Source organism: Prionailurus bengalensis, chromosome A1, assembly GCF_016509475.1.
Source record: "Prionailurus bengalensis isolate Pbe53 chromosome A1, Fcat_Pben_1.1_paternal_pri, whole genome shotgun sequence".
NCBI lineage: Eukaryota > Metazoa > Chordata > Mammalia > Carnivora > Felidae > Prionailurus > Prionailurus bengalensis.
Genome location: NC_057343.1, coordinates 119,081,863 through 119,596,303, shown reverse-complemented (window position 1 = coordinate 119,596,303; position 514,441 = coordinate 119,081,863). Strand labels below are relative to the sequence as shown.

The 514,441-nt window shown below is 43.0% G+C and overlaps 1 protein-coding gene and 1 non-coding gene across 6 annotated transcripts; one reads left to right on the top strand and one right to left on the bottom strand.

Moving 5' to 3' along the window:
* Positions 1–37,770: 37,770 nt before the first annotated feature.
* Positions 37,771–464,785, bottom strand: ARHGAP26 (Rho GTPase activating protein 26). 5 transcript variants are annotated; one of them, XM_043589845.1, is made up of 24 exons: positions 464,531–464,785; positions 359,796–359,891; positions 358,175–358,236; positions 353,737–353,808; positions 348,136–348,237; positions 340,002–340,112; positions 331,977–332,081; positions 330,142–330,271; positions 326,153–326,253; positions 319,604–319,698; positions 299,942–300,020; positions 237,166–237,202; positions 213,927–213,992; positions 209,515–209,589; positions 195,558–195,645; positions 193,860–193,918; positions 192,241–192,346; positions 140,499–140,658; positions 125,555–125,693; positions 111,670–111,823; positions 57,981–58,091; positions 57,816–57,845; positions 52,032–52,123; positions 37,771–43,669 (listed from the first exon to the last, which is right to left on the bottom strand). In XM_043589845.1, the coding sequence occupies exons 1-24, from the start codon at positions 464,682–464,684 to the stop codon at positions 43,581–43,583; spliced, it is 2,313 nt and encodes a 770-aa protein (XP_043445780.1). In that variant the 5' UTR covers positions 464,685–464,785; the 3' UTR covers positions 37,771–43,580. The 5 variants fall into 5 exon arrangements, with proteins under 5 accessions (XP_043445780.1, XP_043445770.1, XP_043445788.1 ...); XM_043589835.1 differs by having other exon boundaries at positions 57,816–58,091; XM_043589853.1 differs by lacking the exon at positions 57,816–57,845.
* LOC122496641 lies at positions 99,368–99,472 on the top strand. Its single transcript, XR_006300884.1, has one exon. It is a non-coding gene; the product is annotated as a U6 spliceosomal RNA (small nuclear RNA).
* Positions 464,786–514,441: the final 49,656 nt, after the last annotated feature.

Here is a 514,441-nt window from a genome sequence, read left to right as displayed (position 1 = left end):
TTTCTGTTCTTTCTCTCCAACACAAACTTTTAACCAAATATATAGAAACACACGGAAACATCACATCATCCACAGGCCCCTGGGTGGCTCAGTCAGCTAAGCGTCCGTCTCTTGATTTCAGATCAGGTCATGATCATAGGATCATGGGATCAAGCCCCACATTGGACTGAATGTTGAGCATGGAGCCTGCTTGGGATTCTCTCTCTCCCTCTCCCCCTACTCTTCCCCACCCCCCTCTCTCTCTCAAAATAAATAAATAAACATTAAAAAAAAATCAGATCACCGAGACCACTTGAAATTTCTACTTGCTATCTCCTCTAAGCCTCTGTACTATCTGCCTCACAGAATTCCCTCTGCCTGAACTGCCCTCCCTCCTCAGATTCTTCTATAAAATATCATCTTAGGAAGACTTCGCAGCCTGTTCCCTCAGCACACACCTCCTTTACAGCATTCAGCACATGTTGTTACAATCTGTTCACTTGTTCACACTCCCTAAATTGAGATATCCTCAAGGACAGGTACCATGTCTTGATTTGGCTCTGATTCTCCAGGGTCTTAGCTCCACTCTAAGTGGATGCATGCTTTGGTGGGTCAGAGACTTGTAAATGCAGTCGTTGTCGAGAACTTCTTATTCAATAAAATGCTTTTTTTTCTTATCACTAAAGCAGTAGGAAAAACAACTGTTAAGAACATCATAAGTATCATTTGTTTTTGTTAAAACATCGTGCTATATTTAAAACAGAGTATTGTGAAAGGAAAAAAAATCAGTAAGTGAAATCATAAAGCCTATATGAGCTACTCGTTAGCTGTATTACCTTGGGTAATTGTTAATCTTTTGGCATATACTTTCCAGATATACAAAATTAACAATATCTGTTTTCACGGGGGTAATGTAAACACCATAATGTGATAACATCTTATGAAAGAGTTTTTGTGAACTGTTAAAGGGCTATATAAATTTTTGTAGTAATAAAGAAAAATTACTATTTTTACGAAGTCAGCAAGATGACAGAAGAGAAAGCTCTGGACCCTCCTCCATACCTCCACAAACACTAATAATTCATGGAAAAATTCCCTTGTAAGAAATCCATAGACTCATTTTTTTTAACATAAGCAAAAATGACAAATCTTCAGCTAGGCTAAGAAAAAAGAGAAAACTCAAAATCGGAAATAAAAGACGTGACAAATCATGTCACAGATATTAAAAATATCTGAGATTACTTTGAACAATTATAAACCATCAAACTGGACAACCTAAAAAAATGGATACATTCCTGGAAGCTTACCAAAACCAAATCATAAAGATATAGAAAATCTGCGGGGCGCCTGGGTGGCTCAGTTGGTTAAGCATCCGACTTCGGCTCAGGTCACGATCTCACTGTCCATGAGTTCGAACCCCGCGTCGGGCTCTGTGCTGACTGCTCAGAGCCCAGAGCCTGTTTCAGATTCTGTGTCTCCCTCTCTCTCTGACCCTCCCCCATTCATGCTCTGTCTCTGTCTCAAAAATAAATAAACGTTAAAAAAAAATTTTTTTTAAAAGAAAATCTGAACAGAACTATAATTAGTTTGGAGACTAAATCAGCAAACAAAAACCTCCTGACAAAGAAAAGCCCAGGACCAGATGGCTTCAAATGTAAAGTCTATCAATCATTTAAGAAGAATTTAAGAAGAATTAAAAGCATTAAGAACAATTGAAGTCCATCCTTCTCAAACTTTAAAAAATAAATAAATAAAGGATAGGAAATAATTCCAAACTCATTTTATAAGGCCATCAGGACACGATATCAAAGCCAAAGACACCACAAGGAAAGGGAAACAGAACAATACAAAAGCTAAAGGCCAATATCCTTGATGCATACAAATGCAAAAATCCTCAACAAAATACTAGCAAATCAAATCCAAAACGTCACTAAGGGGCACTGGGGTGTTTCAGTCAGTTAAGCGTCCAACTTCAGCTCAGGTCATGATCTCGAGGTCTGTGAGTTTGAGACCCACGTTGGGCTCTATGCTGACAGCTCAGAGCCTGGAGCCTGCTTTTGATTCTATATCTCCCACTCTCTCTGCCCCTACCCACTCACTCTGTTTCTCTCTCAAAAATAAATAAATATTTAAAAAGTTAATAGGTCACTAAAAGGATCATACATTATGACCAAGTAGATTTATCCCTGGAATGTAAGGATGGTTCAACCACATGAAACCCAATGCAATATACCACATTAACAGAATAAAAAAAAAAAATCACAGTCTTATCCACAATTGCATTTGACAAAAATTCAACACTCTTTCATGATAAAACACTCAACAAGCTAGGAATAGAAGGAAGTTACTCTAACATAATAAAGTCCATATATAAAAATCCCACAGCTAACATCATACTCAATGATGAAAAAACTGAAAGTTTTTCCTTTAAAATCAGGAACAAGTCAAGGACACTCACTTTAGTCACTTCTGGTCCTACTATTGGACTATAGTATTACAAGTTCTAGCCAGAGCAAGTAGGCAAGAAAAATAAATAAAAGCCGTCCAAATTGAAAAGGAAGTGAAACTACCATTATTTGCAGATGATATGATCTTGTATATAGAAAACCCTGAAGATTCCACCACCAAAAAAAAACCTGTCAGACTAAGCAAATTCAGTAAGGTTGCAGGACACAAAATCAATATACAAAAATCAACTGCATTTCTACTCCCTAACAACATACAATCTGAAAAGGAAATTAGGTTAATAATCCCGTTTAAAATTGTAGCAAAAATAATAAAATACTTAGGAATCAGCTTAACTATGGAGGTGAAAAATTTGTACACTGGAAACTACAAAGAAATTGGAAAAAAAAAAAAAGAAAAGCAGACTGCTGGATTAGAAGACTAAATACTGTTAAAATGCCTATACCAACCCAAAATGCTCTACGGACCAAAGAAATCCCTATCAAAATGCCAATGGCAATTTTTCTTTATAGAAATAGAGAAAAAACAGGAGCACCTGTGTGGCTCACTCAGTTAAGCATCTGACTTCACCTCAGGTCATTATCTTAACAGTTTGTGAGTTTGAACCCCATGTTGGGCTCTCTGCTTTCAACACAGAGCCCACTTCAGATCCTCTGCCTCCCTCTCTCTCTCTGCCCCTCCCTGCTCTCATGCCCTGTCTCTCTCTCAAAAATAAACTTAAAAAAAAAAGGAGAGGGAGAAATACGGGTACCTGGGTGGTTCAGTCAGTTGAGTGTCTGACTTCAGCTCAGGTCATGATCTTGCAGTTCATGAGTTCGAGCCCCACATGGGATTCTGTGCTGACAGCTCAGGGCCTGGAACCTGCTTCAGATTCTATGCCTCCCTCTCTCTCTCTCTGCCCATCCCTGGCTGGTGCTCTGTCTCTGTCTCTCAAAAATGAATAAATGTTAAAAAAAAATTTTTTTAATATTTTCACTGAGGATATTGAGCCAAGGAAGGGAGGGAGGGAGGGAGGAAGAGAAAACAATTCTAAAATTCACAGGGAAACATAAATGACCCCAAACAGCCCAAACAATCTAAACAAAGAACAAAGCTGAGGCATCATACTTCCTGATTTTAAAATATACAGGCATACCTTAAAGATATTGTTGATTCAAAAAAAATATATATGGATTCAATTCCAGACCGCTGCAATAAAGCAAGTCAAATTAGTTTTTTGGTTTCCCAGTGTATATAAAGTTATGTTTGTACTGTAGTCTACTAAATGTGCAATGGCATTATAGCTAAAAATATAGTGTACACACTGTAAAAATACATTATTGCCAAAAAATGCCAACCATTATCAGAGCTATCAGCGAGTCATATCTTTTTGCTGGTGGGGGTCTTATCTCTACAACAATGGTTGCTGACTAACCATCGTGGCAGCTGCTGAAGACTGGAGTGGCTGTGGCAACACCTTAAAATAAAACAATAGGTCTGCTACATCAATGGACTCTTCTTTGCACAAATGATTTCTCTGTAGCATGCAATATCATTTGATAGCATTCTACCCACTTCCAAAATTGCAGGCAATCCTCTCAAACCCTGCCACTGCTTTACCAACTAAGTTCACAGAATATTCCAAATCCTTTGGTGCCATTTCAACATTTCACAGCTTCTTCACCAGGAGTAGATTCCACCTCAAAGCCACTTTCTCTGCTCATCCATAAGAAGCAAGTTCTTATCTGTTAAAGTTCTATCATGAGAGAGCAGCTCATCAGTCACATCATTCTAGTTCTCCTGCTATTTCGACCAAATCTGCAGTTACTTCCTCCAATGAAGTCTGGAACCTCTCCAAGTCATCTATGAGGGTTGGAATCAACTTATTCCAAACTCCTGTGAATGTTGATATTTTGATCTCTTCCCGTGAATCATGAAAGTTCTCAATGGCTTATAGAATATTGAATCCTTTCCAGAAGGTTTTCCATTTACTTTGCCTAGATCCACCCAAAATATCACTATTGATGGCAGCTATATAGGCTTATGGAATGTCTTTCTTCAATAACAGGACTTCAAAGTCAAAATGACTCCTTAGTTCATGGGCTATAGAATGGGTATTGTGTTAATGTTGAAAACAACATTAATCTCATTGTATATCTTCATCAGAGCTCTTGGGTGACCAGGTGCATTGTCAATGAGCGGTAATATTTTGAAAGCAATCTTTTTTTCTGAGCAGGTTTCAACAGTGGGCTTAAAATATTCAGTAAACCACATTGTAACCAGATATGATGTCATTGGTATACAGACCACAGGCAGAGTAGCTTTCCTATCATTCTTAACATTACTGGGATTTTCAGAATGGTGAAGGAACATTGGCTTCAACCTAAAGTCACCAGCTGCATTAGCTCCTACCAAGAAAGTCAGCTTGATGCTTTGAAGGCACACCTGTCCTCTCTAGTTATAAAAGTCATAGACAGCATCTTCTTTCACTAGAAGGCTGTTTCATCTACACTGAAAATCTGCTGTTTGGTGTAGCCACCTTCATTAATTTCCTCAGCTGGGTCTTCCAGAAACTTGCTACAGGTTCTCCATCAGCACCTGCTGCTTCAACCTTGCACTTTGCTGTTACGGAGCTGGTTTCATTCCTTAAACCTGATGAACCAACGTCTGCTAGCTTCAGACTTTTCTTCTGCAGCCTCCTTACATCTCTCAGCCTTTATAGAATTGAGGAGAGTTAGGGCCTTGCTCTGGATTAGGCTTTGGCTTAAGGGAATGTTGTGACTGATTTGATCTCTCCAGACCACTTTATTTTTCTCCATATCAACAGTAAAGCTGTTTCAATTCCTTATCATTCTTGTGTTCACTGCAGGAGCAGTTTCATTTCCTTCGAGAACTTTTCCTTTGCATTCCTTGGCTGTTTGGCACAACAGGCCTGGCTTTCAGGCTATCTCAGCTTTTCACATGTCTTTCTAAGCTTAATCATTTCTAGCTTTTGATCTAAAGTGAGAGATGTGTAACTTTTCCTTTCACTTGAATACTTAGAGGCCGCCAGAGTATTATTCATTGGCCTAATTTCAATATTGTTGTGTGTCAAGAAGAGGGAGGCCGGAGAAGAGGGAGAGAGATGGGTAATGGTTGGAAGGAGAACCATTAGGACATGCAAGCCATTAATCAATTAAGTTTGCCAATCTTATACAAGCATCTTGTATGGTTGATGGTGCCCTAAAACAATTACAATAATAATATTAAAGATCACAGATCATAAGAAAAATAATGAAAAAGTTTGGAGTGCCTGTGTGGCTCAGTCGGTTGAGTGTCCAACTTTGGCTCAGGTCATGATCTCACCGTTTCTGGGTTCAAGCCCCACGTCGGGCTCTGTGCTGACAGCTCAGAGCCTGGAGTCTGCTTCAGATTCTGCGTCTCTCTCTCTCTCTCTCTCTCTCTCTCTCTCTCTCGCTCGTTCATGCTCTGCCTCTCTGTGTCTCAAAAATAAACATTAAAAAAATTTTAATTATAAAAAAAGAAATATAATGAGAAGTTTGAAATACTGTAAGAATTACAAAATGTGACAGAAAAACATGAACTGAGCAAAATGCCTTTAGAAAAACGGCATTAATAGACTTGCTCAACAGTTTCACCAAACCTTCAATTTGTAAAACACAAACAAACAAAACACCCTAACTAACTTCAAAGCACAACAAAATGAGGTATTCTTGAAATACAAAGATACAGTCATTAATATAATATAGCTATGGCATAAAGACAGACATACAGAATAAGGAGCCCAGAAATAAAACCATGCATACGTGCATGGTCAACTGATCTTAAACAAGAGTGCCAAGAAAATACATAGGTAAAGGATGGTTTTTCTTCAACAAATGTACTGGGAAAGTTGGATATCTACATGCAAAAGAATGCAATTGTATTTTTATCTCATACCTTATACAGAAATCAACTCAAAATGGATTAGATGTTTCAACAAACCCCAAACTGTAAAACTCCTAGAAGAAAACTTAGGGGAAATCTTCATGATAATTGTCTTGGCAACTCTTTGATGGATATGACACCAAAAGCACACACAATAAAAGCAAAAAATATTCAAGCGTGACTATGTCTAACTAAAAAGCTTCTGCACAGCAAAAGAAACAATCAACAGAGTGAAAAGGCAACCTATGGAATGGGAGAAAATATTTGTAAGCCATTTATCTCAGAAGGGGTTACTTTCTGAAATACATAAAAAACCCCTATAACTAAATAGTTTTTTTAAAAAAAGGCTAACAACTTGAATTTCTCCAAAGAAGACAGATAAATGGCCAACAAGAATATGAAAAGATGCTTAGCTTCAGTAATGAGGGAAATGACAATAAAACCCATAATTAGATATTTTATTATACCTGTCAGGGTGGCTATTGTCAAAAAGTCAAAAGACCGCAGATGTTGGGGAGGATGTTGAGAAGTTGGAATCCTTGAATGCTGTTGGAAGGAATGCAAAATGGGACAGTTGCTGTAAAAAACATTATGGAGGTTCCTCAAAAAATTAAAAATAGAAATACCCTATGAACCAGCAACCCCACTACTGGATATATTTTCAAAAGAATTGAAATAAGAATCTTGAAGAGGTATCTTCACTCCTATGTTCAGAGCAGCACAACTCACAATAGCCTGTGTGGAAACAACCAGTGTGTCCATGAGGACATGAATGGGTAAAGGAAATGTGGTACATACATAAAACAGAATATTATTCAGTCTTTAAAAAGGAGGAAATTCTGCAATATGTAATAATATAGGTGAACCTGGAGAATATTAGACTAAAGGAAATAAGCCAATCATTGAAGCACCAGTATTGCATGATTCCACTTACATATCTCAAATAGTTATAGAGTCAGAGAGAGGAATGGTGGCTGCTACGGGTTGGGGGAAGGGGGAAATGGGACTTGCTAATCAACAGCCATACATTTTTAACTATGCAAGAGGAGTATTTTCTAGACATCTGCTGAACAGCATTGTGCCTAGTTAACAAGGCTACATGTACGCTTAAAATTTTGTCAAGAACGTAGAAAAATATTTCTGTTTTTTTGGCTCACAAAGTAGAGCAGAGACCTCCACCACAGCATGAGTTTAGGAAAGCCTTTGAAAATCTGTGGTTAGCAGGTTTTTGAGTAATATTATTCAGGAGTCTGGGGCATTAAACACAATCTGGGGCAGGGGAATATAATCAGGGAATTAAAGATAATTTTTAAATTCTACATAAATAATGAGCTTTTACAGCTATAGCTGGAACTTTCAATAAAATCCACTGAGAGCTGGCAAAAGCTCAAGCCATAATTAAGAATTCTCAAAGATTAACCTATAAATAAATACAACAGTAAAATTATTCTAATTGCAGCCTTCAGGAGGTCAAAGATAAAACAAAGATTTAGATTGAAACACTCAATTTGTGTTGAATGGGCCTCTAATCCTGAAAGAGCAAAAATATGGGGGCTGTCCTTTTCCACCAGCCAAATACAGTATATCAGCATCCAGTAGGATTGTTAAAATAAAAAAGACAATAAAGAGCGTTGGCAAGGATGTGGAGTAACTGGTATGGCCATACATTGCTGGTGGGGATGTGAAATGGTGCAGTCACTGTGTAAAACAGTTGAGTTTTACACAGTGTTAAAACAAGTTAAACACAGAATTACCATATGTCCCTGCAATACCACTCCTGGGCATATATCCAAGAGAAGAGAAAAAATACGGTTACACAAAAACTTGTCCATGAATGTTCATAGCTGCAGTATTCACAATAGCCAAAAGGTAGACAAAACCCAAATGTCCATCAACTGATGATTGGATAATAAAATGTGGTACATCCATACAATGGAATATTATTCACCTACAAAAAGGAAGGAGGTACTATGACATGCTACAACATGAATGAATCTTGAAAATATTATGCTAAGTGAAGGAAGCCAGTCACAACAGATGACATATTACATGACTGTATTTATAATAGATGTCTGAAATAGATAAATCCATAGAGACAGAAAGTAGATTAGTGGTTGCCAGGGGCTGAGGGAAGGGGGGAATGGGGAAGTGAGTGTTAATGGGTACAAAGTCTCTTTTTTTCAGGTGATGAATATGTTCTGGAATTAGACAGTGGTAATGGCTGCACAATTTTGTGACTATACTACAAACCACTGAATTACACACTTTGAAAGGTTGAATTATATCTCAATTTTTAAAAATACAGAATGTCTGAACAGAGCAATCCATGTGATTAACCAAGGCACAATCTTTGTGACCTGAGGGCCATGAACAGTTTAGCTGTACCCTAGTTAAATACGTTAGACCGCAAATTACACACCTTCTTGTGGCCACGAGTCAAAGATACACTGACTGAGACATCACAAACTGAATGAGAAAGGTGATATGACATCGCCTATCAAAAACAAAGTGGCCACAGGGTGCCTGGGTAGCTCAGTCAGTTAAGTGTCTGACTCTTGACTTCAGCTCAGGTCATGATCTCGGGGTCATGGGATTGAGCCTCACATCAGTCTCTGTGCTGACCATGGAGCCTGCTTTGGATTCTGTGTCTCCCTCTCTCTGCCCCTCTCCCTTGGTCATGCTCTCTCTCTCTCTCTCTCAAGAAAAACAACAACAACAAAACAAAGCTGCCAGGGATTCAGTTGAAATATTGGATCTATTGAAATCTCCTTTAGGATCGATGTGTCCCAAGAATTCATCAAAAAATATATATTTAAGTAAAGAGCTGAGAAAACATTTTTCTCAAGTACTCTTTGCTGGAGACAGATCTCCCTTTGGGCCTTCAGCACCACAAGAAGAAAATCTCAACATTGTTTTTACCTTGAATTAAATGTTTCCAGAATATAGATTTCCTGACACAGTGAGGTATTGTGTAAGAGATCTTGTTCTGTGTCTGCAACATGGGAAAAAGCACTGCAATAAATATGATCCCAAAAGGGCTCTTGATTTCCTCTGTCAGTTATGGGTAGTTGGGAAGAAATCTGTTTCAAGAATAGTAATTAATATTACCAAGAACGCTCGATTGTCTGGAAAAGAACTGCTGACTTCAGGGGAGAGGTAAAACTCTAATTACAATGAGAGCCAACAAAGGGCCAAGTAGCCAGAACCCTAAAATTCACTCAGAATGTTTTCAGCTTTCCATCTTTATTTTTTTTAAAATGTGTATTTATTTTTGAGAGAAAGAGAGACAGAGCGTGGGCGGGGGAGGGGCAGACAGAGAGGAAGACACAGAATCCGAAGCAGGCTCCAGGCTCGGAGCCATCAGCACAGATGCGGGGCTCGAACCTGTGAACCATGAGATCGTGACCTGAGCCGAAAGTCAGATGCTTAACTGGCTGAGCCATCCAGGAGCCCCTCCAGCATTCCATCTTTAAAGAAAAAAGATTGTTTCTTTACTACTTACACCCCAAATTCAAAATCTAGGATGACAGCAGGGGCTCTTTATGGATGACACTTGTAGCATGCACTTCTGAGTGAAGGCCTACGTGTGGGTTGGTCACCCATCCCCAGGGCTTAGCACCATGATAGCATTTTACCAGTAATATGTCTTAATGTTGAAAAAACCACCATCTGAAATACTGGCCCTCCACCAGCATAAACCAGGAATTCAAGACAGTGTTGCCTATCTATCTTGCCTGACTACCTTCAAGAGTTGCATAGAGAGAGAACTTTTACACACATTTCACAAGCTCCATTCTCAAGCATTACCCGCTGACAGTCACTCTTCCAAGAGCAAATTAAATAACTACAAAGCAACATGATAGACACCCTAACATCTTGGGCAAAGGATGAGCTGGGATAAATGAAATGCTTTATTAGCTGCCGCCTGCAGGAAGGGGCTGCTTATACTCTTCAACCGAGGATAAAGGGCTGAGATGAAATCAGGTGTCCTCAGGTTCAATGGACAAGCTGGCAAATATGTTTACAACCTTAACTGTCACGAGAACAAAAAACACAGTAGTAACACAAGGCAGGACTGCAGAGGACAAATGCTGTTTAGTCACAGATCGTGCGTCTAGCGGAGTGGGATTCCTGTGGCTTGTGGCACCCACTTTCTGATAACGAAGGTGCTGTGTAAGGAGCACTACCACACCTTGTTATAATCGCACAGTGTTCACAGAGAGGGCCTCCCCACCCCCCCTCCACCACTTACAGGCTGTGCGAGCTCCTGCAACTCATCTAGGCTTCCCTCTTTGTGACTAACAGATGGACTCACACTGTTGGCTCTTAGGATTGTTGCAAGGGTGCAAATAGTTTATGCATATAAAACACCCAGCCCAGAGAGCAGCCAGTCAAAAATGTAAACCCCCTCCTTGGAAGTACACACATGGAACACTGCCGAAGGGTGCCCTTCATCCCCAGCAATTTTTCAGCACATGCATCCTGCTGGGTGAGTCCAAAGGAAGGGAAGATGCATGAGAGAGTGTCCCTGTATTCGGGGAGCCTACAGTCCAGCAGGGGGATGGGTGCTGGGAGCTCCCAGAAGGGCTGAAAGTGGGCAGACCCAGCTGTGGCTCAACATGCGCTTTGCCAGGGTGGGGCAGGTGCCCGACGCACTGGGGCAGGAACTCAAAAACTGGGGTGCAAGGGTCCACCCCTCCACCAGAAAGTGGGGAGGAAGAGCACACTAATCACGACTGAGCAGAAGCCCACTCTACAGGTGGAAGAAAGGAGAGTCAATCACAGTGTCTATCACTAAGAGCTAGGTAAATAAATGGTCGGTGAAGGGATGGCTGGAGTAATGAATGCATGGCTGAATCCACAATATAATGGAACATGTGCACTTTTTTAGAGGGCTTTTTCTTCTTTGGGGTGTGAGGCTGCCTTTGATTTAGGTTCCACATAATCAAATAGAGAGAGTCATCTCAATGTACCTAAAATGCCTTTATGGGAAACCTATCGGCAATTAGGCATTGACCACCAATAATATGACTAAGCCAGTAATATGAGTCAGACACTATATGGAGTGTAACTTGGGTTAAGAGCATAGGATGTGGACTGAGACTGACCCGTGTTCAAATTCTGTCTCTACTAGTTACTGGGTAGGTAACCTGGGATAAGTTGCTTAACCTCTCCAGGCCTCAGTTTTCTCATCTGCCTAATGGAGGAATGGCAGCTCCCATCTCACGGTGTGTTTTTGAGGGCTCAATAATAAAACATACCTGAGATGATGAGCAAACAGAATGTTTAATGGATGTTAGCCCTTATAATCCTTCATAATAAATCCATCCTGAATCACCTTTAGCTTCATGTGAACTGTACATGAACCTAGAAGAGGAAGGGCACCTGCTCTCTGGTTAATGTACAGCTCAACAAATGGAAAGACAACTGTTAAAATAGTCCTCTTACTAGCCAATAGGACATAGGTGGGCAGGCTGCTCCCGTCTAAGGTAGAGGCTGCCCACTTTGGAACCAGGTCCCTTCTGTGACAGTACCTCCCTGGAAGCCCCCAATGAAGCAAGTTATTACTGGGTTCTGGGTTCAAAATCTACCTATTTACCCAAAAGAAATGAAAAGATATGCCCTCGTAAAGGCGGCACATACATATTCATAGTAGCTTTTATTCATCATAGTCGAAAATTGGAAACGAAATAACACTGAATGGAGAAGCAAACTGTAATACACTCAGAAAATGAAATACTACTTAGTGATAAAAAGAATCAACTCTGATACATGCAACAACATGGACAAATCCCAAAAACATGTTGAGTGAAAGAATCCAGGCACAAAAACACACACTATATAATTCCATTTATTTGAAATCTTATAAAAGGGAAACTGATTTATACTAACAAAAAGCAGATGAGTGGTTTCCTGGGGCCAGGAATTCGGGGTGGTGGAAAGTGGGGTGAGGCAAGAGGGAATTTTCAGGGGTGATGGAAATGCTCTCTATCTTGACTGGGGTGGTGGTGGTGGTACTGGTTACAAGAATATATATATTTTTTTCAAAACTCATCAAGCTGGGTCCCTAAAATGGGTACATTCTATTGCATGTAAATTATACCTCAATAGAGTTGATTTTTAAAAAAACCAATGAGAAAAATCTAACCTATAGATGACCCTGGTGTGTATATATACTTATATAAATTTATATATATATATATATATATATATATATTTCCTACTTAACTGAAGTATAATTGACCAGTAAAAAGTGTATAAATTTAAGATGTACATGTTTTATTATGCATATATTTTGTGAAATGATTACTACAATCAAACTAATTATCATATCCATCACCTCACAGTGGGTTTTTTTGTTTTTTGTTTTGGTTTTTTTTTGTGAGAATAAAACTTATTCTCTTGGTAAACTTCAAGTAATTTTAGTAAATTTCAAACTATAATACAATGTTGCCAATAATCACCTTACTGTTTAGATCTTCAGAATTTATTCATCCTGCATCTCTGAAACCTTATACCCTTTGACCAACATTTCCTCATTTCCTCTACTTTCTGCCTCTAACAGACTTTTTTAGTTTCCACATTCAAATGAGATCATGCAGTATTTGTCTTTCTGTGTCTGGCTTATCTCACTTAGCATAATGTACTCCAAGTTTATCCATGTTGTCACAAATGACAAAATTTCCTTCTTTTTAAAAGACTGAATAACATTCCATTGTATATGTATATTACGTTTTCTTTATGCATTCATCCATTGTTAACACTTAGCTCATTTCCATATCTTAACTGTTGTGAATAATCCTGCAATAAACATAGGACTGCAAATTATGTCTTGATAGTAATTTCATTTCCTTTGAATATACACCCAGAAGTGGGATTGCTGGATCATATGGTAGTTCTATTTTTAAGGTTTTGAGGAACCTCCATACTGTTTTCCATAGTAACTGTACAAATGTGCATTCCACAAACAGTGCGTGAGGGAGGGTTCCCTTTTCTCCACATTCCTACCAATGCCAACTATCTTCTGACTTTCTATAATAGTGGTTCTAATGGGTGTAAGGTGATATCTCATTGTGGTTTTGACTTGCATTTCCCTGATAACGATGTTCCCTTAACAACGTTAAGCATCTTCTTATATACTTGTTAGCCATTTGTGTGTCTTCTTTTGAGAAATGTTTATTCAGGTCCTTGCTCATTTTCAAATCAGGCTATTAGTTTTTTTTTTGCTATTGAGTTCTGGGACTTCCTTATCTATTTTAGAAATCAACCCCTTATCAGATACAAAGTTTGCAAAGATTTTCTCCCATTCTGTAGATTATCCTTCTGTTGATTATTTCCTTTGCTGTACAGAAGCTTTGTAGTTTGATGCAGTCCCATTTGTCTATTTTTGCTTTTGTTGCTGGTACTTTTGGGTCCATATCCAAAAAAAAAAAAAAAATCATTGCCAAGACTAATGTCAAGGAGCTTTCTCCCTATGTTATCTTCGGTTTCAGGGCTTAACATTGAACTCTTTAATCCATTTTGAGTTGGTTTTTGTCTTTTTGTATAAGGTATAAGATAAGGGTCCAATTTCCTTCTTTTGCATGTGGATCTCCAGTTTCCCCAACAACACTTATTACAGACACAATTGTTTCCTTATTGTGTGTTTCTGGCACTTTTCTGGAAGATCAAGTGACTATAAATGCATGGATTTATTTCTGGGCTCTCTGAACAGATTTTTTAAACAGTAGGTCTAGGCATATATATACTGAAATACTACAAAATCACAAAGTTTTATTTAGCATTTATTATACTCTGGGGATTATTCTGAGTGCTTTGCATTTGATTCTTACAACAATCTCTGAAATAAGTACCTTTATTATTGCCATTTTATGGATTAGAATAATGAGGCATTGAAAAACGAACACTCCCAAGATCACAAAACTGTTAGGTGGCAGTGCTGAGACAGTCTGTCTCTAGATCCCATGATTTTAACACTGTGTTGTATTGTTTCCATGTGACACACACAAGTACGTGCAAAACGTGTATATGGAAACATTAACCCACGGTGCTAATAGCATTTCTTTATTAAGTGGCAGAATGTCTGGAGGTTTTAATTTCTTACAATTTCCTAATTTTCCCACAATGATTGGGCATTACTTCTGCAGTTTAAAAGTGGAAATATAATTGTACACCTGAAACTAATATAATATTGTGTATCAACTATACTCAAAATTTTTTTAAGTAAATAAAAAAATAAAAACAGTAATTAAATAATTCATATGGTATCTTATCCATTTAAGTAATAGTTTTACTAGTGTAAAAGATACCTAGGTTTTTTAGGAACAGATCCCTTTTTTATTTGTTTTTTTTTTTTTAATTTTTTTTTAACGTTTATTTCTTTTTGAGACAGAGAGAGACAGAGCATGAACGGGGGAGGGTCAGAGAGAGGGAGACACAGAATCCGAAACAGGCTCCAGGCTCTGAGCTGTCAGCACAGAGCCCGACGCGGGGCTCGAACTCACGGACCGCGAGATCATGACCTGAGCCAAAGTCGGCCGCCCAACCAACTGAGCCACCCGGTTTTTTTAAGTAGGCTTCACACCCAGCATGCAGCCCAATGTGGGGCTTGAACTCACAACCCTGAGATAAAGACCTAAGCTGAGATCAACAGTCAGACACCTAACTGACTGAGCCACCCAGATGCCCCAAGCAGACCCTTTTTTTCAAAGTCATGTAAAGTCTTAAATATAATATACACACATATATATATACATAAATATATATATACACATAAATATATATATATACACATAAATATATATATATATAAAATACAAAATTAAAACTACTTGCATAGTATTTTATTAGCATACAATCAGTTCAAGTTTACATTTGTTTTACATGGGACGCCTGGGTGGCTCAGTTGGTTAAGCATGGGACTCTTGGTTTTGGCTCAGGTCATGACCTCAAGGTTGGTGAGATTAAACCCCACATGGGGCTCTACACTGACAGCAGGAACCTGCTTGGGATTCTTTCCCTCTCCCTCTCTCTCTCTGCCCCTCCCCCACTGGTGCCCCCCCCCCCCTTTCTCAAAAATGGATGAACATATTTTAAAAATCTTCATTTGTAAGTTTGGGATGATACCTTCTATTCCATATCAACTTCAGGTTCCAATTCAACAAAAATAATCAACACACACAAAGAAATGTGTGAAGTGCTAATAGTTTCTCTTCAACAGCTTGCTGACCAATCTCAAGCTACTCTTCTATTACACTGGCCCAGAAACTTAAGAGAGAACAAAATCATGTGAAGCTGGATCTTAATTAAAAAAATAAAGACTGAATCCTAAAAATACCCCTAATTTAGTGAATTGGAATGAATATCCACCCTATGGTTTCCATTTCTTGTAACTAATACAAGAAAAAAGCAGAGACAGAGCATTTCAAATGTACACTGACACTACAATAATAACATTACTGCCACTGTGAAAAACTGACTAGTTTTAATCACTTCACTGAATATCATTCCAAGATATAATGTTCAGACAGCATGCACTGAGCAGTGGGATTAACCCTGTCTCAAACTTAACCAATCTTTAATTAAGGTACATATGAGCCATGGTAGTATACTTGCTTGTATATATACAAGTATATACTTGCTTGTATAATTTTACATTTGCAAAGATGCGCACCCCTCAGTTTTTTAAAAGACCAAGGAAAAAATTTCTAGTACATGTATAATAATAATAATAGAAGTTTTAATCCAAGGAGCACATGCAAATCAGTTAGTCTGATGCCTAAATTACCACAGAGGTGTTTTATTTTGTCTCAAAATTCAATATGGAATACTTGAAAAGATGCACATCGTTCTTCAAAAATAATTTGTACATGACACAGTTGACCCTTAAACAACGTGGGGGCTATAGGTGCCAGTGGTTCCTCCTACCCTGCAGTTAAAACTTAACATATAACTTTTGACTTCCCCAAAACTTTACTACTAATAGCCTAGCATTGACCGGAAGCCTTAACGACAGATAACACAAAGAGTTGATTAACACATATATCGTATGCTATCTATGTTATGTACCGTATTCTTGCAGTGAAGTTATCTAGAGAAAAGAAAATGTTATTAGGAAAATCAAAGGAAGCGAAAATACATTTACATACTGAACTGCATTTATGAAAAAAAAATCCACGTAAAAGTGGACCCATGCAGTTCAAACCCATTTTGTTCAAAGGTCAACTGTACTCAAAAATAATATGGAAGGACTTGCTCTTTCAGATGTGTAGACTTATTATAAAAGCTATACTTGGGGTACCTGGCTGGCTCAGTTGATTAAGTGTCTGACTTTTGATTTTGGCTGAGATCATGATCTCCTGGTTGTGACATCGAGCCTGATATCGAGCTCATGCTGGATGTGGAGCCTGCTTAAGATTCTCTCCCTCCCTCTGCCCCTTCCTAGCTTGTATGTGGCTTATGCTCTCATGCTCTGTCTCTCAAAACCAAAAAATATATTGATAGTGTGGTACTGGCAGAAGGATGGATGAACAGGCAAATGAGATTCCAGAAACAGATGACGACAGTAAGAAAATGTATTTGATTAACGCTAAAGGTGACAACTGCAGAGGAGGAAACAAGGATGGACCTTTGAATTAATTAAACAACCTATTGGATCGATTGTGTGTCCTTGTGATGGTCAGTTTTACGTGTCATCGTGGGGAGGCTGTAGTCTCATTATTATTCAATCAAATAGTAATCTAGGTGTTGCCGTGAAGGCATTTTGTAGACGCGATTAAGATCTACAACCAGTTAGCTTTAAGGAAACTATCCTAGATGGCTGGGGAAGGTGGGGGTGTGTGCACCTGACTGAATTGTTTGAAAAGCCTGCAGACCAGAAGAGAAGCTTCTCTGAACAAATTCCACCCGTGGACCGACAGTTCCTGCCTGAGATTTCCAGCCTGCTTTCCTGGTGGCCTGCTCTGTACATGGATTTTTCTCATAAATGCAGTTCAGTATGTAAATGTATTTTCTCTTCCTTTGATTTTCCTAATAACATTTTTTTTCTATAAATAACTTCACTGCAAGAATACAGTACATAACATAGATAGCATACGACATATGTGTTAATGAACTCTTTGCGTTATCTGTCATTAAGACTTCCGGTCAATGGTAGGCTATTAGTAGTTAACTTTTGGGGACATCAAAAGATACATGTTAAGCCTGCTCTGTAGATTCCAGATCTGCCTATCCAGCAGGAAAACCCTGGGTCTAGCAAATATTAATTTGCAGCAAGAAGGGAATGGTTAAGTAAACTACAGTACCTCCCTGATTTGGGATTCTGCAGCCATCAAAAGGATATTTACAAAATGCTTAAAAAACAGCAATGCTTTTGCCATCACTTGAAATAACAAGCGAACATACGTTTTTTAAAACGGTGTATGATTTACATAAAGTTTGAAAACAGGAAAAACTAATCTATGCTGTTACTCTTGGGGAACAGTAGTGATTAGAAGGAGCAAGGTGGTGGGGTGGTTTCTGGGATGTTGGTAATGTTCTACTTCTCAGTTCTGGGTGCTGGTAACATGGGTGTGTTCAGTTTGTAAAAAACTCTTTGAGTTGACTTGTGTGTGTGTATATGTTACGTAAAGGATATATTATACTTAAAAAATTTTTTTAAGTTTATTTATTTATAAGGTGTGATTGTATCTCCTGGTGTTTTCACTTATGCAGGCCAACAAAGTCTTCTTTTAACCTTTTCTGAACTGAGCTGCTAGCGCTACCAGTCAAGAGTGTCACTCAGGTGCATACCAAGAAGAGGAGAGTACCACAAACCACCCTGCAGAGAGGAGCTTTTTATCAGGACTTTGTGTGTAAGTGCCAGATCATAACAAAAAAGCACACCAGTTTTTAGTTGGTTTTATTATCGTTTAAATTTCCTATAGACAGTGCACGTCAATGTCCATGTCAGGGCCCCGAGGCACACTGCTCCCACTGTCCCCTCCCCCTCTCCCCACTCTCCACCCCTTGGTTTAGTCTGCAAACACAGGAGATGAAGAGCATCCATAGATTTTGGACTGCATATGATCCCAGAGAGACTCAATCCAGTCAATCCATGTATCCATAAGGAAATGAGACTTGGAGAAGAGAATAAATTTGGCCAAGAGCTGCTTTGCAATGGTCCAGAGAGGCAAGAAGAATAAGAAGCAGAGTGCCTGGGTGAGCTGTGAAATGGATGACCAACATGAAAGAAAAACCCTCAGTGGGCCTGTGCATTTCTGTTGCCACATCCTCCGCTATCTGCTGGCTGTGGATATAGGTGGGGAATTTTTTTTCCGTCTACTGCTTTCATGTTTTAAGGATTCAGCCACATCAATCAGCTGAAAGGACTCATCTATTTTTATCCAGACAGATAGTGGCACTTAGACCAGGTCCTTGTCTCAAACACAACCGAACAGCTGGGTTGGAGAAGGAGAAACCTCGTAGAATGGCTGGTGCCTCTTCACACTGACACGTACCAGCTTCAGATCGGGTGTTTCCAGAAGGGCTTTTTTTGGTTGAAAATCTACATGGACTGTTCCTAAGACAATGCACAGATGTCTCTGAATTAGGGGACCACCAGCAGCTATCGTTTCACATAAGCTGAGGAGGGTAAGACTTAGACCCTAGACTCACCCCTCCTGGATCACAAAATTAGATGACTGTTTTTGAAACAATAAAATCCCCACTGCATTTCCCATCCCCCCAAAACATCTTTCCCCTTAGTCACTCTTACTCTTGGTTAGTTGCAAACCAAACAGAAAGGCTACTCTTTCTATTTCTTCCAATGCCCTTGCTTGTGTCTTGCTGGGCAATGAACTACTGAAATGAGTTACCTTGCATGATAAGGAGTGGGTAGGAATGGAGCAAAGTACTGTTATTAAGATCTCTTTTCTGTTGAGCCATTTGGACCTAGCAAGGTCCAGCATCTGAAAGATATGGGTTCACATCCCTGCTCTTAATGGAGTTATAGGCTTTGTAAGCTTGGTCAAGTAACTCTGTGCCTTACTTTTCTCATCTGTAAAATGGAGCTCATAGCCTCATGTGGAGTCCAAGTGAAATGGAGGCTGGTTCTCTTGTCAGTGTCCATGGACTGCAGTTATCAGAAAGCCAGATTACTCTTGGCAAAGTTCCTGTCCTACATCTTCACAATTACCCCAACCAGCAACCAAGGCCTAAGGGGTACTCGCTGGATCACTGACCTGGTCAGCAGTAATGCTTGGGCTCAACTTCAGACATCCCAAGTCTCGGACCTGTACTAACGTCTTTTCATGGCTCTGAGCTACATTTAAATTTACCGGAAAGACATAAATTATTATGCCTGGCACAGAACAGGGCCCGTAGAAGATCAGGCTGAAGAACACAGAGAACAACTCCCCCAGCACTGCCCTTGCCCCGGCTGGGGAGGAGGCCAGCAGGCCTCCCCTCTGCAGGTGGGAAGCACTGGTTAGGCCTGAGTGCTTAGCAGCTTTCTGCAGGCTGGTATCCCCAACTCCACACAAGCCTGCTTTTTTTTTTTTTTTAAACAATAGAAGCAAAGTATTCTGACTCCCTTCCCAGATGGGAAGCAGGAGAGCTGCCCTCTGCAGCAAACCATCCTTTACACAACCTGGAAGACTCTGTATTCCTGGGCCAGCACAGGCTTCTGCAGTTGGAGACTGACTTCTGGGGCAATTTTCTCCTTCGTGTTTTAAGTCTGGAGTGGCCTGAGAAGAAATGCTTCTGTCGTGCTTTGCTGGTTCTGACAGAATGATGGAGACAAGGACCCTCAGCAGCTCTGTTCTTCATACGTGGAGCCCCTCTGGGCCAAAGCTCCTTGGAGCGGTCTCCAATGCCCACACCCTCCTGGCACCATGAAGGTCTCCTTCTCAGCCCTCAAAGCTTTCATTTCTGTTCGTTTAACTTCTGTATTTGTGCACACTTTACGAATGCAAATCATTTGTTCATGGCTGCCTTGTCTCCAGGGCTATGCTCTCTTAAGATAGCAGGGGTAGGGTCTGCTTAATGACAGCAGTAATGCCGGGTAGGTGTGGATGGGTTGTGTGCATGAAAGTCTGGGTGGGTGGGTGGATATATAACCCACTTTCTGCTGCTTCTGCTTAGAGAAACTTGGGTCAGTCACTTCACTTCTTTGCGTGTCAGTTTCCCCAGGGTTAAAGACCAGGCTTCTGTGTTCCCTTACAGTGCTAACGCCCTGTGACTCCATGAGGAATGGGCCACAGCAAGTTAACCTCCACAAGACAGGCTTTCACATGTAAGCAAAAGGGGAAGGCTTCCAAGTATCCAGCTGGCAGTTATGTTACAAGATTGTGCCATGCTGTTATCTATGTGACTGACTTCAGATGCCCTCACACCCCCAGGAGGGTTACAGCCCTCCACCCAGAATGGGGAGGGTTCCTGGCCAAAACCCAACAGGAGGTTGAGCATTTCACAACAGCTGAACAGATATTCCCTAGGAAGGGTATGAGGGAGGAACAATAATGTCCATTGCATCCACACTAGGCCTGGTCTTCAGGGGACGTGAAGGGTCTCTGCCCACCACCCTCCAGTGCCCCCTCATTGTCCCGGCCTGTGTTCCTCTGGATCCTGAGCTCAAGGCTCAGGCAGGTCAGGAGTCCCTGGACCCAGCCTCAGTCTTTGTGCTCAGAGGGAGGAGACAGTCTTACAGCAGAGGCAGAGAAGTGACTTTGGGTGGCACAGACTAAGGGCGTCATTTCAAATTGTGTTTCACAAGTACCGATTTTAGAAAGATCCTCCTCCTTCCTTCTGTGGGCTCTTTTAAGTCCTTTATTTTAACCTGAAAGGGATCCATGGTGGCAATTAGCTAAACTGATAAGCCTAAATCCTCTGCCCTTTCTTCCAGCAATTAAGAGTTTACATAGATAATGAAATCAAAATGCACTTACCCTATGAACAACCAAGTCCATGTTTAAGGATCTCCATTGCAACTACACTTGCAGTTGAGGTGTGAAATAACATGTTCAAGGACATCCAGTGAAAATTTGTTATAACAGCAAAAGATTGAAAGGAGCTTAAATGTCCATCACCAGGAGACAAGTTAAATAAATAACCCATATGATGCCGTTCTAAGTAGCCATTAAGAAGACTGAGACAGGCATGTCTGTATTTACTGATATAGAAAAATTCCCAAGAATATTCAAGTTAAGAAATCAATATCCAGGGGCGCCTGGGTGGCTCAGTCGGTTAAGCATCCAACTTCAGCTCAGGTCATGATCTCGCGGTTTGTGAGTTCTAGCCCCACGTTGGGCTCTGTGCTGACAGCTCAGAACCTGGAGCCTGCTTTGGATTCTGTATCTCGCTCTCTCTCTGCCCCTCCCCTGCTCACGCTCTGTCTCTCTCTGTCTCAAAAATAAATAAAACATTAAAAAAATTTTAAGAAAGATCCCGATGAATGTTTAGACTGTGCTTAAAAATTTGCTGAAAAATGATAATACACTTGAATGCCTGTGTGACATGAGTGGTGAAGTGTGTCATCCCCAAATTCATATGAAGTCCTAAATCCCCAGTACCTTACTTGGAATTAAGGTCTTTATGGAGCTAATCAAGATAATATAAGGTCATTAGGTTGAGCCCTAATTAAATATGATGTGTCCTTATATAACAAGGGGAAATGTGGACACAGACATGCACAGAGGGAGAACGCCTCATGGACAAGAAGGCAGACGTTGGAGTGATGCCTCTAAAAGTGACAGAATGCCAAAGATTGCCAGCAAGCCACCAGAAGCCAGGAGAGAGGCATGGAACATACTGTCCCTCAGAGCCTTCAAAAGAAACCACCCTGCTGACCCTTTGATCCCAGACTCCTAGACTTTGACAGCCCTATTAACTAATGGTGTGTGTGTGTGTGTGTGTGTGTGTGTGTATACTTTCTTCTTCCCACTTCCCCCACACTCCCAAAATATATACTTATATATACAGGGGCGCCTGGGTGGCTCAGTCAGTTGAGCATCCGACTTCAGCTCAGGTCATGATCTCACATTCTGTGTGTTCAAGCCCTGCATGAGGCTCTCTGCTGTCAGCACAGAGACAGCTTCAGATCCTCTGTCCCCCTCTCCCTCTGCCTCTCCCCTGTTCACATGCATGCACTTTCTCCTTCTTTCAAAAATTAACATTTAAAAAATAACTATATATACAGGTAAATAAAAGTATCCTTCTAGAGACTCTGCTCTTCATCCAGAAAACATTCGCATCTTCCTGATCTAATTTAAGGTATCAGTATGCTTCGTTGTCTGGTGCCAAGTCTGATGGATTGTGAGGGGCTGTCCGTCACTGGGAGTGCTGTCTTGGATGATGATGATGCCACTGGGCTCAGCGCAGAAGAGTTCATCAGTCAATGAGAATGTCCACAAGGAGCAGGGAGGAAATCTAGGGGCAGGAATTAAAAGCGTCTGCCATCTCTGACCCATGGTTGGGATTTCAGGTTGGTTTGGGGGTGCAGGGGTTAGTTTGCAAGTAATATTCACCTTCAAGTAATAGGGAGCCCCATTATGATGGAGCTTTGCTACAATCTAGGGTCAGACAGGTGGCTCCCACCATCATGTGAGATGATGACTCAGCTCATGCCTGAATCTGGGCCAACTGTGTGCAAAGAAATCCTTTTTCCTTTCTGAAGTAAATGGGCAGATGGATAGTCACTGTGTGAGTCACGAAGCCTGAGGCCCCAAATGGCTGTGCAGATGGAGAAAAATGAGATCCCGTGCAGGAGGCTCCCATCTCCTCAAACGGTGGGGTCTGACCCCTGCATGTGCCGCACCTGCCAGAAAACACAGCTACCAGGAGGCAGTTTAAGCCCCCATGGCAGAGGAGGCACAGAGAGTTGGTGTGACCGTGGGCACTGCCAGGATCTTGGTCACCTTCCAAAGTAGAAATGATCAGAAACTTGGAACAATACGCAACGTGGAAGAAATTAGAACGAAGGCTGGTAAGTAAGTGCCAGGGTCAGCCTAACCCTGCTTCTAAATGTCATAAGAAAACATGACCACGTGTGGAAATCCACACCTGAGATGTCAGCATTTTATACTGTTTACTGTACTGTTCTATTGAGTGGATCTTCTCTCTGAAGGATAATAGGTAAAGCCTTTTAAACAAGATCAGGTCTTTGATCCCATTGGGAAGTATATTTCCCCAGTCAGTGAACCCAAAATACAATGTGTGTGTGTGTGTGTGTGTGTGTGTGTGTGTGTGTGTGTGTGAGAGAGAGAGAGAGAGAGAGAGAGAGAGAGAGAGAGAGAGAGAGACTCCCTTCAGAGATGTGCTGAGAAGGCAGGGGACCAGGAAAACAGGTGAAGAAACAATACAAGTTCAACTGAAAGACATTTGAGATAAAGGTGACTTTGGAACCTTGAACTCCCCCTTTCATAGAATCAACATTCAAGTACTTAGGCAAAATTATAAAGCTCTAGCAAAGGGCAATGCTTCCCAGGCACACTGGTACTCTGTGGTACTACAGGTACATCATATCCATCCCTTCCCACCACGGCCAAGTTCAGTGCTGGCAGCACAGATCACCAGGACAGAATCCTGGATCTTGAAAAGCATACCATGTAAATACAGAAACAACTACAAAAGAGACTCGTAAGTTATAATAATGAAGGCATTGAAGGCATAGAAGACATGCTCTGGGAGTCTGGAAGAGGGAGCAGACAGGGAGATGTCTGAGCTGAATGTGAAGGGTAGGTAGGAATCTTACAGTGTGAAAAGGAGGAGAAAGGACAGTGCCTGCCAGGACAAGACCTTGCTCAAAGGCCCTCCAGGGAAGGAGTTAGGACCAGGCAGGGCACCGGGGAGCACTTTGAGATGCTCAAGGGCACAGTGTTCAGGACAAGATGAATCTGGAGGGGTGGGCACGGATTGTGTGGTAACAGGTGCAGGTGCCACTCCTGAGGCATTGGGAGGCCGACCCAAGCTCTCACCATGTGGGAGAGTAATCCTGTTTCCTGCCTCAGAGGTAACCTTGCCCTTAAAGAGTGAAGCAGAGTTGAGTGGATGGGGGAGGTGGTGAAGGGAGACTAACCAGGGTGCTGCTGACATAGCGCCCCTGCGAGCTCACAAAGCCTGAGCGTCAGCAGGGAGGGCATGAGGAGGAAGATCAGAGGGATCGACGCGGCATGTGGAATGGATAGGACCTCCTATTTGGTAGGGTTTGGAGGAGATTGATGGTGAGGTATCTGACTTGGCTCATGCCATCCCCCCCCCCAAAGAGAGGGGAGACAGTAGGGGTGAGGTACTGTTTAGGAAAGGCTGAGTCTGAGATGCCTGTGGGTCATCTGACTAGAGAGGTCCAAAGGGCAGTCAGAAACACGGGTGTGGAGCTTGGGACAGATAGCTGCTGGAATATCTTTCTGATGACACAGTCCTGTGGGGAAGTGCCGTTCTGACACCCTGGGTGTGGTCTCATGGTCCGCACAGCGGGGCGGCTCTCTTCCCCTCACTCCATGTGGGGGTCAGGATTTGCACAGGCCGGTGCCCCTGGCAGAAGGTGAAGGGAAAACACGTTTCACACCTCCGGGGCCTTCCCACAGCACTTCCCTCTGCAACCATGTTTTCCAGGTGAGCTGCTCACGCGGGATGAATTCCTGCACCATCACACAAGTCTTAAGGGCCCCGGGTTGAGCTAGCAAATTGGAAGTGTGAGGTGGGAGAGGAAGGGGAGGAGGCAGCTCCCTGCCCCCAGGGCCTACTGGCATCATGAAAATCACCACTGAAAACTACTGGTGACTGGTATCATCAGAAGATAGGCCGGCCAGGAGAGCTAACGGAGGAGGAGAGAGGCTCCAGCAAACCTTATCAGAACTGTTCCGATTCTAGATCATTTCTTGTTTTTTAATGTTTATTTTTGTTTTTGAGATGGAGAGAGACAGAGCATGAACGGGGGAGGGTCAGAGAGTGAGAGGGAGACACAGAATCTGAAGCAGGCTCCAGGCTCTGAGCTGTCAGCACAGAGCCCCACGCGGGGCTCGAACTCACGAACTGTGAGATCATGACCTGAGCCGAAGTCAGACGCTCAACTGACTGAGCCACCCAGGGACCCCTAGATAATTTCTTTAAAAAAATTATTCATTTCTTTTGAGAGACAGAGAACCGGGGAGGGACACAAAGAGAGAGAGGGAGACAGAGAATCCCAAGTAGGCTCTGTGGTGTCAGCAGAGCCCAAATGGGAGCTCAGTCTCATGAACCGTGAGATCATGACCTGAGCTGAAATCAAGAGTTGGATGCTTAAACGACTAAGCCACCCAGGCGCCCCTAGACAATTTCATAATAACTTCATTATTTTACACCTGAAGATGCTTTCATTTGCTTAGACATAAAACCTCTGTCATTTGCACTCTCTTATTTACTGAATGTCATCCCTATGAGTCTGGTTCTGTATTACAGTTATTATCCCCATTTTATGGATGAGGAAAATTGGGGGCAGAGTGGTTAACTGACTTGCCCCCAAATTGCCTATCTGGTGAGTGGTTTATCTGGAATTTGGAACCCATCTGTCTGACTCCAGAGGCTGCCCTCTTAACCATAAAGCCACAGGCTCCCCAGCACATGTGTAAGATTGATGTATTTTATGGCCCTTTGTACTGCTAAAAGCACTCTCTTACATTTATGTCTCCAAATTGACAGAAACGAGGCCAAGACTAAACCTTTAACCTGAAATGGCTTTCTACAGAGTTCTCTGGGGCTGGAAGGTAGACCCAACATCTGGGACACTGCAGTCCCTTCTGGGGTTATGAGCCTAAGACATGGTCTCAGAGAACACCCCACTGGCCTCTACCTCATGCAGGATGCACTTCGTGAAGCCTACATTTCCTCTAAGACCGCACATGGACCCCGATCCTTAGACCACCACTGCGAAGAGGAACTGAAACGAAGTGAATCACAGAAGGCGGGTGGGCAGTTACATTTTGTACTGTAAGACCAGAAAGTGCTTTCTAGCAAATCCTCATGTTGCTTTTGTATACATTTTCTTTCTGGCTTCTAAACTCATCAAAACAGATTCAGGGTTCCATTAATATTGTTAACTGATATAACAACTGTAAGAGCTACTCATTTATTACAGGCTGGGCACCTTTTTAAAAAACATAATTCAGACTTACAGAAAGGTTGCTAAAATAGTCAATCTCTGGACACCAATCACCCTGTTACCTCAAATGTTAGCAATTTACTGTATTTGCTTTCTAAACCTGATCTATCAATGATCTATCCATCGTTTTTTTCTGTATCATTTAAGATGCCATAGATCTGATGCCCTTTATTACTAAATATTTATGTGTATTTCCTAAAAGCCTGCCTAAAAATTCTGTTTCTCACAACCATACTGCAATTATGTAAATCATATTAACATTGATGCGATATAGTTACTTAATCGATAGCCCTTACTCAGATTTTGCCAATTGTTCCAAGATTGTCCTTTCCAGCTAAAGAAAATCCACAGCTAGGTGTTGCATTCACTTGACATGTCTCTGGACATCTGGAGTAGTTCCTGAATCTTTCTTCCTATTTCATGACATTGATATTGTTGAAATGAACAGCCTAGCTTATTCTGTAGAACACCCCTCAGTTTGGTTTGTCTTTCTCATGGCAAGATCCAGATTACACACTTTTTTCGGAGTTCCACAGAAGACATGATGAGTTCTTCTTAATGCCTCATAGAAAGGACAGGCTATCAAATAGTCCCAGTAAAAGGGAGTGTCTGCCGGGTTTCTCCAATGTAAAGTCACTATTTTGTCCTAAGATACCATGAGATTATACAAAAGCTCTATGATGAATCATCCATTGATGATTCTCGGCTGACTCAAATATTATTGTTATGGTTGCCAAATGGTTACATTCTAATTCTGCCATTCCTTCTACAATTCTTACTTGGCTTTCAACTACAAAAAAGAACTTTCTTATATGCCTTATTTGTTTATATCAGCATGGACTCATGAATTCTTCCTTCATTCAGTTTTTAGAATTCTTTACTATCAGTATGTATTTCAATACTCAAACTGTCCCAGATGTTTGTCAGGTACTCACTGAATTCTTAAAACAACTCTATGCAGTGGGGATTATCATGACCACTATTTTGCAGACAAAGCAGTTGAAGCTCTGAGAAATGAATTCCAGCATTTAATCGGTGGGGTCTCCAAACTTTCTGTGTCACATGCCTGGTATACGTGTACATATACATGTATATATATTTCCCTCCTACTCATCCTGATGTTTTTTCCATGTAGGAGTTAGGAGTTATGTCCTCCCTTCCTATTTGAAGATGAGAAAACAGGGTCAGAGAGGTTAGGTGCCCTGTCACAGAAGCTGTCATGAGCATTCGAAGGCCTGTTTGTAATCCCATCTTGGTTTTCATTGACCACATTGCCTCTTTATGCTGTTTTTCCTTCTGCAAGAGGGATACTTAAGCATCTACTCTTTTTGCCATTTGTTCAAATCTGTTTAGGACAGAAGTAGTCAAAGGAGACACTGGCATTCTCTTTTTTTTTTTTTTTTTTTGCTAACATCCTATATTTGTAACAATTTTTGTTGTGGCCGAAAGCCACCCTGATTCTAACCAGCACCAAAGCAGGGAAGTCCTAGAGGTTTACATCTTATCAGAATCCCTTTGTTCTTGGTTTATGGCAATTGAGTGACTGAAAATTGAATCTCTTAAACTGAATGCATTCATTCCAGCATTTAAAGGAAAACTGTGGTGAGATCTTTCATTATACAGTCACCCTCTAGTTGATCGTCTGCATAATATAGGTTTTTTCCATCACTGTGCTTGGGTTGACTATGGTACAGGTGGCCATTAGAAACACAGAGTCTGGCCCTAGACTCACCAAATCAGAATCCTTTGGATTTGACAAACTTCCCAGATGTCCCTGAGGCTCTCTGAAGTAGGAATGGATGAGCCAAGGCCTCTGGCCAAGCTTTGTTCCTGCGGCTCATGACAATATTGGCTTCAAAGCAACAATGTCAGCCTCAGGGCCACTTGACCCTTGCCTTGCCTCTTGCCCTCAGCAGTCACCACAGGAAGTGGGATTCACCAGTTGCACTGCCCTCAGGAATGAGCCTGGGGTGGGCTCCTGTCTCCTCCCTCTGGCAAGAAGCTGGCAGCAGAAGGAATGAACCAGATATTCTGATGTACACAATCTGTACATAGTTCTTGGCAGCCATGAGCCAACTTCTGAGAAGCATCTTTGAGGGGGGTAGGGAACCAAACCCTTTTCCAGGCTCTGGCTAAAACCAGTGAAAATAAACAAAAAACAGCTGTTGACTCACAAAGCACTGCCTGCACTTAGGAACCGTTACTGTATCCCCAAACCAAAATCACTGCGAAGTTACTGACTTAACTCCACATGGGGTATTGGTCGCTTCTCCCTAGCTCTATGCTTGTCACCCCTCCTCAGGCTGAAAGACGGTCTAGGCTGCAGGCGAAGCCACATACAGATGTCACCTATCACCTATGTCACCTCTTAGGAGACCAAGCAGTGGTGTGCTAGTCAAGGTTTCACTACCAGCTCTTCAGGGGACGGGCTGATTGGGAGCTTTGGAGATTTCCATGGTGTGAATGCTCCCATCACGGCCCATTTCCAGCTACCAGCAGTTGAACAGCCAGCTCACAGGATTCCTGTATGTCTAACGATTGCTCCTGTGAGGTGGGAAGAGCCGGCTGCAGCAAGCAACAATCGTGAGCATAAGATTTCATGAGCTTTAGTCGGTGCTTGTGCAGAGAGGGGTGGGCACCACAAGGATGACAGAGAGAAAGGACAAGTTGGTGCTGGATGGTCAGCCCAAACCTCTGAGGAAATCCCTGTCCCCCCTGCTGCTCAAGATTTGTCCACTGTAGCCTTAGTGTCTGAGAAAGTCAACATGGCAGAGGGCTTGAGATTCTTCACAGATCTTCCAGGGGCCTCAGGTTTGCCCCGAGGAGAAAGTCAACGGAGGGAACACTGGTGGAGGGAACAAGTGGGCACAGGAGGTAGAAAGTCGCAGTTTCTTTTGGGCTCTCCCGAAACACAAGTGCTTTATGTGTGCGTTTTACAAGCGATAGGAAATGCGAACAATAACAAGACATTAAGTTTGCCTGTGGAATTAGCAGCTCATGCCAGACTCTCAACCATCCTTTCTAACCCTTGCTGGAATGGGAAATGGGTACACACACCACCCTCTTTCCTGCTGTGAAGAAATCTGAGTGGGTTCCCTGGTCCAAGAGCTGCAGACTGAGTAAAAGCCCAGTGGCTGTAAACTCTGTATCACCATGTGACATGGGGCCTACTCATTTAACTGCCAGAACCTCTGGTCATGCCCAGTGCCAGCTGGGACCCATCATAGTTCGAAGTGGGGGTGGGGTGGGGGGGTGGTTTACTGGTAGCCAGGAACAGAAAAGAGGCAAACTGATCCAAATACCACAATGTGTTCATTGCAAGGATGTAGGGATCATGTGGGATTCTATAATGGCATAAGGTACATCCAGGTGCTGCAGGAATATAAAAACCTGTTCAGGATTGAGGCAGCTTTTCTCCCTGCACCGATCCTCTCCCTCTGAAGACAGGTCTCCTGTTGTCTTTAAATCTGTACCCAGGACAACACAGCCACGGGTCACAGCTTGACATCAGGATGTCTCCTCTCCTGTACACATCTCTAAGGGCAACTAGCCTTGGAGGTCAAATTCACAGGGGCGAAATTCCAATTGGCCTACATCATGTGTTTAAGCCAAGTTGAGTCATAGGACACTGCATTATGACAACTTTGGCTTAGGTGTCTGCCCACGTGGAGTTCTTATGGCCATGACTGAAGAAGCAAGAGGGGAGAAATATATGATATGTAAAGATGTCCTTCACAGGGGTGATGGACAGAAGCCCAGGGCCAGAAGACGCTGTCCCAGGACTAGTGAGCCTAATGCAGTAATGGCTATGGAACAATTAACAAATGTCTAGATGATTTCTGAGGACAGGAAATTTTATCAAGTACATTAAAAAATGTCATTTCAGGGGCGCCTGGGTGGCGCAGTTGGTTGAGCGTCCGACTTCAGCCAGGTCACGATCTCGCGGTCCGTGAGTTCGAGCCCCGCGTCAGGCTCTGGGCTGATGGCTCAGAGCCTGGAGCCTGTTTCCGATTCTGTGTCTCCCTCTCTCTCTGCCCCTCCCCCGTTCATGCTCTGTCTCTCTCTGTCCCAAAAGTAAATAAACGTTGAAAAAAAAAATTAAAAAAAAAAGTCATTTCATTGAAGGGAAACAACCTTAGAAGGTATGCATTCTCAGATCCATTTTAAAGATGAAGAAACTAATACTCAGAGAAGATAAGGATTACCTTAAGGTCCCAAAGGTGGGAAACAGCAGAACCAGATTTAATGTCAGATCTTCTGACTCCAAGTCCAGGGCACTTTCTTCCTGAGAAAGGATCAGATAATCAAGTGGGAGACAGGAATGCAAAGAAATCACTCTGAAGCTTTATCTAGAACTCAGAACTTCAGTTGTGAGTGAAAGAATTCAACTCAAACTCTTTTGAGCACAGTGAGAATTTATTGGCTTATGTAACAGAAAACCTCAAGTGCATCTAGCCCTACGACATGGGACGTTGCTTTTCTTGGTCATTCTTGATGCACACTTGGGCTGCCCAGTTCCGAGTCAGACTCCCCCTCTAAGGAGACGAGATGGCCACAGTCTTCATGGCTTCAGATGGAGAAAGAAGAATCTCATCACAACAGTCTACAAAATCCAGAAATTGGTTGTCCTTGGACTTAATTAGGTCCTGGCTTACTCCTGAATCAACCAGTTGTTTAGGCTGGGTGCATTTGATGATGATCTAGTCTGGCCAGGGTCACAGTTCCTCCACTGGATGTAGGCTTGATGCCAAACCATCCAAACCCATGGAACATGAGGGCAGGGGAGGAGTGGCTTCCCAGAGAAAAAATAAGGTGCTGTTATCCTAATAAGGAGAATAAGGAGTGATAGCCAACAGGCAAACTCAACAGCTATTCATCTTGGGGTGGGAAAAGCAAAGGGCACCTGAACCTGAGTTAACCTCAGAAGCACAAGCAGAGAGCCCCCTAGCACCTGGATGTGGACATAACAGTAGATGATCAAGAGCTGGGGCCTCTGGGGCAACAGATGCATAAAGGAACATTGGAGAAAAGATCCTGGGGCCATACTGGGAAACACCGCGAATGCCAGGGTGCTTTTTTGTATTAGGCCAAGAGAGCTTCTGAAGTTTTTTGATCAGGGGTGTGCCATGGTCAAAATTTGGAGGAGAAAAAAACCTTGAACATTTTTAAATGTTATACATAAATGAATACATCATCTTTTGTGGACCAAGAGTGCTCTCTTTGCCTATGAAGTTTGTCCTGTAAGATCTGGAATCACTTTATCTGCAAGTCCCCGAGACAAGAAACCTGTGTGCACATCCTGGAGAAAGAGCAGCAGCAAGGTGTCTGAGTCTGATTAGATACACCCACACTCCCTTTCAGGGCCTCCAACTATGTAGCCCCACCCCAAATGGAGGTGAAGGTCTGAGGTCTGAACTCGGTGACTCTGGAGTTTCTTAGACTCACATTCATGGGATGGTTGAACAGGTCTGGGTGCGGCCCCCCAGGCGTGTGAACATCTTTCTGAACTGAGGAGTACTTTATACCATCCAATTCTGCTTCATGATTAAGCACGATTTACTGCCATTTTTTAATTATTACAACTGACTGGGGGGTCGTTCATGAGAATCCTGGGGTAAAATGTCTAAACACTAATGCACCATTGGGATGGGCCAAGTAACGACTTGAATCAGCTAGGGTTGGAAGAGTGTTGTCAGAGGTCTCTCCTTGTTCTCATGAGATCCAGTCACGGCTTCTTCTGGTCCAGAACAGAGAGCAGACATCAGAATTTAAAAAATAAGCTGTGCTTGGGGCGCCTGGGTGGTTCAGTTGGTTAAGTGTCCGACTCTTGATTTTGGCTCAGGTCATGATCTCATGATCATAAAATCTAGCCCTGTTTTGCGGTCTGTGCTGGGCATGGAGCCTGCTTAGGATTCTCTCTCTCTCTCTGCCCCTCCCCAACTCACGTGACCGCTCTCTCTGGGGGAAAAAAAAAAAGCTGTTCTTGCTGAGTTCTGGCATCAAGACTTCTCTTGGTGAACTCATTCAAGAACTGGACAAATTAGAACAGTGTTTGCCAATTTTATATTGCAATTAATATTTCAGATCTTCTGCTTGTTCTCCAAAGCAACTTTCCTAGGAGGTACACTATTAAAATCTCAACGTATACTTAACATATAAGTATGAGAACTCTCACGTAAAGACGAGTGGCAGACAGAGTTCATGTTAAAATGTCATCCGAGGGCCAGGGAATGGTACTTATCATGCTTCCCTGATACTATAAATATCTGTGTGACCCAGCTGTGACCTGTATACCTTGCCCCAGGACAAAGTCCTGGCGGTGTGGACTTAACCAGGCCCCGTGCCCGTTCCTGAACCAACCAATCACTTTGGCTGGGTGGATTTGATGATTTCATGGACCAGAACAGGGCCACCAGTTCACCACTGGATTAAGGGTTGATGCCAGGCCACCCAAACTCATGGAACCCAACTCCATGGTCCCCAGAGGAAAGAAGGGGTATTGGATGCCAAAGGGGCAAAAACAGAAAACACTCCCTGGGGTGAGAGAAGTTAAGGACATCTGACGGCAGGAGCTGCTGACACCTTCTTGACTGGGGATAGCGTGGGAGTTAAGAATGTAAGCTATGGGGTCAGCCTGCTGCGGTTGTCTCTGCTCTGTTACTCATTAGCTCAGTGACTCTGAGCAAGTTACCCAGTCTAATGCTTGACTGCTTCATCTGCAGAAGAGGGTAGCACCTCTTCTCACCTATTTCACAGAGTTGATGCGAGGATTAATAAGACGATGCCTATAAAGCAAGGAGTACAATGGAAGTGCTCCGTAAATGACACTTAGTCACTATCACCTCGACATACAACAGCACCATGCCCCTCACTATGCCCCCCTCTATGAGTAGACCTTAGTGGAAGTCAGGTGCTGCCTGTATCCCATGAGAACTCACCTGTTGTCTGCTTCAAGTTCTCTTGTTGTCTCGTCTCTTTTTCAAATCGCATTAAGCTCAAGAGGGGGTTAAAATGTCAAGAAGATTCTCTATTTTTGAGGATTAGCAGATCAGGCTAGAAACGCTGACTCTCCCACAAGAAGACACATGCTCATGGGATTTCCCTGGCAATCCTGTAAGAGCCCAAAGGTCTATCATCGGCAGCTGGATCAGGGTGGGGAGAGGGACTGCTTTCAAATTGTTAAATTTTAAAAAATGTGCACACTACGTATTTCCAGCCAACAAAACATGGCTGGGTCTTCTGCAGGGACTGCCTCCTTGCAGTGTCCTCAAGGAGGATGGGATCAGCCAAAGACTGCAGCTGGAGTCCGTGGGGCTACCCAGGGGTGTCTGCACAGAGCTCTAGAAATGGGGAAACTATTCACTCAAGATGAGTGAAAAAGGGTTCCTAAGAGAAAAGAAAGTTTTTAATGAAAACATATCCTGCTCTTATTCTGGCCAATGCAGAACCAAAGCTGAGTCTTTGAAGGAGAATGTGTTGCCAGAGCCCTTTCTGAAGGGCTCGTTGCTGAAGAGGCCAAAATGAGGCTGTTGATGTTGGTTGTTACAAGGCAAGATGCTTAGGTAGGGGATGGGAGAACCAAGGCAAAAAAACAAAAACAAACAAAAAAAAAACAAAAAAAAAAGGAAAAGCTTCCATGCAATTAAAAAAATGCTGACACACTTATGTAAAATCATGTGTGTATACCTATAAAGAAATTTTAAAAAATCGAGAGCATATGGACTCTAAATGCACACATATGCTGAAAGCTCCACCACTCCCTGGCTTGTGTGACCTCCCTCATCCTCAGTTTCCTCATCTATGAGATGGGGGTAATTATGGTACTTCAATCACAGATTTTGAGGATTCAGGGAGGTAATGCACGTAGAATAGCGTCCGGTACCTAGTAAGACAATAACACATATTAGCTGATGCTGTTGGTCATCAGGAGAAAACAGAGGCTAACGCAAGGGGTGGGTGAGGGTGGACAGTGAAGCCTAGTTTTCCAGTAGGCTCCCATCTCCTCGGGCTTCAATCACATTGAACTCACCTCTGGCTCTCTCTCTCTCTCCCCTTCATGCTTTGGTCCTTGCTGTCCTTGAGCATGGGACACTTCTCCAATGGACTAGATGCCAAACTCCTCTCCACCTTTTCAGATCCCTCTCCAACGTGACTTCCTCTGTGAAGCTTTCTCTGGTACCTCTCTCCCAAACAGAAAGGACCACTCTGCCTTGGAGCCCGGGACTACCTTTCACACATGGTGTGGCAATACCACATGGCAAATGTGACTTCTCTTACACTTGCCTGTCACTGAGACCAACTGTGAGTCCCCTGAGGACAGAGGTTAGGTCTTACATATCCTGGACTTAGTAGCTCCTGGTACCTAAGAGATGGTCAAGAAGTGTTTGCTGAATGCAAGCACAGAAATGGAGGGTGACTTCTCTGAAAAAATGAGGCCAGTGGTTCTCTACTCTAAGGAAAAACGGAAAGGAAATGGACATAAGCTGCATCATGGGAAACTTCAGTTAGACACAGAGAATTCCCTTAGTGAGAGTGTTAAATGTCAGACCAAATTCCCAGGGGACAGTGTGGAATTTCCTGGAAGTGTCTTCAGATAAGAATACTTTTTGGGTGGGGGTGATTCTGATGTGGCTTTGCTTGAAGGCAGGCCTTGAGCCTGGTATGAAGTTCATAAAACCACCCAGCAGCAACTCAGATGACAGTGAAGGGTCGCTGGCTCTCGGTCAGCTGGTTATCCAGATGGCTTCTTGTACCGAGCACCAGTGAGCGGGCTGGGAAAGAATGTGGCTGTGTGCGCCTGAATGGAGGGTGGGAAGTCCCCCTCCACCAAGCCTAAATCCCAGGACAGGAGCAAACGGAGTAGCTTGCCAAAGGTCACCAAGTCATCTTGTGTCCAAGTAACCAAGTCTAATGACACCCAACTTCTTTCTTTCAATAAGAACTGTCAAGCACTATAGGGAGGAGGAACTAGAGTGGAAAGCAGTGCTTTTAGGCTGCCACTTGGTCACCAGCCCAGCTGCCAGGCCCCGGGCTGGGTCCTGGGTAGACATGGGTGAGCAAGACCTGGTCTCTGTCCCTGCTGAGCTGTTTACTAAGAGGAGGATGACACCAAACATCTTACGATGAAAAGTGAGTTGCTTATAGGCAGAAAGTACTACGAAGGAGCAAAATGGTGTGAGAGGAGAAAAGGTAGGAACCGACAGGCTACCCTTTATTGTCATGACTGCATTGCATCTAATAAAGGTGAGGCAAGCTTCTTCACTGAGAAAGGTTCAGAGAAGGCAGAAAAAGTTCATTTAAAAAACATCTTTCTGCTAACTTAGGAAAACAGTTTCAAAGAGGAGACAGAGGCACGGCGTCAGAAAAACAAACTTTTAGTATTAGGGTCGGCACAAGACTTGGAAGGTAAAATATGATTTTGTACCTAAAGCCCCAAATGAATTCAAGTCTTGACTAATTTGCCGATTGGCCTTGTGAAGGCTTATTACCTACCTGGGTTTTAGCAAACAGAGGCTGGGGCCAGCCTCACGGGTCAATTACGGGAGATGGGATGCATAGTGTGACAGGTTTGCTAAGCACGGTGGGATAGAGAGGGACACGGTTTTGATCATTTCTAATTAGAGACTTCCTGCTTTGCTTGCTGCTGCCTGGGGGTACAGGGTGGGGATGAGGGTGGGGCACTGTGAAGGATGTAGCCCCTCCCAGCACACGGATATTTGAGCCCTCCCAATGCAGGAGCCTCACTCACTTACTAAGCACTTACTCCACTGGCTAGAGAGAGGCTCCCTCGGCTGCCACACAGGCCCAACTGGTGATCCTGCATACCCCAGCATCATTAGTTGCAGCTTAGCTTGGTGTTATTAAAAGCAGGGCAAGCCAGTGACACTGACACATTTGGGTAGGAGAGATGTGTGAAGATTGAAAGAATTGAGAAAAGAAGGAATTAAAGCCCGGATTTAATTCCTGACAAAGCAGACATGTTTGGGGTCTAAGCAAATCTTTCATTTACTTCATTTCAAGTGTCCATCAAGCCCTTTTGTGACCAAGGTGCTCTTACAACCAACCATGCAGCCAGAGCTAACAAGTGAAAAACACCAAACCAGCCACAAGGTGTGATGCAGTTTGTGCTCTGAGAATCAAAGTGAAAATAAAAACCTTTTGTGGGAAAGACGCAAAGGGTGAAGTGATTGCAAAGTCTGTTGCAGAGACCAAGGACACAGGTAACACAGATACATACATCTCATGTTCCCGATGATGGCCATCAGACACATGTGTGCCACTCAGAAGGTCTCACCTGGGTGTCGTGTGACCTCATGCATGTAGGAGGCTTCAGATGCTTGGAGAATTTTCCAGGGCAGGTGTAAGCTCAGAGATGGCAGTGCTGCAAAGCTGTGCTGTCCTCAGGGGGTAAGTCAGTGCCTTCTTAACTAACAAATGAGCACAGTGTAAGGCGTCTCATGTGTGACCCACACATTCAAGAGGGCACCCCCTCAAAACCAGGCACTAGGAGAGCTTCCCCCTGCCCTCTCCTTGTGAGCCCTCTGCTCTCCCCACAGAAGCTGGGAGCCAGTTGTAAAGCTGGGTCCCAGGCTGCAGCTCTGAATGTGTCTGGCAGGGACATGATGAATGAGAAGGCTCAGTAATAGGAGCTGGCCTGGGACATGTTACAAGTTCTAAACAAATGCTCTACAAGCCTGTGGGACACACCCAGCTGTGTGGTAGGACTGTCTGTGGGGTGGCTCTTGGATTAGCCCACATTGTGTTAATGAACTTCTACAAAAGAGCTGATTACAAAATCAAATTCAGGAAGAATAAAAACAATTATGTCTTCCACAGGAAGCACAGTCGAACACATTAAGTGGAGGGGTACCTGGGTGGCTCAGTTGTTAAGCGTCAGGCTCTTGGTTTCGGCTCAGGTTGGTGAGTTCGAACCCCGCGTCGGGCTCCGCACAGGCAGTGCAGAGCCGGCATGGGACTCCCTTTCTCTTCCTCTCTCTGCCCTTCCCTTGCTTGGGCTCTCTCTCTCAAAATAAATAAAAATTAAAAAATGTTAAGTGGAAGATGACTTGTTGGGGCTTAATTTGTTCAACATGCTTAACAGTTCCTCCTCAAGTTCACTAGCATTAGACTTTTCCTAAAGGAAATAGAGCTCCCCAAAGCAGGTCAAAAATCAGCACTGTAGTTATTACCAGTAAACCGCAGGAGCTCAGACCTGGGACCTGTGAGCAGGTCTTCACACTCTTACTTGAAGAAACACGAAAATATGTATCACGCCAAAACTTTATGAGAAACTCCAGAAACAAACGTGCCACCAAATGGAAAAGTCATTTAATTCAAAAATCATACTTCCACTCGTTTCATAAGGATTGTCACATAAACCAAGCAAGTGAAAGAAAGCCAAGTTTCAGAGGCCACTCGACAGGAACCGTATTGTCTTTATAGATAGCCTTAGTGACGCAAAAGCACATTTTTCAAAAAGCCTCAACATGGCAAGACTATTATTACTAATGACAGGGAACAAGTTCTAGTCTAGTCACAAATTACTTTTTAATGACAGAATTGGATTTTACACAGCAGTCAATATTCAATACTGAACTGAAGTTTAAAACAGTGCATTATTTACGGTTTAGAAAAATTTAAAGTGCCACTTTTAAGTACTTTATTGATATTGTATCACACAGCACTTTGCAGTATACTCAAAGGCAGCCTAAATTATGAGTTAAACATGCAAACAGTTTCTTCTCCAAAATATGGACAAAATGTCTTTGAGAGTGCTTGTGAGCGCTAGCCTAGTATTAGCGACTACAGGTTTAGGAGTTTGATCTGTTTTTCAACACGACTTTTAATAAGTGAATAAGGGATATAGCTGTAGATAGTAACCATTTGATAAATACGAAGTTTTAAAATGGCACTTAATTTACATCTTTTGTCATTTTTATAGTCAACAGCCTGCCGTTTCTCTAACTCCCAACTTCTAACTCTTAAAGGCTCCAAAGGCTCAGCAAATGCCAGCTTATGGAAGAGTCTGGATCTTTGCCTATGTAGATGTGTGCTTTACATACACAAACACATACTAATACGCAGATGCTTTAGAATCAACAGAGGAACTTCTTTTCACAGGTATAAGGTTGACCCTGGCTTCCAGATACCCAAGGTAGCTGTCTGTAGGTGTCTGTCAGGACAATTTTGTAGAAAGGGATGTACAATGTCTTGACCTCTCCGGGACCGCTCCAGGTAAATTTGACATTTTGATTATCAATACTCTGGTTCTGACTACACTCAAGAGAATTTTCATATACTACTAACTGCTCTTCTTATATGGGACTGGGACTGTGCCAAGCCTTTGCTCCCTACAGTATTCTACCTTCTTGAAAGACGTTTCCGTCTTGTAGTGTCCTGGAAAACTTTTACGAAACTATTAGCTGCAAACTTCCTCTGTGATGTATTTTTCCCTATTAAGAACTATATTTATTTCTTGTAAAAACAATCCTAAGATCTTCAACGTGGTTCACCTTTTACTTTCTGTCTGCTCCCGGCACTACTTCACATCCAGTACCTTTTCACCCAAGAATACAAGTGCTTCCATCGGGAGACCACATGTGAGCAAGGGCTGGTGGCTCTGAAGGACATCTGGATTCTCTACATGGTCTCTCCCTGTGCTGTGAGAAGTTCTTCAGTTACACAAGGACCGTAGGCGGCGAAAGGAAAAAAGCTAATTATTACTTGTCGGAGTCTTGTCTCAGGCATGCTGTAGGATTGTGCAAGGTTCATTGCTCTGCTGGTGTCATTTTGATGCTACAATTACAGAGAAGTGGTTCAGCACCCAGCAGATCAGCGTGGCTGCCAAACGCATTTGAACACAGGATACATTTTTTAAACACCAGCAAAGGGTGTGTCAGAGGACACCCAGTTGACTTAAAAGACATGTGGGGCAGGGTTGTCTAGGTAACTGATTACCATCAAGTTTGCCAGAAAATGACAGATAACTCGGAACAGAATACCCAGGACATTCCTTTTTAAGTCAGGGAGCTATTTGGTTTCTTCAGTGGTGGCTACCTACTTGGGTAATACGGTTGCTCATCAAACATTCTGCACTGCAACATGCTGTGGGTACCATGGTGGCCACTGCTGTACCTGGGACTCCTGTGTCTGTAAAACTGTTGGTCCCAACTTGGTTTTGGCAACAGAAGCCAGAGAATGAAAGGTGCCAGTAAATAGTCACGAATAAGGGATCAAATTACCTTTAGCCAATTATTTCTGTCTCCCTACCCTTCAACCATGGGTGCTTTGGCAGTCTCTGTAGTCAAGATGGAACTTCTGGAGTGATTGGAGTTGCTGTTGTCAGGAGACCTAGGTCATAGAAGGATTTCCCTCTGAGCTACAGGAATGCACGTGCAACCCTGGAGTCCTGGAAATGCCTGAAATGATCTTGTCACTAGCATGGCTCTGTCCTGCTAACGCCAATCTGCCAATACTTGATGGCTTATTTTCTTTCTCTTTGCCTCTCCATCCAAAAGAGCACTCAGCAAAAGGAGATGAACTAGAATTACATTGAATTTGTTTGGTCTGGCAGAGGTAAACACATAATGGCTGTAGAAATACTCAAACATTAAGTGAAAAACTGGCTCCAATTATAGGATATTAAGGAAGGCTGTGCTATGCAGGGTCCATCTCTATACACTGATTTTTGAAAACAGAAGAGAATATCATCAGTCTTGAGCAAGTCAAGAATTTACTCACTTAGGGGCAGGGACTTGAAACTACTTCTTTCACAGCATGGCCTTCTGCAGCCATGGAATTCCTTGAGTACCCAAAGGAGGAGGGACAGACTGCTCATATGCCCAAGAAAAGATTCAGGCTCTGGATGGCTCATCCCAGGGCCTTACAAAAGAAACACAAGGTTCCTCGGAGAGCTCGGGGATCTTGGTCCATAGTCCTCCACTCCGGTACCTAGTTCATTCTTCTCATCTGCCCTCAAGTTCCCTATTCAGCAGAATTAGGGGCCGGGGGGCAGAGATGATAGAGAAGGTAAAATCTATTTTTGGTCTTCCAATTCCTTCCCTATTTGTTGGCTCATATTCTGAAAGGTTTCTCCAGTTCTGTAGCAAATGGGGAGGAGGTGAGCCTGGCTGGGGAAAGGAAGGAGAGCAGCCATCTGTCACATGCCCAGCATGGCTACAGGGAAGCTGGGAAGGGGTCTACCGAAAAATGCAGGTTGGCAACAGCTCCATTTCCCTCCAGCTTCAGATCAGGGCCAATTGAGGAGGGAGGGACAAGCTTCCGAGCAGTCAAGCTGGGGCCAAGTGTCGACAGCGATGCTTTAGCAAGGAGCTCCTCAAATCAGGGCCTGGGCCTTCTGCTCCCCTAGGTTAGCTCTAGTTAAGGTTCCAGTGTGGCAGGTGACAATTCGAAACGACAAATGTGTTAACAACAATATTTTGAGCTCTTTCTATTTAGGATGCACAGTGGCACAGAGTAGGCTTGTCCCCTCAGGCCCCGCTGAACAGACCCTTGAGCTGTCCAAGGTCTGCAGGGAGTATGTGGAGCCGGTTTGTGTATTCTCTTTCTTCTTGGGTTTGCAGTGAGAGCTTTCCCGAGTCCTCTCTTGGTCTTATCCAGTCTCAGTGCTTATTCCCTGATTTAGTGGTAGCGTTTTGCTTGCTGCTGTATGAGGTCCTGCACCACAGCTGTGTAAATCCTTGAGCTGATGAACGGAATCACCATATCTAAAATTTCAAACCATCTCTAAAGCTGTCAAGGCAACCTCTATCCCTCTGTAGAGTTTTTCTCTTATTTTGGGGTTACAGGAAATGTGAGATGAACAGGAAGGGAAGTATTTAGGGGAAGGGAAAGCAGCAGTGTACTGGGGACCAAAGATCGTAAGAAGCCAGTTTTTCCTAGAACTTAAGACACACACAACATTTACAAAATAGCTCGGCCTCATGTATACAGCCTTAAAGATGTTCCGAGGAGTTAGATATAAGGAACATGCAACTATCCCAACACCTTCTGTCCTGACACCTTGGGGTACCAAGAAATACACCTGAGAAGAAACATGGAAAACAAAATCTAACTCCTAGCCCCACCTATGTGAATCCTGAGCTGCTTCATACTACCCAGCAAGAGTTCTTTGAAACATTCATTGCCTGAAAATGCTCTTTCTCTCTCCAAATTCAAAGCCCAAGAAAAGCTCAAAAACACATTTGCATAAAGAAGACTGAACACCATCAGTGAGTCATGCCCACCAACCAGAGCCAGCAGAGAGTGTATAGAAATGTTTTCTCCTTTCTCAAGGCCAGAGAGGGGATGACTTGCCCCCCCGGTCGCTCCCTCATACACACACCTCTTCAACAACCAGAGCTTAAACGTGTGGAGCGACAGCGACTAGCTTCAAGAGTATCAAATATAAAACTTTGCCATATAATATTTCAAATCACTCTATTTACAAGTTTATCTTAAAAAAAAAAAAGTAAAAGATACAGTAATTCAACACAATTCAAGTTTTTCTCTTCTTTAAGCTTCCCTAAACAGGAATTCCAGAAGCGGGGAGCACTCTGGAACAATGCTGCCATTCCGAGGGGCTCCTGGGGAGCCTGATGGTCCATCAATTTGGAGTCTGTCTGCTCACAGTCACTCTTGCAAGGACATTCGAATGCAGAAGACACTGAGAACTCTGTTCTTTGAAGGCCAAGTGAATGTGAAATGTCCAGGCCCAACTTTCCCACCCTAGGTAATCTTCCAGAAAGACCTGGCCCCTTCTGGACCAGGAAACTCTCTTTCTCAGAAGGTACCCATTCCATCTTTCCATGCCTCCTGAATCACAATGGCTTATACTATTAGTCTTGTGCCTCAAAAGCCTGAGAAACAATTCCCTTTTTCTGAGTGGCAGTGAACACATATGTCCTTTAAAACTACAGGCCACAGGGTTAGCCCTGAAATCACCCCTGAAAGCCACCAGGGCACCAGTGCTCAGCAGCGCAGGGTACTGCCACGGGGCTGGTCAGTGAGGGACTACAGGCATGCGAGGGCAGAGGAAGGGATGGGAACGGGAGACCATGATGGAACAAGTCAAAGGGAGGATGTCACCTGTGGAGAAGCAGTATACTGCCCCCTATAAAGCATGGAAGAACAGAAATATTAAACCTGTATGTAATTTAATCTCAAGAGGTTACTAGAGTTTGCTCCAAATATATCCTGATGCTGCTGAAATTCATCAGAAAGGGAAGAGTTCCCAGCTGCCATTCTGTCTGCCCCGAGCAGACCACTCTAATTCCTTGCCCTTCTGCTTCAGGTTGTTGGAAAACCATTCAAAAAATGACCATAAAGCAGGGAGAAAAAAAAATATCATGCAAAAAGTGTGTTATTTTTTTGGTTTGGTTTCAGAGTAGGTTGGGTTGCCGTGGTTACGAGGTGAGGCAGCCCTCAGTGGCAGAGAAGTTCCTAGCTTGGGAGGGGGAACGTGGGGTGTGTGTGTGTTCCCCTTGCAAGAGGGGGCTGAGCTGAATTCTGCCGATGCTTGGCCGAGGCTGCCTGGAGATGGTGAGAGATTGCATTTTATGTAAACAGTGCCATAACCCCTCTCCCTCCTGCATGCAAATAGACAGACCCAGCTGCCTGTAGCACTGTGGGCCTCAAGTATTTGGAGGTGGGGTAAAGAGAGTGTCTACTGTAAACAGAAGCAATGGGCCCAGCCTGGGTCTCAGAGCCAATGCCCAGCCCTGCCAGACTTAAGCTACACTGCATGCTCTTGAGGACTACTTACATCTTTCTTACTTCTCAGAAGGTTGGGGGTTTGGATGACTGCTGAAACAAATGAATCCTCCCTATTTAGGGCGCTAAAGGAGAGGAATGGCTTTGCCAGCCGTTCTCTCGGTTATCAGAATCAAATGGTCTCCACTGCTGATTTCCTTCTGTTCCTTGCAGTATCACCGCATGCCAGCTGCCATGGTCATGGGGATGGGTGCTCTAGAGTTCACAGAAACATTTGCGTTGACAGGTAGTAACCGAGTCAGTCACCCTGAATTTCTCAGTGGCAAAGAGAAACGGCCTCCAACACTGCAATCAGCGGTTGTCATGGATACCATGGAAAGCTCAGCAGGTCTGCTGGGGCCCACGGTTAAAAGAACTCCACGTAGTTCTCAGGGATGAGGCCAGTCTTTCCGTTCAGAGTCCCTTCCAACCAGCCAGGCTCCTGAGATGGATGAACTGTACAGGAAGAGGGGAGAGAGACAGCGAGAAAACGTTACAGATAGGGGAGGTGGTGGACGTGTGAGAGAACAAATGAGCGCAGTCGCCTGTTATGTTACATGTTTCCAGGACTTGTTTAGACCAGGGGTTCTTAACTTCTTGTGGGACATAAGCGTTCCAATAAAGGTCATTCTGAAAGTTCTCTATAACAAAAAAAAAGGGAAACAGACACAGCCATTCAAAATTTTGCATACAATTTTTGGAGTTTCGTAGACTTTCTGAAGTTGCTGGCTTCAACTATTAAGAGGTGACAGATTTTTCCTTTTGAGGTTAGAAGTCGGTTATGGTGTTCCATCCATAAATTTATCTAACCATCCATCCATCTATCCATCCATCCATGTACCCATCTATCTACCCAGTAATGCCTATGACCCAAGTGGACTGTCCATGGAGGAATGCTAAGAACTAATTTTTAAAGGTATCTAGTATGCATTTCACTAACCTAATTATGCATTTTACTTTCCCTTAAATCCTTACCCTCTGATTCTAATCTTCCTACAAATCTCCCCACCTTTCTTTGGGCAATCTATAACCTTTGAATAGCCCCCTCTCTGTTCCACCCATACCCTTTCTTATTTTTCTTTCCTGTTCTCTAGAATTTTCCTCCCTCCTACATATAAGACTCAAGGCTGTCTTCTTCCTCTTTCTCTTGTAACTTTCAAAATTTGTGTCCCTTTGATTTTTCGATATCCAAGAAATCTACCCCATTTCTGTGCTATCACAATCCATCTTCATGGAGACTCCTGCGATACTGTAAAGATTACATAAAATCCAATTGAGGCTGCAAAGTCCAAGAGCAGGCAGAAAGAGAGAAGGAATCATGGGACCTGGAGATGACAGGGGCACGGTGTTCATGCTTGTGAACCGGCAAAATACAAATCACTCTTAATGGGAAAGGCATTGCATTTGCTCTTAATGTATTAGGAAAACTCCAATTTTCTGAGATTGTTCGTAAAGAATGAATTTTCCCCTATTCCCTTCCTAAGCTAATTAAGTGACTTCCTGAGCTTGTTTTAGAAAAGCATTTCCGTCCCCAATGCTACTACATAACTTTAGTTTCAGTTTGTAGGAAAAGAAGCAAGAACAGAAACCAAAGGAAGCAATGGGCAAGCAGCGAAAGAACACACATTGAGGCTTCAGGGAGGTCAGTGTCAAGGTAATCTTGAATGCTTCTTCAGGAAAAGACAAGGTCAAACATCTATCAGTTGGCCTCCAAAATGCTTACATAATTTCGTATCAGTAGGCTTCAGGAATAAACCAAAAATACTAAGGGTATTTTGGATTCATGACATCCACACAGAGGAGTCTGGAAGAGAAGAGCATGGGAGAATACAACACAACTTAAAAGCAACCTGGTCTCTCCAACGATGAAGCTCTCTCAACTTATCCTGAAGATACTAGCACCCAAACACCACTGCCTTCTGCCCAGCCATCCAGCTGACAAGGTTAATTAAGATCACTTGAATTCTTTGTACCTATAAAGTGATTATAATAAAACTCCAGTGCCAGGAGCCAATATGGAGAAAGCACTCAGCAGAGAGCCAGAATTTGTCAATAGGAGATCCTGCATCATTTGACCAGTCATTTGGATGAGTCAACAAGGCTCTCTCCTGGTAAAACCTTGGTGAGTGCCTGATCTCAATACCCACTGAAGCTTTGGAAAACCTCAAATGTTCAAAAGCAAAACAAACAAACTCACTCCCCAAAATAAAAGACCTAGAAAAAACAACCAACCAACCAACCAACCAAATACAACAAAACCAAAATAAGACCCTTCCCAGTTTACAGCAAAGCTCCTAGTTGAATGGTTATTCCACTGGATACATTGAGTCTCTCTCTTTCAGACATTCTCCCTTCCTGGCCAGCTGTTCAAATGCAGCTCAGGTGCTGAGGTGCTAACAACTAAAAACATTAAAAATGGGATTTGCCGAGTAAGGGATGAATGAGAGAGGACAAAGGAGGCCCCTCCAAGCCAAAGAACAAGAGTTAGGACAGGGGACAGTGAAGCCTTCTGGTCAGACTGCTGACTCACTGGGGGCTTTGAGCTGGGCTTATTAAGGCCTGGCATCAAACCATGTGCATCCAAATCACCTGCACGGTTATTAAAACTGGGCTGCATGGCATACCTGTTAAAAGAGAATCCCTAGGAGTGAGGCCCAGGGATACGTATTTTATTTTATGTTTAAAGTAGGCTTCATGCCCAGTGCAGGGCTCCAACTCACGACCCTGAGATCAAGACCTGAGCTGAGATCAAGAGTCGAACACTTAACTGACTGAGGCACTCAGGTGCCCCCAGGGATCTGTTATTTTTACCTTAATCACAGAAAGGTAAGGGTTATGACTTTTCTGTGCCCAAATGCCTCTGGAATGAGGGTGGTCATAAGAAAGTGCAAATTCTCACCTATGGATGGAGGAGGGGAAGCAACATCAGATGCCCTTTGCCCTGCTGCTGTCTTCTGTCTCCCCTCCTCCCACTTCTCGACTCTGCTGAAGCCCTACCTCCTTCAGAAACACCAGCACGGAATCCAGTCTACCTGTTCCCTCTTTTCTCCAAACTCCTGGAATGCTCATAGCACATTCCACACGTTATTCACGGGTCCTGTTAACACTGTTCAAATGTGTTATGCATTGCTTCCTTTACTAGTTTTTTAGGATGTTTTAGTCTGTACTGTATCACTCAATATTCTTCAATGACTCCCCTCTGACTGTCAATTATGATAGAAACTAACACCTAGAAATAGTGACTGGGAAGCAGCCATGGGCTGCTGAGGTTTGGATATGCATCAATTTCTTTGATCGTAAAGATCCTAGCTTGTATCTTGGTATCCATATTTCACAAATGAGAAAATTAAGGGTCAGAAAGGTAAATTAATTTGTGCAGGATCCCAATGGTATGACTAGAATTTGAACGCAGTTTGTTTGACTCCAGAGACCAAGCCCGTTATGCTTCTAATTCAACCAGAGAATGTGGTCTTTGGGGATAAGAATGATACATATACACATACACATACATATGTACATCCCAAGCGGTGGGTCTTTTGCTAAGTGCTTTGCCTGCCTCATCTCCTTTCACCTTCAGAATGACTGTGAACTCAGTTCTGCTATTATCCTCATTTTACTGATAAGAAACTGAGGCTCAGAGACGTTGAGCATTTTGCCCCTAAATGCACAGCTGGCAGATGATGGAGATTGATGTGAATCCGGGATATCTGACCCCAGACTCTGTGGTCTAACCACTACTGCTTTTGCCTAGCCCAAAGCTTTGGATATTAACAGTGTTCGTATGCACTTATTGAGCTGAACTGAGCCCATGCCCAACTTTCTGAACTACACCAGTGTCCAATGTGCCACATAAACACACGAAGCACTGCAGTGAGCTGGCTCGGCAGCTCTCCAGCCCAGGAAGCAAATAATACAAGCAGCTCCTGACGTGGATGTGCTTCCTGCCAAGCATTTTCAGCTTCATCCATCTATGCTCCATACACCCCTGTATACACAACTCAAGCTCTCTCCTTTTCCTTTTCTCACTGTGGAAAAGGAACAAGCATGTGACTAAGGTCTCTAGTGGCTGGCTGTCCCTAAGGGAAGAAGCACCGGCTGGAAGAGGCACAGATCCCTGTGTAGGTGAATATATTTACTCATGTAACAAGTGTTTATTAAGCACCTACCCTGTGCCAGACACTAAGCTAGGACCTTGCACACGGTACAAAGCAAGCAGAAAAGATTCTGCTCTCGGAAAGGGGCAATGTGTCAGTAAATAAGCACATAATTTTAGGTAGTGATGAAGGAGGAGAAAGAGACTGGGATAGGGATGTGGGTATGGGAAGGAGCTCAAAAAGCTAAAACCTAAATGATCTAAAGGAGCTAGCCAGGCAGTGGGTAATGCAAGTACAAAGGCCCTAAGGTCGGGAAAAGCCTGCTATGATTTCAGAACAGTGGTCTGTAAATTTTTCTCAAAGAACCAGTCTGTAAATGTGTATCTCTACTCAATTCTGCAATTGTAGCACCATGGCTAACATGTAGACAAAAAGGCATGGGTAGCTATGTTCCAACAAAACTTTATTTACAAAAACAGGCAGTGGGCTGGATTTGAGTAGCAGGTCATAGTTTGCTAACCCTAGCAGAGAACATAGGGAAAGTGTGCGAGGCTGCAGGGTATCAAGTGAGGAAGGGAAGGGCCAGGGGGCAGGAACAAGACCGTGCAGACGCCGATCAGCAATTCTCGGAGGACCAGGAGGCCACTGGGATAGGTGAAGGAGAATAACATGATGCGATTTTCAAACATCGCTTCGGCTGCTGCGTAGGGAAGGGTTATGGGGGCAAGAGTGGACATGACAAGTCTGTGTTGGCAGCAGGTGGAAACAGCTGGGTGAGAGATGGAGGTGGCTTGGGCTTGTGTTTGGATTTGGCAGTAGGCACGGCCGGGGGGTCCAAAAGACTCCACTGAGGACCCTCCCCCACAACCCCACTGGTAGAGCAACCCATGATCCCCTGGGAGGATGCTCTCTGTCTCTGAAGGAAACCTGGGGCAGCCCAGAGTGGGTCTTGCACTCATGCCGGATCCCATACTTTGGCAATGAATGAATCCAGCCCATCTCAAATCTTGATCAAATTGTCCCAAGAACCCAATTTTAGTGAATGCCGTGTGCATTTTCCAGGTATCGCTAATCACACTGCCATAAAATGACTAATGTTCTTGGGAACACGAGTTATTTCTCTTTCTCTTTCGTTACTAACTGAGGTGCTCTTGGTGAAAAATGCTATTTCCTAGTAGGCTGGCAAGAGCTGACAGTGGAGTTATTTCCGAGTAATGCACATCCATTCCCCACTGCACAAAGTCCCAAAGCCGAATGAACAGCACAGCTCACATTTGTAGCACAGGCCCCTGGAACCCAAAGGCTTGGAGATTAATCATTATGAAACAACAGACTTTCCCCTCAGGGTGCCCCTCCTTCTTCTTCCTCCTCATCCCTTCTTCTTGATGCTGAGAAAGACAACACACACACAACTCCCTAAGCCTGTCATTAGGAAACTTCCTTCCAATTGGTCTGATGATTGAATCTGACAGCTACAGAACATCCAACTTAAATGGCTCTTACCTGAAGTCTCCACCAAGAAACTAGCAGGAGACAGAACAAGGGAAGTGATCCTTGCCTAACATGCTAACCGTTTTTTCTCCCCTAATGCCCATGTAAAGGGAGGGGGATAATGGGGTATATGCAGTGTTTTCTAAAAATCGGGCATGATAAATATCACCAGCCAAACCAATCTAAACAGAGGATTCACATGTTGTCAGATGGAGGCAGGTGGCAAGGTGACATGGTACAATCCCTTTGTAAGAACACTCTGGCAGCTCCTGAAGCTATTAAACTGTGTGATCTAGGGGGCCCCTCCCCCACCTAGGTCTATCAACAAGAGAACAGCAAACACAGGTCCTCACAAAGATCAGTACACAAATGTTTACAGCCGCATTACTCCTAACAGCCAAAGAGTAGAAACAATCGAAATGCTATCAACTGACAAATGGATAAATAAAACGTGTTATACCACAGGAGGGAAGATTACTCAGCAGTGAAATGGAAGGAAGTCCTGACGCATGCTACATACAACAGGGATGAGCCTTGAAAATACTATGCTGAGTGAAAGCAGCCACTGACAAAAAGCCCACATGCTGTATAATTCGGTTTACATGAAATATCCAGAGCAGGCAAATAAATAATGACAGAAAGGAGATGAGGGGTTCCCTGGGCTGAAAGGGGCAGGTCACGGCGTATGTGGAGCATGACTGCTGAAGGGCACAGGGTTTCTTTTCGGGGCAATGAAGATACTCTGGAATTAGATGGTAGTGATGGCTGCACAACGCTGAATCTACTAAAAAACCATGGAATTGCACATTTTAAAGGGGTAAATTACATGGTATGTGGATATCTCAATACAGTTGTTTGAAAAAAAAAATACAAGCAGGCTGCACTCAAGAAAAAGAGTCACAAACAAGATGCACACACATACACATACCTTTTGAGAGTTAAAACCAACTCTGTCCCTGAGATCAGGGGTCCTCTCTGCAGTCACAGTGAATGGCTGATAGGAACAAGGCAGTCCCTTGCCCACAAGAGCAGTGAACTGGAGTTTAGAGGACAGACTTTAAATTCTGGATTCACCCGTAAATGTGGCAATCTCTCAAATCTTGCTCCTCTACAGGCAGAAGCCCCACCCCTGCTGACAGAGTAGGACACAGAAGCCTGTGCACGCGGCCTGCTCTGGTTTGTCTGTTGTGAGATCTGTGTCATGTGATGGCTGAGCTGTGACTCTACCTAGGGGCCTATTCGGACCGGGCACGCTTGTCAATGACATGGCTTTGGACAGCCTTCAGGGGACCAGCTTCACCTCAGGTCAGCCTGATTACTCCAGCTGCTGACAGGCAGAGCGCTGGGATGGCTGTTGGTATACTTTGGTATGCAAGGCACCCCGATGAAAGTTAATGGAGCAAAGGTTTAATTAAGGACAGTGCTTTTTGGGTTTGGGGAACCATAAAGGAGGACGTGGGCCCAGGAGGTCACATACAGTTAAGAGCTTGCCCCTGTCCCTACTGGCTCAGAAGGTCCAAGTGTGACCTCTGTGGCCTGTTCCCCAGTCGGTCCCCCATACCTGATTATTATCTCTGCCACGGTGAATGCAGGGGCTGGGCACACAGAGGGGGCAGTCCCTTCGTGTGTGAATGCCATCAAGGGTGTCCCCAGGAGTCCATCTCTGCTCTGGCTTAGAATGTGAGGCTGGTAAAGACAGCCACGACTCAGAGAGTCAAGGTGTAGTGCCTACTGCCCAGCCAAGAGCCAGGCCTGGGTCATATCAGGGAAAAAGGTAAACACATCATTGTGAACTGTCAGAACAGCAGGCCCTTTACCTAGGACAGGCGAAATGATGACAATCATCCTACTAACAGTGTTGAATGCTTAATATGTGCTGAGTAACTAAATATATGATGTGTGCACCACTCCACTCTTCCCTGCAACCGTCTGTTACCCTGGTATGACAGAAGTGAGGCACAGAGAGGCTGTCACTGCTTCAGGTCACAGAGGCACAAACCAGGACTTGTGCTTTGGTGGCCTGAATCTAGAGCTCAGGCTCGCCAGTGCTACGTGGGGGCCTTGGCTGCCCTGTATTTCTAGGTCTCAGGCAGGTGGCAGGAGGTGTGATCTAGGCCAACGTGAGGCACTCAGCCCTGAAGGGGAGTGCTTGGGGAAGCTGCACTCACTCAGCCTTGCTCAGAAAATTTCCCCACCACCCCACCTGAAGTCAAGAAGGCACCCCTAGAAAATGTCCACTTCCTGAAATCAGGCAGCTGCTCTGGGCTCCTCCTTTGGGCAAAACAAACACACCCTTTCACCCAAGCATCCACAAAGATGAACCCTAAAGGAGAAGTTCATCTGGCAAAAATCTCAGCAATAACAGAGACTCTGGCTTTTTCCCAGAAACATGATTTTCTCTTAGGTAAATGGTTATGACAAGTCATGGCATCAATACTCACTTAAAAAAAGAAAAATACTGCCTTTTTCTTGGTTTAGGGAAGAAAACAAACAAAAAGACCCAGGAAAAGGTACATCGAGTAAGTACTAGTTCCCAGTTCTACGGTGCAGGTGCCACGAATCCAGTTTCACACCAGGACACCTGAGCAGGACAGCTGGCAGTCTGCAGAGAGATGTGACTTAGAGAGTCTACTCTACACTTCCCAACAGTTCGGGGGAGGGCACGCAGGGCTGCAGCAGGGCTCATTGACACAGAGGTCCCCGGGTACCCTGCCATCTCAGAGACGAGCCTCACCTCCTCTGGAGGGTAAATGCCAATGAACCCAATGAGAAATTCTGTACGTCAGTCTCTGCCCTGAGCTGACTACTTACAAGACTCCTGTTCTCTGCTCTGTTATCTTCTACCCTCTGTACAGCCCCCAGACTCTCAAAGTCACTGCCAAGTTGCTGGGCTGAGTCCTGTGCAGGTACAATCCACTTTTAACGTCCAAAACACTTCCATGAGGTTGCCTCCGTCAAAGTGAAGGCTTCAGTACACTGTCCTCTCTTGACAATGCCTCCGCAAGTCCTGCTGCTTCTTGCGTATTTTGGGAAGAGACCCCAGGGAGCGTGCGCGCGCGCGCACACACACACACACACACACACACACACACACACCCTTCTTTTAAGTCTTACCCATTCAATGAGACTGTCATTTTTTTTTTAGGTAGGAACTTTGAAAACTGCAGTTATTTATTAGCTTCCCCGCTCCCCCCGCCGCCGCCCAGATCTGTGCAAAGGGATGAGAAACTCACCATTGTCGAAGACTGTGCCTGCTGTGAACGAGAGTTCTGAGTCATGTTCAGCTTTGCAGGCATATAAGGCTTTTGCCTTCCGGAACGGTGTGCTGTGTGAAAACAGGAGTTTATTTAGCAGTATTTTTAAACCATCTGAAAGCCCCAGATATTTAATCTCTCTTCTTCCCCTTCCCTGCAAGCCACCTAGTTATCTCTTGTGGCAACAGCCTGACAAGACAGCCAGATGGCAAAACATGAGGCGGAAGAGTTGCAAAGGTCACGAGAGAAAAATGAGAATTATTCAGAGAAAAGCTGTAAGCCCCGAGAAACCACACGCCTTGTGGGGTCACCTCTGTGCCACGTTAAAACTCTGCCTAGGTGTCAGGACACCTGAATGGTGGGAGTGCAGGCTGGGACCCATTTTTGGAGCAGGAGTAGTTTGGGAAAAGGGTGGTGGGGAAAGGGCTTCCTACTTGCTCTGGAGAACACTCCCAAAAGACCTTGTTGAAAATTGGCAATGCTCAGTGAGTCAAAAGGCAGAAATTCTAACTAAGCCATTTTTCAGCTCTAGGCTATGGGCTGACATTCGCTCTCCCAGATGTTACTTATTTCTCTCATTGGGCTGGTGGAGCAGGATTCCAGAGGTGGAACTCCCCGACCCCCGGGGTAGGGCAGGGAACAGACAAGGTGTGTGTGTGAGCAGTTACGTGAACGTGTGTGGGGAGTGTGGAGAGGAAGAAGGGGGAGGGAACATGACATATATACGTGCATCAAAGTCACCGGGAAGCTCTTAACAAATGCAGATATCTGGATTCTATACCAACCTGCAGATACAAATATAGTCATCAGTATTTTTGAAAAGCTCTTCAAGTGACTCTAGTGTGCAAGAGAGCTGAGAACCACGGTTCCAGAACAGGGGTTGGCAAACTCTTGCTGTAAATGGCCTAGCAGTAAATATTCTGGTCTTTGTGGGCTGTATGGTCTCTGTTGCAATTACTCAGCTTTGCCTTGTGTCATAAAAACAGCCATGGACATTGTGTAAATGAATTCGTATGGCTGCGTTCCATCAAAATTTTACTTAGAAAAAATAGGTGGTAGGTTGGATTTGACTGAAGGGCCATGGATTCCTAATTCGTGTTCTGAAGAGTAAATTTTAAGAAGTGATAAATCCTATTACCACCTATCAATCTTTGCTTTGATATCCAGTAGTTCCAAATGATCAATGGACTTTTCAAGGGTCATAATAGAAATGACACTTAACAGTCAAAGTTAGCTCTTTATTTGCTAAAAGTAATCTCTTCTATCTCTAAGACCTCTGAAGAAGCACATTTAGGGGCTCCGGGGCAGAATAACAAAAGAACAAGTAGGTCCTCTGGGTTAAGCAACTATTCCAGGGATATAGTATTTACTTTAGCTACATTTGACTAACAGAAAGCCTCCAGGAGTCAGTGGAGCCAAACACCCTGGGGCACACTGATTTCTAGTGGCCAAATGAGGTTTAGCTGAGGAAGGGCTGGTCTCAGGTAAGCCCAGACAACATCAGAAGAGGCAGAGGTCTTGGGTCATCACGGAATTGGTACTTCTGAGTCACCAAATCCATCCTCCCTTTGGAAAAGAGGAGCCATGGATGGATGGACACCTACACTAGGACCAGGCATCTAGAACTTCTAGTCTTGGCTCCATGAAAACTGAAGGAGATAGCTTAAAAGGTCTGCTGTGCACAAGGATCAGAATAAATGAGTATCCAGAATTTGTTGCTGGGCACAGTTTACTGTTCTTCTTCCTGGCCTTCTAGTAGCCCAGAGATGGCAGCCAGGTGGGAGAAAATTGGGAAATGGGGAGAAAATGAAGTGGGTCTATGTGGAATGAAGGAAAGAAGAGCCATCATAATTCATTAGTTTCAACTGGAAAACAGCTCTTCTGGGATAATTGTCATTAAAGTCAGAATGGAGTCTGGGACAAGGGGCATATTCTGTGATCTAAGTGAACCAAGTATGCATATTGTCAGCAAGGGCCAAACATCCACTGTGCAACTTTCCATGGAGGGGAAAAATGTTTGTTTTGGTCTTTGTTTTTGAGGCAGTGGGAGTTGAGAGGAGGAGTTGCCTGGTTGTAGAAAGTGATAAAACAGCCCAAACCCCATATTGGCAGGCAAGGAGAGCCAGGGAAGTGGAAGGAGAATCTGGTTGACATTAGCCAGAGTCACTATCCCTTAAGGACAGGGCAACAGGAGGTGGGTGAAGAAAATCAAAGGCGAGGGAAAGATCATCTGAGGCAAGGCTCTTCCAGGGGATTCTCATAGAGGTTACTTATTAACTTCATTAAATAAAGGGAATGGGACAAAATGGGCAAACCAGGGAAGCCAACTGGGGTAATCTGGCAGAAGGGAGCAGAGGGAATGGCCTCGTGCTGAAGATTATTATTCAAAAGGAATAAATTTTCCACTAATGTTAAGCTTTGGGAACTGAATAAAGTGACAATGCAATAACCCATTAAAAATAAAAACAAAGATCAAGAAAGGGCCTTGCTTTTTTCTGAGATTAACAGTTGACTGACCATTTAGGAGAGGGTCTTTTCTCCTGAGATGTCCTCCCACTGCTGTCCCTGGGACTAGGGCCACCAAATAAAGGATAAGACACCCAGTTAAAAAACAACTTCAGATCAGTGGGAAATGCTCTTTTTAGTCTAAGTATGTCCCAAATAGTACATGGGACATACTTATCATAAGAAACAGCATTTGCTGTTTACCTATAATTCAAACATAATTGGATATTCTGTATTTTCATTTTATTTGCAAAACATTTGCCAAATCTGGCATCTCTATCAGGGGGAAACTCTTATCTTTTTAAAAGCTGGTCAGCCCAACCAGGCCAGTGTCCTATGCCATATTCACTGTCAAAAGCCCCAGCAGTTTGCTTTAGGTAGAGTTCCTACCAAAACAGATCCAGTTGGCAGGAGGTTGTGTTTGTAGGCTTTGGCTCTAACTAAAAAAATAAAAACTCCCCACCAAGCACCTTTGGCTCTTGAGCTCCCCGTTCCCTGCGGTGCATCTCAACATTGGACACAGAGAGCCTGAGGTGTGTTCAGCTGCTCCTGTAACAGCGCCCTTCAGACCTCAGCTGGCCTTCAAGGGCATGAACAAGTTTGGAACCTTCTGCTAGTTCATTTTTAATTTTCGCCTCTGAGCATGGCACAAGGCCAGGAAAGCACTCAGAGGAGCTTCCCTCAAATGCCCTTGCAAACCTTGCAAAATGACAAGCCACTCTCCATCAGATGACACTACAGGGAGGTGGGACCAGCTAGACTGGCAGGATGCAATAGCTTGATCATTTAGGCACAACTGCCAGAGGCTACTGTGTAAGTGGAAGTTATGGTTTAGGCACTAGAGATTTTGTAGGGGTGACAGGAAAGGGAAGTGGGAAGGGAATATGCCTCCAGTACCCTTCCTCTGCTGTGCTGTCAAAGGCCTTTTCCTTCCTGAGCTTCAAATTATATGCCTGGTGGAGGGGAGAGGGAGCCACTTCCAGAGGAGACATTAAAGAGAAGTTCATGGGACCACTTATTACATCTAATTAAGTAGTTATTTACCAAGGGAAGGAAATCTGAAGCTTCACACTATGGAGGTGGGTGTGGGGGAAAGGCCCCCAATGGACCCGAATGATAGGTGTACACCCTCATTTCTTGGCTGCATACGGCAATGGCAACTAGGGGATTTCAACCCTCTTGGCTAGTTCTGATGGGCTAGCTCCCAGTAGGGTCTCTATCAGTGCTCACCTCGGCACACATACTTAGCTCAGTGCCAGTCAATTCCAAGCCCTAGTGGGCCTTTCCTCTTTCAAAATGGCAGCTTCCTCAAGTGTTGTGGATTAAGATTGTCCAGATGGTGCTACTTTAATGGTGGCCAGAGTGGGCAGTGCTGAATAACCATGACCCCAAACACATCACGGTAGCAGATCCTATTGCCAATCTTGAAATACTTTGGGAGATGGAGAGGAGTAGCTAAAGAAAAATACCTGGAAAATATGTTGGGTGATGGCAAGGAGTACAGAGGAACAGATATTGGACAGGCAACAGGCTGTTTCCCGAAACTCAGAGACACAAAAAGTGGACACTCCTAAAGCAGAGAATATGCCCACATTTTTAGCCAAATGATTCTATCATCCTGAGTCCCCCAGCCCATTCTGTTTAAAGGACCAATGTTTTCAAGGTTTTACTCCCCTTTGATCAAAACGAAGGAAGCATATTCTCCTAGTGACTGGGCCTATCCTGTAAGTAGGGAGGCATATTGGAAGGTGACTGTCCCAGGTCTCTGTAGTTTGCTCTGGTTCAGGTCTTCATGGAGCAATCAGGCATCTAACCAGAAAGGTTAGATCCATGCCATATCTCGTGTCCTAGAAAGTTAACGTCTCCCCAAGTGCCCAGAATATGTCTAAGAAATAATGAGAAAATAACTTAAGTTTCAGGAAAATATGATCTGAATTTTAACCTTATTCCCAGGGTGAGGGTAACAGAGTATATGGAAAAGCTATCCTTCCCACCTTCCAGTGCAAAGCTAGATAGAAAACCAAGAACAGCAGGCCAGGCTCCGGGGCTGGGAGTCGCATGGAACCTTAGGTTTGGGGGCACCCGTATGTTTGGAGGAAAGAGTGCTGGGTTGAGGACAAGAAGTCCTCTGGATGGGTGCTCATCCAGTCATGTGACTACGTAGTCACCTCCCTGTGCCTTAGTTTTCTTTCTCTGTAAGAGGTTTCAGGCCATTTCTCCTCGCATCCTCAGATGGGGGTAGCATGAAATAATAGATTGGCAAGTACATGGAGGAAAATAAACATATACATCTGTATATATAAATAGCATGGGTTTTCTTTTTTTTTTTTAAAAGTGAGGCTAAGTGTTGTCAATTGTTTAAGCCTCTCTGCTGGACCCACCCCTCCAGGAAAAAAACAGATATGAGAAAAAAGATGGACAAGAAAATACTGCCAAGGCTCCAAATGCTTATGACGCTATGTAAGTAGGCTCTACATTTTGGTTGTCTGCAACCAGAGACTAAGTTTGAGAGAGATATAGGCTTAGGATCTACATATCAGAGAGATCCCACAGGATCCTTATTCACTGATTCTTTTCCTGGATTTAAATAGCTTCTTTTCTCTAGAGAAGTATAAAGAATGAAGTCTGGATATTCTCAAACCAGGGAAGAGGAACTAGATCAACCCTCAGAAAGAGGTATTGCCTCTTCCCATGAACACTAAGGGTCCATGAGGCATGGAGATCCGAGCAGGCTGGGAGCATGCAGAGGGCAAGAGGCAGCCCTCGACGATTTAAAGAGCAATCACTTCCCATCTCCATCCTTTACTCTGTGTTACCTGCGTCTCTCTCCCACTTCTCTGGTCTCAGCAGCTAGGTGTCACTGCTCATGGCCAATGGTCCAACCCCACAAATAAAAGTTGCCTTATGCTACCCGATAAACATAAGGGAAGAAAAGGCCAGTAAGTGTCTCAGCACTGTTCCCTCTGATATTATCTTATACCAAAGCACAGAGAGCCCATGATTCTGAGAACCATCCAAACAGGAGGCCGTTGAGGAGGCACTCTTTCCCCAAACTCCAGGCATCACGGATTAATTCAGAAACTGGAGGAAGGGTTCAGAAAGGCGTGGAAAATGCCATGCTGGTTCATGCACATGGTCCCTCCCAGCTTCAGTCTCTTAGGCTGGAATCAGAGGAGGGTAGAGGCTAGTCCCCCCCACCACTGTCCCTGACCGGCTTTGGATAAACAGGAATGGATTGGTCATCATCCGTGATTTTACCTGGAGTCTTCACGAACCGCTTCTTCTGGCCTGTCAAAAAGCAAGTGCAGGTTTGGATGGCGGGGAACAAAGTTGACGAGGAGGCTGAACACTGCATGAAGAGAGGACCAAGCCAATGAGAGAACAACGGCAGCAACAGAAAACCAAACAAACCCTGCAACAGACCTGATGGGGGATGAGTCGCTGGACGTGGATGAGGTGGGCATAGGGCTGGATGGCGCCGAGAACATGGGCCAAGATGGCGAGAGGGGTGAAGTTGGGCTTGGATTCGGGGGGCTGCAAGACAGAACAACCAGAAAACTTGTCAGCACACAGGGAAACCACAATGGGAGCACGAGGTTCATGGGAGGCCAAATGATGGGGAGCTGGAGCAGAAGAGGGGCACCGAAGCCCAGGCTGTGTCATCAGCGCCAAGTCACAGGTCTCCAGACCTCTGCATCTTCCAAGCAGCGGCTCTTCTGCCGTTCCTTGGAGCATTACTGTGTCTCTCTGACCTGCAGAAATTCTTTCTAGGTCACAGGAGCATCTTCAGTGGTGTCCACTGTGCCCTTGCCCCCTGGTGGAAGACGCCCTGGGCCCACGTACATGAGCTCCCACTCAGACCCTAGCACCAGCCTGTCTGGGGCGGGACAAGCTTCTCAGAGGCCTTCAGCCTCCACTGCTATGTGAGTGGTTTTAAAGTTGTGTCTCAGCAAAAATGACCATTTTTCTGGGCCACACGGGCCATTCAGCCAGGAAACAATTTCCTGTTTACATTTTTTAACTAAATGGGCTGTGTGCCACCAGAGACTTGGAAATGCACTGCATCAGAAAAACGATAGCACATGGAAGACGGGTCTGGACACACACCTCTCAGGAGAGGACATGTGATTTTAGGCGGCTCTGCAGTCCCCCTGGGGTTTGCTTTCCAGGCGTGCTCTCTCTTTTCATGGATTTTGGGAATTTTGATGCTCTAAGAAAAAGCCCCAGAAGGAAGGCAATGAAAACCTTAGGAACTGAGACCTTCAATCTGTCATTTTGTTCTTTGATGGGCAGCTGATCAAAAGCTTGGAGAGGAAATATTAAAATTACTAAAATACAGCTTGTGGATTTTAACTGGTCATGCTAGCTAGCCCTTTGACTTATTTCCACAAATTACACAAACAAACAAACACACACACAGCTTTAGCAACTCTGTAAAATAGCATTAAGTCACAGAGAGCGCAAAGACCAATGACTGAGAAAACAATGTGGAGATCACCCAGCCACAACACCACCTGCAGTAATGAGCCTCAGCCAACTGCTGGAATGTTCAGTCCAAGCACTTCAGAGAGGTGAAAATGACAGCAATCCAATTCCACTGGAACAGACTTTCTAAACATAGTGGGATTTAGCAAGAATGCATAAATGTCCTACTTAATGGGCCATTCTCAATTTAGGCATGTGGCCCAATAATGGTCCTAAGTACCTAGGGTTGCAACATACATTCTCATGGAAATACACAGTAAAAATTCATCACATGAGCTCACCAGAAATCCACAGACTCCTTGAATGAAACATTTATTTGATGCCATGATATGCATTATATTTCTAGAATATAAATTCCCCAAGGGCAGGGATTTTTGTCCATTTTATTTACTGTTCTACCTCCAATGCCTAAAATAGTGCCTGTGAGTATTCAAGAAATAATTACTGAGTGAGTACATTAATAAATCTCATTTAACTTACTCAACAAGCCAAGAGGCACAATACAATTCCTATTTTACAGATGTGGAAACTTGGGCCAATTTGAGGCTTGCCTGTAAGTGACAGGGCTGAGGTTCAGACCCCAATCCCCTGGCTTTAAGCCCTGGGTTCTGGCCACCACAGTGTACAGCCTCTGGGGTAGCAGGACTTATTATGTTCCTTTATGCTATGCCAAGCTTCTTTATAGACCCAGCCATAGCACTAGAAGCCTTCTTAACCACTGATTTATGAGTTTCCTTTAGATGCCTGCCACATTTGCAAAGGAAAATGGAAATGGAGCAACAGATTCAATAAGACTCAACACATTGTAAATTCCCCAATTCTGCCTCCAGTCTTCTCTTTGGTAGATTCACATAGCAGATGGAATTCATATAATGCAAGAGATTAAATTTGAAGAGTATGGCTTGTTTCTCTTTTTCTCAATTAATCCGGCAAAAACAAGTTACTGAGCACACAGCACAATCAAATACAACAAATGGAATACAACTTAGCACCTGCCAAGGTCCTTAACTTCAAGAGTTCACGATGTATTTGACAAGATGGGATAGGCTTAAAAACAACTCTACTATAACACAGTAAGATTTGTCAGCTGAGGGATAAGTTACTATCTTGTCAGTTTAATACCTGTTCCCACTTCACTCTGTCTCGAGTCCTGGGAAAAAGTGTGGCCTCCTTTTGACTGTCTAGTCCTCACTTTCTTCTATAGTTACAGCTGGTAAGTAAGCAAGGCCTTGCCTTCTCAGGCCTCTTCCCACAACACTCCTCCCTCGGTAATGACCTAGTAGGCAAGGCCTGGCCATGACTTCTAAACTGCAACCAAACCCAGGAACCCGAGCTCTGACCAGGAACAATTTCCAGGTTCAAGAGAGCAAGCAGCCCAGGCCCAGAGGCCTGCACTCATCTGTTCTCTGGTTAGTGGTCAGCACAGGACAATTAAAAAGTTCTTAAGACTTTTTTGTTTGTTTTCTTTTTTTGTTTTCAGTGGCTTTTATATGGAGGAAACACCTCCAGCTTCCTATCTCATTTGTACAAGAATTATGCCTTTGGCTAAAGGCATCGTTAGGGACATACTCTATGAACACAATGTGGGTTCTGAATGTTTTTTCACATCCTTGCATATCCAAGTGGTTCTTGGCCAGTAGTACATGGCTGAAATTATCTGGGGGTGTGGCTGGAATGCAGGGTGTTTGAAACCATTACAAGAACTTACTCTTCAATCCCCCTGTCAATTACTATAGTACAGACTACCATTTTTACAGCTAACAGAATTTCATTTGTTTGCTTCTGTTTTACTCATAGCAACATTTATTTATTTGCTATAAAATGACCACAATTTAAAATTTATGACTACTGTATTTTAGCATAACAATAGAATGCACACTCCATAGTACTCTGATTTTTTAAACTACTGATGGAATTACGCTGTTTGCTTATTTGTGTTTCAGAATCATGTCAATAAAACTCATGATCTCAACAATGCTATAGAACATTTATTTATGTATATGTATAGAATGATGGATGCCGGGGCGCCTGAGTGGCTCAGTCAGCTAAGCATCCAACTTTGACTCAGGTCATGATCTTGCGGTTTGTGAGTTCGAGCCCTGCATCAGTCTCTGGGCTGACCCCTCAGAGCCTGGAACCTGTTTCGGATTCTGTGTCTCCCTCTCTCTCCGCCCTTCCCCCACTCACTCTGTCTCTCTCTCTGTCTCTCTCTCTCAAAAATAAACATTAAAAAAATTTATATAATGATGGATGCCTATAGCAAAAGAATACCAATAATATATAAGTATTCCTCCAAGAAGCAGATAGCACATGATATTTTAGTGTGAGACATCTCAGAGAACATATACATGGGAAATACGATGCCCAGAGATAATGATAATGGCCAAGATTTTCTGCATAATTGTACATACTCCTTTTACTGCACAAGTGTCTGGCTACATTTACTGAAAAATGACAACAGCAGGCAAAAAATCTCACCCCTAAAAAACCTAAACAAAACACACAAACAACAAATGGTCAGTTTTGCTATTGGCTCTGAAGCTTCTATCAAATTCTCACTTTTCCCACTGAGGCCAAAAATAACAAATTACTGACATTAGGATAGGAGAAAATAATTTTACAACTACAATCTTAGCAGGTGAGTCCCTAAGTCCTCTCTATTACCCTCACAGTCAAGCTGGGAGTATCTGCACATTTTTCACTCCTGGGGTTCCCTCCATTAAGGCCCAACTGTAGCAATGACAAGAGCTGAAACTTTAGCTTGGAAGGAACATTTGCTGGTCTAGTTTGGATTCAACTGGAAAGCTTGCATCGGCTTTAGTTAGCTGGTCCACGGTGTCCTCAAAAGGAGTGACAGAGTTCCAGTAAGTCCTGTTGACACTCACTGGACAGTGAAGAAAGAATAGATTAGGAAGATAAGGCTCAAAGGCCTGGCAGCATGTTGGGTTGTGGCAGGTAGTTCAAGTCCACTGTGTGGCATTATCATCAGCTTGACACCCTCCAGTGGTGACTCACTTGAATGATGGAACGTCTGGTGTACCAGCCAGGGCATGCTTGCCTAGTGACTATGGACAGGGCTGCTCCCAATGTCATTATGGATGTGGCAGACCCAGTCGGGTCTCTACTCTATGGCTATTAAAACCTGAACCAGTACAAGAAGAGCAGTAAGGTGACCATTCAGAAGAAAATGATCTTTTTAAAATTCTGATACTCAAAATCACAGATGGCCTTGTAGAAAATTGGCCAACACCAAAGAGCAAGAAAAAGCAATAAAATCGTAATTTGTACCACTAACAGTCACTGTTACTATCTTGGCATATCTCCTTATTTTGGGGTGGGGTGGGGTGGGGGAATACTACTACACACATAGTAGCCTGTTGTTTTTTCACTTAATAAAACATTTTCGAATGTCATTAAATAGCCTTTGCTATCATATTCTTAAAATGGCTACAGACTATTCTCTTGTATGGTATACCCTGATTTATGCAACCTTTCCTTATTGTGTATATTCAGATCATTATCCCCCTGTAGCTATTATAAATAGTAGTGCAACTTACATCCTTGTTGAGGATCATTGACTGTATTTGTTTCCGTAGCATAAATTCTTGGAAGTTAAATTAGTGGGTCAAAGGCTAGAAGTCTTTTTTTAAGGGAGCTGATACAAACTAGCAAATAGCTTTGGAGAAGAGTTCTGCTGAATTGCATTCCCACCAATAGTGCATGGGGGGGGGGATGCCCCTTCCCTCTCACTATTGCCCCACCAACATGGAGCATCATCATTAAAAAAAATTAGATAGCCTTTTTCCCCCCCATTTGGAAAAGGTTACCTTGGGCTCTCTTCTTTCCTAGTATTTCCAGGGACCTTAAAAATGAATACAATTCCCTCCTCTTGTTCCATCTGGAAGCAATGTTTAACTTTCCAAAGGGCATTCTGCCAAGAAGGCAGTGTAGGGAAGGACACAGGCAGATAGAGAAGTGAAACCTGAGGAGTTAGAGCCCTGGTCACATGGTGTGGCTCACCGTAGAAACACTGGGAGTGGTGGACGGTCAGCCTGTCCCAGAACTCTCTAAGATAGGACTAGACGTACACAAGAGTATCCAGACAGTCTTCTGCCAGGTGTACTATGAAGAAGTCAAAACAATGGCATTTGCTCCTCTCTGCCAGGCACTGGATTGTGATCTACAGCCCTGGTTCCCAGTCAAGGATCTCGGGCCTGGGTGAGGTCCGTGAGATCACTGGCCCAGGGCTGACTTTCATATGCCATCACCCCTCCCTTCCCAGTTAGGTCTAGAATAGGAAGGTTCTATTAAATCCAAGGGGGACTCCTTGTCTTCCCCTCTCCCCCTCTTCCTCCTATAATGAAAAGAGAAAATTCCATGGAAACCTGTAAAATCCTATTTAATCTAATCCCAAACCATTGAGTTCTTCTTCCTTGGAAAATATTCCCTTATGTATTGATTTAAGGCACCATAAAAAAAAAGAAAAAAGAAAAAAGAAAAAAGAAAAAAGAAACAAGAAAAAGAAGGGAAATCAAATGTTAGTCAAGAAGAGAGGGCCAAAAGGAATACTGAGAAACTGGATAGTGAATTACAGCAAGTGACACAAAAATGATTTTCATTTGTAAAAAATTGACTACATATTCTTTTGCGTCTGCTGAAGCTTTTACAACACAGAAATCCTACATATGTCCCAACCTCCCGAATTTTTTCAGTATGTGCTTCACAACCTAACAAGAGGAAAATGCCACATGCCCCGGAGTCACACCATTCTGTATTCTTTTGACTTTTACCAGCATGCCTAGTGTTTACAGATTCTTGCCCTCAGCTAGTACATTTTAATGTACATCTTTGTTCCGGCAATGACAGAGTCCTGATTCTTATTTTAAATGAGACAAAATGGTGCAATTCCCTTAAGGCCTTAGAAATTATATGCAATTACTTTTAAAATAGTTCTTAAATAATTTGCTTTTAAAATAGTTCAATTTATCTACAGTGTAGTGGTTCTGTTTATTGACTTTCAAAAACATTTCTGAAGTATACATTTCAAGCAGATTTTAAACTCAGATGGAGTGTGGTGGAATGACAAATAATTCCATGATTTAAACAAAATTCATAATCTTAGGATAGGGCATCTGTCATCCTGAAGGTTCTCCAAGTCAGTAATTTGAAATGTTTCATGTAGAATAATACAGAAATATGAGGCAGATGGGAAAACTCTGGATTGGAAGTAAAGATGTCTGGACAAAGGTCCCCCAGTTCAATTGCTCAAAGGACAGAAAAAAAATCTCAAGGGACAGGATGAGCAAGGACAGTTAAAAGCACCAAATGTCGGGGCGCCTGGGTGGCGCAGTCGGTTAAGCGTCCGACTTCAGCCAGGTCACGATCTCACAGTCTGTGAGTTCGAGCCCCGCGTCGGGCTCTGGGCTGATGGCTCAGAGCCTGGAGCCTGTTTCCGATTCTGTGTCTCCCTCTCTCTCTGCCCCTTGCCCGTTCATGCTCTGTCTCTCTCTGTCCCAAAAATAAATAAACGTTGAAAAAAAAATTAAAAAAAAAAAAAAAAAAAAAAAGCACCAAATGTCTTCACGGTGCTCTATGGTACACAATACTGGATGAGCATAGCATTCTTTTCTGTTAAACCTGAGTGCAGCCCTATAGGCTTTTTCGATACCACATTTCAGGTGCATAAAAATTGGTTCTTATAATTTACTCTCTTTCAACTAGAAAAAAGGTCACAACTTATGAAGTTATTTGTAAAGGTAGGTTGAAGCATTTGGGGGCACTACCAAGAACGTGCAGTATATGGTAACATGTGCTGTTTCAAAAGATTTAAATAGTTGTCAAGAAATATCCAAACCTCCTGACTATCTTAAATTGAGTGCATACAATTGTCATTCTCTATATAATGAAGACATTCCCAAAGCAAACGTATTCTTTTAAAAAGGGAAGGAAACCAACAGTACTGCCAGGTTCAATCTTCTACTGTCCTGAGGCATAACTTACGGCCACCATTCTAATGCTAGGGAGGTTCAAACACTCTTCTTAAAAGAAATCTGCAAGCAAGAAACTTTACCTCAGGGGATTGAGAATGGGAAACTAGGTACACAGGCATGGATTTGACATTCACTTTTTAATTTTATTTACAGCGTTTTAATTTTTTTTATCATGAGTCTGTATTATTTTGTATTAGTGGAAAGCACTCGTCATTAAATGATGTTGGTTTAAATGGGTATCTATATGGAAAAAGTAACACTTAACTTCTCCTTCATATCATACCTAACAAATAAATGATTTCTAGGCAGATTATAGATCTGAATGCTCAAGGCAAACAATAAAGGAATAACTGGGAACGTGAGGTTGGAACGTTATCCAACAGGGAATAAAAAGCACTAATCTTAAGGAAAACATATATATCTGACTACATTAAAATTAATAAATTTTACTTATCAAAAGACAACATTAAAAGAGAGTAAAAAGACAGCCTACAATATATAAACAGAGCACTCATAACCAGACTATACAAAGAACTCCTAATGATCAGAAGGAAAAAGACAACCAAGTAGGAGATGGGCAAGCAACTTGAACAGGGACTTAAGAAGAGAAAATGCAAAAGAACAAGTAAGTGCTTAACCTTGCTGTAGTACAGGAAATGTAGATTAAAACCATAATGAAGTAATTCTGCGCAAATACCAGAATGACTAAACAGCTAACATCAAAATGCTGAAAATGCCAAGTGTTTGCAAGATGTGCAATGTCAGAACTCTACTACTTTGCTGGAGGAGGGATGTCAATTGCTACACCAATTTTGGACAGTTTGACTTCATCTGGCAAAGGTGAAGATATCATTCTCTATGATTCAGCAGTTCCATTCCCAGACATACACTCTCAAGCATGGTGCATACATGTGTCTCAGAAGAGATACATACAAATGTATACAGCAAATTATTTATAAAAGCAAAAACAGGAAACCCAGAAGTTCAGTAAAAGAAGAATGGAGAAATAATTTTAGTATGTTAATACAATGGTAAACTCTACTATAGTGAAAATAAATAATGACTAATTTTAATAAAGTAGGGACTCTTAAAACCACTGAACAAAGGAAGCCAGCTTAATAAAACAAAATATTATATTTTATGGATGCATACAGTTGATCATTACTTGTAGATTCTGTGTTTGTGAATTCACTTACTTGCTAAAATGTATTTGTAACCTCAGAATCAATATTCATGGTTTTTTCATGGTCGCTTGTGGACACATGCAAAGCAACCAAAGAGTTGGGTCACTCTGAAGCATCTAATTTGCACAACGCCATCTGAGGTGGAAGAAAGGGATGGTCTGGCCTTCTTGTTTCAGTCCTCCAGAGTTTGTAAGGGCAAGAAGATGTGCCTTATGGAGAAAACATGTATTTAATAAGCTTTGTTTAGGCATGATTTACAGTGCTGTTAGTCATGAATTCAATGGTAATCAATCAACAATAATAGTAATAAGGTGTACTAATTAGTTTACAAAAATATGGTAACTACAGACTCAGAGGAACCTAACCCTGTACTTCCCCAACTAGCAGTATCCCCAGTGGTTCAGTATTTGCTAACTCAGTGTTTGTATTGACTTTAGTTGAACACAGCTACTGGACATAGCAAGACTCTGCATTTAAGAGATAAAAATATAAATAAAAACATGGAGATGATTACTGTAAACATCCAATTAGTGGTTCCTTTTGCTGTGGGGAGAGGGAAAGAGAAAGCAAGAGATGCAGACAACTCTGGGGTCTTGGCAGGATTGTACTTTTTTTTTTAAATTTTTTTAACGTTTATTCATTTTTGAGAGACAGAGCACAAGTGGGAGAGGGGCAGAAAGAGAAGGAGACACAGAATCTGAAGCAGGCTCCAGATTGAGCTGTCAGCACAGAGCCCACGTGGGGTTCAATCTCATGACACAAGATCATGATCTGAGCCAAAGTTGGATGCTTACCCGACTGAGCCACCCAGGCACCCATAGAATTGTACTTCTTAACCTTGGTGGTGGTTATGTGTGTGTTTGCTAAATGATAATTTGTTAAGCTGTACAATCACATTTCATGCACTTTTTTACAATAAAAAACGCGTGCAAACCAATCTTAAAACATACTCACAGACAGTAAGTATATCAACATTCTCTGGGTGATGAGGATAAAGGTAATTTTTATTTTGGGGGCTTTCAAAATACCTCCCACGTTTCCTATAATTAATAGGTAACATTTATAACCAAAAACCAAAGGTCACTAGTAAAAATAATCTCCCTAATCATACAAATGGCTACATTTAATCTCTGGAGGAGGGAGGTTTCATAGAGGTAAAATGACAGTTCCATCCTTCTTGCACCAATCTGTGGTTTGGGTTGCATAATGCAGTTGGCAGCTCCCAACTATTGGGCTGTTTCTCTTCTTTTTCAGTCAAATACACTCAGTGCATATTTACTAAGCACCCTCCATAGGCAACAACTAATTTTTCCATCCTGCTCTCCTCATTGAGAAATGACGTTGACTCCTCCAGGGACATTTTTATTTTGGTAAAGTTATTACAGTAAATCAGTGGTGTCTTCCTTTCACCCGGGCATGGGGAAGTGGAATAGGACACTGTCCAGTGTCACATTCTGAGTAAGCTGGAAAACATGTTAACAACACTGGCTGAAAGTCACTGGCCATGTCGCATGCTTTTCTATATGGTCTACTTTTAAGGAATATTTCCTGTTTGGACTAGGGGGAGGAAGAGAAGAGAAAAGGATTTACTAAGAATCTAAATGTCCACCGCTGAAAACAAGGGAGGGTCCAAAATTAGCAGTGGTGGCCCAGGATACTTCAGCTTAAAAGTAACCCTGGGGAAAGGAGATTCCTTGAATAAGAAAGCCAACTTATCTTACCCTGTTCCTAACTCTCAGCAGTAGAAAAAACACTGCGGCTAAGGATATTCAGGACGATTAAGTTAAACTCCTGCAAGCCTCCAAACCTTGGTCCAGATACACAAGAGGAATACGAGGCAGAGAGAGAAGCAGACACCAACTTCGGTGGAAAGGGCAACCGTCTGACTCTCCTTTTCTCCTCCCAAGCAAATAGCTGACTTCCCTCTAATTCTAGTGTTGATTCAATACTCTAAACACTTGCAAAGCTTTTTCTGATTTGATTTCAATCCACTCAAACATCTTCTCTACTCCATTTGTATCTTCCATGCACAGCCTTGCACCTTCAGTGCGACCATGCATGAAACCTGCATTCTTGCCTGGACCATGTTCCGTTTCTACAAAGCCTGGCTCACGCTGAACAGTGAAGGAATACAATCTCACTAAGGCTGCACAGTGGTTTCTGCCCCTTGTTCATCTGGTGCTGAGGAGCTTATTGACTTGACTGGAAAAAACTTTAAATGATTTTCCAGCAAAGTCACCCTTTCCAGTGGAAAAAAAGGGTTTTAACATCTGTGAATAAAAACAAACTGAAGGAAAATGATTTTTATATTCTGCTCTAGTTCTTACATTCCAAAACGAAACACCCACTGAGATGTCAATGAAAAGAGACACAGCAAAACACCATTAATTCTGATCTCACAAAGTTAAAATGTACATGTATATATATGTGTGTATGTGTGTGTGTATTTATTAAAATATATGAGGCAGATCCAAATTACTTTGGAAAATCTTTGGCAAATTTACAATGTAAACACGATATTCAACATAGGTATTTAACTTAAAAGGACCATTCTTGGTGATCATTTCAAAATGCAAATCTGATCCTGTTATTTATCTGCTCAAAACACTTCAATATTTTCCCTTTCCTCTGAGGATGGAGACCAAAGCCATCTCACCTAGACTATGATAAGAATCTCTAGCCTGGTTTCTTTACCTTTTACCATTCCGGTTGGTCCCACGGCAGGTTGTAAGTACACAAACGTCCTGAGCACACGGGTCAATAAATATGTGTTGAATTTGGAATGAAGAGCAATTTCCTCCTCAAAAACTTCCAACTACCTACTGCAATAGAGTAAATTATTCACTCTGGTAGAGTGAAAGATGTAGTTACAGTCTACTCCTGGCCACTAGTTTTCCCACTCCCCTTCGTCTGTGCCACCCCAAGTGATCCAGGTGGAGCCAGTGTCCCACTGATTTCATCACAGGGGCAGGCATGTGACTGGGGCTGGCTGGAAACAGTGCCGCCCTTCATATGGCCACAGCGGCTGGGTCAAGGGTGGCCGTATAACTGATCACAGTTTTTCCTTGGGGTCTGACATACAAATGCTGTTTTTTTTCTGGAAGCAAAAGCTGAATGTATTGGCTTAGTGTGACCAGAGATCTTTTTCCCCATTACATGGCAAACATCTGTTGGCAAATGAAGTTTAAGAAAAAAAGGAAGAAGAGCCAAGCAAAATAATAATTTGGGTTCCTGGGTCCAATTGTGCTCGAGGTTAGATCCACCCTGAGATTTCCTAAAATTGTAAGTTTTTAACTTCCACTTTTTCATTAAGCTAGTTGGGTTTCTGTCATTTGAAGGTCTTTCACAATAAAGCCCTGATGCTCTTCCTAATCTACCTTACTTGCCCTCATGCTCCCAGAGCTTTCCAGATGAGTAAAATTTTTCTTAAAGGGTCACATAGTAAATATTGTAGACTCTGGACCAAGAGGCAAAATTGAGGGAATTAGGTAGTTACTTATGTAACCATGTAAAATATAACAGCTTAAAAACGTAAAAACCATTCTTGGGGCGCCTGGGTGGCTCAGTCGGTTGAGCGTCCGACTTTGGCTTAGATCATGATCTCGCAGTCTGTGAGTTCGAGCCTCACGTTGAGCTCTGTGCTGACAGCTCGGAGCCTGGAGCCTGCTTCAGATTCTGTGTCTACCTCTCTCTCTCTACCCCTCCCCTGCTCATGCTCTGTCTCTCTCTGTCAAAAATAAATAAACATAAAAAAAATTTTTAAAAATGTAAAAACCATTCTTATCTCATGAGCCAAAAAAGAAAAACAAAACAAAAACAAAATCAACAGGCAGCTGAATGGATGAGGCCCACCCTGGGTCTTAGTTTTCCAACTGGTGTTGTAGCCAAACTGGTTTATGTGTGCCATAAACTTGTGCTTTCAGCTTTCTATCACCATGATCTTTGCTGATGCTGTTTTTCCCTCCTGGAATGTCTCTTCCCTTGCCCCTAATCAATGCCCACCCACCATTCAAAGCCCATTTTCCATGTGAATTCCTACATGAGGCTTCTCTGGCATCATACTAAGTTCTGTATTTCTCCTCTGAATCCTCAAGAAGTAATATTTCCCTTCTGGTCTTGACCCTACCTTGCACGGTAGTTATGGCACACTATGAATGTTCCCTAAGTTTCTTTGGAATTGACAATATATAAAGGCTGCGTTAAATAAATAAATAAATACTCCATAGAATCGAAGTACTTAGTGAAAAGAAAGGAAACATGGATCTACCAGAAGTCAAACATAAGACCCTGGTAGTCAGGGAAGCCAGGTATTTCTAAGTCAGAATTATCCGATATCATGTAAGTGGTTCTCAATCTCGTGTTGTCAGCACAGCTCTGCACATAGCCCCTTGTTTGCTTGCCTAGGATGGCTGCGCCTGACAAGTACGACAGAAGGGGCGTTTCACACATTCTGTTTCTGGTGGGGAGGGACACAGGCACACTGATCTATGTTGATGGACTCCTGCATTTCTGTATCAAACCTGATAAAACCTCAGGGGTGCCTGGGAGGCTTAGTTGGTTAAGTGTCTGACTCTTAGTTTCAGCTCAGGTCATAGTCTCATGGTTTGTGGGTTTGAGCCCCACATATGGTTCAGTGCTGATAGCACAGAGCCTGCTTGTGATTCTCTCCCCCATCCCCTCTGCCCCTTCCTTGCTTTCTCTGTCTCTCTGAAAATAAATAAATACTCTTTAAGAAAAAAAGAAAGAGATGATAAAAACTCAACACTGCTAAAATGAAGAAAAAAGTTCAACCAGGCACCATTTAAAACTTTCAGGTATTTTCAGTGCCGCAAGTCTCAAAGTTTGGAAATTTTTGTTCTTGGCTATATTTGCATTTCCTCTTGTAAAACTAGCATATATTTTCGCAAGACGTATTTATTTAGTTATTCTGAAGAGTGAAATTAACAAAAAACTTGTATGTCCATTCCAGGCAAGGTTTTGATGGTTACTTAATATTTTTGCCTCTTACTTTTGACATCACTTGTCAAAACTATCATCACCACCAACATGTCAACATTTACTCATTGTGTTTAGTATTCTTAGGAAAAGAGGATATAAAAAAAATAACTTTATTGAAGTATACTTTACATACAATAATGTTCACCCATTTTAAGCATACAACATTGATAGAGTTGAGTAGTTATCACCCATAATCTAGTTTTAAAATGTTTCCGTCAGCCCTGAAAGGTCCCTCCCGCCACTTGCACTGAAGCCGTGCTCACATTACCAGCCATAGGCAACCACTGATCTATTTTCTATCTCTAGAGATTTGCCTTTTCTGGACATGTCACAAAAGTGGCATCACACAATGTGTTACCTTTTGTGTCTGATTTATTTCTCTTTCTTCACCGGTTTATAGTGGATCAACAGCTTTCAAACGGAAGGTGAAAATGAAGGTGGGGAAAAAATGATGAGGTCTAATTGGCACTGAATACTTACTACGTATTAGTCATTCTGCCAATCTTTTCAGATGTATCATCTTAATTTTTCCAAACAACTGCAGGGATAGCTATTATTATTCCCATTTTTCAGGTGAGAAAACAGAAGATCATAAAGTTTAAGTATTTTTGCTGCTTAAAGCCAACTGGTTAGTATATGAGAAGCTGGGATTTAAAACTGGACCTCTTAGGCTACACCATATGCCCTCTTTACAAAAACAAAACAAAAAATCTTAAAATCAAAACACGTGAGATTTTTTCCTTTAAAAATATGAGTTTCCAGGGGCACCCGGGTGGCTCAGTCAGTTAAAAGTCCAACTTCAGCTCAGGCCATGATCTCATGGTTCGTGACTTTGAGCCCCACATTGGGCTCTGTGCTGACAGTTTAGAGCCTGGAGCCTGCTTCGGATTCTGTGTCTCCCTCTCTCTCTGCCCCTTCCCTGCTCGTGCTCTCTCTTTCTCTCTCAAAAATAAACATTCACGGGGCGCCTGGTCGGTTAAGCGTCCGACTTCAGCTCAGGTCACGATCTCGAGGTCCGTGAGTTCGAGCCCCGCGTCGGGCTCTGGGCTGATGGCTCAGAGCCTGGAGCCTGCTTCCGGTTCTGTGTCTCCCTCTCTCTCTGCCCCTCCCCTGTTCATGCTCTGTCTCTCTCTGTCTCAAAAATAAATAAACGTTAAAAAAAAATTTTAAAAAAATAAATAAACATTCAAAAAAACTTTTAAAAAATATATGAGTTTCCAAATGATAGGAGAACTGAATGTATAGTTTATTGTGCCAGGTAAAAATGCTTTGAGGGCACCTAGAAGGAAAGGCTCGCTATGGTGAAGGTTCTCAGTGCATCCAGCCTCCATGGGGCACAGAACCTCCCTGCTGCGTGCCAGACACACTGCACCTGCTGCTCACGTAAACTGGAAGTGCCCTGCTTCTTGCAGCCTTGCTCATAATATGTGCTCCTGTCCTCAATCTACGAAGCCTTTTTGCTCTATTTAGAAAGCATGTGTTGGAAGACATGAAAAATAATATATATTTAAGGCTGTTTATGAGCAAGTTTCCTCAAAAAGCCTCAGAAGCTGGTCCACTTGTGCCATCTGTTAGAAGAGAAACCAGAAACCACCTGTCTGCCTGCTTGAGCTCTGCTCTTATCAAGGAAGTTGTAATTACCTCTTTGGTGAAGGATTTGAATCATTACAGTAAATCCCTTATTCAGCACATATTGTATTAGGAAGGCATTCTGACCCTAAAAACTAGGGCTTTGCTTTTCTCATCCTGCAAAGATGCAATACAACCTCATCTATATGGAGCCTAGCAGAGTGAGCTGTGCCTTGGCTTTGCTTATTACTCAGAAGTAAATATTTACTGAGCAAATATCTACTGTGCACGTACTACATGGCTGATGCTGTTGCAAGCCCTGGGAAGGCAGTGGGAAGCACATGGAGCGAGTCTGCTACTCTCAAGCAGCTTACAGTGAAATACTGTGCACTGCAAGGCAGGGTGGGACAGCACAAGATGTGTGGGGAAAAGGTACCAAAGCTTCTAGATGCATTTTTTTTCTTATCCGTTCCTTGCAAGATTTGCATTTTATATATATTTTCTGATGTACGTAATATAACAATTAGGAAGTTTGTCAATATGTAGTTTATCGAGAAGTAAATAAAAATAATGAATACATATTGGAGGTATGAACGCCCCAAATATTTTTTCTGATTGTGTGTTGATGGTTTTAGTGAGCAAAATAGTTTCTAGGAAACAGTGTTCCTGTGTGTGTAAGAGACAGTAAATAAGCAAACAAGCAAATAAGACATTTCAGCTGGTATGAAGAGCTATGAAGCTAATAAAAGTGAACGCAGTATACAGGCGAGCTCCCAGGGAAATGGTGGTGTGTGTGGGGGTGCGGATTGGGATTCTGTGTGGACAGGCCACTTCTCTCAACATCTGAGGGGAGGCCTCCGCCAACAGAGAGTTGAGGGCTCGTTCTCTTCAACACTAGTACTTCTTTTTATTTTAACCGTCTGGGATTCGAACAAAACCCAAGCCCCATTTCTTCCTAAATGCCCTCACAATCTCTCTGCCTGACAGGAAGGCTTTTTCCCAGAATTCTATGTGAACTTAATGGAAAGGGTCCTATTTTAAAAGACAGAACTATCGAGAGAAGATCGGTAATCAATGTTGGCTGGGGCTGTAGCAGTTCCCAGTAGTGGCTGGTAACAGCAAAACATACTTTTCCTGCAAGAAATTGTTTCCTGGTAGAGCGAAAAAGTCATTCTGTTTGGGGAAACAAATGTTCCCCTTTTCAACGAAGTCTCTATGTGCCCTAAAAAAAGTATGCTGCTTGTTCCTTTTTGGAAGAAAGGAATTATATAAGCTCCAAACAAAACAACAGCCTAGAGACTTCCTTTCCTTTGGGAGAGATGCCATGTCTTGATGGTGCTACAGGACCAAGCACGAGATGAGACACTCCGGGTTATCACATCTTCTTCGTTCAGGTCCTTCCGACGTTCACTATCTGAGGTAGAAGACTTCTGAAGATGTAACCACTTTTTGTGCATATAGTTATATGAATCCACTTACAAAGTTATTTGTGGTATTAGTATTACAAGCCCATCCAGTTCCCTTTGGAAATCACCAATCTATGTTTTCAAACATACCCGCCTGAAACATGAAGGCAAGCCTTCCACAATGCCCACACCAAATCTGCATCAGTTCTTGCGGAAATGACACACTGAGTACACTTAAACTTTCTGTCATTCTCCCAGAAAACTATGGAAAGGAGACTCTCCTCAAGAATACCGAAGGAAGACACTTCAAATCATAATTTTGCGTGTAATAAAACGAAAAGAAATAACAAGTATTTTCCAAAGTGAAAAGCCCTCACGCCATCAAGTAAATGCCTGAACTGTGAAATAAAAATCTCTGTATTTTTTTGAAGTTTATTTATTTTGAGAGACAGTGAGAGAGTGCATGTGTGTGTGCGAGCAGGGGAGGGGCAGAGAGAGAGGAGATGGTGAAGCCCAGGTAGGCTCTGTGCTGTCAGTGCAAAGCCCCATGTGGGGCTTGATCCTACAAGCTGTGAGATCATGAGCGGAGCCAAAATCAAGAGTCAGATGCTTAACCAACTGAGCCACCCAGGTGCCCCTAAAAATCTGTTTTTAAGATGCTGTCCCCATTTCCCCCAACCCCAGCCCTGTGGTTCTGATAAGCAAACAGAGATGGGAACCACGGATTCCTGGTTTCTACATTGCTCTGTGTCAGCTGTGCAAATTACTGGGAAATGTGGACACCCAAGGGGCTTAGTACCAAAACTTTACCTTTGTGATTATTTTATTCATCCAGAAGATTTGACTTATTCTCATGGATTTCATTACATTTGGCCCCACAAACGTGTAAACTAATCTACCGAATTAACAAACTCCCAGTTTCATCTGTGATTTGCTCCCAAGAACTGAAGGGGTTCTGAGAAGAGAGCGATCGCTAATCTCGAGTAGTTTGGAAAAGTTTCCACGGGGTTGTGGTGTTCCCATTTTCCATTCTGGGGTTTAAAACTAAGAGGGTCCAGTCATCTTGCATGTGGGAAAGGAGAATCATCATCAAGGACAAAAAGAGCCCCCACACTCTATGCCGAGACAAGGTGGAGCCATAGGACAAATCCTAGCATCTAAACTAACAGCTCCCACCGGTACAGAGAGTACTTCCGCATGCTAGGCTCTGGGCTGAGCACTTTTTGTCACTGCCCCCTCCTGACAACCCTGTGAGGGCTGCCTGATGTTGCAAAGAGGTAGCTGAAAAGTAGAGAGACTGAACAATTTTCTGAGTCTGAAAGCGGTAATGCTGAGGCTGAACCGAGGCAGCCTGACTCGAGAACTTGGGCTCTTCTGAATGCCTGTGCCCGCTGCACCCCTCCAGCCCTTCCCACTGTGGAGGCTTCTAACAGTGCTCCCCGAAACATTTACTTCACAAGCCTGGGGGACAGAAGGGGTCACTGGGAAATGTCTGACACAAACCAAGTGGGCCAACTTACAGGGGGTTTGCGTGTGGTGCCCTAGAGCCTGTTGGAAGAGGTGAAATCTCAGTTCCAAGAAATCATAAATACACATTCAATAGAAAATAAAGAAAAATGGTTTGCTAGTTTCTCAGTAATTTCACGGGTTGTCTGTTTTCAGAGAATACCTGTCTTATTTGCTGAACAGACTTCTAAATGAAAGCAATATTATGAACAGTGAATTAACAGGTACACGAGTTTAGGGTCAGAAACCCCCTCCAATACTGGCTCTGCCACTTCTTGGCTGTGACCTTGGGCAACTTCTGTGTCCCTCCTTTTCCTTCCCTGTTTAAAAGGGGGATATTATGGAGACTGTACATAGCGAATACTTAGCATATTAAAGCGTGGTAGGCATGAAGTCTTCACTAAATGGTAGCTGTTTTATGATCAGGGCATGCCTGACTTGTCTTGAGAAAATGGTTCATCTATTTCAAAATGAAAAGTAGACTTAAGGACTCAGTACTTATACAATCCATAAACTGATCCCAAGAGAAGTGAAAATGAAGAGAAAACTAGCATCAACTAAAAGGAAAGAGCGAAAGTAATATGCCTCAGGTTCGAGGGGGTTTGTCCTAGGTTAATTCCCCATCTTAGCATAGCCCTGTTACTTGTGTCTGCACAGCAAAGCCCCCAGTAGAAAACATACAGAGGCACATTCACAGGTGCCCGGTTGTGTTACCAGTGACAGATAGATCTGCAGGGGTCAAATAACCTGTGCCCAAAGCCCAGAATTTCATGTTCAAATGGAGGTGTCAATACTGAGCTCTGGCTCACTTATGGACCTTAATTAAACCCCAGCCTCTTTCTTTCAGGGAAGACTAACAGGAGACATCTGTTTTCTACTAGCTCTCTCAAAGAAATGCTGGTGGTGTCCCTGAAAGCCTTAATGTTGCAGAAAATGGGGGCATATGGGAAAAGAGGCACTACGCACCAGCCCACACTCATTTTGGAGGTGTCAGGGGAGGGAATCTCAATCCCCAGGCACTTCTCTGGACAGCTTCCTGGGAAGCCCACGCGCAAAGGCCGGGTGGAGGACAGAGGTACAGGATCATACTTCCTCTTTGGGCTGAGTCTTTCTCTAAGAATGACAGTGCACGGGTTTTATACAAATGCCACCAGGATGGCGCTGCTTATTCTTAGAATACTCTGCAATGTCGACAGCAAAGAGTTGCCATCACTAAGCTGGTCAAGGTAGGCTGGGCTGGATCCTTGGACGTTAGCACTTAATGAATGGATGAATTTCTTGGGGTGGTGGGTGGGCCACTGCAGCAGCTGCCTCCCCCCCTCCTTTTTTAACTTTATTCACTTTTGAGAGACAGAGAAAGAGAGAGAGAACAAGCAGAGGAGGGGCAGAGAGAGAGAGTAGGACAGAGGATCTGAAGCAGGCTCTGTGCTGACAGCAGAGAGCCCAATGCTGGGCTCGAACTCACAAATTCCAAGATCAGGACCTCAGCCAAAGTCGGACGTTTAAAGTGGACTTAAGGACTCGGTACTTATACCATCCATAAACCAAGTGAGCCACCCAGGCGCCCCCCCTCTTCTTCTCCTTTTAAATCATGAGCCTCTCAATATCTAATTTCCCTTCTCCGTGTGCACACCTCTGTCAATAGGTTAAAAGCTGGTTCTGTAAACAGGGTGGCTCCTTTTGGAAGACAAACCTAAAGAAGACTCTTTGAGAAAGTTCCTGCAGGAAATACTGGGTTGAGTGGGAACAGCAAGGCCTATGGAGGCAGGCGGAACGAGTGTGGGAATGTTTACCACCCCACCTCCCTCTCCTCATTTGAAAACCAGGGAGAAGGTTACCCTCAAGGGCCTTTTGTGAGGACTGCATGAGTGAACCTAGATAAAGAGCAGGACACCACACCTGCCCCTAGAAAGGGTTCTCCACATAATAGCAAGTATTGATACTTCATGAACTTGATGACCTCCTGTATTTAGGGTAAGGAAGAAATAACCTTAGGGACTGCGCTACCATATCTGCCTTGCCAAAGCAAAACTGACCAGGAAGGACTCCAAGGCTCTGCCTAATGCAAATTTTCAAAGCCAGCTTACTTCCTCTCCTCCTCCTCAGCCCATTTTTGGTTTAAAAGGGTAAAGGGGGAGGGCGTCTTTGTAATGCATAAATACTTATTTTTAAACTACAGAAAGACGGGCACCTGGGTGGCTCAGTCGGTTGAGCGTCCGACTTCAGCTCAGGTCATGATCTCGCAGTCTGTGAGTTTGAACCTCGCGTCGGGCTCTGTGCTGACAGCTTGGCGCCTGGGGCCTGCTTCGGATTCTGTGTCTCCCTCTCTCTCTGCCCCTCCCCTGCTCATGCTCTGTCTCTCTCTGTCTCAAAAATAAATAAAAACATTTTAAAAAATAAAACAATATTTAAACTACAGAAAGAAAATCCATTGTTTCTGTTTCTGGCTATGAAAGCAATCATGCTCAATGTGGACAACAAAGAAACGAGAGGCAAAAACCAAAATGAAACAAAAGCCATCAAGTCTCACCCTATGGCACTGCTGTCACAATGTTTTAGAATCTTGCTACATGTCCATACGCATCCATATGCATTTTGGTTTATGTATTAAAATGGCACTGTAATTAGAAGACTTTTTTATTCTCCTTTTTTCAACAAAGGAGTTTATTATGAAAATATTCCTACGTTGATAAAATGTACTGGCAATATAATTTTTAATAGTTGCATTGTAGTCCATGGCTGTGTGGCAATTACCAAATCATCACTATTCCTGGACATTTAAGTTTTTGTTGTTGTTGTTGTTTTTGTTTTTGTTATTATAAATAATAGTGGCATAAAAGCCCATCCACTTTTACATGTATCTCTGATTATGTTCTTATGGTTAATACTAGAAGGTAATTGCTGAGTCAAAGGGTAAGCCCTTCATAAGGCTTCTGACCCATACTTCCACAGCGCTCCTAAAAAAGGTCATGCTCATATACAATCCCACCCACAGTGGGACAATTTGGCTTCACTCGTATTCCTTCTTCTTTCCCATCACTCCCCTTCTTTGGTCTCTTAGGTATATGGGTTTTGTTTCTTCTGTCAAATGAGCCAATCAAATAATAAGTACTAAGACAAAAATGGGGCCAAACCAATCTAGGTTCAAGTCATTCCTTCAAAATAAGTGAAAATTCTCAGAGAAGACTGCTTTGAATCACTGCAGGGAACAAGGGAGCCGGTGGGACAAGGGAGGGTATGTTTGTTCTCACTTAGCCTCTTCTCCTGAAATGAGAATGAATGGCTTCCTACAAGCCATCATCGGCAAGCCAAGTGTGAACACTGAATTGCAGCAAGGGGATGAAGGAGCTTATATATAGGAGTGACACACATGCTGAGCCCAAACATGCACCCAGACACCTCCATAACATCTCCAGGTGCAATGCTGGAGACACTCTGGCAGGTAACATGTCCTTCCTTAATCCTCAGGGAATCAAGGGGGAATGCTCCTTAGTCATTTTTTTTTTCAGGAAGATAAAAGATAAGTGATAATAAATTTGGGCTCCAATATTTGTAACGAGTATTTCAGCTAGTTAAAAAGAGGCATTCTCCACTCCTTAATGGACAGGAAGGGACAGCTGGCATTCTGGAGCTGGCAATTCCTCCTGGAAGATCAATGTTGTCTCTGTATAGGATAGACTGGCCTGGTCTAAGGTTTACTTGTTCAAACAGACAGTGTAATGTTCAGACCATCAGCGCACGGACACATACGTGTTTTATGTTAACCCCTTTCCCTCTGAGAAACTTCCAGAATCTTAACACCTTACCCTCTTATTTGAGAGTCAGAGTGACAGAACAAACAATGTGTAGGAGCCTCAGATTATCCAAAATTCTGCTGAAACTAGGAAAATGGAGTCCTTCCCCAAGTCTCTTCTACCCTCCCCATCAGAAGCTCTGCCTGCTTACAAGCACAGCGGAGAGAGAGATTTGCTGGGGCATCTGTGAAGAGCAGGACGACTGCTGTGGAGTCCCTTGATTTACACTGGTATTTGCAGACCTTGGCCGGACACCGAGGACTTGGTGAAGGAGGCTGTTCCGCTGGCAAGCCTTTGCCCATAACCAGAGGTGGTGAGTGGCCTGGGGGAATTTCCACTCATGGCTGCAGCTGCCGCTTTCTGGGTAACTCATGGTACGTGTGGGCAGGGAAGAGCTCAAAAAATGAGTTGCCTGGAGCCAACTCATTCTGCAACTTGCTCCGCAGCAGATGACAGCCTGCCGGTGAGTTTTGCAACTACTCAGGATGGGGACAAACTCTCAGTGGGTTAGAGACAAAACCCAGGGCCTAGTGTCCTTCCAGAATACTAGCTGAGATGGGTATAGTGGTACTAACTGAACATTTACCCAAGGCTTATCACAAGGCAGGTCATGGGGTGCTTTGCTCTCATCTCCTCAATCCCCACAACAGGCCCAGCAGATGAGGAAAAAGAACATTTATATGAATTTGGTGTTTTGGAAAATCACAGAAAACCTCCCAGGATGTTTTACTGTGGGCCTACAGTAACTTCCCTCCTGCCTCTCACCTTAGCAAGTACTTGGCCAGCACGGTGTTTACACATGTTTTGCAAGGTTATATCGCCACCACTAAGAGCCCAAATTCCCCGATGGGCCTTATCTGGGAAAAGAAACTGGCTCATTTGCCACTTGTGAACAGCATGAGGCATAAGGAGAATAACTCTAAAACCAAAGTAGCAACCCTGCTAGGTTCAGATGGAGTCACCAAAACTGGAGAACCACAAAGCCTGTCAGGGCTCTGAGCAATTAGCAGCATCACCTTTCCAAGGAACCCATGTTCTAAAGGATCAGGTAGACTATGATCAAGCAAGGACCTTACTCTAAAAAAATACTTTTCATAATTTATAGAAACTGTTTACACAGGATCTGAATTTGAGAATGGAGTGGCTAAAGACACAGTGATTATTTACTTAAGAACCAGCCTGGTTGGGCCACCACACACAGAGAGCAAAAGATATGCCTGTATTCCTAGCAAACTTCAGGACATTCTGGCCTGACACATTTGGTGATGAGTATAGAAAACTCAACTGCTATGTGAATTATTACCTAGGCCAATTACTTAAGGGACATGAGAAATTATCTTGTTCATCATCTGTGTTAATGTCAAGTTTTGGATAAAGGAATTCCTCGCACATTGAATACCAAGTTTTATTTTTTAAAAACTAAAAATGGGTGGATTTAACAGATAGTTATGAAGCATCTACTCTGTGCTAGACCTTCTCTTAGGTGCTGGGAATTCTGAGATAGTAAGAGTATGGTCTTTACTCCCATGGGGCTTATAGTGTCTTGAGAAGAGAGAGACAATCAGCACGGGAGTGGGTTCATCAGGCTAGAACATTTCAGAGGGAAAGTGCTATAAAGAAAATAAGAGGGCGATGTGTCAGACAGTGATGGGTGGGGATCAGAAGGGTCAGGGCACGCTAGGGCATGTAAGCGTCAAAGAAGAACTTCCTAAGGCAGTAGGAACAGGTGTTGCTAAGGCCCAGTGGCAAGAATGAACTTGGTTTACACAAAGAACTGAATAAGCAATAGGAGGGTGGCAAGTAAGGGAGACAACCAGGAAAAGGGAGGTTGGAAAGGTTGGGTAAGGTGTGCATGGGCCAGGTCATGTAGGCATGATTCCATTCTACCTATGTGCAAATGGAAGACACTGGAGAATTTTAAGTAACTTCTGGAACCCGCAGTGTTGCTCAACATCTCATAGAATTAAAAATCTAAAAATGAAAACAAGACACACCCCCTAAAAAACTCAAAGAGAGTGTCATTCCCAAGTGGGGTCACCAAAAAGTGGGGTGCTTTTTGTAAAAGTGTCCAGAAAGCATTTTCAATGTATGCTATGTGTTTATTCATTCATGTAAAAACCGATTCTTACTACTATGTTCCTGGGATTGTGCTGGACACTGAAGGGTTAAAACTGAGACGACATCACTGGGACTCAGAGAATGAGACTAATAGCCAGCTGATGACATCACACTCTGTTGGGGGCTAAGAGCTTCCCCAAATATGCAGGCGTTAACCCACCCAATTTAGGAGGGAGGGCAAGGTCAAGGAGAGAAAATCAGGGAGGGCTCTCTGAAAGAAGCAGTGTTTAATAACACAGCATTCCCTGGAGAAGAGAAGACACAGTGCAAGGATGGGGAAGTGAAATCAGTTCAGCAGGGCCCAACCAGAGAGATTCAACAGAGGCTGCAATGTCAAGCAGGGCTGGACCACTCATCAGGGCCTATCAGTGTGTAAAAGGTTTCTGGAGCTTACGGTATCCATGCGTGAGGGGGCAAGTGCTGAGTTCAAGTTTGCACATTAGAACAATCCAAAGGGTTGGTCAAGGGACAGGAAGACCAGATGGGCAAGGCTTGGGCTACGGTGGAGGCAGCAGGGATGGAGACCGGTGGGCTGATGGGAGAGAGGCAGAACTGACAGGTCTTGATGACTAATGAGAAGTCAACGGTAAGTAAAAAGCCAAGTAAAGAAAGCGGGCCAAGTTTCCAGGCACTGACTATGGACATAGCACTGAAAAGCAGCACCTGACGCAGTCATGGTGATGGGGTCAGAGAAGGCTCCCTGGAGGAGCTCACAGTGGACCTTCAAAGGCACAGAAGATGTTAGGGAGTGCATGCAGGGAGAAGAAACACCAGGCAGAGAGAACCACAATCTCCATTTTTCTACATGTCTCCCCAAGTTGTTAACCCCTTATAATGAAGATGATGCTGTTTTCTTCCTGGTGCTGATTCAACAGAAAGAGCACTGAACTTGGAATCAGAAGGTCCAGGCTTACAGAACAGCCTCCAAACTAAAGACTTACATATTCTCCAAGAGGCTACCTAAGCTCTCCCAGCCTCAGTTTCTCTCATTCATAAAATAAAAGCCTTGGTTGTCCTCTTTATTCGTTCAGCTCATATTTATCGAATACCCCAAACAGCACTATCAACAAGAGCTAGGGAAAACAAGAGTGAACCAGAACTGGGCATGGGTCTGAAGTACGTTTCAGCTTAGTGCAGGCATCAGGTATATAAATGGACAACTGTTAATATGGTACACCAAGGGATATGATAGGGGTTCATGCAAAAATCAAATGAAGTATCTGAAATGGCTCTGAAAATTGCAAAATGCTATAAACATATCTTGTATTATTATTATTATTATTATTATTATTATTATTATCATTATTATTATTCTTGACCATAGCAGTAGCCACAAAATCTGGAATTTTTTCAAACTTGTAGTCTGCTGATGGCATCCTGTTGCCAAAGCAGCTATGGACCAAGGCATAGGCATCTGCTGTATCTAGGTCTATATCCATACATGTGCACACACATATGCTGTTGCTGTCAGGTTCTCTGTGGTCTGGTAATCCATCCTGACAGAGCAGTCTTAGCATTCAATGATGTCTGCATGGAGACACACAAGATGGTTCCTGGTCCAAAGATGATCAGTTTAGTAAAAAAGACACCTAGATGCTAATGATGAGGTGTTATGATTATTGCTATACTGAATATAAGCGGAGTGATCAGATGATATACCACCCAGATAGGACAGTGGGGAGAGGGGTGCTACTAAATTTATACCTGGGCAATGCATGTAACAGGCAAAGTGAGAAATATGGTCCCTAGAAGGAACACAGAGGTCAACTTTTTGCTCAAAGTGATGTCAGTTGAATGCCAGAATCAAAGCATATTGAGACTGTGGCCTGATTCAGTGTACTGTACATTTATGCTTTCCATGAAATTACTTGTCTCCTTTTCATTATTTCTTGCAATATATAATTTCCTTTGCATAGTGGACCCTAAAGGCATTTGTGGATTCTGAAATTATGAGCTGAAAATTGTATAAAGATGATAATGAGATACCTGAGCCTTTTTTTATAGCAAAGATTTACATTACAGTAATGAAATTTAAGTGTCCATGCTGTATCTACAGTTTTGCTTAAAGGCTTGCCACTTAGGTTTACATTAAACCTCTATCTAAAGGAATTTTCTCCTCAGGCTCCAAAATGAACTGTCTTTCCAAGTGCTTTTTAACATTAACCTTCAAAAGCATTCTCCAAGCTACCCTAGGGCTAAGCCAAATTAATTTCTCATTTTTAGACTCGCTCTTTATATACAGTGGTAAAAGACCTTCTACTTCAATGTGAATGAGTGTGGAGGGGATCCTTCTTGTGAATTGGAGGAAAGACAAAAAAAAAAAGAAAGAAAAAAGAAAAAAAAAGAATCTCGGAGATATCCGTGTTACGGTATTTGAAGTCACTACCTTGCCTGAAGGGTTTCCCTGACAGGCCTATAGGTAATTTCCCACGTGAAACTTAATTTCAAAGTAAAGTCCCATGGGATTAATTTCCACCACCTAAAACGGGAGCTTCTGTTCATAAATACGAAACTAGACTCAGTGATTTCTTATTCTATGTCTACTGAGCAACAGATTCCTTATTACACAGGCAACGTGACTTCATCTTCCTTAAGGGACAATGCTTGGCCAATCTTTGGCTTACAGGAAAAGATATACCTCTCACAAAGATGATTCCATCTCATTTCACATGCTGTATTTCAGATGAGGAACTTAAAAAATAAAAGCAGAAAAGGCAAAGTTGGTTAAAAACAAAATTCCTTGTGCCAATTCTCTCTCAAGCCTAAAAAAAGAATAAAATAAACTCAAGCCTGTTTTTTGTAAAAATACAAAAAGCTCCCTCTTCTCCACACCAAGTATATTCAGCAGCCTAAATCTTCTGGATCAGGTGTTTATCAAGAATCTTCTGGGGCACCTGGGTGGCTCAGTCGTTAAGCATCCAACTTCGGCTCAGGTCACAATCTCGCAGTCTGTGAGTTCAAGCCCCGCGTCGGGCTCTGTGCTGACAGCTCAGAGCCTGGAGCCTGCTTCGGATTCTGTGTCTCCCCCTCTCTCTGTCCCTCCCCTGTTCATGCTCTGTCTCTCTCTGTCTCAAAAATAAATAAAAACATTAAGAAAAAATGAAAAAAAAAAAGAATCTTCTACATTTTCGTATACATTATCCTTCATAAAAGGTAAGGTATAATTTTTTTTTCCAGTGAACACAGAAATTTGGTACGATAATGTTTTTTTCTAGAATATCTGAAAAAATCTACTTGCAAAAAGAAAAATATCATGTTAAGGTGAGGTAAGGCGGACATTTTTTCTTCATGACAAGATGACATCAAACACGTTTTCCTTCAGTCACCAGAGTACCACAGTCCTGAGCCTTCAGGTTACCCTTACGCATTTTGCTTATGCTTCCCATGAGTTGCCGTCCATGATATTTATCAATCCTTTTGCTCATTTACTGTTTGTAAATTCTGCCAGCTGCAAGTACAAGCCTAGATGCTTGATTTTTTTTACCGGTTAAAATAACACTACCACTTAGTTACCTGCGAAGCACCAAAAAGTGAAGAATTAGCTCTTATGTCACCTCAACAGCCTTAAACAAGACACAGAACTTTTGGGCTCCTTTTACAGAGGAAAGGAAAAACTTTTAAAGAGTTGGATCAACAGATGTATTCTGAGCACATAAGTTGTCTGCATTCCTTCCTGTAGCTAGCTCCCGATCAAATCTGAAACGCAGTTAAGTCACAGGTTTACACTTAAGCTTCCTTACCTCTGATAACGGACTTGGACACATATCAAAGAACCTACCCGTGTGAACTTATCAGTCTCCGACAGGTATGAGGTTTAGGAGTTCAATATAGGACTTTATTGCTCACTTATTTAGAGACTCAGATGTAACATATCAGCAAGTATTTGGATGAGGGCTGTGATTACTTATGATCCCAGGTAATCCTGTATTGCTACAGGGTTGCCTGGTTATCAACCACAGATTTAAAATACTCTTAGGATGGATAATTCACAACCATGAGATAAAGGTGTATATTTGTATCTATAAATAAAATATATGAATACCTTTCAGCTTATTTTGGCAATAGGGAGGATTTTCTCTTTAATTTTTATATTATTCTATTCCGTTGAATGGACATTATATCAATTGCTAAAACTTCCAAAGAGTATTAAAGGCTATCAGTGTAAAAGGTGGAAAGGGGAAAATAAGTCACTCATTCCACTGACTCTCTCTGCAGAAGTAGCCATTGTTATGGATTTCTTATATTTCCTTTCAGAGATATTGTAGGAACAAACAAGTTTAGGTGTATGTGTTCGCGAAAGAGGGCGAGAGGGAGGGAGCAGCACCAAAACTTCATCACCTTGAGAGAGACGGAGAGAGAGAGAGAGAGAGAGAGAGAGAGAGAGAGAGAGAGACAGACAGACAGACAGACACTGATCCCCCATCTTTAAAAAGAAATAGTAGCAAGTTACTCACACTGTTCTCAACACTGCGTATCTTCCTTAACAATATATCCTGGAGAATGCTCCAATAGTACATGAACACTTGGTCTCTCAATTCTTTGTAGTAACTACATAACTTAAGAGGTGTGCAACACCTTATTCAACCAGATCCTTACCAAGCAACATACAGGTGGTTTCCTGCCTTTCTTGAATGGGACAGAATATCAAAGCTGGAATAAGTCGCTGGGGAGGGGAGGCACTGTATAAATATTAACATTTTGTCCTGCCTACTGCCTTCCTTCTTCCAAAAAGTACTGATGTCTAAATGATATGGAGAGACTATTTGGAAGATGGACGTTAGCCTTCCTGCTGCTACACAGAAGAAGGCAACACCTCTCTCTCTAAAGCTGATAAAGTGTGGGTGCTGCCTGTGAGCAGCAGCTAAATCTGGTGAAGAGCCACCGAACTTTGCAAGAATCTAATTGATTGTGTTGTGGGGCCAGCCTGGGCATCCAGGCAGCCTCCCCCAAACCAGAATTCCCTAAGGTTAAGGAAGTCTCAGTGGAATCTAGGTCAGGGTCACCACTTCCTTCCACATAGCTTGATGCAGAACTCCATTTCTGTTGGGGCTCTAATTTAGGACTTCCATGGGCTTTGGCAAAAAAACAAAACAAAACAAAACAAAACAAACAATAAAACACAACCTCCCCAAAAGTGAGCAGATCAAAAGTCTCTAGAGCTGGACTGGCTGGGCTTTGGGAAAAGTTCCTGAACCTTCCTATGACTCAGATTCCTCTCTGTAAAATGAGGAAAGTAATACCTGCCTAGGAGACTGTGAGGATTAAGTAAAATAATGCCTATATAACTTGCTAAGCAAAGTGTCTGAACTTACTAAGTGCTCAAGAGTAAGTTGATCTTTAATAAAATAATTCAAAGCCATTTTTGTGAGGAACAAAATGCTTGGCAGCACCTAAAAATACGTCGGTTGTAAGTTTTGGCCTCAGGATGACTGATCCTCCAGTCTCCTGACTCCTATCTCTCTATGCCTCCACACTTCCTGCAGGCCCCACAGAACATCACTTCCTGGGTGCACACGCTCTTTGTCTCCTTGTGCTTGCGCAGTTCCATTTGCCTACGAGTCCCTCTTCATGTGGGTAACTTTCACTCCCTTTCCAAGCTGTAGCCCAGGGGGCAACTCTAAGTGTTCTCCCTCTGAATCCCACTGTCCCCAGAGGCCACTTCCCTTGCAGCACCCTCATGCTACCTGGAAAGGGCTGGAGAGCACAGTCTTCATCAGAGCCGCACACTAAGTTCCCAGCACTGTGTTAACACAACTGTAGGCGCCTGGTAACTGCTGCTGAATCCAAATGAACTCCAACGGAGACAATGACTCCAGTCCGTCTCTTTAATTTCCTTGACAGAATATAATCTATGCCTCTGGTATCTTCTTTCAACCAACAACGTGGGTATCTGCACTTCAGGTGTTTATATCCTTAAAAGCCGCAATTTAGAATCACCTGTCATGCAGTTCCTGTCAAAGCATGGCTGACGCCATTGAGGAGAGACTTCCTATACGAGGCAACCTACCTCCCACGCATCCTCCTCCTCATCAGGCAGGACCACCGGAATACTTTAACTAGGTTGTTCTCCACCTTGTACCACACGGAAAAGGTCTTTACTTTAAAAAAAATTTTTTTTGTTATTTTTGAGAGAGAGACACAGAGAGAGAGAGAGAAAGTGGGGGAGGGGCAGAGAGAGAGAGAGGGAGACATAGAATCCGAAGCAGGCTCCAAGCTCTGAGTCTTTAGCACAGAGCCCAATGCGGGGCTTGAACTCACAGACTGCGAGATCATGACCTGAGCTGAAGTCAGACACTCAATCAACTGAGCCACCCAGGTGTCCTGGGAAAAGGACTTTTCCATACTTTAGCTTAGCATTATACTCTACATTTAATCAGAAACAATAGGAGAAATGGCTATATATAGAAAGCCTGAATTATTTTTTGCATACAACTGCCAAAGAAGATGTAATCTATTGTGCTATTCAAGATCGTTAATACACAGACATACATAACACATTAATATTTAAAACTTGCAGTGCTTTCCTTGAACCGACCACTAAACTGCACATACCATCATAACTTTCCCTTCTTTGTTATGACTGCCAGGTAGCTCAGGGCGGGTTAATGCTTAATTTCTCTCCTTTCCTCTTAGCCTTGGTTAAGCTGATGCTATGTTTTCTTCTCTATTTTTTTTCTACCGTGTATTTTGGAAAAAAATAATTGATCTCACATTTTTGTTTGCTTATCAACAATGTTCGGAGAACAGTTGTCACCAGACACCTGGGACATGTAATATATCTGCCTGTACTGTCACCCAAATGTGGTCTAAACACACACACACACACACACACTCATAACCGCGTTTCTCAGCACACAAAGACTTGAAATAAAAAACAAATACCTGCACTTAGGAAAGGTTTGCAAGTCTTAAAAATGTTGCCCCAGTTTTAGCTGGCAACAGGACACAAGCGTGTACGTGATGCGTGCCCGCACAGACTGTGAGACGGATACAGGGCCCAGGCTGTAGAGTCATCCTTTAATAAGTGTAATGAAATCAAGTCTGCCCTGAGGGGGACAATTATACCCAGATTCCAAGCAATAAAAGAAAGGAAAGGGCAAAAGCGAAGAGCAAGTTCAATTCCCCAATTGCAAATCTAACAGCAAATCGGAAGTGCAATCGACAGATACTGGGACACTGTCTATGCCCGATAGAAGGGCTGGAGTTGCAAACGCCCTGCTGCCACCTCTGCAATTCGGAGGAAAGTACAGTGACAACCAGATGGTCAGCTTTTGAATTGCTTTTTTGTTTTGTAATGTTTATTTACTTTTGAGAGAGAGAGAGACACAGAGCATGAGCAGGGGAGGGGCAGAGAGAGAGAGGGAGACACAGGATCTGAAGCAGGCTGCAGGCTCTGAGCTGTCAGCACACAGCCCGGCGTGGGGCTCCAACTCAAGAACGATGAGATCATGACCTGAAGCCGAAGTCGGTCGTTTAACCAGCTGAGCTGCCCAGGCGCCCCTGGTTCCGTTTTTAATGGCAGAAATGAGCAAATATGAGGAAATCTCACAAGTATAAAGAAACACTGCTTCCCTGAGATTAGAGGGCTAAGAAACGCTGAGGGAGAGGAGCATGTCTGTCAGCATAGATCAAGTCTCAAGAGCTGGCTCTATAAAGTCTGCAACTTTGAAAGAAAGGAGGAGTGCCACAAAGCTGTTCCCTTCCCTTCCTGCTCCTTGTGATGGGCAAAACCAGCAAGTGCCTCCCGGCAAAGGAAGGGCTTTATCGGTATCATCTCTGAGTATATGCCCGATCTCAGGACCTCATGGAGGGCTTACGTGTGGGCTACAAACCGTGGCTAGGAGTAAGAGGCTCATCCTCAAGACAATGGCAGACTTGGCTGGGCTTACACTGGCCCCAGTTCAAATTCAGGTCCTGCTGCCTCCCACCACTCTGACCTTGAGGAAGTCATGTTGTTCCGCTGAAACCCATCTGTAAAGTGGGGATGCTGATAATGGCTGATTACCTCACTGGGTTGTAGGCAAGATTAGACAATGTCCACAAAACGCCATGACTAGCACCTGGCAAGAGGACATGGTCCCTAGACATCCATCTCACTCTTTTTCCTTCCTTTGGGACCCCCATCCTCATCCTCTATGTTCTCTGTTCTTTGCTATAGCCTATCCCAACCAACGCCTGCTCTCCTCTCCCTCTTCAACTCTCTCCCCCTTCCCTTTTCCTCTTCAACTTTGGTGTGCCCTGTCTCTTTATTCAGATACTCCTTCTCTGTTCCTATTCTCCCACTTTCTTCTTAGCTCCCCAAACTCACCCATTATCTGAACTCGAGGACGCTAGGGCACGGAGGATTAGAACTAGAGAACGTGCAGGGACTGCTTCAGTTTCTTTCCTTACACACCCAACAGGAGGAGCCGGCCATCACCCACCCACCACCAGCGCAGCAACTGAGCACGGTGGGTGGATGCAGAGGAATACGGGGTTCAAACCCCACCTCTACTCTCAGGCAAGTTAGGTAACCTCTCTGCTCCTGTTTCATCATATTAAATAAGTAAATATAAGGCAAGTGCCTGGCACTTCAGCACTTAATGAATATTAGCTATCATCACCACCACCATCATCCTCAATTATCTTACAGTGACCTGATGTCCTATGATTATATTTTCAACCTGTGAAAGCAAAATTTTGCTGTCAAGAATATGAACCAGGCACGGGAGCATTAAACCAAGCTGTAATTTTCCAGCAGCTCAATGTCATTCTGGCAGAAGAATCAGTTCTTATCCACATTTATAGGTTTTGGACAACGTCACCACAAGTTGGAGGCTTGCACATAGCACATGAGTTGGCTGTTGGCCACCCTGCCGTTTCTGGCAGACCCCCAGAAGATGCCACCACCCAGAGGCCTGTGCCTGAGGAGCAAGAATCCAGGGCTGCTGAGCCAGAAGATACACTGTTCTTGCATGTTCCTGGCTGTCACAGGACAAGGGGCCAGTCCTGTAAGATTCCCTTTTCTCTGCTTAATCCCTTTCTAAGATGCACTCTTTACAACACTGTCATTAAAACTAATGGAGGCCAAACCCCACCACACTGGACTTTGTGTCCTCTAATGATCTGTCATGGGCCCTGATGATGAATCTTTTCTGAGAAATTTATGTTTTTAAATGCATCAACTGTGTCCAGAGATAAGTAGTTAGATAAGTTTTTCTTCGTTTTTAAAAACTATACAATGTTATCCTCCAAGGAGCCAGTCAGTCAGCTGGGAAAAAAAATAAATTTTGCAACAACCATTTGGACTCAAACAAGGGACATTTTCAGAGAACATACCCATAGAAACAATAATAAAAATCAATAGAGATTTCCCTCCAGGGGTGTAAAGCTACCATATCCTTCACTAAGTCCATGTAAGAAAAGCCCACTGTAGTGGACATCTGTGGTCTGAGGCTGTCTCTCCTCTGGGAACTCCCACCCCCACCCCTGCTTCTAAATGATCACAGTCCAAGAACTCTGCATGTCAATCTTCCCTCCCTAGCCAAGGGGGAACAAACGATTCAGGCCTTGCCCAGTAGAGTATCACATACTCCTGGCCAAAGAAACTGGTTAAGGGATGGGGAGGAGATTGAATTTGGAGCAGGAGGGGGTAAGCCCAGATTACTATTCAAACTTTTGTAGAAGAGAGATTCTTTTTTTTTCTCCTGTACTTAGAGTTTATGGGACTGTGTCCACCTGGTGGCAACCATCTTGCAATCAGAAAGAAAGAGCTTATAGAAGAGAAGGAACAGAGAGTAAACTGAGCTGAGAAATGCCAAGAGTTGGGACCTCATGGCAACATCTGAGCCCCTGGATACAGCCATGCCTGAAACTACAAGTTCCCATGCTTCTCAAGAAAATATATGAACCAAAACCTCCATGTTAGCTTAAGTTAGCTTGGTTGAATTTTCTATTACTTGTAACCAAGAATCCTAACTGGTAACTTGCTCAAGCTAACACATAGGATCTTGAATATAACGACTGCCTGTACATTTAAAAAAGTCATATTAGGGAAGTTTACACTAGTGCACAGCTTCCAGAAACACGTGAGAAGGACAGGAATAGCTATAGCTCTTGTTAGTGTCTAGAAAGGTCCTGGATTTAGAGAAATGCAGATACTCCAAAAAAAAAAAAAAAAAAAAAAGGCGAGGACAGTGAATTCAACAGTGCATGATGCTTTGTGACAATGTGTTAGCTATAGCTGAATTGCTGGGATGCAGTTCCTCTAATTCACCTAAAATTTGAGAAAGAGAATGGATGTTATCAATCCAAAAGAAAATAAACACTAGGCTCACTGTAGCAGGTTTAGCACAGTAACTAAAGGCTAAACATAGCAACTCTGTCTAAGGAGTAAAAATAAGCAGGAATTTTCTGTAAAGCTATGTGATCGCTATTTATACTCTCTCCTTATTAAGCCCACTATGAATCTGGCCTGTCACAACTGTCTCTGAGCTGTTCTGCCCTCCCTGAGCCCAGAGTTAGTCTCTTAGAGGTACAGCCTGACTCCAAGGTAAACAGCTCCTGCTGAAAGCTGAAGGTGTCAGAATTTGTCTGATGTGTTTAGTGTTGCATTGTAACAGACAAGAAGAATACAGCTTATTTTCAGACCTGTTTTTCAGGCTTTTTACAACGTAAAGCTCAAAGCAAAGAGGATGAAGCAGAATGTTGTAGGTCCTTGTGTGACACTTAGAAATGAAAACAGGCCCTTGTGGAAGAAAATCCATGCTAAGAAAATAGAGAAGAGTTCCAGATGGTGAGGTCTATTTACTGTGAAGCAAAACTGTGATGAAAGTGGGGAACGTCTCAGGCAGATCAATTACACAAGATAAATCGATTGAAGATGTTCTACTGGGATCTAGCTAGCATGGAATCCTGGAATGGGAAGACAACATTAATAGGCTTTCCCTGCTTTGGTGCCCAAAGAAGTAAAAATCATACTGACATAAGAAACAAAACAATTGTAATATTATAGATGAAAAGCATATGTTCAAACAAAGTCAATTATGGGCTGCTCCTTGCACATGCCCTTTATGTTCCGGCCTCTGGGTCTTTCCATACTGTTCCCCATGCCCAGCATACTCCTGGTAACTTTGGTCTAAACCAAACCCACCTTTCAAGACCCAGTTCAAGTGCCAAGTTGATCACAAAGCGTCCCTCGACCATCCTAGCTTAAAGTCATCTTTGCGGTTAGGGAATTTCAGCAGCGCTTTATCCTGTAGCATCTAAATTCCTCCATGTTGTTCTATAGTTTGTATGTTATATATTAATAACTTAGGAATATATTTTCTATTTCTTTTACCTTTCATTATTAAGGGCACTATGTCAATGTACGTCATCTTTAACACGATGTGCTTACATCCTGAGGATGCTCAGTAATTCACTGAGTGACTGAGGAATACTTTAGTTGCAGGAGTCTGGAACACCTTGAACCAGAGAAAGGTAAAAGGGGTCCAGGAAGCCACCTCTCTAGTATTGCTCTATCTGTGCATAATTGTGATCAGGGCAACAGGTCTTTCTCCTTGTGGGAAACAGGGCTGTTCATCAATCTGAAGGGCAAGAAAGAGTAGTAACCCTTCTTCCAGAAGAAGAAAAACCCCCTAAGAAAATACTATGGTCAACCTAGTTCTAATCCTCTGTGCCCCGCATTTCCCCACACTATTACCAGAACTAAGACACAAAATCTACATCAGTGAACAAGGTTTTCCACCCAATCACTCTACCAAAAATTTAATAATTTTGGACCCATGATTTTATTATAACCATTGAAATCTAAGATACAGCACATTTTTTCCCCTACCTTTCAAAACCAGACTATACCAAATGGAGTTTACTTTATTGAGACATGAGGATTACAAACATCAATTACTGTTTGTATTGTCATATACATGTCAACTCAAGGGGCTGTTGGGTATGAAACGTGGCTTGCTTTTTATCCAGGCCTCTGTATTACTATAGCCTCTGTCTTTTTTCCCCTAAGTTCTCTGTACCTTGCCTCATTAGCGATTAACTTTTGTTAAACGAACAGGTGAAGAGTTACATTCTAAAATACTGGATGATGGGAAATCCAGGAGCCACGTGTGTTATAACTGGGTCCAGAATAAGGTATACCTTGAAGGTGGCAGCCTTAGAAGCTGCTTCCTGCTCAGTTCCTGCTGAAAGGTTGTGTAACCCAGGCACTCTGGCCATAGATGATTAAACCAAAGAAGCACCTGCCTCAGGGTCTCTGGCCCATAGGTGCCCACCAGCCAATGACAGCATCCAGAGCAAAGCTGAACTCAGTCAAACTCTCTCTTTCTCAGGAAACAGTACTGGGAAGCAGAGAATTAGGTAGAAGCACAAGATGAAATACAGGGGAGAGCCGCACTGGGGCTATAAGGGGTCATGGTACTCCAACGCCATGGACGCAGAGCCATGGGGGGGCAAAGATGCACCTTGACCCACCAGACGGCTGAAGGCTGGTGATGGGGTGCAAAGATAGCCGCTCAGCTTCATTTTGGTCCTGGCTTTCCTCCAAGTGGCTCTACAGATCTCTGGCCTGTGCTTCTGCTCCATACTTCCATGATCCTCCGAAGTGACCGGAGGAAGGCATGAGCTCTCCTGGCTCCTCAGTGTACTTAAGTGCGCGCCGCTGGGCGCGTCTCTGGGATTGGTCCACGTGAGTCAGGTTGTGTCACTTTGGAACTGGATATGATGGAGTCCTGGAGGCAGCCTGCCTTCCCACCCTGCGCCCATCCGAAAGCACCTCAGTACTCCCTCCAAAGACATTTCATGTCCTCAGGTATTGTTAAAATAACAACTCTCATGGCAATTATGGCAAATAACTTTTAATGGGCATTTACTATCTAGAAGCCATGGAAGTACGTAAACTACTCCATTTAATCCTCACAACAACCCTACAAGGTAGATACTATTATTATTCCTGTTAAATAGATGAGGCAACAAGCAACTTCTTCATGGCGACACAGCTAGTAAGCAATGAAGCTGGGATACAAACTCAAGTAAGTCTGCCCCAGGGCCTATGTAACACTGTGATACACTGAATAACACAAAGTTCGTTTTACTAAAGACTCATGAAACCCATGGGGGAGGGGAAGGAAAAAAAAGAAAAAAAAGAGGTTAGAGTGGGAGAGAGAGCCAAAGCGTAAGAGAAAACTGAGAACAAACTGAGGGTTGATGGGGGGTGGGAGGGAGGGTAGGGTAGGTGATGGGCATAGAAGAGGGCATCTTTTGGGATGAGCACTGGGTGTTGTATGGAAACTAACTTGACAATAAATTTCATATAATAAAAACATAAAAAATAAAAAAATAAAAAAATTAAAAAAAGACTCACGAGAGGACTTGGAAGAAGATTCCTATCTCTGAGCACATCTGAGAAACTCCGTAAGATTTACTTCTATTTTATTTATTTTTTATTTATTTGAGAGCAACTGAGGCAGCAAGAGTGGAGGAGCAGAGAGAGGGAGAATCCCAAGCAGCTGTGCAGAGCCCGTTGTGGGGCTGGAACTCATGAAGCCGCAAGATCATGACCTGAGCTGAAACCCAAGAGTCAGATGCTTAACGACGGAGCCACGTGGGTGCCTCAGATTTTCTTTTACATAGTTCTGTTCCCCCACAGTTTTTCCCCAACTGACAACTCCATCATTTCTCCTCCCTCTTTTCTACCCAGCCTCCAAAAATCTCAACCTGCGTACCCTACTCAACAAAACCAAAGCAGGGAGTTCTGATTGTACCCTCAGCTTTGCAGAGGCACATGTTCCAGTCTCACAGCTACCACATGGAGCAAAGGCAGTCCCACAGTGATGCACATGTAAGCAGTCTTTAAAGGGTCATATCCTCTCCAGAAAAAAAAATGCGGGGGACATCATTATAGATAGCAAAACTCAGGTCAGGCTGTCTGAGCAAAGTGTCTTCTTTTTCTTCTTTTTACTACAAATTCTTTTATTTCTTGATGAATCTGGAGTAAAAGCAAAGCTTAAGGCTGTGGCAGTGCACGAAGAGGATTCTGCCTGAAATCGCATTGCTTTCCTGGGGTCTGGGGGCCCAACGTACTGATTATATATTCATATTCTCGATGAGCACCTTAGGTTTCCACTGAACATTTTGTACACAGAGAACTCATTCTTCCCAAGGTGTGCCTAATTTGGTGGGATATATGGTGACCTTCTTGTATGAGGCACACCACAAGTGAAGAATAAGGTGCCAAACTGGCTGAGTTTCAACAATGGCTAACAGAGCTCTCTATGGCCCAGTGCAGACCAAGTGGTATCCAAGATCTCAACTCAACTTAGGTTTTGCTAAGTCTCCCTTTGAACTGCCACTGGAACTGGTTAGTGAGGTGTACCTTGAAAAGAATAAACGCCAGAAGGTGGTCTTTCTAAAAGCAGAAGAAAAGCCTGGAAAAATCAGCCACGTGTGCAAAGAAAAATACAACGAGGAAAGTTTCTTCCTTTGTAATGATGAACCAGAGTGCTTGCTTGTGGGCATCTGACCTAATTGACTCATGGTGAAATTAAAGGCAGAACTTAATAACTGGTCTGTGAAGAAGAGAGAATTTAGAATTTCCTTATGGACAAAGAACCAGAAAAAAAGAACCTGCACTCCTTCACAGTTACTTGGCTGGTGCATGACAATTACGTAGCAAAACTTCTTCACTTATTTTTCATTGACTCAGAATTTAAAGAACTACTAATTCCCAAGAACTCTCCTTTTCCATGTAAGTAGAGAAAACAATCCTTCAAGTTATGAATTAAATTTCAATTGAACAAGATACTGCTTTATACAAGAAATTGTTATATTTTTGTCATAAGTATTAGTAAGCTAGATATCTGGGAGGAAAAAAAGTCCAAGAGTCCTAATGAGAAATTCTGGTTGGGGGTAGGGAGGCTTCAAAACACAACACAACCAAATGACAGAATTCCAACTTTTTGTTCCTTTAAATATTTTTTCTCTCTCTCCAGCATTCTTATAGTCCAAATTTTAAATGTTATGGCATCTTTAGGGGGGCCTGGGTGGCTCGTCGGTTGAGTGTCAAGACTGGCTCAGGTCATGATCTCACAGTCCGTGGGTTCGAGCCCTGCGTCAGGCTCTGTGCTGACAGCTCGGAGCCTGGAGCCTGCTTGCGATTCTGTCTCTCCCTCCCTCTCTGCCCTTCCTCCACTCACACTCTGTCTCTCGCTCTCAAAAAATAAATAAAACATGAAAAAAATTTTAAAAAATGCTTATGGCATCTTTTTAAACTAAAAAATTTTTTTAAATGTTTATTTTTGTGAGAGAGAAAGAGAGAGAGAGAGAGAGAGAGAGAGAGAGAGAGAGAGAGAGAGAGATTGAGAGAACGAACAGAGGAAGGGCAGAAAGAGAAGGAGACAGAATCCAAAGCAGGCTCCAAGCTCTGACTGGTCAGCACAGAACCTGTCGCGGGGCTCAAACTCAAGAACCTCAAGATCATGACCTTAGCTGAAGTTAGATGCTTAACCAACTAAGCCACCCAGGCGCCCCAAATGGCATCTTAAATGTAGATCCATAGAGACTACTGTGAAAAACAAACAAGCCAACAAACAAACATTTGGGACGCTGCACCGTATTTTCTTTTCTCAACACAGTGACAATCGGCATTTTCAGCCATAGGCAGTCTCTTGGCTAACAGAATAAAAAAGTTGGTTCGTAAAACTACCACTCCTCCCCCCCCTCCCCACTTTCAGTAAACTGGACTGAAGCAGACAAGGAAATTACAAACTTCAAAGTAGATCTAGAAAATGAAGTAGAGAGATTATTGGAAACCCTGCCCACACAACATAAACTGCAAAGGCAATTCATCCCACCATAAATATTTTTAAGTGAATGACCAAGCCACTCACTTACTACTTAAAATCTGTCTCATTTTGGCAGCAAAACTTGCCCTATGTATGTAGAGCTGATTTCTACCATCTGGGCTGTAAGAGATCTGAGGGCAGAGTATTTGCTCGTCTCTTTCCTAGTGCCCAGAACAGTGTCTTAAACAGTAGGTGTTTAGTATATGTTTGCTAACTGACTGGGAAGGGTCTGATTCTGGCTGATATTTGTGAGGGCTGTAGGGTGCAAGAAGGCTACAGCAGCCCATGTTCAACTGGTGGTGCCGTATACCAAAGGGACACATAAGATAAAGGTAGGTCTGCATTCCAGTGAGAGTTAAGAAAATTTAGAGGGTCGAGCAAGAGCATTTGGTGGGTGTTCTTCCACTAGTAATTATTCACTTGCAGTCTTCCCTTGGGACAGAACTGGGTCTAACTACTGTCTGGGATGATTATGTTGGCCATGTCAATCACTAACATGTGGATCTTGTCTCTACTGGATTAGTGTGTCGAGGATTCCCATGACTCCACTTCTTGATTCTTGATCTCCTGCCAGTGTATTTTCACTGTGACAATTGTACATTGTAAGTACTGCCATGGGATGACTAAGGACATATTTCCTCTAATTCCACTTTCACACAAAGGATCAAGAGGAGAATGGGAAAGAGGATGTGTGAGGGTGTGGGGGCTATTTCTCCACCAGAGGAAGCCAAGAGTTCCATGGCACTCCTATCATGAAGTCTGTGCTGTAAGGCATGGCGGATGGAAGTTAAGGGAGGATACAGGCTTCCTCAGAGACAGAATTGAGGTCAACACATTTGCTTTAGATAAGAAATCTCTCTTGTGCTTCAGCTTTGGGTTTTCCAACTTTCAAGCAGTATTCTTCAAGTCCAAGGACTGAAGTTAGTGGGTTTTCATCATCCTTGTCAAGGATGACTGACATGGCATGGCGTCAGCCTTGCCAATGTCATTGTCCATCACATCCCTAAGTGTCACGACTCTTAGATTCTAATCTGCAAGCTGTACCTGCTTATGTCTTCTAAGGTTGGGAGTACAGTAGTGAACAAAATAAACTGAGTAGAGCTTGCCAACTTGCTCAAAACCCAAGATGATTTCTCTATGTCACTGCTTTCAGTCACTAGAACAACAACAAAATCTCTTTTGAGTGCAAGTAATCACAAACAATATCACTGCTCCTACTCCTACAAAAGAAGCTGAAAAGGATTATAAAAATAATTGTTCCTTTTTTCATTAGCCTGAAGCAGGTGATCCTACTGGCTAGAAGGCAGGGGGCAGTGATGAATATAGGTGATTTAAGCAGTGTGTCTGAGGTTACCAGGGCAACTGCTAATTATTATGGAATAACTCTAGTGTACCTCCATAAAGGTCAAGAGTTAAGGTTTTTCCATTATATATTCTGCTTTAAAATGGGGCTTTTAAAGGAAATTGGGGGAGAGAGCAGATGGAGAATGACAGATGAAAATCAGGTTAGAGAACTATATATAGCACAAGAAAATTGAACTACTTAAATTTCACAATGTTGGTTTAGGAGACGGTGGAGGACTTCACGGGTAAACATAAAAAATGACTTTCTGATTTCCTTAAGTTAGGCTTCTCAAATAAGTAAGACATCTGAAATCAGGCCAGATGCAGGGATCTAACTGCATCTACTTTACGTAGCTCCTTGAGACAAATTTCCTTTCCTGCCTGAAGAGTTACCATTTTCTAACCTGACGTAGAGCCCTGGACAAGAGTCATTTGGCCATTGAAATAATAATTCAAGAAAACTTGACTTCACTGAAACTCACCAAAAGCTATACCTTCTTGTTATAGGTCTTATTCTTCAAACAGGGTCTAACGTCCTTGGTTACTGAGGATGTAACAAATTTTAAAACTTTCACAAAACTCCTCTGTTCACTTTGGCAGCACATATACTAAAAATTCGAATAATAAGGATAAGATTAGCATGACCTCTGGGCAAAAATGACACACAGATTGTAAAACATTTCTTATTTTAAAAATCAAACCATCATGCTGTATGCCTTAAACTTACATGGTGACGTGTGCCAATAATTTTTCAATAAAACTTGGAAATTAAAGCACATTTAAAAAAATCCTTCGCACAAAGATGTACCTCATAAATTTAAGAAAAAAATGAAATGGTGATTTTAAAACTGAGAAAATTTACTTCTGAGTTTTCAAAATGGAACAATCAAGGCATACACACATTAAAAAAATTCTAACGCTACAAACGGGTAGTGGTGAAAGGAAACATCAGTGTCCCCTGCACCAAAGGCCAATGTCCCACGTGCCTCTATGAGAGACAGCCGCATAGATTCACTCCCCTATATCTTTCCAGAAACATTACAAACATGTACACATATCTGCAGGTGTATATATCACTGGAGTCTTACTCATAAGTAGGATTATACCACACACACAAATGGTTTTCAAATCTAGCTGAATATCAAAACCACCATGGAAGTTTAAGAAAAATACCAAAACTCAGATACCACCCCAGGCCAATTAACTCTGAGGCTCCGGGAAAGGAGTGTTGGCATTTTTTTACTTTAGGTTCCCCAGGTATACTAATGTGCATCCTGGGCTGAGAAACACAGCACCCTACTTTTCCCTTAATGGACCTTAGAAGGTTGTTCATACCAGCACAAATACAACTCCTTCATTCCCCTGCTGTACTGGTTAGCAGTATACTCCAGGATTTATTTTGGCAGTCTTTTACTGATGGTTATCCCTTCAGGTCCCACACTGTGGCTTCTATAAGTGATGTTACAATATACATATGCACTGGAGAACATCCACTGTCCTTCCTGCCCTCTTTTCCCTAAGAGCTAACTAACATGGATTACATCCTGCACCCTCTGGCTTCCTGTTGGGGCCACCAAGGTGGGGGGAGCTCGGGCAAGAGATCACCAGCAGAAAGGGGACAGCCAAGGTATTTATTCCCTTGTCTCCCTGAGAGGATGTCTGTACATGGGTGAGCCCCTTGACCAAAATTCCTTTCAAGGGACTGACTCTATAGACCTCTCTTTGCTTCGGGTCTGGCCACCATTTTCTATGCAAGTCCTTCCAGCCTACGGTTGATAACTGGTTGGGTGTGACTAGCCCTGGTTTACTGTACTATCTCTTATGAATTTCCTGCCTCCAATCCTTTATAAATAAACCATCCCTGAATTATGCTATTTTCATGGTGCTGATGTTTCTTCTTAGGATTCTAATACATTATCCTTGGGCAGACATCTTCGCATTTATTTCTTTGTGGGCAATATCATCTTGGCTTCCTCTGAAGACACAGCTTCTTCACTTAAGGCAAAAAGAGGTAAGGGGGGGGGGGGTCTGTACAGCAACTATTTTATCCCTTTACTGCACATTTTTGACAGTGACCCAGCCACAGCCCCATCACCTGTCCAATTTGTAAGGACTATTGAAGGGAACACTGAAGCAATGTCTTGGGAAGAGCTCCACTGCTTCTTTGGGAAAGAAGCTAATAGGCACTAAAAGAACCGCATAGAACCAATGCAGTGAATGACTAAGAGGCAGAATTTCAGAATGCTTTTAGAGACTCTTTTTCTTTTTGTCATAATGACAGTCAAATTTACACAGAGTCACAGGCTGGAAAGGAATTCCTGAGGCTAAATTATCCCCCAGTGAAATCTCAGGATTGCAATTAGGTTCTCCTCTAATTAGTATCGTTCCAATTGGCTCCACCCAACAGAGAAACAATGGGAGTAGATAGATGGCTTGACAAGACTCTGGAGAGTAAACACCTGAGCCTGCTGACTTTGTGCAAACAGCTTGAAGCCAGTCTTGAACGAGGAGTGCTTTGACTGCTTTCAGGGGATTTTGTTATTTGTAGTTAACTTAGTTTTAGATGTTTTATTTTAAAATTACCTCATTATTTTTAATATGGGTTCTTTGTGTCACACCAGGATCAAACAAAAAAATAAACACTGAGTGTCTACTGTTACCACCGGAAAAAATCGATAGTAAGGATTTGTTCATAGTAGGGCAACAGTCTAAGAGCAAACCAGTTGTTGCTTAGCATAAAAGAAAACCAATTTTTGTTAGCCATTTAATTATACAGGCATTAATTCATCTGACCCTCACAACAACCTTGAAGGTAGGTCTTGTTATTACTACAATTATTTTTATTACTGTTATTATTCCTATTTCGCAGAAGAGGTTTAGCTCAGAGAGGGAAAGTAATTGCACAAGTTGACAGGAAACAGCAGGGCCAAAGCTTCACTACCAGGCCACGTGGGTTTTTCCTTACACCAGATCCCAAAGCTTTTTGGACATGATATAGCCCATGTCAGCCTTCAGACAGCTATTTGTAACCATAAATGCTCTACAGAAGGACTGTTGCCCTAATAGTGACATCCATTAGGAAAAATACATTTCCCCCTTCAAAATTAGAGTGTTCATATAGAAAAGCATTTCTTAAACTATAGAATACAGTTTTAAGAGGCTAAAGAGAAGTGCCGTAAAGAGCATGTGCTAAGGTCAAATACATTTAGGAAACATGGTATAACACATGCCCTTTGGGAGATTCACAATGGACATCTTAGTGGCGTAAAAGTCCTCGAGACAAGAATCTGTTCAACTGTATCCAACTCAGCTCCTACTCTTCCCCACCTGTCCCCCTCCTCCTTGCACCAATTTGGGGAATGCTGATTTAAAAGTCTCAAATCCCCTATACATGTTAATGGTCATCTACCATGTTCCAAGCTGTTTTCCTCTCGATGCAAAGGTCTTCATCTTCTCATGTTACACATACAGTAGGTGCTCAATAAAAATATCTGTTGGTTTAATTGGTGCACCAATCCTTTCATGATTTGTGACCAAAAAGCATGCATTTGCAAAGCCGCAGGCTGGCTTCCCTCAGGCTTTGGAAAGTGCAGCCCTGGTGAGCTAACTGGGCTCCTCTGAGAAGCAAACTCATCAGTCATCAGCCTCACAAGTTGTGACTAATCTCAAAGGCCAGAGGCAGGGTGTTCTGAAGCCCCTCTACTGTCATCACTGCAGGGACAACCAGAGTGCTAGGGATGATGCAGGCGTGGTCCTGCAGGCTTTACAAGGAAGTAAATTCTGTGTTTATTCTTGTGGAAGTCCATCCACCCCATGAGCTCTATGCCTGTGGTTCTCACACTTCAGGATGTATCTGAATCACCTGCAGGGCTTGTTGGAACACAGAGCCCCGGGTTCCTCTTCCAGAGTGGCTGATCCAGCGAGTCTGCAGTAAAGCCTGAAAGTGGGTATATCTAACGGGCTCTCAGGTCGTACCAGGGACCCTGAACACCTCACTGGGCTAAGCCCCTACCCTGGAAGACCTACGTAGCTGAGAGCAAAGGAAGTCTACACTGGATCCTGCATGGTTTTCTAGATACTTAATGCAGAGAAGGGGTGAAAAATAAGATCATGAGGCTGTTTCCAACTAGAGATGTGTTCCTAGCTAAGTAAGCATCTGCTTTCCAGACTGACCAAAAAGGTTTAAAAAGGAGCACTTTAATATGATTTTAATTTACTCCATTTAGGATCTGAATCTACCAATAAGATTTCCCCAAGTACACATGTAGGGAGAGAAACAATTCCAAATCTAATTCTAAGGGACAAAAATGGCAACTTGAAGTTCCTTCAAAGTCCCCTCATAGGCTTGAAAGTGCTAAAAGCCATGCACAAAATAATAAGCCTATTTCCTTCCCTAAAGATTGAATCAAAAATTCGAGATTTACAAATGCCTAACACCAACTTACCTATAAGATACAGTGCCATAAGCCATGTCAGAGCAGCTAAATTCAGATTAAATTCACTTATTTCTATGTTTAATTAAGCCCCAAGGCTTTAGTTATCATCTACTGTCACGATAAATTTGGGTAATTGAGATTGTTTAGCAATATTAATTCGTTGACAGAAAGAATACAGAACCTTTATGATGTTAGCTCATCAAGGAGGAAAGAAAACAACAATGTGTGTGAAGGAAAACATTTTTCCATTTGCGATTTCCACTATGCTGGAAAACAGGGATGTGGCTAAGGACTTGAACGATGTCCCGTCCCCGCCTCCTCCCATACCCCCTCTGCTGACAGGCTGTAGAGATCCAAGTGGCACTGACAGCCTTGTTGCTTGGGAAAGAAATCCTGCTGGGTCATGAAGTGTGAGGGCTGCCTTGAGCAATTTTTATGTTAAAAAAAAAAAACAACAACTGCTAATAACCAAACACATTTATCCAATAAAAATCAGATGGGTCATCAGGCAGGAATCTCCACCCTCAACCAAGTGAGGCCAGCTGGGTTCCAAACTGGTGAAGGAGATCTTGGCTATGGAATGGGAAAAGCTGACAGGAAGACACTCAGAAAACAAGAATACGGGTCACATCAGTGACAATCTCTAAAAATGCCAAGGGAATGTGACCTGGTTACTGGGAGGAGTGGTGGCCATGGTGGCCCCAGGAGACTGAGGTGAAAGTGGGATGGTTGTGAGGTGGTCTAAGAAACAACCATGAACGAGCCTGGCTGGAACCACCCCAGAGGTTGTGAGGAGGAACAAGAAGAGGCAACAGATCCCTTGTGGAAAATGATGTTGCTTTCAAATTATTTCCCAAGGTGGAGGATGCCACCACTTTTTCAGGCAAAACAGTCTGAAGAGACCTTTTGTGCCTGGAGGTGGGTGAGAATCAGAATCCTCACTCTAAGAGGAAAGATCCTCCTCCACAGAAAGTGATTCAGCCACACAGGAAAACTTCCTCTTCGAATCTCTGCATTCCAAAGAATGACAAATCAAGATCATTGTAGTAAAATCATAGCTGCCTGTTTGGGTGTAACTCTTTGGACATAAAATCACACTTAGGCGATCAAATTACTTAAAAATATACCGTTTATTATCACCATTTAATGCATACTATTCATTCTGTGATTCATTTGGTCTCAATAAATAACAGCTATGCACACAGCTCAACCCCGTGGGAGGTGGATGTTTCCAAATTGTTCAGCAACAGGCATGCCTACCCCCAAGCTGGTCAGGGTTTCAAGAGGGGCAATGCCTGCCCCTAGAGAAGTTCCTCCTTTTCACTGATAACTCAATGACCGGACTGACAGCTCCAGTGTCACAGTGTCTGATTCCAGGTGGGAAGTTGGTGCGGGAAGGCAAGGGGAACAGCCTGGGACATCTGTCCATGCACGAGAAAGACACACGGAGGTTGAGGGGATAGAGAGACAGGAAGGAAATAGGGAGGAGGGCAGAAGTCCCTCCAAAACAAACTAACTGCTATTCACAGTGGAAAGCACTAAAGTAACTTGCCTCCTTTCCCTCCAAATCAGTACTTCCTCTACTCTGCCTTAGTTTTCTCCACAGAACTTTCCAACATCTGATACACAGGCACTGATGTACCTCCTGTCTCCACTATGAGACAAGACCACGGAGGACAGAAACTCCCTTGTGTGTATCACTCCATCTTCAGCACTCAGAATAACGCCTGGCCCACAGGAGGTGTTCAAGCACCATGTGCTGAGTGAACGTTGACTGAACTAAGTAAAACAGAAGTAAACTTTTGCAGATACCTCTCAAATTTTCCCCAGATTTCATCTGAGAGCAGCTGAATCAAAGTCAGGAGGAGCCAGCACTGCTTCAGAGAAACAAGGCAGCCTGGAAGCAGGCCCTGTTTATCTTCTGAATTCCAGAGGCTGTTCTCTCGCCTCTTCCTGGCCACAAAGAGGTAGAGGGCGGTTGACTGTGGCACAATTTGAAGGCATTTGGCATGCACACACCTTTTAGGTCACCAGAAATAACTTGGAAATGGGTGTGTGTGTTTGTGTGTGTGTGTGTGTGTGTGTATGTGTGTGTGTCAAGCGGCAGGGACATGAAAAAATCATTTTATTTATGGGGCTACTGGGCAGGGAGTTATTTTCTAGGGGTGGGGACCACTCAGGCAGGGAGAACTCCAAGGGTGGGTTCCTCCATGGCTAGAATCATCCTTTATCCTCCTAGCGTGCTTTCCATCTTAACAAGCCCTTCCGTCCCTTCCCCAGCAGTCTGAAGAAAGCATTCACCTAGGAGTTTTTAACTTGAGGGAATTACTCAAGATTTTTATGTCCCTAGTGGGACGTCCCCTGACTTCTTTCTCAGTATTTGTTTACTTCCTCCTTAAAAATCACTATCTTCCAGAAAGGCAGCGGCATAAGGCCAACTCCATTGGTCACTGGGAGAGTACAGAGTGACTTTTATTTTGTCAGTCCTTTGTAAGCACCATCTGAACAACCTCCGTTCTCAGAGACAGGTCAGCCCCGCTTGGTCCGGCCCAAGGAGCGGGGGGATGGGCATGCCTGGGCCTGAGGACTGGCACCAGCCAGTCTATGCTGGTGTCAGCAGTAAAACCCTGGGTTTCCTGCTTTCCATGCCTGTGTTTAAGCTATCTTTCTGATTGCCTCAGTCATTAGCAATGGGTTTTGCTTTGTCTCTTAACTTCTTAGAATCTCATTTATGAATCGTTTCTTTCAAAGAAGATTCTGAAAACTGACAGGCTAGTCTCCATGCTGCCACTCTCTACAATGAGAACCTTTACTGCCTTTCTACCTTACCCAGGCAATGCAGCCCTCTCTCAAGGAAGTTTGAAGGCTCTGAGGTCACAAACGCACGGGTCTTGTGTCATTTATCTATTGCTGAATAAACTGGTTCAAACTCAGTGGCTTAAAAAACCACGATGTATTATTTCTCATGAATCTGTGGGTTGAATGGGCAGCTTCTCTATTTGTCCTTCTTGGACTCATGTGGCTGCATTCAGCTGATTGGTGGCCTAGACTTGGGCTTGACTGGGATGGCTGGGCTTCTCTCTCCAATGATCTTTCATGCTCAAGGAGGCTAGACTTGACTTTTTACATGGCAGCTGGATTCCAAGATGAGATGGGAAGCTACAAGGTCCTGTGGCCTGGGCTCGGATGTTACACAGTATCATCTGTACCACATTCTCTTGGCCAAATCAAGGCAGAGGATGAAGGCCAGCCCAGATCCAAGGAGTCCATCTCTGAATGGGGGTTGCAAAGCTTCTTTGACCATATTTAATCTATCACAGGGATACAGGCAGAAAATAAGACCGAGTAAAGCAGGCCAGTTGTGAGGAGATAGCCCCTGTGGTGAGCATCATCTGTTACCAAGTAACACATGGATTTAGCATGGCCAAATCTAACTTTTCAAAAGAAGTTGGAAATCCAGATTTAAAAAAAAATGTATTAATAGACTTAATTTTTTAGAGCAGTTTTCAGGCTCCAGAAAAACTGCTCAAAATAACTAAGGTTTCCATGAAATGTCTCCCCACTGCCTAAATTCCCCTGTAATTAACATCTCTCATTTGTGAGGTACATTTGTTGCAAGTGACAAACCCATCTGATACATTATTAGTAACTAAAGTCCATGGTTGACGTGAGGATTCACTCACTCCGTGACCCACTGGTTTTATGGGTTTTGACAGATGCGTACTGTCTGATACCTACTGTTACGGTACCATGCAGAATGGTGTCACTGCCCTAAAAATGGCCGGTGTTCCAACTACCCCTCCCTCCTGCCCACTCATCTCTTAACTGACTCTATGGTTTTGTCTTTTTCACAAGGTCAGATATTTGGTATCATACCATTTTGTAGTATTTTCAGAGTGGCTTCTTTCATGACTTCACAGCTCACTTCTTTTTATCACCAAATTACATCCCATTGTCTGGATGTACCACAGTTGGTTTATACACTCACCTACTGAAGAACACCCTAGTTGCTTCCAAGTTTTGGCAATTATGAATGAAGCTGCTATAAATACTCATGGGCAGGTTTTTGTGTGAACTTCAGTTTTCAACTCATTTGAGTCAACACTGAGGAGTGTGATTGCTGGACCGTGTTGTATGAGAAATCTATGTTTAGCTTTCTAAGAAACTGCCAAATTGTCTTTCAAAGGGGGTATCTCATTTTGCATTCCCACTGGCAACGCATGAGAGTTCCTCTTGCTCCACCTCCTAATAGCATTTGGTGGTGTCACTGTTTTAGATTTTAGGCATTCTAACAGGTGTACAGAGAGATCTCATTGTGTTAATTTGCGATTCCCTAATGACCTAAGATGTTGAGCATCTTTTTATATGCTTATTTACCTCTAAATGTTTTCCTTAGTGAGGTGCCCATCCAGATCTTTTGCCCAGTTTTTAATTGGGCTGTTTGTTGAATTATTACCGAACTTTAAGATTTCTTTGTATATATTGTGCACACCGATCCTTTATCAGGGATGTGTGTTGCAAATATTTTCTCCTATTTTGGGTTTGGCTTTTCTTTTTCTTAATAGTATCTTTCATACAGCATAGGTGTTTAACCTAAATGAAGTCCAACTTACCAATTTTTCCTTTCATGGATTATGTCCCTAGTCATTGCCAAACCCAAAGTCACCTAGATGTTCTCTTAGGTCATCTTCTAGAGATTTCATAGTTTTGCATTTTACGTTTCAGTCTATGATCCATTTTGAGTTAATTTTTTGAAAGGTATCAAGTCTGTATCTCTATCTATCTACTTACCTACCTACCTACCTACCTACCCACCTATCTACCTATTTTGCATGTGGATATCTAGTTGTTCCAGCACGACAAGTTGGTTTGATCTCAAGGTCATGAGTTCAAGCCCCATGTTGGGTATAGAGATTGCTTAAGTATAAACAAACAAACAAATAAATAAATAAACGTTGGCTTAGTAGGTGTTGTTTTTGTTTTGTTTTTTGGTGGTAGTGGTAGGGGAGAAAGGAAGCTCCCTTTCTCCCAGCATGCACGTCTGTAGGCTGTTTTTCTCCACTGTGGATCATCTTTGCCTCCCTCATTCCCCTTTATCTGCAATGACCTTAATCCATCCATTTTGATCTATAAAATCTTAGCTAACGCCAACCTCACATTTCATCTAGCCACCCTTTCCGATATTCTCACTGGCGCGTGTACTCAACATAATCAGTTTAAAGTTGGTGAGCTCTGGGGGCTCCTGGGTAGCTCAGTAGGCTAAGCGTTCGACTTTGGCTCAGGTAACGACCTCACAGTTCATGGGTTCAAGCCCTACATCAGGCTCTCTGCTGACAACTCAGAGCCTGGAGCCTGCTTTGGATTCTGTGTCTCTCTTTCTCTGCCCCTCCCCTACTCCTACTCTGCTCTATCTCTCAAAAATAAGTACATGTTAAAAAAAAAAAGTTGGTAAACTCTAAAAGCACTTATGCACTATAAATCCCACTTAGCACTGCCATATACCATTGTTCTCCCTCCTCAGACACACTTTATAAACTCTTGGGAAGGCCAGAAATCCTCTTTTTCTCTTTTACCCCTGGTAGCTTAGCATAGGTCTGGCCACACAGTAGACCAGCAATAGTTGCTGACAATTTTAGACTGGACTTTGGTCCTGACTTAGGTGTCTTCTGATCTTCAGGAGAGATGGGTACATTTTAGGAGGTCTGCCAAAGATGCAAACACTGCAGCCTTGCCCTGGCATGGCTCGAATGGTGCATCTCTAATTTTGATGCCTGATTTAGCATTATGCCCACACAAACAAGAGGGCCCTGATCTCCTTGGAGAATTAGGAAAGTTTTACCAATGAGACAGCAAAATGTGGTCCCTAAAGTACCAAAGGATGCTGAGTCACAAAGCATGTTCCTTTCATTATGACTATTACACGGTCATAATGACCGTTCCAGTCATTATGAAAACAATGAAAAGCAAATATATGAAATAAAAAGGAGAACAGATAGCTTCTGGTGACTGGCTCCCCACCTTATGCCTAATTAATATTCAAACTAATGGTAATCCCCCACCCCCTGACTTTGTTTTCTGTTTTCATCTGCATCATTAAGTGTTCCCATTCAAGGATCTCTGTGTACTTTAAAGTGAACAATGATGGAGGGAATGGACCCTTTCATTCCCCAGGGTCTCCATTGGTTGTGACTGAGCCCAATCACCATGGCATACCGTGCTGACAGGCTTCTCAGAATTAGTTTTCTGAGGCAAAGTATTGTGGCTTCTGTTGCCAGGATCGCCTAGTTTCTGTCCATAGTCCACCCAAGCAAATCACAGGCAGGAAAAATGAAGGCGGCACAGACTTGGAAATGGCATCTCACTGCCTTGGGTTTCAGAAATGGTCAGTGAACCTGCTGTAGAGCTTACAGGGCCTTTCGTGTGGCCCCTGTTCAGGGCCGTGGCAAACTCTGGTGTCAGTGCCACTATCAATACTGCTTCTACTTCAGGAACAGCCTTGAGCTCAAGACTTATTGATATCAGGAAGGTGTTCACTAGAAGCCTAGAAGGAGAGCAGTCTTGTTGGAAACCTCCACACTCCTACATCCAACTTTCCTTGAAAGTCAAACAAAGTCCAATTGTTCCTGGTATCACCCTTCCTTCTCTGGGAAAGCCCCCAAATTGTGCAGCAGGCAGGGAACGGTCACTATGGATGGTGTGAAGCAGGCAGAGTGACCCCCAGTGTTTTATGTGAAACAAATCACATCTAGACAACTGAAAAATAAAAATCCAAAGTTCCTTGCTCCAGGACCTGTTCAAAAAAACACTGTCCCATTTATCACTTCGCTGCCAAAGCAGTCCCTTCGGACATACCATACTCAGTGGTGACTCGGGGGCTCCCAGCTACTTAAAACAAAGATTAAAGACCACTAATTGGTTCTGCCGGCTACCATCAGGGGACGGTAAGCAACCTGGGCTAGAAATTCAACCTCGCTCATGCTGAGCAACCAATCACATCAGTTACTGACAGGTACAGACGTTTGGACAAAATGGGGAGAGGGGAAGAGAGAGGAAGAAGAAACCAGAATGTCCTTCAAGTCTACGAAAGCAGATAGAGGAGTGCTTGACAGAGCCAGACGGCAACACACAGAGCCTCCACAGGCAAGCACGGCCGTGGAGAAGCAGAAGAGACTCACCACCCATAAGCTGAACAAGTTAAATTATTTTGAGCTCTTGAGGCACTGGTATACTTCTTGGTGAATAGCCGTATTTCCCACCAGGTAACAGGGAAGTAATTCCATTTCCTGAACATCGAGGTAGGATTTAAAGCTGCCGACCACTGAAAACAGACCATTATTTTCCCAGTGTATGATTTCATCTGATGCTACTGTTTCATCTGCAGTGTAAGCACCCCTTAAGTCCACTTTAGAGTCCTTTCCCCAGCCCCACCCCCAAGCCTTAATATCCCTTAGTCTCCTCCAAGGCAAAAATTGTTGGACCCATTTTGCAGCTCTACAAACCGTGAATATCTTAGAGACACAGAATGGCAGGGTGTGAGGATGCAACCAAGGCACGGAGAGGGGTAGGAGAAGGTTCTCGTATCCTGGTGACTAAGTGCAATGACTGCTCTGAAGGCAATCTGTGGCTGAACCTCAAACTATTTTTACTAGAGAAAGGCAAGGTCAGCTCCGTTTTTCCCGAGTCTTATACAACTGTAGCCTGACGGTCCAGCTGTGCTGGTCATGGCCTCACATACTTTCTGCAAAGGTTCCGATTGACAGGATTTATGCGTTGGTCTGAAGAAGCATGCTAGGCAATGTGGGAGGAAACCGCAATACAGTGGATCCACTTTCCGAGGAGGACTCGACAAGCAGCCCCAAAACTGCCTGTTCTGGGCTATGGGTGTTTACCACCCAAAGGTGAAGTAACAAAGATTCTTCTCTTTTCTAGCCTCTGATATGTGATCACAGTCATGCTAAGGTTTGAGGATCTGGAAACTCAAAGGGCTACTGGAGAGCTCTTCTTTCTAGAAGGAGACACAGAGGTAGCACTGGACATACTCCACATCATCAGGGAGAAGGGAAACCAAGACAACATAAATGAGAGAAGCAGACTTGGCTACTGATCTTCTGAGTTACTACAGTGCCTGGATGTTTTGTAAAACTAAAAGAAATCGCTTTTCATGCCCAGCAGCCAGCACAGTCAGTAGCCATCACCAAAGCCACCTCAGCAGGATGGTAAATCAAAGATCACCAAGGCCAAGAAGCGGTATGTTAAGAATAATGATTCCCCTCTGAGATGATGATGCTTAAAAAAATCCACAACAAACTAGCCAAGCTCCACACTTAGGAAGAAGGTTAAAATCATGTTCACGGGACAATGCTCAGAGTCAGATGGGGCCAGAGGGCCAATTCCAGGTGGAATAGCTCAGCAAGGGCCTACGGTGTGGCAGGCAGCCGGACATCATACTTACAGCGAGTTGGGCCGGGTGGGTTTGAGCACATCGAGATCCGGGTCACTGGAGTTCATGTTGGGCTGTAAGCTGCTGCTGGAATTAAGGATGCTGTTTGCATTTGATGAGACGACAGATTCTAAACTGGAGTTGATGATGCTGTTTCTTTGTTCCTCTGTGGGAAAAAAAAGGCCAGGAGCCCCACATCACTATTATTTCATAGGGATATTTTGTTCCTACATATATACAAAAACTTAGCAATCATGAGAATGGATTGAGATCTCAACAAAACTAAGAAAAAGACATAGGAAAGGGTAGGAATTATGGGCAGAAAAGGAAGAGGAAAGGAAACAGGAAAACATATGAGTTTCAACTTTGGAGCAACCCCCCCCCCCCCCGCACCCTCCCCCCCAAACCTGACAACACGGACCACCCATTTTCCTCGTGGTCCTACCACTGCACTATGAATTGTGTGTCTTCATTTGACTGGCAGATGGGCAGAATAGAGCAGCCTTCACAGCCCCTTGCATTCAAACAGATCCCCTTGGTTTCTGTGCCATTCACCTTTTATTCTAAAACTCTTGCCCCCAGTCTGGTCTTAATTGCCAGGGCCACGTCCTACCTCCAATTCTATAGCACCTCACTATAAAATATCTTCACCTTGGCCATCAACTTTCTTATGACTCTGCAATGTAAATTCCTGACCACACCAAAGACAGACCTTTCTGGGTTGCCTCCAGCTCCATGTATTTGATGTCTAGCTTCAAGTTAGGTCTTTGATTAACAGATCTATAAGGGCTACAAGAGTAGTCTGCATATAAAACACCAAGTACACAGTCCACGCAGTTATATTTGGGCTTAGAGAGTATTACTAAGCTGGGAAGGAAGAAACCAGAGTTCTCTTGAAGCCTCCACTCCTGACTGGCTGAGTGGCCTCAGGCAATTTTCACTCTGTTTCTTGGTTAACCCATCTATCAAATGGGGAGAAGGACGGCTGCTTTGCACAGCTTGAGGAGTTCATGGGGATCATGTGCAAGAATGCATTTTGTAAGCTTCAGAACACTATTAAAAGAAAATAACGTTCTTTTTCTTCCCATCCTTAAAAGCTTGGAATCATGTGATGAAGATAAAATTGGGGGGACGATTTAGCTAAATGGTACAGACACCACTGCTGTAGCAAAAATATTAGAGACTTGGAAGGTCATTCTTGTCCCACAGTCAATACAGATACACCATAATGAAATCAGCTGCCATTGCAGACAATCAACTCACTTATCAGGAAATAGTGTATCTGGGTTAATGCACACTGGACCTTTGAAACAAGCCAGAGGTATCCCATGTCCCTAAGAAGACAGACTGGACTCACTGACATGGTAGTTTAGAGGGTGACATTTAAACTCAGGTCTCTTTAGGCAATAAAGAGAGTGATGTGATAAAAAAATTTTTTTTCCATTTGCACTAGTCATGTGCATACAAATGTATTATGCTTATGAGATGATGTTAGAGTAATTTTCACATGTAATACACAAACACACACACACACACACACACACACACACACACACACACACACACACCTGAAGCCCCTAATACCTTGGCAAATTGTCAATGCCATGTTTAAAACCCTATAGAAGAGGGACGCCTAGGTGGCTCAGTCAGTTAAGTGACCGACTCTTGATTTCGGTTCAGGTCATGATCTCATGGTTTGTTGAGATCAAGTCTTGCATTGGGCTCTGTGCTAACAGGGCAGAGCCTGCTTGGGATTATCTCTCTCTCTGGCCCTCCACTGCTCACACTCTCTTTCTCTCTCTCAAAATAAATAAACTTTAAAAAACCCTCACAAAACCCTACAGAAGAATCAAAAACCACAAAACCCTGTAAAAGTAAAAACCTTTAAGAGTCAAAAAATCCTGTGAGGCTTTTGGGACATTTCTGAACTCTAAGTACATCTCAAAAACAAGGAGATTATTAACCTGATTCCTGAGATTTAGAACTATTCCTATTTCAAGAGCTTCAATTCCAACAGAAACAACAACAAATAAAGAGAAACTGAAAGAGTTACAAGGAGCCAAGATGCAGGAAAACTACCAAGCCTTTAAATGGGAACTTGCTATCAGGAAGAAAAACAACTCTAAAATTACATATAGAGGATCACTGAGAAAATGGATATGCCACTTGCCAGTATGAATCAGCTAAGTGAAACTTTCCTTTGACCAAAATACTCTCATACAGATTTCGGAAAGACTATGAGAAGCCCAAGACCACCATATAGAAAAGGGGACTAGAGATGATACCTTTCTGGGGTTCAATGGAGTCAATTTCTGCTTCAGAGGGAAGGAGAGATGAATAGTTTTATTAACTCTAGCTTGAGGACAAGTTTGCATGATGTAATTCTCTGAATTTGCAGGAAATAGAAGACTATTACCATAGTTGATCTCTCTCCTGTGATTATATTTAGTTGCCCATAAGAGGGCTATGATTCTATAAATTAAAAAGAATGCCTTTATAAAAACACATTTGTTTTTCTAAAATATTTTTGGGACTTTTTTTCTCCTGCTTACTATCCATTAGGAAAAGAAAGTATCTGAGATAGAATCTTCTTCAATTTTCATCTATTCAATGAATGTTGATTAAGTACTTACCGAGTATTGGCAATGACTGGCATTGACAGTGAACCCCTACACTAACTGCCAGGTATTTAAGTCAGGTGCATATTAGAGTATTTATTAACTTGCACTTATTCATGTGTTTGTATGTCTACCTTACTTGATAGACTGTAAGCACCTTAAGATTAAACAAACGTTGGACAGATAAAACTCTGAAATTATAACTGAAAAAAAAATTAGATAAAGATCTTTGCAACACCCAGGATACACGCGATGAATCACGGGAACCTACCCCCAAAACCAAGAGCACACTGTATACAATGTATGTTAGCCAACTTGACAAGAAGTTATATTAAAAAAAAAAAAGATGCTTTGCTTTATCAAACATTTTATCAGAATCCTAACACTCATTTAAGAATCTCATTCTACAAATGGGACTTAGGTAAAATTTTTGGCTTTTTCAACAAGTGAAGCAAGAAGACTGCTACATGTGGAAACTGACATGTGTCTGAAATGAACCCACATGGGAATGAGGACAGGGATGGACAGTGAGAGCCCGACCCTGCCTGGACTTGAAAGCCAAGAGAATTAAATGAGTGGCTACCCCCGAATTGAAATTGAGGATTTCCAGTATTTCATTCAGTGGAGGTCATTAGAATTCTTTTTTAGAAAATAAATCCTTTTGGAGATTCTATTTCAACTTACATTAGGTATCTCGAACCTTACAAATATGGCATAACCTATAACAAAATGACAACAAAGGCAAAACATCAAGGAAATGAGTCCTTTGTCCAACAAGAAGATACAAAAATTTTAATCATAAAACTTCATAGTTATGCAGTCAAGATAGCTAAATATACATATCAAAAGTCGGACTGTTTGTTACTGGTAAGCCTCGATGGGGCCCATGGTAAGGAAATCTGGAAACCTGGCACTCTTTGACCGCAAGACCACTACCGTTTTATTGGACACGAGACCTCAAATAGTGAGAATGAGAGCTTCTAGGTATAGGCAGACTTCTGAGCTGAAACACTGACAGGTGTTTCACTGAGGGTGAGCAGGACAGTCAAAGTTAGTCCAGCAAAGAGGTGGAGAGTAAAATCAACAGTCAATCAAATGTTTTAATGGTTATGGCAAATTATACCAAGACATATTCTAAAACATTTGCTATGAATTAAAAAATAAAGAGAACATGGTTCAGTAATGTCACTCCCAACAGGGGGATCTTTGTCAGGTGGGCAAATGAGTACCTGCCCTAATAGAAAAACATAATGAGAAGAGGCAGCCGAAAACACAATTTTTAAAAGTGAAATTAACCAAATTGTTCAAATATCAGAGCTGGACCTGTCTGAGACACTGATGATTCAGGCCAGTTCCGGCATCGTCATCAGAAGGTCTAAGAAGGATTGATGACAATTACATTGCTGAAGAAAAGGAAATTACAGGCTAGTGGATTGAAAAAGAAAAACAACAACAGTTATGAGTCAAATCAACAGGATCAGAGAGAACCACTTAAATGACCAAAAGAAAAAGAATGCCCACAACTCAGGAGTATTCCTAAACTGCTTGAAGTCCATGGGGATGCTTGCTTTCTTTAAACATGTTTGTCAACAAGAATGTCTCTTCATTTTAGTCACAGAAAACAAGGGCTTGGAGCAAAGAAATGATAAAATAAATCCCCAAACAACTGTAAACACGTGTGGGTGAGCACTGGATGTTTTTATGAACATATGTTCTACGAAGGGTGATAAACCAGATGTGGTCTTGGGGCTTAGAAATTCAAACCACTCAGGGCAGGGGCATGCATGCCCACAAAGAACCCCTCCAGGGTCTGTTACAGTGATCTGTGAGGTGAGCATCAGTCACACATTCCCGGCACCTGGCCCATGCATAATGTACGCTAAAGCTCCATGAGTGGTTACAGGGCAAATAATAAATGTAAGGTGACCAAAAGCCATCAAAGCGTATTCTGCTAGCACAGAAAGAGGCAGTTCTGTGTGACTGAATTTTCAGGTGCTTCAGACAGGCACCACTAATGTCCTTGAAACCAAAGTAATGGTTATAGTGGGCAGAGTCTGTGTTTTTTGTACAAATCAGGAGCGGAAAAATAGGACTATGCAACCAAATCACTGCAACTAAAAAAAGAAAGCCACAGAATAATTTTGGTGATATTGTACTTGTTCTGGGGGTTGCCATGGAAATCTGGGAGCTAAGCAACCTCACTTTCCATATTTACCAAGTGACTCCTGCTCACTCTAATGACACTCCCTCCCCATCCCCACCCCCCACACAAAAGGCAGGGTCTGTGTTTATCACGGAACCCAGAGACAAGGCCAGGAATGCACACGCAGCACCAAACCGAATTCACATGTCTTGGCAAGCGTCGACACTCCAGCCCACTGAATACACAGAGTGGGAGGATAAATAGGAAACACAGACTTGCAACGTCACTCCGGGGGAGGTTTCCCACCAGGCGTGGATGTCTGTCAGAATATGGGCTAACATCATCTTTCCGTGATGTCTGAGACCTAGATGTCAAAAGAGGGGAGAGAAAGTTCTTTAAGAGCATCTCATGATGCCCAGAGACCAAAGGAGGGAACACGCTGTGTACACGATCAAACAAGGAGGAAAGGGAGTTACCAGACTGACGGGAGTTCTGCAAAGACGCAGACTTGAGACAAAAAATACTAAGACAAAAGCAATATACCCAGAGGCTTTCCCTTGCTGTGGCAGGGAGAGAGGTGTACTTTCTCCTGCTTATTAAAGTTTTGCAATGAAGTCTGCAATGTATCATCTTGACAAGATAGGATGATAACAGTATGGCAGCTTAATGAATTTTGCAATAAAAAATGATGAGTGCACAGTAATTTCTGACTTTTTCATCTCTGGGAAACACCCAAGTACATGAGAAGCTTAGAATCAGACTTTCTGAAGCAATATTTTTTCCCTTGTAGTTTTTCTTCCTGGTAACAGTGGTGTGCCAAGCCACACTAAAATCTGAGGTGGTATGATTTCATGTTGACCCAGTGTCAGTCCCTATGATAAAAATAATCTGAAAAAGCAGTCTGAGCAATGTGTTTGGGCACATAACATTTTGGGCAATGTTTCAAAAAACAGCCCTAAAAAGCAGTTTGGGCAGTGAGGGACTAAATAGCGTATTGATAAGTACAAAATGTGGTCGATCTGTTGTTCTGACCATAGGACATAGTACATGCTATTACAACTTTTGGCAGGTTGTCCTCAGCAAAAACTACCAATTTTGGTCCTATGTAGAGGGACTGACTTATTTCCTAGTCATGGCGCTCATAATAACCCTTTTCTCTGCAAAAGGAAAAAATGCCAATAAAACTGGATTTCACGAGAGAATGGGGGAATCACTGCAGCTGGCCCAGGATTGAAATGATTCACAGGAAAGAGGCTTGCAGGCACATGGGGAAGCCCACCCCCGAAACAACACCATTTCCAAAACCACAATGTAGGAACGAACGTCTACATACGGCTGAACCGGGGGTTGAAGGATCAGAGTTAAACAGATAATCTACTATGTACAACAAAGCCTTTTTTCCCCTCCCCAGCTGAGCACTTGCTTTGGAGTAGGGACATTCTTCATTTAATCTCTGGTTCCCTGATAAGTGAGGGAATCCACTACAGAATGCTTATATTATTAATGTTTAGCAAACAGAAAATGATAATATTTATTTTTATACCATGACTCATTGAAAAATGGGCTTGGGATAGTAAAAAAATGTGTGAATAGGTAGTTTGTTTTTAATGATGTAAAAATTAGTCAATACATAATAAAGATGCATTCCTCTCCAACTTCTAAAGTACAGAAAAGCATGCAAATATTCCATACTTATTTTGGTATGTCAATGTCCAAATTTTCTATACATAGAAACATATACATATATACTTCTAACAAAATAGTATAGCATCGTAACTACGGATGAGTTACTTGCTTTGTTCACTTAGTGATAAAGCCAGAGACAGAAGCCTGTAACATGCTGTTTTTCATTTAATGATCTACTTTGAGCTTTTTGCTTGCCATTAGCTTTCCGGGGCATCATTGTTTTAAATGGCCACATCAACTATGTGGTTTTCAGTCACACGTGGTCATCATGCATAATGAAGCCAAGAGCCACGTTACACCTTACCGTCTGTGTGACAGTAGGAATCCATGTGGATAAACACATCACCTGCCAATACAAACACGTGTGGCCAGAGCACCCAGGATCTGCAGAGGCAACCTGAGAAAATGCACAAGCCGCAGCTTGGAGTGCTGGGAGAAAGACATTATGCGATAAGCCTTTGAATACTATGAATTCCCAGTTATTTTTCAACCAGGAAGACACAAATGAGAAGTATATGAGCTGAATTCTTAACCTCTCACTGGGTCTGTCTGGGAAAGGGTCCAAAATGAATTATATTAGCTAAGAGAATTAATGAGAGCTATAATTCCAGCAGCATGTTAGGGTGATCCGTATAAAACAAAGCCCAAGAATCTATTCCCACTCCCCAGACCCACCAATGCTACACGACTCATCCTAGCTGCTGATATATGTGAATTCAAGCACCAGAATAGCTCTCTCTGGGGCCAGGGTGACTCTGCATTACTCTCACATATGGGCCTCTCCTTTGGAATCTGCAAGATCCACAGAGGGAGTATTTCCTCAGTCAAATGTAACGTAAAACTATAGTCTGATGATAATCATCACAATTGTAACTAACATTTATTAGGTGCTTACTATGTTCTAGGCCCAGTGTCAAGTACTTTACATGCACCTGCACTGGTTCACTTAATCATGGTAACTGCCCTCCAAGGAAGCTGTTATTAGTGATCGATTTTGCAGATGAGCAAATGGAGGTTCAGAAAGGGAAACTAATGCACTCGAGGTCTCAGAGCTGCTAGGTCACAGGGATGGCCTGAAACAATGCAGTGTGACTGGAGAACCCCTGCTTTCAACCACCACACCAGGCTGTCACAAACCTCAACAGAGAGTCAAAGAGATGCGCTGGGAGGGACAGAAATGAGCAGCCTTGACTGTTCCTCCTTTTCCCAGGTGTGTGCCTCTCTCACTTCAGCTGGCATCAGCATCACCAGAGTGCTTTAAAAAATACCAATGCCTGGGCTCTAGTCACGATCTCCTGATTCAGAACGTACCTGGGAGGAGACCAGGCATCCGTATTTTTAACAAGCTCCTTACACAAGTCCAATGTACACCAAGTCTAAGAACCACTGTTCCAAGAAACAGGTTTCAACGCCTTGGTGTAAGCACTAAAAATCTGAGACAAAAATCAGTGATAAATGTCACCTCGTAATCTCTTGGAAGAACTTTAAAAGGCACTAGATCTGGTTGCTGGTTCCCTCTAATCCTTCTGGCGGCACCTTCTAAACTTGTCCAGCAAAAGTACAGCTTCTATGTCAGTACCTTTCACCTGGAGATAGCACTCTGATCTCTGCTGGAGGATGTTATCTGTGGGGCACCTTAAAGATTAAACAGTCATCTCCTTTGATACCATTCATTTGCCAGCACAGTTGTGAAAACCTTGATGCGTGTGTTCTGTGATCGCAAATCATAGTGACTACCTTGGCCCAGCAAATGAAAGGTCCTGCTGAACACATCCTGCTCTCTGCATAGTTGGTACGAGATCTAGAGGGGCTGCTGCCTGCTGGTATGCATATTGAGGAATCCATTTAAGATGGTCCAAGTGCCCCCATGGCACTGCTAGATGCTAGGACAGATGGCTTTTACTGCTTCTGTAATTCAGTCTAGAAAGACTTTCACTTCCGTGGCTGAAGAACTGACAGAGGCACCCTTTTGGAGACAACCTGGCATGGGGAAGGGACATCACCTGGGTACAAATTCCTCCTCAGTGCTTTACCAACTGTGTGACTACTTAACCTCTGGAGCGTCAGTTTACTTGTCTGTGAAGTGTGGATAGGGGGGACCTGCCTCACTGGGTGACGGTCAGTTGTGAGAAGGAAGTAAGATACTGATGCACTTAGCAGGCTGTCTGGCATGTTGGGTGAGGCATAATAATTTTAACTTTGATTGTTGTTGTTACTGAATGAGGTTCAGATCCAACTTGGTCTCAAGGTTCTTCATCAAATGCATTGTTTATCCTTCCACACCAGCCTTCCACTCCCACCCCACCCCCAGCTCTGTACAGGCAGATCTTTCCCTTAAGGGAAATGTAGACTCCAGGTTCATAAGCAGAACTGGAAATACTTCCCCTTAGAATTAAGGGGTTTGCAGGCTAGGTCACAAAAGCACACAGAACCACATCTCTTTAAGAAAAACCCCCCAGTTGAAACCAGAAGGCAGAATCATCACTGGCTAATAGTGTAGCTCTGAGGTCTCAACAACTGGATTCAAACCTATTTTGTTGCTGTCTGATCCTGAGTACGTTATTTAATATAAGTTTTATCTTCCTCCATTGTCCCAAACGCGGACAGTACCTGTGTAATGTTGGAGATTAAGTGAGGTGTTACTATGCACAGTGCTTCACATGAGAAACCACTTGATAAATTAAAGAGCCATATATGTATGTATATATATATTAAACATACATTAACGAAAAATCTGATTTCTGTGGGAGAATGTTTTGTAAGTTCAATTTGGGAACATATCTTTCCACAATCCTCAGTCAGAGAGACAAGAGCTACCCTCTGCTACTTATAGAAAGACTATTCCCTGTTCCCTGTGCAGAGCATCACAGCCACCCTTCTGTCCTTTGTGCGAGACTATGACTCATTTCCTTTAGCATCTTACTCAGAATTCTACCTTTCAGGAAGCATTCCTTGACCACCTACATACAACTTGGATTTCTGGTCCCTCTTCACTAACAATATTCAGTGGCTTGTATTTGTTGCTATGTTTCTAAATCCTGTTTTTCCCCATCAATTCCTTTTCTTCTTTTCTGCGAAGTTTTTTTTTTTTAATTTTTGTTTATTTTTTGGGAGAGGGAGAGAAAACGGGGAAGGGGCAGGGAGAGAGAGAGAGAGAGAGAGAGGCAGGGAATTTGAAGCAGGCTTGGCACCGTCAGTGCAGAGCCCGATTAGGGGATTGAACCCATGAACCCTGAGATCATGACCTGAGCTGAAGTCGGATGCTCAACTTACCACCCAGGTGCCCTTCCACAAAGTTTTAGTCTCAGAGACTGTTCCCATTTCATTCCTAGTCCCACTTTCACCACACATTGATTGTCTACGAGGAGTCATGTGCTGCCTTGGAACTGACCAAAGTCGCTACCCAAAAGAGAGCAGGAGAAAGCACCCAATTCCTCATTCTGGGAAGAGAACACGGTTAGCGTAAAGTGATCTCTACCTTTAGGGAAAGGGGAAATGCTGTTGGGAGAAGATTCCACTAATACCCATAAGATTAAAGCTGAAGAATCTTATGGAGGTGCGTGGGACACAACTGGTCTATTTCCACAGAAGAAGAAACTCCTTCTGGAAAACAAGACCCATATCCAGGAGCATCAGCTAATATGCCACATGCTTCCAGGAGCCTGAAGTACAAAGAGAGAGGATTGAGCCTATGAACTCCCAAGATGACTCTCAGGACCTTCCTCTCCAGGAAAAGGGAGACAACCTGCAACCTGAGGCCAAGAGCATTGGCAGAGATTTGCATCTAAGACAAACGTCTTCTGCACAGAGTGGGGGCAATGCAGAGAGGGGAGAGAAAAATGTGCGCTGACAATCAACAACTGGAACCTCTCAAAGGAAGCATCCAAGTGAGCTACGCTAGGAGTTTTAGGCCCATTAATCATCTCAACAGGGACTGAAGAGAGGGCTAACCAATGGAATACAGAGAAAATTCTCAAGTGCAAGGACATCAGTGAGGAGAAAAGTGTAACTGAGCTCAGGAGGAAGTAAGAGGAAATGGGGTTCTGAAAAACATCATCTGCCAAAAATCAAGGTACAGAAGGGTTATGTGAAGATGTGCTTGTGTGTCCACACAAGAGCAATCCCAGTAACAAGGTTTTGCTCTGTGGCCAGAACCTGAAGAAAGGTAAGGTCACACCAAAGCTGGACAGGTGTCACAGGAACTGAAAGTGCACAGCATGGAAGTAACAGGTGAAGAGTGCACACCCCCAGTGACAGAACAGCCAAATGACAGTATCAGAACCCAATTCTAGTCAAAACAAACTTGAGTTCACATATTTACATTAAGAGAAAGGAAAGGAGTCACTCAAAAATTCAAAGTACTATCTGTGGACTCCAAACCGTAGTACAAATTTCACAGGTGAGAAGTAAGAAATCTTTATCTTTATTTTAATGGTTACATGTTTAATGTATATTAGAAAGTAAAACAGTGAGACCATCAAATTCACATTTTTAGAGATTTTACTAAGTAGGATGAAGCCATGTAAAGAAGGCAGAGGCTTTAAGATCAATTTAAAGAAATGTATTCAAACAAAAGCATATAAATTATGTGGTTGAGGGCCAAAGAGTAAATGAAGGTCTATGCAAATGACTCGAGTTTGGGAAGTGACTAAGTAGCCAAAGTTCCTTAAACTGAAAAACATCACCATATGGAAATACACAAATTTTTCCCTCACCAATTACCTGCAGTATTTATTTGTACTTTAATTCTACAGAGTAAATTCAGCAAAGTGCTTTGATAAAGTAGCCTTCTATCTTTATCCACAGATAGACAAAGGGAAGGGTAAGTTGTGTGCAAGCAAGACAGTGCCCTGTCACCTGCTCATCTAACAGTGAGGGGTGCTCACAAAACCTTCCAGCTCCTGACCAGTCTTCCCTTCCAGCATCAACTCACTCAACCCCTCCTATGGCACTTTCCAAGCCAGCTTGGATGCCATTTCTAGTTTCTCAAGAAAAAAGCGATTTCCAAAACAAACCATAAGAAGTCTATGAATATATGCACACCCGCATTCTTTTCAATGGAAATGTTTCTTCTCCAAGACAGGGAAGGAAGCTAAGTGCCCCTGAAATATTTGAGTGTATGGAAGTTCCAGTCCTGTTTCCAGGGCGCATTTCCTAACATTTGGAGGAAAGATAAGCTGCTTCACTGTCTTCCCGTCTTCCATGCTTCCATCCACGGTGCAGACAGGGACATGACAGCTTGGTCTGCGGCTTAGATGCACCTGTTTTCACACATCCTTAACTTTCATCCTCTGGCTCGTGTGATAAAAATTAATCTTGAGTCAGGATCTAATTGATTTTCTCCTCATCTCCATCTTCTTCCTTACATGCTCCCAGAGTACGCTTGTAGACCTGCTTCCAAGCTGCTTCTGCTTCCATCCTAACCTATACTGCTCATTGCTCAGTACAAAACGAGGTGACTGTCACTCTCCTGGACACCTGAGGAACACACCCCTCCACAGCCTAATGCCCTGTTCATGGCAGATATGGGTGAGACCAGTCCTGTTCCAAGTGCTCCCTAATACACTCAGAGAGGCCCAGGCCATGTGCAGACTGAAGTGAGAAGGACCCAAGCCAGGTATTTAAGAGCAACACGGGCTATTGTTTGAAGAGAACTCAACCCCATTGGGGTCAAAACCCCAAAAGTATACAAATCCTTTCACCTAGAAATTCTTCCAGGATTTATCTTAACGAAATGATCATGTATATGAACAGATTTAGCTACAAAGATTAACAGGGGCTTTACTCATGAAAGCTAAACATCTGAAACAACCCAAAGGGTGCTAAATTCACCAAGGTCCAGCCATTTTATGGGATAGTATGACATCTTTAAATGCAGTAACGCTCTGGGGGCAGCAAAGATTTGTTTTCAGAATGATAACTTCTGAAATACAGGAGATAAATGCTTTTTCATAAGGAAGAAGAAGATGCCAATCCAGATATGGATTTTCTCTCCTTTTCGAAGCCAAGTGGCTTCTTCTGATCTGTGCCTTTACTGTACTTCATAAAGGCAACAACAGCAACAATAACAACACCACCTCCGCCCCTCCACCCACCCCCACCCCCCGCCCCAGTAAATGTGCTTATTGTGCACCAGGTGCCGTGTGAAGTGCTTTAATCTGCACAACAACTCTGTGAGGGAGAAACTAGTATCCCTGTCTTCCAGAAGAGAAGCCCAAGGCCCCGATATGCAAGTTAACTTGCCCACATCGCGCACAGCCAGAGAGCGGCAGACTCAGAGCTAGCAGCCAAGCAGTCCGGTGCCAGTGCATGCTCTCAACTGTCACATGTTCCACAGCCTCTGTGAATGGGTATCTCTCTCTGAAGGTGCTTACTGCGGTGACCTACATGATCCATTCACTTGTCTATTCCCCTCACTCAACTGTGAGCACTTTAAAAACAAGGTCCTATTTGTATACTCCCAGTCCCTTGCAGGCCTCGTCTAAGCGTCAGTTGCATGAAAGAATTAGCCTTGGTATTTGCACGTGATTAAACAATAACTAGTAATAATAGTGGCAGCTCTCAGCCCTTGCCAAGTCTAGGACTTGTGCCAGATGCTTAAATGCAAAATTGCATTTAATCCTTAACAAATCCCTTTAAGATAGGCACTGTTATCCCTACTACACAGATGAGCAAATGGAGGCTGCAAGAAGGTAAAAGGCTTGCCCGTGCATTGCTGCTGGCACAAAAACCCAGGTCTGATGGGACTCCAGGCAGAGCTGGAGCCCTCACCACCACCCAGCTCTCTTATTACAGAACCTCAAATAAGCCTGGATATTTTAGGGCCCAGTGGCCTGATAACTGCAAAGAACTCAGTTCTGACATGAAAAGAGGATTCAGTCAAACCGAGGTGATAACACTCTACTGCTTGGAACAAAGAGGGCATTATTCTCTAATTAATTCATTAATTAAGTTCACACATATATTAAGTGTCTGTTCCATGCCAGGCCCTGTGAGGTGGAGCAGAAGGATGAGCAAAGTAAGGGCCAGCCCTCAGAGTCACAGTCCAGTAGGGCATGTGACTTGCACTAATAAGCATTTAATTACAAACTGAGAAAAGGAAACTGGTTCTGTGGAAGCCGCTAACAAAAAAGGGGCCAAGGCAGTAATGCCGGAGCTGAGCTCTTACTGTGTAGCAGGAAGAAACAATGCTCAGCTGTTCGCCCAAAGGAGATCTGGAAAGAGAATCCTGAACAGCAAGTGGCCCTTGTCTTTCATTCTCCTAACACTACTTCCTGTCCTACCAGGCTTACTCAGCAATGAAACTTGCGAGGGCACCGCCATACACCATCCTCAAGGACACGCAGGGCAGGCACCCACAGAGAGAGGCCGGAGGTGTGCACCCTGAGCAGGTGGAAGGTGGCACGGGCCGTCTCGTGAGCACCTTGCTGGCCCTGAGCAGGAGACTCACGTTTCTCTGCTGACTGCATGGTGTGGAAGAGCGTCAGGGGCCTTTCGCTGCAGGAAGGGGGCTTGGAGTCACTGCTCTTCTTCCGGGACAGGTGCAGCTGGGCATTGGTGAGAGGCATATCAGGCACGGTGTTGAATATCTGCAAGTAAAGTTTCACAAAAGGGTCACACGCTGCTGTGAGTGGGGGAGCAAGCACAGGCCCCGACCAGCACAACCGAAAGCTTGGTGGTATGAAAGAATCAGCAAGAAAAAGACCCGAAAAGACCACCAGCATTTGCTCAGGATTTCACTTGAAACGTCTCTCAGAAATGATATTAAATGTTTTCTTTCAGAAGCATATCCTGGATATTGGGGACTATTTCCTTCCATTTCTAGCCCCTTCTGCTGTCACTTCCCCTGATGTTCTGTCGGTTGTTCTTTCCAGGAGAAATGGGAATGTATTGTGCTAAATACAAGCCATGGTCTATTACCAAGGCTTTGAGCTTTCTGACTACCTTTTGTCCAGAACCAATTAATCAAAACCCCTTTACTTTTCCTCACTGGTTCTATTGACCAGTTCTTAACGACTGCTTCACAACTTTCTTAGAATGTGAAACATGCATTTAAATAACATTCCAAGAAGAAGTCCAGAGCAGGGCACCAGTTCTGGGTCCTCTGTCATCCTTAGATGGAGCCTGCTTTCTAGTTCAGGAGCTGTGCAACATCTTTGATGCTGAGTGTTTTCTTATTTAAAAGGCGGGGGGCGGGGGGGGTGCGGGGCGGGGAAGGTTGATGACAAATGTAACCAGTACTAACATTTGGAAAATGTAGAAAAGCATCAAGAAAAAAAAGAGAACAACTTTTCCAATTCCACTACTTAAAGGTAACTACTACAAACATGTGAGTTTTCTTATGAACTTTTTTCTTTTAAGCTTTCACTAAAAAAAAAAAAAAAAGAAAAGTCCCAGGGAAAATAAGAAGAAAACAATAGACTAAAATCATGACAATTTTTTCTCTTTTTACAGATATAAGTTTGATAGAACTATGATAACAGCTACACTTATACAGTGCTTGCCATGATTACCGCAGCCGCCATGTAATGTCAGTTCCCTGGGGAATAGTCACTGCATGTGTTTTACATGTGGCTCATTCAATTCTCAATGATCTGGAGCAACAGGGACTGTCCTCACCATTTATAATGAAGAACCAAGGCAGACAGGTTAAACTGCCACAACTATAGATACAATCACAGATAACACAGAAAGCTGTCTCCCTGGGTTTTTCTAGATTTCTTTTCAAACACATAAAAATAGTCACACTAATTCATTCAATCAAGAAAGATCTTCCGAGCATTTACTTCATACCGAGGACTCTGGGTCTAGCACTGCACGAGGTAAATGTGTTCCCCGTGGCTGGAGAGTTTGCATCCGGTAGCTGTGATTTACTGGGCATCTGCCATATGCCAGGTGCCAGGTTAAGTGTTTTGTGTGAGTTATCTCACTTAATGTCAAAAGAACATCTTCCCTAATTGGGATTATATAATCTACATACTTTAGTATCCCATACATCTAACAGTATATTTCAACGTTTCTCCCTTGTTTAAAAAATAGGTTGGTAAGCCTTAGTCAGTTAAGCATCCGACTTAAGCTCAGGTCATGATTTCATGGTTCGTAGGTTCGAGCCCCGGGTCGGGCTCTGTGCTGACAGCTCGGAGCCTGGAGCCTGCTTTGGATTCTGTGTCTCCCCGCCTCTCTCTGCCCCTCCCCTGCTTGTGCTATCTCTGCCTCTCAAAAATAAATAAACATTAAAAAAAAAAGGTAAACGTGATTCTTAATGGTTATATGACAACCACACTGTATTAAGACATCAATATTTATTGATCCACTCATTATCATCTGTCACTCTGGAGCTAGCCTCCTTCTGGATTTCTTCTTTCTCAACAATCATGAGTAACAAGAGAAAGGTAGGGGTACCCCACTTCCTTCAACTATGGATGGCATTAGACACACCACAGACTAATGGCCCTCTCTTCTTTGTGCATACATTTTAAAGTAGAACTCTGAAGCAGATATATAGAAAGCAAAGTCATAAGAATGATGAGAATTTTAGCCAAGACAGCTGCGCTCCATGGGCTGGCAAGTCCTTGGGCTCCAATGATGCCAGCCAGCTGGTTAAGTCAGTCTCGCTCCCAAACACAGCTGTCTGAAAACAGCATTATCATATTTTCCCTAGGGGACTGAATTTTCAACAAAATAAACTGAATCACAACATAACTGAGTTCAAGTGGGGCGAGGGGGTAAGAAGAGAAGGGGACTTAAAGCAAAAACAACAGAAACGTCCTAGCTTCCAGAGGAATTGGCACCCCTAAAAATAAGTACCAGCGCTATGCATATATATGTACAAGTCTCCTGAGTATCTGCGAGGGAAGCAAAAAGAAACCATGGTTCTTAATGAGCTCAAGGACCACAGCCTCTAAGAGGCTTTCTCCCCTTTACTGTGTTCCCGAAACAACACTGAGCCATGGGCCTACTCCCGGGTGAGCACCTCATGGCACACGAATATCACTGACATGTAAACCTTGCTCCTATATGTGATCATCCGTGCCTGCACGCCAGGTGCTGTGCTAGGTACTCACGTGAGCTCTCTCTAAGCCGCAGGTCAATTCAGCATGTAAAGTAGGGTAAGCGTGCCACGGGAGAGATTTCCTGACCTGCTGCACAGCAAAGCAGGAGAGGGGTGGGAACCGGAATCTATGGCTGTGGCTTCTCCCATCTGCACTCTCCACCTCTTCAGCCGTCTCATTCTTTCAGCTCAGCTTCTTCAGCCAATCTTCACTATAGAAGCCATGCCCCAGACCCACAAGCACGGATTTCAACAGGTAATGGTGCCTCTTAGCACCCCTCTGCCTCTGGCCTCAAGTACAGCCCTCTCGGCCATCCCGATAGCTGAAAACATCTGAAAATGAATTCAGACTTAGTGAGAGGCCTCCGCCCCCTTACGTCTGGCCTCCAAGCTTTGGAGCTCTTCGCGCAACTATAATGGGCACAGAGATAATGTATACGCATATTAATTTCAACTGTCACCAAAAATGTGGTGGTTGTACTCCTGCCTAAAAACTGTAGGAAATGCTGGGGAAACAAAGATGACTTGAGTTGTGAGGAAAGGCCGTGGATTTCGGCAGATGTGTGAAAAATTGCTTCCAAAGCAATGCTGATACACACCAAGCAGGAAGAGATGTGGGAACATAGGAGAGTATTTGATTCTTGCACACAGGTAGCTTTCTTTGAAAGAAAAGTTGTTTGGGAAACCAGCACCATCTCGGGTGAGAACTACAGTCCCCAAGGCCAGCTCTCTGGGCCTCGATGTGAGCCAGGCCCAGGCCGCCGAAGAGCTCTGATGGGGCTGTTCTCATGCGCCAAAATGCAAAGTGCCGGACACAAGACTATCGCCACTGTGATTACATGTGTTTCTGAAGTGCAAGGGCACCTCTGTAAATGAGACCTCACGACCACCAGCGCAGAGGATACAAACTTACATTAAGGAGACTGGGAAATCATTCCCCAAAATACTGTTGTTCATTTAACTCTGAAACTTGAACAAATGCGAGCTGTTTCAAGCCTGCTTATGGTCTGGCCGCCTTCTAGCCAGGCCAAGAGTTTGTCTCTGTGCCAAAAGCTCAATTTGGAATTCTGATGCGAATCTGAATTTTTCACAGTTTTGTTGGTTATTCCGATCCTATTTTGCTTGGAAGAGATAATTTCAAGAAAATCCAACGAGGTTTCCTTTGTTCTGTTCAGAACAATCAGTGTACAAATGACTGCTGAATGATGGAAGGGTGAGTTCCCATCACCTATGAACAATGGATTTATGGAACTCTACCATGTGGCCGGAACAATCTATTCATGTCACAGAGACTTTCCAAATGAATACACAAGGGGGGCGGGGATTTATTTTGTGCCCCAAGTGGCCTGTTAATTCTATCCAAACTTACAAACTAATTCTGACTTGGTTAGGAACGCCTTAGAAATAAAAGTTTTTCAGAAAGCTGGGGTGCTTGGGTGGCTCTGTTGGTTGAGTGTCTGACTTGGGCTGAGATCATGATCTCAGGGTTTGTCAGTTCAAGCCCTGCACTGGGCTCCCTGCTGTCAGTGCAGAGCCCGCTCCGATCCTCTGTCCCCCTTGCCCTCTGCCCCTCCCCCATTCTTGCACTTTCTCTCTCAAAAATAATCATTAAAAAAAAAAAACTTATTGGGAAGGCTATAAGCCTTCTGGAAGCTACTGAGGAATAAAACTGTAAAATAAAAATACAACTCTGGATACTCTTCCAAGTATTCTCCATTTCAAGCTTCCTATAAGTGGAATTAGCAGTCCCATAAATACCAAACTCCTGTTTCTCCTTAAGCTGTGGTCAGGAGAGTGGTCAGGGCACTTTGGGCTCTGCAGTCACACAGAACCGGGTGGAGTCCAGGTTCTGCTGCTTACTCAGTGGGCAACACCTACAGCTGCACTGACCTCACCAACACTGATAATCAGCATCACTGTCACAAGGCCACAAAAAGCACAGGAAAGGAATGTACACTTGTCATATGGGTGGAAAGCAAAGAGGCTTGGGAGCTAGACAGACTTGGGTTCAACTCAGGCAAGAGCCTCAATCCCTCTGAGCCTGTTTCTCTTGTGTAAACAAGGAGTATCCTATGCCTGCCTCACAGAGCTATTAAAAAGCTAAGGCACATGAAGCACTGAGCACACGGAACCTAGCAAAGAATGGGCTAGAGATGGTAGTGGTATAAATAACAATAAAATAACCAATAGGTATTGAGTGGCCATCATGCTCAGTTATTTGCATAAATTATCTCATTATTTTTACTCAGAATAACTCTGTAAGAAAGGTACTATTATTCTTGGCATAGTGAATGCAAGGAAACTAAGACTCCGTGAAGATAAACTGATTTGTCCAAGGTCACCTATGTGCACGTAGCTGGACTGGAAACTTAGCACGACTGTCTGGATCTTAACCACCTGTAGTCTTTATACCTATTATTAATTTGAGAGACAGAGGACAAAACAAAAAGGATACAAGTTTTACAGTTCAATGGATCTGACTTTAGTTGCTTACTAGTAGTTCTGGGACTCTGAACAAGTTGTGTAACTCTCTGACCTTCAGATGCCTCATCTGTAAAAACTCCCGGGACTGTGGCGAAGACTGAAACACCTAACACGGTTTGACACTCAGCATTCAAGAGATATTACTGCATTTAATAAAAAAGTGGAAGAAGGGAAATAAGTGGAGACTCAACAATGAATTATTTGCAGTCAGGACACAAGGATTTAATTTATAAGTGCAAATTTAATTACTGCTCTTTGCAAAACATCGATCTTAACTGCTTACAGCAATGTTAAAATTTCCTGTTCTTTTCCTTTGCATCATCTACAAAACTCAAATTTCACTGCCTGCCCCCCCTGCCTGCCAGAGGCCCATCTTGACACTGTAGACCACTGACACTTGCTAAATTTGTTTTTAGCCATGGCACATACACATTTTTACACCTCTTCCGGTCCCGTTCATACATGCTCCTGTAATTTACAAGGATTAGGAGCTTCCCTAAAACGTGTGGGGTACACTCTTTATTATGTGCTGTGATTTTTATGGGAGGAAAATTAGGTCATGATGAAGAGTTCCTGGTCTGTAACTGCAAAGTAGCTCTCAGACAATAAATCAATGACAGAGGCCTGGGGATTACAAAGCAAAACAGAAGAGACTGAATGTTTTCCTGAGACACAAATTCATCAGTTCCAAGTATTAAAGGATCAACAAATCTGGGCTTGTTTAACGTGAGGACTGTCTGCTTTGGGAGTGGAAGGCTGGAACTACCAAGCAGGGCTCGCAGACTGCCCACTCCCTCTCATGGACAGACAGTGCAGCAAGGCCACTTAGGGCCCGAGAAGCCATAAACCCAGCGCCTTTCCATGGGAAAGCCAGGCAAGTCGTAATAGGGCTCATTTATAGTAACAGTTAAACCAAATTCATAGGCTACAGCTACAGAGAGGGTTTTTAAGGACAATTGGAAGTCCAATGTCCTATCGCTATCAGCATTTTGGCAGAGAGATCAACAATTTAGAAAGTAGTTTGGGAGTTTTATTAACAGTCCTTCAAGAAGAAACCAATTCCATTTAGTAATGGAGGGCATATGTAGATGGCACGGGTAATCCATGGGATGTTAGGGTTTTCACTATCTCAAAAAAGATTCTATTTCTTGTTCTTTTTGTCAACAGAGAGGAAGAGACGAAAACATAACAAAACTCTACCCTTATCTGAGCAACATTAAAGGAGCTACACATTCACACAATGATTGGTTTATCTGGGGCTTATTGGGAGGGAATATACATGCTTAGATCCACAACCTTATCACATGATTAAAGATTAACGTGCACGCACTTGACACTTAAGAAAAGTAAAAAGGCCCGTGAAGGAAGCATTCCAGACCAGCATACAAGTAAATCTAGCTTACTTTTAAACCTAACATGGATAGGACCATCATCATCATTAATGTTGCGTATCAACAACAACTTGAAATATCAAGAAAATGAAATAAAACTACCAAATGCTTGTCAGTTGCCAAAAACAGCTCAAGCCAATTGTATTCTATTAACTGATGTACATTTTGTGTGCAAACCCCAACACCAGTGCAATGGATTTCAATTCCACTGACATTTTGGTAAAAGCAGATCAAGGTAGTTTGGTGGGCCCAAATCAACTCAAATCAAGACAAATGCGTTGAAAGACACTACCATTCCAATGGGAATGCAAGATTGCTTAGGCCATGGTGTTTACCCTAGTGTTTAGTGGGGCCATCCATGGTTACCAGCTCTTCTCCTTGTCATGTAGATTCAAAGTTAACATACTTTAAAAGGGGGCATCTTTGGGCATTTCTAAGAATTAACAATGTAAAGATCAACCCTCCTACCTCTTCCAAAGCAAACTGATGAACCGGGGAAAAGAATCATGATGATTTCTTTTATAAAAGATCGACAGGCATTAAAAGGGGCAATACTGATAAAAGCATGTGGTGCACGGGCACATATGCGCACATGCACATTCTTCTTCATGTGCAAAAACCCTTTTGAGTGTCACAGCCATAAGAAATATTGTGGACCATCACAGAACGAGTGGGTCCAATCCTACTATTATAGGTTGGAATTTAATAGGAAGATGTAACACACACACACACACACACACACACACACACGTTATTAACCAGAGATTTCATGTTTAACTAAAACTATATAAGAAGAAAGCAGTTTGTTTCCTTGATAGGATTGCTCTTCCCAAACACCTAAAATTTTAAAGTTATTGGCAATGTAGTCTTCCAAAAAAAAAAAAAATTTAAAGTAGCAAAAACCCTAGGCTTTGGGGCATTTTACAATGACAGCACTCACCATTTTGCTTTACTATCTTAACTAGCAGCATATAAATATTGGTACCTGCCACTAACCCTACATATTGGCCTGCTTGATGTTTTAAGGCTGAGAGTTATCAGCTGTGAGCTGGGCAAAGATTGCATCCATACAGAAATAGTCATTTTACATAACAGATTGTTACCTTAAACCAAGTTTGCAGCAAGACTTAAAATCTTTCCCCTTTGAAATGTGACTACAGGTTTGTTTGTTTAAAAAAGGCAATCTCTTAAGTTTATTCTTCTTTAGATCTCACGAAGAACCAAATAAAATTAGGATCTTGGTGTACCTTGTGTTAAGTAAGGACTGTAAGTCAAAGGTTACACTCTGAAACTGTTTTTATATATAAAGCCACAAGTTTACAACAGTATGGTCAGCTCTATGATTTCACGATTTAACAAGTGATTTTGATATCAATAATCAAAGTACAATTTGGTTCAGCTCCCAGGGAGGTCCTTCCAAAGTGCTGAGGTAATCATTTCACCCCTTTACCTGGAAACCTGACAGTTCTCATTTTTCAGGAGTAAACACAAACCCTTTCCTATAGCTTTCAAGACTCCAGACAATGGGTAAAACCAACAGTTTTTGGCAGCATCCCCCACCACTTGCTAACATATTACCCACCATTCTTTCTCAACCGTGTAAAGTTTAATACACATGAGTTAATTAATCCTGATTGACTGACGTTCCCCTGGAAGGCTGTTCCTCTTGTCTCAACTCTTTCTCTGCCTAGAAAACGTCTTTATCTGTCTGAGCCTGATACCAACAAAATTAAATGATTTCTCCTCGGTGCTGCCATACATTTTACTCATCTTATTGGATGCCACTTAGCACACGGTATCATGCTTAGTTGTACCCTGATAAAATTGGAGCACCTTGGGAAAAAACGTCCGATCTTACTCATTTGCAGCCAACAGTAGGTGCTCAAACAACGCAGTGTCCAGAGACAAACTAGAACAGATTTGAATAGCTTGGGTTGTGAAAGCATTTCAGTCCTAGCTCCTCTCCTAAAGGCTGTTTCTTAAACTTCTTGCACATCAGGTTTATAATTTGTAAATTAGAGGAAAAATATTGATCTTACAAAAATGAAATGGTATCATGGACATAAAGCTGCTTGGCACATTATCTTGTAGACAAGAAGCTATAAGTAAAAGTTAACTATTGCTGGGGTGCCTGGGTGGCTCCGTCGGTTAAGCATTCAACTTCAGCTCAGGTCATGATCTCAGTTTGTAGGTTCGAGCCCCACGATGGGCCCTGTGCTGACAGCTCAGACCCTGGAGCCTACCTCGGATTCTTTGTCTCCCTCTCTCTCTGCCCTCCCCTGCTCACACTATCTCAAAAATAAATGAGCATTAAAAACTTTTTTAAAAAGGGTAACTATTGCGGCCAATATTACCTCTAGACTATGCACGTTACAAAAATCCATTACCTACATATCTGTATGTATTACCAAACATGGAAAAAGGACGATCCCCCATGAGTCCCCAAACATAATTGCTATCTTCTGGCTTTTTCCTCTCTGCCTCCACTTACTGTGGGATATTTATTTCCTACAACGGTTCCAAACAGTGCTCTCCTCGCTGGATCTGCAGGGGGAGGTGAAGGACAGAGTTTCTGGCCATATGCTTTAGCCATATGCTTAAGCCAGTTCAAACATAGGAGCCTTTTTCCTTCTCTTCAAAAAAGATGTTTCGTCAGGTAAAAGTGAATTTTCTGGCTAGCAAGCATTCCCCCTCCTCTCTCTTTTAAATGTCAATTTTGATGACAAAGAGGTTTTTCCAGTTTTAGACATTGATGAGTTAGTTCCCCACACTGAGGCTTTCAAAGGGTATTTGAGGACTAACTTGTCAGTATCACCAAATGTCCCCCGGTTCTGTAAAAATTGGCAATGCTGAGGAGAAGGAGAAGAGTGCTTCCTATAAGAAATACTGAGGAGCTGTCTGTGTTTAGGGCAAGACTCTCACAGGAAAGCAATGCCTTCTCCAACACAAACTACACGCAAACCTGCCAGGCATGCAAGGTGAGGTCTTATGAGAGAACCCCTGCACAGATGGCCCACAACTGCTCCTTCACCTCTATGAGCACAGTGCTTCTCCCAGCGGAGGTGGGTTCTATTTCCCACCCTTTCAATCTGGCTGGCCTGGTGACCTGCTTTAACCAACAGAATGTGGCTGAAGCAACACTCTGTCTATTCCAGGCCTATGCCTTAGGAGGCCTTGTGGTTTCTCTGTTTGCCCCCCTGATAGTTTGCCCTAGACTACCAAGTGATGAGGGATCACATGGAGACAGAGAGACAGAGGTCCCCAGGAAGAGGATCAAGGTATCCAAGCGACAACTAGTACCAAGGTTTCAGATGTGTGGACTAAGGCCCTCTTGGATCATCCAGCTGCAGTCAAAGCATTCCAGCAGATACCATATGGGACACACAGGAGCCCTCCTCAAATTTTCTGACCCACAGAATTGAGGGCAAAAAAAAAAAAAATCCTTGCTATTTTAAGAAACTAGGTTTGGAGATGATTTTTAGGCAGGAATAGATAATTGAAATAGGCATCTTAAGATTCTCCCCCCCCCACCCAAAGAAGGAAAAAAAAAGAGGTTAGAGTGGGAGAGAGCCAAAGCATAAGAGACTCTTAAAAACTGAGAACAAACTGAGGGTTGATGGGGGGTGGGAGGGAGGGGGTGGGTGATAGGTATTGAGGAGGGCACCTTTTGGGATGAGCACTGGGTATTGTATGGAAGCAAATTTGACAATAAATTTCATATATTGAAAAAAAAAAAAAAAGAAAAACAAAAGACTCTCCCCCCCCAACCGTGTGTGTGTGTGTGTGTGTGTGTGTGTGTGTGTGTGTGTGTGTGTGTCCAATGGCTAGATGCCTAGGTTTCTACACCCTCTCTTGGTACCATCTTCTATTATTGGGTGCCTCCTAATTTTATTCCAAAGGACCAAGTAAATACGTTCTACAAAATGTTTGTACCAATATGAGGGAGTATTATGCCAGTAATTGTGGGGGCCATATATTTAAGACCTGTATTCAGATTTGTTTCAAGCAAGAGGGCATATACTATTGCATGCTTCTTACTGGAGGACAGGATGGAAAGATGCTGTTGGAAAGCATTTCTTCATGTGGGGTTTCAGAATTTTGTCCTACTCATGATGCTAGTTAAAAAAAGTAGTCACTCATTGACATTTGTGTATGTGCGCATGTTTCTAGAAAATTACAGTCAAGCCTAAGGGAATGCTCATTAAATGTTAACTAAGATCTTAATAGCTTAAATTTTAAAGAACAAGTCTCTGACAATATTCATCTGAGGACACAAAAGTGCTCTGGATTTGATGACTGAAGTTCATCAAATGGGAGGAAATTAATCCAAAGCATCATCTCCAAAAAGCCAGAGGCCAAAGGATGGCCATGGATGCTTAGGATTCCTATTAGGTGGATCTAACAAGTGCTTACTTTATACCCAACCAGCCCTAAAGGTATATTTAAAAAGTAATCCAGCTGACTTACTCTAAGTTGTTTTTACCAAAAAGGCAAACCTAATGAATGAATATGAAGGACTTTCTCCCCAGAATTATGCACATATCCAGGTCTTGCAAACTTTGGCCCATCATGGACCCCGAGGGGTCCTCTATTGAGGTGGTACGTTAGCTCCCTCACCACTGGAGACAGGCACTCTGGTGGAGCCTTCATCCCAGAAATTTTTTCATTCATAGTCCTTCATCACTGGCTCCCACAGGAACATAAAACCTCACTGTGATTCATCCCACTCTCTGGCATAGACTAATGAAAGAGAGCACATAATGAAGCACTGTAATACTCTCTTAATGCTGTATGTACCTTAACAAATACCAGCAGAGAGAAACATAATTTATAATCCAACAAACCAGATGTGTATTTTCAACCACTTCTTGCCCATATACTTACAGGCCTGACCATGCACTTCAAATTTCATTTCTATTTCTGTATTTTGTGTCCTAGGCAGGATGGCTCCTTGTTTACACAAGTTTCAATATTGTTTTAGCACTTTCTGGTCCTTTTCCATATCTTGTGACTTTTGAATATGCTTGCTGGCTTTGAAGGCCCAAAGATACCAAAAAGAGTTACAGTTCAAAAATCATTAGACACTGCCCTTTGGGGAGATGGAATATAATCAAACTGCTCATTCCTCACATATCTGTCTCAACATTTAATCGTTTATTCACAAAAAGATTAAGTTGTAAAAAATATTATTTTTGGGAGAGGGGAACATGTGACATTCAGAAGTAGACTTGAGCTCTATTTTCAGAGAACTCTGTTAAGACTGTTAAAAACAATAGTTTTCCATTAATGAGCCCTACTTCATGCCAGATTCTTGGCTAAGTCCTTTATGTATCATCTTGTTTAAGCCTCACAGCAATCCAACTGAAGAAACATGGCAAACTGGCTAGCGGCTCATCAAACTTGCTTCCCCTTGCTCTGGGTACACAGTTCAGTCACTTTCCCAGCCTCCTTTGCAATTAGATGTCACCATGTGACTGACTTCTGGCCAATGGAAGGTGGAAGAAAATAAGGAAAGCATCTTGGAGGCTTAGTTCATGCACTCTTAACCCAGGATTCCACGCTTTCTCATTTTCCTCGCCAACTGGTTGATTACAGAGATCTGCAGAGCAGAAAGCAGAGCTACTAGAAGGAAGGAACATGCATTACTTAACTGCTACACAGGATGCCACTCTCAGAATACCTACAGTGAACCATTACGTGAGCAAGAGATAAACTTCTATTTCCTGATTCACTGATATTCGGGGGTTATTTGTTGCAGCGGATAAAGTGTACTGAAAGTACTTTCATGAGCATAGAGAGGTTAAGTAATCTACTCAGTAAGTAGAAAGAGATGGCAGGTTTGAATCCAAGTGTCTTATCTCTAGAAACCATTTTTTTAAATGTTTATTTATTTTTGAGAGAGAGACAGAGTGCAAGCATGGGCGGAGCAGAGAGAGAGGGAGACAGAATCCCAAGCAAGCTCCAGGCTCAAAGCAGTCAGCACAGAGCCAGATGCGGGATGCGAGACCATGACCTGAGCCAAAGTCAAACGACCAACCAACTGAGCCACCCAGGCGCCCCTCTAGAAACCATTTTTAACTGTTATTCAATTATATTCCCTTTTCGCAAGTTCATTTTTATCATATATCACACAAACTTCACCTATACCTAATTAGACTATATATGAGAGAAGTGGCTGGATGATGGTCCAAAGTTGGCAACAAAGAAAACGTAATTTTTCAAATAAATAATATGATTTCCTATCTCTATTAACCATGTAAGAGAGAGGCCATGCTACTCACACAACTTTGCAGGATATTTGTTACTTTTTGAAAGTTTATCCTCAGAGATTCTTGGGTAGTGAATTTTAACTCTCTACAACAAATTACCTCAAAGACCTGGTGACTTAAAACATTTAGCACCTCTCTCAGTTTCTATGGGTCAGGAATTCAGGAGAGGCTTAGCTCAGTGGTCTTCTATGAGGCTGCACACAAGATGTCGGTGGGGGCTGCATCATCTGAAAGTGTGACATCCAAAGCAGCTCATTCACTTCGTGGCCAAATTGGTCTGCTTGTTGGCAGGAAGTCTCACTTTCTCCCCACAGGGTTGTGTGACTGCCCTCACAACATGGTGGCTTATTTTCCCCAAAGCGAGCAAGTCCACAAGCCAAGGGCAATGTTGCAAGGCCTTATTTGATCAGTGTCCAAAGTCATACTCCATTATTTTTGCAATAGCCAATTGATCACATTGGGATCAATACTGGGTTCCCCTATGCAGTGAAGGGACTACACAAGGCAGTGAATACCAGGAGGCAAGGGTCACTTGGAGCCATTAGGGAGGCCAGGTACCACAAGAGCCCATTCATTCATCCAACACAAATATACTGAGTGCCTATGAGGACCTGGGGACAAAGCAGTGGACAAAACCAAGTCCTTGCATGCATGAAGCATACATTATAGTGGAGGTCAGAAAGGCAAAATTTTAATGAGGAGGTAAACTATGTAGCATGCTAGGAAGAGGTAAGTGCTACAGAGAGAGAAAGCAGGAGTCACGGGAAGGGGAATGCTGGAGTTGGGACTGTAGGCAATTCTAAACAGAGAGATCTAGGCAGGCCTCACTTAGAGGGCCTAAAAGAGGTAAGAAAGTATACCATGAAGTTACAGGGAGGAAGACTCGTCCAAGTACTGGGACAGCAACTGCAAAGGCCTTGAGGTGGGCATGTTTGCAACGAAAGGCAAGGCTGTCAAGATGGCCATAGGAATGAACTGAAAGAGAAGGCTGTAGATGAGATGAGGTAAGTAAAAGAGGCAAGAGCAGAGTCTGTGTGGGACCTTCTAGGCTCTTGTAAGGGCTCTGACTTTCACCAAGTGAAGTGGGAAGCCACTGGACAGTGCTTAGCAGACAACTGGTATGATCTGACTTAGCACTTAAAAAAAATCTCACTCTGGTGACTAATATCAAAATAGAGGGGCCAAGGGTGGGAGAAGAGAACAAATCAGGATGCTCTTGTAAATATTGAGACAAGAGATGATGACGGCTTATGTTAGAGTGTTATCAGGTGCAGACAAGTGGTGAGAAGTGGTCTGACTGTACATTTATTTTGCAGGTTATCTAGCACAATTAGATCACCATTCTAGGCAGAGTCTTCATTTAAGAGGGGCAGCATTTTTAAAATTATTTTTTATTGTATCTCATTACTGTGGCTCTCAAATGGTATTCTAGGAGACCCTATGAATTCTGAGAAGCTTCTTAAGAATTTGCTAGTGGGAACTAAGATGGGGCAGATGTAATGAAGCTTCATGGCCCCACTCCAGTTCTGTAAGGATAGCTCTGTGTTGACATAGTTTATTATGTACGATGAGAGACATCTTTTTAAGAAAGACCAGAAACCCCAATGCCCGAAAAGAAAACAGACTCCCCCTCCACCACACACACACACACACACACACACACACACACACACACACACACACTATGAAAAAATACACCATTTAGAAAACTGGAACGGAAACACAGTAGGAAAAACATCTGCACTACAAGATAAAAATAGTTTACTCTCCCTAGTATTAAAACCAACCAAGCAACAAACAAACCTGAAATTCATGAGAAGACAACCAAGTAAAAAATGGGTAAAGGGCATTTTGTAAATGAGGGTCAAAAGGGTACCTCTTCATTGGATTGTTGTGACCATACATTGACAACCCACATCAATTGCTTAGCATAGCTCCTGGTACAGAAGAAAGGCTCAACCAGTGCTGCCCATCACAACCGCTACCATAACAACCACTGTTGTTGCCCTACTCTCCATCTGGCCAAAGCTGCCATGACAAGATGACCGTCACTAACACCACCACCATTATTAGCAGCTTCATCAGCATCATGGTGTAAAAGTCATTAGCAATGGGAACTTGCAACTACTTTGAATGCCATTTCCAACTCAGGTCCCCCCAAAGTAAATTCTTCACTCACAGTAACCAATGGTATATTACCTTTTCGTGATTTTCTATGAGGATCTCAATGACAATGTTCTGAAACTTGATATCCATGATGGCTGCTACTGTTTCTTCCTGAGGACGCAGTAGGGTGGGTCCAAACACCACGCCGAGGTTTGCCACTGTCATCAGATTCTGCTTGTGGTTGTTAGCGACACTGGGAGGAAGGAAAAGAAAAGGCACAAATGAGAGAAAGACTGTACAAATAGATAGTGACTTCCCAGTGCCTTCCCCTATCTTCAGACTCCTCATCTGGCCGGAGCCAGACCCTGGGACATCTTCAGATATCAAGTCCAAAGAGAGACTTCTCTACTTGTATTTTTGTCCCCCAGAGTTTTAGAAATCTTCAGTATTCAGGCTACTTTGCTCTTTCAGGATATGACATTCCTTTACACATTTCTGTTTTGCCTACACCAACCAACCAACCAACCAACCAACCAACCAACCAAAGCAGCTTCCCTCCAAAATGTGAAACTTTGCACATCTGAATCCCTGCTCTGCAAATCCAGGCAACTGCTAAACTTTCTTAATTATGACTTTTATACTTCGCTACTGCTTAAACTCCTGTGGTGATCATTAGCATTTTCTCTAGTGCAAATATAAAAACTCTTGATGGCTTTCATACATTTGCAAACAAGGCACAAGAGAAACCTAATTTTATTTTATTTATTTTCAACATTTATTTTTGAGAGGGAGAGAGAGACAGAGTACTAGTTGGGGAGGTGGCAGAGAGAAGAGAGACAGAGACAAAGACACAAGAGAGACAGAAGGCTTTGTAGGCTCCAGGCTCTGAGCTGTCAGCACAGAGCCCAATGTGGGGCTTGAACTCATAAACTGCGAGATCATGACCTGAGCAGAAGTCAGATGCTCAACCGACTGAGCCACCCAAGTGCCCCCAAACAGACTTAATTTTAAACAATGGATAGATCTTACGAAGTCCAGCACTTTAGGCTCAAAGTATTAAACTCCATCACATAAAACATGTGGCTTTCATTAAGCAAAACATGTGGCACAAACAGAAATAAAAATGCACCACTGTGTATATCCATGTATATGGCTGTGTTTATATTGTCACTTATACTCAAAGTCTAAGAACACACAGGGTCAGCAGTAGCTGGGTCTGAGTAATCTGCTAAATATACATACTTAGTTTTGGATAAGTACTACTCAAAACGTGTATCTGATCTTCATACCCCAGGCACCATGACCTAACCATAAAACTTAATTGTTCATTTGCTGGCCTTGCGTATAAAAATATGCAAATGATCTACAGGCAACAAATAAGTTAAAAGTTAGGCTCAATTTAGTACTGTTAAGAAAATATTAGGGGCTTCCCTAAATCACCTGTTAGAAAAAGGAAACTATTCATTACTAGCAACTATAGAGAAATTGGTCACAGATAGTAGTTTGCACAGACATACCTCCCTACCATTTAGTGCTATTTATACAGAGAATTTTTCACACAATTCTATAAATGCCTGCTCTGTTTCTCTTGAATACTTCTATTTGGTAGGAGGAGAAGAGGCTCTACTGCCTTCAGGGCTGGTTGTGAAACTGAGCCTTCACTGAAATTACTACGTCAACCAATTTTATCAGCAGATGTGTACTTTTCTATAATTTTCCAAGGCTAAAAGTCTAATTTCATAAAAACTTTCTCTGCTGAAAGGGGCAGGAAGGGTCGTTAGGTCAGTGAAACTTGTAACCGTGGAACAGTCCAGATACGAAGAGAATTTGCTTGCTGACTGCTAAGCAAGGGCAGTGGCCACTGGTATCTTGGCCTGTTTCTGGTCCACATAAAAATATTCTGCGTTTTTTAAGTTGTAGTGTTGTGTCTCCATTTTACTTACACACTTCCCAGGTACGCATCATGTTTCTGAAAGCATTAATGCTCAGGGTCAAGTTCTTACCTGGCAAGGGCAAAGATTCCAGTTCTGTGCCTCAATCAATAAGTATGCATATCTACAAGCTGCTTGTAACATCACTTCTTTCAACATGGGCTCTTGGGTGCAGGGAGTGAATTCCATGCCCTTATTCTTCCCCCTCCCAAATGAACAAAGCCATTAGACTTACCCCTCCTGCCACATAAGTCCCTTGTGCAAATGAGTCAACAAGCTATTTATGTATCAAAGTACTTTTAAATTGTAGACCAATATAAAAACATATGGTTTGGATGATGATTTTTTTTTTAACCACCGTGCTTCTCAGCACTACCTCTGACTAAAGCAACAGCCTGCTAGCCAGGATCCCTGACTAGCATTTCCACAGTCAGGTTTATCCTGACTGCTACCACCAGTTACTGTCTATAACTCAGCCCTGATCAAGTCATTCCTCTGCTGACAACTACAGTGGCCCCACACCTCACTGGGAAAGAACCCAGTGAACCAGTGTGCATAAAGTGTTTAGTTAGCACTTTTGCACTTGTTCTGATAATAATGATTATAAGCCCTCGATGGGCTCCAATGTCTTTAATGTAAAGGCCAGACTCTAGTGAAGTAACACACCCTTCCCCAACTCACCTCTAAGCCCTTCTCTGCCGCCTGCTTGCTCTGGGTCAGCGGACAAGTGACTCAATGTCTAAGCTTTGGGCTCATCTTTGAAGATTGGGGAGGGGGAGGTAAACAATACAACTACTTCATGAGGTAGCTGTAGAAATTAAATATGGTAACATGTGGGAAACATAGTGATTATTATTATAGTAATTCACTATCCATCCTCTTCCCACTTTCATACCTATCTGCCTTTGTCACTCCTCTGCCTAGAATGTTCTCTTGCACTTCACAAATGTGTCCCCTTCCTTTCTGCAGTCTCTGTCCGGTCTTCCCCCAATCCTCCTCCTCCTCTCAACCAAGGCAGAAGTATTATCTTTTATTACAAGTTATTAATGTCTCTACTGCTGCCTTAGGATCAAGACTGTGCACTTACTTTACTTGGTAATGCTAGCACTGAGCACAGTGCCCAGGAGAAGCCCAACGAACGTTCATGAGATGTTAAATGGGATGTTTCTGGGTACACATAAAACAACTGTTCCCAATCCAGCTACTTACTCAGAAAACCTCCAACTATTACTGATGACTTTTTAGGGGGACTATATCTCAACTATCCCAACCTCACTTTCCAAAGTCTGGAGCTGTGTTCCATTTCTTAGGTTTAATTAACGAATAACAATTACTCTAATTTGCAGGCCCCAATGCCCAAAGGCATTAGGAAGAAAGGTACAGTAACTCTAGATAAGCAACTCTGAATATAAATAGGCTTAAGGCTACCCAACATAATTCATTTCCTTTTTAGTGATCCATTTTATTTTAAAACTTGAACAACACATTGATCTATGGCTTATAAAACTTTTTTTGGGGGGGAAGCTGCAACCTTCATGACTAACTACCATTATCTTTTGGCATACTGAAGTAATAAATTTATCTGTCACTTGATTATTACTGTTCACAAGTTGGTATGGCTATGTTCATTACACTAGAATGAATAATTAATGGCTTGAGATCTCTATGTATCCTGGGGAGAAAGGCCTAGACCTCAGCCTCTGCTGGCACCAGCCATCCATTATAGCTTGACAAATTTACAGATGTGTGGGAGGCAGGCTGGCAGACCACTGGGAAGCCTGGCCCAGCAGAGGCCATGGGACTCATTCATTAGTGAGGTCTATAAAACACTGAGAGCTGCTTTCTGGGTTGGTAATTGGGCTGCTTGACCTCTTCCTCACATAGTCCAGAACGTCGTGTTGGGTCTTGACTTAAAACCCATATATAAAAGTTTCTTGTGCATTGCACATTCCACTGCAGGAGTTTGTGCCTTTCAGATCCTTAGGTCTACGTGGACATTTCTGTGGTGCCTTCCCCAGGAACTGGCAGTTCTATAGGCATCCTTTAAATGTCGCAGAAAAACAGTTCCACATGTGATTTTAACCTGAGCAAGACCCAGGTCCTTTTGTGACCATGGAGTTTGCTGTTATTAGCTGAAAAGCAGTAAGTCTCTTGAAGAACATGCCTTTAGGGCAGTTGTTGAGGGGCTGGAACCCCATGTTCCCAGCACTTCCCTCATGAATTGCAATTAAGGAAAAAGAGCATGCTTCAAGGAAAATGGCCTTGGCAGAGGGGCCTCCTGCCACCTTTGTCTAAGGGGAAATGGGTGGGGACTCTGGATTGGTCTGATGCTCTTTGAGATGCAGAAGGAGGTAAATCATTTCCAGATGAGGATGGTGGTGGGGGAGTGTTATGAGAAGAGGAGACAGAAGTCAATCCCTTTGGGGCTTGTAATGCAGTGCCCCCCATGCTGTCATAGGGATCACATCTGTTTCCTGTGGTTTAAATGAGAGCCATGACTCTGGGAGTGCTAAGCAGTGCTTTAAGTCACAGACTGGTCCTGATGTATTCCAAGAAAGCATAAGCCTAGGGCTGCATTTGCAAATAGCTTCCATCTTGGGGCCTGGAATGCTGTGTCAAGGAGTGTCAAGCCTAAGCCCTGGCTCCACCGGACACGGTGTGGTGACAGGTTAGCACTATGTGCCATGGACTGGATGGGTGGTGTAAAAGCACAGCAACACCTACCCACCGTGCTTTGGTTCAGCTTCCAGTGTTAAATAATGATGATAATTTACACTTGTAGCATGTTTTAGAGTTTCTAAGGAGTTCTGCAACTATTCTTTATGTTTATTCAACCTTCCTCGTATCTGAAGAACACAGTAGCTCTCAAACTTTCAGACAATGTCCCATGATAGGGAAAACATTTTCTTACTTAACCTTTCATTAGTACATGCATACATATACACATAAATAGCAAGACACACACACACAAACCAGAAACAAAAAGTTGGGGAATAGTAAGGCTGATGAATGTTGATATTCTCTCTTCTATCCTTTTTTTTCCCTTAACTTACTATTAAAAAAAAATGAAAGCAATTTCTCATCCCCCTAATGGACCATGACTTACAATTTGAGAAGTGCTACTCTAGGGGTAGAGAAGACAAATATTATCTCAAGTTTACAAACATGGAAAAAAGGTAAAGGAGACACTAAAGCACAGTGCTTGGAATCAGATAGATACTCCCAGCTGGATGACAGCAGGAAGGTCACATGGCATCTCTAAGCCTATGTTTTCACCTGTAAAACAGAAGAAGTAATACCTACCTCATTAAGTTTTAAAGCTAAGTAAGATTAGGTGAATAAATCTCTTGGCCTGCATATAGCTTAATAAATGACGGCTGCTATTGTTTACGGTGGTGGTCAAGGTAGTGGTGATGATAGAAGTAGCAGCACCTGCCAATTTAAAGCCACATTGGGGATACCTGGGTGGCTCAGTCAGTTAAGCATACATCTGACTCCAGCTCAGGTCATGTTCTCACAGTTCGTGGGTTTGAGCCCTGTGTCAGGCTCTGTGCTGACAGCTCAGAGCCTGGAGCCTGCTTTGGATTCTGTCTCCCTCTCTCTCTGCCCCTCCCCTGCTTGCACTCGGCCTCAAAAAATAAACAAACATTAAAAAAAAATTTTTTTTTAAGCCATATCGGGGGTGCCTGGGTGGCTCAGTCGGTTGGGCGTCCGACTTCGGCTCAGGTCATGATCTCGTGGTTCGTGGGTTTGAGCCCCATTTTGGGCTCTGTGCTGACAGCTCAGAGCCTGGAGCCTGCTTCAGATTCTGTGTCTCCCTCTCTTTCTGCCCCTCCCCCACTTGCACTCTGTGTCTCTCTCTCGCAAACATAAACATTAAATAAATAAATAAATAAATAAATAAATAAATAAATAAATAAATTCACATTGTTTGGTGGTGTCACTTGGTATTCTGTGCAGGAACCTCTAGCGGCCTGCTTCTGTTTGGGGCAAAGAGCCCTGACTCCTGCATCTGTATTTTCAGGACTTCTATTACCCTACCTATTTGTATTTCTTATTCTTTTTTTTTCCCTTTCTAATAATTATGAAATACTTCAAATCTATAGAAAAGCTCAAAACATAAAATGACTTGTATTCCATCACTTCCCTCCAAGTACCTCTGGCACAACACACTGGGAGCCTCACAGCCAAGAGCAAGCCCATCAAACTCACTCGGTCTTCAGGAGCACACTCTGCCCCTGGCCTGCCTAGCAAATCCTCGCCATCCAAAGCTCACCTCCCTGCAAAGCCTGGCTGCAGACATTCCCCTGCCCAGAGGTCTTAACTGCTAAATGGTTATGTTCATGGTAAATTCATGGGACATTTCTACTCCGACTGTTCCCCCTCTAATGAGCAACTCCAGACTGGGGACCGGATCAGGATTTGAAGGGCACATCCTGTAGCATCCTCCGGGGCAGATAGCAGAATGTAGGCCCCAGGTTACCAATTCCGAAAGTGGCTGAGCGGGCAGGCACCTAAGCTATAGTCAGTAGCACTTTTCTCTCTACCACCATCCAGGGGGAGAGAAGCTCAAAGATCTGGGGCTAAGGAGGATGAGGTAGATGTGAAGTTCTTGGAACTGTACTTTTTTTGTGGTCAACAAGGCCAAGTTTAACGCTCATGGTTGTTCACGTGGCTCCTTTCAACAATTTCAAATTTACCCTTAGTATATAATGGGGAGTGGTGGGGGAATCCCCACCCTCCAGTGGCTACATGTTTTCTAGTAAGTCAGTCTGTATGTGCGTGTTGCCTGAATACCACCAGGACTTGGTAACACTGGACCCATCTGGATCGTGCGGGGGAGGCTTGTGCCAAGGAAACCCATTAGAGCCATAAATATAACTTTGCTGGGCTGTCCCAATGGCTGGCACCAGAATGAGAGTTTAAAATAAATAGTTCTGTGTACTGACTTGGGTCATGCTCACCAGCCATATTCAACATCTTTCTGGGAATGGTGGTCCAGTGAGAAGTCACATTTAAAGCTTTGAATAATTGAGTGTTTACGGTGGGTAATGATACACAGTGTGATCTTCAACAAGACCCTTTAAGGCATGTAGGTGAGGCTACCCCTAACATTTTACAGAGGATGAAACTGAGGCACTGACAGGTTTAGTAATTTGCCTGAGGTCACAAGGCCAACCAAAGGCAGAGCCAGGAGAGGAAACCCACACTCTTTACCCTATTTTAGTATATGTGCTGTCGAAGCGAACAGCCATACTCTCTACCCTAGCACTTTGATGTTCCCACACCACTCAGGGTCAGTTCAGCCTAGGCTACAAGAGGCACAACTATTCCTCGGAAAACCCAACCAAAAATGAATACACAGAGCAGTTACATGCTTGAACCTGTGCCGAATGAAGTGGTGGACAGAACAGAAAAATAAATAGTGCTCCTTCATTCACCACCCAAATCACTAAATTAGAAAAAAGGGAGAAACCGAGAAATCAGAACAAGGTTCATGCCTTTTCAGAGTGATACGAAATTAACCACTGTTTCTTCTCCCTTCCTGCAGTAAAACTGGCTGCATGTTTGACACTATCATGGAAATGAGGGAAGAACCCCTCAAATCTGAGAGCATTCCATTTGTAGTTGGCTGGCACATCTAAGAGCTGCTTCCTAATGATTAAAGAGTAAACGCTTTAGGACTGAGAAAATTGAAAGAAACTGAAAAGGATAAAATCAAAGGAAGAAACTGAAAGAAAAACCAGAGGGGCTGAAAGGATTGTTTCTCACCGCCCCCCGCCCCCCCCCCCCCCCGCCAAAAAATGACAATTATGGCCATACATCCATCAGTCCAGGCTACACTGCTTTCCTCCAGGGATCTCAAAGCTCTGTGAATAACTGCCAATGTCTTCTCCACTTCTGGTGACATATATAAACCGTGCTTCAGATGGGTGAATGTCACTGCTAAGGTGTTAAGTACCACCCAATTGTATGCATGTCAACTCTAACACTCACTTGGTGCCAAAAATTCCTCAGACTAAAGGAAAAGAGTGTGCAACCAGCTCTATTTCCACTCTGATCCCTTCCAATGCAACATCACTAACTGTTTAAAAACTGCCAAGGGCTTTGGCTAATTTTAATTTTAGGATGAAAACCCTTGGCATGGGCTACAAGATCCTACAGGGTCCAGCTCACCTCTTCCAGGCCCTTCATTATGCTGATCCCCTTACCAGGGAAGCTCTGCAGCTCCTCTTGATCTGTCCTTTTCCTACTTACTACTTGCACTTTCTCAGAAAGGTCTTTCTGGACACTCTGTCCCAGGCCAGGTATCTTGTTACAATGCTATTTCCTCATTTCTCTTTCCTGGCACTTACTGAATTATGTCACCATTCATGGAATTGCCATCGTCTCCCCCACTTATTCCAAGAGAACAGAGATGATACTAATCTCCCTCAATGCCACATCCCCAGGGCCTAGGATAGAGCTTGTTCCTATCAGGTATTAAGGGGGGGAAAAAAGGGCACGTGCATGCTTTGGGAGGCTAGCTTCATCTAAGGGTATCAATGCTCAGCTGCACTAAATGTCTGGCTTAAACCTCCATGTAACCTTCCGGTGCCTCAGAGTCTTTGCCAAGCTGGGGACAGCTGTTGGGGAAGTAGCCAGCACACCTCACCCTGACACTGAAGGCACGTAACAAACCACGTGGCTCTCCCTGGCCACATCGCTAATCTGCAAGGTGCAATGTCCACAACATATTCACAGGGTATCATTATCATTATTACATGCATTACCTAATGTGCATTATGCAATATACCATAAGCTCACAATATTATACCAATCTCCTTCTAATGTTCTCATTAAATATGTCTTATTAAAGACATATCATCAATGTCTTTTTCTCATCCCTTTCTGAAAACCCCTTGTACTTTCTGCTTATCTTAGATTATATTAAAACTGTCAACAGTAAGAGCAACTCAGCATTTAACCTCAGTCAGGAATTAAGTACTCCATCAATGATCTCATTTGATGTTTACAATAATTCTACAAGGTAACTTCTACTACTGTCCTGCATGAAGTAGTTAATGCTCAGAAAACTCAAATTTTGTCCAGGGTCCTGTATCAAATAAGCAGTAGAGATGGAATTTGAAGGCAGGCAATCTACAGTATGATTCCAGAGCTACTGCTCTTAAATGCCCTGGTACAACGCAGTGTGTGTGTGTGTGTGTGTGTGTGTGTGTGTGTGTGTGTGTTTGTATGTGCAGACATGTGTGAGATAGATTATACACAGTATATAGGCTGCCATTTTGTTCCACATGCCATTCTTCTAAAAAGCTTAACCTAAAGAGATCATGGGTAAAAGAAGAACCTGATTATTTTTAAAAGGATGTTTTGAAAGCAAACAAGAATATTACCTTCAAGTCTGCCCATCAACAGCATTAAACCCTAATTTTTTCCAATGGTAGCAAACTAATCTGGGTCATGGGAATTACTGGCCTCCTCCAGAATAGGCTGGCTTTCATTAAGAATAAGATCTGTACTTTTTTGCTAAGCTGCCTCATTTTCTGAAATTAGTCACAGTCGTTTAAACACTAACAACAGGCCAACCTGAGTTCCATTTGCCCTACACTCTTTCAGCTACTTGGTATCTGAATAGTCTTATGCACAAAGAAGGCACATGCCCTCAATCTAGGGGTTGACTGATGAGTTTTCCCTTCTCTGCTCATGGCTGGTTCAGGTCCTAGCCTGTAGCTATATTCTATGACCCAGTCCACGGGCCTGGATGGAGAAAAAAAGCACTCACATACCAAAAAAAAAAAAAAAAAAAAAACTACGAAGAAGCTGGCCCATAGAACATTTCTTCCTGGAAAATTACTTAACTATTTCAAATTGTAGAACAATTTGAAACATTCTTCAGTCCAATGGAATTATCATTTTCGAAGCATTTTACAGTTTCTAAAGTCCTTTCACATTCATTATCACTGATTTATTTATTTTGAAGCTTATGTTCTCCCATCTAGAGAGAGATGCCACAGCATAAATGGAGGAGGTTTAAAAGTTGCCTATAGGCATGACATGCCAACCTGACAGTACCAAGTGCTGTAAATACCTAAGTTCCTGTTGGTGGCAACACTTCCTTCAGTGGCTCAGCCTATCATCTTTAGGCCAGCACTGTCCAAAAAGGCAGGTCATGGGCTTGCAAGTTGCCTTAGGACTTCCTATCCAAGGAAGGAGGTACAAGGTGACCCAGAACAGAGGCCAATAGTGCATCGTGTATTTTTCAACAATCAAGTATTTTCGAGGGCTTATTATGTGCCAAGGACTGCTTTAAGAGCTGGGGATAGAGCAGTGAACAAAATAGACACTCCCCAAAACTCCCTGCTCTATGAAGCTTATATTATTTTGGGGGTAGGACAGACAATAAGCAAATAAAATACACAGCAGAAAGGCAGGAATGAGGGCCTATTAGCAATTTTAGACAGGGTGGTCAGGGAAGGTGTCAGTGACAAAGAGGAATGTACAAATAACCTGAAGGAGGGAAGAAAGCAAGCTGTGCAAATCTCGCAAATCTCTGGGGAAAAAGCTACAGGGAGCAGACACTAGACACAGATGCCTCAGGCAGGAACACATGTGGCATGTTGGCAATGCCTAAGGAAAGCCAATGTGCCTGTCACTGAATGAGAACAGGGGAAAGCACTAGGGACAGCCAGACAGGTAATGGACCCGGGGGCAGCCAATCCTGAAGGACTTTGCAGGCCACTTTAAGAGCTTTGTTCTCTACTCAGTGACATGAAAAGCAATGAGAGAATTCTGATCAGAGGGAGAGCGTAATATTTGTCACTTCTCTCTGTAGACTCAGAAAGGTCTCAGCTACTAAGACTTACATGCTCAAAGGCCCTGGGATGTAAGAGACAGAAGAACTTCGCAAACCGGCATAAAACCTCTTCAGAGAATCCAAGACATGTAAAAACTAGAATACAGTACTTCTATTGATTTGAGTAACTAAAACCTATCAGGCAGTGTGCATTTGCACCTACGTCTGTGTTAACGTGGAAGGTCTATGAAGCTGGTCCACATTTTTCCCTTAGTCACTGTGCTGACTTCCACTAGGAACTTGGCAGAACAGAATGTTGAGGCCAACATGATTTAAAGGCCTAGAGTCATAGCCTCAAGGTGCTAGTTACCTGCTACCCGGCTAACAGTCACCCACAAACAGCACCGATATTGAACATGTTGTGTAAATATTCATAAAGCCCACTGAACTTAACCATCTTTACAATCTTTAAGTAAAATAAATAGTAGTCTTCTGAAGCCAGATCCCTCTTAGTAGTCCCATTCTACAGGTCAAAGAACAGGGACAAAAGAAGCTACAGCAAAGGCTAAGGGTTGGCCCTTCACCATGTGGCTCAGCTCCAACAGTAACAGTAGCTGTGACACTAAGCAGTCAGAGCTTCTCACGTCCCATGAAATGCAAGCCTCATTTTCAGGGAAAGGACCATAATCCTTCCTGGAGGGCAAGTCAAGATTCCAAATCCACAGATGGGGCTATGGGAGAGTTGCGGAGTAAGAGATTGACAGATTGTTAGAAAGGAAAAAAACAAACAAACAAACAAAACACAAAAAACACTCAGGCACAGTCATACATATGCCCTGGGTAATCTGTCTCCTTTCATGGAGATATTTTAAATCAAGGAAATAACCCATCTGGTTTATTTTTGAAAAGGAGGGTACTTTTACCCCAAAAAGAAAACAGACAGAAAATTGCATTCCTTGGAGGTCCTGGGTGGCTCAGTCGGTTAAGCATCTGACTTTGGCTCAGGTCATAATCTTGTGGTTCACGACTTCAAGCCCTTCATGGGGGTCTGTGCTAACAGCTCAGAGCCTGGAGCCTGCTTTCGATTCTGTGTCTTCTCTCTCTGCCACTCCCCCACTGGTTCTCTCTCTCTGTCTCTCTCTCTGTCTCTCTCTCTCTCTCAATAATAAATATTTTTTAAAAATTTTTAAAAAGAAAAAAAAAGAAAATTGCTTTCTTTACCAGGAGTCTGAAACAAATTCAGAGGCTGAGGTTGAAAAAGGTAGCTTTATTTCAAGGGCCAAGGTACCAAAATGACTAAAATTTAAAGCTGACATGCTATCACATGTGGATATGTGAATTACATGTGGATATTCAACTAAGAAAAAAATTATTTCAAGGTGTCCTGAAGAGTTCATGGCTTTTTATGTACAGGAACTGACAAGCCATGGGAAAGTTCTGGAAATCAATTAGTACTCACAGTGAAAGAAGAAGTCCCAGATCTCTAACACCAAATGAAGAGTCATTTGAAGAGAACATCGACATTCTCTGTGTTCAAATGTCTGATGCTAAAGAACAGAATTGTTTAAAAGACAACATCCTTTTTATAGACCCTAAAAGCTAGAAAACAAAATCTGAGAGGATTACTCCTTCTTACGCCTCCCCACTCCTGAAGCTTGGTGCCAACCTATCCTAGCTCCTTGTTACACTAAACTGTTATGTACAAAATTTACGTATGAGCTCAAGCCTAAGTGGAAATGTAGCTCATCTTACTTATTTATACGTATAAAATAATTGTGTTTATACATAGTGGTACATGTTAGAATAAGACTGAACACACAGACCCTTCTGTTATATTTTCTGCCTTCATCACAAAAATAGATTCATCAGGGAATTATGCCAATAGAGTTCTTACTTCAGTGTACGTCTGGCAAAATCTGATTTGTCCTCCTCATAGGCAGCACAAAACTAGAGACTCCTTGAATTCTGCTACTTTGGAAGCAAAATATAAAACAAAGTGCAGGGTCAAACAGGAACTTGCGATCCACTATGAGAAACCCAACCTGTTCATTAGGTAGAGAACAGGAGGGGGTATCTGGTCACACAGACACCGAATGATTTAAACCATGGAGGTGAGATCTTGGCTCCTGATCTGCCCCTCATTTAGGCTCTCACAGAGTGTCATTCACAAAGCCCAAATCCAATACTTTTCAATGGATAAGTCAAAGTGTTTAATGACCAAGTTCTGGAATGCTTTCATTTGAGCAGGCAGCACAGCCTGACACCTTAGCTGTTGTCCCCTTGCCTTCTTGGGCTCCTCTGGACAGGTGGGTTAAGAATGCCAGGCTGATGGCAGTTGAGACAGGGAAGAGAACAGCAGTGTGGGCTAAAGAATCACTTTAAGGACACCATGGTGCACATTTCCCAGTGGAAAAGCCATCAATAGTTCACTTTAGCAAACCAGTCTGGATCGCGTATAAATCCACAGAGATTAAAATACTTAATGAACATCAGATCCTCAAGTAACTCCAAAGTCCTCACTGTAGCCTATATGACTTGACCCCGCCTACCTCTCCAAACTGCCATCCTGCATTTCTGCGTTCACCCACAGCTCCCGACTACCCTGGCCTTTTGCATGTTCCCAAATGTACCATGTTTGGTCCTCCCCAACACAGACTGAACACCTACAAGATGCCATGCCGTCTTCTAGGCATTGGGATACAGCAGTGAACCCAACAGCCAAGATTCATCCTTCAATATACTGGCATGACAGTCCCATTACGAAGATAGAAAATACACAAAACACAGTAAGAATGTCAGGCTGAGAAAGTGTAAGATGAAATTAAATAGGAGCGTATGATAAAAACTGGTGAGAAGGACTAACTTAGGTAGGCTGGGCAAGGCTTCTAAGGGGAGACATGTGAGCTGAGCTCTGTCATTGCAGAGAGTAGAGTCTAGAAGTCCACAAATTAGAACACTACAAATCATATACACAAATGCATGGGCAATTAAGAAGTCCAATCTTCAACCACAGACATTAGTGTTGCCTGCCTCAGATCACTTCAAGAGTTGCATTCAAGAGGAGTTTGAACAGGCATGCTGAAGTCTGTGTCAAGAGTTGTTTAGCACAATGGAAAGCACCAGAATCCTTGCCACCTCTGGGTTTTCCCACCCAATACTGAGAATGCCCTGTGGCTTTTGGCTGCTCCTCCCACTCATCCATCTCTGTTGCCCCAACCCAGTTAGGAAGAGACTCCTCCAGTGAATGTCACTAACAGATCTACTGCTCAGTCTTGCAAACAGAAGGCCACCTTCCTAAAATTTACATAGCAGGAGATAACTATACCACAATCCCGTTGACATGTGCCAGCATTTGGTTGGGTTATGTAAAAAGCTAGGTAATCATTAAACAGGGCAGGAAACAAACAAAAGAGTAATCCTTTAAAAATATCATTTGTGTTTGGAAAACTTGAGGGGGAGAAGAGAGCAAGGTTCAGGAAGGCCTGCTACTCTATGAAAGGCCAGGGTTCAGAGTTCACTATAAAAATGTCAGAAAAATCACTTAATACTTTCACTCACCTGAACGAGTCTTCCACATGAGTTGGTATTACAAGATAAAAAACTGGGACTTAAAGAAAAAAGTACTAAGTGGCTCCAAGAAAGTCTGTCTCATAAAGCCCTGGCACAGGTGAAAGTTCTGCAGACTCCTGACCCATGGAGGACAGGATGCCTGTAGCTGTACCTGGAGCACCAGATGGGACTGCATGTGGCCATGAATCAGGGGCATGAACCACACTGGTCAGTCCAACACAGACAGCATTTGTGGACATGCTAATCTATGTGACTCCCACAAGAACCACGGCAGTGCAAGGCTGTGATATGTGGCCACACACACTCACACAACCCCCCAGCTGGATGGTACACTCCTTTACACATGTACACACCCATGCATGTCTCCCTTGCCCCTGGGACACACATAGGGGTAAACTTATGAAACAAAATGTCTATCTTCCTTAAGATAGAATCAGTAAATGTCATTGGATGTCACTTTGCCCCTTAGAGCAATGGCCATTTTTAAATAGCGGTCCTTTCTTTTTTCTCTTAATGCTATAATTAGGGACAAAAGCCTAAGCTTTTTATTTTCTGGTATTACAATTCCAAGTGTTCATTGTAGGATAACTGAAAAAGATAGAAAAGCACAAAGAAAACAAAAATCACCCATAATCCAACTAGTCAGAAATAATTAAATTTCATTTAACATTTTAAGGTATAGATATCTTGTCCTTTGCTTTCCTCAGGCACACACACACTTAGAAATACACACACACACACACACACACACACACACACACACACGTATTTTAAACAACCTAGATCATACTGCATGCACATAGCCTTATGACCTGTTTTTACTGCCTTACTATAAACTTTTCAACTATCATTCATTACCTTGTCCAACATATTTATGGTTATATAGTATTCTATTGTATGGATAATACATTCAAGAAGGCCTCTATTATTGGACATTCAGATTGTTTTTGATGTGTTGTTTCCAGTAACACCACAATAAACCTGTATGCACATAAATGTTTTTGTATATCTTTCTTTCTCTGAAATAAATTCACAGAAATTGAATTTCTGGATGAAAGGGTATAAAAGATTTTAATACATATTTCCAAACTGTCACCTAGGAGACCTTTATCAATTTACATTCTCACCTAGAATGTTTCAGCATGCCTGTTTCTCTAGGCCCTAAGGCATTATTATTTTGAAATTTTTAATAAGTAGTGAATAGTATTATGCCTATCTAGTTTTCAATTCTATTTTTTGATTAATGATATTGACCGTTTTCTAAATGTTTATTGATCCAATGACTTTATTAAGGGCCCAGACATAACAATCAGTCTCCAGCCAAGTAGACCAAAAGTTAACAGGTAAGTAGTAAGACATACCCAGCAAAGATGGCCTTACTTCTATAATTTTACAGATAAATATAGCTCTACGTCTATTAAGATGTTCCTGTATTTATAATTCAGGTATCTTTCATGAAATCTAATGAGGATGAAAAACTACTACCGAGATATCAAACCCCTCTCTATGAATCTGGGCAAGGTTCAATTTCACTGGCTCAGTATTTGGTACAGGATTGTACTGGGGTCTACTACAGAACCACAAATAAAGACGGCTGGCAGGGAAATGATGCCATCCCCTCACCTTGTTTGTAAGCTCCGTGAAGGTAAACCCCCCATCTGTCTTGTTTATACATATCAATGTATGCCCAGAACCTGGCAGGACAGGTGCTTAATAAATTTTGTTAGAACTATTTTCAGGCTGGTGGCCAAAGGACTTGAAGGGACCTGAGCTTCAGAGTATGAGTCCCACTAATTTCAAAATAAACCACTCATCCCAGCGAGTGCCGTGGCACTTGGGAGGCACTTGTGGCTGCCACCGAGGCCAAGCAAGAATCCTTGTACTTCCTCAATCTACTTCACATGGATGCTCTAAGGACAAGGCAAGGAAGAGGGTGAAAAAGGCTCTGAAGACTATCCAGTGCTGCTCACAGCAGGGAGGATGGTGATGATGATGATGACAGTGAGGAGGTGGAGGAGGAAAAATTTAAATAGAAGGCTCAGAGAGCCAGGAATGATGAGGAGACGCAGAGAATGGTATCAGTAAAGCAGGCTGCGGTAAGAAATTAAGCTTTCAGCTGTGGTGTTCCTGGGTGTGTGATGCAAGAGGCACAGTGTAACCGGGCCACCAAGTCCTAAAAAACAACTTTAAATTAAAGACCACGGTTGTTGAGCTCTTATTTATGATTCAAGAGGTCTTTACAGATTTTTCTGTCCAGAGTGTTCCATAGCTTCTCTGGGATGTGCGTTTGTATGGACTTAGTTTTGCTTCTCCTTTTGCAAGGCGCTCTGACTACTGAATCTGTTTCAGAGACAGCAGGAAGTTAGAGATTAGCAGAATTAAGCATCATTGGGCAAGATTTATCAGGCTCAGCATTCTGAGCTGGGAGAGAACAGAATCCCTATGATAAGGACTCGCTCTATGCAAGAGTCAAAAAAAAAATACACAACTTTTTGAGCATCTGGGGGCCAATAATGAGGTCCTTGGTGAAGGTGAACCTCTGAAAAGCAGAGTTTCTAGGTGTGGCGTTCCTAGGAAGACCTGACAGGAGAGACTCACGCTCTGAAAATCCCCAATCGAGCAGACTGGCATTTGCAAGGAAGGAACCCCAGGCCTGAGGTGCATCAAGATGAGAGAATGGGGTGGATGAAGAAGGCTTACCCTTGCCTGCACCAAGGGCAGAGCAGGCTCTGCACCCAGGAGCCTACTAGACCTTAGTTCTCAGTTACGGACACAGCAGGGGCTTAGAGGCCAGTGCCTGACTTATGGCCCTGCTCACTGCTCTCTATGCCACTCAAAAGCAAAACAGAACACCAACCTACCCATCTATACATAACACACAGTCTTAATTATGAAAAATGGCAGTAATTACTAGGGAAAGGAAAGCCTGCTGGAGGCTACTGCCGCCCCCACATGCTGCTCCACACTCTACAGACTCCTGTTCTACCAGGGCTGCTGCAGCCTTCCCCCCAACCAGCACCTGTTGCCATGGTAGCTGTGTTCCCCCACCCAGGAAGGGTACGCTCCAAGCCATTATGAAAATAAAAAGCTTTTATGTTTCACGACCACCTCCCCTCCAGCTTCTCTCTCTGTCTTGTCCAGTTAAATGCTGGGTAGCACATGCAGCAGAAATTGAAATGTGGGCATTTCAATTACAGCAATGACAAAAAAAAAAAATTAATCGTCTAGACAGAGAGGGATAGGAAACAACTGTTCAAAGCAACACTGCGTGTGTCTGAGTTAGGAAAAGGAAAAAAAAAAAGAATGAAAAGTAATTAAAGAAAGACCTTCTCTGAAGAACATTAGATCTGACAAGCACCGAAGCACTGTGTGGTCGGATGCTGAGGAAAGAGAAGGGGGAAAAATCAGTAACAGGGATGGTTAATAAGAAAGAGTTCCCCCTGAGGGGCTGAGAAAACAATCCCCTTCTGTTAACAGAAACCAAAGGAAAGAGTAAGAACTATCTGGAGGCTCAACTCAAGACACATTGAAGCACTACTCCTCCGGAAAGAAATCAAGGGTGGTATAGACCTCACAGTCCTGCATCATGAGACTCACTGATACCTAGCACTGAACATGAAATGAAAAATAACGAGAAGAAATGAGGAATGTTATAGCAGGATTGGCGTTTTCTGTATTGTCCTTATCTCTAAAAATGCATCTCCCGCCAGCACTCATTCTCATTCTCTCATCTCAATCTGTTGTGATTGTCTGCAAGTGAGGTATCCTGGCGTGTGACCCCCTCCCAGGGATGCTTTACAGCTTCAGATCTCTATTTTTTTTTTTCTGAAATTTATTGACAAATTGGTTTCCATACAACACCCAGTGCTCATCCCAAAAGGTGCCCTCTTCAATACCCATCACCCACCCTCTCCTCCCTCCCACCCCCCATCAACCCTCAGTTTGTTCTCAGTTTTTAACAGTCTCTTATGCTTTGGCTCTCTCCCATTCTAACTTCTTTTTTTTTTTTTTTCCTTCCCCTCCCCCATGGGTTCCTGTTAAGTTTCTCAGGATCCACATAAGAGTGAGACCATATGGTATCTGTCTTTCTCTGTATGGCTTATTTCACTTAGCATCACACTCTCCAGTTCCATCCACGTTGCTACAAAAGGCCATATTTCATTTTTTCTCATTGCCATGTAATATTCCATTGTGTATATAAACCACAATTTCTTTATCCATTCATCAGTGGATGGACATTTAGGCTCTTTCCATAATTTGGCTATTGTTGAGAGTGCTGCTATGAACATTGGGGTACACGTGGCCCTATGCATCAGTGCTCCTGTATCCCTTGGATAAATTCCTAGCAGTGCTATTGCTGGGTCTTCAGATCTCTATTTAAGTCCAGAAAATGGAGGTACCTGTATCAATTCATATGCAGAAAGGAGAAGGAGAGGAATAGCTTAGGAAGGTCAAGTCAACACCAAAAATGTAGAGATTTCATTTCCTGCCTTCAAAGCCAGTGGAAGTGCTAAGGCAATTTGCCAAGCAGGGACTATTCTGGTTCTACGCACAAACCAGAAAGATTGGCTAACCCCTAAAACTCCCACCAATAGAGAGGATGAAGCCTACAATCAGAAGAGATAATAAGTAGAACAAATGATGCTCAGCTATAAAATACTACACCTGAAAGGTATCAGTCTAAAACCACTTTCCCAACAGTGAAGTTCAAGGAGAAAAACGTCTGCATTATTCACCTCACTAGTGTTATACCAGGACTCTGGTTCCAAGGGCAAGGCTAGGTGACAGGAAGTTCATTCTCTAATTTCTCATGTGATGTGGGCCAAGGTGTTGGGCTCTTAGTTATAATACAAGAGATCTTTATGGATGTGATCTCTGTAGACTCAGTTTTCTTTCTCCTCTTTGAAGTTGGTCATGATTACTGAATCTGATGTTTTAGATTTTTCAATTTAAGAAAATTCTCAGCCATCATCTCTTCAAATGTTATGCCTTACCATTCTATTTAGTCTCATCCTCTGTACCTCCTACAGACTTATTTTAAATCTTCTCATTCTGTCTTCCTTGTCTCTTCAAATATTCTTTTTTAAGTAGGCTCCACACCCACCGTGGAGCCCAACACAGGGCTTGAACTCATGACCCTGAGATGCAGACCTGAGATGAGGTCAAGAGTCGGATGCTTAACTGACTAAGGCACCCAGCCGCGCCTCTTCAAATATTTTCTATTTCATTATTTCTCTGGAATGCATTCTGGAATTTTTTAAAGGTCTATCTTCCTGTTTAGTAAGTCTCTCATCAGTTTTGTTTAGTCTGATATTTATTTAATCAAATGATTTTTAATTTTATTTATTTATTTTTAAAAAAAAAATTTTTTTTTTCAACGTTTATTTATTTTTGGGACAGAGAGAGACAGAGCATGAACGGGGGAGGGGCAGAGAGAGAGGGAGACACAGAATCGGAAACAGGCTCCAGGCTCTGAGCCATCAGCCCAGAGCCCGACGCGGGGCTCGAACTCACGGACCGAGAGATCGAGACCTGGCTGAAGTCGGACGCTTAACCGACTGCGCCACCCAGGCGCCCCAGATGATTTTTAATTTTAATTATTTTTTACCTCTCTAAGTTCCATTTGCCTCTTCCAATGCTGCCTGTTTTTTTTGCTTTTAACTCCTTCTATGTATTTTTAATTATTTTAAATACAGTTATTTTTATGTTTTCCATGGGATTTAAAATTTTTCTCTTAGTGTTTATTTATTTTTGGGAGAAAGAGAGAGGCAGAGTATGAACATGGGAAGGGCAGAGAGAGAGGTAGACAGAGACTCTGAAGCAGGCTACAGGCTCTGACCTGTCAGCACAGAGCCCGACATAGGGCTTGAATCCACAACCTGTGACATCATGACCTGAGCCAAAGTCAGACATTCAACTGACTGAGCCGCCCAGGTGCCCCTCTATGGGATTTTTAAATTACCGTTTTATTATTTGAAGTCCATGGGTTTTAATATTTCTGTACATTGTTTCCATGGTCTCTGGTTGATACTGGATTGTTTTCCTATGTATTTTTTTATTCTGAACTCATCTGCAGAGGAGCTATTTCTGGAAATCCTAGGTGCCACAGGTTGACTACATGTTCTTCAGCCAGGGTTCAAGCAGTATCAGTGAGTGGTAATGGTAGAATAAATTTAAATGTTTTTATAAATTTCCTTACAGATCCCGGGTCCCAGGCTGAGAAAGAAAAATAAATTCCTTGTTATATTGTGTCCTGGAATGCCATTGGTCTTTACATGCAGTCCAGGTTTTCAATGAGAGTGAAGCCTGTATAGGATCTCTGATTAAGGCAGGGGTTTCAAAGCTAACTCTAACCCCTTCTACCCTCAAGTGTTCCCCAGGTCTCATCAACATTCCCACATGATTTTAAAACCCACGTTAATGGATAATGATGACTTTGAATTCCTCTACTCCTAGCCCATCTAAAATAGCCACAATGCCAGTAGGCCCTATTAATTAATTCTCTAGGGAAACACAACTTTTGCTTGATTGACTATTTACTATCAATGAGGACTCAGACTCTGTCAGAGTAGATTTCACTTTGAGCTAAAACTGATAAGTTTGCAAATCTTTTTTTTTTTTTTTTTTGGCAGAGATGTGAATAATTTCTGTTCAGCAGAAAAGACAATCTCAAAAGGGGGTTTTATTACCCTGTAGAACATTAACCAGTTTTGAATATAACTTAGTGATTATATTTTCACAGTTCTTTCTTTCATTGTCTATATAAATAAGTTTCTCCTTTTCTCTATTTTTTAGAATTTATTTATTTGTTTTGAGAGAGAGAGAGAGAGAGCATGAGCGAGCAGGGGAGGGGCAGAGAGAAGGAGACAAAGAATCCCAAACAAGCTCCATGTTGTCAGCACACAGCCCAAAGCAGGGCTCGACATGGGGCTCAATCTCAGGAACCATGAAATCATGACCTGAACCAAAATCAAGAGTCGGACACTTAACCTACTGAGTCATCCAGGTATCCCTCTCCTGTTCTCTTTTGAATCAGATTTATATTTTCTACTGGTAACCTCCTAAGTCTTTGACATTCTATACTTTTACAAAGTCTTATCAAAAATGTTTTTAAAATATATGTTAACATTAAGTCTATTTGTTGAGAGTAGCAGGTTTAAGGCAATGTGTTACCTTCTTTATGCTATACTATTAAATCCAATTCCCAAGAGAGAGGGGTTATTATTACAATTTGACAAATGAGGAAATTGAGGTTCAGAGAAATTGAGTAATTTGTCTGAGGTCATCTAGCTACGAAAGAACAGAGTCATGATTCAAATAGAATCCTCATGTTCTTTTCATAATATAATGAACTGAACAATCTTTTCCTATAACATCTACCCATTGGTATTAATACCCTAAGGAGTTTTCCCCTCCCATTTCTACACAAAATGGTCCAGCTAATGAAGATTAAACACATCCTAGCTTGTGATGGTAGGTAATTCAATGAATTGTCTCACAATAGTCACCTAAACACCCTAGTGATGATTCCTATGAACTGGTTTTAAGTCAAACTTGAACTCACCACAAAGAGCAAAATAATTATGAAAAATACAGCAAACTTAAAAATAAAAAGCACCTTATGATATTAATAAAATCAGATTGGAAACTGTATGCTTGGAAGAAATAAACATTCAAAAAGAAACACAATAGATATGCTATCCAGTGAGAAGATCAAGCAAGCCTATGCAGTTTGAATCCTAACATCATAACTTATGGTCAAATATACAAGCACATTTCTAGGACAAAAGAGTTTAGAGTCAACTTATAGTGAGAATTTTAAGCTTTGAGTTCTAAATTACTCAGGTTAAAAAAAAAAGACTGAGAAAAGGCTATGAAAGAATAGCTCTGCTGAACAGAGAAGTTAGGAACCCAAATCTGAACTCTAATTTTTTAAAAATTGGAATTCTACAAAAAACTATTTTCAACAATCTCCAGATTTTTATAATCAATTAAAAAATATGTCCCAAAGTGTCAGCAAATAAAATATGTTGGAGATATCTGAATAAAAAAAATTCTAGATGTTAACAGGCAACCTAGGGGCAATATTCAAGATAGTTCTGCAATAAGAGAATTCATCGAACTCTCAGTCGGGCTCATTTGCTTTAGTATAGTCACAGGAAATTTCTTCTGCTAGCCTTGTAGTCAGGTATACTTCTTAAGAAGGAGCTGGAATGAGCGTATTTATTAGAAGGCTACTTTGTGATTCTTATTTTAGCTAGGACCAGTAGTTCTCAGAGTGTGGCCCATGGACTCCTGGGAGGTTCCCAAGACATTTTCTGGGGTTCCACAGGACGTGGAAATAAGGTTCAGGGAAAGTGCTGCAGCCTTAGAATTAATCTAGGCAGTTGCCTCAAACTATACCAACAATGCATTCTTTACCGCTCCAAACTAACAGGTTAAAAACAAAACAAACAAAAAAGCAACTACCAGGTTTTGCTCAACGAATACCCTTGATAAAACAGTGAAAATTATTTTTATTAAATTTTGACCTTTTACCACACATTTTGTTAATACTGTAATTAAGGAGGAAATGTGCATAAAGTACTTTGCTGCATACCAAAGCTGACTTGAAGGGAAAGCAGTTGTGCAATCCTCTGAGTTGCAACTAAACCAACCTCTTTTTATTACAAAGCACCATTTTAACTTGAAAAAACAATTGAGAAACTATGGTTATTCAGACTTCAGTGCCTGGTAGACATTTTCTCAGAAATGAACCAAGCAAGGTGGTCGCTTCTAGGAAAACAACAATATTTGTTACAATAATAAAATTCATTCTTTCAAGAAAACAAAAAAAAAAAGGACAATTTTTGACAACTTGGATTGGCCACCATGACCTTGGCAGCTTCCCAATACTTAATAACTATTTTTAATGAGATCAGTGATAATGTTAACACACGTGATTTTAAAAGTTTTTTATGATGCAATGTGTCCACATTGGAAGATTCGTATGATTCCCTGAACCAAAACTTTCCAAATGACCAATGTGCATTAAAAAATCATGCACGGGGGGCACCTGGGTGGCTCACTCGGTTGAGCATCCGACTTCAGCTCAGTTCATGATCTCACGGTTCGTGGGTTCGAGCCCTATGTCAGACTCTGTGAGCCTGGAGCCTGCTTCAGATTCTGTCTCTCCCTCTCTCTCTGCCCCTCCCCTGCTCACGCTCTGTCTCTCTCTCAAAAATAAGTAAACATTAAAAATTAAAAAAAATCAAGCATGGTACATAAAAGAGCCAAAGTACAGTGTAGGCCAATAGGTTTCAATGCTATTTTGCATGAAAAGTTCACTAATAGGATTTCATTCTCCACATTGCAATATTTTTTTTAAGAAATGATCACCTGTTGACTGTTGGTATATTAACAAAAAAGAATACTCAAAATTGTCTCAAAAGGTTACTAGAAATACTTCTTCCTTCTCCAAATGCATATATCTGTGTGGCCTGATTTTTTTCATATCCTTCAGTAACAAAATATATGACAATAGATTGAAAGAAGAAGACACTATTACCTAATTACCTTCTATTAACTCAAACATTAAAGAGATTTACAAAAATGTAAAATGTCATTTAATAAATCTGTAAAGAAATCTTTCATTTTTTTTTAATTTTAATTTCTCATTCTGTCAACATAGATATAATTCACATAAAGGCTGTTGGAGCACTTATGCCAAGACCACAAAGTTTTAGAAATGCTGAACTTACCAAGATGGTCCTTTGGATGAGGTTTCCCGTGGGGGTGATGAAAATGTTTAAAAATAGACTACAGAGCTGATGATTACATAACATGGTCAGTGTACTAAATGCCACTGAACTGTATGCTTTAAAATGTTTAATTTATGTTACATGAATTTTATCTTAATAAAAAAGAATGTTAAAAAGAAAAAAAAAAAAGGAATACAGTCCTTGGGAATGACAAGTCAAGAGTTCAAGTGATTTGGCATTTTCTCCTTTCACATAATGAAGACCAAGCACCATGCACTCACCCACCATGTAATCACTTCAGCCTGAAATTACTAGAGGGGGGCGTCTGGGTGGCTCAGTCGGTTAAGCGTCCGACTTCAGCTCAGGTCATGATCTCACGGTCTGTGGGTTTGAGCCCCGCATTGGGCTCTGTGCTGACAGCTCGGAGCCTGGAGCCTGGAGCCTGGAGCCTGCTTTGGATTCTGCGTCTCCTTCTCTCTGCCCTTCCCCTGCTCATGCTCTCTCTCTCAAAACTAAATAAACATTAAAAAAAAATTTTTAAGTAAATAAATAAAATAAAATTACCTTAGGTTATTTCTGCTGGACATGAAATTTAAATATTCCAGGAGGCTCTTTCCTTGAAAAAAGTGAACCTGTGGGTTTTATAATCTCCCTGTCTCCTCAAACCGATCAACTTAACCAATACAATAGTCAATTACTTCTCTGCCTATCCTAAACACACAGTGTGCCCTATAGGTCACAGTGTGTGATAAGTTGGGAAAACAAAAGAATGAGCAGAAATTGTAAGCGGTCACTGTTCTCACAGGGTTCACAGTTTGTGTAACGATGAACAGTACTAAGATAATGGCACAAATTTAAGCAACTATACAGTTGTGAAGAGTGCTTTAGAAAAGTGTATAATGTCAAATGCATGAAAAATAAGAGGCTCAGATTAAATTGAAGGCCACATAAGGAGTCCCAAGCTTCACCTGGGAGCTCGTCAGAACTGTCAAAGCCAAGGCCCCTTTGGGAGCCTTCTTGAGAAGAATCTGCATTTTAACAAACTTGCAGGTGATTTCCTGTTTCAAAAGCACTCGCTGTTTTAAAAAAAACAAATAGTGGGGGCACCGGGGTGGCTCAGTCCGTTAAGCTTCCGACTCTTCATTTCAGCTCAGGTTGTGATCTCACGGTGCCTGAGTTCGAGCCCCGTTGGGCCCTGCGCTGATGGTGCAGGGCCCACTTAGGATTCTCTCTCTCCCTCTCTCCGTCCCTCCACCACTCATGCACGCACTCTCTCAAAATAAACAAATAAGCATTAAAAAAGAAAAAACATGCAGGGGTTAACTAGATGAAGGAGGAGTATTCTGTCAGAGGTAACCGACCAAGACCCTATGGCCAGAGAGAGGAGGGCGAGTTTGAAGAACTCAAAGAAAGCTACGGTGGCTGGAGGGGAGAGTGCGCAGACAGCACAGTGAAGGAGATGTTGGGGGCTGGCATACAATAAATGCAGTCATGAATAAACAGAGGGTTTAGAAGGGACTGTAGTCTCCTGAACTCTATCAAACACGCCTCTCTGGCACTAAACTGCTTTCAAAACAAATACAACAGTTGGATACTCATCCTTTTATAGTTGCTGAAGGGCAAATTCCTTTAATTCCTATGTAACAACCAAGTTCTTACAGCACAAGTGGTAACAGCTCTGGTTCCCCACAGTGAAACAACAGGGCAGCCTTGCAACACCTTAATGTGAGTGTGTCTAAGAAATCCTGTTAACATCTTGATGCTCTGGAGGGCGGGGGCTCATTACCAGGAAGGTCTGAATTCTAAAGAGGGAGTGGCCGCACTCTAGATCCTGCACAAATCTTTGAGTCCCCAGAGAGCAAATGTGGGTCACGATGCCACTGACCTTGGTGGCATTTATCTAGTGCTTGGGAAACTTCATGGAACGTAACCCAGCAAGCCTATAAAACCAGCAGACTTCAGGAGCAGACTGCAGGAGTTGCATTGAAAGAGATGACACAAATAAGTGAGAGACAGAGAGACAGAGAAAAAGAAACAGGGGTGGCAGGGGAGGGGAGGGGCTCATGAGAGAGTGCGCACACACACATAAGCATGAGCCCAAGTGAGAGCGGTATCCCAAACTCTACTGTAGCTCCAGGCACGCATGGATGTCAGACCATGTGAAGAACCAGTGATGCCCAGCAAACCCCTCTGTATTAACTAAAACAAGTTCTTTGGTATCAAGACCCTCCCACCCCCCACCCCCCCAACGAGAGGGAAGAATGAAGATGTGCACTTAGGCTAAAGAGAATTTACACTGGCAGCATCTCAGCAGCAGCCTAACATGCTACGAAGGGCGGGAAGTATCTCAACACAAGGAAGCCTGGCTCAATCTCCAGGTAATAAACCCTAGAATAATGGCCAAGGTGAAAGGACCCTGGGGTTAGGGTTTAGGGCTCTGTGGTTATATCTTCCATTCTCATCACTCCAGGGATCTAGGTGCACTGGCAAAAGTGGCCTGCGTGATGAACAAAAAATACAGATGGAGGCCCAAATTCATTTCCCCCCCAGTAGGCATTCTACATAAAACGGAGACAACGGGGCTTGTGTCACTTCAGCAGGGCCAGAGCGGACGGGCAGCTTTCTAGTGCTCTGAATGGCCATACCCAGCTTTACAATTCTTTTCCCCAGCTACTCTGGAGAGAAAAATATTCTTCCGAACTGCCTCATCTTTTATGGTCAGTAGAAGCCACATCAGCATCTACCATATGAAACTCTGTATGACCAGCTCTGCATGTCAAAGACTGGGATGAAAACAAGAGTTTTGTCCTGTTTCTCTGTGAAAAGCAATGACGGGCAATCTATCAGCCTTGACAAGTGGAGAGTCTCCTTAGCGTGATGGAGACAAGTACAGCTAAAATTATTTAAATCTTACAAGAAAGCATTAATCATAACTTTAAAAAGTCAGAATCTCAACAACCAAAATGGTCTCCAAGGAGTTTGAATTTCAAGGTGTTCTTTTGCTTCCTTCCTTGTACCCACAGCTACTTACTTTAGGGCTGAGACTCCTCAGCTAACTTCTGACACTCCAACTCCACTAAAATGGATCAACGCTGGGTTAAGCTGAACAAATGCTCTGGAGCACTCTGCCTCTGCCACCACCAGCCTCAAAGTCTGGGGTGAGGACAGCCTGAACAGGATCTGGTTTGCAGTACTGCCTGTCTGGTTAGGAAACTCAGACTGATTACTTCACTTAGAAATTATTCATTATATGCTATTAGACTAATGCCCCTGCAATACTTCTCCTAAGCTAATCTCCACCTTGGCCCCTTCCTCTGTGTACTCCAACTACACTCTTACCTTCACATATGCTGTAATCTGGGAGCCTCTTCCCTTGTGTCCTTTTTCTTTACTCAACTGACTCCTACCGATCATTTAGCTCTTAGCTCACCCCCCAACCCTCGATAAGGGACAGTCCCTGTACTCTGCTGCAGTTTGTAGCTACATGTGTAGAGGGGACTATCTGCTGAATGCCTCCTCTGTTCGCTCCCACCAGAGGAAGCTCTGGGAAGCGCCTCCAGCGGGGCAGGCCGAGTGGGACCAATGACGAGGCAGACATTAGGCCTGTCATCAAGGAGCTTGTCCTATAACAAAGAGGAAGAACAATCAGTGAATCAAGGGTGTCAGAGGCTGTGACCACATTATGCACAGTGCACAGGGTCGGAGTGAGGAACAGCAATTTCTGCCCGTGCAGCAGTTCAGAGAGAGACACAGGCTTAAGAAAGAGTTACTCCCAGACCATCAGGCTTTTGGCATGGTGTGAAAAGGCAAGGCTGCAGAGGAGGCGGTGTCCAGATCAAGCATGCCTTAGTATGCCATGCCACGGAGGGCACACGTCAGCTTCAAGTAGGGCAGTGAAAAGGGCAGGGCTCCCTTTAGTTCCAAACACACCTCCCTCCAGTTCTGTGGAAATTCAGGCCATAATCCTTCCCTTGCTCTCCTGCCAAATTTCCCATAAGCAATCCAGCCAAATTTCCCATAAGCAATCCAGGCATTCTGCTCAAGGAAGCAAAAAAGGAGGAAAGAGCTGCTCCTTGCATTCCAAATTCATGTCTAGAGCCATCACAAATCAATCAGCACAGGGAGTGTGAATCCAGAGTCTACGGCTGGGCACAAGCAGCCCAATCAGCCTCATTCTCATTTTTTCTTTTTCTGTTTTAGTGGAATATGATGAAAACAACCTATCTTTTAAAGAATGCATCTAGATGGACTGGGCTGGTGGCATGATATCAAGGTCAACAACATGGATAGCTGCATCCTGCCTAGACACCATCATTAAAGTGGAGGAAAGAGGCAAAGGGTCTCATCTAGGAGAACATTGCTCTAAAATTAGGCTGTAACTTCATCATATAGAATGACTTAAGTTTCCTCTGCAAATGAAATATCCAAGGGCTTCCTATAAGAGAGGGAAGTCCCAAGGAATAAGATAAAGATATACTGGATCTGAGTTAAGATGCAAAAGAAAAGAAAGGGCCAATTCTTCTCAATTCAAAGGATATATAGTGAGCACCTACAACATGACCAACAGACTAGATGCTAGGGACAGTCAAACAAATAAGTCTTGATCTCCTACCCCTCAAAGAACACAAGAGTGGAAAGGAGAGGAGAGAGGGAGACAAAGATACATTTTGCTGTAGCAAAACTGATTACTGGACCAGTTACTGGAATGGACACTTGAGATGAAAATGAAGTTGAATTTTCGATGTATTTCTAAATGGTAAATGAGCTTCCTTATTAGGAAGGCGGCTAGTGCTTATGTTTTATATCACTAGTAAGGTAAACTAGACCACATCTGGGAAACAATGCCATTTGTGACTAAGGTGGCATGGAGGGAAGAAAAAGGAAAAACAAACAAACAAAAAAACCCTCTAGATCTAGTTTCCCCAATGTGAATTAAGGATTGCCTTCCACTGAGGGATATACTCTGCAGAGATTCTTAGCAACTATAACTTACTGATATGGTCCAGGAAAATGTAAAGTCAACAGTGATGACCCTTTACCTTAAGGAATACAAACACATATTTAGCTATGAATAACCAGATAAAGGTAAGCAGCATGGTAGTAGAAGAATCATTCAATAGCAACCATGGGAAAAACTAAATTAATTTCCACTTTTACGATTTGAAAAGAATATTCTTTTCATGAAATCAAAACGGTAATATGTAAAATACAAGGAGAAGTTTCCTTACAATGAACTTGGTTCCCATTATCTTGGTTTCAGATCTATAATGAATGCTTATGTGGGGGCAGAATGTAGCACAAAAAACAATTAGGCTCAGGACTCCTATAGAAACATGCCAACAAATCTTGACTTTGAAACATGGTAGCAGTATGATACTGGTCAAGACAATGTGTGACCCTTTGTGTTTTTGTAGCGTTTTTTTTTTTTTAAGATTTTATTTTTAAGTAACCACTACACCCAATGTGGGGCTCGAACCCACAACCAGGAGATCAAGAGTCGCAATGCTCCACCACTGATTGAGCTAGCCAGGCACCCCAGATAATGTCACTCTCTGAATCCTAATGTTCTCCTCTGTAAATTAATAAATCCCAACATCTACTTTTTGGGATTTCTGCAATGAGACTAGATATTATATATTGAAACCATCTGACACATACTTCAACAGATGCCAAGTGATTTTATTATTCTATTATTTATATTCATAAATTCTTCAATATAAATTCTTATTGCTCCTGACTTTTGAGTGGGGACAAGTAGTGAGGGGAACATTTCTCCCTGGCTGGGAACAATCAACACAGCTCCATATTCTTGTGACAGTCCAGAATTCATTCACCCTAAAGGAATTTCTCTGAACACCTCCAGGATGACATAATTACTGCCTTAGGGATTAGGGCAAATCTCAAGGCTGAAGCAACTGGGTATTGCCACCAAGCTGAGAGCCAGCAACCAATACCAAACAGCAGTTATAAATAGCAAATGAAGACCCAAGAATGCAAAGCAGAAAAGTCAGTATAGCACCAAGTATTAAACATTCACAGCAATACACCCTGAACAAGTGTTAATGCAGTGTAAGCTGCCATTTTTGAGCCTTTCCTCCATGCCAGAAACAGTGACATGCACTTTGCACGCATCAACTCACTTAATCTTCACAACAGGACTCTGAGGTAAGGTCCTATTGTTCTCCCCATTTTATAGATGAAGACAGAGTCCCATATGTCAGATAATTACCTAAGGCCCCCCAGGTGCAAGTGGAATTTGGCCTCCAATCTGTCTGACCCCAGGGCTCCCACTCTTAAATGATGTGCAATTTTCAAAAACATCAATGGAAAACCAATTACATAGTCGTTACCTTAAATAAACCAAGTAATTTATTCCCCAAACAGCAGGCTTAGATTTTCAGAGTTCAATTTTGGTTGAATGTATAAGGTGTGAGCCCTAACTAGGGCACGACCAGAGCCCTCTGTTTGGATTACAGGTTGCTCCTTCCAGTCTTCACTGCTAGATCCTTCTCTTCTCACCTCTAAATGCTGCAGTGCTCAGGACTCTGCCCTGGGACTACTCTACCCACAGACCTAGTCTCAGTGATCTGATCAGTTCCATGTTAATACATAGTAAAGAAAAAATCATCTATATGCTCAAAGCTCTCAAGAGAACTCTTGACATGTTCATGCTGACACCAACCCACCCCACCCCCACCAATACAATAGAACTAGACTTCCCTGTCTTTTCTATAGAAGGCCTAAACCTCAGGAGTCACCCCTCATTCCTCTCAGATGCCACATCCAGCCCATGACTTATCCCCACTGGCCCAATCTTCAAAGTATATCACAGATTTGACCCCTTCCCCACTCCCACCACTACCATCCTCATTCAGGCCTCTAACGTCTTTAGTCTGGACTACTGCAATAGCCTTCAACCGGTCTCCTAGACTCCACTTTGATTCAGCTCATTCTCCAGGGATCAACAGAGCTGTCTGGGAGAAAAAAACAAAAACATATCATATCACCCACCCTTTCAGCAATGTGATAGCTTCCCACTATAACCGGAGTGTAATTCAAACTTCTTCCCACGGCCCCCCAAACCCCACCTGGTCTAGCCCCTGCTTAGTTCTCCAAATCCAGCCTGTATACTGACCTCACTGTTCCTGGAATAAGCCAGGTGTGTTTCCATGCTCAGCAGGGTCCCTTCTCAGGGCGCCTGTACCTACTACTCCCTCTGTCCGGAAGTCTTCCCCTAACTCTTCCCATGGCTTTACTCTTCCACTTCACGCAGGTAGTGACTCAAGTGGCATCTCCTGTGACCACCTCATCTAACAGCTCCTCATGCACTCCCATCATTGTAACTGCAAACCCTTCTCTGAGAGCACTTAAAACTCCCTGAAACTATTTTCACTGTAAGTTTAGTCTGCATTTTCATACCACATTTTTAAACAATCTGCTGCTGTATTCATAGGACATTGACTAGTTGCTCAATGAATATTTGCAAATATCTGTCTCTCTCCTCAATTAAAATTTGAGTTCCAGGTGAGCAGGAACTTTATCTGTCTTGGTTGCTGCTGTATCACTATGCCTAGAATAGCACTGGTGTGTAACAGGCACCCCAATATTTGACTAAGGGAAGGATCCTATCAGTCTTACACAAATCAGGCCAACTTCTGTCTTACAGGTAACAAGGACAGATACTCCCTTACTGGAACTGCCATCTGAACTCCACTGGAGTAGTTCCAAGTGCCCCATTATCCAAAGCTAGGTCACACTCCTAGGGCTTCACAGCTCTTCCCATCCAAATGTCCTGAGGCTAGGTGACTGCTGACCTTGTCGTTCAAAAGGAGAGAAGAGAACGTGGGGCAACATGAGCCCAGGTTTTGGGTGCTGAGAGACTTCAGTATCTTACCTCCTACCTCTAGGCCCAGGCCATGAGAAGCTGACATTAAACAAGCTCATTTTCCCTAGACATGATGCACCACCGGGTCAGTTTCACAAACACTACACTAAGGCCACAGGGACATGAGTCCAAAGGCAAAGCAGGTCCTCTGTGCATCTTCTATTCCAAGGAGTCACCAAGATGATGTAAATACTTGCTCAGAGGCCTGAATGAGGCACTTATGTTTAAAAAAAAAAAAAAACACACACAACCATTTAATCCAGTCTGACAGTGGTAAGGGTTTGTATGAGGCCCATAATACCAGGCTGGCTATACTCTGTCTGGAAGTCCCTGCAGGTGTTTTTGGTTAAATGTGATAATCAAATTAGCTGCACACCACAGTTAACTCTGAAACAGCAAACAGAGCTTCCTGGGTGATCTTCTCATCTTCCTTTCTCCCATGCTAAGTACAAAGACAGAAGAGCCTTAGCCTGGTAGCAAAGGCTCAAGTGAAGGCCTTATAGGCAAGCAGTAATAAACAGAGAAGGGGAAAGGGGGTTTCTGCTTAACAGGAAAGATGCTTACTTCACAGTAGGGCAGGATAAAAAAAACAGTTTTTTCATAGGCTTACCCAACCTAACTTGTTTTGTTTTAACTATATAGATCCCTTGTGTTCTCCCCACCCACCTGCCTTTTACTCATCCCTAGCTGACTTTGCACTCATATGTGCCCAATTTTCTTAGTAGTCCCAACAGAAGCTATATTAAAGGAGGGGAAGGTCTTCTGCAGCACTGGTTTTGAGGAACCAAGGAAAAATTAAACCTGTGATAAGATCATATGATAATCCCAGGACCTTTTCCATGGCCAATATTATTCTTGCTCAGTTTAGCCGTATGTTACCTTTGGGGTCCAAATTTGCCGAGTATGGTAAGGAGATAATGTGCCTGAATGGAGGATTGGTTCCTTGAACCAACTGGTTCCTTTCACCAGCCACCCGCAAAGTACTTATGTAGCCCAGTGGGGGCAGAGGTCTGGAAGTTACTTCCCTAATTCCTCAGCAGATCAGATCCACCTGTTTCTATTTTGCCACAGTGGCGCACACAGCCAGCTTTCAATTAGTGTGTGTGTGTTGGGGGGGTGGCAATTTTAAATTATCCATGCTAAACTGCAACAAACACATTCCTGAAAAGGTCTCTCTACACTGAAGTTCTGTATCTGAAACCCCCTTTTCCCACTGCCTGCTATGAAATTCCAGATGCAGCAGAGATAGCCAACTAAAGACAGACTGAACCCATCTCTATTCTCTAGTGACTGCCAGTCACTGCCCATACCTGAGGAAAACATGAGGAAGGACTCAGGTCTGCATGGTACCAAAAAGCCCAAAAGGGGAATTTGAACCCACCCAGGGCCCGGATGAGGGTCAGGCAACAGAGACCTGGGAGGTGACCATCTGTAACAAGCCTGAGAGCAAGCACCTCTTTAGCACTTCTTTAAATTCTCCTTCTTTAAATATAAAGAGGCACTTACTCTCAGGATCTTAAAAGTCATTGCCGCCTTCAATTTTGCACCCCAGGTGTCCCTCTTGTCTCATCCCAGTTAGAGCCCTGCTTGACACATCATATTGGGGTCCCGGCTTACTTGACCTACAACTTAAACTTTTTTTTTACTGAGTGACGATAATGTTATTGGCTGGGTATGCAGGAACCTAGTCTTGGTTAACACTTTTTTTTTTCTCTTCATTAGCTTTCTTGCTTCCTTCCTTCCACTTCCTGTCCATTCACAGGAGGCAGGAAACAGAGTCATGCGTTGGTATACTTCAGTGGTGGTAAAACCTATGAAAGGGCAAGCTGAAACTAGTTGGCCTTTAGAGACTGGCAGCAAAGGTGAGAGGCAATCAGGTCCTTATTATGAATACGATTTGCAAACACTGTTGGGGAAAGAGAGATGTGTTCAGCCTGCACTCCAAAAGAGGAGACCAGGCATCAACAGCTACAGCCCCCTCCCCACTACTGAGAAGCCACAGAGCAGTGAGTATTCCTGGCCTTAGATCCCTCAGGGGAGTCCAGATGGCTATGCAGATCCCAAGTCCGGAAGACAGACTTTACATTTTGCTTCTAGACATTCCTCACACCAGTTAGCAACTTCAGATTCATCCTCAAAAGAGACCTGCAAGAAAAAGTTAGCGGAGCCTTTGCAGTCCATAAAAGGTGCTCCACAGCCTGTTTAAGCCAGGAGCCCCTGGAGCCAAGTCAGGTACACCGAGGCCTTTGAGAGTTGGGCCTGCAGCTGCTGGGTCTCCAGGATGTGGGGCTATTTCATGGAGGATGAGGCACAGGTCAGGAGCCCTTAGGTTTTAGAATAAAGAGGACTTGCTGAGGCCCCCTTGGTGAGGAGAGAAACAAGTCGAGTTGCTGGGACGTGTCTATGTCAGATCTTCCTGGGTGGTGTAACACCAGCCATCCCAGCACTCCACGAAGAGATTCACTCCTTTGGTTCTTTTTTCCTCCTTGGCATTCTAGGCCTGCATGCTACCACCTCCACTCCAACCTCCGTTAAGCCTAAATTCTGCATTTTAAATTTTTTACAGTTCAGGTTAGATGGTAATTTAGCGACTCCCACAAACATAATGCAGAGAACTTATGGCACTGCCTGAAACCCCAGAGGTGCCACGGGAAGGATTCTGTATCTTTATCAGTCTATGGCTCCAGATGAAAAGTATGTCAGGCATATACGCAGACTCAGTCATTATGGAGAATAATTTGGCCGTGTCTATAAAAAGGAAAAAAGCTGTGTGCATCCCCCCAGTTCCACTGCCAGGTTCACACTATGCCAAGATTCACACGTTCACAAAAGTGTGTCTGCAAGGATGTTCAACACAGCATTGTTTATAATGGCAAAAAATTAGCAACAACTAAATGTTTTCCAATAGGAGAAAGGGGATAAATAATATGTGGCGTTATTTACACAGCATTTAGAGGAATGAACTAGCATTTATCTCAAACAGATAAAACTGAGTGACAAACACAAGCTGAAAAATGAGAGTACACTCTGATGCCATTTATGGAAATTATAACACACACATACACACACAAATACTAGATGACTATATTTGGGCACACAGAGAAAAAATCAGTTTTAAACTATCAGAACATAGTTCAAAAGGATACATGCTAAAATTCATGTTAACTTTCCACTGGAGGGCAAAGGGAAGGAGCTGGGGAGGGAGGGAGCCGAAAGAGGATTTCAGTGTTAATGTGAGAGCGAGAACAAACAGGCCAAATGCTGACTGTGATACAAGTATATATTCCTATGTGTGCATAACTATATACACATGAAAAATTACAGCAAAACATGCAAATATATATCAAATACACGTTATATTCTAAATGATTTTTTACACATTTTGCTCTAATTCCTCCTCTACCTCCTCCCCCAACCCCTCCAGGAAAAGAAGAAAGAAAGAGGGAGAGGGGCCATGTTTTGGGAAATCAGCAAGATTCCTTCATATCGTCTTGGGGAACCTTAAAAAGCTCTGTATACATCATGGGTTGATAGCAGATGATAGGAAAGAGAAAACAGTTTAAAAAAGAAATGTAATAGTAACTTTTAAAAGGGCATCTTTTAACAATATGATCCGTAACAGTAGTTCCCAGACTTCGGTGTAGATGCAAACCACTTGGGCAGTTATTAAAAAATAAAACTCCCTTGGGGTGCCTGGGTGCCTCGGTCAGTTGGGCATCTGACTTTGGCTCAGGTCATGATCTCAAGGTTCCTGAGTCTGAGCCCCGCATCAGGCTCTGTGCTAACAGCTGAGAGCCTGGAGCCTGTTTCAGATTCTACGTCTCCCTCTCTCTCTGCCCCTCCCCTGCTCACACTCTGTCTCTCTCAAAAATAAACAAACATTACAAAAAAATAAAAAAATAAATAAAACTCCCTGCCCACCCCCCCACCAAGCCCCCAACATGATGATTCAGGAAAGCCTGAATGGGGTCAGTGATCTTTTTATACAAAAAACAAACATCCTTAGTACAGAAGAGTTAACTTTTTAAAAATGAACTAAGGAATATGTGAAAAAAAAAAAAAAACAAACCTAAAGCAAGTGAAAATTGCACTTTTAATGTAAAAGTCTATTCCCCCTCCCAAGTGCATAGCTAACAGTGATTGTTACAAGAAAATTTTAATTTCGATGATGATAAAGTCATTCTATACGATGTTTATTTACATAGCTCTATAAAATGTTGATCCCATAACAGAGCAATAATTTTTACGCACAATCGAGACGTTAAAGGCTCTCTTGTTAAGATTATGACAACTCTTATTCTAGTTAACAATGAACTTTAATGCAACAATTCTAGTGTTATAATTAAAACTCACCTATGTAGAACAATGCAGCTTTAAGCTATCAAAGCTTGGTTATCCACGACCTAAGGAAGACCTCATTCCTCTCTTCCTGCCTTCCCCAGCATAGTCAGGGCACCCGCTGGGAGCACCCACAGCCCCAACCTCACACCTGGGCAGCAGCACACAGATGCTGTGGTTCACCTGTGGACATGTCCACATTCCTCTCTAGGCTGTTCCTCTTAATAGAAAAGGCATCGTGTTCACCTTTGATACCTGTGTCTAGCACAGGGTCTGGCACACTGCAGGCACTTGATAAGCATCTCTTGAATGAATTAGCACGTCTCAACAGGTCTTAGCTCAAAGACATCCAAGGAAGAGGAGTCTCTAGCACAGAGTTGGCAAACTGGTTCTCTAAAGAACCAGACGGTAAATATTTCAGGCTTTGAGAGCCACATGGTTTCTCCTGCAACTTCTCAACCAACCAGTGTAATTTGGAGACTGCCATAGATAATATGTAAATGATTAAGTGTGGCTCTGTTCCAATAAAACTTTATCAACACTGACATTTAAATTTCTTATAATTTTCATGTGTCATGAGCTATTCTTCTCACTTTCTTCCAACTATTTTAAAATGTAAATAACCATCATGAACTTACATAAGGGCCATACAAAAATCAGCAGCAGGGTTTTCTAAGCCCTGCGCTGGCACATCTGGGCAGAGAGATAGGTAGGTAAAGCTCTGGGTTCCACAGGCTGGAATAGATCGACTACAAGAGGAAAAGAGAGGAGTCCATGGTGGCTGAGTGGACCCTCACAATACGTGAAAACAGGACCAAAAGACACAATACAGAAACAAAAAACAATGCAGTTTTTGGTGTTATTCTTCTTTTAAACTAGTTATACCATAACAGTGAAATTCACGTTCAATTAACTGATAGGTAAGGAACTGAGAAAAGCAAAAATTGGTATATTTAAAAGTCATTAGTAATACTAGTTGGGGACAAAAACCCCAAAACCTTTTCAGGTTAAAGTTTTACCATCTCCAGCATTGCTGAAATGCATTCTTTCTGCTGCCCACTCTCAGGTAGAAATGCAAATGAGCAGCGAAGCAGACAAAAGATTGGGAACAAAAGCAGACAAAAGGGATTCTATCTCAGAATACCCCAGGACTGACTGTCATGTCTTGTCCTAGCGAGTCCTGTGCATAAAATCTTAGATATCTTTGATTTTAAAGGGGCTCAGAGTCAAAAAGCTGCTCCATTCATTAAAAGTAATGGTAATTTTTAAAAATAGCACACATAATCATTTTATAAAATTTCAAAGATAAAGAAGCCAACGTTAGAAAACCCACGTATCTAGAGATAACAGTTATTTGTGGATAGCTCCTTCTAGACTCTTTTCCTTATTATTAAAAAAAAAATTGTAAATGTCTATTCATTTTTGAAAGACAGAGAGAGACAGAGTGTGAATGAGGGAGGGGCAGAGAGAGAGAGAGGGAGACACAGAATTCAAAGCTGGCTCCAGGCTCTAAGCAGTCAGTACACAGCCTGAGGCCGGGCTCGAACTCATAAATCGCGAGATCATGAACTGAGTGGAAGTCGGGTGCTTAACCGACTCAGCCACCCAGGCACCCCTAGACTGTTTGCCTTAACTGCACTGTGTATGTGTATGTCTGTGTATATGCGTGTGTTTTTGTTTGTTTGTTTGTTTGTTTTTACTACAAGAAGAATTCCCCTATTTTGTGGACAAAGAAATCCAAGATTTGGTAAACTTCCTCAAGATTGTGCATAAAATGAGTTTGTAACAACACAGGAGTAGGACATCTTTTGGGGCCAATGCTCCCTCCTACCACCTCCTAACAGAAGTAACAGTTTGCATCTTGAATAGGTGCCATGTGCATAACAGGAGCTCAAGAAATTAATACATGCTGAAATAGATGCTAACAATGCTGTCCCATGTCTTTTTCTCAGTCCAGCTCTGTCCTAGCTAGCTTCAGCAGAGATGCTCTTTTTTTAAGTTTATTTATTTATTTTGGGAAAGAGAGAGCATGAGTGGGGGAGAAGCAGAGAAAGAGGGAGAGAGAATCCCAAGCAGGCTCTGCACCATCAGCACAGAGCCCAATGTGAGGCTCCAACCCACACACCATGAGACTGTGACCTGAGCCAAATCAAGAGTCGGATGCTTAACTGACTGAGCCATGCAGGTGCCTCAGAGATGCTCCTGATTATCAACCACACAAATAGCATTGGTTTCAACACGCTGCCAAATCCCAAAGAGCATATGGATACAGGGACAGCCTCCTTTAATAATAACTGGCATGTAACTTGGACTTTTTGTTACTGAAATGTGCTTCAGTTTGGAATGTTTCCTTTTGGCTTTATTTTAAAATGAACCATTATTCTGGTCCTTTACAGATCAGTTCATCAGGGATTCACTTTTGGATTCCCCCCATGTCCAAAGGAGGAACATTAGAAGAACCAGTAAGTATCAAGGCATTTGCCTCAGGTTTCCCTTCTTTTTCAAATGAGTTAAGATCAGACTTAACCATGACTAAAACAATTTCTGATGGGCTTGTTCATGTCCAGAGTCACGGCACATTAATGACATGACAAGGAAAGGATAATCTACGGTCTTGCCAACATTCTCCGCCTCATTAAACATCTGGCTAGAGCCAGGTAGAATGATCTTGTGAAACATTCTAACTATTTTGGGAGGAAAACTTTCATCTGGGTGCCATGCTAAGCAGGTTAAGTGGCAGTCTAGTGAGAAAGGAAGTATAGTTCTTAAAGAAGCAAAATGTCAAGGTTATCTCTCAACAGAACAAGAAAACCTGATTAGCCAGCTAGACGGAGAGACATGTTTGAAATGGAAAACTTCCACCTGCCTGGTGACTTAAGGACATGGGTTTAAATGGCCCAGGGCTGGGTGGTGCTGACCCGAGCCAGCACCGGCACCTCCACTCCAGGTCAAACTCCATTGGGGATGACCCTGGGTGCAGGGCACTTCTGAAGGCATGCTCTGAAAGGAGGCCCCAGGCTTTTATAAGTACTAGCTCATGTAGAAGGAGAAACTAGCATTCTGGGGAACTGAGCTGAGGTATTAGGGAAATCAAAGAATGCTATGTTTGCTGTTTTTTATCATTCTGATGGCCCCATCTTCTAAATAATGATGCATAACAGGGTTACCCAGGCACTTAGGAGATCTACCAGAGAATTAACATTTGAGCCAAGGCCTATACAAGAGGGAATCTGTAAGGCAAAAAATAGTGTCTCAGCAAACACAACAAATACCTGGTACTTTTACCCATCCAGCATCCTTTGAATAATGGCATCCAGTTTTCCTTGGATTACCCCTTTCTCATTATGTGTGGTTCCACCAAGAATGTCAGTTGAGAACCCCACTACTGCCTCACTAGAGAAGCGGGGGCATTACTCAAGAGAGGGTATTAGAACTCTCTTTAACTAGGAATGTAAAGCTGCATGGAATCCCAAGAGAGATTCCAGGTGGTCAGAGCTAGGACATTCCAAATGCAGTGCTCCAAAGGAGCTATCCGTGAGTTCCTTGGATATTTTCCACCTCTTATTTTACTTAGTAGTTAATAAGTATTTATGAATGCCTCCTACTATGTACAAAGCACTGTTCTAGATGCTGAGGATATAGCAGTACAGAAGCAGACCAAAGTCTCTGACTTCAGGGGCTTACATTTCAGTGAGAAGAAAACAACAATAAACAAGTATATAGAGTATATGAAATAATGATAAGTACTAAGGAAAAAAATGAAACAATGCTAGCAGAGAGGGAGCACAAGGGCTGGCAGTTACCATCTTAGAGCAAGGCCTCATTGAGGAGGAGAACGAGGAAGGTGAGATCAGGCCTAAAGATTCAAGGGCTGAGCCCTGGGGCATAGCAAACAGGACTAAAAAGGAGCAGCCACAAGGGAAGAGGAAAAACAGGAGAGTGTGGTACCCTGGAAGCCAAGTGAGGAGAGCATTTCAAGGAAGAGGGAGTGAGAAACTGTGAAAAGCTTCAGAATGATCAGGGAAGGGAAGTCTGAAACGGATTTAGCAACACCAACATGACACTTTTCAGTGGAGGAGTGGGTGTAAAAAAGCCCATGTGGAGTAGGTTCAAGAGAGGATTTGGGAGCAGTAACACAGACAACTATTTGAGAGATTCTGCTGAGAAGAGCAGAAAGAAATGGGGCGGTATCTAGAAGGGGAGGCAAGAGTGGGAAAGGTGGTGGTTGTTGTTTTTCATTTGTAAAGGATCACAAAAATTACAACACGTGCTGATAGGAAAGACTCAACAGAGACTGAAAAGTTGATAATGTAGGAGAGAGAGGGGAAAACTGTTGGAGCCAAGTCCTTATGGACGCAGTCAGGAAGCAGTGCGGGGGGTGTGTGGGGGGGTGCCCTGGGTGGCTCAGTGGGGTGAACATCTGACTCTTGATTTCGGCTCAGGTCACGATCTCATGGTTAGTGAGTTCGATCCTGGAGTCAGGCTCTACACCCACAGCTGGGCGCCTGCTTGCGATTCTCTCTCCCTCTCTCTCTGCCCCTCCTCCACACCTATGCATACCAGAGCTCGCTCTCTGGCTCTCTCTCTCAAAATAAATAAATAAACTAAAAAAAAAAAAAAAAAAAAGGAATCCACTCTAGTGCCCCAGGGCAGGGGTTGCCTTTAGGTAAAAGCACAAGACTATTCCTCTAGCATACCTGGATGAAAGGTAGAAACAGGCACAGGTGTGGTAGCTTCTGGAAGTTCTCCTGATTTCTCAGTAAAATAGGTAGCAAGATCTGAGACAATCTTCTAGAAGAGTGAAGGGCATAGGAACATGGAGTTGGAGAGTAGGATACCAGGCACCTCAGGGCCCATGAGGTTGCTTTCCCATGTCTGATGGTTCAACTCTACTTTCAGTTATGTGACTGACCCAGAATACTTGCATAAAACACTTCTTTTTTTATTAGCCACAGTTGACTTCTGCCGTTTACAACCAATGACCCAATATAGCAGCTCTTTCTTGAGGCCTAAGGTCATCACATTTTCTCACTTACACTCGGACTTTTATAAATTAGTGATCCTATTGCATCAAATCCTGTTATACTCCTAAATGCGTAGAACACAAGCTTGCAATATAGCAACAGGCCGAACAATTTGGGTTCCTCTACCATCAACTGCACGAACCAAGAAATAATGATTTACATTTATCCCACCAAATTGAAAGCAATAAAGGAGCATACTAAACTACTTCAAGAAAAACTTGTCTATACCTGTGAGAAAGCAGAAAAGATGGACACCAAAATTCAAACCACCTGACGATTTCTTCAAACCTTCTTTTTAAGCTGCAACAGTGTCTACCAAGACAGAATGAGGATAAATACACGTACAACTTTCCTCAGAGTATAGATTAATACCTCAATACAGACTTCAGTAACTCAGAGGGAAATCTGTGTCTCAAGTGTACTACGGGGTAACCTGCAGGCACAGAGAACCGTTTTCACAGAGGATGGTAATGTTTAATCTGGGAATGGCATCTGAGAGGGCAGTGAAACTGAGTAAGAACGAAGGGAAGTCAGACTCTCCCACAAAGAGAAACATTTTGAAGATCACAAAGAGGAGTGGAAATTTCCAGACTGTGCAGACTAAGATGAGTCTTCGTGATATAACGTGTCATTCCCCTCCAGGAAATTAACAGTTATTAAACTGCAGCACAGACAGCTATTTCTGAGATGAAATCAGCCTTGCAACACTAAGAAGCAGCAGGGTGAAGGTGAGTAGTTGCTCACCTCCCATAGAAATCAACCCCACAGAGCTTCTTTCTAACAGGTGCACTGTTCTACAGGGCATTTGACTCATGAAGAGCACTCAATACTCACAGGGAAGTGTGAAGCCTGGTGTAAGGTATGACCTGAAAGCAGGAATTAACGGGCTCTTTCTCCCAGATGACCTTATGAGGAAGGGTGAGAGCCGTGGTCAGCCCTTTGGGCCAGATGTGCACAAACCACCACCAAAACAAACCAAGGCAAAGATGAACACACACACACACACACACACACACACACACACACACACACACACAATTCTCCCAAGTGGACAAGAACTGCGTGTGCTGTGTTTTTAGCACCAAGCCCTAAGGGATCTGCTGGCCAATAATGGAACTATGAAGAAAGGACCATCCATTTCCTGGGTAAGAATGACTTGTTTTGGTTTAATTGCTTCAACAATTCCCCATCTTCCCTCACTTTAAAAGGCACAGATCCATGATCCTCCTCCCCCCACCCCCCAATTCCTCAAACAGATTGTACAAGTTTACAGTTATGGTGGGTGTGCTATATGCCAGACACTCTTCTAAGAGCTTCATGTGGATTAATTCATTTAATCTTCATGACAACCCTAAGAAGGCAGGTGCTATTACTGTCTCTAGGCTTCCCAGAAAGAAGAGTAAAATAGCTGAAGGCTTTTATAGTTTACCTCTATATACTTTACTAGGTGGTTCTCAGGAGGAATGAACCAGAGAAGCCAGCCGCTGGCTGGTCCAAGCCCCAGGACTTGCTCTGTCTCTTGGAACCATCTCACGAGTGGCTAAGGATTACTGTTTGGAATGCCCAGCTCCCTCCTCCCATTAGTCAAAGGTTTACCCTCGGGCCCCCCTGCTTCCAGGTTGTGCAGGTAGAGATGCCATTATGTGTCATGCCTCCTCGGGGTGGGAGGTAAGAGGCCGGAGGCACATGGAATGGGCATGAGGTGACAAGCCACCAAGCTCTAACTGCATGAAGCAGGGTGCAGCCTACACAACTGGTTACTGCACTGCTGGCTGAGGTACACACAGGAGAAGCCAAAAGGATCTGATGTGCTAATTTAAAAGTTCCTGACACTATTATTCAATCTCCATTTTCAGAGGAAACTCGGGCATAGTGAAACAATTCACCTAAAGTTACAGAAGGGACAAGAGCAAGACCGGGTTGTCTGGGCCCAGAAATGGCCTCTTAGTCACTGTGCTCTCACTGATGAACGCCGACTGCCTCGTGGCAGCTGCCAGGTTTGAGCCACAACAGTTGTTTAGAACTGGTTAGGAAACCCGTCAGTGTAAGAAAATAAGTATTACAGATAACACTTACCATTTGATGCAAAGAGGACACAACAAGAGAGGGCATCAGCGCCCCAAACAATGTGAGTCAGGCAATCACTGCTGCTCAGCCACAAAGAGAATTTAACGAAACCAATCCTGGGGCTAATGCAGAAGTCTGGCTCACCAGAGCAGAAATAAATGAAAGGGGGACTAAAAACACAACACAAAAGATCAAGGGAACTAAGAGCTGATTTCTTGAAAAGATAAACCAAAGAGACAAACCTTTAGCTAGATGCATCGAGAAAAAAGGAAAGATGACTCAAATTCAGAAATGCAAGAGACAAAAAAAAAAAAAAAAAAAAAAAAAAGGAAAGGAAAAGGAAAAGACAGACAGCTGGCTCTGCTAAAAGTTGGCAAAGAAGAAACGAAGTCATGTTCTTGTTAGTTAACACTCTCACTTTTGTGATACCCCATAATAAATGGGAGCAGCCCCTAAGAAAGGGAAAAAAGCATCCTTCTCTTTGCTCCTCCTGGAATTTGAGAGGGAGCTCCATGGCTGACTCTGGGTTCAGAAGAGGAAGAGGTACATCAAAGAACAGGAAAGTCATTGAAAAAATTAACCCAACAGAAGTGGAACAACTCAGTACGAACAGGAGACCCAAATCAAAGGCGCTCCAAGACACCGTGCAGTAACAGCTTGAAGCCAAGCATTTCCCCTTGCAGAATGGGCGTTTCTTATGACGTGAAGGATTTAGTTCCTTGAATTCAGAAATGTCGCTGTTTTTTTGTTTGTTTGTTTTGTTTTTTTTCAGAGCAAAAATTTCAACTAAACTTGTGTCTTGCCTTGTCCTAACCCTAAAGCCTGGAAGGTCACAGAACAGAGACACCTTTGAGTTGAAAGTAAGTGAAGGTCTGGCAGCGAGGCTGAGTGAGGATAAAGTTCTGATTTTTTTCCTACGCTTCCATTAATTTAAAGTGCTAAGTTGCCTGTTTGCTTTCAAGTATGTGGTTGTCCTCTTTGCAGTGTCACTTTAAATGAACTTTCCTTACACTCTGCCAAAAATAGCTAGAGAAGGTCCTTTGAGAATCCCATACTTAGTCTTAAAAAAAATACACTTCCCCCCCTCCCCCAGCCCATACACATAAACAGGCCCAGAAGCACTTCTTTCCACTTCTTCCAGGGACCTCCAATTTATCAGAAATAATAAATATTTCAGGAGAAACACAGAGCTGGTCAGGGAAATAATTCTCCCAGCCCATTTCTGCTTGTTCATTTATTTATGTGATTGTCCAGTATCGAGCCTCTCTTTCAGGATTAGCAGATAGGCAGGCCACGGACTGAAAATCCAAATGCCTACCCCATGGCCAGGCAGGTAGGGGGCACAAGGGACAACAGAGACAGCTAGGCCTTGGTGCACTGAAGAAGGCATGTCCAAGGCATTAGGGCATGGACTCTACCCACTTGTAGTCAACTGTGAGCAAAGAGATCTAAATTCTTTCAAGTAAAATCACCCCAGTTAAAAACGTTGGAAACCTGTCCAAATTTTATAAACAGCAACATGTGGAACCACAATACCAGACAGAACACATGTATGGGCTGCTCCGGCTGGAGGCCCTTGTTTGCCACCTCTAGGCAAGAAACAAAAGATAAAGGAAGACAGACTGCCTGTCCCTTGGGAGCTCACAACCTAATAGGAGTGAGAAGGCAGACACTTGGTAAACTTCCACAAGGTGCAATGTAATACACACTAGAAGGGAGAAATGAGCAAAGGCTATGGGAGTTGAGGAAAGTGAGAGGGCACTTGAGGCAGAACAGATTCTTGTAGTCAATGGCATTTGAGTTAGGGTTAAAGAATGAGGTAGACTTTGGCAGGCAGAGGCTAGGGAGGGACCATTCCACACAGAGGAAAATGAACTGAAAGAGGCAAAAAGAGGGAGCCGGGAAGAGAATGTTTGAGAAATGGTCAAGAGACCCTCCATGCCTCTACCCAACAAATACGCATGAATGTCTACGTGCACTATGCAGCAGGGATGCAGTGGTGACGAGGGACACAAGATGACGCCGCTGAGTGTGAAAGGGTCCGATGTGGACACGGCCTTGGAGGCCATACCCAGAGCGGTATCTTCAGAGCAATGGGAAAGCTTCCTCTGAAGATTTTTAAGCAAGGGAATCCCAAGTTGAGATCTGTAGAGTTCTAAGTTCCCCGGCTGCAGAGTGTGCATTCTGGGGGATTGGAAGTGAGCCCGAGCAAGGTGCGAGGAGGCCTTTGCAAGCAGTCTCGGAAAGAGATGATGCCAGCTTGGACAGGGGGGTGGACAGATTTAAGAGACAGAAAGGGGTTAAAATCACCAGAACTAGCAGTGCAGGGTAGCATTCAGTGAGACAGAAGCCAAAAGGAACTGCAGAATGTGGTCAACATGGCTCCATGGGGGTATCAGGGTACACCACCAGTGAGTGGCTCAGCAGCCAAGCAATTCTGTACTGGCAACAGCGGGTGGCCAGGGGTTACTAGCGAGAAGAAAGGCTTAGGAGCCAGGGTGTATGGCGGAGGGAAGAGCGCCAGAGAAGCTCACAGGAGCTTTCCATCTTAGAAAGTCATCATCTCAAAAGTACTATTTTCTTTTAAATGTGCTTTGTAAAATTCCACAACTATTTTGTTTGGACTAGTCTTGATGGGGAAATAACTAGCTCTTCTCACATGTTTAACAGCTCTTCACTAAACTAAATCTTATCTTTGAGACTCGGGATGGAAGAAGAGCAGTATTAGAGTATCTATGAGATATATGTTAATGCCAAGTATCCATGCACACTTCCTTTTACTCTAACCCTTTCTTAAACAACTTCAGAAAATGCTAGTTAACCATTATGGTCCATCCTCCTTGGTGCCAAGGCCTAACAATGACTTTCTTTATAACCACAGGCATTTGCACACGAACCCAATTCACTCTGCTTCTAGATCATGAAGGAAATATGAAGACATCCTTCTTGATTTGCAGGAATGCCTGGAAGTACTCATACTCCCATCACAGGAAGGTGAAAACAGCCAAGCCACTAAATGCTCAACCCTTGATAACTTGTGACAATGGAGTCTACATATTTTGCTAAGGTCTCACTTGTATGCCAAGCATTTTCCCCACAATATTCTTTCATGATTTCTGCCATCTACAGAATTTTGTCCTTTTTTTCAAGGCTACAACAAGTAACATATCATTCAAATAAACATGAGACAATTGGGTAATGACCAGAATAATAGAAATCAGCAGCTGACAATGAGACTAAAGTTCATTTTGCCCTCCTCATTTCTCTCTCACCTTCCACCCCCTGAATCTTGTAATTTTAGTGTATGTGTGCCCACACTGCAGATGTAGTAGTCTCCCCTCCCAAATTGGCCTATGTCTAAATCGAGTTAACACACCATGTGAGGATCATTCAATAGCTTTAATGCTCTTTGTTAAGTGTTTTTTGTTTTTTGATCTTTTAAATTTGTTTTAGAGACAGAGAGCAAGCAGAGAAGAGGGGCAGAAGGTGGGGGGGGGAGGGAGAGAGAGGGAGAGGGAGGGAGAGAGAGGGAGGGAGAGAGGGAGAGAGAGGGAGGGAGGGAGAGAGGAAGAGAGAGAGAAGGAGAGAGAGAGAAGGAGAGAGAGAGAGAGAAGGAGAGAGAGAGAGAAGGAGAGAGGGAGAGAGAAGGAGAGAAGGAGAGAGGGAGAGAGGGAGAGAGGGAGAGAGGGAGAGAGGGAGAGAGGGAGAGAGGGAGAGAGAGAGAGAGAGAGAGAGAGAGAGAGAGAGAGAGAATATATCCTGAGCAGGCTCCACACCCAGCACGGAGCCCAACTCAGGGCCTGATCCTACAACCCTGGCACCATAACCCAAGAGTCGGACACTCAGCCAAATGAGCCACCCAGACACTGCAAATGTTCTTTTATCAAGACTTTTTACAGTAAGCAATGTGGACTGCTGATTCAGAGCTCTGCTTTTATACTAATATCCAGGCCTCTCACATATGGCCCAGGTAAGTCCTGTTTGGTATAAAAAATCACGGTGGCCCCCTTCCCCTTGCTGGAGATTGCTTCAAACCAATGAGATGTGATGGGAAGTCTGCTGGAGAACTTCTGAGGAAAATATCATCATAGCTCTTAAAAAGAGAAGCAAAGAATAAGTAATGCTCTTTCTGCCTCTGAACAACCACATATGTGCAAGGATGCAACACAACATCTTATGACTCTGACGTAGCCAACACAAGGAGGCTGGCTAAGAGCAAGACCATAGAAATAACCTGAGTACTTCATGAACCAAGAAATTAACTGACCTGTAGGACTGATTTTGTGTAATGAGAGACAGATTCCTTTACTGTTTAAGCCATTTTGAATTGGATTTTGTTTCTTACATCCCAGAGCATCCTAAATGCTACCTCTTGGAGGTACACTACCTCTTTGGAGGAGCAAGAAAATGCCTCTACCCTTTTGACAACATCCTAGCAACAAAGGAATGGTGGCTTCAAAAAAGGAGAGACTGAGATTGATTTCTCAGTAAGTGCTTTGGGAAAACCAGCTGTGAAAAGGTATTTTTAATAGCCACTCCTGATGCATGGAGAGTCCTTTGAAATCCTCCCAATGCAGCATAAACACTGTAATAAAATGACGATGAGCCACTATGAATGGTATGTGTGGGGATATATAAGATACTTGGAGTCATCATAATATATAAACATGAGGAAAACACCATGAAATTTGTCTTTATTATTCATCTTCTCCTATTTCCTTGTACAATTCTAATATGGGGATGTTCTTCTCTTTTCCACCCCTTCTACCTGATGAAGACACAGAATCACATGATTAGAAGGGAACTCAGAAAACTGAGGCTCAAGAGGTTGACTGATTAATTTCCACAAGGCCCCACAACCAGCTTAGTTTTCTATTATTAAAAATGCTTTATGCATGATTTTATTTTTATTTATTTATTTATTTTTTTTCAGTTAGGGCTTTTGTATTTTTTTTTCAATATATGAAATTTATTGTCAAATCGGTTTCCATACAACACCCAGTGCTCATCCCAAAAGGTGCCCTCCTCAATACCCATCACCCACCCTCTCCACTTTATGCATGATTTTAAAACAAAGTCATTTGCTGAAACTCAATTTAATGCAGTGTCGAACTGTAAGGATATGGGAAATCAAAACTGGATTTTTTTAGTAATTTCATTATAAAAATCTCCTTTTTAAACTCACTTCTTGGAGGTTCTTTGTCCTATTTCCTTTTTAAAAAAATTTTTTTAAATGTTTATTTTATTTCTGAGGGGCGGGGGAGAGAGAGAGCATGAGCGGGGAAGGGGCAGAGAGAGAAGGAGACAAAGAATTTGAAGCTGGCTCCAAGCTGTCAGCAGAGAGCCTGATGTGGGGCTTGAACCCACAAATGGTGAGATCATGACCTGAGCCAAAGTCGGATGCTTGAGCCAAAGTCTAATACTTGGTTAAATCCCAATCCATTCCACTCAGTGCCATTTCTCTCTCCTAGAAAACCCCTGCATGTGGCCCATTCTCTAGGCCAGTGGTTCTCAAAAGACTCTTTGCATCATAATTACCTGGGAAATGAACCAGATGTGCAGATTCCCAAACAGAGTTCAATTTAGTAGAGCAGGGGTGTGGTCCCCCAATGTCAAGTGTAAACACAGCCAAAGTGAGTCTAACTGTGCTTTGAGGGCATGTGACTAGGCACATGACTCCAGATTGTATACTAGATTCCAGGATCCAATAAGAAAACACCTAATTATCATAGATTTAAGCTTTAACAACAAAAATGTGTGCATAGTTGCCTGTAATTTTTACGTTCCCCCTGAGGTCTGAAACAAACCCAAGAGCTCTATGATTTGGATGTTCCCTGGTAATCATTTGCTTGAAGGCTTTTTGAGTTTGTAACTATATCCTCCTCTAAGACTTTTATCCCCTCTGAACACATTTCTACATGGGATTAAATATAAAATGTCTTAACTCTCCCTCCACAGTGAAAATAAATCAATTTTGGAAAGTATTTCAAAAAAGCACTCTAAGAAATACACAATACAAAATGTCTTCCCTTTGAATCAGACTCTTGAGAGGCACAGGGCAAACACGGTAGGTAAGGAGAGAAGTGAACACGAGTTTTCCAGCAGATCCAGCCCTGAAACCAAAACTTACGAAGGAAGCTGAGTGTTAAGTAAGTGGACCAGAGGAACAACAGATGAGGCATATCCGAGGGTAAATCTGAAACTGAGAAAACTGGACTAAACAGACAAACTCCTTATTCCAAGTTAACTTGCCTCTCCTGGTCAATTTTAAAATGGGACAGCGCTGTAAATGAGCATACAGCATTTAAGTGGAATCTCAGAACTCCTCTGGGTGCCAAAGCATTTTTTCAGAACTAAATAAATACTCCTTACTGGATTCAGCAATGCTCATTTATACCCATCTCCTCCAAGACACTTTAAATCCCCATCTTCTGAGACCAAGAACACAGCCTGCTGAGAACCTGAGTCTGTGCGTTGTAACATCAGCTCTGAGTCACTCTGCAGTCTCTATGTAGATTTCTTTTAACGATTAAATGAACAACAACAACAAAAAACCACATAACCCCATAGAACCAAAGAAAATCACAGTGAGGTATCAAAAACAAGGCATAATGCTCCATAAATGCTATACTATAACTCCAACAACAAAGTTGGTTTAAATTCGTTAGAAGGCAAAAAGTCAAGGTCAAGCTGTCACTTCCATCTTATAGTTCTATCCCTTGTTAGTTCAGGGACAAAGATGAACTGAATTTAATGGGGTTGAGAGTGCTGAGTTGGACAAGAGGGAGAAAGCAAACTACCCTGTAGGAGATAAACAGGCTCAGTCCTCAGGGCAGTTTTACAATGGGCAAATTCAGTACTGGCTCTGCTGGATCACCATTTACTCTCCATCATACTCAGTCCAATTAAGCTCTCATCACAACTCCACAGCTTGAAAAGCCCACCGCTGTCAGAGGGTTGCTTAAGCCTTCTCCTCCAGCTGCTCCCAGGAGGCTCAAAACCTAGTGGCCATACAACAGCCACGAGGATCCCCACACATACTTGGCTGGAGTAAGTATCCGGAACTGCCCGTTTCAGTAAAGGCCCTTCAAGTGTGCAAAGTTTTGCAATTAAGATCTAAAACAGCTTTTCCATTTAACAAATGCCTGACTGGGTCGTGTGGAAGAGGCACCAAACCGTCAGCTCCGAGCATGTGGAGTTACTTTTGAAAGCCCAATTCCCATTATTTTAAACACACTTCATCAGAATTCTTTGACATTTTTTGGGCATTCTCCTTGTAAGCTTGCATGTTCTCTGCTATGCTTAATTGTTTCTGAACACGCAGTTCTAATACGGCGCTGCAAGAAATACATGTGACCAATAATGGAGCAAACCTGGACTCTGCCTAATTGCTTCTGACCAACATGCTAAACACTCTCGTTTCTTCATAATTAAGATCTGCAGAAATATTCATGGTAACACGTACACTCTCTCCCCAAATGGTAGGATCAAGTGCTTGGTAGAAATATGAAAACAAACCGGTATAATCTTCCTCAGTTCACTATCAACTTATCCCAAAGACCTGACTTAATGGCATGAGGAAAGTGTGGGAAAGGGCCAAATGTATAACACATCAATCAGTTCAGTAGAATGTAGGGCTTAATGGTTTAAGTTAGCTGTTACACTCTGTCTTTTTTAATACGCCAGTCTCCAAAGACATTCATCAAAGTCAGTGGAAGGTTAGAACATACATACGTGTAGTCACTGACACAGCAAGGGAAGTCAGGAAGGCCATTCCTAAAAGGGTCCAGCAATAGCAAGTACACAAATTCAAAACCATTCCAAGAGCAAATATTCTTAGCAGGAAAATCAGGCCTCTCGCGGAATGCTTTGATGATCTTGGAGGGGAAGTGGGCACTTGCCAAATTCGTTTATTCCCTAGGCTTTAATACATGTTACTTTTCAAATCAGTGACATTGTAGTTAAAGGGGAGCCTACTATCCATTCATCTGACAGATGAAGAAACTAAGTAATTGAGAGGTTCTGTGGCTTGTCCAGTACTCATAAAGTGGCTTGTTAAGAACAATCAACTCTAGAACCCAGGCCTCTTTACTCCAAATCCCAGGTCTATAAACCCACGACATATTCCTATTTGTCTCTGATTATCACAAGGACAGAGAACTCCTGGAAACTCTGCTTGTGACCCAGTTATCTCAGATGACATATTCCTGTTTGCCCTTGATCATCACAAGAGCAAAAGCCCCCTGACAACTCTGCCTAGTGGCCCGATATCATGGGCACTTCCCCAGCCTCCTCTGCAAAGATCAGCTGGCATTTGGTGCTGTTATCCACTGCAGTGAACATTTCACACATTTCTTTCCTAAGCCTCCGACATACCTGATGCAATAGAGGGAGAGGGAAACATAAGCAGCATTGAGACCAGCTTTAGCGCTAAGACATGAACTTCCTAGGGGTGATAAAAGGGCAGCATTCGGTGTCAAACCTACTTTGCCAAGTGGTTCATGAGCAGCTGTAACATCTGCCTATTTTTCTCTGGGAGCCGATGAACAAGGCTATGGATTTCAGAGACTCGAGACTCCTGGTTCTCCAGTTCTGCAAAGGCAAGAAGGAGGTAGTATTTGATCAGTGTCACAGGCAAATCAGACTGCAAGACAAAATCAAAGGAAATCAAAGGTTGGGCCCTAAGAGACCAAGGACTTCTCAAAGGTTTAAGATCCTGTTCTCCGCACTCATGACTAGATCTAGAAGTGTTTTTAATGATGCTTCTTGTAGCAGTTTATTAAAAAAAATGACCGTCAGAGAATTCAAGCCAAAATGATGACAGGACGAAATGGAGCCAGTCAACTGCACACTCAGAGCAGGCAGAAACTTGGTAGCAGCTGGCTTCCTAGAACGACGGCTTCATTTCAAGGAAGGGAGGAACTTCATGTGCTTGTCAAATGATAAACAAATTGTACATGAACAACATTACAAGGGTCTCAAGTATCAAAACAACACCTCAAGACAGCATCCAACAAATCAAAGGTAACATCCGGTTGTTCTCAATTCATGCATGACAACCAACCAGCCTGGTAGAAGAAATGGCTGGTAAAATATGTAAATCTTCCTGCCGGCCTGTAATCTCAATCCTGGCCTGCCATGGTTCGGCTGACTTTGGGCAAGTGGCTTCATTTCTCTGGGAGACAGACTGATAGTGCTCACCACACCTATTTATAGGACTGATGTGAGGTTTAATTAGAGAATGGCTGCTACAGGTTTGGAATTTCTCTGAGAAAGAAATCACATAAACATGATCTTCACTCCCAGCTTTCTCTCAAGTCTTTCTCCTCCCTTTTTTAAGGAGACAACTTGAGAAGATAAGGCCATCAGAACATTAGGTATTAATCAATTAGGCCAGTAGTGGCTACCAGGGTAAATGGACTCTGAAGGCTTAAAGGAAGCAGAGAGAGGCACAGAGACTCTCGACATAATAACACGGTGGAGACTCACGCCAGATTTAAATCTGATAAGAGAATCTTACTGCTCCTTACAGGAGCCCTGCCCCACGTCGACAGATTCCAGTATATTTAGGGTAGCTTGCACCTAATCCCTATGTATTTTAATACCAGTGATATGACGCAAGGGGCCTGGACGATATAGCTGAAGAATGATCATAAGCTGTAAATGGAAGCCATGATGGAAAGAGGACTGGGAAGTTATATAAATGGTGTCATATTCAAGGAAACACTTCCAATGCTCAATTTAGGTAATGTGCGAACTCTGATTCATTCTGCAAAATGCTACTCAAGGGCTGGGAAACAACCCAAGGAGTGAGAACTCCAATAATCAAAATTAGAAAGCCAAACTTGCTTTTCTCTCTTCCCCCCAACCCCAAAACACACTTCTGAAGTTCCTCTCAACTGTAAATTCAACATGGTAGCAAGGCCCTTGACAATCCTAGTTTAGTTTCATCTCTATTTTGTGTCTACCTCATGAGCACGTATGTTGGTAGTTTACACGCAAAACATAAAGGGTAGAAAGTATTTATTTTGGGATACTGACTGTTCTTTGAAATAGAAAAATCTATCCCTTTCCCTCTTACAACTGTGACAAAAAGAAAACCTACTTGCTGCTTTGATGAAACTTCTTTGAAACTGGTACATCATGAGTGGTCCCGGAAGCATTCTGGGATAAAAGGATATACACAAGTCAGCTTCATAAAAACAATCACACTACAAATCGTGGCTTAGATGCTGCCCAACTGTATAGAGACAAAGATCAAAGGACACAACAGCAACTCAGCTTAGTCCAACTGAGTTTCCCTTTTGAAAGGGTCCTGAGATTTCACATGACATTTTCACTCTTTCTTTTCAAAGGGAATGGATGCAACTATGTTTCCTAGTTACAACCAGGAAAGTGCTAATGTGAAAGTCTAGCACAAACCAAGAGATTTCCCTTTCAGTCGGTGACTCACCCATTGACAACAGCCTTTTAAGAGGTGTCTGAGAAAAAGGCAACTAACTAAACATTTGCAATTACCTGTGCTTAAACTCTTGTCTTCCCCAGCAGCTTGTTATTACAATCAGTTCCTCTGGAAACACTATGAGAGACTTCTGTGTTTTTGTGACCAATTCACGACCGAGTGTTTCTCCAGAATGCCAAAGGGCTAGATCCCCTAACGTTAGGCAAGGTATAATCAAATTTTATCTGTTTTTTTTTTTAAATGTTTTATACTTACTGTTTATTAGCTAATTACTATCAACATCCACAAGGTAAGTGCTAAATACAAACCTCTGTAATATAGTTTTGTATAAACTACAATGGTAGTATCTGTGGTATGAATGGTTAAAGAATATGTTTACTGAGTATGCTTAACTGTAAACTTCAGCTTTTTTTCTGACAGTCCAAATAAGCTTCTCAACACACTATAAATTATTCTTGGGTCAGATTTTATTTTATTCTCACTGGATCCCCTCATTTGACTCTTGATCATCACTAGCATTACATCTTACTCATGACTTCAAGATCCTTCCATCAATTCCCCAATAGCCAATAAAACCTGCATCACTCATTCCTTTCCCAGTGCTCTCCTTGGTTTTTGAGCCAAATGAATCTTCGCAAAACGTGAACAAATGCTTTTGTAATTCATGAGTGTAGTTCTCTTCTTTGTTGAACACTGGACCCTCCCCTAGCCCTCAAGTCCAGAGTAAGTTTTGGTCACTTCATGAAATCAATATGAAGGCAGCTTGACTCACCCATTCCCTTAATAACCAAGGGAGGGGCAGGGACGTAGAACAAACAGGACATATATTGTTAAAAGAAAAGGCGTCTCTTCAATAAAGGAATGTTTTCCAACGTAAGAGAAGGAGTCAAAAGGGACACCCGTTAAGTTCTCATATTCAATGGCCAATGTCAGCAACACAGTCAATCTGTACAAGGCACAAAACCACCAAAATACACAGGACATGTAGTCACACTGTCAACAGAATGAGATATGCGGTTCCTTCTTTTCTTAATAGAGTATTTGCGGATTTCAGGAAAGAGCCTATTTCAGGTTCTGTTAAAGGCTGATTCTCATAGTGGCTTCTCATAAAAAGCAAAGCTTCTTGAATCACTCAATGGCACCATCGCACAATGGCACCCCATCAAGTACAGAGGACTTACAACTGGTGTGACCAGCTGAGCTAATTGCACCCACACATGAGCTGTTTCCACATCTCAGACACCCACCCAGCAGCTCTCTGGAGGCTGAAAATAAAACTGCTTTCTTCCTGATTGCATGATAACAAGCTGGCACCCTGCCCTGCAAATGAAAAGCCCCTACCTTAGGTAGGTCTTCAAAGCACTAGTGATCGTCTTTATCTCCCATTCGGCACAGATATCAGTTTCCCCCTCAGAAGCAGTTTTGGGGTCTGAAAAGAAGAAAAGACCATGTGTAAAGAGGAGCAGAAAATACAGCTAAACACAAGAATACTAAAAACATTCAGCTTCCCTATTAACCAAAGAAATCCAAATTAAAACCAAAACAGCACCTATTTTTTTGTCGGCTAAGAACATGGTTAAAAATGCAAATGTCTATGGAAAGTAAAAATGCAGTGAAATGATCCTCTCATAAATTGCTGGAGGCAGAAGAGATAAAATGCAATCGTTTTGAAAAGCAATTTGGCAATATGTATCGAGTCATAAAAATGTTTATACCCTTTGAAGCTGTAATCCCACTTCTCACAATCTGGCCTCAGGAAATAAGATAAAGCAAGATTTAAGTTACATACCCCAGAAATGTTCAATACACATTAATGCTTTTCAACAGCAGAAAAAAATTTAAAAGGAGATAACCTAAATGTTCAATGATGGAAGAATGATTAATTTTGGCATGTCTCCCCGATGGAATATTATGTTGCATTTACATGATAATGCTAACCATGTAACACTATGGACAATGCCTAGCTTATCATGCAATATCAAGCAAAACACAAAAAAACAAAAACAAAAAAACACACCAAGATTTAAAAGTTTGTAAGAAACTTATATGAATAAAGGCTAAAGGGAAATACTCTAAAATTAAAATAGTGATTGGGTTAGAACTATAATCGTTTTTATATTTTCTATACTATGACTTTATTCCATTACTTTTTTAAATTTTCTTTTTTATTTTTATTTTTATTTATTTATTTTTTTTAATTTTTTTTTCAACGTTTTTATTTATTTTTGGGACAGAGAGAGACAGAGCATGAACGGGGGAGGGGCAGAGAGAGAGGGAGACACAGAATCGGAAACAGGCTCCAGTCTCTGAGCCATCAGCCCAGAGCCCGACGCGGGGCTCGAACTCACGGACCGCGAGATCGTGACCTGGCTGAAGTCGGACGCTTAACCGACTGCGCCACCCAGGCGCCCCTTCTTTTTTATTTTTAAAAATGTATATCCAAATTAGTTAGCATATAAGAAACTTATATGAATAAAGGCTAAAAGGAAATACTCTAAAATTAAAATAGTGATTGGATTAGAACTATAATCGTTTTTATATTTTCTATACTATGACTTTATTCCATTACTTTTTTTAATTTTATTATTTTTAAAAATTTATATCCAAATTAGTTAGCATATAGTGCAACAATGATTTCAGGAGTAGATTCCTTAGTGCCCCTTACCCATTTAGCCCACCCCCCCCACAACCCCTCCAGTAACCCTCAGTTTTTTCTCCACATTTATGAGTCTCATGTTTTGTCCCCCTTCCTATTTTTATATTGTTTTTGTTTCTCTTCCCTTATGTTCATCTGTTTTGTCTCTTAAAGTCCTCATGAGTGAAGTCATATGACTTTTGTATTTCTCTGACTAATTTCACTTAGCACAATACCCTCCAATTCCATCCACGTAGTTGTAAATGGCAAGATTTCGTTCTTTTTGATTGCCGAGTAATACTCCATTGTGTGTGTACACACACACCCTTTATCCATTCATCCATCGGTGGACATTTGGGCTCTTTCCATACTTTGGCTATTGTGGATAGTGCTGCTATAAACATGGGGGTGCATGTGTCCCTTCAAAACAGCACACCTGTATCCCTTGGATAAATACCTACTAGTGCAATAGCTGGGTAATAGGGTAGTTCTACTTTAATTTTTTGAGGAACCTCCATACTGTTTTCCAGAGTGGCTGCACCAGTTTTCATTCCCACCAGCAGTGCAAAAGAGATCCTCTTTCTCCGCATCCTCACCAACATCTATGGTTGCCTGAGTTGTTAATGTGAGCCATTCTGACAGGTGTGAGGTGGTATCTCATTGTGGTTTTGATTTGTATTTCCCTGATGATGAGTGATGTTGAGCATTTTTTCATGTGTCGGGTGGCCATCTGCATGTCTTCTTTGGAGAAGTGTCTATTCGTGTCTTTTGCCCATTTCTTCACTGGATTCTTTGTGTTTTGGGTGTTGAGTTTCATAAGTTCTTTATAGATTCTAATCATTTATCTGATATGTTATTTGCAAATATCTTCTTCCATTTTGTTGGTTGCCTTTTAGTTTTGCTGCTTGTTTCCCTCGCTGTGCAGAAACTTTTTATTTTGATGATGTCCCAAAAGTTCATTTTTGTTTTTGTTTCCCTTGCCTCCAGAGACGTGTTAAGTAAGAAGTTGCTATGGCCAAGATCAAAGAGGTTTTTGCCTGTTTTCTCCTTGAGGATTTTGATGGCTTCCTGTCTTACATTTAGGTCTTTCATCCATTTTGAGTTTATTTTTGTGTCTGGTGTAAGAAAGTGGTATTCCATTACTTTTATAAGTACTTTTTTAACCACCATAAGCCAAGAAGTGCAATGGGGACCACCATAATTACAATGGATCCTTATCATTTCTTGTCTCCTCTTGTGTAGACTAGTAAATCAAGGTGTGTATTTTATTTTTTTTTAATTTTTTTTTAACGTTTATTTTTTGAGACAGAGAGAGACAGAGCATGAACGGGGGAGGGGCAGAGAGAGAGGGAGACACAGAACTGGAAGCAGGCTCCAGGCTCTGAGCCATCAGCCCAGAGCCCGACGCGGGGCTCGAACTCACGGACTGTGAGATGGTGACCTGAGCTGAAGTCGGACGCTTAACTGACTGAGCCACCCAGGAGCCCCTCAAGGTGTGTATTTTAAAGGAGCATGTATTATTAAGGGAGGGACCACTCCTATGGTTAGTCTTCCTGGGAAGCCCATAGGAAAATAAAAATAAGAGGCAGAGGCTGGGGAGTATGAATGATTTCACAAACCAATAGGGCCCCACCTTACTACTGTAGACGTGGTCGGAAGTGATGTCTTTCAGGAAACTGAAGACAGAATCCAGCTTCCTCATACGCAAGACTAGTTAGTGATTTGCCTCCTAACGCTCGCTCCTGTTTCCTTTTGCACAGTGCCTCATGTTCCATCACGCTGTTATTCTTCTCTGGTTCCTACTGCACGTGCCTGGGGGAAGGCTCCAGCTTCCAGGGAGCTTCAGGATAAGATTTAGACAGACCAATCAAATCCCAGCATCTCTCTGGCCTCATGGCTGGTTCAGGGATTAGCCCAATACCTAAGCCAGCTGCATCAGAATGAACTTCAGGACCTTTCTGGAAGACAAGGGGAAGCCTGTCTGCTATTCCCTGTTGGTCTTCTACCTGCAAGGTTATCCAACTGTGCTAGGTGTCACCATCTAGATCCTCAGAGTCAAGTCTGACAGACGAAGCCAGAGACGAGAGAAGCAGAGACAGGTGGTCTGGATGATATGGGTGGAGTCTGTATATATCGCCATACTTTTTTAGTCATATGAGCCAATAAATTCCCTTTTTCCTTAAGCCAGGGAAGGTCAGGTTTTTGTTTTTTTGTTTGTTTGTTTTTTTGAATAATCCAAAGAGACCTAAATGATACAGCAGGTGAGCAGAGACAGCCAGTGGACTCTTTTTAGACAGTCTCAAAGGAAAAAGAGATTTCTCCTACAGAGTCAACAGCCATTCAGCTGGAAGGAGGAATGAGTCACAGGGGGGCACAATGGATTTTCCATTTACTGGGAAAGAACCCACTTTCATTCTAGTAGGAAGAGGCCAAATAATCATGAGTAGATTAAGGATTTAGGCTCTAATCCCCAGGAAAGGGCACAAATCCAGCCAGTACTGACTGCTCTCAGTATGTTCCCCTGATACATATTAGATGAGATAGAAAAGACCCCAGCTTATCAACACTTTGGCCCTTAAAGGCAGCACACGCCTTTGCAGGTGACCCTGGGCATTAACGAAGTCTGTCTTGCCACACGGAACAAACACCGAACAACCTAGAGAGCGCAATTTTATTTCTAGTGTCAGAGAACGGTCAACTCCAGAGTTCTATCACAGCAAATTTCTGAAAAGTGAACCCCAATGTCCAAAACGTCTGCCGCTTTAATTCTTTTCTTGCTTTGTCATCTCTTACTCCCTTAATGGTTTCTTCCTGTGGAAGAGTATGTACCAAAAAACTCTGCTTAGCCTGACCTTTTTCCCATCCCCATCCCTGAGCCACATGGAGGGCTGCCATAGCGCACAGCTCCTGGATGCGAGACAACTGTTACTGTACATTATTCGCAGGAACAAACCAACTTCTACCCAAGGAGAGAGCACGACACTAAACGAGCAGCAGCTGGCAGGTCTGGGAGTTATGAACTGTTCCATGGGACCACATTTAGCAAACTAATGATTAGCTTCCACTTATTCGGGCTCTGTAACCATAGGAATATTGTGTAACATTACAGAGAGGAGAGTCAAATTACAGCCCGGCTAAAGGGCTTTTTATAGCACCGAAGAGGGAAGGCTCATAACTTGAGGACGTCCATTTTAATTTAATATCCAAACTAAATTGAAGACAGCCTCCCAAACCACCTCGTTTTCAGAAAGTGCTGCCAATTTCCACACCTCCCTTACCGATGCTCCCCCTTCACCTAGCAGAGCTTCCTGGTGGCATCCGAATATGAGCCAAGGACGTAATTACACTTTTCTTCTGAACTCAGTACATGTCTCTCCACCATGCGACCTCACCACTGCAATGCATGGTAAACGGACCTAAGCTAGAGGAGGAGACCAAGGTACAGAAAGGCAGCCTCTGGGGAAAGTGAAACATGAGTATTTCTTCCTGAACCTACTACCACGTGAATTGAGAAAAATAGGAGACAGACTGGAAGCAGTGGTTACAAGCAGAAATCGTCTCAGAAATGTCATCCTGATCAGCTCCAATATCTCTAACAGTGTATGCACACACAAGCGCACGTATAAATACCTACAGCTTTTTAAAAACAAACATAAGTACACTGTACATGTCACTTTGTACACTATGTTCATTTAACAGAATCTTAAGAAATTGTTGCTTATTGGCACATAAATTTATCTACCTCACAGTCTGTCCCTGCACCACAGCTGATATCCTCTGTGAGGCAAATGAGGCTGTTCCCTGGGTTTTGCTATGAGAAACAGCGATATCAACTACTGTTTCCTTGTACCTGTCTTACATTTAGGAAAAAAAATCCTACAAGTGAAATTTCCAGTTCAAGAAGTACACATATTTTTAAATGTGAAAGATCTTCCTCAACTACCCTCAGAGGCTGTCCCATGAGATTTCAGAGTGACTCCTTCCCCAAATCATTGACAACAACATCCAAAACTTTGATGTTAGCCAAACTGAGAGGTGGGGACAAAAAGGTCATGTTTTTAATTTGCCTTTTTTAATGAGGAAGAAGGTTAAGAACCTTCTATGTGTGTTTTTGAAATTTACGGAGTATACGCACCCTTTTTGAGCACCCACTTCCATTTGTGACAAACGTATGCAGTCATGTAACAACCACAATCAAGATAAAAGTCATTTCCATCACCCACAAAATACCCGCGTGCCCTTGTAAATCAACCCCCTCCCTCCACCTCCAGCCCTGGCAACCACTTTCACCAAGCCTAATACTTTTGAAATCTATCTGAGCTGTTATATGTACCAGTGGTTCAATCCTTTCATCATTGAGTAGCATTCAGTTTACAGATACGCCACAATTTGTTCATCCATTCATTGGGTGATGGACATTAGGTATGTTTCCAAGTTTTTACTGTTAGGAACAAAGCTGGTATAAATATTTACACACAGGTCTTTCTATGGACTGTAATTTCATCTTCTGGGTCAATACCTAGTAGTGAAACTGGGCAAAAAATGGTAGGAGTAGGTCATATAGTAAGTACGTTTCACTTCAACGGAAATCGCTAAATTGTTCTCCAAAACAGGTGGGTCATTTTGCTTTCCTACAGCAACCTCTTCATAAGCATGTGATATGGTCAGGTGTCTAATTTTGAAATTTTAGCTATTCTAGTAGGCATGAAAGGATAATTTATGTTTTAGATTTCCTTTTCTTTAAGAACTAATCATGGTGCTCATCTTTTTTTTTGCACTTTTTGGTCATTTGTAAATTTTCTCTGGTAAAGTGTTCAAATCTTTTACCCATTTTTAAAACTGAGTTGGTTGTGTTCTTATTACTCAATTACTTGAGTTATTTTTAATATGTTCTGGATACAAGTCATTTACCAGATACACATCTTGCAAAACTTTTCTCATCTGTAGCTTGCCATTTCTTTTTCTTAATATCTTTTAAAGAGCTTAAGTTTTTTATTTGGCTCTAGTTTATACGTTTTTTCTTTTATGTTTCCAGTTTTTGTATTCTATTTATGAAATCTTTTCTAAACCAAGGTCACCAAAATTTTCTGTTTTCTTCTACAAGTTTTGTAGTTTTAGCTCTTCGAGTTAGGAATATGATCCATTTTGAGTTAATTTTTATATATAGTCTAAGACAAAGATTTCATTTATTTTTCTCCCATATGGATTTTCTCCCACCAGTACCATTTGCTCAAATGACTATCCTTTCCCCACTGAATTATCTTGATGCCTTTATCAAACATCAACTGAGCGGGGTGCCTGGGTGGCTCAGCTGGTTTAAGCATCTGACTTCAGCTCAGGTCATGATCTCACACAGTCCTCGAGTTCAAGCCCTCCATCAGGCTCTGTGTTGACAGCTCAGAACCTGGAGCATGCTTTAGATTCTGTGTGCCCCCCTCTCTCTGCCCTCCCCCCCAAATAAAAAACATTAAAAAAATTAAGCTTCCTTTAATTAAAAACAATAACAAAAAAGATCAATTGACCCTATATGTGTGGGTCCTATTTCTAGATGCTCTTGTCTGTTCCATTGATTTTTCTGTCATTCCTTAGGAAATACCACGTGATCTTACTCTGCTTGTACAAATGTTAGTTGTATTTTCTTCACTGTCTTTAAAATCTTCTCGAGCCTCTCACATTCTTCATCTCCACAACATCTTTAAGGAAATTTATAAACATATACTATCCACTATGTAAATTAGACTTCATTTATCCTATAGGTAATTCTTTCAAGACTAGATTTAATATGTACCAACGTGATAAGTAAATTTGTATTTTCTGATTATATAAGTCATACATCTTAATAACTTTCATATTTTTTGTATGTTTTTATATCTAGCGCCTAAGAATCCAGAGTATCCAGGGGTGCCCAGGTGGCTCAGTTGATTAAGCGCCCGACTTCGGCTCAGGTCATGATCTCACGGTTCTTGACTTCAGGCCCTGAGTCTGGCTCTCTTGCTGACAGCTCAGAGCCTGGAGCCTGCTTCAGATTCTGTGTCTCCCTGTCTCTCTGCCCCTGCCCAGCTCACACTCTGTCTTGCTTCTCTCAAAAATAAATACACATTAAAAAAAAAAATTAAAAAAAAAAAAAAAAAGAATCCAGAGTATCCACACCCACTGCTATACTAAGATTCAAAAGCTCTTACTGTGATAGATCCCTGTCTTTTGAGAACCTGCCTGCAGCATTCCAATAAGCACAAGTGATGGTGGGATGGGCAGAGAGGAAGGTGGGCTTGCATCTGGGCTCTCTGTTACCCAAGAACTCAGGATTGTGGTTAATAGCAATCAATCCTTCATCCTAACAGTCTACAATGTCCCAGTCCTGCATCATCTGTCTTGTTCTCCTTTACTGATGGGTAAAACTGGAATGCATTGCATGGCTCTGCTGCTTCCGTGAGTCTACAGTCTTCAAAGTCTGGGGCTGTTTCCAATCATTAGTAGGCAAGCCTTCAGATCTCAGAAGTTGTCATGAAGAATGACATAAAGAATCCTATTTAGGATTTCTTCTGAAAGAAGTCTTTTCTTGTTTTATTTATGCTACTCTGTACAAGGACGTGGAAAATGAAGGGCACAGAAAAAAGAATGTCTGTCTAGACATTCAAGATCTCAGAGGAGTAAGAAAGGACAGCTCATGGTGGGGATCAGAAATCTGTGGGTGACGCATGCTATTGTAATTTGGTGCTTTAAACCTTTGCAGTTTAACACCTTCCAGGTGTTCTCTGTAGCACTAACCTTGCTTTAGACATTAGTTAAAAAGGAAAAAATTACAGAATGAAGAAAAAAAAAACCCCACATCAACACAGAATTTCAATTCCTTCACCACCATGGTGAAATACTAATCAAGATGCACAAAAAAAGGGAAATGAAGTTTCAACAGCACAATGAGGTTCACAGTCAACATTCTGCCTGTCACCAGAGGAATATCCACTAGGCAGAACTCAGTGAAGTCCTGAGGAAAATCGACTTGCAGGAACGACATGATAGGCAATGGCCCTCCACACAGATATGGGGTACAACTTTGAGAATTTTTGCTGACATATAAAGAATCAGGAGAAAAACAGACTTCAGAAAGATTAAAAATAATTAAGATAAGCTTTTTCTTTAAAGATTGATAATTGCAGGATAATGAACAAAAAAAAACAATTTATTTTCCTTTGGAAAAATATGTGTAAAAACTCCTTCATCAGACCCCAAAATGTATAAAGGACTGACTATATGGTGATACGTAAAAGTAGTAGAGGGGGGAAGAATTTTCTCATTATACGATTATTGGTCAATCAGGTAAGTATTTGAGAAAATGGAGAGTTTCCATTTTACATAAATATATTCTTGATGGGTTTAAAGAAAACAAAAAAGTTTTGTAATCCTAGAATGGAGATCTTTTAAGGCAAAATTCATCTAGAAAAAGGACTAATTTCATAAAAGACTGGACTTTATTAAAAATTTAAAATATTCCTAAAAAGAAAACCACAAGTGCCATGAATAAAGTTCAAGATAAATGACAATCTGGGAAAAAAATACTGGTGACATAGCCTCCATATCTAGAAAGTTCTTACCATCACAAGATGGATGCACCAATAGAAAAGCAGGCTAAGAACACCAAACAGGCAATTCAATAGAAAAGAAATATAAATCTGCAGGAAACACAGGGGAAGGCCCAACTTCACCCAGAATTACAGAAATGCCAAGTTAAATAAAAAAGAGATACATTAAAATTGTATTTATAATTTACATTCAAAAAAAGTAATACGAGTATGGCAAGGACGTGAGGTACGTGGAGGTGCGGTCTGCCGTCTGCTGAGAGCAAATTCGGGAATATCAGTTAAGGGCCTTGAAAACATGTACCTACCCTGACCCAGCAGTTCAACATCTTTAAATCCTAGGGAAATCATTCAACATGCATATGTAAGTTAAAAATAAAAACAGCCAACATTTATTTACTAACATGCAGAGGCTCTCACCTCAGCAACCCATATGCATCTTTCGTGTAATCCTCACGTTATTGCAGAGGCAGGAGTTATCATTATAGATGATGAGAAACAACAGTCGACAGGTTTAAATAATTTATGTAAAGTCAAATGAATAAGTAGTCCAACTGCAACTTGTCTAACTCTGAGATACATGCTCTTAACCTCTGCATCCTCAATGGGGATGTTGACCTGAGTTTCTAGAATGATGAAAAATTGCAGTCAGCCTTTGTATCCAAGAATAGGAGGCTGATTAAAAAGTTGCATCTAGGGGCACCTGGGTGGCTCAGTCGGTTGAGTGTCCGACTTTGGTTCAGGTCACGATCTCACAGTTCATGAGTTCGAGCCCCGCATTGGGCTCTGTGCTGAGAGTTCAGAACCTGGAGCCTGCTTTGGATTCTGTGTCTCCCTCTCTCTCTGTTCCTCCCCTGCTCACATGATGTCTCTTCTCTCTCTCTCTCTCTCTCAAAAATAAAGATTTAAAAAAAAAAAGGTGCATCTAGAGGTACCTGGGTGGTTCAGTTGGTTAAGCGTCCAACTCTTGGTTTTGGCTCAGGTCATGATCTCACAGTTCGTAGGTTCCAGCCCTGCTTTGGGCTCTGTGATGACATTGTGGGACCTGCTTGGGATTTTCTTTCTCTTTCTCTCTATCCCTCCCCTGTCGTCACTCACTCTCTCCATCTCTCTCAAAATAAATCAACACACTTAAAAAAAAAGTTGGATCTACACAATACATGCTACCCCCACCCCCTCAGAAATCATACTCTAGAAGAACTTGAATAACATCGGAAAAGAGACTGTAGTGTTACATGGAAAAAGCCTATTAAAAAGCAATATACATGCACAGTGTGATTCCAACTTTATCAACATTTTGTATTATAGAATATACTTTAAAGGTATGATAAAATGGTCAATGAAGTTCTGATCTGCAAGATTTTTATTTTCTTCGTTCTACTTTTTGTATCTCTCCAAATTTGCTATAATCACCACTCAATTTTTAATGAGAAAAAATTTTTTAAAATTAATACAGAAACATACAGGAAGAGAAACTAGACATGTGATCAACAAGCACAGAGCTGATTTGTATTTAAAAATGTTGAGCTAAAATTTGGAAAAATTTGTCTTAACGTTCAGGGGAGAGGGGAAAACAACAGTTCACACATGGAAGAGACTATTTCTAGGACCTGTGAGTATCCCTTAGACCTTTTCACTCTTCACAGGCTAAGGACCCCTACTGCTGGAAGAACGTGATCAAGAGTAGCTCCGGTGGGACACTAGCACCGGGCTATACCACACGTACTACAAGAAATTCCAACAAGCTCTCTTAAGGAATCCTCATCAAGAGAAATAAAAAGTTCTCAAAGCACTGGCTCTTAAGATCCCTCTTCCAACCTCAAGCCCCTCAGTGTACCAGGAGTACATAAACTCAAAGTGATCCAAACAATTCTGTTTTTCCTTATTTCTAATCCATGCTTTCAATAATAAAAACTCACTGCTGCACTTGTGAGAGACCTTAAAAATACTCCATATCTTACACATTGCCTGGCATCCAATCAATACCGAGGAAAGCAGTAGTAAAATGAGTGGTTTGCACTCTGCCCTGCCATCTCACGGAGAGGTTTTGCAGTGTAGGAGCCTTATTTATTTCACACTCTTGGTTAATCCAGCTTAGTACCCGTACCAAGAATGGATGACGAGGATAGCATGTTCACAAAACGGAAGGCAGACAGGGCTCTGCCTTTAGGTCTGGAGTCTCCCTGGTCTAAAAGGTGGTTCCTCACTTCCAAGATCCAAACTGGTCACCTTCACTGGTACTGAGAACCACTGACACCATTCTCCGCTTGTGATGAGATCGTGTATTAGGGTCATGTCTCAGCTCTGGTTGAGCCTCAGTTTGAATTCTACTCTATGTCTAATGTGCTCCTGGCAGGGGCAGCTGGCCTTGTGACTTTCAGCTGCTGGTTATTATTTTTTCATGACATTTCTCAGATGCTCATGATTATTTTGTCTGTCCCTAGGAAAAGTGAGGAAGAGAACAGGACAAATATCTTGTTTGAGAGTCACTAAGAGAAGTGAGAAAAACAAGATCCTTTCATACCTCTCTTTGCTTAGCACAAGCGAGCTAAAGTGGTTCTTTTTTCTAACAAACCCATCTAAAATGTCATATTTCTTCTCACTAGTGTCACCTTACATAATAATCTGTCATCTATGAAATCTCTCTGCCCCATATCCAGTTAGTTACAAAGTCCTGCTGATTCTCTCTTCATTTGAGCCTTTTTTTCCTAACTTGAGAGCAGCTACTTGGTTCACCCCTGATAGACTTTGTGAGGCTTAATTATTTCCACTGTTTTCTTCCTCCATGCTTTTCCATGGTCAAATATATGCTCCCCATTGCAGCCAGCAGTCCCCTCTTAAAACTACAATCTGATCTTGTTAAACCTGTAATGGACACACTTTTATTGTTATCTACCCAGCAGCCATTATTTCAGGAAAGCACTCCTGCATCAATCTATTAACTATCCTGCTTGGTCCATGGGCTTCTACTGTCTAAACCCCTCCCTACTCCACCTCTGGGCCACACTCCCCCAACATCACCAGAGAGAGGCACAGGATCCAGGCCATCTGGATCCATCTGCTGTAAGTCATGTGACTGCCCTGAAATTGAGAAATGAATCATGCCCCATGCTGACCAACCAAAGTCCTCAATGAACTGTCAAGAAAGATACTCTCTCTCAGTGATATAAGATTCAAAAACTGCTGAGACTGGACTACGTGGGACATTCCCACAGACAACATAGCTGATACCAAGACAAGCAGAGATCAGAGATAACGAGAAGCCAGAATAAAGGAATGGAAAAGGCCAACAAAGGTAAAGATGTCACTGGAGCTACCAGATTCTGCTATGCTTCTGCGATCTTGGACTTAGCAACTGTCAAATGATCAATCAGTAATTAAATTTACGGGCAGTCAACCCAGAGAAACAAATTTATATTCACATTTAAGACCTGTGCACAACTGTTTACAGTAGCTTTATTCCTAACTTCTCCACACTGGAAACAACTCAGATGTCCCTCAATAGGTGCATGGTTAAACAAACTGGGTACATTTCTACAGTGGAATACTACTCAGCAATAAAAAAACAACCAAGTATTGATCCAATAACTTGAAATTATCTCAAGGGTATTATGCTGAATAATAATAAAAAAAAAGCCAATCCCCAAAGATTACATATGAATCCACTGAGATAATCGTGAAATAACAAAATTAAAGAAATGAAAAATAGATTCTCAGGTGCTAGGGGCTAGGGAAAGCAGTGAGGTGCGACAGGTGAGGCAGATGGGTGTGGCCATAAAAGGACATCACAAGGGATCCTTGAGGTAAGGACACTGTTCCACATCTTGACTATATAATATCCTGGTTGTGATCTCCTACTAGAGGGTAACAAGACGTTACTACTAGGGGACAGTGGTTAAAGGTACACATCTCTCTACTGCATACAAATGTAAAATTATCTCAAAATAAAAAGTTTAGTTTATTAAAAAACTATCCCCACTGCAAATATGAACCAAGAATCAGATTCTCAGTGGCAGGGCACCTCACCAATAATCATAATTTCAAATAGAAGATCTCACTGTACCTAGCAACACAACAGCGTTCTGCCAACAAGAGGCAAGGAGCTCTCTAGAAAAAGAGATAGAGAAGAGTCATTCTAGTCAACATGAGAGAGGAGATTTCCTTACATATGAAAACTGTTTTCAGAAACTGGAAAAAACAAAATAAAACAAAACAAAACAAAACAAAAAAACAAGACAGACAAATACTGGCAAGAGAAGGGTCCCTGCCCAGACACTGAGCAGGGACCCTAAGTGATAGTCTGTCTCTGCAAGTGCATGGCTGGGCTTCCATGGGGATGAGTAATAGCCACTGATCTGTGAAATCTGATCCGTTTGCCATTTAAATCCATGTGACTCACTGAAGCTGGCTGCATTCACATCTAAAAATAAAGGAAATCTGCAGCCTAAGCAAATTGGCTCATGGGCTCATGGGGTTTTGATTCAAACACTACACATTTGAAGATAGTGGTTTTGTATTTTATACCAGCCAGCTGTAAGGGAGTTTTCGCTGTTCAAATGACAAGAGTCTACGTTGAAATCTAGATGCAAAGATGATCCAGGAATTATCTCCTTATATACATGTTATGTGGCAGTCACGTGACACCTTCTTGGCAACAGGCAACATGAGATCTGAGGTCCTCTGCAGGCTAGAAGGATGCCCTTCCTTGGGCATTGGGTGTGCCCCACTAAATGCCTGCCTCCAAAAAGGACAGGGGGAGTCATGAGCTATTAAAGACACAGTAGGGTGTGGTGGTCACATGAGTGACTGAGCACCACTTGGACTGGCAGTGGCTGAGTCTATAAACAGAGGGTGTGGTGCCTTGGACCTGCCATTTTTTTGTTCTGTCCAGTCCCACTAAGTACCTCTTCCAGTAATGCCGACATCCCTAACAACTGGTGAGTGGGGCAGCTGATTTCTGGGCATTCCCTCCCGGACACCCAATTCCTTCCCAAGAGGCTGTTCATACCTACACAACTAGTGACTTTTCAAAGGTGCCCCCTCGACCTCACTGGGACCTGCCTCGCACAGCCACTGTTGCACTCACCCATCAGGACACTCAGTAGCTTCTGGACTCTGGAATTGACCCCCACGATTCGGTAGAGCCCTTGCTCATTGATCCCTGAGGAAATAAACAGTGATGATTTAATTAGAGGCACGTCAGAACACAAGTCAAGCCAACCCAGCCAGATGCACTTTTTTTCATTTTCTCAGTCCTTCTAAAAGCCGCTCTAATTAAAGTCCCCTGTCCCTCAGCTCTGTTCTTAGCGAAGGAGTGGGATTTGGTGCAGCTGTCTAGGATTTCATGGGTGTGCCGCACACTTCAGCCCTTGTGTTAGTTCAGTTCAGTCAACAGAGGGCAAAGAGACCTTCCTCTTCTCTTGCCAAACACAGCATCTGAAGAGTTTTGAAAGATGCAAAATATATACTTTTAAAGGTTACACTTAGCTGGTTTTTCAATTTAAAAAGCCAAAACTGACATGACAGAAATTTTACACTGTAGAAAAGAATAAAAGCTTTACAATCTATTCTCAAATACAGAATAAAAATACAGAAGTGTGGGTGCATCTTTAACTTTGGACAATGTTCACCAGGACTGAGAAATTAGAAAATCAGATCATTTGCCATGTAAACATCATTTGTGAACAAAAAGGTGAATCACCTTCATTCAACCCAAGTAAATGTGCAACTCAACTAGTAGGGGATTACCTCCAAACACCTAAAGAACCAAAAACTAGCCCATCTGAGTGCTTTGTTCATTTATGTGCAAGGATTAGATCACTACTGTACCATTTACAAAAGGGGACCATTTAAACCAAGTGACTGGAAATTATTTTTCTGTTACCCCTAGGCCCATCATACCTGACACCTTCAACCTAACTGGTCTCCTGCTTCCCATCTTATTCTCCTGCGGTCCATTTTCCAACCAGTAGCCAAAATGGACTTCTTAAAGTATGCACCAGTTCAAACCCTCTCTTTCCTTAAGATCTTCCAATGGCCTCCCACTGCATTTAGACCACAAGCAAAACTTACTGCGGCCCACAAGGCCCTGCAGGATTAAGCTGAGGCCCACCTTTGCATCATCAACCATCTTTACTCTGCTGCAGCCACACTGGCCTTCCTCTTTCTCCAACGCATCAAGCCTGTGCCCCCATATCACAGCCTCTGCTCAGCGGCTTCCTGTGAAACATGCTTCTCCCAGATCTCATCATTCAGGTATCCGCTGAACTGCAACCTGTTCAACCTAAGGCATCCCATGACCAACATTAAGCCCAGTCCCCTCCCATTCTTTCTTTGTAGCAAGTAATAATATCTGAAATCATCATTTTTATTTACTTTCTTGTTTGTCTTTCTCCCAACCACCACAATATAAACTCTATGTACAGTGATTCTGTCTTCTTCACCATTATCTCCCCAGTACCTAGATCTCTATATGATACATGACAGAATGAATAAAACACTGTGTCATACTCCCTCAGGGCCACTACTTTGGGAGGAAAGCAAAATTTCTTGGAAGAAATCTGGGAAAAGGTTGACTCTCCAATGTCTCTAACAAGGTCTATGTAGAATTAATGAAAAAAAAGAAGTGGTCTAGAATGACAGGATTTCATAGCTAAAAGGGGCCTACAAAAGCATGTACATCAGCCTGCACGGCTCAGGGACTAGCCTGGTCTAAAACTAAGGGATGGGCCTCAAGCTACTTAATGGCAGAACCATTATTCAGTAACGTGGCGGCTTAAAGGGCTTGTTCTTTCTCAAGGGTCTCTACTTCTTCTGTCCTTGACCTTTCCTAGAACTGGATACAGCACTGTCTCCTGCTGGACAATGATTAACAAACCCCACAAAGTGTGGGAGGTCTGTTCAACTCTGGTCACCACAAATAATGTGTGTACATACATGCATTCCAGTAGCAAAATAACCACTTCCTTCAAATATTTATCTTAAAATGGCATTTAACTCACATTGTCCTCTTTTCCTTTTTGTGTCAAATGAAAAATTTCTTACAAGTTAAAACACATCATTTTCATTTTAGAGGAGAAGAGGACAAAGAGGCAGAGGTGAGGACACCAAACCACTGGTGACCTTGTTCTTCCTCTGTAACTTCTTGTGCGTATTTTCTGGTTTTACATCATAAAAAGTTGACCCCCTGAGATACGGGCTTGCATTTATAATACAGGCTCTGCAAAGGGGTTTAAATGATTATGTTTCCCTATTGCTGGTTTGGCTGCTGAAAACTGAGACAAACACGTAGCCTACCTCGGGCAAGTGTATGAATTTCACAGTGGAGGGGAGGGGATTTTTGTTTTGACCTTAGTTTTGGCTCCATTTTATGCCTCTACCTTTATCAACCCTGTACCTCTTATTCCTCCTCATTCTTTTCTTCTAAAATGAAAATTAATATACCTACCGAAAAATTACCTTAGTAATAGATACTTTAAAATTTAGAAACTGCAGTTAAGGCACGTAGATAAATCAAGGGATGATAGTAAGAACAGCAGAGAGACCACTGACAAGTCAAGGATGCCTGTGCATATACGCAACTCCCCAGCCCCTGCCATCCCCAGAGTGGATTCATGCTGTACAGGCTGTTTTATAGCTTTCGTTTTTCATTTAATATATAACAATGAAAACCTTGCATGTCAATAAATATATTTCTACTGCAGTTACAGTGATTCACAGCTTTTTACCGCATGGATGTACTACTGTTGATTTAACCAATTTTTGAAACATTTGGCCAGCTTCTGATTTTTCCCGTTACCACCACAGTGTAAACGTCTTTATGGCTCAACCTGCCCATGTCCTTATTTCCTCCAGATCAATTCCCAGAAATCTCACCTACTGTTACTTTATTTTCTCTGACTGTATTTTACTTATCTTCACAAGCTGCCTTAACTCTTCATTAGAAGAGCAGAAATACGCATTTCATAGCAGAAATACGCATTTATAAAATCTCAGCATACATTAAAAGAACTACTTTGGAAAGAACACTTTCTGACTGGGTAGGAGGAGAGGTTCCTACAGTTAAGGTTTTTTTTTTTTTTTCCCCTCTCCTTCTACTCAGTGCCTCATAGACTTTATAAAGATACTTATATTTCTTAACTAGTCAGAGTTATAGATCCTGCTTGAAAAGATAAAACTTCTTTTAATCAAATAAAAAAGACTGGTGGGTTCTGAGGCTGTGGAATAGTAAGATTCACATCTTTGACAATGGTTCAAATCAAATTCACAGGAAAGATAGTCATCAGCTTTTCTCAGGGGTACAATAGACCAGAGCAGTCAAAGCTCCAAACTGCTGGAACTGAGAAATCGCCCTTGTGGCAACATCTGAGGCGGTGGTGGTGACCATTGGGATGAATCAGTTTCCCTAATGGCAAAGTTCTGTTCTGCTCCTACAGACCCAGGTTAGGTCCATGTGCTACAGACAGGGCCTGACTACAGCACTGCTGCGGGAAACCAGGGGCCTGACTCCTTGCGCCTACCTGCAGAGTCACCAGGGACTAGCTTCCCAAAGCACGGTTATTAACCAGTTGTCCAAAGACCCTGGGGGTACACTAGAGAACTCCAGGTGTCAATGAACTTAGATAGGAAAACCATTACACCTTTACTTTCATGAGCCTATAATTGAAATTAAACATTTCCTTCCATAATAAGACACAAATCACAGTGTTAGCAATACCTGAGTCTTGGCCAGAAATCAAGTATTTTCATAACACATTAAGACTGCTATAGCCATCTTGAAATATCACTACAAGTGACCTTCGATCACCATGGGTTTGAAATGCAAAGGTCTACTTACATGTGGACTTTTTTCGATAAATTCAGTATAGTACTACACATATATTTTACAATTTCCTTAACACTTTCTTTTCTCTAGGTTACTCTACTATAGTATTACAGTGTATAATACATATAACATAAAAAATACATGTTAACTGATTGTTTAACTGGTAAGGCTTTCCAGTCAACAGAAGGCTGTTAATAGGTGTTTGGGGGAAGTCAAAAGTTATATGCAGATTTTTGACTGTCTGGCAGGGGGTGGGAGGTCAGCACCCCTAACTCCAGCATTATTCAAGGATCAACTGTATTTCTGAATTATGCCAATTATGACACCCACCACCATTACTTGTTATTTAAAGTGGTAAGAAAGAAGTATACGTATTATTAAATCACAAAAATGTTTTTCAATATTTTAACTGAGTTCCAGTAACTAGATTCCTTATTATCTCATGTCTTTGACACATGTGCATTGAAAACACTCTTGTATCAGCCAAAGAGGCTGATGACAGCAAATGGGTCGAAGGCCTCTGCTTCAGAGCAACACGACTCGTGGAAACACACCAACAATGGCACTTGGAGAGTTACTGAGTCACTTAAAATCAGGAAACAGGTAGCAGGTCTGACGCCTCACCAGATGCCTGACCTTCACCAAGAACAATGCCATGTGATGAACAACTTTACCTCTGGTTTCCACAGCGTGGATACATTTCCTGATGATGCTGAAGCCAATGCTGTCCAACTGTGCAGCTGGAAGAGGAAGAAAGGGGCGGTCAGGTTGTTGGTCATGCATAAACCATCCTCGGACAAGGCCTGACAGACCCAGGATCAATCAGTCCCATGGTTTGGCCACATACAAGAATGATTAAAAAAAATTTGCTGGCATCCACTGAGAATTTACTGTATACCAGGTACAGTTCTTTTATTTATTTTAGTTTATTTATTTTGAGAGAGAACAAGCAGGGGAAGGACAGAGAGAGGGAGAGAGGGAGAGAAGGAGAGAGGGAGAGAGGGAGAGAGGGAGAGAGGGCGGGGGAGGGAGGGAGGGAAGGAGGGAGGGAGAGAGAGAAAGAGAGAGAGAGAGAGAGAGAGAGAGAGAGAGAGAGAGAGAGAAAATATCCCACATTGCCAGTGCAGAGCCCAGCCCCAGGTGGGACTCCAACTCACAAAGTACAAGATCATGACCTGAGCCAAAATCAAGAGCCAGACGTTTAACTGACTAACCACCTAGGCATCCCATGCCAGGTACAGCTCTAAGTGCTTTGTTTATATGAGCTCACTTAATTGTCACAGTCACTCTGCAAGGGTATCCTCTATTTAGCTGAAGAAAATGCAGAATAGAGTGATGAGCAGTTTACCAAAGGAACAAGTAGGCATCCTTTAAACCATTTGTTTTGTTATCATCAGGAGCTGAAGAACTAACTGCTTCCTGGTCTCATTCAAAAAGTATAAATTCAGTGGCTCAATACATGTTGGATAAGGACTTTACACAGATTATCTCATTTAATTTTAGCATGTCCTCTAGGCTGATACTATCATTGGCTCCATATTACAGATGAAACATCTGAGACTTGCTTCATTTGTACTATGATATTTGCAAAGCTAAAAATCTTGACCAAAGCTACAGAGCTAGTAAGTGGGAGACTCACTCCCAAGTCCTTATGACCCAACGCCCTAAATATGACCTAAGTCAAATCTTACGCAGGTGATTAGAAAAAAGGGAAAGTAATCTGGAAGAAAATTAAAATAGCTTACAACAAAGAAGTTACATGAAAAATAGGCATAGGGCAAGAGAGCCATCCTGGGTGTGGTAAGTCAGCAGGTATTCAGAGCTCTCCACCTGCTATAAAGCCCACTAATGTGACTCAGAAAATAAATGACCAACAGCAGCAACCTGTTCCACTGCACAGAACCAATTTCCCAACCTGGCAATGAGCCTGGGAACCTACCAAAATTAATCTCCATGCTTTGATTACCCAGTGAGGAGAGGCTGATGGTAATATTTAAGAACATGTTCACCTTTTGAGCACCTTGGGACATCAGGGCAAGACATTCTACAAACTAACGGTTCACGGTGGAGAAGAGAATGACAGAAAGTAGGAAGGTAAATATTTATAAATAATTTGTCATCATCCCAGGGCAAAAAATAACCTTGTAAAAAATAAGAACTGCACAGAATTTGAGCTCATACTTTGATCTAATCCAAAAAGAACCTTTTTCAAATACTTAAGTTTTTAATTTTAATTCCAATGTAGTTAACATGCAGTGTGATATTAGTTTCAGGTGTGCAGTATAGTGATGCGACAATTCCATAGATTTCTCCATGTTCAACACGGGCAAGTGCACTCCTAGATCCCCATCACCTATTTCAACCAGCCCCCCACCCACTTCCATCCTGGTAACTATCAGTTCTCAAGAGTTAAGGGTCTGTTCTTTGGTTTTTCTTTCTTTCCTTTCCTTTGTTCTTTTTTGTTTGTTTGTGTCTTAAATTCCACATGAGTGAAATCATATGGTATCCGTCTTTCTGTGACTTACTTGGCTTAGCACTATACTCTCTAGCTCCATCCATGTTGTTGCAAATGTCAAGATTTCATTCCTTTTTATGGCTGAATAATATCCCATTGTGTATATATGCCACATATTCTTTATCCATTCCTCTACTGATGGGCACTTGGGCCGCTGCTATAATCTGGCTACTGTAAATAATGCTTCAACAAACACAGGGGTGCGCGTTTCCCTAATTGTGAACATGGATCAGTCAACTTAGAGCCAATGAAGATAAAAATTCTTAAGAAAATCACTAAGAATTCCTTAAACTAAAAAGAAATGCTATTTTATTACAAATTATCTTCCCAAAGAAAACAAAATAACTCTTATTCTTACATACACACTTACCACTTAGTGATACTTACTATAACCACATTTGGCCTCTGGGATAGTCAGTAAAGTACCAGAAAAGGAGGAAAACAGTATTTTTCTTCTGGGAGAACACCTGATATACAAACCATTGCTCTTACTCCCTTAAAGCTGTAAGTGCAGCTATAAAACTGTACTAACTCACTCTCATGCTTTTTCTAGTATAAACCAAGTACTACACTGCATGTCATGTAGTACAGAGCTTTCTGACTTGAAGCTGCAAGTCAGATTGAAATCACTCTTCCAAATAAAACTCCATTAACTCACATCATAGATTTTTCCCAAATTTAATAACAAACTATGATACACAAGCCAGATGCCTGTTAGAATCTAGGGCAAGATTCTTGAAGGTAAGAACTCACATACCCATAACTTAACATTCACCCATTTAAAGCACTGAAATGCATTAGTGTCTAGGATATTTACAAAGTTATGAATCAATCACCACTATCTAATTCCCTCACATTTTCATTATCCTCCACAAAACACTTTATACACATTAGCAGTCATTCTCTATTTCCTGCATTCTATCAGTTCCTAAAAATCACGATCTCTTTTCTGTCTGTACGAATTGGCCCATTCCAGGCATTTCACATAAATGGAAACATAACAGGTGGTGTTTTGTGTCTACCTTCTTTCACTTGGTATAATGTTTTCAAGAGTCACGTATGCTGCAGCAGTTTATCATTTCTTTTCATGACCCAGTAATATTCTGTTGCCTGGGTAAAACCACGTCATTTATCCACTCAATGGTTGTTGTTTCTACTTTCTGGCAATGAACTGCTGCTAGGAACATCTGTGTACAAGCTTTGCTCCTCGTGTACACCTAGAAGTGGAGAAAACTGGATTACGGGTAACTCGCTGCTCAACTTTTTGAGGAACTGCCAAACTGCTTTCCAAAGTGCAGCACCATTTCACATTCCCACCAGCAACGTATGAGGGTTCCTATTTCTCCACATCCTCGCCCATATTTGTTATTGTATTTTTTGTTATAGCTTTTTTTTTTTTGTGGGCGTGAAGTGGTATCTCATTGTGGTTTTGATTTGCATGTCCCTAGTGACTAATGATGTTGGGCAGCTTTTCATGTGCAGGGGGCGGATATTCATTCCTTTACACAGTAGTCAGAACAGAGAGCCTACTGGAAACTATGTGTCACAGGGAAGATCATTTTTTTGCACTTAATGAGGTTTCCAAAATGCTCGTAACTGTGATTCCATAGTCCATTGAAGCCTATCAGTTCTTCTTCTGAGAGGTGATTAACAGGATTTGTGCACAAGGACGACAGTCCAAGAAGTTCAGGGAAGAACCATCATTTTGCACTGTGCTTTGGGGAGCTGCTGATTCCAAGCTTGGATGCTTTCAGAGTAGGTTTGTGGATATGGTCTTGTTTCAGACAATGATAAACTCCTATCCTGAACAAAAAGTCCTTTGCTTCTTTACCCCATAAACATTGAAAAAAAGTTTTGGAAAATTTGAAGAAACCTGGAAGCTGACAATGACAACCTCAGTGATCAAAAGATACCTGCTCATAAAGCTATCAGGACAGCTAGCAGAAGAAATAAGGGCAGGGCTAGAGATAAACTTGCAGGGCTAAAAGAGTCCTTGAACCTGTCCGTGTTTTACTGTAAAAACCCAAAGTTTTGGGGGTGCCTGGGTGGTTCAGTCAGTTTTGGCTAAGCGTTCGACTTCGGCTCAGGTCATGATCTCATGGTTCATGGGTTCAAGCAACACAGAAGGCTCTGTACTGACAGCTCAGAGCCTGGAGCCTGCTTCAGATTCTGTGTCTCCCTCTCTCTCTGCCATTCTCCTGTTCACACTTTGTCGCTCTCTCAAAAATTAACTAAACATTAAAAAATAAAAAATAAAAAGAAGCTAGATCTAGGCAAATAATAGCTGATGGAAAAGAATGCAATGGAACCTTCCAAGTGTATCCAGAAAAAAATAAATTCTGCTAACCTAAACTGACTACAATGACTTATTTTCGAAATTAGCAAACTGCTCTTCTCCCAAAATCTCGGAGTTAGTACTTCTCCTTTGGTTGTCGCAACACAAGTTCTCTCATTTGTTTTAAACCTGCTAACTCCTTTTCTTGAAATAAATCTTACACAGATGTTACACATAAAGGCCTTACACATTACACATGTAACACAGTATATATTTAGTGTCTGAGTTTAAAAGTGTAACACTTTTACATATTGCAAAGTCAAACAGAGTTCAAGGTAACTATCTGTTAGCCTTTAAACTGTTCAAGTTGCATATACTGATGACTTATAAGCAGATAATACTGTGTTAAGAAACATAATTCATATCAAACAGCAGTTCCCAATAAGGAACTCACAATATACAGTTTAACAGCCATTGTTCTAAATCTCTAAACTGGAATGGTGTAATTGTTACATTGCCTGCTGCCTTGGGACATCCTTGTATCTCCCTGTGTCTCTACAGTAGGTACGTGTGGGCATGCGTGAGTGCACACACACACACACACACACACACACATGCACACACACAGGCAAGTCTGACTTCTCATCAACTTGACTTTCCTGCTGATGTCATGATTAGGTTACTAATGATTAACAACTGCTTTATTATTTAACATGTACAGAGTAGTACTAATATAATGGCGATTATAATACATAACTAGAGATCGTAAGTTCGGATCTCTGCCCAGCAGGTACATAATCTAAGTTAATTGAGATCTCCTCTGCTGAAAAGCAAGTTCCCACTAAAAGGTTTAGAACATGATCACCCCCAGACAGAGTTTGCTAATGACAAAAAAAAGTCTGAGCAGCCCGCCAGATGGAAGCGGCTGTCCTTAATCCCCTCAAGCAGGTGATTCAGCTCTTTTACTGAGCCAAGGCTCAGAAAAGGTCAGGGATTTATTTGCAATTTCTGTATCCTTATAATCTCCAGGAATAATCTCTCATTAAATATCTACTAGGCTTGCATTATTCCCTTAATTTGACTTGCGATGAGTTGTTGCAAGACCAGTGGCTCCTAGGCCTGCCATCCAACGTCTTACAGCTATGGCTTTGACTGGTTTTTCTTCCTCCCTCAGCCTCACCTTCAGCTTTGCTCAGGATTGTGCACAAGGCAGCCCCAACAGTTGTCCTAAGATGACTGTCATAGAGCTCACACCCAATATCCAGGTTAACCTTCCAAGTTAGAAATGTACTGTCCTCTTAACTTCCACTTCAACTTTTTTTTCAATGTTTACCCATTTTTTGAGAGACAGATGAGTGAGAGAGAGAGTGTGCACGCATAAGCAGGGGAGGGGCAGAGAGAAGGAGAAACAGAATCCAAAGCAGGCTCCAGCCTCTGAGCTATCAGCACAAATCCTGATGTGGGGCTTCAACTCAGGAACTGTGAGATCATGACCTGAGCCAAAGTCAGATGCTTACCTGACTGGGCTACCCACGTGCCCCTCACTTCAACTTTTGAAGCCTTCTTGCTTTGTCTCCTTTTAGAGGAGAGTCACACAAAGCTATTTTCTCAAAGTTCTATGGAGAACACAGGAACACTCAGAGTTGAGCTGACGCTCAGCCAACTTGGAGGGTCTTAGGGCAGAAGAGGAAGGATGCTTGGCAGACTGCTGGAGTTTACATCATTATGCCTAGACACCCTAGATATCCCAAATACCAAGAGCAGGGAAGCAGGTTAAACCCAGAAACAGATGGTTTTACTGCAAAGGGCTCGAAACAACAACCTACTATATAAGGTTCAATCCAATGACTTTCTTGCTTCAAAGGAAGAAGCTGATGGCCCAGCTGGAGAGACATGCTCTATAGTTTCTTGAATCCAATGGTACCTCACCTGAAATGTTTTCCCTGGCCCTTTCTACCATAAAAGAAAATGAGGTGCGTAGGTGATGGTAGAGGGGAAGAACTACAATAAAACCATGAGCAAAACCCTTTGTACTCTCCTCCTCCTTTCTTACTCCCATATTCAAATTATCACCAGGTCCCTCAATTTTGTATCACTCACCATGGTGCTGGCTTCCATCATCTGTTACCAGGACTGCTGTGAAGACCACCTAACTGGTGTCCTCCTACCTCTTCTGGCTCCTTCCAAGCTGTCTTCCACGTTGTGGCCCCCGTGATCTGGATGAAACCAGATCACATCACCTCCCTAAAATCTATCAATGGCACCCCAATGCTCTCAGGAAGAAAACCCAAATCCTTAACATGGTCCACAAAACCCTGTATGGTCTAGCCTGGCCTGCTTCATCTCACGCCATGACTCCACACCTAAGCATTCTACCAAACTGACTTTCTTTGAGAGCGTCCAAGTGACCACATTTTTTCTCTAGCTTTTGTACACACTGTGGATTTCACTTGGAAGCCAAATGGCCCAAGTTACTCCAAATCCTCAGGTCTCCCCTCAAATGTCAATTGCTCAAAAAAGCCCTCCTGACTTCTCTACCTGGTTCATGTTTCCACTGGAACTTGGACATAGCACTGTCAACTTCTCCTTCAGAGTGTGTAATGTAACTCTAAATTTCTATTTATTTCTACGATGCTGCCTACCCAATCAGATTTGCATTCAGGAAAGCAAGGGTGCATGCATATATTTACTCAATTATTTTATTCAGTACTCTATCTCTACCTTTCACTGTCTATGATCATGTTGGATATGAAGTATGATGAGGAGGGTCCCTAAGGGGAAGTGTGATGTAGTCAAAATGACCCTTCAAACTCCAAATGTTATAAATCCGAGAGTAGATGAGTTGTTTAAACTCTGGTACCTAGATTTTTCATCTTGGTGAAGATCCAAGTGTTAAATAAAGATATGAAGAGCCTGACCTAACTACTTCCTTCCTTTCTGTGTCAGTGTGAAGAGGTATCACCACCTAGCACTATAGCTCCAAGAATGAGTTTAAAAGAAAGGAAAAATAAAAGATGTGCAAGCCAAGACAAAAAACAGAGAAGATATAACCAAATTCCAATTTTCCTAGACACTTAGAGAAATCCTTTGCTTGTCCATCAAGGCATTATCATCACCAAATTGTACATGGTATGAAGCTGTGGCTGGTGGAAACAGAGGGTATCGGGGTTCTTTCCACATCATACAATCTGGGCCATCTACACAGTCAGACAGGCCGGAGGTCAAGAATAGCCCTAGAAAACCAGAGCATTCTCCCTTAGAGCTGTTTGCCATCCAAGAGACCACCTCATTCTTCAGGTCCAGTAGCCCCTTTATTGAAAATCACTGACTGGCTGTTGCTCTAACCGAGTCCTTAGTACTCAGAACATCGAGAAATTTGGCAAAAAGCGGTCAAATCACTATTTCTGAATGAAGGGAAATTTCCATACCACAGGTCGACTGATGGGACATATAGTGTGTGAAAACAACTCTCTGGGACATACCCCGAAGTTACCCCATACATGCATCCTGGGAATTCTAACAGATCTCGTAAGACAAATCCTTTTCCAATAGAGAGGAGCTAATCTACTGAATTAGCCTCAACACACGAGAACACATTACCTATGTTTCTAAAGCTGGTATTCAACAGGTTTTTCCTAGCCTAAAATGTCTTACCCCAGGAATCTCATTCAACAAAAATCTTTCAAGTTTTTTTTACAGGAGAAATGGAATTTTCTGGAAGTACAGGATGTTTACATAAAAATGAAAGAACTGAGAGGTAAAGGAAGTTACTGCCCCATTTTTAATGTGGATGGATATAGGAAACTGTCTGCAGTTATTATGAGCAGGCCGCCATTTTATGGACAGCTCCAGGGGCATGTTCTCACCATAGAAATTTACTCAATTTCCCAACATGATTTGCTCTTAAAGTCTGGCCTACCTCACTCATTCTGAATTTAATCAATTTCAACACCATTAAAAGCCATGAAGAGAAACACCCACATTGAATTAAATATCATATCCATCTGGAGAATAGACTTCCAATTGGCTAACACACTCAAGGGGCTCAGGTCCTTTCTCCTAATCATGTGAAGACTGAGAGTTCCCAGGGCTTCACAGCTGTGGCCCCTGGGAAACAGTCTTCATGGTGGTGGCTCTCAGAAGCTTCCAATGGGGCCCGGGAAGGTGGCCAATTGCTTCTTAATTATCCAAGTGTGAATTCTCTACTTTGGGGATTACCCACAGCCAGTTTTTAATCCCAGTTCAACTCCAAGACCCTGTGCCCCATCCCATGCTACTGCCTACTCTGTCCTATACTCTGCTCCCCAGACGTATACATTCAGGCAGTATGAACCAACTTTAATATTAACTGAAGTCACCCAGACAGAAGCAATATGTATCTGGGAAGAGAACGAAGAGTCTGGCTGAAGCCAGACAGACCTGGATTAGACTGAGGTCTCTGCCACATTCATAGGATAAATGCTACACCTCTGACACTTACTTTCCTCACCTGTACAGCGGGGATAACTCACCTGAGTGTTGCAAGGGTCAAAGGAAATGTATACACTGACTTGTTTGCTATTTCAATAAATGGTTATTAGCAGTATTACCAACATTTGAACCAAACTTTCCAGGTGATGAAACATTTTCATATCCAAGTTCATGTTATCCCCTTAATAATCACATGGGCAAATACTGTTACAGTCCTCACTAATAACTTCTTGATGTTTCCACACTAATGAGTACAATGAACTTATACGATGACACATGGCTGTTTATAAAATATATTAATATATTATAGCTTAATTGATTTTCCCAATGTATCTGTTAAGTTTTTATGATGAGACAAGTCAGGCTCATGCTGTTAAGTGGTAACAATGACCGCAGAAGCTAAGGCTTGCTGAACAGACTGCACTGCTCTGGGCTAAGCACTGAAATGCATCGTATCCTCATCATCAACACCCCTATTTTGTAGACAGGAAATCTCGACTCAGACGAAGTTGAGGAACTTCTACTAAGGCTCTGGCATTAATGAGTGGTGGAACCAGGACTGTAACTCAGTCTGCTTCTGCTCAAGGCCACATGACCATTCAGGGCTGGGGGCTGGGGATCATGTTTTCTGGATTCTTTCCTTTCTATTCCAGGAGCTCTCAAATCTAGTGGACCAGAGAACCAGGACCATGCTTGTTGCCAGGGAGCTTGTGGGCACCCTCCCACAGGCTGTACTCCAGCAGGCTTGAGAAGCACACTTGGGACAACGATGTACTGTATTGTACTGTATACCAAGCAATTAAAACTAGTATCACTAAAGGGGCACCTGGGTGGCTCAATTGGTTAAGTCTGACTGTTAGTTTCAACTCAGGTCATGATCTCATGGTCTGTGAGATGGAGCTCCGCATTGGGCTCTGTGCTGACAGCACAGAATCTCTCTTTCCCTCTCTCTCTCTCTCTCTCTCTCTCTCTCTGCCCCTCCCCGGCTTGCTCTGTCTCTCTCTCTCACTCAAAAATAGATGAGCTTTAAAAAAAAAAAAAAAACTATCACTACAGATGAACAGAAATGATTGTTAGGAATTAATTAGCTATCAACATCTGTTCCACAGTCCCCATCTAACAACAGACATTTACCAGTGCTATGTATCTCAGAATATAATGCTGTTTGTGCTACTACTGGTGTATGAAATGACTCCAACTGATTCACAAATATTTCTAATAGTCGTAGTTGTGTACTTATTTCAATGAATATTAGAAATTTACCTTATTATTACACATAGCACGACATACTCTATTTATAAAATAAATTTAAGTTAAAAAGAGTGAATTCATTTAAGAAAATTAGTAGGTACATAGTAACAATACTAGTGGTATACATATATGTTAAAAAAACAACAACATGAAGTCAATGATAGAAAAGTAACACATTTGGGAACAACTGTCTTAATTTGTGCCTGACCAGACAACTATATTCAACCCGGCTGGAAGGATGGGATGGAAGGGTACCATATTCTACCAGCAAGATGATCTACTTCAACGCAGTCATCCTTGATCCTTGCTTTGCCCTCACTCCAATCTATCAGCCAACCTCATCAGTCATCAGTTAAAAACACATCCAGAACCCAACTGCTTCTCACCATCCCCACTGCTAATACCTTGATCCAAGCAACCATTGTCTTTCGCCTGGCTTGCTGCAATAGCCTTCCAACTGTTTCTCCTTTTGCCTCACACAGTTTATTCTCTACCAGCAGCTAGAGCCATCTTTTAAAAATACACACTGGCTCATGTGTCACTTGCCTGATCACAACTCTCCAGGGACTTCTCATGACACTCAGAACACAAGCTTTCCTCCTGACCATGGCTTCACACGGTCTAGTCCCAGCTTACTTGGCCACTCTCCGTCTGGCTTCCTCCAATCCAGTCATTGCAGCCTTTCCCGATAATCCCTGAACACAGCTGGTTTACCCCCTCCACTTCAAGGGCCCTTGCACATGCTGGTTCCTCTGCTGGTTCCTAACATGTCACACTCCCTCCATTTGTTCAGGTGTCTGCTCAAATGTCACCTCTTCAGAGAGGCCTCTCTGCTCCAGGTATCTAGTTCTCTCTTCTCTAGTTAGGCACTCTTTGCTCTTAATTCTTCCTAGCCCCTCTCTGCACCTGAATGTATACCTTTGTTTACTTGCCATCTGTCAGTTTCTCTCATTAGAACTCCATGAGAACAGGGACGTTATCTGCCTTGTTCATTGCTGTAGCATCAATAAATATAATAAATATTTTCTGGATGAAGCAACAGATATAATCCACATTTTCACCAGCTGAGACACCAGAAACCAACAGGTAGAGAAATCCCCACACTCCAGGAGCCTCAAATGCCGAGCAGCTGGCTGAACACACTGGTACCTTCTAGAGTTCAGGGGCCCTGCAGCAGGATGCACAGTACAAATATGACTGACTGGGATCTCATTCATCCCCTGACCCCTAAGCACAAACACTGCCAATCGGAATTTTCCCCCTAGCCTACCAGGTACAAAGGCACCTATCTTCTTTTTCATGGTTTCTGTGGACACACACACACACACACACACAAATAAGCCAAGAGGGACATAGAGTAAAGAAAGCAAACTAAGTAGGAGGAAAGAGATGAAATCCCTGCCTGGCCTGGAATAAACCTACCAGCTCTCCACCAGAGTCAAGAGAGGCTCTAAGATACCTGTGAAGAGCGATCCAGTTCTCAGCCAGACACCGCAGCCCAAGTGGCAGTGTCTGGATTCTTACAAGACACAAGATGAGGGCTGCGGACTGGCTTTGCAGGACTCTGTTTCCTTGTAGGTTTCTACATCTGCAGTCTCCTTAAAATTCCCAATCCGGCAGCTGTGCAAGGGCCATGCTTAACGCACACCATGGTAAGGCCAACCGGCTTCATCAGGACCACCTGGTCTCTTGCACGGTGATCTGGGCAACCAGAGAAGGAATTACAGTGGAGAAGCATCAATTCCTTTCTGCCTTGATGCATAGGTGGTTGCACACTGATTTCTCAACCAAAAGAGATCATCACCACCTTTTTGAAAGAGGAAGGGTTTTAAGCAAAGAACTAACTTCTCCTGCCCACCTACACCCTTCTCCTGCCTTTACCTTCTACCCGTCTTAGAGATGACACTCATAATCAGAGGCTGAACATTTGTGGCTGGAGTTACCACTAACTGGTTGTGGGAGATGGGTGTACTTGGCCTCTGGAACCCTTCTCATCTGTACAGATCAGTTGCTGTGAAAATCAGATAAGGTGATGTCCATAACAGCACTCTGAGGAACTGTAGAGAGATAGTGGGCTGTCATGCTTTTATATAAATAGCCTCTGGTTTGGGGTAAAGATGATGTTATTAATAACAACAACGGCAGATAATGCCATTTAATGACTGCTTAGACTACCAGGCACTGCTATTCCATCCCAATCCTACTCAATCCTTCCAACAAACCAATGATGTAGGTAATACAGTTATACCCATCTGACAGATAAAAAACCCTGAGACCCAGGGAAACTAATTTTCCAAGGTCACATACGCAGTAAGTAGTGAGGCTGGGATTACAACCCATGTAGGTTAATAATTCTGCACAGTCCACACTCCCAACTACCAGTCAACACTATCCCCACTGTGGGCAACAGGACTTGATAGCCTCTGCTGATTCTTACATGCCAAAATGTGAGTGGCACACTCTGAATACTCTCATCAGGATAGGAAGGGATGACTTTGACAGGCCATCAGTATGCACTAAAAACGAGGATTCGGTTTTCTCATCTTTACATGAGGTCAATAATATTATCTACCTCATAGAGCTCTTATAAGGATCAAACAACAGAATGTACATCAAACCCTGAGCACATAGCCCAGTAATATGTATGTGCCCAATAAACATTAATCGAGGGCCTTGAGGAAAATCTTTCAGTCTCTGCCTCAACAACCCTGTACACTGGGCTTTAGGAGTTCAAGATGCAGCCAGGGACCTGCTCGATGTTCTTGGCTGAAGCCCAAACTAGGATGCCAAGGGGTGGTTCACACCTGCCTAGGATGAGAGAATGGTTTGTTAAGTGTCATTTAAGACAAGCAGAAAGACTTCTGACAGTCCAGGCCAGCCAGGGGAGCACGATCGCCAGTCATATCCTTGGGGGATGGGGTCCCACCAAACAAAATAGCTGAGATCTCAAGCAACAAAATCTCTGAGAAAACAAGCTGCTCCTTCTCCTTTCTCCCTTGCTAGCCCCCAGCTCCTCAGCCAGGATCATTCTCCAGCTAGGGTATTACCACTCAACTAAATATAATTTTGAGTTCTACGTGGGCCACACCCACTGTGTTGCACGCACAAGTGATAATGGAAAGCAAGCTGGTTAAAGTCAGCACTTAGGTGAGCTAGAATTACACCATCTTGCCTGCCTGTGGCTCAGGAGATAAAAGTGGCAGCCACAGAAACCTGCCATGGCACAGGAGGGAGGGGAACTGAGGAAGCCAAGGGCCAAAAGGGGTGGGGGTGGGAGGCTGGAAAGGAATTCAGGCAAGAGAGGGAATGAGCGCCTGTCCCCTATCAGCCCCGGCCTGGAAGGCGTGGATGGAAAGCTGGAGGGGAAGGTGTGCTCAGCTGACTGCCTCGTGGGCCAGTACTCAGGAGGCCAGGCCACCATGCCCATTAATGCAGCCCATCCTTCTCAGGTTTAAAAAGGGAAATGTTCTATTTATAAGCTACCGACCGGTGGAGGCCTGGCAGCCACTGGATGGCTCTGATCCCACAGGGATTCTGGTTACCAGTGGCTGCCTTCTCTTGCCTCTCAACTGTGGGTGTTCTAACAGCAAAAGGCCGAAGGTGACTGGAAGCAAAAGGAAAAAGAAAATCCTCTTTTCTGTCCTCTGCTGCTTTCCCCAGACTGTGGGACTTAGTAATGTCTGAGGCTTTAAAATCTTTTAAAAACAGGGACCCATAGGATCCCATGAAGTCGTTCCCTACCATCTTTAAGACCAAATCCCCCTTTGGGGTGCCTGGGTGGCTCAGTCGGTTGAGCATCGAACTTCGGCTCAGGTCACGGTCTCACGGTCCGTGAGTTCAAGCCCCACGTCCAGCTCTGTGCTGACAGCTCAGAGCCTGGAGCCTGCTTTGGATTCTGTGTCTCCCTCTCTCTGACCCTCCCCCATTCATGCTCTCTGTCTCAAAAATAAACAAACATTAAAAAAAGAAAAAAAATCCCTCTTTTAAAAGAGGGATTTACTCTTTTTTTTTCTTTTTCCTGTTTTACAGATGACAGGAAACGGAGGCACAGAGAAGAAGGGAATGTATAAATCAGAGGTAGGGCAATAAGCATACAGAGCAAGGTAATGGCACCTTCCCATCCCCTCTCCTGGTCCTCAATCTTGCCCTCACAGAACAAGAAAAGACTGGATCCGACACTATCAGGGAATGTGATCTGAATGAGGCCTTGAAAGAATGATGAATGTACGTAACAGGAACCCAAGCAGCACTGGCTGTTGTCTGATGCATGCAGAAGGGCAGTGGGCTGTGTTACGCTTCCGTGCCTGGGAAGCTGCAGAGCCACCGACACACATTAACGGTCTCTGGGCATCATGCACAGCATGTGAGGAGCCACTGATAGTTCTGATGAGGAGGCTCTCTGAGAAGGAATATGGGATGGCCCCTCAAGAGCAAAGAGCTGAGAAGGTCAGGTGGGGCTGATGATGGAAGGCCTTACGGCCCCAATGGGTTTGCCATAAAATGACAAGATGGCGTAACAAAGGAAAGACGTCACGAGTATCGAGAGGTGGAGGAAGGTGGGGCGTGACCTTGGCAATCAGGCCGACTCTGGTTTGAGCATCATCTCCACTACTTCTTGACCATACTACCTGGACTTCTTAAAGCCTAATGCTTATTTGTAAACTCGGTCGTTGTGAACAGCATTTCCACTAATGCCCACCATGGATGTACCGCTTTCATGCTGCCTGCCATAACTTCATGCCATCTTAGGTAGCTTAATACCAGGGTAGGTTTTTAAAAAGTAGTCTAAGGGTTGACCAACCTATAGTATGTGGGCCAAATACACCACTGCCTGATTGTACATCAAGTTTCATTAGCAAGCATGCATTTGCTTTCGTGTTGTCTATGGCTGCTTTCACACTGCAATATCAAGAGTTACATAGTACTGTGAGACTGAATACATTTACTATCTGACTCTTTACTGAAAAGGCCTCCTGGTTTGCTAAGCAATAGCATTAACACAACCTGAGGGTTTACACGTTCATGTGTTTTCCCCCTAATAAATGTGGAAATAAACATACAAATCCAAATGGGAATTTAAAATGTGTGCCCGGTACTATCTAAAACGATCAGAGATACCACGAGTAGCACGCATATGCCACTTCGAGAAATGTAGTCATTTAATGAACTAACACCCACAAGGCGCCAGGCCTGACAACAGCAGGGGCGTTAGCTGCCACCCTCCGCTCCCTGCTCCCCTCAGGAACTCTTCTGCCCATCCAGGGAGCTTTCCCCCTCTCACACGACACAGTAATTGGCACGACCAGATAATGAGACAGATAAGAACCAACGGTAATGAAGCATTTCTTAACTAATATGCCAGACACTTTGCTAAACTCCAATTGTCACCGCAACTTCGTGAGGCAGTTGGTGTTATTTATCCCCCATTTTTACATAAAAGGCAATGCAAGCTGAAAGATGTCCTGCACTGACCCACAGTTCCGGAGCCAGTGTGCCAGCATGCTAAGCCACACGATTCACGTGGCCCTCCACTAAAAGAGCTCTCTCCAATCCACATGGCAGGGCCTACCCACAGAAAATTATCTGAGGTATGTGCAAAAACTGATGTAGAGGAGTGTTCAGGCTGATATTACTCATAAGAGCAAAAATCTGGAAGGGACATTCAAGTCCACTGACAGGAAATAGTTCAAGAAATGTGGATATAATCCTATGACAGAATATTAAACAACCATTGCAAATGGCATTCATAAACAATTTTCATGACGTGGGAAAATGCTTATAAATTTTTTAAAGCAGGATGCCAAAAGTATATTCATTGTAATGCCAAGTAAGTCAAAATACATGTCAACATTGACAAAATCCATGTAAGAAAGATATCACGAAAAAAAGACAAGAAGGAAATATCACTGGGGTGGTATTAGAGATGACTTCTATTGAATTTCTGAAAATAAATGCTGTATTTCCTGCACATTCTACAATGAGTTCATATGATTTTTATAGTTAGTAAAAATAAGTGTTTTTCAAGCTGCTTAGGAGATTCAATGTCTACACCCTACAGATGAGTGAATCCTAATTCCAACTTTGCATTCTTTCTCCAATCACTGCTTCCCCCGCCCCCCACCCCCCCACACACAAGACCCAGTGTAAATAACAAACTCCAGTGACTTCTTGAGCATTTTATAAACACAAAGGATTCCTGTCAAAGATTAACAACAAACTGGAAGGAAAAGAAGGGACTGAGATGTGGAAGCAGAGGAAGTGCTCTATTTCTTTCTCCTGGAGGAAGAGGAGGGAAGGTAGGAAGTTCCCATTTTTTAAATCTTGCTAGCCTAGATGGAACCCCATTCTGAGCTCACTCTCCAACCAACTGATTCGGGGCATTTTGTCTGCACAGCAGGTGTATCTACAGATAGCATGACGATTACACTCACCCACACACCACGCACTGGGCCATCTGGCTATCATCTCTGGGTGCTGTCAACCTCAAAAGCAGACCATATACTCCTTAAAGGCAAAGGTACATGTTCTACTTGTGGGTGTCCTTCCCCTCCACACTCACACTGCCCAGGGCCACAGGCACTTAAAAACTCCCAAGAGCTATTAATTCAGTGAAGTGCTCCAGGAATGCTGGACTCCTGCTGGGAAACCAAGTGAAAGGTTCAGGTAGGAGCAAACCAGAAAACATGGAACAAGAGTGGGAAGCACCATAAACCACTGCAAGATCCTCTCGAAAAGCCAGACGGCCGGTGTTGAGCTGAGTCTGAAGTGCACAAGAAGGCATGTCTGAGGCAACCTGGGCATATTCCTTTGAAATAATCTGATTAACCCATGGAATCTGAATTAATATTCACATTAAGGAAAGTGGCACTGTGAAGTCAAGATTAGGAGACTGAGCTCTCTGCGGCTCAGTTTGTCAGCCTTCAGCCTTTAAACAGCTGGAGAAGCAGTGGGAGGGTAGCATTTCTGTAAACAAGCTAATCTTTTCAGAACTAAGTAGGCAGTGACATTTATTATTTAAAACTTCTAACTTCGAAGACATCAACCCACACTAGGAAAGCCTGCCCTCCCATTACTCTCTTGCATGCTCTAACTGTCCCTCAGCTGGGACTACAGGACAACAGCAGCCTTGGAGGGGAATAGGCCACTTCTCGGCTTCTTCTCTTGGTACCTACTGGAGCTCATTTCAAAGGAGAATAAACCAATTCTCAGAGAGCCTCTGGTGAGAAATCTCACAGCTGCAGTCAAAAGGAGGGCAAGCAACAGGACATGGAGACTGAGGAGGCACAAGGGGCCAGATAGGGTGGACTGGGAGGAGGGGTTCTTGCCCAGGGCAGAGTCCTATTCTTTGCAATGAGAAAGGAGGCAAATCCATGACAGGTATCAGCTGCCTAGGTAACTGGCACTGGTGTGTGATCGGTAAAGCAGCTTATGGATTAACAAACCATTCTCCCTTCCTCTCTAGTATCCTTACTTGTATTTTTTTCCCTTCCTTTCTCTACCAGGTAAGAAAAAACTCAGCATCACTGATGTATAATCCTGACATCTATGAACAAACCCAGGGAAGGTCCCCTGATGGCAGCAGGATCCCCGGTAAGAGACCCATAGAATTGGCAAAAAATAGCAGATTGATTTTTGAATTTAGCTTGTAAGGATTAATTTAACCAAGAATACCCAAGACCTCTAGGCAGAAAGACTAAAACTCTGATGAAGGGCACAGGCGATCTGAATAAAGGGAAAGATAGTCCAAGTTTTGTGAGATGACCGAAGATTATAAAAGTGTCAATTTTCTCTGAATTAATCTATATAATTCAATGCAATTCTAAAGCAAAGTTTTAAGGTTTTGAGGAGCTTACAAACTTATGTTAGAATTACACAGAAGGACAGAGGTCCACAAGCAGCTAAGTCAAATCTTAAGAAGTAGAGTACCAAGGATACCTGGGTGGCTCAGTTGGTTAAATGTCTGACTTCGGCTCATGTTATGATCTCACAGTTGGTGAGTTCAAGCCCCGCATCAGGTTCTGTCCTGACAGCTCAGAGCCTGGAGGCTGTTTTAGATTCTGTGTCTCCCTCTCACTCTCTGCCCTTCCCCCACTCATGCTGTGTCTCTTTCTCTCTCAAAAATAATAAACCTTAAAAAATTAAAAAATTTAAAAAAAAGTAGAGTACCAGACATTAAGACTTGCCTCAAAGACATCATATGGAAAGCACAGAGGTATTGGCACACAAGAAAACAGACCAAGAACATAAAGAACTAGAGACAGAGCTCAGATATGCAAGCCTAATACACAATAAAGACGGCACTGTAAGTCAAAACCAGAAAGAATGACATTTTTGGGAAAAATGAGTCTTCGTGTGGATAAAAATAAAACTGGATCTTCATGAAACACTATATACAATGGTAGGTATCAGTTGGATTAGAAACCTCATTGGGAAAGAAAGAATTATGAAGCCAAAAAAACAAAATGTAGGTGCATATATTTGTGACATAGGTCATAAAGGCCTGCTTTCTTCTTTTCATTTATTTTTGAGAGAGAGACAGAGAGATAGCGACAGAGAGAGGAAGGGGGAGAGGAAGACAGAGAAAGAATCTTAAGCAGGCTCCATGCCCAGTGCTAAGCAGGGCTGCATCTCACAACTATGAGATCATGAACTGAGCTGAAATCAAGAGTTGGATCGTTAACTGACTGAGCCACCTAAGCACTGTAGAAAGGCCTTCTTTAAAACACAACTTGAAAATCATAAACCATAAGGCATAAAAAAAGATGCATTTCAATACATAAGAAGGCTTTACAGTCAAGGTAGACTATCACATATAATATTAATACACAGATGACAAAATGGGAAAATGTATTTAAAATGTCTACAACCAACAAGGGATGAGTATCTAAAATACAGAACTTTACCAATCAACATGAAAAAAATGCAAATTAAATAGAAAAATGAGCAAAGGACATGAATAGGCAATAAACAGAAGGGGAAACCCAGTCAACAGGCATACAAAGAGATGTTCAAACCTACTGATTATCAGAGAGACCCAAATTAAAACAATAATGAGCTATCATTTTCTATTTATATGGGTGACAGTAAATTAGAAAGCTGAATAATGGCAAGAGTTGGCAGAAAAGAAGAAATCCTCGTGTAGGGGTAATGGGACTGTGAACTGACCACTCTGGAGAAATATTCCCTCAAACTAAGTACATTCACATCCTTTGACTGGCCAACAATTCTCCGCATGGGTATATTCCAAAAAAAATTCTCCCACAGGGAGATGTGCAAGATGTACAAAAATGTTCATTGTGGTGTTAGTGGTGGTCATGAGGAGCTGGAAGCATGAGGAGATGGAGTGTGCAGCTCTGTAAGAACAGATACACAGTGTTACACACCAGGGGCGGGGTGCGGGGTGCAGCAGACAGAAGCCACAGTCTAGAAGCAGGCAGGAGAATGTAGATGGCTCCTAACACAATGCTGAGGAAGCAAAGAAAAAGAACAACACGTATCATAATTTATATAACTGAAAAATACAGGTAGAAAAAATATACGTTGCTCACAAAAAAAAAAAAAACATTTTAAAGTACTCATTAGAATGGTGGTCTTCAGAGGAGGAAAGAAGTAACAGCTGGGAAGAGAATTCAAAGGCGGGGAGGGAGGGAGGGAGGGAGGGAGGGAGGGAAGGAAGGAAGGAAGGAAGGAAGGAAGGAAGGAAGGAAGGAAGGAAGGAAGGAAGGAAGGAAGGAAGGAACCTGTGATGATCCCATGCCACAAATCAGGTAGAAGGATTAATTCCAACCCTCTATACCTGAGATTCAAATGGAGCTTACAGAAGAAGAGAGGAAAAAGCCTCTGGGAAGAAATGTGCGTTTGTTTACCTGCTGCCATCCTCTCCCTGACAACTGGGCCATTTGGAAAGTACCAGCAGCAGACAGGCATTATTTATGGCCCCAACACCCCGCAGGCACTGTATGCCCTGAGAGGAACTTGAAGATGAAAGCAATAAATTCAGAAGTGTCCCCAGAGGAATTTCCTTTTGCTACCTGGCCCTTCAAAACATTCTGCCTCTGGGATAAAATGGTGGCATTCAAACTCCCATGAAAACATTTTCTAGAAAGGAAAATGTTAGCCATTTCGCATTTGGATACTCAAGGCAAAAAGAGCAATGTCACACTCTGAAATTCCTATCAGACTGACTACCCTCTGGAACAGTTTTGACTGTGGTATAAACAGACAGGGAGTTGCTGAACAATCAGACCCTGGACAATAGTGCCACCTGTGGCAGATGAGCCCTATGGGTGGATATGGAGTGGAAATGAAAATTACTTCAATCCACAGATACGGAAAGTACAACCACATCAGAAAGGAGGGGAGGCTAAGGCATTATGTGATGTAAAAAAGGGGTCCCAAGGCCAGAGGAGGTGAGAAAGCATCAATCTAGAACCCTACTCTGGTCGTGGCAGCTTGGACATCAGTGAACAGAACAGCTTTTGCAATATTACTTTAAAAAATCATTTCTATCCAAACTACTCCTGAAAAGTGGCCAATATGTTTTACCCCATCTTTTTTCTCTCCAGCCTGCCAAATGAAAGGGTAAGCAATTGAAAAATCATTAGACACTTCAGGCAGCCAGCTCTCTGTACTCTGTGAATAATGGGATGCCAAGAGCAAACTGTTGCAAGGGTCTGTGTTCTCCAAAATGGAACTTCTTGTATTGCTCTTTTCTTCAGGAGACAGAATATCCTTGTGGTTAACAGTAGAGCCTCTGGGGTTACACAGAATTCAGATTAAATGGTGTCCCCTGACTTTATTAGCCTCAATTTCCTAATATACAAAGTAGGTCAAAGGTACCTATCTCACACAGTGTTTCAAGTATTAACTAAGTTCATATGCATAAAACATCCTTAAACATAGTTAAGTGGTCGATAAATGCTATCTATTACCAGCCATGATTTTAAATATACGCTCACTGCAGACAACGCAAAGCATGGAGAAAAAAAAAAACAAACAAACAGGTCAGTCCCTCCCAATAATCTACCCTCTCTCCGAATAAACAATTTCATGATAAATGTCTTTCCAGACTTTTTCTATCAATACATCTAGATGAGTCAAACAATTTACTTTACTAAGAACATTGCTCTGTAACCCGATTTTTTTAAACCTCAATTAACAATAAACCGTGGGAGCCATTTCCACAAATATACTTAGATTGCTCTTGTTTTTAAAGACTACATAGTATCTTGATATTTTTAATCAACTTCCTAGTAGACATCTGATTATCTCCCCGTCTTTATTATTATTACCAATGCTCCAGTAAACTTTTTTGCACAAACATTTTTGTCCCCCAGTCTATTTTCTTAAGATAAATCACTGGGTCAAAGGCTATTGGCTTCCAATGCATATTCCCCAAAGGTCTTACAGAATGGTATGATGAGATGGCATGCCCCCTAAAAGAAGCAGGTTCATCTTTCAAATCTATAGGCCCTTATCTCAAGCAGAGAGGAGGTTTATCACAAGTCACAAGCAACCTTCTGGGTGGTAGTCTCCATTCAGATGCATCTCATCTCCCACAGTTCTTGGGTCCTTTATTATAGAATAGTGTGTCCCAGCTTGGGGCATCGTACAGGCATGTTATTTTATTTTAGTCTGCTTGGGTATCTATTCTCTTGTTATGGTGGATTCCCTGATTTCCGTCCAGCAAACTACCCTGCTCCCATCTTATGCAATACTCTTAAAACTGTGAGTGACAGTGTGTTGTTTTCTCCTCATCTGCCCAACCTAGACCAACCTGTTGTTATCCTTCCTGGGAATGTGAATCTTCAGAAGAGTGAGGTGACTACTAAAAGCAGTCTAGACCTTCATCAACCTGCAATTATTATTCAGAAGACCCTTTTTTACTGGTTCCTGGGGCTCCAGAGCTGGTATGTTTTCAAACCTGGTTCTTTAGTTCTTCCTCCCTTACTGTGAGTTACTCTACGGCCTTCCATATTCTTTCATTTTTATGTCTGTGGTTTTTGCTAATGTTATTTTTTTAAATGTTTATTCATTTATTTTGAGAGACAGAGAATGCACGCATGTGCAGGAGAGGGGCAGAGACAGAAGGAGAGGAAACCTTAAGCAGGCTCCATGCTCAGCGCGGAGCCCGATGTGGGGCTGGATCTCAGGACTCTGGGATCATGACCTGAGCTAAAATCAAGAGTTGGATGCTCAACTGACTGAGCCACCCAGGCGCCCCTGCCATTGTTACTTTAGAAAAGTTAGCCAGGCTTGATTTCAAATACACTAAAACAATCCCACGTGATGATTGGGGCGGGGGGAGGGGGAGGAGCACTTATTTCCTTGAAAATATTTTCCTTTATTCAATTCTTGAGGGAAAAAGAAAAAGAAAAACCTTTTTCCCCTCCCTGAAAGGCCTCTTAATGTACCAATAGCAAACAATACAAATTACTTAGTATTTTATATAAAACTGCTGGTCAAAATCTGTATTTTGCAAAGAACGAAAGGAAAATCTCTGCCCTTAAAGGGATTTCACACACACAGAAATACCTCATCCTTTTGTCCACATGGAGAGGCCCTGTTTTACTGATTTTTTTTGATATCACTGGAATTCATGTTTGCACTATATTTGAATTTGTCTTCAAGTGGATTTTATAAAGCAAATTCGAGGCAAGGGGACAGGACTTCCTCTGCACTCTTATAAGCAGCCTGGAAGGAACTGGTTCGTACTTCTATCCACCAAGGATATCATCAGTCCAAACACTCTCGCAATAGCTTTTCATTTTAATCCCATCGCCTTTGCAAGGTTACAGGTGCCCTTGGAAATTATGATTAACCAGAGTGCTCGAAACCAGCAGTAGGGGAAATGTGTTGTATATTCTACCGAGACTGACCAGGGTCACTCCCATCAAAGAAGAGTGTTATTACAGAGTTTACCATTTCTACTCTTTCCTCTTCAAAAATGTTACGAAGAACACAGAGTTACTAAGCCATCACCAAGACAGTTGCTGCCTCTCCAGTCCTTTGAACAAGACCAGCTAGGAGGCAATTCTGGCTTTCCCATAGGACAGGGTTCTTGGGGAGCTGTGTATTATTCAATTAAGTGGCTTTTAAATGGTGATTGGAGCTACATTATCAAGAACTAGGATTAAATGAGATAATATACATGAAAATGCTTTGTAAAGTGCGAAGGGTTATATAATGCAAGGTGTCATTACAGCCTTGCCAGTCAAGCTCACTGAATGCCCTGGAGTCATTGACTTAGTAAGTCAGTGTGGAAACACCTCACACAGCGCCAGGGGAAAGGGGCAGACCCAACATGCCCACAGCACCCCCTGGTGGCTCTTCCCCAGAGCAGCAACTTTTAAAGCTCCATCCCAACCCCAGGTGTAGGAAATTATCCAAGGGACATACTTACTCCCTTCGCTCTGACTGTCTTTGTTCGAATTGTAGACCTGGAAAATAGAAATAAACATTTACTTGTGTGTACTTTATACCATCCCAGGCTCAACGAAGAAAATTATATCCTGCCCTTTTCCGTAATTTGTGCTGTAAGATGGAAGGCAATTTGTGGGCCCCAAATATGAATTCCCTCTAAAATCATCTACTGCCTAGTATTCACTTCAGCTGTTCTCAACTGTGTGTACATCAGAATCACCTGTGGAACTTTACTGTAAAAAAATAAAAGATAATATTCTCTAAAAAAATTTTTTTAACATTTACTTTGGAGAAAGACAGAGTGCGAGGGGGGAGGAGCAGAGAGAGAAGGAGCTGCAGAATCTGAAGCAGGCTCCAGGCTCTGAGCTATCAGCACAGAGCCAGACATGAGGCTTGAGCCCATAGACAATGAAATTATGACCAGAGTCAAAGTTGGACGCTCAACCAATTGAGCCACCCAAGCGCCCCCAAAGATCATTTTCTTTAAAAAAAAAAAAATTATGTGTGTATACAAATTAAAAAGAAGAAAACTTTTAAATAGTTACAATCATTAAGCATTTACTGTGAACCAACCAAGGTGCTGAGAAATACATATGAATTATCTCAAATTATCTACACAACAATTCTGTTAGGTAGGAAGTGTTATCACTGTAGTATATACAGATAGAGAATTTGAAACAGAGAGGTTAACTAAGGTCTCATAGCTAGTAAATGGCATAGTCAGGAAAAAGATACATTATAAACTGCTAAGTATTAACAATAGGGAATGGGGCCAATCACATTTTACTTTACATACTTTTGAAATTTGAATGTTGTAAGGAGAATGTACTACTTTCATAATATAAAACCCTTAAGTGATTCACAGAAATCATAAAAGGGGAAGTGCTCCAATACAGAAAAAGGGAAAATACTCCAATAGAAAACAGACAATGACATATTGTAAGAATCTGCAAGTTTCTTCTGTGAAGAGTCAGAAAGTAAATATAACAGGCTTTGTAGGCCAAGAGACAAAAATCAATATTATGTAGGTACATGTTCAATAAGAGAGAAAACTAATTTCCACAAATTTTTTGGTTGACAAAATTTTAAATATAGCATGTTTTTAAAATACAGATACAATATTCCTTGCAGGTAAAAATCCCCATTAGAGTTTCGAGGCTCTCTTTTCAGAAATGCTTGGCTCAATAACTCTCTAGAGTAAGTAGTTCTCAAATGAGATTGGCCATGTGGAGTATCTTTTCCAAGGAATGTAATTTTTCAAAATGCAGATCCAGGAATCAGAAGAAGGAGGTTTTATTTGTTTATTGGTTTTATACAGGGAGGATAACATTGGACTTAATTAGGGGTCAAAGTTACTATTCCCATCAAATCAATTGTAAATATTCATCTATAAATGACATGTTTAGTTCACAGGCAATAAAAAAAAAGCAGATAATCTGCTGGGTTTGGCCTGTAGGGCAGTTTGCCAATCCCTGATATGCTGACATTATTAAGTAAGGTAAATCCTCTGCTTTGGTGTGGGGGGGGGGGGGGGGGGGGGGGGGGGGGGGGGGGGGGGGGGGGGCGGGGAGGGGGATAGAATCAAAGTTTTTCAAATATTTCTTTGGTGATTATGATTCTGTATATATGAAAAGGCATAGGGTAAAGTTGGTCTTCCTAACTATGTAGACATATATGTATGTATGTATGTATGTATGTATGTATGTATGTATCTATCTATCTATCTATCTATCTCAAGGGATTCTGATAGCTACTCATGGCTGAGAACCACTTATTTAAGCCCTGGAAGTACTGACCAAGCACCTCGAAAAAGAGAGCCATGAAACTCTAAAAGTGATTTTCATCTAGTAGCCAAGTATGGGTGGGAATGGCTGGTCAAGAGCTTTTCAACTTGGCCCCTCAGTTGCCTTCTGTCTTTGGGTAAAGCTATCACCAGGTCTGGGCCTCTACTGCCTTATCTGTAAATTGAACAAGTCGACCAAGAAGGTTTTGAATGATCCAACTCTAAATAAGACAAATAAATCCATCATTATTATTGATTTCTTAAAGAAGACTAAAGAGGCACAGACACTGTTCGGAAGTCAGGAGGATAAAAATTAAAGAAAAGGGTTTCTGTACTTGAGGCAGATTGTGTGGCAAATGAAAAGGCATCACTTTTTATGCTTAAAAGTTCTAAAGATTAGGGGCATCTGGGTGGCTCAGTCAGTTAAGGGTCTGACTTTGGCTCAGGTCATGATCTCACGGTTTTTGGGTTCGAGCCCCGTGTCGGGATCTATGCTGACAGCTCAGAGCCTGGAGCCTACTTTGGATTCTATGTCTCCTCTCTCTCTTCCCTTATCCCACTCACGCTCTGTCTCTCAAAAATAAAATTAAAAAAAAAAAATGTTAAAAAAAAAAGTTCTAAGGATTAGGAGCCAAAAGACTGTGATCCTGGCACATGGCCTTCAGGGGGGAGGAAGACCAGTGCAACAAGCCATCAGTGCACAGTAGAGAAGGGAGGGAGATGACTCTGGGGCGGAGGACAGCAAGGTGATCCTCCAAGATGTTGTCATCTGTGAGTGAAGGGGGTAGCCACCTAACAGCTAGGACCAGCAATCCATGGTGAATGGTGTTCGCTAACCTTGAAAAGCTCCGTAAGGGAAGTGCAAGCGAAGAGACTCTATTTTGTCAAGTGTTTTTTTTCGGCCACCCCTGATCAATTCATTCTGTCCATTACATTTAAACTTTCCATCCAAGAAAAACTAGCTCCTGTTTATTAGTGGCAAAATCCAGAAAGGAAAACAAAATTCAAGGCTTTTAGCTCTCCTTAATTAGGAGAAGAATTAGCACTAAATTACATTCCTTCAAGCTTTCTGGGGTCTCAGGAGGCCCTTGCCCACAACACCCAAGCATTCCCCAAATTGGAGAGGCGTGATCAATGAGCCAAAGGTGCCAGAAACATGTGCTGCCCGATCCTTTGAGGCCAGGCCATTAATCTCTGTCTACTTTGGTAAATGAGGCAAAGAGAATGAGTTTTGAAATAAAGCTAACAAACCATGCCTGCCAGAACTGTGTGACTACATGGCCTGACAGGGAAGGCCCCCGGGGGGTGGGAGGAGGGGAGAACAGCCTCACCATCTCATAGGCCAGATGGCAGCACGGTAATAGCACTAAGTGGGGATGGCTTTGTTTAATTTACCAAGTACCACACACATCACTGAATCCTTTTAACCACCGTATGGCTTACGTACTAGCATTATTCCCATTTCACAGATGTGAAACCTGAATCCTTTTAACCACCGTATGGCTTATGTACTAGCATTATTCCCATTTCACAGATGTGAAACCTGAGGCCCAGAGAGGTTAGTTTGTCCAAGGACAGAAAGCCAGTGGGAGACTTCCTATTCTATCTTGCCTCTAAACGGAGGTTACAATATTTGTTCACTTTTCCAATCAGCAGCAAATGCACACAACTATCAAGCAAAACCAATAGTCTATGGTTCATAAATACCTTTCATACTGACACAAGATAAGGGCGTGCAATTCACCCTTTAGAAACAGTCTGTTCTGGGAAAATCTTTATTATCATTATTATTATTATTATTATTAAAGTATAATTAACATACAGTGTTGTATTAAGTTCAGGGGAAACCTTCTTCTATAGATCTCATAGTTACTTACTAGTCTAAGACTGAAGCACAGAGTTAAGGACAGCTCCCTGAAATAAAAGGTCTCTTTGGCCATGGCTTCTCTCTTACAACTGATTAGCAGAATTATCCCAGGTTTATAAGCTTTCAAGGAAGCTTTTCAAGAGCCTTGGTCTCGAAAGGACAGAACATAATTGTCCTGGATCAACTCACAGGGACATGAGTCACTAAACAGTTGGTGAATTACGGCTCCAAGGAAGACTGAATCAGTTAACATGCTTTCTCAAATCACTTACCATCTCTAAACCACCATCTTGCCACCTGTAAAATGGGGATATTAACATTTCCTACCTCTTAGCGGTGCTGTGAAAATTAAATGAGGTAAGAGATATACAACACTTATCACAATTCCATGTCCCACTGAACACTCCATAAACATGAAACTTCACCACTATCACGATCATCCTTCTCCTTCCTTCCCTTCACACTTACCCCCCAAGGCATAGAAGGCTAAGGATGGGGGTGTAGTTTGAGGGATCCAGTGACACTGGACTCATTAGCATGTTAATTCAACCAACTGAAATTAATTAAAGGACTAAAGGAAAACACGAAAAAAGTTTGATCTAAAGCCAACTTTTAGAGCAACAGGTTCTCAATTTTTTTTAATAGCAGTCAAATATAAAATAACCACCTACCACCCATGTATTGTCCAACCACTTTCCACCACAAATTATGGGCCATGTACCATACCAAGCATTTACATGAATTACTTTAATTTGTCCTGAAGCCTGTGGGTCACTACCACCACCTCTACTTTATAGCATTATGAAGGTTAAATAACGCTCCGAAGGATACAAAGCTAACAGTGGCAGAGTCCTCTAGACTAGATTCCGTGCTTAACTACAACCTCACGCAACTTCCACACTCAGTCCCCCTTCCCGGGGGGGGGGGGGGGGGAACCTTGGCAATTAACAAAAAACTCAAAAGAAGCTAAGCAGTAATTACAAAGTCAACAATGCAACCATTATGTAAGAACAAAACTTCCACCCAATTTAAACCTAACAGTAATTTTACCAACTTCCAATTAATACAAGTATAGCAGTAATTGAAAGCCACAACCATCTTGAGACACTTTAGGATGCCCAAAAAACATCCTTCCCTGAAGCTCTGAGCACATACACAGAGAACTTGCCAAGGACTGTGTGGCAGACAGAATTCTTAGCACAGCATCTCGCTGGAATCCTCCTCAATCTCGATCAACAGGCTCAATTTAGAAACTTTAAGTGCCGCTTCTGAGCAGTTACTAGTAAGACACCTTTGGTCTGCAGAATGCCACTCAGTAACTGACATGCATTTTTACATCAAGGGGAGACACCCTTCTCATGGTGGGCCACAAGCTGTATTGGAAGAGGTAGGAGAAGGAAATGTTTGAATCTGAAGCATGGAGAGTAAAGCCAGTCTGAATAGCTTTCACTAAAGAGGATGTGTCTCAACAGCGTCCAGAGGGGCCAGAGCTTTGGAGCTGGGTACGGGCTCCCCCTCCTCACGTGACAAGTGTGCCTCTCGTCACCATGGCCTGATGGGCTGGAGAGAATCGAAATCAAATGGCGGCTGCTGCTGCTTGTCTATTTCTCACCTAGCAACGCTCCCTTTGGCTCACCCTTTCCATTCCTACCAGTATCACATTTGCTGGCTGAGGGAGGCTCTCTTGAAAGTGAAGCCAATAAAAATCTATCTGACGGCTCTTCCCAACGACTTCCTCCTGAACAAATGTGAAAACCTTGCTCTTGCACCCTGAAGAATTATTTGTAAAGAGGGTTCAGTAACTAGAATACAGCAGGCCACTCAATAAGTATTGATTAGATGAACAGTTTTTGAGGAGAAGAGTAAAAGAGAGACTGATTTTTTTTTTTTAAATCCCCATGTCGGAGTTGATGAGGACAATGCATTGATGCACTGACCTGGTAGAAAAGGTAAGCTAGATCTATCACTGTTGAGGGAGCATATAGCATTCTTTCAGACACCTGGCAAATGCACCAGCAATCTCTACATTAGAGAAGAATCAAAGTGTACCACTCAGGACTTATTACAAGGCAATATAAAGCAGATTTACATTATTTGGCTTAAGGTGAGGCTATCCAAACTCCTCACAGAGCCATCTGTTTTCTCTGCTCCGTGTTAGCACTATCCCCAACCGGTGTCAGTAAATCGTTGCTAACAGTTTCAGAGGCTATGGTGTCACCAGGAACTTGTGAAATGCCAAGGAAGGAGTTCCTATACCTCATAGTATTGAGTCTCCCTGCACCTATGCAACACAGGCACCTCAGGCTCAGGCAGTCTCTTGGAAAACGGCCCAGCAAACTATGACCAAATGGTTGTGTTCCTGAAGCCAAGTGGATAGACAATCTGATGGCCCCTCAAGCCATTTTGCTTACAAACACACCAGCTTACCAGTGAATACAAATGATTGCTTGCTGTTCAATGCAACTGTAACAATGATGATGGAAAAATGAACTTTCTTTCCCATTCATTCCCTGCTGCTTTGTACCTAAGGATATAGCGGGCTCACTTCTTGTGTAATTCCTCGGTAAGACTGGGGAAAATAAAGTGTTCTGGACACCTGCTGCTCCTCCCAGCATCCATGCTCCTTGTGGATACCACTTTCATTCTCCTTGGGGAGCCACCAGAACCAATTTATCAATTCTATCATGATCATATTCCTCAAATCTATTCCTCATTCCCATTTCTTTTTCTACTGACATTGGTCAGGTTTTGATATCTTGTCAGCACTCTGACATTGGCCTTCTCCCTGGTCTTGGTGGCTCTGCTCTTCTTCTGCTCTTATCTGGCATACACAATGCTACTCCAAGATATATTTTCTCAACCACAGCTCTGGCTGTAGTCAAGTCTTCAAGCCATCACAATACTAATCTTCAAACACTCAAAAGGCTGTCATGTGGAAGAATGGGAAGACTTACTATTCTGAACAGAGAAGAGCGGCAGGGTGGAGTCCTAGGAAAGCAGATACTAGTGGGATGTAAATAACAGTTAAGAGCTCTTCATGGTCCACCAAAGCAAGGCTACTGGCTTAATGTCATTGTGACATGCAAGACTAAGCTCTACTTCATCTAGAAGGCGGCCCTGGGCATTCCTGGGCTGACAAATGAAGCTCCATCTGAGGTTGAATTATTGTGAGTCTTCTCTTCCACCTGTACACGCCTTCAAATTTCTAGGGTGGGGGAAGTGGCCCGGGATCAGATGAAGGAGGGTGGTGGCCAGGAAGTGTGTGGCCCTGGAGAGTGGTGTTCTACCACATTTTAGCTATATGCCTTCATGTGGCGATTTAACATTTCTGAATAAGTTTTATTATTGTAAATTAGAGCTAAATAATAATACTTTGATGGAGTATTGGGAGAATTCAAATAGCCTCACAGTACCTGCGAGTGCTCAAAAATGCTATTTCCCTTTCTGCTCCTGCCACAAAGATTTCCTGCCTTCATGGCTGCAGACCACTCTACTGCTTTGGCCTCTCACTGCTCTGACAGTGTATTCTAAGCAATTTAATTCTTCAGAATACAATTTGTCCTCTTCCATTATTTCTTTTTTTTTTTTTTTTTAATTTTTTTTTTCAGCGTTTATTTATTTTTGGGACAGAGAGAGACAGAGCATGAACGGGGGACAGGCAGAGAGAGAAGGAGACACAGAATCGGAAGCAGGCTCCAGGCTCTGAGCCATCAGCCCAGAGCCCGACGCGGGGCTCGAACTCACGGACCGCGAGATCGTGACTGGCTGAAGTCGGACGCTTAACCGACTGCGCCACCCAGGCGCCCCATACTCTTCCATTATTTCTAATCTGCAAATAAATCCCCGATGACCAGTTAGTTCCATCTCACACTTCCATAGGGGTCCCTGTGTCACTCCTGACTGAGGGATAAGGAGCTTATGACAAAGGAAGAACATTGTTCCGGTCATTCTCAGTGGGTTAGAAGTGGGTCATAAGGCCCTTGATGAGAATATTATCTTTATAGTGATGCTTTCACATTGTCAGCTTCACTGGCCCTTAACATACTTTCCTGTGAGAAATCTCAAATCAAGCTCACATCATTTTAAGGGAAAGGGTGAAACTATTCCTCCCAGAGCATGTAAGTGGTCAGTCATACCCAGATCCCCAGCCAAGAGGGGCCATCTATTTTAACCTGTTTCTGGTCCTGGTAAATTAAGCAGGAGTGCAATGTTTCTGGAATTACTAACACTGATTGCTATGAGTACTCCTCCTCCCCCACAGCCCTGTGATTGGAGTGTTATATAAACACTGTTGCCATAGTTATAATTCAGGAAGCATTGTTGTTTGACCTCAAGAAAAACTCAGCCTCAAATCAGGATAACACTGACTCTCTAGACCACAAAAGACCATCAGAGGGTAGGATCTGCCAAATTCCTTCAAGCTTCTAGAAGAAACTACTGTATTTTGAGTAACAAGCGAGCAACAAGAAGAGGAAACGCTGCAACATTATGCAATTTCCTTGAATTTCATATTCAGAAATCCTGAAAACCCCTATAAGCAACTTCCCTAGCTTTCAACCCAAGACTGGAGTCACAGCCAATACAAACAAACCTGGACGCAAAAGAGGAAAAATGAAATCTAAGTAACGTCCAAGTAAGAAAAGTATTTTAGGAAAATTTTAAGGGCAACAGAAAAAAAAAAATAAAAAACACAAACTCACTCGATATCAAATGCACGACATTAAGTAGATGGCATATGAACTGACACGTATGTAGGATGTGGTCAGATCACAGTGCAAGGAGTCTTCTGCCTTTAACATTTCCGGGCTTTACACGGATGTAACATTAAAAAGCAGGTATGAAACCACTAGCCCATCAGCACGAAGCTTCTACCTCCCCATTCGCCAGGCAAAAATTGTAATCCTCAACAGAGAATGTCTTTCTGTGTTCCTCTGCCCCCCTCACACCCCCTCCATGCCTTTAGAAAGAGTGACACAGCTCCATCAGCAGCAGAGAGAACCTTGTTCTTTTGTGCTTTGGAAACTGCATGAGAAATTCTTTGGTACAGTACACATGATCCCAAAGTAGGAGCCTGTGACGTTCTGCTTCCAGAGCAGGGCCCTGCCCAAGAGAAAGGACCGCCAGACAGTGAGTCACTGCACAAAATTCACTCCTTTCAACTTCCATTCTCTTCTTCCTTCAGACAATTTCAAGCAAGTGGCATTTACACTGATCAAATTAATCCCGACAATGCCTCTTGGAGAGGCAGGAGGCAAATTTATCCCCAAGAGACACAGGTGACTTCTTTCCTTGACAGAAACAACTATGAGGTCAGAGTACTGCATTTCTAGATAGATGACTCAAAGCCAAGTTTCCTGGCATACAGGTCCTACCCCTAATCTAGGAAAAAACCCTGATGTCAACCCAGCATATGCAGCAATGGGTTCTGGAAATATTCACTTTGATTTTCTTGCTCTGAGCTGGTGGGGAGGAGATCCTCAGCTCCATGACATAAGCAATCTCTGTTATTTTCCTGTAACACTCAAGGAGCAGAATGGGGTTTGCAAACTGAAAGAGTAGATTCTAGAATCCTTTCTGGTTCTGTAGAGGTTATATGTTATTACACCGGGCCCTTTCTTATCTCCAGACAGTGTCAAAGGGAGGAGGTTTATCAAGATTCTATAGGATTTCCTCCACAAAAACTGGAGTAAAGGGTAAGGCTGGGACCAGCAGAGCTCTTAGAAATGATGCTGTGTGTTTTGGTTACCCACCGTGTTCATTCACTCGTGTTTAGGCAAGTGTACCCCTGGCTCTCCTTCTAAGGGTCCACATTTCTCCCTCACAGGCAGAGGTCATGCCACCTCCAACTCTGGAGGGTAGACAGACAGTATGACTTAGGCCAGGTCAGCCAGAACAGCATATTCACGCTCTACTCTCAACATTGATTTTGAAAACTTTTTTTCTTCTATTTTAGGAGAGCACACGTGCAAGCGGGAGAGAGAGGCGAATGGAGGGAGAGGGAGAAAGGAAGAGAGAGAGAGTGAGTGAGTGAGAGAAGGGGAGAATCTTAAGCAGGCTCCACACAGCACAGAGCCCAAATGGGGCTCGATCCCATGACCCTGGGATCGTGATCTGAGGCAAAATCAAGAACTGGACGCTAAACTGACTGAACCACCCAGGCGCCCCAATCCAACTTCCTCTTTTTATAAACTGTTGCAGACATCAGCACTTCTCATCTAAGCACTTGAGTACCCTTATCATTTACTAAAGTTCAATATTGGTTTATCAGCCTTTTTAAGGTAAGGCCTTTTTTAACTCTTAAGTGAGTTGTGATGATTTCATACATCCATGCCTTAAAAACCCTGATCAAGGCAGAAATTTTCTATCACCTCAGGCCTCTTGCAGTTTTACCTCCAACCCTCTCCCAGAGCCCCCCAACACACACACACACACACACACACACACACACACATGCTTGCACACACGTGCAGTAACTGTTCTGTTGTGGTGTGCACCCACCATTAGTTTCGCCTGTCCTTAAACACCATATAAATGGCATCATACAGTATATACTCTTTATGCCTGTCCTATTTCCTCGGCATAAAATTTTGAGGATTTATCCATGCTGTGGCATGAAATCAATACTTCTGGTCCTGTTTTTGACTGAGTATTGTTTTATTATTTGACTATATCACTGTATATTGATTTTCCTGTTCACAGACACCCAAGGTGTTGTTCTCTGTCTTTGGCTATCATAAATGAAGATATTCCAAATGTTTTTGTGTAAGTCTTTCTGAGGACAGAGGCTTTCATTTCTATGTGTACATAACCAGGAATGTACATAACCTGTTATGTTATGTGTACATAACCAAGAATGGAATTGCTCAGTTATAGGGTATGGATTTTTTATTCTTAAACAAGACACTGCCAATCTCATTTCCAACAGGATTGTCTTACACTCCTACCATTTGTGCCCGAGTACTCGGGCTGTTCCACAGACCCACCAACACATGGTACTGGCAGTCTTAATTTTAGCCATTCTGGTGGGTATATAGGAATATCTCACTGTGGTTTTAATTTGCACTTTGCTGATAACTAATGATGGTGATGAGCTTCTCATGAGCTTACTAGACATTCTTAATTTTCTTTTGTGAGGCCTCTGTTCAAGTCTTTTGTGGAATTGTCCTTTTTATTACTGAGTTTTATGAGCTCTCTATACATTCTGGATATAAGTCCTGTGTCAGATACATGTTCTGCAAGTATTTTCTCCCATCCTCTGGCTTGCCAACTGACTTTCTCAATGGTACCTTTTGATAAGGACAAGTTTTCAGAATCAAATTTAAAGTCAAAGTTTTCTTTTTTGTAGAGGTATTGCTCTCTCTATCCTATTAAGAAATCTCTGCTAACACCAGACAAAGACAACAAACATTCTGCACTATGTTTTTTCTTCTGCAAACTTCATAGTGACAGTTTTTATGTTTAAAGTTTATGGTTCATCTTGAATTAATTTCCCTAGTTCCCCTAGTTTGTAAACGTAATTTATAGGTGCTTCTGAGTCACATCCCAGATCTGAAACTCAATTGTTTAAAATACAAATTCAGTCATGAGTAGCACTAATCACCTCACTCCACTTCTCCTCACCTCCTAGAAAGTTGTCATACAGAGTCGATCCATATAACCTTTAGGGGTCCTCATACTATTAACAAAACTGCTATGTGCTCCCTACATGCTCAGTTCACAGGACAAAGGGGTAAGTAAATGAGCTCTATAAAGATCTCTCTTTCTCTCTATTTATCTATCTGATCAAGCCTAACTTTCAGGGCACATGGCTAACCACATGGCTACCTACACACTTTAATCTGAAGAGGCAAGGAGCCCTGGGAGCTAACGAGTGTGTGGTCTTGACGAGCCATTGACCTGTGTGATCTTAAGACTCTCCCTCTCTCTGGATCTTAATTTCCTAATCCATCAAAAGAGACACCTGAAACAATTAAAAAAATTTTTTTTAATTCCAGACTCCACCACTGCCTAACTCTTAACATATCCTACCATCAAAAATGAGTCCTTTCAGTCCTGAGGGGCTCAAGTCAAGACTCTATTCATTTTATAGGTTTCATACACAATGGGAGGGTCACACCTTGTATCTTTTCAGCAACCTGCTAAACTGGGGACTGCTGACAACTGGTTAAGAATGAGGTCTTGTAGGGGCCCCCTTGTAGGGACAATGGCTCAGTCGGTTAAGCATCTGATTTTGGTTCAGGTCCTGAACTCATGGTTCATGAGTTTGAGCCCTGCATTGGGCTCTGGACTGACAGCTTGGAGCCTGGAGTCTGCTTCAGATTCTGTGTCTCCCTCTCTCTCTCTGCCCTTACTCTGCTCATGCACCCCCCTCACTCCCTGCCTCTATCTCAAAAATAAACAAACATTAAAAAAAAAAAAAAAAAAAGAATGAGGTCTTGCAAACTTAGAACAAGGAGTAAGGACAGAAGGAAAAGGAAGCAGGGTGAGAAGGCTGCTGACCAAAGACCAGCTCAGCTTACTCAACAATGTAGTTTAAAGCTGACTGGCAATTATGGAGTTGTTATGCATATCGGCATCACAAGCACAAAGTGCCTAATCCCAGCTTCCTTTGCTTCCTCTGTAGAGAGCTGAAGCATGGTTACAGAGGTACCAGAGGTACACAGAGCCACCAAGCTCAATTACAAGCACAGCCAGAAGCCAAAGGTAACTGGGAGAACTAAGCCCACAGGGGTCCCCCCTCCAGACTGGAGGACAGGAGAGATTAGGATATGCCTTACTTCCGACCTGAACTAGAGAACACGACAGGTAAACACAGAACAAAGCTACTTACGGGACCTTTCCTGCAGCACTTGATATAATTAGCCTGTGTCCTTTAAATGTTCACCTCTCCTGAACCCTACCCGGCCATGCAACCCAAGCAACTCTGCAGGCTCCTCTATTTAGTGCTTATTATCTTTTTTTAACTTGGGGAAAAAAACTATTTACATACAAATATTACATATGAGTATAAAATAACCGAAAATGCAATGTAATTCTAAATATACAATAATAAAACAGACATACATACATACACGCATACAGTCAATTCTTATTATTCACTCTGGTTATGTTCTTGAAAGTCACCATAAACACTGAATTAGTCAATATGGGACTATGGGAAACACAGAGTTAGGTTCCCACAAGCTTCTGGTCCCAACATTTTCATCAACTGGTCAACACATAACCCTGTTTGATGTGTGTTTCTGTTTAAAGACACCTTATCCTATATATTGTTGATTCATTAACACCCAAATCCTGACTGACAGAACTTTATCTGATGCCCGATGGAAGCTCATCTAACAGGTGTCTTCTCTGTAATATGTATGACAGCCTTCTGGTGCTTAGGAACACTAGCCAGAACTTCAGCACTAGGCCTGGGGACCATTTTAAACAGTGTCATCACCAACAAAAAAACAGAGTAACACAAAATAAGTGGTGCTAAATATAGCAAAAAGGACACTTACTTACAATCTGAGGGCTCAAACATGATGGCAGAGTATATCACCTTGTCCAACCTCAGCTGGAAACACGTGTCAGGCAACTAAAATGTTTCTCTGCATTCTCTGTGCATATCACCAAGACTATGAAAACATTACCAGTATTGATTTAGGGATATAAACTAATGTCCGCAAGTAGGTAGATTCACAAATATGGAATCTGTGAATAATAAGGATCAACTGTGTATGTATGTACACAAACATAAGCCAACGAAAAATTTTCAGCATACATAAAAATACAAAAAAAAAAAAAAAAAAACACCACACTTGACAGTCACCCAAAGACTCATGATGCAGATAGAGCTGATATTGGCAGCTTTCTAAATTTGTTTCCAACTGAGATCTCTAAGGAACTAAATAAATATCATAGCCCCTAGCTCCACCTCTGTCCCTTTCTTCCTCTACCCACAGATGGTGTTGTACCATTCCTAAGCCTGTTTGAATACTTCTATGTGTATACATGTCCATAAACAGCATATTTCTTTTATGTTTTTAAAATGTACATAAATGGCATGATGCCAAGTATGTATCTAACTTGCTTTTTCAGTTACTATTATGCTCTTGGGATTTATCCACATTGATACACACAGATCAAATTTATTCATTTTACCCACTGTAAAGCATTCCATTCAATGAATAAGCCATTGCTTATCCATTTCTGGACAGATGAACAATATAGATTATTGCCAATTTTTCACTATGATAAACCACAGTACAGTGAACAACCTTTCCACTGGTCTCCTTTTGTACATGTGTATCAATTCCCTGAGTCAGAGTCAGCCAACTATAGCCTGCAGGCCATATCCAGTCTGCCGTGTGCTTTTTAAGCAAAGATTCTTTGAAAACAGTGATGCTTAACCATTAACATATTGTCCACGGCTGCTTTGTGCTACAACAGCAGAACTAAGTAGTTACAACAATGACCCCTGCAAGACTTGTGCATGTTCAACTTTACTAGGTTGTGGGTAGATTTACCAATTGCCACTCGACCAGCCGTATACATGGAAAATTCCATAACTTACTCTAAAAACTCCTAAATCTCCTTCCCTGGCTCTCTTAACACGCTCTCTCTTCCTATGAACAACACTTAGAAATTTCACCCATTCCCACAGCTTCAACAAATGCTTCTATGCAGATGGCAGCCTACTTCTAAACATACAACCCCAACCTCCCTCTGGCTTTCTGAGCAGCACACCTCCACTTCTAACTACTTGCTGGTCATCTCCACCTGGGAATTTCCCTGAACCTCAAACCCAGCACCTATTCCTCTTCACACCAACAAGAAGGGTTTCTGAGACAATGGGAGGGAGAAACGCCTTCAAACTGTGAACCAGCAGTTAAATTAGAACTTGTTTGTAGTCAGCTGATATAAGGCCGTTTCATAGGGGGTAGAAAATACACAACCTGTTTTCACATAGCAACTGTCCTTTCTAGTTGTGACACCTCTCTGTGTCTCAATGCTCCCATCTATAAAACGGGGATCATTCAACCCAAACTAAAGGATGAAATATCACTAGCATGAAAACAGCTGGCACAGTGCCTGGCACACAGTAAAGGTTCAGTAAACAGTAGTTAATCATCACTATCTTGGGTAACGGCAAGAGTCTTCCATCAGTAACTTGGACCCAAAATCTTTAGGTCTTGTCTTCTTACTCTCACAGCTAATCAAGTGAGAGTAATTGTACTTTGCTTTCTAAATGATGGTCACATCCATTCCTTCCCATTCAGTCCCAAGACTCCTGTTGGGGAGTCTTGCCTGGAATGCATTTGAGCTGGTTTAACTTCGCCCTCCCCTCATTAACACATCCTTCATGTGGCCACAGCTCTGAAATCACTTCTCCTCCAAAGCTGTTCCAGTCACATCATCACTAACAGCATAATGTCCTAATTTCTATGTGAGGCCTCTGAAGCTGGCCCCAACGTTTCCTAACTTACTTTCCCCTTTCTCCACCCAACCTTCGTGCCCTAGCCAAATACAACTGGCATTTCCTACACTTGCCCCATGCTTTCCTAAGAACCCTCGTTCCTACATTTCTTGCCAAGAGAGCCCTTCCATCCAGCTCTGCCTATCCTTCAAAGCCCTACCCATATGTGCCTCCTCTATGAAGCTGTCTCCAACTGCCTAAAATCATCTCTTCTATTTTAAAGTACCGTGTATACATCTCACATTCATCATTTCCACTGTGAAATAATAGCAAGGTGACAGATTTATCCCCATGGACAGCAGAGGGCCTTGAGCATAACTGGCATCCAATAAACACTTGATGAATGACGTTATAAACCAAGGACATTTAAAGTGCTGTCAATGCACATGCTAGGCTCAGTTCACATTAACTTAGTAAGTTCCAATCCTAACACCTAAAGAAGTTATGTAATTAAAAATGAATTTAGGACTTACAGAACCCTTCAAATCTGGGAAGAGTAAACTGCCATCTGTCTACCAGCATTTTAAGTATTAAATTGCACACTTATAGTTATTCTCATTCCAAAAGGTTCAGCAGTCAGCATCAGGGCAAGACACAGGGACCAAATCTCCTCACTCCCCAGAAGTGTGTCAGGCATAAAAAAACAAAAATTGAGGGGTGCCTGGTGGCTCAGTTGGTTAAGCATTTGACTTCAGCCAGGTCATGATCCTGCGCTTCATGGGTTCAAGCTCCACATGAGGCTCTGTTGCTGACAGCCTGGAGCCTGGAGCCTGGAGCCTGGAGCCTGGAGCCTGGAGCCTGGAGCCTGGAGCCTGGAGCCTGGAGCCGGCTTCAGATTCTGGGTCTCCCTCTCTCTCTCTGCCCCTCCCCTGCTTGCACTCTGTCTGTCTCCCCAAAATAAATAAACATAAAAAAAAAAAAAAACAATGTCTCAAAGCATGGCAGCTGATGCAGTTTCTTTCACAGAAGCTAACTCTTATATTCTCCACGTGCTTAAAAATCTGTTATGCTTCTTAAACCATCTTAGAGCACTTCAAATCAGCTTGGAAATAATGTTGCTAAGGGAACAATAATCATATGGAGGGAAACAAAATCGGGGTGGATCTCTGCCTTACACTGTTTTGATGCCCAAACAAATTTGAGGTAAGTATTTAATCTCAGAATGTAGATGCCTCAAGCAAAGATAAAGTACATTATATAGTTCATAGCCCTAATACATAGAGTTCTCACAATCAATGAAAGAAAAGGAAATACATCAATAGAAAAACAAATGGACAAAGGATAAATTATTTGTAAAAGGAGGACAAGTATTCAATAAACGTAAGGAATATTCAAGTTCATTACGACACAAAAAAATACAAATTATAATGGATATTTTTCACCTTTTTAAAAAATGTATAGATTTTTAAAAAATGGTGACAACATCAATGTAGGCTCAGGGAAATAGACACTACCATATAGGACTTATGAAAACAAATTAACACAGTCGTCATGGACAGCAGCCTTTAAAAACAGATCTAGGGGTGCCTCAGTGGCTCAGTCTGTTGAGCATCTGACTCTATTTCAGCTCAGGTCATGACCTCATAATTCATGAGACTGAGCCCCCATCAGGCTCCATGTTGATAGCACAGAGCCTGCCTGGGATTCTCTCGCTCTCTCCACACTTCCCCTCTCTGCCCCTCCCCTGCTCATGGTCACTTACTCTCTCCTTCTCTCAAAATAAATGAATAAACTTAACAAAAACAAAAAAACAGATCTATGGGTTCACCAAGCGTGTCACTTCTATGAATTCATACTGAGGAAAGACTCACAGATAGCAGTCCACAGAAGGGTTTCAGTGCCCACATAAACCTCTCTGATATCATATGTAAAGGGTTATGTATGTATACATTTTTTTGAAAAGAGTACACACAATTTTGTTAATGTCATCAAAGGAATAGTTCTAAGCACCCCCAAGAACTTCTGGTGGTGGAATAATATTTAGAAACAAGGTGTGACAGACACTGCCAGTTACCTATACAATGTCCACTCTTCTCCATTAAAAACAGACCCCTGATTATGTAGAAACAAATTTTCTCCAGCTGAAAACACTAGAATCCTCTGGGGGTAGGAATGTGATTCAGGTCCACCCAGTGAGACAGAAGCCAATGGATGCTGTGGATTCCTGGGAAACCTGTGTTCCTCTGGCACAAGCCCATCACTCTTCTTGACTCCTTCCTTCTCCCTGCCTGAACCAAAGACACAAGGCCAGGAAGTACAACAATCCTCTTGCAATCATGAGGTGACAAGGAAGACAAAGCCTACACCCTACAGATGGAGTTAGAGAAAGATGAAAAGAATTTGGGTCCCTCAAGGGTTCACAGCACCAGCCAATCTACCCCTAACTGCTATCTTAGAGCTCAATGCCTAAATAGCCCCCCTTCATCTACTGTTGGCTGGATTTTCAGGTGTCAAAACTCATGGCTAAACTGATACGTAGGAGAAAAATACAATAAACCCTGTAAATCCTACTTGTATTGCATTATATGGAAAGTGATCATTTTGTTTGCATGTGAGTATATATAAATATATGTGAAAAAAAGGCTGAAAATACAAGCATCAGAAATTAGCCACTACTCTCTGTAAGTTGAATGGCAATCCTTTTTATCTTTATGCTTTCCGTTATTTCCCACCTTTGACCAATTTTAAATCAATAGAAACAGAGGATTAGCATCTCTGAGCCTAATCTACCATGGAGTAGCAAGGAAGGATCAGCCTCCAATATCAAGGACATACACAATCTTCTCCATTTCAAATGAACTTGAGTAGCCAACAGTGAGGTGATCCATTCCCTCTCCACCCCACCTGCCAACAAGGTGCAGACCCATGCGGGTGGGTGATAGAGTGAGATGGGTGCTGGGCAAGCTCTGGGGGGCTGCTCTGGAGAGGCATGACTGTCCCAAGCAGCTCTCAGGTCACCTGGATGAAATAATCATCAATTCTTTATACAAGGCCTGTATGTGGTGCCAGAGGTGGGCAGGCACCTTGGACAACTTTTTCTAGATCACATCAAGGCCATATACAGGAGGCAAGACCCAGAGACCATCTCCCTGTGAGCCCACTATTGGCAACCCAGACAAAAGGTCCCAGGGCCTCCTTGCAGTCTCTGATCTATCTTCTTCCAAACAACAGCAGACACAACAAGCCAAGCCTGCAATGTGGACTCAGTTAACTTTATCCACACTGTGCATCAAATCTGCCAGAACTATGTCCTTTCAAAACCGTGCAAGAAGAAAGGCATACGACAAAAGGATAAGCTCGGACACTGAAAACACAGAGTATTGAGGCTCGAACTGGCAGACACTGGTGATGAGATCCTTTCCTTCCTTTTCAGATTCCTTCCCTCCCCTCCCTGACTCCATGGGGCTTCCAAGCTGTTGAACGTTGTTACTCCTGTCCTTCAGGCCTCTTTTTCTCATTCAGTCAAGGCTAGAGAATAGAGATAGACTCCTTCCTGCCATAACCCCACTCTCCAACATCCTGCCCCAGAGTGAAGCCAGCAGCCATGTTCAGGGGATCACAGCCCCGACTTTGCTCTACTGTTCTGATCCACATAGCTAAACAAAATGATTGTTCTCATTAAAAACGGGCCCATGTTTTACTGCCAGTGCAGGCACTCCCAAGTGCTCCAACGCTGAGTTTGCCTGGGCCAGCAGCCAGCCATCTGGGCTGCTCCAACAACTTATGTAACTTGCTGTGTTTCCACCTTTGGCTTGGGGGTTGGGGGGTGGTGTAAAGCAGGAAATGGACTTAGATCAAGCTGTCAATCCAACATGTCTGCACAGCCTGCTAAACATTTGGTCACAGGACTTTTTTAGCCTTCGAAAGCAACATAAGGTGGACTGGATCAAGCTAGCTTACACGCAGCAAGAGCAAAAAAGGAGCATGAGGTCAAATGGATTGGAAAAAAGACTTCAGAGAGCACTAATACAATGAAAGCCTCCAAGAGTTCCTTTTCCATGTCAACAGGCTACAGAGTAAAATGCAGGCAGATGTGTAACTACCACAGACAAGAGGAAAATGTGAACCTTTCACTTGCTTGATAATTTATGAGGTTTAAAAAGAAGGGGTGGGAGAAGGTGCTGAATTAGCTACGAACCAGGGTGGGGGTGTGGTGGCAGCATGGGTCAGTGAGGTACCTTCCCCCCAGTGAGGAACAAGGGCAGCTACAGTTTGATTTTGACCAGTAGCTCTGGAGGAGTGAAAGTACTCTTGGGTTATGATTCTCTAGTAATACCCTAACACTCTATATAAAGTAGGTATTTGGGGAGCCTGGCTGACTCAGTTGGTGGAGGCTGTGACTTTTGACCTCAGGACTTTAAGTTCAAGCCCCACGTTGGATGTAGAGATTTCTTGAAAACAAAAGAAAACAAAAAAAAAGTAGGTGCTTAATAAATGCACATTACCTACCTTACCAAAAGTGGAAGAAAAATAAAAAATAAAAAGGTTGGGTCAGAGTTGGAATGAGAAGTCCAGGAGCTGAGTTATCCAATGAATGAGGGCCATGGCGCATGGACCCACACCATGGGTAGCTGGGACAGGTCAGTGCACGAATGGGCAGTGGGACAATTAAGAGCTTGGCCACACAAATGGAGTGGGAGAAAGGAGTTGGTGAACTACTTGAGTGCTAAAGGTGACTCAATGCTCACTTTTAACACCCCACCCTCCAAAAGAAGTCTCTCCTTCCTCTTCCTCACCACCACCACACAAGCATAGCTCTTCATTTATGGTATTTATTGACCACTTACCAATGCATCAGGCACTGCGTTGTGACACCTTTCTCATTTAACCTCCCACATATCAGTGAGATAGGTACTGTTGTCAACCACGTTTTAGAGTGAGAAAATAGGCTTAAAAACTTAAGTATCTAACTAGCAAATAGTGAGGCTGAGACTGGAATTCATGGTGTCAGACATGCACACCCATGCCTTTTATCACTAACTAGGTGGTACTGTCTCTACATGTAGCCTGTCTGCAGTTTTCGCTTCATAATGACTCTTTACATTCATATCGCCTTTATCAAAAAGTCAAGCTTGCACTGAAAAAATGGCCCAAAGATGGCATAGCCATTCATCAAAAGAAGATATCCAAATGGTGTCCACATCATAAATCATCAAGGAAAGGCAAATCCGCACCAAGTGAGAACCTAACCTACACACACCAGAATGGCCACAGTGAAAAATATGGACAATTCTGGGCACCTGGGTGGCTCAGTTGGTTAAGCGACTAACTCGAGGGTTTCAGCTCAGGTCATGATCTCATGGTTCTTGAGTTTGAGCCCCGCATCAGGCTCCACACTGACAGTGTGAAGCCTGCTTGGGGTTCTCTCTCTCCCTCTCTCTCTGTCCCTCCCCTACTTGCTCTCTCAAAATAAATAAACTTAAAAAAAATATGGTCAATTCCAAGTACAGATGAGAATGTGGAACAATTAGAACATCCATACATTAATGGTACGTATGGAAATTGATACAACCATTTTGCAAGAGTATTTGGCAGTATCTACTAAGGTAAATGTACATCTACCCTATGGTCCATCAATCCCACTCGTAGCAATACCCTCAAGAGAAACAGGTGCTTATGGCCAAAGACATGTAGGAGAATATTCCTAGAGGCTTTACTCATGATAGCTCAAATTTTAAAACAACCCAATGTACATCAATAAAAGCATGAAAAAGTTGTGATATATTTCCTACAATGAATGTTTTAGATCAATAAAAAAACTACTGCTATATATATGCAAGCATGGAGAATCTCACAGACATTAGATTGAGGGAAAGAAGCCATGAAAAAGAGTACATCCCTATGATTCCACTTACATAAAGTTGAACAACAGGAAAACTACTCAGTGGTGATGTGAGTCAGAATGTCAATTACCTGGACGGTGGGGGAGGGAAGGAGGTGTACGACTGACTGACTGCACTTGGGAGCTTTCTAGGAAACAGTCTCTACCCCATCTTAATGGTTATGTATTTATAAATTTGGCTTCAAAGTGACAATACAGCACGATCTACCCAGCTGACATTCCTCTCCAGGAAACCTTATTCTCCAGTTTCTAGCTGCTCGAAACACATTTATAATAGACAGAGTACTGTCTGTACTTCCCACACCTCTCCCTCCCTTCCCTAAGTGCCTGCAAGAGTGACTGAGGAGAGTTAACTTCATATGGGATTATCTCTTAGGATTGGGCTCACAGTAGGTCACTTTCCCTTCATTTTCACACAGATACCTTCCTTGCTCTGTTTATAAACAATGCAACCTGAATATAATTCATACACTCTGCCCCTGAATAGTCCTTTTCCCTTTGATTATGTACAGAAGAAATTTTAAAATATTTTAAAAACTGTCAGTCTACCCCTGCTGTTTCCTGCTACAGGGCTTGATAAGGCAGCCTATCAGCGGTATACTTGGTCCTCAACAGATCCATCCATATGGGTCAATTCCTAAGTGAAATCAAGGAGTCCAAAGGAATATGCCCAGTATCCTCTGGATGCACCATGGTTCCCTGAAGGAAATAATCTGCTTTCTGAGCAGACTTGTTCCAGCTGGAGACACAAATGGAGGTGAGGTAGAGCAAATCTCAGACACCAGCTGGGACCTCAGAACTTAGTACACCTGAGAGAGGAAGGGAGGAGATGAGAAACAATACCCAGTTGAATTTGCCAAGGTAACTGTCATTTATTAAGGAGACAGGGTAGAAAACATAAGGAAAAATTTCTTTCTTATAAATCCCCATCTTTCTTTAAGTCAATGTTATTTTTATCAAAATAATGTTATTTTATGGAAGAAAATTATTATGATACCTAACAAATTTAATGATGATTCCTTAATATCATCGGAGTATCCACACTGAAATTAGTTTGTTCAAATGAGGGTCCAACCCAGGTGCACACTTCAGATTTGGTTAGGTGTCTGAAGTCACCTTTATTTTCAATAGTCTCCCCTCCCTTTTCCTTCACCATACATTGCATTATGGGAGGACTTCAATCTGCAATGCTTTAATTTTCTAAAAAAAAAAACCCCAAAAAACAAAAAACAAAACAGAAGAAATGTGGTAAAGGATTAAGATTTGACAAAGCTGACTGGTAAAACAAGGCTGGCCATTATACCACATACATTATACCTCTTTGTACTCCCCCATCCCCTTTATTTTAATGTTCATTTATTTATTTTGAGAGAGAGAGTGAGAAAGAGAGAGTACGGGTGAGCACAAGACGGACAGAGAAAATCCCAAGCAGGCTCCTGGCTCAGCAAAGAGCCCAATGCATGAACTCAACTGAAATCAAGAGGCACACAGGCACCCCAAATTCCCTTCTTGATATAAAGCTCCAGTAATAAGATTATAATGACATTTACTGGGTGTTTACTATGTGGCAAGTACTGTGCCAGGTGATTGTGGTGGATTATCTCATTTAACTGTACATACCAAGAACTCTAAAGTCGCTGTTCAAATTACCCCACTTAACCAGTAAGGATCTGGAGCCAAGATTAGTCAATAGTATGAAATGAGGCCTGAATTCAACCCCAGGTTGTTTGATCAGATCACACTCTTGGTCATCATTCTCTACTGGTATTTCCATTTTGAGTCTGAAGAGCTTAGATCAATGTTGGAGTGGCCAATGGTTAACTCTAGCCAGTAGATGGGGGTACAAATAAATGGACAGCGCACCTTTCTCCAAAGGGAATCAAGCGTTTCTCAGACATTATCTCATACCTCTTCATCACTGGAAAGAAAGAGAGGTGAAGAAAAGGGAAAACAAATTTGGAGTGGCACTGCTGAAGGCAGAGGTATCCATTGACCAGGACGTCTCACAGATGACCTTGAAGCCCCAGGCATGTCATACAACCCCTCTCAATACAGCTAAGACTGAGGAGACAAAACCTGACCCTGACCCAATTAATACAAAAAGGAAATTCTTCAGACTGAATGCGCTCGGTAGGAGAAAGCCTGCAAGAACCCAGGAACAAAATGGAAAATATTTTGAAGATGTCAGAGTCATTGAAAATAAAGTTGGAGCACTTGAGAAGAACCAGGTCACGTTCCTGTGCCTCTGTGGGTAATCTATCAACCTCCCCAGCCATGGGGCTGAGGAAACCTTTCAAGGTACTGCTCATGTTGTTCACACTGGTGAATTTACTCTGGAAGGAAAGCAGTACCAGTTTAAAAAGAAAAAAATACTGAAGACACCAGAGACTCACTCAACTGTGCTAATGTCCACCGTAGTGCATCTCTGACTCATCCACTTCCTCAGTGAATTTTTGCGGTCAAGGGAGGGCAACAGATCTGTCTTTGAAGAGGCAAAGTGAGAAATGTTTCTGCTGCCTTTCCCTACCACCTTTCATTTTCTTTCCTAACCAGGAGAAGGCTAGCAACTTCTCAAGGCAGCCACATCAGGCTCTGCCAAATGGATAAAGTCAAGGACACAAAGGTTGACTGGCACCCAGCAAACTGTAGGGTTCAGCACAAAGACCTGAGGCAAATGTCCAAATATGATGATATCACAGGGAAAAAACTCTATCTGGGCTGACCTGTGGCAGCCCCCATGACCTCTACTCAAGTCAGTCCAACAAAAATTTGCCATCTTTCTACGTGCTTTTGCAACAAATCAAGAAATCCAAACAGTATTCTTCCTCTGCCTTCTTTCTGTGCAAAATCAAGGTAACTGATGACTCTCTGTGTACCCATAACCCAATGTTGACTGTGTGAAGTTCTCTTGATTGGCCCAGCAAAGCCACAGAATAAAAGGGGCAGGTCCTAAATCAAGCAAAACCATAATCTTAAGAACCCAGGGCTGAAGTGTCACTTTTATATAAATTTCTCTACCCTTCACCCCCAACAGTCCCCTCTAAAGCTGGTCTATACGGCCCCTTTCAATCGTGCATTGTGAGGAGTATCTGTTGCTTGTGCTTGCCAGGGATTGGGTCCCTTTTCTACTGTTAACACGCAGTTCTCCTTTGGGGAACTACCTCTTCCCTTATCTCTATGTGGTCAGGTGGAGCCAACTCCTGGGCTAGGGTATGACTCACATGTGGTCCATCAGTCACAACGACCACTTCAGGGAGATACCTGGAACCTGGTGCGAGCCAATGAAACAGTTGCAGGACTTTCGCTGGAGCTCTTAGGAAAGAGACATACGCTTCCACACTGAGGGCGCTCAGTGGGTAGTGTGTAAACCAGGAGCTGCTGTTTACAGGGACCTATCCGTGACACAATGAGGAGCACCTACCTGAGAATGATGCCAAACAAAGAAAAGCATGAGTCATCAGGTTTAGAATCTAAATTTTCTGTAGTTGACACACTATTTAAGTTGGTCTGCTTGTTTTTAAGAGTTTAAATTCCACCTACAGGGAACCAGATGTCTCTACAGAACTCTCTCTCCAATCTAGCTTAGTAAGGTCTCAATTTATATTTCTGGCATATAAAAAATATCTTTCCCTGGCAGTCTATCTTATGAGCTCTGCATTTTTCAGTACACAGTCTTACTGGGAATGCTTTCCTTCCTTGGCTGAATTGATGTTGAATGGGTACACTTATTAGGGATGGACATGAACAACTTCATAGGAGACAATAAAATAGGTAGTAATAATGACTGGGTGCAATGTGCTGGCTTTCCTGAGGCCTTATCCTTGGGGTACTTTCCAGGTCAGCAAAAGGCCAGACCAAGAGAAGCTAGCCTTTGGGGCGCCTGGGTGGCTCAGTCGGTTGGGTGTCCAACTTCGGCTCAGGTCATGATCTCACGGTCCCTGAGTTCGAGCCCTGTGTCGGGCTCAGTGCTGAGAGCTCAGAGCCTGGAGCCTGCTTCGGATTCTGAGTCTCCCTTTCTCTCTGCCCCTCCCCCACTCATTCTCTGTCTCACTCTCCCTCAAAAATAAACATTAAAAATTTTTTTTACAGAGAATCTAGCCTTTTCTCAGTCAAAAGAGTTCCTGCCCCTCGGAGGCAAAAGCTGCTGTGCACAGACTGCTACTCTGGCATCATTTCACCTATTTATCAACTTACAATTTCCTTAAAGAATGTGCTCTTTAAAAAAATTTCTTTGAAGTTCATTTATTTATTTGGGGGTGCGGGTGGGCAGCACTGTCAGCGCCAAGACCAATGTGGGGGCTTGAACTCACAAACCTATGAGATCATGCGCGACCTGAGCCAAAATCAAGAGTTAGACGCTCAACCAACTAAGCCACCCAGGTGCCCCACAGGAGGGGCTTTTTAAATGCTTTTGAAATATTCCTAATGGAAGAAGATTTTTTTTTAATGATTTTAAGGAGTAAAATAGTTTTATGAAATCATTACCAAGTGATAAAAATCTGCAGAATCCTTCATGAGGAAAAACTTCTAATGAAGTGAAATGGAATATGGTGATATGGCCAATCTTAACTGGGTGTAAGGTTATAAACCTAACATTTAAAGCAAAACCCAGATTGAGTGAGAATCTCTCCCGAAAGCCCGTAAGCTGCGCATGCAGCGCCAGGTACTTCGTTCCGTTTAAACTGTACTGTCTGTATGCCATGAAGTGTCACAGAGGACGTCTCGCTGATGTGCTGGTTCCTTTAAATGAGCACCGAGTGAACACAGTTGCTTGCATTTGGAGGCCACACCGTATCCATGTTTTTCAGAGAAAGCTTAATAGCTGTATTCCTTTAACATAAACACATGCGCCTCAACTAATTTTGTTATGCTTTCTTAATACCATCCAGGTGATCCATGACACAAAGACTAGAGTTCCACATATCCTACGGAATCCTTTAGGGAGACTGCACACGTAGGAAGCATCTGAAGAACAAAGCCTAGTCATATGAAAAATATTTCTTGAGAGAGGTGCCTGTGTAGCTCCTTCGGTTAAGAGTCCGATTTCGGCTCGGGTCATGATCTCACGGCCTGTGAGTTCGAGCCCTACATTGGGCTCTGAGCTGAAACCTTGGTGCCTGGAGCCTGCTTCAGATTCCGTGTCTCCTCTCTCCATACTTCCCCCAGCTCATGCTCTGTCTCTCTCAAAAAGATACAGTAAACATTAAAAGATTAAAAAAAAAAAAAAAAACCTTGAGTAACGAGTTGCGTGTAAGACAGAGTGATCATACTAGGATCATCTAATCTGCTGGTTTTCTAACTATTAGTAGAGACTCCTTTTTATCAAAAATCTATCAATCCATCAATCAATCAAATGTGAAACCTCACTACACGAAAAACAAAGTCAGGCAGCTCTGGGAGAAGCTGGGAGAAACCCTTCTCTCCACGTCAACAACCACAGGTTCCCAGAGGTTTCTTACAGGATTTGAAAACCGATGACCTAGAGGCTCACCTCTGGTCTCCCCTCTTTCATTTGATAGCAGCAGAATCGCAGGCCCAGAGGAGGCAAGCAACATTTCCAAGGCCGTGCAATTCGCTGGCACCAGCAGACTACACACCAAATTTCCTGGCTCACTTTGTCACCATTTTCGTTACAAAACTGCTTCCCCTCCGCTTCCCACCCAGGATCTAAGAAGGGATCTTCAATAACTGTGCAAAGGGGTAATGGAGACTGGGAATGGTCAAAGTTGGAGGTATCAGGTCAGGCCAGAACTTCAAGCAAGAGGAGAGTCTGGTGCTAGATCTTAAGCAAGGCAAGTCAGGACTGAATGGAAAGAGCCCTTCAGGTGAAACGACGAGCGTGAGAATGGAGATGAGGCGGGTCAGGAGAGCCAGCAAAACTGAACAGAAGGGCTCAAGAAAGGATTGGGCCTCAAGTAGCCAGGGTAAGCGCGAGAAAGGAACAAAAGCGGAAAATGACATAGGGATGGCATACAGCTGAGAAAAATTTATTGCCAAAAAGATGTACCAATTTCCTGAAGATGAGCCTGCCAAATTCCTCGAGCAGCAGGAATGTGGGGCCGCCGTGTGGATATGAAAAGCACAGATCTGGGGCCCTGCAGTCAGGCCTGAATTCCAGAGGAGGAACAGCTTCCCCATCCACAAAGGGCAACAGCAACAGTAGCTCTTACCACATTACATGAGCGCGTGTTTAGAAAAAATACTGGGTAAATGTTACATCAGTATATAAAGTTACTGCCTCTAAAAAACAAAACATTAAGCCATCCTTGTGTATGAAATCATCGACGTCCGTGAATAACCAATGCAAAAAGGATTCTTGCTTCCAATTCTCAAACACTGACAAGGAGTTGATGGGCACCATCCACCCAAGACTGAGGGGTCAGGAGGACAAGACAACGTGAAGGACCAGAACCCTTCCCTGTACAGCAGTTCATGGTTACACCATTTCAGATACTGTAATCAGGGACATCAAGAAAAACCTGGGAATTTGGGTCAGTGATACTGAATTATGCAGATATTCAGAAAGACCCATGGAAGGACTGAGATAAGAGAGGAGCTCGGGCAGGAGAGGAAGGCAATGACAAAATCGGACCTGCACACCCAACAAGACCAGAGCAGTGAGGGTCATAATAAAACACTAGATGTAAAATTTGATGCAACTAATCAAATAGAAAATAAGATAATAAGTGAACTAGAAAAACAGGCCGTAAAAATACAGAAGGCAAAAGCTAAAAACGTGAGGTCACTGCCTTGTCTAAAATAATCTCTCCAAAACGTGTGTGGAGAAGGAGAGGGGCAAGGACTGGGAACTAGTCGCCAACACAAAAAGCAAAGGAAGATCAAAGAAGACAACTTCACATCCTCTGCTGGCACTCTCCCCACCACCACCCCAAAAAACCAAGAGAGTCTTTTTGGGTGGTGTTGCTGACCTACTTGTGAACATCCCCTTTATAATTAAGTGTAGTTTCATAAAGCCTGGGGGAAGGACTGAGAAGGAGGTGCCCTGGGCCTTTGGTGACAGACCTAGTCCCTCAGAAGCACACTGCCTTAGGGAGGGCAAAGGGGCTCCTTTTATTATTTAAATCTCCCTTGTATTCATTCTGAGCCAACAAATGTTATTTTCAGTACTGGTGCAATGGGGTAAAATCAAACCGCACAGAAAAATAAAAAAGGCAAACCAAGGCCCTCTAGTCTCTCCCACAAGGTTTCAGCTGGTAGACTCTTGAGTATCATCTATAGAGAGGGAATTCTCTGTACACTACTGGGAAGAACACATGTATATACCTCATAAACGTCCTTGTACCGATTCAACTGAAACCGTACAGCCCAAAAAGTTTTTGATGTCACGACTATCACAGTGCTTTTCCTACCCATGCGGGCCAGGCCGCTACACAGAAAAGCACTGCACAGTATTCTACTGTACGGACACTCCTAACGAAGGGGCCATATCCACAAGAGACTCTTAAAGATAGAGAACAAACTGAGGGTTGATGGAAGGAGGTGGCGGGGGGGGGGTGGGCTAGATGGGTGATGGGTGCTAAGGAAGGCACTTGTGATGAGCACCAGGCGTTGTACAGAAGTGATGAATCACTGAATTTTACTTCTTTTTTTAAATTTTTTTTTAATTTTTTTTTTTCATTTTTTTTTTCAACGTTTATTTATTTTTGCAACAGAGAGAGACAGAGCATGAACGGGGGAGGGGCAGAGAGAGAGGGGAGACACAGAATCGGAAACAGGCTCCAGTCTCTGAGCCATCAGCCCAGAGCCCGACGCGGGGCTCGAACTCCCGGACCGCGAGATCGTGACCTGGCTGAAGTCGGACGCTTAACCGACTGCGCCACCCAGGCGCCCCCCGCCTTTTTTTTTTTTTTTTTTTTTTTTACTTCTGAAACCAAGAGTGCACCGCATGGTAACTAAACTTTAAATTACAAAAAAAAGAAGGCAGTTTGAGCAATTCCTTTTTAACTACCCACCCACATACCTGTATTTACTAGCTTTCTCAACAAAGCTACAATCGACAACCACATCTGCATGCCCTGCAACCATTCTTACCCACTCTGTACTGTAAGGGTCTGTTTTCAACCGGCAGGTAACTCTAAACTGACTGCAGTGAAAGGGGTGGGGTAGTACTACCTTCAAGCAACCCAAATCTACCCTTAGTAACACTGAAAACTTACACTAAAATATGGTAATAAATGGAAGAAAATCTACTGGGATAACCTTACACCCGATATACAGAAATATTTACCATTTTTACAACATTATATAAAAAAGGGAAAAACAATGTAACACAAAGGTTTGGGGTCAAGACTTCATTTGAAAAGAAAAAGATGGCACAGGAACAGACACTGAGATCAACAGGACAGAATAGAGAACCCAGAAATGGACCCACAAACATATGGCCCACTAATCTTTGACAAAGCAGGAAAGAATATGCAACGCAATACAGACAGTCTCTTCAGCAAGTAGTGCTGGGAAAAATGCACAGCGACAGGCGGAAGAATCACCTGGACCACTTTCTTACACCATGCACAAAAATAAACTCAAAATGGATGAAAGACCTAAATGTAAGACAGGAAGCCATCAAAATCCTCAAGGAGAAAGCAGGCAACAACCTGTTTGATCTTGGCCGCAGCAACTTCTTACTCAACATGTCTCCAGAGACAAGGGAAACGAAAGCAAAAATGAACTATTGGGACATCATCAAAATAAAAAGCTTCTGCACAGCGAGGGAAACAAGCAGCAAAACTAAAAGGCAACCAACAAAATGGAAGAAGATATTTGCAAATAATATATCAGATAAATTATTAGAATCTATAAAGAACGTATGAAACTCAACACCCAAAACACAAAGAATCCAGTGAAGAAATGGGCAAAAGACATGAATAGACACTTCGCCAAAGAAGGCATCCAGATGGCCAAACGACACACGAAAAATGCTCAACATCACTCATCATCAGGGAAATACAAATCAAAACCACAATGAGATACCACCTCACACCTGTCAGAATGGCTGACATTAACAACTCAGGCAACAACAGATGTTGGCAAGGATGCAGACAAAGGATCTCTTTTGCATTGTTGGTGGCAATGCAAGCTGGTGCAGCCACTCTGGAAAACAGTATGGAGGTTCCTCAAAAAATTAAAAACACAACTACCCTACAACCCAGCAATTGCACTACCAGGCATTTATCCAAGGGATACAGGTGTGCTGTTTCGAAGGGACACGTGCACCCCCATGTTTACAGCAGCACTATCGACAATAGCCAAAGTATGGAAAGAGCCCAAATGTCCATCGATGGATGAATGGATAAAGAAGATGTGTTATGTACACACACACACACACACACACACACACACACACACACACACACAATGGAGTATTATTCGGCAATCAAAAAGAATGAAATCTTGCCATTTTCAACTATGTGGATGGAACTGGAGGGTATTATCCTAAGCAAAATTAGTCAAAGAAAGACAAATATCATATGATTTTACTTATATGAGGACTTTAAGACACAGAACAGATGAACCTAAGGGAAGGGAAGCAAAAATAATATAAAAACAGGGAGGGGGACAAAACATAAGAGACTCTTAAATATGGAAAACAAACAGAGGGTTATGGAGGGTAGTGGGAGGGGGGATGGGCTAAATGGGTAAGGGGCATTAAGGAATCTACTCCTGAAATCATTGTTGCACTATGTGCTAACTAATTTGGATGTAAATGAAAAAAATAAAATTAAAAAAAATTTTTAAATAAAAAATAAAGTTTTTTGCTCTTTCAGAAAAAAAAAAGAAATGAAAAGAAAAAGAATTAAGTCCCAAAGTGGTATTAGTCTTGTAAAGCAATCCCCTCTTCCGATGAGTTTTCTTTTCCTCAAATATGAAGAGGACTATAATTTGTCTCTCAGTAAACTCCTCTCTTCAAATGGTTTGACAACAGATGTTGAGAAGGAGCAGGTCTTCCAATGACGGGTTACCCAGTCAGCTGGCCCCTTGCTGTGTCTGCCTTTCTCTTCTTTTCTACTGAATGATATCACAACCCTAGATCACTACCTAGTATCTTCAGGTTGTTTGTTTCTTTATTCAGAGAGTGCAAGCAGGGAAGAGCAAAGAGACAAAGAAAGAGAGAGAAAATCCCAAGCAGGCTCCGTGCCATTAGCACAGAGCCTGACACGGGGCTTGATCTCCCGAACTTCAGGTATCACACAAATGGGAAATGAAAGTAACATCCTCCTTAGGCCAGCTCCTTCCTATGACTTTCTCCCCGACATGAGACAGACATGTGTCTATCTCAAATGTCACTCATCAGAGAGCTCTCCCATCTCCCCCCAGGCTAGCCTGGTGCTGAACTGAACCATTTCAGGGTACGGCATCTCTGAGCTGCAGGTTCCTCAAATGCAAACCAATATGAATAATTGTACCTACCTCACAGGATAAGGTCATTATCCTCATCCTCACAGGATGAGATAATACATGTGGCATTGTTAGTACAAAGAATACATAGCAAGTGTTCAAATGGTGTCAGCAACTTACATCATCAGCAGCTTCGGTTTTTAAAAATAAGCAGGCACAGAAAAAAGTGCTCTAGCTCTGACTCCTAGAAGAAATAGATTTTTGCTTAAAAATATGATTAAACCTGTTCAAGCTTCCCACAGTACAGCTAATTACTTATACCCTGGGGCCTCCTCAGCCCAGGAGATAGCAGCTAATCCAGGACTGCAGTAAGGCAAGGACACGTCGGACTAGAAAGGGGGCGAGGGGGGTCTCCATGGCACAGAAAATATTATGTGACACCTATTGGCTACTATCAAGTTCCAGGAAACTGGAACTTTCTCAAATATACATGCTTTCCTTCCTCTGCAATTTCTTTTCTTCATAAGATTGTTATTTTTATTTTTTCTTAACCATGGCTATTCTGTCCCACCAAATAATCAGGAATTTACAATATACTACCTACCACCATCCCTTGCAAATCCCACAAGTTAAAGAAAAACAGAACTTGGGCTATTTTCCTCCTACTTAAAATATCTATCAAACACACAGACCCGTCATACCAAGTATCATAATAATACCTATCCCTGAAAATAATTATTTGTACATCTATACTTCAGTCTTTAAACTTAAAATACCACCTCAAGAAAGGAACTTCTAGAATCTTCAATTTCACGAAAATTGGATTGGTATCTGAAGTTGCACTCAGAGAATCGCATTTTTGCAAGTTTCATAAAAAAAATTCCATGTCCTAAAAGAAGGCTAGTTTAGTTTCCTTTCTCTCTTGCTTTCATTCATCCCCCCCCCCCATTCTTTCCTTCCTTCAGAGTGTCTGGCACATTCTCTCCATTGTCCATCCTCAACATACACTGACTTTTACCAGCTAGTTATTATTGTAGTGGACCTTGTCTTCACTTGTCCCACATCCGTTTTCCCTTCTGATGACAGCACCTCAAGTCTCCTTTTGGGAACCACTCCTCTTTAAATGTCAGTCCAGGTGGAAACCCCCTCTTCCTGCCCACACAACCAAATTCGGCCCATCAGTGTATTCTATCCTCCCCCTTCCTGGCCACAATGGTTGGATAAGGTTGGGCATTTAACCCAACTCCAAAACTTTTACTGCAACTAGAGGGGGGAGAATTGGTCTTCTCTCTGTCGTGCTGGCTGTGAGGGTCATGTCATGCAAACTTGGAGCCACCGCTCCCAGCACTTGGTGGTTGCTGGGTCACACATGCAGAAATGCAACCTGAGGGTGAAGCTACCTGAGAGTAAAACAAAAACGGACCAAGTTTGCCCCTGGAATTTTAAGATGCATCAGTCAAAAAATGATCTTTTTTTTGCCTTGAGCCATTTTCTGGTATCTGTTAGCAAACCAGGCTCACAAATGAAAGCCTGCACCATTTATTTCTTCGTGTGTTCATCTCCTTCTGCTAGATCACAAACCCCTGAAGGGTGGAAACCACATTCTACTGTCATTCTATAACCCGAAGCAGCAGGAAGACTGGCTCAAGGGCTCCTGGCTCGTGTGGCAGCATTGTGCTTGGTGCGAATTTCACTACAAGCAGTTCTCCTACTCAAGAAATGTTTCATAAGCACCCTGTTCATTAGCTTTACATTACTAACAGCATCCATAAAAGGTATCTGATTTGGGGGCACTTATATATATTGATGGAAAATAAAATGATGTGTTCTTCCTTTCTGCCTACCAAAAAAGGAATCATTTGTTAACTCTCTATATACACCCCCCAACCCTCACACACAGCAACAACTATTGTTTTAAAAGTCACCGAACTTCCCACCGCAGTTTCCCTGCAACACTATCCCATGAAAAGAGCAAAGTGCTGGAGGCAGGAAGGCAGGGAGGAAAGGTATCCAGCAGTTCTCACCCTGTACCCCTCACCTCCAGGGGCCCTGACGCTCTGGACACACAAAGACATTTCTCTAAGAATAGAGTCCACAGCTTCCTTACATTCTCACAGGTCTCTCAGGTTCCAGAAAGGTGAGAACCACTACTCTAACCGGAACAATAAGCGTTTCTGGCATTTAATTTCTCTTCCTCTGCTAACTCAGTTAGGAGAAAATGACCATACCTGAAGAAAAAGGCAAGAACTAATTCAACTGGTGTCTTTACCCACAAAAAATACAGAGTCCCCAAAGAACAGACCAACATAAAATTCAGCTTCATTTGTTTGTTTAAATCTGGCCTCTGTTGGAGGAGGGAATAATCTCAAGCATAATTGTCTCTAGTGGGAATGATCTACAGTAGCCAACAAATGTCCAGCTGGATGGAGGGGGAAAATGCTTTGTCCTCACCTTGTCAAGAGCCTGCTGCCCTACAAAGGTTTCTTCACAAAATGGCAAGCCTACCTGAAATGGGGGTACGGTGTTATTTGTAACAGTGAAAACAGGAAACAAACTACATGTTCATTAAAAGGACTACGTAAGGGGCACCTGGGTGGCTCAGTCAGTTAAGCGTCTGACTTCAGCTCAGGTCAGGATCTCAACGTTCAGGAGTTCAAGCCCCGTGTCAGGCTCTGTGCTTACAGCTCAGAGCCTGGAGCCTGCTTAGGATTCTTCGTCTCCCCCTCTCTCTGCCCCTCCCCTGCTCACACTCTTTCTCTCTGTCTCTGTCTCTCTCTCACAAAGAAACATTAAAAAAAAAAGACTACTTAAATATTATGGCATAAAACAATAGAAGCAATATGATTCCTTAAACAAATATTTATTGAGCATCTAGTATGTGCCAGCACACTGCTGGAAAATAAAGACACAATTCCAGGTCAAAGAGCATGATACCTAAATTCACTAACATGGTAGGATCTCTGTCACAACCAAAGAGCACAAAAACCCAATGAGTGTGCAAAGCACAATCCCACTAATATACACATACATATGTGTATATAAACATAAATGTACACAACAATGAAGTGCAATCCCATTAATGTACATATATTGGTATTCAAAGAGACTAAAATGATAGTCGTTAAAATGTTACCTGCAGCCATCTATATAAGGTGGGAATTCGGGTAATTATTCTTCCTTCTTCATACTCCTTCTACCATACCATCTGGATTCTTAAGAGCATATATAATATTTGCATGCTAAAAATTTTTTGAGATCTATTACATAAAAAGCAATCTGCAGATCCTAATGTGATTTTTTGAGAGGAGAAGCTGAGAAGTTGTTTTAGGGTCTTTATTATGAATAAGTGAATGGATATAACCGTCCATCTGGGGGCTACTGTGCAGAATTACAATGCATAAGAGAACTGGCTCTCACACCAGATGATCTGGGCTCCAATTCTACATTTGCTAACTTATTAGCTGTATGATTTCAGGCAAATCACTCAATCTGTGTTGACCTAGCTTCAGAGCTGTTACAAGGATTAGAGGAGGGAATAGCAAAGTGGGAGGAGATGATAATGACAATGACAGCAGTGGTTCTAGTCTGGTGGTGATGAGGATGATGAAGGGAAAAAAAATGTCCCAGACAAGCTACCCATGACCAAGGAGCCCTGTCTGAAATGACTCTGGATATAAGGCTCATTTGAACCCTTCTGGCCCCAAGGTGCAGCATGGTCTACCCGTATAGGGTTATCGAGAGCTTCTAGCCAATTCCCACTCATCACTGACCTCATCTCCAGCCAATAGAATCCCCAGCCTCTCCTACCTCCATATCCACAAGAACATGACTTCTTCAGCCCTGAAGGATCTCTGTTCTTTAACAAACTGGATCCTTTACTTATCTTGGTGGTGTTCATTAAACCTAATCCAAGTAGATCCTCTTGGTTCTAATTAGTGTTTCTTTCCTATCCAATCTACCCTACTCTATTTATCTCAGGGCCTACACTGGTCTTTGAAATACAGTCATGTTTGAAGGATATTCTTTTTCCCAACCGTTTTCACATTAAATTCCGATTGGGATTTATGTTCTTAGAAACTATCCACGTAACCATCCATCCACCTATCATCTATCCCTTCATGAATGCCAATAAGCCAAGCATTGTGCTGATGCTAAGTCACAGTGGGTATCTGAGACTGGGAGGTACCATTAAACAATCAAAAAAGCTAAATTGATACTATACACACCTTCTAATAATGTTGAAGCTTAAGATTCTAATAACATTCCCTTTTAGTTGACTTCTCATACAACTGGAGTTGACTTTGTCTTACTGTCTCTTGTTTTTATACATATGTGATCAAGTTTGATCTTTTTTTTCTTCTGCTCCTGAGCATTATCCCTGACAAAAATATTATAGCACTGAAAGAACATTAAGAATAATTTTTTATAAAAAAAATCCAACATCTTAATTGCAGGTGCTTTATTTTCTTATGTTTTCTCTGAGTTTTTGTATGTGTTGTGTGAATTTACACAGTTACCATCCTAACACACATATGCTCTCATAAGCTCTTAAGTACTTTTCCTCATTCAATATTTATGGTTTTAATAGCAGTATCGACACTCAAAGAGTGGCCAAACCATAGTTTACTAATTGCCCTATTGGTGAAAATACAGATTATTCCCATTTTCTTATTTTTGATTATGGACTTGAAATAATTATTTACAGCAATGGGATTATCAGAACAAAAGCCATGCAAAAACCTAAGGCTTTTAATAGTGATACGGCTTTTCTAAAGAGAGTTAACAATTAAACATGCCTAGTATCAACACTTTATTACACACATTAATGAAAGGAAGCAGTGTTGAGCATAACTCAAGTTATTTCTGTTTGCAACTGGGAGGCCAAATATTTACACATACTTTTTACACAGTATTTACCTTCTTAATTATGCTTCCCACACCAACAGAGGGCATGCAGAAAAAATGAGATCAGGTATGTGAAAGGATCCTGAAATATTAAAATACCAATACTGATGTCCCCAGCTGGGAAGCAGGGGGACAGGAGTCATGAGTCATGTAATTCCAACTCAGCCAAAAGTCATCCCCACACAGGGATACCTGGGTATTCCTCTCCTACACTATGCTGTGACACCACTCGGACCTCAGTCCTCAAAGAAACAAAGGGCAGCATGTGCCAATATATCTCTCCTATACGCTTTTCTCCACCATCCCAGACATACAAAAAACAAAAACAAAAACAAAAACAAAACAAAACTGCCATTCTGCAATGCTGCAAAGCATATCGCTAGAAAAAGAAACCCAACTGTCCAAAATGCAAGGCGGAACGGACCAGGAGAGAGAAAGTCTTATATTAAAACTGTCTACGAAAGATTAAACTAAACTACAAATATTGACAAGCCCCTTAAATCACTGTGCTCCACCTATTTACACCCGAATGGCTTTCAAAAGCTTGCCTCTACTCCCAGCGCATGTAAGACCAACGAAATCACCAAGGCTGATCCCGGTAGTATCCTACATGGCCTGTATTCCCCGAGTGTGAGATCTGTGCTGCTGTACAAGACATTTCAGTTGGCCCAGAGACACATCCTTGAAAAACACTGTGTCACCACATGAGATATCCCCTTCCCGTTCTTTTATAAATTGCTATTTAACATGCAACACTGTATAAGTGTAAGGTATACAACATACTGACTTGATACATTTATATTGCAATATGAGTGCCATAACAGCCTAACACCTCTATCTAACCACATACTTACTGTTTCTACTAGTGTTGGGAAGAATTAAACTTAACTTTCTTAGCAAGTTTAATGTTTCTTAAATAATTTTTTAATGTTTTATTTACTTTTGAGAGGGAAAGAGAGAGAGTCAAAGTAGATAAAAAGGGGGAGGGGCAGAAAGAGAGGGAGACACAGAATCCCAAGCAGACTCCAGGCTCTGAGCTGTCAGAGCAGAGCCCAACATGGGGCTCGAACTCACAAATCATAAGATCATGACCTGAAGCAAACTCAGACGTTCAAATGACTGAGCCACCCAGGTGCCCCAGCAAGTTTAATGTCTAGAGTACAGTTTTTGTTGAGTATAATCCCATTCTCTTTTAAGCTTTGTAATAGCGTCTGAAGTCCACTTGGTATTAGCATGTCTTCAAAATCTAGTTAGAAGTATCTAGTTAGAAGTGACCAATATAGCTCTGCTCCCACTCATTTTTAAGGTTCCCTTAAACAGTAAGCGATAGTGATTTATGTAGTATGAAATGCATTTATTTTTTTAAAGGCAGTTTGGTAAGTAAAGGTGAAATGAATCCAAATAATAATAATACAATAATAGTAACCATAATAGTACTAATAAATAGAACCAGTGTTATGGAAGTATGACCAAAACCAAGATGGTTGTAGACAACAAGTTTGAGAAACTGTATCAAGCCTGTTTATACTGCAAGATCATCTTTTTAATGTCCTGATCTCCTCAACTCAACACTTAAACCCATAAAGGCAAAGGGCTAAATTTTATTACCACATGTCTTATTTCAACTGCCAGGTATACTCTATAGAATTCTGCAGATAGTCTAGTAGTTCAGATTTCAATCAGTTAAACTAGACACATTACGCCCAGCAAAAATATTTTAATTTCACATTTGCTGTATCTTGGTTTCTCATTGATCCTCAAGTCCATTTAAAAAATCATTATAATCTAATTCCGCCCTATCTCTGTTTCTAATTGCTTTATAATCATTAATGACTTCAACACTTCAGCTCTCAGTTTTCCTCTCTGTTAAGTATTTGATGATCTGTAAACAATACTGCAGAAATTCCAGTAAACCAGGCAAAGTGATCCCTTTATAATGTGTGGATATGTGGACTCAGACGGTTAAGTTATCTTACTCCTCCTTTACCTGTCTACAAGTGAGATACTCAAGTATTAAGAGTTAAACAATCCCTGTAGTAATGTAAAAGCCTGGGCCCACACTCTGTTCTATGCCCAGCTCATCTGATTTGCCTGTCTGGGGGTTCAAGTTGACGCTGGCACAACGCTGGGGTGCTGCAACTATAGGGGTGCCTGGGTGGCTCAGTCGCTTAAGTGTCTGACTCCTGCTTTCAGCTCAGGTCATAATCCCTGGCTTGTGAGACTGAGCCCCATGTCAGGCTCTGTGATGGCAGAGTGGCGCCTGCCTGGGAATTTTTCTTTCTCTCTCCCTCCCTCTCTCCCTCCCTCTCTCCCTCTCTCTCTCAATAAATAAATAAACTTTAAAAAAAAAAGATTAAAACTATAAAGATAGCCAGTATCAGTCCTCTTATCACTGCCCCACAATACAGATGATCTGGAAACCTGGCATAAAGGGTCTTGGCTTTCCTATTCTTTTTATCCCCCTAATTCCTTCACGTAGTTCAAAGCCAAAAGCAACCCCACCCATATGGCACACAGTGGATTCCTGCTTACTCAAGAAAACTCTAGAAAGCTGCAAGGAAGTTAAAAGACACACAAGGGCAAAACCAACAACAACCTGAGAGAGCACATTTGCCAGGGTAAAATTCACATGGACTCGGCCAAACAAAAGACACCTCAGTTCAATTTTAGTAGAGAATGAAATGTCTGTTATCACCTGCAGGAGGCCAGTACACAGAAAGTTATATTTTGAAAACAGTCTCCATGTATTTCTCTGCCACTCACATCCCTCCTGCTTTGCTTGACCCTTTGAAGCTTCTCATTAATTTGGTCTTGGTACCAACCACACAAGTATCTCAAAGGGTAAAGGATGTTTTTCACAAAGCCGGGAGTGTTGAGGGTGAGGAACATTGGCCAGAGTTCAAAAGATGTGTAATTTCCACCGGGATATAAATCTGTCATCATTTTTGTTTAACAGACACTGAAAGTGACAACAACAAACTTGGAAGAGAATTTGCACGCAGAGTATGAAGGGAATAAGAAGTGCAAACCAACACTTCAGATGGGACATGAAATGACTAGCGCTCATTTAATTTCATTCAAGAAAAGCAAGGACTTCAAAAATCGAGTATTTCCAAAACAGACCAGTTCCTTGTGGGAGAACAAACAAAAATATCAAATGTTCTGGAAACTAAGGTTAGCTCCTATTATGATTAGTCTTATGACCTCAGGCTAGTCATTAGGCCATTCTTATTCCAATTACCAAACTGGTCATGGGGAATACCAACAGGTCAAGAGACAGGCTGAGGTCTCCTCAAGCTCAGGAAAAGTGCTACTCCCTGCTATGCCATGATTTCCCTTTGTGACAATGGAACTTTGCACGTCTGGACTCAAACATCCAACAAATAGGGACTGTACACTACATGCTAGACCCCTAATCTAAATACTGGGGAGACAAAGGTGAGTTAGAGTCCAAATCAAAGAGTAACATTCTAAAGGGAGGAGACAAAACCATAAACAAGCAAATAGTGTAGGCTGTACAGGAGATCTGCACAGTGATTTGACAGAAGGTATTAGAGGCTGGAAAGAATATGGTAATATTATAAATAAAGTAATCAGAAAAAGCCTTTTTGGGAATGTGTACCTTAGCCTGACATCTGAAGAAGAAAGAGTGAACTAAATAAAAAAGCACACAAAAAGCTGAAAGAAGACTAGAGAGGCAGAATAGTATGTGCAAAGGTCCTGAGGTGGGAGAGTTCAGTGTACTACATAAGAGAAAGATGGCCAGCAAGGCTGGCCTTTCTAGCCACCCAGGGATTTGGGTTTTACCGTAAATGAGTAAGAAGCCATGGGGAACTGCTTACCTCAACTACTTTTCTCATTCAGCTTAGTCTTTTTATGTGGCCAAATGTTAAGCTACTTTTTGATAAGAATTTCTTTCACATTAACCATAGATTTTCTATTCTTCAACTGAGTATGTGGAATATAGTTTTTCTTACTGACTTTGGCTCAGTATTATTATTTGGTGCATCATTCACGAGAAGGGCAGAAGTGTCTGAACCAACCATGTTTTTGTAATACAATTTCTTTCTTCCTGTTCTACCAAAACTCACTTCCTCCTCCATCAAGCTATTCCAGCTGCCTTATTTGGAAACAACTTCCAGCTATGACCACCAGGCTTGACACTGTCTTTTCTGTGCAATCAAGTGCCTGGATTTTATGACAGTTATTGTGGCCCAGAGGTCATTTCTATCACCAGGCCTTTGGAACACAAAAAGAGACAAATCTGACACAGTTGTCTTTATTTCAAGGTTCAAAGTATCACAGATGGTAAGGTTTGTCTAGAGTTTTGCAAGAGCACCTGGGTGGCTCAGTTGGTTAAGCATATGTCTTAGGCTCAGATCATGATCTCACGGTTTGGGAGTTTGAGCCCCGTGTAGGGCTTTGTGCTGACAGCTCAGAGCCTGGAGCCTGCTTTGGATTCTGTGTCTCCCTTTCTCTCTGCCCCTCCCCCGCTCATGCTCACTTGCTCCCACGCTTTCTCAAAAATAAAATAAAAACAAAAACAAATATTAAGTTTGGCAACTAGTTAAGTTGGTAAGTTGGGTGTGGTCGGCAGAATTCTAAAGATGGCTCCTCCAAGATTCAAACACTAATTCAAGTACTAAGCTAAATGAGTTTGAAGATGTAATTATAGTCCCAAATCAGCTATTAAAATACAGAGAGTATCTGAATCGGCCTAATCTATTCATATGAGTCCTTCAAAAGCTGAGAGTCTCCTCAAGTGGGTAGCAAAAGGAAACAGCAGAGCGATTTCAAGTGTAGGAAGGTTCCACATACTGCTGTTGGCTTGGAAACGCAAGAGGCCGCAGGACTAGGAATGCAGGACCACTGCCAGATGCTACAGGGGGCCCACGCTGACAGCAAGCAAGTAATCGTGGACTCAAGGCCTAGGACCACAGGAAACTGAATTGTGCCAATCACAAGAGTGATGTGTTTGGAAGAGGACTCTGAATCCAGAAGACAACACAGCCAGCCAACACCTTGATTTCAGCCTGGGCAGAGAACCCAGACACATCAAGCTGGCTTCCCGAGCTTCAGATCTACGAGGGGTTGTTTTAAGCCACTCAGTTTGTGGTGATTTGTTACACAGCAATAGAAAATTCACATATTGGGTGAAAGGGGTGTCCAGTAAGCTTGCCATGATAAAACGAGTGAATACGTGAGCTCTTACCACCTCATTCTTACAAATGCCCATATGATAGCATGGCACAGTGAAAAGTGCGTACAAGTAGAAGCTAGCATCCCTGGGTTTTGGTCCTGGCTCTGCCACCCTTTGCTTGAGATCTGGCAGGGAATTCGTTTTCCTTCTGCAGACCTTTCTCCTACTGTAAATGAAGGAAATGCTTAAGCTGATTGCTAAAGTCTCTTTCAGCTCTGACCATCCATGAGATTAATCATCCCTTACTACATGAGAAAACCAAACTAAAAACAAATATGCACATTTTTCTCTACGTGTGTAATTTTCAAACGATACTCATCTTCTCCTGCAATGTTAGCACATCTCCATCTCAAAGTCACAAATATTTAAAGAAGGTTGCAAAACAAAAATCTGCTAATATTGCTTATTTTTAACATATTCAGTGTAGGATTGCTGCGTTTATTTTTAGCTCTGATCATACCAGTATTTCAAGACTTTTCAATCTTGAGGTTAAGTAAATATTTAGGCATTTTATTTTATAGAGCTTATCTTTGCATAAAAGCTGAATGAACACAATCCTAACACTTATTTTAAACATAATCTGGGTATCAAGTCAGACTGAAGGGAGGGGAACAGATATCTGAACACATGACTTAAAGTCTAAAGAATCCTCCTTGAATAAAAAATGGTCATGAAAGATTGAGACGTCTGTTCAAATGTTCCTATCTATCCTTTGAATTTTTCATTACTGATTTTTATTTTAAAACAAACAGAGGGAAGGGCCTTTCTACGTATTCCCCTGTTACTTTAAACAGAGCTCACATTATATTAAAGTTGCAAGTTATTCTGAACTCAAACATCATGAAATAAAAATGTGTCCAGAAAAGTTTTGTGGAGCCTCTGCCGCACTTCAATTACCTCTGTGGGCTGGAAACCAGAGCATGTACACGAGGTAATGTGTGACCGTGGAAGGACCCAGGAGTCTGGGGAGTTTGCAGGGTTACAGGCACAAGTTTCCTTCGTAGTTCACTCACTAAATCCTCTGCACTTAGAACTGAGCTCTTAGGTGTCACACGAGGGTGCTGGAGCACATTCTGTGAAAAGTAGGGGACACTGCAATGCAAGAAGATACACAGCAGCAGGAGTAAGAACAGGGTAGCGCAGAAATCTACAGCAAACCAGAGAAGACTCTCCTTGGTAAGAGGATGCTGAAAATCATACCCAAACCCACTGTCTATCATGCATCACCGTATGCATGTATCAGAAAGAGGGCTTTATTACCACAAGATAACTGATACAAAGACAAGCCACAAAGCGAATATCCTTAACGCGAAGACCCACATTTTATGGTCAGAGAGTGGTCCTTAGATAGCGGTAGGGGAACTTATTTGGACTTGATCTAGAAAGATGAAATAATCAAAGAGCCTTTAATTAAGATATAAGTGCTTATTTCAACTGTGCACAAAACCTTAAAAGACTACTGATGGAAAATACATTCTTTCCTGTAAGATTTTATGATAATGCTGTAAGATAACCTTTAACTTCAACTTTAGCACAAGTTAAAAAGATGGTCAATCTACTCAGGTGAACTTCCTAAAATCCCACAGCTTTTGTAAGATGATTTATCTTTCTCTTGCCTTTGATGTTTATCTGCCATCTGGAGACAGACCAGGACACAAAGAAGATGTCCTAAAATAAATGAAAGTGTTAAGTAAGGAGGACAAGTGGTTGAGCTATGACTAAGTTTATTAGTGGTCTGTCATCAGTTCATGGTTTCAATTAATCACAACTTCTGCTTCCCTAGGTAATAAACTCTTAACTTCAGGGACTGAGATAATGAAAACAGATAAACAAGAGCCTCTATTGTCAAAATTATGCTTAAAACCATGTGCAGCTTCATTATAAAATGTGGGTCTAAGCATTCTCAACTAATCCTCTGTTGTCTTCAAAAGTCCGAAATAAAAGAAGCCCTCCAGAGATTGCTCTAAAGAAATAACTGGGCTGGCTGGACTCCACACATTGCTGCAGCCAAGATTCTGGCATTTGGAGTGAGCAAAGCCAAGCAAGCATCAAGCTTTGCAAGGATTCACTCCGAGGGTGCTACATGTTGCATGGGGACAGCATGAGACATGTCCTGGACCATGAGACTGAGACTGGCTACAGTGAGTCTAACATCTGGAACTGGTCATTATTGACTTCCATTTTCCCTATTATAGGCCTACAGAGTCTTTCAGTGTTAATAACCTAAACAAGGTTCCTGATATAAAACATTGCAAGATGTCTTCTTTGGTCATTCCTGGGAGAGCATTCCCAACACGGTCAAACAAGGACACGCTATTTTGGAATTCTTGATGCCAGAGATTTACAACTGGGTGGATTCAAAGGATCTATAAACCCTCATAAAAGTTACGCCAAAATTTCTTTCCTGGATACATTCATTTTTTTGTTTTTTTGTCTTTAGATAGTCCATAATATTCACTAGATTTTTAAAGGAGTCTCCAAAGTCCCTCCTCCCACAAAAGTCTTGTCTACATAGTTTTTCTCCAGGCTAATCACAGAACATCACTAGGAGTTTGAATACACCTTGATTCTAAAACTTTTTTTTCCAAAAATTGAAATGAACCTTATAATCCTTGTTTATATTTAATAAAATGTTTCCTTCCTACTCCCCAAAAGTGATTATTAAATTGATAGCATGTCTTTGAATTGATGGCATTTAAGCAATGCTGGAATTAGCCCTCCATCAAATGTGTTAGTAAACAGGCAAACTGCAGGTTTCTGAATAAACAAAAACCCTAAGAAAGAAACTCCCATGTCCCACAAAGACACAGGGTGGGCACCAAAACACCAGAAACACATTTAAGTTGATGTTCTCTCACCACTGGCCACTGGTCAAGTTTCATGCACTTATTCCATGTGTCCTGAGAGGACTATGTACCAGGTTCTAGGCTACTTGTGAGTCACTGATCTAGGCAGGAAAACCTGGCAAATTCCTAGGAGGGGATGTACAGCGATCCCGATGGGAAGCAGGTAATCTGGACTAACAAGGAAACTGAGTGTTTTTAGAGAGAAAGAAAACAGAGAGCTGGAAAGAAAACAGGACCAAATTAATGCCTCCAGAAGGGCTGGAGTGAGTGAGGAGAGTAGTCAACTCGTACAAAAATATACTTACAACACAGAGGAGAGGTAATGCTGGCAATTTTCAATTACAATCACAATGGACTCTACCAGAAACCAGGGGGTAGATATAGGTTCAGCCAAGACTCTGACCATAGGAGCAGAGAAAGAAAGCATAACCTTGTTTAGGCTCTAAAGTGGGTGAATACTCTAAAAAGGGCTCAAAAAAAATCCCATTCTATGGGGACAAACATTCTATTTTACAGGAAGAGTGATATTAACACAACTTGACTACTGCCTAACAGTCTTTAGTAACATCGCACAAAGTCGGGACGCCCTTTCCCAGAGATTAGCTTTAGGATTACAACATGTAATGTTTGCAGATCCCTTGTAAAACAGACAAAAAACAAAACAGAACAACACAAACCTTTTGCTTAAAGATCACACTTGCCCGCCTTGCACCACGTGTAACCAAATAGGAGAAACATGCCCCTCAGGGGTCCAAAGAAGACAACAGGTATGAGCAGGTACCGTGAGGGACCAGGTATCCAAAAAGCAATTCTAGTGTTGGTGTGCCCCACCCCAAGAGCACTGTGCCCACCAAAGTTCTGCAGGAAGTCATCTTTTGTAGCAAAATGACACCATTCTGTGGCCCCATCCTAGGTGGACAGCTGAAGCTGACCTTCGGGGCAGAGATAATACGTAGTTGCTCTGTCTCTTGAGGTACAAGGGAGAGTCATTGTCTTCTGGTATGTCTCTCCTTACCTGGTACTCTGTAAATCCTCACCAGAACAATAAAAATAAAGCAACGGTCTTATCCATATAGGACCGGCTGACTTAATTTTGTCAAGTCCTGAAATACTGAACTAGCATGACATAGACAGTGTTGCCCAGGGTCAGGAGTTGAAGAGCCAGCCAATCAGAGGAGGTGGTGAAACAAGCAGGTGCTTGAAACAGATTGTTGAAAGCTCCACACCTATGAGGAGTGAGACTGAAGCTACGAAACATCACATCCATACACGTTTGCTGTAGACATGTGCACACAGAAAGCCTCTGTGGAGTGTCTTGCATGGAGGTGATAAAAACCAAAGAGATGTTCAGCTAAAAAGAACTAACCACTCCAACGGAACTGGAGAAAGGTACCACAAGGGAAGGGAAAAGGAACTATGTTACATGGGCAGATGTGCCATCTGTTCACTTGCTAACACTGACCACCAAATAGTGGGTGGTACACAGTTTGTACTCAATAAATGTTCACTGGAACTGAATTCCAGAGGCTAAAATTTGTGAAGAGCAGCCATCTACAGGCAACACTAAAACAGGTTTGAGTACATCTGACTTAGATGGCAGAAAAAGACACAAAACAGAAACACACCCACAAGAGAAATCTCCCCAGTCAGAGGCCTGTCTCACAACCAACTGTTGACATCAAAGATGACAGGGGCGCCTGGGTGGCGCAGTCGGTTAAGCGTCCGACTTCAGCCAGATCACGATCTCGCAGTCCGTGGGTTCGAGCCCCGCGTCGGGCTCTGGGCTGATGGCTCAGAGCTTGGAGGCTGTTTCTGATTCTGTGTCTCCCTCTCTCTCTGCCCCTCCCCCACTCATGCTCTGTCTCTCTCTGTCCCAAAAATAAATAAAAAACGTTGAAAAAAAATTAAAAAAAAAAAAAGATGACGTATGCCACATCTAAAAATGCAGACACCAAGAAAGGAAATTAAGCTGCTTTGGTGAACTGGATGGCGGCCCATGGCCTAACCTTTAAATTTGACCTTATTCAGAAAAGATGTTCTTTGTAGATGTAATTAAGAAAGATCGCCTTGGGTTATCTGGTTGTCCCTATATCCAATTACAAGTGCCCCTACGAGAGACAGAAAAGAAGACGTGGAGAAGAGAAGAAAGGCCACATGAAAACAGAGGCAGAAAAAGTGGAATGATGCAGCCACAAGCCAAGGAATGCCCGGAGCCACCAGAGGCCTCAAAGAGGCAAAAAAGGACCCTCCCCTGGAGAATTGGGAGGCAGTGTGTCCCTGGTGGCACCTTGACTTAGGATTTGTGGTCTTCAGAATTGTGAGACAATAAGTGTGTATTACCATAAGCCACCAAGTCTGTGGTAATTTGTTTGAGCAGCCCTAGGAAACTAACCCATCTGCCATATCAACTCAGGTATTCCTGATGTTGTGTTCACCTCCACCTGCTGATGTTCGATAACTTCGTGAATGAACAGCCAGAGCACTGTGGGGACTCCCTGAGTCAGTACCCTCAGCTACTCCAATTGTTCAGACCTTGAGTGGTTGTTTAGTCAGAAGATTTGGATTCACATCACCTCAAAACTGGTAAGATCTTCAAGACTGACACATCTACCACTTTGACAAGCTCCTGTCATTTTCAGATAGGCAATTAAGCTCTGAAAGCTGGCTAACCTGCCCAAAGTCCACAGTTGGCTGATTAGATGAGATGCCAGCCAAACTCCAATCTGGTCCTCCCCTCTGCTACTACAAGTGATGCACACAAGGGCTGGGACCCAATGAGCAATAAATGTGGGGGACAGGGTGCCTCCTGTCTGCTTGTTTTACATTTCTAGCTTCATGTCTTCCAAAGGTAATGATCATTTTGAAAGGAAATCATACTTCCACTTCCCACACATCTACCACTCTAGAAACTACCTCACAGAAAAAGTACCACAGAACTAACTTGGCCTTCATGCAAGACAGCCTCTCCTGGCAGAAACTGTCCTCACAGAGGACCCATCCATGTTCCTTAATCAGAGTTTCTTCTCTCCAGGTAACTCCTATAGCCATCTCTGTGGTCTTCTCTAATCTAAATAGGTCTCTGTAATAATTTGGCCCAGGAGGAGTTCGAGAACAAGTGCAGATTCACAGACTTTCTTACAAACATCAAGTTAACTTCCTTTCCTTTATCAATGACATAGATTGAGCACCAAAGCCAGAAACACAACACTTCAGTAATGACCATGGAACCAAACAAGAAATAACATGTGGGGGGCGGGCGGGGGAGGCAGATTATCTTAAGGAGTTCTTGTTGGACCGGGAATAGAAACTTAAAGGAATGGAGCTGTCCAGGAAAAAGAAAAAAGCAATGATGATTCTACTTGACTTGCAAGCAAAATTTTTAAAGCTATCCCAAAAAAGTGTTTAAAAAAAAAAAAATCACACCACTAGTCTCAGTTTAATTGTTAATTATGGGAGTCAAAACAAGGAAAGCTAAACAGTAGTCTAAATGGGATAAAATCTCACCAGTATCAATCCAACATGGAAACCCAATGGTGAGGCTGACCACAACCTCCAAATGCCCATGTGTGTCCTCTCTCCCTGTGCCTGTCACTCCTCAGTCCCTCGCTTCACTTCTCTCTCTCTCTCATATATACACTCACTCACTCTTCAAAGCTTGTCCTCTGTGTAACTCATCTGTGAAAGAAATGAGATTGCATATTATCTCTGAGCAAGCTCAAAATGCAGGCAGCCGGCAGGCAAATGCACTTGGCAAAGAACGCTTCCAAGTCCTCTTCAACTCACAAGTGAGCTCAGAAGAAACAGCATGTCATTACTTCACTTCACGACTTATTACTTCATTACTGCACTACTCCCAAATATTTATTCTGATGAAACAACCAGGTGGCAGTATACCACAGTGCCCTTTGACAAACCAAGAAACGCTACAGGCTTTTCTCCTTAGCGTATCCATATCTAAACACCTTACACGCCACAGCAGAGGGCTCACAGACATTACCACTACACCCCTCCCAAGTCCACCCTGGGATCCCAGAGTGAGAAGTCCTTGTTAACCAAAGCACTTGAACTTATTCAAGTTCCAGCTACTTCCCTCCCTCCTTGCCGCCCTCAAACTTGCTCTCTGCGTCTCTAGCTCTTCTGCTTGTACCCATCTTCCTTTGATTGTGATGACTTCACAGACAAATCAACCACATGGCAGCTGGAGTTTAGAGCAATTTACTCAACAGTCTTGATCCCACTAAGAATGCTGACTCACACACCAATCCAAGAAATAGCTCACATCCCAGGTAAAATTGATCTTAACCTCCACAAATGAATTCCAGCCATAACCACAGAACAGCAGAAGCGCAATACTCATTATTAGATTTTAGCACTCAAGAGACGATAGTGGCAAAATGAAGGCTTCATGGAACCAGTGACAGGGATCCAGCTCTGGTCCAGCACCTGTTCATAGGAAGGAACATACTAATCACTTGGCCTCTGAACCCTCTGCAACAAAGACTGGACAGGAGGACACCCCAAGTAGCCTCCACAATTCCATCAGCAAAGCTACTTCAACTCTCTCTGAAAATTAAACTACAAACCTCAGTAGGACATTACTATGCTTGCTTAATGTATTGTTACCATATTGACACAGAGTTAGCAAAACTGGCCTGAAAATTTCAGAATCACATTTTCCTCCAAGTTTTAGCCCTATGTTATTTTTTTAAGTATTCATATTTTTGCTTTCTTCCTTTATATCGTCTTCTAATCTGTGCTCCAAAAAATAATGAAAAAGAGCATACTGGGGGTTTTCTGAATCATTATGGTTCCACTCACTATAACTAGCCCAAAAAGCAGTTAGCACAGAGTCAGAATAAATCTTGCAACTCCCTAGACAATGATGTAATATATATCCAGGCATATATAAATCTAAAACTCTCTACAACTGTCAGTTGGACAGCTAATCATTATAGAACTGCTCTCTAAGAATGTGGTATCCCATGGAGTCTCATGAAGATTATTACTGTCTCCATTTTACACATGGGTAAACTGAGGCTCAGTGAAGTTAAATTAACAGCTCAAAGTTCCACATCAGAGTCAGGATTCAAATTCAGGCTGGGGGACTCCAAAGCCCATGCCTTTACCTTTTCACTACAACTGGAGTGTACACACACACACACACACACACACAGTGAAACCCATTTGAAAAATGTAATGAATGCCTACTGCCAATTCCTTTGTTGTACCTCATCATCTCAGAAATCTGTGTCTGTGTGTGTATGCATGTATACACACATACTTTTTCTTAACGTATTCTTTTTTTAGAATTCTAAATAATGGCCTAAATTAAAGGAATCATTTCAGGAAATGGAAGACCAATTAAGACCAGCTCTGACCTATCAACTCTTGAGTTTCTTCAGCATGGCCACATGATGCTGGTGGCCACAGTTTCTTTCACAGCATGGTGACCTGACCCACAGGAAATACAGCTCTGAACACCTTTATGTATTTATCATAAATGCAAGGAAAACCAGCAGACAACAAGTTAAAATATATGTGATCACATGTAATATACACACCTAAGTACATGTATATACATTATTATATGTTGTATGTATATTATTATATACACATACATCCTAACTTTATTGTTGGTACTACAGACAGTATAGAACAGTTGAAAGATTACTAACTTCTATCAATTCCAAATCCTTGGTCTGCAAAAACCCTACTAATCTGAGACATTCTCTGTTGTGGCACACTGGTTTCTGCCATAATAACAACTATTAAGAAACAGAGAGAAATCCTGAGCAGCATAGATACAAGTGTGGGAAGTTCAAAAGCCTGTTGCTCCAAAATGACACACCCCTGGGTACTCTTTTTTTCCATTTATTCATACAAAAAGGTATTTACTAAATATGGAGTCTCAACCAATATGCCAAGTGATACTGGCCTAGGGCTATTCTAGGTCCTGGGGATGTAGGGAAGAACAACAAATTCAAGATCCTTGTCCTCAGAGATTTCTATTCAGAATAGCCCAATAATGATCAGAACCCAAGATATCCAGCAGAAAAATCTGACTGTCCATTACCTAGCAGAACCCCCCTCAATACATTGCCTCCAAGTTAATTCAACAAGTAATGAGTGCTTGTTGTGTTTCACAGCACTCTGCCAGGCATCAAGGCAGACAGGACAATATCAAGACCTGCTCTTACTAAGTCAACATCACCCTGGGATGACAACACACAGAGGTATGAACTAGGGGAAAGTGCCAAAGCAAGGTATTATTATCCACCCAGAAGTCTGGCCTAGCCAACACTAACAAGATAAATACAGCATTCATTTCTGTAAAGTAGTTCCAACAGAGACAGTAAAAGATGTTCCAATTTATTTCAACACTAGGTACCTCTTCCCCTAAAAGTAAAACAAAAACAAAAAATCCATATCCATTAGTCTGGATGAAATAAAGCTCTTTTTAGATGTAGGGAATCAACAAAACTAATTACCAATGATTAATGATAAGAGGGCATATATTGGGGCACCTGAGTTGGGGTTCAGTCAGTTGGGCATCCAACTCTTGATCTTGACTCAGGTCACGAACTCAAGGTTCGTGACATCAAGCTCCACACTGGGCTCTGCGCTGACAGCACAGAGCCTGTTTGCAATTCTCTCCCTCTCTCTCTGTCCCTCCCCTACTTGCACGGAGTCTCTCTCAAAATAAACAAACTTAAAATTTAAAGAAGAGGGCCCATAGTTCTAACCTGAGGAATCTTAACTCATTTTCTGGTTCCCTTCACCCTCTACTGTTTTTTGCTGAAAGAAGGAAGGAAGGAAGGAAGGAAGGAAGGAAGGAAGGAAGGAAGGAAGGAAGGAAGGAAGAAAGAAAGAAAGAAAGAAAGAAAGAAAGAAAGAAAGAAAGAAAGAAAGAAAGAAAGAAAGAAAGAAAGAAAGAAAGAAAAGAAGAAAGAAAAGAAAGGAAGGAAGAAAGAGAAAGAAAGAGAGAAAGAAAGAAAGAAAGAAAGAAAGAAAGAAAGAAAGAAAGAAAAAGAGAGAGAAAGAAAGAGAGAGACAAAGAGAAAGAAAGAGAAAAAGAAAGAGAAAGAAAGAGAAAGAAAGAAAAAGACAGAGAGAAAGAAAGAAAAAGAAAGAAAGAAAGAAAGAAAGAAAGAAAGAAAGAAAGAAAGAAAGAAAGAAAAAGAAAACGAAAGAACAAAAGAATGAAAGAACAAAAGAACGAAAGAACGAAAGAAAGAAAAGGGAAAGGAAAGAAAAAAATAAGTGAAGATTGGGGAGAGGGCTTGCTTTTCTGGGCAATGGGTCAAGACCTCACAGCATGAAAGAGCAATGGCATCTGGGTGGGGAGCCAGCCAGGGCCATGCTACTTCTGCTTAGCATTTGGCTGTAACCACTAGACCACACGTCTGCACTATTTTTCTGATGACCAGAAAGGGAGATTTTTAAAACCATACTCGAAAATGGCTTTGCTTTTAGGATGTGTTTATACTTGCTCTGGTGTTTTCTTGTAGGGTCATGGGTCAGGAGTTTTGGAAACACACCTAACAAGAACACAGCTCACACTGACATCCTGAGTCCTCCTGACTTGACCACACTGGAGCCCGATTCAGCAAACCCAAAGGTATTTTTTTTTTAAATGCTTATCTTGTCCCACACCTCACCACAAAGCAAGCAACCTAATTCACAGACTTCCTAATATTCAAAATGCCTCCAGATCCTTCTGTCAATATTTTTTTAAATGCCATCCTTGATTTGATCACTAACAAATATGACCACCTTCAGGCTTTTATGATGTAAGAGAAAGCTGCAAAAATGGACCTAAGAGCCAGTTCAATCATTCTTCAAATTGGACAAAGTCACTCTAAAAAGATCTTTCTCTTATTGACTGCCTTTCCCACGGGAGGGAAGCAAACTGAAGCTAATCCAACCATAATCTCCACTCCCAAGAATCACGGCCATAGCATCTGAGAGAAGGCCAATAGTAATTGCCACTGCTTGCTCAAGGTGGGAGGTCACACTATGGAATGTCTATTAAGATATCACAGCCTCAAATGTCTATAAACCAACAACTGCATCACAGATAATAAACACAGATTGCAGGAGGAAGAATATATGATGAACTGAGTAGTTAGGACAAAAGACAAAGTTCAAAAGAAACAGACATATTTTAAGAAAACCTACAAACAGGAGGCTGAATGCCTATCAGAGTGCCTTCAGAAGCAGATAGAAACATGAAGTGGCTTGACTGTGGAAAAGTATGAATTATTACCTAGATGGAGGGACAAAATTGGTAACGGCCCCAAATGCACCCCAAGATGGGAACAGAGACAGGACGCTGTGCTGATGGGCTATTTCAACTATCATGACATCTGCTGATGGTAAGGTGCCTTTAAAAAGTCAAACTGCTGAAGTGATGCAGGGAATGAAACTAAGGAGATGTGACTAAATGCACTGTGTGATCGGGATGAAATCCCAGATAGATAGATAACTATAAATAAATATTGGTTTATTAATTTATTAATTACCAGAACACCTGGTGAAATAGGAGACCTGTAAAATAGATTATATCAAAATATTGTATCAAAGTTAATTTCCTGGTTTATCCAGTAAACTATGGTTATGTAAGATGTTAATATTTGGAGTATCTGGATAGAGGGTATTGTGGAACTCTTTGTACTATTTTTGTGGCATTTTTGTAAGTCTGAAGTGATTTTAAAATGAAAAGTTAAAAAAAAATGAATACATACACACACACACGCACGCACGCACGCGCGCGCCTCTGATAAATTCTTGACTTGCAAAAATGTTATCTTCCAGATGGGAGAAACAAAACAGGTAACTCTTACTTTGGCCTTAATCCTGACTCAAATGACCAACTAAGCAGTGACAGAAACCTTGAGAGTTATAGACTTCCCTATGCCAGCCTCTTCAGAGACAGGACAGTAGTTAATCTCGGCCACAAAAATATAAATACATATTTCCAAAAAATATAAAATTGTGTATAATTAACCACACTGGGGGGCACCTGGGTGGCTCAGTCAGTTGAGCATCACACTCCCAATTTTGGCTCAGGTCGTGACCTGGGGTCAGAGGATTGAGCTGCACAACAGGCTCTTCATGGAGCGGGGAGCCTGCTTAAGATTGTCTGTTTCTTCCTCTCTCCCTATCGCACAACAAAACAAGAGTGTACCAGTACAGAGTATCTTCTGGTTTCCACTCAGTTCATGGGGCCTGAGGAACTGCGAGGACAGCAGCCCAGGTGAGACATAAGGAGCAAGCACTCTTTGGTGTTCAATCTCCTAAACTCAGCAGCAGATGTGGCTTACTAGAAAGTAAGAGATGCCATAAAGGATGCAGTGAAAAAGTCATTTAAAAAAAAAAAAAAAACACTAGAAAAAAAAAACTAGAAAAAAAAAGTCAGGTTTCTACATTGGGCTTTAGAAAGCAGAAGTGAAAAAATGATGGGGATAATCCCAAGGCCAGATATTTGAAAAAGGAAAAAAAATACTATATATAGCATGAATCACATAGCCATACACTGTTCTATGTACCTCATTTACCTTGCTGCATAAAAAGGTGAAATATGAATGCCTGGGGAACGTAAAAAAAGATTTTCAATAATCTCATTAGTAATTTAAGAAATTCAAATGAAAACAACATACAATTTTCCACCATCAGATTCAGACACATGTATACAAACACGCACACATACGATATGCCTTATTAGCAAAGGTTTGGACAAAATGGGCACCTTCATAACTGACTGGAAGCCATATAGTTTGGTATTTTTTTGTGGAGAGAGTAATTTGTTAATTTCTATTAAAATAATGTGCATACCATTCAACATCCCACTCGATATGTATCCTAGAAAAATGCTCAAATAGGTCAACAGTGAAATATGTACAAAGACTTTCATTCTATCATTGTGCACATTACAATGATGTGATGAAAAGCTGAGAACAACTAAATGTCAAAGACTGAAGGCTTAATAATCTACAGAAAGCTATAGTATTTCGAAAGTTCTACAAAACAGAAGAATTTATTCCTAGATGGACATATATAGGAATATACACAGAAAGATCTGGAGGGATACACACTACACATTTAATTAGAGACAGGGACTATGCCTTCCACTACTGGTAGGGATGAAGATCCACAATCAAGTATGAGGATACAAGTGTAACTAATGCCCATGAGAAACACAGAGCACCATCTGAAAGAATAAACCTGAGTTAAAGGAACCCCTCCATTACGATTTTTGTTTAAAACAAAATTAACACATGTTGATTCTGAAAAATTCAAACAATTCAGAAGTCCCCTTCACAATCAATCCTACTCTCCAAAGGTTAAACTAAAATAATAAAGTAAAAAATGATAACAGAAGATTAAAGGAGGGCATGTAATCAAAATTAAGAGGGGCACCTGGGTGGCTCAGTCGATTAAGGGTCCAACTTCAGCTTAGGTCATGATCTCAGTTTGTTTTGAGCCCCGCATTGGGGTCTCTGCTGTTGGCACAGAGAAACCGCTTCAGATCCTCTGTCCCCCTCTCTCTTCCATCCCCTCTGTCTCTCAAACATAAAAAAATTGTTTAAAAAAATTAAGATAAGCTGAGCTCAAGCCTAGAAAGGTAGGAGTATTGAGGTGAGGTCAACAGGCTAAGATCTGAGGCTTGTAGAAAATGCTGAAGGCAATTGAAAGGGAGTCCAAGTTTATATTTAGATTAAAAAAAAGTGGACAAACTGAGAATATTAAAGAGAAGATATGTGAAGATCCCTAAATGTAGGTGGGGAATTGCCAGGAAACAGCCTAGATTAAGAGTAAGTCACAGGGGGCGCCTGGGTGGCTCAGTCAATTGAGCATCCGACTTCAGCTCAAGTCATGATCTCACTGTTCGTGAATTCGAGCCCCACGTCGAGTTCTGTGTTGACAGTTCAGAGCCTGGAGCCTGCTTCGGATTCTGTGTCTCCCTCTCTCTCTGTCCCTCCCCGGCTCATGTTCTGTCACTCTCTCTCAAAAATAAACATTAAAAAAAGATTTAAAAAAAAAAATAAGTCACATAAGGGGCATCCTACAGATCATGATCTCCTGCTTTTTGAGTTCCAGCTTCGTGTCAGGCTCTGTGTTGATAGCTCAGAGCCTGGAGCCTGCTTCAGATTCTGTGTCTTCCTCGCTCTGTGCCCCTCCTGTGCTCATGCTCTGTCTCTCCCTCTCTCTCAAAGATAGATAAATGTTAAAAAAAAAAAAAAAAAAAAAAAAAAGTAACTCACACAAAACCAACAACACTTTAATTTTCCTTAGGTTCATTCATCTGATTGACAAGTACATACTTAACATCTACTCTGAGCCAGATCCTATGCACAGACATAAAAACAAACAAACAAACAAACAAACAAACCCTGACAATGCTCCTGCCCTCTTGAAGATGATAATCAAGCACAAGGACAGATAGGAATCAAATAACCAAACTGATCAATTTACTATCACAAGGTGAGACAAGGGCTTAGAAGTCAGGAAACAACTAACTCCAAACAACTATGCAAAGAAATGGAGTCCATCGACAGAACACAGGGGTCCACGAACTTGCATGGTGGAGGAAAAAAGTAAATCTTTGTTTACATTAGCCTTTAACTGAAATTTAGCACTTCCTTCTATATGAACACTGGCAACAAACCTCAGTAGTTATGACTTTGCCACCAATAAAAATCACAGCTATTTCCATATAACACTACTGCTATTGCAGACAATCTGAATGATCCTTTATACAATTTATCAAACCTGCCCTTCCTTTTATTATTTAGTGTGGTAATAAGGAAGTATATATTTAATATTACAAGTGGCTTTCATACTTTGGTAACTATTTCTATGTCATTTTTCCCTTCTTAAACCCCATATTTTATTGTATACATTATTCTGAGAAACGGTCTAAAGGCTTTACCTGATTGTCAAACGAATGCAGGGCACAAGAAAGATTAACTATCACGCAGCTAAATTCCAGTAAAGTAGATAGGTATATATCAAAATGGACTATAAAATCAAGGAATTCAATTACTCTATACACATGACCTCAAGTAATGAAAGCAATCAAATCCTCCCCCAAAAATAAAATAAAATAAAATAAAATAAAATAAAATAAAATAAAATAAAATATATCCTCAAACCTTTAATTTTTAGTCTAGTTGTTCAACAAGTATTTGCCAAGTGCTTACTTTGTGACAGCCACTGTGTGAAGCAATGGGGAAACAATAGCAAACCAATTCTATTAATGTGGCCTGTCCTGATCTTGGATCCTCAGTGTCCATCAAATTAACTGGTGGACAATCTATAAATGTTTGCTAAATGCTGACAGAAGAATGTCTAAGAACAGAATAAGTGCCACCAGCATGTTATTCCATTTCTTGGGCAAGTTTCATCAGCTCTCCAGCATTAAATAATTTCACTTTTCTCTTTCCTCCCGCCTTGTATCTCCTGTTGCTCAATTCAACAGTCTTTTTTTTAAGAGAAATTGTTCTTCTCAAGAACATCTAACCAAAGGGAACAAGGACCAAGTGAATAGTAATAAATTCCTTTTAAGACTTGCACATATTGGTATGCTATAGCATGCACCACTATGAATTCTACCTATATAAAAACACTCACAGGCCTCAAAGATGAAGCTTGCAACCAGATTCTTGATCCAGTAAGAGAAAAAGAAACACAAGTAAAATAATAGAGGTCTAAACCAATTTCCCAGCAGCTTGGGGACAAGTGGAAGAAATGGACAGCAAAGCAAAGACCTCCCCCTCAGCCTCTTCACCTCACACTGTTACTAAGAAAGCGCTCACAAAATGGGCAGAACTATCTTCCAAACCAACGTACCACTCAAAGTTGTGAGAACTGCATCATTACACAAGAGCTTAGCAATTTCACCCCACACCTTCTTAACCCTTCAGACTCCTTTGGCCGCTTATTTTACCATGGAAAAGAAAAATCTAAGCACTTCCAGTGAAATTGCGAGGTGAGCTTAGCATACAGCTGTGCTGATGAACTGCCAGCCCTGGGATGCATTACAGCAAAGGAGGCTACAGATTACTTTATAATCCTCTACTTGCAGACTTCAAGTTCAGCCTGACTGCTCCATGAAATCATTTTTTCCATCCTAGTGAAAGCAGTCCCTGCCTGCCCTCTGGTGAGCCCAGGCAAGGTGGCTTTAAATAAACTCTGTGTTCAAATGACCCAAGTAATTTAGAAATGGAAGCTAGAAAGAGAATGTAGTTATCCTATTATCTGTTCTCCTCTCCAAAAGGACAATAGTAAGAACTTCTAATGAGCATGTGCTGTGTTCAGGACTTGTGCTAATCATTTTACATATATATTGATCCTTACAAAACAACTTTATACGAAGGTATCATGATTATCCCCACTTTGCTAGCCAAGAAACAGGTCCGCAGGAACTAGGTCATTTTACAAGGTTAGAGACTATTAGTGATGAGTGGGGATTCAAACTCAGGCTGGCTGAGCCTATATTCTTAACCACGGTAACATTCTGCTTCTGGTCCTGGAATCTTACCATTAATTAACCTTGCTTTTTCCTTCAAATACTCTCAACAGCTCTTTCAGATATTAGGTACAGAGTGTTAAGATACAGGGCAAACTAATGATTTATTCTAGGAGTGCTTGAAGAACTTGGGGGCTAGAGTCTGGGCACAGTAGAAAAAGGTGAGAGAAGGGCACACACTGTTCAGGTTCCACAGGACTAAAATAGAAGATTTCTTTAAAATGAAGTGAGAAGGAAGCCACACTATCTTGTCCTCTCACTAGAGGAGTGGTTTTTCCTTAGTCTCTTCCTCTTTTCCCTTCAACCACTGCAGGAACCACACAAAATAGCTCCACTTAGAAGGGAGGGTAGGTACTATTCAACTACAGCTTCCTAATAATTCAGCAGTGTGTGTTGCAGTAAAAAAAAAAAAATAGCACAGGGCTGGAAGCTACGAGACTTGGATTGTCTACCCAAGATCAACCACTAACTGACCGTTTTCAGGCAGTGTTCCCTCTGAGTTAAGTACGGGTATGATACTAGCCTAGGTATGGGCCTCTTTCTGCTCCACAGCTAGGAGTTTGGGCCACATGACAAAAGCTGGTATCTAGCCATTTCTGACCTACAGAGGTGTCAACTTCATACTGTCAACTAATACATGGATTCATACACAATCTTTCATGCTACACCACCTGTTTCTTATCTTCCTAATCTAATTCTACATAATTCCAGCATCTGCCAACCTTCTAACCTCCTGGCTGTCAAAAGAGATTCAAGTAGTGGTTCAAAGCAAAGAAATATCTAATTTCACTCAAGAATCCTTGGGATGTGAAAGGGGACTAATACTTCTAAAATAAGGAGGTAACAGAAACACTTCCAGACAGACACCACTAATCACAGCTACCCTATTAGTTCCAATGGCTTGCTGGGTCAACACTGGGTCATAGTGTAGAGAGAATAATAAATACCTCAGAATATGTGTGTGTGTGTGTGTGTGTGTGTGTGTGTGTGTGTGTGTTGGCAGTGATGGTGGGCTGGTAGTAATTAATCAGCTTGGTTTCGACCAATATGCTTATTAACATTATGTAAAGAGAAAAGGAGAGGTCACTTCAGTTATAAGAACTCAGAAAAAGGAAATCTAGTGTCTCTCAAATTTTTCTTGGCTGCAGTATTTATGCAGCTTGAATCAAGGTTTCATGACCTAATAGGGAAAGTCTGTTCGAAAGCCTGAAACTGTGGCCACAAAAGATTAAAACAAAAGCTTATGTGGCTACAATGGTGAATCTATAGCTTATCATCAACCCAGATTTAAAAGAAAGTCAAGAAAATCCAGCAGAATCATTTCAAAACTTTATCTTACTAACTAGCTTGTTGAGTTTTTAAAAATTTATATACTCACATCTGTACACCTTTTTTTTTCTTGCCCTACTGCTCTGGCTATGATTTCTAGTACTATGTTGAATAAAACTGTCAAGAGTGAACATCTTTGTCTCGTTCCCATTTTTAGGGAGAAAGCATTCAGTCTTTCACAATTAAGTATGGTATTAGTAGTAAACTTGTCATTTTCACTCTTGGCCAAGTATCAAAGAGCAAGCTATTTGAATAGAAATCTCAATGGAATACAGGTAGCAGAGTGGGGACAAACTGTGCCACTTTTGCCTACCTCCTTTCTCCCTCTTTCCTCATATAACAATGCTTTGATGTTTCCCTCAGGAGAAGTCAACATTCCCCCACCAGTGCAGTTCTAGGGCAGTGAGCAGCTGAGTCAGGTCATGGCAATTCATCTATCCTACCCTCTGTTCCAGATATTTAGTCCAATAAAATTCAAAGTTGGGACTTCTTTGAAATTATTACATAAGGCTCTCTTTCTACTAAACTTATAGATTAGGGGTCAACAAAGTATGACCCATGACTGAAAGGTGTCCATCTGTTTGTTTTTTGGTAAATAAAGTTTTATTGCAATGTGGCCACACCTGCTCATTCACCTATTGTCTACAGCTGCTTTTGAGTAACAACAACAAAGAAGAGTAGCTACAACAGTGACCATAGGGCTCCCAAAGCCTAAATTCTAATCTGCCCCATTAACAGAGCCAGTTTCCTGCTGTTATTGATAGTATCTGGATACTATCTGGATACTATCTGGAAAGAACCTACTAGAAATGGCATTAACATAAAAGAAGAAAACAACTCCAAATATTAGGGAAGTTCCTGGATTTGGATGGGCCAGAACTATTGTACCCCAACATTTTTCAGTTCCATAGCCAATAAATCCAGCTTTTTTTTCTCAAGCAAGTATAAATGGGGCTTCCTTCATTTGAATTCAAATTTGCAACATAGATTAAAAACTATAATGCTCACTGCAAAATCACAATTCTAATTTCTTCCTCCGTTATACAGCTATGAATACCATAAAGATACCCAGAATTTCTTCTGGATGAGAAAGTCACTCAGCACTACAAACTGTAATTTCTGTAACCAAAACAGTATACAAGCAACCAATTCAGGGTTCATTTTGGCTGTTTTTCCAACCAACCAACCTGAAGTGTTATTAAACAATAAAAGAACAAAAAATATGTAAGCCAAAGTTACCCCTACCACACACACACACACACACACACAAAGAACACTGACAATCATCACAATCAATCATTCACAGAACAACGAAGCTATAAGTACAAAAACAAAAGTTAAGTGCTGCCATTATAATCTCCCTGAAATAAAGCAAACATTCCAAAACCAAGTAGAGAAAGAGATTTCTGCTTCCTTTAACAAAGCCTAAACTTCTAAGGGGACACAGTTAACTAATTAGGGAGGATGTGATTAAAATTGGAGCTGCTAATGGGCGCCTGGGTGGCTCAGTCGGTTAAGCTTCCGACTTTGGCTCAGGTCATGAACTCGCAGTTTGTCGGTTCGAGCCCCGCGTGGGGATATATGCTGACAGCTCAGGGCCTGGAGCCTGCTTCAGATTCTGTGTCTCCAGCTCCGTGTCTCCCCTGCTCAGCCTCTGTCTCTATCTCTCAATAATAAATAAAAATGCCTAAGGAAAAAATTGGAGCTAATTGTCTACTGGGTATATAGCTCCAGGAATATTCCCTAGAGGCTCTCAGCAATGGGAGACAAAATTAAGCCCAATATTCCTGCCACTTATGCAATTATCATTTGTCTGTCTCTCTCTCTTCAGCAAACTTAAAAGTACATAGAGGTATGGTCCTTAATGCAAGCTCTATGTTCCCGTGTGGGAATAATTTTATATTATGTTTAGAAACAGAATTATTTTGTGTTTCAACTTGTTTTCATGTGTACATTCTGGAGCAAGGAGATGTTTCTTTCAACAGCTTGCTTTCCATCTGCAGAAGCCAGATGTTAACCTACGGGAAAACTCAAGTATTTAGTAAGACCAATTCCATACAGAGAACAAGTATCAAGTGGTGGGGAGAGGGAGGAAGAGGAGGCTTCAAAGGGAGTTGGTTAAGCAGTGTAATTGCGAACTGCAGCTTTTGAGGAGGGGCGGGGAGACAGATACCAAGAATAGTACGCCCTGACAAGATGTTTTCTTCCTGGGTCTATCTTCCCCTAGAATTGCAGAATCATTCAAGGGAGTCAGAGACAGGACTGTAAAAATGAAATGAGTGAGAATTCTTAGAAGGCAATTTCACATTTCATCTCTATTAATGATAAAAACCAAACTTATCTAGGGCCACACACAGGTTCATATTCTAGCTCTCCACTGTGGTGGAAACTGTCAACCACCCCACAGTCTTCTTTCTCTTCTTCTGCCTCCAAGTGATAAAACGCCCCGGGTACTGCCTAGGCCCCTGGCTGCCTATGTTCAAACTCGATTTCCCATCCTCCTCTGTAGACAGATGTGGCCAATGTAAGTATGTTAGGGCCAACGAAAGTGATGTGTACACCTTCTGGGTCCTGAATGCTTTCATCTCCATTACCTGGATGAAGAATAGTAATGACTAGAGCACGGGTTGCGTATGGCAGAATGACGCTGCAAAGCATCGACTACTCATTTCTGGGCTTGGAGAAAGAAATAAGCTTCTATGTTATTTAAGCTACTATACCGTGGAGTCCCCTTGTTATGGCAGCCCAGCCCACATCCTACTATTACAGCCACTGACTGTCTGAGCTACTGAGTCAAGTTATTTAACCTAAGTCCCAGTTTCCTCATCTGTAAAATGCTAGTATTGTGTGATGTGCTAATAAGATCCTATTTACTTAGTAAGGTACTAAGAAGAATAAATGGGTTGAAATGTGACATGCCAAATCTGTGACTTACACACACACACACAAGGGCTCAATTAAGGGCAGCAACAGTAGCAAAGATAAATGACACCTTGCCAAGTGGCTTTCAAAGACCTCTGACAACAAGCAGCGACTGTGCCCACAAAACCCTCAAGGTAGAGAATGTGTGTCTGCTATATATAACACAAGTGCCTTCTCTTCTGGCCTCTGTGGTCTCAGCAGGAGAAACAAGATGACAAACGGGACGTCATCTGGAAAGCATCGTAATACGACACACATGTCGTGCTGCCGCTGTGGCGATGAGGAAAGATACTGCATGACCAGAAGGCAATGAGGAAAGATACTGAATGATCTGTATACACTTTTATGATCATTTATCCCATTCAAATAGGTTCGAGATAATGTTTGCATCCTAGTATATGGAGGCATCAATACTCAGCAAGCCAGACTCTGCCTCTTCTAAGAGACCTAGGGACAATACAACTTCCCTGGCCGAGGGAAGTATCACACAGACTGAAAGGCCTCAGAGGCCAAAGCTCAGGGACTGCAGCCACAGCATCACTATCACTACCAACATCAACATCTACCAAAGTCAGTCCAAAGTTAAAGACTCCTTCTGGTACACTGGTCTTGAGAAACCAAGGCTTGAGATCAACGACAAAAATTCCTGCACTCGGAAGCAGCAAACAACTTAGGGCCTTTATTTCTGTTCCACTTCCCTCAATTGTTACTTACAGGTTCCCGGCCATCCATGGCCTCCATCCAGAGCCTCCGGTCCTCTTCCGACAACGCCTGCATGGTGATGACTCCTGGCCTGTGGAGAAAGGAGGACACAGATATGAACCCAAGGCCACAGGCACAGAGATCTTGATGAAGGTGAATCTTCAAGAAATATCTGCACAGCATAGTGAGGGGTTGGTGAGATTAACAACACAAAGACAGACACACTCGTGGCTCTTCAGAGCCACCTTCCAGTCTCAGAAAGCAAAGCCATCCTCTAAATGCCCCTCAGTGAACCCATTTCCCTCAGGGAGCAAGGAAAAAAACACAGTAGACAAGACCCTAGAGTTACTCAACACAAATGATTAAAGTGATTACTTTAGGGGCACCCGGGTGGCTCAGTCGGTTAAGCATCCAACTTCGGCTCAGGTCATGATCTGGTGGTTCATGACTTCAAGCTCCATGTTGGGCTCTATGCTGACAGCTGAGAACCTGGAGCCTGGTTCGGATTCTGTGTCTCCCTCTCTCTCTGCCCCTCCTCCACCCCCCACCCGCCAGGTGTGAAGTTCTTCACATGCATTACCTCTTTTCACTGCTCACTGAAATCTGTCTGCTCTTTCAAAGTGAGCACAAACCCTCCAGAAAGCTTGTACATAATACCAAATGTTGTTTGTTGAGTCCCCTTTAAAGACAGCACCCCACAACAAGAGACTTGCACCATGGAAACATCCTTGGGAGAAGGGGCTAAAAGCCCTCTGAGCTCATTAAAGCATGAGTTCTTAGGTTCCACAGATGGGTCCCAGAGTGTCTATGAACCTTGCTTCCATCTTCGCATGTACATATGTATGTTCTTCTGTATTAACAGTTTAATCTATCCCATTATCAAAAAAGACTGCAACCCTCAAAAAGTTAAGAACTGCTGATTTAAATCCCCATTTTAAAGCTTGAGAAAGCCCAAAAGGCAGTCAGAGGTCGAATGAGCAAGGATTCCATCCCATTACCGCGTGAGTCTGTGGTACTGTTCGTGATCACAGAACACTATGGTATTGACACACATATGGGCCTGGCCGTATCCTCAACAGCATGAGTCTATTCATTCTGACCCATTATATCACTGCTTTATTTCCAAAGTTCCAATGAATATGCTAGGCCTATTTATGTTGAACATATTTCAAATATCACATTTGCCTCTTTTCATTCATCATCCCTCAACATCCCCTAAGGAAAAAATGTTCCAAAGATGTGAGCATGTAAGTACATGGGGATTGCAAATTCGAGGGGTGGGGTGTGAATGTGTGTGCACGTTTTGTGTGTGGAGGGGTAGGTGGACAAAAGTGGTGATAGGTGAGTAAGTGGGTGCATGAGTGGATTCGTTGAGCATGAGAACACTAATTCCCTTCCTGTGAAGGCCATTCTGGGCATTGCCACCCTAACACAAAGGGGACTTCAAAAATATAGTAAGGTCTTTCTCCACCAGCCCCTGCCAGGGCCCTACCTCCTCTTCTCAGAAATTCTCATTCTCAGACCCAAGTGCCCATCTCCCACCATCAGCCTATGCAGTGTGCCACACCCATGAGCATCTGGGTCTTACTGGAAGCCCACCGCTCCACAGAGCTGATCCTTGGCTTGTGGGCAGATTGATTCTACTCTTCCACCTCGAGCAAAAGGCTTCAATAGCTTATAGATAAAAAGAATACAAAGCTGCAGTGCATTGCAGAGCTCTCAAGCCCCTAGATCTGGAACTTTGAGTGTTGCTCAAATTGTTGTGCCTAGACCACCAGCCTCAGAATCAAGTGTTCCCTTAAAATGGAGATTCCCAACACAAAACCACCTTCCTGAAACTGAATTTCTGGGCTGGGGCTGGGAACATGGATTTTAACCAACTTCCCAGGTGATCCTACTGCACAGTGAGGTCTGAGGCCCACTACCCTGGGCTGCCCACAGGTTCCCCCCTTTCTTTCCTGTCCCCCCACACTAAAAGAACAAAGACACCCTCTGGTATATGCTAGGGTCAAGCAGCCAATGTGTCTCTGGTTCATTTCCTGCTAGGTGCTCACCAGCAAATAGTGAGACCATGGCAGTGGCCTAGCATACCAAGATTTCAGGGGCCTTGCACATGTCACATCAACTTCATGGCACACAGTGTGAGATACCCACCCAGAGCCACAAAGAGGAAGTTCAGACAAACTCAGAGGCCACTTGGCCCTAGTAACCAGGAAAGTCAACAGGATTTGTTTTCACTTCAAGAAGAAATATCAAAATGTGAGTTCTTTTCCACATGTGGTTTTGTTCCCCTTTGTGGGGCGGGGGGGGGGGGGGGGGGGGGCGCGGCGCAGTACAGAACTGAATAAAGTCGATTTAACACACTTAGTTCCAATCCTATCACCCATCCCAAGTTCAGTTTATTTTCTCCCAGTCTCATGTATGTACATCTGGATCACAGTACTATCCTTTCTAGACATCTAGAAAACACCCCTTCGGCTCCAACTTTCTTTTCCTCAGTTACAATTTAAACCACAGGTAAACAAATCTCTTAAGTGTGAATTTCCAAGAACCAAGGTGAAAGGGTCAACTTTATGTTGGAATCAAGCAGTAAGTTTCTTTGCATATTTGCCTTCCCTATGTCCCTACTAGCCATCACGCCTCAAAACAAAACAAAATGAGCAAAATTCTCTATAATCCTATACTTTCTGTGTCTGTCCTGTGCGACAGCACACTTTTCTAGAGGAATCAGCTTAGTTAACATGTGAAAAGCACTGGCTTTTCCTAACAAAGGGGAGAGGAGGAAGGAAAAAGAGAATTCCAGACTGGGATATGCAATGAGGAAGGGAAAACAATGGACGAGAACTGAAGAGCTCTTTCTAGCTCTACAAAGAATCGTGACATTATCACGTAACAGAATAAAAACGACAATAATAAATATCCTAGGAGGACATGTCAGATGCTGTGCTAAGAACCATATATATATATACACATTATATATATACATATATGTATATATATAACGTATATATATATAAATTCATTTAATCTTGACATATATATATGTATATATAAATGTATATATATATAAATTCATTTAATCTTGACAACTACATCATAAGGAAGGTATACTCTCATTATCCCACAGGGCAGATGAAAAAACCAAGGGTCAAAAAGGTTAAGTACTTTGTCCACAGTCCCAGAACCAGGATCTGAACCCAGCAGTCTGCTGCTTCTTCCTTGCACGCAAGACCACAGCAAATGTGAAGGTGCCCTAGGCCACAGTGAGCTAATATTGACCACCCAAGTCCTCTGTCATCAAAAAGGACTAGGCCCTTCCTTAAGCATCACAGTGAGCTCCTGCATGGCATCAAATAATATCAAACAATAAAGGGCTCTGTAAAACCTAAAGGATCTCATAAATATGATCACCACTAGAATACCACTCAAACAGCCAATCCAAAACAAGAATATGATGGTGGCCAATGTGACGGTGGCTCACTTTCTACAGCAGTGGTTCTCCATTTTTATGCCTTAACATTCTCAAGAGATGGAAAGGTGAGGACTTCTTTTTAAAGAACACAAAAAGCACTAATCGTAAAGGAGAAAAAAAATGAGACACCTCGACTTCACCAAAATGAATAATTTTCATTATAAAAAGGTAACATTAAAAGAGTGAAAAGGCAAACTACAGAGAAAGAGATGTTTGTGGTTTGTATCTTCAGTGAGACTCTTAACCAAAATATGTCAAGAATGCCAACAAATAAGAAAAAATGAACCCAATTAATAAAATGGATAAAAGACTTGAAGAGGCACTTCAGGAAGGACCAAAAAAAAAAAAAAAAAAAAAAAAAAAGCCAACAAGTTTAAGAAATAGGGCCCAACATGATGTCTCTTCAAGGAAATGCAACTGAAACCACAATGAAATATAACAGATGGAGAGCATTCAGAAGACCACCAATACCAAGTAGTGGCAAGAATGCAAAGCCACTACAACTCTCATACACTGCTAGAGAGAAAATTGATAAAACCTTTCTGGCATTATCCACTAATACTAAACATACACCTGTTCTATGACCTAGCATTTCTACCTCTATTTATATATCCAAGATAAATGAGTGCATATAAGCCTACCAAAAGACACATTCAAGAACTCAGTTTTATTCATAATGGTCAGGTTTTACAACAACAAAACATTCAAATATCCATCTAGGAAAGTAAACTGTTTATGTTTAAACAAGGGAACACCACACAACAATAAAAAACAACAACCACTAGGTACACTCAACAAAATGAATGAACCTTATACACATAATAATGAAACAATCCAAACACAAAAGACTACTAACAGTATAATTCCATTGATATGATGTTCAAACACTAGTGAAAGTCATCTATGGTGACAGAATTCAGAAGAGTGATTTCATCTTGGGGGAAAGGTAGAAGCACACTGGAAAGAAACCTTCCGAGGTGACTGCTATGTTCTGTAACTTGATCTGGGTGGTTACATAGGTAAGGATGTTGGGTGGGGAGTAATAAAGATATAGAATTAAGATCTGTGCATCTTACTGTGATTACAACTCAATTAAAAAAAAAAAAAAGGTTTTAAATACCAAAGAAAGAGTACTTGTCATTACTAACTTAGGCTGGCTTCCCCTGACCGTGGTGCTTCAAACCGATACAAGCGCCTAGCGGACAACTGACTGAACTACTCTATGCTAGTCTTTACAACGTAGATTTAAAAAGTATCTACTTCATCCGGTTGTTGTGAAGGCGAAGTGAAATATTCATAAAGCATTTCAAAGTGTCAGACACGCAGTAAACGCTCCAAAAATTAGTTGTTATAACTGGGCTAAATGGAGGTGGGGGGTGGAGCGAAAAAGATGTCAAGTGTGCACAAGGGTCAAAATTACAGAGGGAGAAGGGCAGGTGTATGTATATAGTTTAAAAAAGGAAAAGAAACCAGCCACAGGTGCTTCTGCTACACAGGACCCCACCCCTAAAAAACTCACACACAGCACTGAAAATCACACCTCTACCACAAAGCCAGCCAGGCCAGGGGCTGCAGTGACACACAGGTTCTGACATCACGGCCATTTCCTTTCTCCTACAGAGTAAAAGCATCAAAGTGGCCTGCTTCCCCCTTTTGGGATTAATGTCATATAATTGATAAGGACAAAGAAGGGGTCTGTAGCAAATTCTAGAAAATCTGCCAAGGAGCTCCCTCTGCTCCCTAGCTGGGAGAAGTAACAAAGGACCTGCAATCCTTTCTACAGCTCAATCCTAAAATACTACTTAAGATATGGCACCTCATTTTCACTCTGAATAAATCCTTGGTTAGTGCTCTATCTTTATCAGCTTGAGAACTGTGAACAAGTATCTGCAATTTTTTCTAAGCTGGCACTCCACCTGTCACACGACTGGGGAGGAGATGCAGAAAATGGTTACTCATCTGTCACAGGGCAAACTGTGCCCCAGCGCCATATCCCCTTCAATTCTGGCCTCCAGAAAGAGCCCATGGAGAACACGACACCCTTTACTGCCACATCCAGGAGGTGGGACCACTCATGTTAGCTCACAGCCTCCTCAGCAGCAGAGAGCAAGCAGAAACTCAACCAGCCCAGATTCCAGGGCCACTCAACAGCTTTCCTGCTCTAATCTGATTCCTGAATCTGAGTCAACAATAGTGATCTCAGGGGCTTGGCAATTCCACTACTTCCTACTGGACAAGGAAATGCTGTTACTAACTCCACCCCACCGAAACAAACACACGCAGAGTCTAATAGTACTGTTCTTTCTAAATCAACCTCCAAAGATCTAGGGGTTACCCATTCCTAAGACTCTAAGTATTCTGTTGGCAAGAACTCATTCCCCAGCTTGCATCCACACAACAAGACTCATGTAAAAGTCAAGTTCAGAGTGAAAGAAGGGCTGTGGCACCCACAGAAACACACATTCCCTCAGCCTGTGTTTGAAGCCTCTATGCTTAGACAGGACGACAGGGACTGGTGAAGGCTTGGAAAAATAGGCTGCCATCCACAGGTGAAAACACACTGCTTCTCACATGCCACTGGGAAAACAGGCCCCAACCATTCCTGGACCATTACACGGGTTTAAGGTTCAGTACAACTTCATTGACACAAAGATACGGCCCAAGTCATGCCAAATAACCTTAGAGAATGACATTTCTTTCTTGTCCATAAAATTACACACTCAAATGTCTATAGCCAACAGGCAAGTAGGCAAAAGGGAGTGAAATTGAATAAAAAAGTATTTACTGCCCCAGGGAAAACAGGCTCAGTCTCACTTTCCTCATAACATGCAGCCCTTTTCTTTTTCTTTTGCACATTTACTTTTTTGATAGAATCAAAGGAACAAAGGAAATATTTCCCTTCTGTGGGAAAGATAACAGTGCAATGCAAAGTGGCAGCTGTCACCTGTCATCACAGTGAAACAGCGGGGCATGGTGGAGACTGCAGCAAAGTAAAGAGCACAAGCGTCACCTGAAGGAGGCATCCCCCCGGGCACCTAAATATTTCGGTCAATTAAGCCTCTGACTTTGGCTCAGGTCATGATCTCACAGTTCATGGGTTCAAGCCTTGCATGGGGCTCTGTGCTGACAGCTCAGAGCCTGGAGCCTGCTTCACATTCTTTGTCTCCCTTGCTCTCTGCCCCTCCCCCACTCATACTTTGTCTCTCTCTCAAAATAAACAAACATGAAAAAGATTTAAAAAAAATAAAGGAGGCATCCACCATTCAGCTCTATCAACAGCTGGCACATGGGAAGGGGGATCAATATTAACAGATTTTTCCAGCTTCAAAATGTTGCCTCAAACAGTACTCAAACCAAACCAAACGTGTCTGTGAACCACCAATCTGCAACTTCTAGTGTCTATGTCTGACTTCCTCTGCCTCTATCCCTGAGCTTCACCCCAGGTTATCATGGCATAATATAAAGTCATCTCATGCACTAGAACCAACAACAATGTGTTTCTGTATTCTTGATTCATCTCACAAATTCAACAGAGCATCTCCAGATCTTCAAAAAAAAAAAAAAAGGACAAACAGGGGCACCTAGGTGTCTCAGTTAAGTATTGATCTCAGCTCAGGTCATGATCTAAGGGTGCTGTAAGTTTGAGCCCCGTATCAGGCTACACACTGTCAGTGCAGAGCCTGTTTGGGATTCTCTCTCTCCTTCTCTTTCTGTCCCTCCCCAGCTCGTGTGCTTTGCACATGCTATCCCTCTCTAAAAATAAATAAACTTAAAAAAAAGGAGAAACATGGGCTACTTCCTCTTCTTCCCAATACTCAGTACCCTGTGTCATCCCTGGAGGGCAACATTCATCTATTTAGCGATAAAAAGTTATGAATCTGCACAACTGTAAATGCACTAATGACCCACTGAAAGTTCTTATGCACTACAGATCCTTCTGCGTGAAAAGAATACGCCACCACAACCTGAGCAAGTTATAGGAAGAAACAGAAAATGTGAGAAAGAAACCAGAAGTTGCAAACTGGGGGCCCATTAACTGTGGCTGATACGTACCGAGTATTTACCAAGGGCCAAGTCCTGTACTAAAGACTTCACTTGCGTTATCATTTGTCCTTCATAATAACAACTATATGAAGTAGGTATTATCATTATACCTCTTTAAAAAATTGAGACTCAAAATATTGTAAAATGTCACACCACCAGTAAGTGGCAAAGCCTCAACCTGCTGACTCTGAAGGCAAACCCATGTATAACCACAGTACTATATTGCCTCCATGTGTATGCAGTGTATGTGCCCTGGGATCCATGGTAACCAGCTCCTTAAGTGCAGGAAAGGAAAGAGGGGTAACACACACACACACACACACACACACACACACACACACACCTGACCAAGTTTTCGGAAGCAGGCTTCTCATCAATTTAGAAATGATCAGATCCTTTCAATAACGAATGAATTATAACCTAGTACGGCCTATAGCACTGGCCTCTTCAGAGGAAAGATCCTAAAATAATTAGCGTCATAGCAGTAATAATATTTACTCTCAAGAGTAAATACTGTCAATCGTATCAGGTAATTTCCTACTTTTTTATTTTTTTGATGTTTTTTTATTATTTATTTTTGAGACAGAGAACCAGCGGGGGAGGGGCAGAGAGACAGAGAGGGAATCACAGAATCCGAAGCAGGCTCTAGGCTCCAAGCTATCAGCACAAACCTAGATGCAGGGCTCAAACTCATGGACTGCAACATCATGACCTGAGCCTAAGTCAGATGCTCAACTGACTGAGCCACCCAGGTGCTCCCTATTTTTTATTTTAAGGGAGAGTGGTTGTGACATCAGGAAGCCCACAGAAAGAAATCTTTGGCATATTAAACTGCATGGTTCCAAAGAAACAGATACTGATTACCTATTACAGGCCAGCCATGATGCTAGGTAACATAGGCATAAGCAAATGTTAACACCCAGCAGAAGAAAGCATTATTAATTGCCACAATGAATAAGACTCAGGGAGAACAAAAATACTTGTTACCACTATTGATAACAAATCGAAAAAACATTCTAATTCAAAAAATTTATTACTTCATTTACCAATTTTTCAGTTTTACTATTCGTGTTCATAGTGAATACAAATGTAAGTAAGTGGTATTTACTGATTGAGTTCTTTCCTCTCCTTAGATTTATTTAACAGCAACATTCTGGTTTAGATTTTTAAAAAACAAACCTCACTTTATATTTAGAAGTTGGCTAATGAACTGGCATTCACCATTAGTAAAACATCAAATTTCAGGGGCGCCTGGGTGGCGCAGTCGGTTAAGCGTCCGACTTCAGCCAGGTCACGATCTCGTGGTCTGGGAGTTCGAGCCCCGCGTCAGGCTCTGGGCTGATGGCTCAGAGCCTGGAGCCTGTTTCCGATTCTGTGTCTCCCTCTCTCTCTGCCCCTCCCCCGTTCATGCTCTGTCTCTCTCTGTCCCAAAAATAAATAAACGTTGAAAAAAAAATTAAAAAAAAAAAAAACATCAAATTTCAGTACACAGAAGACTAGAAATAAGGTTGCCCCAGTCTCCCTCCATAAAATCCATGAACCACCACAACCCGTTCTTACTTAAGCCAGAATCAAACAGTAAACACTCTCTTCGTGTACAAGAAGGAAGAGGAGAAAGATCACTCGATGGCAAGTTCAAACTGCCTCAGTTTTAAAGACTCCAAGAACTTCTCAACTAGTTTACTTTACAGAATGGCCAAGAAGCAATCCAAAAGCACAATATTTCCCTCCAGTCTACCTCCACCCAAGTCATGGAAGTTAGAGGAGAACACCCTCTGAGGAAGGAAAGGCCATTTCCTCTCTGAAATGTCAGTGGTACTGAGACCAGCACTCTAATCCAACCACCAGGAAGGCAAAAATCAAATATTATTTCAAACAAGGGATGAGGAGGGGAGGGGAGGGAAGGGGAAATCTGAAACCAGGAAAAAGAGGTTCATCTGTTGGAAAAGATAAAGGCGCACTACACCAAGAAGGGAAAGCGGATCTGCCTGGGGCTCAGCAAACACCGGACAGACAGCCTAAATCACCCATCTGTTTTCTTCATCATCCTCAAATAAGCCGTCCCTGAAGCAAAGAGCCTGACGTTTTTCATTTAGAAAGCAAGGTAAAATGTAATGTTTTAACAGAGGTTGGACTGAGCATGCCTGCTTTTGCAGGGAAGCGGGTATGAAATGATCCATCACAAAAGGGTGGGAGGAAGGATTTCCAAAGAATGAGTCATTTAGAAAACCTCTCCCTTAAGGAGTAAGTCACATCATTTTTTCTATAGCGCTTGCATGTGCGTGCGTGCGCGCGCGCGCGCACACACACACACACACACACACACACACACACACACACACCGCTGACTCCTAATTGTCGATGTATATAGGACAGCTAATTTTCAAATGGACCTTCTTAATAGTTACTAATAAATATACAAAACTGCCATCTAGAGGCTTAACACTGTAGCAAGTCTGTTACATAATATGATCCTTTTAGGAAAACACGCACCATCTTATTCATGCAACCTCACCAAGACACGCAAACAAGTTCAGGCACACATGACACACATTAGAAGCAAAAGTACTATTTAACCTTAGGATAGTTGCCTTTTGAGATAAGAAACTGTAGGGAAAGGCATAAAAACGGTTTATCTTTTATAGGGAATATACAGAAGTAACAGGTTAACACATACATAATTTGAAAAAGGAATCTTCCCCCACCAGCCCCTTTGCACATATACACTGAACGCATCTGCATTCACTCTTACTTTATAGAGGACTTTAAAAATCATGACACTGTAAGAAAAGAAACAACATCAAAATGGAAAAAACAAGCTCCAATAAACATCCTGCAAAGTAAAGGTTCAACCTAAGAACAATGAATTCCCAGGTTTGGGAGGAGAGAAAAAAAATCCAAAAGCACAACTTTCTCTGACACAGGACAGCATCAGGAAGGAGTATCACTGCATTCCATCTTCACAAGAAGCCTTCAAGGGAAGTATGACTCACCCCATCTTAAGATGTAGCCCAAGACCTCGTGCAGTCACAGAGCTAGTTAAGGGGGAGGCCCTAAATTGAAAGTGAAGGCTCCATGCATCTTTTACCTGCATTGTGCACCCTGCCATAAAAACATCCTTGAAATAAGGGTGGTAACTGATTAAAGGGCGTGGGTAGATTTTTCAGACCTTCCATAAATCTTCTAAGCCTCCACTATTCTTACTTTAACCAACCTTTCATTTTCATGGAATTTGTTTCATCCTACCTATATTAAAAGCACATTATGTAAGTACGTGCTCACGTTTTAATTTAAATAGCAACTAACGTGATTAAGCTCCTGTAGTCTCACACACAATAGTTCACCAAAGTCCCAAAGAAAAGAACAAAATGATCTAGCTCAAAAATTGCATTTTCCGTAAGAAACAAAATAAACAACCACAAGCACATAGTACTGTATTAGAGCTGTATGAAATGACGCAGTAAGGAAATTATAGACACTCAAATTGAGACTTGAAAAGAGGTATATAGAACTTACCTAATTAAACAACCATCCAAGCATTACCATGAAAAGCTCATACACTGTTCAAATACCCAGTACATACAGTGGGAAGACGGCAGAGTTGATAATGGGTATGGCATGCCAGGTTGGTACTGGACAGAGAAAAGAGGTCTTTCTTCACCTTATTTGTGAAAGCTTGCAAAAGGAGGGCTTCAGGTTTGGTTTGGAAGAAAAATCAGGTGATGGCTTTTAAAAAGGAAAGTCCATTAGATTCAGAGTGCCTCAGTAAACTTTCTAACTTCACAGTCAGTAAATTCTCCAGCATATAGTAGTGCTTAATAAATGAGGGAGGGAGGGAGGGAAGGAGGGAAGGAGATAAGGAATGGATTCAGAATATTCTAGTCATGCCATCAATCTCTGTAAGAACAGAGGGATTAAGTCCCGGTGTTTGTTACATTTTCCTACAGCTATCTGGTCCTCCAAGTTTGTTGGAACACTCAACACCCCAGTTTATACCTATAGTTGCGTGAGTAAGTGTGTATGTGTGTGTGTTTGTGTGTGCCCATTCTACAATCAAAAGTAAGCTCTGTGAAGCCAAGGACTAAGCTCATCTTGGCCCCCATGTCAATAGCAGGAATGGGGCACTTAGTACCCTACATAATGTTTTCAAACATATTAACTCCTGTTGGAGTCAGCTAGTCCTGGAAAAAATAAAGCATTCTAATTGTTTCCTTTCCCCAAGTATAAACAACGCCCCTCAAGAGACTACACTGATTTAGTACATCACAATGAAGACTTTTGTTTCTATTATTTTCCATATGGTTTAGTGGCTCCTCCTGGAAAACATATGGGAGAAAATATCCATGTGTCACATCTGTGAGAAATTTCTTAAAAATAAACAAATCCAGGGATGCTGGGAGAAGACTGCCACCATGATCCTTTAGTTTGAACAAATATTTTCTCTACTTTTGCTTAGTAATTGCAATAGGATGCTGCATGGTGCAGTCATTTATTCAAAGTGACTAAAGTGAGGCATCGATTGGCAAGTATTAGTAACAGCTACTTTTAGACGGAATCCCGTTTCTACCCAGGGACTTTACACTGAACTCCCTCAAAAAGAGCTGACACAGTTGAAGGGGAAAAAGTGATAAATCTAGTCTTTGTTCGATCAACCAATATAAAATATAAACCTTCAAGTACTCGGTGCTATGGCAAGGTAAACCAAACAGGGCTTCTTTATTGTGATAGAAGAAAGAATGATTTTTGTAAAGCTCACAAAAGCTTAGGCTACCTTCAAGAATAGCCAAAACAAGGAAGATAATTTATGTCAATATGCTGTTTGTGAAGTGAGGCTCCTTGCCAGTCAGATTATTCAACAGGTGCGTGTTGGGCCATCCATCTAAAAGGCTGTCAGGGATATTGTTGCTGCTGCTTGATTGAGGGAGGTCCTCCCTATTCAATACTGTGTTCATTTGCTCGGACTGCTGTAACAAAGTACCACAAATTGGGTTACACCCCCACAAGAAATCCAGCCTCTCATACGTTTAGAGGCTGTCAAGTTCAAGAGCCAGTAGGGGTTCCTTCTGAGGTATGTGAAGGAGAATCCTCTCCATGCCTCTCTACTAGCTTCCGGTGTTTCCTGGCCAATCTTTGCCATTCCTTGCCTTGAAGACACATCGCCCCTATCTCTGCCTTCATGTTTGCATGGTTTTCTCCCCGTGTGCCTATCTGTCTCACTGTCCAAATTACTCCTTTTTATAAGGACATCGGTCATAGGAGATTAGGGCCCACCCTAATGACCTCACTTTAATTTGATTACCCCTGTAAAGACCCTATTTCCAAATAATTTTAATTTTTAGATACAGGGAATTAGAACTTCCACATGTGAAATGGGAAGTACACAATTCAACTCATAGTAACTATCTTCTAAGAAAGAAAATACTGCTCTTTGTACCATGTTGTGGCAATAGCCTACAACTACTCCAAGTGCTACACACTCATTTAAAGTCCTATTACAGTCTTAATGAGTCCTGAAATTCAACTTTAAAACACCACCAGAAGGGAAAAATCAAAGCAGTATCACATTGATTTAACAGACATAATATCTTGATCTAAGCAGGTTTTCACTTCATAACTCAAGAAAGACTCAAGAATTTCTACTAACAGTAACTTCTCAGTGTTGGTAACAATAAAACCCTTACGAAGGAAAGCCAAAGACATGAGAAACTAGTATCAGCCTGTGAAATATTTACTCAGAATAGTCAAGGGTCCTCAACAAACTCTTGGGTCTGAAAACTAGTTCTGAAAAATGGCATCAGAGGCAGGCACTAGAGAATAAGGGATAGATAAGATGTAATTATGTAGAATTATGTAACCATATGAAGTCAATATAGAAGGTTCTAAGATACTGTGAAGAGACTATAGGCCTAGTTGAAATACCAAAGGAAAAACAATTAGATAAAAGAATTAAAAGCAGATTTCTGAAATGTATTTGGTTTATAGACAATCTCTAACATACAGTTCAAGAACTATAGTTCTAAATCCTATAGCTCTGAATTAACAGTTAATTTGATTTCAAGCTTATTCATGAGCCAGAGTCACAATACAGCTTCCTTTAAGACAAATGTCAGAGACTAACCCCTTTTCATTAGAATTTGAGGACGAGCAAACTGACAGCATTGTATTATGATCCAATGAAATTAATTGATAAATGGCATTGTCACTATTTCTTACTCATGTTAGTCTCCCGCAATAAAGAGAAATGAATGTCATTTTAAAAGGGAGAAGAGATATACCAAAAAAACCAGCACTCATGGAACACCTGTGTGAATGTGCCCAGCCTGTGCTATCTGCATTGCCTATTTAAAGTATTAGCCATGTGAGGATTTTCTGAAGGTCACAAGGTAGTAAATATAAGAACAGAAGCTAGTTTGCAACTTGAGTTCATCCATTTGTTTATGATGCCACGTGCAAGTGATTACAGTGAGAAAGCACTTCTCAGATTTCACAGCCAGGAAGTTGAACACAGAGCAGGGTCTCTGAAACCCAAGTACTGACAGCACTGGGCTTATCACTGGAAAGCATTTCTAAAATACCCTCAGTTTTGAGGCAAGGTGCCCTGCATTGTGCTCCTATACACATCAGTTCAATTCCCTCCTGAGCCTTGGTGAAGACTCACACCTCTAAACCGCAGATTTCCCATCAGTAACAGGGATTAATGGAGCACAGTCCTCCTTGGACTATCGTGAGGATTACAGGAGACATGTATGAATGGCGTTCAATTTCCAGAAAACGTTCTCTTAATGCTAGTTCCCTCACCTCTCCTCCATCTTGAACTTAAAAAGTGAGTTTTACTGTGGTTGTTGTGGTTGCTTTTTCCTGGTCATCTAGCTATATTCTCCTCTCTAGGGGTAAGAATAAAGCTCCTCGGTAAAGGAGCTTGAGTTTTCTGGTTTTTTGTTTTGTTTCACTACTGTTCCTTGTTACAGTATTTCTAATAAGGAACCATTTTTATACACTGTGAAAAAACTGTACTGTGATATGGTGTTTAATGTACTAATTATGAGTAAAAATAAAGGACAAATGAAGAGCTTGTTCCAAAAGTGGATTTCAGAGTCCCTCTCCCATAGAGTCAGACTATGTAGATCTGGGGCAGAGGCCAAGAAGCTGTAGTGTTTTTTTGTTTGTTGTTGGTTGGTTGGTTTTTTTTAATTTACATGCCAGTTAGTTAGCATATAGTGCAATAATGATTTCAGGAGTAGAATCCAGTGATTCATCCCCTATGTGTAACACCCAGTGCTCATCCCAACAAGTGTCCTCCTTAATGCCCCTTGCCCATTTAGCCCATGCCCCCACCCACAACCCCTCCAGTAACCCTCTGTTATCTGTATTTAAGAGTCTCTTATGTTTTGTCCCCCTCCTTGTTTTTATATTATTTTTGCTTCCCTTCCCTTATGTTCATCTGTTCTGTATCTTAAATTCCACAAGTGAAGTCATTCTCTAATTTTGCTTGTGTATATATACATATGGTACATATATACAAATGGTATATATATACACACCACATCTTTATCCATTCATCTGTCAATGGACATTTGGGCTCTTTCCATACGTTGGATGTTATCAATAGAACTGCTATAAACATTGGGATGCATGTGCCCTTCGAAATAGCACACCTGTATCCTTTAGATAAATACCAAGTAATGCAATTGCTGAGTCATAGGGTAGTTCTATTTTTAATTTTTTGAGGAACCTCCATACTGTTTTCCAGAGTGGCTGCACCAGTTTGCATTCCTACCAGCAATGCAAAAGAGATCCTCTTTCTCTGCATCCTGGCCAGCATCTGAGGTTTCCTGAGTTGTTAATTTTAGTCATTCTAACAGGTGTGAGGTGGTATCTCATTGTGGTTTTGATTTGTATTTCCCTGATGATGAGTGATGTTGAGCATTTTTTCAAGTGTCTTTTAGCCATCTGGATGTCTTCTTTAGAAAATCAACTATTGGGGCGCCTGGGTGGCGCAGTCGGTTAAGCGTCCGACTTCAGCCAGGTCACGATCTTGCAGTCCAGGAGTTTGAGCCCCGCATCGGGCTCTGGGCTGATGGCTCAGAGCCTGGAGCCTGTTTCCGATTCTGTGTCTCCCTCTCTCTCTGCCCCTCCCCCGTTCATGCTCTGTCTCTCTCTGTCCCAAAAATAAATAAACGTTGAAAAAAAAAATTAAAAAAAAAAAAAAAAGAAAATCAACTATTTATGTTTTTTGCCCATTTCTTTCCTGGATTATTTGTTTTTTGGGTGTTGAGTTTGATAAGTTCTTTATGGATTTTGGATACTAACCCTTTATCTGATTTGTCATTTGCAATTATCTTCTCCCATTCTGTCAGTTGCCTTTTAGTTTTGCTCATTGTTTCCTTTGCCATACAGAAGCTTTCTATCTTGATGAGGTCTCAAAAGTTCATTTTTGCTTTGGTTTCCCTTGCCCCTGGAGACGTGGTGAGTAAGAAGTTACTGTGGCCGAGGTCAAAGAGGTTGTTGCCTGTTTTCTCCTCGAGGATTTTGATGGCTTCCTGTCTTATGATGAGGTCCTTCATCCATTTTGAGTTTATTTTTGTGTCTGGTGTAAGAAAGTAGTCCAGGTTCATTCTTCTGCATGTCGCTGTCCAGTTTTCCCAGCACCACTTGCTGAAGAGACTGTCTTTGTTCCATTGGATATTCTTTCCTGCTTTGTCAAAGATTAGTTGGCCATATGTTTGTGGGGTCCATTTCTGGGTTCTCCATCCTGTTCCATTGATCTGAGTGTCTGTTTTTGTGCCAGTACCATACTGTTTTGATGATTACAAAAAGCTGTAGTTCTAACAAGCACCCCCAAGGATGCTGGGCACAGGTGGTTCTCACCACACAGTAAGACATGCTGACATAATCAACTCAAAGATGCTGACCTCCTGGAATATCACTTCCTAAAGGCTATAGCCTCTGTTATAAAATAACATGAACTATCAGCACTAAGCCTAAAAGGTAGAAGTATTTGACCCTAAAAACCCAACACATCGTACATTCTAGGTCAAAAACTACTACTTCAGCATTTATGTGTATCTCAGTAGAGTAAAACCTTAATTGCCAGTACATCAACGTTTATAAATACAACCATCTCCTCTTTTCCTTCCACATTTCCTAAGTGCTAAACTTGCATTTTACCCCTCTACCTCTCTAGCCATTCAGGTACAGGTGAAAATCTGTGGAAGGCACAGATTGGAAAGACAGCAGAATCATCTCCTGGGTAAAGTGCATTGGGGAAAAACTAAGGTGTAAGAATCTTCCGGAAGACAGAACAATGGGCAGAGTTGCCAGGAATGCAGCTAAGAAATCCATGGAAATGCTTTTCCTTCTCTCCTTAGTCCCTTTCTGGATGGGTTAAGGAAAATGCAGAATGACACTGGAGTCACAACAGGATAGGTAAGGAAAACACTGCGAAACTGTAACCTAATCTTTGGGATCAAAGATGATGACCTATATAGAACACATACAAGGTGTTTCATACATGTTCTGTGTTATTTTAGGTGACTGTCAGGTGGCCACACCTAGGTAGTGGCTGTTACTGGAGTTGCCAAGGGAAAGGCAAAGCAGGGAAGGGGGCAACAGCTTACTGACGAGTAGGAATAACTTCAGGGGGGTCTAAGCTAGAGGAGTATCCTTCCTCGCCTGGTACCTGGAACTCAGATGATTAAAGCAGAGAAATATTGCCTCCTGGGGATTAAGGGAAGAGGCATGGCTGTGGGCTGGTTCATTTTCATGTCAATGGCATGCTCCAGGCTGTGCCCTTTGCTATCTCTAAGAGTTGGCGAGCTCTGGAAGGGAAAGTCTATCCCCAGTCAGGAAGGTTTTTAAGGTGTTCCAACACCATAATATACAGAAAGTGTTAAATTTAAACAATACAACAGAACTATCCACTCACCTCCTGCTTACTAAAAGGAGATTTAGCAGCCTCTTTCCGAACTACAAACAAAACCCTTCCATGTCATCCTAAGGGAACCAGAGACAGAAGCTTAAGATAAATCCACTTCCCAAACCCACTCAGTATCTTCAATGTGACACATTTGCTCTCAGCTTTTAACTGGGACATGCAAAGCTTTTAAGGGGATAATAAAGGGGAAAGATGGTAGGAAGCGTTGGAAAGGTGGAAATGAGACAGAGGCACCACGCTGAGTTTTAATTGCCTAAAGAGCAACTCGCCAAAACTTCTGTGAAGACTTCTGAGGCAGAAAACAGAAAAGCATGAAGCTTCGGAAATCATCTCTGAGCTGATTTTCACTCTAAGGGACAGCCACTGTGGGAGGCACACCCTTTTCCAAATAACCATGCGAAGAGATGCAGTCTCTAGAAACAACAGTTGGCAAGGCAAACAACTAACTCTGCTTCTAAACACACACATCTTCTCCGCCTCTGTCACAGAGGCCAACAATAGGAATTCCCTTAGATTCCACGCTAAGAACAGAGAGCACACACACGCTTAAAGCATCCTGAGTTAGGATTTGTTTAAAACCAAGAATCACCAGTTTTGGTGTGAGGTAGACATTTTGCAATTCCCCTTTGCTACCCTAGTTCAGCCTACATCCCCATGGAACCCTCCCCACCCACATCCCCAAACACAGGGATACTGGGGTATCCAGTACTGGGGATACTCTCTTTTCTTCATAACATGAAGCATGAACATAACATGAAACAAACATAATTTGTTTACTTCTCAGCATTTAGAGTCTAACCTTACAAAATAATCAAGTCTGGTGGACACGTGGGACAAACTAATTAACAAATAACAATTTGCTGAGCATTTATTATTTGCCAGCCTGCCAAGCATTTTCCGAGCATTATCTCCACGAATCCTTACAATTCTAGGAACTAGGTACTATTACCATCTTCATTTTCCAGGTAAAGAAATCACGGCCCTGAGAGATTAAGTAGTTAGCTGAAAGTCACATGGCTATGAAGCAGCCAAGTCCAAATTTAGACCCCAGTTGCCTAACGTGAGAGCCCAAGCCCATGTGTAATGACGAAGTGCTGAAGAGATGAGGTGAGTTTCCATGATCTTGTGATTAATGCTAAAAGGACATGTTCCCTCCATGGGAGCTCTAACAACCTCCAAGCAGTCACAGCACAGGGAGACATCATGCCACAAGAAGGCATTCCCAACTGCCAACACCCACAAGGTACTCAGTCTCTGCATCTTATAGGATCAGGAAAGAGTGGCCAGAGATAAACGTTCCAGAAAGGGCAGAAGTACTGGCCTGACAAGATGGTGTGGGTGTGTGTGTGTGTGTGTGTGTGTGTGTGTGTGTGTGGCGGGGGGGGGAGGGGGGGGCATGGGTGGGTGGGTGGGTTTAAATAAAGGGGAGAAAATAAATGGCATTAGAGGAGACTCATGCTGAGATTCAAGGATCTTCAATGCTGGCACTGCTGATCTTGAACAGATAGCAGCACAAAAAAGCTTAGCACGTGGCTTTCACTCAAAGAATTAACCTGTTGCCAAGTAAAGTGTTTCAAAGAACTGGAATGTTGTCAAACTAGCTTAACACCATGAAATGGTACAACTTAATGAGACTCCATATATATTGAGGAATACAATGCACAGCTCCCTCTGCAAAAAGTGATTTCACAAGGGGTTTGCCATCTTTCCCAGGCACATACACACAGTGGTTGGTGAAATGCTACAGCTGAAAGCTGTCTGTTTTTTTGTTTTTTTGTTTTTTTAGCTGAGTACAACTTGTTCCACCCTTCACCTCGCCCAATTCCTTTTGAACCATTTTTTAAATTAAAAAAAGTAAATATGTTTTAAAGTAAAATCTTAAATAGCTCATATAGTCATGCTAAACAGTTTTCTTTAAACACCTACTCAACCTCTTAAGAAATAACACCCATTCCTTCTCAGGAAACCCCTAATGTTAAAGCAAACCAAACCGGAAGCTCAGCACTGTACCTACAAGCGGGAGAAGCTATACTGATCCTTGCAGACCAGCAAGTGGCCTGAGGTCTGCTCCAAATTGCAGCAGGGTGGAGCAGCAATTTGCAGCAGGGTGGAGAAGGAGGGGGAGGGTGGGATTGGAGGACAGAAAGGATCTGACTGAATGGAAAAAGTAAAAAATCCAAACTGAATAGTTTTTGTTCCTGAGCAAAATGTGACAGCTACTCACCTGTCTACTGCTTCTACATCAAAGCAAAACCTCTTCTCGATAGAGTCTGTTTTCCGCCGTGTGCAGGATTTCAGGATGACAGATTCATCTTCTCCCTGTTGGGAGCACACAGACTATCACAATGAGGCCTGGACATGGGCTATGCTCTGTGCCTCTGCAGGGTACCACAAATACATCACACCAACGAGAGCAATCACTCCATCTTCTCAAGCCTGAGTGTTCACCACCATAGGAAGGTGGAATATTGATCCAAAACTCTCCCTCAGCTAACAGCCTCATGCATCTAAAACCTGTAAACCGTGTTATACTTAACATGAAATATCTCTAGTTTTAGTTCACTTCTAGCACGTCATGATGGTACAGCATCAACCCCTGCTCGATAAACTCTTGCTGATAATATTTGAGGCTGAGTTAATTTACAAGTTTGAAAAGGGTTACACAAGATGGCCTGCAGGCCTCCTCCTGACTCTGAGTTTCTATGGTCTTGAGTCAGTCATCATTTTTTCAGGAAAGCCTTCCTGGACCAGGTCAAATATCCCCAAGACATGTTCACATACACCATGTACTTTGTCTCCCTCACAGCACTGATCATAGCTGCAATTGTCCGTTGATGTGGGCAATGACTCCAATCATGTCTCCCTCCTCATTACACTCTAAGCTCCCTGACAGCAGGGACTATCAGTTTTTACTGATTCCTGTGTACCCAGAGAACAAACCGGCCAAGGACAGAGTAAGTGCTCAATAAATGGGTTTTAACAGCTTTATAGAGGTATAACTAATGTATAACCAACTGTACGTGTCCATTTATGAGTTTTAACATCTGTATACATCCATAAAATCAACACCACAATCAAGCTAATGAACATTTCCATCACCCCCAAAAGTTTCCTTGTGTTTTTGAATTCTATCCCTCCACCTAGTCTATCTACTCTCAGGCAAAAACTGAATCTGCTTTCCATCATACAAATTAGTTTGCATGCCCTATATAATTTTATATAAAGTGAATCACACAGTATGTGCCCTTTTATTTTTGACTTCTTTGACTTGGCACAATTCTTCTGCGATTCACATTATGCTGTTGTACGAATCAAGAGTTTGTTTCTTTTTACCGCTGGGTATTATCTCACTGTACAAATGGAATCTAACAGTTTCATCGCATAGTGCTCTCTTATTGCCTAAAAACAGAGGGGTTTCTATCCCTGCTTTCTTTTCTTTTTTCCACATAAGAATTTCAGGTTCCTTGGGGCACCCGGTTGGTTCCATCAGTTAAGCATCTGGTTCTTAGGTATCAACTCAGGTCTTGATCTCACAGTCGTGGGATCAAGCCCTGCTTCAGGCATTGCACTAAGAGCACAGAACCTGCTTGGGATTCTCTCTTTCTCCCTCTCCCCCTCCTCTGGCCTGTGCCTGCTCTCTCTCTCTCTCTGAAAGTAAATAAAATTAAAAAAAAAAAAAAAAGAATTTAGCATTCCTGTTCCTCTTGCCCTTGCCAATCTTTTTCTCTGAACAAGGGGAAAAATTAGCAAACTTGTCTAGTTTGTTGAAATAGAAAATGTGACTGCATATGGTAAAACTTAACTACCCTCTAGTATCACAATACCACATAAAACACAGAAGACCTAGCAAGAGACAGTTTATGGAAAGTCACAAGCTTTCCATCTACTATCTACTTTGGGAATAGAGAACAGCGGATGTAAAGGCCTGTGGTCAGGGTCCATGGGCCTGGGAGGAATTTAAAGCTAGGCAGTATGGCTGAATCCCAGAGCAAGAGGCAAAGTGGCATGATAAAGAGTATAAAGGAATCAAGAGCCACATTATGCAGATTGTGGTCCTTATCCTGAGAGCACAGGAAAAATAATGAGGGGGTTCAAGCAAGGGAATGGACAAGGTCAGCTCTGGGCCGCCCCAAACCTCACACGGAGAGCGGCCTCATCTCAGAGGCTAGGATACAGGGGACTTGTGTTTCACCACACAGAGGGTCTAGTCTCCAAGATGATGGAACATCTAGTGGCCTAAAACTAAGAAAAAAGCAGGTACTTTTAAAGAAAAATAACACAAATAAAATGGACAGCAAAGTGAAGAAAGGGGAATAAAAAAGCCCGTTAGGAAAAAAACGAAAACAAAAACAAACACCACATTATCCATTTTAAGTCTGCCTCCACCTCCTAAGAGAGCTTTGTACAAACACATATATGGAAGATGCCACATGATTCTCCTGTACAAATGGAGATGCGATCACCTCTAGACAGCCAGTCTTCATATTCCCTCTACCCTAAAGCTGAGGAAATAGAGTGACATCATGGAAAGCTACTGTTTTATATATTTTTTTCTATGATTATGATTATGATTATGATTATTACTAATATTAGCAGCAGCCACTCTGACTCAAGAGATGCAGACTCCAGAATCAGGGTCTGAGTATTGGCTCTGTACCTCAGGACTTGTATGGCTTTATAAATCATTTTCTCTTCTGGACCGCCATTTCCTCCTTTATGAAGGAGAAAATTGGATCAAACAGGATAATACAGGACAATACAAGGACTCAGAAAAATGTAAAATAAACTTAAGGAATGATTAGGAAAAATAATTACTGTAATATCAACCCCCTAATACAGAACTCATCACGTGTCAAGATCTGTTCCAAGAGTGTATGTACCAATTCACATAAACTTCTTAACAACCCAGTGAGGTGTTTACTATTACCTCACTAAAGACTTAGGAGTCCAGGGGTGCCTGGGTGGCTCAGTCGGTAAGCATCCGACTTCGGCTCAGGTCATGATCTCGCAGTCTGTGGGTTCGAGCCCCGCGTCGGGCTCTGTGCTGACAGCTCAGAGCCTGGAGCCTGTTTCAGATTCTATGTCTCTCTCTTCCTCTGACCCTCCCCTGTTCATGCTCTCTCTCTCTGTCTCAAAAATAAATAAATGTTAAAAAAAAATTAAAAAAAAAAAAAAAAAAAGACTTAGGAGTCCCAAACATCTACCATTACTGGCCTCTAGATTCACTTTCAAGTGGGATAAGACCAAACACGAGGGAGTTAGTTCTTCTTTTAAGCTTTAGGAAAGCACAAGGTAAAAGGCCCCAAAATAAAGACTGAGAGAGAATAATTGAGTGAAGCTCATTTCTAGAAAGACAGAATTAGAAAAGGAACATGGCTCAACCCAAGAAAGTGAGTCTAACTCTATTTCCATTGCATGAAAACTAGGGCACAACTAATGACTGGTGCCTACTATCGCTTCCGATTCTGTCATTTCTTTATGTTTCTCTATTTGAACAATGTTTTCCTGAGAGTACTCTACCCCTGACTGGAAACATTAATAGGGCTTGGGGTTTTTTTTGCTATAATACATGGAAGAAAAAGAGATGCTGATAAATTCCTGTATTGTGGCCCAAGTAAAAGAAAGCCAGGAAGAAAAATTCAAAGTGGTAGACAGCAAGGAGGCAGCCTGGCAGAGTGACTAACACTCTTGACAAATGCATCTAATGTTACTGAGCCTGGCAGTCCAATTTCAAAGATGGTGGGTGCTCTTGGTCTCTGTAAAGCACCCCCCGGCCCCCCCCACACACACGCACCCAACACATGGTACCATAATGAACCACACAGAGGACCAGAGATGGCATGCTTATTACCGAAGACTCATTTATCAATATATCAGAAACAGCTTAAAAATTACTTAAACTACAGAAACAGAGAAGTTATGCTAAATGGAGTCTGAAGATTCAAACAGATGAAAAATTTAAATACTTCTCTTAAAAATATTTAGCTATCTCCCAAAGGAGTTATGTCCAGAAGGAGATATGGGGAGGAGGCAAAATTCGAAGTGATAATTGACAAGAATTTCTCAAAGTTACTGAAAGACACCAATCCCCAAATACAGAAAGGCCCCAAATTCCCAAGTACAACAGAATGGGGGGAAAAGTCACACATAAGACCATCATAATGAAATGTCCAATACCAAAAGGAAAAAACAGAAGACATTACGAGCAGCCAGAGAAAAAAATGGATCACCGGAAGAGGAAATGCATTCAGGCTGCAGTGAGCAAGCTGGGAGGAAAGGACAAAGGCCAGAGCACAGCAGAGAGCTCCACAGCAGTGACTGTAGGGCATGTGAGGACCAGAGCCAGCTCCAAGAGTATCTCTCTGCCACAGAAGCCTCACGTCACAGGGTGTGACTCTGCATCCTCTCCCAGTTAAAGTGAGTGGGCTTGGGGAGGTTTCTGTGACTGCTTCAAGCAACAGAGCAAAAGGAAGGCTATATGACTTCTGAGACTACATGGGGTCTCAGCTTTTGTGCTGGAATATTCCCTCTTGACACCTTAAGCTGCCCTGAGGCCACCAAGCTGTGAGGAAACCCAAACTATCTCCCATGGAGAGACCAGATGGACAGGCCCTGAGACTATCCAGAGCAGGAGGGAAACAGAGAAGGGAAGGAAGAAAGAGATCAGAAGAAAGGAAGAGAGCCATGGCTGACCAGCCTTCAGCAGCTTCAAACCCTCACTGTTCCAGCCCCAACCATATGATTAAAACCACCTGAGAAACCCTGAGCCCAATTCCTGACCCAGAGAATCTGTGAGAAATACTAAAATGACTTGTGTAGTTTTAAGAGCTGCTAATTTTTTTGGTCATCTGCTCCACAGCAACAGATAATCGCAACACTCACACCCACCAACTGGCAGCTCTCTTTGTATCAGGTAAGAGCGTTATCCATCAGCTTCACAGGACAAAACCATGCAAGAATTTCTAGCCTCCAAACACATTTGACATACTTAATACTGAATGCATATGAAATACAAGAATCTTTCTTAGTTGCAGTTCCTAATAGAACTTAAAGCTAAAAATAATCGTCTTGCTTTAATTCTCGTCTAGGGTACCATTCCTCCTGGAACTATTATGTACAAAATTGAGAAAATTACCTCAAAGCAATGTTAAGAGAAAGGAACAAAGTTCGAGCTATCACAATCTCCAATTTCAAGATATACTACAAAGCTGCAGTAATCAAAACAGTATGGTACAAGCACAAAAAGAGACATTACGGATCAATGGAACAAGATTTACAGAGGCCAGAAATAAACCCACACCTATATGATCAAGTAATCTACAACAAAGGAGGCAAGAATATACAATGGGGAAAACACAGTCTCTTCAACAAATGGTGCTGGGAGAACTGGACAGCTACATGCAAAAGAAACGGGACCACTTTCTTAAACCATTCACAAAAATAAACTCAAAATGAATTAAAGACCTAAATGTGAGACAGGAAACCATGAAATTTCTAGAAGAAAACATAGGCAGTAATTTCTTCGTCATTTGCCACAGAAACATTTTTCTACGTCTCCTCAAGCAGGAGTAACAGAAGGAAAATTAAACTATTGGGACTATAACACAATAAAAAGCCTTTGCACAGCAACGAAAACCACCAACAAAATGATAAGGCAACTACTGAATGGGGGAAAGTATCTGCAAATCATGTAACTGATAGGGGGTTAATATCCAAAATATTTGAAGAACTTCTGTAACTCAACACAAAATAAACAATCTTACTGAAAAATGGGCAGAAGACCCAAACAGATACTCTTTCTAAACAAGACACACAAATGGGTAGCAGACACATGTAAAGATGCTCAACATCGCTAATCATCAGGGAAATACAAATCAAAACCACAATTACATATCACCTCACACCTCTCAGAATGACTAAGGTAAAAAAAAGACAAAAAATCACAATGGTTGGTGAGAATGTGGAGAAAAAGGAACCCCTGTGCACTGCTGGTGGGAATGCAAATTACTATAGGCACTGTGGAAAACAGTATGGACATTTCCTCACAAAACTAAAAGTAGAGTTACCATATGATTGAGCAATTCCACTACTGGGTATTTACCCAAAGAAAACAAATACCAATACAAAATACAAAAAGATATACGCACCTACTTTCTGCAGTATTATTTACAATAACCAAAATATGGAAGCAACCAATTGATAGACACCATGGCTACAGAAGATGTGAGAGATGGATAGGTAGGTAGGTAGACAGACAGACAGATAGACAGACCGAGAGAGACAGGAATATTACTCAGCCATGAAAGAGAATGAGATCTTCCCCACTGGCAACAACATGGGGAGATCTAGAGGCTATAATGCTTAGTGAAGTAAGTCAGACAGACTAAGACAAATACTACAGGATTTCATTCCCATATGCCATTTAAGAGACAAATGAACCAACAAAGAAAACAAAAAAAAGATGGACAAAAAAGCAGACTCTTAAATATGAAGAAGTGGTGGTTACCAGAGGGGAGGGGAGTGGGGGCATGGGTGGAATAAAGGGGGTTAAGAGTACAGTTATTGTGATGAGCACTGAGTAATATATAGAACTGTTGAATCATTACATTACGTACCCAAAACTAATTTAACACTATATATTATACTTCAATTAGAAATTTTGTTTAAAAAGAAAATTACAGTGCAGTATCGAAGATGTTACTTAACACTAGCATTATAATCAACCTATGTTAGCCAAGCAAATCGAGCATGAAATTTAAAAAAATGAACTTACCCCCTTTCCTCCTGACTTTTGGTCAAATGGTACCATGGTAATTTGTTTGGAATCCCGTTGATAGGTACAGTAGTGCTTCACCCAAGAAGTTCCAAAGTGCCCTGCAAGGTAACATTTCCCATGAAGCGTCGCCATGTGTCCAGTGCATACTGGAAACACACACAACCCATAACCCACAATGCTCATGTCCCCTTCAACTGTTTCTAGGGGCAATATACTGGAAGAGGAAGAAATCTGATCCTACAGGCTGGAACTGGAAATGACCCAGGGCTTTCCCCAGGGGCCAAGGAAGACCATTTCCCACTAAATGCTGCATCCAATGAGTCTTAAAATATAAGGGTAGGAGAGGTTCCCTGGGGAAATTAATTCACTTTCCCATCATTAATCTCCACTTGACATTTCCTTTCTCTTGACAGGATTAAGATGACTGAGGAAAGAACTGAAGAGCTCCTCAGAGTGCCTGTCACTGTCCCCATCTGCTATGACGACTTCATGCTTCCCACAGCTGCTCTGCGAGTCTCTGCAAAGACATACATGGATTCTGACCTACTGCCAAACCCCTCATTTGTACTTTAGCAGAACTCAAGCAGACAGGCCAACTCTGACAGAGAGATGTAAATGGGAGGGACTATAAATACCCCAAAGTAATGTGAGAGGTCTGTCCCTCAATACTGTCCCTCAGGAAAGGCAGACATGCCTCACAGTCAAATCCTGACAGTCCTCGATTTTCCCTGGTGGTCAGCCAATTACTTTATTTTGAATTAAAAATATTATTAGAGGAAGAAGGCATAATTAGCATTATTAGCCTCCAAGGTCCTCAGTCAACACTTGCCTTACAGGCTCCTGGAGATCACAGAGCAGAAATGGGTTGTTTTTCGTTTAAAAGAATAACATGAGATTTAACAAAGATTTAGTAATTATTTTTTAGGGTATCAGCGCCCATTTCAAGTGTGAAATGTCAATTAGGAAACTAAAAAATAAAAAGCAATATAGTAAGTGCCTAAATTGAAGCATCAAAGACAAAAATACCAACCATTGTCATTTATTTTTGTGGCTTAGAGAAAAAATTCCAGTGATAGCACAACACAAAGATTCCAAAAGCGCTCTATCTTAGAAACACTTTGAGCATCCAAGCAAGTAAGGCCAGTAATGGATTTAGCCTACTGAATAGATGAGAAATCCTTAAGTCCATTCTGACAATAGAAAGATGGCTAGGGGCACCTGGGTGGCTCAGGAGGTTGAGCATCCAACTCTTGATTTCAGCTCAGGTCATGATTTCACATTCATAGGATTAAGCCCCATGTCGGGCTCCACACTGACACTGTGAAGTCTACTTAGGATTCTCTCTTTCTCTCTGCCCCTCCCACACTCACATGCTCTAAGTAAATAAACATACATTTAAAAAAAATTTTTTTAAAGGGGCACCTGGGTGGCTCAGTCAGTTAAGTGTCTGACTTCGGCTCAGGTCATGATCTCGCAGCTCCTGAGTTCAAGCCCGCGTCAGGCTCTGTGCCGACAGTTCAGAGCCTGGAGGCTGTTTCAAATTCTGTGCCTCCTTCTCTCTCTGCCCCTCCCCCACTCATGCTCTGTCTCTCAAAAATAAACAAACATTAAAAAAACAACTTAACATTTTTTTTAAAAAGATGGACAGATGGATGGGAAAGGAGAGGAGAGAATGAGACAGGGAGGGAGTCACTTGCTTATAGTACACTAAATGGCAACTAATAAATGTGGAGAGAGTGCCAGAGCTGAGAAATCACCACTTTGCAACCAACATAGTAACAATCATGTAGGCAAGAATTTCCGACAGATGCTAAGTCTACAGAGAGCAAAGTTTGATGAGGAGAAGGGCCTCCCCATAGGCTGTTAATTAGCTACGAGGGAAAAATAGTGACTGTATAGTGGATAAACCAAATAATACCTTGACTGAGTGACCAAAAACAACATCACCACTGAGGGGCAGATGGCCATCCTGTGCCCCTGGATGTGGGACCCAGAGAAGAACACCATTTGACAAGGGACACCTAACCTGAATCTAATTATCGGGAAACAGACAAACCCACAGCGAAGAAAATTCTAGAAAAGAACTGGCCTATATTCTTCAAAAATGTCAATGTCATGAAAGACAAAGAAAAGCTGAGGCACTTGTTACAGAATAAAGGAGTCTAAAATGGTCACAAGTAAGTGCAGTACAAAATCGTATCTACACAGAAGGAAAAGAAAATGCTTTAAAAGGGCTAATGTCAGGGACAACTGACAAAATTGGAATATGAACTATCATTTGCATTAAATATCTTATCACTGTTAACTGCTGGACATGGTAACTATACTGTGGCTACATAAAATAAAATCCTTATTTTTAAAAAGTGTACTCTAAAGTAAGGGAGCATGAGCTATGCAACCTGTTCTCAAAAGGTTCAGAAAAAACGGAAATGTGTGTCTCTGACTGCGACACGTGTACACATACCCACAAAGAAAAAGAAAGAGAGAACTGTGGGAAAAAGGTAAAAATTCATGCATATGGATAAAGGGCATATGGGGTTTCTTTATACTCTTCTTGTAATTTTTCTCTAAGTTTCAAATTTCTAAGTGGTAAGTTACCAAAACTTGCAAATGAAAACAGCTGTATCCCATTGGTATGCTCTGGACTAATGTGTTAGAGAATTAAAATCTAGCTCTAATGAAGACATTCATGTTTCAAAAAGCATGTGAGGTGTTTGAATAAAATTGGGTAACAAATGTGAGAGTGCCAAATTCATATATATAGGGGAACAGTATTAATAAATTAAGTATTACAAGTGGACACATATTCAAGATGACCTTAAACTTTTTGGGATGGATCTCCTCATTGGGCAAAAAAGCTATCACCTTACATTGAGGCCTACACAAAACCCCACTATAGTACACTCCATCTGTTAAAACCTCAACAAGCTCATCCCTGTAATAAAACCCTCATGACGGCCAATGCCTCCAACCTCAAACCCCACGACTGCCCCCACTATGGCCAGGCAACAATTTGAAGCCCAAGGAAATTTTTGAGGAATCACTGACTAAAATAATCAATGAAATCAAGTGTTCTGTTCCATCAGAAAGCTTCTAGGAGTAAAGACAGTTGCTTCGCACTCAGACAACAGAAGGGCAGTAAAGAGCACAAAACCATCAAATCTCTGAAAGGAGTAACATGCTCAACTGAAAAAGTAGGGCAGACTAGGTAACTATCCATTGAAGAAAAAAAAAAAAAAAATCACCTTCTCTCATCCCTACCACTTTGTAAGCTAAGTCTGAAAGCGCTACCCTCAAAGCATAGCCCTGTCAAAAAAGCTTCTCCCCAGGCCTAGGGCAGGAGTTTGTGAGGCATCACAGAAAAGTCTGGATTAGCAGCACCTGGCATTTCTTTCCTTGACATCTCATCGGCAGGACAATGGATTTCTCTTCCTACCTCTTGGAGTAAGCTTGTGTTTCTACTTTTCATAAAATTTCAGTGCTGAGACGACAGCAGTTGAAGAGAGGAAGGAGAGGGCCTAAGTCATGACTATGTGGTCCTTGCTGAAACCAATCTTGAAGTAAACAAAATCACTCCATATTAAATCCACCCAAAGATAGGACAGCTGATAGAAAATAAGGTTTAGCAAACAAGGCCGTTCCAAAGCCTCTATGCCAAACGTGTGATGATAAACCCATGCTAAGTGTGCAGAGACCTCAAGCTTGACACTACAGAGAAAAAAAAAAAAACCATCACAGGGCCTCACTGAATTCCAGGTCCCCAAGGGAATTCCCAGTAATAAAGAACAAAGAACACAGCATTTGGAGGTGGATAAGACCTTATGAACATCTCTGCCTTAAAAAGCCCAACTATAAGCTACCTTCATTCACCCAAATCTATAATTACAGAACCACTGCTCTAGGCCAGGCACTACTAGGTACACCCTCCACATCCTGGCTAAAAGCCGTGAGTGTAACCCAAGCTATGGTTCATCACTGGCACTCACGTTTCTCCTGAACGTACAGGTACCCTTCCATGGTGTAGGGACTGATGGTCTTGTGCTCAAGGGGATTCTCCTTCATCTTTTTCATCAGTGATTCCACTTCTGACCTGGTACCTTCGAAGCGGTTTCTTGTCTAGGATGAAAGGAATTTTATTCACATCAAAGAAATGAAACCTTATTCCCAACCGTAACAATTCAAAACATCAACCTAGTGAACCCTCAGATCGAAAACCAGGTAACAGTCAGCCGCCTAGGAATTAGGCAAATACTTTCGAGAAATACCCATTGACCTTAAAGTCCTATACCAGAATGACTCTCAAATGCTCAAGACCATCAAAATCACCTGGAAAATATGGAGAAAATGCAAATGTCCAGGCCTCACCCCTAAAGATTAATTTAGTACCTCTGGACCCAAAAATGTGCATTTTAAATAAGCATCCCAGGGGTGCCTGGGTGGCTCAGCCGGTTAAGCGTCCGACTTTGGCTCAGGTCAAGATCTCACAGTTTGTGAGTTCGAGCCCCGCATCAGGATCTGTGCTGACAGCTCAGAGCCTTCAGATTCTGTGTCTCCCTCTCTCTGCTCCTCCTCCACTCACATTGTCTCTCTATTTCAAAAATAAATAAAAAGTTTAAAAAATTAAAAAAAATAAATAAGCATCCCAAGGGATTCTGATTCAAGTGGCTCACAGGAAATGGTCTTCACAGTCCCCTTCAAGACAGAAGAACTTACTTCTCCAGCTATAGGGAATATTACTTGCTAATGGTTCATAGATGGTCCCCTCCTGAAAAGGGAGCTGCTTGACTCAAGGTAATCTGCACCCCAGCACTAGTCAAGGCTAGGGGCAAAGGGGGAAGGGGTCCCAAGCCCGGCACCCTTTCTTTTTTTCCCCACACTCTGAAGGTCCATGCCAGCGCCAGGGTGCCCCAGGGCACTGACTGAGGCCTCACAGCTCAATTTCTCCTGGAGGGGTCTGCTGCCCTCTCTTTCCCAGGTGATTCTGCTAACCCTGCTCCCCTATAAACCTGCCGCAGGTAAACCTCCACTTCAGAGTCTACCTTCAGAGGAGGAAGGTGGCCTAAGGGGAAGCCATGCTTTGTGAAACCTTGTCTGTGACTCTGCCACTTCCTGTTTTCCAAAACAACAACGAGAACCATAGGGGAAAAGGCTCCAGGCTTCTAAACCCATGCAATACAACCCGCAAGGACACACTTGGGTTTCTTTGCTACACAGGATCATCTAGAGACAAAGACAACATACAGACTAACACAGCCAGTCATACAGCGAAGAAGGGGCTTGAGCCTGCTCACTGCTAACCAAAGGGCCCTTAGCAGGATTCGGAGCATCAAAAGGTCCTACTGGTTAAAATCTGGGGAAGGAGACTGGGAGTCAACAGCTCTGACTTGGATTTCCTGTCAGCCTTACTGAAAGCTGAACAAGAGTACATCCTTTGAGCTGGAGGCAGCATGTATGCCCCACCCCCATCCCCTGAACACACTCCAAGGTTCTTGTGGCCAGGCAGCTAAATGCACAGAAGGGAGGCTGGGCCTTCCACTGCAAAAGGAAATCCTGATCCTGGTGCTACAGATTTAAAACAAAAATAGCAGGACTTCCGAGAACATAAATAGTGCTTAGAAATAACAGAAAAAAGGATGATGCTCTAACCTGGGGCCACCAAGCACCCGAGAAATGCCTGCCCCCAGCTGCCCTTTGAACCCAGGCAAGACCCATGCTCCTCATGCATTCTAATCCACGTAAGTGATCTCTATGCAACCAGACCCATACTTTGTTCTTTCCTTCCCTGAACCAGGGAAAGGAAGCCTGCCCCTTGGCCACTCACGTTCTGTATGCTAATGGTCAACTGCGTCTTGAAGTCACCGAAGTCCTTGGCCAGTTCATAACCATGGTGATAGAAAGTGAAGAGTCCTTGCAAGAACGCCAGTAGCTGTAAGGAAGGAAGGAGGGCAGAGGTCACATCAGCACGCTAAAGAGAGATTATGTAGCTTTATCCGAATTCCCAACCTTGGTTTGAAAGCCTCGAATAAAGTAATAAAAATGCCTATCATTTAATGAGTGCTAGCTACTTGCATGCCCGACACTGTAACATCTTATGCCTGCCCTCACTAAATGCTCATCAAGACCTAGAAGTTGAGTACTATTGTTGTCTCCATTTTAATATTGAGAAAGCAAGTTCAGAAACATTAAATAACTCGCTCCAAAATCTTAAGTAACAATCAGGATTTGAAACCAGATTCACCTGGCACCAACATCCAAGCTCATACTCTGAGCCTCAGCACTTTCTAAGAAAATCACTTCTTCAGAAACTGAAGACCAGTCTCCAAGTGCAACTCAGTCTCCTTCAAATACATCTGTAGTATCAGGGTACCATGCAGGAAAGTACGGTTATACTGAGAGCCAACAAAGAGGGAAGACAAGGAAGCTGTATGTCCCAAACCTGCAGTGTAACAAAGTTAAAAAAAAAAAAAAATCACCCAGAGCAGGCTTCAGCTCAAGTGTGCTTCTGTGCTTTCCTTTAAGCAGGTAAACACTATGGATGCCGTAATTAAAATATTCCCATGTTTCCACATTTTCAGTTATGATGGCTCCCCTAAATTCTCCTTTAAATCCCCCTAAGCTAAAACATAGTAAGTCCATTCACTATTTAGTCTTGTCTTAAATGAAGAATGAAAACATCTGTTCAGCATGATTCTCATAATACACCTTCATACACTTAAAACTACTAAGATCCCCACCCTGAGCCCTGCCAGTCTTTACTTTTTCAGCCTCAACAAATGTTCATGCCATGTTTCCTCCCAGAACCTACACGCAAACCTACTGTTGTTAGGTTTCCCTTGCCCCTTCCCAAACTCTACACATCCTGACTCAGTACCAAACCTCAATCAGAAGAAAGGACTGTAATAAAAGTCTAAACAAGGTTTAAAAGAACCACAACTTTACTTTGTTACAAGCTCAGTCATACTGCATTTGGGGACCATCCCTGTGGTCCGAGTGGTCCACTCTGATTTCACTGACCTGCTTCCAATACATGTTACATAAAGATACAGCTGCTTTAAACAGATGTTGGCAAGGATGTGAGAATGCAGGGAAAGAGGAACCTCTTGCACTGTTGGTGGGAATACAAAGTGGTGCAGCCACTCTGGAAAACGGTATTGAAGTTCCTCAAAAAATTACAAATAGAACTACCCTACAAGCCAGCAATTGCACTACTATGAATTTATCCAAAGGACACAAAAATGCTGATTCGGAGGAGCACATGCACCCCAATGTTTATAGCAACACATTATCAACAATAGCCAAATTATGGAAATGCTCACTGACCTATGAATGGATCAAGAAGATGTGGTGTGTATGTGTATGTGTGTGTGTGTGTATAGAAATACTACTCAACAATGAAAAAGAATGAAATCTTGCCATTTGCAACAACATGAATGGAACTAGAGGGTATTGTGCTAAATGAGATAAGTCAGAGAAAGACACATATCATATGATTTCAATCATATGTGGAATTTAAGAAACAAAACAGATGAACATAGGGAAAGAAAATGAAAAATAAGATAAAAACAGAGAGGGAGACAAACCATAAGAGACTCTTAAACACAGAAAAAACTGAGGATTGCTGGAGGGGTGTTGGGTGGGGGTGGGCTAAACAAGCAAAGGACATTAAGGAGGGGAACTTGTTGGGATGAGCACTGGGTAGTGTAGGTAAGTGATGAATCACTAAATTCTATTCCTGAAATCATTATTATACTATATGTTAACTTAGATTTAAATAAATATAAGAAAGATAAAGCTGCTTTGCTTTACATTGTTTAATTTTCCAGTCCCTAAACTAACATACCTTTAGTAGTTAAACATAATCTCATTTTTTTTTCACCTACCTCTACTCCTCTACTCTTCTGAGAGGCAGCGCTAATAATGTTCGCAAAGAAAATTCAGCCCATGGTAAGCACTAAGGTATGTGCTACTCTCCCTTAGTTCAAAGGAAAGAACAATCTTTAGACTAAGCCACATGACCAGCCCACTTTATCAAAGAGCTCTGTACTGTGAAGTAAGGCAAAATCCAGCTTTTAATAATAAGAAATCCTGACTTCCCACCCCTATTATCCCCAGAGCAACTATCCCCTTAGATCCTCATGGGAGGTTGAGAAGCAGGCCCAGCGGGGTCCTCTGTTTCAAAAACTATGTAGTGACACCATATATAGATCACTAACATAAATCAATTAAAGGGTGGTACACCACACAGAATCACCAAAGACTAATAATGAATTCTTTTCTTCAAAGATGATAGAAGCTTTTGAACTCACTCTATATAAAATACATTTGGGGAGGAAAGCTCATGATTTTCCTCCTGGAAGTCTCCAGTAATAGAGAAGAAGGAGCTCTTAAGCCAAACCTAGTGTCAGTGTTGACAATGAAAACTGTTTTTTCTGATCTCTTCCTTCCCCCACTCCCCCACCCCACCTGTCATTGAATGCTCCGCCCATCAATTTTCCAAGGCACTGAACCATCCTCTCCTGGAGAGTAATGCAGAAGATAAGCAGCTAATTCTAAAGTCATTCCTCCTATTAACTCGGATTTATCTTCCACTTAAAGTCAACAGGGCCTCTCACGCCAAATGTAATTAAACACACTCCAGAAGCTCACGAACACACCACTTGGACGTGCACACAAGTGCTCCAAAGGCAGAAAGTTACTAGTATTTATTTTGGTTCTCACTTCCTTTGGTGTCATGCTTCATTGTCCGTTCGTCGATGGGAAATGATTCCATAGATATTGTTAACTTTGGCCCACTTCCCTCCTCCCCTGGCAACATATCTCTTCCCCACCCCACCCCCACCTTCTGACATCCCCTCCCCACACAATGCATGAACCTTTGAATCTATCACTCAGTGGGAAATGAAAGACCACTTCCCAGTGGGCGGGCGAGACCCACAGAAAGACCCCAGAGATGGGATCATCTGTCTGCCTCAAAGGAATTCTTGTACTCAAACCCACAGGAGACAAGCTCCTTGGAGCCCCACCTTGGCTGGCAGAGAAGCAGCACATCCACACAGACTCTCCCCTGAACAGTCAGCAATGCAAAATCACAGCATGACAAAGGAAATACCAAAGAAAGACCTTCTCCACCTCCCTCTGCCTCCTTCCCCCCGTCCTTGTTTTCCTCAGAAAGTAAGAAAAATCTATTTCTATTTCCTACCAGACAACATAAGCTATATGTATTTTTTAAGTAAGTAAAAATGTAACTGCTTCATTTAGTGACAGCTGCATCATTCCGGACTATCTGCTAAATTTAGATGGTTTCCATTCATACAACAAAGCTATTGTTATAGGCTGAATTGTGTTCCCCTACCCCAACAAAAAAACAAAATTATGTTAAAGTCCTAACCCCAGTAGCTCAGAATGTGATTTTATTTGGAACTAGTCTTTATGAAGGTAATCAAGTTAATGTTAGCCATGATATAAAATGCTAGCCCTGATATAAAATGAATGGTGTCCTCATAGAAAGGGGATACAGTATTCTGACAGAGAAACACACAGAGAGAAGACACCTTTAGAGCACCTTTACAGCAAGGAATGCTGAATACTGCCAGCAAACTACCAGAAGCTAGAAGGAAGGAAAAATCATTTTCCTACAGGTTTCAGAGGGAGCATGGCCCTGCTGACACCTTGATCTTGGACTTCCAGCCTCTACAACTATGAGAACTCAGCACAGGCATGCTGACAGGATGCCTGTTCAGCAAGACAGATATACTCAGACTGATGTGTTACAAGATGCACTGTAGTGTCAGTGTCCAGATCCGACTGGGGAAGGGGGAAGCCCAAGAAAGGATCCAACAAATCAAAGGGAAAATGAAGACCTGGACTGGGGCAGAAGACCAAGGGCAGGAAGGTACAGCACCAAAAAGTATTTACAAGATACATCTCAGAAGATGCAGTGCCTGATGAATGCAGGGAATGAGCTCTCCTCAGCACTAGATTACTTTCCATTATGAAAACTCAGGGAATGTGGCTTCATCCTCAAGAAGGGAGTAGGTCATTATCTGCAACCCAAAATCTCCAGAACATTTAGTACTTCAATAAGAAAATACAGGCTTCTAGGGCACACACAAGAAAATATGGTTTAGATCCCACAAGTCTGAATTTTCTTCTTTGGAATACTCAAATCTTGCTTCTTTTTCTGAAGGTCAGTAACATCCTAGTACCTGAAGTTACTTTGTAAGAAACAAATGAACATAGTCAATATGCACAGAGGTCCCTTGAAAGGCTGGAAACCAACTACAACCCTGACTACAACCAACGCAAAATATGAATATCCACACCAGGTGCCCCAGCAATTTAGTTCAGTAAATTTCCTGCTGGTTTCCTTTCCACCTGTAAGCAATCAAATACTGTTTCGTACAGACTAACAACCAGACCATTCCAGTTCTGCCAGGTAGCAGATGTCACCTTAGGGAATAAATGTGCTTCCATTTCCCCATCTGAAAACAGATATAAAGCAGCAATTACCTACCCTCAGAGAGAGTATAAGGGTTGGACGGCCGTATGGGGGTGAAGTGATTCTTAGTGTATGACACAGTTTGACCTAATCCTCAATTGTTATTTCATGGTCTTCTGTACAATCTCAGCCAGGGGTTCAAACTTAAATGTGTGACACGATCGCCATAGAGGGTTTGGTGCAATAGGGATTACTGGGCCCCACCCCCAATTTTGGGGTCTCAGCTAGAGCCCGAGAGTCTGCATTTCGAAGACTTTGACAACCACTGATCTAATCGGTGGTGTTTTGATCAATCTCTCCCACTATCCATGGCTCCTGAAGCAGTGACCAGCCCATAAACTGGTGGGTCGAGAAAGGAGAACTTCTGTAAAAGGAGTGAACATGCGAATTCTACATCCAGCCTCTCAACCACTCATTTAATTTCACTTTGGGCAAGTTCCTATCACTTTCTGTTCATTCTAATAAGGGGCCAGAAATCGTTTCTTATTAGCTCTCCAGGTGCCTCAGTGCATGGCCTACGAAACATCTGCAAACCGCAAAGGTTTTCCACTCTTTACATCCCTCGGGCACTTCCCCATATCCTCCCTCCTGTCCAACCTGCTACTGCACTGCTTGCTACCTTGGCGACCTCTCCACTACATCCATCTTGCTTCCCAAATGAGGCTTTGAACTCCTCAGACACAGCAGTGGGGTCTTCAGCCATTTCCCTGGTATTCATGAGGTAAACGCTTTCAGATTCACCAAGACTTTTTAGATTAAAACAGGCAGGCCCCGTTAATATTGGCACTTGTCGCATGTGCTCATCTGAGGAGACCCTGGGTGACTGAAGCTTAGATATTCCTCTATCTTAGAATAAAAAAGTAATTGCTACCTGGGTGCCATTTAGGTTAGCTCCATTCTAAGCATCATACATGAGGAAACTGATTCCTCTTAACATCTTTACAGGATAGGTGGTATTATTTTACTCCTTTTGCAGATGAGGGAACTAAGGCTCAGAGAACTAAGTAACCCAAGAACATACAGCTAGAATGCCTGGGCTGAGATTTCAGTTTAAGCAGTCTGGCGCTGGAGCCCTTACCAGTGATGTTTTACTGCCTCTCAAACACTCGAGATATGGATATACTACAAATGGGAGTCAGGAACTAGAAGGATTGTTCCTTGCAGGTTTCTTTAAAAAAAAAGAAAAAAAAAAAAAAAAGGAGAGGAAAAGGAAAAGGAAAAGGAAGAGGAGGAGGAGGAAGAGGAAAGCCCACCTAGATCAGCAGTCATCAGGCCAAGTCCAGCCTTAGCTGGGCTGAAACCCACACATTCATGAGAAATCAATGTCTACTGCTCCAAGAAGTTATGTGTTGTTACCCAGCAAAAGCTTACAGACACAGTATCTGATTCACGAGGAACACCTACTGGGAGATACAAGGGGACAACAAGAACAACAAAAACACCTCAAAGAAGTAAGATAAGCCAATTAAAACCCAAGACATCAAAAGCAAGCAATTGTCGGGGAGCCTGGGTGGCTCGGTCGGTTAAGCGTTCGACTTTGGCTCAGGTCATGATCTCACGGTCCGTGAGTTCGAGCCCCGCGTCGGGCTCTGTGCTGACAGCTCAGAGCCTGGAGCCTGTTTCAGATTCTGTGTCTCCCTCTCTCTCTGCCCCTCCCCTGTTCATGCTCTGTCTCTCTCTGTCTCAAAAATAAATAAATGTTAAAAATTTTTTTTTTTTTTTAAAAAGCAAGCAATTGTAGAATAGTATCATTGTGCACCTAAAGACTATTACAATCACTGTTGTTTTCCTCTAGAAATTCTGGTAAAATCAATTAAAAAACACCCAATGCTAATTCTGTGACAGCATTTGAATGCCTGCCCAGACCACAGGAAATAGGCTTCAGTAAACCTTTCGCTGAAAAGCTGGCTTTAACACCTCTGTGTCCTAAGCAAGGAAATCAATAAGCTCATTTTCTCTGTAGGATGGCCTCCCCCACGACACAGACTGCAAAAACAAGGGGATTTTGACAGGAGACCGTGATAGAGACCACTACTAGACAGGAAGCTGGCTCTCAAGTTTCCAATATTCACATAAGAAGACTGAGGTAATTAAGGATATTAAAGAATTTGCCAGGGGTGCCTGGGTGGCTCAGTCACTTGAGCGTCTGATTTTGCTCAGATCATGATCTCACAGTTCGGGAGTTCGAGTTTCACATCAGGCTCACTGCTGTCAGCCTATCAGTGCAGAGCCCACTTTGGATCCTCTGTCCCCCTCTTTCTGCCCTTTCCCCACTTGCGCTCTTGCAAAAATAATTATTTTTTAAAAAGAAGAATTTGCCAGATGAGGTGGCTGAGAAGGAAAGCTCAAAATCCTAGTTCCAATACAGTAAAAAAAAAAAAAAAAAATCTAAGTATCAGATTCCAAAGCCGCCAGAGTCTGATAAAACTATTACCAAGTTCACATCCCTAAAAAGCATCCCAAAATTTTATGAATTAGAAATGGAGCACAGAACACTCTTTACTAAAACAAGCGGTTATTTTCTCTCCGTTTCTTATAGTTTTATTGTTTGCTTAAGAAAATCACTTTCTGAAATCTAGGTAGGTAAGAGTCTTACTTCTAGAAAGACTCCAGGCTTGAGTCTGAATCAGAGGCTGCATTTTTAGTGAAAAATGCAAGGTCTGCACGAGTTTGAAATCGAGGCCCACGTGTTCTCTCAGTGTTTCCATGACATTTTTGTACTGTGCCTTCTGAGTGCAACACAAGGTCAGGGCAGCACTACCACTGCACAAAGCCACACCCATGCTAAGGTGGCCTCAACTAAAGCCAGACTGGGTTGCACACTACAACGTTTCTCTCCCTGCTACTCGGTTATAACCAACTACAGTGAGAAATCACTTTATATAGTACCTTTTAATGTACGGAAGGAGCGTGGAGGGGCTTTGAACTCTGCAGACAAAAAGAGGAAAGTATCATGTACATTCCCCTTTTTCCTTGGGCAACTACTACATTTGGATTATTTGAGGGAGAAAGGAAGGGGGTGGGAGGGTGGAAAGTTAAGGTGTAATCACTACTGTTGGGCAAGATGAACACTCCTCCCCCTGCCCTACTTCCACCTAGAAACCAATTAGCACAACACAGCAGGGCCAGAGGAAGCACTATCACTTCTGCTCAGTTTGCCCAAGAATGGCCACAGGGGACAGTCCAGGGTAGACAGACTGACAAAGCACTGTGACTTAGCAGAAGGCACAGTACCAGGGCTGATCAACCTCTTCATCAGCAACTTAGAGCATTTTGTAATCTAGGCAGTGGAATGAGGGCTGGAGGTCAAAGTCCGGGTATACCATTAAACCCTGAGCATCTACTTACCGGCTCCACGAACTCAAACATCTTTCTCTCTTGGACTTCCTGCACCTTGAAGACATACTCCAGGGATACTTCATAGAAATGCTGCCGGACCAAGTCCACTTGGCTGTCTGCCTGCAAACAAGACAGAATTTAAGAGGAAAGTCAAGTCACTACGCAAGCAGAGCATTCAGCAAGCAGGCCACAAAATTCCTTGGAGATGGTTTTTGTACACAATTCAGACAGCATGAAACAGACCTAAGACTAGTTACAATGTCCTAGGCACCATGTCCTTAGGTATACATATATTACGTTACATTATTAGCTCCTCATTCACTATAGTGACTTAATCCTCATCCAATTCCTAAAAAGAAGATATTCTCATTACCTCTAAGTGACAGGAGGAAAATGATGTCTGCTAACATTAAGGAACCTGAAGCAGCCAGTACAGGGCAGAGTTGGGATTTTTGTGCTTGTGGATCTGCCTCCAAGACCCTTGACCATCTTTAAACTAGGAGGCTGTACCGTCTCCCCACACCCAGGGGCAGACCTGGGTTCTAAAGAAGATAGATTTTTAAGGAGAAAAAAAGAAAACCTGCAGGGTTCTCCCCATCCCATTAGGAATGAACAAAACCAGCTGTTAGAGGGCAGGGGCCTTTAGGAAAGGCCATTTCCACATGAGTTTCACCTATTTTCTGGTTTGTCAAGGGACAAACTGTCAGTTTACTTCAGCAGAGTAATTACACTATTTCATCTAAGCCTCCTTTCTCCGTCCATGCAGAGGGGGTGCTGCATAGGCCCACACATGCATACAATCAAACCACTGATGCAGGATATAGACAGCAGGGGAGAAAAAGAGCCTGGGTAGAATAACAAGATGCTATTAAGTACCTCAACTATTACTGTGAAGTTCCTAACATTTCCACACTATTGCTATGCCACCTCACTGTTACAGTGAATGCACATCTCAATGACAAAAAATATTAGTATTTTTTAAAATTTTATCCACTTATTTTTTAGAGAGAGTACGCACGAGCAGGGGGAGGGCAGACAGAGGGGGACAGAGAATCCCAAGCAGGCTACGCACTGTGAGCACAGAGCCCAACTGGGGCTCAAACTCACAAACCGTGAGATCGTGCCCCTGAGCCAAAATCAAGAGCTGGACACTTAACCAACTGAGCCACCCAGGCACCCCTTAAGATTTTTTAATAAAAATGAATATCCTGGTAGTGGGAAACAAACATCTGCCTTCTTTAGAAGTGAAGGGGTGAGAAACCATTCTATAACATACTTCACAGAGACAGACAAAGCCCCCAAAGAAATACCTCTTCCAGTGTTCCTTTGTCAAGATCCCTGCAGAGGAAACTGGGGACATATCACCCATTACACCAAATATGACACTGCTATCTTTCTATCTAAAGAACGTGGCAAATCATTCATTCATTCAACCATCATGCACAAAAAGAAATTCCCTTCATGGAACTCACAACATAGGGAAGCAAAGAGATTCTAAATAATTATGTCCATAAACAGAAAATTACAAACCCTGGTAAAGCACAAACAGCCCATTCAACTCTCCTGTGAGCAACTTCCTCCTAGGTCAACATATTAACACATAGAAGCTAATTGGCTAAGTGCTGGGTGGGGAGACAACCAAAACACACACACACACACACACACACACACACACACACACACACACACACACACACACAAAGCGAAGGGCTAAACTTGGGGGTATTTTCTAAGCCTCTAAGCAGGGGAAGCTGCTATCTGCGGACTGAGAGATCTTTATTTGGAGGCCGAGTTTCAGAAAGTGCTGTACCCTCCTTCCCCAGGTGTGGCTCTTCAGACCACTGGGCTGATCCCTTCCACCTGGGCTCCTGCCAGCTAAGCCCCATATGCTCCTGCAGCCTCTAATTTCCTCATAGTGCAAATCCAACACACTTACACCAGGGATGCATCCACTTCCCCTGACCACCCACACACCTCAAACATCCTCCTTGCTCAGGCTTGCCAACTGACACTCCAACTCAAGAAAGGGTCATTCTGGAAATTTGCAACGTGGCTCCTGCCGTTAGGCAGCAATGGAGGAAACTCCTAGGAGACAGACAGCAGAGCCCGGCATCAGTCAGGGAGCTAACAGCCCAAACATCTGGGTTGGACTTGCAGTTCTATCATTTTCTAGCTGGAGAGACCTACTCAAGTCACTTATCCTCTCTGGGGATCTTTCCCACACCTGGAGGTAGTATCCGCCCTTGTGAGAAAATGAGCTAAAGGATGTGAACAATTTGAAAGCCAAAAAGGGCTATGTGCACATCTGCTGTTACTACCACCAAGCCCTTCAGACAGATGGGCTTCAGCTCCTCCCCCCCTAAGTCAACCATGGGTCTCAGGGTGACTAAACTCCTTTCCTAACTAGTCTCCCTGTTTTCTTTCTCTCCCCCACCCCAATCCAGCCTGCACCCAGCAGACAGAAGAGCTTTCTTAAAACTGGAATCAGAAGGGGGTGCCTGGGTGGCTCAGTCGGATAAGTGTCTGACTTCGGCTCAGGTCATGATCTCACGGTTCGTGGGTTCGAGCCCCGCATCGGGCTCTGTGCTGACAGCTCGTAGCCTGGAGCCTGTTTCAGATTCTGTGCCTCCCTCTCTCTCTGCCCCCACTCAGGCTCGGTCTCCCTCTGTCTCAAACATGGTTTGCAAGACCCTGTGTGACCTGCCTCCCACCTCCCTGCCTCCCCGCCCTCACCAATGCATCTTGCCTGTACTCCAGCCTCCCAGATTGACTCCCTTCCCCCTAACACTCCAAATACTTTGCAATTGGTGTTCCTTCTGCTTGCAAACCTCTTCTCCTAAATATTCAGTTTTTTAAAACTTTAAGGCACATAAGAAACTTTTACATTATGACCCAAAAAACATGCCTTATAATTTTCTTCTGTTCTAGCTTCCTCTATTCTATTTCATGACCCAGTAATTCAGATTTTTATGACACACAATTCTTAAAAAATACTTTATTTGAGAGAGAGACAGAGAGACAGAGGGAGCGGGAGCAAGCGCAGAGGAAGGGCAGAGAGAGAGACAAAAAAAGATTACCAAGCAGACTCTGCACTGATAGTGCGAAGCCTGAGGCCGGGCTCGATTCCACAAACCTTGATGCCATGACCTGAGCTGAAATCCAGAGTTTGACCCTTAACCAAATAGGTCCCGAGGTACCCCTAAAATATGTTGTTTTTAAATAATTTCTACACCCAGTGTGGGCCTCAAACTCACAACCTTGAGCTCAAGAGTTGTATGCGCCACTGACTGAGCCAGCCAGGCACCCCAATACACACACAACTTCAAGAATAGCGTCCTAGCTTTTCTCTTAGTGGTCCTTCTCATCCTTCTAGTTTCAATTCATTTGTTAACCTCTTTAGAAAAGGCTTTAGTGACCATGTTAATGTATATAAGGTAAAAAGCGCTGGGGTAACCTACCCCCCCAATTTATTTCCTTATCACTATGTAAAATTATTTTCAATGCTTTTCTCTGCCTGTGGCTCACCTACTGCAATAGAATGCCAATGAGAGCAAAGACTTTGTCTCATTTTTCCACTTTTCTATCCCAGCTTCCAGAACATTGCCTGGCCCATAGTAAGCATTCAAGAGATGCTTAAGGAATGAATAAATTGATCTCTACGTGGCCATCAGTGATCCAGTTCTCAGAAGAAATGCATAACTAAATGCATTTCCACAGGAAAGAGAAGAAGAAATCCAATTAGAATGGTAGGTTTCTTGGGGCGCCTGGGTGGCTCAGTTGGCTGGTTGTCCGTCTTCAGCTCAGGTCATGATCTCACAATCTGTGAGTTTGAGCTCCCCGTCAGGCTCTGTGCTGACAGCTCAGAGCCTGGAGCCTGCTTCAGATTCTGTGTCTCCCTCTCTCTCTGCCCCTCCCCCTCTTACACTGTCTTTCTCTCACTCTCAAAAATAAACATTTAAAACAAATTTTTTTAATTAAAAAAAAAAAAGAATGGTAGGTTTCTTTTGCCAATGCCTTTGCTCACCTGGGCCACAGAGTTCTTCACATCATTAGACACCCTCCCCCCCCCCCCCCCCGCAATGGACTGGTAGGCCAGGAGTGCAGCCCACCTGGCAAGCCACTCAAGATGGTTTCCCTGCTTGTTACTTGAGAAATGGTTCATCTACCAGCTTGTCTGAGATGCATCAACCACTCTATGCTTCTTGGAAAACAAACACTGTCCTAGGCTCTAAGTTCATGAAAGCCGATCATTCATTTACTCTCCACAATACACTCAACACCTGAATGGACTCACAGAAGTACGCAATGAATATTTGTTAAGTGCATATTGTCTTTAAAGCTTCTTAGCCCTTGGGGAAAAAAAAATTAATTTACAAAATAATCATCCACTAGATGGCAGTGTCATTCCACATCACTGCACTATAATTTTATCCACCAAATGTAGGGATTGGCTAGAATTTCAAAGTATTCAGTTCAGAGCTCTGCAATTAGGTAAGAATTCTGGATATTCAAAGAAAATACATTTCATTAAAAGTGCACTAGGTGTCTGGTAATATTCCCAAATTGATTTTTTAATAAATGTGAGAAAATCATCACTTAACAGCTGGAATCCCTTGACCTCTGCAAGGAACCCAGTTCCTTCAAATGTATTTCCAGTAGATTCAATCAGAAGATTACCAAGGTCCCTCCTTCAGGTGGTGAATCCTATCTCAATGACACTGGCATTGAATAACAATGGCTGCCTAGCTGCCCAGCAACAACCCTCTCTCCCAAGGTAAAGACGCAATTAGGAGAGTACAGTGAGTTAAAAGAGCTCCAAGGTCAGGGGCCAGGGTTCACAACCTCACTGACTAGCTACAGGCAGGCTACTGAATGGCGAGGGAATAAATCTGTCCCTCACAGAGTGGTTATAAGGATTTGAGAAGATTCCAAGTGCCTAACACAGTACCTAAATAAGCATCAGTAAATATTTGCTGGCCTTATTGTTGTGGTCAATGAAAAGTATCATATTGTTTTTGTTGTTACAAGATTTTTATCAATTTAATTCAGCTCAGGCACAACTAAAAAGCAATGCTCAAGAATACCCAGACCTTAAAGACTTACAGCCCACTCCTTGCCCTTATAGTACTTAGAAAGTGTAACAAGGTCAAAGACAAGCACACAAAGAACCACAAAAGAGTGTAATGTACAAATGCCCACTAATACCTGTAACTGACAATGTCAGGGCTATAGAGTAAAAGTTGGTGTCCCTGCCAACATTCGTATGTTGAAACCTAAGCTCCAATGTGACAGCACATGGAGGTGGGGCCTTTGGGAGATGACCAGGTCATAAGGGTGGAGTCCTCATGAATGGAATGAGTGCCCTTATAAAAGAGACTCCAGAGAGCTCCCTTGGTCCTTTCACCACATGACACCACAACAAGAGTCATCTATAAGCTCTCACCAGATGCTCAATCTGCCAGCGCTACAATACTGGCCTTCCTAACCTCCAGAACTGTGAGAATTAAATTTCTGTCTCTATAAGCTGCCTCACCTATGGTATTCTCTTTTACTAGCCTGAACACGCCAATGCAGTGACGAAGAGTACCATTCAATTCGGGAACGGGAAATGGGGAGGAACGAGCCAGTCATAGGGATAATACTTTCTATTTGTTTAGCAGCTATAACACACATCCCCATACATGAAACAGAACAGGTACTTTGTATTTTACCAAAAAATGGAACTAAAAAATCAGAGAGGTGAGTACTTGCCCCAGGTCACACAGTGAAAACATGCAACAGCAGGCCTTGAAGTAAGGTATCACTTTCCCAGCCAGTGCTCTGGGCTGACACTGTACTATCTTGGGGGGAGAGGATATTGGCATGGCTTTAAAAGAGTATGTTACAGTCATCCCAGACCAAGGAAGCAGCATCCAGGCATGGAGAGAATAGACCAGAAAAGCATCCTCACACTGGGGAATGCCATGCCTACAGACTAACTGTGCTATGGGCCCGTCAACACCAACAGGTGCTAGAACAATCACACAGTTGTTCAACTCTCAACGACCCTGACTCACCTAACTGCTTAGGAACTGCAGAGCTGGCCACATCTAATGACTCTAAGAAGGCTAACTCACTAAACAGTGAGGGCGTCAGGACAGATCCTAATTTATCATGGATAAATGCATATTCTTGGGCATCTTCCAGTGCCCATACCCCACACAGAGCTGGGATCCCGTCCAAGGAATTAAGTACTTTATATACGATCCAGTGAAAATAGGTTTTCTTTAGCCTTCTCCAGCACATCTGACAAGATTCACCTGAGGAGCTAGGCTACCTTCAAGAATCACCTCCCCATGTGTTTGCTCCTTTTTCCCCAGTCAGGTAGGAAATCTTCCAGGATAGGTTAGTGTTTTCTACTTTTCACACCAAGTACTCAGTTGCTATTAGCTGGCTGACTGGCCAAGAACTGATCTGCAAAGCCCATTACAAACACTTGTTGCTGGCGGTGTTGTTGACTCCTCTTCATCATTTACACAATTGGTTTAAACTCGCATTTCAAAGCAAAGGGCTCTGAGAGCAAGACATTCCTAACTGAGGATGTGCAACAAATCGGGTTGGGAGGGGTTCAGACTCTACCATCTCCTATGTTATCTTCATTTTTCATCCTTTAACCATATGATCTCCATATTAACTTGCATGTGACAGAAGCACTGCATGGTATTTGCTCAAAAACAAAGTAAACTGAAGAATGAAGGCTAGCTTGACAAGTGTCCATCAAATGATGAACGGATAAAGATGTGGTATATACACACACACACACACACACACACACACACACACACACACACACAGAATGGAGCATTACTTGGGCATTAGAAAAGATACCTTGCTATTTTCAATAATGCAGATGGAGCTACATACAGAGTGTAATGCTAAGTGAAATAAATCAGAGAAAGACAAATACCATATGATTCTACTCATGGTATTTAAGAAACAAAATAAATGAGCAAAGGGAAAAAGAGAGAGAAGCCAAGAAACAGACTCTTAACTACAGAGAACAAGCAGATGGTTACATGGTGGGAGGTAAGTGGGGGGATGGGTGAAATAGACAATGGGGGTTAAGGAGTGCACTCGCTGTGATGACCACTGGGTGATGTACCAAAGCACTGAATCACTATATTGCACACCTGAAACTAATACCACACTGTATGTGAATTAACTGGGATTTATATTTAAAACTTAAAAAAAAAAAAAAAAAGAACGAGGGGCTAACTTGGAAGTCACAACCTCTCTTTACCACATACCTGAGAAAGGTGAAGTAAATTGTTAAGAGTTAAATAAAATGACATTCGTGTAGTCAACTTTGGAGTTCCACTAGTAACCTGCTCGGTCTTCCAGAAACCACTCCCTTACCATGCAAGTCTCCATGAACTAAATGAGAATTATGACAGGTCCATGGTTGCAAAGTTAACTTATCTTTCCAAGTGAATTACTCTTCATGCCAATCCAGAAAGTCCTAGGGCAGGCCAGATAATCTATCTCTTGTGAAACAAAGTTACCAAATCGTAAAACATATGAATGACAATAAAATCCTGCTTGAAGAAAAAGAGACGGGGGGGGGGGGGGGGGGGGGGGGGGGGGGGGGGGGACAAAGACACAAAGAAAGAGAAGGAAGACTGCTGTGAAGTACCAATGGAAATATTTTTTTTAAATAGTAACAATAATATTGGAGGAAGAAAAAAGTGTTTCAGATGCTGACTTTTCAAATCAGTGATACAAGGCAGGAAATCAAAAAGTAAAGCAATAGGGTACAGAACCAAGGTAAAGGGTGAGACAAAGAGGAAAACACAAAATTTCAGTTTGAAAGGATGAAGTACATTTCAGTGCTCACGGCTGCCCCACAAGGAGGTGAGTGACGTTGACCAGCAGTATGTGCCCCCGCCCACCTGGCAGGTTGGAGAGCCACAAAAGGAGTGTTGTGGATGTGAAGATACAAAGGGAATCCAGGCATTAGGCATCTGATGAGGGATCGGGGTCAAGCTCCTGGTTTCTGAGGCCACTTCAAACCCTAGGATTTTCTGGCAAGGAGGAACGGGCACATATTCTACAGCAACACATAGAAATTAAACACCTTGTTCAGGATATTAGTGAAGTTTCTTACCTCCTGAAGCTGAGATTCTTTCTTCTTAGAAGACAAATTCAAGTGTTTTTCTAAGACGCCACAATACTTTTCTGTCTCCTTGTCATACTTCTTTTTGGCTTCCTGGCAAAAAGAAGAGAGGAGGGAAAGAGTAAAACGTTGCAGGAATAAAAGCAACCTTGTCAAGACCTGCCGGCTCAATTCCATAGGTCACCATTCCTTCAGACCCAGAACAGCCAACTACCCATCTCTTCCTTCTCTTCAAATAATGCATATTAAGTCAAGCCAACCCTCCATCAACACACAGACCGACGGGTATGAATGTCTATCACAGAACGCAATGCCAGAGACAAGGTAAATACCAGTATTTAATAGTGGCAAAGCCAGGACTCCACTTTCTAAGAACTTCAACTGTGAAACAGAAATCTCTAATTTCTAATTCAAAGGATGTTCAAGGCCAAATAAAGGAGCAAAGTTACCTATGAAGCTAATCCCAAAGCAGTAAAACCTACTTAAAGCTTAAATCGGACCAATCTAGGGTAAGGGCAGATTCAGCTTTAACAGCAGTCAAAAAGTACTTAATATATAGACCTAAATATTCCTGGGCACAATACTGAACACATGTGGGTCTCTGAACTGAAGAGGAATTCCAATTAAAACAAAGACAACAAATGTGTTCACAGCAGCATCAGTTATAAAAACAAACAAAAAGGCAAAAGCACATCACTGCCCAAATACAGGGTTTCAGATCATTAAAGGGTGGGACATCCAATAAATGGAACTATGAAGGCTAGGTGGTCATATGGCAAGCTGCTCATAATGTAAGGGAAAGTATTAGTATCATGATATGAACTTGGTGCATCCTACATACAATATATCTACCTACAAAGATTAGATGGAAAGATAAACAAAAATAATCAAGTTAAGGAAATGGGATAATGGGTGATTTTCTCCCTCCATTTGGGAAATTTTTATTTGCCTACATTAATAACTTTCAAAATGAAAAATAATATAAATATCATAACACATAATCCCTGCCTTCCCACCAAATCAGTGAGTCACTGAGATTCTACTTTTATCTCCCATTTTACAGAGAAGAAAACTTAGATAAATGGAGGTTAACTTGTACAAAGTCATAGTGACAGAGCTGGGATCCGAGGTCAGGGCAGGCTGCCTCCAAAGCCCACCCTTCAACCGCACTTGAGACACATGTTCACGGGCAGTCTCTCTTCCTTCCACTTTCTGGGGGGCTGGGGGGAGGGGGATGGCAAGCATGGGGGCTGGAAAAGGCTGACACTGGCTTGAAGATAGGATCAACTTCACTAAGCGTATTCTTACTCCTTACTCAGGCAGAACCTAAACCAAGTATTTTTCTGCAACTCCAAGGGCTCCAAGAGGAGAAAAACTTTTGCAGCCAGGTAAGGAAATGCAGAGACATCTCCATTCATTCCACAAAGATAGAAGAAGCAATCACTCTGTGTCAGACGCCTGAAGCCACTGGAAATACAAAGTAGAAGTGGTCCCAAGCCTCATGGGGGGGATGTTCAAGTAGAAGGACAATCAACCAGGAAACATAGAAATAGCTTAATTATAGACTGCAACAAGCGCTATGAAGGAAAAAAGGTGCACTCAGTCCACAGACAGGGTCCTCAAGAATGTGAGCTAAGACTTGCTAATCATATGAAGGACAGGGTGGAGGCTTCTAGAGCACAAGAGCAGTACCAATGCTCTGGGCAGAACACTGGGCAAGCCTAAGTGGGACAGGTGACAGAAATCACCAAGAAGCTCCCACCTGAAGTCCCGGAAATCCCAGGCCATGTCAGAACACTATTTATCTCGTCAAAAGCGAGATTCTAAGCCTCTCAAAGCGGGCACAGTCATCACATACCCTTTTTAGCGGACATGTATCCACCTCTACAAATCTGAATTTTGCTTGCAAGACTACTTATACCTAAGAACAACTCAACATGCAGAAGCAAGTGAGGAAAAAGCCTGGGGAGATACTACTCCTTCAAATTTGAGGAAGGGTACAGGCTACACATTCACTAAAGCAAACTCTTTCCTTTGTAGAAACCGGCAACTTTGACCTGGGGCTCCCATTCCACTTAATGCTTGCAGATCCACTCCAGCAACCTGTCAGAAAGCCCCACAAGGAGAACCCTGTACTGGGCTAGCCCAGCTGGCCAGAGGTGAGAAAAGGCCAGGGAACATGAGTCAGCAGCATTCTGTGACTTTTTGGGAATTCAAGCTGCCGCATTCCATGTTCAAGAAGACAGCCAGAGCTAAAGAGAAAGGGAAGCAGTTTCTGTCCTGAAAAAAAACAGCAACAAGACAGCCAGGGAGTAACTCTACAAAGATTTAGATAACACTCTTAAGATGGAAGAGTGGTATTCATGACTGACTCAGTTAGGAGGTGGTGCTCGCCTCCCAGGGAACCTACTGTCAGTGGCTAAATGGAGAAAAGACAGAGTTAGAATCCTGTAAGTTATTCCCAAATTCTCATGGACTGACTCTAAACAAATCACTGCCCCCCTCCAAAACTGGGTTCCCTCATCTATAAACTGATGGGGGCTCAGGTTCAGGTTTCCTCTTTCAATTCAAAGGCTGTCTAACAAAATAGGAATAAAAACAGCCACCTCCTCATTGACCTATTAGGATAAAATGAGATTAACCATAGACAGTGCTTAGCAGAGGGCCCAGCAGACAGAAAGTGCACAATAAAATTCAGTAAAGATGATGATTGGTGGCAGTGATCACAGTAGCCATGGTGGTAATGGCAGTCATCAGACTCATCATCTGAACATACCTCTTCCTTATCAAGAACACCACTTGCTTCCCATGCCCCACTGTCCCGTGAAGGTAAGCCTTCATGGCACCTACCACAATTAGGAATTACGTTTATTTATTAGCTTTTTGTTTCATGTCGTTCTCTCTAGTCACACCATGAGCACAGTACGTCTACTCTTGCTCTCCATCATCCTGGGGCCAGGCACAGAATAAGTGCTCATGTATTTTTTTTTTTAATTAATGAACTGTGTGTACTGAATCTAACAGCGAACATCAAAGGACTATATGACAGGCACTGTTCTGAGCACTTACCTGTATTCGCTTGTCTTCCTCCTAAGAACTCTAGGAGGTAACTATTATCACTGTCTCCATTCTATAGATCGGGAAATGGGTATGAAGAGGTTCAGCTACTCCCCAAGTTGACATGCCAATGCCATCAGTGAGGTTAGGGCCCACTCTTCACCATTGCTCTCTAACTTCTGTTTTACTTTCACTGCAGTGCCCGGCACTCCAAATGCACCTCGGCTGGCAGAAAAACAAACTCCCCCAAACTCAGAATTCTAAACATAGGGTCAAGGTTATGCCAAGCTCAGGGTCATGACCTGCTGCAGGCCAGCTACCTCTGCAGCAGAATGCCCAGGAGTCCTCCTCCCTGGCAGCCTTCACATCCAACACTAAATTCTGCTTCTTGCAAAGTAGCAACAGGTTGTTACAGCAACCGAAGCAGCACCAGAATGGGGAGAAAGGGTAATTTTAGCCCCACAGAGGCAGAGTTCAGAAACTTCCACTTGGCCGCTCAGGAGCCCTGGCTGGCTCTTAGGTATTCTTCAGTCTGCTCCCAAAACTGCCTGGTAAAGAGTTTGTTTCTTTGCTTTCTCTTAAAGGTACACAATCCTAGGATATGAATGTATGTATACGAGAAAAAGAAATGACCAAAGGAGAGGGAGGGGAAATCATCCCCAATGGCATTACACTGTTTATTAAAAAGGAGAGATTAGAGTACGTGAGAGGCAACATGTTTTGATGAGCTATGATTTTATTTGAATTCTTTTATTCTCCTATTTCTCACCATCTACAGCCCCACCTCTACCGCACTTCTGGAAAAGTACCTGCTGCTATCATTAAGATCACTGGTATTACCCAAGAGTAGTCCACTCAGAATCCTGCTCCTCCTCTATGCCAACTATGGGCTTTCAGGAACCCCAGAGGCAGGGCTGAGGGCAGAGGCCAGAGTGAGAAGGCTGAAAAGATTCTTGGAAAGAGAACTCGATAAAGCGGTCTGTCTGCTCTGCTGCTATCTCAAAGCTCTTCAGAACATCCAGAGCCACCGCCATCTATTATCATGAACAGGAAGTACAAGTCCCAAGGCCACTAAGGTCCCTGAGCCTACACACGAGAACCCAGGGAGGGACACTCATGGCAAACTCAAAATCTTAGTGGAATTAGACTCCCTTTGAATTATATATTCCGTAATCTCTGATACAAAACCCATGAGCTCTAATCTTCATAAATGTAAAGGATAAAACTAGTAGAAAGTGACTTAGAACTGGAAGAAAAATCTTTGCTATGGTCTGTCCTTCAAACTACAGTCAACCATCCCTCTGAAGAACCCTGACTGAACGGCACATTTTCTTTGCAGACCCTCATCATATTCGTTTTCAGAAGCAGATGTGCTTAGGTGGGAAGGTGGGGTAAGGAGACAGATCCCACTTTGTTGTATTTCAGTTATCTTTCTCCCGCGTACAGGCACCTACTTCTCAAGGCCATTTCACGACTGAGTAAAATCTAAACATGCTAGTAGGTGAGTGATGTTGCCCAAAGCTCCCTGCAGGTGGCGCCAGCTGAAGGATTCACAGTTCCAGAAAAACAGGAAGAAAATGTCAAAAATCCTTTTGCTTTCATCGATTCCAGTGAAAACACTTTCCCTGCAGGTGGCCTCTAACACTCTACTGAAGGTCAAACTAGCTAGGATTTCCTGGTGATTTCTCACAGGGCAGGGGAACCCTGGAGAATCTGCCTTTTAAAAATGAACAAGCGGCGCCTGGGTGGCTCAGTCGGTTGAACATCCGACTTCGGCTCAGGTCATGATCTCGCCATTCGTGGGTTTGGGCCCGCGCCGGGCTCTGTGCTGACAGCTCAGAGCCTGGAGCCTGCTTCGGATTCTGTGTCTCCCTCTTACTCTGCCCCTTCCCCACTCATACTCTGTCTCTCAAAAATGAATAAACGTTAAAAAAAATAACAATAATAATAAATAAAAAATAAAAATGAACAAGATTCTCTTTACAGTCTTCTCAGGGACTGACAGAATCAGCCAAATTTTAGCTGCAGTCCTTCGCCATCAGCGCTAACAAACTGGGACCTAGGAGTTGAAGCAGTCCTGCTTTTTGACCTGCACAATGTAAAAGATGTACTTGTTTAAACTAGGAAATTTCAAAGAAAACCATGACTTTTCACTTTCTCTTGAAAAATGTCAAGATCTAGCAACAAAGGGCCCATTTTCAAACACTAGCAAAAATGAGCTGTGTCCCTCCCCACCCCTTCGGGGCCCCATCTGCAACCCAGTCTAGGCTCTGAGTCCTGGGTGTCCACAGTAAGTGCAATTCCCCGTTGTCCAAGCACAGATGTATCTACTAACACAAGGAGGCACGGTTTCTACCTTTGCGTGATTTATGAACTAGCACAAACCAATTAGGTAACAAAATGCTAGAATGACTGCTCTGGGGTTTGACCACACTCAGTCTTACTTCAGACACTTGGGAATAACAGATGAGCCGCTATAAAATCCAAAAACAAGGCTGCCCTAAAATCCAAGAACAAAGTTTGTGTAGTTCTCACCTTGGCAGCCCCAATCTGCTCCTTTCGAAACTTCTCCAAGGGAGTGATGAGCACCTCGCTGGCATTCTCAATCTGGTGAGGAGAGACACAGAGCAGGGGAGTTGGGGGGGGACACGTAAACACAAAAGCAATGATCAGTTAAGAATTCCTTCCATGGGGCGCCTGGGTGGCGCAGTCGGTTAAGCGTCCGACTTCAGCCAGGTCACGATCTCGCGGTCCGTGAGTTTGAGCCCTGCGTCGGGCTCTGGGCTGATGGCTCAGAGCCTGGAGCCTGTTTCCGATTCTGTGTCTCCCTCTCTCTCTGCCCCTCCCCCGTTCATGCTCTCTCTCTGTCCCAAAAATAAATAAACGTTGAAAAAAAAAAAAAAAGAATTCCTTCCGTGTCTCACTTTAAAATTTGAGTAAGCAACACTGTGCAGGTGTTGACTGTTCACGATACATGAACTGAAAGCACGTCAGATCAAAATCTAGTCATCATCTCCAAACACGGAATTCTTCCCATGTGTGACTCACTCTTTACAGTGAGGACCTCTAAAAAGGTAAGCAACCACATGAAGGCAGAGGGGAGCTGGTGACAGGGCAGGATTTAATTTCAGCCTTAAGTGACTTCTTGTAAAGGCCAATTGACCAAGTTACATTTAAGTAGATATATTTTAGACATATCAACATTGAGTCTAGGTTAAAAACAAGAAACACCTGTGGACATGCAGCGGCATGAACACCTTCTAAGCCGGACTTTGTGTATTCCTACCAGTAGTGGACTAGGATCAGGACATTTGTGCCTCCAGGCCACGGCTGCCTCTCACCTTCACCCCAAGCACTCATCCCATCAGGTCCTGCACGCAACAATACCATCACCCCAAGGCACCTCAAATGCAACAAAACTTGTTCCACTTCCAAGTTTTGGCAGTTAGCCATTTCCTCAGACGCTCGATCCCTGAATTCTCTTGTGGACAACTCATTTCTTATTCTAATTCAGGTTTTGGCCTAAAGGTCACCTGTTTAGGGAGGCCTTTCCTGATCACCAGCATATTCCAAAGCCAACTTCTCACTACCTCACCAAGTGTTTTCTTCAGAAGACATAAGCCAGCTAAAGTTTTCTAATTTATCAGTACACACACACACACCATCTTGCAAATGTTCACTTGCCCGCCATTCTCCTCCAAACACAGAAGAGTGCTGAAACGAAGGAGCACTCAAATATTTTTCATTGACTAAATCAATGAATGATTTCTTGACTGGCTGCCAACTGTGTGACCACAGGCGAAGCATTTAACCTCTCTGGGCTCTCATTTCCTAATGTGCAAAAGGAGTAGGCTGGATTGTTCCAGCTCGAAGATTCCATGGTCTGTTCTAAGGCAGCAAAATATTTTACAATCTTTCCTTTTAAGTCATTCACTGCTTACTTGTCACTCAACTAATTATTTCAGGAATCTTGTCCCAACAAAGGATTATTTTCCTAAATCACATGTGCATCCATCACAATGAAACCAACAGAGTAAATGCCAGAAGCCATAGATGGACACAGCCAAGAATTAAGTAAGCAATGTGAGGGATAAAAGGTGGCAGGTCTCCAAATTTACTGCCATTTGCCTTTTTCTCAATTTTGAGAGCACTTACCTCAGAAGAGAGCATTTTAACATGAGGGCTGTGATGTTTAACTTGTTTGCTTTTTATTATTATTTGATGTTGCTTAATGGGCTCCCTCATTTAAATCTTCCACAAATCAAGTGCAAGTCTCCAAAACTCACAGTGGTGTGCTGAGCCAAGTTAGCATACACTTGAGCCAAGAGCACAAGTTAGCATACACTTGACAGTAAGTTATATTTTTTCAAGAAAAAGTAAACTTAACAACAACAAAAATCCCAACGTCCAGGCTGTATCTCAAACCAATGAAATCAGAATCTCTGTACTCTGTCCCAGGCATCAGTACGTTTTAAACTCCCCGAGTTGTTCCAATGGGCATCCACAGCTGAGAATCTAGCCTTAAGGAGAAGCACCCCCCTCCCCCACCCCCACACGAAAGCACAAAGTACACCTGGGAAACAGGACGCCCAAGACCTTGCCCCATTCCTTCTACTGCTTGTTATCAGACTTCACAAGAGCTCAGTGTTCCCATCTGGCCAATGAAAGACTACAGATATAGTGAGAAATAAGGTTGTTCTGGGTCTAAGATTCTACGACTGTGTTATTTCCACTCCAGTCTAAGCACTGCACTGATACTGATGACACAGAAGCCCACTCTATGCTCTTCAAGAACTCACATTTACTATGGGACAGACACATGCAGTGATTATCAGACACAGTGGAGAATCAGATACATGAACCAGATACTACAAAAATACAAAGGATGGCCAAATATCCCAGAGAGTCAGAGAAGTCTTTGCAGAGAGGTGCGGCTTTGGGAAGCTGAGCTGAATTGATGAGGCTGTCCCAGGATAAGGAGGTAGGGAAGGGGCTTGAGATGGCCAGATACTCGGATGCACATGGCAGAAAACTCAGTTCACAGACATTAATAATAAAATTGCAGAGGCAAGCTGAAGAGTATAATCCAGTCATTGTTCCCTTACCACGGGCCATAGCAATCTGCAGGGTATTCATCGAGATCTGCTCACCACACCCCCCACCCACAAATACTGACTCGGCCAAGAATCAGACTCAAAAGAATCACTTCCCTTTCTCAGGCAGTAGCACGTGCACAAACACACAAGCTTTCCCCTGCCTCCACTCACCACCAACCGTGCTGCAGCTACCAGCCTCCTGATTCTGATGCAAGCACCCAAAAATGGGCCATCAAAGTCAACAATGTCTCTATGTCCAGGGCAGAAGGTGAGAACTTCCTCTCTGTGGGGAGTTTCAAAGAAATTCCCACATTCTTCAGTATAACACAAATTTGCGTTTGAATCCAAACTGTGACACTTTTTAACTTCGTGACCTTGGGCATGTTAATTAACCATCTGAAACCTCAGTACCTTCATCTAGACAATGGGATGATATAGATATCACCTCACAGAGTCATCATGCAGGTTAAAATTAAAAATGCATGCATACACAACGTCTTGGTCAAGGCTATGAACTGAATAACATCTCCTCAAAATTTATATGGCGAAGCCCTGACCTCTGTGAAATTAATTAAACAAAGATAAACAAAGAGGCCATTAGAGTAGGTGGCTCTAATGTTATAACAGCCTACATAAGCAAACCAAACCCCAAGGGCGTAAATCTCTCAAGGCTAAGAAATGGGAGACCAGTTAAGCTTTCCCAAGTAAGACAAAAGCTTAAGCTATGGCCAATCAAATAATTAACTTGCTACTTCCATTTGTTCACTATAAAAGTCTTTCCCTTATACTTCCTGCCAGTGGAGGGTCCCTAAACATATCCAGTTTGGTGCTGCCCTGTTTGAACCAATTTTTCTTTGAATAAAGTAGTAAAAATATGATATGCCGCAGTTTATCATTTAAAACTCCCAGGATGACAGTATCTGGAAATGGAGCCTTTGGAAGTAATTAGGTCATAAAAGTGGAGTCCTCACAATGGGATTAGTGGCCTTGTAAGAAAAGATGTAAGAGCCACTCTCTGGTATTTAAGGATATGGCAAGAAGGTGGCCATGGGCCAGCCAGGGAAAAGGTCCTCACCAGGAACCAAATCAGTTGGTTCCTTGATCTTTGACTACCCAGTCTCCACAACTATGAGAAATGAATGTTTGCTGTAAAAACCACCCAGCCTATATTTTGTTCTGGCAGTCTAAGCAGATGAAGACACACTTAGTCTCAAATGATCAGTTTTAGCATGGGAAGAGAGGGAAAAAGTTTGCTGACAGACTCTTCCCTGGGCCTCTGGAGCACCACCGCTTAGGGCCAAGTTCCCCTAGGGACCAAATGCCATGAGGCCAGCAGGGGGATTTCGGTTCAGGCTTCATTCTTGATATCTTACTGATACAGAGAGGATGCAAAAGAACTTTTCACGCATGGGTTATCTGTTGTCTATTGATGCCAAACCTCATCAGAATAATTTAGAATACAGAAGGTATCTCTTAAGAACCTAGAGATCAGCATGTGATTCTTCAGTTTGCACAGTGCCCCCTTTGTAGAACCTCTTGTGATTGCTATCATTTAGTTAGTGCCCATTTACTCGGTGCATACTATAGGGCAGACACTGGGAGTGACCCCTGCCCTTCAGGAGCTCTTGGATACATTTAATAAGATGAGAATGGGGGGGGGGGGGGGTGGAAGGAGGCACAGTGTGACACCTTCGTTCCCATGAAGTTAAATAATTCAAAAGATCCACCCATAAGTCATACCTTACAGGTACACCTTACAGTCAGTCTTTGGGAGTTCAACAACGTGGTCCTAAGTTGTCCACAGTAATCCCCTGACATGTATGAAAGGCTGACATGACCACACTATATGGGACAAAGAGCAGCCTGGCCATACTCACCATCCGTATCCGTTCATCTTCAAGATTCCTGAGGACAGTGGCAAACTCCTGCAAAGACCTTGCTGGAAAAGAGAAAGTGCCATGAGAGGGACATAGACAAATGGGCTTTTGGGAGCCTTTCCAGGTACAGTTAGTATGTTATGGAATGAAATCCCTTGGCACATGCAGAATCCTAAAGTCAATTGCTTCCCAAGGCTCTCCCCTTATCTTTTCATCATTAACCATCCAGGATGACCCCTGAACGCAGGTTAATTTCACCTGGCACTCTAGCTAGGAAAGGATTTCCTTCAAAAACCTGCCTGTTCCTGACACTACCCAGGACTGATGAGATGCTGGCTGGCTCCCAGACTCTCGGCTGGAAGGGGCAGAGTTCCGCTTAGGAGTTGAAGGATTTCCTGCCCAGGATGTGACCCCTTCAACCTTGGTTGTGGGGCTGCGTCAGAAACCAACCTTTCCTCTGGCACCCGAACTACACCAGTGTAGCTCACAATGGAAGCCACATCTCCGGTTTCTCCCTGGATTCCTCCTCCTGAGTCTTCAAGCCACTTATTAATACAATGCAGTGTGCAACGTGGTGGTCAGACGTAGAGAGTCTCCCTCACCAGAATTATTCCCAAAGGGGACAGGCATTAGGTGCAACAGCCCTGAGGATATTCAGGACAAAGGTGGAGTCTTGGGAAAAGTACCCATGTATTCAGCAGTTACTACAATGATGCATATTCACTGCTCTCGTCTATCATCCCAACTGCCTTTGCTCATGCCCAGATCGTGGCACTCTGCATGACAACAGGGGATTCAATAAGCATTTGACAACTTTCTTCAGTTTAACTCTCTCAATCCTTGCTCACTCCATGGAGCTAACCAAGACGCCCAATGTAAGAAGAGTCAAGTACAGTGACTAGGCCCTGCCAAAGACAGACATCTTGACATTGCAAATCATCTGCGCACAGCATGGTAATCAACACTAACCCCACCCTCAGCCTCTGGTTAAGGAATGGGAGAGGAGATGGCGGGATGGGAGGGTGTGGGTCAGTCCATGTGCCATGAAAACAGAAGGATCAGGCCTTTAAGAACTGGGTGGAGAGAGGATTTTAGCTTTGCTCGCCACAGCACGTGGCACCTCAACAGAAACAACAGAAGGTGGCCAGAAGGAACTGTATTGCGGGAGCCAGCGTCAGCAAGCCCCACCACCCTCAGCCCTCAGCCCAGGAGCAGACAGCAACTGTAGATCAGTCCCAAGCTCAGGCCTGCCCCCCTGCCCCGCGCCCCACAACACCCCAGCCCTCTTCTCAGCCAGAGCGGTACATGGGGGAGGGTGGTCCCAGAACAGATCTCCTCTCGTCCACAGACATCTTGCCAACACCTTGACCACTCTGCCTGAGATGCCAACTCCAGGGTACCCATGCGTGATTTTTCCCCTGCACAAGGGGCCTAGTTCGCCACTTGGGACGAACAGGCCCCTTGACCTCTGACCCTCACTTCACTCTGTCCTCACCACTGTTGGTATGGGCTTCTTGATTCGTGACACTTAGACACTTCCTCTCACAGGAAAAAGGCTCAGCAAGGACACAGACAGTTATGGTAAACCGTGACCTTTCTTACACACACGGTTCAGACTTACCTATACACATTTCATCATCTGTTTCTGCATCTCCTATGCACTGGAATTTAAATTCATTTAAGGAATCAGCAAATTTCCTCTTCGCTGAAGATAAATCTAGCAAGAAAGAGAAAAAATATGAATTACGGACATAAACTGATGTTCTCATGTGCTGCACTTTTTAGTCGTTCTACTTCATGCAGCAGCTCGATCTGTTCCTGAGGCAATTTCAAACACAAAAGAATCTAAGTTCCAAAATGCTGAACAGCTGTTTCTAACGTGAAATTGTGATTGGCTTGACAAATTCATACTTGTGTTAACACTGCTTTAACCATTCTGCTTCCAGCTCTAACTCCTCCAGCCACACACTGAGTCTCGTCGTGGACACTGGTCCTGGTGGGAATCCACTTGCCTAAAGAGGTATCAGGAGGCAGTGTGGATCAGAGCAGACATCAGCATCCCTCATCCCGTGGGTGAGCTCAGCCACGGACCTCCCACATCCCGACATCAGGTAGGGAGCTGGAAGGAAGGGCGAGGCGGGCCCAGCCCCCACCGCCCAGGAGCTCCTGGACTCCTTATTGTGACCCAGGCACAAGTGACACCGAGTTCTCACAACCCTCGCGGTTCCCCTCACGGGGAGAGTGACCGGCCAGCCTGACCAATTTCCACCTGAACCATTTTCCTAGGTCACCACATTCCCCGCTGCCCCAAGAACAAAGCCCTGGCAATGTTTTGAGTTGGGGTTAAAAACACAACCCACATATGTTCTCTGTAAAGAAAGCTCTTGGAAATCCTTGTCAAATTTAAAAAATAAGCTTCCATTTAAGACAGTATCAAAAGCCAATGATCCCTCCTGAACCCTCAGCTTCTGTTAAGGGTATAAAAGCACCCAGGTACCTTTAAGTGGCCTGACAGACACAGCTGCTCAGTCCAAATGCGCTTAACTTAATTCCACAGGCAGCCTTCCTGCACATTAGGCTAATCATTCAAATGACCCTCATAGATGTTTCCCTTATTGAAGGGGAAATGGTATTATGTTCAAATTCCCAGAGGAGGGAAATATGAGGCACAACTGGCAACACGGACTGGCTTTAATGAGATACGGGGAGGAGGCTGGGACGGCTCTGGCTTCACAGACCAACATCACCTAATGGAATAAAAGCATCCTTGTCTTGTTTAGTTCCTGGACCTGTTCCTTCAAGTTAGGGGTCATGGGTGGTTGTTTTTTCCTCCATCTTTTGGTTTTGCTGGTTTCCCTGGTGTACCTGCCAGTGCATCCTGCTCAGTGCGTGAATACTGTGTGCACGTGGAGGGCAGTACATAAACTCCACCACCGGTGTGCAGCTCGCCAATCCCAGAGCTTATTCCAAGCGCTAGAAGTAAGTACAAGAGGCTGGCTGAGCAGTCGGGCTCTTCTCAGGTCTGGGGCTCAGGCTTTGACCACCTGGACAGCAGGAGCTCCTGCTCTGAGACCATCCTCCCATGGGCTCCGGTGACACGAATCCCAAGACAGCTGCGGCTTGTGCAAGGAAGGCCCTCAGCTCTACACCAAAAGAAGACAACACTTGAAGTGGAGAAGGAGAACACAAGAGCCAACAGCCAATAGTCTCCAGTCTCTCCCTGGTCCAGTCACTTTAATGGAATGGTCTTTGGCAAAAAGTGCAGAGCTGCCAGCAGAGGAATCGGGCATCTGTTAAACCTGGCAGACCCAAGCTGAGGATACCCCTAAGAACGCCAATCACTCCCTGGCAAGTCAGGAAAGAAACAGATGCATCTCAAAGTCAGAACGCTGTGGGGAGCAAAGACACGAGGCCACAGGCAGGCAGGATGAGAAAAAGGCAGAATCATCTTTCAAAACAGAAGACAAAGCCCCCCAGGAAGGCCGAAGAGTATCATGCCAAGAACGTGGACATGGCTGTGCTCAGTCGCACCGTAATTAGAATGTTCTCCAGAACAGAATTCACAAAGAAAGGCCTGCGCAAAGAGTAAGAACAGAATAGCTCCTCTATCCACCTAGCAATCCTCTGTGCCTCCCAGGAGGCAAGAAAGACTCAAACTGGAGAAGCATCTAAACAAAGTGGAAATAAGCCGAAATGTAAGCCAGGCTTGGGAAACCGCCCAACACGCACCTGAGAAGCTGTGCCATCAGGGGCAGCTACCAATGAGGATCAAGGAGCAGCTAATAATGCACAACAGGGCCTTTGTGGGGCCTTTTTCACAGGAGGACCCATCTAAGCTATAGCAGGGTCTGTTAGCTTCTGACCAGAAAGTAACCTTATTTCATTGTCGAGTGACACACAGCACACCCTGCCACAACACAAACCTGAGAAGCCACATGGGACACCCACAGAGCTGGTAAGGACGCGTCTCTCGCTGATGGAAGAATTAGGTAATGAGTACTGCTCCTGAGGCAATACAGGTTACAGACCAGTGAGCACAGTTAGGTACACTAAAAAAAATCCCAATTACTGGAATCTGAAAAGGAAGTCACCATTGGGCCTGAAGGATTTGTGCCTAAGAGACATATCTTTCGGTCAAAGTGCAGGGAAACACCTGGTGTTTTGTTTATTCAGCATACTCCCTAGTCTTTGCAACAGTAGCTCAAGCTTTCTTTGGAGAATCTCCCCTTGAGGCTTTCTCGCTCGGGGTCCTGGTTGTAGGCTGATCAGCCTCTTGCCCTCACCCCAATCTTACCTAGCTCCTGGGCTCAAATTTCAGCTCCACTATTTCCTAGACAGGTAACTCTGGGCTAGGCCTAACTTCATAGTCCCTTATCTGACAGAAGCTGTCGGCTCCACCTAACCCACCAGCTTATCAGGAGCCCCAGGGAGGCGCACTGCACAGGCACTCTGTACGCCGTAAGCTTCAGTTCTAGGCAAGGCTGGGCTATTGTTCCCTACTAAGCGAATCGTGCAATGACAGAACCCAGGGAAGCGAAGCCTGACTACATGATGTTGAGAACTCAGGTAAGTTAAAAGAGTGACGTAACAGCAAAGAGCTCTAAGGTGGGGATCTTGGTCTCTCTAAGCTTGTGCGTGCTAAGATCTTTGTAGCACATATACACCATGATGCCTCACCCTGTTAACATAAAACCCCTACTGTTACTGGGGACAACAGAGAGGACACCAAAAAGAACACCTAAAACACAGTGCTTCTTGTCTACAACCCAGAACGACTGATGGCATCTTATGCAGACGATCACCTTTGACATGTAGCTGCAGAGAGATTTATTTCTGGAGACTTCACTCTGAGGCAACAAGAATCTAATGTGCACATTCCACTAAGAAGAGCAGAGAAGCAAGAGAGGCTGGTACTGATGTTGAGTGCATGCCAAGCTTCATGACACCCTGCTCATAGAACCCCAGTGTTTCATGTTCAGTCCAAGATACAGCGAGGCGCAAAAGTCAGTAATATTTACTCTGCAGAAAGATCTGTTGCTAGAAAGGCAGAATGCCGGCCAGAGCAGAGAAAAGTTATAACTGGCAGCTGCTGGGGAGGACAAGTATTTGCCTTATAGAATTGAGTTGCCTCCACCTCAGTGAGACCAGGCAGCTAAGGGACACAGAAACAGCTAGAAGTCCAGGCCTTGAAAGACGGCTCCCAAAGATGTCTGCTTACTAGGGGACCAGAGAGAAGAGCCCTTCTCATCCTGGAGAAGCCATGCTCTCTGCCTCCCCAGTTACTAACCTGCACAGTTTTAAGACAATTTAACCTAACTATAATTCTTTTTTCAGTAAAAGAAGGTTGATAATTTTTTAAGTTAGGATCTACCTTAATTTACACAAGTTTTACCATTAGTACCATAAGTCAAGCCATTTCCATTTTCCCCTTGGGTAAAACTTAATACACAGGCGCACACACAAATACATAATGTGTACACACACATAATGAAGGACTCAAGGTAATTGTAGAATTATATTTCTTTCAGGGCATCTGTCACCCTTCTTTGACCTCCAGTTACCAGAACTGTATATAAGTACCCATAAAATTTTTGCTCCTCAATCACATCTCCCAGGATTTGGAAACGGATTACTGTTAATGAAGTCCAACTGCCACGGTAAGTATTTGTGACAAGACTGGCCTCTTGGCTGCTTAAAGTGCAAACACCAAAGTCCCCAGGCCTACCTAACCTCTCCCTTCTCTGAAAACCAATTACATTTACTCTCTATGCCTGATTGCCTTGTATTTGGAATGATTCCAGAACTATGCATGAGTGGCTCCCTGGCAAATGCATATTAAGTGCCTAAGACAAGGCCGAACAAGGGGCCCTTAAGACAGGCTGGACTGATCTGGCCGGGCACAGCAACAGAAGGTGTCTTACAGATGGAACATGCGAGATCCCCAATTGAGAGGACACACAGGTGGGTATGAGTTCCCCAAATAACAGGGTTGACAGCTGGACATGAGTCCTCAGGATGGCAGCTTTGCCCACAACTCACATTATCAGGTAAACTTCCCACTCTCCAAATCAAACTCTCTCTCCTCTCCTACGCTCCAACTAAGGGCCTCTTCCTGTGTCACCAGTTTGGCAAAGGGCACCACCATCTGTCCTGCCACACAAGTCAAAGTCACACACCCACGTGTCATCCCTGGCAGCACAGTGTCTTTCCCAAGTGTGTCCGTTTCACCTCCTAAGCATGTCTGTTCTATACACTCCTCCCCGTCACCATTCACAAACGTCTACATCAAATGCCACCATTTTCCCGGGTAACTACAAATGCCTCTGCTCTAGTCCCCCACACTCACTTTTGTCCCTCCAATCAGTTCTCTCTCCAGTCATGACAGCTCCAATAGTGAATCCTGCAATGGGTTCCCAGAGTTCTAAAACCCAAGACCAAAGTCCTTCCCAAAATCTTGCAAATCCTTCCCAGCCTTGCAAGGCCTGGGCCCCCAACTTCCTCTCTGGGTTCTGCCAGTTCCTGGAACTCCCTACTCATCCCTGCAGCCCTCAACTGAAAAGTTTAGTCCTCCAAGAACCCTGCCCTGACTTCTGTAACCAGACCAAACCCCACCGTACCTTCACCCTAAGTCCTATGCACCTGTTTTTTCATAGTAATTTTATATTGTTCAGGTGACTCTCTGATTAGTATCTCCCCAACTAGTAAATTCCTTCAGGGTGAGGATCCCCTCACTTCATGCTCACCAGGACAACCTCAGAACCTAGCACATCACCTGGCTGAAAGCAGGTGTCACAGCAAGAACAAAGGGGGAGGGGAAGTTGGACACTCCATTAGTTCCCTGCACTCATCAAAGGTGAAATTCTCAGTTGTATACTTCACAAGTGAAAATAAGATTAGATACATAATAGGATAAACGTCAAACTTCGTTAAGCCGGCCTGAAGTTTGCATATATAGGAATATGCTTACTTAACATAGAACCACTTCCCCTCATCTTCTCTGTTGAAGAAGATTCCCACAGAGCTGCAGAAACACCAGCAAGGACATGAGGCAAAAACCTTCTCTAAACCAAGAGACCAGGAACAATGAGCTACAAACATGCCAGGTGTGGGCCACAGCCATGTGTGCCCCTTCAGCCCCAGCCTTTCCCCAAGCCTGGAGCTAAAACAGATGAAGAAAGGGTTCTGGAGACCCTTCTCTCCTTCCCCATACCTGGGCAAGTGGAAAACACATCCAATCAGCAACTGCCTGAAGAGAGGCATTTCCCAGTCTGCATGTGGCATTTTAAACCTACTGCCATTGCTTAACTATAAGAAAACCAACCATGTTCCTTTGTGAGGTACCATTCTACAGCCTGAAACCCTGCACTTCAGGAGCAAAAAGAGAGATGGTATTCAAATCTTACAGTAGAACAAAACACACTCAACAGCATTCATCTAGTTTCTGTGATGCAGTCTTACCTGTGGCCACTAGGTGGCGGTGGACAATATCAGAGAAGAGGTGTTAATAACCCAAGGAGAAATGACAAAGCCTGACAAGTAGTGCTGGGCACAGACCATGCCCTGCTGATGAAGACACCCACCCAAGAAGGGAAATATCCAGTAGACACTCAATCAGCAATGCGGGGAGAAGCGCTGGCCTCCACGGGGGAAGAAATGCCCCAAAACACGCAGAGGACCTGCGTTCTTCTTATCCATTCAAGCCTGAGACATGGAGGGGAAGGGCTAGAAGGATGAAGTCACCACCAGTATGTCTCTTCCATTTTTCCAATCTGGTTGGAGCAGACTCAGAAAACCACTCATGTCACTAAAGGATGATATGCCCACCAGCCACATCAACCACCACATGTCACATCATGTGCATTCTGATAATACATTTGCGTGCTTTTCCTGAGGCCATTTCCCTAAAATTCTGTTACCTAAATGAGGACATAGCCAACCCTGACTCTGGAGAATTTGTTTCTCCAAACAGAGCACTAAGGCTAATGAAATTCTTGGAGTTATTTTAAAAATGAAATTCTGGGGCGCTTGGGTGGCTCAGTCGATTGAGCACCCAACTCTTGATTTAGGTTCAGGTCATGGTCTCACAGTCATGGTATCAAGCCCTAGTTGGGCTCTGCGCTGGGTGTGGACCCTGCTTAAGATTCTCCCTCCCTCTCCCTGTGGACCTTCCCCACTCCCACCCCCTTGCATGCATGAACACGCTGCTCTCTCAAAATAAAGTAAAATAAAATAAAAATGAAATTCAATAGAAGGAAAGGGGCTTCACCACTTCCTAGACAAGATTTCCAATTCCATTTACATGGAAACATCCTTTTTAGATTAATTTGGTGCTCCAACCTCGCCTTTACCTCCATCACAGTAAGTGTAAATATATGATGCCTTCACTTACTGGGTACTTACTATATGTACCTACTGATTACTTTAACTCATTTCATCCTTACAATAATCCTACAGGTAGGAATTATGAGTCCCATTTTGCAGATGGGGCAACAGATTCAGAGATTAAATCATGTGCCATGGTCACATAGCCAACGTGTGGTAGTGTGAGAAACCTGGTCCTTCTGACTCCTAACCTCTCAGCTACAATACTCCAAGGTGTAACTGACTCTAATATTTGAGAATCTGGCATCAGTGTATTCAAATTCTAAAAGTGATACATATACATTCCATACCCTTTAGGAGACTGCAAGTTAGAAGGACCTCATCTGTGAACAGATGTACCTGTGCTTTCAGTCACTGCAATCAACCCCAATCTAGAACAGATGACTCTTCCTCTGACTTAACATCACACAGTCAGTAGGAGCCTAACACTACACTGCGTCACAGTGCCTACCTCATTCACCTCATCTCATCACGTAGGCATTTTATCATTTCACATCATCCCAAGAAGGGTGAATACGGTAAAATGTTTTTGAGACAGAGACCACATTCACTTAACTTTTATTACAGTATACTGTGATAATTGCTCTGTTGTACTTTTAATTATTGTTGCAAACATCTCACTGTGCCTAATCTATAAATCTAACTTGATCATTAGTATGTATGTGCAGTTTAAGTGCAGAAAATAAAAACAGTCTATATAGGTTTCTGCACTATCTGTGGTTTCAGACATCCACTGGGATCTTGGAACATATCCGCCGTTGGGGGAAGGGGGTGTGGGAGAAGGACGGCTGTACATGAACTTGCAAATTAAGGGAGAACATGCTACAGCAGTCAGAGTAGGAGGAGAAAAACAGCTACAGATGTGCAATCAGGCTATTACTCCAGGTGGGGCCATTGGAGGAGTCCTCCCAGGAAAAAAGAACAGGGAGTAGCTTTTGAAGAGAGCCTTAAAAGTTCATGAGTCCAGTATTATTTAGAAATGAAAGGAGGTACACGGCACGGTAAGCAGGCATGGGAAGGTATTCTAGAAGTAGCAACAGGAAGCAAAGAGGACCCAGGGAGACACAGCAGGCAGTTCAGCCTCATGGACAGAAGCCAAGACTAGGAAGAGAGATTAGAATCCAAACATGGAAGGACTGGAATGCCAAGCTAAGGAATTCAGACTTCATCCCTCAAGAAATGGAAACCATATTTTTATAAAGAGAGACAAGGTCAACAAACATTGGTTACAACTTTCATTGAGGAGCTGGCCCAGAACTCAGCTTTGGGACCTCTACTCTGACTTCCCATCCTGCTTCACTGCCAAGAGTGTACAACCACAGTCAAGGGGCTTTCTCCTTAGGGAATGACTAGGTGACAGATGACACCTCTCAACCATGACATTGGGTGCACAGACCACTGGGCAGTCAGATGATAAGGAGAGAATGAGGGATTCAGAGGAACTCTACTCCCTACCAAAAACTCCAAGTTGAGAACTGATTGTGACTCATCAGTAGCATCATCACCATATACATGTAATTATATACAACGATGTATACAAACACATTTGTATTTCTGAAGTGCTACATGAGCTACTAGGAGCATCGAGTTTAAGTACTACCACTTGATCTTGTACAAAGAAATTTCAGACCAGTTTAATGTCATATAACAGGCACTTAATAAACATCTGCTAATCAAGGATCAGTATGTTAAATGATTAAGTCAGCATTAGACCTAGGATAAAAAGTCAAGCCCCAAAGAGCCCAGCCTCAAATGTGAATCCCTCAGCCCTGACACAAAGCAGAACAAGGACACAGAGGTACTGGATTCAGAACAATTATGTTCACATAAAGCCCCAAGACCTTCCAAGACAGCAGGTCAGCACAGGAAAAATCCCTCAAGGAAAACAATGGTGATTTGCTTGGTTAAACAAAGAAACCCATTTTAAGAGGGACTGATCAAGTGTGTAAGAGCAAAAAAGAAAGGGTATTTCCATAGACTTCAAATATAAATGTCTCACACACTCTCTCTCTCTCTCTCTCTCTCTCTCACACACACACACACACACATACACACAGTCAAGGGCAATTCACAAGAGTATGAAGTGCATGGAATCCACAAACATGGATTCAAACCCTAGATGTGCCTATTAACAGCTCTATGATGGCATAAATTACTCAACCTTTCTGACAGTTGATGTCACTATGAGGGGAACAAGTACCTGACAGGGCTGCTGTGGGAATTAAAAATGAAGGGAAGGGGTGCCTGGGTGGCTCAGTTGGCTGAGCATCCGACTTCAGCCCAGGTCATGATCTCACAGCTCGTGGGTTCGAGCCCCGCGTCGGGCTCTGTGCTGACAGCTCAGAGCCTGGAACCTCCTTCAGATTCTGTGTCTCCCTCTCTCTCTGCCCCTCCCCCACTCGTGCCATGTCTCTGTCTCTCAAAAATAAACATTAAAAATTTTTTTTAAAAATGAAGGAAAAACAACATTCGAAGAGCAGAGCACAGGGTTGCCCTTGGATGCTGGTTCTTTCCTTCCCACAAGCACAAGCTGAGCACAGGTTAGAGACAAGGGGATCAACAAAAGGAGCATCTTAGCTAAAGAATTAAGGAATTTTTGCCGCATTAATTTATCAAATACAGGCATCCCCTGTTTTTCTAAAGTTCGAGTTATGCCACTTCACTTTAACAACCTATCGGCATCCGTGCTTACTTTCGCTAACCCAAAGAAATCCAGAGAGTTTTTTTGCTTCTCCATGGAAAGCGAAAATAGCACTCAGTGTTTGTTTTGCAGTGAGCTGTGCGCACGGAGCACTAGAGTGGCCACAGCTTTGAACTGTGTCTGTGAGCTTCTGCACCTCATCTTGGTTTATTTTGTGCACCATTAACAAGATGTGTCCTGAAGTATCAGAAAAGCGTTAAGAGAGGTTATTTTGGGGGCCTTGGGGATGCACTAGAGTTTTCCCACCTAAGTTAATAGTAACTGCTTCTTCATTTTATCCTATTTTAGCTTAGGAAAGGTTTCACAGGAACACTCCACTGTGGGTAGTGCAGTAAACCTGTCACCTCCTCCTAATGATCAGGCTACTAAAAATACATTGGAGTCCTTAAAGGTTTTCCTCAGATGCTTAGAAAAGTCTAACATAACTACCAAATTAAAATTTCTTTTTATCTGCTGCAGACAAAAGGAAAGAAAAAAACCCTGGACTAGAGCATGCTGTATTTTATCTGAACAGTAACTCAAGGTGGTGTGCAGGGCTTCCTGCAAAATTTACTAAGCTCAAGAGGTACCTCTTAAATGCACTGAGGCTAAGAGTGGTATCCTGAAATCCTTCTTGTCCACTGAATGGGGGAGGAGGCCAGTACCAGGTAGAACGGAATCAGAATGCTAACAGGACAGCCACGATAAGTGGGCTTTACAGGATGCACGGGCCTGAAGTGCCTGGCTTCCGGAGAAGGTGCCCAGAACGAACTGCATTGCAGGAGCCAGTGTGAGCATGCCCCACCACTCTCGGGCCTCAGCCCAAACAGTTTCTCAGGCAGCAACTACAGAGCAGGTCACAATAGAACTTAAGGACCAGAGGGTCCAGATGGTGCAGAGCCTGAACTCAGGCAGAGAATGCTGAGCTTCCTCAAGCTCAACACCACTGCATTACTATTATGCTCAACACAGAGCTGACAAACGGTCTAAGGGAGGGCAACTGATCCTGGCTTGGGCCTCAAGACTTACTAGCTTTTGCTTCTACAATGTCCTACCATCTTAGAGGAGAGCTTCTCAGCCTTTAACGTGCACTCAAAGACAGAGTGATCTTGTTAAAATGCTGAGTGTGATTCAGTAGGCCTGGGAGTCTGCATTTTGAACATGTTTCCAGGTGATACCGACGTTGCTGGTCCAGGCTCCATACTCTATGAGGCAAGGATGGGGATTTCCACGAGAAACCCTAAAAGTAAACAACACGGTGTCTTTCTAACTTCCAGCCCAGCACCTAGAATATCCAGGACCTCAGTACATACTGCAAGAAAGGATTCCTTGAAAGGACTTCAACTGTTGCACAAAACAAAGAGATGCTAGGATAAAAGTCAGAAATGGGCTGCGTCCTTGTTCACCCAGGAACAACGCATATGAACCTCAGGAAGGTAAATTAACACCTTAGCCTTAAAGAACTCTTTTGAAAACCAGAAGGATGACCAGTCATCTTTAAGGCCCCTTCTAGCTTTAAAAAATTCCAGCTCTGAAATTCCACCCCAACTCTTTTTTCTGTGCCTTTAAAAAATTATTTTAATGGCCAGGGTATACACTGGCTATCCCTACAGGGAGGCACACCTCTGTCATTCTCAGATCACAGTTTCCAAAACTCCAATGGAGAGAACACAGACTCTGTTAGTCTCAGCAAATAACCATAGCAACTAATACCCCCAAATAAAATGATGTCTTCACAATGATGTGGTGGCTCAATTAGATTAAGAGGGTGACGTGTACCATCTCAAAATTTATGGTCGTAAACTTAGAGCAAAAGCCAGACTTTCTTGGAAGAGGTTTTTAAGAAAAAAAAAAGGGGGGGGGTTGGTGAGGGGTGTCTTGCCAATAAAATGAAAGAAGGACAGGGAGCCAGAAAAACGGAGATGAGAACTGGACCAGAGCTGCCCTGCCTGTCCAGGTCCACAGAGACGAGGCCCAGGCACCCAAGTGGGAATCCAGAACTTGGACAGATCTGAGTGCCACCACTTCCACCAGGTTATTGAGAACGGCACTGTGTCCTCTTTCTGTGCCTTTCTTCATGCATATAATAAAAGGAGAATAAATACTGCCACCTCAGAAAAGAGTGATCTACCAAAGGGGCTGTGAGGCTTTTTAATGAAAAAGGGGAGACCTGCAAAATGGTTAATCCGGGTTGATAATGGATTTCCAAGCCCAATTCCCCACAGGTCATCCGGGATTCAGATGCTCCTGTTCCAAGGTCTTGAGATTAGAACTGGAATCGTGAAGGGAAAACCCAGGTCTGCCCCTTCCAGCGTCTGCAATCACAGTTGCTCTGAACACATTCATGCAGCAAGAGTCTCACTTGAAAAGCAGGAAAAGGGAATCCAAGGCCCGTCACTTCCCTATAACCCCTGATCCTTTTCTAGCAAAGGACAAAAAGAGAAAAAGCAAACCAAAAACCCAGCCCAAAGAATCAGGGCTTGACTTGCATTCAAATGTAAACAACAACTTCTGTTACTAAGAAAGCCCCACAGCAGAACCTGGAGAAGATGACCAAGTTCAGATCCACCTCTGGCTGCTCTCATCAACAGCTGAGATGAATTTGAGGGTAGTCAAGGCAAGACAAGGCACTGGGAGTAAAGAGAGGCCTTCCACCAGCCAAGTAAGCCTCAGATAAAGGGTAAGTGCTAGAATAATGAGTCAACTCAAAATCCCACCTCAGCCATCTAGAAGGCCTCTGTACTCTTTTCCACCTGCCTGAAATGGAGGTGAGCGGGGGAGGAAAGCTGCCTCCAGGGATTTCTGTGAGTAAAGAGATGATGCTCGGAAGTGCTCAGCAGCAGGCCTGCAGCCAGCACTCAAAAAACAATAGATATTAATAGTAGACAGTATTACCCAAGAACGTACTAACCAAAATGTCAGGCTGACTTATTTCTGTGTAAAAATCAGACGACAGTCACTTGGCCTCCTACCACCTATGTTTACGCCCCCCTCATCCTGCTGACCTCCGAGCATTATGATGATCTAAATGGAACCCAGCTAATGACCGGGCACAGCTCACTCTTGCCCAATAATACCACAGGGAGCAGTGCAGCAGCTCCCCAGCACCGAAGATCCATTTGAAAAGGAAAATTTGCCTGTCTCCCTGCGGATTAAATTAACATTTCCTGAAGAAAAAAAAAAAGAAAACAAAAGCACACAGCGTTTCTGAACAGAGCCACACCTAGTAACATCCCCCAAAATTAGTTTCACTTTCTTTTATCCTGCGTTCAATGAGCCACATTCCTGCTGCACCTGGCCGAGGCTGTGCTCCCGGGACCAGGCAGGGAGGTCCAGGTGGGCAACAATTGCCCGCCACACAGGTTCCCAAGAAAAGTCCAGGTTCCCTGCCATGCTGCCTCCTTACCTAACACTGTCTCCTCCCCAGCTCTGCCCAGTCAGATAAGAAATTGTGCTTCAGGGGCACTTGGGTGGCTCAGTAGGTTGAGTAACCGACTTCAGCTCAGGTCATGAGCTCGGGGTTCACGACTCTGAGTCCCGTATCAGGATCGCTGCTGTATGCATGGAGCCCACTTTGGATCCTCTGCACCCCTCTCTCTGCCCCACCCCCACCTCTCACGGGTGCACAAGTTTGCTCTCTCTCACTCTCTCTCTCAAAAATAAACATTAAAAATTACTAAAAAAAAAAAAAAGAAATCATGCTTCAGGTAGTTCTCAGAGAACCCTCTTAACTCCATACCATCACAGGACTTGACAGACCAAGATTAGGGTTTCTCCAATACACTCAGCATCACCTGTTGTAGACTTGCCTCGGGAGCACACCCCAGCCACCTCAAATTTGGGGGGCCGGGGTCCAGGAATCTAGGCTCGCAGGTGGTTTTTTCGCATGCTGAAGTTAGAGAACGGCTATCATCTAAACCCTCAGAACATCTAGCACGAGGCACCAATAATGGAACCTCTCCTGATTACAAAGGTTGAGCTGCAAGGAGCCAGCCCGAACTTCTAGTTCCTGACAACAGGCTTACAAATGTTCCCAAAGCAGGCAATTATGGCCTCCAGAGGAAGAAATGTAAGTGACAGTAGAGGTGGGAGGAGGTAACACCAGAGTTCAATTAAAAACAAAAATCACAGGGGCGCCTGGGTGGCGCAGTCGGTTAAGCGTCCGACTTCAACCAGGTCACGATCTCGCGGTCCGTGAGTTCGAGCCCCGCGTCGGGCTCTGGGCTGATGGCTCAGAGCCTGGAGCCTGTTTCCCATTCTGTGTCTCCCTCTCTCTCTGCTCCTCCCCCGTTCATGCTCTGTCTCTCTCTGTCCCAAAAATAAATAAATGTTGAAAAAAAAAATTAAAAAAAAAAAAAATCACAAATTCTGAACCCTTGGCCTCTTTCCAAAAAAGTTCTCAATCATGTCTCTTATTCCACAAGCACCTAGGAAGGCAGCTCTGTTTAAGGCCTGATTTGTACACCCCTCGCTTATGGCACTGGAGCTGATGAACGGCCCTGGTAATGACTGCCTAGAAACCCATCCGGAAACCATGCTTCCCAAAGAAGTGACAGCTGCCTTCAGCGCCTGGCAAGCCAAGCACTCTTGGCCCACAGGCCTAGAATGGGGCTGCCAATACAGGACCTGCCCAGTTCATCTCCTCTAAGCCTGCTAACAGTCAACCTGGCACAGACCCAAGTGAATCCATGATACAAGGCTCACAGGCAGCTGACAGGACTACCACTTCATGGACACACAACCCATGTGGTCACACAGGAGCCCACACTCAGAAGGTCCACTTAGCTTAAGGCTATCCTACCACCATCTTGACATTAGTTAAAAATGTATCTTTGTACTTATATTTTGTAACTGAAGTCTGGTGGGATAAGCAGAGCTGAGATCTCCAACATGGTGGCAGGCATGTCCACCGGGGTCCCCTGCAGCCCCGTATGAGCACATGGTGTTTGCGATGGCCCATGAGCACAGAACTCTTGTGGACCCACAATGTCTGCAAGCTGAGCGAGACTAAAGCCAAGTACCAGCTGAGCATGTTCTGTCTGTAACTGAGTAAGCGGGAGCACTGACAGCCCCGAAAGGCCACGTTTTCTTTCCAGACCAAAACCTGCCAAATGCAAAAATAAGGCAATTGAAGAAACATGAATGACTGAGGGGCCCTGTCTTTCTTACTCATGTTATTTCCCTGGTTAAGTCAGCCACCTAACCCTGACCATAAAGACACAGCACAGGGAAGGATGGAGCAAACCCACAGTCCCTTGCCCTTGTGGTCCTTCCTTACTCATCAGTGAGACAAAGGTAGAAAGTGTTCAAAGAACGTGTATTAAGTCTGGGTGGGGGGGTGGGGGGTGGGGACAGCTGAACTAGGGCATTTTTCACAGAAATACAACAAGCTATCTTAAAATGTGTATGGAACCACAGAAGATTCCAAAGAGCCAAAGTAATCTTGAGTTAGAAAAAAACTGGTGGCATCGTGCTCTAATGTCAAACTATAATACAAAGCTATTATAATTAAAACAGTATGGTATTGGTATTAAAACAGATGCACAGATCAATGGAACAGAAGAGAGAGCCCAGAAATAAACCCACACGTAGATGGTAGATCAATTTATGCCAAAGCAATGAAAACTATACAAAGGGGGAAAAAGGCTTCAATAAACGGTGTTGGGAAAACTGAACTGCCACATTGAGAATGAAACCAGACCACTACCTTACACTACACACAAAAATTAACTCAAAACAGATTAAATAAGATCTGAAACCATGCAACTCCTACAAGGAAATCTCCTTCACATCAATCTTGGTAAGGATTCTCTGGTTCTGACACCAAAAGCAAAGGCAACAAAAGTAAAAATTAAAAAGTGGGACTACATCAAATTAAGAAGTTTTGGTACAACAAAGGAAACCATCAACAAAATGAAAAGGCAACCCACTGAATGGGACACAATATTTGCAAATCATATATGAGGCTAATACCCAAAATATATAAAGTACTCATGTAACAGCAGAAAAAAATCCAATTAAAATGGGGCAGAGGATTTGAAAAGACATTTTTCCAAAGATATACAGAAGGTCAACAGGTACATGAAAAGGTGCTCAACATCACCAATCGCCAGGAAAATGCAAATTAAAACAAGTGTTGGCAAGGATGTGGAAAAAAAGAGAACGCTTGCACACTGTCAGTGGGAATGTAAACATGTGCAACCACGATGTAAGACACTATGAAGTTCCTCAAAAAATTAAAAATACAACTACCATAGGATCCAGCAAGTCCACTTCTAAATATTCACCTGAAGGAAAATAACCCCCTAATTTGAAAAGATAAATATATCCCCAGGTTCACTGCTGCACTGTTTACAACAGCCAACACATGAAAACAACCTAAGTGTCTATCCATGGATGAATGAAGAAAATGAGGTGTGTATATATATGGTGGAGTATTATTCAGCCATGAAAAAAATGAAATCCTGCCATTTGTGACAACATGGATGGACTGTGAGGGCATTACGCTAATGGAAATAATCAAAGAAAGACAAACAACATATCATCTCACTTATACACAGAATCTTAAACAAAACAAAAAAAGGTGGGCGGGGGGACGCCTAGGTGGCTCAGTCAGTTAAGCATCCAACTTCGGCTCAGGTCATGATCTTGTGGTTTGCAAGGTTGAGCACCACATCGGGCTCTGTGCTGACAGCTCAGAGCCTGGAGCCTGCTTCAGATTCTGTGTCTCCCTCTCTCTCTGCCTCTCCCCCACTCACACTCGATCTCCCTCCTCTCTCTCAAAAATAAATAAACATTAAAAAAAAAACTGAAAAAAGAAGGTCACAGTAAAAAGGAGATTGGTGATTGTTAGAGTCAGGGGTAGGAGTGGGCAAAATAGATGAAGGTAGTCAAAAGGTACAAATTTCCCATTATAAAATAAGTCACGGGATGTAATGTAACAGTAACTACGTGTAATAATACCGTATTCTAGGGGTGCCTGGGTGGCTTGGCCACTTGAATGTCTGACTGGATCTTGGCTCAAATCACAATCTCATGGATCGTGGGATCAAGCTCCGCATTGGGCTCTGCACAGAGCCTGCTTGGGATTCTCTCTCCCCCTCTCTCTCTGCCCCTCCCCTGCTTGCTCGCTCTAAGTAAAAATAAACATTAAAAAAAAAGTTTAAAAACATACTGTATTCCATACTTCAAAGTTGCTAAGAGAATACATTTTATAAGTTCTTAACACAAAGAAAAAAATTGTAACTATGTATGGGGACAGATGTTAATTAGACTTATTGCGGTGATCATTTCACAATACATACAAATATCAAATCATGGTGTACACCTGAAACCAATGTTATAAGTCAATCATACCTCAAAAAAAAAAAAACTATCTGCAAAAAGACATCGACACACAAAGTTGAGTTACCTTGAACAGTGTCTCCAATGTTCTAGTAAAAACAAAATTAATGTGCATCTGAGCTACATAATATGGATGGCATGATTTCAGTGATTCCACATGCACATCAGTTTATCTTATTCTTACATTAAAAATTGGCATTACACAATACAGTTAAAATTCAGTAAATTTTTTATTTTGGGTTTTTTTTTTTTTTACTTCTAACTAATCTCTACACCCAAAGTGGAGCTGGAACCCCAAGATCAAGAGGCATACACCAACTGAGCCAGCCAACTGAGCCAGCCAGGTGCCCCGAATTTTTATTTTTTAAAAAAAGCAAATGAAAACACCACAAATCAACAAAGAGACCATAAAAGAAAGGCTTTATACTGTTAATATCTTTAACAGTTCTTATTTGTGTTTTACGAATAAGGGCCCACAGGATAAGTAGCTAGTCCTGGACATAGGAACACCTGGGATTCCTTTTCTACCCCCATTTACTTTCTCACTTCCTCCACTGGTACCCTGAGGAAGACCTCCATTCGTGCTGTATCACCAAGCCCATGCCAGCACACCTGTGGTCTGGACTCCTAACTGGACTCCAGATGACCTGTAACTCAGCTGGCCCAAGATGGCCTTTCCAAAAAGCAGATTGTGATCTTGTCACTGCCCCCTCCACACCCTCCCAGACTGCAACTCTTCCTTTTCATTTCAAAATCCACCCAAGGCCTACAAAACGTGTCTTATCTGCACACCCTGCTAGCCTCGCCTGCCCTCAGTGCTCCAACCCCACTGGCCCACTCAGATCCTCTGATGTGAGAGGACCATGCTAGCCACAAAGCCTGGTACAATGTGTTCCTTCCTCCCAGGAGGGAATCCTGTACCCGCGAGCCCTGATCAGAGACCACAGTGTTCCCCCAAGCCTCTCCACCTTTCAGATTCCACTTGAAGGGTCACTTCCTCCAGGAAGTGGCCTTCTCTCATCCTCCACCCACTCCCAGTGGTAAACTCTCACTGCTCTCTAGAATTTCCCTTCCCATCCCTTCACATGATAGCTAATTTCCTTTAATTCTGGTAACTGCTTAATGTGTACTACCTGATGAGATTATAAACACAGGCAGGCAACAGCCAGTGTCTGTTTTATACAGAAAAGGGCACTCATTGCAGTTCTGGCATGTAATGTTTTCAAATCAATAAATGAATACTAATAGGCAGGTGACTCTTTTAAGAGTTCAGTCAGGAGAATGACAAACACTACAGTCCCCTTTTTACAGAGAGGCCTACATCAGGTTCACTGCTGTCAGCACAGAGCCCGCTTCGCGCCCTGTTCCCCTCTCTCTGCCGCTCCCTCACTTGCACTCTGTCTCAAAAATAAAAACATTAAAAAAAAAATCATTTTGCCTACAGGCAAATGACAAGCAAGGAATTTGCATTTGTATATCTAGACAGCATATCTAGAATTTTAAATACATAATCTGATGACAAAGTGTGCCAATTAGCATCATGTAAATGCAGAAATCATCCTTTCTAATGCCCTAGGTATCACTAGAGGGAAAAAAACCCACACACAAAAACCTATCTTTTGGGGGAGAGGTTTCTCACTTTGGCATTTGGAATTCACCTGAATCACATCAGTCCAGACTCAACAAAATCAGAAATTCCGGGAATCAAATGTGGAAATTAGCTCTGGAAATCAAATTCCCAGATTGGAAATCACAGGAGGTTTAAAAACCACTGTTAGAGGAAGACAGTGTTGAGTAATTTAAGTACCAGGGAAGTGGAAGAAGCACTGACACCAAACCTGAGAAAGCAGAGAAACAAGAAAGAAAAGGAAAACTACGTCCCGTAGACCTGGAAAGTCCCTGGCAACAGGCCTGCAAGAAGGCAGCAGGAAACTATTCCCAGAGAAAAGAAGGACCGTGGAAAAACCCTAGACCATTGTTGGCTTGGGTCATTAATTATTGTGGCCAGTTTATTCTCATGGCCACTTCCTCCTCTCTCAAGGTGCTCCAGGGGCTGTCAGGAAGAAACCCTGATGTCTCTCGCTCGCTGCAGGAAGGACAGGGTGGACGCGACCGGCGAAAACATGACAAGGGCCACCTCCCACCGCCGCACAGCTTTGTTTAAGCACCTAAAGAAAGAACCCTGTACCTTCGAGCCCTCGCCAGACACTGGAATCCAAAGCCACAGCTGGCCCGCCCTCCCCACAACCAGGTCTGCGGTCTGCTGTCAACCCAAATGCCAGGAGGAGTGAAAAAACCCACCCGTGGGGAGCCTCCCAGCACTGTTCCACCAACTTCAGCATCCCCTCCTGTGGTGGGCTGAAACATGTCCCCCTTTCTTATCTGCCTGGACCTCAGAATGTGAGCTTATTTGGAAATGGGGTCTTTGCAGATGTAATTACTTAAGATTTTGTCATACTGGAATAAAATGGGGCCTAAATCCAAAGACTAGTGTCCTTCTGAGAGGAGGAGGAGAGAACAAAGACACACAGGGAAGGAGGAGGAGGCAGAGACTAGAGTCATCAACTACAAGCCAAGGAACACCAAGGGCTGCCAGGGCCACCAAAACTACCAAGAGGCAGAGAAAGCACCTCTTCCCTAGCAGAGGTGTTATTTTAAGCCACCCAGTTTGTGGCAATTTGTGATGGCAGCCACAGGTGGCTAATATACCTCCTTTCATAGGAAGCCTGAGTCGTTAAGCCACACTGCTACCAAAATCTAAAGCGTTCTGCAACCACACAAAAAGGAATACTTGCTGTTGAGATACTGGACACGGCCTGGCCCTAGCCTCTTTGAGAGCTGCTCTCCACATCCAGGCCATCCAGCTTCTTTCCCAGATCAGCGCCCTCAAAGACCTGCCTCCACCCTGCCGGACCCTGCCAGCACATGGATTGCTCCAGGGAACCCTTCCTAGTGCGGCTTCCCACATGCTGCCCCCCTCGCCCCTGCACCAGTCCAAGCTGGCCCCACCGTGCTCTGAGTTACCTGGCTCTCCCCCTCCAGGCACTTTCCACATGTGCTCAGTATAGGCAGAGACCAGGTCAGTCCCATACCCTATCACAGCCCACGAACGTCCACAGCTCAGCACGAGGAGCAGCTCAAACAATGCCACTGAGTGCATGAGCGTATGTAGGGTTAATGGCATTCACAGACATCCCGCATTCTTCCTTACTTGGCCCAGATAGTAACGGTCTTCTGTGTGACTTCCCACAGCTTTAATTATACTCATGTTAAAGCATGTCCCACACTATACAGATCACTCATCGATTCCATTATTCGTTTTAAAAAAACAAAACAAAACTCTATGTTGACTACCCATGTGCCTGATATACTTATCAGTGAGAAGACAAAGGTAAGCAAAAGGCAGACCAAGTATCTTCACAGCATTGCAAACGGTGAAGGGCATCAGTCGCTAATAACCTCACATCGAAGCTGAAAAACAATAGGACACTCTTGTTCACAAGCCTGGCTCTTCTGCTAAATTGTTCCCTACTCTGGGTTCCTAGGACCTACAACAGAACCTGCCACGTAATAGGCTATCAATAAACGGGGGGGGGGGGGGGGGGGGGGGGGGGGGGGGGGGGGGGGGGGGGGCAGGGAATGGAAGAAGGGAGGGAGGGCAGGTGAAGAGGTAGATAGGTAGGTAGGCAAGGTAGGTGTACATAACAATCAGTCAATAATAGGATAGGTGGACCCACGGATGGATGAATAGACAGAAATATGTATGGATACATTGCCTGGTACCTCACAGGGAGTCAATGGTGACGGACAGATAGAAGGATGAAAGACGATGTAGGGAGCAGAGCACCTGGGATGAGACGTGCACAAAATACAACTTCAAAGTGCAAAAGCTGCCTCCTCTTAAGTGGTACCTCTAGAACAATCACATTTTATCACAAACCAACTAGCTGCCTCCCAGCTCCTGAAACAGTAGCTCAAAATCAATCTGGCATCCACCTCTCCTGTAAACATTTAGTAGAAAATCAGCCTCACCCACACAAATACGCTCTCTCGTTTCCCACCTTTCCCTTACTTGATGTAGTGGGGGTTTGAAAAGCGTGCTTTGCTGGTTCTTCTCTACCACAGAGAGTATTTACTGCTCTAAAATGTTGCCTCTTGCCAAAATGCACACCACAGAACGCTACCTAGTTGTGTCATTTTTAATTATTATTTTTGTGCTGCTTCTTTTAGCACCTAAGAGACTTTTCTCTGAGGTAATCAGAGCTGACTCTCAAATTTTCATTGTCATTGATGACGCAGTGGGGGAAGAGGGAGAGGGAAGCGGGAGGAAGGGAGGGGTGTATCACAAGCTTGAGAGAGGAAAAAAAAAAGACCTGGGGGTCCTTCTAGCAGCATACTTAAAGCACCCTGTAATATCTACATAGAACACTGCATGGAACAGTTGCATGGAAGACTCATCCTCGCAATGACAGACAATGTCCCCTTGTACCTCATTTTGGGGTCTGGTTTGTGTCATGGCAGATTCCCTGCATCTCTAGGGTTTCCTTATTGTCACATCAGGAATGAAGTAATTCAGACCCTAAGAGGCCTTTCTTGTCTTTGATTTCCTCTGATGAAGGCAAAAACAACTTTGAGTCTCTGGGAACTCGATCCTTCGTGCTCCCATTTCAGGCCCAACAGTGCTGTGTATCTATTCTGGCAACGGGGTAAATGAACGAACCTTTTCACCTCTCCACTGAGTGCCTCCTATGAGGTGGGGACTATAGGAGGCAATGTAAATACCACACTGAACTAAACTGACAAGAGTCCTTGCACTCACCAGCATGCAACCTGCTGCAGACAGACACTCAAAGACACACACACACAGTCATCATCTCAAATTCCATGGCAAGAACATAAAAGTGCACATGATGACTAGAAAGGAATGCTGTGACAAGGACAAATGCAGCACACCCCCACCGCCATCCTTGTGAAGCAGCCAGCCACATGCACGGCCGAAGGGTAAAGTGGTTTATCAGCCACAGAGAAAGAAAACACTTGTGACATAGGCATTAAGGAGTCCCCTAATGCTGTGCAGATGGCTTCACAGGTGTATACAGATGTCAGAATTTGTCAATTTGTACAATTTAACATACGCAGTTTTTGTATGCCAATTAAGCAGTTTAAAAAAAAAAAAAAAAGAATTTCCCCTAAACATGCTACCTACCGTCATGATCTCCAAGATGAGGAAGGGTCCTGTAGCTACAAACTTAACAAAAATGACCCAGCTACACCCAACATGCCACCCAACCATATTGCTATCCTTGATCTGCTCACAGCTTCACTCATTCAACAAGGAATTATGTAACACATACTATGGACCAGGTACTATCCATTTATGTTCTCCATTATATTGCAAACAAAACCATGCATGACCCAGCCGTCCAAGAACTCGTAACTTCCTACAAATGTGCGCACAAGTAGAAAAGACAAGTACTGTCCACACAGTGAGAGAAACTGGAGGCATTCTCACAACATGAAGTTAATGCTAAGTCTTAAGGATTTTCAACACTGCCATAAACAGCAATTTATCGAAATCTCCCAGTATGCCAGGCCCCAAGTGCTTTAAAGAGATCATTTCGTTCTCCCAAAATCCCTTCGAGGTAAGTACTATTCTTTAAATCCCTTTTACAAATGGGAGAATTGTCAGTAAGTGACAAAACCAACATGTGAACCCAGGAACCTGACTCTAGATTCCCACAATTTTAAAATCTAAGCTCCACTACCATAAAGGATAATTTGCCCATCAACTGCCCAAGAAAGCTACTGTGTAGTCAGAAGGATTCTTCCAGTCCAAACTTTGCTGAGCAGACACTCTGACCCTCCCCAAGAGTACTTCCACCACCTCTAGAGCTCGAACAAGGCAAGTCTGACAAGTGAGGGAGGTCACAGGTTTCAGAGCAGCAAGCCTCTACAAAAGGGACACTGACTCTGACATCTCTCTGTGGCAAGGAAAGGGCTCAGGGTCATGAGACTTCAATGGCACAAGGAAAGGCAACAGCTCAGTTCTCTGCCTGCAAGCAAACTGTGCCCGGGCCTTCTGGCTGGTAAACTTTTCTGTTCTGTTGGTCTTGTAAGGCCCAAGTAAGACATACACTTCCAGGGCAAGATCACTATTGTAATGATGACCGAGTCCAGAGGAACAGTGAGTCCTCCTTTGGATCAAACAAACTCTGTACCTTTCCCCATGCGGGACACTCAACCAGGTCACATAAAAATCCAATCCAACTACTGGCAGTTGACAGGAGTCAGAATGCATCGCCATTCAAGAATGCATGTAACAAATAGGTAAAACCCCCTGTGGTTCTGAGGCACAGGCATATTTATTAATAGCATGAGTCCCATTATTAATATCACCTAGGGAAAAATAAAATAGATCTCCTCTGAGACAGCCTCCATAAAGAAACCCAACTCTGAATTTTGTGAGATCCAAGGATGGTTTTCAAAAATCTAGATCCTGCCACCCTGGCTTTGTTTCCCAAGCAAGCCTTTTACCCTGGCCAGAAGATATATTTATAAAGAGGAGTCTGACAATGCCCCTACAGAGGGATGGTCCCATGTCCCCAGAGGACAATGGGCTCTCCTTAAGAATACCAACTAATATCTGTGAACATTCCACAACTCCTCCAAGGCTAAATAATTCCCATCTGAGTACTGCCTCTTGCAAACTACCTGTGGCTGCTCAGAGCCCCTACCTGGTAAACCATCCCCTAATGCTTCACCCTACTTACCTCACATACAAGGCCCTTTACTCGTTATCATTTCTCCGCACAGCATTACCTGCCTCTTCACAGAAAACCAATAGAAACCTCTAGCACTTATCATTACTTTGTCAAGCTCCAGAGGAAGAAAAAGTGGCAAATCCAAACTACTGCTACAGTACAGTTTAACCTCTATCTTTCTGGCCAAAGAGAACCATCTTTCAAGGTTGAGGAGGGGGTGTGTGCCTATGTACAACAAACCCTACAAATACAGAAACCCTATGAATGATCTGCCATGACTCAGGCAAATCTCCTCCTATTTCTGGACCTCAGTCAGATGAAGAACGGAGAAGGACTTGCCGCTGCTGCAGAGAGGTCTGGGAATCAGGTACACATGGTGGTGACAGAGGCCAGGACTGGAGAGATCAGTAACACAGAGAGACAGATCATTTGGTCTGGGAGGTTAAAGATTGCCAGAAATCTCGTCAAGATCCACAGGACACAGAGGATGAGCTAGGAAGGGACTCTCAGAAGGAGCAAAGGAAGCCTGGAGAGCATCTAGTCAATGAAGGAAAAAGAGGACTCTCAAGAAAGGAGAGGAATGCTAAGAAGAATCTGGTTTAATTAACTAGGTTGTCCCAGGGACCTCTGAGACATCAGGTACAATAAAGAACTAGGGGGCAAGAGCCAGACTTCCAGGCTTTTGGTGCATAAAGCAACAGAGGCAGTAAATACAGAATATTCTTCTAAGAAGCTTAGCTATAAAGAGGCATCTGCACATGATGGCACATAATAGGACAAGTACAAAGTGAAGTTTTGTTGGGATTGCTTCCCCCTCCCCCTGTTGTTTTAAAGATAATAAATAAAGACTTCAGCATGTTTGCAGACAAAGAGGAAAACATCCTACTGATAGAGTAGTCTAAAGATGCCCAGTTGGCGGGGGGGGGGGGGGGGGGGGGGGACTCTGGAAAAAGCATCCAAAGGCAGGAGGGCTATGCCTAAGAGTAAGAACATTAAGAGGGCCCGTGGGTGGGCCTTGGGGGAGGAGGGGGACTGAGTAACTGAGTAACTGAGTTACAGGGACAGTTCCTTTTTCTCTCCACCCACATAGTACAGGATATTCAAAAACCACAGGGTAGGTAATATTTGACTATGGACACACACCTTCCCAAGCATCCTTCATCTCTGTGGAAGACAAGCCAATGCACACGTGAGTGCTTTGGGAGGAGAGAGACAAAAAGTGCAACTGCCACTGCTCCATCTGTTCTCAAGTCCTGTGGTTTTCATTATTGGTTTTGGCTGTGTGTGTGTGTGTGTGTTTAGTATGGTAGCCTGTGTCACTCAACGGTGAGGAATACTAGAGCGATGACAAAGCCCAACCTACTTCACCATGAAAACCTACTTGAATTGCTTTAGTTAAGGTGAAAATTACCCTATCTTCTCAATAGTTTGAATCTTTAAAAACTTATTTTCTAAAACTGCAGACCTCTATTCCCATCCGTTTGCCCCCTTTTAAGCTGTAGTTTGTGGCTCGGAAAACATGATGGTAAAACCTTTTTTTTTTTTCCAGATCAAGTTGGAGGTTGGGATGGAACTGTCATGGAACTGATAAACACCACGGCAGAGACAGTCAGAGATCAACTAGATCACTACCTCCAGTTTATAAAGAATTTAGGGCAAAGGCCTGGAAACCAAACAGGAACTAAAGACAAACTGCATGACCCATGAATCAGAAGTCCATTGGTTAATTCCTACAAGCCATGCGTGGACTACCAACGCTGAGGGAGCAGGTCCCTCTTCTAAAGAGCTTCGAGTCTTGTAGCCTGCTCTAGAAAAACTAAATGCAAGGAAATCAGGCAAAGAATCTTACGTTAGGACTCAGATGTTCAAAACTAATTTTTTGTCCAAAAGAATTTATTGTAGGCAGGCTTGTTACACCTGGGCACCATGTACACCCTCTAAAGAGAAATTTACACACAACTGCTCTCTACCAAATATGTTACACCAAATGAGAAGCATTTGTCTTTTACTGGTGAGCCAAGGCCTGAGAGCTGCCTATAGTGAAGGTGTGATCACAGACAATACAGAAAAATACAGAGAGGGTAAAGACGGGAAGCATAATTGGGAAAACCACAAGGCCACACATGTTATTTACTTCCAACAAGCTTTAACTTTGTTCAAGGTTCTGAGGTCCCAAATTTAAAAGACCCCAGGGAGAGAGATCGCCACTGTTACCATCAGAATGCTGACCAACAGCTCAAGCAGCAGCTGATTCACAGTCGAGGTAAAATCACATCTAGTGTCTAGAAGAACTTACAGTTTAAGTAAGGTGGCTGAAGTCAGTGTTTCACAGCATAAATAATCCCAGGCCTCACTTCAAGCAGAAATCCCTTCTCCAACTGAAGTTCAATATTTTTCTCTCCCAAGTCACTCCCCTTCACCAATTAAAGCTGTCCCACCTCCAGACACTGACATTCAGTTGGGCTGAACAACTTTACCAGGAGCCCCTCCCAGGTGCAGGCCCTACCATAGGTCAGAATAAACCCAGCCCAGCCCCACCCTCCTGGGGCTTACACAGTCCTGTTCCTTCTGCTCTGAATCAAATGGTTGCTGAACTCGCACACCACCCAATTCTCAGTGCTGAGCATTTGTCCTTGCTGTTCCCTCCACCAACCATGTTCAGCTTGCCCATCTCCACTTGTCCAGATGGGCCAAACTTTCCAATGCCACCTCCTCCATGAAGTCTTCCTCAAGTCCATGCCAGTCTGCCTGCAGCACCTCCCTCTACCCACACAAAGCAGGTGCCACATCCCTCCCTTGGACCTCTTTATGACATTCTGTGCCATGTAACAGCAGTTAAAACATTACCGTCCTTTGCTGTATCCACCGTGACCTGGGTTTGGACAGCCTCCCCAAGGCTGGGTTTCCTTACCTTTAAAACAAGGAAAGGGGTGCCTGGGTGGCTCAGTCAGTTGAGTGCCCGACTTCAGCTCAGGTCATGATCTCATGGTTCTTTTTTTTTTTTTTTTTTTTTAATTTTTTTTTTCAACATTTATTTATTTTTGGGACAGAGAGAGACAGAGCATGAACAGGGGAGGGGCAGAGAGAGAGGGAGACACAGAATCGGAAACAGGCTCCAGGCTCTGAGCCATCAGTCCAGAGCCCGACGTGGGGCTCGAACTCACGGACCGTGAGATCGTGACCTGGCTGAAGTCGGACGCTTAACCGACTGCGCCACCCAGGCGCCCCATGATCTCATGGTTCTTGAGTTCAAGCCCCGCATCTGGCTCTGTGCTGACAGCTGAGAGCCTGGATGGAGCCTGCTTCAAATTCTGTATCTCCCTCTTTCTCTGCCCCTCCTGTGCTCACGCTGTCTGTCTCTCTCTCAAAAACGTACAAACATTTTTTTTTAAATTTAAAACAAGGAGAGAAGATGAGCAATAATAAGGGGGAAAACAGCCACGTTTTACTGAGGCCTTCCTATCCACCAGAGGAGTGCTATGAAACTGAAGAATGCTGTCTCATTTGTTCCTCAAAATCTTATGAAGCAAGTAGGCACTATGATCCCCACTTCACCAATGAGCACAACAAAAGGTCAGAGAGGTCAAGTAACTTGTTCCAGGTCCATAGACAGCAAACAAAAAAGCAGAGATTCTCCGTCTAGCAGTCCCGCATCCAGGTCTCACCTCAGTCACTAGTCCCTACTGCCCCACTTTCTTCAGGGTCCTATCTACCTCACAGGGTTGTTCTGAGATAATATATGAGAAATCCCTAGCATATTGGCTGGCTCTGCGTCTTTCTGTCCCCATGGCAACCTCCTTTAAGGGAGAGCTACTGACATATGTGTATGCTTTAATCATACTAATCAACAGATAATGAAGGAACTAATGAATCAAAAAGAATGAAGGACATCTGTTAAACTACCATAATAAGAGAAGGAAGTGTCTTACGAGTGTTGCTTAACATCCTATACACAGGATCGTGCAGGACAGCCTCCTCTTCTCCCTCAAGTCTTTCCAACCATGCAGTCTCCAGTCAGGGTACAAAAGGGAAGAGGTGGGGAAGGGAGAACCGCAGTTGCAAATGAGTGAGGAAGACAATGCACATCGCAAAGTGGCAGGCCCAGTTCTGCAGCCCTCCATAGGATAAAATCCCCACCCCACCCCACCCCCCAAGGCAATCCCATCCAAATCCTCTTTGTCAGAGCAGAAGAAGGTCAAAGAGACTAATCCTCCAAAGGACCTGAAATTCTGGCCCGCCCGTGCCACACCACCAAAGGACAACCTCCTGGAAGCATGAAGATGGGCACTCTCCCCTGTGCCGACTTGTCCTGGCTTCACACATGCACCCAAGCTCCCACCCAAGTGCAGGCACTACCTCAGCCATGTGACTGTGGGCAGATCGCGGGCTCATCCAAGCCTCAGTATTCCCACCTGGAAAATCAGTTAATACCAGAACCACCTTTAAACTGCTAGTGGGAAGAGCAAACAGATAATCCATGGAACCAGTGTCGGGCATGCAAGGAGCACTGGGTATGTGTCAGCTGTAAACGTGGGCAGGTAATGGGGACGCAGAGGGCCCTACATGAACTCCAAGCAGCCAGTGCTCAGTTTTCTACCTGGATGCCTGAGGTGGCCGATTTCACTTGGCACCCAAGCTACAGCTCTTTGACAGCAACATCTCGGAATGCAGTTGGTCTTAGAGGCGGGGAAAAGCTTTGTGGGTGGGGTGGGTGTAGGGAGGCCAAAGGGGGGAAATGCAAACAGGGAAACAGAAGAAAAGGATGTACAACAGGCCAAGAGCTGTGCTGGTGGCAAGCCCAGACGGGGGAGCTGAGTGAGGGAGGGGTAGCAACAGATCCCTATGCAGACTCAGCACTCAGACGAGGCTATCAAGACAAGAGACGGGAGGCCGACACGGCCAGCCAAAAGATGGAGCCGCCAGCAAGGGGACGTCCACCAGGGCTGACACTCCGTTGCTTTAGCTTGTTTTAGTACTCAGACTGAAATGTCCCTGGACATAAACAGTACAACCAGAAGTCTCTTCCTTTTCTAAAAATACATGTCTGCAGTTGGGCACTGAAAAGGCCACCTAGAGCACAAAACAAAGCCAGCATCCACAGATGGAGGAAAAGCATTTCCTTTATCAACAGCAAAGGGTGAGAAGTTACCCTTCCCTCCAGAGGCCAACTCCGGTCTCCGAAGCAACATGGCACAGAGAAGCTCGTGACTGACACAGACTGGACCGGACTCCCATCTCATCCACTTGCCTAACTTCTCTCAGCCTCAGTTTCCTCGTCTGTAAAGTGGGATTCGTAACAGCATCCACCTGGTAGAGTTCTTAAAGGACTGGAAAAGATGACTGCAAAGCACCTACCACAGTTGCTGGCACAGAGCAGGCCACAGGACACAGGAGCTCTGTTATTCCTGGGATCTCCGAGGCTGCGGCTCCCTCCCCCTTCCCCCTTCTCTCATCTCTGAAATAACCCAGCCAAGGAAGACAAAGACGGATTTTCCCTGCTCCTCTGGCAGCTCCCTCAAGAGCTGCAGCTTCTGAAGGACACTGCTGGTGCTTGTTCTGGGCAGCAACGCCACGGCCAAAACATCAGGAGGCTGCTTGTTAGTGAATGGAGCAGAGAAGCACGAAGCACGGTCGCTGTAGGCCTCATGGAAAGGCTTTTCTACATGGCCTGGCCTGGGTCAAGGGTCAGCAGGCATCTCTGTGGAAAGGAGGCTACAATCGTTGAAAGGGTCACCTTCAGGAGGTCACAGACAAGGAGCTTTGGAAGGTCCTGAACCCTGCGAAAATGAGTGTGATTTGGATAAACATGCATTTTCTTGGGAGAAAGTCCAAAACATTCATCATAATTCTCAACAAGGTCTGTGACACTCCCCTCAAAGGGGGGGGGAGGGAGGGGGAGGGGAAGGGCTTTAAAACCACCCACTTGGGGCGCCTGGGTGGCGCAGTCGGTTAAGCGTCCGACTTCAGCCAGGTCACGATCTCGCGGTCCGTGAGTTCGAGCCCCGCGTCGGGCTCTGAGCTGATGGCTCGGAGCCTGGAGCCTGTTTCCGATTCTGTGTCTCCCTCTCTCTCTGCCCCTCCCCCGTTCATGCTCTGTCTCTCTCTGTCCCAAAAATAAATAAACGTTGAAAAAAAAATTAAAAAAAAAAAAAAAAAAAACCACCCACTCATTAAGAGAAAACAAGAATCTCTGAAAAAGAATAACATAAAACAGTCTCTAATTTTTATCTCAAATGTACCAACACCTACCAGGTGCTTTACCATGTGCTGTACTATTTAATCCCTACAACGGTGGAAGGAGAACGATCATCAATCCCAGATGAGGACACGGGGGCCTAGAGGAGGCCACCACTTACCAAGGCCCCTTAATCAGCAAATGGCAGAGCCAGGACTCAACCCTGAGAACATCTGTCTGAGACCAGAGCTTAGGATCCCAATCACCACATGACTGTCACCTTCTCCCAGCCAAGCTTGGGGGAGAAACAGGTTATCTATCATCTTAGAGTTCAACCATCTTTCCACTGTACCCACCTTGCCCCATGTCTTCACACACTGATACTAAGAAATTTTCTAGATATTAAGAAAAATCAAGAAGTTGTAAGGAGTATACAGACAGCATGGAGTGTGTTCTATCAGTACCAAAGGCCTCCATTTCCTTGCTGGAAAAATGCAGATTTTACATTACTGCTCCATGCATGCCTGGCATGTAGCAAACCATTCAGTGAATGGCAGACATCATTTTAATTACTGCAATCTGATGAAACAGCATGTCCTAGCAATCTAAGGTGCCATCTTTATGCTGATGAACTCCACGTTGTTTGCTTCAATGAGCCCATCACCCTGCATCCTGAACTCTACTCAGATGCTGGTGAGAGACAGGCCTCGATCTGGCTCCCAGGAGCTATCACTCTTCCCCCAGCTGCAAGGTCAGGAAACCAGCAGCAGCAGCCAGCAAGACTTGGGAACAAGCCTGGGTTCCAGAGCCAACTATCCGACGTCATCCAAGGTGCCGAGAGGTCTTGGAAGCCTCCAGGGTGGTTACAGGAGATAGGGGATATTCGTGGCGAGCTTCTCCAGATGCAGGAAAACAAAAACATAACAAAACAAAAACAAAATAAGTTTAAGAAGTTATCAAGGTGGGAAGGTTTACCTCTGAGCTTCGGAAGACAAGAGATTTCCATAACTAGGGTTTTGGGAGACCAGGGTTTGGGAGAACAAAGGTTTGGGTGACTTTTGACTCAAAGCTTCTTTATCCCTACAAGAAATTCATCTAACTGATAGGATTCTTCAAGGAAGGTAATTTTCATGACTTAGTCCCTCTCTTCACAGCTAGAATATACCATCTGTCAAGTCTTCACACACAAATGGCACCTGTTACTGTTAACAGTTGTTTTATGTATTAAATTTTACTAAGGGCTTAGCCCTTTCCATATAGTATGTCATCTAACCCTCAAAATGAAATTTTGCAGTGCCACCTTATTTTACAGACGGGAAATTGGCCTTGGAAAGGTTAAAGCAGCCCATTCAAGGTCAGAGGGCTGGTAAGTGACAAAGATTTCTAAATACCATTCACTTAACTACTATTTGTTTCCAGAAAAAATACTGGGTTCCACCCATGGGGTACCGAGACACTTTTTTCTCCTCATCCTTCCGGAAACATATGAACTAATTTATTTCAATCTATCCTAACCCAAAAGACTTCTTATGTGGAGGACTGAACCCAAGATAAACTCCATTAGCCCATGAAGGTCACATGTAATCAGAAATACACATGACAGGGGTGCCTGTCATGGCAACACATGCCAGTTGGTTAATCATCCGACTTCTGCTCAGGTCATGATCTCACAGTTCGTGGGTTTGAGCCCCACATAGGGCTCTGTACTTACAGGTCAGAGCCTGGAGCCTGCTTCAGAGTCTGTCTTCCTCTCTCTCTCTCTGCCCTTCCCCTGCTCACACTCTGTCAATCTCTCTCTCTCGAAAAATAAATAAACATTAAAAAAAAAAAAGAAAGAAATACACATGACAAAGGTGAGAATATTAACATTAAGGGAAAGGGGGAAATGACCACAAACCTTCTGTCTTACACACTCACAGGCCCAGAACATTCCACACTCCTGTGTTCAAAACAATTTCAAGGAAAGATGACTTCTCAGAAGACAATAAAGTTCTGAAAATATCAGTGGATTATCTGTAGAACAAGGAAAGGTGACCACAGAAGAATACAGAAGAAATAGCACTTGAAAAAAAAGCAAACCCCTAACACCCTACAAGTGTTCTCCATTAGATTTCCTAAAATAAGTCATGACTTTGGAACCAACCGGTTAACACAAATCAAAATAATCTGAACCAAATGTTCCCATTTAAAGGCTCTTCCCCCTGAAGAGTTGTACAGTGTTCTACAAGGGTAAATGCACTCTCACACACCAGGCCACCTTACTCCAGTAATTACCACCAGGCTTGAGGGGCTCTGACCAAGCCAGATAGTCGATGAACTCCAAAACCAAGAGCAGAGATCACAAGGGAAGTGGGGAGAGGTAAACACAATGAACGTGGGAAATTTTGCAATAGGACCTCCCTCTGGAATCTCTCTCTCTCTCCCTCCCTCCCTCTGCCCCCCATCTCTCTCTCTTTCTGGATTTTTGTTCCTAGAAGTCTTCTTTTAACAGGACTCACACTACACTACTCCACTTGTCTCCACCCTTTTCCATTGGCCACCTCCTTTGCTCCAGCCACAGTGATCTGTCACTTAGCAACTACTCTCCAACAAAAATACGAAGCCAAGATGAGGTCAGGCTTTTGACACCTCTTGCTCACTAGCACTCATGGGATAAGCTTCAGGTAGAGCCAACAAATCTACCGGCTCCATCAGACCAGCTCAGAATAGGAGGAGCTCCGCAGAAGTACACTCACTCAGTGTCACTAGTCACCCTGGACGACTCCAGCTAGGGCAAAGGTTCTTATTAGACTTCAAGGATACAAGGACTTAATACACTGCAGGAAGCACAGCGTCCAACAGCTCCCATCCAAGGGTTTCTCAATTACAGTTGAAACATGGTGGTACTGGTATCCTGGATTTGGGCCAATATACCTTCCAGTGTGAGCTGCTGGCTGAGCACCACAACAACTGACCCCCGTATTCACCTCCTCAGAGACCTTCTGGGACACCTCACCTGAAGTCAGTCCCTCCCTATCATCTATGATTTGTTTCTTTCCTGGTTATTTTTATGACCTATTTTGTCTCATTGTTTCTTTTATGTCTCCCTCCCTGAACACAGGGACTGTGATTACTGTTTATCCTCAGCCCCAAGGAGCTGACCAAACAAGGCAGACAATTACTGTTTATCGAAATGGATGGGATAAGATGGTGAAAGGAAAATCACGTAGAGGCCCTTATAGATTCTTAAGTGGTAAGAAACATATCCTAACATTACTGCCTTGCCTAAATAACCTGTTACTGACCCAGTTTTCATAAACTTATAAAACCTTTTTTTTTAATCTTTTCACACTTTCAGTCTCAGGGAAAATGAATGAATTAGATGCGTTTACTATGTGAAAGTAATACTTCTTTTTATGTTCCTAAATAACCTCTATTGAACCTTCCTTTGGAGGGGGAGAGAAATAAAACTGGTAAAGTAGATATTGAAGGTGTGGCTAATCCAACTATTATTCTAGGATTTTGTCAGCAAGCCCATGCTTACATTAGCCATTCCTTGACAATTTCATCTCCACTTATGAATGCGATACATACATGGAGCCCCAGGGGAAGAGGGCTAAGTGAAACTTCTCAGAAGTATCTTCTGATGACTCTTTTGGCCAACTAACTCAGATTCTGACCACATAACACTAATGCAACTATCATTTATCCTGGGCTCTCCCATTTGTTTACCTAGGAACCTTATAACTATTTGAAAGTCTTATCCACTGACTTGTGTACAGTCTCCCTTTTCTGCAAGAATCTAAGTTTTATGTACGAGAAAAACCTTGTATGTCTTGTTCATAAGCTCCTTAAACATTTTAGACTCCATTAAACAAATGTCAAAAGAACTTACAGTAACTAAGCGCTTTGCAAAGTTGGCTAGATTTGTGGACAAAGAAATGTGTTCCCTTGTGAAAGAAAAAATAATCTAAGGATTATTCCTCCATGATGAGGTAAGGCTTTGCCAGCCACTCCCCAGCATACATATATATGCACATGGCTCTGCGTAAACTCAGTTCAGGTTCCACCCAAAAACTGTTAGCCTTTCGGACATCTGAAAATTCATAAATCATGCTAAGTATGAGAATAAAGGGACTCAATAAACTACCCAGGCCCTGAAATAGCCTATTTAGCAAAGTAGAGTCAACACTTCTATGGCAGATTCTATTTTCCAAGGATGGTGACACCAATACAACCCATCCCACGTGTTACTCCTACAATGAATGAGACATAGACACTGCTCTATGAAGCAGTGGGGCCCATGTTCCCCTCTCCTTAAACCTGGTGGGCCACTGCAACAACCTCAACCAAAAGAAAATGGCAGAAGTAATAATGCAGGCCTTCAGAACTGGGTCATTAGAAGCACTATGGCATCTCTCTATAGTGTGCCACCCACCCATGGACAAAGGACTCTGGAGCCCAGAGCCACCTAATGGAGGCGAAGCCACCATGCTGGAGACACCACACAGAGAGACCAGCTAAAGGGATGACCAGCTGCTCCCATCCACAGCTGTTTTAGTCCTCTGAGCCCAGAGGCCAGACAGGTGAGTGAGCAGGGATTCAGCCGATCCCAGCCCCCAGCCTGAAGTCATCCCAATGCCATGTGGAGCAGAAACAGGCTGTCCCTGATGAGCCCTGCCCACACTGAGATTCGCCAGTAACATCAGTATGGTTTGGGAACCATCGAGTTTGGAGTTGTTTTGGAGGCACAGTAGCTGATGTGGCATACAACATCAGTAATAATAGGCCTTCACCTGCAGTTCAGCCACATCCTACTAGAAGGGGACTCATTCCATATGCAGCTAGAGGGTTCAGTGCAACAAAACCCACAATCTCCAGGTCAACTCATGTCATAAAGCAAGCAGAAAAGATACAAAACCACAGACAGCACAAACTTTTCCAAGTTCTCTGGCCTTGGAGCTCTTTGAACTTTAGAAGCAGAGTTTGGCTCTTTGACCGGCTGCCACCCTCTCCTTTCACCATCCATATCTTTGGCACCAAGAGAGACTCAAAAAATGAGGGCAGTCCCTGATGAACAAATTCTTTTAACCAGCTCTTCCATTCTCAGGAAACCCTCACTCTAGAACTTTTTTGTTTTGAATAAACCAGAATAGGGATTATTTACCTGTGTGAGGTCTCTCTTGGGTCTGTCTCAGCAGACTTTACCAACGAAACCCAGAGGGATATTTCACAGGTATGTATCTACTATCCCACATGGGTTTCAGTATCAGACACACATGAGATTCAAAAACCAGTTCTGCCATCTGCTGACTGTGTGATCTTGGGCAAATTATCTGACCTCTCTGTACAGTGGTTTATTCCATCTGTGCAACAGACAATAACAACTCTCAAAGAGGCATTATGCAAATTGAGGTGATGGCAACGAACACTTATAAAGTGCTTACCATACACCAAGCACTGTTGTAAGTGCCTGAAGGTGCTCAGACCATTCCTGGCACACAATAGGAATTCCTTAAGTGGTAGGTACCATGAACATCTTGAGTTCTAGTATCATTAGATTACGATTTGCTACCATGAGAGTGACCATAATGCCTATAGGGTAACTCTATGAATATCAACTCGTAGCACAAGAGCAACAAGGCTCAAATTCACTTCTAAAAACTCATTTCAAACGCCTACAAATGTACACTTCTAAGATGCTAAAGAATCATCTGAGCTGTCTGTTAAAATGAAGACCCATAGCTACACCTCCAGAGATTTTGATTTAATAGTCTGGGATAGGGTCCAAAGAACTGCTTTCTTAACATCTCCACCCCTTCACAGGTCATTCCATCAACCCCTGTGCTGGAGATGCTGGTGTAAATATCTGGACTGAATCAGTCATGATGCCACAGAAAGAGCATAACCTAAGAGAGGTTCTGGGTTCTAGTTTCAGCTTTGCCCCACATTAGTTCTACAGCTTTGACATGGTGACAGGGTTTCAGTTTCTTCATCTCTAAAATCAAAGTTCCGGACTAATCCCAAAGGTGCCTCCTTTTCCAAAATTGATCCTACAGGGTAAGTACTAGACCCAAGTCCCTCAGACCACCATTTTTTGTGCATTTGTAGCAGCTGAACTAAAAGCTATCATTTATTAAGTCCCCACTATGTGCCAGACACTGTCTGGGATGCTTAGTTCACTTAATTATTTCTAAAAGTTGCAAAGATCTTGAAGTATATGTAAGACAAAAAACAAAACAAAACAAAACAAAACCCACCTCTAAAAGGTCTAATAATCCGACTGAGGTGATACAGCCAACACTACAAGAGCTTTCATTCTATTCCAGACTTACCCTGACCCAATGGTTCTGACACCATCATGCCTTTGCCCACCTCACTACAAAATTCACTTTCTTTGCATCTCTTTACTTTTGTTCAAGTGAGAGTTAAAAGGTAATGAACGCTCAAGCCTATGCTCTTCCGGTCCGCAAAGCACCAAGGGGCAAGAATGGGGCCAAGGGGAGAAATGTGGGCACGACTGGGCATTGCAAACCTAAGAAGTGGGTCTCCTTATCCCTCAAGTGCAGTTCAAGCGAAAACACCAGGGAGCAAGATACCTTAACAGCATCACGTCCTTAAGCACGAAAATCTACAAGGTAGGTGGTAGAGGAGGAAAGCAGAGAAGTGAACACAAAGCACTGAGGTTGGTCGAAAGGGAGAGGGTGAAAACACAGAATTTTGCCAAGATCTTTCCTCCCTTTCTTAATTCCTCTCAGGGGAAGAACAGAACTTTCCGACAGAGTATCCTCCACTGAGCTTAGAGATACAATGGGAAAGTTTCTCATGACGTCGACTCTTTTGTTTGCTCTTGCCAAGTAACTTAATGGGAACCTAATCCCAGGCCCGCTTGACTCCAAACTTCATTACTTCATCTCAGGGACTCTGAGACAAAGTGGAAAGACGACAAGGAGGACAAGAGTGAACAGTAACCACAGCAAGCTCCAGATCATGGATTTTATACAAAAACTGTTTTGATTTCCAGATTTGTCGTGTGAGGGATTTAAAAGGTGTGTGAAGGACATGTGGCAGGGGCGAATCACACAGGGAAAAGCAGAGGATCTGAAATCAGAAAATCTGGAGCTGTGATCCCAGCACCACACTGGGATCCTTCCCATCTGACCTGGGCAAAGTTATATCATCGTCCTTGAAGCTTCACATCCGTCAAATGGGGACAATAATACTGACACTGCAGACCCATTTTTAAAACTACACCAACGGGCGCACCTGGGTGTCTCAGTCAGCTGAGCGTCTGACTCTTGATTTCAGCTTGTCATGATCTCACGGTCATGGGATAGAGCCCAGCCCTGGGCTCTGCACTGGGTGTGGAACCTGCTTAAGGTTCTCTCTCACGCTCTCCCTCTGCCACCCCCACTCTGCTGCTCACATGCTCTTTCTCTCTCCCAGAAAATAAATAAACTTTAAAAAAAAATAGATGAACTAATGTATGTAAGAGCCTGACATGCTATCTGACCCAAAGGTTTTCTGAGTTGGCAAATGAGCTGAGAAGTTGTGTTCCTAGCTGAACAGTTTCAAACCTCTCTGAACCAGGTGAAGAGACAGACGACCGGGCCACCCTGAATGAAGTTCTCTTCCAGTCCCCACTCTGAGTAACCCAGGGACTGCTTCTCCTTGGAAAACAAATGACCTCAAAATGGGTCAAAACAGCCACTGATGCCAAGGGAAGCCAATCAATTATTTCAGACTTACTACCTAAGAGACTTAAAAAAAGAGAAAAGGTGGCCTAATAATCATACACAGGTAAAAGCATTTAGCTCCTCCCTCGTAGATTACGTGGAATTACTACATCAGGAGCAAGGAAAACATCTTCAGAGTTGTAAATGATTTATAGGAGTGGTTCAACACACAGGAAAAAAGCTGTCAGGCTTTAAGGAAGCCACACACTCTCTTCAGAGGGTAAGAATGAACTCCAGATTCCGAGAGAGGCAAAAACCTCACAGAGATCACTAAGCAAGTGAGGCAACAGCATGGAACAGCACAGAGTCTGAATGACTTCGCTGCCACCCAGGGTGCCTGGCTCTGGCATTAAACAATAGGGGAATACGGAGTCTGTGCAACAGGTCAGATATCCTGCCTCTTCTAACAGTCCAGACATCACGTCAATGTACTCAAAGACTCCATTCCTTAGAGAAGCAGGAAAAGGTACTGAGCCTCTAAACTGAGATGCCATGGGTTTAAATCCTGGCTCCGCCATTACCTAGCTTTGTTAATTCTTTAACTCACTCTGCCTGGATTTCCTGATCTGCAAAATGGGTATAATAACAACCAATTTTATAGGGTTTTATGAGGATTATATGCATTAGTACAACTGAAGAACCCTGATCACAGCAAGGGCTCAGTTAAATGAAAGCTATTACCTTCCTGATCACAGCAAGGGCTCAGTTAAATGAAAGCTATTAGTACCTTATAGTGTTGGCCACCCATTGTTGAGCATTTCTTATGTACCCTATGCCAACCATAAGTTGCCTAATTTAGTCGCCCAAAGCCCTGTGAGTCACTGAGTGTAAAGCACTAAGCCCTATGCCCTCCCTGAACCCCATCAAGTGCTCAATAAAATAGACTTTCATCTCGGACTATTATCATTACCACTACAAATCCAAAACACCACCAAGTTCTGAAAAGACACCTGGGTAAACAACAATTCAAAGAAAACCATTAATTTGGCATCTATTTGGTAATATGTAAATCAAGTGTTTTTGATGAGTCAGAGACCCTGGTATCAAAAAGAGTTGCTGATACTCTTTATTATTTCATCTTAATACAGATTCTAGGACCCAGGAGTAAAACAGATAAGGCCTCCTCAATACTCTCTCACACTGGTAGTCAATGGCCATAAGAAAAGACATGGGGTCTCCAATAATTTAAGATATAATGTGCTTTTAACAATACCCATAAAAACGCCAGAATAGTATTCATGTTGGTAGGTAAACCATTAGCTTTATACCATTTCATGAGATAAGCTGAGGCCACATCAAGCAATGAAGGAAATACAAAAAAAAAAAAAAGTAGTAACGATCAAACATCGTTCAAAAAAAAAAAAAAAAGGTCAAGCCCTAAAAGCACTTCTATTTCTGCTCTAATCCTCTTATATCAGATGTAGATACAAATGAACCCCCTAACTTCCCCAAGCTACTTTGCTCTGGAAAGTGACAGTGTTCACATGTGAACCAGGTGGAACAGAGCCTCAACACTGTAAATGAAGTTCTGTATTAACAATAACCTTGGCCTACACAGTACGAGCACTCTTCAAGTGATATGGCACATTGTTTAATGGCCACATCTATTTAACAAAAGCTCCTTTACAATATGTCATTGCTATTCTTCCCCTCCACAGGTACAGTCTATTTCTCCACTCCCTTGTATCTGGACTGGCAGAATGTGGTGGAATGTTGTAACAATTCCACAGCCCAGGCTTCCAGAGGACCTGAAGCTTCCCCTTTTGCCCTTCTGGAACACTTTTCTATGACAGCCTTACCATAGAGAAGTCCAGGAACAAAGACAAATGGAGAGGGCCTCAATCCAGACAGAATTTGGTTCCAGACAGAATCCAGCTGCATGACTGAGCCCAAGTCAGGCCAAGACAAGTCCTTGGTCAATCCAATGAGTCCCAAGAAACACAACCGTCCTCTTCACTCTCAAACGTTTTTGGTGCTTTGTTATACGGCAATGGATGAAGGATACCAGTATGTTAGCTAGAGTTTACTTGATTTTAAAAACCTGTTTCCAGGCGCGCCTGGGTGGCTCAGTCAGTTGAGCAACCGACTTTAGCAAAGGTCATGATCTCACTGCTCATGAGTTCAAGCCCCGCATTGGGCTCTGTGCTGACAGCTCAGAGCCTGGAGCCTGCTTTGGATTCTGTGTCTCCCTCTCTCTCTCTGCCCCTCCCCTGTGCGTGCTCGCGCTCTCTCTCTCGTTCTCAAAAATACACACTTTTTAAAAAAACATATTTCCTAACAATCTAAAACAATTATCTTCAGAGAGGAGGGAAGGAGTGGATTTAAGAAGGGAGCTTTATGGCATGCTGATAATTTTTATTTCTTGGCCTGAGTAGTGATTACATGGATGCATTCATTTTGTGATCATTTATCAAGTGTGCACTTCTAAACTATGTATTTTTTCTGGATATATACTAAACTTATATTTTAGATAATTTAAAATAAGCCTCTCTTGGCAAAAGGCTTTTAAAAAAAAAAGTGTTATGTGGCTTCAGGAAATAAATCATGGCCCCAATTTTTTATCCATTTATCAAATTCTCCTCAGAGAAGCCTATATAATACACACACGTCCAGCTTTAAAATTTGAATATCACTAGTTACAAATCAGCATGTTTCTTCCTTGCCAAAAAATATGACCCAATTATGAGTCAGTCTAAACTTGGCCCCAGAATCCCAACAAACTTGGCAATGCCTATACCAAGGTATTTTCAAGTGCTAGTTTAAAATCTTCTTATCATTTCAGGGTTCACCTGGGTGCCTCGGTCAGTTAAGTGTCCAACTCTCGGTTTCAGCTTAGGTCACAATCTCATGGTTTGTGGGTTCGAGCCCCACATCGGGCTCTGTGCTGGCAATGTAGAACCTGCTTGGGATTCTCACCCTCCCTTCCTCTCGGCTCCTCCCCTGCTTGCACCCACGTGCGCGCGCTCTCTCTCTCAAAATAAATAAACATTTTATAAAATCGTATCATTTCAGAAAGACTGTGTAAGCCACGTAAAAGGAAATGGTCCTCAAGGCTTCCGTGCTCACAGAAGTATCTCCCTTTGTAAATCACACCAACTCCAAAGCCACATCTCATTCTCATCTCACTGTCCCTGGCCCAAGCACCAAAGCCAAGCAGAGTCGCTTGTTCACACAGAAGAGACTCAACAAATGTTTGCGGTTGGTAGGATGTCCCCAAAGCCCTCAACAATGTTTATGTCCTTGGACTAAGTAATTCCCCATTAAGCAGTCTATTCAAAAGAAATTACTTTAAACAGAGACAAAGATTTCTACATAAAGTTGTCAATGAAGTTCTTTAAAAGAGCAAAAACCTGGGACACCTAGGTGCTTTAGTCGATGAAAAGTCTGACTCTTGATTTCTGCTCAAGGTCGTGGGATCGAACCCTGCGATGGGCTCCAAGCTGGGGCCTGGAGCCTGCTTGGGATTCTCTTTCTCCCTCTGCTCTTCCCAGGGCATGCTCACTCGCACTCTCTCTCAAAGAAATAAAATAAAATAGCACAGATATTTATAAGGACAGAAAACATCAAAGAAAAGACATTGTGTCCTTGTGGTGGAACTATGAGAGTTACTACTTATTCAAAATTTTCTGTAATTCTCAGATTCTCCATAAGCAGCAGGTGTTTTTCATTTTTTACTTTTATCATCAGAGAGGGAAAAAACAAAGTAAAAACCTGAAGAAAATGTGTTAACTGAAGATGATTAACAGTATAATCTATTTCTCTTTCAGGATCCATTTATGACTTTATCCATTATTTACATCACTTTCCTAAAATCATCACTTTAGTTATAAACATATCTTGAACATTTTACATGAAGACTCAACTTCCACCGAATCATAGCAATCTATTTATCTTTCTTTCCCTCTAGGCTCTGAGCATGTCATTATCTTTGTAAACCCAACATTCAACACAGTGCCTTGCTCTTTATGAGTGCTCAGTACATTTTGATTGAAAGCTGCAGAATGCCAGGGTAAGGACAAAAGAATTTACCTAACCTGCACAGCAGGAAAGGCAGGGTTTTCCAATGTGTCCCATACCTGGCACATGTAAGATCTACAAAAAACTACTTGTGACTTGTGTAGTCAGCTCAGGCTGCCATAACAAAATACCATAGACTGGGTGACTTCAACAACAGATATTTATTTCCCACAGTTATGGAGACTCGAAGTCTGACATTAGGGTGCCAGCATGCTAGGGTTCTGGGGAGGAACTTTCTTCCTGGCTTGTTCAGGCAGCTGCCTTCTTGCTGTGTGTTCACATGGCCTTTTCTTGGTGCATGCGCACAGGGGGAGGGGGAGAGAGCTCTGGTGTCTCCTCTGGTAAGGACACTAATCCTATAGAACTCCACCCTTACTGTCTCATTTAACCTGAACTACCTCCTTATAGGCCCTATCAAATATAGTCACACGGGGCTTGAAGGACTGAACATGTAAATTTGTGGAGAGGAGACACATTTCAGTCCACATCATTATTAAGTGAAAACTGACAATATTTCACCTCACCAGGGGAGAAGTGAGAGAATACCAAGAATAGACTATTACCCTAACTATGAGAATACCAGCCTAATAACTTCATCCCTTGTGTCAACTGATGGGGTGCACCAAAGGACAGGTATAAGCTTTTGGTAGGTCTTCATAATTTGAGGAACCGTAAGGAGAAAACAAAGGATTTGGGCATGGATGGGATATACCCAAACCTGTGTGGTGGGAAAACGGGCCAGGGAGCAGCCCAAGTCTGGTTCCAAGGGCACAAACACAAAATGTGGTAACTACTTTTAGAAACCATTCCAAGGGTCAGGTGAGTTCTGTGGGGGTTAGTAGTAGGAAGAACTATCATGCTAGTGGCAAGAGGAAAGGGGAACAAGCAGGTGCAAAGGGCTTCACCAGGGTCAGATCCACAAGAAACCGTAACCATCAACTAGATAACCAGAGACACAGAAAAAAAAAAAAAGCATCGAAGGTAAGGTAAGGTAAGGTAAGTAAGGTAAGGTAAAGAAGTGGGGAGAGGAGAGCTGCACATCCCAAGACCTGGAGAGGGTAGAAGAGGAGGACATGTGGGCGCCTGGGTGGCTCAGTCGGTTAAATGGCCGACTTCGGCTCAGGTCATGATCTCGCAGTCCGTGAGTTCGAGCCCCGCGTCGGGCTCTGTGCTGACAGCTCAGAGCCTGGAACCTGTTTCAGATTCTGTGTCTCCCTCTCTCTGACCCTCCCCCGTTCATGCTCTGTCTCTCTCTGTCTCAAAAATAAATAAACGTTAAAAAAAAAAAATTAAAAAAAAAAAAAAGAAGAGGAGGACATGTTTGCAGAAGGAAGGGAAGAGTGACTTGCATTTGAGATAGGTGTGATCTGAATTACACGATATACCCTGGCAGAGATGCTAGGAAGACAGTTGGAAAATGGATGGGCATCTGGGTGGCTCAGTAGGTTAAGCATCCAACTCTGGATTCCGGCTCAGATCCTGATCTCATGTTTCATGGGATTGAACCCTCCATCAGACTCTACAATGACAGCATGAAGCCTGTGTGGGATGCTCTCTCCCTCTCTCTCTCTGTCCCTCCCCTGCTCATGTGCACGGGCGCTCGCTCTCTCTCTCTCCCGTTCTCTCTCTCTCTCTCTCTCTCTCCCTCAAAATAAACAAACATTAAACATTAAAAAGAAAGAAGAAAAAGAAAATGGATACATGAGAGCCCAAGAGAGAAGTCAGGCCAGAGGTGGATAGTTTAATATCATGCACAGAAGTAAACAAGATAGCGAAGCCAACTTAAGTGAACTGAGCACAGAAGTTCAAAGACCATCTTCTTTGGACAATAAAGAAAGAGGCCAAATCACAGAGGAACAGAAACAAAGAAAGGCCAGAGAGGTAGGAAGACAATGAAGGTAAAGCAGGGCCATCCATCAGACACGACTCCAGGTACGATGGAATGTTCAGCACCAAGTGAAGCACAGACACATCAAAGGCACAGAGACCAAGCATTTGGGACTGGTCCTGACATGATGATCAATGGGGTCCTTGAGTGAATTATTTCAAATGGGTGAGAAGAGCAGAGCAGTGAGCCCCCAAAAACAAGAAAGAGATAAACCAACAGGCTGCACACCTATGCATGTGCCAGGCATCGCGAGAGGAATTACATACAGAATTATCACCTTCACTCCTCACTAACACCCCTGCAAGTTGTTGCTATTGTAATTTGTATGCAGAGCATTTTGTGTAAACATGTTTAAAAAAAACAGAAAGGAGCATATCTACAAGACCACATTTGCCTATCTGAAAAAACAAACCTCTCATACATATTTTGAGGTAGCTATGGAGATCTGGAGAGCAGGCGTGTAGGTGGAAACAGATATCAAGGAAAATGATACAACTAAAAGGGGTGGAGTGTGGAGTGGCCCGGCTGGGTGAGTCATCACAATGGTCAAAGTGTTTTTGACGGCAAATGGATTTAACCCCGGGTGGCCACAGTACAAACTTGTACTATTAGTAGCATTTTTTGAAGGCTGATTTCTTTTAATCCACCTGCACAACTCTGTTAATTAAAAAGTCTGACCTCACCAGATAATTAACCAAAAAACATCAAGTCTTGACTCCTAGGTCATCACCACTATGAAAAAAGAGTGATTGCTAGAATATACTCTTAAAAACCATCTCAAACCTGGGCAGATTTAACACAAATGGGAAAATGGGGGATTTTGAAAACCCTTCATTTCCCCTTCCCACCCTCTACCACAACTGATTTTTACCACAACATCTTTCATCTTCACCACAGATGCTCTCAAGTGCCCTAATTTAAGAAATACATATATCACCTCACCCCTCTTAGCCAGATATTTAAACCATACTTGATAGTAATGAGCTGTTTTATTAGAACTGTTAAAAAAAAAATACTATTCAGGACTTGGAAGGAACCGTAATAATAGCAGCTTCTCTGCATTTACCAATCCATAAATCTGTGGATGCTGTCTGACATTTATTGAACATGAATAACATCCCCACATGCTCTGATCCTGAGGCTTGACCAGCATTCTAGGGAAAAAACTTAACTCACATAGATAGGCTTAAAAAGGCCACCCTGGCCCAGCACATTCTAATACCAACCAACTGCCCCAACCTACTATTCTCATTAGGCCATAAATGTCCATCATTTAACCCTCTCTAAGCTGGCAGTGGTATAAAGCCCTGAGCGTGAATGTTGCCTATGCCACTTCCTGTGCAAAAGCAGCTCTGAATCAGTTTCATCCTGTGCATGATGGGAATAAAACCATAACAGAGACTGGAGTTGAAAATGCTAGGCCAATATGCCAGACAGCAAGGGCTGGTGGAGAAAGCCAGGCACACCTGGGCATCCACTGTGGCTTCACCATTACCTACTTGGCTGGTAACACTGGGAAAGTTGATCATTTCCTTAAGGTTTCATACTCTTCCTTTTTATCATGTCTGATTTTAACCAATTAGCCAGCAAGTTTTACTTTTTTTTTTTTTTTTTTTTTTTTTTTAGTATTTATTTATTTATTTTGAGAGGAAGAAAGAAAGTACAAGCAGGGGAAGGACAGAGAAAGAGGAAATAGGGAATCCCAAGCAGGCTCCGTGCTATCAGCACAGAGCCCGACACAGGGCTAGAACCCATAAACCATGAGATCATGGCCTGAGCCAAAACCAAGAGTCAGACACTTAACTAACTGAGCCATCCAGGCACCCCAAGTCTTACTTTTTTTAAGTAAGTGTGGCAAGTAGCCAAAGATAACGATAAATAATCACATCACATTGCATTTCACTCTCTCCCACAATGGGGATCTAAAGTACCCTCTGCTTTGCAGATCTGTGGGTTTTTTTTTTTTTAATTAATAAAGGGCGGAACTTGTAACAACCTTCTACAGAACTCTTCTTTCTTGCTCATTTCAGATGAAGGAGGTGGCAGCCTCAATGTTATGATCTAGTGGGGGAGAAAACACCACTGAAAGCTGATGTTCATTCCTACTGACAACGGTTTCAAAGAAACTTGATGTGATCCAAATATGGGGGGACCATAACCAAACTGGGGCAGTATTGCGAAAACGGGAGTTATTAATAATCATGCTGAGGCAGCAGATATGACCCCGGGACAAAAGGTCCATCCTGGTCGGACCCTGTGCAGAGAGTAAGATGGCATACAGCCTTCTTTCTCCCTTCTTACAAGTTTCAACCAAGGAAATCAAAAGGGCAGAAAGGTTATAGTAACCTCAAAGCCTCCTCCCCCTCCTTATCATGACCAGCTTTTCCCTGACTCAACAAAAACACAAGCCTAACCAGCACTTACTAACCTATGTATCAAACTGTGCCTTTTTCTTGAACACAGTGGCCGACTTCCAAAAATACCAATAGTCAGGGTCATTAGCACAGAAGCACTTAGATAAGTAAAGCAGAAATGCAGTTATACTAGCTGGTTTGAGCTGAGAACAAGGGTCAGGCTGGTGCAGGAATGGGAGGCACCTGCTATCTGTCACAATCACCTAGCACACCAGTTCAAGTATTAGTAGGGGAGGCAAAGGCCAGATCTGGGCAACTCCACAGAAGAGCCACATGGAAGGTCTCCCTGAGAGTGCTGGAGGTTTTGCCAACCCTCAGAAATACAGAGACAATCCCTCACACAGGTTGTGAAATCTGACCATCCCTGGTCTCACAGCAAGGATCAATCCAGAGTCCCCTGCACATGAGGCCAAACCTTTCTTTTTTAATTAACCCAAAGATACAGTATTTTTGTTACAAGTAATTATCAGGAAAAACAAAGTAAACTCATGGCAAAACAAGCCTTGGGGAAAAAGAGTAACATATTTGTTAATTTTCTTCCCAATGCTTTTCCTTTTTATTTTCATTTTCTCAACTATTTCAATTTTTTTAACTCTTTTTTTTTTGAGAGAGAGAGAGAAAGAGCACGCAAGCATGAGCAGGGGAGAGACAGAGAGAAAGGGTGAGAGAGAATCTTAAGCAGGTTCCATGTCCAACACAGAGCCCAACACGGAGCTTGATCCCAAGACCATGATATCATGACCTGAGCCCATGATATCATGACCTGAGCCAAAATCGAGTCAGAGGCTTAACCAACTAAGCCACCCAGGTGCCCCCCCCCAATCATTTTAGAATTGATGAGGAAGGTCCTTGGTTTACCATCTATGTGGTAGGCTTAACAAAAAAGAGTAACCTAATCTTAATTCATAATGAGTCTCTTTATAGCACACATGTTATAAGCCCAAAAAAAGTCTGTGACAAAAAAAAATTTAAGTGGCTAAAAGTATAAAAGTACAGAGTACGGGAATAATCCTTCCACTAAAGTGCACACAATTTTCTCCCTAAGAAAGGGAGGAAATGCCAAAGAGGACACCACTTTCCATTTTTAACAGATACTCGTCTCCTGAATATCTCTGGCATTTCGTACAACCTGCCAGAGTCTCCCAGCAAGTTCCAGGCCAAGGCCCCAATACAGCGACCATTCCTGCTCACAAAGGATCGTCACAAAGCAAGACATCTATTCCCCCAGAAAAGTGTAACTGTTCCCAGAACAAACCATCTTCAATCCTTGGTAGATGGAGAAAAACAAAGGGAACAAAGACCAAGAAGAATGATCTTGAAATTAATTCTGGTGCTGGGAAAGAGGGCACGAACCACAACCAGTAAGGAATAACAGGAACATCAACACTTCCGTTAGAGCGGACATTTATTGAGCACTTCCACGAACCTGGCACTATTTGACGCACTGTATACAGGCATTAAGCTAGTCCCCCCAACAATCCTGAGACGTAGGTCCTATTACCATCTTCATTTTAGAAATGAGAAACCTGAAGCAGCTTCCACACTTGAGTCACCCAAAAAGTAAGTAGCAGAGCCAGAAATGGACCCTCACATTAACTCAAGAGCCCACACCACTGACCCCTACTTTATATACATATCCTCCCATCACTGGCCACCCAGCCGGTGAATGGAGAGGTCAGGACTGAACCCTGGGTATTCCTGGCCCTTAACCCATGCTCTCCACAGTTACCTGAACAATGACCACAGGCCATGCTGTCTGTCCCCTCTCCACCAACACCATAGCCTGCTGTCACCATTAATAATAAAGGGCATTATTTATAGAGGGCTTGCTGAGCCAGGATAAGAAAACTTTGGCTCAGAAATGTGAATAGGACTCAGATCCCCAGCTAGTATGTGGTAGACCCAGGATTTAAACCACGTCCGTTGGACTCCAGAATTGAGCTCTCAATTCCTCCAGCAGAGGCCAGGGCTGTAGCAAGATTATGACCACAGGACACAGGACCATACAGCAACCAACCACGGAGGCCAATTCCAGAGGTGGCTGTCACAAAGTCACTGACTCATATTCTTTAGGTCTCACCCAGCAAGTTCCTGCTTTTTAGAGTATGTATAGATAGATAGATAGATAGATAGATAGATAGATAGATACACAGAATAAAAAATGCAGAAGCTCAGCTTCCTCATTCACAGAGGGTTAGAAACAAACAACCCAAAAGGAGTGACAGGCAGTTAGTGACAATCTCAGGGCCTGCAGGTAAGGTGACAACTGACACAGAAGGGAAGAAAATGAAAACCTAGAAATGCAGACATAAAATTATATGGTACATCAATGAAGCACATAATGAGAGGCCTGAGTCATCAAGAAAAAATTGGTTTCTGCTTAAGCATCTTCTGTTTTGAAAAGCAGCAAAATGCCTAACATTTAAGCTGGATTTTCATTGAACATTTAAAATTTTTCAAGTCTTGGCATATGAAATAGTAAGAGGCAGAAGGGCTTGGAGGAAAGAGGAATAGAGGACAGTGGAGTGCCCCGGGCTTCAGAGCTGAGAGCTACACGACACTCAGCTATGTGGCCAGGGACCCAGGGAAATGACTGTACCAAAGGGGCCTCGGTGAGGGGGCAGGGCTTCTCATCCCTTGCACCACCAGAATTCTGCGAGCAAGAACACGATGTGCCTTGGAGCCAGACAATCCGGGGGTGCATCGTAACCACTCCACCGATAACCCGTGTCTGGTTTGCTCACAATGATCATCATCCTGGTACCTGGCACACAGAGAAAATTCAATAAATGATGAGTCAGTGAATGAACAAAACCATACAACTTTGGTTACTGTCTTTGAACTTCAACTTCCTACGCTGCCACGTGGGTTTGACAACTTCCGTGGTATGGAATTCGGATAAGAATTAAATGGGTTAATTATGTAAAGCACCTCCTCCAGGGCTTGGATACAAGACTCTCTGTGCTGTGACACCTGGACAGTGAACCTTTAAGTAGTCTGGGATAGAACCTAGGAAGCAGCCACACTCATGTCCTTAAGACCATGGAGAGAGAAAGCACAAGTTCCTCAGCGCTGGTCAAATATAGGAACTGCAATTTGAGGGAATCTCTACCCCCTTCCTCTAAAACTAATCCCTAAATTCAACACAGTCTCATTGGTCATTAATACCCTACTAACCTAGAAAGATATTCTAAAATTTACAAATGAAGACAGGGAGCACGGCACTACGTTTCCCTGGGTTAACTAGCAAATCAACCACAAAAACTAGGTCTTCAGACTCTGCTTCCTCCTCCTCCTCACCCCTGAACAGCACTAGAAACTAAATACCCACAGGCATCCTGCATAGAACTCCACAAATCCCAGGCCGGCCGGCAGACCACAGACCCAACAGCAAAACTGTCACAGGCAGATTTTAAAACTGTGTTCTGAGCAGTCATTCCAACAAGGACACCTATAAATGATGCTTTCTAGCCCAAGCAAAGTTTCCTCCTCTCTGATCCGGAATCTCTGGACAGAAAGACCTTTTCAGAATATTGGCTTCTAATTACCACTTGCTTATTCCTTCAGTTAGTGCTGCCAACTGAGCTTCTCGAAAAGAAAAGAAAAGAAAAGAAAAGAAAAGAAAAGAAAAGAAAAGAAAAGAAAAGAAAAGAAAAGAAAAGAAAAGAAAAGAAAAGAAAAGAAAAGAAGAAAGAACAAAAAACATCACGTCCTGAATGTCCCAGAAGGAATGCATCATCCCTCTAAGGAATTCCAATAGAAAAATAAGAACGTTTGAACTTTTGGTGGCCTGGGGGCAGGGAAGAGATTAAATCACAGAAACCAATGCTGCTCAGGGCTGTGATGCCCAGCCCATCTCTAGGAGGTGGCTGTTGACCTCGGCCCCCTCCCAGCTGGATGATGGCAGGGGCCGGCCTTCAGCCTCCTCCCTCTCAGTCTCCACACCCCCACCCCCACATCCACATCCACGAGCAGCAGAAGGAGCAGTGCGAAGGATCCCAGACCCTTCCAGCAGCGGATAGAGGAGGACGACCCATCACACTCTTCCTCCACCATCACCTCTCCTCACTCCATGACAACAGTTACATTAGTAATACAGCATGTACTGTGTGCCAGATACTACTGTAAGCACTTCTGATGTCTTAGTTGATTTAAATCCTCACAACTGTCCTATGAAGGGGGCTACATTATTACCCCCAAGAGTGCACAAGGAAATGGTACTCTTCGCCATTACCTCTACGCCTCAGCTGAGCTCGCTTTCCAGGGCTCAAGGAGAAAGGAAGATGCCTCTTGTTCTTGGTGCAAGGAAGGAGGAGCACAGATCTTTAATAGAGAAGACACTGAATCAATATAAATAAGAGGAGCGGGCGCAAGGTTATGAATTATCTCAGGAAAAGGTACCAGCCCACCTTCTCCCCTCTCTCCTGGCAGTAGTACAGGGCAAAAGAGTCCCAGTAAGTATCTGTCAGTTAGGTGTCCAACTCTTTTTTTTTTTTCAACATTTATTTATTTTTGGGACAGAGAGAGACAGAGCATGAACGGGGGAGGGGCAGAGAGAGAGGGAGACACAGAATCGGAAACAGGCTCCAGGCTCTGAGCCATCAGCCCAGAGCCTGACGTGGGGCTCAAACTCAAAGACCGCGAGATCGTGACCTGGCTGAAGTCGACGCTTAACCGACTGCGCCACCCAGGCGCCCCAGTGCCCAACTCTTAATCTTGGCTCAGATCATGATTCCACGATTTTGTGAATTCAAGTCCCACATCAGGCTCTGAGATAGGAGCTCAGAGCCTGCTCAGGATTCTCTGTCTCCCCCTTTCTCTGCCTTTCCCCCACTTGCACTGTTGCTCTCAAATATTTGTTTAACATATGTCAGATTCCCCCCTATTTGCTAAAAAATAGTTCCTGCATAGGCTGCTGAAGGTGGGGCCCCAACAGTGGCACTCTTGATGGCCTATCCCATAGTAAGACCTCCTGAGAAATCCTTTTACAGCCAATGAACTGTGCTTAGATCTCTCAATTCTTACATGCTCTGAAGCCCCACAGAGACATAGCTGTGGGACCACTTTCTGTGGGCGTCTCGATAGTTCAGCACAGTGGCAGCGGCCGTCCTGCCTCCCACCTCTGCTGGCTGTGTAATCAGCCTCTTTCTAATCCTGCCAAGCTCCACACTGCCTGGCACCAAGGGCCAGAAGCTGCACATGGGTAATAATTTAACAAATCACCTGTCTGGCTCCCCTGCCAGGACACCCACTCTGAAGCTTATCCAGCTGCTGATGCTAGGGCTGCAGCCCCGTGGGATGTCAGGGAAACAGCAGGTACCAGAGCCTCGGGGCCCACACACTCTCCGCCTCTATCCTGAAGAAAAGCAAGGTGGGTTGTGTGATAAGGGTGGGCAGGAGGGGGGGGTGCTCAGAGACTCCTACTCCACACCTAGCTCCTTGAGGATTTTACAATTCTGCTATTTTGCCAAATGCAGGACTAACAGCCGTGCTCAAGAAGCAACAACACATACTCTGAGAAACCTGGATAGCAGGAACATCCCAGGACACACAGGTTAAGACACACACAGCAAACTGAACTGCAGCAAACATATACCCAAAAACCCTGAAACTTCTGCAGAGTTCCACAAACAACAACAAAATGTGACTTGAAACAGATTGTGGAATCTGTCCCAAAATACATGCATCAGCTCAGAACCGCAGGAAAATAAGTGAAATGGTCTGCATATTATTTACAATACCTATTCATTGCTATTTTATTTATCTGCCAACCACTGAAAGGAAACATCTTTTCAGGTTACAAATACTATGCCCACTTTTGAAAAGTGAAAATTCTGCCAGGACAGGACTTACAAAACAACGAATCCTTTTGCCCAAAGCAGTAAGTAGTAGCAGGAAGTTACCTAAGGAGAAACTGCCTTTAAACAACTATCAGTAAGTTATAAAAGCTGGCCCAAACAGAGGCGCCTGGGTGGCTCAGTTGGTTAAGTATCTGGCTTCGGCTCAGGTTATGATCTTGCAGTTCATGAGTTCGAGCCCCTCATCAGGCTCTGTGCTGACATCTCAGAGCCTGGAGCCTGCTTTGGATTCTGTGTCTCCCTCTCTCTCTGCCCCTCCCCTGCACATGCTCTGTCTCTCTCTTTCTTAGAAATAAACATTAAGGGGCACCTGGGTGGCTCAGTCGGTTGAGCATCCAACTTCGGCTCAGGTCATGATCTCACTGTCCATGATTTCGAGCCCCGTGTTGGGCTCTGTGCTGACAGCTTGGAGCCTGGAGCCTGCATCAGATCTGTCTCTGTCTCTGTCTGTCTCTCTCTCTCTCTCTCTCTCTGCCCCTAACTCACGCGCACTCTGTCTCTGTCTCTCTCAAAAGTAAATAAACATAAAAAAATTTTTTTAAATAAATAAACATTAAAAAAAATTATAAAAGCTGTCCCAAAGAATTATTGCTGTCAAATACTTGTTAACACACACACACTATGATATTCACATTAAAGACAACAGAGCATGGGTTGTTAGGATCTAAAAAAAGGTTCCAAACCAGGCTCACGGTCCTATGTCTTGAGAAGGGAACATGGTTTGTTTTTAATTACAATACGTGGTTATGACCAGCGCTTTGAGATTGGTTTGCCATTAACGCCAGATGAAGGCAGGATGGCACAGCTTATTCCAAAAACTTAGAGAGCAGGGTCTAAAGTCACAGAGTCCGTACAAGGGACTAAGACAGACAATGGAGAACTGGGAGCACGCTCATCAGTCTGGAGCTTTACTTCTCCAGGGACAAAGAGCAAAAACACACCTCTGCAGTGTTTTTTATACCTGTATCTGTGTATCATCTGAAAGGAGCCAAGCGGAAGCAATATCCCATCATTCTCTGCAGGTCAGTATCCTCAACTGAACAGAGCTGGACCCTGTGTAACTGAGCACCAGCTTCAAAATCTCATGGCCTGGGGTCCAATCTCTGCTCTACCCTCACCAGCTGAATGATGTTTGCGAAGTTACTTGATAAGCTTCCTCAACAGTTAAACTGGGATACCACCTGCCTCATAAGGTGGTTGAGAGAATTAAAACGACATGAAGTATTTAAAGTGCTTAGCATAGTGCTTTTCTCCTAGAAAGCACTCAATAAATGACAGCGGCTATTGTCAACAAACGGGGGCTCACCTCTGAACCAGAACACAGACTGCTGAAAGTGGCTAATTGACTCAGTCATTCACCAAGTATTTGTCGACTGCTCCCTTGTCTGCCAGGCACCATGCTAAAGGTTAGAGATAGAACACTGAATAACGTGGGGCTCAAACTTCAACGACCACGGTCCACTGGGGAGACAGTCACGTAACCAATACAGTGTCCGAGGTTTTGATGGAGACAGTAAAACAGTACAAATGGCTTATCCTAATGTAGAAAGAATTTTAACTGTGACACGAGTCATATATGTATATATATACAAGGAGAGAGAGATCAGATGCCCTATTATGTTCATTCCCTACACAGGAATTTTTTTTTTTTTAGTTTTTTTTTTCAATGTTTTTTATTTATTTTTGGGACAGAGAGAGACAGAGCATGAACGGGGGAGGGGCAGAGAGAGAGGGAGACACAGAATCGGAAACAGGCTCCAGGCTCTGAGCCATCAGCCCAGAGCCTGACGCGGGGCTTGAACTCACGGGACCGCGAGATCGTGACCTGGCTGAAGTCGGACGCTTAACCGACTGTGCCACCCAGGCGCCCCAGGAATTTATTTTTTAATATTTCTGAGAGACAGAGCGAGTGCACACACATGCAAGTGGGGGAAGGGCAGAGAGAGGACCACAGGGGATCCAAAGCATGCTCTGCACTGAGAGCAGTGAACCCGATGTGGGGCTCGAACCTACAAACCTCGAGATCATGACCAGAGCTGAAGTCAGCTGCTCAACCAAATGAGCCACCCAGGCACCCAAGTACATTGGAATTATAGTAAAAAATACAATGATTCAACCCTACGCTGTTTTTGCTGACACACCCACAGAGAGTTAATGTTCAATAATGGGCTAACGTCAAGCATTAACTGTAAGGACTGCCCGTTCAATATACACCAAATGAAGAGAGGCTCCCCTTCAGAGATAAACAGAGTCCAATGTGCATGTCATCAGAAAATACACCATCGCAAAACTAAAGATGTGTGGACATCCAGCTGGCTGCATTTATTAACTGTATGAGTCATCAGGCAACTCTCTGGGCAAATCTAAGACTAAACTGGCCCGTTGTTTACAATTCATCAAAAAGTCAGGGTAACATCAAGTTGAAGAGCGAGCTAACTCTGGGCAAAAGGTAAGGGAAAGAAAATGGACAAGCAAAGACCTCTCCAAGATAACCATGCAAGGCTGAGAAGTCAATGCCATGACTTCCTTAAAGCCCACAATGATACTCTTAGAAGAAATTCCTTATGAGGAATGGAGTTTGTTTTGTAGATCAACAGTTTATCAGTTTCAACATGTTATCACTCTCAAAGGGTTGAGCCAGATGCCATTTTATGGCCAACCTAAAAGTTCATGTGCATTAAACAATCTGTCAAAAAAATCCCTTTATGTAAGTCTACCTCAATTTATAATCAGCTAAGCACCCACTAAGCAAAGGAGATGAGAATTAGGACACACAGAGGTACCCCATTTCCTGAACTATTTTATAAGCAAATATAGCCTTTCTTAATAAAAATTCCACCTAACACAGAGTTGGCATTGGAAACCAACTCTCTCATAGAGGGGTACCCAGATCAGTGCTCCTCAAAATTTAACGTTCACGAAATCACCTGGGTATCTTATTAAACTGCCAATTCCAATCCTGTGGGAGGGGTGGGGGAGGCAGAGGACAGGACAAGATTTTGCATGCATAAAAAAAATGGTCAGATGATGCTGATGCTAGTGGCTCATAAACCATACTTTCCAAAAAGGACCTAGACCAGCCAGCCAAAGTCCAGTGATGAACACTCTCCTTGCAGTGAGATATCTGTTCGGGGTTAGAGACAGCTCAGAGAGTACAGCCAGGAATAAGCACACATACACCAGATCTCAAAATTCTGCCACAAGCCATTGAAGGAGCCTCCCCAACTCTGTGAGGTTGTCTACGGATCCCAAGGTAAGAATTGCTGCCTTAGGGGCCTACCAATTACTGTTACCAAAACCAGACTAGCTGGGGGAGGGGCCAAGGGATGCACCCTTTTGACAGCTCTGGCCCATGTGTGAGCAATTTTTTTTAGGAAAGAACACCAGGAAGCTCTGTACTCTGACTCCAAGGCACAGTTTACTCATCTTCGGCTGGAGTCCCACCTCAAGTAATCCCTTTCTGGCATCCTGTCTGCCCTAAGCATAGCAGAAGCTCCCCAAATCCCACACTATGCAGCATTGCCTTCCCAGATAATGTGATTCCTAGGCTAGACTCAGGGAGAGAAGGCTATCCCTCTCTCCCAGCTCTCCTTCCTAATTACCCTTGGAGATCTTGGTTTCCTCACGTATAAAATATAATTGGAAACAAGGTTTTATTATGACCTTTATGAACATCCAGAGATCGAGATCTATTCACAGGAAAATGTTCCTTTCTTTTCTAAACTCAAAAGCCTAACTGCTCTGCTGTGTCTCTGGGGCAGAGGCCAGCTCCCACTGCTGCCATCCGAGGCATCCCACTGCTGCCATCAGATACACACGAGCCATCCGAGGACAATGCTGGTGGCTGCCGCTGCCACACACAAACATCTGTGATGGTCTTTTTTCCTATGTTTTATTTTTGGTAAAATACATCGTGATGGTCTTTAACAACCGCTGCGGCCAAACATGTCTCCCTGTAGCACCAGATTTAAGGTCGCCCAAAGCTTTCACCTCCAGGCTGGCACTGTTCAACATGAGCCTGAGTCTTTATTAGCATCTTGAACTAGTGGGGCCAAACACAAACATAAAACAGCTGTTCAGAGACAAGAGAACCCCATTGCTAAGAAACCCTTAATAATTTGTGATACAATTACGTCGAGCAAATTCCTGTGCACAGACCTCAAACCCTCTTGACAAGAAAGTTTTGCCAGCTTGCACAACGATCCTAAGGCTGTTGGGATGGGTCAGAAATGGATTCTCAAGTCTCCGGTGTCCTGGACCTCTTTAATCAGTGTTCCTCAAAGTCGGAGAGTGACTGTTGACAGTCACCTAAATGTTTGTGAAAATACACATTCTTAGGTTCTGTTCCAACTGCCCCATCAAAATTTGGGGGTAAGGAAACTGATTCTTAATAAATAACTCCCAGCAAGTTGCAATGCACACTAAATTTTTAAACCAAGTTAAGACTTAATTCCTAGGAAATAAAGGCAGACAAGTAAATACGTAAATTTCAAAGGATCCACAAACCTCCTGAACTCTTCCCTTGAGCTCTCAGGTAAAACCCCTGGTCTGTACATCACCAGTGTCCCAATTCAATCATCCACATACAACTGTTACTTTTTATTTTTCCCCAGACCCACGCTACTTAATTTTTTTTTTTTTTAGTGTTTGTTTTTATTTTTGAGAGACAGAGCATGAGCAGGGAAGGGGCAGAGAGAGAGGGACACACAGAATCCGAAACAGAATCCAGGCTCTGAGCTGTCAGCACAGAGCCTGACAAGGGGCCTGAACTCATGTACCAGGAGATCACGAGCTAACCCAGAGTCAGAAGCTTAACTGACTGAGCTTCCCAGGCGCCCTGTCCAATCCTCTTTTCAGATGAAAATGGCAAAGCTCACATCCAGATGTGAAATTGTGGATTTGACCCTTAGTTTTAAGTTTTCCAAATAAATAACAGTTATTAGTACAAAAACACTTTGTTAGTGTATCACCTAAAACCATCCCCCATGTTGCCTGCATGTAAATATTGTCCCTCTTCAGGAAATAGTGGTTTATGTGATCCAAAGGTGTGGAACCACTGGGCGACTTTAGGAGGCACTCATGGCCTGTGATGTGTGGGGTTATCCACATGGCAAATCCCAGATGACCTAACAGCCTGAGCCTACATAAACCTGGCAGAGTTGACGACAGGAGTAAGAGAGAGGGAGTTCCTTCCTGCCAGAAGGCCAGGAGACAGGACACATCTGGAGGTGAATGATCCTTCTGTGGCCTACCTGTCCTTATCAGTGGGGTAAGACACGCCCACCCCACCCCCAGCCCAGTCTCCTCACTGCAAAGACCACAGGTGGCATCCGGACTAGTGCGGCCAATCTGCTTCCATTCAGGGAATTTGTAATTAGGGCACAGAGGAGCTTGTTAATTGATGCTGGACATTCAAACTGAGGGGTGTTAACAGCTGGGCTGGAGTGGTCTGCTTCGGCCTCGGGAGCACACTGCAGCAGAAACACAGTCTGTGGAGTCAAGAGGAGACAGGAGCAGCCCCAGAGAGAAAGTAAGCACAACCCAGCCTCTGATTTCCTAATTCTTGGTTCCAGGCCAGCTGCACTTCCTGCCCTCAGGGTCCATGGGACATCCCAGAAATAAATTTCTCCTCTCCGCTTCAGCTGGTCTGAGTAGGCAGCTGCTCCTTGCAACCGCATCCCTGCCAAACTCGGACTCCTTGTGTCACGCACCCCAGGTCCAGGTGAACAGGTGTAGCTGAAGGCGGGCCAGGATGGGTGCCTATCCAGACATACCCGGATGAAGGATGTGACTAGAACCTTATCACAGGGATAGAAAAGGGGGACCCTTTGAGGGTCCCCTCCGCATCACTCGGCGAGAGGCACCATGAGAAGGAGCTGGCATAAGGGTGCATGGAGCTCTATCACTTGCTGACGGTAGGAACCAAATAAGAATGATGGACAAAGAGCTAACATTTACTGTGTGCATTAGCATATGAACTAGGCTATTGACCATTATGATCGCATTCATTCTTCCTGAGAGCCCAATGAAGGTGGTAATGTCACTTTCCCAACTTTCCACATGAGGAAAAGGAGACTCGGAAAAATTAAGCGATGGCCAGAGTGACACGGTTAATAAATACAGGATCCAAACTCTAGACTCTAAGTTCCTACCCATCACACTACCTTCCTTTACGAAGTCATATTAAAAGACAGCAGAGAGACACCAAAGAGAGCTAGTGTCCGAGGGACAACATAAGGTACAGCCACCAAAGGATCCTCCCCCCAGCAGCCCTGCTGTCTGTGTCGGTCCCAGAACCCAGGGAGCAAAACCACACCTATGGGTGCAGCATTAAGAAAATAAGGGTGTACAAAGGGAAGAAAGCTGAGAGAAGGTATGCCACCTGGCTGAGGTGTGGCTTGGCTGGCCTCAACAAGGCCCAGGGGAGCCTGGCTTTGGTCCAGAGCACAGACAGAGGGTTAAAACAGACCGAATTTTTTTTAAACCGTAATTGGTAGGTGGCATTCCTGTTTGTGATCCCACATAGGGTGGAGGGGACTGTACACTTCCAGGCCAGGAAAATCTAAGGAAATGTGGCAAGAGCTGCGTGCTATCAGAACTCCTAACGAACACTGGGACAGACACCACGTTCCCAGGCTTGGGACTGGTTGACACACTAAGGGTGAGAAAGCAGAACCTTAATCATAATCCCAGAGGCCATTCTGATAGCCCTATTATTCATATCTTATTTCTAAAAAATGAAGCCCAGAACTAACCTGTCAAAGTTTCACAAATCAATTACAACTACAGCTCTGCTTCCACAAACTCCAAGTAGATCCAAAGTCTAGTGAGGCATTTTAAACAACGCACTTGAACTTTTCAGGGTCAGTGTGGCTGATTCTCCTATAGGAACAATGCTGATGTAACCACTCACCACCATCTTTGCAGGAGTGGTGGACAGTACAGTTTGATAAGGAAGGATATAGAGACTGTTCTGGGCAAGGTACTGAGTCAGGCACTGAAGCTGTACCAATCTGTCCACACCACCTCACGACAGGTGGGCACTTACTAGATGTCTGCCTCAGGCTGGAGATGCAGGCTATGGTCAGGGAACAGGAGTAACAGGCAGAGGGCTGAAAAGGCAGCAGCACACCCAAGGTCCTCTTAGCCTTCGCCTTGTCTACAAGCACAAAAACCCATCTCATGAACCAAGGCTTTCAAGACACCATCCTCTTGGGGTCCCTCCCCTCTGTCTCTGACTATTCTTCACTGGGCTCCCTGCTTCTTCCTTTTACCCTCAGAGGGAGATGTTCCCCCAAGTTCTACCCAAACCTCCCTTGCAAAAGACTAAATGTTTGTGCCTTCCCCACAATTCACATACTGAAACCCTCTTGTCCAATCTGATGGTATTAGGAGGTGACGCCTTTAGGAAGTAATGAGGATTAGATAGTCATGAAGATAGAGCCCCCATGATAGGATTAGTGCCCTTCTAAGAGTCAGGAAAGAGCTTTGTTCCTCCCTAGGCTGTCAGCCAATGGAAGATACAAGAAGTCAAGTCTGCAACCTGGAAAAGAACCCTCACCAGAACTTGACCATGCTGGCACCTTGATCTTGGACTTCTAGCCTCCAGAACTGTGACAAATAAATACGTGTTTTTTATAACCCACCCAGTCTATGGTAGTTTATTACAGCAGCCTGGACAGACTAAGACATCTCTTCTCACTCCATTAGCCTCAACAATAACTCTGCGAAGGTGAAACTACCTTCTCTCCCTTGCCAACCACACCCCTGCTTTTCCAGCCACCTGCTGATCTTCATCATCTGAATGCTGTGCTGACACCCGTGTCTTGCGCTCTCCTCTCCCACCTGTTTCTCCACCTGAGTTCCTAAATTCTGGCACAGGGAAGAGAACTAACATTTACTGAATGCCAACACTTTCCAGGCACTGTGCTAGGTATTTTCCACATTTCCTTAGACAGCTTCTGTGCTGCAGAATGAAAAAATCAGCATTCTATAGAGGGACCAGTGGAGTCAGGCTGAGACGAGTCTCGACCAAGAGTAGTAAAAAGGCAAAGTGACAAAAAATGCTCCAGGTCCAGGGAACAACCTGTGCAAAGGCCCTGTGGTGGGCAAGGGGGAAAGGTCAGTGTGACTGGAGACTGCAAAGGAAGCATAGGAAGGATGCAAGAAGGTGACAGGAGCATCTCAATGAACATGTGGAGTAAATAATATGAATACGTCATCCTCATTTAACTGCCATACTTTGTTTTTAGCCAATAAAACTAACCAACCTTTGATGTACAGAACACCAACTATAATTTTTAAAACATTTCTTTCCCTTGGGGCGCCTGGGTGGCGCAGTCGGCTAAGCGTCCGACTTCAGCCAGGTCACCATCTCGCGGTCCGTGAGTTAGAGCCCCGCGTCAGGCTCTGGGCTGATGGCTCAGAGCCTGGAGCCTGTTTCCGATTCTGTGTCTCCCTCTCTCTCAGCCCCTCCCCTGTTCATGCTCTGTCTCTCTCTGTCCCAAAAATAAATAAACGTTGAAAAAAAAATTTAAAAAAAAAAACAAAAAAACAAAAAAACATTTCTTTCCCATCTGAAAGGAATTTCCTAAGTGTGCGTGCCCTAAAAAAAAAAAAAAACAAAAACAAAAAAACAAAAAAACTAGCTAGAAATGAAAAAGCAAGTAAGGTTAGAATTCGACAAAATTCATATAACTCCGTAAGTAATACATTGATGTTTTATTCTTAATCAGAAGCTGGCTGCCAGCCTGGGCAGACAGCCTGGGGGTCATCCTGCACTGATAACAAAAACAGAGACTAACCAATGGCTAATAATTGCTGAACACTTACTCAGGGTATTGCATGCATTAGTGCTTGATCTTCTTGACACCTCCTAAGGCAGGTACCAAAATCATTCTCATTTTAGAAAAAGGGAAACTGAAGCTCAGACAGGTTAATAACTGGTCCCAAGTCACACAGGTGTTGCACAGCAGGAGCCAGGATCTGAACCAGGTCAGTGGAATCCCAGAGCCTGCACTCTTAACCACCACACTACTCTGACTCGCAGACTAGCTATAATGTCAGCGCTTCTGGAATCCTACTTATTTCTTCACCTCCCCTGATGCAAGGCCTATTTAAGCTACTCAACACTGACAACGCAAACAAGGTAAAATAATCTCTGAAGGAATGCCGTCAGACTTCTGGTGTCAGCTCCCTTCCTGTTGCGGGTCTCCCTCAAAACACCCCAACTCTTCCTCCAATTTTAATAAAGAAAACTTTTCCAGTTCATTGCAATAATATCCTGAGAGAACAGGAATTAGAAACCGATGAGTCTTCTCAGGCTACGTCTCAGCCAAAGTCAACAGACTCCAAACCCCTCTTGTAGGCAGTTACTGTTTACAGTACCTCTAACCGGAAGGAAGCGGGGGGTGGTTCAGATTACTGGAAAGCTCTAGCCATGGTTTTCCCAACTCTTGACAAAGTTCGGAGTCTTGTCTGAAGAACAGTATCATACTTTCCCGATCAAGAAATCCTTCCCCCAACTATTTTAGAAGTAGCCAGAACACAAGGTAAATGACCAAAGCTTACCTACCTATGGTGGATAAAACTGTCCACCTCCCTGAGGCCTGGCCAGCTCTCCTGAGGATCAGCAGAGGTGACCCTAGCCTGAAGCTGGCTCACCTTTAGTTCTTCCTAAAACCCTCAAAGACCCATCTGAGCAACTCGTGGCTTATATCATGAGTGTACTTTAGAACTGCCTTCCTGAACCACACTGTTATGGGGTGAACCGTTATCACCCTAACATTCCTATGCTGAAGCCCTAATCCCCAGTACCTGGGAATAGGACCGTATTTGGAGATGGAGCCTTCAAAGAGGTAATTAAGGTAAAATGACGTCACATCAGTGGGCCCTAATCCAATATAACTGGTGTCCTTATAAAAACAGATTAGGATTCAATTACAGAGGGAAAAACCGTGTGAAGTCCTAGGAGGAAGACCATCTGCAAGCCAAGGAAAGAAGCCTCAGAAGAAACCAACCCTGCCTGGCAACACCTTAATCTCAGACATTAAGCCTTGAGAACTATGAGAAAACAAATGTGTTGTTAAACCACCCAGTCTGTGCCGCTTTATGGCCACCCGAGCAAACTACGACACACTAATAGGCACACTGCTGAAGTTGCTCCTAACTCTACGTATCGGCCCCATCACTTGCTTAAGGATACAGGCCAGCTGGATTTCCCTCCTGAAGCAGTGATCCCTAGAGCATGGCTACTGGGCACTGAAGTCACTACTAGGCTACCGAGTGCTCAAGTCCATGACGACTCTTGCACTGGGACAGGGGCCCCAGCACAAAACCTTGTGTTTGTGTGGTTAATTAATAGGTGATGCAGAGAATTTTTTCTTTCAGAAATTAATACTATTAAAATACAGTCAGGGGCGCCTGGGTGGCTCGTCAGTTAAGCATCTGACTCTCAATTTCGGCTCAGGTCATGATCTCAGGGTTATGAGATCGAGCCCCATGTCAGGCACTGTGCTGGGTGCAGAACCTGCTTAAGATTCTCTCTCTTCCTCTCTGTCCCCTCCCCACTTTCATTCTTTTTCATACAACACAGTGCACCTGAGTAACACAATTGAACAGCTAGTATTTATTAAGCAATCGCCAAGCCAGGCACTATGCTAATACTAATAAACGTGCTTCATATATGCCAGCTCACTGAAACCTCCTAATAACCACAGAAGGGAAGGCCATTATTACTCCCATTTAACAGGTGAAAAGAAGGCCAGGAGATAAGCTCCAAGAAGGCATGCTTTTTTTTCCCCCCTGTTTTGTTCACTAGTGTATCATTAGAGTGTAAAATAATGGCTGGCACACAGCAGGCACACCATGTTTATTTGTTGAATAAATGAAGAAACGCGTTACTTGTCAATGTCACAGAAGGAGCAGGTTTGGGATGTGAACACTGGCTGTCGGCACCAGCTTCTGCCCTGCCACACAGGACAGAGCAAACCACACTCCCTGACATGTGGAAGGTTTGGTCCACTGCACATTCCAGCATCTGCACCCTCTGGTCCTCAGCACTGGGGATGTTACTCTGCACCCAGAGTTCAGAGCAAAGTTAATCAAGAAGCCAGTGCCACAAATGACTGGACAAAGGGACAGGCAAAAATGTTTCCTTCCCTCTTACCTGTGACACTCCCTGTGGCCTCACACAGTTCTCAAAGTGTGGCAAGCATACAATTTGTGGTGTACAAAATCATTTTAGGTGGCACGTAAATTAACATTAAAGGTGACATATTGATTTTTATGGTTACCTTCTATTTTGAGCAACTTTTACTGGTACTCTGTAACTAAGTTATGAAATACCCTTTTAAGATAACGAGTGTCCTGGGGCGCCTGGGTGGTTCAGTCGGTTAAGTGTCTGACTTCAGCTCAGGTCATAATCTCATGGTTCGTGGGTTCGAGTCCCGAGTCGGGCTCTGTGCTGACAGCTCAAGGCCTGGAACCTGTTTCGGATTCTGTTCTCTGTCTGTCTGTCTGTCTCTCTCTCTCTCTCTTTCTCTGTGCCCCTCCCCAGCTTGTGCTCTTTCTCTTTAAAAGTAATAAACTTTAAAAATAAATAAATAAAAATAAAACAGAGTGTCCTTTCAAAGGGAACAAGTACTCCCATTTAAATAAACATATTAGGTAAGCAACAGAATAGGTGTTATATCTAAGTGACAAAAAATCATGATGGAAATACGTGAGTAACTAAAGGCTGGGAAATATGGTTTCCTGGAACTTTCTAGGTTATCTGTGTCAAACGCCCCCATCCCTACAACTCATCCATCCACCCAACTATGCCACACCTGAAAATAAAGAATTTACATACACTAAATTTTAAGTTTTCCAGCAAAATCCCTTAAATAAATGACTACACAATGGGAGAGACAGACAGACAGACAAGGGTAAGAGATTAAGAGAGACAAAGACAGAAAAAGAAAGAGTGCGAACAGACACACGGATACAAAAGGCATGTTCATTAATACGTGACGAAGTTAACAACAGGGCTTGACCTAGGGCTGAAGTCCTGCCCTCTGCCTGGAAAGAACTGTAACACAGAGCCCCCTTTGATACTACCCTAAATTCCACACTGATTCTTTAGGCTATTATTTTATGGCATGGTAGCTTAGCTCAGCCCTGTCCAAAGAACTGTACCGAGGTCTCTGGGACCTGTTCCAATAACAACACACAATGAGGCCTTCTCTCTCTGATAAAACCAGGAACCCCTCCCTCTGTGGTCTGCTCCCCTGCTCCTCCCAAACAAAAGTAAAGTCCCATTTTGAGAAGAATTCAGCCAGCCAAATGCTGCCTTCTCCCCTCACCTTCCCTGTTGGGGACGACTGAGTTTCAGGTTGGCTGTGGGTCTAAGGGTGAACTAAGCTCCCAAGACAGAACCTAGGAGTCTGGTCAACTACAGGGGAGAGAAGGCCTTCATGGCCACAGAAGGAGAAGCTGAAAGGGAAGTAATGATACCAAACCTGTACCAATCCAATGTAAGCTCCAGGAGAGTGGGGAATAGTCTTATTTATGCTGTATCCCCACAGCCAAATGTAGTGAGTGTCTTCTGCTCAGTAGGTGCACAGTATCAGATAATGAATGAATGAATGAATGAATGAATGAATGAATAAACCAGTGAACGAGTAAATGAATGAATGGATACCTCCAGTAAGGCTGAGAAGACACTTCCCAAGAAGTGTGACTCTAAGATTATGTTTCCCCCATTCTGCTTGAGAACCAGCAACTGTATAAACAAGAGACACCCCCCCCAAGGACTAATTTTCCCTTTTCACAGCCACCCCTAGTAGGTGGCAGATTAACAGCAGGACTTCTGACCTCCAAGCCATCTGGACTCATAAGGAATGCAGCAAAATGAATGCTACCTTGACTTCCTCCAGCACATGCTCAGATGCCCCAACTTGTGTCTCTAGCATCTCTAGCATCTGGAACAAGCAAGAGAAAACTGGTTCTGGGAATGATAATGACTTGCACCAACTAACTCAACCCCTCCTGAGAAGTTCAAAGCCCTCCATATTCTGGCTTCTCTCAAGGGTTTTTTGGTTGTTGGGTTGTTGGGTTTTTTGTTTCTTTTTACAGTATGTAAGTTTTTCCTTTCTTTTCCTCTTTTTCTCTTTGCTTATCTGAACCTTCTAATCATTCTACAATGAACATAGACGACTTGCCTAATAAAAATGTCTAAAATAGACTGATAAAACACACAAATAAGACCATTCAAAAAGGACCCTGAAAGCACATACCTTATCGAGTTCCATTTTAACATGTCTAGAGTACAAAGTTTAACACTGCCATTTCACAAAATTATATTCAACAAAGTCCTTTGAAAAGTTGTAAATTTCTGATAGAAGTCAAGGCTCAGGGCTTAAAACCACAATACCCAGTCATACAGGCACTTATCTTACAAAAGGGCCAACTAACTGATGGGCAAGGTGCCAGAGAATTAGACAAGTACAAGGACACAAGCTCAGTAAGTCATGTGCCAAATACGGATAAGACACACGTTCTGAGTTGATCCATGGTAAGAGAAACTGCTCTACAACTCTTTTCCAGTGGCAGAAACTTCCAGCAGTGCATAGGAGCCAGAGAACCTCTGCAGTGATAGAAGAACTTTTCTTTTGTCATGGGGCTGGTTGGTCCATCTTGGAGGTCCCACACAAATGGACCACACTTGATGCAGCTCAACTACCAGCTGAGAAGGGTCTCTGTATCTGCCCAGTCCTCGGATCACATTGTTAAGGGTCAATCTGTTCCACACAGTGGTAACAAAGAAATGAGCTAACAATCAAAAGACCTGAGTTCTAGGTCTGATTCTAGCCAGACCCTGCACAACTCAACCAACGCATGCCTTCACGACTCAATTTTACCAAAACTTGGTAACATCAGCCGTATTTCACTGTTTCTTGATGATAAAACTAACACAAATGTTAAAATGGGGTGGGAAGGGGATGATGGAAGGTAAGAAAAGGGAAGAGAGAGAACTATTTCAGTAACAGTGAGCAAAATCTGATACTAGTTAAATGAATGGGATTTTACCACCTCAAACTATAGCATTTAACAAACCTAAGTGATGTAACTGTTGTTCAGTCCAATGTTGTCCTAAAATACATTCTTAGGGGCATCTGTGTGGCTCAGTTGGCACAGCATTTGACTACTGATTTCAGTTCAGGTCATGATCCCAGGGTCCTGAGATTGAGCCTCCTGCATGTGCGCGCACTCTCTCTCTCTCTCCTTTGCCTTTCCCCCCCACCCCACTCATGTTCTCTCACTAAAAAAATGAATAGAGGCCCCTGTGTGACTCAGTCAGTTAACATTCCGACTTCAGCTCAGGTCATGATCCCACAGTTTGTGGGTTCGAGCCCTGTGTCAGGCTCTGAGCTGTCAGCACACAGCCTGAAGCATGATTCAGATTCTGTGTCTCCCTCTCTCTCTGCCCCTCCCCACTTGCACTCTCTCTCTCTTAAAAATAAACATTAAAAACAAGTAAAAAGATTAAAATACATTCCTAAAGACAGAAGAGAAATGAAAAGAACCTTCAAATTCCTCATTTCCTGTCCACCTCCTTCACTAGAAAATGGCAAAGCATTTAAACTATGGCCTGTGAGAACTGCGCGAAGGTAGTATCTAAATGGCTGCCATTTCCCAAGGGCAAACAAGGGGGCAGCCACCTGCATAAGACCCAACAGAACCTTCGAGCTCACAGATGCCCACGAGCAGCAGGACTGGGGCTCACATCCTGCCCTCAGCCCCAGGAGCCAGGGGTTGCAACTCGGGTATGAACTTGAACATTCTGGGGATGTATCAACAAAAAGGGTGAGGAGGTCAGTCAGGGCAAAGACTTCCCAAGGCTGAATCAATAGAGCCGTCTGTAGACAGAGGGGCAGCAAATAAAGCATGTTAGACACACCAGCGCCGCGTGGAATGCCTCAGGGAGGCCTCGTGAAGCACGGCCCACAGAATCCATCCGCGACTTCCTTTCCACATACAAGACCCCCTCAGTGAAGGTGGATCCAACGTGCTTGGCCTCTGGAAATGAAATCTGGGGTAGAAATGGAACTGAGAGGCTCAGATTTTGAAGACAACAGGCTGAGTTTGAATGCTGGCTTGTCCCTTACTAGCAGTGAGCTCTGCATCTCTCATCCAGTGGCAAGTTAAATGAACAAGTTGCTAAACATTCCTGACCCTAAACTGCTTCACACCAAAATGGAATAACCGTATCTCTCCAACACAACTGCTGCTAGGATCAAATTACATCATGCCTGAAAGCACTTGGCACAGTGTTCAGCTCAATGCACTGCACTCCTATTAATGTCATGCTCGGCATCATCACTACTGTTACTACTAATTGGCAAAATGGCTATGTGTACTTCAAGATCATATTACAGAAAACCTCTACTTCCTAAGCCCAAGCTACACAACAGGCACGCTAGAGCAGGACTGAGGGCTCCCTCCACCCCCAGGACCTGGTGCCGGCCTGCCCCACACCTCTCACCATAGCACTGTGTGCAGAGCCTCAGGCCTGTGCAGAGCATCCAAAGCAAACGACCGCTTACCTTGAAGAGCATTTCATGGGTTCGAGTCCTGCATGGGGCTCTGCACTGGCAGCAAAGAGCCTGCGTGAGGTTCTCTGTCTCCCTCTCTCTGCCCATCCCCCACTTGCACTGTCTCTCTCAAAATAAATACTCTTCCTCACACTACCAAAGCAACCAAAAATGGCAAGTGCCCATTGGCTGCCTATATTTACACAGAGGCAGATGTCTGAGTAACAGGGTGGTGTGCTTGTGATAGTCTTTTCTTGGTTTTACTAACCTTTTATGTTGATCTCATCCAGGCATCACTGCAGTTGCCTACATTTCTGGTAAGAAAACCAGGAAGAAGACAAAATACAAAAGCCACCAAGGATTCCAAAAGCCTCCTTCCCAAAATGTTCTCTGGAACAGTGGTTCCCAGATTTGGGAATCTAAACAACCAACTTAAACTAAACACAGACATAGACACACACACAGACAGACACACATGCACACTAGGTTGCCAATACTTTTACTCTGGCAAGCACAGCCATTTAAAAAATTCATTTCACTACACTTAATATAAAAAGAACAGTCTTACCTATTCCAAAATAGTAAGAAAGATACACTCTCAGAATAAGACACAGACCACTACATAGATAAATTTAGCTTTATGAAAAACTCATTATTTATACTGTCCGTGTTTTTTTCTCAGCAGAAACTGGGACTCAGCATTTGAGAACTGATGCTCCAGAAGGAGGCATGGCTACTTCCTTGGAAGACCATGAAATGGCATTCTAATGCCTGTGTCCACGAGCCACAATGGAAAGAGAAGCTTCTTGACCACGCTGCCAAATAAAAAGAGAAGCAGCATCAGCCTTCACAGTCATCAGGATCCCACTGGTTAACTCCAGATACTCTTCTTCACTTGTCGAATTTAAAATCTGCCTAGCTCACCTTTCTGGGTTCTGGTACTTGAACTCCAGGTTACCACCGTTGAGCTGACTAACCCAAACCTCATTTCCACGTTTGACTCTTTGTACAAACCCATTTTTCATTCTCCTCCCTCAAAAATCTGCTCCGGTTAAAAATAATTTTGCCATAAATTTGCCATGACCCCACAACTTCACTCGTGATTACCTAAGAGAAATGAAAATATACATCCACACAAAAGCTTGTATAGAATATTCGTATTATTGATGTACGTAAGAGCCAAAAAGCAGAAATGACTCAAATATCTATTAACTGGTGAAGAGAAACACAAAATGTAGTGTAACTATGCTGAGTGGAATACCACTTAGTAACAGAAAGGAATCAACTTGGGACACATGCTACAACATGGATGAACCTGAAAAATACTAGCTAAGTCAAAGAAGCCAGACAGAGAAGACCACATATTGTATAACTGCATTTCTAGGAAATGTCAGAAATGGCCAGCGTGCAGGAAAACATCAATAGTTGCCTAGGATTGAGGGAAGATTGACTACAAATGGGCAGGAGAAAATTTTTCATAATAAAAAGTTTAAAAAAAAACAGCTAAAAGTTATGCTTACTATGATGGTTGGCAGAATTCAGTGAGCTTCTATTCAATGAGTGAGCCACTGAGTGAGTGGGTGAGTGAACAAGTCAATAAATGAAAACTAATTTCCCAGAGGCCTCTCTGATAAGCCTTAACTAGGTCCACATATTTCATTCACCCTGGTCAGCTTCCACAAGTTATGTGTAATACACAAGTCACATGTAACAACAGTGAATTGTGTTGTGTGTATGTTCGTACATATATATACCACCTAACTCTTTAGATTAGGTTGAACTCCATATGCAATTGTCTTTTTGTAGGTCAAAAATAGTAAAATATTGGTAATTTAATGTGATTCAACCTATACATGCAATTTTTAATGCAAGAGACAAAACAGGCTTTTGACAGAGAGAGAGTGCACATGGGTGAGCAAGGGGGAGAGAATCCCTCAAGGTGGAGGGGGGGGAGTGCAAGCAAGCGAGAGAGTGCACAGAGCCCATAGCAGGGCTCGAGCTCACAAACTGCAAGATCATGAACTCAGCCAAATTTAGATGCTTAACCAACTGAGCCATACCAACCTGGGTGTGGCTCTACACTCCAACCCATTATTCTAAGCTTCAATTTCCTAATGTGGAAATGGGAATAATCATGGGATCTTGCTCACGGAGCTGCTAAGAGGACTACTATAACAATGCATAGAGAGCACCTGCCAGTGTTGAAGCAAAGACACAAAGGAAGCATTCAGTAAATTATTGCAATTATTGATACATGCTGATCCTATCTCTCTCTGAAATTATACACGCCTCAAGTATAGAGGAGCAGCATTTTCGTTTCTTTAGTGTTCATTTGTTCCCCAGACCTGCACACAAGGGATGCTCACCACTGGAATCCTGCACAGGTGAGGCTTCCAAATATACTGAAGCCTGAGACCACAGTTCCCTGGATGCCACAGAGTCCCTGTCTGTGGAGCCCCAATGTGAAAAACAACTATCACAGCCAGACTCTTAGTTATGATTCCATTCCCAGCATCCTCCTCAGCAGAAACCCAGCAATACTACAAAGTAGAGGAGGTGCCATCAGAGAGATTTCCTTCTGGCATATTTCTCAACAAAGATGTTTGGCTGCTATGCAACCAGTGTTTTACTGCATGATGGGGCTACTCACAGAAGGCCAGGATTCTCCTAGCAACAGCAAAGGATGGGGCTACTGGGGAGATGCAAATAAAATCATATCCCTACATGCTATTACAAATTCCTTCCCTCGTTTGTAGCGATCATAAAGGTAGCCAAAAGATTCCAAACAGGAAACAATGGGATCATACAGGGGTTGCCAGAATTCGCAAATAAAAATATAAGACAACCAGTTGAGGTTAAGTAACCAACAAATATTTGGGGACTGACTTACACTACCAAAGTTTTGTTCTTTATCTGTAATTCAAATTTAACTGGGCCTCCTGTATTTTATCTGTAAACTCTAGATTAAATTGGTAGCACAGATAACTCTTTAACTTCCCTAATATAAAACAGGGCATTTTCAATTCAATTAACTATTCTTTAACCACACACACACAATGTAGGCCAGAAAGGGAAGTCTCCCAAATTCAATGAGAATCTGTATATAAAAGCTGGTTTAAGCTGTATATATAAGCTGGCTATACTAGCCACCATTTCCTGAAAGGTTGTGCCAGCACTTGCTAAATAGGCACTTTACATGCTCTGTAAGCTCAATGAATCCTCAAATGAGCCCTATGAAGTAGGCCCACTTACTATTACCTTCATGTTACAGATGAGGGACTGGGACTTAGAAAAGGTAGAGTCAAACTCAAGTTTAGGTCTCCCAATTTGAACCAATTAGAAGTCTAAGGGCCTTAGAGTCCTAGACTCAGTCTACTGTCTATCCAGGTGTCCCTGAGCTAATTCCAAATTTCCAATGCCTTGGCATGTGAATTACATCTCAATAAAGTTGTCAAAAAATGTTTTTTCAATGTCTACTTCTCTTTAATAAAACTGTGAAACTTCAGTCCACAAAACACCTAAAGCCCCTTCAGTTGATGACGAAAATTCCTTTTTCTCTCTTCCATCCTGCTCCAGACCTCAGCAATTTCACTTCTCATGAGGCTTTCTACTAAAACTAAGGACAAAAAAAACAAAAGGTGACCAGACTTTAGATGACTTAAATCCTGCTATCTGGGTAGACCTCTACTAAAGGACACTCTGAAAACAAGGCTAGAAAAACCAAAGGAGATCCGAAAAATGTCAACTTCGATACATCCATTTATATATCCTTCATCACCAATGATAATGGGTCTGGGCTACAACTGAGAAAATTAGTCATTTCTGTATAAAAAAAAAAAAAAAAAAAAAAAAGGAAATTCCCTGGACCTTTGTTGTGAGCAAAAGCCTCATTCCTATAGACAATAACACAGTACAGTTTTTCTCAATGCCCATCACCTCTGGAGCTGCCAGGGATTCAAGAAAGGAAAGATCCTCTTTGGTTTTCTTTTTTTCAGTCCAGTTTTATCCACTTTCCACAAGGTGACTAAATCTAATCTATATCCATTCATCTCACCAGAGAGAAGGTAAATGGTTATACAGATACTCTAGCCAATGGCTGGCATTACAGATGAAGAGGAATGGCATGAAGTGAATTCATTTTTATTTTTTTTTTATATTTATTTGTTTTTGAGAGTGAGAGAGAGAGAGAGTGCAAATGGGGGAGGGGCAGAGAGAGAGACAGACAGACAGATTCCAAAACAGGCTCCAGGCTCTGAGCTGTCAGCACAGAGTATGACACAGGGCTCGAACCCATGAACCGTGAGATTATGACTTGATCTGAAGTCAGATGCTTAAGTGACTGAGCCACCCAGGGGCCCCGAATTCATTTTTAAAGAATGCAGTGTTTCCCTGAGAGGTTGAGCTACTCTAACCCCAAGAGTTCAGGATAAGGTATTTTCATCCTTCTCTGTAAGGAAAACAGATGGATACAGTGACATTCTTCAAACAAAAGAGTAGCCAAAAGCAGGGGGAAATCTTCATTGTATTTGCTTTTGGAAGGCAATATATCTCCTTGGTAACAGTTCTAAAAAAGAAAGGGCACGGGAGACCCTGTACTGAATCTTACACCTTAGCAGGCAGCCTAGAAAATATGCCTATGATTCAAGCAAGGCACCCATTCCTTTCTTTCAATGGGATGCTTAGGTTTTTTGTTTTGCGTTTACGGATTTTAACAAAAAAAGGCATCTATAGCTTTCCAAATGGATCTCGTGCCTTTCCTCAACTATAAAATGGAGATGTTGCCGATAGTGATACCTTATGAGGCTGTTTTGAGGATTCAGTGAGATTGTGTACACGATTTTAAAGAAGGTCTGGCCCATAGGGCGTCATCAGCAGATATTAATTATGACCATCACTATTCCCTAGGGCAGCATTAGAAGCACAGGTATAGCTTCAAGATGATAGGAAGCAGAAATGAATAATAGGCAAAACACAATTCAAAAGGTTTCTACAGAAATTCCACAGCTCAAATCCAAAGGAAACAATCAAAGCTAGGTCCAGAAAACTCTTTATTAAAAATAAATTAAATAAATAAATAAATAAATAAGCAACCAGCCCTGTGCCCCAGCAAACTAAACCACACAGCCAGCCACCCATCTTGTGATCAAAAATGCCTCACACAGGAAGCGGCACCTAGAGTGAGCTGATGACTGAATTCTACACACAAACACCCACTCTCCACCCAGAGTCCCATCAGAGACCTGATGGTCCTCAACAAGGAGGATCGGGAGCCATATGAGTTGGAGGTCTGGACACTTGCTAAGACGGGAACAAGAAATGAACCTGGCATCATCTTCATCCCTCTCTACCACAGCCCCCACTTTCCTTCTACCCTGATGCTAAGCCCTTCCCACTTGCAAACAGATACCATACAATGAGGAAAGTCAAAGCACATGAGAACACAACACCGGGTCCCTGAGAAGAGTCATGGAAAGCTGGGATACTACTAAGCTAACATCAAAAGCAAGTCTAGAAATGAAACCCAAATGAGGAGGAGGAGGGGGAAGAAGAGGAGGAGGAGGGGGAAGAAGAGGAGGAGGAGGGGGAAGAAGAGGAGGAGGAGGGGGAAGAAGAGGAGGAGGAGGAGGGGGAGGAGGGGGAGGAGAAGGAGGAGAAAAAGAAAAAAGAAAAAGAGGTTGGCCCTCTGATGGCAGTTTAATGGAAGAGAAGCCCAAAATAAAGAGAGTGGTAGGGAGGGAACTCCAATGAGTCACAGAGAACAGATGTGAATAATCTGTGTGGACTTCCCAGCTCTGCACCCCAACCTTCAAGTCAGGATCAATGCATTGATCATTCATCCACTTAGGATTTTTTATAGTTATTTATTCTGAAGTCAGTACTCTCTGAAGTCAGTACTCTCTGGATTACTGTAGCAAACAATGGGAAGATAGGCATGGACCCTCTCAGAGCTCGCATTTAAGGAAAAGAGGAAAATAACAAGGTACCACCTTCAGATTTGCCCCAATGGACCAAGCCATTTAACACTGCACATCCCACTGCATCAAGCCAGTGAATCGAGCACGTGAATAAGCAGCCATGAGGCCAATTACAAATGTGCTCCTGTGGCTCATGTCACTCCCTACAGCTCAGGGAACAAATCCTGCTCAAGAATTCACAGGTACAAACATTCTCAGTATCGAAGTATCACTGCCTTGACTGCTGAAATATGGGGGGAGGTGTGTCTGCCCAGCATATCACAAATTAAGACATTTCTCCTTAACCATTTGTGGAGTGGCTACTATGTGCCAGTCACTATACAGAGAACTTAGGACATAACCACAGACCCATGGAGATTAGAATTTAAGTGGACCTTACCATCTAAGTTGTAGTAAGTTATGAGAAGGTTCAAAAATGCAGAGGACAAACTTCCAAAGTGGGGGTGGATACAAAGGGTACCATTAAAATATGCCTCTAAAAAACCCACAGACGTGACTTTTGACAGTACTCACTGCTCAAAAAGTAACATAGCAGGAAAGATGTCTAAATTAGTGAGGTGTGTTAGATTTTCTGCCAAACATATTCAGGGCATCTCTTCAAGGCATTCCAGTTTGTGAAGAGATAGCATCACTTAAACAGGGCTGTTCGTACACCCAGGAAGCTGTCAGAAGCTACTGGACTTCAAGAAGCAAATGTACACCAGCAATGGGTAAAGAGGCCTGGGTTGTAATCAGACCTGGATTTATTTTCTCCTCCAGCCCTGAACTAGCCAATTCTTTCCTTTGGGGTTTAGTTTCTGCTTTTATAAAACAGCAAGAGCAAAAGAAAAAAGGAGAAGCATGGGGGCAGGGAGAGGGACACGTGACCATTCACCAAGTATGTACACATGAAACAGCAGCCTCCAAACCCAGCTTCAGATGACATGAGTCGTTCCTGGCGGAAACACTTTGCCCATCCCCTTCCTCCTCCACACCATCAAGTACGCTTTCACCATCACCACCCTTCCAAGCAGAGTAGCTTTTGAAAGGCACCTCTTGGGCAATCTACAACTTCCTAATATTATGCACAACGTTCCACTTGAGGGAACAATTAGAAAATAATATCCAGGAAGACACCAACCAAACCCCGTTTCCTTGATGCCTGGCCCCAGCTATGTGCCAGAGAGGCTGGCAATGGCCGAAGAGGCAACGGCAAAAGGTCACCAGGCTGGGAAGTCAGGGCAGCTTCCAGAGGAATTAACACTTGAGCTGAGATTGGAAGGAGGAGTAGCTAGGGGAAGAAGGTGGGCGAGCACTGCATCAGAGGAACTGTGTGTGTCAAAGCTCTAAGGTGGGAGGCACAGGACCAACATAGGGGCAGAAAAGGGGCCTGATGGCTGGAAAATCCAAAGATGGTGCAAGATGAGACTGGAAAAGCAAATGGGTCAGACTATTATACATGGGTACAGTGGGGGGGGGGGGGGCAGGAGGGGTTTTAAGCAGTAAGGTGACAAGATCACATTTTGATTTTGAAAAGACCATGCTGGCTGCAGAGGTATCTGAGAAAGATAAAGAAAGAAAAAGAAAGAGAAAGAGAAGAAAGAGAAAGGCTGGGGCAGAGAGGAAAGGAAGAAGGGTCAGGGGAAGGGAAATGCAGGTCTAGCACATGCAACTCAGCAGCATCAGTATCACCGGGGAGCTTCTAAGAAATGCAGTTTCAAGCCCCACCTAAGAATCTGTATTTTAACAAGGTCCCCAGGTAATGTGGATGCACATTCAAGTCTGCAAAGCACATTCAATGCAGAGTGGTAACTAGTCTTTGGAAATTATCCATTTGGAAATGAAAAAACCAAGTAAGTTTTTCATTTTCAAACCTAGCTTCAAACACAATCTGTAACGAAGCTGCAAACCCGAAATACCTACCTTAAAGTTAAAATAAAGAGAATCACAGATGAGGTTTGCTATGAAAGCGATCTTCCTAAACTACCCAGGAGAGGAATCACCATCTCCCTACTCCTTGACCTTGCTAACTCTACACAAAGAGCAACCACACAGGGTGACTGTTCCTATGATAAAAAGAAGGAACCTGTAATCACCCCAAAAGCATCCCATCATCTACTAAACAGAATCTAAGCCTCTGCCAAAACCTCCAGAAGCATCCATGAGTCAGTCATCTTGGAGGGACTGCCTCTCAACATTCAATGTAACTATTCACCTTGCCACCTGCTCAAAAAATGAACGAAGCCACTTGCAATGTTCATGAGTCTTGAGGACCACCATTCTAATTATAAAAACACTTGTTGGCTCAATACTGCTTTTCTGTGACGCCTAAAGTAAGTCCTTTAATCATTATGTGTCCCAGCTTTTCCCCACGTACAAACCAGGAACGCTACCATTTATCCCGTCCCCACCAAGTATGCTTTAGGGATTAGGGAAATAATGCTTTCAATGCTATTCAAGGTAGATGTGTGCTGTTGAGTTCATAAAGCTTTTATTGTGTCACTATACTACTCAAAACACTTACAATTAAAAAAAAAAAAAAAAAAAAGCCTTACAGTGGCTTCCCAGTATCCACAAAGAAGACAGACTCTTCACAATGGCACCCAAGCCTTCCATGATCTAATCCCAAAAGCCCTGGCCTTCTTACTACATAGATACTCCAGCCAACCCAGACGAGCCACACCTCTCAGGCCAACCTGGCCCTTTTCAGTCTCCACACTTGAGCTGGTGAGAGTCCTAGTGAACTGGGACCCTGTTGCCAATCCTTTCCTAAGTCCAGACCCATTATGTGTTGAGGCCAAAAGTATGAGTAGGCGTTGGCCAAACACAGGGGCATGGGGAAGGCACCAGGAACACCAAGTAGAAGGAACATTAATAGGAGACTAAAGCTGGGAAACCCATCATCCATTCATGAATCAGAAACAAATCCGAAGGAATGGAGCAAGCAGTCAGGGCCAGAGTATGCAGAGCTCAGAAAGCCTTATCAAGACATCAGGACTTTATCCTAAAGGGGCTAATGGAAACGTTCTTGAAAGCAACCATACTAGAATAGTTGAGAACTGTTTTACTGAAGGCAGAGGGTGCCTCTGAAAACTTTTTTTGAAACTCTCTTTCAATCTACTTTGCCCACCAATGAAATTCAAACTTTTTAGGAAATATCTGTGGCAATTTTAATAGCAGCACATCGTTTCTTTTAACCAGAGATTATAATCACAGAACTACAGACCTAGTAGGAACTTTAGCAATCATTTACTCTAACCCCTTATTTTAAAGATAAGAAAACTACAGTGCTCAGAGATTAAATGATTTGCTCAAAGACAGAGGCAATTTGTGGCAGAGTCAATATTCAAACCCAAGTCTCATGACTTCTAGGCCAGAGAGAATAGGATGTAGTAAACGTTCCAATATAGGAATCAAAGCACGCATGCATTCATTCAACAAATATTTATTTATGCACCAGAAGCCATTCTAGGCAGTGGAAATACAGAAGTGAGCAAAGACAAATACTTTGCCCTTATAGAGTTTTCATTCTAGCAAGAAGACCAAAAAAAAAAAAAAAAAAAAAAAAAAAAACCCACAATAAACACATTACATATAAGTTAGAATGAGAAAAGTACTACAGATAAAAGCAGAATGATCAAGTGGGATGGGAGAAGGACTGTCAGGGGAAACCTCACTTAAAAGAGACAATGGAGCAAGACCCAAACAAGGTACCTTGCAAGCAGGATACCTACCAAGCATCAGAGGTGATGGAATTTCTATCCCTTCCATCATAATTTACCTGTACAAACTGTAGGTAGCAGGGCAAAGATCTGGGGGAGAAATTCAGCCCTCTTCCAAACTTTTCCATCTATCTGCCAAGCTCAACAAACAAAAATCCACAATTCTAACATTTTTTTCTGATAAAACAGGAAAAAACAATTCTTCTTCTGGCTTTAATAAGAGGTCTTGATAGGCTGATAAATTGGAATGTAGTGAAAAAGTGGATATGGAGGGAATTTCAGGCTGGAAGCAAAACAAATACATATTCTGCATTTTGATAATGAACCAAGCCAATTTATTTCGGTTACTGCCAAATATGGATTAAAATGTGGGTCACTTCCTGAACACACCAGAAATGAAACTGAGATTGGCATCAACTTCCCAAAACCTGATGAATTGTTGCCTGAAACAAAGAAAAAGAAGGCATAAAAAAAGGAAGAACAATGTAAATCACAACGACTCTTGGAGCTCAGCCCCACCTCCCCCACCCAGAATATGCTCTGCAGTGGTCAAGGGTCAACGTTTTGATTCCAAAGAGCCAATACTTTCTCAGCAATCCTTGTAATAACCCAATGAGGGGAGTATGTTGATCAGACTCACTCTACAGAACAGAAAACTGGTAGAAAGGAGTCTCTGAGAGGTGAAAATGCCCACACAGTTCATAGGCAACACAGACAAGACTGGAACATAGGATTATCTGACTCCAGAACCCACACTGGGGGCTCAGCAAAATGCGGCCCTTGGCTTGTTTTTGAATGACCTATGAGCTAAGAATGGTTTTTACGTTATTAACAGTTGTAAAAACAAAGGCAAAAAAGTAGCATCCGCAACACAGACCCTCTGCGGCCTGCATAAAATATTTACCGTCTGGCCCTTGAAAGAAGAAGTTTGCCAACATCTGTAGTCTAATCCGCTCTACTAGACATGGGCAGATTCAAACCAAGTTCCACTGGATGTATTGTTTTCCAGACCCTAAGTATCATAAGGTGAAAGAGCCAGGCTCTGGAAAACAGAGAACAAGCTCTCATACTGGCTGGGCTGTAAGACAAGCAGGCATCAGCTGGGGGCTACAGACTTGCCGTATTACTCAACAGTTCTCATACGTTGTTCTGCATTTATTTGTTTAATCTGACCCAGCAGGGGTAGTCCCCCTCTCACCCTGACGCCCACCTGACACCCCATCCCTCACTAGGCACTTGGCTCCCAAACACTATTCTCAGGCTGCCCCCAGAATGCTCAATCCTAGTGGGCCCCAAAGCTTCAAAACTATCCCTTGTTTCAACATCTCCAAATGTGAATTTCCAAGGTAACTTTATTTAAACATACCCTTAAAAAAAAAAAGGCAAAAAAAAAATTAACAAAAAACCCACAACAAACCGTGATAGCCCAAGTTAACTTATCCAAATGTGGAGAAGAACCAGGAGCTATTTGGGAGGCAGAGCCCTTTTTCTTCCCTGGATGACCCTGTTCAATTTGCTTAAGCCAATGTGGAGGAATTTTGTTGCCTTGGCCGCCTGGCAGCTATCCCCCCTTCTTCTGTATTTATAGCACCCTAATATTCCTCTGGGAAAGCATCCCTCCCTGACTTTCGGAACAGTTATTTCATATGCTGTTGTTGACTCCACTCTGGGTTCAGGCCAGGCAAGCTGCAAGGATTATCTCAAGGACGAGCATGTGACTCAAAAAAAACCAATGAGAACCATGCTCAGGGCTTCACTTCAAACTCTTGGCCCCAAGTCATCTTGCCAACTACAGGGAAGAGGCTGTCTGAGAATGGCACCAGCCTAAAGCAGAACAGAGTGAAGAGAGGTGGGAAGACCTCCCTGTACAGGGAGGACCTGCAGACGTTGTGTGAGCCACCGGACTCAGACCAGTCTGAAGTCAGAGCATCCCTTGGGCTTTCTTGCTACCTATCAAAATAAATTCCCTATCTGCGTAAGCAGCTTAGACTGAGCCTTCCCTCCTTCATGACAGAAAGCAGCCCGTCTGCCCGCGTCAAAGCACAGTGTCTACAAATGTGCCTTAATGAAACTAACTGAAAGGCGGGCATTAAGGTAAGTTGCATTGTTGGTAGAGCACCTCACCAAGACTCCTCATCCATGCTGAGGCCAAATGGAGCTCAACTCTCTTACCCCCAGCTGATCCAGGAACGTGGGGCTTTCTAACAGATACCAGGGCCTTCCAATGTAACACCAAGTTACCTGATTAGAGCTGTGACCACTGAGACTTAAAGAGGTAAGACTCTCACAATCAGTATTTCCAGGAAGTATGCTTTTTCTCCTCCCACCCAAAACTAGTTTGCCTCAAGCCCCTCAGCGAAGAGAAAAAAGAGAAAAAAGGCAGAAGGAATGTAACAGTCGGTGGAGGAAATCTCGTGCTTCTATTATGTCCAGGGTTGCTTGGCAACTGGCCTCGGCCTGGTCATTCCAGTGACAAGCAGAGGAACGAAAGTCAGACCTCCAGGTCACGCAGTATGTCCTGTTTATGGCCCTGTGACTCAAGGGCAGGGGTGGGCTCGTGCTGTTCTACAAAGCTGGCAGCAAACAGCCAACAGAGCACCTGCTGTCTTCAGGGGCTCTCCCTTGAGTTTCCGTCTCTCCCACACTGGTTCAAGTTCCTCTAACTTTTGTCCTCAGCGAACATAAGCTGTGGATGCTCCCCCAAAACAGATAAAAAAATGCTTTCAAAAACAGCTTGATAGGAAAACAGAGTCAAGGTTCTGACACAGAAATAACTTAAACTTTACTATTTATTAAGAGAGTGGAAATCACCAAAGAGTGAAAGGCCTTGTATACAGTCAAGAAAACTCAGGCCAGCCTGTATTTCAGGTTGAGGATTTTCTTGACTCCTCCGTAACCTTTCTCACTCCACTGCCACCTCCAAGGATTCTAGGTCATGAGCTAATTTCCTACAACTGGAAGTCAGCAGGGATGGAGATTTCCGCATTTGGCAACACATTTTAGTAATAACTGTGGTACCAGATCCCGAAAGGGCCTGTACACGGCAGGAGGAAGAGAAGATGTGGGTCAATGAGTCTCTAGTGTGTAGACGCGCCAAACAGGTCATCTGCGTGTACAAAGATAGACGCGATGCTGTTCCTTCTCGCTCGCTGCCCACTCCTAAATTAAACATCTAAGAATGATTAGCTTTCAGGACACAACAGAGACAAGAGACTGACTCTCATGCCTAAATTCTACTTAGCGAGACTCCAGTCCTAAAAGGTTAAGACACTGTATGGGAAGCATGGTCTTTTGTTGGCTGAATTCCTGTTAAGATCCATTTATCCACATAGACCTATCCAAATAAACTGATATTAAATCTTATAAAAAATCACTGCAGAGTTTCAGAAAAATCTTGTACAGAAATTATGCCTTGGGGGTGTCCACTGGAAAAACAAGAGATGTGGTTCCAGCATGGAAATGCTGTCAGCAAATAATACACAGAGGTCTGCAATATAAACAAAAGAGGAAAAATGTTTTTCTTATTTTAATCTTTTTAGAGCACAATGAAAAGTAAGTCTTTAGTAATTAATTCTGAGGCTTATAATGGGTATGTTCCCACATGTACCACTATAACTAAAATAGCTATTAAAACTTAACACCTTTAAATGAGTAAAGAGAACACATACTCTAACATTCAAAATCTGTTTTTAAAGGAAACAACATAAGCAAATAACCTTGTTGTTTGAAGAGTTGTAAGTCCATTTCTTCTAGGTATGAAGATTGGGGAAGGAATCAATTCATAGTAGATTAAACAATACCCACCAAGGGGATCAAGACCTCCACCTCTGTGCTACTTATGACCCAGAGTTAGAAACAGAAAATTTGTTTTTCCTTTCCTCCACCTGAAAAAAGTAGAGGTAAAGAGACAGAAAAAGAGATCCAAGAAAAAGACCACAGGCAGAAGGAGGCTGGTGACAACATTAATCAGCTCTTAGTTCTAATGTTTTTCTTTGTTTTGTCCTGCCTCTCAAGATGTATTTATTTTTGAGACAGAGAGAGCACAAGCAGGGAAGGGGCAGAGAGAGAGGGGGACACAAGAGCCTAAGCAGGCTCTGGGCTAAAAGTCCCTATGTGGGACTTGAACTCACAAACCACGAACGAGATCATGACCTGAGCCAAAGTCAGAAACTCAACCGAAGGAGTCATTCAGGTGACCCTGATGCTTTTTTTTTTTTTTAACTTTTTTTTTTTTTAATGTTTACTTTTTAAGAGAGAGACAGAGTGTGAGCAGGGGAGGGGCAGAGAGAAGGAGACATGGAATCGGAAACAGGCTCCAGGCTCTAAGCTGTCAGCACAGAGCCTGACTCAGGGCTTGAACCCATGAACGGTGAGATCCTGACCTGAGCCAAAGTCGGACACTTAACCGACTGAGCCACCCAGGCACCCTGATACTTGCTTTTTTAACTCCATTTCTTGGGCCACCCAAAAGGAAAACTGGATCACTATCCAATTAGAGCAGTCAGACCTGATTTGTCCAAGGTGAAATCTATAAAACAGAATAAAATCTAAAGACAGCCAAGGGATGCTTGACGCCATGAACACTCAGAGGCACTTTCAGAACAGGTCAAGTGTCAAGTTGGGCTCTTTGAAGACATTTGGTATCATTTCCTCAACTTGTAGCAGGGAATTTAGAGGGTTCCAAGTACTAGGAAGAGTGAAACAGGTAAAGGTATAAAGTGGGGAAGGAAGGAACAGCGACTTAAGACTTTAGGTCAGGTGGTGAGAGGACTGCTCTCAGAAGACCTCAAGGAGGAGAAGCAGCACATGACCTTTATGTTAAAGGTCATAATGATCTAAAGCAAAGACACTCCAAAGGAACAGCAATGGAAAATCCTATGGCTGGAAAGCTTAAGCACAGACAGGGAGAAGGACAACAGTCAGAAAAGAAACTGACAAGATAGGCAGAAGTCGATCATACATAAGCCATGGTCAAGGAGTTAAAATTATATTCTGAATGACAAGGGAAGCCACTGGGAAATTTATGTTAAGACAGACTTGATAAGGTTTAGGTTTTTAAACTCCAGTCTACCTGCCATATGGGGGAGTAGATCCTACCTCACCAAGCTCACTAAGGCTCTGGGTGGTCATGACTACAAAAGGTAAAAAAGTTTCCGAAAATAGAGGGGAAAGAATATGATCCAGCAAAGAGTCTCTCCCAGACGATAGCAACCAGGGTCACCAAGTTGGCCCAGAATATAAATTCATTCAGCACCTCAGAGAAGCATTCTCTGAAGACATAAGCTACCCTTGCCTCCACCCTCCACTATCCATCACTGTCAGTCTCTTTTTATGTCTATCGTGGTGCTTTTATCTCAAAGTATCCTGTCAGTTTGTTTGCTTGTTTAATTTGTCGGCCCTGTAAAATATCAACTGCACAAGAGTAAGAACTTTGTCTTCTTGGGAGCTATGTCCCCAGCACCTGTAACAACGCCCTAGAGCACAGATGTTGTCCACTAAGTATTTGTTGACTGAGCTAATGCAGTCAAAACCACATCTTTACTCCTACTGAAAGGAAACAAAATAGGGGCGCCTGGGTGGGTCAGTCGGTTAAGCGTCCCACTCTTGGTTTTGACTCAGGTCATGATCTCACGGCTTCTTGAGTTCAAGCCCTGCATTAGGCTCTATACTGGCAGCGTGGAGCTTGTTTGGGACTCTCTCTCACCCTCACCCTCTCTCTCTCACTCTTTCTGCCCCTCCCCCACTCATACACATGCTCTCTCTCAAATAAATTAACTTAAAAATTAAAAAATAAATAAACATGGGCACCAGGGTGGCTCAGTCGCTTAAGCATCCGACTTTGGCTCAGGTCATGATCTCACGATTCGTGAGTTCGAGCCCTGTGCTGACAGCTCGGAGCCTGGAGCCTGCTTCGGTTTCTATGTCTCCCTCTCTCTCTGTTCCTCCCCCTCTCACACTCTGTCTCTCTCTCAAAAATAAATAAAAATGTAAAAAATAATAAACAAAATACCCTACCAATCTCCAACCCTGGATTCTTTTCTAGGACAACTGGCTCCTTGTGGGTTGTTAGGACTAAAATGATTTCAGAAATTCAACAGATGTAAGGAGAGAGAAGACTTCCCTTGTTCAGAACTGGCCAAGTGTTCAAGTCAGCTGAGAGGCACCAGTGATAGGGTGAAGTGGGGGCAACAAAACTATTAGAGTTGGGAACAGGGCTAACCGATGACCAGAGAATGGAACTCACTGTCTTCCACTTCACACCAATATTTATATAAAAGATAATTTTTTGTTGAGTACTGTAAGACATAGTTATGTTATAGTCAAGGAAGAACTCCCTGTTAGAAGTTAGCTGTGTGCTCAAGAAACTGATGGCACGCACCCCTGGGTGGTGAGACTGGAGTTGGGCAGGGAAGGGCCCTCATGGGACGTGTAATTTTTATAATGGCTTCTGACAAGTCAGCATCCCAGTCCTGAAGAAGATATGGAATGTTGTGATTGACATGTTTAAAACCAAGACATCTGGATTAAGGTCAATATAATACTGGCCAGGGTGCCTGGGTGGCTCTGTCAGTTGAGCATCCAACTTCAGCTCAGGACATGATCTCATGTTTCTTGGGATCAGGCCCCACATCGGGCTCTGTACTGACAGCGCAGAGCCTGCTTGGGATTCTCGCTGTCTCCCTCTCCTTCTGCCCCTCCTCCGTGCTCCCTCTAAAAATAAATAAACTTTAAATGAAGTGTGTATATATACATATATATATACATATATATACACATATATACATATATATATGTGTATATATATATATATATGTATATATATATATATATATATAAAATAGTGGCCAGGGTACAAGATCAGTCTAATTTCTAAAGATAACTAATATAATTCATCCCCAGTGAGAAACCCAGAGACTGTATGCAGAGACAGTGCAAGGACAATTTTTTTTAATTTCTATATGGGTCCTATCCAACAAAAGGTGAAGATAATTAGTCATTAGAATAGCTGGTTGCTGTGATTTGTGCCAGGAGCTTTTCACACTACCTCATTTAACTCTTAAAATGCTCTCAAGTGAGCACTACTATTCCCATTTTATAAATGAGGAAACAGAAGATTTAAGGGACTAAGCTCAGATTCCATAGTCAGCAGTATACCACCAGTTAAGAGTAAAAGGGTTCCAATCCTGGTTGCAACACTTTTTAGTTGTCTGAATTACTTTCACTTTCCATGCCTCAGTGTTCTGCTGTGTAACTGGGGATAGTAGCACATATCTCATGACACTGTTGTGAAAGTTCAATGGTGCTAGATACACTATTACTATTATTGTGGTTCAAATAAATTTAACACCATGCTTTCAAGATGTGGGACTCTTCCTTCTGTGGCACTCCAAAAAGACACCTACTCTTTGTCCCCAAGGCTCTGCTCCTCTAGCAAGAGAAGGAAGGGAGCAAGCAGAGAGACAGGAGCTGAATCTTAAAGATATGGAAAAAAACAAAAGAACAACCAATGCAAATTTATCTTATGGGGATAGTCATGGCATGTCTGTAACGACAACCATGACAGACTAGTCAACAATCATGAAAAAGAGAGAAAACGCTGTCCAAAAGTAAGCGATTATTTCAAGAAGTCTTTTTTTTTTTTTAAATGTTTATTTATGGTTGAGAGAGAGAGACACACACACAGAGTGCAAGCGGGGAAGGGGCAGAGAGAGAGGGATACACAGAACCTGAAGCAGGCTCCAGGCTCTGAGCTATCAGCACAGAGCCCGATGTGGGGCTCGAACTCATGAACCATGAGGTCATGACCTGAGCTGAAGTCCGACGCTCAACCAACTGAGCCATCCAGGTGCTCCTATTTCAACAAGTCTTGACACAGCAACACTGGAATATTATGTGGCCACTAAAACAATCTTAGAAAGCAGTTCTAGTGAGTAGTACAGGTTATAAAGCCAAAATGAGGATCTCTAACCAGATTATTGGTATGATTTGCATTTTCCTCTTTTATTCATCTGTAATTTCTACATTTTTGCTAATGAATATGTATTACCTATAATATCAGAAAAAAAGTTTGACTTTCAACTGGTTAATTTTTTTTTTTCATGATAAGACTAGAGAATACATGCCTCACAAGAAGGTAAAGGGGCATCCTGGGTTTTTTTTGCTGTTAATGGCTTTGTGAACTAAGGAGTTGGCTCAAGGGAGGGAGATGTAAACCATGGTATCCAGGTCTCTGCGCAATTTGTCCAAAATACATTATTTCTGGAAATTCTAGACGGAACACCTACAAAGACTCAGGTATCACTCAGTTCTCTGACCTACCCCAAATAGGATTCTAGGTCCCTAATTGGCATTATACATACATAATTATACCTGGAACTGTTCAACTAACCCAAATAACATGTTCTCATTCAGTGTCCCCAAATTTATCTTCTTCAAATCTAAGTCACTGACCTACTTCTGTTAAAGACAATTTTCATAGCACCCTCTACCCCAATGATAAAAATGGGAACTTGAGGCTTTTGTCAGATCCCATTAGACAAGCAGAAAATAAGTACCTAAATGCTGTCCACATGGCTCAACCAGTGAGCAGGACATTCTGTACCCACCCTGGCTCTGAGTGTGTCCTTTCACCTTTGAAACTTAACACAGGATGTGTATCAGGAAAGAACACCCCAGACAGTGTATTTTTATAAAATAGGACCATTCCCAGTTCATACTTCTTTTCTGGTTCTATACATTCACAGTCACCTTAAATCTGATGATCTCTTTAGCTATAATTCCTAAACTCCACATACCATTTTCAGGTCATTCACATTTACAAAAGACTTTTGTTTTTCCCATCACCCAGATAGGGAGATCAGTCACTTCGTTGACCCTTTGGCAAGGCCACCATGAGGATGGAAGAATGGCGGATAATCAAAGAAGGAGAGGGAGAAAGAGGAAATGAAAAAGAAGGAAGCAAGTGAGAGTGAAAACACAGAGGGTGAAAACATGTTATCTACATTTGGGCTGGGATGTCTTAGAAGACAAGCACGTTCGTAATTAAGAAGTGCAGTACTTCCAGGTTAAAACCTTCAACACCCAAACCATCACTATTTCAGCACAGAAGACACCTATTTGTCAACAGCTCCAAAAACGGTTAAACCCGAAAACTCTGCAAATCCAACTATGCCAATCAGAGGAGTATCGGAATTTTTTTTCCCCTCTGTAGAAACAAAAGTTCCACTCTTTTGCTCAAAACAATGCACCTACCTACTACTGGGTGTTGGGTTCTTCCTTCCCACTGTCACCGGGTAATTGCCCCCTTCGGGGCAAGATCAGAGCCACGACACATGATGAAAGAACTCCCAAACCAGAGACCTGTACGCGCTCATGAATGAATGTGATTTAGCCCTGCTGCACTAGCAAATCTATTCAGAGCAGAAGAGAGAAAAACTGACTGCCAGATCCAAACATCCTGGCATTGAAATCACAGCATTCCTGGGAGCTGCAAGATGTCTGGACGCACCAAAGGAAAAGGATATGTGGCTGAACAAGACCACGAAACAAGGCTGACGGGACAGCACCACACTTTAAAATCCTAAGGAAGTGGGTGCCTAAGGTGAGGGGGATGGGAAGGACAGGGGATGATGGCTAAGGAGTATGGCTGGCTGTCTTTGGGGGATGGTGAAATGTTCTAAAATTAATCGTGGAGATGGATGAAAAATTCTGTGAATATACTAAAAGCCATGAGCTGTACACTGAGATAAGTGAATTGTGTGGTGTGTGAATTTTATCTCAACAAAGCTGCTTTAAAAAAAAAAAAAATCCTAAGAAAGGACCTCCAAGGTCTCCACCCACCACTGCCTAACCCCAATGCTGGCACATTTGGGGAGCTCAGTAATAGGACTGCTTGAGGTGTCACATTAAGAGACATGACTCATCCTTCTCCCTCTTAACATTTCACAAGGTTCTCATTTCAGATAACCATCAAAAAACATTTCATGCTTCTTTCTTAAAGAGACTCAGTTGTCCAGATTGAAGGAGAGAGGAGAGATTAGATCCCAACATTCAGAACCCAGACTTGTGGAAACAAGCCAATTTGAAGTTATCCTCAGCTGGTGATCATCTTCATGCTTGAACTCTGTGCTGCCCCAAGCACAAAAGCCTCAAGCCCTGTTTTTGTCTTTTCACTGCGGTGTAGTGTGAAGTTATGCTGGCCAGAAGAGGTGGGGGAGATGAGTAGCAAGCCAAAGTCATATCCCAAAAGGCACTGAGGCCAAAAGCTCTGGGTTCCACTCCAATTTTCTATGCAGTGGAGCAGAGCTTCCCTGCTGAGGAACTGATTACACGCATGCTGGCTCTGTAAAGAGGAAACAGGATTTCTTTCCAGAAAGAGAACCATCTTGTTGCTCTAAACGGACCTGGCAACATGGTAGCTTGCTGACCCTTCAGGCTGAGCTCAAGGCGACTTCGGTCAGAGGGCCAAGGGACCTCAGCAGGCAAAGCTGTCTGAAGCCTCCAAGGCCAGGCCAGGAAGCCAGAGGCATTGGGGCGCGGCAGGAGCAGGGCAAGGCTGCAGGTGCAGAGGCCTCCATATTGCACACAGCAGGAGTTGTGAGGCTGGTGATCTGCTGAATAAGCAGCCCACGGCAGCATGTATGGCACACATCTCAGTGCACTCGTCAGATAAAAACGCAAGAAAGCCCTGCCTTTAGGAGAGCGGTCCACAGAAGCAGCAAACAAGAGAGTGAAAGCAGCCCTGGGCTCCTCACAGTGAGGCCCAGGGGTCTCACCAGCAGGGCTGTGGTGTGCTCTGTTCACCCTCCCCTCTGCTGAGAACCAGCTGAGATCAAAAGAGAGATAAGGAAAAAGCTGTTGCCAGAAATGAGTTGCCCCAAGGGCACACCTTCCAGACCGGAGGGGAAGAGATCAGTGATCTGGGTTTGCACCTCACCCTCCAGAGCCCTCAAGCCAGTCTCCCTCCTAAGCCACCCCAAACTCGAGTCCCCTGGAGCAGTCTAACAGCTCAGCCAGCTCATTATGCTTCCTGAATGTTTTTAAAGAAGAAAATGTGCAACATAATTACAGGCTCTGCCCCAAATGACTTTAACCCCGACAAGAGCGCCCAAGACTCACTGTGGGAAAAAACGTTTGTCCTGTGATTGCCCATGAACATAACGTTTCCTTTCAGGAGCTTCCTCACCTCCCCCCGCCCACCAATGCTACAGGAGGGTCCAGACTCACAGGCCAAGCTCATCAAACAACTAGACCCCAGGCATGAAGCCACATGCTGAGACGTTCTGAAGTCACTAGAACTTGTACCCCCTCAAACGGTTCCTCGGTTCCTCGACCTGCCATACTGGCTCCTTCCAGGAACCTGAGAGGTCCCAACGTGACGCCAGCTAGCAAAGCTATGTGCATTAAAAGGGGACAGAGGATTTGAAACAAGGTTTATGTAAAATCTTCTCCTGACCAATTCCAAGGACCCCCTCCATGCAAATCACCTGGGGCCCTGTGAGGAATGCAGATTTCCAGACCTTACCCTAGAGCTCACATATCAGAATATCCTTGGGAAAGACCAGGAATCCTTCCCTTAGTTAAGGGAATTTTTACACAAATTCGTGTTTAAGAACCACCACCTTAGAACAAGAACAGTCTATAGAAAGGTCACCAGTGGCACATGCCAATGATAGGGCACTTACCATGTGCCAGTTTACTCTGCAAAGCGTGATACAATTCTCTGGTTTACTCCTCACAATATTATAAGGAGGATATCTATCACTCCTGCACATAGGCATTCTGCAGTTTCACTTCCAATGTCAAATCCAAGGGCCTTTGGGCAAGCCCTCACCCAAAGTGGGCAAAATAAAACACCCTGTCATCAGAACAAAGATCTCTCCAACCCTCTCCCACCTACCTGTTCTGCTGAATGTTGCTACCCACCGAGATTTTCGCCTCTGCTCTCTTGTCTTATTCCAAGCCAGTGGTTCTCCGCCTTTCCGGCACATTAGAATCACCTGGGAAGCTTTGAAAATTCCCCACGCTCAGCTGGCAACCCAAACTATATCAGCATCTCCTGGGATGAGTCCTGGATCCTCAGGTGATTTCAATGGGCAGCTAAGGCCGAGAACCACGGCCCGGGTTTCTAATAGCACCTGGTGAGACCCAAACCAGTAACCCACCATCTCTTCTCAGAATATCAGACCTGTGCTTCCCACTGCCTTATAGGTGCCTCTACCTATATGTTCCATGGGACCAACTTAGTAAGGACAAACCTTACTTAGCCCCATAGCCCCTATCACACACCACAGTTCTAGCATACAGAGTTCAGCCATACCCCCCAGGACCTAACATAGAAACTAGAAACACCCGGACTCCTCCGTCCTTGGTCCACTGTTGACAACGTGTTCTCCTCTTCGCCCACACCAGCATGTCTCCTTGGGAAAATGCCATGGAATTTTGCATTATATTAATCAGCTTGTTTGAATATTCAAATAATGATTACACTGATTGAATCAGATTTTCAGCAAAGTGTTCTCCCTGCCGCTTGCTTTGTATTTTCCCCGGCACAATGCCACCTCCCCTGACACCTGTACCTGGTCTGAGAAGCACGTCCTCACCTCTCCTCCCCTTCCTTCCAGGCACCATGAGCAGATGGTATCCATTTTCTCACACATTTCTGCCTTGGGACAGTGTTAGGCAGAGTAAAGCTCAAATCACTGGTAAAATATGGGAGCATTTTAGGTGATACAATGACAAATAATTTTCAATTTAATGATCATGATTTAATAACTATGTGAAGACGTTTTAGAAAAAATATTGCTAACTACATCCAACGTGTCATTTTGGAATGCTATAAAGTTCCCTTTTGAAATGAATGTACTTTTTAATAGACTTTTTCAAAGTAAATAAACAGTGGTAAAGGTGGGGCAAAAAGAACAGAGGTAGTTTTAATTGACTTATCACTAAGAACACTGGCTCCTTGGACTTGATAAGCCTTCACCTGCCTTTTCCGGAGTTCTTGCCTTTTTCCTCCAGGACTTTTTGAACTAATTGTACTGTGGACTGTCTGTGTTTCCTCGGCCTCCTCTCAAGATGCTGAGCACTTGGATGACAGTGATTGTGCCAGCCCCGTCTCAGAAACCCTGCCACCAAGAACATTCCACCCCAACATGAGCTGTGTCACAGGCACTGAAACAGACACCACCCAGGACAGGTGGCACAATCCTATCCTCCAGAGAGAAAAGGGCTGACCTGAAGGAAGAGGAAACTGCAAGAGAGAAGTCGGATAAAACACTCTGCTCCCTCACCACTCTCCAGAAATTCCGCAGCGCAGAAAGCCTTGCTGACAGACAAGTGCATATACTGGCCCAAAGTCGTGTTCTCCAGTCAAAGGTAGGAGACTATCCTCCTTTAATACCTGCCAAACTTCCTGAATAATCACACACTGCACAAAACACTGAATGGCACCCTCACCAGTAATGCAAACGAGTTCTCTGGGGCCCTACATTCAAGTGGTTCCTAGTTACAGCTGTGTCTCATTTTAGGGAAAGATTTTGTTCTGGCTTTTAATCCCAGAACCAATGCTACATACAGACTGGGGAGTAAGAAATGGAGAAAACTCTAAGCATTGTTTAATTACAGAGGCTACTTAGTAATAAACTAGTCAGTTTCCTTCCTACTCTAAACTCATGATTTATAAAATTCAGTTCACTCAGAACTTTCCAGAAACACTCCTGTGGAATCTTTATCAAAATGAAAACTGTACATACCCTTTGGCCTAGCAGCTCCATTTGTAGGATTTGTCCTACAGATCTACTTACTCATGTGCCTGTGAACGTACCGAGATGTTCTGGTAATAGTAAAATGTTGGAAATCATCTAAACATCTATCATTAGGGAGCTGGTTAAAGAAACTGTTATCTGTACTCCATTCAATGGAGCACAATGTAATGCTACAAATGAGTAGCTCTATATGTATCAATGTACAATAAGATCTAAAATATATTAAGACTGTGCAATATGCAAATATATGCAAAACAGTGCATATGGCATGCTCCAGAAAAATATATAAATATGTATTTTCTGGCACATGCATACATTTTATCTGAAAAAATCGCAAGACATGGTAAAATGTTGCCTCCAGGAGAAGCATTTGACATCAGAAGGCAAGAGGAATTGGAGGGACATTGGAATTCTTCTCTGCCCTTTTGAACGATGTACCATTTATAGGTATTACCTAAACTTCTTTTTTAATTTTAGTTTTTATTTTTTTGAACTTACATCCAAATTAGTTAGCATATAGTGCAACAATGATTTCAGGAGTAGATTCCTTAGTGCCCCTTACCCATTTAGCCCATCCCCCCTCCCACAACCTCTCCAGTGACCCTCAGTTTGTTCTCCATATTTATGAGTCTCTTCTGTTTTGTCCCCCTCCCTGTTTTTATATTGTTTTTGTTTCCCTTCCCTTATATTTATCTGTTATGTCTCTTCAAGTCCTCATATGAGTGAAGTCATATGATTTTTGTTTCTCTAATTTCACTTAGCTTAATACCCTCCAGTTCCATCCACATAGTTGCAAATGGCAAGATTTCATTCTTTTGGATTGCCGAGTTATACTCCATTGTATATATATACCACATCTTCTTTACCCATTCATCCATCGATGGACATGTGGGCTCTTTCCATACTTTGGCTATTGTGGATAGTGCTGCTATAAACATGGGGGGGTGCATGTGTCCCTTCAAAACAGCACATCTGTATCCCTTGGATAAATGCCTAGTAGTGCAATTGCTGGGTCATAGGGTAGTTCTATTTTTAGTTTTTTGAGGAACCTCCATACCGTTTTCCAGAGTGGCTACACCAGCTTGCATTCCCATTAGATAAACTTTTTTAAAAGAAACACAGATATGAATTAAAGTAAAAATGCCCTTTTAATTTTATTTGCTGAACTGATAATCATTTTCTCCTCTTGTCCCACAAATGCAATAATGAGATACTCAGTGAGGGCTCAGTTTAGGTTTTAGCCCTATCTGCTTGACTGTCTCCATGGCACAGAAAATCCCTCAAGCTAACTCAATCTGCCTGGAAATCTATCTAAAGTCTCACAGGAGGAGCCAGTTCAGAGATTCAAAGTGTTCAAATTAGCCTAGAGTAAACATAAAAGCACATATGACAGCAAGATCAGAGGAGCTTTGAAATTTACCTGTGATGTCTTTACAACCATGTAAAATGGAGTTTATTTTGGCGTTTCTTTTGTGGCAGCAGCAGGAGTCAAAGTGCAGCTACTGGCTTGGCCCAGAGAAGCCAGCTGGTTAACAAGGTTTAGTCCAGAATTCCCAAGCTCCTAAAACCTTTGTCCATCTGGTAAAGAAAACACACACACACACACACACACACACACACACACACCACTCTAACCTCAGGAATCTCCTCTTTCTAAATATAGCAGGCAACTGCCGGGTCTCCAAGCTCACCCGCTGAAGCATTCTGTGCCTTCCAACCAAGGTGAAATGAGCCAGATGTAAACACGCCGTGACAGCTTCTGGCCCACACTGCCAAGCTGTTTTCCCTAATATTTCCTCTATTTCTCCACTCTGGGTTTCTACACAAATGTGTAAATCCCTGTGACTCAAATTTGTAAACATTCCTCTGGCCACTAATGCTGTTTTTCTCACCCTAACAAATGTGATTTCCTTCTTGGTCTCTGAAATTTAAGGTTGGAATAGCCTATTAGATATGGACAAAGCCCCACCCCGTCTCCCATTTTATCCCTAAGAACCTGGAGCTTAGAAAACACAATGGATGGGTCCAAAGCTAATTAGGACACAGCCAATTAATTGTAATCTCTGTCTCCCCCCCTCCCCCCACCCCCACCACACACACACACAAATACACACACACCAGATTTTTTTTTCACAGGCTATGGTTCTTTTAGAATTCATATCAGTGCCTAACAGAAAGGCCTGTTTTTTTTAAGGATGCTTCCAATTTAAGCAAAAGGTTAAGCTTCAGAAACATAATCTAACACACTCTAATGAGCAAGAGACAAATACAAACTGACTGTACAGATACAAAGGACCTAAACAATAGTGTCAAAGGGCTTATAAAAACTTGGAGGCTGGCAACAATTCCATATTGAGAAACCTTCCAGGAATGTTCAAGGATCCTGGAAATCCTTTATCCCATGGAAATGTTAGAACGTACCCACAAAGGTACGTGTGCATATGATCCCTGCAGCACTTTCTCTAATTGTGAAAAACTTAGACAATCCAAATTATCTTTCAAGAGGAGACAAGGTAAATAAGCCACGGTGTATCCACATAGCAGAATTCTCTGCAGATATTAAAAAGAATATACTATGTACAGGTACTGACATGGAAGAGGTCTAAGTCATAGTATTAACCAGAAAAGCAAAACACAGAATAATTTATATAGTATAATCCCATTTATGGGGAAAAAAATACACATACAAAAAAGAAGAAAAAAAAGCGTATCAAACAGTTGACAGTTGGTTGTCAGGAAAGTGGGTTCTTCACATTTCCATATTCTTTGATGCTATTAAGACAATGTATTCGTGAACTATCTGTGTAATTTTTTTCACCTTTGTACTATAAGATTAGGTCATTCATTCACATGGTTAACTTCCACCCCAAATCTCATCATCCCCAAGTCATCTTTACTTCAGAAAATAGCACCATCATTCACGTAACTGCTAAAGCCAGAACATTTGAATCATTCTTGACTTCACTGTTTAAGACCCTTCACTGGTTAAGAATCAAACAGCAAATCCTGTGGGCTCTACGCGATTCTTGCCCCACTGTATCTATTCTACACACAGTGGCCCCCAGGATCTCCCCAAAACACAAGTAGGATCACATCACAACCTCCCATGGCTTCCAATTACACTTAGAATAAAACCCAAAATTCGTTTTGGGACTCAAGACAAGGCCTGGCTCCTGGACTCTCTCCCTGTTCATTTGCCATCATTGTTTGCCAACCACACTGGCCTCCCTGCGGGTCCTCAACACACCATGCACTTTCCCACCTTGTGACTTGTGCACCTGTTACTGCCACCCTAAAAGCCATTACTCTAGGTCTTGAAGGACATGTTAAGAGTGGAGCAGGACTCCATATCTGTTGAATAAAAGTCTTCCTTTGACAGCAAAAAATGTATCATTTGATATTCACTGGGTTATAATTTTAAAAATCAAAACTAAGGTCAGTCATAAATTTAAATCTGGGGGCACCTGGGTGGTTCAGTCGGTTAAGTCTCTGACTCTTAATCTCAGCTGAGGTCTTGATCTCAGGGTCATGAGTTTAAGCCCCATATTGGCTCCATACTGGGTGTGAAGACTACTTAAAAAAAGAAAAAAAAATGAGGGGTACCTGAGTGGCTCAGTTGAGCATCTGCCTCTTGATTTTCACTCAAGTCATGATCCCAGTGTCACGGGATGAGACCCGCATTGAGCTGAGCCTAGTAGAACCTGGTTGAGATTCTCTCCCTCTGCTCCTCTTCCCCGTTCATGCACGTTCTCTCTCTCTCCCTCTCTCTCTCTCTCTCTCTCTCTCCCTCCCTCCCTCCCTCTCTCTCTCTCAAATAACATTTTAAAAAATTGTTTAAAAAAAAAGAAAAAGAAAAAAGAAATTTATATCTAGAAAAAGCACGTTGTTGGCTTCATATTGGTATCTCTCCCTTGCGTAGCTTTTTAAAATGCAGCGTCCTTGGGGTGCCTCGGTGCCTCAGTAGGTTAAGCGTCCGACTTCAGCTCAGGTCATGATCTCACGGTTTGTGAGTTCAAGCCCCATGTCGGGCTCTGTGTTGACAGCCTGAAGCCTGCTTCAGATTCAGTGCCTCCCTTTCTCTCTGCCCCTCCCTCCCCTGCTTGCACTCTCTCTCTCTCAAAACTAAACATTAAAAAAATCTTTTTAAATGCAATGGCCTTGATGAGATTACAAAGTCACCTTCATGAGTCCCTTTCTCCAACAGCTCAGTGGTGATCCCTGTTCCTCCCTGACCCATTCTCATTTCATCAGTTCATGGGGTTTGTGATCATTAGCTTATATTGACCAGAATTAGGAAGTCCAGCCTGAGGCCTCTGCCCAGAGGGACGCTAACTAGCCTTATAAAAGCAGAAACCAGAAATTTAGCCTCCAAAGAACCACCATCCTAAGCCCTGGGATCCTGAAACTGATCACTCAAATGCATCTGAGGTTAAAGCAAATGGAAGCAAAAAGTCCCCAAATGAGGCTAAATGAAGAAAATATACTGAGCACTGTCCACTTAATCATCAGGTTTTATGGGACAAAATAAAGGGAAAAATCTAAGACATAAGACAGTGACCAACAAAAAGATCTACATAGACATCTCAGCAAAGAAAATGTACCACTGGTCAATAAGCACATGGAAATACGCTCAACATCATTAGTCATCAGGAAAATGAAAATTAAAACCAGGATTAACCACTTCACACCCACTAGGAAGGCTGCAATCAGAAAGACAGACAATAACAAGTATTGGTGATAACAGACAAGCTGAAACCTTTGTACAAAGCCAATGGGAATTTAAAAGGATGTTTCTGCTGTGGAAAACACTTTGGCAGGTTTTTAAAAATTAAATATAAGTTTACCATACAACTTAGCAGTTCTGCTTTCAGATAAGAAATGAAATAAGAAATGAAAACATATGTCCACACAAAGACATGTACACAAATGTTCACTGCAAGCATTTTTCATAAGAGCCAAAAATGAGAACCCAAATGTCTATCAAATGGTGAATGGATCAAGAAAATACAATTCACACATGGAATACTCTTCAACAATAAAAAGGAACAAACCAACACATGCCACAACACAGATTAATCTAAAAACACTATGCTAACTGAAAGAAGCTGGATACAAAAGACCATATAATGTATGATTCAATTTAGCTTTTTCATAGACAACAAATCTATAAGGGGTAGAAAAAAGTAGATTAGCGGTTGTCTGAGGCTTGAGGTGAGACTAAAGAGTGCCAATTGGAGGTGAAAGAAATGTTCTAAAACTGGAATGGGGTGATGGTTGCATAATTCTGCAAACTAACTACAAATGAATTGTACACTTAAAACTGGTGAATTTTATACTTCAATAAAGCTCTTAAAACAACTCCCCAAAACATGCTGCCTTGAAACAAATGGCTACTTTAAAAGGAATAACCATAGGGGTGCCTGGTGGCTCAGTCAGTTAAACTTCCGACATCGGCTCAGGTCATGATCTCGTGGTTTGTGAGTTCGAGCCCCCGCGTCGGGCTCTGTGTTGACAGCTCGGAGCCTGGAGCCTGCTTCCGATTCTGTGTCTCCCCTTCTCTCTGCCCCTCCCCTGCTCGTGCTCTGTCTGTTTCTCAATACTAAATAAACATAAATATAACGTTCATGAGAGGCATTTGTAAACGGATAGGTCAATTCCTAACTTGTAGTGATCAATCCATGGGGGGAAAAATGGAGAGGAGAAAAAAAGTTTTTTTAAGATTTTAAAGGAGAAAGAATAGTCTTTCTTCATGATAGCTGTGGATAATCATAGCCCAACAAATAAGATATTCAGCCATAAAAACGAATGAAATTCGGACACATGCTACAACATGGATGAACTCTGAAGATACTAAGCTAAAAGAAATAAACCAGGCACAAATGGTCAAGTACAGTATTATTCCACTAATATGAAGTACTCAGAGTAGTCAACCTCATGAAAAAAAAGCAGAACAGACGTTACCAGGTATTGGGGGAAGGGGAGAATGAGCAGTTAGTGTTTAATGGCTACATAGTTTCAGTTTGGGAAAACAAAAAAATTCTGCAAAGTGATAGCACTGATAGTTACACAACATTGAGAACGTACTTAATACCAATGAACTGTACACCTACAAAAGGTTAAAGTGGTAAATTTTGTGTTATGTTTCTTTTATCACACACACACACACACACACACACACACACACGGAACAATACTCAACAACTCAACAATAAGGAAACTCAACCCAATTTATTTTTTTTAATTTTTTTTTAATGTTTTTATTTATTTTTGAGACAGAGAGAGGCAGAGCATGAGCAGGGGAGGGGCAGACAGAGAGGGAGACACAGAATCGGAAGCAGGCTCCAGGCTCTACGCTGTCAGCACAGAGCCCGACGCGGGGCTCGAGCTCACAGACTGTGAGATCATAACCTGCGCCGAAGCCGGATCCTTAACCGACTGAGCCACCCAGGCGCCCCAACAACCCAATTTAAAAATGAACAAAAGATCAGAAGAGACACCTCACCAAAGAAGATACACAGCTGGAAAATAAACGTATGAAAAGATACACAACATCATGTCATTAAGGAAATATAGATTTAAAAAACAGTGAGACACCACTACAGGCCTGTTATAATGGCTAAATCCAAAGCACACTCTGCCTTGTCAGTAGGGAGCCTGATGCAGGGCTTGAACCCAGGAACCATGAGATCATGACCTGAGGTGAAGTGGGACGCTAAACCAACTGAGCCCCCCAGGCACCCCTGACAACGCCAAATGCTGATGAGGATGTAGAGCAACAAGAACGCTCATTCTTTACTCACAGGAAGGCAAAATGGCACCACACTTTGGAAAACAGTTGGGCAATTTCTTACAAAACTGGAATACTCGATCCGCCAGTTGTGCTCCTTGATATTTACTCAAATGAGTTAAAAGCCTATGTCCACACATGAACCTTCAGACAAATGTTTGTATCAGCTTTATTCCTAACAGCCAAAACTGGGAAGCAACCAAGATGCCCTTCAATAAATAAGTGGATACATTCATATGGTACATCCAAAGGAGTATTTGCCAGTGATAAAAAGAAATGAGCTATTAAGCCACAAAAAGACATGAAGGAATTTTAAATGCATATTGCTAAATGAAAGAAGTCAATCTGAAAGGCTAATCACCCTATGATTCCAGCCGCCAGCATATAACACTCTGGAAAAGGCAAAACTAGGGAAATAGTAAAAGAGAACAGTCACTGCCAAGAACAGGGGCACAGGAATGAATAAGTGGAGCACGGGGGATTTTTAGGGCAGTAAAACTATTCTGCATGATACTGCAATACAAGTTATTTAACATTTGTCAAAACCCAGAGAATGTTACAATGCAAAGAATGGACCCTGATGTAAACTTTGGATTTTAGTGAATAACCCTATCACCACACTAATGCAAGGTGTCAATGACAGGGGAAATTGAGAAGAATAGGTATGAAGGGCTGGTATGAGAACTCCCTATACTTTCCACTCAGCTGTTCTGTAAACTTAAAACTGCCCTAAAAATATTGTCTTATTAATCAAAAAATGAAGGGAAGAGACCTCAGACCTCTGTTAGTAGGTTGAGGACTACAGTTTAAATGCAATTTATTCAATCCAATAAAGATAATGGATTAAAGTAGAAGAATTTTTTTCTTTTTTTCAGAGAGAGAGAGATAGCACACGTAAGCAGAGGTGGAGGAGAGGGAGAGAGAGAATTCCAAGCATGTTCCATGCCCAGCGCAAAGTCCAACTCAGTCTCAGGACTATGAGATCATGACCTGAGCCAAAATCAAAAGTCAGGTGCTTAACCAACTGAGCCACCCAGGCACCCCATAAGGAACTTTTAAGTTAATGTTACATAAAAACTACAAAATCTTGTTTGGACTTAATTTACTGTTGTTTATGTTTGTATGACTAATATTCCAAATGTCAGCATTACAAATTACCACCATTTATAAATAATTTGCAAATGCCTCTTTCTTCCCTTTAATTTGCAAGGTGCTAAAGCAAAGCAAAGGAACTGGGAAAATGTTTTTGCTACTTAACTCCATACCCATTTGTCTTATTAGGATTTTGCAAGTAATATAATTACTCCTGAACACAGGAGACTGGTAATGAACATCCTTTGGGAAGCCATTCAGGAGGGCTCATCTCACTACTACAAAAAGCCTATGACAAATCCTAAAGAACTACAAAAGTGTGACATGATTTAAACCACCAACTCTTTAAAAAAATAATGAATTCAAAAAGAAAAAATAATAAAGCATGCAACACTTCATGTTGACTTTTTTCACTCTTGTTTAAATGAGCATTGAGAATAAACCATTTTTCTTATCAAATCAGACCCAGAAATAGGTTTCTGGCCTTCCTGTTTGATGTTTTATTATCCACCTAAAAGAGAATCACTTCCAATTATAAAATAAATAAATCATGTGATATACAGCACATTGACTACTGTTCATAGTGGCATAGAGTATGTTTGTAAGTTGCTAAGAAAGTCCATCTAAAAGTTCTCATCACACACAAAAAATTTTATAACTGTATGGTGACAGATGTTAACTAGATTTATTGTTGTGATCCTGCACAACATACACAAATACAGAATCCTGTTGTACACCTGAAACTAATACAAAGTTATATATCAATTATAGCACAATTTACATTTTTTTAATTAAAAAATAAATTAATGTGGGGCACCTGGGTGGCACAGTCGGTTAGGCGTCCGACTTCAGCCAGGTCACGATCTCGCGGTCCGTGAGTTCAAGCCCCGCGTCAGGCTCTGGGCTGATGGCTCGGAGCCTGGAGCCTGTTTCCGATTCTGTGTCTCCCTCTCTCTCTGCCCCTCCCCCGTTCATGCTCTGTCTCTCTCTGTCCCAAAATAAATAAAAAACGTTGAAAAATTAAAAAAAAAAAAATTAATTAATTAATGTGGGGCGCCTGGGTGGCTCAGTCAGTTAGGTGTCCGACGTTGGCTCGGGTCATGATCTCGCAGTTCGTGAGTTCGAGCCCCGCGTCGGGCTCTGTGCTGACAGCTCAGAGCCTGGAGACTGCTTTGGATTCTATGTCTCCCTCTCTCTCTCTGCCCCTCTCCTGCTCACACTGTTTCTCTCTCTCTCAAAAATAAACATTAAAAAAATGTTTTAAATAATAAAATAAATTAATACTATAAAAGTATACATTTTTTTAAAAAATTATTTTTAAAAAGAATCACTGATAACCACTCATTGATACCAAAGATAAACTCTAGCACTTTATAAAGGCAAGAGGCAGCCAGACTCCCATCATTTCCCTTCTAGCCTATAATGGTTCTTTAATCCTATGATGGAAACACAAAACTTCAAAGCACAATACAAAATATTAGCTATTCATTGCTACCCAGGTTTCAGAGTCTGAAAAAACAACAGACACAATACTTTCACTTAATATAGCATGCGCCACATGCTTCTCCTTTCTAGGGTCTAGATCTATGAAGAATTTGCATCTTCAGTACTAATATGGTTACTGAAAACACTCAAGGGTCATGTTCAAGAGAGTCCACTGCCTGCAGTCCATTGCTAGGTTCAAAACCTGGTTGTACAACTTACTAGCTATGTAACCTTAGACAAGTTGCCCCAAGTCTAAAATACAGAAAAATAAGAATATTCACTCACAGAATGGTGGTAAGGACTAATGAGACTAATGTGGACACAGCATAGGGCCAGGCACTTGGTAAATGCTCAAGAAACAAAAACACATCATCCCAAAAGTTTTCATAAATACTACAGACTCAAAATATACATTTACTTCATTTTGTTAAAAAGAAAGAAAGAAAGAAAGAAAGAAAGAAAGAAAGAAGAAAGAAAGAAAGAAAGAAAGAGAGAAAAAAGTGTCACCCAGCAGGTAAGACCCCAGAGTAAGGCTTTATGGAGTATCACACATGCTGCCCCAACTTGACTGAAAGTTCACAGAAGGAACGGGCTAGATTCCTAGTTTTATTTTGGTCTCCTCTGTGTCCATCACAGTACCAGGAACTAGAACTAATCCATTCCCCACTCATGAGTTTGAAACACAAAGGAGCACACGTGGGTTCCTCCCAGCCCTGGGAAACAGTTCCATCTTTGGGATATGACCTCTACTTAAATGCCCCTGAAGAAGAGTAGCATATAGATTCCAAGTTCCCCCACCTGAAAGTCCAATGAAAAACTCTGTTCCTAAAGTTGGTCACTACCACCTAGGACGAAACTATTAAAATTGCACATGTGATGTTCAGAATAGACAAATCTATAAAGACTGAAAATACTTTAGTGGTTGACAGGGGCTGGGGACAGGGGTAGCAGGGAGCTGAGAGAAAATGGGGAACAATGGTTAATGGGAATGAGATTTCTTTGTGGGGATGACTGCACAATTCTGTGAATGTAGTAAAAACCAGTGAACTGGATTCTGTAAGTGGGTGAACTATACAGTAAGGTAAATTATACCTTAAAAAAGTTGATACCTTAACATCTGAATTTTTGCCCCACCCCTCCCATCTTAGATTATCAGAACAAGGGTATTCATTATATCTCATTAAGCAGAAGCCAAATTTATAGCCATAAGTCCACACAACCCAACTCTCAACATGGAAAGACACAGTTCCTGAAAACCCACATCACTCCTTAAAACCAATAGCCGAATTCACTCTCATTTCTATGAAACCACGTTTGGTTTGCCACTGGGTCCATGACACCCGCTCTGAAGTCCAATGCATTCTGCAAGCTTTTCCTGCAAGACAAGAGAGAGAGGCAGCCAGCCCAGCCACTGAGGGGAGATGTTAAGCTAGCCGGAAGGTTGAAAATTTAAGTTACCAGAATGTTATTAGGAACAGAAAGAATGTTGGGAGGCTTACTATTATTTTTTTTTTATTTGTGGAACTTTTTTGGCATAACCACAACATTATGCAAAGAGGATTGCCAGGACTCTTCCCGCGGTAACCAGTGGTTAACACATACACAACTGTGTAAGTTATCAACAAGTGGCATGAAGAAGGCATATTGCTTAACTCCCTGCACCCAAACCAAAAAATGCCCCTCTGCTCTTAGTAACATTTGCTCTGAGTCTTGACAACCCCGAATGCTGGAAGATGATTACAGCCACCAACAAGTGAGCAGTGCTATGCACCGGGCTCTAAGCTAAGTGCTTTCTTTATAAGCACTGAATCATTTGATCCTCACAACACTAGAAGGTCAGGGTGGCTACTGCACAGGAGGAGCTCAGTCAGGCTCAGTGACTTGCCCAAAGTCAACCAGTAAGTGAGTGGGTTAAGATTCGAACCTAGGAAATCCTAAAACTTAAATCTGCAACTTCGTTTCCAGCTACTATGGTCTCTACAGAAAGAAAGAAAGCCTTGAACATACAAATTCCTCCCAACTGAGACACTGATTCATCAGGGTAAGAAGAGTCCTGAACACAACAGGAGCACCCACAGGAAAGACCTAGACAAATAGGTGAGATCTAGGTCCTTGAGGTGAAAATAGGTCCTTTTTCAGGACAGAAAAAGCTGACTGTCACCAAGGTAGGTCCCAAATTATTTTATTGCTTATCTTCTATGTATCCAGATCAGAGGCTTGGACTCCAGGGAAAAACTTCAAGGGGGTTATTTGTTTATCAGATTCTCAAGGGGATTCAAAAGACAACAGACCTAGACAACAGTTCTGCTTGGGGGTTAAGTTAAGCACAGGCAACTTTGGAATCAGACAACTTGGGTTCAAATACATTCAAATGCTGTGTCACCTTGAGCAGGTGACCGACCTCTCTGACCTTCAGTTTCTTCATAAATAAAATGTTAAGTAGTAACAACAATGATCTAGCTGAACTTTAGCAATCCTAAGAGGCCCGTTTTATTGCCTCAGGTTAACACACAAAAGAAATCTAAACCCAGAGTTCTGTGAATACTAATTATAAAATAAAACCATAAAATTTTATAGTTGGAAGAGGCTATAAATCATCTAAACTAGTGTTATTTATATAATTGTCTATTTTTTTCTGTGTAATTAGTTTTAAAAATACCGGCTTTACATTTTCAGTAGTAAGAAGGATGAACAGAAGAAAAATAATACACAAACACTATGACAGTAACATACACTGTATAAGCTCCTAATGATAATGGAATGCCTCAAATCTGGGAAACAGTGATCAACTCCACCCTTTCCACTTATGAGGTCACATGACCTATTCAACTAATAGTAGCAGTTGAAGAGTATAGTTAAGTACAGCTGGATATACAGGGATTAGAACATTTAGTTCCTCGCTAGTCTTTCTCCCAAGTTACAGGTCTGCCCTATTCCATTAGACAACTTAAATAACTCTTAAACCCTATTACTGCATTATTCCCTCCTACCCAAAGAATTCTGACCCCTGCCAAAGAAATAGTAGCAGGCAAATAAACTGCCAGTCACACAAATGCACCCTACTCATACTCAAGGCAGACATACAAATGCAATTCCAAATACTCGCAGGCTTGGTCTAGGAGATCCATTCTGGGTGAGCAGCATGGGGAAGGATTAAGAGCTCTGTATTAGCAGGAACTCCAACTCTGGCTCAGACCAGGCAGGGGTTCAAAACTAGGTCCCACTGATAACAGCTGTGTGGCGCTGGACTAAAGATTCACCAAGCTTGTTTTCTCATTTGTAAAATAAGTAACAGACAATTCACTGGCAAGGAATCAGTCTCCGTAGCCACAGGGCAGCAAAATATTCACTGCTACATAGTCAGGGTCCAGGGCAGTAACCAGCACACTGCAGGCACTGTGTCTATTTACTGAAATAAGCAGATGCCCAATTAAAGCCATTACTACCTACCTCTACATTTTTAGAAGCATCGGGGTCACAAAATGACATCTCAGGCACTTGACTTCTGTAAGTCTCCTTTAAAGAGGCCTGGGAACAATTCTCACAGGTGGGACCCCACTCTGCCAACGCAACCTTTCTTAGCTGAAAGATCTCACCTATTAAGATACCCATCACACAGACAGGAAAAGAAAAGCCAAAGACAGTTCAGTTCCACTATCTTCCTTCGTGTCATTCCCAGTTCTCAAAACTAAAAGATGAACCCAACTATTTTTAAATGGGTAGAACTGTGAAGGCACCAAAAAGGACCGCCCAATCCAAGAAGCCCATCCCTAGAACGCTCTCATTTGGCCAGGAGAAACTCTGGCTCTGCAAAAGTCAAGGGACAATCACACACAGAATGCAAATCTCAGTGCTCCCCTACCAAAAGGAAATAAGCAAAAATAGTTTTACGAAAGGTTCCAGAATCTTTCAGGACGAGTTTAAACCTCTCCTTTCTGAGTGAGGACGTTGGACATTTCCTCCAAAATCCTGGAGTTTTCAAGGATAATGGGAGAGGTAGAAAGGAGAGCGAGGGAGCGGGAGAGGGAGACAGTCAGGATATGCTCGTTCTATTTTTAAACCCTCGCCCACAGTTTAGAGTAAAGGAACACTCTGATGCTGTACTCCCACCCCTGTCACCTTCTGCTAAACACAAGAATCCGAACCTGCACACGTACACGGCCCTGGATTACTGGCTGCCAACACTCCCCAGAACCGTGAGCTAAGCAGCCCTTCCACCCAGCCCTTCTCTGGCACCGCCGGTGCCTTTCGGAGAAACGGGCGGCCCGGAGACAGCGAAGCAATCACCAGCCGCCTTCTCCTGAGGGGAGGCAGCGCCCCCTTGGCAGGGCACGTTCCAGTTCCCTGGCTGGGTACCCAGGGGTGAGCAAGTGTTCCCCCACGGGAGCCGCAGTGGTGGACGCGATGGGGTTTCCCGACGGGGTGCGGCGCGCCGGGCACTGGCGTCCCACTCCCGGGACACCTGTGTGCCGCGCACACCCAGCCGCGGTGCCCCGCGAGCACCACTCGCCCTCGGTCACCTCCCGGCTATCCCAGAAAGCCAACGGCTGGGCGGCGGGTCTCCTTCCTCATCGACTCGCCCATCTTACGTCCCCGTCTCGCCCCACTGCAAGCACCTACACCCGTCCCTCAGTGACCCCCGGGGCGGAACGGCAGCCGGCGCGCGGGTGCCCAGGGCCGAGAGCCGCCCGACGGCCCTCCCGCCTCAGGGCCCCGTCCCCGCCGGACTCGGGACACTCACTCTTAAGCGCGCTGATGAGTGACTTCCCGTCCTTGATGAGCTCCTTGATGAATTTGTTGGTCTTGTCCAGCTCCGCTTCGTGCGACTTGAGCGTCTCTCTGAAGTGCGGGCTGTCGAGGCAGCAGTCGCTGAATTCGAGCGCGGGGAGCCCCATAGTGGCCGAGTCGCCCAGCCGGGGGGCGCGCCTCCCCCGGCGCCCCGGAGGCCCGCAGCCCCAAGCACGCGCGCGGCGGGACCCCGGCCGGGACCCCCGACGCCCGCCGGCTCCACAGGTGTGGCGCCGGCTCGCCCTCCGCGCGGTGTCCGCCGGCACGCAAGACTCCTGACCCGCGCAGGGACCCAGCGGAGTGGCGGCTGCTCCCGCGGCGCGCAACGGAGTGGTGGGCGGGCAGGAAGCGCAGCGGCGGACCCGCGGCGGTGCCGGGAAACGAGAAGCAGGCGAGCGAGTGCGGCCGCCGCCTCCCCGCCTCCTTCGCCAGTTCGCTCTCCAGCAGCCTCGAGCGCCCTCTCACAGCAGCCTCGGCCGCCCCACCGGCGTCCGGGCCGCTCGAACCTGCTAGCGATGACCTAATCTCAGCCGGACCAATCAACGTGCCCGTCTCAGCCCGACCCCCCTGCCTCCCGGGGACACCCGGCCATTCCGCGGCCTTGACCCAATCAGCGGGGCCTAGAGGCGGGGCCTCGGGCGGGGGGCGGGGTCCACGCCACCGCCTAGGTCCGCAACACAAGCTCCGCCTTCTCCCGCCGGCGCTGTGTTGCAGACCCGGAGCCCGAGGGTTGATTGCTGCGGTGCACGGGCCCTTGCCACTCCTGATCGTGGCGACTTGCCGCGGCCAGGGTCCGAAGCCGAGGTGGTGCGTCTGCTGGTCTGAGAACCGAGGATCCTAAATGGGCGGAGCATGAAAAAACTGGGAATTGGGGCTGCAGTTCCATTCAGCCCGCCCTGCCCGGCTGAGCAATTGAGCTTTCACTCAGAACGCACCTCCCTACCCCGGGAGAACTTCGAGCACACGGAACCACCACGTCAACCCTAAACACACGCTTCTTATTCCAATCAGAGAATATGTGCATCTTAAAATGACAAGCTCTTCTTGCTTGCAGTCTTCCGCCCCCCACAGTCTGTACCCCTCATGGCCACTCCTGCTTAAAACCCGCCCACGGCTGCACCCAGTCGAAGGATCTAAAGTCCTTGTGAGAATTTCAGCCGCCTGTTGTGTTCCTGCTGGGCAACAAGCAAATTTTACATAATCACGTCCTGCCTGTCGTCCTTTGATACACTGTGAGCTTCACGAGGGCACGGACCACTGCAGTTTTCTTGTGCACTGCTGCATCCCCAACACCTAGAACAGCGGCTAGCATCTAGTAACATACTGACAGCTTACCGTGTGCTACGTGTGCTACGCTCCAATATTTGTGGAATAAATGAATAGATCTTTTCCTGTGTACCTCCCCACCTCCCACCCCCAGTGCGCTGCCCTGTTGTCCCTCTGTCCCACCACAGGAATCAATTCCGGCAACTCACTGCACTTGTCAGGCTGGGTCCCACAGTGCTGAAGTGTGAACTCCGAGAGCATAGGGACTGTCCCTGAATAAATTTTTGTATGTCCCGGAACTAGCAGCCCTCCTTCAGTTAAGGTTTTTTTGTTTGTCTTTTTAAATAGGTCTGCTATGTGCCGGCACTAAATAGATGCTACAGATACTAAGATGAATAACACAGAATCAACTTAATTGCTGCTGGTCGGTGGGAGAGACAGGAGAAAAAGCAGTAGCAGCACTGCATGGTGAGACAGAAGGCTTGGGTGCTTGGGGACATGGGGAAAAGGTTACCAACCCAGGGGCCAGAGAAGGCATCAATGTTGAGAATGCAATTGATTGGTTCATTAAATGCATAAATGAATGAATGAATGTGATCTGTTTGCTGTTGTATCTACAAATTTAGACTTGATAGGAGGCCCAAACTACTAATAATTAAAATCCTGAAAATAGATGCTCCTCACTTGCCAAGGATGAGAAAGATCTGTTTAATGCTGTTCCAGTGTTCGGGTTCTCTACTGATATGTAACAAATCACACCAAAACTTAATAGTTTAAAACAACAACAATCTTTTTATTTTCTCTCGTGATCTCTGTGGGTCAGGAATCTGGGGGAGAGCTTAACTGGATAGTTCCAGCTTCGAGTCTCTCCCGGGTGGTCAGCTGAGCATCTCCCTCTCCTTGGGTGGGCCCAGGGCTTCTCCGTGTGCTCTCTGTGTCCCCTACTTTGGATTCCTCTCTGCACGGCAGCCTCAGTACTCTAGTGTGAATGTCCTAGCTTTACAGGGGGAAAGCTGCATCACCTTTTTCGGCCTACCTTTGGAAGCCACACACTTCTACCTCCTTCATTATCTACAAGCAAGTCACAAGCCCACACAGATTCAAAGAGAAATGAGGGGCACCTGGGTGGTTCAGTTGGTTAAGTGCCCAATTTCAGCTTAGGTCATGATCTCACAGTGCATGGGTTTGAGCCCCACATTGGGCTCTGTGCTGACCTAGAAATATTTTTCCAGCCATGTCTGAAAAAACAATCTGCTACCTTTGGCCTAGCACCTGATATTCAATAAATGTTAAATGAATGAAACAAAATAGGGGCCATGATGATTTATCTTCTTCTATTGAGGAATACTAGACAATTAAAGTATAAAGCAATATATATGTGTATTAGTAATGTGTATGAGTAATATATATGTAATAATAATAATGATAATGGCTATCATTTCTCAAGCTCTTAGTTTGTGCCAGACACTGTGCTAAATTATTTACTTACATGCATTTATATTGGTAGTATGATAATCCCCATCTTTCAAATGAGAAATTGAGGCCCAGAATTGTAACTTAAACCAGATTACCTAAGAAGTGTGTGTGACACATACACATACACAAACATATACCTTAATATGCCCATTTACAGGCAAATATGTGTGGATAACATTTGACTTCTTGTTAATTTAATCCAGGATTTCCATAAACACCTCCTATACTTCAGGCAGTATTATCACAAAAAGAGAATCAGAATGCAGTAGTATTGAGTACAGAAAGTGGCACATAGAATTTGCAGTTCTCTCTCTCTCCATAGAAAATAAGCTCCGTGAGGTAGAGATTTGTTGTCCACTGCCACAGCCCCAGCTCTGAGAACAGCAATGGGTACTTCAGAGGTGCACACTGCCAACAGGAGGGACACAAGTTTGATAAGGAAGAAACAGCAACTCGTGTGACAACAGAGGTTGTAGCTATGACTGCCAATAAAACAGAAATCACCTTCATAAGAAACACAAATAATTTAAGCAAAGGGCTAAGTCGGTTGGGCACGTGAGCCATGATTTCAGCTCAGGTCATGATCTCATGGTTGGTGGGATAGAGACCCACACTGTGATTTTCTCTCTCCCTCCCTCTTTGCCCCTCCCCCGCTCTTACACGCTGGTGCTCATGCATACTCTCTCTCTCTTTCTCTCTCTCTCTCTCAAAATAAATAAATAAACCTAAAGAAATAATTTAAACAAAATGATTTTGCCTACATTCTTAGGAAGATGTCTGAATTCCTTCAAATTAATCAAACAATAAGTCCAAATAGTTCTATTTTCAGTATCAGTGTATTTTAAATACGTATTATTTCTGACTTCAATTATCCAATTAATTTTCCATCTACATACAATGATCTTCCATTTGTAGAAAATTGGAAAGCATTCTCATATATGTTATCTCTGAGCCCAGATAAGCAGAGGTGAGCATAGGCCACTCACGGCTCCTGAACACAAACGGGAGAACAGGGCTGGTCCATGATGAAGGTTCATAGGTCCTCCTGTCACTGAGGACCAGAAATAGACATAGGCTCCAGGGGCTTAGGTGATGACATCAGCACAAGATTTCTCTCTCCATCGCATGAACTGACCTTCCTCTAAGGTGTCTTCATTCTCAGTGGCTCTCTCTGCTCTTCCAAAGTTATATCCAGCAATACTAGCAAGAAGAGAGTTTTCTTTCTAAGAATTATAGCAGAAATTGCAAGACTAAAGCCAGGGGTTAAACAGCCCTGCTGCTAACTCATAAAACATTGGGAGGAGTTGTTTCCCCCAAGGACAAGCCAAGTGCTGTTAACAGGAAAAGAGGGAATTAATGCTGAATAGACAGAAACAATAATATGCGGTACAACTGACCAGTCCCCCAACCCCCTAAAAATGAATGCTCCTTCTGCTACATCTACATGGTTTTGTAATTCTATTTAGCACGTATTCCCTTTTTTTATAGTCAATACCATATGTTTCTTTACACAATGACTTCACCTTTGTATTATTACTGGATAAGATCAGTTTTCCTGTTTTAAAAAATGATTTTGAGGTGATGTTGTAAATATTCCATGTATCAGTCATGGCCATGGTTACATAGGTGTTGACATTTGTCAAAATTTATGGGTACATTTTATTGTGTCTAAACTATAACTCAATAAGTTTGCAGTGAAATACTTTAAGAAATGATTGTAAGAAATATTTTAAGAAATAATGATGATGGTAGTGATATTAATGATATTTATTTAGCTTTTTTGGCATAGTAGGATCTGTGCTAAGTACTTAATTGCATTACCCACCTTTACTAAAATCCTAGGAAGTAGGTACTGTTCACTATCCTTATCTTACAGATAAGGCAACTAAGAATGAGAGAAGCAGGTGTCTCTCATTAGTGGTGGAACTAGGCTAAGAATTCAAATCTATCTGTCTTAAATAACTACCCAGCTGTAAGATATCTATAAGAGAGAGATTTTATATATCTAAAAATTAATAATAATAGCCAAACCAAAAATTGGAGTAAGATCACTCATGAAGAGGAGGTATTTTATTCTGAAATATCTGTATTTTCCAGGACCATTTCTGGTATGCCCCCAATATATCAATAATTATACAAGCCTCTAGTTTGTTTTGGCTTTTTTTTTTTTTAATTTTTTTTTCAACGTTTATTTATTTTTGGGACAGAGAGAGACAGAGCATGAACGGGGGAGGGGCAGAGAGAGAGGGAGACACAGAATCGGAAACAAGCTCCAGGCTCTGAGCCATCAGCCCAGAGCCTGATGCGGTGCTCGAACTCACAGACCGCGAGATCGTGACCTGGCTGAAGTCGGACGCTTAACCGACCGCGCCACCCAGGCGCCCCAAGTTTGTTTTGGCTTTAAATCAAAGGCCCTGCTGTTAGTGTGGAAGCCACTGACTGAAACAGACCTAAAATCTCATTTTCCCTGAAAGAAGAAAGTAACCTATCCTTACAAGTCCCGTTGCTTTCCAGCTCTTCAGAGAAGGTGGTGGCACTTAGTTAACATTCTTTGGCTCAAGAAATTAATGAAATTCATATTACTTGTAGTATTCAAGTCTGTTTTTTATATGTTGTCAACAGTTTTCATGTCTGCTACTTTTTTACTTAATATGCTTTCCTTATTCATTTTACATATCATTTACTATGTTCCAGATACTCTCCTAAACACTTTACAAAAATTAATTCAATTGATCTCTTAAAGACCTATTATCATCTTATCTCCATTTTATATGGAAACTGAAAATAACTAACCTAAAGTCATAGTCACTGAACAGCAGAGCTGAGATTCTAACTTATCGTCTAGCTTCAGACTTAGGCTATGTTACTAGTAGAACCTCAAGGGCCCAAAGAATTCACTTCCTCAGACGTCTACACAGCTGCTGGTGTGTAGGAGCTTTGGAAAAGGTTTTGGCTTCTTGATAAGGGGACAGCTGACACACACCTTTTGCCCACCTTCCTTCCCTATTCTTTCTACCTAGAATATAGATGTGATGCATTAATGAGCAGCAGCCATCTTGCAACCGGGAGGTTTGAATGCCATGTGCCAGGTGCCTTGGTGATATCCTGAGCCCAAGAATGCCCACCCACCAATCATTCACCACATAAAGGGTAAAAGAACACAACCTATTTAGGCCTCATTAATGGAGTTTTCTGCTACTCAAAGCCAGACATAGCCCTATCTGACATAACACAATAATCACAAAACCTATTGTTTCACCTCCTTTTGAATTGTGGTCATCTACATTAATACATGGTCCTTAGGGAGTTCCCAAAATGGAAAATCATTGCTGTTTTTTTTTTTAATGGTTTTTTATTTATTTTTGAGAGAGAGGGGCGCCTGGGTGGCTCAGTTGAGTGTCTGACTTCGGCTCAGGTCATGATTTCACAGTTTGTGAGTTCGATCCCCGCGTCAGGCTCTGTGCTTACAACTCAGAGCCTGGAGCCTGCTTCGGATTCTGTGTCTCCCTCTCTCTCTGTCCCTCCCCAACTCATGCCCTGTCTGTCTCTGCCTCTCAAAAATAAAGAAACATAATAAAAAAAATTTTTTTAATATTTATTTTTGAGAGAGACAGAGACAGAGTGGAGTAGGTTCAGAGAGAGAGGGAGACACAGAATCCGAAGCAGGCTCCAGGCTCCCAGCTGTAAGCACAGAGCCCAATTTAGGGCTCGAACTTGTGAACCACAAGATCATGACCTGAGCCGAAGTGGGACGCTCAACCGACTGCGCCACCCAGGCACCCCGAAAATCATTAGTTTTAAGAATGGCATCTTAGGGGCGCCTGGGTGGCGCAGTCGGTTAAGCGTCCAACTTCAGCCAGGTCACGATCTCGCGGTCCGTGAGTTCGAGCCCTGCGTCGGGCTCTGGGCTGATGGCTCAGAGCCTGGAGCCTGTTTCCGATTCTGTGTTTCCCTCTCTCTCTGCCCCTCCCCCGTTCATGCTCTGTCTCTCTCTGTCCCAAAAATAAATAAAAACATTGGAAAAAAAAAAAAGAATGGCATCTTGGGGTGCCTGGGGGGTGCAGTTAAGTGTCCAACTCTCGTTTTTGCCTGAGGTCATGCATGATCTCATGGTCAGGAGATCAAGCCCTGCATTGGTCTCCATGCTCAGCATGGAGCCTGCTTGAGATTCTCTGTTTCTCTCCCTTTGCCACTCTCCCCTGCTCACACCCTCAGTCTCCAAAGTTAATTAATTAATTAATTAAAAAATAATCTTTATAAACAATGACTTAGTAAACACAGATAGTATCTACATTTAGAGGAACGTGTATGAATGAAGATATTTAAGAAAAATGATAATCCATCAAATAAAATAAGCTTGTTAAAAGACTGAGATGAAACCAGAACGCTGTCAAAGATAATTTCAATTACAGACCCAGGATTATCCAGGTCAGTGAAAATAATTGGTCTATTTCTTATCATTGTAACTACTGAAATAACCAAATAAAATAGCTTATGTCTGTAAAATAATCTCACTAAAAGCAGTCCTATCCACCTTGCTCTCTTTCTTGCCTCCAGATCTTCATGTACATGTGTGTATGCTTAAAAGGTACATTAGCATATTAGAAGCCCTGAGATGTCCTGCAGTAAATAATCCAGTGAGATTTTTCTGAACCTGGTATTTCTCATCTATGACCACAGAATCCTGTTTTCCCCCATTACGTCACGTATAGCTCGTGCTCTATGAAACACATTTAGGAAATGAACAGTATCATAGACAACAGGAAAGGGGACACACAGGAGAGAGGGGTCATTTCTAGTCTTTTGGCTGCTATTTCAGTTGTTGCAAAATAGAAAGTTTGTCACTGGGAATTAAAAAGCTTCCTAAAGCAACTGGAAAACGATCACTATCCAACCTCAAGGACTTATTAATGGGTAGGTTTTCTTCTCTGGGGATCCATTTTCCTTTAGATGACTCTGGCTTTGAGGTGATGCTGTGGTTTTTAGTGGGTGCTGTGTCTATTGAAGGTGGCATTGATGGGGTGGAGGAGGACAGTATTTCATCAGAGAAATTATTCTTGCCTTCACTGCCTTCTAAGGAGAAGCCAGTATGAAACGTTAGTACTACAATGGGTTGTCTTGCATCTAAATGCAAGGCAAAGGGGATATAATATCTGCTAGATCTACAAGAGTGAATGTTGACAGAGTTCTTTTATTCAATTCCCCACTTCCCTTTCTAGTTCTTTTCTGGAATTTCCCATCACTACATTTGTACTGCCCGACACCCTCTGCAGAAAAATTTGACTTACAAAATGAGTGGCAGTAATAGTCTCAAGCTGAAGAGCTCCACCACTAAAACACAACATTTTTCCAGTTTAAAAACTAGACATTTTCTAAAGGTTGTTTTGCCTGAAAAGTGACACCCCCTGTGTTTCCCAAAGCTGATCTAATGACCTAGGCCAGCCCAGGACAAAGTTTCCTCTGACCATCATGAAATGAGAAAAATAGTGACAATGCAATTTGTTTTCCATAATGCTACATGTATTCCATTGGAAGCAGCACTTTTTATTTTGAGATTGTGTCCTTCCTACCAATTTGGTATTGATATACTCATTTTTGTATTAACATACTCTCTTAAAATAAGATGATGATAGTTGAAGGTAGTAGCTGTATTGAAAAAAAAATCGTTTGGCAAAATTTAAATTTGGAAGTCCTGTGTCCCTCCAACTTCGTTTGTTGTTTGTTTTAAGTAATCTCTACACCCAACGTGGGGCTTGAACTTACAACCCTGAGATCAAGAGTTGTGTGTCCTACCGACTGAGCCAGGGAGGTACCCTGTTCGTTTTGTTTTTAATTTGACAGTTTAGAAATGGCTCCTTGAGCCCAGAGAGCTCATGTGTCTCATTCACTGTTGTGTTCCCTGAGACCTGTAGAATGCCTAGCAATAGTAAGCCATCAATACAGTATGACAGATGGTAAAAGATAAAGTGAGGCACATTAAACTTTTCAAGAGTTTATTGGAGCAAACATCAGTCCAATCAGGAAGCGCCAAACAGAAGAGTTGGGAATGCTCCACCAAAGGAGCCAAGGGCAAGGTTTTTATAGAGAAGACTTGGAAGCAAAGCAAAGAAATTATTTGGTTATAGCTTACGTGGTTGCTTTATGTAGGAAAGCCTGGGTGGCTGATTGCGATTGGCTGTTCTTGAGTTTCATTTTCTCCAATTCAGTACATGAAGTTTGGCTTAGATTTTGGTTCCCTTGCTAGGCTATCAAGGCATTAAAACTACCTCAGTTGGCCTCCTTGTTTAGTTACTTTAACACAGACTAACCCAGGGTTGGCAGACTTTTTCTACAAAGGGTTTCCAGGCTTTTTGGAACTTACAGGCGCTGTTGCACCTCCTCGACTCTGTGCCATTGTGGCAGGAAACCAGCCACAGATGATACATGGTGGCTAGTTTCCAAAAAACTTATTTATGGACACTGAAATCTGAATTTCACATACTATTCAGGTATCACAAACTAATTTTGTTTTCCAGCCATTTACAAATATAATACTCAATCTTAGTAAGCCAAACAAAAATAAGTAGCAGGCTAGTTGGCTCCCAAGCCATAGTGTGCTGACCCTTGGACAAATGAAAGAAAGGGAAAGCAATTCAAATCTATTTTTTTGGTCTATTGTTAGTGATGAGTATTATAAGGTCAGCAACGAAACATTTTGCCACTAAGAAGGATTATATCCGTGGGTATAAAAAATAGATTTGCCTACTAAATTGATGTATTTTTTAAAAAATACTTATTTTTGAGAGAGAGAGACAGACAGACAGACAGACAGAACATGAGCAGGGGAGGAGCAGAGACAGAAGGAGACACAGAATCTGAAGCAGGCTCCAGGCTCTGAGCTGTCAGCACAGAACTCAATGTGGGGCTCAAACCCATGAACTGCAAGATCATGACCTGAGCCAAAGTTGGATGCCTAACCAACTGAGCCACCCAGGCACCACCACCCCTACTAAATTGACTTAAAAGATTCAATTTCTGGGGCACCTGGGTGGCTCAGTTGGTTGAGTGTCTGACTTCGGCTCAGGTCATGACCTTGTGGCTCATGAGTTTGAGTCCCACATCAGGCTCTGTGCTGTTGATGCAAAGCCTGCTTTGGATCCTCGTCCCCCTCTCTCACTGCCCCTCCCCTGCTTGCCCTCTTTCTCAAAAATAAATAAAATATTTTTTTAAAAGATTTAATTTCCTACTGTTTCCCAAAAAGCACAAATGAGGAAAGCAGGAGTCTGACTGAACACCAACAAATTGTCTTCGAAATGGGCTATTCATGGACTCGCAGAATCATGTAGCTTTAGAGCTAAAAGAGATTACGGAAAATATCCAATTCAATCATAAGACATTATGATTTAAGACATTAAAGGCAAGGAGAATGAACACTAGGGAAGAAAAATACTTCCCCAGGGTTACTTATTTAAAGAATGAAAATCATCTAATAAGAAAAGAACCTTTTTAAGGCTGAATAAAAGATAAAGTTGTATAATGAAAAGAGCATCAGTTTCCATCCATAGGTTGAAATACTGGCTTTGGCACAATGATTGCTAATCTCAGCAAGTTACTTAACTATCTGAGTTTCAAAGTCTTCACCTTTAGAAGATGGGCAATCATTTATTATCACAGGGAGTTATAGTTAAGAACAAGTGAAATAATATACCTAGTACATTGTCAGGTGTAATAAATGGTCAATATGTTATAACCTGTATTACTATTATATGAACTTGTAAAAACCTCAACACTTACCATGCTTGATAAAAAAGTATTGAAATTACAGTTTTTACACTGCACTGAGAAATGAAAGCCAAATATTTGATGTTTTCACAACAATATTTTTATCTGTGTTGAAATATTTCCTCAAATTTCTATTTATAGCATTCCTGAAAGACAAGGTAGTGCTTGTCTTAAAACTGAAATCACAAACTAACCATGCTTTTACTTGAGAATGGAATTTGATTAACAGTACTGAAACATGTTTGTCACTGGAATACCCCAAAGATCATTTAACTATGGAGAAATCCTAAAACTTGTGAATTTGTATTTAAGTTTCTTAGCTAACAATAATTTGGTGAATATGATGGATGTAACACTTAAAAGAAATAGTTAAGAATGTTCTCATATCATCTTTCTTTTTAAGTTTATTTATTTACATAATCTCTACACCCAAGGTGGGGCTCGAACTCACGAACCCAAGATCAAGAGTCTCTCATTCCGCCAACTGAGCCAGCCAGGCACCCCTCATATCTTCTTTTATAAAGTAATGCCAAAAGGGTGCCTGACTGGCTGAGTCGGTAGAGTATGAGACCCTTGATCTCAGAGTGCTGAGTTCAAGCCCCATGTTGGGTGTGGAGCCTACCTATAAAGTAATGCCAAAAGCAAAATCTCAAGCATCAGACAGATATGGGTTTGAACCACAGCTTTGCACTTGCTGGCTGTGTGACCATGGATGCCTAATCTCTCTAAGTCTCAGGCATTTTAAGTGTGTAAAGTAGGGATGATAATGGTACCTACTTCATGGGGCTGTTGTGAAGATTCAATGGTAGAGTTAGAACAGTGTCTGCACTATAGTAAGTGTTCAAAAAACGTTAGTAAATTAAAGTGGTAATTGGCCACATTGTTGGAAGATAACTTTGGTCAATTCCATTTTCATAATCTTTTGTCTCCTCTGGTGGATGTGAGACAAAATTGTGAAATAAGTGGTTTTTCAGTTATAGTATAAATTGTAAAGGTAAGTGTGCACATGAAGACAGAACTGGATATAGGTTTCCTGCATTATTCCAGTAAGCATGGAGGAAACCAAGAGCCTCAGAAGTTTCTAGGAACTAGGAACACAGGTTCAATTCAGGACTCTAAAAAGGAAAAAGATTTTGCTGGTTATTTTGCAGATATCAGGACCTAACTCTTCAAGAAGCTTTCCTGCCCTCCCAGTTGAAAACAGTTCTCCCTCTCAGTCTCCATTGTTATTCTGTATCCCAGACCCTTGATAGTTTTCTTCAGTGCACACACAATAGTTTCAAGTTTTTGTTTATTGACCACCCTACACATCATCATCATCTCCCCCTCCTCCCTACCTCCTCCCCATTCCACTAGAATGTAAACTCCCTTGGCAAGGACAGACCTGGGACCATGTGGTTCATGGCTCTATCCTTTGTGCCTAGAACAATGCCTGCGCATGATTGTAAATTCCTAGTAACTATCTGATGAATGCATGCATGCATGCATGAATACATGAATGAGTGAATGAACGAATGAATAACTTTATGAATGGGCAGCCAGGCTTTCCTTAGAAGTGTAGAAAGGAAGGGGAACTGATCTTGCAGCTGCCACAAGAGGAAAAGAAAACTACCAAAACTGTGACCACACAGACCCAGTACTGAAGTCTTGGACCACAGGGACTCAGAATTTCTAGAGGAGGGAACAAAGGGAGAGTGAAAGCGGGATGACTCCAGGCCAAAGGAGTCACACACACACACACACACACGTGAGCATGCACACACACGCGCACACACACACAGATACACTGTCCAGAGACTGGGGTACGTTAGAATTTGGTAAATAGTATGTTACTTCAGGCACAATAATCTTTCTTCACTTGGCCTGTGGGTCACCTCCCACTCACTGCTCTTGGGTCTCCTTTCTCACTGGTCCCTCTTCCTCAGTTTCCTTTGCTGATTCCTCCTCATTTTCCCATCCTCTGAACTCTGGAATGCCCCAGGTTAGTTGGAAAATCTCTATTCACACACACCTCCTAGGATTACTCCAACCCACCTCAGGGCCACAGATACCATCAGGATGCTAACAACCACTAATTACCTACCCTACTTTTGACCTCTCCTCTGAACTCCAGACAGGTATACACAGCTTGACTACCCAGCACTCTATTTGTATATCTAAGCATCTCCAACTTAGAAAGGCAAATGGACTGAACTCTTGATTTTCTCCCCAGATCTGCTCCTCCCAGTGGCTCCTCCCAACTCCTCCCACAGTTGTTCCAGCCAAAACCCTTACAAGCATCCTTTTCTTCCCTCTCTTCCAGCCACCTCCAATTACCAGCAAGCTCTTTTGGCTGAGTCTTCAATATAAATCTATAATCTGACTGCTTTTCCACCTCTTCTGCTACATCCTTTGTCCAAGCTATCACATCTTCCCTAGATTATTGCAGTATCCTCCTAACTGGTCTCCTGACTTCTACCATGCTGCCTATTGTTAAGCCTTCCCCAAGGAGCCAGAGTGATCCTAATAGAACATCAAATTATATCACATCCTTCTCTTGATCAAAAGCCTCTAATGGTTTTCCCTCTTACAAAAGAAAAGCAAAAACATGATCTGACCCAGGGATACATCTTTTCTCATCTCATTTTCTACTGTTCTCTCTTAACTCACCCTGCTCTGACTAGCTGACAATCCATATGGATCTCAAATTAATTTTTAAAATATTAGTCTGAAAATTCAGTATGGGCTTAGAAGATCTGACTGTAAGTAAATAAACTGTTTTAGCTGGAGAAATGCCTGGTATTTCTTTTTTTCTTGTTATCTTATTTCCAGTGTAATTAACATACAGTGTTATATTAGTTTCAGGAGTTCAATATAGTGATTCAACAATACTATACATCACCCAAGTGCACTCCTTAATCCCCATCACCTATTTCACCCATCTCCCCACACACCTCCCCTCTGGAAACCATCAGTTTGTTCTCTATTGCTTAGAGTCTGTTTTTTGGTTTGTCTCTTTTTTCTATGTTCATTTTGTTTCTCTTTTTTCTTTGTTCATTTTGTTTCTTAAATTCCACATAAGAATAAAATCCTAGGGTATTTTTTCTCTGACTTATTTCACTTAGCATTATTCTCTCTAGATCCACCCATGTTGTTGGAAATGGCAAGATTTCATTCTTTTTTATGGCTGATATATGTGTATGTATATATGTGTGCATGTATTTATCTATCTATCTATGCATGTGAGGTATGTATATATGTGATATATATATGAGATATGAATCTTATATGTGATAATATATGATATATATGTGTGTGTATGTGTGTGTGTGTGTGTGTGTATATATATATATATATATATGATTTGACGTATCTCACATCTTCTTTATCCAATCTTTATCCATTCATTTATCAATGGACACTTGGGCTACTTTCATAATTTGGGCATACTTGGGCATACTTTCATAATTATAAATAATGCTGCATTAAACATAGTACATCTATCTTTTTGAATTACTGTTTTGATATCATTTTGGTAAATCCCCAGTAGTGGAATTACTGGATCACATGGTATTTCTATTTTTAATTTTTTGAGAAACCTCCATACTGTTTCCACAGTGGCTGCAGCAGTTTGCATTCCCACCAGTAGTGCATGAGGATTCCTTTCTCTCCACATCCTGGCCAACACCTGTTGTTTCTTACTAGTCACTTTGCTGATCCTATGGTATGAGACCAGCATATACTTTAGGGTCTTTAGCATTTGCTTTTAGTCCCTAGAGTTAATCCTTTAGGCCAAAAATGCAAATTAGATTATCTCCAAATTTCAGCTGGTAACACTCTAACTTAGTCTTGGACAACAATCCCCTCTAGTTTTAGTATTTTAGGAGGTATCTTTTCATACCATGAAAACAACCAAAGCTAAAACATCTGCTCCACTTAAGAGAAATATAGACCTTCAACAGATACTTTTTTTTTAATTTCTTTTTAACGTTTATTTATTTTTGAGACAGAGAGAGACAGAGCATGAATGGGGGAGGGGCAGAGAGAGAGGGAGACACAGAATCCGAAGCAGGCTCCGGGCCCTGAGCTGTCAGCACAGAGCCTGATGCGGGCCTCGAACTCATGGACCGTGAGATCGTGACCTGAGCTGAAGTCGGAGGCTTAACCGACTGAGCCACCCAGCCGCCCCAAAACTTACTTTTTCTAATGTTTATTTATTTTTGGGAGACAGACAGAGTGCAAGCAAGGGGGGGTAGACAGAGAGGGAGACACAGAATCTGAAGCAGGCTCCAGGCTCTGAGCTGTCAGCACAGAGCCCAACACAGGGCTCGAACCCACCAAGTGGGGGATAATGACCTGGGCTGAAGTTGGACACTTAACTGACTGAGCCACCCAGGCACCCCAGACACTTATTTTTTTTAAGTTTATTTTTATTTAAGAGCGATATAGAGCAAGTGGGGGAAGGGCAGAGAGAGAGGGAGACAGAATCCCACGCAGGCTCCCCGTTGTCAGCGCAGAGCCTGAATGGGACTTGAACTCATGAACATGAGATCATGACGTGAGCCAAAATCAAGAGTCAGACACTGAACTAACTGAGCCACCAAGGCACTCCAAGGGACACTTTTTAAATCTGACTAGGTTTCAGGTGCTGGTGGAGCACTGGGGAATCACGGATGAACAAGACATGCCCACGTCTTCAAGGCACTCACAAAGGAGTCCACACGACAGCATGAGGACCTGATCTTTACAGTGTAAAGACAGTGCAGGAAACCACAGACATTCAAGGCAAGTAACTCTTAAGGTGAGGCTGGATAGGAAGGGAGAGAGCAGGACAGAGAGAATTTTACTTAGCGTTTCAAGGACCATGTCTTTGTTCAAAAAGCACCAGAGAGCCACTGAAGCAGGAGAGTGTGGATACTATAAAGACTTGCTTGGAGGGGCTCCTGGGTGGCTCAGTCGGTTGAGCATCCGACTTCAGCTCAGGTCATGATCTCATGGTTCGTGAGTTCGAGCCCTGCGTCAGGCTCTGTGCTGACAGCTCAGAGCCTGGAGCCTGCTGCAGTTTCTGTGTCTCCCTCTCTCTCTGTCCCTCCCTTGCTCGCACTCTGTCTCTCTCCTTCTCTCTCTCAAAAATAAACATTAAAAAAATTTTTTTTAAATAAATAAATAGACTTGCTTGGAGGCAGGGAGACTGTAGCAGCATCTAGACAATCTAGACCCAAAATAAAAAAAACCTTTCTTTTTTTCCTAGACCTTTGTCACCTTGTAATCAATCCAAGGGTTATTTGGGCAATAGGTGCATTTCTGCTTACCAAACCTCATTACCAAATATGTGCTATTCTGTGCTTTTGCTTTAAATCAGTTTGAATATTTTCATTTTCTCACATGATGATTATTTTCTATTCTTGGTGTCAACTGCCTAATGCTGATTCAAACCAGAGGATGTAACTTTGTCATTGTGAAGCAGCTGAATATCCAGGGCTTGACGGCATCATTTACTTAGTACTATATTCATATACTAATGAGAGAGGTGGTGGTTTCTGGTCAGTGCTGTGTGAGTATGATGATTTCTAGCTGTAGACATCTAATTTTGTTTTTTGTTTTGTTTTCTTCTGTGCCTACCCAGCATCCATACCCCATTCTTATGATAATAGTACCTGAGTTTTTCTTGGGAAACCACTTCTCTTCCCCATTTCCAGTCTAGGTGATGTGGGTAGAGATGACTACACTGGGCTTAAAGGGAAGGCATGGGACCCAGGCTCGATCAAAAAAGCACCGTGATGTCCTGGCCTCGGTGACTGGCTCATGCACAGGCACATGATCCAATCAGAGGCAATAAGATAGAATTCTTGGACTTGCTAGAGCAACTAGGCCAAAGGTGTTCTGTTGAACTTGAAGCTGGATGGATGGATATATGTGGATACATATCAGGAGCTAATGTGAACCATGATATCATGGGGAGAGCCTGTCTGAGAATAGAAAAAAGAGCTAAGATATATATATATATGGAGAGGGAGAGAGAGAGAGAGAGAGAGAGAGAGACTGACCAAACACCAAAGACACTGTGATCCTGGATCTGGCCATACCCGTAGCTAGCTAGCATTATGCTCTACTTCTCAGTTATATGAGACAATCAATTCCCTTTTTAAGCTTTAGTCACATTTTGTTAGCTTTCCCCCTACTTGTGCCCACAAAGTCCAGATGAGAGACATAATTGCATAATTATTTTTTCTGTTCATCCACCAACAGAGAATCAACTAATCTAAAGTCAAAGACACTCCCTTAGCCCAGCTAGCATATGGATGCAGCCCACATTGTGCTCAGCATTTGTAGGCCAGCCCCTTATTGCCTTCAGTGTCAGCCTTATTCTCTGTTTCTACTTGATGCTTTCTGTTCCAGCTCTCTGTTCCTCACCTGAACACACTAAAGCCACAAAGCTCCACATCCTAAGGTCCACTAGGCCGTGGCCCTCACTGCTTCCCATGGACACTTCCTGTTTATCATGTTCCCTTCTAGTGGGCTCTTTCTACCCTAGAAATCTGTTTTAATAAGTAGAAGCAGGGCTGGAGGACTGGATGGAAGCCACTTCTGCCCCAAAGCTTGGGGCTCAATTGCTAGGCTCTGGCCACCAGCCCAATGCCACCAATACACTATTCACGCTCAAGCCTTCTTGTCCTGAATGCCGCACCTGCTCCTGCTTTTTCCTTCCTCCCCCGCTGAGGACAAGTTTAGCCTGATATTATCCCCACCTCTGTCATCTCTATTATTGCTGTGCCACCCAGAACAGGACTTTTGCCATTTCCTGTCAGGGATCTCAGGAATGTCTACGAAATTATACTTTATTGGTCTAGAGGAATCCAGCTTTCAAACACTATTTTACAATGAACATGATGACACTCTCCCTCCTCAAATAAGGTTGTTTAAGGATGTTTCCCCCTTTCCTGCCTCTAAACAGGCAAGGTAAGTCATTCACATCTGCCAAGAAAGGAAAATAGCTATCTTCCAAATTATACGAGAGAAGAATTTTTCCTTCAGCTTTTGCCTGAAACCCAGGGAAATAACAAAGGGATCAACACTTCCCAGTGCAGATGACCTCCTTCCTCTGCTTTCACTACTCATCAATGAGTAGAAACTGAGCAGTCTTTTATGTTCCTGTCAAGCCCCAGAGAGTTGAGTTGTAACCATTTAACTCAAACACAACATATCTTTAAAGAGCACCTACTGCCTTCCAGGCACTGTGCTAAGTAAAGGCCATCCAGAGGAGAATCATACAAGATTCCTGCTTCATTTAGATTCGAGTGAGGGTAGAAAAGAGGCAGTATATAAACATGAACAAATAGATGAACACAGTTTCAGGCAGTGAGAAGTGCTATCAAGAAAAGGTAAAGGGATAATTTTAGAAAGAGTTATGAGAGAAGGTTCTGCAGAGGTAATATTTGAGTTAAAACCCAACTAAAGAGAAAGTACAAGCAATGTGAGGTCCACAGAAAAGACTATTCTGGATGGAGGGTCAGCACAGGCAAAGGCCCAGAGCTTAGAGCAAGCTTGATGTGTTAGAGCAGGGGGTCAGTGAAATATGGCGCTGGCCTGCCTTCTTTTTTTGTACAGCCAGAATTATAAAAATGGTTTTTATATTTTTATTTTTGTAAAACCAGTGAATTGTGTGCTTCTTTTTTAAAGTTTATTTATTTATTTTGAGAAAGAGCAAGAGTATACACAAGAAGGAGAAGGGCAGAGAGAAAGGGAGAGATAATCCCAAGCAGGCCCCACACTGACAGCACAGAGCCCAACATGGGGCTCAAAGGGGGGCTTGAACCCACGAACCATGGAGATCATGACCTGAGTGGAAACCAAGAGTCAGACGTTTATCTGACTGAACCACCCAGGCACCCAGGCTTTTATATTTTTAAATGGTTGGGGGGAAAAAAGAAAACAAAGCAAAAGAAGAATAATATTTCATGACACATGAAAATTATGTGAAATACAGATTTCAGTGACCATAAATAAAATTTTTATTGGAAAACAGCCATGCTTACTCATTTATATATTTTTCCATGGCTGGTTTCATGCCTCATTGGCAGAGTTGAGAGACTGTGTGGCCTATAAAATCTAAAATATTTACTATCTGGCTTTTTGTGGGAAAAGTTTACAGACCCTGTGTAAGAGAAACAGGAAGAAATCTCTTCCCAGAGTTGAAAGAACCTTGAATTTCTTTAATTATCTAGGATCCTTTTGTCTGTAAATAACAGAAAACCTGTCTCCAATTGAATTAAGTAATGTGGAGAATTAAAGGTAGTCATAAACTCTTTGAAACTTTCCCATCAAGAGGTAGAATCTATGCTACCTCCTCTTGAATCTGGACAGCCTTTATGCCTGCTTTGACCCAGAGCATATGGCCCGAGTGATTCTGTGCCAGTTCAGGCTTGGGCCTGAAGAGACTGGCAGCTTCCACTTCCTGGCTCTTAGAACTTTCTCTCTCCAAGAGCCCTAAGGCCCATATAAGAAGTCTGACTACCTTGAGATGGCCATGCTGGAGAAGCCACATAGATGTGTTCTGCTTGAAGCTCTCAGCTGAGTGTAGACTTCCAGCCATCGCTGCCAAGATGCCAAATATGTGAGGGAAGACATTTTGGACTCTTCAGACAAGCTTATTAGCCAGCTGAATACCACTCAGTGAGCTCAGTCGATGCTACGTGGAACAGAAGGATCACCTAGCTGAATGCTGCTTGGCTTCCGACCTACAAAATTGTGAAGTAAAATAAAATAGTTGCTGTTTTAAGACACTCCATTTTGGGATAATTATTTTATAGCAATAGACAGCCAGAACAAACAACAGAAAAGTTTATCATCTTACATAATAAGAACTTCAGGGATAGATCAAGGTCTATCCACAGTATATCCTCATACTGCTCTTCTGCAATTCCTTTGGCTCTGCTCTCTGCTTCTGGGTAAGTTTCATCAGCAGGCTGGTAGCCAGATGTCTAGGAGTCTCAGTCAAACCTGACAGTGTCGAGAGCCAGAAGAAAGAATGTTCTTAGGAGATAGAATATGTAGGCTGATCAATATCTACCCCGGAATTGGGGACGGAGTTGCCTCCTCCGAGTCACTGGGGAAGGAAAGAACACTTGATCAAAACTAGTGAAAGGAATTTGGTTGATACACTTAGGGTGGCCTGTCTTCTTCAACTGTGCTGAGACAAACAGATAAAGGTAACCAATCCCTTTCCTGTGTGTGCCAGCTCAAGCCTGTTTCCCAACCCTTTCCCGTGTTCCAGATCTTAGCACTTGGCTAATCTGATCCTTCCCCTCCAGCACAGAGCTGTCAGGAGAGCCCTAACAGGGCCCAGCCCTGTGCCTTGTGAAGCTCAGTTGTAAGTGCTTTCTAGGACAATAGCCTAAACTTCCTCATCCCCTTGGCCCAGGCTTGTCATAAACAGGGAAACGTTCTCCCTATCCTCACATTCGCTAATCCCAAACCATGAAGGTAGCTAGCACTGATTGGACCTCAAAAAAATTTTATCACCAAACCTGACTCCTTTCCCTAAAATCACCTTATCCCATTTTTAGTTCTACGATGTCCTTTTTCTATATCCTATGGATCCTATGGAAACTCGATGTAGTGGGCTTCCAAGTTGGTTGTAAATAGAATCAGATGAGAAGCTTATTAAAAATACAGATGCCCCAGCCTCATGCCAAACCCAGCTCCTTTATTTTTAACAAGTTCCACAGGTAATTCTGATGCACTGCCAGGTCTCTGAACCATTGCTTTAGCAAGCTGGTAAAAATGAGCAGAGAATTCCTATTTGGCTGGTAAGAATCAAAAAGTTTATTTCTGCCATTAAATGTGACCCCTTAGGCAAACTACAGAAGTTCCCCCTTATCCTTCGAGGATGCACTCCAAGACCCCCGGTGGATGCCTAAAACCACGAATAGCATTGAAATCTATATATACTATGTTATTTTCCTATACATACATAGCTATGATAAAGTTTAATTTATAACTTAAGCACAGTAAGAGACTAACAACAATAACTAAAAATAAAATACAGCAGTTATAACAACAGGCTGCAATAAAAGTTATGTGACTGTGGCCTCTCACTCTCTCTTATTGTGCTGTATTCACCCTTCTGATGATGGTGATATGAGATGATAAAATGTGTGCTGAGGAGAAGTTGAAATGAATGACCACAGGCGTGGCAACATAGCATTAGGCTACTATTGACCTTCTGACGTTAAATCAGGAGATTCATCTGCTCCTGGACTGCGATTGACTATTGGTACCTGACATCTAAAGGGGGGACTACTGTACTTTAATTCAGTGCCTCAGTTTCCCCGTAAGTAATTCGCCCAATACATCTCTACCTTGGAGGCTCTCTGTAGTGTAAAACTCTTGTTACCTTCCCATTAACCTAGTACCCCTTCTGGTGGCAGTACCTCAGTTTCCCCAGGCATCTAACTATTCCCCTCCCATTGTAGGCAGGCTTGGTAGGAATGTCAGTCAAGGTGCTCTGAGGCACCCTGGCTGACCACAGGGCCTCAGACCCACGTTTGGCCAACCAGATTTTCTCTCTCAGGAAATGAGACAAGTGAAACAGAGACTGAAAATAAGCGAAGTTGATTCGTCTGGCATTGAGTTGACCCCAAAAGTCTATCTGTTAGTTCCTGCTCCCTGAGCAATCTTGATTCCTGCGCTCTCTGAAACCTGGCTTGCCAGCTATTCCTTCGGGTCTAGGAGCAAGGCCATTGCCCATTTCTTTTGCTTAAGTGACCAAGGGTTGGCTCTGTTGCTTGCCACCAAACAATCCTAACAGATCCTAGAACTGAGATCTTCGATAGTGTTCTATATGATAATGATGTCAGAGCTTCCACTCTTATAAAGCCTTTATGAATGATGCTCTTATAACTAAAGTGGCCATTCTACAGGAAGAGTTTATTTTAATAATGACATCTTTGTTCCAGTGATAATAGACAATAACAGAGAGTGACAATTCCTCAAGGGGAGAAGGGATTATTCACTGTCCTGCCAAAATGTCTTAAATGGAACCAGGGTTCGGGTAAATACTTTTTATCTAAATGAGGTCCATTGTCCTGGACCTTAGGGAAAGAAAGGACAAGAGAAAAAAGAAAAAGGAAAAGAGTTTGGTTTCAGTTTAAACCAGCTCCCCTTCAGCTGCATTTTACCCTTTTTACACACCAATTTAAGAAGATGCCTACTCTTTAAGTATTTAAGAGATGGCTGGAAATTGCATCCAAATATGCATTTTAAGGGGCGACTACTGCCGAGGAAATAGCTTCGGTGACTGAATCTTTTCTTCTCAGCAGCCTCTATTTTGTCCCCTCCCCCAACTCACTGTTACAGTTATTACTAGCTTTTGGTTTTGTTGGCATCTTTGTTATTATGATTCTAGGGACAGTTCCTGAGCCCTTCCAGTGAACCGGACATGCTGTTGGAGGTTTTAGATGCATTAGTTCATTTAATCTTTACCATGGCTCTTCAAAGTTAGTATTATCATCATCCCCATTTTACAGCAGGGGAAACTGAACTCAGTGAGGTTAAGGAATAGGGTTAATGATCAATGAACTCAATCACTTATTACTGGTGTAACCCCATCGGTGCCCAGGCATTTCTTCCACGATGCCCTGTTGCCTTACTTGGAAAGTGCCTGCTTGGTTCAAGCATCACTGGAAAGCGGATTAAATATGGCACTGCCTCTCAAGTAAAATGGCAACTGGTCTCACTGTTCATGACATGTCCTGTTTTCCTGAGCAAATTATAATAAGCTCCTGGAAGTCAAGTACTGTTTTGTCTTCCAAGGTATCACCAGCTCATGTCTGGCACACAGAGGAGATGCTCAAAAAATGATTGTAACATCAATGACTATTTTATAGGGTCCTCAGACCTTAGAGAAAAGGAGGTCAAGAGGCCCCTTCACAGGATATAAAAATTCCAAGTTACCCCTAGAGAATTCAGCCAACTCAAAAGTTTGACCAAGACTTTAAACAGCACAGATGATTAAGGGGCACCTGGGTGGCTCAGCTGGTTAAGCATCTGACTTCAGCTTATGTCATGATTTCACAGTCTGTGAGTTCAAGCCCTGTGTTGGGCTCTGTGCTGACAGCTCAGAGCCTGGAGCCTGCTTTGGATTCTGTGCCTCCCTCTCTCTGCCCCCCTCCCCCACTCATGCTCTGTCTCTTTCTCTCTCAAGAATAAGTAATTATTAAAACTTTTTTTTTTCTTCCAGCACACATGATTCTGAACTTGGGGTCCTGAGAAGTGCTTTCCTTTCCAGAAAAGCTAGTCCCATTTCTAGACACAGTCATGCTTTGGCTTAAGTTTGAGGGAGGAAGTTTCTAAAAACCTGACCGAGAAAGTCGAAGCTGAAAGGCTACAGTACCAACCATACTTTTCCTAAGGCCAGCTGGCTCACAAAATGCCCAAATCCAGCTATCATGCTCTCCATTGAGGACTGGGAGCCTAAGTTTATTTTATTACTTTCAGAACTAGAGCTAATCTTTGATTGATATAAAACTTGCTATGTATCATTGTGTAAATCCCTTTTGTGCCTCAGTTCCTCAAATGTGGAAAATAGCCAAATATCATATACAGCCACTCAAAATTTCCTGGCAACCCTTTTTGGTTCCCTTAGGTGAAGTCTCATTAGTTAACTGCTATTGATTCAGAATTTGGCCTTTGGATTCAAGCAAACCTAAAATCAGGCTTTGGCTATGCCATGTACTAGCCAAGTGACCTTGAGCAGAACACTGTAAGCTCTCAAAGCCTCAATGGTCCCGCCCTTTGTTGAGAGAATGGTAAAATGCCTTTTTGGTATAGAATGCATAACCTGGTGCCAGGCACATGATAAGCAGGCAATAAATGGTGGCTTGATTATATCTCTGCTGGCTTCACTTAAACATTTCATTCAAGACAGTCTAACTGTCCAATGCGTTCTTGGAGATTTAAGTGGCAGGTGCGATCTGAACTCATCCTTCAACCATGTATATTATTTTCTCAACTTCTAAATTATAAGCAGAATTAATTAGGAATAAGGCAATGAAGCTATATAGACTTATTTATCTCACAGTTCTGTCCTGAGCTCTCCCTTGGAAGGGGTGCAATATATCTATTTTTCTTACTAGATCTATTATAACCTAGTATTCTTACTAAGCCTATTATAACCTATTATATTTACTATATCTACTATTCTTACAAAGATTATTTTGACCATATGTCAAGGAGAAGCAACATGGCTATTATATATACTTTGACTGTTTTATTGTCCAAACTTTCTGTTTCTATTTTAAGGCTTAATTGTCAGGCATGGAACAGGTTTGGCTTTGAACCTGGTGAGCAGATGAAACATTACTGCCTTCTCAAAAGAGGCTCTTAGCAGGCATTCAAAAATCCCCATCCTGCTTCCTTTTCATTAGATCATTGGTCAGTCCTCTACAGTTTCAACCCAAACAACTTCAAAGGTTTGAGACCACCCCTTAGATCTCACTGCCTACAGGCAGGACCATTTGAGAGGGAGAAATACTAACACAGGGACAGGAGAATGCTTTGCTGAAGTTTGGTGTGGCTGTAGGAATGGGGGCTATGAAAGGTGGGCCATAGTCTGTAAGAATCAGAGTATGATTTTATGTGTCCCTTTTCCCTCTATCAGGGACAGAGGACACTGATCTTGACACACAGTGTGAGCAAAATAACCTTTTTTGTTTTAAGGCCCTGAAATTTTAGGGCCCTTGGTTTCTACTGCATACCCTAGCCTATCCTGCGTGATACGGAAAAGATACAAATGCAGTTGACTATGTAACAGACACACTCCCGGAACCGTGCCTACTAAATCCTCTCATCTTGGCCAACGATTTCCAGAAGGTAGTGGTTTAGTGGTTTAGAGAAGCGAAGCTCTGAACTGCGGTCAACATCCAAATAGTTTTAACAGACTGGTGGAAAGATCCAAAACGATACTCCTCTAGGCCATTGTGAGAGAGAGAATCATGATTCCTAAATCTGTATTTCCAGCTGGAATTCTCCTCATTTGTCAATAGACTAACCCACTGACGCCCTGGAGAGAATCCAGAGCAGGCTGTCTCTTCCTCACCCTCAGGCATTTCCCAAGTGAGTTGGATAGCTGGGGCTAACCTCAAACTGAGAACATTTGGGGTTATATCATCCACCCAGGTAGCCCTCACTCACAGGAGTTTATTATCTGTCCCTCAAGTCTCCATGGAGGGAGGGCTCAGGGTTAATGCTAGTCTGGTACACGTTATGAAGAATATCATTATTTTAATTAAAAAAACCCACAAATGCTCTAAATCGTACTAGTAATAACAATGATGATTATTTGTTGAGTGCTTTCTAGGGGGGATATGCCAAACACTTTACATCTATCATTTTATTTACCCCATGCAACTTGAAGGTTGAAACTAGTAGCTCCTTTTCTTCAAATGAAAACAAACAAACAAACAAACACCCCTAAAGCTTAGAGCAGTCCAATAACTTGCCTAAGGTCAGCTAGCCTAGAAACAGAAGAAGTTATGCAAACCTCGAAGCTGTTCTCTTAGACAGGGCACACTTGATTCCACCTCCTGGCCACAGTGTTCTATCTCTCAATCTCCCCACCCAAGACCTAAAACCCTGGAGTTTTCCTTGTCTTCGTTTTGTTGCCAGTGACCTGATTACATCATTTCTGGTCTCAAAACAACATTGCTCTAGTATATTCCCCAGGAGAATGAGGCCCTCAACACCTGCTTAGTTTCCTCCTGTGTTCAGAGTCTGAGAAACTGATTTAAGAAAAAACAAAACAAGGTAATCCACGGGGAAAGGAAAAAAAAAACCTGGATGGAGAGAAGTTATTTTCTTCTTTGATAACTGTACATGACTAACTAGTAACTAAGGAAAAGAAAACTGATCTAGGGGCTTGTAAGAGAATCTGAGGCGGAAATAGACACTGTGAGCCCAAGAAGGGGGTGGAACCAGAGGCTGCAGCCAGGAAACAAAGGACAGGAAACAGGATTTCTTTTTTCCAAAGTCCAGAACAAAGCTGACGAGGACTTTGGCAGGAAGAGAGACCACCATTTCATACTCACAGTGGAAAAAATACCATGCCCTCAAAATTAAAGATATTTGGGAAGGGATGAGTCATGGAGGAACGGTGATATATAATATTCACTTTCTGAGAATAGACACTTAATATTCGTGCTCAGCATTCTTTTCTGATTTGGCTACAGTCCTCGTGCCTCTCTATGGAAAGCCAGGGAAAGGTCTGGAAGACTCACCTTGCTCGGTTTGGGATGCTCAACCTGGAGAGCTAAGCTCTTTTCTCTTCTCTCCGTTCCCTCTTTTATACACTGCCATCTCTCTCCCCAGAAAGCCTCTCCCACTGCTACTAGCATAGGTAATTCTTCATTTGTAGGTCATAGCTGAGATGTCTCTTCCTCTAAGGTGCTTTCTCTGACCCTCATTCTCTGGAAGTGAAAGCTAGCTGCCTGTCCAGGATCCATTCTCCCTTCTTTCGTATTAACAGTATTCTAATTTTGTTGGTGGTGAAGATCCAATTAAAAGGTACGTTTCCCAGCCTCCCTTGCAAGTGGGTGGCCATGTGACACAGTTCAAGCCAATGAGATGTGAAAAGAAGCTGTTAAATTGTACTTCTGGTTCCTTATAAGGGAAGGGCCAGTTCAACAGGCAAACAAGCTAGCCCTATTTGCACTTGGCCCCTCTTCCTGTTCCTGGGCCTCTGACATGGGAACAGCACTCCAACGTCCTTGCACTAGGCATGAAGTGTCAACGACCATATTGTAATGACGGTACATCAGAAAGCTGGAAGGAAACTAAGGCCCTGATGACATTGGTCTCTGAAGAGGCAAAGTAGAAAATAAGTAACATCTAGATCCACACAGCAAAGTATAAAACTTGCCTTTTCAACCTAAGCTGGTTTTGGTGCTACTTCATTTCCTGGACTGAGATTTTGCAGGAGACAATGGCATAGCTTTGATGTGGAGGGTTCAATTAAAAGAGAGCACAGTGACAAAAGTGTGAAGATTTTGAAGTTATTAACTACAATATTAACTACAATATTAGTAATATTACTACAATATTACAATATTATTTGTACTTAACTACAATATTAGTACAATATTAGTAATTAACTACAATATTGTGATAATTAGTTATTAGTAGTTATTTGTAATTAACTACAATATTACCACAATATTAGTAATTAACTACAATATTGTGATGATAGTAATACTTGGTGAATATCTCCTTTATCTCTAGCCTCTCAAAGTGATTAAGTAACTTCATGTACAACTAGTCTCTCTGTTTAGTAACTCCCCAGGCTTTGAGCATACTGACTGCTCCGTGGGAGGACACTATCCAAATAAAAGTTTTGTCTTGTGTTTACTTGTGTGTATAGGAAAGAGACGACTTGAAACTGTTTAGACTTGGTTCAATTTCTGGAAAATATTTTGTGGAAAATATTTTCAAGCGGTTACTTTGGTAGGAAAATGTTACCTGGATAAAACATTTGTCAAAATACGATCGCACATCGCACTTGCTCCCACTGACCATTTGATAAATCTACAGAGACAGTGCACGGTTGTGGAAAGCACACATCATGGAAACCTCAATTAGTGAATGTGAAAGTGACCATCATCCACCGATTTGCAAGTGGCCCCTGACTTGGTTTGGGCTCCCCACAGAGCAGACCAAGAAATAAGGGCTTCAGACCAAGTAGTTCATTTAGGAAGCACAGGGACACTGGGAAAGGGTTGGGGAGGTGATAGAGAAAAGGCAGGCATTGGGGCGCCTGGGTGGCGCAGTCGGTTAAGCGTCCGACTTCAGCCAGGTCACGATCTCGAGGTCCGGGAGTTCGAGCCCCGCGTCGGGCTCTGGGCTGATGGCTCAGAGCCTGGAGCCTGTTTCCGATTCTGTGTCTCCCTCTCTCTCTGCCCCTCCCCCGTTCATGCTCTGTCTCTCTCTGTCCCAAAAATAAATAAACGTTGAAAAAAAAAATTAAAAAAAAAAAAGAAAAGAAAAAAAAGAGAAAAGGCAGGCACTCAACAATGGGTGTGTTAGTAAGTCAGCAACTGCAGCAAGTGCCTGGGACTTAACCTTCCTAGGAAACTCTGGGCAACAGTATAAGTGGCACACCTCAGAAGTATCCCACGGTGGGGGGGGGGGGGGGGGCGGAGGCAGTGAGGAAGCTGGGCCACTTTTACATCAATTCCCATCAGTCATTGGTTCAGGCAATCCTCAGAAGGTGCATTCCCTGGCAGCTGCCGGAGCAGGGCAGAGGGGCCTTCTATGTCTGAAAAAAGCCTTTAGGCACAGGGGTGCAGATTCTGGCAACAAGAAGGCTGGAGAACACAAAAAAGTAGTATGGTCTAAAGGGCATTGACAATCAATGCTCCAATCCCCTTCTAGTAAACTCAGACATCAATGTCGGATTTCATAGGTGACATAGAAGTTTTTAGATGCACAAGGACAAACATTTTTGTTCTTCATAGTTATAAATGAGGTTTAAAGTTTCCTTCGACTTCATGCATGAGGTGCTGGGTTTTCCATTTGTGGAACTGATGTAATAAACAGATTGTAAAAGAAATCAAGTAAAACAAAGGTGATCCACGGGTCTGAAGAATACTGAGAACAGTAATTACACAGATGGTACACTCCTATGTAAAGGTAGTGTTTGGGAATCACTGATGGGTGTTTTACCAGTGGTGAAACGGAAACATAAAGCCAGGCTGCTGAGTGTTCAACAAACACCTATTCTGTACCAAGCAGTCTTCTAGAATATAAGAGATGTAGAAGGCATGAACCCTGTTGCCAGCAGAGGCAGGAGTCGCAGCAGTAGTAATAGCAGCAGAGGTTACGGTAGCAGCAGCAGAACAGGATGAACGGCAGTGATGCCTGATGGGCGAGGCCCCGAGAGGGGGTGCCTCAGGCCCACCACCACCAGGGCTCTTGACTTCCCACAAGAAAAAATTCAAGAGCAAGCCATTTAGAGAAAGGGACAACGATTTGCTAAGTGTAGGAGGGAGAAAGGAGTTCCTTCAGAGACTAAGTAGTGGTCTCTCCTCCCAGATGAGAAAGAGGACCACCCTTTGCCTCTAACGAAGCGTTTTATGACTTTTTTTTTTTTTTTTAAACCAGGCAACTGTGCAGGGAGAGGCTCACTCTTTAACTTTAGGTTTATTTTTTATGTTGGGTGGGTAGTTTTTCCAACTGTCTTAAGGCTGTGCGGTTCCTCACATGGGACAATTTTAAGAATGGCCGAATTTTGTGGCTTTTATTGCCAGAGGGAGTGAGGTCTCGTGGTCTCCTATGGGTCAGATCTTGTGACTCTTTTTATGACCTGCTGATGTTCAGGCTAAGGGTCAGCCTGACACCAACATGGCTTTACTTGGGTCAACTTGACTCCTGAGTCTACTTTCCCTTCTGCACTAGTGGCAGCAGCAGCAGTAGCAATGGGAGCAGTAGTGGTAGGAGCAGCAGCAGTAACACCAGTGGTAGCATTAGCGGCGGTAGCAGGAGCAACAGTAGCGGCAGCAGTGGTGATGGGTAACAGCCAGCGAGGGTTTACGCTCGCCGGCCCCCTACTCGCCGTCCTCGGGGAAGCCATGCCAGCCTTGATAAAATTCATGAAACAATTAAAGGGCGCTCTGTCTATGCAGAGAATGAGACACAAGGTGATACTGGGAGATGGTGTCAGTGAGGTTTCTGAGAAGGGAAAAGAAGCCTTCACTGCAGCATCAGCAAAGACAGAGCGAAGGGTTCCGGCCTGTCAGTGGTCACGGTCTGAGAACAAGGAAGGCACAGGCGTAGATTCTTCATCTACGGGCCCATCTCCTACTCCACCCAGGTCACAGAGCTGGGCTCAGCAGTTGGGGGCAGGAAGGACAGAGAGGAAGCTGCCCGGCTGCCCCCGAAATGTGCTGTCTTGAGAAGCTGCCTTCTTGTGTAAGACCACATAAGATCCAGATGGCAATTTTTGGATTTGTGACTTCCTATGCAGAAGTCACATTTTCCAGTACATCCTAATTCTATTTAGTGCGTGTGTGTGCAATGGCCAAATGTCGTTAACAATGGCCAGGCATGAAAATGAAGACAGTCATTAGGCCCGATGGGCTTAGCAGCTGCACCAGCTCTGTGTTCGTAGAGGGGAGGTGCGGTGTGCAGGAGCCCTGGCAGGGCTGCATCCAAGTGTCATGGGGCCTCCAGGGACCGTCACTCATCTGTAAGCACAAATCGGGACTGACAGCAACGTCACATTCAATCAAGGCCTAGTCTCACCCTCGGAGCCATAGACTTGCTACAGAAAATGCCCGAAAGGCTTCACTCAGCCAACAAATAGCTGCGTATTTGCATTAGAACTTGAATTTGTATGTTGTTGACTTCACTTAGGCACAGAGAAAGGAAGTGTATATAGTGTATTCTCACATAGTTCTCCGTCCTTCTGCTCTCAAACTGGGTCAGCTAAGACTAAACCAACCAGCCATGGGGCGGGCAGGGGTGAGGTGGCTCATCAATCAGACGGCCTGGGTCTGAATGTTGGTTCTGCCTCCCACTCTAGCACGAGGCCCGGGGACATCTGCTTAGTTTCCCAGAGCTTTGCTCTTTCTGTAAAATGGGCACAGTAGAAGCACCCACGTCACAGGACTCTCATGAGAACCATATGAGGCAAATTTTTAATTTGGTGCCTGACATACAATAGGTGCTTAAGCAATGCAGGGTTATGACTAAGTATGCCTGATTTTTATTGTGGCAGTCTTTACTTAGACAGGAAGCTAACTGAATAAGGAGACATTACACTGAGGTGGCTCTGATGCCTGGCGGCAAGCAAGCAAACCAGACTCTAAGCAAGCATATGCCCCCAGGTTACGAAACCAAAACCTAAGGACGACCAATCACAGACAGCCAAGTAGGCTTTGAGCTGTGGCCAAACACCTTCCTCCCTTGACTTCTGTACCTTCTCGAAGTCTTTCCCCAGCTCCAGTCAGTGGAACTCTCACAACCACTTCCGGTTTGGAGCAGCCTGACTCCAATAGACTTTCACCCAAATAAACTCTCCAAGTTTTAATATGCCTCACTTTCTCTTTTAACAGCACAAAGAGGAATTTACCCCAAAATGGGGACAGGATTTGCCCAGATGCAAGCCTTACAAGAAGAAAAAAAGAAGAGAGAGGCAAGAGAAGGGAGTGAGGTTCTGAAATACCCAACACGAATGGAAGTTGGGAAAAAGAGAGCCTGTCACAAAAGTACTCATAAACACAAATTAATCTGACTGACAGAGCATAACATTTAAAATAACTTGGTGGGGAAATGCATACGTTTATTCATAAATAAAAAGGGAAATGAGACAGAGGATAATTAAAATGTTTATGGTAAGTGGGAAAGGAAGTCATTCTGCTTTTGCAGGCAATATCAAAACACTAACGCTGATGGCAGTCTCCTGTGGGAGGACAGCCTTCTCTTGCTGCCACCAGAGAGCCATGGTCTCCCCTGGACCATGGTGGCAGCTTCTCAGTGGCCTCCTGCTTCCACTTGCGCCCTTGCACAAACTAGTCTCTGCCCAGCTGGCAAAGTTATCTTTTAAAAATATAAATTTGAGAGGCGCCTGGGTGGCTTAGTCAGTTAAGCCTCTGACTTTGGCTCAGGTCTTGATTTCATGGTTCATGATTTTGAGCCCCACATTGGGCTCTGCACTGACAGTGCGGAGCCTGCTTGGGATTCTCTCTCTCCCCTTTTCTCCGTCCCCGCTTCCCCCCACCCCCACACCGCTCAATAAAGAAATACACTTAAAAATATATCTATAAATCAGATTATGTTACTGCTCTGCTTCCCATTCTCTCTAAAGGCTTTGCAACAGACTTAAAATAGAATCCATACTCCCTGCAATGGCTGAAAGGTCATGACCAGGTCTTTAAACACTTCTTCAGTCCCATCATACATCGCCATCTCGCTGATGATTCTAAAACAGGCCAAGCTCTTTCCCACTGCAAGACCTTTCCCTCCCCCTGGACCACTTCTGCCCACATCTTCACCTGGCTGGCTTCCTATAGCATATGAGGCTCAGTTCAGACATCACCTTCTTGAAGAAGCCTTTCTCAACCACTCAACCAAATGTTAATTCTCCTGCCCTATTCTCTATACTATTACTTTCTTTTATTCTCTTTCTAGCATTTTAATGCTAGGCACGGTCACCTTCTACATTTCTTTATGCACTTAGGATCTGACCCTCATACATACTAGGATGGGAGTCTCTGGAAAGAAGGAACTTGTTCACCAATGAATCTCACGGAGTAGAGTGGCATCTAACACTGAGAAGAGATTTCTTGAATACATAAGTAAATAAATATGTATTTCAGTCTCCTATAACCCTTTCCCTCTCTACCTCCCAGTGACACAGAGCTAAAAGCAAAAACTGTCCAAAGCCAGCCAGTTCTCTCTTTGTTGAAGATCTTACCAAGCTCAGCAGATGGAAGGGGGCATAGCAGATCTACACAGTGAGGGGTCTGACTTTGGGGAGATGAGCAGGGTTTTCTCCAGCAGAGGGAGATCTGCGGCCTGGTGAGTGATGGGACCCTAGAGATATTCTCCTGCAGATCCCTGGGATCACATGGAGACCTGGGGCATTAAAGCATGGGACGGGGAGAGCTTCATGGTGGGCTCAGGGAGGCAGGACCCACATGTGGAAGCCCAGCTTGGGACTGTTCCTCCCTGAGAAGCATGCAAATGCAGGGTCAGCAGGTTACAGGTGCTCAGCTGTGCCTGGACAAGACCCAAGCATCTGTCTGTGGTGTCACCTACAGAGGTCTCTCCACTCCCCGGGCACTCTGTGAAACCTGGGGATGGAGGAGCTGGAATAACAACCGAAACTGAGTTTCCTGAAAGCCTCATGGAATGGAGGAGTACAGTTGGGTTTCTTTGGATTTTTTACAAAAATAACCAAGTAATGGGACATTTCAGACACATCTCAGTTGTGGAAGTAGATTACACTTGTCACAGTCACTTTTGTTTAGTAAGACATTGTAATGCCAGGCCTGACCTGGGCACTTTTCACACCTTACTCCCCCTTAAACCTCAAGACAAGGATATGAAGAAGGTGCTATTATCTATCTATCTATCTATCTATCTATCATCTCTCTATTATCATCTATTAATCATCTATCTATCATCTATCTATTATCTATCTACCTATCATCTATCATTTATCTATCCATCTATCATCTATCTATATCTATCTATCCGTCTATCATCTATGTATCTATCATCTATCTACCAACAGATTTAGAAGCCGAGTTCCAGTGATGCTGGGCAGCTAGCTCCCAGTCTGTCTGGGGCCCGTGGCAGAGTGTGGTGCTCTCACGCCCCTCACACTTAGAGGTGACTCCACTTTGTGATCGGCATCCCCGCCCTTACCCGCTTTGACTGTGAGGTCTGTGAAGAACCCCTCCTCCAAGACCAACCCCCGGCCTAGGTCATTCTGCATCGGCTCTTTGTCCTGCTGCTAGAAACAAGAAAGGGCTGCCAGCCTGACTGTGGAAGGGAACAGTCACAGCAGCCTGCTCTTGAAGGGGGAACAAGGTGTTCTGTCCTGCAGGGCCGCAGGGCAAGGGAAGGGGATATCGCTTTCCTCCAGAGGTTTGGGCAGGGATAGTTTTCACCCCGAAGAGGCTATAACAGCAAAGTGCTTAGGTAGACTGAGCTCGCTCTGACGTCCTCCTCTCTCCCCCATGCCTGCTGGAGGCACCCAAGGGGACATAAACACTGCCTGTTATTTCCTTTTCCTAGTCCACCCACTGCACGACATTAAGGGTTGTTTTCTTGCCTCAAAGACACAAAGATCTCTTCCTTGAATATCTGGAGACAGGTCAAGTGGTCTGAAGCACATTAGAAAAAACAGAATTGCCTGCACCCTCCTGGCAAGGAACAGTGGTCTATTATATAATACATCATGTTTTCATGGTCGGGGCTTCCCATCTGCCCCCCTAACCACTCCTCCTCACTGTGCCCATCCCACCCCCTTATACACAGCCAGTTTAGTCCTACGGCCCAGGGTTTTTCCTGGGATTGAGAAAAGGTCCAGGGAAATGAGTTCATATGGGAGCATTTGAGACTTAATTATTTCATTCTTGGAAAGTGAGGGCAGGATGGGGGTGAGATGAAGAGCATAGTCTGAAAGGAAGAAGCCAGGGCGCCCGCGCGACTCAGTCAGTTAAACGTCCAAATCTTGCTTTCAGCTCAGGTCACGATCTCACGGTATGTGGGTTTCAGCCCCATGTCGGGCCCTGCATTGACAGCATGAAGCCTGCTTGGGATTCTCTCTCTCTCTCTCTCTCTCTCTCTCTCTGCCCCTCCCACACTCACTCTGTCTCTCTCTCAAAATAAATAAATACATTTTATTTATTGGGATTCTCTTTTATTGAAAAAGACTGTTTTGGACCCAGGAATGACTGCTTTGGTAGAAGTTCAGTCCACAAAGGCAGAGCAGCTGAGACCATCACCAATCACTGTAAGTCAAAATCCCACGCCTTTCCAGTTTTCATTCCTGAGACAAGGCCTGTACCCAGGGCCAGTGAGAGGGATGGGATGCGGAACAGGCAGACAAGGAGGGGCATTTGGCTGAGCTTCTAGGGCAGAAGGGGGCCTCCAATTCAGATGCTTGGAGGTTCGGGGCATTTACATATTCTTGCCGGGCTCAGTCAACCAGAGCTTATAATCAGGGCACCCACAGCCTGGGAGACCAGGAAAAGGCTGCTCAGTTCTCATGCTGCTGCAAGAAGCTGGGGAGGGTGGGGTGTGTAGCTGACCGACAGTCCCTCTAGTCCCTCCGTAGGTCTGTGCCCAGTCCAATGCTTTCCAGAACTGCTCCTAGGAATGACTCTGCACAGCAGAGTCCTAGTGCACGATTCCTCTAACTCTAGCTTGAGAACTCTCCACTGGCCTGGCTGAAACTTTCTTAGAACCACTCCACAGTCAGAGACTCTTCCTGACCATCTTTCCTCCCTAGGTCTCTTTTAAACTTAAAAAAAAAAAAAAAGTACATTTATTTATTTTGAGACGGGGGGTGGGGGGCAGGTAGAGAGGAGAGAGAGAATTCCAGAAAGGCTCCATGCTGTCAGCATAGAGCCGGATGCAGGGCTCAAACTCATGAACTGTGAGATCATGACCTGAGCTGAAATCAAGAGCCAGACACTTAACCGACCAAGCCATCCAGGTGCACCCTACGTCTCTTTAAATAGATATCAGACACACAAAAGGTCTGAAGACTCCCCCTGTCCACTCCTGCTCCCTCCATTTTCCACAAATAAATCTTGTGAACTTCATCACATCTTGGCATCTGCTTCTAGAACCCAGTCTAGCACAGGAATGGTTGGAGAAAGCAGGAAAGATGGGGCTGCGGAACTGCCTCACTCACCACCAGGAATGCAAGGAGGACACCATCCTGAATAGAATACGGGGCACAGAGTGTCTGGCATAAGGTGACAACCTCACTGCTGAAGTTTCACTGGTAGTGGCCTGGGGCAGCATCCCGGTGGAAGGGAACAGCCTGATGGGAGTGGTAAGAAGTGGGCATTTGCACGATATGGGAGAGCAGTGTGGCTGATGTCTACAAGGGCAGCAGAGTTAGCTGGTTATTGCTAAATTGTCTTGAAGCTCTGCCAGCAGGGAGAAACTGAGGGTCATTACCAAACTGTTAAACAAACAGTTAAAGGCTAAGTATGACAGCCAGAGGGCTTATCTGGTAGCTTACAAAGAGGCCCTTATTTCCTGGAGTAGAGAAGCTAACCTAACGGAGGAACTGAAGCAGAACTTGATTGTTGGGAGTTTCAGAGTTGCAGAGACACGTACAATCTCAGCCCAGACTCACTGTTATGCTGAGGTCAAAGCCCTGGCTAGAAACCCTGAAACGTAGGATGGGAACATCTGGGTAGATGCTCTGGTCTTGTTCACATCCACGGGGAGGCCTCCCTCTCCCATGAGGTGCCTCTGCAGAGGTAGCCCACTTCTTCCTGGTTAGAGTTAGCCCTTGCCAGTGCTGGATGGTGCTGTAGAGGCCTCTCCCCAAAAACACCTCATGGAGCTGCCCTCACTTCCCAATAAGCAGGATTAAACTCCAGGACATGCTGGGCTTCTTAAGGGAGAAAGCGATTATACAATGAGAGCAGTAAGAATTAGCTAGCCTGCATCACCTGCAGCTAGAGAAAGCTCTCAGGGGTTATATTTGAGGGTTCTTGAGCAAGGGGCAAGAACGTAAGACTCAAAATACTTTGACTTAGAGGCACCTTCCTGGGACATGGGATTTAATGTGTGAAGAAGGGACACATGGGTGGCTCAGTCAGTTTAAACATCTGCCTCTTGGTCTCGGCTCAGGTCATGAGCTCACAGTTTATGAGCGTAAGCCCCACATCAGGTTCTGTGCTGACAGAGTGGAAACTGCTTGGGATTCTCTCTCACACGTGCGCACACACACACTCTCTCTCTCTCTGCCTCTCCCCTGCTTGTATACTGTCTCTCTCTCTCAAAAAAAAAAAAAAATGTGTGAAGGAACCCAGGGTTTGAGGCAAACTTGCGGTTAGGGTAGCTATGACAGACAATCTCCATTGGCCCTCCTCCTCCTAGTACTCATGTTCTTTTTTATAATCCCTTCCCACTGAGTTTAGGTTGGATTTATGGACTCATTTGTACCACAAAGAATATGGCAGAATTGGGGCACCTGGGTGGCTCAGTCAGTTGAGTGTCTGACTTCAGCTCAGGTCATGATCTCCAGGTTCATGAGTTTGAGCCCCGTGTTGGGCTCTGTGCTGACAGCTCAGAGCCTGGAGCCTGCTTGGGATTCTGTGTCTCCCTCTCTCTCTCTGCCCCTCCTCTGCTCATGCTCTCTCTCTCTCAAATAAATAAACATTAAAGAAAAATTTAGCATATGGCAGAAGTGATAGGATGTCACTTTCGTGATTAGATTGACTTGGAAGTTTTGGGCTTTCTTACTCTTCTCTTTCTCTCACAGAGTCCAGCCACCATGTAAAGAAGTTCAGACTGTCCTGCAGGAGAAGCCACGTGGAGAAGAAAGGTCCTGGAGGATGAGAGGCCACGTGGAAGAGAACTGAGGCATCCCAGCCAGCACCATGTGCCAGCCACGTCAATGAGCCTTCTTGGAAGCCTTCCTGACCCCAGTCAAGGCTTCAGACCATACAACCCTGGCTGACGCCTTGACTACAACCCCATTAGGATCCTTGAACCAGAACCATTCAGCTAAGCCACTTCCATCCCGGCCCACAGAGAGCATGACATCATTTATATTTGTTGTTTGAAGCCACCAGGTTTTGGGAAATTTGTCCACAGCGACAGACAACTAATCTACAGACCTCAGAAGCCTGGGGAAAATGACAGTCCACAGTGAACACAGTGCTTTTCTCTGAAACGAGGTCGAGGGAGACCAGACGGATCTGGAGAATGGTTGCAGACTACCGTAACTCAAGCGGGTGGCAGCCCTGGCTGTGTGTGCTGCACTGAAGGTGCTGTTTTTGCTACAGAAGATTAATAAAGCCAAGGTACACAGCATGTGGCTCTTGCTTTGGTGAATGTGTCTTCTATGTTCATTAGAAAAGAGGATCCGAAAAAAAAAAAAAAGTGATTAAAGCCAACACGTACCGCTATGGGGAAAAAGAAAAAGGATCAGAAACAGTCCACATTATCATGAAACTGACAACATTTATAGTTCTGCTTCCATGCTCTTTTAACTCTCTCACCTTCTGTCATATACAGTTCAGCGAGCTGGATCACCTGGACATCCCACAGAGCATCACACCGATCCGCTAGACTGATGGCATCAGGCTGATCAGACAGGATGAGGAAGAGGTGGCTACACACTGGAAGGCTTAATAAGACAGGGCAGCCAACAGGGTGGGATAAAAATGCTGTGAAGGTTCAGAGACCAACCACCCCACTGCAAAGTGTTTAGGGGTCGAATGGCCAGAGGTGTGCCAGAGTTCTCCCTCTAAGGTATAAGACAAATTGCTAAAAGACCCAGGGGAGCATCATAATGCAGTCCAGGGATTCTGGAACAAGGCCATGCAATTTGTAGCAGACAAGCATACACCTTTGGGCAAAGAACGTGGTGAGCCCTGGTAGAGACAGAACGCTTGACCATCGGGAACAAAGTGATCATGTGTCTGTAACTGCCTATCACAAGCTGGGTTCTGTCACATCCACCAAGTCACGAAGTTGGGTGGGACCAGCAGCTGTACGGCTGTTGCAAATGGTGTATTTGGGATCAAGCTGCAAGAACAGATAGTCCAGACTTCCAGGTAGCCTCTCACAGTGGCACAAACGTCCCTGCACCTATGCCATGGTGGGCGTCCTTAAGATCAGCTGAAGGAGGATGAAAAAGCCGTAGCTTGGTTTACAGATAGGTTGGTCTGGTTGCCCAATATAAGGCAAAAATGAATGGCAGCTATATCATAGCCCCATTCAAGAATGGTCTGGAATGAATGGGATGGACGTGAAAAATCTTACCAGGGGATGGAGCTGCAAATGATGCATGGTCTGAGGTGAGAATTTATAGAGATTTATGGGCAGAGGCCATCAGGTCATTGGATGAGGAGGCTGGAAGAAAAAGGACACCTCAGTGGAATGGGGCAAGGACTCCAGGGTCTGCATGGCCTCGAAAAAGTGAATTGAGACAGGAGACCAGAACGGCATTGCCTAAAAAAAGAACAAGAATTCTGAATTTTCTGTTGTCATCCTAGAAAAGGATTAACACTCCAAAATGAGAGAAGAGGGAAAATGGGAGTAGAGGCCTTCTTGGCTTCCTTTGCTGGTATCTTCTCACATCTTGGACCTCTGAATAAGCAACCATGGTGCCCTTGGATACTTCCATTCCTTATTAAATTAACTTCCTAGAGACTCTCATGGAGTCTTGTGGCTTAAAATAATATGTATATGCTGATGGCTTTAAAATTTATATATCAGTTTGTCAAAATGAAAAACTTTTGGGGGTGCCTGGCTGGCTCAGTTGGTGGAACATGGAACTCATGATCTTGGGGTTGTGGGTTTGAACCCGTTGGGTGTTCAGATTACAGAAAATAAAATCTTTTAAAAAATTAAAAACTTTTTTGTTTCAGAGGACATCCTTAAGAAAGTAAAAGACAACCCAAAGAACAGAGAAAATATTTGTGAATCATATACCAGACAGGGATTTGTATCCAAAATATATAAAGAACCCTTAGCACTCAACAGTAAATAGACAAATAGCCCAATTAAAAATGGGCAAAGAGCTTGGAAAGGCATTTTTCTGAAAATGAAAGACATTTTTCTAAAAATGATATCAAGTGGCCAAGAAGCACATGAAAAATGTTCATCATCATTAGTCTTCCAGGAAATGCAAACCAAAAACCTCATGCCCACTAGAATGACTATATGCAAAAAGACAGTAACAAGGGTTATACAATATCTGGAGAAACCAGAATCCTCATACATTGCTGGTGGGAGTGTAAATTGGTACAGCCGCTTTGGATGATGGTTTTGAAGTTCCTCAAAATATTAAACAGAGAGTTACCCTATAACCTAGCATTCCTCTCCTAAGCACGTACTCAAGAGAGCTGAAAATACGCATTCACACAACTTTCTCATGAGTGTCCAGCATTATGTAGCAATAGCACCATAATTGCTACAGCCAAAAAGCAGAAACATTCCAAAAGTCCATCAGCTGATGAATGGATCAACAAAATACGGTGTATCCACGCAAAGAAATCTTATTCTTCCATAAAAAAGGAATAACGTGCTGATACTCACGGATGGACTTGGAACACATTACACTAAGTCTAAGAAGCCAGACACCAAAGGCTATCTATTGTAGAATTCCATGTTTATAAAATGTCCAGGCTAGGCAAATACATAGCGAGAGAAAGTAGATTAATGACTGCCAAGGGCTTGAGAGGAGAGAGAAATGGGGACTGATTGCTAAAGGGCACGGGGTTTCTTTTTGGGGGCTGATGAAAATGTTCTAAAATTAGATAGTGGTGATGGGTGCATAACCATGTGAATGTATGAAAATCCACCAAATTCTATACTTGAGCCAGGTGAATTTCACGGTATGTGAATTACATCTCATTAATGCTGTTACCAAAGAATGCGAAGAAATCATAGAAATGAGAAAGAATAATTACAGGTCAGTAAACGCTGACCTCTCTCCTAAACTCCAGACTGGTGTAGCCCAGACTGGCTATTTGACATTTGCTCTTGGATGCCTCAAACTTGACATGCCCCAAACTGAACTCACTGATCTCAGCATCTTCCTGCATTTGTTCTCCATAGCTTTCCTTGTCTCAATAAACGCCAACCCCGTGCCTCCAGTTGCTGGGGCCCGTTAAATAGGAGCCATCCTTGAATCTTTTCTTTCTTCACACCCTCCGTCCCACCCATCAGCAAGCCCTATTCTCCCTTTAAGGTATTTGCAGAATCGGAGCACTTCTCCTTACACGCCTATCGGTCTGCTCCACACACTGCCAGCTCTTGCTAGCTTCCAAAGTGGTCTTCCTGCTTCTACCCTTGCCCCATTGTGGGCTGAACTGTGTTCTCTCCAAGTTCATGTGTAGAAGCTCTAACCCCAGTACCTCAGAATGTGAGTACACACACATATATATTTTTTTTTTGAGAGAGAGAGAGAGAGAGAGAGAGAACAGGCAAGAGAGAGAGAGAGACAGAGAGAGACAGAAACAGTGGAGGAGGGAGAGAGAGAGGGAGAGAGAATCCCAAGCAGGTTCTGCACTGTCAGCACAGAGCCTGATGCAGGGCTGGAACTCGCAAACCGTGAGATCATAACCTGAGCCGAAATCAAGAGTCGGATGCTTAACTGACTGAGCCACCCAGGCACTCTCAGGATGTGAGTATATCTAGACATAGGGCCCTGAAAGAGATAATAAAGTTAACATGAAGCCATCGGGATGGGCTCTGATTCAATCTAATTGATATCTTCACCAAGAAGACGACATTTGGACACACAGAAACCAAACATTTGTGTGCACAGAGACCATGAGAAGACACACGAGGAAGGCCTCGGAAAAAAACCCAAACCTACCGACATCTTGATCTTGGGCTTCCAGAACTGTGAGAAAATCCCCTTCTGTTGTTCCAGCCACCCAGTCTGTGGTATTTTGTCACGGCCTGCCCTAGGAGACGAGCCAACACCCTCTGCAGCCCATTTTTCACACAGTGGCCAGAGTGATCTCTTGAAATCATATCACCTCTCTGCTCGACACTCCCCTATGCTGCCCATTTGACTCCAGTTGAGAGTCAAAGTCGTCATGTGGCCTGGAAGATGCCACTCTCCTTCTGACCTCATCTCTTCCCGGGGGCTGCCAGGCTGCACAACCCCAAAGGGCATCGCACACAACTTCCTGCCTCCCTCCTGGCCCCTCACTGTGCTCGAGCCCCACTGATGTCTTAGAAGTTTCTCCAACACACCAGCTGCCCTCCTCCTTTGTCGTCTTTGAATACTGCCCTCTGTGCCCCAAATGCTCTTCTGCCACGTCCATGCATCTCACTTCCTCACTCCCTAGAGGATAGCCCCAACCATTTAGTCTGAAATGGCTGCACCCTCCCCTGGGCTTCGTACCTCCCTGCACATGGTTTCATTTATCTTTTAGCATTTATTATCACCTGACACACGGTCACAGTTCACTGTTTACTTGGATATGGTTTCTTTCCTTCAACTGGAGGGACCAGTTTTGAAGTCAGGGACCTAGTTTTGTTCATATGGCTCTATCTTCAGTGCCTAGGACAGTGTCTGGCACAAAAAAGCTCCATAAATGATAGATTTCTTTTTTAATAAAGGAGAAGGTGAAGGACTGGAGGATATTTGAGTTACCTTTAGGACTGATCGCTTTTTTTTTTTTTTACTGTTTATTTTTATTTTTGAGAGACAGAGAGAGAGAGCAGGGGAGGGGCAGAGAGAGGGGGTGGACAGAAGATCTGAAGCAGGCCATGCGCTGACAGCAGCAAGCTCCATGTGAGGCTTGAAGTCACGAAATGCAAGATCATGACCGGAGCTGAAGTCAGACGCTTAACCAACTGAGCCACCCAGGCGCCCTGATCACTTTTTTGCTTGCTAAAAGGCTCAGAACCAAACCTGTGTGCTGCCTTTTACTTAGTATACCAGAGAATTCATGCAAAAAAATTCTACCTGGTTTTGTCTGTTTCCCTTCCTTTACTTTCCCTTTGTTTTCATTCCTCTTGCTGAGATACACTGTGTACATTTTAGTAATCTGTCTCAAGTTTTGAAACAACACGAAGTTTAATAAAATGAAATTTAAAACAAATTTTAAAAACATCTCCAGTTTCTGGCCTTCTGGGATGGCTGTTTGATCTCTGGCTCTCATGGGGGTGGTAGAAAGACATTCTGAGCATTCCCAGTCTGTACTGCTGGGTGGACATAGGTTTCTCTTGTCTCCAGAGTTCCTAGGGGAATTCTTCTGAAGATCTATAAATTTTCCAGGGATCAGCAGCTGCAGAGGAAGAAAAGGGACCCTCTTGAAGGTCTCAGGGGCAAAGAGTATGGAAAAACTAGGCTTTGGGGGAGGAAAGGGCATCTTCTCAGCCTCTGAGATGTTGGGCCAAAGTTGAAAGGAGAGCTTTTAAATTTGCCTGCCCCGAAGGGCACAAGGGCAGTTTCTGGGTTAACTGCCTGGGTGCTAGCGAACACAGGAACAGACTGGCCATTGTCTGGCCGGCTAGGTTCCTTAGAGAATGGCTCTGCACTGGCCCTTAAGGGACTCACACTGCTCACACTGACCGCCGGGAGAGGGGACACAGGGGTGAGTGCTCCATGGGGCTAGCAGCAAAGCCTGCCCTAAAACACTGCACAGACATGTGGACTGCACTCCTCTGCTCCTTTGAGGTCAGACGTTGCAGGCTAAGGCCAGGGCTGAGGCATATGACATTTGGGATACAAGTTCCCAATCTCTCTGCTCACACCGTCCTGTCCCAAGACTGCCATGGAGTCAAAAGCCACATAAGTCTAGAAGCAGCTTCTTCTCCGGGAGTAGGTTGCTAACTACAAGCAGCCCCTTTGCCAAAGAACTGTATAGTGTCGACAGTTTTCAGAAAGTCCACACATCCCATTTCACCCTCCCAAGCTTTGTCACAGTCAAGGTGAGGAGCCTTAGTGTTTTTCCATCACAATTTCTTGGACTCAGACTCAATGTGGCTTCAGATTACATCGCTTTTCTACTTTCTTTGCTTCTTTGTGTTCTGTTGGCCAACACTTCTCTGAGTTGCTGAGGGAAGCATAGTTGAGTCAGGGAAAAAATATCTGGGGTCTGCAAGACAGAAGTACAACTTTTATCGTTGCAGAGCAGTGGCATTCCAAGCGTCAGGATGTGTCGGAATCATTTATGCAGTAGCTCTCTAACGCAAATGTATTCAAGACTGGAGGTTAAAGGCACTTGTTAAAAATGAAGCCATCCTGGGGCGCCTGGGTGGCTCGGTCAGTTAAGCATCCGACTTTGGCTCAGGTCATGATCTCATGGTTCATGAGTTCAAGCCCCATGTCTAGTTGTGTGCTGACAGCTCAGAGCCTGGAGCCTGCTTTGGATTCTGTGTCTCCCTCTTTCTCTGCTCGTCCTCTGCTTGCACTCTGACTCTCTCTCTCAAAAATGAATAAACATTAAAAAAAAATGAAGCCATCCAATGAGAAAGAATAAAATCCTGCCATTTGCAGCAACGTGGATGGAATTGGAAGGTATTATGCTGAGCAAAATAAGTCAGTCAGAGAAGGACAGATATCATATGTTTTCACTCATCTGTGGATCTTGAGAAACTGAACAGAAGACCATGGGGGAAGGGAAGTGGAAAAAAAATAGATACAAACAGAGAGGGAAGGAGGCAAACCACAAGAGACTCTTAAATACAGAGAACAAACTGAGGGTGGATGTGGGGGTGGGGGAGAGGGGAAAGCGGGTGATGGGCATTGAGGACGGCATTTGTTGGGATGAGCACTGCCTGTTGTATGTAAGCCAATTTGACAATAAATTATATTCATAAAAAATAAAAATAAAGCCATCCATAGGGAAATAAATCAGATAGACAAATACTGTATGATTCCACTTATATGTGGAATCTAAACAAAACCAAACCAGTGAACAAACAAAACAAAAACAAAAACAAACGCATAGATACAGAGAACAGATTGGTGGTTGCCAAAGGGGAGGGTGAATGATGGTGGCCAAATGGATGAGGGGAGGTTAGGGGTATAGACTTCGAGTTATAAATAAGTCACGGGATATCATGTACGCCATGGTGACTATAGTCAGTAATATTGGACCCCAAATTTGAAAGGTGCTAAGAAAGTAAATCTTAAAACTTCTCATCACAAGAAAAAAATTTTTTGGTAACTTTTGGGATAGATGGTAACGAGACATATTGTGGTGGTCAATGTATACAAATATGGAATCATGAAAGTAACACAATGTGGAATGTCAAGGACACTTCAGTCAAAACAACCTGAGGCCTCAATATGCTAGAGCTGTCTATTTCATGAGTCTGGGGTGGAGCCAAGGAACCTGCATTTAAAAATTTTTTCTAATGTTTATTTATTTTTTTTGAGAGAGCGAGCACAAGCGGGGCAGAGAGAGAGAGAAAGAGGAAGACACAGAATCCAAAGCAGGCTTTAGGCTCTGAGGTGTCAGTATAGAGCCTGATGCGGGGCTCAAAGTCACAGACCATGAGATCGTGACCCGAGCTGAAGTCGAACGTTTAACTGACTGAACCACCCAGGTGCCCTGGAACCTGCATTTTTAAACAAGCACTCCAGGTGCATTCAGGCGATCTATAGACCACAGTGTGAGAAGTCCTGATGATACAGGTGTCTGGGTCTATCCTTCCAGAACTTGCAGGCCTGTGGGTGTTCCTACTCCATAGAGGAATCTAGCACACAGGTAAGTGTGGGACCCACTGTCACAGAAATGATTTCATTCATAAAAAAAGTAAGCCAGACTTCCACTTTTCAGGTCCCTTCCCCCAGGGGCCCTAATCACTACCTGAGAATCAAGGCACACAGCTGCTGGCACAGAAACCCTGGAGAAAAACTGACATGTGCCCCAGCAGTTGAGATCTTCAAGCAAACATAACTACATATATGGAAAGCACGATTGTAATCATTTTACGGAGTTTTTCCTCTCTTTTCCTGGGAATCCCCAAGGTGAAAGTGGCCACCTGGAGCTACCCAAGTGGCCGGGAGACTGTCCTGCTCTGTGTTATTTGGGAGCAAGGGACACTGGGGCTGCAGCTGTATCCATCAATCACTCAGGAGCCAGCGTGGCTGTCATGCCTCCTGAACGGATGCTTATTTCCACCAGATGGGCTCTTCGGTGCCAGGAGTTACAGATTGCTGCAGCTGCCCCAGAGATAGGGTTCTGCTGGTGGGGCTGTCTGCACCTGGAGGGAATGACGAAGCCCGCCAGAATGCTAGATTCACCTGAGTGCAGACAAGCCCTCTGGCGAAAATCAGCAGCGTCAACACCAAATGATGGCTGATTCAACTGCAGGGTCTGTGGTCAGACTTGCATGTTGAGGCAGGTTGCTGCTCAGGGGGACTAGATAGCTTCCCTCGGAGTTTATCATAAAGCTACAATGTATGTACATCTCAAATGAATGTGACCCTTATTTCCCAGGCCTCAAAAGACATGTAGAATCACGGGCCAGTCTCAAGCTCCTGCCCTGATCTCCCAACTCCAGTGGGTATCACTGAGATGGCTTAAGCCATTGATCTCCTTCATTCATCGAAAAAACATTTACCACATGCCTCCAATGATGACAACTCACATCGTCTAAGTGATTGCCCTGGCCAGGCACTAGCCTAGACCTGGCATGGGCATCTTACCCAACACTCACCAAACTGTGAGCGAGAGACTGATTCCATTTTGCGTTTGGAAACTGAGGCTCACAGAGGTGAAGCAGCCTGCTCAGAAGCACCACGCCGATAAGAAGTAGTGTGTCCTTCCCAAGTGCCAGGCTCAGCTCTCACAATGCCCTCTTCCTGCCTTCCAGTTCATTCATCCTGCCCATTCCCTCACAAACCAATCTTCATTCTCTCTGTGAGGTCTGCCCCTTAGCCCAACAACCCTGCCTTCTCTGGCAGTGGCCTATCAGCCCTCTCGTAGATCTAACCTTGCTGTCCCAGACTCCTCTTGAAGCCCACACCCTACACCCTCTGCCTCTTCCAGAGCTGGCTTCTAGAACCTTCCTGTTCCTCAGAGTTCTCAACGTTCAGCCCCCATGACATTTCTTGCAGGAAGTCATCTCTGGCCTACCCCTTCCCCCACCTGCAGGACTCCACTGTGTGATCTCACCACATCCTGGAGACGCCTTTATTCCAAGATGATATCCCATATTATGTTGAGATTTTGTGCTTCTGTTTGTCACCGTCTCCTATTAAAATAGTTGCACGGGGGTGTCCGGCTGGCTCAGTCAGTAGAACACATGACTCTTGACCTTGGGGTGGGTTGTGAGTTTGAGTCCTACATTCAGGGTAGCGTTTACTTCAAAAGTAAGTAAAATAAGAAAATGAAATGAGACAGTTTCATGAAGATGGATGACTTGCCCAGCACACTGCACGGCACATTGCAAGGACTCATCAATATTTGACAAGCCAACCAGAGCAGACTCACATTCCGCACAAGGGCATGGGCAAGGGAAAAAGCACACGGAAAATTTAACACAAGAAGGCAAACGCAACCTCATGAATACCACTCATGTGTGGAAGAGGGAAAACCGTGACTGACATACGGTAACTGAACTACACAGGAAAGGGTATTACACACAGGCTAAATGTATGACTCAGGAATCTGACCACCTGGGCTGGAGTCCCGGCTTCCCCGCTTACTGTGCGATCTGGAGCAAGTTATTTTACCTCTCTGAGAGAACTAAGGGGTCTCTCTTCTATAAGAGTAGCTAACCTTACAGGGCTGTGTGAGGATCATGGAGACAACGATGTTTTTGTGCAGTTAATGTTACACTCATTTTTCGGCTACTCATAATAAGTTGATTTAATAGAAAAGAGTGAAGGAGGAAACTAAGAAGACACAGTAGTTTTAGTATGTTGAGAGTATGGTACAGATCCCCAGGCCAAATAAAAAAAATCCAGTCAGATGGGCACCTGACTAACTCAGCTGGAAGAGTGTGAAGCTCTTGATCTCAGGGTCATAAGTTTGAGCCCCACATTGGGTGTAGAGAATACTTAAATGAGTAAGTAAATAAAAACTAAAAAAAAAAAAAAAAAAAAAAAAGGATTAAAATCTTTAAGTTAAATATTAAAAAAAATCCAAGTCAGAATCTACCAACCAAAGGCCCTGATTTTAAAATTTTTAATTAGCTGCCATATTTAAATTTTTTAAAATGTTTTTATTTATTTTTGTGAGAAAGAGAGAGACAGCATGTGGGGGAGAGGCAGAGAGAGAGAAAGAGAGAAGGAGACACAGAATCTAAAACAGTCAGCACAGAAACTGATGGGGGCTTGAACTCAGGAGCTATGAGATCATAACCTAAGCTGAAGTTGGACACTAAAGTGACTGAGCCACCCAGGTGCCCCACAAAATGAAGAAACAAATAATCTGATTAAAAATGGGCAGAAGAGCATCTGGATGGCTCAGTCAGTTAAGCATCTAACCCTTAATCTCAGCTTGGGTTTTGATCTCAGGGTTGTGAGTTCAGGCCCCACACTGAGTTCCACATGGGCATGGAGTCTACTTAAACAAACAACAAAATAGCTGGGCAGAGGATAGGAATAAAAAATGTTGCCAGGTCACGTGGGTGGTACAGTCATTTCAGCGTTTGACTCTTGATTTGGGCTCAGGTCATGATGTCATAGTTTGAGTGATCCAGTCGGGCTCCAAACTTGATCTTGGAGGCATGGGGCCTGCTTGGGATTCTCTGTCTCCCTCTCTCCCTGCCTCTCCCCGACTCACGTGCATGCACAGACTCTCTCAATAAATAAATAAATAAATATCAACTAAAAAACAATTTTTGTCAAAGAAGACATATGGATGGCCAACGGGTACATGAAAAGGTGCTCAACATCACTCATCATCAGAAAAATGTAAACGAAAACTACAATGAGTGATCACCTCTTACCAGTCAAAACAACTATGTCAAAAAGATAAGAAATAAGCGTTGGTGACGATGTAGAGAAAAATGAAGCCTTGAGCACTCCTGCTGGGAATGTAAATTGGTACATCCACTGTGGAAAACAGTATTGAAATTCCTGGAAAAATAAAAAATAGAAATACTATACTATCCACTACTGGGTACTCACCCAAAGAAAAGGAAACTTTTCTAACTTGAAAAGACACATGCACTTTTTTTTACTGGAGCATTATTCACAATAGTCAAGAGATGGAAGAAGCCCAAGTGTTCATCAATGGATGCATTGGATAAAGAAGATGTGATATATGTGAATAGTGGAATATTACTCAGGCATAAAAAGAATGAGATCTTGCCATTTGCAACAACATGGATGGACCTGGAAGGCATTATTATGCTAAGTGAAATAAGTCGGAGAAAGACAAATACCTTACGATTTTACATATATATGAAATCTAAAAAACAACACAAAAGAACAACACCAAAAAGAAGCAGAAACAGACCCATACATACAGAGAACAAACTGATGGTTGCCGGAGGTTAAGAGGCTGAGGGTGGTGAGCAAAATAGGGGGTGGGGAGTGGGAGGTACACGGTCCAGTTATGGAATGATTAAGTCGTGAGGATGAAAGGTACAGCACCGGGAATACAGTCGTCCTCCTATGGCCACAGATGGCGGCTACACTTGTGGAGAGCATAGCGTCATGTACAGACTCATCGAATCACTATGTGGTACACCTGAAACTGATGTAAAGTGTGTGCCCATATGCCTCGATTTAAAATAAAATCCAGTCTGTTTTTAAAAATGAAGAAACTTCACGTTAAGGAAAAGAAGTCGAGTTCTGACTTCTCTCGGGACATTGTAAGATTTGGTACCTCTGGGCTCCCATTTTCCCATGGCATTAACTGTCTGGATTCGTGTAGTAAGTGCCCACTTTAGACTGAGGGCATGTGCTCTAGCTGACCACAGCTCCTCCAGGCCCTACTGCTTCTGATCTGACCTGTCTCACTCTGCAGGCGTTGTAACTGCGACTCCTGCAAACAATGATGCTTTCTTAATACCAATATAATTCATTCTTACACACAGTTCTCTGCTTAAGAACTGACTCCAACTTTATCTGTCACCTCCTCCATCTGGGGAACCATCCAGCCTCACTTCCCACGACTTTGCATCATATCCATCATCCCCTACAGGCTAATATGCCTCCTCACACTCGAGCTCCTTCCTGCTATGGGCTGAAAGGGCCCCTCCCTCCCTTCCGCTCCCCCGGAGCCCCCTCACCTGTCAGGGCTTAGTTCACGTCCAATTGCCCTCAAGGGTTTCTTCCACGCTCTGCAGCCCACAGCGTGGTCTCCCTGCCCCAGGCTTGCACTGCACAGGGACAGAAGCGATGACTGTCCAGTGCACTTGGGTGTTTCTCAGTCTTTATCCTGAACCAAAATCTGTCCTTATCCACTCTGTTCTCTCCTTGCCTCCCCCCACTGCCATGTGGGGTATCTGTCCTTGCTAAATCTATCCCTGAGACTTGTGTGATTTAAAACAAAACCAGAACCAGGTTAAGGGAAGAGGACAAGAGGTGTGGGAGATTAGGGGCAAAAAAGGAGAAAACTAGGGCAAACCGAGGGTTGGCAGTGAGCGGGAAGGAAAGGGGGAAGGGGCTGTAGTAGCAGCTGGGTATGAGAGAATAGAAAAGCAAGGAAGCACAGGGAGGGGGATTTTGCAATGTGACTGCTTCCACATGTAGTCAGAACCACACCGTTCCGGGACCCCTGGTCTTTGGTTCTCTGTGGCAATCCCACCTACATGGGCCAGGGACTGACTGCACATATTCATGCAGAATGACTGACCTCAGTGTCCTCAGGTGTTCTCAGGTAAGTGACCTGAAGAAGATGTCAGGCATCAAGAACGTGGACTCTTAGATTTCACCTCTTGGCAGAAGTGTGATGAGATCAGATGGCAACATGGTTTTGCATCCCAGCTAATTCCCAGAAAGATGTTCTGGACTACAGAGCAGTAGTTCTCAAACTTGAGCCAGCGCCGCAGTCACCTGGAGGGGATGGGGGAGAAGAAAACACTTGGTAAAACAGAAATCATTGGGCCCCGCCCCCAGAGCTTCTGATTCAGCTGGTCTGGGACACAGTCCAATAACTTGCTTTCCTGCAACAGCTCCCAGGTGATGCTGATGCTGCCAGACTGGGGACCACACCTTGAGAAACCCGGCTCTAGAGTTCAGGGCGGAGGT

What these genes read in the sequence shown, in the direction of transcription:
- ARHGAP26 (XM_043589835.1), bottom strand. Translation starts at nt 464,684, where the DNA reads ATGGGGCTCCCCGCGCTCGAATTCAGCGACTGCTGCCTCGACAGCCCG. An exon ending in AGATGATGAAATGTGTATAG is followed by an intron (nt 358,237 to 359,795) that starts GTAAGTCTGAAC and finishes TCTCTTTTCCAG; the next exon opens with CAAGGTCTTTGCAGGAGTTT. An exon ending in CCACGCTGTGGAAACCAGAG is followed by an intron (nt 209,590 to 213,926) that starts GTAAAGTTGTTC and finishes TTATTTCCTCAG; the next exon opens with GGATCAATGAGCAAGGGCTC.